The sequence below is a fragment of the Syngnathus typhle genome, linkage group LG4, assembly GCF_033458585.1.
Source record: "Syngnathus typhle isolate RoL2023-S1 ecotype Sweden linkage group LG4, RoL_Styp_1.0, whole genome shotgun sequence".
Taxonomy (NCBI): Eukaryota; Metazoa; Chordata; class Actinopteri; order Syngnathiformes; family Syngnathidae; genus Syngnathus; species Syngnathus typhle.
In genome coordinates, this window is record NC_083741.1 from 660,100 (window position 1) to 1,236,815 (window position 576,716).

The following is a 576,716-nucleotide window of genomic DNA, read 5'->3' on the forward strand; positions in this document are numbered from 1 at the left end:
CGGCACAATTCAGAAAAAGTGCTCAGCTAGCCGAGAAAATGCGATTTAAGCAATAAAATTAAAAATGCTTATAAAACATAAACCAAACGTTGGAGGTGGTCATTTCTTCATGCGCAGTGATAAACTCGGCACTCTAAAGCACCCGAGAGCGTTTTTTTCCATGCCAACCTAACCAGAGTGACGGGAGCGGCACAATTCAGAAAAAGTGCTCAGCTCGCCGAGAAAATGCGATTTAAGCAATAAAATTAAAAATGCTTATAAAACATAAACCAAACGTTGTAGATGGTCATTTCTTATTACGCAGTAATAAACTCGGCACTCTAAAGCACCCGAGAGCGTTTTTTTCGATGCCAACCTAACCAGAGTGACGGGAGCGGCACAATTCAGAAAAAGCGTTCAGCTCGCCGAGAAAATGCGATTTAAGCAATAAAATTAAAAATGCTTATAAAACATAAACCAAACGTTGGAGGTGGTCATTTCTTCATGCACAGTGATAAACTCGGCACTCTAAAGCACCCGAGAGCGTTTTTTTCGATGCCAACCTAACCAGAGTGACGGGAGCGGCACAATTCAGAAAAAGTGCTCAGCTCGCCGAGAAAATGCGATTTAAGCAATAAAATTAAAAATGCTTATAAAACATAAACCAAACGTTGGAGTTGGTCATTTCTTCATGCGCAGTGATAAACTCGGCACTCTAAAGCACCCGAGAGCGTTTTTTTCGATGCCAACCTAACCAGAGTGACGGGAGCGGCACAATTCAGAAAAAGTGCTCACCTCGCCGAGAAAATGCGATTTAAGCAATAAAATTAAAAATGCTTATAAAACATAAACCAAACGTTGGAGGTGGTCATTTCTTCATGCGCAGTGATAAACTCGGCACTCTAAAGCACCCGAGAGCGTTTTTTTCGATGCCAACCTAACCAGAGTGACGGGAGCGGCACAATTCAGAAAAAGCGCTCAGCTCGCCGAGAAAATGCGATTTAAGCAATAAAATTAAAAATGCTTATAAAACATAAACCAAACGTTGGAGGTGGTCATTTCTTCATGCGCAGTGATAAACTCGGCACTCTAAAGCACCCGAGAGCGTTTTTTGTCGATGCCAAGCTAACCAGAGTGACGGGAGCGGCACAATTCAGAAAAAGCGCTCAGCTCGCCGAGAAAATGCGATTTAAGCAATAAAATTAAAAATGCTTATAAAACATAAACCAAACGTTGGAGGTGGTCATTTCTTCATGCGCAGTGATAAACTCGGCACTCTAAAGCGCCCGAGAGCGTTTTTTTCGATGCCAACCTAACCAGAGTGACGGGAGCGGCACAATTCAGAAAAAGTGCTCAGCTCGCCGAGAAAATGCGATTTAAGCAATAAAATTATAAATGCTTATAAAACATAAACCAAACGTTGTAGATGGTCATTTCTTATTACGCAGTAATAAACTCGGCACTCTAAAGCACCCGGGAGCGTTTTTTTCGATGCCAACCTAACCAGAGTGACGGGAGCGGCACAATTCAGAAAAAGCGCTCAGCTCGCCGAGAAAATGCGATTTAAGCAATAAAATTAAAAATGCTTATAAAACATAAACCAAACGTTGGAGGTGGTCATTTCTTCATGCACAGTGATAAACTCGGCACTCTAAAGCACCCGAGAGCGTTTTTTTCGATGCCAACCTAACCAGAGTGACGGGAGCGGCACAATTCAGAAAAAGTGCTCAGCTCGCCGAGAAACTGCGATTTAAGCAATAAAATTAAAAATGCTTACAAAACATAAACCAAACGTTGTAAATGGTCATTTCTTATTACGCAGTAATAAACTCGGCACTCTAAAGCACCCGAGAGCGTTTTTTTCGATGCCAACCTAACCAGAGTGACGGGAGCGGCACAATACAGAAAAAGCGCTCAGCTCGCCGAGAAAATGCGATTTAAGCAATAAAATTAAAAATGCTTATAAAACATAAACCAAACGTTGGAGGTGGTCTTTTCTTCATGCGCAGTGATAAACTCGGCACTCTAAAGCACCCGAGAGCGTTTTTTTCCATGCCAACCTAAACAGAGTGACGGGAGCGGCACAATTCAGAAAAAGTGCTCAGCTCGCCGAGAAAATGCAATTTAAGCAATAAAATTAAAAATGCTTATAAAACATAAACCAAACGTTGTAGATGGTCATTTCTTATTACGCAGTAATAAACTCGGCACTCTAAAGCACCCGAGAGCGTTTTTTTCGATGCCAACCTAACCAGAGTGACGGGAGCGGCACAATTCAGAAAAAGTGCTCAGCTCGCCGAGAAAATGCGATTTAAGCAATAAAATTAAAAATGCTTATAAAACATAAACCAAACGTTGGAGGTGGTCATTTCTTCATGCGCAGTGATAAACTCGGCACTCTAAAGCACCCGAGAGCGTTTTTTTCGATGCCAACCTAACCAGAGTGACGGGAGCGGCACAATTCAGAAAAAGTGCTCAGCTCGCCGAGAAAATGCGATTTAAGCAATAAAATTAAAAATGCTTATAAAACATAAACCAAACGTTGGAGGTGGTCATTTCTTCATGCACAGTGATAAACTCGGCACTCTAAAGCACCCGAGAGCGTTTTTTTCCATGCCAACCTAACCAGAGTGACGGGAGCGGCACAATTCAGAAAAAGTGCTCAGCTCGCCGAGAAAATGCGATTTAAGCAATAAAATTAAAAATGCTTATGAAACATAAACCAAACGTTGTAGATGGTCATTTCTTATTACGCAGTAATAAACTCGGCACTCTAAAGCACCCGAGAGCGTTTTTTTCCATGCCAACCTAACCAGAGTGACGGGAGCGGCACATTCAGAAAAAGTGCTCAGCTCGCCGAGAAAATGCGATTTAAGCAATAAAATTAAAAATGCTTATAAAACATAAACCAAACGTTGGAGGTGGTCATTTCTTCATGCGCAGTGATAAACTCGGCACTCTAAAGCACCCGAGAGCGTTTTATTCGATGCCAACCTAACCAGAGTGACGGGAGCGGCACAATTCAGAAAAAGCGCTCAGCTCGCCGAGAAAATGCGATTTAAGCAATAAAATTAAAAATGCTTATAAAACATAAACCAAACGTTGGAGGTGGTCATTTCTTCATGCGCGGTGATAAACTCGGCACTCTAAAGCACCCGAGAGCGTTTTTTTCCATGCCAACCTAACCAGAGTGACGGGAGCGGCACAATTCAGAAAAAGTGCTCAGCTCGCCGAGAAAATGCGATTTAAGCAATAAAATTAAAAATGCTTATAAAACATAAACCAAACGTTGGAGGTGGTCATTTCTTCATGCGCAGTGATAAACTCGGCACTCTAAAGCACCCGAGAGCGTTTTTTTCGATGCCAACCTAACCAGAGTGACGGGAGCGGCACAATTCAGAAAAAGTGCTCAGCTCGCCGAGAAAATGCGATTTAAGCAATAAAATTAAAAATGCTTATAAAACATAAACCAAACGTTGTAGATGGTCATTTCTTATTACGCAGTAATAAACTCGGCACTCTAAAGCACCCGAGAGCGTTTTTTTCCATGCCAACCTAACCAGAGTGACGGGAGCGGCACAATTCAGAAAAAGTGCTCAGCTCGCCGAGAAAATGCGATTTAAGCAATACAATTAAAAATGCTTATAAAACATAAACCAAACGTTGGAGGTTCATTTCTTCATGTGCAGTGATAAACTCGGCACTCTAAAGCACCCGAGAGCGTTTTTTTCCATGCCAACCTAACCAGAGTGACGGGAGCGGCACAATTCAGAAAAAGTGCTCAGCTCGCCGAGAAAATGCGATTTAAGCAATAAAATTAAAAATGCTTATAAAACATAAACCAAACGTTGGAGGTGGTCATTTCTTCATGCACAGTGATAAACTCGGCACTCTAAAGCACCCGAGAGCGTTTTTTTCGATGCCAACCTAACCAGAGTGACGGGAGCGGCACAATTCAGAAAAAGCGCTCAGCTCGCCGAGAAAATGCGATTTAAGCAATAAAATTAAAAATGCTTATAAAACATAAACCAAACGTTGGAGGTGGTCATTTCTTCATGCGCAGTGATAAACTCGGCACTCTAAAGCACCCGAGAGCGTTTTATTCGATGCCAACCTAACCAGAGTGACGGGAGCGGCACAATTCAGAAAAAGCGCTCAGCTCGCCGAGAAAATGCGATTTAAGCAATAAAATTAAAAATGCTTATAAAACATAAACCAAACGTTGGAGGTGGTCATTTCTTCATGCGCGGTGATAAACTCGGCACTCTAAAGCACCCGAGAGCGTTTTTTTCCATGCCAACCTAACCAGAGTGACGGGAGCGGCACAATTCAGAAAAAGTGCTCAGCTCGCCGAGAAAATGCGATTTAAGCAATAAAATTAAAAATGCTTATAAAACATAAACCAAACGTTGGAGGTGGTCATTTCTTCATGCGCAGTGATAAACTCGGCACTCTAAAGCACCCGAGAGCGTTTTTTTCGATGCCAACCTAACCAGAGTGACGGGAGCGGCACAATTCAGAAAAAGTGCTCAGCTCGCCGAGAAAATGCGATTTAAGCAATAAAATTAAAAATGCTTATAAAACATAAACCAAACGTTGTAGATGGTCATTTCTTATTACGCAGTAATAAACTCGGCACTCTAAAGCACCCGAGAGCGTTTTTTTCCATGCCAACCTAACCAGAGTGACGGGAGCGGCACAATTCAGAAAAAGTGCTCAGCTCGCCGAGAAAATGCGATTTAAGCAATACAATTAAAAATGCTTATAAAACATAAACCAAACGTTGGAGGTTCATTTCTTCATGTGCAGTGATAAACTCGGCACTCTAAAGCACCCGAGAGCGTTTTTTTCCATGCCAACCTAACCAGAGTGACGGGAGCGGCACAATTCAGAAAAAGTGCTCAGCTCGCCGAGAAAATGCGATTTAAGCAATAAAATTAAAAATGCTTATAAAACATAAACCAAACGTTGGAGGTGGTCATTTCTTCATGCACAGTGATAAACTCGGCACTCTAAAGCACCCGAGAGCGTTTTTTTCGATGCCAACCTAACCAGAGTGACGGGAGCGGCACAATTCAGAAAAAGCGCTCAGCTCGCCGAGAAAATGCGATTTAAGCAATAAAATTAAAAATGCTTATAAAACATAAACCAAACGTTGGAGGTGGTCATTTCTTCATGCACAGTGATAAACTCGGCACTCTAAAGCACCCGAGAGCGTTTTTTTCGGTACCAACCTAACCAGAGTGACGGGAGCGGCACAATTCAGAAAAAGTGCTCAGCTCGCCGAGAAAATGCGATTTAAGCAATAAAATTAAAAATGCTTATAAAACATAAACCAAACGTTGGAGGTGGTCATTTCTTCATGCGCAGTGATAAACTCGGCACTCTAAAGCACCCGAGAGCGTTTTTTTCGATGCCAACCTAACCAGAGTGACGGGAGCGGCACAATTCAGAAAAAGTGCTCAGCTCGCCGAGAAAATGCAATTTAAGCAATAAAATTAAAAATGCTTATAAAACATAAACCAAACGTTGTAGATGGTCATTTCTTATTACGCAGTAATAAACTCGGCACTCTAAAGCACCCGAGAGCGTTTTTTTCCATGCCAACCTAACCAGAGTGACGGGAGCGGCACAATTCAGAAAAAGTGCTCAGCTCGCCGAGAAAATGCGATTTAAGCAATAAAATTAAAAATGCTTATAAAACATAAACCAAACGTTGGAGGTGGTCATTTCTTCATGCGCAGTGATAAACTCGGCACTCTAAAGCACCCGAGAGCGTTTTTTTCCATGCCAACCTAACCAGAGTGACGGGAGCGGCACAATTCAGAAAAAGTGCTCAGCTCGCCGAGAAAATGCGATTTAAGCAATAAAATTAAAAATGCTTATAAAACATAAACCAAACGTTGGAGGTGGTCATTTCTTCATGCGCAGTGATAAACTCGGCACTCTAAAGCACCCGAGAGCGTTTTATTTGATGCCAACCTAACCAGAGTTACGGGAGCGGCACAATTCAGAAAAAGTGCTCAGCTCGCCGAGAAAATGCGATTTAAGCAATAAAATTAAAAATGCTTATAAAACATAAACCAAACGTTGGAGGTGGTCATTTCTTCATGCGCGGTGATAAACTCGGCACTCTAAAGCACCCGAGAGCGTTTTTTTCGATGCCAACCTAACCAGAGTGACGGGAGCGGCACAATTCAGAAAAAGTGCTCAGCTCGCCGAGAAAATGCGATTTAAGCAATAAAATTAAAAATGCTTATAAAACATAAACCAAACGTTGGAGGTGGTCATTTCTTATTGCGCAGTGATAAACTCGGCACTCTAAAGCACCCGAGAGCGTTTTTTTCGATGCCAACCTAACCAGAGTGACGGGAGCGGCACAATTCAGAAAAAGTGCTCAGCTCGCCGAGAAAATGCGATTTAAGCAATAAAATTAAAAATGCTTATAAAACATAAACCAAACGTTGGAGGTGGTCATTTCTTCATGCGCAGTGATAAACTCGGCACTCTAAAGCACCCGAGAGCGTTTTTTTCGATGCCAACCTAACCAGAGTGACGGGAGCGGCACAATTCAGAAAAAGCGCTCGGCTCGCCGAGAAAATGCGATTTAAGCAATAAAATTAAAAATGCTTATAAAACATAAACCAAACGTTGGAGGTGGTCATTTCTTCATGCGCAGTGATAAACTCGGCACTCTAAAGCACCCGAGAGCGTTTTTTTCGATGCCAACCTAACCAGAGTGACGGGAGCGGCACAATTCAGAAAAAGCGCTCAGCTCGCCGAGAAAATGCGATTTAAGCAATAAAATTAAAAATGCTTATAAAACATAAACCAAACGTTGGAGGTGGTCATTTCTTCATGCGCAGTGATAAATTCGGCACTCTAAAGCACCCGAGAGCGTTTTTTTCGATGCCAACCTAACCAGAGTGACGGGAGCGGCACAATTCAGAAAAAGTGCTCAGCTCGCCGAGAAAATGCGATTTAAGCAATAAAATTAAAAATGCTTATAAAACATAAACCAAACGTTGGAGGTGGTCATTTCTTCATGCGCAGTGATAAACTCGGCACTCTAAAGCACCCGAGAGCGTTTTTTTCGATGCCAACCTAACCAGAGTGACGGGAGCGGCACAATTTAGAAAAAGTGCTCAGCTCGCCGAGAAAATGCGATTTAAGCAATAAAATTAAAAATGCTTATAAAACATAAACCAAACATTGGAGTTGGTCATTTCTTCATGCGCAGTGATAAACTCGGCACTCTAAAGCACCCGAGAGCGTTTTTTTCGATGCCAACCTAACCAGAGTGACGGGAGCGGCACAATTCAGAAAAAGTGCTCAGCTCGCCGAGAAAATGCGATTTAAGCAATAAAATTAAAAATGCTTATAAAACATAAACCAAACGTTGGAGGTGGTCATTTCTTCATGCGCAGTGATAAACTCGGCACTCTAAAGCACCCAAGAGCGTTTTTTTCGATGCCAACCTAACCAGAGTGACGGGAGCGGCACAATTCAGAAAAAGCGCTCAGCTCGCCGAGAAAATGCGATTTAAGCAATAAAATTAAAAATGCTTATAAAACATAAACCAAACGTTGGAGGTGGTCATTTCTTCATGCACAGTGATAAACTCGGCACTCTAAAGCACCCGAGAGCGTTTTTTTCGATGCCAACCTAACCAGAGTGACGGGAGCGGCACAATTCAGAAAAAGTGCTCAGCTCGCCGAGAAAATGCGATTTAAGCAATAAAATTAAAAATGCTTATAAAACATAAACCAAACGTTGTAGATGGTCATTTCTTATTACGCAGTAATAAACTCGGCACTCTAAAGCACCCGAGAGCGTTTTTTTCGATGCCAACCTAACCAGAGTGACGGGAGCGGCACAATTCAGAAAAAGCGCTCAGCTCGCCGAGAAAATGCGATTTAAGCAATAAAATTAAAAATGCTTATAAAACATAAACCAAACGTTGGAGGTGGTCATTTCTTCATGCACAGTGATAAACTCGGCACTCTAAAGCACCCGAGAGCGTTTTTTTCGATGCCAACCTAACCAGAGTGACGGGAGCGGCACAATTCAGAAAAAGTGCTCAGCTCGCCGAGAAAATGCGATTTAAGCAATAAAATTAAAAATGCTTATAAAACATAAACCAAACGTTGTAAATGGTCATTTCTTATTACGCAGTAATAAACTCGGCACTCTAAAGCACCCGAGAGCGTTTTTTTCGATGCCAACCTAACCAGAGTGACGGGAGCGGCACAATTCAGAAAAAGTGCTCAGCTCGCCGAGAAAATGCGATTTAAGCAATAAAATTAAAAATGCTTATAAAACATAAACCAAACGTTGGAGGTGGTCATTTCTTCATGCGCAGTGATAAACTCGGCACTCTAAAGCACCCGAGAACGTTTTTTTCCATGCCAACCTAACCAGAGTGACGGGAGCGGCACAATTCAGAAAAAGTGCTCAGCTCGCCGAGAAAATGCGATTTAAGCAATAAAATTAAAAATGCTTATAAAACATAAACCAAACGTTGGAGGTGGTCATTTCTTCATGCGCAGTGATAAACTCGGCACTCTAAAGCACCCGAGAGCGTTTTTTTCCATGCCAACCTAACCAGAGTGACGGGAGCGGCACAATTCAGAAAAAGTGCTCAGCTCGCCGAGAAAATGCGATTTAAGCAATAAAATTAAAAATGCTTATAAAACATAAACCAAACGTTGTAGATGGTCATTTCTTATTACGCAGTAATAAACTCGGCACTCTAAAGCACCCGAGAGCGTTTTTTTCCATGCCAACCTAACCAGAGTGACGGGAGCGGCACAATTCAGAAAAAGTGCTCAGCTCGCCGAGAAAATGCGATTTAAGCAATAAAATTAAAAATGCTTATAAAACATAAACCAAACGTTGGAGGTGGTAATTTCTTCATGCGCAGTGATAAACTCGGCACTCTAACGCACCCGAGAGCGTTTTATTCGATGCCAACCTAACCAGAGTGACGGGAGCGGCACAATTCAGAAAAAGCGCTCAGCTCGCCGAGAAAATGCGATTTAAGCAATAAAATTAAAAATGCTTATAAAACATAAACCAAACGTTGGAGGTGGTCATTTCTTCATGCGCGGTGATAAACTCGGCACTCTAAAGCACCCGAGAGCGTTTTTTTCCATGCCAACCTAACCAGAGTGACGGGAGCGGCACAATTCAGAAAAAGTGCTCAGCTCGCCGAGAAAATGCGATTTAAGCAATAAAATTAAAAATGCTTATAAAACACAAACCAAACGTTGGAGGTGGTCATTTCTTCATGCGCAGTGATAAACTCGGCACTCTAAAGCACCCGAGTGCGTTTTTTTCCATGCCAACCTAACCAGAGTGACGGGAGCGGCACAATTCAGAAAAAGTGCTCAGCTCGCCGAGAAAATGCGATTTAAGCAATAAAATTAAAAATGCTTATAAAACATAAACCAAACGTTGTAGATGGTCATTTCTTATTACGCAGTAATAAACTCGGCACTCTAAAGCACCCGAGAGCGTTTTTTTCCATGCCAACCTAACCAGAGTGACGGGAGCGGCACAATTCAGAAAAAGTGCTCAGCTCGCCGAGAAAATGCGATTTAAGCAATACAATTAAAAATGCTTATAAAACATAAACCAAACGTTGGAGGTGGTCATTTCTTCATGTTGTGGTGAATGGTCTTTGTTGTTTCGCTGGTCTCCAAAAAACACTCAGTGGACAATGGCTGTCCCGGCCAAGCACTCCAGTGACACCCGGCTGATTGGGAAAAGATTTTATTCAACCGATGTCAAAGTGATGTCTCTCCAAAAGTTTGAGTGGCCCCAAAAGCAAAGATGGTTCAGCTCTCGACGGCACAGATGTTCGCCCCAAAAAAGCTCCCCCCTCTGGCAGACAAGCCTATCTTATACCTGCCCGAACCGTTGATGTCATGACTTGGGATGCAGCTGCTGTTCGTATTTTAGTCTACTCGTTGCTCCCAAATGTCCTAAGAAGGACATGTAGAAGACGCTTTCCCCTGCATAACAACAGCTGCTCCCTTCTATATTCTAAGTTGCTATACCTTGCAGAAACTGAGGCATCTCTGGCCAGCCAAAATAGCTTATGGTCTCCTCACTGCAGCTAAGTCACCATTTAAGGTGACATACGGCGACGCCTAGAATCTAAAATTTACCTCATTCCCCCCTCCGGGACGTTATAAATGTCCCGAAAACGGTCCGAAAAAGAAAGATGACATCGGTAAACATCCAAAAATCTACACCCAACCAAATTTTACAGTCACGTCTACAATACGGCCTAGAAATTCGCAGCCTAAATCACGCTCAAGACATGCTACGTAAGGTTACATTGTCTAGGAAAGCTCAAACTCTTTAGGTATCCAACCGCTCCCTGACAGCAACCTGGGGCCTCACAGGAACCACAAATAAGGAAAATCGAAATCCACCTCCTCCAAATGACGATAACCACCCCCCTTAGGTAATACCGTAACACCATCGATAATTTGGGAAGTAATGAATTTGGCGTGGTCCGTTAGAAACCCCAAAAAGCTGTCGGCCCTCCCTCGAGAGAAAAAACCTGCCTGTCTAATGACAAGGAAAAAGAGGGAGGCCCTTCCTAACAACCCCAGTGATTCCCTCCACCTGGCGTCAGCCAGGTAACAAGGAGTCCTGGCACACATCACAAAACAGTATGAGCTCACAGAACAGTAAGAAAAAGAAATGACACGTTCAACGACTGCCAAACGGTCAAGTCGCATCGCCACCTAATCAACATGCCATGATTTAACAAGATGAGGTATAAAAAACGGAATAAAAAAAAAAAAAAAAACGAGGTATACAACAAAGAGGTATCAAAACATGCTTATCGACTCAAAACCCCGAAATGTAGCCCCCCTTCTCATGTGTGAGTGCGCGCTGAGGCAGAGTCCAGTCCACCGAATCTTCCCATGGTGGGTCGTGCCAGGTACCCCTGCCCAGGGCCTGCTGTCCATACAAAGTCCTTATGTCCAGTTCACTGTCCATAGAGTCCCTTGCACGGCCCCGGTCCACATCCAGGGGTTCTGCAACGAATGAGAACTTCTGCCAGTATCGAGTGATGGCAATGGCACGAAACACAAAGCACACATGCAACTTTGACATAACGAAGGTGTTAAAGTCTGTCTAGGGCCGGGCAACACTGTACGGTGGACCACATCACACTGGAATCATGCAACACAGCAAAAGAAAATTGAAAATCGGAATACCAAGACATTGGTGCTGTGTTCTTGTTCCCTACACCTGGTTTTCCGCTCTCATCACTGTCCTATCCCCGGTTCTTTATTTCATTATTATTATCATTATTTCTTTTTCTTTTCTTTTTTTTTTTTTTTTTCCTTTTTCCTCATCGCCACTCTGTTAATTTTAGTCCGAGTACCTATCATTTATTAGCATCCCATCCGCGCATTTCAGATCTGCATCGCGGTCGAACGGGAGTAACGGCATCTGGGTCTGGTCCCTCGGCATTACCACACCTATCCACCGTAAAATCATGGCCTTCGCGCAAGTCATTATCACAGTGCAAAAACAAAACATTACACACAGCGATATCCCGAGTGCCCCCAGCACCTGCGCCACTATCGTTCCCACAGGTCCCAGTCTATCCTGAATCCAGCTCGTCGCTGACCAACCAGCGCCCTCGGACGGCCCAAAAGAATCCCGAATGACTCTAAGCGCGTCGATGATACTGGTGATGTTGTCAGTGTTATCTGGGATCAAAGTGTAGCAAGCGTCGTCTGTCAAATTTAGGGCTACGCACAACCCCCCTTGCCTTGCCAAGATATAATCCAAAGCCATGTCGTGTTTAAGCAGAGTCAGCCGATGGCTCTTTTGGGTAAGCGACAACTGTCTGAAGCCCTTGATCGTCTCATTCGCGAACCCCTGAAGGGTATACGTGATGTTATCAATGTGATCTGCCAAAAATGTGACCCCATACCAGGGAAAAATCCCAAGGCCCCATTTTTCTCCCAAGCTAATTCTCCAATGATACGCGTCGGTGGTATGAAACGCCGCCATCTCCCTCTTAGCCCTACTAGGGACCTCCCTAAAAGCCTTCTCCTCAGGCTTGTGGCCCTTTCTAATCGCCAATACCTCGAACGGAAGCTTCAGGGTGGCAGAATAGCAGCAACCCATCCATCCATACGGCAAAAACAAATAAGCTCTAGTTCCACAAACCCACCAGATGTCTCTAAGATTCCCTACAGTCGTGTTCCCAGGCACCGTGCGATTCGCCACCATCACAGTAATCGCCTGATAGGAGTCTGGTAGAGCAAAGGTCACCGGATGGACGGCTCCCCTCTGCCCCCATGCTTCTCCTGGGAATTGCATGGAGTAATAGTCGCAGTCTGCCACCCCCATAGGCACCCCCGGCCCTCCATGTGTCACATTAGAGCAAAAACAGGTGGGCACCTTTCCAGATGGCACATCTATGGATTCTGGCACAGCGACTTGGATGTCCTCATGCACGGCGAGCAAATCCAAGTAGGGAAGTTCGCTTATCCAGGCGCACTCCCCTGTGGGCTTGAAAATCTTCCTGACCTGCGCGTCGGTTTCAGGTGCCTTCCACGACTGTTCGTATACCAACCAAAGCAATAATCTAAGCTGGCAATTGTCGGATACCGGCACCGGTATGGTCTGGAACACGGCCTTAAGCGTACTTGGTGATTTCACTCTTACTAAACACGGCCCACTCACCGCCTTAGACGATTTAATCGAATGCACCATCAGTTGATACCACATGTTCCTTCCTGCCCATTCATCAACCCCAGGTAATGCCGAGGCATCGAACCCATAAGCCTTCCATGCAGCCTCCCGCCTCGCCATGGCATGCAAATGGGCTTGCACCTCTGCCGGGGACCAGTTTGATTCTGCCAGTGCTTCGTTGACATTTTCCGGAACGTCAGGCGTCGGCTCTACAGCCTCTATCTCCGACATGAGCGTCCCTGAAGCGGCAGACTGTGTTTCAAAGCTGTTACCAATTGTCGTCACGGGTAAGGCGACATTATTCATGGCGACTGCTTCTTCATCTTTGACACATTCCGCGCCGGGGCTGTATGGATGCTGTTTCGCAATTTCTTTTTTCTCCATCAACGTCACGAAATTAATGCTGTCCACCGTCTTATGACCGCCCGTGCGGTCTGCTTTTCTCGCCCCCCGTTTGAGACAGGTACACGTATAGTACCCAAAATCATCTATGCCAATTTTTGTCAGAAGTAGAGCACAATCTCCTAGCACCTCAAACCGCCTATATGTATTTAATAACAGCACATTGTCCGTATGTGTTCGCCCGGCCAGGGCAAGTATGTTACCGGTGTTGTCTTCCCATTCGGCGGTGCGTCTGCACAGGGACCCTTCTTCCTTTCTGCAATTGCATGGCAGTATTGCAGCCCCCCCCAACACTCCCTCAACATTGCTCAATGTACCGCTCCGGCCGGACTCTGTGGCGGACTGGGCGTCCGCCGCTGGGTCCTGCTGGGTGGCGTTGTTCTCTGGGGGCACTACCTCTGGCGGTAGTTGGCTCAGTGTTGTTGTGCTGAGGGTCGTCATCTGCGCCTGGGGAGGGTGCGTCGTCACGATTGATATCGTTGAACTGTTGGTTTCCTCTGTCGTCGGCTGTGCTGCCCGCGATGTCCTCAGGGACAGGTTCAGCAGACACATTATCCACCACAGCTTGATCATGCCCATCTTTGTCCCGATTCGGGCCCTCTGGCGATTCTTGTTCTGGCAGTGGTTCTGCAGTTTCGCAGTCGCGCCTCCCTCTTTGGGGATCTTCATCTTTGGGCACCTTGACGCAGTGTGTCAAATGGTACCAAGTTGGTGACCCTTGTACTTGCACCGCAGTTCCGGTACAGCGGACAACTTCAAATGGCCCTTGCCGCCTTTCGTTGAACCACTTGCGCCGGAACACTTTCACATACACCTTGTCTCCTGGCTGAACAGTGTCTTTAGTATTTGCCTCGAGTCTCTCTTGTGCCTCCTCTTGTTTCTGCCTGTCAACAACATAGGTGGAAATATTCCTATGTATCGTGGTTAAGTGTTTGACATAGGCTTTCATTTCGTCCTCCAAAATTGACAGGCTTGGGCCTTTCCCACTGGTTCGCAAACATGGTGAAGGCATGCGTCTACCGGTTGCCAATTCGTGTGGGGTCAAATGCAAATCGCGTAGTTGACTCGACCTGCAGACCATCAGTGCCAGTGGTAAGGCAGCTATCCAATTCAAGCCTGTATGTTGACAAATTTTGGAAATTCTATTTTTTAAAACGCCGTTCATTTTTTCACAAATGCCTTGGCTTTGTGGATGATATACTGCGCCAAGCCGCTGTTTAATTCCCAATTTTTGAAATATGATTTTGACCGTTTTATCCACAAACTCTCTCCCGTTATCTGAAGAAATCCTATCCGGCAGACCCCATCTGCTGATGACTTCTCGGCACAGAAACTTGGCCACAGACTGAGCATCTTTTCGTTTAGTTGGACAGGCCTCCGGCCATCTTGAGAATCGGTCTACGACCACCAACATGTATCTTTTCCCTTCAACAGGTTGTATCATGTCGACGAAATCTATCACTAGTTCTCTCATGGGGCCATTAGGAGTCGGGATGTAACCCGTGGGGGTGGCTACCCCTCTCCTCACATTGTTTTTCAAACAAATTACACATCTTCCAATGACCTGGTCGATTTGTTCGAGTAGATATGGCGCCCAAAACCCATATTCTGCGGTTATTTTTCGCTTCACCTCCCCCCTTGACACATGGGCTAACCCATGTGCCTCCTGGATTAACAGTCCCAACAAATCTGGCGGCGCCACTATCAGACCCTCGTGATTTCTCCAAACGCCGGTAGAGTCCTGACTCGCCCCCCTCTGCGCCCAAAGATGTTTGTCCATCGGATTAACTGCCGTTTGCATCAACAGCACATCCCTGAGCGTGACCCTGTCCTCGAGGTCAACCTCATGCGTTACTAACAAAACTCTTCCCTTCTGGCTTCCCTTCGTGACAGCCCTGGCTGCCTCGTCTGCCATCTTGTTTCCCTGCGTGACCCTGGACGCATCGGACTTGTGGGCCGCACACTTCGCGATGGCTATTTCACTGGGCTTCATCATAGCCATCAGCAGTCTCATTATCTGCGCATGATGCTGGATGGGGGAACCGTCAGTTTTCTTGAAGCCCCGATTCCTCCACACAGCACCAAACAGGTGGCACACACTATGCGCGTATGCGGAATCTGTATAGATCGTCACTCTTTTCCCTTCCGCGAGCAAGCACGCTTCCGTTAACCCCACTAGTTCAGCAAGCTGGGCCGAGGCTGGTTGTGGTACCACTTCGGCTTTGATTGTCACAAACTCAGGACCTTGCGCTTGTACCACTGCATAGCCAGCGCACAAATTTTCCCCGACTCGATAACAAGAACCGTCCGTCCAGAGTTCGAGATCCGCCTCGCCCAAGGGGATGGGTTGCAAATCAGACCGTAATCTCGAGTATTTTTCTGACTCATGTAAGCAATCGTGAGGGTCTCCGTCCTCTGAAGTTGGCAAAAATTCAGCTGGGTTTACAGTAGTACACCTTGCTAGAGTGACATCCTCTTGCTCGAAAAGTCTGTAATAGTCCCGGAGCCGGGGCTCTGTCAAGGTGTACTTGCCATGGTTCAACAGAGTCCGAAGACTATGGTGAGTCAGAATGGTCACAGGATAGCCCATGGTTATGGCAGAGGCTTTGTCGTACATCAAATAGACTCCCACCATCGCTCTATAGCAAGGCGGCAGTCCCATCTCCACCTCGGAATAGGATGTTGAATAATAGGCCACAGGTTGGGGTCCAGACCCGGTGCCTGTAGGCTGACAAAGAATCGCACATGCAAACTTTCCCCCTGCTGAGATTGACGTGAATAACACGAAATTTTTGGAATAGTCTGGTAAAGCCAATGCCGGGGCCTCTTGCAACCTTGCCTTGGTTGTTTCAAACGCCACAAGGCCATCCTGTGTCCAATCCAGTGTTGCGTGGAGGTCATTATTGCCTGTGTCTTTGACCATAGCCCTTAGCGGCCCTACCAATTTGGCGTATTCTTCGACCCAGGAGGCCGAATAGCCCGCTATTCCCAGAAATGTTAACATTTGCCTGACGGTTCTGGGTTTCGGAGCCGTCCGTATCGCCTCCAAATGGCCATCTGAGATACGTCTCTGTCCATATGATATTTTCTGACCCAAATAGTCAACTTGTTTTTTACAGTATTGCAATTTCTTTTGGGACACTTTATGACCATTTTCTGCCAAAATTTGCAACAGTTTGATTGAGTCTTTGTGACACGTTTCAACATCTACGGCACAGACAATAATATCGTCCACATATTGAATAACAGTGCTCTGCACCTGTCGTTCCAGCCCTTCGAGGTCATCTTTTAACACTTTGTTAAACACATGAGGGCTATGTTTATAGCCCATAGGAAGTCTCTGATATTGATAAAACTGCCCCTTGAACGTAAACCCGAACAGTCCTTGTGATTCACAGCTGAGTGGGACACTGAAAAAGGCGCCACAAAGGTCCACCACTGAGAAGCACTCAGCATCCGGCGGTATCTGTGCCAGCAGGGTGTGCGGATCCGGCACATCGGCTACATTGTCAATTACCACCTCGTTCACTGCTCGAAGATCGTGTACCAGCCGATGGGTGTTGTCAGGTTTTTTCAAGGGCAATATTGGCGTATTACTAAGAGGGGTCTGCGTTATTCTTAACACATTTGCCACGAGCAGCCCTTCAATCTGTGTCTCGATCCCTTGAACTGCTTCCTCTTTCAGTGGATACTGTGTTTTCCACGGCGGCCTACAGCCTGGCCGAAGATCCACTTTTACCGGTTGCGCTGATTTTACAAGTCCAATATCTGTACTATGGCGCGACCACAGGTAGTCAGGGACCTGCCGTAACATGTCCTCTTTGAGTTGATCAGTCGCCATACTGAGGATGGAGTCGTGCGACAGCTGCACCGTTTGTGGTTGTCCGTGTCCGTGCGCTGAGATCATGATCTTCATATACTGCTTATCAGCGCTCACCCACAGCGCAACGTTTCCTTCCAGCGGGGAAAACTTGCGCCTCTCCGCCTCCACCATCATCTCCCCCACATGTTGCTGCTCACAGTCCTCTGCCACCAACAAGGTCACATGTGGGATGCTATTTTTGACCTTGAATTCCTTGTTGATGTATATGTCTCTCTGTATCTTCATGGCCACTCCCTGTGGTCCCAGGACGATACAAGTCCCATTCAATTGCACTCCCTGGGGTTGCCGACGTAACCACTCTTCTGCCTGGGCCTGCGTTAGGTCTTTGTGGTATTGTAATGTACAGTGAAACGGGTACTCGGGGGTCCTTGCTCCTGGTTTATTGGAGTGGATAAACTTTTCCCAGTTCTTGTATGGTTCCAACAGGTCGTCGCTGATCTTACCCACCCAAAATACAGTGGGCGTTGACTTCCTGGACTCTGACAGCATCATCACCTGATGGCACGCTTGGTATGGGATTTCAATCTCACATCCATCGGGGGAACACTTTATGGTGCAGTTTAATCCACACAAAGCATCTCTGCCAAGGAGGGCAATAGGTGTACGGTCTGACACCAGGACTGGTATTCTTATCGTGTGGTCTTGCCAGCAGAGCTTTACTGGTCTTGTGGAAGGGATCAGCTGTTTAATACCCTCGAACCCTATTGTCCGCACGAAATGACCGGACATGGGGAGATGTGTAGCGTCTTCGGGCCGGATACAAGTGAAAGCTGCTCCGCTGTCAACCATAGCTGTTAATGGTTGATCATTTACTTTCACTGTTATTATTGGCTCCTGTTCCGGACCTGACACTACCAGCTGACATCCCCCCTTAGGGCACTCTGGGCACCCCTAAAATCCGGGCTCCGGGCCCCCAAAGGGGTGTACCGGGCCTTGGGGCATTTGGACTCGTTGTTTGACGCCCCCTCTGAAGCCACCTCCAGGGGAGCTGTTGTTGGGTCTGTCGCAGTGGCGAGCCATGTGGCCTGGTCTCCCGCAATTGTAACACACAGTAGGTCTTTGTTGTAGGCCCCCCGGGAGATTCGGCCTTCCTGCCCATCCTTTGTCTCCACGGGCTTTGGCTCCCCAGAGATGGGTCTGTCTATTTCCCCATTGAGGGGCTGGACTGAAGGGCGCTGCCATAGCTGACTGCGGCGGTTGTCCAGGCGGGGGCGTGGGCTGTAATATGATTTGTTGTGGTGGAGCTTGCACCACGACTGTCTGCTTCTTCTCCTTCTTATTGTCCGCGAGTTGCACCTGGTTCAGCCTCCTCACCACTTCTTGGTCTTGTTCCTTTTGGGCCATCTCCTTCTTGCGGAACCAATCAACTTGATGAGCTATGTGATCGGTGTAGACAGTAGTTGTCATGTTTCCCAGTCCCACTACTTCAGCCAGTTTACTCCTCACTTGCAGGGGCAGGCCCTTCTGGATCTTATCCCGCAAGATAGATTTTTCCATTTGGGTTGTGTCCGGGTCGTTTCCAGTAATGTGTCTCCAAGTTTGATGCGCTCTTGCCACGTATGAGCGTGCATTCTCCATCGGTCCCAGGGGTTCGATCACAATGTTATCGGGGTTTGCATTGGTCGGATAAGCTGCCCTCAGTGCTCCCCACATCTGGCCTCGGACTGCTGCAAACAGGTCGGAGTCATTCGCTGATGTTGTGGTAAATTGATGTAGCCCTGCTTTTCCCAAAAGGTCTTTCATGGTATGAACTCCTACCACATTAGCCAGAAGCCTCTTGATGTCGCCTACCGCAAACTGCGTCCCCACCATGCACTCCTCCAACTTGGATATCCAAGGGTGTGCTCCATCCTGAATGGTGGGCAGCTTCTCAAGGATGGCTGACATGTCGGAATTCTGCCATGGCTTGTATTCCAGCTGTTGTCCTCTTACCAACACTGGCAGAATTGTATGTGCTCTCCTCGATCTTTGCCCATGACCCAAGGGATTCGCTGGCAGCTTGGATGCTTCTTTCTTCAGCTCGCGTTCAGCAACTTCTAATCTTTGCAATTCTTCTTCCAGCTCCTCTTGCTCCCTGGGCTCCCCACACCAGTCCAATTCCTCCAGGCATTGCTTTTTCTTAGTCTTAATGCTTATTAAAGCCGTTCGTCTCCAATCCTCTATAGCCATGGGGGTGGAGCATGAGGTGGGCGTTGGGACCTTGCCGCCCCACTCGTCATCACTACTGTCGCTCCCACTGTCGGTACTGCTAAAATATGTTTTTGTCCTAATCTTTTTCCCTGGAGTGCGTCCTTTTTCCTCCGCTCGTTTTAAGATGCTTTTAATTATGGGGGCGTAACCCCCAGCTGCTCCTTCAGCGTCACTCTGGCTGTCATACCGCGCCTCCTTTCTGGTGTAGTCAGAGGTGCCTTGCTTCGCAAATCGTGTTTTATTTCTTTTGTGGGTAGGGCTGGGGTGCATGATGATGGTTGTCTTCGCTCTTCCTGTTTCGACAATGTCTTTATCCTCCGTCTCCAGCTGGTAACTTCCTTCTTGGTTGATTATCGGGAGTTGTGGATAGACATTACCGTTGTTTTCACTCGCATCATACGGTGGGGGATTCTTAACAGGGGACACATGTGAAAAAGGCGTGTTTGCTTTTTCCATTAATTTCCTAGCTTCCTCCACATTTTTCAGCATTTCAGCTGTCATTTTCTCTTTTTTCTGTTTGAACTCTCGGTTCAATTTGAGTCCTTCTTCGTCAAATATTTTCAACAATCCCAATTCCCATTCTCTTTTTTCCTTCCTTTTTTCTCCTATTTTTCCTTTTTTATTTCCTGCCTTGTATGCTGATACAAGTATTCGTATAGTCTCGATTACTTCCCTGTTAAAAGTCCCTTCCACCGGCCAAGGCCTTTCAATATCCGGCCATCTCTTATTCCATCTCTTAGATATTTCTTTGACCCCCTTGATAAGCGGGTTGTTTCTCAACACCACCTCTATGGGGGTAGTCATCATTGGGCTTGCAAAGCTCCTTTCTCCCATTTTTTTTTTTTTTTTTTTTTTTTTTTTTTTTTTTTTTAATTTATTTTTTTTTTTTTTTTTTATTCAATGTCAATTAAACAATTGAGATAAGATTTTGCCAACTTCAGATGCGACCCTTAGGACCGTATTGTCATGCGCTTTCTTGATATTTAATTCGGTGTACTCCGCACGCACTATTCCTGTCTGTACCAGCACTCGACTTATGTTTGAGATGATGATTTGTCTGAAAAACAGTTATTCACAATCTTTATGATGATCAGTCTGTTGTCAGTCTGCTATATAATCCTTTGATTGCGGGTGAGAGTGAACTGCAAGAGTTTGTGGATAAATCACACTGGCCTTAAGAATTTTGGATGCGGCGCTCCACGAAGCTCTTCTCCAGAAGACCGGTAAGTTCAGTCTGTGTCTCTTTGTCCTCCTGGAGAAAACGGATGTATCTGCCGTCTCAGGTTTTTTATGCAAACAGAAAATCAGAAGTATTGAGGAGAGTTCCAAAGAAACAAAGCAGTATCACTAATTTGTTTTAAATTTGTCCTCCTTCACAATTTAAATTAACAAGTTGGGCTCTTCTTCAGTTCCACCTTGCCATTCCTCTCAGAATGCTAAAGGTGGCGCCAGCTGGCCTTAATGGGGTCCCCCATTATTTACGAGGGGGCTACCCTCTTCAGCCACAACTTGTTGTCTCCACTTGCATGCACATCTATATTAGTGTCGTATTGGGTAACACACGCATGCTCCTATTTCTCCAGTTGGTCATGCATTCTTTTGCTCCTTCAGCATTCCGTCTTCCACCATTCTATCATAGTTTCTCTCGTTGCTGGCAGGGCAGGCCCCCTTAATTGGGCATAACTTCGGCCCTGCGCCCCGCCTCGGCATCACCGCGCGGGGAGGGGCCAGCCTTAAACACAGTGGGCAGATACAGGTTGGCCACTCCCTGCCCTACCCACCGCCAGATCTCCCCCCGCGCGCGGGCACCGCAGGCGTGCACGCGCCCCAGAGCAACGAGAGCGCACTCTACTATCCGTTATTTTTGGTGGTTTTCCAAACACTCAAACTCTCCCCCATGCGCGCTCATGAGCACATTCACACACACACACACACACACACGTACTTACGGACACGCGCGCACCCACACAAACACGCACGCACACACCCCTACACACACACTTACTGGGCCCAACAAGTACACGCCTCACGCGTCCATTCATTCGGAAGCTCAAACAGACAACATTAAGCTGACAGAGTTCACAAAATTTACACACGGACACAAAAGACATACAACGGGATTCGAATCCATTCCACATTTTGCTTCTTTCCAACTGCTGTTGAGCAGTTTGGTCATTTTAACTGTCATCAGAGCAGATGCACTGACAAATACGCACGTCTTACTTAACTTTTGTGTCGTTTCGTTTCGTTCCTAATAGCGCTGTATATCTCCCCTTTATTCTGCAGAATTTAACTTAAGTGTGCACACAAATTACTTTACCAATTATATCAATATTAAAACCCCAGAGGCCTCTTTTCCACGTTTTCCATTTTCACACAGCAGCCGCACAAAACCTTCGTCCAATAGCGGTTTTGTCGCCGGCTCAAATTTATCAAACTTTGACAGACGTGCATGCTATTACAGTGCGCCTCGACAAATCGGGATCGGACCGTTGCCGCGATAACGCACCAGCTACCTCGGTATTCAAAAATGACAGCCCACAGGGTTTACCTATTCATTTCCTTGCACCAGCGTTTAAATCGAGGAGCCTTGTAACCCCCACACACTTCTAATTCGATCAGTGTCCAAACGACGTGGCTTACGCGCGCTTTATTTTCCTCGGTACCCTTAAAATCTGACCGGATCTCGGCACCCATAACTGGGTCTGACCGGACCACTTCGGCACCCTTAAAAAAGGGTCTGACCGGGTCACTTCCACATTCATGCTCACAGTTACGGATGCCAAGGCTGCGCACTTTTCCTATTTGCCAAACGCGGTCAGCGCAAGCCTCCCTTTTATGTCGGACTTTTGACGGAGACTTCCACGTCCGCCGAACAGCTTGGCAACCGCACTTGGCCCGTACAGCCATTAGGTGCGACTGCAGTGTCCCGGCTTGTCCCAGGAATTTTAACCGTCTGGGGGCTAAGCGGGTGGCTATCTCTTGTCGCAACAGTGTTCAATCGTATCTGTGTTTTCGCCTCATTCACACAGCTAAAATTTCTATCCTCCATCGGATCTGTCGCCAAACTAAAGTCCACGTTTTATGGGACTTTCTACCATTCTTTTATTGTGACGGTCAACAGCGATGTCCCTGACAACCTGTCCCGTCACGAGCCACACTACTTCGGGCTTTTTTCTTTTTCATCATTCATCATTCTCACCAGACATGTCACTCACTCCGCTGTGCACATTCCCCATTAAGTTCTAAGTTACTGTTCACTTTTTATTTCTTATTTTTTATTTATTTTCTATTTTTATTTTATTTTTTCTTTGCTGCTTCTATTTGGGGCCACTCCCCCTTTGAAAGTCGAATTATGACGACTTTTTGACTGGGAGAGACAACTTACTCCCGAGACAGCTCATGGCCACATCAGATTCGGTTGTAACTGCCCCCCTCAAGGGGCCGACCCCCCACCTGTCCAAGAACCGAGCATATCGCGGCAACTGCGGGCGAAGCATCTCACCTTAATGACAGCCGCTGGTCGACCGCTGGATTCTCGCTCAGGAAGCGGGCGCGAATTCCCCGGGGGAACACGAATCCTGTTCGTGACGCCAAAAATGTGGTGAATGGTCTTTGTTGTTTCGCTGGTCTCCAAAAAACACTCAGTGGACAATGGCTGTCCCGGCCAAGCACTCCAGTGACACACGGCTGATTGGGAAAAGATTTTATTCAACCGATGTCAAAGTGATGTCTCTCCAAAAGTTTGAGTGGCCCCAAAAGCAAAGATGGTTCAGCTCTCGACGGCACAGATGTTCGCCCCAAAAAAGCTCCCCCCTCTGGCAGACAAGCCTATCTTATACCTGCCCGAACCGTTGATGTCATGACTTGGGATGCAGCTGCTGTTCGTATTTTAGTCTACTCGTTGCTCCCAAATGTCCTAAGAAGGACATGTAGAAGACGCTTTCCCCTGCATAACAACAGCTGCTCCCTTCTATATTCTAAGTTGCTATACCTTGCAGAAACTGAGGCATCTCTGGCCAGCCAAAATAGCTTATGGTCTCCTCACTGCAGCTAAGTCACCATTTAAGGTGACATACGGCGACGCCTAGAATCTAAAATTTACCTCAAGGTTGGCATCGAAAAAAACGCTCTCGGGTGCTTTAGAGTGCCGAGTTTATTCGCATGAAGAAATGACCACCTCCAACGTTTGGTTTATGTTTTATAAGCATTTTTAATTTTATTGCTTAAATCGCATTTTCTCGGCGAGCTGAGCACTTTTTCTGAATTGTGCCGCTCCCGTCACTCTGGTTAGGTTGGCATCGAAAAAAACGCTCTCGGGTGCTTTAGAGTGCCGAGTTATTCACTGCGCACGAAGAAATGACCACCTCCAACGTTTGGTTTATGTTTTATAAGCATTTTTAATTTTATTGCTTAAATCGCATTTTCTCGGCGAGCTGAGCGCTTTTTCTGAATTGTGCCGCTCCCGTCACTCTGGTTAGGTTGGCATCGAAAAAAACGCTCTCGGGTGCTTTAGAGTGCCGAGTTATTCACTGCGCATTAAGAAATGACCACCTCCAACGTTTGGTTTATGTTTTATAAGCATTTTTAATTTTATTGCTTAAATCGCATTTTCTCGGCGAGCTGAGCACTTTTTCTGAATTGTGCCGCTCCCGTCACTCTGGTTAGGTTGGCATCGAAAAAAACGCTCTCGGGTGCTTTAGAGTGCCGAGTTTATTACTGCGCATTAAGAAATGACCACCTCCAACGTTTGGTTTATGTTTAATAAGCATTTTTAATTTTATTGCTTAAATCGCATTTTCTCGGCGAGCTGAGCACTTTTTCTGAATTGTGCCGCTCCCGTCACTCTGGTTAGGTTGGCATCGAGAAAAACGCTATCGGGTGCTTTAGAGTGCCGAGTTATTCACTGCGCATGAAGAAAAGACCACCTCCAACGTTTGGTTTATGTTTAATAAGCATTTTTAATTTTATTGCTTAAATCGCATTTTCTCGGCGAGCTGAGCACTTTTTCTGAATTGTGCCGCTCCCGTCACTCTGGTTAGGTTGGCATCGAAAAAACGCTCTCGGGTGCTTTAGAGTGCCGAGTTTATTACTGCGCATTAAGAAATGACCACCTCCAACGTTTGGTTAATGTTTTATAAGCATTTTTAAATTTATTGCTTAAATCGCATTTTCTCGGCGAGCTGAGCACTTTTTCTGAATTGTGCCGCTCCCGTCACTCTGGTTAGGTTGGCATCGAAAAAAACGCTCTCGGGTGCTTTAGAGTGCCGAGTTATTCACTGCGCACGAAAAAATGACAACGTTTGGTTTATGTTTTATAAGCATTTTTAATTTTATTGCTTAAATCGCATTTTCTCGGCGAGCTGAGCGCTTTTTCTGAATTGTGCCGCTCCCGTCACTCTGGTTAGGTTGGCATCGAAAAAAACGCTCTCGGGTGCTTTAGAGTGCCGAGTTTATTACTGCGCATTAAGAAATGACCACCTCCAACGTTTGGTTTATGTTTTATAAGCATTTTTAATTTTATTGCTTAAATCGCATTTTCTCGGCGAGCTGAGCACTTTTTCTGAATTGTGCCGCTCCCGTCACTCTGGTTAGGTTGGCATCGAAAAAAACGCTCTCGGGTGCTTTAGAGTGCCGAGTTATTCACTGCGCATGAAGAAATGACCACCTCCAACGTTTGGTTTATGTTTAATAAGCATTTTTTATTTTATTGCTTAAATCGCATTTTCTCGGCGAGCTGAGCGCTTTTTCTGAATTGTGCCGCTCCCGTCACTCTGGTTAGGTTGGCATCGAAAAAAACGCTCTCGGGTGCTTTAGAGTGCCGAGTTATTCACTGCGCATGAAGAAATGACCACCTCCAACGTTTGGTTTATGTTTAATAAGCATTTTTAATTTTATTGCTTAAATCGCATTTTCTCGGCGAGCTGAGCACTTTTTCTGAATTGTGCCGCTCCCGTCACTCTGGTTAGGTTGGCATCGAAAAAAACGCTCTCGGGTGCTTTAGAGTGCCGAGTTTATTCGCATTAAGAAATGACCACCTCCAACGTTTGGTTTATGTTTTATAAGCATTTTTAATTTTATTGCTTAAATCGCATTTTCTCGGCGAGCTGAGCACTTTTTCTGAATTGTGCCGCTCCCGTCACTCTGGTTAGGTTGGCATCGAAAAAAACGCTCTCGGGTGCTTTAGAGTGCCGAGTTATTCACTGCGCACGAAGAAATGACCACCTCCAACGTTTGGTTTATGTTTTATAAGCATTTTTAATTTTATTGCTTAAATCGCATTTTCTCGGCGAGCTGAGCGCTTTTTCTGAATTGTGCCGCTCCCGTCACTCTGGTTAGGTTGGCATCGAAAAAAACGCTCTCGGGTGCTTTAGAGTGCCGAGTTATTCACTGCGCATTAAGAAATGACCACCTCCAACGTTTGGTTTATGTTTTATAAGCATTTTTAATTTTATTGCTTAAATCGCATTTTCTCGGCGAGCTGAGCACTTTTTCTGAATTGTGCCGCTCCCGTCACTCTGGTTAGGTTGGCATCGAAAAAAACGCTCTCGGGTGCTTTAGAGTGCCGAGTTTATTACTGCGCATTAAGAAATGACCACCTCCAACGTTTGGTTTATGTTTAATAAGCATTTTTAATTTTATTGCTTAAATCGCATTTTCTCGGCGAGCTGAGCACTTTTTCTGAATTGTGCCGCTCCCGTCACTCTGGTTAGGTTGGCATCGAGAAAAACGCTATCGGGTGCTTTAGAGTGCCGAGTTATTCACTGCGCATGAAGAAAAGACCACCTCCAACGTTTGGTTTATGTTTAATAAGCATTTTTAATTTTATTGCTTAAATCGCATTTTCTCGGCGAGCTGAGCACTTTTTCTGAATTGTGCCGCTCCCGTCACTCTGGTTAGGTTGGCATCGAAAAAACGCTCTCGGGTGCTTTAGAGTGCCGAGTTTATTACTGCGCATTAAGAAATGACCACCTCCAACGTTTGGTTAATGTTTTATAAGCATTTTTAAATTTATTGCTTAAATCGCATTTTCTCGGCGAGCTGAGCACTTTTTCTGAATTGTGCCGCTCCCGTCACTCTGGTTAGGTTGGCATCGAAAAAAACGCTCTCGGGTGCTTTAGAGTGCCGAGTTATTCACTGCGCACGAAAAAATGACCACCTCCAACGTTTGGTTTATGTTTTATAAGCATTTTTAATTTTATTGCTTAAATCGCATTTTCTCGGCGAGCTGAGCGCTTTTTCTGAATTGTGCCGCTCCCGTCACTCTGGTTAGGTTGGCATCGAAAAAAACGCTCTCGGGTGCTTTAGAGTGCCGAGTTTATTACTGCGCATTAAGAAATGACCACCTCCAACGTTTGGTTTATGTTTTATAAGCATTTTTAATTTTATTGCTTAAATCGCATTTTCTCGGCGAGCTGAGCACTTTTTCTGAATTGTGCCGCTCCCGTCACTCTGGTTAGGTTGGCATCGAAAAAAACGCTCTCGGGTGCTTTAGAGTGCCGAGTTATTCACTGCGCATGAAGAAATGACCACCTCCAACGTTTGGTTTATGTTTAATAAGCATTTTTAATTTTATTGCTTAAATCGCATTTTCTCGGCGAGCTGAGCGCTTTTTCTGAATTGTGCCGCTCCCGTCACTCTGGTTAGGTTGGCATCGAAAGAAACGCTCTCGGGTGCTTTAGAGTGCCGAGTTATTCACTGCGCATGAAGAAATGACCACCTCCAACGTTTGGTTTATGTTTAATAAGCATTTTTAATTTTATTGCTTAAATCGCATTTTCTCGGCGAGCTGAGCACTTTTTCTGAATTGTGCCGCTCCCGTCACTCTGGTTAGGTTGGCATCGAAAAAAACGCTCTCGGGTGCTTTAGAGTGCCGAGTTTATTCGCATTAAGAAATGACCACCTCCAACGTTTGGTTTATGTTTTATAAGCATTTTTAATTTTATTGCTTAAATCGCATTTTCTCGGCGAGCTGAGCACTTTTTCTGAATTGTGCCGCTCCCGTCACTCTGGTTAGGTTGGCATCGAAAAAAACGCTCTCGGGTGCTTTAGAGTGCCGAGTTATTCACTGCGCACGAAGAAATGACCACCTCCAACGTTTGGTTTATGTTTTATAAGCATTTTTAATTTTATTGCTTAAATCGCATTTTCTCGGCGAGCTGAGCGCTTTTTCTGAATTGTGCCGCTCCCGTCACTCTGGTTAGGTTGGCATCGAAAAAAACGCTCTCGGGTGCTTTAGAGTGCCGAGTTTATTACTGCGCATTAAGAAATGACCACCTCCAACGTTTGGTTTATGTTTTATAAGCATTTTTAATTTTATTGCTTAAATCGCATTTTCTCGGCGAGCTGAGCACTTTTTCTGAATTGTGCCGCTCCCGTCACTCTGGTTAGGTTGGCATCGAAAAAAACGCTCTCGGGTGCTTTAGAGTGCCGAGTTTATTACTGCGCATTAAGAAATGACCACCTCCAACGTTTGGTTTATGTTTTATAAGCATTTTTAATTTTATTGCTTAAATCGCATTTTCTCGGCGAGCTGAGCACTTTTTCTGAATTGTGCCGCTCCCGTCACTCTGGTTAGGTTGGCATCGAGAAAAACGCTATCGGGTGCTTTAGAGTGCCGAGTTATTCACTGCGCATGAAGAAAAGACCACCTCCAACGTTTGGTTTATGTTTAATAAGCATTTTTAATTTTATTGCTTAAATCGCATTTTCTCGGCGAGCTGAGCACTTTTTCTGAATTGTGCCGCTCCCGTCACTCTGGTTAGGTTGGCATCGAAAAAAACGCTCTCGGGTGCTTTAGAGTGCCGAGTTTATTACTGCGCATTAAGAAATGACCACCTCCAACGTTTGGTTTATGTTTTATAAGCATTTTTAATTTTATTGCTTAAATCGCATTTTCTCGGCGAGCTGAGCACTTTTTCTGAATTGTGCCGCTCCCGTCACTCTGGTTAGGTTGGCATCGAAAAAAACGCTCTCGGGTGCTTTAGAGTGCCGAGTTTATTCGCATTAAGAAATGACCACCTCCAACGTTTGGTTTATGTTTTATAAGCATTTTTAATTTTATTGCTTAAATCGCATTTTCTCGGCGAGCTGAGCACTTTTTCTGAATTGTGCCGCTCCCGTCACTCTGGTTAGGTTGGCATCGAAAAAAACGCTCTCGGGTGCTTTAGAGTGCCGAGTTATTCACTGCGCACGAAGAAATGACCACCTCCAACGTTTGGTTTATGTTTTATAAGCATTTTTAATTTTATTGCTTAAATCGCATTTTCTCGGCGAGCTGAGCGCTTTTTCTGAATTGTGCCGCTCCCGTCACTCTGGTTAGGTTGGCATCGAAAAAAACGCTCTCGGGTGCTTTAGAGTGCCGAGTTTATTACTGCGCATTAAGAAATGACCACCTCCAACGTTTGGTTTATGTTTTATAAGCATTTTTAATTTTATTGCTTAAATCGCATTTTCTCGGCGAGCTGAGCACTTTTTCTGAATTGTGCCGCTCCCGTCACTCTGGTTAGGTTGGCATCGAAAAAAACGCTCTCGGGTGCTTTAGAGTGCCGAGTTTATTACTGCGCATTAAGAAATGACCACCTCCAACGTTTGGTTTATGTTTTATAAGCATTTTTAATTTTATTGCTTAAATCGCATTTTCTCGGCGAGCTGAGCACTTTTTCTGAATTGTGCCGCTCCCGTCACTCTGGTTAGGTTGGCATCGAGAAAAACGCTATCGGGTGCTTTAGAGTGCCGAGTTATTCACTGCGCATGAAGAAAAGACCACCTCCAACGTTTGGTTTATGTTTAATAAGCATTTTTAATTTTATTGCTTAAATCGCATTTTCTCGGCGAGCTGAGCACTTTTTCTGAATTGTGCCGCTCCCGTCACTCTGGTTAGGTTGGCATCGAAAAAAACGCTCTCGGGTGCTTTAGAGTGCCGAGTTTATTACTGCGCATTAAGAAATGACCACCTCCAACGTTTGGTTTATGTTTTATAAGCATTTTTAATTTTATTGCTTAAATCGCATTTTCTCGGCGAGCTGAGCACTTTTTCTGAATTGTGCCGCTCCCGTCACTCTGGTTAGGTTGGCATCGAAAAAAACGCTCTCGGGTGCTTTAGAGTGCCGAGTTTATTACTGCGCATTAAGAAATGACCACCTCCAACGTTTGGTTTATGTTTTATAAGCATTTTTAATTTTATTGCTTAAATCGCATTTTCTCGGCGAGCTGAGCACTTTTTCTGAATTGTGCCGCTCCCGTCACTCTGGTTAGGTTGGCATCGAAAAAAACGCTCTCGGGTGCTTTAGAGTGCTGAGTTTATCACTGCGCATGAAGAAATGACCACCTCCAACGTTTGGTTTATGTTTTACAAGCATTTTTAATTTTATTGCTTAAATCGCATTTTCTCGGCGAGCTGAGCACTTTTTCTGAATTGTGCCGCTCCCGTCACTCTGGTTAGGTTGGCATCTAAAAAAACGCTCTCGGGTGCTTTAGAGTACCGAGTTTATCACTGCGCATGAAGAAATGATCACCTCCAACGTTTGGTTAATGTTTTATAAGCATTTTTAAATTTATTGCTTAAATCGCATTTTCTCGGCGAGCTGAGCGCTTTTTCTGAATTGTGCCGCTCCCGTCACTCTGGTTAGGTTGGCATCGAAAAAAACGCTCTCGGGTGCTTTAGAGTGCCGGGTTATTCACTGCGCATGAAGAAATGACCACCTCCAACGTTTGGTTTATGTTTTATAAGCATTTTTAGTTTTATTGCTTAAATCGCATTTTCTCGGCGAGCTGAGCACTTTTTCTGAATTGTGCCGCTCCCGTCACTCTGGTTAGGTTGGCATCGAAAAAAACGCTCTCGGGTGCTTTAGAGTGCCGAGTTTATCACTGCGCATGAAGAAATGACCACCTCCAACGTTTGGTTTATGTTTAATAAGCATTTTTAATTTTATTGCTTAAATCGCATTTTCTCGGCCAGCTGAGCACTTTTTCTGAATTGTGCCGCTCCCGTCACTCTGGTTAGGTTGGCATCGAAAAAAACGCTCTCTCGGGTGCTTTAGAGTGCCGACTTTATCACTGCGCATGAAGAAATGACCACCTCCAACGTTTGGTTTATGTTTTATAAGCATTTTTAATTTTATTGCTTAAATCGCATTTTCTCGGCGAGCTGAGCGCTTTTTCTGAATTGTGCCGCTCCCGTCACTCTGGTTAGGTTGGCATCGAAAAAAACGCTCTCGGGTGCTTTAGAGTGCCGAGTTTATTACTGCGCATTAAGAAATGACCACCTCCAACGTTTGGTTTATGTTTTATAAGCATTTTTAATTTTATTGCTTAAATCGCATTTTCTCGGCGAGCTGAGCACTTTTTCTGAATTGTGCCGCTCCCGTCACTCTGGTTAGGTTGGCATCGAAAAAAACGCTCTCGGGTGCTTTAGAGTGCCGAGTTTATTACTGCGCATTAAGAAATGACCACCTCCAACGTTTGGTTTATGTTTTATAAGCATTTTTAATTTTATTGCTTAAATCGCATTTTCTCGGCGAGCTGAGCACTTTTTCTGAATTGTGCCGCTCCCGTCACTCTGGCGCTCTCGGGTGCTTTAGAGTGCCGAGTTTATTACTGCGCATTAAGAAATGACCACCTCCAACGTTTGGTTTATGTTTTATAAGCATTTTTAATTTTATTGCTTAAATCGCATTTTCTCGGCGAGCTGAGCACTTTTTCTGAATTGTGCCGCTCCCGTCACTCTGGTTAGGTTGGCATCGAAAAAAACGCTATCGGGTGCTTTAGAGTGCCGAGTTATTCACTGCGCATGAAGAAATGACCACCTCCAACGTTTGGTTTATGTTTAATAAGCATTTTTAATTTTATTGCTTAAATCGCATTTTCTCGGCGAGCTGAGCACTTTTTCTGAATTGTGCCGCTCCCGTCACTCTGGTTAGGTTGGCATCGAAAAAAACGCTCTCGGGTGCTTTAGAGTGCCGAGTTTATTACTGCGCATTAAGAAATGACCACCTCCAACGTTTGGTTTATGTTTTATAAGCATTTTTAATTTTATTGCTTAAATCGCATTTTCTCGGCGAGCTGAGCGCTTTTTCTGAATTGTGCCGCTCCCGTCACTCTGGTTAGGTTGGCATCGAAAAAAACGCTCTCGGGTGCTTTAGAGTGCCGAGTTATTCACTGCGCATGAAGAAATGACCACCTCCAACGTTTGGTTTATGTTTAATAAGCATTTTTAATTTTATTGCTTAAATCGCGCATTTTCTCGGCGAGCTGAGCACTTTTTCTGAATTGTGCCGCTCCCGTCACTCTGGTTAGGTTGGCATCGAAAAAAACGCTCTCGGGTGCTTTAGAGTGCCGAGTTTATTACTGCGCATTAAGAAATGACCACCTCCAACGTGTGGTTTAAGTTTTATAAGCATTTTTAATTTTATTGCTTAAATCGCATTTTCTCGGCGAGCTGAGCACTTTTTCTGAATTGTGCCGCTCCCGTCACTCTGGTTAGGTTGGCATCGAAAAAAACGCTCTCGGGTGCTTTAGAGTGCCGAGTTATTCACTGCGCACGAAGAAATGACCACCTCCAACGTTTGGTTTATGTTTTATAAGCATTTTTAATTTTATTGCTTAAATCGCGCATTTTCTCGGCGAGCTGAGCACTTTTTCTGAATTGTGCCGCTCCCGTCACTCTGGTTAGGTTGGCATCGAAAAAAACGCTCTCGGGTGCTTTAGAGTGCCGAGTTTATTACTGCGCATTAAGAAATGACCACCTCCAACGTGTGGTTTAAGTTTTATAAGCATTTTTAATTTTATTGCTTAAATCGCATTTTCTCGGCGAGCTGAGCACTTTTTCTGAATTGTGCCGCTCCCGTCACTCTGGTTAGGTTGGCATCGAAAAAAACGCTCTCGGGTGCTTTAGAGTGCCGAGTTATTCACTGCGCACGAAGAAATGACCACCTCCAACGTTTGGTTTATGTTTTATAAGCATTTTTAATTTTATTGCTTAAATCGCATTTTCTCGACGAACTGAGCGCTTTTTCTGAATTGTGCCGCTCCCGTCACTCTGGTTAGGTTGGCATCGAAAAAAACGCTCTCGGGTGCTTTAGAGTGCCGAGTTTATTACTGCGCATTAAGAAATGACCACCTCCAACGTTTGGTTTATGTTTTATAAGCATTTTTAATTTTATTGCTTAAATCGCATTTTCTCGGCGAGCTGAGCACTTTTTCTGAATTGTGCCGCTCCCGTCACTCTGGTTAGGTTGGCATCGAAAAAAACGCTCTCGGGTGCTTTAGAGTGCCGAGTTTATTACTGCGCATTAAGAAATGACCACCTCCAACGTTTGGTTTATGTTTTATAAGCATTTTTAATTTTATTGCTTAAATCGCATTTTCTCGGCGAGCTGAGCACTTTTTCTGAATTGTGCCGCTCCCGTCACTCTGGTTAGGTTGGCATCGAAAAAAACGCTCTCGGGTGCATGCTTTAGAGTGCCGAGTTTATCACTGCGCATGAAGAAATGACCACCTCCAACGTTTGGTTTATGTTTTATAAGCATTTTTAATTTTATTGCTTAAATCGCATTTTCTCGGCGAGCTGAGCGCTTTTTCTGAATTGTGCCGCTCCCGTCACTCTGGTTAGGTTGGCATCGAAAAAAACGCTCTCGGGTGCTTTAGAGTGCCGAGTTTATCACTGCGCATGAAGAAATGACCACCTCCAACGTTTGGTTTATGTTTTATAAGCATTTTTAATTTTATTGCTTAAATCGCATTTTCTCGGCGAGCTGAGCGCTTTTTCTGAATTGTGCCGCTCCCGTAACTCTGGTTAGGTTGGCATCGAAAAAAACGCTCTCGGGTGCTTTAGAGTGCCGAGTTTATCACTGCGCATGAAGAAATGACCACTTCCAACGTTTGGTTTATGTTTTATAAGCATTTTTAATTTTATTGCTTAAATCGCATTTTCTCGGCGAGCTGAGCACTTTTTCTGAATTGTGCCGCTCCCGTCACTCTGGTTAGGTTGGCATCGAAAAAAACGCTCTCGGGTGCTTTAGAGTGCCGAGTTTATTACTGCGCACTAAGAAATGACCACCTCCAACGTTTGGTTTATGTTTTATAAGCATTTTTAATTTTATTGCTTAAATCGCATTTTCTCGGCGAGCTGAGCACTTTTTCTGAATTGTGCCGCTCCCGTCACTCTGGTTAGGTTGGCATCGAAAAAAACGCTCTCGGGTGCTTTAGAGTGCCGAGTTATTCACTGCGCATGAAGAAATGACCACCTCCAACGTTTGGTTTATGTTTTATAAGCATTTTTAATTTTATTGCTTAAATCGCATTTTCTCGGCGAGCTGAGCACTTTTTCTGAATTGTGCCGCTCCCGTCACTCTGGTTAGGTTGGCATCGAAAAAAACGCTCTCGGGTGCTTTAGAGTGCCGAGTTATTCACTGCGCATGAAGAAATGACCACCTCCAACGTTTGGTTTATGTTTTATAAGCATTTTTAATTTTATTGCTTAAATCGCATTTTCTCGGCGAGCTGAGCACTTTTTCTGAATTGTGCCGCTCCCGTCACTCTGGTTAGGTTGGCATCGAAAAAAACGCTCTCGGGTGCTTTAGAGTGCCGAGTTTATTACTGCGCATTACCACCTCCAACGTTTGGGTTATGTTTTATAAGCATTTTTAATTTTATTGCTTAAATCGCATTTTCTCGGCGAGCTGAGCACTTTTTCTGAATTGTGCCGCTCCCGTCACTCTGGTTAGGTTGGCATCGAAAAAAACGCTCTCGGGTGCTTTAGAGTGCCGAGTTTATTACTGCGCATTAAGAAATGACCACCTCCAACGTTTGGTTTATGTTTTATAAGCATTTTTAATTTTATTGCTTAAATCGCATTTTCTCGGCGAGCTGAGCACTTTTTCTGAATTGTGCCGCTCCCGTCACTCTGGTTAGGTTGGCATCGAAAAAAACGCTCTCGGGTGCTTTAGAGTGCCGAGTTTATTACTGCGCATTAAGAAATGACCACCTCCAACGTTTGGTTTATGTTTTATAAGCATTTTTAATTTTATTGCTTAAATCGCATTTTCTCGGCGAGCTGAGCACTTTTTCTGAATTGTGCCGCTCCCGTCACTCTGGTTAGGTTGGCATCGAAAAAAACGCTCTCGGGTGCTTTAGAGTGCCGAGTTATTCACTGCGCATGAAGAAATGACCACCTCCAACGTTTGGTTTATGTTTTATAAGCATTTTTAATTTTATTGCTTAAATCGCATTTTCTCGGCGAGCTGAGCACTTTTTCTGAATTGTGCCGCTCCCGTCACTCTGGTTAGGTTGGCATCGAAAAAAACGCTCTCGGGTGCTTTAGAGTGCCGAGTTTATCACTGCGCATGAAGAAATGACCACCTCCAACGTTTGGTTTATGTTTTATAAGCATTTTTAATTTTATTGCTTAAATCGCATTTTCTCGGCGAGCTGAGCGCTTTTTCTGAATTGTGCCGCTCCCGTCACTCTGGTTAGGTTGGCATCGAAAAAAACGCTCTCGGGTGCTTTAGAGTGCCGAGTTATTCACTGCGCATGAAGAAATGACCACCTCCAATGTTTGGTTTATGTTTAATAAGCATTTTTAATTTTATTGCTTAAATCGCATTTTCTCGGCAAGCTGAGCGCTTTTTCTGAATTGTGCCGCTCCCGTCACTCTGGTTAGGTTGGCATCGAAAAAAACGCTCTCGGGTGCTTTAGAGTGCCGAGTTATTCACTGCGCATGAAGAAATGACCACCTCCAACGTTTGGTTTATGTTTAATAAGCATTTTTAATTTTATTGCTTAAATCGCATTTTCTCGGCGAGCTGAGCACTTTTTCTGAATTGTGCCGCTCCCGTCACTCTGGTTAGGTTGGCATCGAAAAAAACGCTCTCGGGTGCTTTAGAGTGCCGAGTTTATTACTGCGCATTAGGAAATGACCACCTCCAACGTTTGGTTTATGTTTTATAAGCATTTTTAATTTTATTGCTTAAATCGCATTTTCTCGGCGAGCTGAGCGCTTTTTCTGAATTGTGCCGCTCCCGTCACTCTGGTTAGGTTGGCATCGAAAAAAACGCTCTCGGGTGCTTTAGAGTGCCGAGTTTATTACTGCGCATTAAGAAATGACCACCTCCAACGTTTGGTTTATGTTTTATAAGCATTTTTAATTTTATTGCTTAAATCGCATTTTCTCGGCGAGCTGAGCACTTTTTCTGAATTGTGCCGCTCCCGTCACTCTGGTTAGGTTGGCATCGAAAAAAACGCTCTCGGGTGCTTTAGAGTGCCGAGTTATTCACTGCGCATGGCGAAATGACCACCTCCAACGTTTGGTTTATGTTTTATAAGCATTTTTAATTTTATTGCTTAAATCGCATTTTCTCGGCGAGCTGAGCACTTTTTCTGAATTGTGCCGCTCCCGTCACTCTGGTTAGGTTGGCATCGAAAAAAACGCTCTCGGGTGCTTTAGAGTGCCGAGTTTATCACTGCGCATGAAGAAATGACCACCTCCAACGTTTGGTTTATGTTTTATAAGCATTTTTAATTTTATTGCTTAAATCGCATTTTCTCGGCGAGCTGAGCGCTTTTTCTGAATTGTGCCGCTCCCGTCACTCTGGTTAGGTTGGCATCGAAAAAAACGCTCTCGGGTGCTTTAGAGTGCCGAGTTTATCACTGCGCATGAAGAAATGACCACCTCCAACGTTTGGTTTATGTTTTATAAGCATTTTTAATTTTATTGCTTAAATCGCATTTTCTCGGCGAGCTGAGCGCTTTTTCTGAATTGTGCCGCTCCCGTAACTCTGGTTAGGTTGGCATCGAAAAAAACGCTCTCGGGTGCTTTAGAGTGCCGAGTTTATCACTGCGCATGAAGAAATGACCACTTCCAACGTTTGGTTTATGTTTTATAAGCATTTTTAATTTTATTGCTTAAATCGCATTTTCTCGGCGAGCTGAGCGCTTTTTCTGAATTGTGCCGCTCCCGTAACTCTGGTTAGGTTGGCATCGAAAAAAACGCTCTCGGGTGCTTTAGAGTGCCGAGTTTATCACTGCGCATGAAGAAATGACCACTTCCAACGTTTGGTTTATGTTTTATAAGCATTTTTAATTTTATTGCTTGAATCGCATTTTCTCGGCGAGCTGAGCACTTTTTCTGAATTGTGCCGCTCCCGTCACTCTGGTTAGGTTGGCATCGAAAAAAACGCTCTCGGGTGCTCTAGAGTGCCGAGTTTATTACTGCGCATTAAGAAATGACCACCTCCAACGTTTGGTTTATGTTTTATAAGCATTTTTAATTTTATTGCTTAAATCGCATTTTCTCGGCGAGCTGAGCACTTTTTCTGAATTGTGCCGCTCCCGTCACTCTGGTTAGGTTGGCATCGAAAAAAACGCTCTCGGATGCTTTAGAGTGCCGAGTTATTCACTGCGCATGAAGAAATGACCACCTCCAACGTTTGGTTTATGTTTTATAAGCATTTTTAATTTTATTGCTTAAATCGCATTTTCTCGGCGAGCTGAGCACTTTTTCTGAATTGTGCCGCTCCCGTCACTCTGGTTAGGTTGGCATCGAAAAAAACGCTCTCGGGTGCTTTAGAGTGCCGAGTTTATCACTGCGCATGAAGAAATGACCACCTCCAACGTTTGGTTTATGTTTTATAAGCATTTTTAATTTTATTGCTTAAATCGCATTTTCTCGGCGAGCTGAGCGCTTTTTCTGAATTGTGCCGCTCCCGTCACTCTGGTTAGGTTGGCATCGAAAAAAACGCTCTCGGGTGCTTTTGAGTGCCGAGTTATTCACTGCGCATGAAGAAATGACCACCTCCAACGTTTGGTTTATGTTTAATAAGCATTTTTAATTTTATTGCTTAAATCGCATTTTCTCGGCGAGCTGAGCGCTTTTTCTGAATTGTGCCGCTCCCGTAACTCTGGTTAGGTTGGCATCGAAAAAAACGCTCTCGGGTGCTTTAGAGTGCCGAGTTATTCACTGCGCATGAAGAAATGACCACCTCCAACGTTTGGTTTATGTTTTATAAGCATTTTTAATTTTATTGCTTAAATCGCATTTTCTCGGCGAGCTGAGCACTTTTTCTGAATTGTGCCGCTCCCGTCACTCTGGTTAGGTTGGCATCGAAAAAAACGCTCTCGGGTGCTTTAGAGTGCCGAGTTTATTACTGCGCATTAAGAAATGACCACCTCCAACGTTTGGTTTATGTTTTATAAGCATTTTTAATTTTATTGCTTAAATCGCATTTTCTCGGCGAGCTGAGCACTTTTTCTGAATTGTGCCGCTCCCGTCACTCTGGTTAGGTTGGCATCGAAAAAAACGCTCTCGGGTGCTTTAGAGTGCCGAGTTTATCACTGCGCATGAAGAAATGACCACCTCCAACGTTTGGTTTATGTTTAATAAGCATTTTTAATTTTATTGCTTAAATCGCATTTTCTCGGCGAGCTGAGCACTTTTTCTGAATTGTGCCGCTCCCGTCACTCTGGTTAGGTTGGCATCGAAAAAAACGCTCTCGGGTGCTTTAGAGTGCCGACTTTATCACTGCGCATGAAGAAATGACCACCTCCAACGTTTGGTTTATGTTTTATAAGCATTTTTAATTTTATTGCTTAAATCGCATTTTCTCGGCGAGCTGAGCACTTTTTCTGAATTGTGCCGCGCCCGTCACTCTGGTTAGGTTGGCATCGAAAAAAACGCTCACGGGTGCTTTAGAGTGCCGAGTTTATTACTGCGCATTAAGAAATGACCACCTCCAACGTTTGGTTTATGTTTTATAAGCATTTTTAATTTTATTGCTTAAATCGCATTTTCTCGGCGAGCTGAGCACTTTTTCTGAATTGTGCCGCTCCCGTCACTCTGGTTAGGTTGGCATCGAAAAAAACGCTCTCGGGTGCTTTAGAGTGCCGAGTTATTCACTGCGCATGAAGAAATGACCACCTCCAACGTTTGGTTTATGTTTTATAAGCATTTTTAATTTTATTGCTTAAATCGCATTTTCTCGGCGAGCTGAGCACTTTTTCTGAATTGTGCCGCTCCCGTCACTCTGGTTAGGTTGGCATCGAAAAAAACGCTCTCGGGTGCTTTAGAGTGCCGAGTTTATCACTGCGCATGAAGAAATGACCACCTCCAACGTTTGGTTTATGTTTTATAAGCATTTTTAATTTTATTGCTTAAATCGCATTTTCTCGGCGAGCTGAGCGCTTTTTCTGAATTGTGCCGCTCCCGTAACTCTGGTTAGGTTGGCATCGAAAAAAACGCTCTCGGGTGCTTTAGAGTGCCGAGTTTATCACTGCGCACGAAGAAATGACCACTTCCAACGTTTGGTTTATGTTTTATAAGCATTTTTAATTTTATTGCTTAAATCGCATTTTCTCGGCGAGCTGAGCACTTTTTCTGAATTGTGCCGCTCCCGTCACTCTGGTTAGGTTGGCATCGAAAAAAACGCTCTCGGGTGCTCTAGAGTGCCGAGTTTATTACTGCGCATTAAGAAATGACCACCTCCAACGTTTGGTTTATGTTTTATAAGCATTTTTAATTTTATTGCTTAAATCGCATTTTCTCGGCGAGCTGAGCACTTTTTCTGAATTGTGCCGCTCCCGTCACTCTGGTTAGGTTGGCATCGAAAAAAACGCTCTCGGGTGCTTTAGAGTGCCGAGTTATTCACTGCGCATGAAGAAATGACCACCTCCAACGTTTGGTTTATGTTTTATAAGCATTTTTAATTTTATTGTTTAAATCGCATTTTCTCGGCGAGCTGAGCACTTTTTCTGAATTGTGCCGCTCCCGTCACTCTGGTTAGGTTGGCATCGAAAAAAACGCTCTCGGGTGCTTTAGAGTGCCGAGTTTATCACTGCGCATGAAGAAATGACCACCTCCAACGTTTGGTTTATGTTTTATAAGCATTTTTAATTTTATTGCTTAAATCGCATTTTCTCGGCGAGCTGAGCGCTTTTTCTGAATTGTGCCGCTCCCGTCACTCTGGTTAGGTTGGCATCGAAAAAAACGCTCTCGGGTGCTTTAGAGTGCCGAGTTATTCACTGCGCATGAAGAAATGACCACCTCCAACGTTTGGTTTATGTTTAATAAGCATTTTTAATTTTATTGCTTAAATCGCATTTTCTCGGCGAGCTGAGCGCTTTTTCTGAATTGTGCCGCTCCCGTCACTCTGGTTAGGTTGGCATCGAAAAAAACGCTCTCGGGTGCTTTAGAGTGCCGAGTTATTCACTGCGCATGAAGAAATGACCACCTCCAACGTTTGGTTTATGTTTTATAAGCATTTTTAATTTTATTGCTTAAATCGCCTTTTCTCGGCGAGCTGAGCGCTTTTTCTGAATTGTGCCGCTCCCGTCACTCTGGTTAGGTTGGCATCGAAAAAAACGCTCTCGGGTGCTTTAGAGTGCCGAGTTATTCACTGCGCATTAAGAAATGACCACCTCCAACGTTTGGTTTCTGTTTAATAAGCATTTTTAATTTTATTGCTTAAATCGCATTTTCTCGGCGAGCTGAGCGTTTTTTCTGAATTGTGCCGCTCCCGTCACTCTGGTTAGGTTGGCATCGAAAAAAACGCTCTCGGGTGCTTTAGAGTGCCGAGTTTATCACTGCGCATGAAGAAATGACCACCTCCAACGTTTGGTTTATGTTTTATAAGCATTTTTAATTTTATTGCTTAAATCGCATTTTCTCGGCGAGCTGAGCGCTTTTTCTGAATTGTGCCGCTCCCGTCACTCTGGTTAGGTTGGCATCGAAAAAAACGCTCTCGGGTGCTTTAGAGTGCCGAGTTATTCACTGCGCATGAAGAAATGACCACCTCCAACGTTTGGTTTATGTTTAATAAGCATTTTTAATTTTATTGCTTAAATCGCATTTTCTCGGCGAGCTGAGCGCTTTTTCTGAATTGTGCCGCTCCCGTCACTCTGGTTAGGTTGGCATCGAAAAAAACGCTCTCGGGTGCTTTAGAGTGCCGAGTTATTCACTGCGCATGAAGAAATGACCACCTCCAACGTTTGGTTTATGTTTAATAAGCATTTTTAATTTTATTGCTTAAATCGCATTTTCTCGGCGAGCTGAGCACTTTTTCTGAATTGTGCCGCTCCCGTCACTCTGGTTAGGTTGGCATCGAAAAAAACGCTCTCGGGTGCTTTAGAGTGCCGAGTTTATTACTACGCATTAAGAAATGACCACCTCCGACGTTTGGTTTATGTTTTATAAGCATTTTTAATTTTATTGCTTAAATCGCATTTTCTCGGCGAGCTGAGCACTTTTTCTGAATTGTGCCGCTCCCGTCACTCTGGTTAGGTTGGCATCGAAAAAAACGCTCTCGGGTGCTTTCGAGTGCCGAGTTATTCACTGCGCACGAAGAAATGACCACCTCCAACGTTTGGTTTATGTTTTATAAGCATTTTTAATTTTATTGCTTAAATTGCATTTTCTCGGCGAGCTGAGCGCTTTTTCTGAATTGTGCCGCTCCCGTCACTCTGGTTAGGTTGGCATCGAAAAAAACGCTCTCGGGTGCTTTAGAGTGCCGAGTTTATTACTGCGCATTAAGAAATGACCACCTCCAACGTTTGGTTTATGTTTTATAAGCATTTTTAATTTTATTGCTTAAATCGCATTTTCTCGGCGAGCTGAGCACTTTTTCTGAATTGTGCCGCTCCCGTCACTCTGGTTAGGTTGGCATCGAAAAAAACGCTCTCGGGTGCTTTAGAGTGCCGAGTTTATTACTGCGCATTAAGAAATGACCACCTCCAACGTTTGGTTTATGTTTTATAAGCATTTTTAATTTTATTGCTTAAATCGCATTTTCTCGGCGAGCTGAGCACTTTTTCTGAATTGTGCCGCTCCCGTCACTCTGGTTAGGTTGGCATCGAGAAAAACGCTATCGGGTGCTTTAGAGTGCCGAGTTATTCACAGCGCATGAAGAAAAGACCACCTCCAACGTTTGGTTTATGTTTAATAAGCATTTTTAATTTTATTGCTTAAATCGCATTTTCTCGGCGAGCTGAGCACTTTTTCTGAATTGTGCCGCTCCCGTCACTCTGGTTAGGTTGGCATCGAAAAAAACGCTCTCGGGTGCTTTAGAGTGCCGAGTTATTCACTGCGCATGAAGAAATGACCACCTCCAATGTTTGGTTTATGTTTAATAAGCATTTTTAATTTTATTGCTTAAATCGCATTTTCTCGGCAAGCTGAGCGCTTTTTCTGAATTGTGCCGCTCCCGTCACTCTGGTTAGGTTGGCATCGAAAAAAACGCTCTCGGGTGCTTTAGAGTGCCGAGTTATTCACTGCGCATGAAGAAATGACCACCTCCAACGTTTGGTTTATGTTTAATAAGCATTTTTAATTTTATTGCTTAAATCGCATTTTCTCGGCGAGCTGAGCACTTTTTCTGAATTGTGCCGCTCCCGTCACTCTGGTTAGGTTGGCATCGAAAAAAACGCTCTCGGGTGCTTTAGAGTGCCGAGTTTATTACTGCGCATTAGGAAATGACCACCTCCAACGTTTGGTTTATGTTTTATAAGCATTTTTAATTTTATTGCTTAAATCGCATTTTCTCGGCGAGCTGAGCGCTTTTCCTGAATTGTGCCGCTCCCGTCACTCTGGTTAGGTTGGCATCGAAAAAAACGCTCTCGGGTGCTTTAGAGTGCCGAGTTTATTACTGCGCATTAAGAAATGACCACCTCCAACGTTTGGTTTATGTTTTATAAGCATTTTTAATTTTATTGCTTAAATCGCATTTTCTCGGCGAGCTGAGCACTTTTTCTGAGTTGTGCCGCTCCCGTCACTCTGGTTAGGTTGGCATCGAAAAAAACGCTCTCGGGTGCTTTAGAGTGCCGAGTTATTCACTGCGCATGGCGAAATGACCACCTCCAACGTTTGGTTTATGTTTTATAAGCATTTTTAATTTTATTGCTTAAATCGCATTTTCTCGGCGAGCTGAGCACTTTTTCTGAATTGTGCCGCTCCCGTCACTCTGGTTAGGTTGGCATCGAAAAAAACGCTCTCGGGTGCTTTAGAGTGCCGAGTTTATCACTGCGCATGAAGAAATGACCACCTCCAACGTTTGGTTTATGTTTTATAAGCATTTTTAATTTTATTGCTTAAATCGCATTTTCTCGGCGAGCTGAGCGCTTTTTCTGAATTGTGCCGCTCCCGTCACTCTGGTTAGGTTGGCATCGAAAAAAACGCTCTCGGGTGCTTTAGAGTGCCGAGTTTATCACTGCGCATGAAGAAATGACCACCTCCAACGTTTGGTTTATGTTTTATAAGCATTTTTAATTTTATTGCTTAAATCGCATTTTCTCGGCGAGCTGAGCGCTTTTTCTGAATTGTGCCGCTCCCGTAACTCTGGTTAGGTTGGCATCGAAAAAAACGCTCTCGGGTGCTTTAGAGTGCCGAGTTTATCACTGCGCATGAAGAAATGACCACTTCCAACGTTTGGTTTATGTTTTATAAGCATTTTTAATTTTATTGCTTAAATCGCATTTTCTCGGCGAGCTGAGCGCTTTTTCTGAATTGTGCCGCTCCCGTAACTCTGGTTAGGTTGGCATCGAAAAAAACGCTCTCGGGTGCTTTAGAGTGCCGAGTTTATCACTGCGCATGAAGAAATGACCACTTCCAACGTTTGGTTTATGTTTTATAAGCATTTTTAATTTTATTGCTTGAATCGCATTTTCTCGGCGAGCTGAGCACTTTTTCTGAATTGTGCCGCTCCCGTCACTCTGGTTAGGTTGGCATCGAAAAAAACGCTCTCGGGTGCTTTAGAGTGCCGAGTTTATTACTGCGCATTAAGAAATGACCACCTCCAACGTTTGGTTTATGTTTTATAAGCATTTTTAATTTTATTGCTTAAATCGCATTTTCTCGGCGAGCTGAGCACTTTTTCTGAATTGTGCCGCTCCCGTCACTCTGGTTAGGTTGGCATCGAAAAAAACGCTCTCGGGTGCTTTAGAGTGCCGAGTTTATCACTGCGCATGAAGAAATGACCACCTCCAACGTTTGGTTTATGTTTAATAAGCATTTTTAATTTTATTGCTTAAATCGCATTTTCTCGGCGAGCTGAGCACTTTTTCTGAATTGTGCCGCTCCCGTCACTCTGGTTAGGTTGGCATCGAAAAAAACGCTCTCGGGTGCTTTAGAGTGCCGACTTTATCACTGCGCATGAAGAAATGACCACCTCCAACGTTTGGTTTATGTTTTATAAGCATTTTTAATTTTATTGCTTAAATCGCATTTTCTCGGCGAGCTGAGCACTTTTTCTGAATTGTGCCGCGCCCGTCACTCTGGTTAGGTTGGCATCGAAAAAAACGCTCACGGGTGCTTTAGAGTGCCGAGTTTATTACTGCGCATTAAGAAATGACCACCTCCAACGTTTGGTTTATGTTTTATAAGCATTTTTAATTTTATTGCTTAAATCGCATTTTCTCGGCGAGCTGAGCACTTTTTCTGAATTGTGCCGCTCCCGTCACTCTGGTTAGGTTGGCATCGAAAAAAACGCTCTCGGGTGCTTTAGAGTGCCGAGTTATTCACTGCGCATGAAGAAATGACCACCTCCAACGTTTGGTTTATGTTTTATAAGCATTTTTAATTTTATTGCTTAAATCGCATTTTCTCGGCGAGCTGAGCACTTTTTCTGAATTGTGCCGCTCCCGTCACTCTGGTTAGGTTGGCATCGAAAAAAACGCTCTCGGGTGCTTTAGAGTGCCGAGTTTATCACTGCGCATGAAGAAATGACCACCTCCAACGTTTGGTTTATGTTTTATAAGCATTTTTAATTTTATTGCTTAAATCGCATTTTCTCGGCGAGCTGAGCGCTTTTTCTGAATTGTGCCGCTCCCGTAACTCTGGTTAGGTTGGCATCGAAAAAAACGCTCTCGGGTGCTTTAGACTGCCGAGTTTATCACTGCGCATGAAGAAATGACCACTTCCAACGTTTGGTTTATGTTTTATAAGCATTTTTAATTTTATTGCTTAAATCGCATTTTCTCGGCGAGCTGAGCACTTTTTCTGAATTGTGCCGCTCCCGTCACTCTGGTTAGGTTGGCATCGAAAAAAACGCTCTCGGGTGCTCTAGAGTGCCGAGTTTATTACTGCGCATTAAGAAATGACCACCTCCAACGTTTGGTTTATGTTTTATAAGCATTTTTAATTTTATTGCTTAAATCGCATTTTCTCGGCGAGCTGAGCACTTTTTCTGAATTGTGCCGCTCCCGTCACTCTGGTTAGGTTGGCATCGAAAAAAACGCTCTCGGGTGCTTTAGAGTGCCGAGTTATTCACTGCGCATGAAGAAATGACCACCTCCAACGTTTGGTTTATGTTTTATAAGCATTTTTAATTTTATTGTTTAAATCGCATTTTCTCGGCGAGCTGAGCACTTTTTCTGAATTGTGCCGCTCCCGTCACTCTGGTTAGGTTGGCATCGAAAAAAACGCTCTCGGGTGCTTTAGAGTGCCGAGTTTATCACTGCGCATGAAGAAATGACCACCTCCAACGTTTGGTTTATGTTTTATAAGCATTTTTAATTTTATTGCTTAAATCGCATTTTCTCGGCGAGCTGAGCGCTTTTTCTGAATTGTGCCGCTCCCGTCACTCTGGTTAGGTTGGCATCGAAAAAAACGCTCTCGGGTGCTTTAGAGTGCCGAGTTATTCACTGCGCATGAAGAAATGACCACCTCCAACGTTTGGTTTATGTTTAATAAGCATTTTTAATTTTATTGCTTAAATCGCATTTTCTCGGCGAGCTGAGCGCTTTTTCTGAATTGTGCCGCTCCCGTCACTCTGGTTAGGTTGGCATCGAAAAAAACGCTCTCGGGTGCTTTAGAGTGCCGAGTTATTCACTGCGCATGAAGAAATGACCACCTCCAACGTTTGGTTTATGTTTTATAAGCATTTTTAATTTTATTGCTTAAATCGCATTTTCTCGGCGAGCTGAGCGCTTTTTCTGAATTGTGCCGCTCCCGTCACTCTGGTTAGGTTGGCATCGAAAAAAACGCTCTCGGGTGCTTTAGAGTGCCGAGTTATTCACTGCGCATTAAGAAATGACCACCTCCAACGTTTGGTTTCTGTTTAATAAGCATTTTTAATTTTATTGCTTAAATCGCATTATCTCGGCGAGCTGAGCGCTTTTTCTGAATTGTGCCGCTCCCGTCACTCTGGTTAGGTTGGCATCGAAAAAAACGCTCTCGGGTGCTTTAGAGTGCCGAGTTTATCACTGCGCATGAAGAAATGACCACCTCCAACGTTTGGTTTATGTTTTATAAGCATTTTTAATTTTATTGCTTAAATCGCATTTTCTCGGCGAGCTGAGCGCTTTTTCTGAATTGTGCCGCTCCCGTCACTCTGGTTAGGTTGGCATCGAAAAAAACGCTCTCGGGTGCTTTAGAGTGCCGAGTTATTCACTGCGCATGAAGAAATGACCACCTCCAACGTTTGGTTTATGTTTAATAAGCATTTTTAATTTTATTGCTTAAATCGCATTTTCTCGGCGAGCTGAGCGCTTTTTCTGAATTGTGCCGCTCCCGTCACTCTGGTTAGGTTGGCATCGAAAAAAACGCTCTCGGGTGCTTTAGAGTGCCGAGTTATTCACTGCGCATGAAGAAATGACCACCTCCAACGTTTGGTTTATGTTTAATAAGCATTTTTAATTTTATTGCTTAAATCGCATTTTCTCGGCGAGCTGAGCACTTTTTCTGAATTGTGCCGCTCCCGTCACTCTGGTTAGGTTGGCATCGAAAAAAACGCTCTCGGGTGCTTTAGAGTGCCGAGTTTATTACTACGCATTAAGAAATGACCACCTCCAACGTTTGGTTTATGTTTTATAAGCATTTTTAATTTTATTGCTTAAATCGCATTTTCTCGGCGAGCTGAGCACTTTTTCTGAATTGTGCCGCTCCCGTCACTCTGGTTAGGTTGGCATCGAAAAAAACGCTCTCGGGTGCTTTAGAGTGCCGAGTTATTCACTGCGCACGAAGAAATGACCACCTCCAACGTTTGGTTTATGTTTTATAAGCATTTTTAATTTTATTGCTTAAATCGCATTTTCTCGGCGAGCTGAGCGCTTTTTCTGAATTGTGCCGCTCCCGTCACTCTGGTTAGGTTGGCATCGAAAAAAACGCTCTCGGGTGCTTTAGAGTGCCGAGTTTATTACTGCGCATTAAGAAATGACCACCTCCAACGTTTGGTTTATGTTTTATAAGCATTTTTAATTTTATTGCTTAAATCGCATTTTCTCGGCGAGCTGAGCACTTTTTCTGAATTGTGCCGCTCCCGTCACTCTGGTTAGGTTGGCATCGAAAAAAACGCTCTCGGGTGCTTTAGAGTGCCGAGTTTATTACTGCGCATTAAGAAATGACCACCTCCAACGTTTGGTTTATGTTTTATAAGCATTTTTAATTTTATTGCTTAAATCGCATTTTCTCGGCGAGCTGAGCACTTTTTCTGAATTGTGCCGCTCCCGTCACTCTGGTTAGGTTGGCATCGAGAAAAACGCTATCGGGTGCTTTAGAGTGCCGAGTTATTCACAGCGCATGAAGAAAAGACCACCTCCAACGTTTGGTTTATGTTTAATAAGCATTTTTAATTTTATTGCTTAAATCGCATTTTCTCGGCGAGCTGAGCACTTTTTCTGAATTGTGCCGCTCCCGTCACTCTGGTTAGGTTGGCATCGAAAAAAACGCTCTCGGGTGCTTTAGAGTGCCGAGTTTATTACTGCGCATTAAGAAATGACCACCTCCAACGTTTGGTTTATGTTTTATAAGCATTTTTAATTTTATTGCTTAAATCGCATTTTCTCGGCGAGCTGAGCACTTTTTCTGAATTGTGCCGCTCCCGTCACTCTGGTTAGGTTGGCATCGAAAAAAACGCTCTCGGGTGCTTTAGAGTGCCGAGTTTATTACTGCGCATTAAGAAATGACCACCTCCAACGTTTGGTTTATGTTTTATAAGCATTTTTAATTTTATTGCTTAAATCGCATTTTCTCGGCGAGCTGAGCACTTTTTCTGAATTGTGCCGCTCCCGTCACTCTGGTTAGGTTGGCATCGAAAAAAACGCTCTCGGGTGCTTTAGAGTGCCGAGTTTATCACTGCGCATGAAGAAATGACCACCTCCAACGTTTGGTTTATGTTTTATAAGCATTTTTAATTTTATTGCTTAAATCGCATTTTCTCGGCGAGCTGAGCACTTTTTCTGAATTGTGCCGCTCCCGTCACTCTGGTTAGGTTGGCATCGAAAAAAACGCTCTCGGGTGCTTTAGAGTGCCGAGTTTATCACTGCGCATGAAGAAATGATCACCTCCAACGTTTGGTTTATGTTTTATAAGCATTTTTAAATTTATTGCTTAAATCGCATTTTCTCGGCGAGCTGAGCGCTTTTTCTGAATTGTGCCGCTCCCGTCACTCTGGTTAGGTTGGCATCGAAAAAAACGCTCTCGGGTGCTTTAGAGTGCCGAGTTATTCACTGCGCATGAAGAAATGACCACCTCCAACGTTTGGTTTATGTTTTATAAGCATTTTTAGTTTTATTGCTTAAATCGCATTTTCTCGGCGAGCTGAGCACTTTTTCTGAATTGTGCCGCTCCCGTCACTCTGGTTAGGTTGGCATCGAAAAAAACGCTCTCGGGTGCTTTAGAGTGCCGAGTTTATCACTGCGCATGAAGAAATGACCACCTCCAACGTTTGGTTTATGTTTAATAAGCATTTTTAATTTTATTGCTTAAATCGCATTTTCTCGGCCAGCTGAGCACTTTTTCTGAATTGTGCCGCTCCCGTCACTCTGGTTAGGTTGGCATCGAAAAAAACGCTCTCGGGTGCTTTAGAGTGCCGAGTTTATTACTGCGCATTAAGAAATGACCACCTCCAACGTTTGGTTTATGTTTTATAAGCATTTTTAATTTTATTGCTTAAATCGCATTTTCTCGGCGAGCTGAGCACTTTTTCTGAATTGTGCCGCTCCCGTCACTCTGGTTAGGTTGGCATCGAAAAAAACGCTATCGGGTGCTTTAGAGTGCCGAGTTATTCACTGCGCATGAAGAAATGACCACCTCCAACGTTTGGTTTATGTTTAATAAGCATTTTTAATTTTATTGCTTAAATCGCATTTTCTCGGCGAGCTGAGCGCTTTTTCTGAATTGTGCCGCTCCCGTCACTCTGGTTAGGTTGGCATCGAAAAAAACGCTCTCGGGTGCTTTAGAGTGCCGAGTTATTCACTGCGCATGAAGAAATGACCACCTCCAACGTTTGGTTTATGTTTAATAAGCATTTTTAATTTTATTGCTTAAATCGCATTTTCTCGGCGAGCTGAGCGCTTTTTCTGAATTGTGCCGCTCCCGTCACTCTGGTTAGGTTGGCATCGAAAAAAACGCTCTCGGGTGCTTTAGAGTGCCGAGTTATTCACTGCGCATGAAGAAATGACCACCTCCAACGTTTGGTTTATGTTTAATAAGCATTTTTAATTTTATTGCTTAAATCGCATTTTCTCGGCGAGCTGAGCACTTTTTCTGAATTGTGCCGCTCCCGTCACTCTGGTTAGGTTGGCATCGAAAAAAACGCTCTCGGGTGCTTTAGAGTGCCGAGTTTATTACTACGCATTAAGAAATGACCACCTCCAACGTTTGGTTTATGTTTTATAAGCATTTTTAATTTTATTGCTTAAATCGCATTTTCTCGGCGAGCTGAGCACTTTTTCTGAATTGTGCCGCTCCCGTCACTCTGGTTAGGTTGGCATCGAAAAAAACGCTCTCGGGTGCTTTAGAGTGCCGAGTTATTCACTGCGCACGAAAAAATGACCACCTCCAACGTTTGGTTTATGTTTTATAAGCATTTTTAATTTTATTGCTTAAATCGCATTTTCTCGGCGAGCTGAGCACTTTTTCTGAATTGTGCCGCTCCCGTCACTCTGGTTAGGTTGGCATCGAAAAAAACGCTCTCGGGTGCTTTAGAGTGCCGAGTTATTCACTGCGCATGAAGAAATGACCACCTCCAACGTTTGGTATATGTTTAATAAGCATTTTTAATTTTATTGCTTAAATCGCATTTTCTCGGCGAGCTGAGCGCTTTTTCTGAATTGTGCCGCTCCCGTCACTCTGGTTAGGTTGGCATCGAAAAAAACGCTCTCAGGTGCTTTAGAGTGCCGAGTTATTCACTGCGCATGAATAAATGACCACCTCCAACGTTTGGTTTATGTTTAATAAGCATTTTTAATTTTATTGCTTAAATCGCATTTTCTCGGCGAGCTGAGCACTTTTTCTGAATTGTGCCGCTCCCGTCACTCTGGTTAGGTTGGCATCGAAAAAAACGCTCTCGGGTGCTTTAGAGTGCCGAGTTTATTCGCATGAAGAAATGACCACCTCCAACGTTTGGTTTATGTTTTATAAGCATTTTTAATTTTATTGCTTAAATCGCATTTTCTCGGCGAGCTGAGCACTTTTTCTGAATTGTGCCGCTCCCGTCACTCTGGTTAGGTTGGCATCGAAAAAAACGCTCTCGGGTGCTTTAGAGTGCCGAGTTATTCACTGCGCACGAAGAAATGACCACCTCCAACGTTTGGTTTATGTTTTATAAGCATTTTTAATTTTATTGCTTAAATCGCATTTTCTCGGCGAGCTGAGCGCTTTTTCTGAATTGTGCCGCTCCCGTCACTCTGGTTAGGTTGGCATCGAAAAAAACGCTCTCGGGTGCTTTAGAGTGCCGAGTTATTCACTGCGCATTAAGAAATGACCACCTCCAACGTTTGGTTTATGTTTTATAAGCATTTTTAATTTTATTGCTTAAATCGCATTTTCTCGGCGAGCTGAGCACTTTTTCTGAATTGTGCCGCTCCCGTCACTCTGGTTAGGTTGGCATCGAAAAAAACGCTCTCGGGTGCTTTAGAGTGCCGAGTTTATTACTGCGCATTAAGAAATGACCACTTCCAACGTTTGGTTTATGTTTAATAAGCATTTTTAATTTTATTGCTTAAATCGCATTTTCTCGGCGAGCTGAGCACTTTTTCTGAATTGTGCCGCTCCCGTCACTCTGGTTAGGTTGGCATCGAGAAAAACGCTATCGGGTGCTTTAGAGTGCCGAGTTATTCACTGCGCATGAAGAAAAGACCACCTCCAACGTTTGGTTTATGTTTAATAAGCATTTTTAATTTTATTGCTTAAATCGCATTTTCTCGGCGAGCTGAGCACTTTTTCTGAATTGTGCCGCTCCCGTCACTCTGGTTAGGTTGGCATCGAAAAAACGCTCTCGGGTGCTTTAGAGTGCCGAGTTTATTACTGCGCATTAAGAAATGACCACCTCCAACGTTTGGTTAATGTTTTATAAGCATTTTTAAATTTATTGCTTAAATCGCATTTTCTCGGCGAGCTGAGCACTTTTTCTGAATTGTGCCGCTCCCGTCACTCTGGTTAGGTTGGCATCGAAAAAAACGCTCTCGGGTGCTTTAGAGTGCCGAGTTATTCACTGCGCACGAAAAAATGACAACGTTTGGTTTATGTTTTATAAGCATTTTTAATTTTATTGCTTAAATCGCATTTTCTCGGCGAGCTGAGCGCTTTTTCTGAATTGTGCCGCTCCCGTCACTCTGGTTAGGTTGGCATCGAAAAAAACGCTCTCGGGTGCTTTAGAGTGCCGAGTTTATTACTGCGCATTAAGAAATGACCACCTCCAACGTTTGGTTTATGTTTTATAAGCATTTTTAATTTTATTGCTTAAATCGCATTTTCTCGGCGAGCTGAGCACTTTTTCTGAATTGTGCCGCTCCCGTCACTCTGGTTAGGTTGGCATCGAAAAAAACGCTCTCGGGTGCTTTAGAGTGCCGAGTTATTCACTGCGCATGAAGAAATGACCACCTCCAACGTTTGGTTTATGTTTAATAAGCATTTTTTATTTTATTGCTTAAATCGCATTTTCTCGGCGAGCTGAGCGCTTTTTCTGAATTGTGCCGCTCCCGTCACTCTGGTTAGGTTGGCATCGAAAAAAACGCTCTCGGGTGCTTTAGAGTGCCGAGTTATTCACTGCGCATGAAGAAATGACCACCTCCAACGTTTGGTTTATGTTTAATAAGCATTTTTAATTTTATTGCTTAAATCGCATTTTCTCGGCGAGCTGAGCACTTTTTCTGAATTGTGCCGCTCCCGTCACTCTGGTTAGGTTGGCATCGAAAAAAACGCTCTCGGGTGCTTTAGAGTGCCGAGTTTATTCGCATTAAGAAATGACCACCTCCAACGTTTGGTTTATGTTTTATAAGCATTTTTAATTTTATTGCTTAAATCGCATTTTCTCGGCGAGCTGAGCACTTTTTCTGAATTGTGCCGCTCCCGTCACTCTGGTTAGGTTGGCATCGAAAAAAACGCTCTCGGGTGCTTTAGAGTGCCGAGTTATTCACTGCGCACGAAGAAATGACCACCTCCAACGTTTGGTTTATGTTTTATAAGCATTTTTAATTTTATTGCTTAAATCGCATTTTCTCGGCGAGCTGAGCGCTTTTTCTGAATTGTGCCGCTCCCGTCACTCTGGTTAGGTTGGCATCGAAAAAAACGCTCTCGGGTGCTTTAGAGTGCCGAGTTATTCACTGCGCATTAAGAAATGACCACCTCCAACGTTTGGTTTATGTTTTATAAGCATTTTTAATTTTATTGCTTAAATCGCATTTTCTCGGCGAGCTGAGCACTTTTTCTGAATTGTGCCGCTCCCGTCACTCTGGTTAGGTTGGCATCGAAAAAAACGCTCTCGGGTGCTTTAGAGTGCCGAGTTTATTACTGCGCATTAAGAAATGACCACCTCCAACGTTTGGTTTATGTTTAATAAGCATTTTTAATTTTATTGCTTAAATCGCATTTTCTCGGCGAGCTGAGCACTTTTTCTGAATTGTGCCGCTCCCGTCACTCTGGTTAGGTTGGCATCGAGAAAAACGCTATCGGGTGCTTTAGAGTGCCGAGTTATTCACTGCGCATGAAGAAAAGACCACCTCCAACGTTTGGTTTATGTTTAATAAGCATTTTTAATTTTATTGCTTAAATCGCATTTTCTCGGCGAGCTGAGCACTTTTTCTGAATTGTGCCGCTCCCGTCACTCTGGTTAGGTTGGCATCGAAAAAACGCTCTCGGGTGCTTTAGAGTGCCGAGTTTATTACTGCGCATTAAGAAATGACCACCTCCAACGTTTGGTTAATGTTTTATAAGCATTTTTAAATTTATTGCTTAAATCGCATTTTCTCGGCGAGCTGAGCACTTTTTCTGAATTGTGCCGCTCCCGTCACTCTGGTTAGGTTGGCATCGAAAAAAACGCTCTCGGGTGCTTTAGAGTGCCGAGTTATTCACTGCGCACGAAAAAATGACCACCTCCAACGTTTGGTTTATGTTTTATAAGCATTTTTAATTTTATTGCTTAAATCGCATTTTCTCGGCGAGCTGAGCGCTTTTTCTGAATTGTGCCGCTCCCGTCACTCTGGTTAGGTTGGCATCGAAAAAAACGCTCTCGGGTGCTTTAGAGTGCCGAGTTTATTACTGCGCATTAAGAAATGACCACCTCCAACGTTTGGTTTATGTTTTATAAGCATTTTTAATTTTATTGCTTAAATCGCATTTTCTCGGCGAGCTGAGCACTTTTTCTGAATTGTGCCGCTCCCGTCACTCTGGTTAGGTTGGCATCGAAAAAAACGCTCTCGGGTGCTTTAGAGTGCCGAGTTATTCACTGCGCATGAAGAAATGACCACCTCCAACGTTTGGTTTATGTTTAATAAGCATTTTTAATTTTATTGCTTAAATCGCATTTTCTCGGCGAGCTGAGCGCTTTTTCTGAATTGTGCCGCTCCCGTCACTCTGGTTAGGTTGGCATCGAAAAAAACGCTCTCGGGTGCTTTAGAGTGCCGAGTTATTCACTGCGCATGAAGAAATGACCACCTCCAACGTTTGGTTTATGTTTAATAAGCATTTTTAATTTTATTGCTTAAATCGCATTTTCTCGGCGAGCTGAGCACTTTTTCTGAATTGTGCCGCTCCCGTCACTCTGGTTAGGTTGGCATCGAAAAAAACGCTCTCGGGTGCTTTAGAGTGCCGAGTTTATTCGCATTAAGAAATGACCACCTCCAACGTTTGGTTTATGTTTTATAAGCATTTTTAATTTTATTGCTTAAATCGCATTTTCTCGGCGAGCTGAGCACTTTTTCTGAATTGTGCCGCTCCCGTCACTCTGGTTAGGTTGGCATCGAAAAAAACGCTCTCGGGTGCTTTAGAGTGCCGAGTTATTCACTGCGCACGAAGAAATGACCACCTCCAACGTTTGGTTTATGTTTTATAAGCATTTTTAATTTTATTGCTTAAATCGCATTTTCTCGGCGAGCTGAGCGCTTTTTCTGAATTGTGCCGCTCCCGTCACTCTGGTTAGGTTGGCATCGAAAAAAACGCTCTCGGGTGCTTTAGAGTGCCGAGTTTATTACTGCGCATTAAGAAATGACCACCTCCAACGTTTGGTTTATGTTTTATAAGCATTTTTAATTTTATTGCTTAAATCGCATTTTCTCGGCGAGCTGAGCACTTTTTCTGAATTGTGCCGCTCCCGTCACTCTGGTTAGGTTGGCATCGAAAAAAACGCTCTCGGGTGCTTTAGAGTGCCGAGTTTATTACTGCGCATTAAGAAATGACCACCTCCAACGTTTGGTTTATGTTTTATAAGCATTTTTAATTTTATTGCTTAAATCGCATTTTCTCGGCGAGCTGAGCACTTTTTCTGAATTGTGCCGCTCCCGTCACTCTGGTTAGGTTGGCATCGAGAAAAACGCTATCGGGTGCTTTAGAGTGCCGAGTTATTCACTGCGCATGAAGAAAAGACCACCTCCAACGTTTGGTTTATGTTTAATAAGCATTTTTAATTTTATTGCTTAAATCGCATTTTCTCGGCGAGCTGAGCACTTTTTCTGAATTGTGCCGCTCCCGTCACTCTGGTTAGGTTGGCATCGAAAAAAACGCTCTCGGGTGCTTTAGAGTGCCGAGTTTATTACTGCGCATTAAGAAATGACCACCTCCAACGTTTGGTTTATGTTTTATAAGCATTTTTAATTTTATTGCTTAAATCGCATTTTCTCGGCGAGCTGAGCACTTTTTCTGAATTGTGCCGCTCCCGTCACTCTGGTTAGGTTGGCATCGAAAAAAACGCTCTCGGGTGCTTTAGAGTGCCGAGTTTATTACTGCGCATTAAGAAATGACCACCTCCAACGTTTGGTTTATGTTTTATAAGCATTTTTAATTTTATTGCTTAAATCGCATTTTCTCGGCGAGCTGAGCACTTTTTCTGAATTGTGCCGCTCCCGTCACTCTGGTTAGGTTGGCATCGAAAAAAACGCTCTCGGGTGCTTTAGAGTGCCGAGTTTATCACTGCGCATGAAGAAATGACCACCTCCAACGTTTGGTTTATGTTTTACAAGCATTTTTAATTTTATTGCTTAAATCGCATTTTCTCGGCGAGCTGAGCACTTTTTCTGAATTGTGCCGCTCCCGTCACTCTGGTTAGGTTGGCATCTAAAAAAACGCTCTCGGGTGCTTTAGAGTACCGAGTTTATCACTGCGCATGAAGAAATGATCACCTCCAACGTTTGGTTAATGTTTTATAAGCATTTTTAAATTTATTGCTTAAATCGCATTTTCTCGGCGAGCTGAGCGCTTTTTCTGAATTGTGCCGCTCCCGTCACTCTGGTTAGGTTGGCATCGAAAAAAACGCTCTCGGGTGCTTTAGAGTGCCGGGTTATTCACTGCGCATGAAGAAATGACCACCTCCAACGTTTGGTTTATGTTTTATAAGCATTTTTAGTTTTATTGCTTAAATCGCATTTTCTCGGCGAGCTGAGCACTTTTTCTGAATTGTGCCGCTCCCGTCACTCTGGTTAGGTTGGCATCGAAAAAAACGCTCTCGGGTGCTTTAGAGTGCCGAGTTTATCACTGCGCATGAAGAAATGACCACCTCCAACGTTTGGTTTATGTTTAATAAGCATTTTTAATTTTATTGCTTAAATCGCATTTTCTCGGCCAGCTGAGCACTTTTTCTGAATTGTGCCGCTCCCGTCACTCTGGTTAGGTTGGCATCGAAAAAAACGCTCTCGGGTGCTTTAGAGTGCCGACTTTATCACTGCGCATGAAGAAATGACCACCTCCAACGTTTGGTTTATGTTTTATAAGCATTTTTAATTTTATTGCTTAAATCGCATTTTCTCGGCGAGCTGAGCGCTTTTTCTGAATTGTGCCGCTCCCGTCACTCTGGTTAGGTTGGCATCGAAAAAAACCCTCTCGGGTGCTTTAGAGTGCCGAGTTTATTACTGCGCATTAAGAAATGACCACCTCCAACGTGTGGTTTAAGTTTTATAAGCATTTTTAATTTTATTGCTTAAATCGCATTTTCTCGGCGAGCTGAGCACTTTTTCTGAATTGTGCCGCTCCCGTCACTCTGGTTAGGTTGGCATCGAAAAAAACGCTCTCGGGTGCTTTAGAGTGCCGAGTTATTCACTGCGCACGAAGAAATGACCACCTCCAACGTTTGGTTTATGTTTTATAAGCATTTTTAATTTTATTGCTTAAATCGCGCATTTTCTCGGCGAGCTGAGCACTTTTTCTGAATTGTGCCGCTCCCGTCACTCTGGTTAGGTTGGCATCGAAAAAAACGCTCTCGGGTGCTTTAGAGTGCCGAGTTTATTACTGCGCATTAAGAAATGACCACCTCCAACGTGTGGTTTAAGTTTTATAAGCATTTTTAATTTTATTGCTTAAATCGCATTTTCTCGGCGAGCTGAGCACTTTTTCTGAATTGTGCCGCTCCCGTCACTCTGGTTAGGTTGGCATCGAAAAAAACGCTCTCGGGTGCTTTAGAGTGCCGAGTTATTCACTGCGCACGAAGAAATGACCACCTCCAACGTTTGGTTTATGTTTTATAAGCATTTTTAATTTTATTGCTTAAATCGCATTTTCTCGACGAACTGAGCGCTTTTTCTGAATTGTGCCGCTCCCGTCACTCTGGTTAGGTTGGCATCGAAAAAAACGCTCTCGGGTGCTTTAGAGTGCCGAGTTTATTACTGCGCATTAAGAAATGACCACCTCCAACGTTTGGTTTATGTTTTATAAGCATTTTTAATTTTATTGCTTAAATCGCATTTTCTCGGCGAGCTGAGCACTTTTTCTGAATTGTGCCGCTCCCGTCACTCTGGTTAGGTTGGCATCGAAAAAAACGCTCTCGGGTGCTTTAGAGTGCCGAGTTTATTACTGCGCATTAAGAAATGACCACCTCCAACGTTTGGTTTATGTTTTATAAGCATTTTTAATTTTATTGCTTAAATCGCATTTTCTCGGCGAGCTGAGCACTTTTTCTGAATTGTGCCGCTCCCGTCACTCTGGTTAGGTTGGCATCGAAAAAAACGCTCTCGGGTGCATGCTTTAGAGTGCCGAGTTTATCACTGCGCATGAAGAAATGACCACCTCCAACGTTTGGTTTATGTTTTATAAGCATTTTTAATTTTATTGCTTAAATCGCATTTTCTCGGCGAGCTGAGCGCTTTTTCTGAATTGTGCCGCTCCCGTCACTCTGGTTAGGTTGGCATCGAAAAAAACGCTCTCGGGTGCTTTAGAGTGCCGAGTTTATCACTGCGCATGAAGAAATGACCACCTCCAACGTTTGGTTTATGTTTTATAAGCATTTTTAATTTTATTGCTTAAATCGCATTTTCTCGGCGAGCTGAGCGCTTTTTCTGAATTGTGCCGCTCCCGTAACTCTGGTTAGGTTGGCATCGAAAAAAACGCTCTCGGGTGCTTTAGAGTGCCGAGTTTATCACTGCGCATGAAGAAATGACCACTTCCAACGTTTGGTTTATGTTTTATAAGCATTTTTAATTTTATTGCTTAAATCGCATTTTCTCGGCGAGCTGAGCACTTTTTCTGAATTGTGCCGCTCCCGTCACTCTGGTTAGGTTGGCATCGAAAAAAACGCTCTCGGGTGCTTTAGAGTGCCGAGTTTATTACTGCGCACTAAGAAATGACCACCTCCAACGTTTGGTTTATGTTTTATAAGCATTTTTAAATTTATTGCTTAAATCGCATTTTCTCGGCGAGCTGAGCACTTTTTCTGAATTGTGCCGCTCCCGTCACTCTGGTTAGGTTGGCATCGAAAAAAACGCTCTCGGGTGCTTTAGAGTGCCGAGTTATTCACTGCGCATGAAGAAATGACCACCTCCAACGTTTGGTTTATGTTTTATAAGCATTTTTAATTTTATTGCTTAAATCGCATTTTCTCGGCGAGCTGAGCACTTTTTCTGAATTGTGCCGCTCCCGTCACTCTGGTTAGGTTGGCATCGAAAAAAACGCTCTCGGGTGCTTTAGAGTGCCGAGTTTATCACTGCGCATGAAGAAATGACCACCTCCAACGTTTGGTTTATGTTTTATAAGCATTTTTAATTTTATTGCTTAAATCGCATTTTCTCGGCGAGCTGAGCGCTTTTTCTGAATTGTGCCGCTCCCGTCACTCTGGTTAGGTTGGCATCGAAAAAAACGCTCTCGGGTGCTTTAGAGTGCCGAGTTATTCACTGCGCATGAAGAAATGACCACCTCCAATGTTTGGTTTATGTTTAATAAGCATTTTTAATTTTATTGCTTAAATCGCATTTTCTCGGCGAGCTGAGCGCTTTTTCTGAATTGTGCCGCTCCCGTCACTCTGGTTAGGTTGGCATTGAAAAAAACGCTCTCGGGTGCTTTAGAGTGCCGAGTTATTCACTGCGCATGAAGAAATGACCACCTCCAACGTTTGGTTTATGTTTAATAAGCATTTTTAATTTTATTGCTTAAATCGCATTTTCTCGGCGAGCTGAGCACTTTTTCTGAATTGTGCCGCTGTCGTCACACTAGTTAGGTTGGCATCGAAAAAAACGCTCTCGGGTGCTTTAGAGTGCCGAGTTATTCACTGCGCACGAAGAAATGACCACCTCCAACGTTTGGTTTATGTTTTATAAGCATTTTTAATTTTATTGCTTAAATCGCATTTTCTCGACGAACTGAGCGCTTTTTCTGAATTGTGCCGCTCCCGTCACTCTGGTTAGGTTGGCATCGAAAAAAACGCTCTCGGGTGCTTTAGAGTGCCGAGTTTATTACTGCGCATTAAGAAATGACCACCTCCAACGTTTGGTTTATGTTTTATAAGCATTTTTAATTTTATTGCTTAAATCGCATTTTCTCGGCGAGCTGAGCACTTTTTCTGAATTGTGCCGCTCCCGTCACTCTGGTTAGGTTGGCATCGAAAAAAACGCTCTCGGGTGCTTTAGAGTGCCGAGTTTATTACTGCGCATTAAGAAATGACCACCTCCAACGTTTGGTTTATGTTTTATAAGCATTTTTAATTTTATTGCTTAAATCGCATTTTCTCGGCGAGCTGAGCACTTTTTCTGAATTGTGCCGCTCCCGTCACTCTGGTTAGGTTGGCATCGAAAAAAACGCTCTCGGGTGCATGCTTTAGAGTGCCGAGTTTATCACTGCGCATGAAGAAATGACCACCTCCAACGTTTGGTTTATGTTTTATAAGCATTTTTAATTTTATTGCTTAAATCGCATTTTCTCGGCGAGCTGAGCGCTTTTTCTGAATTGTGCCGCTCCCGTCACTCTGGTTAGGTTGGCATCGAAAAAAACGCTCTCGGGTGCTTTAGAGTGCCGAGTTTATCACTGCGCATGAAGAAATGACCACCTCCAACGTTTGGTTTATGTTTTATAAGCATTTTTAATTTTATTGCTTAAATCGCATTTTCTCGGCGAGCTGAGCGCTTTTTCTGAATTGTGCCGCTCCCGTAACTCTGGTTAGGTTGGCATCGAAAAAAACGCTCTCGGGTGCTTTAGAGTGCCGAGTTTATCACTGCGCATGAAGAAATGACCACTTCCAACGTTTGGTTTATGTTTTATAAGCATTTTTAATTTTATTGCTTAAATCGCATTTTCTCGGCGAGCTGAGCACTTTTTCTGAATTGTGCCGCTCCCGTCACTCTGGTTAGGTTGGCATCGAAAAAAACGCTCTCGGGTGCTTTAGAGTGCCGAGTTTATTACTGCGCACTAAGAAATGACCACCTCCAACGTTTGGTTTATGTTTTATAAGCATTTTTAATTTTATTGCTTAAATCGCATTTTCTCGGCGAGCTGAGCACTTTTTCTGAATTGTGCCGCTCCCGTCACTCTGGTTAGGTTGGCATCGAAAAAAACGCTCTCGGGTGCTTTAGAGTGCCGAGTTATTCACTGCGCATGAAGAAATGACCACCTCCAACGTTTGGTTTATGTTTTATAAGCATTTTTAATTTTATTGCTTAAATCGCATTTTCTCGGCGAGCTGAGCACTTTTTCTGAATTGTGCCGCTCCCGTCACTCTGGTTAGGTTGGCATCGAAAAAAACGCTCTCGGGTGCTTTAGAGTGCCGAGTTTATCACTGCGCATGAAGAAATGACCACCTCCAACGTTTGGTTTATGTTTTATAAGCATTTTTAATTTTATTGCTTAAATCGCATTTTCTCGGCGAGCTGAGCGCTTTTTCTGAATTGTGCCGCTCCCGTCACTCTGGTTAGGTTGGCATCGAAAAAAACGCTCTCGGGTGCTTTAGAGTGCCGAGTTATTCACTGCGCATGAAGAAATGACCACCTCCAATGTTTGGTTTATGTTTAATAAGCATTTTTAATTTTATTGCTTAAATCGCATTTTCTCGGCGAGCTGAGCGCTTTTTCTGAATTGTGCCGCTCCCGTCACTCTGGTTAGGTTGGCATTGAAAAAAACGCTCTCGGGTGCTTTAGAGTGCCGAGTTATTCACTGCGCATGAAGAAATGACCACCTCCAACGTTTGGTTTATGTTTAATAAGCATTTTTAATTTTATTGCTTAAATCGCATTTTCTCGGCGAGCTGAGCACTTTTTCTGAATTGTGCCGCTGTCGTCACACTAGTTAGGTTGGCATCGAAAAAAACGCTCTCGGGTGCTTTAGAGTGCCGAGTTTATTACTGCGCATTAGGAAATGACCACCTCCAACGTTTGGTTTATGTTTTATAAGCATTTTTAATTTTATTGCTTAAATCGCACTTTCTCGGCGAGCTGTGCGCTTTTTCTGAATTGTGCCGCTCCCGTCACTCTGGTTAGGTTGGCATCGAAAAAAACGCTCTCGGGTGCTTTAGAGTGCCGAGTTTATTACTGCGCATTAAGAAATGACCACCTCCAACGTTTGGTTTATGTTTTATAAGCATTTTTAATTTTATTGCTTAAATCGCATTTTCTCGGCGAGCTGAGCACTTTTTCTGAATTGTGCCGCTCCCGTCACTCTGGTTAGGTTGGCATCGAAAAAAACGCTCTCGGGTGCTTTAGAGTGCCGAGTTTATTACTGCGCATTAAGAAATGACCACCTCCAACGTTTGGTTTATGTTTTATAAGCATTTTTAATTTTATTGCTTAAATCGCATTTTCTCGGCGAGCTGAGCACTTTTTCTGAATTGTGCCGCTCCCGTCACTCTGGTTAGGTTGGCATCGAAAAAAACGCTCTCGGGTGCTTTAGAGTGCCGAGTTTATTACTGCGCATTAAGAAATGACCACCTCCAACGTTTGGTTTATGTTTTATAAGCATTTTTAATTTTATTGCTTAAATCGCATTTTCTCGGCGAGCTGAGCACTTTTTCTGAATTGTGCCGCTCCCGTCACTCTGGTTAGGTTGGCATCGAAAAAAACGCTCTCGGGTGCTTTAGAGTGCCGAGTTTATCACTGCGCATGAAGAAATGACCACCTCCAACGTTTGGTTTATGTTTAATAAGCATTTTTAATTTTATTGCTTAAATCGCATTTTCTCGGCGAGCTGAGAAGTGCCTTGCGGAGATCAAGCAATGGATGTCTCTCAACTTCCTTCGTCTTAACCCAGATAAAACTGAGATGTTGATAATTGGTCCAGCTCGTTATCAACACTTATTCAAGGAAACCGCTATAACTATAGATAACCGTACTATCACTCAAAGCGATACTGTAACTAATCTCGGGGTAATATTTGACCAAACTCTCTCCTTTCAAAAGCACATTAAGAATATAACCAGAATTGCGTTTTTTCACCTTCGTAATATTGCAAAGATTCGTCCGATCCTCTCGACCGGTGATGCGGAAACTATTATACATGCGTTCGTCACGTCGCGCCTGGACTACTGTAATGTACTATTTTCGGGTCTTCCTAAGTCCCGCATCAAAAGTCTACAGTTAGTACAAAATGCCGCTGCAAGGCTGCTCTCTCGGACAAGAAAATTTGATCACATTACCCCAATACTAGCCAACTTACATTGGCTTCCGGTCCATTTAAGATGTGACTTCAAGGTTCTTCTATTAACCTATAAATCGCTGCATGGCTTAGCGCCTTCATATCTCGTCGACCTAGTTGTTCCTTATGTTCCGTCTCGTAACCTTCGTTCGCAAAACGCTACCCTTTTAGCGACACCTAGGGCTAAGAAAATGTCTGCAGGCTCAAGAGCATTTTCTATTCGGGCTCCAGAGCTTTGGAATGCCCTACCAATGGATATTAGGACTGCTACCTCAGTAGAAACATTTAAGACACGTTTAAAGACACATTTCTATGACATGGCCTTTAACTAATCTGTAGTGGCCGATTCGGCTGGAGTTTGTTTTCTCTCCCTCTCCACCCCCTCCCTCCCCCCTCCCCGGCCGGGGAGGTGGTTAGGTGGTACCCATGCTGACAGCGGCTATCTGGATTCTCGTGGCCAATTCAGGATAGGGGAACTGCAGCTCAACCTCCTCGAAGAGCACTGCCAGGACAATTGAGGGCTCCTTTCGGCAGCCCTCTGTTGTGACATGGACATCCACTTTTTATTTAATTGATTTTCATGTTGTATCATTTGTGCCCTCTCTGCATCCATTTCAACCTGGTGATCCTGAAAGGGGGATCCTTCCATCTGTGGTCCCTTCTCAAGGTTTCTCATTTTCCCCCTGCTAGGGGTTTTTAAGTTTTTCCTTGCCTTTTTTGGGAGCTTAAGATCAGGGGATGCTTTGAGAATAATTGTCAATTTCTGTCTATGTGAAGCCCTTTGAGACTGCTTGTGATTTAGGGCTATACAAATAAACTTGACTTGACTGACTTGACTGAGCACTTTTTCTGAATTGTGCCGCTCCCGTCACTCTGGTTAGGTTGGCATCGAAAAAAACGCTCTCGGGTGCTTTAGAGTGCCGAGTTATTCACTGCGCATGAAGAAATGACCACCTCCAACGTTTGGTTTATGTTTTATAAGCATTTTTAATTTTATTGCTTAAATCGCATTTTCTCGGCGAGCTGAGCACTTTTTCTGAATTGTGCCGCTCCCGTCACTCTGGTTAGGTTGGCATCGAAAAAAACGCTCTCGGGTGCTTTAGAGTGCCGAGTTTATCACTGCTTATGAAGAAATGACCACCTCCAACGTTTGGTTTATGTTTTATAAGAATTTTTAATTTTATTGCTTAAATCGCATTTTCTCGGCGAGCTGAGCGCTTTTTCTGAATTGTGCCGCTCCCGTCACTCTGGTTAGGTTGGCATCGAAAAAAACGCTCTCGGGTGCTTTAGAGTGCCGAGTTTATTACTGCGCATTAAGAAATGACCACCTCCAACGTTTGGTTTATGTTTTATAAGCATTTTTAATTTTATTGCTTAAATCGCATTTTCTCGGCGAGCTGAGCACTTTTTCTGAATTGTGCCGCTCCCGTCACTCTGGTTAGGTTGGCATCGAAAAAAACGCTCTCGGGTGCTTTAGAGTGCCGAGTTATTCACTGCGCATGAAGAAATGACCACCTCCAACGTTTGGTTTATGTTTTATGAGCATTTTTAATTTTATTGCTTAAATCGCATTTTCTCGGCGAGCTGAGCACTTTTTCTGAATTGTGCCGCTCCCGTCACTCTGGTTAGGTTGGCATCGAAAAAAACGCTCTCGGGTGCTTTAGAGTGCCGAGTTTATTACTGCGCATTAAGAAATGACCACCTCCAACGTTTGGTTTATGTTTTATAAGCATTTTTAATTTTATTGCTTAAATCGCATTTTCTCGGCGAGCTGAGCACTTTTTCTGAATTGTGCCGCTCCCGTCACTCTGGCGCTCTCGGGTGCTTTAGAGTGCCGAGTTTATTACTGCGCATTAAGAAATGACCACCTCCAACGTTTGGTTTATGTTTTATAAGCATTTTTAATTTTATTGCTTAAATCGCATTTTCTCGGCGAGCTGAGCACTTTTTCTGAATTGTGCCGCTCCCGTCACTCTGGTTAGGTTGGCATCGAAAAAAACGCTATCGGGTGCTTTAGAGTGCCGAGTTATTCACTGCGCATGAAGAAATGACCACCTCCAACGTTTGGTTTATGTTTAATAAGCATTTTTAATTTTATTGCTTAAATCGCATTTTCTCGGCGAGCTGAGCACTTTTTTCTGAATTGTGCCGCTCCCGTCACTCTGGTTAGGTTGGCATCGAAAAAAACGCTCTCGGGTGCTTTAGAGTGCCGAGTTTATTACTGCGCATTAAGAAATGACCACCTCCAACGTTTGGTTTATGTTTTATAAGCATTTTTAATTTTATTGCTTAAATCGCATTTTCTCGGCGAGCTGAGCGCTTTTTCTGAATTGTGCCGCTCCCGTCACTCTGGTTAGGTTGGCATCGAAAAAAACGCTCTCGGGTGCTTTAGAGTGCCGAGTTATTCACTGCGCATGAAGAAATGACCACCTCCAACGTTTGGTTTATGTTTAATAAGCATTTTTAATTTTATTGCTTAAATCGCGCATTTTCTCGGCGAGCTGAGCACTTTTTCTGAATTGTGCCGCTCCCGTCACTCTGGTTAGGTTGGCATCGAAAAAAACGCTCTCGGGTGCTTTAGAGTGCCGAGTTTATTACTGCGCATTAAGAAATGACCACCTCCAACGTGTGGTTTAAGTTTTATAAGCATTTTTAATTTTATTGCTTAAATCGCATTTTCTCGGCGAGCTGAGCACTTTTTCTGAATTGTGCCGCTCCCGTCACTCTGGTTAGGTTGGCATCGAAAAAAACGCTCTCGGGTGCTTTAGAGTGCCGAGTTATTCACTGCGCACGAAGAAATGACCACCTCCAACGTTTGGTTTATGTTTTATAAGCATTTTTAATTTTATTGCTTAAATCGCATTTTCTCGACGAGCTGAGCGCTTTTTCTGAATTGTGCCGCTCCCGTCACTCTGGTTAGGTTGGCATCGAAAAAAACGCTCTCGGGTGCTTTAGAGTGCCGAGTTTATTACTGCGCATTAAGAAATGACCACCTCCAACGTTTGGTTTATGTTTTATAAGCATTTTTAATTTTATTGCTTAAATCGCATTTTCTCGGCGAGCTGAGCACTTTTTCTGAATTGTGCCGCTCCCGTCACTCTGGTTAGGTTGGCATCGAAAAAAACGCTCTCGGGTGCTTTAGAGTGCCGAGTTTATTACTGCGCATTAAGAAATGACCACCTCCAACGTTTGGTTTATGTTTTATAAGCATTTTTAATTTTATTGCTTAAATCGCATTTTCTCGGCGAGCTGAGCACTTTTTCTGAATTGTGCCGCTCCCGTCACTCTGGTTAGGTTGGCATCGAAAAAAACGCTCTCGGGTGCTTTAGAGTGCCGAGTTTATCACTGCGCATGAAGAAATGACCACCTCCAACGTTTGGTTTATGTTTAATAAGCATTTTTAATTTTATTGCTTAAATCGCATTTTCTCGGCGAGCTGAGCACTTTTTCTGAATTGTGCCGCTCCCGTCACTCTGGTTAGGTTGGCATCGAAAAAAACGCTCTCGGGTGCTTTAGAGTGCCGAGTTATTCACTGCGCATGAAGAAATGACCACCTCCAACGTTTGGTTTATGTTTTATAAGCATTTTTAATTTTATTGCTTAAATCGCATTTTCTCGGCGAACTGAGCACTTTTTCTGAATTGTGCCGCTCCCGTCACTCTGGTTAGGTTGGCATCGAAAAAAACGCTCTCGGGTGCTTTAGAGTGCCGAGTTTATCACTGCTTATGAAGAAATGACCACCTCCAACGTTTGGTTTATGTTTTATAAGCATTTTTAATTTTATTGCTTAAATCGCATTTTCTCGGCGAGCTGAGCGCTTTTTCTGAATTGTGCCGCTCCCGTCACTCTGGTTAGGTTGGCATCGAAAAAAACGCTCTCGGGTGCTTTAGAGTGCCGAGTTTATTACTGCGCATTAAGAAATGACCACCTCCAACGTTTGGTTTATGTTTTATAAGCATTTTTAATTTTATTGCTTAAATCGCATTTTCTCGGCGAGCTGAGCACTTTTTCTGAATTGTGCCGCTCCCGTCACTCTGGTTAGGTTGGCATCGAAAAAAACGCTCTCGGGTGCTTTAGAGTGCCGAGTTATTCACTGCGCATGAAGAAATGACCACCTCCAACGTTTGGTTTATGTTTTATAAGCATTTTTAATTTTATTGCTTAAATCGCATTTTCTCGGCGAGCTGAGCACTTTTTCTGAATTGTGCCGCTCCCGTCACTCTGGTTAGGTTGGCATCGAAAAAAACGCTCTCGGGTGCTTTAGAGTGCCGAGTTTATCACTGCGCATGAAGAAATGACCACCTCCAACGTTTGGTTTATGTTTTATAAGCATTTTTAATTTTAATGCTTAAATCGCATTTTCTCGGCGAGCTGAGCGCTTTTTCTGAATTGTGCCGCTCCCGTCACTCTGGTTAGGTTGGCATCGAAAAAAACGCTCTCGGGTGCGTTAGAGTGCCGAGTTATTCACTGCGCATGAAGAAATGACCACCTCCAACGTTTGGTTTATGTTTAATAAGCATTTTTAATTTTATTGCTTAAATCGCATTTTCTCGGCGAGCTGAGCGCTTTTTCTGAATTGTGCCGCTCCCGTCACTCTGGTTAGGTTGGCATCGAAAAAAACGCTCTCGGGTGCTTTAGAGTGCCGAGTTATTCACTGCGCATGAAGAAATGACCACCTCCAACGTTTGGTTTATGTTTAATAAGCATTTTTAATTTTATTGCTTAAATCGCATTTTCTCGGCGAGCTGAGCGCTTTTTCTGAATTGTGCCGCTCCCGTCACTCTGGTTAGGTTGGCATCGAAAAAAACGCTCTCGGGTGCTTTAGAGTGCCGAGTTTATTACTGCGCATTAAGAAATGACCACCTCCAACGTTTGGTTTATGTTTTATAAGCATTTTTAATTTTATTTCTTAAATCGCATTTTCTCGGCGAGCTGAGCACTTTTTCTGAATTGTGCCGCTCCCGTCACTCTGGTTAGGTTGGCATCGAAAAAAACGCTCTCGGGTGCTTTAGAGTGCCGAGTTTATTACTGCGCATTAAGAAATGACCACCTCCAACGTTTGGTTTATGTTTTATAAGCATTTTTAATTTTATTGCTTAAATCGCATTTTCTCGGCGAGCTGAGGACTTTTTCTGAATTGTGCCGCTCCCGTCACTCTGGTTAGGTTGGCATCGAAAAAAACGCTATCGGGTGCTTTAGAGTGCCGAGTTATTCACTGCGCATGAAGAAATGACCACCTCCAACGTTTGGTTTATGTTTAATAAGCATTTTTAATTTTATTGCTTAAATCGCATTTTCTCGGCGAGCTGAGCACTTTTTCTGAATTGTGCCGCTCCCGTCACTCTGGTTAGGTTGGCATCGAAAAAAACGCTCTCGGGTGCTTTAGAGTGCCGAGTTTATTACTGCGCATTAAGAAATGACCACCTCCAACGTTTGGTTTATGTTTTATAAGCATTTTTAATTTTATTGCTTAAATCGCATTTTCTCGGCGAGCTGAGCGCTTTTTCTGAATTGTGCCGCTCCCGTCACTCTGGTTAGGTTGGCATCGAAAAAAACGCTCTCGGGTGCTTTAGAGTGCCGAGTTATTCACTGCGCATGAAGAAATGACCACCTCCAACGTTTGGTTTATGTTTAATAAGCATTTTTAATTTTATTGCTTAAATCGCATTTTCTCGGCGAGCTGAGCACTTTTTCTGAATTGTGCCGCTCCCGTCACTCTGGTTAGGTTGGCATCGAAAAAAACGCTCTCGGGTGCTTTAGAGTGCCGAGTTTATTACTGCGCATTAAGAAATGACCACCTCCAACGTTTGGTTTAAGTTTTATAAGCATTTTTAATTCTATTGCTTAAATCGCATTTTCTCGGCGAGCTGAGCACTTTTTCTGAATTGTGCCGCTCCCGTCACTCTGGTTAGGTTGGCTCGAAAAAAACGCTCTCGGGTGCTTTAGAGTGCCGAGTTATTCACTGCGCACGAAGAAATGACCACCTCCAACGTTTGGTTTATGTTTAATAAGCATTTTTAATTTTATTGCTTAAATCGCATTTTCTCGGCGAGCTGAGCACTTTTTCTGAATTGTGCCGCTCCCGTCACTCTGGTTAGGTTGGCATCGAAAAAAACGCTCTCGGGTGCTTTAGAGTGCCGAGTTTATTACTGCGCATTAAGAAATGACCACCTCCAACGTTTGGTTTATGTTTTATAAGCATTTTTAATTTTATTGCTTAAATCGCATTTTCTCGGCGAGCTGAGCACTTTTTCTGAATTGTGCCGCTCCCGTCACTCTGGTTAGGTTGGCATCGAAAAAAACGCTCTCGGGTGCTTTAGAGTGCCGAGTTTATTACTGCGCATTAAGAAATGACCACCTCCAACGTTTGGTTTATGTTTTATAAGCATTTTTAATTTTATTGCTCTCGGCGAGCTGAGCACTTTTTCTGAATTGTGCCGCTCCCGTCACTCTGGTTAGGTTGGCATCGAAAAAAACGCTCTCGGGTGCTTTAGAGTGCCGAGTTATTCACTGCGCATGAAGAAATGACCACCTCCAACGTTTGGTTTATGTTTTATAAGCATTTTTAATTTTATTGCTTAAATCGCATTTTCTCGGCGAGCTGAGCACTTTTTCTGAATTGTGCCGCTCCCGTCACTCTGGTTAGGTTGGCATCGAAAAAAACGCTCTCGGGTGCTTTAGAGTGCCGAGTTTATCACTGCGCATGAAGAAATGACCACCCCCAACGTTTGGTTTATGTTTTATAAGCATTTTTAATTTTATTGCTTAAATCGCATTTTCTCGGCGAGCTGAGCGCTTTTTCTGAATTGTGCCGCTCCCGTCACTCTGGTTAGGTTGGCATCGAAAAAAACGCTCTCGGGTGCTTTAGAGTGCCGAGTTATTCACTGCGCATGAAGAAATGACCACCTCCAATGTTTGGTTTATGTTTAATAAGCATTTTTAATTTTATTGCTTAAATCGCATTTTCTCGGCGAGCTGAGCGCTTTTTCTGAATTGTGCCGCTCCCGTCACTCTGGTTAGGTTGGCATCGAAAAAAACGCTCTCGGGTGCTTTAGAGTGCCGAGTTTATTACTGCGCATTAAGAAATGACCACCTCCAACGTTTGGTTTATGTTTTATAAGCATTTTTAATTTTATTGCTTAAATCGCATTTTCTCGGCGAGCTGAGCACTTTTTCTGAATTGTGCCGCTCCCGTCACTCTGGTTAGGTTGGCATCGAAAAAAACGCTCTCGGGTGCTTTAGAGTGCCGAGTTTATTACTGCGCATTGAGAAATGACCTCCTCCAACGTTTGGTTTATGTTTTATAAGCATTTTTAATTTTATTGCTTAAATCGCATTTTCTCGGCGAGCTGAGCACTTTTTCTGAATTGTGCCGCTCCCGTCACTCTGGTTAGGTTGGCATCGAAAAAAACGCTCTCGGGTGCTTTAGAGTGCCGAGTTTATTACTGCGCATTAAGAAATGACCACCTCCAACGTTTGGTTTATGTTTTATAAGCATTTTTAATTTTATTGCTTAAATCGCATTTTCTCGGCGAGCTGAGCGCTTTTTCTGAATTGTGCCGCTCCCGTCACTCTGGTTAGGTTGGCATCGAAAAAAACGCTCTCGGGTGCTTTAGAGTGCCGAGTTTATCACTGCGCATGAAGAAATGACCACCTCCAACGTTTGGTTTATGTTTTATAAGCATTTTTAATTTTATTGCTTAAATCGCATTTTCTCGGCGAGCTGAGCGCTTTTTCTGAATTGTGCCGCTCCCGTAACTCTGGTTAGGTTGGCATCGAAAAAAACGCTCTCGGGTGCTTTAGAGTGCCGAGTTTATCACTGCGCATGAAGAAATGACCACTTCCAACGTTTGGTTTATGTTTTATAAGCATTTTTAATTTTATTGCTTAAATCGCATTTTCTCGGCGAGCTGAGCACTTTTTCTGAATTGTGCCGCTCCCGTCACTCTGGTTAGGTTGGCATCGAAAAAAACGCTCTCGGGTGCTCTAGAGTGCCGAGTTTATTACTGCGCATTAAGAAATGACCACCTCCAACGTTTGGTTTATGTTTTATAAGCATTTTTAATTTTATTGCTTAAATCGCATTTTCTCGGCGAGCTGAGCACTTTTTCTGAATTGTGCCGCTCCCGTCACTCTGGTTAGGTTGGCATCGAAAAAAAACGCTCTCGGGTGCTTTAGAGTGCCGAGTTTATTACTGCGCATTAAGAAATGACCACCTCCAACGTTTGGTTTATGTTTTATAAGCATTTTTAATTTTATTGCTTAAATCGCATTTTCTCGGCGAGCTGAGCACTTTTTCTGAATTGTGCCGCTCCCGTCACTCTGGTTAGGTTGGCATCGAAAAAAACGCTCTCGGGTGCTTTAGAGTGCCGAGTTATTCACTGCGCATGAAGAAATGACCACCTCCAACGTTTGGTTTATGTTTTATAAGCATTTTTAATTTTATTGCTTAAATCGCATTTTCTCGGCGAGCTGAGCACTTTTTCTGAATTGTGCCGCTCCCGTCACTCTGGTTAGGTTGGCATCGAAAAAAACGCTCTCGGGTGCTTTAGAGTGCCGAGTTTATCACTGCGCATGAAGAAATGACCACCTCCAACGTTTGGTTTATGTTTTATAAGCATTTTTAATTTTATTGCTTAAATCGCATTTTCTCGGCGAGCTGAGCGCTTTTTCTGAATTGTGCCGCTCCCGTCACTCTGGTTAGGTTGGCATCGAAAAAAACGCTCTCGGGTGCTTTAGAGTGCCGAGTTATTCACTGCGCATGAAGAAATGACCACCTCCAATGTTTGGTTTATGTTTAATAAGCATTTTTAATTTTATTGCTTAAATAGCATTTTCTCGGCGAGCTGAGCGCTTTTTCTGAATTGTGCCGCTCCCGTCACTCTGGTTAGGTTGGCATCGAAAAAAACGCTCTCGAGTGCTTTAGAGTGCCGAGTTATTCACTGCGCATGAAGAAATGACCACCTCCAACGTTTGGTTTATGTTTAATAAGCATTTTTAATTTTATTGCTTAAATCGCATTTTCTCGGCGAGCTGAGCACTTTTTCTGAATTGTGCCGCTCCCGTCACTCTGGTTAGGTTGGCATCGAAAAAAACGCTCTCGGGTGCTGTAGAGTGCCGAGTTTATTACTGCGCATTAGGAAATGACCACCTCCAACGTTTGGTTTATGTTTTATAAGCATTTTTAATTTTATTGCTTAAATCGCATTTTCTCGGCGAGCTGAGCGCTTTTTCTGAATTGTGCCGCTCCCGTCACTCTGGTTAGGTTGGCATCGAAAAAAAACGCTCTCGGGTGCTTTAGAGTGCCGAGTTTATTACTGCGCATTAAGAAATGACCACCTCCAACGTTTGGTTTATGTTTTATAAGCATTTTTAATTTTATTGCTTAAATCGCATTTTCTCGGCGAGCTGAGCACTTTTTCTGAATTGTGCCGCTCCCGTCACTCTGGTTAGGTTGGCATCGAAAAAAACGCTCTCGGGTGCTTTGGAGTGCCGAGTTTATTACTGCGCATTGAGAAATGACCACCTCCAACGTTTGGTTTATGTTTTATAAGCATTTTTAATTTTATTGCTTAAATCGCATTTTCTCGGCGAGCTGAGCACTTTTTCTGAATTGTGCCGCTCCCGTCACTCTGGTTAGGTTGGCATCGAAAAAAACGCTCTCGGGTGCTTTAGAGTGCCGAGTTTATTACTGCGCATTAAGAAATGACCACCTCCAACGTTTGGTTTATGTTTTATAAGCATTTTTAATTTTATTGCTTAAATCGCATTTTCTCGGCGAGCTGAGCGCTTTTTCTGAATTGTGCCGCTCCCGTCACTCTGGTTAGGTTGGCATCGAAAAAAACGCTCTCGGGTGCTTTAGAGTGCCGAGTTTATCACTGCGCATGAAGAAATGACCACCTCCAACGTTTGGTTTATGTTTTATAAGCATTTTTAATTTTATTGCTTAAATCGCATTTTCTCGGCGAGCTGAGCGCTTTTTCTGAATTGTGCCGCTCCCGTAACTCTGGTTAGGTTGGCATCGAAAAAAACGCTCTCGGGTGCTTTAGAGTGCCGAGTTTATCACTGCGCATGAAGAAATGACCACTTCCAACGTTTGGTTTATGTTTTATAAGCATTTTTAATTTTATTGCTTAAATCGCATTTTCTCGGCGAGCTGAGCACTTTTTCTGAATTGTGCCGCTCCCGTCACTCTGGTTAGGTTTGCATCGAAAAAAACGCTCTCGGGTGCTCTAGAGTGCCGAGTTTATTACTGCGCATTAAGAAATGACCACCTCCAACGTTTGGTTTATGTTTTATAAGCATTTTTAATTTTATTGCTTAAATCGCATTTTCTCGGCGAGCTGAGCACTTTTTCTGAATTGTGCCGCTCCCGTCACTCTGGTTAGGTTGGCATCGAAAAAAACGCTCTCGGGTGCTTTAGAGTGCCGAGTTTATTACTGCGCATTAAGAAATGACCTCCAACGTTTGGTTTATGTTTTATAAGCATTTTTAATTTTATTGCTTAAATCGCATTTTCTCGGCGAGCTGAGCACTTTTTCTGAATTGTGCCGCTCCCGTCATAGGTTGGCATCGAAAAAAACGCTCTCGGGTGCTTTAGAGTGCCGAGTTTATCACTGCGCATGAAGAAATGACCACCTCCAACGTTTGGTTTATGTTTAATAAGCATTTTTAATTTTATTGCTTAAATCGCATTTTCTCGGCGAGCTGAGCACTTTTTCTGAATTGTGCCGCTCCCGTCACTCTGGTTAGGTTGGCATCGAAAAAAACGCTCTCGGGTGCTTTAGAGTGCCGAGTTTATTACTGCGCATTAAGAAATGACCACCTCCAACGTTTGGTTTATGTTTTATAAGCATTTTTAATTTTATTGCTTAAATCGCATTTTCTCGGCGAGCTGAGCACTTTTTCTGAATTGTGCCGCTCCCGTCACTCTGGTTAGGTTGGCATCGAAAAAAACGCTCTCGGGTGCTTTAGAGTGCCGAGTTTATTACTGCGCATTAAGAAATGACCACCTCCAACGTTTGGTTTATGTTTTATAAGCATTTTTAATTTTATTGCTTAAATCGCATTTTCTCGGCGAGCTGAGCACTTTTTCTTAATTGTGCCGCTCCCGTCACTCTGGTTAGGTTGGCATCGAAAAAAACGCTCTCGGGTGCTTTAGAGGGCCGAGTTTATTACTGCGCATTAAGAAATGACCACCTCCAACGTTTGGTTTATGTTTTATAAGCATTTTTAATTTTATTGCTTAAATCGCATTTTCTCGGCGAGCTTAGCACTTTTTCTGAATTGTGCCGCTCCCGTCACTCTGGTTAGGTTGGCATCGAAAAAAACGCTCTCGGGTGCTTTAGAGTGCCGAGTTATTCACTGCGCATGAAGAAATGACCACCTACAACGTTTGGTTTATGTTTAATAAGCATTTTTAATTTTATTGCTTGAATCGCATTTTCTCGGCGAGCTGAGCACTTTTTCTGAATTGTGCCGCTCCCGTCACTCTGGTTAGGTTGGCATCGAAAAAAACGCTCTCGGGTGCTTTAGAGTGCCGAGTTTATCACTGCGCATGAAGAAATGACCACCTCCAACGTTTGGTTTATGTTTTATAAGCATTTTTAATTTTATTGCTTAAATCGCATTTTCTCGGCGAGCTGAGCGCTTTTTCTGAATTGTGCCGCTCCCGTCACTCTGGTTAGGTTGGCATCGAAAAAAACGCTCTCGGGTGCTTTAGAGTGCCGAGTTTATTACTGCGCATGAAGAAATGACCACCTCCAACGTTTGGTTTATGTTTTATAACCATTTTTAATTTTATTGCTTAAATCGCATTTTCTCGGCGAGCTGAGCACTTTTTCTGAATTGTGCCGCTCCCGTCACTCTGGTTAGGTTGGCATCGAAAAAAACGCTCTCGGGTGCATGCTTTAGAGTGCCGAGTTTATCACTGCGCATGAAGAAATGACCACCTCCAACGTTTGGTTTATGTTTAATAAGCATTTTTAATTTTATTGCATTTTCTCGGCGAGCTGAGCACTTTTTCTGAACTGTGCCGCTCCCGTCACTCTGGTTAGGTTGGCATCGAAAAAAACGCTCTCGGGTGCTTTAGAGTGCCGAGTTTATTACTGCGCATTAAGAAATGACCACCTCCAACGTTTGGTTTATGTTTTATAAGCATTTTTAATTTTATTGCTTAAATCGCATTTTCTCGGCGAGCTGAGCGCTTTTTCTGAATTGTGCCGCTCCCGTCACTCTGGTTAGGTTGGCATCGAAAAAAACGCTTTCGGGTGCTTTAGAGTGCCGAGTTATTCACTGCGCATGAAGAAATGACCACCTCCAACGTTTGGTTTATGTTTAATAAGCATTTTTAATTTTATTGCTTAAATCGCATTTTCTCGGCGAGCTGAGCACTTTTTCTGAATTGTGCCGCTCCCGTCACTCTGGTTAGGTTGGCATCGAAAAAAACGCTCTCGGGTGCTTTAGAGTGCCGAGTTTATTACTGCGCATTAAGAAATGACCACCTCCAACGTTTGGTTTATGTTTTATAAGCATTTTTAATTTTATTGCTTAAATCGCATTTTCTCGGCGAGCTGAGCACTTTTTCTGAATTGTGCCGCTCCCGTCACTCTGGTTAGGTTGGCATCGAAAAAAACGCTCTCGGGTGCTTTAGAGTGCCGAGTTTATCACTGCGCATGAAGAAATGACCACCTCCAACGTTTGGTTTATGTTTAATAAGCATTTTTAATTTTATTGCTTAAATCGCATTTTCTCGGCGAGCTGAGCACTTTTTCTGAATTGTGCCGCTCCCGTCACTCTGGTTAGGTTGGCATCGAAAAAAACGCTCTCGGGTGCTTTAGAGTGCCGACTTTATCACTGCGCATGAAGAAATGACCACCTCCAACGTTTGGTTTATGTTTTATAAGCATTTTTAATTTTATTGCTTAAATCGCATTTTCTCGGCGAGCTGAGCACTTTTTCTGAATTGTGCCGCTCCCGTCACTCTGGTTAGGTTGGCATCGAAAAAAACGCTCACGGGTGCTTTAGAGTGCCGAGTTTATTACTGCGCATTAAGAAATGACCACCTCCAACGTTTGGTTTATGTTTTATAAGCATTTTTAATTTTATTGCTTAAATCGCATTTTCTCGGCGAGCTGAGCACTTTTTCTGAATTGTGCCGCTCCCGTCACTCTGGTTAGGTTGGCATCGAAAAAAACGCTCTCGGGTGCTTTAGAGTGCCGAGTTATTCACTGCGCATGAAGAAATGACCACCTCCAACGTTTGGTTTATGTTTTATAAGCATTTTTAATTTTATTGCTTAAATCGCATTTTCTCGGCGAGCTGAGCACTTTTTCTGAATTGTGCCGCTCCCGTCACTCTGGTTAGGTTGGCATCGAAAAAAACGCTCTCGGGTGCTTTAGAGTGCCGAGTTTATCACTGCGCATGAAGAAATGACCACCTCCAACGTTTGGTTTATGTTTTATAAGCATTTTTAATTTTATTGCTTAAATCGCATTTTCTCGGCGAGCTGAGCGCTTTTTCTGAATTGTGCCGCTCCCGTCACTCTGGTTAGGTTGGCATCGAAAAAAACGCTCTCGGGTGCTTTAGAGTGCCGAGTTTATCACTGCGCATGAAGAAATGACCACCTCCAACGTTTGGTTTATGTTTTATAAGCATTTTTAATTTTATTGCTTAAATCGCATTTTCTCGGCGAGCTGAGCGCTTTTTCTGAATTGTGCCGCTCCCGTAACTCTGGTTAGGTTGGCATCGAAAAAAACGCTCTCGGGTGCTTTAGAGTGCCGAGTTTATCACTGCGCATGAAGAAATGACCACTTCCAACGTTTGGTTTATGTTTTATAAGCATTTTTAATTTTATTGCTTAAATCGCATTTTCTCGGCGAGCTGAGCACTTTTTCTGAATTGTGCCGCTCCCGTCACTCTGGTTAGGTTGGCATCGAAAAAAACGCTCTCGGGTGCTCTAGAGTGCCGAGTTTATTACTGCGCATTAAGAAATGACCACCTCCAACGTTTGGTTTATGTTTTATAAGCATTTTTAATTTTATTGCTTAAATCGCATTTTCTCGGCGAGCTGAGCACTTTTTCTGAATTGTGCCGCTCCCGTCACTCTGGTTAGGTTGGCATCGAAAAAAAACGCTCTCGGGTGCTTTAGAGTGCCGAGTTTATTACTGCGCATTAAGAAATGACCACCTCCAACGTTTGGTTTATGTTTTATAAGCATTTTTAATTTTATTGCTTAAATCGCATTTTCTCGGCGAGCTGAGCACTTTTTCTGAATTGTGCCGCTCCCGTCACTCTGGTTAGGTTGGCATCGAAAAAAACGCTCTCGGGTGCTTTAGAGTGCCGAGTTATTCACTGCGCATGAAGAAATGACCACCTCCAACGTTTGGTTTATGTTTTATAAGCATTTTTAATTTTATTGCTTAAATCGCATTTTCTCGGCGAGCTGAGCACTTTTTCTGAATTGTGCCGCTCCCGTCACTCTGGTTAGGTTGGCATCGAAAAAAACGCTCTCGGGTGCTTTAGAGTGCCGAGTTTATCACTGCGCATGAAGAAATGACCACCTCCAACGTTTGGTTTATGTTTTATAAGCATTTTTAATTTTATTGCTTAAATCGCATTTTCTCGGCGAGCTGAGCGCTTTTTCTGAATTGTGCCGCTCCCGTCACTCTAGTTAGGTTGGCATCGAAAAAAACGCTCTCGGGTGCTGTAGAGTGCCGAGTTTATTACTGCGCATTAGGAAATGACCACCTCCAACGTTTGGTTTATGTTTTATAAGCATTTTTAATTTTATTGCTTAAATCGCATTTTCTCGGCGAGCTGAGCGCTTTTTCTGAATTGTGCCGCTCCCGTCACTCTGGTTAGGTTGGCATCGAAAAAAACGCTCTCGGGTGCTTTAGAGTGCCGAGTTTATTACTGCGCATTAAGAAATGACCACCTCCAACGTTTGGTTTATGTTTTATAAGCATTTTTAATTTTATTGCTTAAATCGCATTTTCTCGGCGAGCTGAGCACTTTTTCTGAATTGTGCCGCTCCCGTCACTCTGGTTAGGTTGGCATCGAAAAAAACGCTCTCGGGTGCTTTAGAGTGCCGAGTTTATTACTGCGCATTGAGAAATGACCACCTCCAACGTTTGGTTTATGTTTTATAAGCATTTTTAATTTTATTGCTTAAATCGCATTTTCTCGGCGAGCTGAGCACTTTTTCTGAATTGTGCCGCTCCCGTCACTCTGGTTAGGTTGGCATCGAAAAAAACGCTCTCGGGTGCTTTAGAGTGCCGAGTTTATTACTGCGCATTAAGAAATGACCACCTCCAACGTTTGGTTTATGTTTTATAAGCATTTTTAATTTTATTGCTTAAATCGCATTTTCTCGGCGAGCTGAGCGCTTTTTCTGAATTGTGCCGCTCCCGTCACTCTGGTTAGGTTGGCATCGAAAAAAACGCTCTCGGGTGCTTTAGAGTGCCGAGTTTATCACTGCGCATGAAGAAATGACCACCTCCAACGTTTGGTTAATGTTCTATAAGCATTTTTAATTTTATTGCTTAAATCGCATTTTCTCGGCGAGCTGAGCGCTTTTTCTGAATTGTGCCGCTCCCGTAACTCTGGTTAGGTTGGCATCGAAAAAAACGCTCTCGGGTGCTTTAGAGTGCCGAGTTTATCACTGCGCATGAAGAAATGACCACTTCCAACGTTTGGTTTATGTTTTATAAGCATTTTTAATTTTATTGCTTAAATCGCATTTTCTCGGCGAGCTGAGCACTTTTTCTGAATTGTGCCGCTCCCGTCACTCTGGTTAGGTTGGCATCGAAAAAAACGCTCTCGGGTGCTCTAGAGTGCCGAGTTTATTACTGCGCATTAAGAAATGACCACCTCCAACGTTTGGTTTATGTTTTATAAGCATTTTTAATTTTATTGCTTAAATCGCATTTTCTCGGCGAGCTGAGCACTTTTTCTGAATTGTGCCGCTCCCGTCACTCTGGTTAGGTTGGCATCGAAAAAAACGCTCTCGGGTGCTTTAGAGTGCCGAGTTTATTACTGCGCATTAAGAAATGACCACCTCCAACGTTTGGTTTATGTTTTATAAGCATTTTTAATTTTATTGCTTAAATCGCATTTTCTCGGCGAGCTGAGCACTTTTTCTGAATTGTGCCGCTCCCGTCACTCTGGTTAGGTTGGCATCGAAAAAAACGCTCTCGGGTGCTTTAGAGTGCCGAGTTTATCACTGCGCATGAAGAAATGACCACCTCCAACGTTTGGTTTATGTTTAATAAGCATTTTTAATTTTATTGCTTAAATCGCATTTTCTCGGCGAGCTGAGCACTTTTTCTGAATTGTGCCGCTCCCGTCACTCTGGTTAGGTTGGCATCGAAAAAAACGCTCTCGGGTGCTTTAGAGTGCCGAGTTTATTACTGCGCATTTCTAAATGACCACCTCCAACGTTTGGTTTATGTTTTATAAGCATTTTTAATTTTATTGCTTAAATCGCATTTTCTCGGCGAGCTGAGCACTTTTTCTGAATTGTGCCGCTCCCGTCACTCTGGTTAGGTTGGCATCGAAAAAAACGCTCTCGGGTGCTTTAGAGTGCCGAGTTTATTACTGCGCATTAAGAAATGACCACCTCCAACGTTTGGTTTATGTTTTATAAGCATTTTTAATTTTATTGCTTAAATCGCATTTTCTCGGCGAGCTGAGCACTTTTTCTGAATTGTGCCGCTCCCGTCACTCTGGTTAGGTTGGCATCGAAAAAAACGCTCTCGGGTGCATGCTTTAGAGGGCCGAGTTTATTACTGCGCATTAAGAAATGACCACCTCCAACGTTTGGTTTATGTTTTATAAGCATTTTTAATTTTATTGCTTAAATCGCATTTTCTCGGCGAGCTGAGCACTTTTTCTGAATTGTGCCGCTCCCGTCACTCTGGTTAGGTTGGCATCGAAAAAAACGCTCTCGGGTGCTTTAGAGTGCCGAGTTATTCACTGCGCATGAAGAAATGACCACCTCCAACGTTTGGTTTATGTTTAATAAGCATTTTTAATTTTATTGCTTAAATCGCATTTTCTCGGCGAGCTGAGCACTTTTTCTGAATTGTGCCGCTCCCGTCACTCTGGTTAGGTTGGCATCGAAAAAAACGCTCTCGGGTGCTTTAGAGTGCCGAGTTTATTACTGCGCATTAAGAAATGACCACCTCCAACGTTTGGTTTATGTTTTATAAGCATTTTTAATTTTATTGCTTAAATCGCTTTTTTCGGCGAGCTGAGCACTTTTTCTGAATTGTGCCGCTCCCGTCACTCTGGTTAGGTTGGCATCGAAAAAAACGCTCTCGGGTGCTTTAGAGTGCCGAGTTTATCACTGCGCATGAAGAAATGACTACCTCCAACGTTTGGTTTATGTTTAATAAGCATTTTTAATTTTATTGCTTAAATCGCATTTTCTCGGCGAGCTGAGCACTTTTTCTGAATTGTGCCGCTCCCGTCACTCTGGTTAGGTTGGCATCGAAAAAAACGCTCTCGGGTGCTTTAGAGTGCCGAGTTTATCACTGCGCATGAAGAAATGACCACCTCCAACGTTTGGTTTATGTTTTATAAGCATTTTTAATTTTATTGCTTAAATCGCATTTTCTCGGCGAGCTGAGCGCTTTTTCTGAATTGTGCCGCTCCCGTAACTCTGGTTAGGTTGGCATCGAAAAAAACGCTCTCGGGTGCTTTAGAGTGCCGAGTTTATCACTGCGCATGAAGAAATGACCACTTCCAACGTTTGGTTTATGTTTTATAAGCATTTTTAATTTTATTGCTTAAATCGCATTTTCTCGGCGAGCTGAGCACTTTTTCTGAATTGTGCCGCTCCCGTCACTCTGGTTAGGTTGGCATCGAAAAAAACGCTCTCGGGTGCTCTAGAGTGCCGAGTTTATTACTGCGCATTAAGAAATGACCACCTCCAACGTTTGGTTTATGTTTTATAAGCATTTTTAATTTTATTGCTTAAATCGCATTTTCTCGGCGAGCTGAGCACTTTTTCTGAATTGTGCCGCTCCCGTCACTCTGGTTAGGTTGGCATCGAAAAAAACGCTCTCGGGTGCTTTAGAGTGCCGAGTTTATTACTGCGCATGAAGAAATGACCACCTCCAATGTTTGGTTTATGTTTAATAAGCATTTTTAATTTTATTGCTTAAATCGCATTTTCTCGGCGAGCTGAGCGCTTTTTCTTAATTGTGCCGCTCCCGTCACTCTGGTTAGGTTGGCATCGAAAAAAACGCTCTCGGGTGCTTTAGAGTGCCGAGTTATTCACTGCGCATGAAGAAATGACCACCTCCAACGTTTGGTTTATGTTTAATAAGCATTTTTAATTTTATTGCTTAAATCGCATTTTCTCGGCGAGCTGAGCACTTTTTCTGAATTGTGCCGCTCCCGTCACTCTGGTTAGGTTGGCATCGAAAAAAACGCTCTCGGGTGCTTTAGAGTGCCGAGTTTATTACTGCGCATTAGGAAATGACCACCTCCAACGTTTGGTTTATGTTTTATAAGCATTTTTAATTTTATTGCTTAAATCGCATTTTCTCGGCGAGCTGAGCGCTTTTTCTGAATTGTGCCGCTCCCGTCACTCTGGTTAGGTTGGCATCGAAAAAAACGCTCTCGGGTGCTTTAGAGTGCCGAGTTTATTACTGCGCATTAAGAAATGACCACCTCCAACGTTTGGTTTATGTTTTATAAGCATTTTTAATTTTATTGCTTAAATCGCATTTTCTCGGCGAGCTGAATTGTGCCGCTCCCGTCACTCTGGTTAGGTTGGCATCGAAAAAAACGCTCTCGGGTGCTTTAGAGTGCCGAGTTTATTACTGCGCATTGAGAAATGACCACCTCCAAAGTTTGGTTTATGTTTTATAAGCATTTTTAATTTTATTGCTTAAATCGCATTTTCTCGGCGAGCTGAGCACTTTTTCTGAATTGTGCCGCTCCCGTCACTCTGGTTAGGTTGGCATCGAAAAAAACGCTCTCGGGTGCTTTAGAGTGCCGAGTTTATTACTGCGCATTAAGAAATGACCACCTCCAACGTTTGGTTTATGTTTTATAAGCATTTTTAATTTTATTGCTTAAATCGCATTTTCTCGGCGAGCTGAGCGCTTTTTCTGAATTGTGCCGCTCCCGTCACTCTGGTTAGGTTGGCATCGAAAAAAACGCTCTCGGGTGCTTTAGAGTGCCGAGTTTATCACTGCGCATGAAGAAATGACCACCTCCAACGTTTGGTTTATGTTTTATAAGCATTTTTAATTTTATTGCTTAAATCGCATTTTCTCGGCGAGCTGAGCGCTTTTTCTGAATTGTGCCGCTCCCGTAACTCTGGTTAGGTTGGCATCGAAAAAAACGCTCTCGGGTGCTTTAGAGTGCCGAGTTTATCACTGCGCATGAAGAAATGACCACTTCCAACGTTTGGTTTATGTTTTATAAGCATTTTTAATTTTATTGCTTAAATCGCATTTTCTCGGCGAGCTGAGCACTTTTTCTGAATTGTGCCGCTCCCGTCACTCTGGTTAGGTTGGCATCGAAAAAAACGCTCTCGGGTGCTCTAGAGTGCCGAGTTTATTACTGCGCATTAAGAAATGACCACCTCCAACGTTTGGTTTATGTTTTATAAGCATTTTTAATTTTATTGCTTAAATCGCATTTTCTCGGCGAGCTGAGCACTTTTTCTGAATTGTGCCGCTCCCGTCACTCTGGTTAGGTTGGCATCGAAAAAAACGCTCTCGGGTGCTTTAGAGTGCCGAGTTTATTACTGCGCATTAAGAAATGACCTCCAACGTTTGGTTTATGTTTTATAAGCATTTTTAATTTTATTGCTTAAATCGCATTTTCTCGGCGAGCTGAGCACTTTTTCTGAATTGTGCCGCTCCCGTCATAGGTTGGCATCGAAAAAAACGCTCTCGGGTGCTTTAGAGTGCCGAGTTTATCACTGCGCATGAAGAAATGACCACCTCCAACGTTTGGTTTATGTTTAATAAGCATTTTTAATTTTATTGCTTAAATCGCATTTTCTCGGCGAGCTGAGCACTTTTTCTGAATTGTGCCGCTCCCGTCACTCTGGTTAGGTTGGCATCGAAAAAAACGCTCTCGGGTGCTTTAGAGTGCCGAGTTTATTACTGCGCATTAAGAAATGACCACCTCCAACGTTTGGTTTATGTTTTATAAGCATTTTTAATTTTATTGCTTAAATCGCATTTTCTCGGCGAGCTGAGCACTTTTTCTTAATTGTGCCGCTCCCGTCACTCTGGTTAGGTTGGCATCGAAAAAAACGCTCTCGGGTGCTTTAGAGGGCCGAGTTTATTACTGCGCATTAAGAAATGACCACCTCCAACGTTTGGTTTATGTTTTATAAGCATTTTTAATTTTATTGCTTAAATCGCATTTTCTCGGCGAGCTGAGCACTTTTTCTGAATTGTGCCGCTCCCGTCACTCTGGTTAGGTTGGCATCGAAAAAAACGCTCTCGGGTGCTTTAGAGTGCCGAGTTATTCACTGCGCATGAAGAAATGACCACCTCCAACGTTTGGTTTATGTTTAATAAGCATTTTTAATTTTATTGCTTGAATCGCATTTTCTCGGCGAGCTGAGCACTTTTTCTGAATTGTGCCGCTCCCGTCACTCTGGTTAGGTTGGCATCGAAAAAAACGCTCTCGGGTGCTTTAGAGTGCCGAGTTTATCACTGCGCATGAAGAAATGACCACCTCCAACGTTTGGTTTATTTTTATAAGCATTTTTAATTTTATTGCTTAAATCGCATTTTCTCGGCGAGCTGAGCGCTTTTTCTGAATTGTGCCGCTCCCGTCACTCTGGTTAGGTTGGCATCGAAAAAAACGCTCTCGGGTGCTCTAGAGTGCCGAGTTTATTACTGCGCATTAAGAAATGACCACCTCCAACGTTTGGTTTATGTTTTATAAGCATTTTTAATTTTATTGCTTAAATCGCATTTTCTCGGCGAGCTGAGCACTTTTTCTGAATTGTGCCGCTCCCGTCACTCTGGTTAGGTTGGCATCGAAAAAAACGCTCTCGGGTGCTTTAGAGTGCCGAGTTTATCACTGCGCATGAAGAAATGACCACTTCCAACGTTTGGTTTATGTTTTATAAGCATTTTTAATTTTATTGCTTAAATCGCATTTTCTCGGCGAGCTTTTTCTGAATTGTGCCGCTCCCGTCACTCTGGTTAGGTTGGCATCGAAAAAAACGCTCTCGGGTGCTCTAGAGTGCCGAGTTTATTACTGCGCATTAAGAAATGACCACCTCCAACTGTCGCGTTTCGGGCGTAAGGATTCAACCAACACTTTGTAGAGCAACTAGACGGTCTTTATTTGCGTCTCATATCTTCTAAACTCGCAGCCATTCCACATCACCGGAACACCCCCAACCCCAACTTCCTGTTTGGCCCTTCAGAATAAAACAGCAGTACAAACACTTAACACCACATCCCCCTTTCTTTGCAAACATGAAGACGTACTAATTTTGCATGAAGGAAAAACTTTTTCTTTTCTTATAACACCACTCTTAAACATTTCCTTTTTCTTTTCATGTAACACCACTCTTAAACATTTCCTTTTTCTTTTCATACATACATGCTTATAAATCCAGTTTTTGTGGCCTTGTGACAACACGGCCAAACCTTGTTCTGACAGGACTTGTTGCCTTTGGAGTTTGGACAGGGGACTCACTTATGTTTGGTGTTGGTAAGGTATCCTCTGTTGGACTGATAGGTGTACTTGGGATTGCCATCTTTGGTGTAGTTTCCGGCATTGGCAGTAGATGATGTCTATTTCTCCTGATGGCTCCGGAAGGACCTTCAACCAGGTAAGAGCGGGGTGCTGAGTGAGAAGAAATGACAGTCCCTTCACTCTTAGTGTCCGTGATCCATACCGGTTGTCCTGGTGACAGTTGAGGAAGATCTCTCACACGATGTCGCCTGTTGTACCCCTCACTGTATTTCAACTTCATCTCTCCTTCCCTTGACGCCACAAAGCCCTTGTTCGGTAGACTGGGAACAAGTAACGAAGGGAGCTGGGGCACTGGAGTGCGAAGTCTTCTTCCCATTAGAAGTTGAGCTGGGCTATATCCATTAGCCAAAGGGGTCGCTCTGTAAGCTAAAAGTGCAAGATACGGGTCTTTTGCCTTCTTGAGTAGTCCCTTTACCGTTTGGACATGACGCTCAGCTTCACCATTGCTTTGTGCAAACCTTGGACTGCTGGTCACATGTCTGAAACCGTAGGCTGCAGCAAAATCTTTGAACTGTTGGCTAGAGAACTGAGGTCCGTTGTCACTGTAGAAGAATTCCGGAATACCATGTCTGGAAAAGATTGACTTCAGGTGTACTATAACGTCTTCTGATCTAGTGGGTGTCAGTTTAGCTATCTCCACGAATCTGGAATAGTAGTCCACCAGAAGTACGTAGTTGCTGTTGTTGAGTGTAAAAAGATCTGCACCTACTTTTTGCCATGGTCTCTCTGGAAGCTCGCTGGGCATTAAAGGCTCCACTGGATTGACACGTTCTTTAATGCACGTGGTGCAGTTTTTCACAAGCTCATTTATTTGGCTACTCAAACCAGGCCACCACACTGCCTCTTTCGCTCTCTGTCTGCATCTTGACATGCCCTGATGTCCCTCATGGAGAGCTACCAGGACTTTGTTGCGCATAGTGGTAGGAATAACAAGTCTGGTGCCTTTCAGTAACAGTTTGTCATGGACTGTTAATGTGTCTCTGTGTGGCCAATATGCTTTGATTGGACCTATGAGACGGCTGTAGTCTGGCCAGCCTCTCTGGCAAAATGACATGAGTTCCGAACATACACTGTCATTTTTTTGCTCTTCTTTTAATTGTGTGATATATGTCGAGCTAGCAGGTAGGTTTTTGACTATTTCGTTCACATAGATGTTTGTATCATTTAGTAGTTCCTCCGTAGCTTTAGAGTCTGTCTCTTGATTGACAGGTGCGCGTGACAGTGTATCCGCAGTGAGAAGTGCTTTTCCTGGGGTGTGTGAGATAGAGTAACTGTACCTCATGAGCCGTAGTCTGAACCGTTGAATCCTGGGTGGAAGTTCTGTTAGTGCTTGTTGTCCCAACAGGCTGACAAGTGGCTTGTGGTCAGTCTCTGGGGAAAATGTCTCCCGATGAGAAAGTCTTTGAATCTTTCGCATCCCCACGTTAATCCAAGCGCTTCTTTTTCCACCTGTGCATATCTCTGCTCCGTCTCTGTTAAGGAACGTGAAGCATATGCTACTGGTCTCCACTCCTCACTCTCCTTCTGGAATAGGACTGCTCCAAGTCCATAAGACGAGGCATCTGCCGACATTTTCAAGTCTTTGTTTGGGTCATAGAGTGTGAGAACGGGAGTGGATGCCAGCTCGTTTTTCAACTGATCAAAAGCGTTCTGCTGCGCATGGCTCCAAACCCACTGGTTTTTCTTTGACAGCAGGTCTCTCAGGGGCTTGTCTTTTTCAGCCAGACCAGAGATAAACTTTCCTAACTGGTTAACCATTCCAAGAAAGCTGCGCACTTCACTGACATTTGACGGCTCCTTCATTGCTATCACAGCTCTTATTTTGTCCGGGTCTGGTCTGACTCCCTCAGCAGACAAAATGTGTCCCAGGAACTTCACCTGTTGCGTGCTCAGTTCACACTTGTCCATGTTTAGCGTGACACCGGCCGCTTGAAGTTTGTTTAGCACTGTGTGAAGTCTGGCGTTGTGTTCTGGTTGGTCCTTCCCCCAGATGAGGATGTCATCCATGTGACAAACCACGCCAGGCAGCCCATTGAGAATCATTGACATTCTCCGCTGAAAATGTTCCGGGGCTGAGGCAATCCCAAACGGAAGTCTGTTAAAATGGAAGCGTCCGAATGGGGTAATGAATGTTGTATAGTGTGCTGACTCTGGTGCCAATGGAACCTGCCAGAAGCCTCTGTTTGCATCGAGCTTGCTGAAGACTTTTGCTCCAGTCAGGGATCCAAGTGTCTGTTCAACTGAAGGCAGGATGTACTTTTCTCTGCACACTGCTTCGTTGAGGTGGGTGAGATCGACACATATGCGCACTGAGTCACTCTTAGTAGGCACTGCGACCATACCTGAGCACCATTCAGTTGGCTCTTCAACTCTGCTGATCACCCCTATTGACTCCATTCTTTCCAGTTCCTCTTTAACTTTTCCCAACAAAGGAATGGGAACGCGTCTTGGTGTGGAAAGGGAAAAAGGCACAGCATCAGGTTTCAACTTTATAGTATAAGGTTGCTGCATTAAACCCAACCCTTGACATAACTTAGGGTAGTTCTCATTCAACATTTTAATGTCTATGCTATCTGCTCTAGACACAAGGTTTAGTTTGACACTTGCTGGCCTACTTAACAGCGCCATGTGTAAGTCTCTGATAACATACACATTTTCCTGAATCTTTTGTTCACCTTTACACAGTGTTTCTTTGCACATACCTAAAACATTGAGTGGAGTGCCACCTGGTCCAATCAATGGTCTATCTGGTTTACACAGCTCTGTTTCATTTTGGTTTATACAAAAGTACATCTGGGCTGGGATAACAGAAACATCAGCTCCAGTGTCTATTTTAAACCTGACTTTGTGGTTTCTGATGGTTATGTCTGCATACCAAGGATCTGAACCTGCATGTACTGAACCAAGGAATATAGGTGTCTCGTTACATTTCTCTGTTTCAATCATATGTACATTTTTAACAGATTTGCATACTTTACTGTAATGTCCTCTTTTACCGCATGTATGACAGGTTACATCTTTCGCTGGGCACTGTCCTTTGCCATGTGCTGGGCTTCTACCACATCTGTAGCACTGACTCTCATTTGGTGATTTAGCCATTTTGTGTTTTGGTAGACTTGGGGCTTTGTACGTAGAATGCTTTTCTCTCTTGTATTTCACTGACACTGCATCTAGGTCCGCTTTCTTTTCCCCTCTTATATCGGTTTGCTGCCTCTTGATGACTTCTGACTGCCGGGCTTGGTTCACGGCTTTTTCCAGCGTCAAATCTTTGTCCATTTGGAGTCTCTCAGCTAAACTGGTGTCTCTCAGTCCCACGACGAGACGATCTCTTATTAACTCATCGTGCAAGGCTCCGTAGTTACAGTTTTCGGCCAACGCGTACAGGGCAGTGACAAATGAGTCTACAGTCTCATTAACTTGCTGTACTCTTTGGTTAAATCTAGCCCTCTCGTAAATTATGTTTTTTCTGGGCACAAAATATATGTCTAAAGTGTCTCTTACTGCTTGGTACTGATGCCTCTGCGCGTCCGATAAAGCTTGACCTCGAAGTATGTCGTCTGCTTCGTCCCCCATGCAGTAGATGAGCGTGTTCACTTGATTAGCTTCCGAACTCAGGTGCAGGTTGCTAGCAAGTCGGAATCTTTCAAACCTCCGTATCCACTTCTCCCATTGCTGTGGCCTTGAAAAATCAAATGCTTCAGGAGGCTGAATGGTGAATGTGGCATTCGGGGGCGGATTAGCCTGTTGCTGGTGCGGTGGAGTCGCCACGTTAGCTCCTGCGTTACCCTCCGACATCTTTCTGCGTGTGGCGAGGGCTACTTTTTCTTCCAGCACGACCTACTCTCAATCCCCGGCGAGTAAGCTCTTACAGTCGATCCCACTTCTGACACCATGTCGCGTTTCGGGCGTAAGGATTCAACCAACACTTTGTAGAGCAACTAGACGGTCTTTATTTGCGTCTCATATCTTCTAAACTCGCAGCCATTCCACATCACCGGAACACCCCCAACCCCAACTTCCTGTTTGGCCCTTCAGAATAAAACAGCAGTACAAACACTTAACACCACACCAACGTTTGGTTTATGTTTTATAAGCATTTTTAATTTTATTGCTTAAATCGCATTTTCTCGGCGAGCTGAGCACTTTTTCTGAATTGTGCCGCTCCCGTCACTCTGGTTAGGTTGGCATCGAAAAAAAACGCTCTCGGGTGCTTTAGAGTGCCGAGTTTATTACTGCGCATTAAGAAATGACCACCTCCAACGTTTGGTTTATGTTTTATAAGCATTTTTAATTTTATTGCTTAAATCGCATTTTCTCGGCGAGCTGAGCACTTTTTCTGAATTGTGCCGCTCCCGTCACTCTGGTTAGGTTGGCATCGAAAAAAACGCTCTCGGGTGCTTTAGAGTGCCGAGTTATTCACTGCGCATGAAGAAATGACCACCTCCAACGTTTGGTTTATGTTTTATAAGCATTTTTAATTTTATTGCTTAAATCGCATTTTCTCGGCGAGCTGAGCACTTTTTCTGAATTGTGCCGCTCCCGTCACTCTGGTTAGGTTGGCATCGAAAAAAACGCTCTCGGGTGCTTTAGAGTGCCGAGTTTATCACTGCGCATGAAGAAATGACCACCTCCAACGTTTGGTTTATGTTTTATAAGCATTTTTAATTTTATTGCTTAAATCGCATTTTCTCGGCGAGCTGAGCGCTTTTTCTGAATTGTGCCGCTCCCGTCACTCTGGTTAGGTTGGCATCGAAAAAAACGCTCTCGGGTGCTGTAGAGTGCCGAGTTTATTACTGCGCATTAGGAAATGACCACCTCCAACGTTTGGTTTATGTTTTATAAGCATTTTTAATTTTATTGCTTAAATCGCATTTTCTCGGCGAGCTGAGCGCTTTTTCTGAATTGTGCCGCTCCCGTCACTCTGGTTAGGTTGGCATCGAAAAAAACGCTCTCGGGTGCTTTAGAGTGCCGAGTTTATTACTGCGCATTAAGAAATGACCACCTCCAACGTTTGGTTTATGTTTTATAAGCATTTTTAATTTTATTGCTTAAATCGCATTTTCTCGGCGAGCTGAGCACTTTTTCTGAATTGTGCCGCTCCCGTCACTCTGGTTAGGTTGGCATCGAAAAAAACGCTCTCGGGTGCTTTAGAGTGCCGAGTTTATTACTGCGCATGAAGAAATGACCACCTCCAATGTTTGGTTTATGTTTAATAAGCATTTTTAATTTTATTGCTTAAATCGCATTTTCTCGGCGAGCTGAGCGCTTTTTCTTAATTGTGCCGCTCCCGTCACTCTGGTTAGGTTGGCATCGAAAAAAACGCTCTCGGGTGCTTTAGAGTGCCGAGTTATTCACTGCGCATGAAGAAATGACCACCTCCAACGTTTGGTTTATGTTTAATAAGCATTTTTAATTTTATTGCTTAAATCGCATTTTCTCGGCGAGCTGAGCGCTTTTTCTGAATTGTGCCGCTCCCGTCACTCTGGTTAGGTTGGCATCGAAAAAAACGCTCTCGGGTGCTTTAGAGTGCCGAGTTTATTACTGCGCATTAGGAAATGACCACCTCCAACGTTTGGTTTATGTTTTATAAGCATTTTTCATTTTATTGCTTAAATCGCATTTTCTCGGCGAGCTGAGCGCTTTTTCTGAATTGTGCCGCTCCCGTCACTCTGGTTAGGTTGGCATCGAAAAAAACGCTCTCGGGTGCTTTAGAGTGCCGAGTTTATCACTGCGCATGAAGAAATGACCACTTCCAACGTTTGGTTTATGTTTTATAAGCATTTTTAATTTTATTGCTTAAATCGCATTTTCTCGGCGAGCTGAGCACTTTTTCTGAATTGTGCCGCTCCCGTCACTCTGGTTAGGTTGGCATCGAAAAAAACGCTCTCGGGTGCTCTAGAGTGCCGAGTTTATTACTGCGCATTAAGAAATGACCACCTCCAACGTTTGGTTTATGTTTTATAATCATTTTTAATTTTATTGCTTAAATCGCATTTTCTCGGCGAGCTGAGCACTTTTTCTGAATTGTGCCGCTCCCGTCACTCTGGTTAGGTTGGCATCGAAAAAAACGCTCTCGGGTGCTTTAGAGTGCCGAGTTTATTACTGCGCATTAAGAAATGACCACCTCCAACGTTTGGTTTATGTTTTATAAGCATTTTTAATTTTATTGCTTAAATCGCATTTTCTCGGCGAGCTGAGCACTTTTTCTGAATTGTGCCGCTCCCGTCACTCTGGTTAGGTTGGCATCGAAAAAAACGCTCTCGGGTGCTTTAGAGTGCCGAGTTTATCACTGCGCATGAAGAAATGACCACCTCCAACGTTTGGTTTATGTTTAATAAGCATTTTTAATTTTATTGCTTAAATCGCATTTTCTCGGCGAGCTGAGCACTTTTTCTGAATTGTGCCGCTCCCGTCACTCTGGTTAGGTTGGCATCGAAAAAAACGCTCTCGGGTGCTTTAGAGTGCCGAGTTTATTACTGCGCATTAAGAAATGACCACCTCCAACGTTTGGTTTATGTTTTATAAGCATTTTTAATTTTATTGCTTAAATCGCATTTTCTCGGCGAGCTGAGCACTTTTTCTGAATTGTGCCGCTCCCGTCACTCTGGTTAGGTTGGCATCGAAAAAAACGCTCTCGGGTGCTTTAGAGTGCCGAGTTTATCACTGCGCATGAAGAAATGACCACCTCCAACGTTTGGTTTATGTTTAATAAGCATTTTTAATTTTATTGCTTAAATCGCATTTTCTCGGCGAGCTGAGCACTTTTTCTGAATTGTGCCGCTCCCGTCACTCTGGTTAGGTTGGCATCGAAAAAAACGCTCTCGGGTGCTTTAGAGTGCCGAGTTTATCACTGCGCATGAAGAAATGACCACCTCCAACGTTTGGTTTATGTTTTATAAGCATTTTTAATTTTATTGCTTAAATCGCATTTTCTCGGCGAGCTGAGCGCTTTTTCTGAATTGTGCCGCTCCCGTAACTCTGGTTAGGTTGGCATCGAAAAAAACGCTCTCGGGTGCTTTAGAGTGCCGAGTTTATCACTGCGCATGAAGAAATTACCACTTCCAACGTTTGGTTTATGTTTTATAAGCATTTTTAATTTTATTGCTTAAATCGCATTTTCTCGGCGAGCTGAGCACTTTTTCTGAATTGTGCCGCTCCCGTCACTCTGGTTAGGTTGGCATCGAAAAAAAACGCTCTCGGGTGCTCTAGAGTGCCGAGTTTATTACTGCGCATTAAGAAATGACCACCTCCAACGTTTGGTTTATGTTTTATAAGCATTTTTAATTTTATTGCTTAAATCGCATTTTCTCGGCGAGCTGAGCACTTTTTCTGAATTGTGCCGCTCCCGTCACTCTGGTTAGGTTGGCATCGAAAAAAACGCTCTCGGGTGCTTTAGAGTGCCGAGTTTATTACTGCGCATGAAGAAATGACCACCTCCAATGTTTGGTTTATGTTTAATAAGCATTTTTAATTTTATTGCTTAAATCGCATTTTCTCGGCGAGCTGAGCGCTTTTTCTTAATTGTGCCGCTCCCGTCACTCTGGTTAGGTTGGCATCGAAAAAAACGCTCTCGGGTGCTTTAGAGTGCCGAGTTATTCACTGCGCATGAAGAAATGACCACCTCCAACGTTTGGTTTATGTTTAATAAGCATTTTTAATTTTATTGCTTAAATCGCATTTTCTCGGCGAGCTGAGCACTTTTTCTGAATTGTGCCGCTCCCGTCACTCTGGTTAGGTTGGCATCGAAAAAAACGCTCTCGGGTGCTTTAGAGTGCCGAGTTTATTACTGCGCATTAGGAAATGACCACCTCCAACGTTTGGTTTATGTTTTATAAGCATTTTTCATTTTATTGCTTAAATCGCATTTTCTCGGCGAGCTGAGCGCTTTTTCTGAATTGTGCCGCTCCCGTCACTCTGGTTAGGTTGGCATCGAAAAAAACGCTCTCGGGTGCTTTAGAGTGCCGAGTTTATTACTGCGCATTAAGAAATGACCACCTCCAACGTTTGGTTTATGTTTTATAAGCATTTTTAATTTTATTGCTTAAATCGCATTTTCTCGGCGAGCTGAGCACTTTTTCTGAATTGTGCCGCTCCCGTCACTCTGGTTAGGTTGGCATCGAAAAAAACGCTCTCGGGTGCTTTAGAGTGCCGAGTTTATTACTGCGCATTGAGAAATGACCACCTCCAACGTTTGGTTTATGTTTTATAAGCATTTTTAATTTTATTGCTTAAATCGCATTTTCTCGGCGAGCTGAGCACTTTTTCTGAATTGTGCCGCTCCCGTCACTCTGGTTAGGTTGGCATCGAAAAAAACGCTCTCGGGTGCTTTAGAGTGCCGAGTTTATTACTGCGCATTAAGAAATGACCACCTCCAACGTTTGGTTTATGTTTTATAAGCATTTTTAATTTTATTGCTTAAATCGCATTTTCTCGGCGAGCTGAGCGCTTTTTCTGAATTGTGCCGCTCCCGTCACTCTGGTTAGGTTGGCATCGAAAAAAACGCTCTCGGGTGCTTTAGAGTGCCGAGTTTATCACTGCGCATGAAGAAATGACCACCTCCAACGTTTGGTTTATGTTTTATAAGCATTTTTAATTTTATTGCTTAAATCGCATTTTCTCGGCGAGCTGAGCGCTTTTTCTGAATTGTGCCGCTCCCGTAACTCTGGTTAGGTTGGCATCGAAAAAAACGCTCTCGGGTGCTTTAGAGTGCCGAGTTTATCACTGCGCATGAAGAAATGACCACTTCCAACGTTTGGTTTATGTTTTATAAGCATTTTTAATTTTATTGCTTAAATCGCATTTTCTCGGCGAGCTGAGCACTTTTTCTGAATTGTGCCGCTCCCGTCACTCTGGTTAGGTTGGCATCGAAAAAAACGCTCTCGGGTGCTCTAGAGTGCCGAGTTTATTACTGCGCATTAAGAAATGACCACCTCCAACGTTTGGTTTATGTTTTATAAGCATTTTTAATTTTATTGCTTAAATCGCATTTTCTCGGCGAGCTGAGCACTTTTTCTAAATTGTGCCGCTCCCGTCACTCTGGTTAGGTTGGCATCGAAAAAAACGCTCTCGGGTGCTTTAGAGTGCCGAGTTTATTACTGCGCATTAAGAAATGACCACCTCCAACGTTTGGTTTATGTTTTATAAGCATTTTTAATTTTATTGCTTAAATCGCATTTTCTCGGCGAGCTGAGCACTTTTTCTGAATTGTGCCGCTCCCGTCACTCTGGTTAGGTTGGCATCGAAAAAAACGCTCTCGGGTGCTTTAGAGTGCCGAGTTATTCACTGCGCATGAAGAAATGACCACCTCCAACGTTTGGTTTATGTTTTATAAGCATTTTTAATTTTATTGCTTAAATCGCATTTTCTCGGCGAGCTGAGCACTTTTTCTGAATTGTGCCGCTCCCGTCACTCTGGTTAGGTTGGCATCGAAAAAAACGCTCTCGGGTGCTTTAGAGTGCCGAGTTTATCACTGCGCATGAAGAAATGACCACCTCCAACGTTTGGTTTATGTTTTATAAGCATTTTTAATTTTATTGCTTAAATCGCATTTTCTCGGCGAGCTGAGCGCTTTTTCTGAATTGTGCCGCTCCCGTCACTCTGGTTAGGTTGGCATCGAAAAAAACGCTCTCGGGTGCTTTAGAGTGCCGAGTTATTCACTGCGCATGAAGAAATGACCACCTCCAATGTTTGGTTTATGTTTAATAAGCATTTTTAATTTTATTGCTTAAATCGCATTTTCTCGGCGAGCTGAGCGCTTTTTCTGAATTGTGCCGCTCCCGTCACTCTGGTTAGGTTGGCATCGAAAAAAACGCTCTCGGGTGCTTTAGAGTGCCGAGTTATTCACTGCGCATGAAGAAATGACCACCTCCAACGTTTGGTTTATGTTTAATAAGCATTTTTAATTTTATTGCTTAAATCGCATTTTCTCGGCGAGCTGAGATCTTTTTCTGAATTGTGCCGCTCCCGTCACTCTGGTTAGGTTGGCATCGAAAAAAACGCTCTCGGGTGCTTTAGAGTGCCGAGTTTATTACTGCGCATTAGGAAATGACCACCTCCAACGTTTGGTTTATGTTTTATAAGCATTTTTAATTTTATTGCTTAAATCGCATTTTCTCGGCGAGCTGAGCGCTTTTTCTGAATTGTGCCGCTCCCGTCACTCTGGTTAGGTTGGCATCGAAAAAAACGCTCTCGGGTGCTTTAGAGTGCCGAGTTTATTACTGCGCATTAAGAAATGACCACCTCCAACGTTTGGTTTATGTTTTATAAGCATTTTTAATTTTATTGCTTAAATCGCATTTTCTCGGCGAGCTGAGCACTTTTTCTGAATTGTGCCGCTCCCGTCACTCTGGTTAGGTTGGCATCGAAAAAAACGCTCTCGGGTGCTTTAGAGTGCCGAGTTTATTACTGCGCATTAAGAAATGACCACCTCCAACGTTTGGTTTATGTTTTATAAGCATTTTTAATTTTATTGCTTAAATCGCATTTTCTCGGCGAGCTGAGCACTTTTTCTGAATTGTGCCGCTCCCGTCACTCTGGTTAGGTTGGCATCGAAAAAAACGCTCTCGGGTGCTTTAGAGTGCCGAGTTTATTACTGCGCATTAAGAAATGACCACCTCCAACGTTTGGTTTATGTTTTATAAGCATTTTTAATTTTATTGCTTAAATCGCATTTTCTCGGCGAGCTGAGCACTTTTTCTGAATTGTGCCGCTCCCGTCACTCTGGTTAGGTTGGCATCGAAAAAAACGCTCTCGGGTGCTTTAGAGTGCCGAGTTATTCACTGCGCATGAAGAAATTACCACCTCCAACGTTTGGTTTATGTTTAATAAGCATTTTTAATTTTATTGCTTGAATCGCATTTTCTCGGCGAGCTGAGCACTTTTTCTGAATTGTGCCGCTCCCGTCACTCTGGTTAGGTTGGCATCGAAAAAAACGCTATCGGGTGCTTTAGAGTGCCGAGTTTATCACTGCGCATGAAGAAATGACCACCTCCAACGTTTGGTTTATGTTTTATAAGCATTTTTAATTTTATTGCTTAAATCGCATTTTCTCGGCGAGCTGAGCGCTTTTTCTGAATTGTGCCGCTCCCGTCACTCTGGTTAGGTTGGCATCGAAAAAAACGCTCTCGGGTGCTTTAGAGTGCCGAGTTTATCACTGCGCATGAAGAAATGACCACCTCCAACGTTTGGTTTATGTTTTATAAGCATTTTTAATTTTATTGCTTAAATCGCATTTTCTCGGCGAGCTGAGCACCTTTTCTGAATTGTGCCGCTCCCGTCACTCTGGTTAGGTTGGCATCGAAAAAAACGCTCTCGGGTGCTTTAGAGTGCCGAGTTTATCACTGCGCATGAAGAAATGACCACCTCCAACGTTTGGTTTATGTTTTATAAGCATTTTTAATTTTATTGCTTAAATCGCATTTTCTCGGCGAGCTGAGCGCTTTTTCTGAATTGTGCCTGTCCCGTCACTCTGGTTAGGTTGGCATCGAAAAAAACGCTCTCGGGTGCTTTAGAGTGCCGAGTTATTCACTGCGCATGAAGAAATGACCACCTCCAACGTTTGGTTTATGTTTAATAAGCATTTTTAATTTTATTGCTTAAATCGCATTTTCTCGGCGAGCTGAGCGCTTTTTCTGAATTGTGCCGCTCCCGTCACTCTGGTTAGGTTGGCATCGAAAAAAACGCTCTCGGGTGCTTTAGAGTGCCGAGTTATTCACTGCGCATGAAGAAATGACAACCTCCAACGTTTGGTTTATGTTTAATAAGCATTTTTAATTTTATTGCTTAAATCGCATTTTCTCGGCGAGCTGAGCACTTTTTCTGAATTGTGCCGCTCCCGTCACTCTGGTTAGGTTGGCATCGAAAAAAACGCTCTCGGGTGCTTTAGAGTGCCGAGTTTATTACTGAGCATTAAGAAATGACCACCTCCAACGTTTGGTTTATGTTTTATAAGCATTTTTAATTTTATTGCTTAAATCGCATTTTCTGGGCGAGCTGAGCGCTTTTTCTGAATTGTGCCGCTCCCGTCACTCTGGTTAGGTTGGCATCGAAAAAAACGCTCTCGGGTGCTTTAGAGTGCCGAGTTTATTACTGCGCATTAAGAAATGACCACCTCCAACGTTTGGTTTATGTTTTATAAGCATTTTTAATTTTATTGCTTAAATCGCATTTTCTCGGCGAGCTGAGCACTTTTTCTGAATTGTGCCGCTCCCGTCACTCTGGTTAGGTTGGCATCGAAAAAAACGCTCTCGGGTGCTTTAGAGTGCCGAGTTTATTACTGCGCATTAAGAAATGACCACCTCCAACGTTTGGTTTATGTTTTATAAGCATTTTTAATTTTATTGCTTAAATCGCATTTTCTCGGCGAGCTGAGCGCTTTTTCTGAATTGTGCCGCTCCCGTCACTCTGGTTAGGTTGGCATCGAAAAAAACGCTCTCGGGTGCTTTAGAGTGCCGAGTTATTCACTGCGCATGAAGAAATGACCACCTCCAACGTTTGGTTTATGTTTAATAAGCATTTTTAATTTTATTGCTTAAATCGCATTTTCTCGGCGAGCTGAGCACTTTTTCTGAATTGTGCCGCTCCCGTCACTCTGGTTAGGTTGGCATCGAAAAAAACGCTCTCGGGTGCTTTAGAGTGCCGAGTTTATTACTGCGCATTAAGAAATGACCACCTCCAACGTTTGGTTTATGTTTTATAAGCATTTTTAATTTTATTGCTTAAATCGCATTTTCTCGGCGAGCTGAGCGCTTTTTCTGAATTGTGCCGCTCCCGTCACTCTGGTTAGGTTGGCATCGAAAAAAACGCTCTCGGGTGCTTTAGAGTGCCGAGTTATTCACTGCGCATGAAGAAATGACCACCTCCAACGTTTGGTTTATGTTTAATAAGCATTTTTAATTTTATTGCTTAAATCGCATTTTCTCGGCGAGCTGAGCACTTTTTCTGAATTGTGCCGCTCCCGTCACTCTGGTTAGGTTGGCATCGAAAAAAACGCTCTCGGGTGCTTTAGAGTGCCGAGTTTATTACTGCGCATTAAGAAATGACCACCTCCAACGTTTGGTTTATGTTTTATAAGCATTTTTAATTTTATTGCTTAAATCGCATTTTCTCGGCGAGCTGAGCACTTTTTCTGAATTGTGCCGCTCCCGTCACTCTGGTTAGGTTGGCATCGAAAAAAACGCTCTCGGGTGCTTTAGAGTGCCGAGTTTATCACTGCGCATGAAGAAATGACCACCTCCAACGTTTGGTTTATGTTTAATAAGCATTTTTAATTTTATTGCTTAAATCGCATTTTCTCGTTGAGCTGAGCACTTTTTCTGAATTGTGCCGCTCCCGTCACTCTGGTTAGGTTGGCATCGAAAAAAACGCTCTCGGGTGCTTTAGAGTGCCGACTTTATCACTGCGCATGAAGAAATGACCACCTCCAACGTTTGGTTTATGTTTTATAAGCATTTTTAATTTTATTGCTTAAATCGCATTTTCTCGGCGAGCTGAGCACTTTTTCTGAATTGTGCCGCTCCCGTCACTCTGGTTAGGTTGGCATCGAAAAAAACGCTCACGGGTGCTTTAGAGTGCCGAGTTTATTACTGCGCATTAAGAAATTACCACCTCCAACGTTTGGTTTATGTTTTATAAGCATTTTTAATTTTATTGCTTAAATCGCATTTTCTCGGCGAGCTGAGCACTTTTTCTGAATTGTGCCGCTCCCGTCACTCTGGTTAGGTTGGCATCGAAAAAAACGCTCTCGGGTGCTTTAGAGTGCCGAGTTATTCACTGCGCATGAAGAAATGACCACCTCCAACGTTTGGTTTATGTTTTATAAGCATTTTTAATTTTATTGCTTAAATCGCATTTTCTCGGCGAGCTGAGCGCTTTTTCTGAATTGTGCCGCTCCCGTAACTCTGGTTAGGTTGGCATCGAAAAAAACGCTCTCGGGTGCTTTAGAGTGCCGAGTTTATTACTGCGCATTAAGAAATGACCACCTCCAACGTTTGGTTTATGTTTTATAAGCATTTTTAATTTTATTGCTTAAATCGCATTTTCTCGGCGAGCTGAGCACTTTTTCTGAATTGTGCCGCTCCCGTCACTCTGGTTAGGTTGGCATCGAAAAAAACGCTCTCGGGTGCTTTAGAGTGCCGAGTTATTCACTGCGCATTAAGAAATGACCACCTCCAACGTTTGGTTTATGTTTTATAAGCATTTTTAATTTTATTGCTTAAATCGCATTTTCTCGTCGAGCTGAGCACTTTTTCTGAATTGTGCCGCTCCCGTCACTCTGGTTAGGTTGGCATCGAAAAAAACGCTATCGGGTGCTTTAGAGTGCCGAGTTATTCACTGCGCATGAAGAAATGACCACCTCCAACGTTTGGTTTATGTTTAATAAGCATTTTTAATTTTATTGCTTAAATCGCATTTTCTCGGCGAGCTGAGCACTTTTTCTGAATTGTGCCGCTCCCGTCACTCTGGTTAGGTTGGCATCGAAAAAAACGCTCTCGGGTGCTTTAGAGTGCCGAGTTTATTACTGCGCATTAAGAAATGACCACCTCCAACGTTTGGTTTATGTTTTATAAGCATTTTTAATTTTATTGCTTAAATCGCATTTTCTCGGCGAGCTGAGCACTTTTTCTGAATTGTGCCGCTCCCGTCACACTGGTTAGGTTGGCATCGAAAAAAACGCTATCGGGTGCTATAGAGTGCCGAGTTATTCACTGCGCATGAAGAAATGACCACCTCCAACGTTTGGTTTATGTTTAATAAGCATTTTTAATTTTATTGCTTAAATCGCATTTTCTCGGCGAGCTGAGCACTTTTTCTGAATTGTGCCGCTCCCGTCACTCTGGTTAGGTTGGCATCGAAAAAAACACTCTCGGGTGCTTTAGAGTGCCGAGTTTATTACTGCGCATTAAGAAATGACCACCTCCAACGTTTGGTTTATGTTTTATAAGCATTTTTAATTTTATTGCTTAAATCGCATTTTCTCGGCGAGCTGAGCACTTTTTCTGAATTGTGCCGCTCCCGTCACTCTGGTTAGGTTGGCATCGAAAAAAACGCTCTCGGGTGCTTTAGAGTGCCGAGTTTATTACTGCGCATTAAGAAATGACCACCTCCAACGTTTGGTTTATGTTTTATAAGCATTTTTAATTTTATTGCTTAAATCGCATTTTCTCGGCGAGCTGAGCACTTTTTCTGAATTGTGCCGCTCCCGTCACTTGGCATCAAAAAAAACGCTCTCGGGTGCTTTAGAGTGCCGAGTTATTCACTGCGCATGAAGAAATGACCACCTCCAACGTTTGGTTTATGTTTTATAAGCATTTTTAATTTTATTGCTTAAATCGCATTTTCTCGGCGAGCTGAGCGCTTTTTCGGAATTGTGCCGCTCCCGTCACTCTGGTTAGGTTGGCATCGAAAAAAACGCTCACGGGTGCTTTAGAGTGCCGAGTTTATTACTGCGCATTAAGAAATGACCACCTCCAACGTTTGGTTTATGTTTAATAAGCATTTTTAATTTTATTGCTTAAATCGCATTTTCTCGGCGAGCTGAGCACTTTTTCTGAATTGTGCCGCTCCCGTCACTCTGGTTAGGTTGGCATCGAAAAAAACGCTCTCGGGTGCTTTAGAGTGCCGAGTTTATTACTGCGCATTAAGAAATGACCACCTCCAACGTTTGGTTTATGTTTTATAAGCATTTTTAATTTTATTGCTTAAATCGCATTTTCTCGGCGAGCTGAGCACTTTTTCTGAATTGTGCCGCTCCCGTCACTCTGGTTAGGTTGGCATCGAAAAAAAACGCTCTCGGGTGCTTTAGAGTGCCGAGTTTATTACTGCGCATTAAGAAATGACCACCTCCAACGTTTGGTTTATGTTTTATAAGCAATTTTAATTTTATTGCTTAAATCGCATTTTCTCGGCGAGCTGAGCGCTTTTTCTGAATTGTGCCGCTCCCGTCACTCTGGTTAGGTTGGCATCGAAAAAAACGCTCTCGGGTGCTTTAGAGTGCCGAGTTATTCACTGCGCATGAAGAAATGACCACCTCCAACGTTTGGTTTATGTTTAATAAGCATTTTTAATTTTATTGCTTAAATCGCATTTTCTCGGCGAGCTGAGCACTTTTTCTGAATTGTGCCGCTCCCGTCACTCTGGTTAGGTTGGCATCGAAAAAAACGCTCTCGGGTGCTTTAGAGTGCCGAGTTTATTACTGCGCATTAAGAAATGACCACCTCCAACGTTTGGTTTATGTTTTATAAGCAATTTTAATTTTATTGCTTAAATCGCATTTTCTCGGCGAGCTGAGCACTTTTTCTGAATTGTGCCGCTCCCGTCACTCTGGTTAGGTTGGCATCGAAAAAAACACTCTCGGGTGCTTTAGAGTGCCGAGTTTATTACTGCGCATTAAGAAATGACCACCTCCAACGTTTGGTTTATGTTTTATAAGCATTTTTAATTTTATTGCTTAAATCGCATTTTCTCGGCGAGCTGAGCACTTTTTCTGAATTGTGCCGCTCCCGTCACTCTGGTTAGGTTGGCATCGAAAAAAACGCTCTCGGGTGCTTTAGAGTGCCGAGTTTATTACTGCGCATTAAGAAATGACCACCTCCAACGTTTGGTTTATGTTTTATAAGCATTTTTAATTTTATTGCTTAAATCGCATTTTCTCGGCGAGCTGAGCACTTTTTCTGAATTGTGCCGCTCCCGTCACTTGGCATCAAAAAAAACGCTCTCGGGTGCTTTAGAGTGCCGAGTTATTCACTGCGCATGAAGAAATGACCACCTCCAACGTTTGGTTTATGTTTTATAAGCATTTTTAATTTTATTGCTTAAATCGCATTTTCTCGGCGAGCTGAGCGCTTTTTCGGAATTGTGCCGCTCCCGTCACTCTGGTTAGGTTGGCATCGAAAAAAACGCTCACGGGTGCTTTAGAGTGCCGAGTTTATTACTGCGCATTAAGAAATGACCACCTCCAACGTTTGGTTTATGTTTAATAAGCATTTTTAATTTTATTGCTTAAATCGCATTTTCTCGGCGAGCTGAGCACTTTTTCTGAATTGTGCCGCTCCCGTCACTCTGGTTAGGTTGGCATCGAAAAAAACGCTCTCGGGTGCTTTAGAGTGCCGAGTTTATTACTGCGCATTAAGAAATGACCACCTCCAACGTTTGGTTTATGTTTTATAAGCATTTTTAATTTTATTGCTTTAATCGCATTTTCTCGGCGAGCTGAGCACTTTTTCTGAATTGTGCCGCTCCCGTCACTCTGGTTAGGTTGGCATCGAAAAAAACGCTCTCGGGTGCTTTAGAGTGCCGAGTTTATTACTGCGCATTAAGAAATGACCACCTCCAACGTTTGGTTTATGTTTTATAAGCATTTTTAATTTTATTGCTTAAATCGCATTTTCTCGGCGAGCTGAGCGCTTTTTCTGAATTGTGCCGCTCCCGTCACTCTGGTTAGGTTGGCATCGAAAAAAACGCTCTCGGGTGCTTTAGAGTGCCGAGTTATTCACTGCGCATGAAGAAATGACCACCTCCAACGTTTGGTTTATGTTTAATAAGCATTTTTAATTTTATTGCTTAAATCGCATTTTCTCGGCGAGCTGAGCACTTTTTCTGAATTGTGCCGCTCCCGTCACTCTGGTTAGGTTGGCATCGAAAAAAACGCTCTCGGGTGCTTTAGAGTGCCGAGTTTATTACTGCGCATTAAGAAATGACCACCTCCAACGTTTGGTTTATGTTTTATAAGCATTTTTAATTTTATTGCTTAAATCGCATTTTCTCGGCGAGCTGAGCGCTTTTTCTGAATTGTGCCGCTCCCGTCACTCTGGTTAGGTTGGCATCGAAAAAAACGCTCTCGGGTGCTTTAGAGTGCCGAATTATTCACTGCGCATGAAGAAATGACCACCTCCAACGTTTGGTTTATGTTTAATAAGCATTTTTAATTTTTTTGCTTAAATCGCATTTTCTCGGCGAGCTGAGCACTTTTTCTGAATTGTGCCGCTCCCGTCACTCTGGTTAGGTTGGCATCGAAAAAAACGCTCTCGGGTGCTTTAGAGTGCCGAGTTTATTACTGCGCATTAAGAAATGACCACCTCCAACGTTTGGTTTATGTTTTATAAGCATTTTTAATTTTATTGCTTAAATCGCATTTTCTCGGCGAGCTGAGCACTTTTTCTGAATTGTGCCGCTCCCGTCACTCTGGTTAGGTTGGCATCGAAAAAAACGCTCTCGGGTGCTTTAGAGTGCCGAGTTTATCACTGCGCATGAAGAAATGACCACCTCCAACGTTTGGTTTATGTTTAATAAGCATTTTTAATTTTATTGCTTAAATCGCATTTTCTCGGCGAGCTGAGCACTTTTTCTGAATTGTGCCGCTCCCGTCACTCTGGTTAGGTTGGCATCGAAAAAAACGCTCTCGGGTGCTTTAGAGTGCCGACTTTATCACTGCGCATGAAGAAATGACCACCTCCAACGTTTGGTTTATGTTTTATAAGCATTTTTAATTTTGTTGCTTAAATCGCATTTTCTCGGCGAGCTGAGCACTTTTTCTGAATTGTGCCGCTCCCGTCACTCTGGTTAGGTTGGCATCGAAAAAAACGCTCACGGGTGCTTTAGAGTGCCGAGTTTATTACTGCGCATTAAGGAATGACCACCTCCAACGTTTGGTTTATGTTTTATAAGCATTTTTAATTTTATTGCTTAAATCGCATTTTCTCGGCGAGCTGAGCACTTTTTCTGAATTGTGCCGCTCCCGTCACTCTGGTTATAGGTTGGCATCGAAAAAAACGCTCTCGGGTGCTTTAGAGTGCCGAGTTATTCACTGCGCATTAAGAAATGACCACCTCCAACGTTTGGTTTATGTTTTATAAGCATTTTTAATTTTATTGCTTAAATCGCATTTTCTCGTCGAGCTGAGCACTTTTTCTGAATTGTGCCGCTCCCGTCACTCTGGTTAGGTTGGCATCGAAAAAAACGCTATCGGGTGCTTTAGAGTGCCGAGTTATTCACTGCGCATGAAGAAATGACCACCTCCAACGTTTGGTTTATGTTTAATAAGCATTTTTAATTTTATTGCTTAAATCGCATTTTCTCGGCGAGCTGAGCACTTTTTCTGAATTGTGCCGCTCCCGTCACTCTGGTTAGGTTGGCATCGAAAAAAACGCTCTCGGGTGCTTTAGAGTGCCGAGTTTATTACTGCGCATTAAGAAATGACCACCTCCAACGTTTGGGTTATGTTTTATAAGCATTTTTAATTTTATTGCTTAAATCGCATTTTCTCGGCGAGCTGAGCACTTTTTCTGAATTGTGCCGCTCCCGTCACTCTGGTTAGGTTGGCATCGAAAAAAACGCTCTCGGGTGCTTTAGAGTGCCGAGTTATTCACTGCGCACGAAGAAATGACCACCTCCAACGTTTGGTTTATGTTTTATAAGCATTTTTAATTTTATTGCTTAAATCGCATTTTCTCGGCGAGCTGAGCACTTTTTCTGAATTGTGCCGCTCCCGTCACTCTGGTTAGGTTGGCATCGAAAAAAACGCTCTCGGGTGCTTTAGAGTGCCGAGTTTATTACTGCGCATTAAGAAATGACCACCTCCAACGTTTGGTTTATGTTTTATAAGCATTTTTAATTTTATTGCTTAAATCGCATGCATTTTCTCGGCGAGCTGAGCACCTTTTCTGAATTGTGCCGCTCCCGTCACTCTGGTTAGGTTGGCATCGAAAAAAACGCTCTCGGGTGCTTTAGAGTGCCGAGTTTATTACTGCGCATTAAGAAATGACCACCTCCAACGTTTGGTTTATGTTTTATAAGCATTTTTAATTTTATTGCTTAAATCGCATTTTCTCGGCGAGCTGAGCACTTTTTCTGAATTGTGCCGCTCCCGTCACTCTGGTTAGGTTGGCATCGAAAAAAACGCTATCGGGTGCTTTAGAGTGCCGAGTTATTCACTGCGCATGAAGAAATGACCACCTCCAACGTTTGGTTTATGTTTAATAAGCATTTTTAATTTTATTGCTTAAATCGCATTTTCTCGGCGAGCTGAGCACTTTTTCTGAATTGTGCCGCTCCCGTCACTCTGGTTAGGTTGGCATCGAAAAAAACGCTCTCGGGTGCTTTAGAGTGCCGAGTTTATTACTGCGCATTAAGAAATGACCACCTCCAACGTTTGGTTTATGTTTTATAAGCATTTTTAATTTTATTGCTTAAATCGCATTTTCTCGGCGAGCTGAGCACTTTTTCTGAATTGTGCCGCTCCCGTCACTCTGGTTAGGTTGGCATCGAAAAAAAACGCTCTCGGGTGCTTTAGAGTGCCGAGTTTATTACTGCGCATTAAGAAATGACCACCTCCAACGTTTGGTTTATGTTTTATAAGCAATTTTAATTTTATTGCTTAAATCGCATTTTCTCGGCGAGCTGAGCGCTTTTTCTGAATTGTGCCGCTCCCGTCACTCTGGTTAGGTTGGCATCGAAAAAAACGCTCTCGGGTGCTTTAGAGTGCCGAGTTATTCACTGCGCATGAAGAAATGACCACCTCCAACGTTTGGTTTATGTTTAATAAGCATTTTTAATTTTATTGCTTAAATCGCATTTTCTCGGCGAGCTGAGCACTTTTTCTGAATTGTGCCGCTCCCGTCACTCTGGTTAGGTTGGCATCGAAAAAAACGCTCTCGGGTGCTTTAGAGTGCCGAGTTTATTACTGCGCATTAAGAAATGACCACCTCCAACGTTTGGTTTATGTTTTATAAGCATTTTTAATTTTATTGGTTAAATCGCATTTTCTCGGCGAGCTGAGCGCTTTTTCTGAATTGTGCCGCTCCCGTCACTCTGGTTAGGTTGGCATCGAAAAAAACGCTCTCGGGTGCTTTAGAGTGCCGAGTTATTCACTGCGCATGAAGAAATGACCACCTCCAACGTTTGGTTTATGTTTAATAAGCATTTTTAATTTTATTGCTTAAATCGCATTTTCTCGGCGAGCTGAGCACTTTTTCTGAATTGTGCCGCTCCCGTCACTCTGGTTAGGTTGGCATCGAAAAAAACGCTCTCGGGTGCTTTAGAGTGCCGAGTTTATTACTGCGCATTAAGAAATGACCACCTCCAACGTTTGGTTTATGTTTTATAAGCATTTTTAATTTTATTGCTTAAATCGCATTTTCTCGGCGAGCTGAGCACTTTTTCTGAATTGTGCCGCTCCCGTCACTCTGGTTAGGTTGGCATCGAAAAAAAACGCTCTCGGGTGCTTTAGAGTGCCGAGTTTATCACTGCGCATGAAGAAATGACCACCTCCAACGTTTGGTTTATGTTTAATAAGCATTTTTAATTTTATTGCTTAAATCGCATTTTCTCGGCGAGCTGAGCACTTTTTCTGAATTGTGCCGCTCCCGTCACTCTGGTTAGGTTGGCATCGAAAAAAACGATCTCGGGTGCTTTAGAGTGCCGACTTTATCACTGCGCATGAAGAAATGACCACCTCCAACGTTTGGTTTATGTTTTATAAGCATTTTTAATTTTATTGCTTAAATCGCATTTTCTCGGCGAGCTGAGCACTTTTTCTGAATTGTGCCGCTCCCGTCACTCTGGTTAGGTTGGCATCGAAAAAAACGCTCACGGGTGCTTTAGAGTGCCGAGTTTATTACTGCGCATTAAGAAATGACCACCTCCAACGTTTGGTTTATGTTTTATAAGCATTTTTAATTTTATTGCTTAAATCGCATTTTCTCGGCGAGCTGAGCACTTTTTCTGAATTGTGCCGCTCCCGTCACTCTGGTTAGGTTGGCATCGAAAAAAACGCTCTCGGGTGCTTTAGAGTGCCGAGTTTATTACTGCGCATTAAGAAATGACCACCTCCAACGTTTGGTTTATGTTTTATAAGCATTTTTAATTTTATTGCTTAAATCGCATTTTCTCGTCGAGCTGAGCACTTTTTCTGAATTGTGCCGCTCCCGTCACTCTGGTTAGGTTGGCATCGAAAAAAACGCTATCGGGTGCTTTAGAGTGCCGAGTTATTCACTGCGCATGAAGAAATGACCACCTCCAACGTTTGGTTTATGTTTAATAAGCATTTTTAATTTTATTGCTTAAATCGCATTTTCTCGGCGAGCTGAGCACTTTTTCTGAATTGTGCCGCTCCCGTCACTCTGGTTATTGGCATCGAAAAAAACGCTCTCGGGTGCTTTAGAGTGCCGAGTTTATTACTGCGCATTAAGAAATGACCACCTCCAACGTTTGGGTTATGTTTTATAAGCATTTTTAATTTTATTGCTTAAATCGCATTTTCTCGGCGAGCTGAGCACTTTTTCTGAATTGTGCCGCTCCCGTCACTCTGGTTAGGTTGGCATCGAAAAAAACGCTCTCGGGTGCTTTAGAGTGCCGAGTTTATTACTGCGCATTAAGAAATGACCACCTCCAACGTTTGGTTTATGTTTTATAAGCAATTTTAATTTTATTGCTTAAATCGCATTTTCTCGGCGAGCTGAGCGCTTTTTCTGAATTGTGCCGCTCCCGTCACTCTGGTTAGGTTGGCATCGAAAAAAACGCTCTCGGGTGCTTTAGAGTGCCGAGTTTATTACTGCGCATTAAGAAATGACCACCTCCAACGTTTAATTTATGTTTTATAAGCATTTTTAATTTTATTGCTTAAATCGCATTTTCTCGGCGAGCTGAGCACTTTTTCTGAATTGTGCCGCTCCCGTCACTCTGGTTAGGTTGGCATCGAAAAAAACGCTCTCGGGTGCTTTAGAGTGCCGAGTTTATCACTGCGCATGAAGAAATGACCACCTCCAACGTTTGGTTTATGTTTAATAAGCATTTTTATTTTTATTGCTTAAATCGCATTTTCTCGGCGAGCTGAGCACTTTTTCTGAATTGTGCCGCTCCCGTCACTCTGGTTAGGTTGGCATCGAAAAAAACGATCTCGGGTGCTTTAGAGTGCCGACTTTATCACTGCGCATGAAGAAATGACCACCTCCAACGTTTGGTTTATGTTTTATAAGCATTTTTAATTTTATTGCTTAAATCGCATTTTCTCGGCGAGCTGAGCACTTTTTCTGAATTGTGCCGCTCCCGTCACTCTGGTTAGGTTGGCATCGAAAAAAACGCTCACGGGTGCTTTAGAGTGCCGAGTTTATTACTGCGCATTAAGAAATGACCACCTCCAACGTTTGGTTTATGTTTTATAAGCATTTTTAATTTTATTGCTTAAATCGCATTTTCTCGGCGAGCTGAGCACTTTTTCTGAATTGTGCCGCTCCCGTCACTCTGGTTAGGTTGGCATCGAAAAAAACGCTCTCGGGTGCTTTAGAGTGCCGAGTTTATTACTGCGCATTAAGAAATGACCACCTCCAACGTTTGGTTTATGTTTTATAAGCATTTTTAATTTTATTGCTTAAATCGCATTTTCTCGTCGAGCTGAGCACTTTTTCTGAATTGTGCCGCTCCCGTCACTCTGGTTAGGTTGGCATCGAAAAAAACGCTCTCGGGTGCTTTAGAGTGCCGAGTTATTCACTGCGCATGAAGAAATGACCACCTCCAACGTTTGGTTTATGTTTAATAAGCATTTTTAATTTTATTGCTTAAATCGCATTTTCTCGGCGAGCTGAGCACTTTTTCTGAATTGTGCCGCTCCCGTCACTCTGGTTAGGTTGGCATCGAAAAAAACGCTCTCGGGTGCTTTAGAGTGCCGAGTTTATTACTGCGCATTAAGAAATGACCACCTCCAACGTTTGGGTTATGTTTTATAAGCATTTTTAATTTTATTGCTTAAATCGCATTTTCTCGGCGAGCTGAGCACTTTTTCTGAATTGTGCCGCTCCCGTCACTCTGGTTAGGTTGGCATCGAAAAAAACGATCTCGGGTGCTTTAGAGTGCCGACTTTATCACTGCGCATGAAGAAATGACCACCTCCAACGTTTGGTTTATGTTTTATAAGCATTTTTAATTTTATTGCTTAAATCGCATTTTCTCGGCGAGCGGAGCACTTTTTCTGAATTGTGCCGCTCCCGTCACTCTGGTTAGGTTGGCATCGAAAAAAACGCTCACGGGTGCTTTAGAGTGCCGAGTTTATTACTGCGCATTAAGAAATGACCACCTCCAACGTTTGGTTTATGTTTTATAAGCATTTTTAATTTTATTGCTTAAATCGCATTTTCTCGGCGAGCTGAGCGCTTTTTCTGAATTGTGCCGCTCCCGTAACTCTGGTTAGGTTGGCATCGAAAAAAACGCTCTCGGGTGCTTTAGAGTGCCGAGTTTATCACTGCGCATGAAGAAATGACCACTTCCAACGTTTGGTTTATGTTTTATAAGCATTTTTAATTTTATTGCTTAAATCGCATTTTCTCGGCGAGCTGAGCACTTTTTCTGAATTGTGCTGCTCCCGTCACTCTGGTTAGGTTGGCATCGAAAAAAACGCTCTCGGGTGCTCTAGAGTGCCGAGTTTATTACTGCGCATTAAGAAATGACCACCTCCAACGTTTGGTTTATGTTTTATAAGCATTTTTAATTTTATTGCTTAAATCGCATTTTCTCGGCGAGCTGAGCACTTTTTCTGAATTGTGCCGCTCCCGTCACTCTGGTTAGGTTGGCATCGAAAAAAACGCTCTCGGGTGCTTTAGAGTGCCGAGTTTATTACTGCGCATTAAGAAATGACCACCTCCAACGTTTGGTTTATGTTTTATAAGCATTTTTAATTTTATTGCTTAAATCGCATTTTCTCGGCGAGCTGAGCACTTTTTCTGAATTGTGCCGCTCCCGTCACTCTGGTTAGGTTGGCATCGAAAAAAACGCTCTCGGGTGCTTTAGAGTGCCGAGTTATTCACTGCGCATGAAGAAATGACCACCTCCAACGTTTGGTTTATGTTTTATAAGCATTTTTAATTTTATTGCTTAAATCGCATTTTCTCGGCGAGCTGAGCACTTTTTCTGAATTGTGCCGCTCCCGTCACTCTGGTTAGGTTGGCATCGAAAAAAACGCTCTCGGGTGCTTTAGAGTGCCGAGTTTATCACTGCGCATGAAGAAATGACCACCTCCAACGTTTGGTTTATGTTTTATAAGCATTTTTAATTTTATTGCTTAAATCGCATTTTCTCGGCGAGCTGAGCGCTTTTTCTGAATTGTGCCGCTCCCGTCACTCTGGTTAGGTTGGCATCGAAAAAAACGCTCTCGGGTGCTTTAGAGTGCCGAGTTATTCACTGCGCATGAAGAAATGACCACCTCCAATGTTTGGTTTATGTTTAATAAGCATTTTTAATTTTATTGCTTAAATCGCATTTTCTCGGCGAGCTGAGCGCTTTTTCTGAATTGTGCCGCTCCCGTCACTCTGGTTAGGTTGGCATCGAAAAAAACGCTCTCGGGTGCTTTAGAGTGCCGAGTTATTCACTGCGCATGAAGAAATGACCACCTCCAACGTTTGGTTTATGTTTAATAAGCATTTTTAATTTTATTGCTTAAATCGCATTTTCTCGGCGAGCTGAGCACTTTTTCTGAATTGTGCCGCTCCCGTCACTCTGGTTAGGTTGGCATCGAAAAAAACGCTCTCGGGTGCTTTAGAGTGCCGAGTTTATTACTGCGCATTAGGAAATGACCACCTCCAACGTTTGGTTTATGTTTTATAAGCATTTTTAATTTTATTGCTTAAATCGCATTTTCTCGGCGAGCTGAGCGCTTTTTCTGAATTGTGCCGCTCCCGTCACTCTGGTTAGGTTGGCATCGAAAAAAACGCTCTCGGGTGCTTTAGAGTGCCGAGTTTATTACTGCGCATTAAGAAATGACCACCTCCAACGTTTGGTTTATGTTTTATAAGCATTTTTAATTTTATTGCTTAAATCGCATTTTCTCGGCGAGCTGAGCACTTTTTCTGAATTGTGCCGCTCCCGTCACTCTGGTTAGGTTGGCATCGAAAAAAACGCTCTCGGGTGCTTTAGAGTGCCGAGTTATTCACTGTGCATGAAGAAATGACCACCTCCAACGTTTGGTTTATGTTTAATAAGAATTTTTAATTTTATTGCTTGAATCGCATTTTCTCGGCGAGCTGAGCACTTTTTCTGAATTGTGCCGCTCCCGTCACTCTGGTTAGGTTGGCATCGAAAAAAACGCTCTCGGGTGCTTTGGAGTGCCGAGTTTATCACTGCGCATGAAGAAATGACCACCTCCAACGTTTGGTTTATGTTTTATAAGCATTTTTAATTTTATTGCTTAAATCGCATTTTCTCGGCGAGCTGAGCACTTTTTCTGAATTGTGCCGCTCCCGTCACTCTGGTTAGGTTGGCATCGAAAAAAACGCTCTCGGGTGCTTTAGAGTGCCGAGTTTATCACTGCGCATGAAGAAATGACCACCTCCAACGTTTGGTTTATGTTTTATAAGCATTTTTAATTTTATTGCTTAAATCGCATTTTCTCGGCGAGCTGAGCGCTTTTTCTGAATTGTGCCGCTCCCGTCACTCTGGTTAGGTTGGCATCGAAAAAAACGCTCTCGGGTGCTTTAGAGTGCCGAGTTTATTACTGCGCATTAAGAAATGACCACCTCCAACGTTTGGTTTATGTTTTATAAGCATTTTTAATTTTATTGCTTAAATCGCATTTTCTCGGCGAGCTGAGCACTTTTTCTGAATTGTGCCGCTCCCGTCACTCTGGTTAGGTTGGCATCGAAAAAAACGCTCTCGGGTGCTTTAGAGTGCCGAGTTTATTACTGCGCATTAAGAAATGACCACCTCCAACGTTTGGTTTATGTTTTATAAGCATTTTTAATTTTATTGCTTAAATCGCATTTTCTCGGCGAGCTGAGCACTTTATCTGAATTGTGCCGCTCCCGTCACTCTGGTTAGGTTGGCATCGAAAAAAAACGCTATCGGGTGCTTTAGAGTGCCGAGTTATTCACTGCGCATGAAGAAATGACCACCTCCAACGTTTGGTTTATGTTTAATAAGCATTTTTAATTTTATTGCTTAAATCGCATTTTCTCGGCGAGCTGAGCACTTTTTCTGAATTGTGCCGCTCCCGTCACTCTGGTTAGGTTGGCATCGAAAAAAACGCTCTCGGGTGCTATAGAGTGCCGAGTTTATTACTGCGCATTAAGAAATGACCACCTCCAACGTTTGGTTTATGTTTTATAAGCATTTTTAATTTTATTGCTTAAATCGCATTTTCTCGGCGAGCTGAGCACTTTTTCTGAATTGTGCCGCTCCCGTCACTCTGGTTAGGTTGGCATCGAAAAAAACGCTCTCGGGTGCTTTAGAGTGCCGAGTTTATTACTGCGCATTAAGAAATGACCACCTCCAACGTTTGGTTTATGTTTTATAAGCATTTTTAATTTTATTGCTTAAATCGCATTTTCTCGGCGAGCTGAGCGCTTTTTCTGAATTGTGCCGCTCCCGTCACTCTGGTTAGGTTGGCATCGAAAAAAACGCTCTCGGGTGCTTTAGAGTGCCGAGTTATTCACTGCGCATGAAGAAATGACCACCTCCAACGTTTGGTTTATGTTTAATAAGCATTTTTAATTTTATTGCTTAAATCGCATTTTCTCGGCGAGCTGAGCACTTTTTCTGAATTGTGCCGCTCCCGTCACTCTGGTTAGGTTGGCATCGAAAAAAACGCTCTCGGGTGCTTTAGAGTGCCGAGTTTATTACTGCGCATTAAGAAATGACCACCTCCAACGTTTGGTTTATGTTTTATAAGCATTTTTAATTTTATTGCTTAAATCGCATTTTCTCGGCGAGCTGAGCACTTTTTCTGAATTGTGCCGCTCCCGTCACTCTGGTTAGGTTGGCATCGAAAAAAACGCTCTCGGGTGCTTTAGAGTGCCGAGTTTATTACTGCGCATTAAGAAATGACCACCTCCAACGTTTGGTTTATGTTTTATAAGCATTTTTAATTTTATTGCTTAAATCGCATTTTCTCGGCGAGCTGAGCACTTTTTCTGAATTGTGCCGCTCCCGTCACTTGGCATCGAAAAAAACGCTCTCGGGTGCTTTAGAGTGCCGAGTTATTCACTGCGCATGAAGAAATGACCACCTCCAACGTTTGGTTTATGTTTTATAAGCATTTTTAATTATATTGCTTAAATCGCATTTTCTCGGCGAGCTGAGCGCTTTTTCTGAATTGTGCCGCTCCCGTCACTCTGGTTAGGTTGGCATCGAAAAAAACGCTCTCGGGTGCTTTAGAGTGCTGAGTTTATTACTGCGCATTAAGAAATGACCACCTCCAACGTTTGGTTTATGTTTTATAAGCATTTTTAATTTTATTGCTTAAATCGCATTTTCTCGGCGAGCTGAGCGCTTTTTCTGAATTGTGCCGCTCCCGTCACTCTGGTTAGGTTGGCATCGAAAAAAACGCTCTCGGGTGCTTTAGAGTGCCGAGTTTATTACTGCGCATTAAGAAATGACCACCTCCAACGTTTGGTTTATGTTTTATAAGCATTTTTAATTTTATTGCTTAAATCGCATTTTCTCGGCGAGCTGAGCACTTTTTCTGAATTGTGCCGCTCCCGTCACTCTGGTTAGGTTGGCATCGAAAAAAACGCTCTCGGGTGCTTTAGAGTGCCGAGTTATTCACTGCGCACGAAGAAATGACCACCTCCAACGTTTGGTTTATGTTTTATAAGCATTTTTAATTTTATTGCTTAAATCGCATTTTCTCGGCGAGCTGAGCGCTTTTTCTGAATTGTGCCGCTCCCGTCACTCTGGTTAGGTTGGTATCGAAAAAAACGCTCTCGGGTGCTTTAGAGTGCCGAGTTTATTACTGCGCATTAAGAAATGACCACCTCCAACGTTTGGTTTATGTTTTATAAGCATTTTTAATTTGATTGCTTAAATCGCATTTTCTCGGCGAGCTGAGCACTTTTTCTGAATTGTGCCGCTCCCGTCACTCTGGTTAGGTTGGCATCGAAAAAAACGCTATCGGGTGCTTTAGAGTGCCGAGTTATTCACTGCGCATGAAGAAATGACCACCTCCAACGTTTGGTTTATGTTTAATAAGCATTTTTAATTTTATTGCTTAAATCGCATTTTCTCGGCGAGCTGAGCACTTTTTCTGAATTGTGCCGCTCCCGTCACTCTGGTTAGGTTGGCATCGAAAAAAACGCTCTCGGGTGCTTTAGAGTGCCGAGTTTATTACTGCGCATTAAGAAATGACCACCTCCAACGTTTGGTTTATGTTTTATAAGCATTTTTAATTTTATTGCTTAAATCGCATTTTCTCGGCGAGCTGAGCACTTTTTCTGAATTGTGCCGCTCCCGTCACTCTGGTTAGGTTGGCATCGAAATAAACGCTCTCGGGTGCTTTAGAGTGCCGAGTTTATTACTGCGCATTAAGAAATGACCACCTCCAACGTTTGGTTTATGTTTTATAAGCATTTTTAATTTTATTGCTTAAATCGCATTTTCTCGGCGAGCTGAGCGCTTTTTCTGAATTGTGCCGCTCCCGTCACTCTGGTTAGGTTGGCATCGAAAAAAACGCTCTCGGGTGCTTTAGAGTGCCGAGTTATTCACTGCGCATGAAGAAATGACCACCTCCAACGTTTGGTTTATGTTTAATAAGCATTTTTAATTTTATTGCTTAAATCGCATTTTCTCGGCGAGCTGAGCACTTTTTCTGAATTGTGCCGCTCCCGTCACTCTGGTTAGGTTGGCATCGAAAAAAACGCTCTCGGGTGCTTTAGAGTGCCGAGTTTATTACTGCGCATTAAGAAATGACCACCTCCAACGTTTGGTTTATGTTTTATAAGCATTTTTAATTTTATTGCTTAAATCGCATTTTCTCGGCGAGCTGAGCGCTTTTTCTGAATTGTGCCGCTCCCGTCACTCTGGTTAGGTTGGCATCGAAAAAAACGCTCTCGGGTGCTTTAGAGTGCCGAGTTATTCACTGCGCTTGAAGAAATGACCACCTCCAACGTTTGGTTTATGTTTAATAAGCATTTTTAATTTTATTGCTTAAATCGCATTTTCTCGGCGAGCTGAGCACTTTTTCTTAATTGTGCCGCTCCCGTCACTCTGGTTAGGTTGGCATCGAAAAAAACGCTCACGGGTGCTTTAGAGTGCCGAGTTTATTACTGCGCATTAAGAAATGACCACCTCCAACGTTTGGTTTATGTTTTATAAGCATTTTTAATTTTATTGCTTAAATCGCATTTTCTCGGCGAGCTGAGCACTTTTTCTGAATTGTGCCGCTCCCGTCACTCTGGTTAGGTTGGCATCGAAAAAAACGCTCTCGGGTGCTTTAGAGTGCCGAGTTATTCACTGCGCATGGAGAAATGACCACCTCCAACGTTTGGTTTATGTTTTATAAGCATTTTTAATTTTATTGCTTAAATCGCATTTTCTCGGCGAGCTGAGCACTTTTTCTGAATTGTGCCGCTCCCGTCACTCTGGTTAGGTTGGCATCGAAAAAAACGCTCTCGGGTGCTTTAGAGTGCCGAGTTTATCACTGCGCATGAAGAAATAACCACCTCCAACGTTTGGTTTATGTTTTATAAGCATTTTTAATTTTATTGCTTAAATCGCATTTTCTCGGCGAGCTGAGCGCTTTTTCTGAATTGTGCCGCTCCCGTCACTCTGGTTAGGTTGGCATCGAAAAAAACGCTCTCGGGTGCTTTAGAGTGCCGAGTTTATCACTGCGCATGAAGAAATGACCACCTCCAACGTTTGGTTTATGTTTTATAAGCATTTTTAATTTTATTGCTTAAATCGCATTTTCTCGGCGAGCTGAGCGCTTTTTCTGAATTGTGCCGCTCCCGTAACTCTGGTTAGGTTGGCATCGAAAAAAACGCTCTCGGGTGCTTTAGAGTGCCGAGTTTATCACTGCGCATGAAGAAATGACCACTTCCAACGTTTGGTTTATGTTTTATAAGCATTTTTAATTTTATTGCTTAAATCGCATTTTCTCGGCGAGCTGAGCACTTTTTCTGAATTGTGCCGCTCCAGTCACTCTGGTTAGGTTGGCATCGAAAAAAACGCTCTCGGGTGCTCTAGAGTGCCGAGTTTATTACTGCGCATTAAGAAATGACCACCTCCAACGTTTGGTTTATGTTTTATAAGCATTTTTAATTTTATTGCTTAAATCGCATTTTCTCGGCGAGCTGAGCACTTTTTCTGAATTGTGCCGCTCCCGTCACTCTGGTTAGGTTGGCATCGAAAAAAACGCTCTCGGGTGCTTTAGAGTGCCGAGTTTATTACTGCGCATTAAGAAATGACCACCTCCAACGTTTGGTTTATGTTTTATAAGCATTTTTAATTTTATTGCTTAAATCGCATTTTCTCGGCGAGCTGAGCACTTTTTCTGAATTGTGCCGCTCCCGTCACTCTGGTTAGGTTGGCATCGAAAAAAACGCTCTCGGGTGCTTTAGAGTGCCGAGTTATTCACTGCGCATGAAGAAATGACCACCTCCAACGTTTGGTTTATGTTTTATAAAAATTTTTAATTTTATTGCTTAAATCGCATTTTCTCGGCGAGCTGAGCACTTTTTCTGAATTGTGCCGCTCCCGTCACTCTGGTTAGGTTGGCATCGAAAAAAACGCTCTCGGGTGCTTTAGAGTGCCGAGTTTATCACTGCGCATGAAGAAATGACCACCTCCAACGTTTGGTTTATGTTTTATAAGCATTTTTAATTTTATTGCTTAAATCGCATTTTCTCGGCGAGCTGAGCGCTTTTTCTGAATTGTGCCGCTCCCGTCACTCTGGTTAGGTTGGCATCGAAAAAAACGCTCTCGGGTGCTTTAGAGTGCCGAGTTATTCACTGCGCATGAAGAAATGACCACCTCCAATGTTTGGTTTATGTTTAATAAGCATTTTTAATTTTATTGCTTAAATCGCATTTTCTCGGCGAGCTGAGCGCTTTTTCTGAATTGTGCCGCTCCCGTCACTCTGGTTAGGTTGGCATCGAAAAAAACGCTCTCGGGTGCTTTAGAGTGCCGAGTTATTCACTGCGCATGAAGAAATGACCACCTCCAACGTTTGGTTTATGTTTAATAAGCATTTTTAATTTTATTGCTTAAATCGCATTTTCTCGGCGAGCTGAGCACTTTTTCTGAATTGTGCCGCTCCCGTCACTCTGGTTAGGTTGGCATCGAAAAAAACGCTCTCGGGTGCTTTAGAGTGCCGAGTTATTCACTGCGCAGTAGGAAATGACCACCTCCAACGTTTGGTTTATGTTTTATAAGCATTTTTAATTTTATTGCTTAAATCGCATTTTCTCGGCGAGCTGAGCGCTTTTTCTGAATTGTGCCGCTCCCGTCACTCTGGTTAGGTTGGCATCGAAAAAAACGCTCTCGGGTGCTTTAGAGTGCCGAGTTTATTACTGCGCATTAAGAAATGACCACCTCCAACGTTTGGTTTATGTTTTATAAGCATTTTTAATTTTATTGCTTAAATCGCATTTTCTCGGCGAGCTGAGCACTTTTTCTGAATTGTGCCGCTCCCGTCACTCTGGTTAGGTTGGCATCGAAAAAAACGCTCTCGGGTGCTTTAGAGTGCCGAGTTTATTACTGCGCATTAAGAAATGACCACCTCCAACGTTTGGTTTATGTTTTATAAGCATTTTTAATTTGATTGCTTAAATCGCATTTTCTCGGCGAGCTGAGCACTTTTTCTGAATTGTGCCGCTCCCGTCACTCTGGTTAGGTTGGCATCGAAAAAAACGCTATCGGGTGCTTTAGAGTGCCGAGTTATTCACTGCGCATGAAGAAATGACCACCTCCAACGTTTGGTTTATGTTTAATAAGCATTTTTAATTTTATTGCTTAAATCGCATTTTCTCGGCGAGCTGAGCACTTTTTCTGAATTGTGCCGCTCCCGTCACTCTGGTTAGGTTGGCATCGAAAAAAACGCTCTCGGGTGCTTTAGAGTGCCGAGTTTATTACTGCGCATTAAGAAATGACCACCTCCAACGTTTGGTTTATGTTTTATAAGCATTTTTAATTTTATTGCTTAAATCGCATTTTCTCGGCGAGCTGAGCACTTTTTCTGAATTGTGCCGCTCCCGTCACTCTGGTTAGGTTGGCATCGAAAAAAACGCTCTCGGGTGCTTTAGAGTGCCGAGTTTATTACTGCGCATTAAGAAATGACCACCTCCAACGTTTGGTTTATGTTTTATAAGCATTTTTAATTTTATTGCTTAAATCGCATTTTCTCGGCGAGCTGAGCGCTTTTTCTGAATTGTGCCGCTCCCGTCACTCTGGTTAGGTTGGCATCGAAAAAAACGCTCTCGGGTGCTTTAGAGTGCCGAGTTATTCACTGCGCATGAAGAAATGACCACCTCCAACGTTTGGTTTATGTTTAATAAGCATTTTTAATTTTATTGCTTAAATCGCATTTTCTCGGCGAGCTGAGCACTTTTTCTGAATTGTGCCGCTCCCGTCACTCTGGTTAGGTTGGCATCGAAAAAAACGCTCTCGGGTGCTTTAGAGTGCCGAGTTTATTACTGCGCATTAAGAAATGACCACCTCCAACGTTTGGTTTATGTTTTATAAGCATTTTTAATTTTATTGCTTAAATCGCATTTTCTCGGCGAGCTGAGCGCTTTTTCTGAATTGTGCCGCTCCCGTCACTCTGGTTAGGTTGGCATCGAAAAAAACGCTCTCGGGTGCTTTAGAGTGCCGAGTTATTCACTGCGCTTGAAGAAATGACCACCACCAACGTTTGGTTTATGTTTAATAAGCATTTTTAATTTTATTGCTTAAATCGCATTTTCTCGGCGAGCTGAGCACTTTTTCTGAATTGTGCCGCTCCCGTCACTCTGGTTAGGTTGGCATCGAAAAAAACGCTCTCGGGTGCTTTAGAGTGCCGAGTTTATTACTGCGCATTAAGAAATGACCACCTCCAACGTTTGGTTTATGTTTTATAAGCATTTTTAATTTTATTGCTTAAATCGCATTTTCTCGGCGAGCTGAGCACTTTTTCTGAATTGTGCCGCTCCCGTCACTCTGGTTAGGTTGGCATCGAAAAAAACGCTCACGGGTGCTTTAGAGTGCCGAGTTTATTACTGCGCATTAAGAAATGACCACCTCCAACGTTTGGTTTATGTTTTATAAGCATTTTTAATTTTATTGCTTAAATCGCATTTTCTCGGCGAGCTGAGCACTTTTTCTGAATTGTGCCGCTCCCGTCACTCTGGTTAGGTTGGCATCGAAAAAAACGCTCTCGGGTGCTTTAGAGTGCCGAGTTATTCACTGCGCATGGAGAAATGACCACCTCCAACGTTTGGTTTATGTTTTATAAGCATTTTTAATTTTATTGCTTAAATCGCATTTTCTCGGCGAGCTGAGCACTTTTTCTGAATTGTGCCGCTCCCGTCACTCTGGTTAGGTTGGCATCGAAAAAAACGCTCTCGGGTGCTTTAGAGTGCCGAGTTTATCACTGCGCATGAAGAAATAACCACCTCCAACGTTTGGTTTATAAGCATTTTTAATTTTATTGCTTAAATCGCATTTTCTCGGCGAGCTGAGCGCTTTTTCTGAATTGTGCCGCTCCCGTCACTCTGGTTAGGTTGGCATCGAAAAAAACGCTCTCGGGTGCTTTAGAGTGCCGAGTTTATCACTGCGCATGAAGAAATGACCACCTCCAACGTTTGGTTTATGTTTTATAAGCATTTTTAATTTTATTGCTTAAATCGCATTTTCTCGGCGAGCTGAGCGCTTTTTCTGAATTGTGCCGCTCCCGTAACTCTGGTTAGGTTGGCATCGAAAAAAACGCTCTCGGGTGCTTTAGAGTGCCGAGTTTATCACTGCGCATGAAGAAATGACCACTTCCAACGTTTGGTTTATGTTTTATAAGCATTTTTAATTTTATTGCTTAAATCGCATTTTCTCGGCGAGCTGAGCACTTTTTCTGAATTGTGCCGCTCCCGTCACTCTGGTTAGGTTGGCATCGAAAAAAACGCTCTCGGGTGCTCTAGAGTGCCGAGTTTATTACTGCGCATTAAGAAATGACCACCTCCAACGTTTGGTTTATGTTTTATAAGCATTTTTAATTTTATTGCTTAAATCGCATTTTCTCGGCGAGCTGAGCACTTTTTCTGAATTGTGCCGCTCCCGTCACTCTGGTTAGGTTGGCATCGAAAAAAACGCTCTCGGGTGCTTTAGAGTGCCGAGTTTATCACTGCGCATGAAGAAATGACCACCTCCAACGTTTGGTTTATGTTTTATAAGCATTTTTAATTTTATTGCTTAAATCGCATTTTCTCGGCGAGCTGAGCGCTTTTTCTGAATTGTGCCGCTCCCGTCACTCTGGTTAGGTTGGCATCGAAAAAAACGCTCTCGGGTGCTTTAGAGTGCCGAGTTATTCACTGCGCATGAAGAAATGACCACCTCCAATGTTTGGTTTATGTTTAATAAGCATTTTTAATTTTATTGCTTAAATCGCATTTTCTCGGCGAGCTGAGCGCTTTTTCTGAATTGTGCCGCTCCCGTCACTCTGGTTAGGTTGGCATCGAAAAAAACGCTCTCGGGTGCTTTAGAGTGCCGAGTTATTCACTGCGCATGAAGAAATGACCACCTCCAACGTTTGGTTTATGTTTAATAAGCATTTTTAATTTTATTGCTTAAATCGCATTTTCTCGGCGAGCTGAGCACTTTTTCTGAATTGTGCCGCTCCCGTCACTCTGGTTAGGTTGGCATCGAAAAAAACGCTCTCGGGTGCTTTAGAGTGCCGAGTTATTCACTGCGCAGTAGGAAATGACCACCTCCAACGTTTGGTTTATGTTTTATAAGCATTTTTAATTTTATTGCTTAAATCGCATTTTCTCGGCGAGCTGAGCGCTTTTTCTGAATTGTGCCGCTCCCGTCACTCTGGTTAGGTTGGCATCGAAAAAAACGCTCTCGGGTGCTTTAGAGTGCCGAGTTTATTACTGCGCATTAAGAAATGACCACCTCCAACGTTTGGTTTATGTTTTATAAGCATTTTTAATTTTATTGCTTAAATCGCATTTTCTCGGCGAGCTGAGCACTTTTTCTGAATTGTGCCGCTCCCGTCACTCTGGTTAGGTTGGCATCGAAAAAAACGCTCTCGGGTGCTTTAGAGTGCCGAGTTTATTACTGCGCATTAAGAAATGACCACCTCCAACGTTTGGTTTATGTTTTATAAGCATTTTTAATTTGATTGCTTAAATCGCATTTTCTCGGCGAGCTGAGCACTTTTTCTGAATTGTGCCGCTCCCGTCACTCTGGTTAGGTTGGCATCGAAAAAAACGCTATCGGGTGCTTTAGAGTGCCGAGTTATTCACTGCGCATGAAGAAATGACCACCTCCAACGTTTGGTTTATGTTTAATAAGCATTTTTAATTTTATTGCTTAAATCGCATTTTCTCGGCGAGCTGAGCACTTTTTCTGAATTGTGCCGCTCCCGTCACTCTGGTTAGGTTGGCATCGAAAAAAACGCTCTCGGGTGCTTTAGAGTGCCGAGTTTATTACTGCGCATTAAGAAATGACCACCTCCAACGTTTGGTTTATGTTTTATAAGCATTTTTAATTTTATTGCTTAAATCGCATTTTCTCGGCGAGCTGAGCACTTTTTCTGAATTGTGCCGCTCCCGTCACTCTGGTTAGGTTGGCATCGAAAAAAACGCTCTCGGGTGCTTTAGAGTGCCGAGTTTATTACTGCGCATTAAGAAATGACCACCTCCAACGTTTGGTTTATGTTTTATAAGCATTTTTAATTTTATTGCTTAAATCGCATTTTCTCGGCGAGCTGAGCGCTTTTTCTGAATTGTGCCGCTCCCGTCACTCTGGTTAGGTTGGCATCGAAAAAAACGCTCTCGGGTGCTTTAGAGTGCCGAGTTATTCACTGCGCATGAAGAAATGACCACCTCCAACGTTTGGTTTATGTTTAATAAGCATTTTTAATTTTATTGCTTAAATCGCATTTTCTCGGCGAGCTGAGCACTTTTTCTGAATTGTGCCGCTCCCGTCACTCTGGTTAGGTTGGCATCGAAAAAAACGCTCTCGGGTGCTTTAGAGTGCCGAGTTTATTACTGCGCATTAAGAAATGACCACCTCCAACGTTTGGTTTATGTTTTATAAGCATTTTTAATTTTATTGCTTAAATCGCATTTTCTCGGCGAGCTGAGCGCTTTTTCTGAATTGTGCCGCTCCCGTCACTCTGGTTAGGTTGGCATCGAAAAAAACGCTCTCGGGTGCTTTAGAGTGCCGAGTTATTCACTGCGCTTGAAGAAATGACCACCACCAACGTTTGGTTTATGTTTAATAAGCATTTTTAATTTTATTGCTTAAATCGCATTTTCTCGGCGAGCTGAGCACTTTTTCTGAATTGTGCCGCTCCCGTCACTCTGGTTAGGTTGGCATCGAAAAAAACGCTCTCGGGTGCTTTAGAGTGCCGAGTTTATTACTGCGCATTAAGAAATGACCACCTCCAACGTTTGGTTTATGTTTTATAAGCATTTTTAATTTTATTGCTTAAATCGCATTTTCTCGGCGAGCTGAGCACTTTTTCTGAATTGTGCCGCTCCCGTCACTCTGGTTAGGTTGGCATCGAAAAAAACGCTCACGGGTGCTTTAGAGTGCCGAGTTTATTACTGCGCATTAAGAAATGACCACCTCCAACGTTTGGTTTATGTTTTATAAGCATTTTTAATTTTATTGCTTAAATCGCATTTTCTCGGCGAGCTGAGCACTTTTTCTGAATTGTGCCGCTCCCGTCACTCTGGTTAGGTTGGCATCGAAAAAAACGCTCTCGGGTGCTTTAGAGTGCCGAGTTATTCACTGCGCATGGAGAAATGACCACCTCCAACGTTTGGTTTATGTTTTATAAGCATTTTTAATTTTATTGCTTAAATCGCATTTTCTCGGCGAGCTGAGCACTTTTTCTGAATTGTGCCGCTCCCGTCACTCTGGTTAGGTTGGCATCGAAAAAAACGCTCTCGGGTGCTTTAGAGTGCCGAGTTTACCACTGCGCATGAAGAAATAACCACCTCCAACGTTTGGTTTATAAGCATTTTTAATTTTATTGCTTAAATCGCATTTTCTCGGCGAGCTGAGCGCTTTTTCTGAATTGTGCCGCTCCCGTCACTCTGGTTAGGTTGGCATCGAAAAAAACGCTCTCGGGTGCTTTAGAGTGCCGAGTTTATCACTGCGCATGAAGAAATGACCACCTCCAACGTTTGGTTTATGTTTTATAAGCATTTTTAATTTTATTGCTTAAATCGCATTTTCTCGGCGAGCTGAGCGCTTTTTCTGAATTGTGCCGCTCCCGTAACTCTGGTTAGGTTGGCATCGAAAAAAACGCTCTCGGGTGCTTTAGAGTGCCGAGTTTATCACTGCGCATGAAGAAATGACCACTTCCAACGTTTGGTTTATGTTTTATAAGCATTTTTAATTTTATTGCTTAAATCGCATTTTCTCGGCGAGCTGAGCACTTTTTCTGAATTGTGCCGCTCCCGTCACTCTGTAGGTTGGCATCGAAAAAAACGCTCTCGGGTGCTCTAGAGTGCCGAGTTTATTACTGCGCATTAAGAAATGACCACCTCCAACGTTTGGTTTATGTTTTATAAGCATTTTTAATTTTATTGCTTAAATCGCATTTTCTCGGCGAGCTGAGCACTTTTTCTGAATTGTGCCGCTCCCGTCACTCTGGTTAGGTTGGCATCGAAAAAAACGCTCTCGGGTGCTTTAGAGTGCCGAGTTTATCACTGCGCATGAAGAAATGACCACCTCCAACGTTTGGTTTATGTTTTATAAGCATTTTTAATTTTATTGCTTAAATCGCATTTTCTCGGCGAGCTGAGCGCTTTTTCTGAATTGTGCCGCTCCCGTCACTCTGGTTAGGTTGGCATCGAAAAAAACGCTCTCGGGTGCTTTAGAGTGCCGAGTTATTCACTGCGCATGAAGAAATGACCACCTCCAATGTTTGGTTTATGTTTAATAAGCATTTTTAATTTTATTGCTTAAATCGCATTTTCTCGGCGAGCTGAGCGCTTTTTCTGAATTGTGCCGCTCCCGTCACTCTGGTTAGGTTGGCATCGAAAAAAACGCTCTCGGGTGCTTTAGAGTGCCGAGTTATTCACTGCGCATGAAGAAATGACCACCTCCAACGTTTGGTTTATGTTTAATAAGCATTTTTAATTTTATTGCTTAAATCGCATTTTCTCGGCGAGCTGAGCACTTTTTCTGAATTGTGCCGCTCCCGTCACTCTGGTTAGGTTGGCATCGAAAAAAACGCTCTCGGGTGCTTTAGAGTGCCGAGTTTATTACTGCGCATTAAGAAATGACCACCTCCAACGTTTGGTTTATGTTTTATAAGCATTTTTAATTTTATTGCTTAAATCGCATTTTCTCGGCGAGCTGAGCACTTTTTCTGAATTGTGCCGCTCCCGTCACTCTGGTTAGGTTGGCATCGAAAAAAACGCTCTCGGGTGCTTTAGAGTGCCGAGTTTATTACTGCGCATTAAGAAATGACCACCTCCAACGTTTGGTTTATGTTTTATAAGCATTTTTAATTTTATTGCTTAAATCGCATTTTCTCGGCGAGCTGAGCACTTTTTCTGAATTGTGCCGCTCCCGTCACTCTGGTTAGGTTGGCATCGAAAAAAACGCTCTCGGGTGCTTTAGAGTGCCGAGTTTATTACTGCGCATTAAGAAATGACCACCTCCAACGTTTGGTTTATGTTTTATAAGCATTTTTAATTTTATTGCTTAAATCGCATTTTCTCGGCGAGCTGAGCACTTTTTCTGAATTGTGCCGCTCCCGTCACTCTGGTTAGGTTGGCATCGAAAAAAACGCTCTCGGGTGCTTTAGAGTGCCGAGTTATTCACTGCGCATGAAGAAATGACCACCTCCAACGTTTGGTTTATGTTTAATAAGCATTTTTAATTTTATTGCTTGAATCGCATTTTCTCGGCGAGCTGAGCACTTTTTCTGAATTGTGCCGCTCCCGTCACTCTGGTTAGGTTGGCATCGAAAAAAACGCTCTCGGGTGCTTTAGAGTGCCGAGTTTATTACTGCGCATTAAGAAATGACCACCTCCAACGTTTGGTTTATGTTTTATAAGCATTTTTAATTTTATTGCTTAAATCGCATTTTCTCGGCGAGCTGAGCGCTTTTTCTGAATTGTGCCGCTCCCGTCACTCTGGTTAGGTTGGCATCGAAAAAAACGCTTTCGGGTGCTTTAGAGTGCCGAGTTATTCACTGCGCATGAAGAAATGACCACCTCCAACGTTTGGTTTATGTTTAATAAGCATTTTTAATTTTATTGCTTAAATCGCATTTTCTCGGCGAGCTGAGCACTTTTTCTGAATTGTGCCGCTCCCGTCACTCTGGTTAGGTTGGCATCGAAAAAAACGCTCTCGGGTGCTTTAGAGTGCCGAGTTTATTACTGCGCATTAAGAAATGACCACCTCCAACGTTTGGTTTATGTTTTATAAGCATTTTTAATTTTATTGCTTGAATCGCATTTTCTCGGCGAGCTGAGCACTTTTTCTGAATTGTGCCGCTCCCGTCACTCTGGTTAGGTTGGCATCGAAAAAAACGCTCTCGGGTGCTTTAGAGTGCCGAGTTTATCACTGCGCATGAAGAAATGACCACCTCCAACGTTTGGTTTATGTTTAATAAGCATTTTTAATTTTATTGCTTAAATCGCATTTTCTCGGCGAGCTGAGCACTTTTTCTGAATTGTGCCGCTCCCGTCACTCTGGTTAGGTTGGCATCGAAAAAAACGCTCTCGGGTGCTTTAGAGTGCCGACTTTATCACTGCGCATGAAGAAATGACCACCTCCAACGTTTGGTTTATGTTTTATAAGCATTTTTAATTTTATTGCTTAAATCGCATTTTCTCGGCGAGCTGAGCACTTTTTCTGAATTGTGCCGCTCCCGTCACTCTGGTTAGGTTGGCATCGAAAAAAACGCTCACGGGTGCTTTAGAGTGCCGAGTTTATTACTGCGCATTAAGAAATGACCACCTCCAACGTTTGGTTTATGTTTTATAAGCATTTTTAATTTTATTGCTTAAATCGCATTTTCTCGGCGAGCTGAGCACTTTTTCTGAATTGTGCCGCTCCCGTCACTCTGGTTAGGTTGGCATCGAAAAAAACGCTCTCGGGTGCTTTAGAGTGCCGAGTTATTCACTGCGCATGAAGAAATGACCACCTCCAACGTTTGGTTTATGTTTTATAAGCATTTTTAATTTTATTGCTTAAATCGCATTTTCTCGGCGAGCTGAGCACTTTTTCTGAATTGTGCCGCTCCCGTCACTCTGGTTAGGTTGGCATCGATAAAAACGCTCTCGGGTGCTTTAGAGTGCCGAGTTTATCACTGCGCATGAAGAAATGACCACCTCCAACGTTTGGTTTATGTTTTATAAGCATTTTTAATTTTATTGCTTAAATCGCATTTTCTCGGCGAGCTGAGCGCTTTTTCTGAATTGTGCCGCTCCCGTCACTCTGGTTAGGTTGGCATCGAAAAAAACGCTCTCGGGTGCTTTAGAGTGCCGAGTTTATCACTGCGCATGAAGAAATGACCACCTCCAACGTTTGGTTTATGTTTTATAAGCATTTTTAATTTTATTGCTTAAATCGCATTTTCTCGGCGAGCTGAGCACTTTTTCTGAATTGTGCCGCTCCCGTAACTCTGGTTAGGTTGGCATCGAAAAAAACGCTCTCGGGAGCTTTAGAGTGCCGAGTTTTTCACTGCGCATGAAGAAATGACCACTTCCAACGTTTGGTTTATGTTTTATAAGCATTTTTAATTTTATTGCTTAAATCGCATTTTCTCGGCGAGCTGAGCACTTTTTCTGAATTGTGCCGCTCCCGTCACTCTGGTTAGGTTGGCATCGAAAAAAACGCTCTCGGGTGCTTTAGAGTGCCGAGTTATTCACTGCGCATGAAGAAATGACCACCTCCAACGTTTGGTTTATGTTTTATAAGCATTTTTAATTTTATTGCTTAAATCGCATTTTCTCGGCGAGCTGAGCACTTTTTCTGAATTGTGCCGCTCCCGTCACTCTGGTTAGGTTGGCATCGAAAAAAACGCTCTCGGGTGCTTTAGAGTGCCGAGTTTATCACTGCGCATGAAGAAATGACCACCTCCAACGTTTGGTTTATGTTTTATAAGCATTTTTAATTTTATTGCTTAAATCGCATTTTCTCGGCGAGCTGAGCGCTTTTTCTGAATTGTGCCGCTCCCGTCACTCTGGTTAGGTTGGCATCGAAAAAAACGCTCTCGGGTGCTTTAGAGTGCCGAGTTATTCACTGCGCATGAAGAAATGACCACCTCCAATGTTTGGTTTATGTTTAATAAGCATTTTTAATTTTATTGCTTAAATCGCATTTTCTCGGCGAGCTGAGCGCTTTTTCTGAATTGTGCCGCTCCCGTCACTCTGGTTAGGTTGGCATCGAAAAAAACGCTCTCGGGTGCTTTAGAGTGCCGAGTTATTCACTGCGCATGAAGAAATGACCACCTCCAACGTTTGGTTTATGTTTAATAAGCATTTTTAATTTTATTGCTTAAATCGCATTTTCTCGGCGAGCTGAGCACTTTTTCTGAATTGTGCCGCTCCCGTCACTCTGGTTAGGTTGGCATCGAAAAAAACGCTCTCGGGTGCTTTAGAGTGCTGTAACAAATGGCTGTGAGATCCACAGTTGTTTACTGTATTTAACACAGTAACCTTACTGTGAATAACTATTACAGTAAATCGCTGTAAATGTTACAGTTAGACAGCGTAAACATGACAAAATCACAGTAGTTTAAGTATTACAGTGAAAAACAAAGTAGTCGAAGCAGTACTGTAAAAAAAATCACAATAGCCAGTATGGTACTGTAAATAGAAAAGTAACTTACTATATTTTCATTGTCAATGTCGTTGATGAATGTATTTTCGATATATATATATGTATGTATGTGTGTGTGTGTATACAGATATATATTAGATATAAAATATCTCATAATAAAATCAATGATTATCGTATAATTATTATATAATCATTGACTTTTAACTCAATGACACACCATGGCATTGCTTTATTATCAACTTTACGTTTTTTTCTCTTTTCTTTTTTACTGGGGGAGATGGGCTGACATGGGGTGACATGAATTTAACCAATGAGAATCAAGAGAGTTCAACGATTTTGATTGGTCAATCACATCAAAGTAAACGGGACAAATCGCGATCATAGCGGTTGGTTGCACGCACCTCTAGCTCCGACAAAATTTCCGACACAAGGCTTTGTGTTTTGCGGTGGTTTTTTTGTGTGTTTCTATGTGTTTTCGTCGTCTGTGTTAAATTGTTTTAGTTTGGCAGCGAAAAGGCACCGAGAGAGCGCCGTTTTTCGGTCTCGAGAGAGAGGGCAGACAGAGCTAGCTGCTGGTTACTTATCTCTTAGCTAGCTTGAGATAGCAGTCACTTTAACGGACAAGATTCTCTTTTTTCCCCCCCAAACCTTACTGAAGGACTAGGAGTGTCAGTACGACGGTCGGTATTGTATTGTTATTTTATATTTTTCTGCTGCGCGCGCGAGAAGAGAATTTTCCCGCCTGTTTTCCACCTTCTGCCTCCGTGTGGGTTTTTCTTCTGGCGGCGGCTCCACTACCAAGCACACGCCTCGACGTCCAGAAACTAAAAGTAAGCCGACCATCACTATCACTTCAAAATGAATTACTCATGCAAGTACTGTAATTTCACCACAGCTTCAGTCCCTGCATTTGTTACTCATTTGAGGATTCACAGGAATTTAGCTAATTTCAGATATCCATGTGGGGTAGCGGAATGCTTTGGCACTTTTTACACACGTGCCGCCCTTAAAGTTCACATGTACCGCTCTCACAAGAAGACAGCTAAACCAGGACTTGAAAGGCAAATTGATGGAGTTGACTTGGCCTGCACTGTTAAAGGTTGTAGCTTTATGTCAGCAAATTTTTCAACCTTATGTGAACATCTTCGTTGGCATATTCGAGATGGCAAAAAAGTGTCATGCCCCTTTACTAACTGTTCAAGCTATTTTCATGTCCGCTCATCCTTTTCCTCACACTTGACCCGGAAGCACAAAAGGACCGTAAGTTCTCCATGTAGTGGCCATACTTCTACCAGTGCTACTAGTGCCTGCATGAATACGCCATCAGACTGTGAACTAGGTCAAACTTTTGAGACAATTGTTGATGATGATAATGATAACACACATGATGAAGTGGACACAGATGATTTTACGAACAACCTGGCCATGTTTTATCTCCGAATGCAGGCTAAAATGCTGCTACCAGCCAGTACAATCCAGACCATAATAGAGGAAACACAAGAGGTCCACAACGCTGGTTTGACTTATCTTTTGTCTAGGATGCATGAAGAATTAACAAAGCTGAATGTGTCTGAAAGTGATATTAAGAGGCTCCTTGATGATCTATCACGAGATAACCTTCTGAAAATGTGCAATGAAGGAGTGTTTAGAACAGATCAAACCCGTAAAACCTTCTTTAAGAGCAAATTTAAGTATGTTGAGCCAGCAAAGACGTACTTAGGCATTGATGCTAAAGGCAAGGAAAGGTTCTATCAGTATGTGCCCATCAAGGATACGATCATATCCCTCGTCAGTCAGAGCTCTTTTAAAGAGCAAGCTAAAGCTGACACAGAAACTACTCCTGATGTTCTTGAGGATGTGAGCGATGGTAGAAACGTTAAAGAGAATATACTTTTGCAAGAATCACCATCTTCATTGTCGATCATCTTGTATCAGGATTCGTTTGAAGTTGTGAACCCGCTGGGCTCGGGCAGAAAAAAACACAAAATATTGGCTATGTACTTGACACTTGCAGAGATTGCGCCACACAACCGGTCTTCCATTGATCCAATGCAGCTTGTTATGTTGTGCAGAGAGGAGGATTTAAAATTTTTTGGACAAGAAAAAGTGTTCTCCACTTTAGTCAGTGACTTAAGACAAATGGAGGAAAGTGGAATTGAATATGGTGATGGGGAGAAGATAAAAGCCTCTGTGATTGCCATTACTGGAGATAATCTGGGGTCACACAGTATTGGTGGGTTTACTGAAAACTTCAGTAAAAGCAGACATTTTTGCCGGTACTGTGTCATAGATAGAGAATCTTTCCACATAGATCCCACCAAATCTGGTCCTAAAAGAACCATTGAAAGTTACAAAAAGAGTGTGGCAGAGGTAGCATTAAACCAGGAAATGACCAATGGAATAAAGTTTGACTCAGTTTTTAATCAGTTGAAATATTATCATGTTTGCCAGCCAGGACTCCCTCCATGTCTGGGTCATGACCTGTTTGAAGGTGTTGTTTCAGTTGATCTTGCAATGTACATTAAACACTTGGTGAAAGTGGGAAAACACTTTACCTATGGTCAACTGAATCAAACTATATCTCAGTTGACATACCTGGGCAGTGATTCAAATAACAAGCCATGTGAGGTCAAATCTGATGGAGAGAAGTTGGGAGGGCATGCTGCTCAAAACTGGTGCCTCTTACGTCTCCTTCCTATTCTGGTTGGAGACAGAATCAAAAATCCATTTGATGATGAGGTGTGGCAGTTATGCTTAAAGCTCCGAGAAATTGTGGATTTGATTTGTGCACCCAAGATCCATGCTAACCAAGTGGCATATCTAAAGATTCTCATTGAGGAATACATTCATTTTAGAACTGCCACATTCCCAGAAAAAACATTAAAAGCCAAGCACCACTATCTTGTCCATTACCCAGAACTCATTCTTCGGTTTGGTCCCCTCATTAGGTTGTGGACGTTGCGCTTTGAAAGCAAGCACTCGTATTTCAAGCAATGTGCAAGGAAACTGCATAATTTTAAAAATCTCTGCAGCACCTTAGCAGAAAGACACCAGTTGCTACAAGCATATTTACATACTGGTAGCTTATTTCCACCAACTCTGCAAATGGGCCAACCAAGTAGATTTGATGACCAACTGTACCACATAGGCATTCAGAGAGCGGTCAGTCTTAAGGGTCTCTGCCCGGAACACACGATTGAAACACCCTCTGTCACTTTCAAAGGCACTCTGTACAAAAGAGGGATAACTGTTGTAGTGGACCAAAATGACACAGGATATCTATTTGGGAAAGTACTGTTGATACTGATAAATGAGTCAAACGTACATTTTGTTGTCGAGCATTATCAAGCTGTACCTGTTGTGGATCTTGGTGTGTATTGCTTACAAAGCAACTCGGAAGCACAGTATCAGTGTTTGACTGTAGACACGCTTGCAGATTATTACCCTCTTTCTGTGTATAAACGATTTGGTCTTAATCTTGTTGCTCTGCATCATTCTGTGTTTCAAAAGAATGAGTAATGGAGTCCATTAAGAAGGCAATACATACGGCACTACCACAGCTTGATGAAGCGAAACTTGAAACTTTGGTCAATGAGTTGGTGACCACGGTAGGTGTTGAAGGACCAGATGATCTGCAGTTCATTCAAGAAGATGACATGAAACATCTGCTCACACCCATTCAGTGCAGAAGGATTATTCATTCCTTGAAAGGTGAGATTACATTGCTTTAATTAACACTAGTTTAGTTTAGTAATCCTTATTTCAAAGATGTAAACAAATTATTATATTTAAATATTTAGTATTTATTATAAATATTTGTGCGCTTTCACTCATATGTGTGTAATGCAGGTCCTGCCGATCCCCAGCTGAGCCCTTCATTGCCTGACCCACGGCCAGTTGACTCTTCCAGCACATGCCCCATATCACCCACCAGTCCCATCTCTGCATGGGTGGACAGTTTTGAGGTGCCATGGAACAAAGTGAGGCCGAGTCTTAGAAGAGCAGTAGATGCTGGTGAGAGGCCAGCTGTGGAGGACCGCCGACACTTAATAAGAATCACCATTGATGTAATAAGAGAGCATTCATTGAACCCTACTCGCAGAGAGTGTGCGGCAGTGGCAAAAGCTATAACTCAAAAATATCCAAATAGCTTTTTAGACAAAAATGAAGAGGGGGAACTAATTGGATGTGGGTATTTCAGTGTTTTAAATCAGCTCAAGACCAGAGTAGAATATTTAAATCGTGGCAACACTCTTTCCCGTCTGAGGAAGCCCAAACGCACCCAGAGAGATGATGAAGATGGTGATGACCAGCCAACAGTAGCTACATGCTTAAGAGTCGACAGTTATGGGTGTGTTCGTTGGCAGCCAGAGAACTATCCAGACGGGGAAACATCAGCATCATTAGAGGAAAAGAAGCTTGAGATGTTGGATATATTCAGCCAAGAGGGACTCATGGGCAGTGAGAGAGGAAGAGTCGGAGACCTAATGGCAATCACTTATGCCAAACAGCGGGAATATATCAACGCAAATCCTCCCCCAAGTATTGCGAATGTGGGTAAAGAGTGGCCCTTTCTCTTTTCACAGAAGTTTTTATTGTCACACTTCACCACTCTCACCAATATTGACATATCCACAAGACTGAATGAAGATTTAGAGAAAAAAAGTAGAAGAGTTCTGGATTTCTTCAGAAGTCAGATTACAAGGTGGGGGAATGAAGTAAGAGCTCTCCTGAAGGAAGCTCCAAAGGAGGACCGAGAAGGAACTGATGGCCTATCAGCGATCCTTGTGATGTTGGCACACTTCAAAGAGCAAGAAGATTCACTTTTTCTCCTTGCTGATGTAAGCGCCTTAATTATGTATATATTTTATTTACAGTTTTAAACAGTTAATTTAATAATCTTTTTCCTAGAGATAATATGCCATCTTGTTTGTTTCAAGTAACTCTCACCTTTACTGGCTTTTAGGTGACAACGACTCCAGCAGATGCAGAGGCCCAGCTGTCTCTCCCCATCACTCCAAGAATCATCATGCTTGGTAAGTTTCACATTCTACAGAATGTTAAGGAATCCTCTGAACATAGAGGCCACAAGCAAAGAAAGTCTAGTTCGTAAACAGTAGTGAATGCAGCTCGTCTTGCGTCACTCACTGTTTCTTCACTGGTCAGGATTTTCAGCTTTTAATACAAGTCACTTTTTGTTCCTCTTTCACCAACTCAGTTACTATATCTGCTCCTTTTATCTGTTTTATGTATTGCTTGGAAGATATGTATGCGCCCTGCCCTGATTTTACAGTCATTCATCTGAAGCAGATCATTTATAAAATGGATTGCTGTGAAATATGATTTTTGTAATGTCTGACTTAAAGGAGAGACAGTCCTAACTGCAAAAAAGTGGATGCTGTCGATCGAGGGGAGGGTCATCATCCCACCTGCTGCTCACCTGCCTGACTTCACCATTGCCTTGGCCACTCTCTTCGCCTGTTACTACGTATTTAACCTAGAGTATCAGGTGGAAGCCTGCACAACATTGGAGTTTATTCAGAGGTATTAACCGATAAAATTATACACCTGACTTTACTTCCACTGGCATTTTCTATATCCCCCCCCCCCCCCCCCCCTCTGCAATCACAGTTGTGATTTGCTAACTGATTACTTGTCATGTACATAATGTCTCAACCTCAAAGGTTTTTGGTCAGAATTAATCCTGACTCCAGCAAATGCAGTGCCAAGGAGCAGATGAGCCGGAAGAGTGGGAGAGTGGTGAAGAGGAAGACGTCCTACATGAACCCCCATGTGATCTCCTTCATCAGGGACTTCATGGAGTTCGATTGGCTAACTGACAAGATATAGGTGATGTTCAGATAATAACTTTTGCATTGAAAGTTCAAGATGGTTTATTTAAAGAAGTCATCTCAAATAGTTATGTTAACTCATGTGGTTGTTTATCCCCCCCATTCATTCTTAATAGCACATTTGACAATTACGTCGTTCCAGTTTGAAATTCACATCATTCAGCACATTCGAATAACATTCGGGAAGATTCTCGACATTCACAAAATAGCCAAATTCAAAAATTCCTATCAGGAACAAATATCTTGACATGACACCGACATCACCATCATAATTCTTAATGTGTTTTCTTCTTTAATTTCAGGGCTCCTGTTTTGTTCAAGCCCAAGGAAATTTGGTATAAAAGGTTTGGTCATGTGCTTTATGTTCCTGTTCACAAAAAAATAAATAATCTTGTTAACAAATTTCTTGTTGTCTGTGGTTAACTGAATTATTTTAGAATATGGGTCATTCTATTAATGATTAATATTAAATCACTGATTTAGCATTTAAATTCTACAGTGAGAAACTCAATTTACAATGATTACCTGCTACTACTGTTAGTACTGCATTGCCATATACGTTCATTTGTTTGTGCAGTAAATGCAACTGAAATAGCAGTATTTCATTGATATTTATTCTGCAGTTAAACAACTAATACTGTAAATGCAACTGAAATCAATTTTTAATTATTTAGTATACAGTTAAAACTATAATACTGTAAATAAAACTGAAATCACAGTATTTAAACGTTATTTTGTATACAGTTAAACAACTAATACTGTAAACGCAACTGGAATCACAGTACTCAATTGTTATTTAGTATACAGTTAAAACATCTAATACTGTAAATACAACTGAAATCACAGCATTTAACAGTTATTTTGTATACAGTTAAACAACTAATACTGTAAACGCAACTGGAATCACAGTATTTAATTGTTATTCAGTATACAGTTAATACACCTAATACTGCTAATCAACTGAAATCACAGTATTTAACTGTTATTTAGTCTACAGTTAAAACATCTAATACTGTAAATACAACATTAATCACAGTATCTAACTGGTTTTAGCTTTACAGTAAATACACTAGTACTGTAAATAGGGAATACAGTACGTTTACTGTGAAATGCTTTTACAGTAAGTTACTGGTTACTAGCTGCCAGTTAATTACTGTAAAATTCTCGGAAATTTTTTTACAGATGACCACCTCCAACGTTTGGTTTATGTTTTATAAGCATTTTTAATTTTATTGCTTAAATCGCATTTTCTCGGCGAGCTGAGCACTTTTTCTGAATTGTGCCGCTCCCGTCACTCTGGTTAGGTTGGCATCGAAAAAAACGCTCTCGGGTGCTTTAGAGTGCCGAGTTTATTACTGCGCATTAAGAAATGACCACCTCCAACGTTTGGTTTATGTTTTATAAGCATTTTTAATTTTATTGCTTAAATCGCATTTTCTCGGCGAGCTGAGCACTTTTTCTGAATTGTGCCGCTCCCGTCACTCTGGTTAGGTTGGCATCGAAAAAAACGCTCTCGGGTGCTTTAGAGTGCCGAGTTTATTACTGCGCATTAAGAAATGACCACCTCCAACGTTTGGTTTATGTTTTATAAGCATTTTTAATTTTATTGCTTAAATCGCATTTTCTCGGCGAGCTGAGCACTTTTTCTGAATTGTGCCGCTCCCGTCACTCTGGTTAGGTTGGCATCGAAAAAAACGCTCTCGGGTGCTTTAGAGTGCCGAGTTATTCACTGCGCATGAAGAAATGACCACCTCCAACGTTTGGTTTATGTTTAATAAGCATTTTTAATTTTATTGCTTGAATCGCATTTTCTCGGCGAGCTGAGCACTTTTTCTGAATTGTGCCGCTCCCGTCACTCTGGTTAGGTTGGCATCGAAAAAAACGCTCTCGGGTGCTTTAGAGTGCCGAGTTTATCACTGCGCATGAAGAAATGACCACCTCCAACGTTTGGTTTATGTTTTATAAGCATTTTTAATTTTATTGCTTAAATCGCATTTTCTCGGCGAGCTGAGCACTTTTTCTGAATTGTGCCGCTCCCGTCACTCTGGTTAGGTTGGCATCGAAAAAAACGCTCTCGGGTGCTTTAGAGTGCCGAGTTTATCACTGCGCATGAAGAAATGACCACCTCCAACGTTTGGTTTATGTTTTATAAGCATTTTTAATTTTATTGCTTAAATCGCATTTTCTCGGCAAGCTGAGCGCTTTTTCTGAATTGTGCCGCTCCCGTCACTCTGGTTAGGTTGGCATCGAAAAAAACGCTCTCGGGTGCTTTAGAGTGCCGAGTTTATTACTGCGCATTAAGAAATGACCACCTCCAACGTTTGGTTTATGTTTTATAAGCATTTTTAATTTTATTGCTTAAATCGCATTTTCTCGGCGAGCTGAGAACTTTTTCTGAATTGTGCCGCTCCCGTCACTCTGGTTAGGTTGGCATCGAAAAAAACGCTCTCGGGTGCTTTAGAGTGCCGAGTTTATTACTGCGCATTAAGAAATGACCACCTCCAACGTTTGGTTAATGTTTTATAAGCATTTTTAATTTTATTGCTTAAATCGCATTTTCTCGGCGAGCTGAGCACTTTTTCTGAATTGTGCCGCTCCCGTCACTCTGGTTAGGTTGGCATCGAAAAAAACGCTATCGGGTGCTTTAGAGTGCCGAGTTATTCACTGCGCATGAAGAAATGACCACCTCCAACGTTTGGTTTATGTTTAATAAGCATTTTTAATTTTATTGCTTAAATCGCATTTTCTCGGCGAGCTGAGCACTTTTTCTGAATTGTGCCGCTCCCGTCACTCTGGTTAGGTTGGCATCGAAAAAAACGCTCTCGGGTGCTTTAGAGTGCCGAGTTTATTACTGCGCATTAAGAAATGACCACCTCCAACGTTTGGTTTATGTTTTATAAGCATTTTTAATTTTATTGCTTAAATCGCATTTTCTCGGCGAGCTGAGCACTTTTTCTGAATTGTGCCGCTCCCGTCACTCTGGTTAGGTTGGCATCGAAAAAAACGCTCTCGGGTGCTTTAGAGTGCCGAGTTTATTACTGCGCATTAAGAAATGACCACCTCCAACGTTTGGTTTATGTTTTATAAGCATTTTTAATTTTATTGCTTAAATCGCATTTTCTCGGCGAGCTGAGCGCTTTTTCTGAATTGTGCCGCTCCCGTCACTCTGGTTAGGTTGGCATCGAAAAAAACGCTCTCGGGTGCTTTAGAGTGCCGAGTTATTCACTGCGCATGAAGAAATGACCACCTCCAACGTTTGGTTTATGTTTAATAAGCATTTTTAATTTTATTGCTTAAATCGCATTTTCTCGGCGAGCTGAGCACTTTTTCTGAATTGTGCCGCTCCCGTCACTCTGCTTAGGTTGGCATCGAAAAAAACGCTCTCGGGTGCTTTAGAGTGCCGAGTTTATTACTGCGCATTAAGAAATTACCACCTCCAACGTTTGGTTTATGTTTTATAAGCATTTTTAATTTTATTGCTTAAATCGCATTTTCTCGGCGAGCTGAGCACTTTTTCTGAATTGTGCCGCTCCCGTCACTCTGGTTAGGTTGGCATCGAAAAAAACGCTCTCAGGTGCTTTAGAGTGCCGAGTTTATTACTGCGCATTAAGAAATGACCACCTCCAACGTTTGGTTTATGTTTTATAAGCATTTTTAATTTTATTGCTTAAATCGCATTTTCTCGGCGAGCTGAGCACTTTTTCTGAATTGTGCCGCTCCCGTCACTTGGCATCGAAAAAAACGCTCTCGGGTGCTTTAGAGTGCCGAGTTATTCACTGCGCATGAAGAAATGACCACCTCCAACGTTTGGTTTATGTTTTATAAGCATTTTTAATTTTATTGCTTAAATCGCATTTTCTCGGCGAGCTGAGCGCTTTTTCTGAATTGTGCCGCTCCCGTCACTCTGGTTAGGTTGGCATCGAAAAAAACGCTCTCGGGTGCTTTAGAGTGCTGAGTTTATTACTGCGCATTAAGAAATGACCACCTCCAACGTTTGGTTTATGTTTTATAAGCATTTTTAATTTTATTGCTTAAATCGCATTTTCTCGGCGAGCTGAGCGCTTTTTCTGAATTGTGCCGCTCCCGTCACTCTGGTTAGGTTGGCATCGAAAAAAACGCTCTCGGGTGCTTTAGAGTGCCGAGTTTATCACTGCGCATGAAGAAATGACCACCTCCAACGTTTGGTTTATGTTTTATAAGCATTTTTAATTTTATTGCTTAAATCGCATTTTCTCGGCGAGCTGAGCGCTTTTTCTGAATTGTGCCGCTCCCGTCACTCTGGTTAGGTTGGCATCGAAAAAAACGCTCTCGGGTGCTTTAGAGTGCCGAGTTATTCACTGCGCATGAAGAAATGACCACCTCCAACGTTTGGTTTATGTTTAATAAGCATTTTTAATTTTATTGCTTAAATCGCATTTTCTCGGCGAGCTGAGCACTTTTTCTGAATTGTGCCGCTCCCGTCACTCTGCTTAGGTTGGCATCGAAAAAAACGCTCTCGGGTGCTTTAGAGTGCCGAGTTTATTACTGCGCATTAAGAAATTACCACCTCCAACGTTTGGTTTATGTTTTATAAGCATTTTTAATTTTATTGCTTAAATCGCATTTTCTCGGCGAGCTGAGCACTTTTTCTGAATTGTGCCGCTCCCGTCACTCTGGTTAGGTTGGCATCGAAAAAAACGCTCTCGGGTGCTTTAGAGTGCCGAGTTTATTACTGCGCATTAAGAAATGACCACCTCCAACGTTTGGTTTATGTTTTATAAGCATTTTTAATTTTATTGCTTAAATCGCATTTTCTCGGCGAGCTGAGCACTTTTTCTGAATTGTGCCGCTCCCGTCACTTGGCATCGAAAAAAACGCTCTCGGGTGCTTTAGAGTGCCGAGTTATTCACTGCGCATGAAGAAATGACCACCTCCAACGTTTGGTTTATGTTTTATAAGCATTTTTAATTTTATTGCTTAAATCGCATTTTCTCGGCGAGCTGAGCGCTTTTTCTGAATTGTGCCGCTCCCGTCACTCTGGTTAGGTTGGCATCGAAAAAAACGCTCTCGGGTGCTTTAGAGTGCTGAGTTTATTACTGCGCATTAAGAAATGACCACCTCCAACGTTTGGTTTATGTTTTATAAGCATTTTTAATTTTATTGCTTAAATCGCATTTTCTCGGCGAGCTGAGCGCTTTTTCTGAATTGTGCCGCTCCCGTCACTCTGGTTAGGTTGGCATCGAAAAAAACGCTCTCGGGTGCTTTAGAGTGCCGAGTTTATCACTGCGCATGAAGAAATGACCACTTCCAACGTTTGGTTTATGTTTTATAAGCATTTTTAATTTTATTGCTTAAATCGCATTTTCTCGGCGAGCTGAGCACTTTTTCTGAATTGTGCCGCTCCCGTCACTCTGGTTAGGTTGGCATCGAAAAAAACGCTCTCGGGTGCTTTAGAGTGCCGAGTTTATTACTGCGCATTAAGAAATGACCACCTCCAACGTTTGGTTTATGTTTTATAAGCATTTTTAATTTTATTGCTTAAATCGCATTTTCTCGGCGAGCTGAGCACTTTTTCTGAATTGTGCCGCTCCCGTCACTCTGGTTAGGTTGGCATCGAAAAAAACGCTCTCGGGTGCTTTAGAGTGCCGAGTTTATTACTGCGCATTAAGAAATGACCACCTCCAACGTTTGGTTTATGTTTTATAAGCATTTTTAATTTTATTGCTTAAATCGCATTTTCTCGGCGAGCTGAGCACTTTTTCTGAATTGTGCCGCTCCCGTCACTTGGCATCGAAAAAAACGCTCTCGGGTGCTTTAGAGTGCCGAGTTATTCACTGCGCATGAAGAAATGACCACCTCCAACGTTTGGTTTATGTTTTATAAGCATTTTTAATTTTATTGCTTAAATCGCATTTTCTCGGCGAGCTGAGCGCTTTTTCTGAATTGTGCCGCTCCCGTCACTCTGGTTAGGTTGGCATCGAAAAAAACGCTCTCGGGTGCTTTAGAGTGCTGAGTTTATTACTGCGCATTAAGAAATGACCACCTCCAACGTTTGGTTTATGTTTTATAAGCATTTTTAATTTTATTGCTTAAATCGCATTTTCTCGGCGAGCTGAGCGCTTTTTCTGAATTGTGCCGCTCCCGTCACTCTGGTTAGGTTGGCATCGAAAAAAACGCTCTCGGGTGCTTTAGAGTGCCGAGTTTATCACTGCGCATGAAGAAATGACCACTTCCAACGTTTGGTTTATGTTTTATAAGCATTTTTAATTTTATTGCTTAAATCGCATTTTCTCGGCGAGCTGAGCACTTTTTCTGAATTGTGCCGCTCCCGTCACTCTGGTTAGGTTGGCATCGAAAAAAACGCTCTCGGGTGCTTTAGAGTGCCGAGTTTATTACTGCGCATTAAGAAATGACCACCTCCAACGTTTGGTTTATGTTTTATAAGCATTTTTAATTTTATTGCTTAAATCGCATTTTCTCGGCGAGCTGAGCGCTTTTTCTGAATTGTGCCGCTCCCGTCACTCTGGTTAGGTTGGCATCGAAAAAAACGCTCTCGGGTGCTTTAGAGTGCCGAGTTTATCACTGCGCATGAAGAAATGACCACCTCCAACGTTTGGTTTATGTTTTATAAGCATTTTTAATTTTATTGCTTAAATCGCATTTTCTCGGCGAGCTGAGCGCTTTTTCTGAATTGTGCCGCTCCCGTAACTCTGGTTAGGTTGGCATCGAAAAAAACGCTCTCGGGTGCTTTAGAGTGCCGAGTTTATCACTGCGCATGAAGAAATGACCACTTCCAACGTTTGGTTTATGTTTTATAAGCATTTTTAATTTTATTGCTTAAATCGCATTTTCTCGGCGAGCTGAGCACTTTTTCTGAATTGTTCCGCTCCCGTCACTCTGGTTAGGTTGGCATCGAAAAAAACGCTCTCGGGTCAAGTCAAGTCAAGTCAAGTTTATTTGTATAGCCCTAAATCACAAGCAGTCTCAAAGGGCTTCACATAGACAGAAATTGACAATTATTCTCAAAGCATCCCCTGATCTTAAGCTCCCAAAAGGGCAAGGAAAAACTTAAAAACCCCTAGCAGGGGGAAAATGAGAAACCTTGAGAAGGGACCACAGATGGAAGGATCCCCCTTTCAGGATCACCAGGTTGAAATGGATGCAGAGAGGGCACAAATGATACAACATGAAAATCAATTAAATAAAAAGTGGATGTCCATGTCACAGCAGAGGGCTGCCGAAAGGAGCCCTCAATTGTCCTGGCAGTGCTCTTCGAGGAGGTTGAGCTGCAGTTCCCCTATCCTGAATTGGCCACGAGAATCCAGATAGCCGCTGTCAGCATGGGTACCACCTAACCACCTCCCCGGCCGGGGAGGGGGGAGGGAGGGGGTGGAGAGGGAGAGAAAACAAACTCCAGCCGAATCGGCCACTACAGGTTAGTTAAAGGCCATGTCATAGAAATGTGTCTTTAAACGTGTCTTAAATGTTTCTACTGAGGTAGCAGTCCTAATATCCATTGGTAGGGCATTCCAAAGCTCTGGAGCCCGAATAGAAAATGCTCTAGAGCCTGCAGACATTTTCTTAGCCCTCGGTGTCGCTAAAAGGGTAGCGTTTTGCGAACGAAGGTTACGAGACGGAACATAAGGAACAACTAGGTCGACGAGATATGAAGGCGCTAAGCCATGCAGCGATTTATAGGTTAATAGAAGAACCTTGAAGTCACATCTTAAATGGACCGGAAGCCAATGTAAGTTGGCTAGTATTGGGGTAATGTGATCAAATTTTCTTGTCCGAGAGAGCAGCCTTGCAGCGGCATTTTGTACTAACTGTAGACTTTTGATGCGGGACTCTAGAGTGCTCTAGAGTGCCGAGTTTATTACTGCGCATTAAGAAATGACCACCTCCAACGTTTGGTTTATGTTTTATAAGCATTTTTAATTTTATTGCTTAAATCGCATTTTCTCGGCGAGCTGAGCACTTTTTCTGAATTGTGCCGCTCCCGTCACTCTGGTTAGGTTGGCATCGAAAAAAACGCTCTCGGGTGCTTTAGAGTGCCGAGTTTATTACTGCGCATTAAGAAATGACCACCTCCAACGTTTGGTTTATGTTTTATAAGCATTTTTAATTTTATTGCTTAAATCGCATTTTCTCGGCGAGCTGAGCACTTTTTCTGAATTGTGCCGCTCCCGTCACTCTGGTTAGGTTGGCATCGAAAAAAACGCTCTCGGGTGCTTTAGAGTGCCGAGTTATTCACTGCGCATGAAGAAATGACCACCTCCAACGTTTGGTTTATGTTTTATAAGCATTTTTAATTTTATTGCTTAAATCGCATTTTCTCGGCGAGCTGAGCACTTTTTCTGAATTGTGCCGCTCCCGTCACTCTGGTTAGGTTGGCATCGAAAAAAACGCTCTCGGGTGCTTTAGAGTGCCGAGTTTATCACTGCGCATGAAGAAATGACCACCTCCAACGTTTGGTTTATGTTTTATAAGCATTTTTAATTTTATTGCTTAAATCGCATTTTCTCGGCGAGCTGAGCGCTTTTTCTGAATTGTGCCGCTCCCGTCACTCTGGTTAGGTTGGCATCGAAAAAAACGCTCTCGGGTGCTTTAGAGTGCCGAGTTATTCACTGTGCATGAAGAAATGACCACCTCCAATGTTTGGTTTATGTTTAATAAGCATTTTTAATTTTATTGCTTAAATCGCATTTTCTCGGCGAGCTGAGCGCTTTTTCTGAATTGTGCCGCTCCCGTCACTCTGGTTAGGTTGGCATCGAAAAAAACGCTCTCGGGTGCTTTAGAGTGCCGAGTTATTCACTGCGCATGAAGAAATGACCACCTCCAACGTTTGGTTTATGTTTAATAAGCATTTTTAATTTTATTGCTTAAATCGCATTTTCTCGGCGAGCTGAGCACTTTTTCTGAATTGTGCCGCTCCCGTCACTCTGGTTAGGTTGGCATCGAAAAAAACGCTCTCGGGTGCTTTAGAGTGCCGAGTTTATTACTGCGCATTAAGAAATGACCACCTCCAACGTTTGGTTTATGTTTTATAAGCATTTTTAATTTTATTGCTTAAATCGCATTTTCTCGGCGAGCTGAGCACTTTTTCTGAATTGTGCCGCTCCCGTCACTCTGGTTAGGTTGGCATCGAAAAAAACGCTCTCGGGTGCTTTAGAGTGCCGAGTTTATTACTGCGCATTAAGAAATGACCACCTCCAACGTTTGGTTTATGTTTTATAAGCATTTTTAATTTTATTGCTTAAATCGCATTTTCTCGGCGAGCTGAGCACTTTTTCTGAATTGTGCCGCTCCCGTCACTCTGGTTAGGTTGGCATCGAAAAAAACGCTCTCGGGTGCTTTAGAGTGCCGTGTTTATTACTGCGCATTAAGAAATGACCACCTCCAACGTTTGGTTTATGTTTTATAAGCATTTTTAATTTTATTGCTTAAATCGCATTTTCTCGGCGAGCTGAGCACTTTTTCTGAATTGTGCCGCTCCCGTCACTCTGGTTAGGTTGGCATCGAAAAAAACGCTCTCGGGTGCTTTAGAGTGCCGAGTTATTCACTGCGCATGAAGAAATGACCACCTCCAACGTTTGGTTTATGTTTAATAAGCATTTTTAATTTTATTGCTTGAATCGCATTTTCTCGGCGAGCTGAGCACTTTTTCTGAATTGTGCCGCTCCCGTCACTCTGGTTAGGTTGGCATCGAAAAAAACGCTCTCGGGTGCTTTAGAGTGCCGAGTTTATCACTGCGCATGAAGAAATGACCACCTCCAACGTTTGGTTTATGTTTTATAAGCATTTTTAATTTTATTGCTTAAATCGCATTTTCTCGGCGAGCTGAGCACTTTTTCTGAATTGTGCCGCTCCCGTCACTCTGGTTAGGTTGGCATCGAAAAAAACGCTCTCGGGTGCTTTAGAGTGCCGAGTTTATCACTGCGCATGAAGAAATGACCACCTCCAACGTTTGGTTTATGTTTTATAAGCATTTTTAATTTTATTGCTTAAATCGCATTTTCTCGGCGAGCTGAGCGCTTTTTCTGAATTGTGCCGCTCCCGTCACTCTGGTTAGGTTGGCATCGAAAAAAACGCTCTCGGGTGCTTTAGAGTGCCGAGTTTATTACTGCGCATTAGGAAATGACCACCTCCAACGTTTGGTTTATGTTTTATAAGCATTTTTATTTTTATTGCTTAAATCGCATTTTCTCGGCGAGCTGAGCGCTTTTTCTAAATTGTGCCGCTCCCGTCACTCTGGTTAGGTTGGCATCGAAAAAAACGCTCTCGGGTGCTTTAGAGTGCCGAGTTCATTACTGCGCATTAAGAAATGACCACCTCCAACGTTTGGTTTATGTTTTATAAGCATTTTTAATTTTATTGCTTAAATCGCATTTTCTCGGCGAGCTGAGCACTTTTTCTGAATTGTGCCGCTCCCGTCACTCTGGTTAGGTTGGCATCGAAAAAAACGCTCTCGGGTGCTTTAGAGTGCCGAGTTTATTACTGCGCATTGAGAAATGACCACCTCCAACGTTTGGTTTATGTTTTATAAGCATTTTTAATTTTATTGCTTAAATCGCATTTTCTCGGCGAGCTGAGCACTTTTTCTGAATTGTGCCGCTCCCGTCACTCTGGTTAGGTTGGCATCGAAAAAAACGCTCTCGGGTGCTTTAGAGTGCCGAGTTTATTACTGTGCATTAAGAAATGACCACCTCCAACGTTTGGTTTATGTTTTATAAGCATTTTTAATTTTATTGCTTAAATCGCATTTTCTCGGCGAGCTGAGCGCTTTTTCTGAATTGTGCCGCTCCCGTCACTCTGGTTAGGTTGGCATCGAAAAAAACGCTCTCGGGTGCTTTAGAGTGCCGAGTTTATCACTGCGCATGAAGAAATGACCACCTCCAACGTTTGGTTTATGTTTTATAAGCATTTTTAATTTTATTGCTTAAATCGCATTTTCTCGGCGAGCTGAGCGCTTTTTCTGAATTGTGCCGCTCCCGTAACTCTGGTTAGGTTGGCATCGAAAAAAACGCTCTCGGGTGCTTTAGAGTGCCGAGTTTATCACTGCGCATGAAGAAATGACCACTTCCAACGTTTGGTTTATGTTTTATAAGCATTTTTAATTTTATTGCTTAAATCGCATTTTGTCGGCGAGCTGAGCACTTTTTCTGAATTGTGCCGCTCCCGTCACTCTGGTTAGGTTGGCATCGAAAAAAACGCTCTCGGGTGCTCTAGAGTGCCGAGTTTATTACTGCGCATTAAGAAATGACCACCTCCAACGTTTGGTTTATGTTTTATAAGCATTTTTAATTTTATTGCTTAAATCGCATTTTCTCGGCGAGCTGAGCACTTTTTCTGAATTGTGCCGCTCCCGTCACTCTGGTTAGGTTGGCATCGAAAAAAACGCTCTCGGGTGCTTTAGAGTGCCGAGTTTATTACTGCGCATTAAGAAATGACCACCTCCAACGTTTGGTTTATGTTTTATAAGCATTTTTAATTTTATTGCTTAAATCGCATTTTCTCGGCGAGCTGAGCACTTTTTCTGAATTGTGCCGCTCCCGTCACTCTGGTTAGGTTGGCATCGAAAAAAACGCTCTCGGGTGCTTTAGAGTGCCGAGTTATTCACTGCGCATGAAGAAATGACCACCTCCAACGTTTGGTTTATGTTTTATAAGCATTTTTAATTTTATTGCTTAAATCGCATTTTCTCGGCGAGCTGAGCACTTTTTCTGAATTGTGCCGCTCCCGTCACTCTGGTTAGGTTGGCATCGAAAAAAACGCTCTCGGGTGCTTTAGAGTGCCGAGTTTATCACTGCGCATGAAGAAATGACCACCTCCAACGTTTGGTTTATGTTTTATAAGCATTTTTAATTTTATTGCTTAAATCGCATTTTCTCGGCGAGCTGAGCGCTTTTTCTGAATTGTGCCGCTCCCGTCACTCTGGTTAGGTTGGCATCGAAAAAAACGCTCTCGGGTGCTTTAGAGTGCCGAGTTATTCACTGCGCATGAAGAAATGACCACCTCCAATGTTTGGTTTATGTTTAATAAGCATTTTTAATTTTATTGCTTGAAATCGCATTTTCTCGGCGAGCTGAGCGCTTTTTCTGAATTGTGCCGCTCCCGTCACTCTGGTTAGGTTGGCATCGAAAAAAACGCTCTCGGGTGCTTTAGAGTGCCGAGTTATTCACTGCGCATGAAGAAATGACCACCTCCAACGTTTGGTTTATGTTTAATAAGCATTTTTAATTTTATTGCTTAAATCGCAATTTCGCGGCGAGCTGAGCACTTTTTCTGAATTGTGCCGCTCCCGTCACTCTGGTTAGGTTGGCATCGAAAAAAACGCTCTCGGGTGCTTTAGAGTGCCGAGTTATTCACTGCGCATGAAGAAATGACCACCTCCAACGTTTGGTTTATGTTTAATAAGCATTTTTAATTTTATTGCTTAAATCGCATTTTCTCGGCGAGCTGAGCACTTTTTCTGAATTGTGCCGCTCCCGTCACTCTGGTTAGGTTGGCATCGAAAAAAACGCTCTCGGGTGCTTTAGAGTGCCGAGTTTATTACTGCGCATTAAGAAATGACCACCTCCAACGTTTGGTTTATGTTTTATAAGCATTTTTAATTTTATTGCTTAAATCGCATTTTCTCGGCGAGCTGAGCACTTTTTCTGAATTGTGCCGCTCCCGTCACTCTGGTTAGGTTGGCATCGAAAAAAACGCTCTCGGGTGCTTTAGAGTGCCGAGTTTATTACTGCGCATTAAGAAATGACCACCTCCAACGTTTGGTTTATGTTTTATAAGCATTTTTAATTTTATTGCTTAAATCGCATTTTCTCGGCGAGCTGAGCACTTTTTCTGAATTGTGCCGCTCCCGTCACTTGGCATCGAAAAAAACGCTCTCGGGTGCTTTAGAGTGCCGAGTTATTCACTGCGCATGAAGAAATGACCACCTCCAACGTTTGGTTTATGTTTTATAAGCATTTTTAATTTTATTGCTTAAATCGCATTTTCTCGGCGAGCTGAGCACTTTTTCTGAATTGTGCCGCTCCCGTCACTCTGGTTAGGTTGGCATCGAAAAAAACGCTCTCGGGTGCTTTAGAGTGCCGAGTTATTCACTGCGCATGAAGAAATGACCACCTCCAACGTTTGGTTTATGTTTAATAAGCATTTTTAATTTTATTGCTTGAATCGCATTTTCTCGGCGAGCTGAGCGCTTTTTCTGAATTGTGCCGCTCCCGTCACTCTGGTTAGGTTGGCATCGAAAAAAACGCTCTCGGGTGCTTTAGAGTGCCGAGTTTATCACTGCGCATGAAGAAATGACCACTTCCAACGTTTGGTTTATGTTTTATAAGCATTTTTAATTTTATTGCTTAAATCGCATTTTCTCGGCGAGCTGAGCACTTTTTCTGAATTGTGCCGCTCCCGTCACTCTGGTTAGGTTGGCATCGAAAAAAACGCTCTCGGGTGCTTTAGAGTGCCGAGTTTATTACTGCGCATTAAGAAATGACCACCTCCAACGTTTGGTTTATGTTTTATAAGCATTTTTAATTTTATTGCTTAAATCGCATTTTCTCGGCGAGCTGAGCGCTTTTTCTGAATTGTGCCGCTCCCGTCACTCTGGTTAGGTTGGCATCGAAAAAAACGCTCTCGGGTGCTTTAGAGTGCCGAGTTTATCACTGCGCATGAAGAAATGACCACCTCCAACGTTTGGTTTATGTTTTATAAGCATTTTTAATTTTATTGCTTAAATCGCATTTTCTCGGCGAGCTGAGCGCTTTTTCTGAATTGTGCCGCTCCCGTAACTCTGGTTAGGTTGGCATCGAAAAAAACGCTCTCGGGTGCTTTAGAGTGCCGAGTTTATCACTGCGCATGAAGAAATGACCACTTCCAACGTTTGGTTTATGTTTTATAAGCATTTTTAATTTTATTGCTTAAATCGCATTTTCTCGGCGAGCTGAGCACTTTTTCTGAATTGTTCCGCTCCCGTCACTCTGGTTAGGTTGGCATCGAAAAAAACGCTCTCGGGTCAAGTCAAGTCAAGTCAAGTTTATTTGTATAGCCCTAAATCACAAGCAGTCTCAAAGGGCTTCACATAGACAGAAATTGACAATTATTCTCAAAGCATCCCCTGATCTTAAGCTCCCAAAAGGGCAAGGAAAAACTTAAAAACCCCTAGCAGGGGGAAAATGAGAAACCTTGAGAAGGGACCACAGATGGAAGGATCCCCCTTTCAGGATCACCAGGTTGAAATGGATGCAGAGAGGGCACAAATGATACAACATGAAAATCAATTAAATAAAAAGTGGATGTCCATGTCACAGCAGAGGGCTGCCGAAAGGAGCCCTCAATTGTCCTGGCAGTGCTCTTCGAGGAGGTTGAGCTGCAGTTCCCCTATCCTGAATTGGCCACGAGAATCCAGATAGCCGCTGTCAGCATGGGTACCACCTAACCACCTCCCCGGCCGGGGAGGGGGGAGGGAGGGGGTGGAGAGGGAGAGAAAACAAACTCCAGCCGAATCGGCCACTACAGGTTAGTTAAAGGCCATGTCATAGAAATGTGTCTTTAAACGTGTCTTAAATGTTTCTACTGAGGTAGCAGTCCTAATATCCATTGGTAGGGCATTCCAAAGCTCTGGAGCCCGAATAGAAAATGCTCTAGAGCCTGCAGACATTTTCTTAGCCCTCGGTGTCGCTAAAAGGGTAGCGTTTTGCGAACGAAGGTTACGAGACGGAACATAAGGAACAACTAGGTCGACGAGATATGAAGGCGCTAAGCCATGCAGCGATTTATAGGTTAATAGAAGAACCTTGAAGTCACATCTTAAATGGACCGGAAGCCAATGTAAGTTGGCTAGTATTGGGGTAATGTGATCAAATTTTCTTGTCCGAGAGAGCAGCCTTGCAGCGGCATTTTGTACTAACTGTAGACTTTTGATGCGGGACTCTAGAGTGCTCTAGAGTGCCGAGTTTATTACTGCGCATTAAGAAATGACCACCTCCAACGTTTGGTTTATGTTTTATAAGCATTTTTAATTTTATTGCTTAAATCGCATTTTCTCGGCGAGCTGAGCACTTTTTCTGAATTGTGCCGCTCCCGTCACTCTGGTTAGGTTGGCATCGAAAAAAACGCTCTCGGGTGCTTTAGAGTGCCGAGTTTATTACTGCGCATTAAGAAATGACCACCTCCAACGTTTGGTTTATGTTTTATAAGCATTTTTAATTTTATTGCTTAAATCGCATTTTCTCGGCGAGCTGAGCACTTTTTCTGAATTGTGCCGCTCCCGTCACTCTGGTTAGGTTGGCATCGAAAAAAACGCTCTCGGGTGCTTTAGAGTGCCGAGTTATTCACTGCGCATGAAGAAATGACCACCTCCAACGTTTGGTTTATGTTTTATAAGCATTTTTAATTTTATTGCTTAAATCGCATTTTCTCGGCGAGCTGAGCACTTTTTCTGAATTGTGCCGCTCCCGTCACTCTGGTTAGGTTGGCATCGAAAAAAACGCTCTCGGGTGCTTTAGAGTGCCGAGTTTATCACTGCGCATGAAGAAATGACCACCTCCAACGTTTGGTTTATGTTTTATAAGCATTTTTAATTTTATTGCTTAAATCGCATTTTCTCGGCGAGCTGAGCGCTTTTTCTGAATTGTGCCGCTCCCGTCACTCTGGTTAGGTTGGCATCGAAAAAAACGCTCTCGGGTGCTTTAGAGTGCCGAGTTATTCACTGTGCATGAAGAAATGACCACCTCCAATGTTTGGTTTATGTTTAATAAGCATTTTTAATTTTATTGCTTAAATCGCATTTTCTCGGCGAGCTGAGCGCTTTTTCTGAATTGTGCCGCTCCCGTCACTCTGGTTAGGTTGGCATCGAAAAAAACGCTCTCGGGTGCTTTAGAGTGCCGAGTTATTCACTGCGCATGAAGAAATGACCACCTCCAACGTTTGGTTTATGTTTAATAAGCATTTTTAATTTTATTGCTTAAATCGCATTTTCTCGGCGAGCTGAGCACTTTTTCTGAATTGTGCCGCTCCCGTCACTCTGGTTAGGTTGGCATCGAAAAAAACGCTCTCGGGTGCTTTAGAGTGCCGAGTTTATTACTGCGCATTAAGAAATGACCACCTCCAACGTTTGGTTTATGTTTTATAAGCATTTTTAATTTTATTGCTTAAATCGCATTTTCTCGGCGAGCTGAGCACTTTTTCTGAATTGTGCCGCTCCCGTCACTCTGGTTAGGTTGGCATCGAAAAAAACGCTCTCGGGTGCTTTAGAGTGCCGAGTTTATTACTGCGCATTAAGAAATGACCACCTCCAACGTTTGGTTTATGTTTTATAAGCATTTTTAATTTTATTGCTTAAATCGCATTTTCTCGGCGAGCTGAGCACTTTTTCTGAATTGTGCCGCTCCCGTCACTCTGGTTAGGTTGGCATCGAAAAAAACGCTCTCGGGTGCTTTAGAGTGCCGTGTTTATTACTGCGCATTAAGAAATGACCACCTCCAACGTTTGGTTTATGTTTTATAAGCATTTTTAATTTTATTGCTTAAATCGCATTTTCTCGGCGAGCTGAGCACTTTTTCTGAATTGTGCCGCTCCCGTCACTCTGGTTAGGTTGGCATCGAAAAAAACGCTCTCGGGTGCTTTAGAGTGCCGAGTTATTCACTGCGCATGAAGAAATGACCACCTCCAACGTTTGGTTTATGTTTAATAAGCATTTTTAATTTTATTGCTTGAATCGCATTTTCTCGGCGAGCTGAGCACTTTTTCTGAATTGTGCCGCTCCCGTCACTCTGGTTAGGTTGGCATCGAAAAAAACGCTCTCGGGTGCTTTAGAGTGCCGAGTTTATCACTGCGCATGAAGAAATGACCACCTCCAACGTTTGGTTTATGTTTTATAAGCATTTTTAATTTTATTGCTTAAATCGCATTTTCTCGGCGAGCTGAGCACTTTTTCTGAATTGTGCCGCTCCCGTCACTCTGGTTAGGTTGGCATCGAAAAAAACGCTCTCGGGTGCTTTAGAGTGCCGAGTTTATCACTGCGCATGAAGAAATGACCACCTCCAACGTTTGGTTTATGTTTTATAAGCATTTTTAATTTTATTGCTTAAATCGCATTTTCTCGGCGAGCTGAGCGCTTTTTCTGAATTGTGCCGCTCCCGTCACTCTGGTTAGGTTGGCATCGAAAAAAACGCTCTCGGGTGCTTTAGAGTGCCGAGTTTATTACTGCGCATTAGGAAATGACCACCTCCAACGTTTGGTTTATGTTTTATAAGCATTTTTATTTTTATTGCTTAAATCGCATTTTCTCGGCGAGCTGAGCGCTTTTTCTAAATTGTGCCGCTCCCGTCACTCTGGTTAGGTTGGCATCGAAAAAAACGCTCTCGGGTGCTTTAGAGTGCCGAGTTCATTACTGCGCATTAAGAAATGACCACCTCCAACGTTTGGTTTATGTTTTATAAGCATTTTTAATTTTATTGCTTAAATCGCATTTTCTCGGCGAGCTGAGCACTTTTTCTGAATTGTGCCGCTCCCGTCACTCTGGTTAGGTTGGCATCGAAAAAAACGCTCTCGGGTGCTTTAGAGTGCCGAGTTTATTACTGCGCATTGAGAAATGACCACCTCCAACGTTTGGTTTATGTTTTATAAGCATTTTTAATTTTATTGCTTAAATCGCATTTTCTCGGCGAGCTGAGCACTTTTTCTGAATTGTGCCGCTCCCGTCACTCTGGTTAGGTTGGCATCGAAAAAAACGCTCTCGGGTGCTTTAGAGTGCCGAGTTTATTACTGTGCATTAAGAAATGACCACCTCCAACGTTTGGTTTATGTTTTATAAGCATTTTTAATTTTATTGCTTAAATCGCATTTTCTCGGCGAGCTGAGCGCTTTTTCTGAATTGTGCCGCTCCCGTCACTCTGGTTAGGTTGGCATCGAAAAAAACGCTCTCGGGTGCTTTAGAGTGCCGAGTTTATCACTGCGCATGAAGAAATGACCACCTCCAACGTTTGGTTTATGTTTTATAAGCATTTTTAATTTTATTGCTTAAATCGCATTTTCTCGGCGAGCTGAGCGCTTTTTCTGAATTGTGCCGCTCCCGTAACTCTGGTTAGGTTGGCATCGAAAAAAACGCTCTCGGGTGCTTTAGAGTGCCGAGTTTATCACTGCGCATGAAGAAATGACCACTTCCAACGTTTGGTTTATGTTTTATAAGCATTTTTAATTTTATTGCTTAAATCGCATTTTGTCGGCGAGCTGAGCACTTTTTCTGAATTGTGCCGCTCCCGTCACTCTGGTTAGGTTGGCATCGAAAAAAACGCTCTCGGGTGCTCTAGAGTGCCGAGTTTATTACTGCGCATTAAGAAATGACCACCTCCAACGTTTGGTTTATGTTTTATAAGCATTTTTAATTTTATTGCTTAAATCGCATTTTCTCGGCGAGCTGAGCACTTTTTCTGAATTGTGCCGCTCCCGTCACTCTGGTTAGGTTGGCATCGAAAAAAACGCTCTCGGGTGCTTTAGAGTGCCGAGTTTATTACTGCGCATTAAGAAATGACCACCTCCAACGTTTGGTTTATGTTTTATAAGCATTTTTAATTTTATTGCTTAAATCGCATTTTCTCGGCGAGCTGAGCACTTTTTCTGAATTGTGCCGCTCCCGTCACTCTGGTTAGGTTGGCATCGAAAAAAACGCTCTCGGGTGCTTTAGAGTGCCGAGTTATTCACTGCGCATGAAGAAATGACCACCTCCAACGTTTGGTTTATGTTTTATAAGCATTTTTAATTTTATTGCTTAAATCGCATTTTCTCGGCGAGCTGAGCACTTTTTCTGAATTGTGCCGCTCCCGTCACTCTGGTTAGGTTGGCATCGAAAAAAACGCTCTCGGGTGCTTTAGAGTGCCGAGTTTATCACTGCGCATGAAGAAATGACCACCTCCAACGTTTGGTTTATGTTTTATAAGCATTTTTAATTTTATTGCTTAAATCGCATTTTCTCGGCGAGCTGAGCGCTTTTTCTGAATTGTGCCGCTCCCGTCACTCTGGTTAGGTTGGCATCGAAAAAAACGCTCTCGGGTGCTTTAGAGTGCCGAGTTATTCACTGCGCATGAAGAAATGACCACCTCCAATGTTTGGTTTATGTTTAATAAGCATTTTTAATTTTATTGCTTGAAATCGCATTTTCTCGGCGAGCTGAGCGCTTTTTCTGAATTGTGCCGCTCCCGTCACTCTGGTTAGGTTGGCATCGAAAAAAACGCTCTCGGGTGCTTTAGAGTGCCGAGTTATTCACTGCGCATGAAGAAATGACCACCTCCAACGTTTGGTTTATGTTTAATAAGCATTTTTAATTTTATTGCTTAAATCGCAATTTCGCGGCGAGCTGAGCACTTTTTCTGAATTGTGCCGCTCCCGTCACTCTGGTTAGGTTGGCATCGAAAAAAACGCTCTCGGGTGCTTTAGAGTGCCGAGTTATTCACTGCGCATGAAGAAATGACCACCTCCAACGTTTGGTTTATGTTTAATAAGCATTTTTAATTTTATTGCTTAAATCGCATTTTCTCGGCGAGCTGAGCACTTTTTCTGAATTGTGCCGCTCCCGTCACTCTGGTTAGGTTGGCATCGAAAAAAACGCTCTCGGGTGCTTTAGAGTGCCGAGTTTATTACTGCGCATTAAGAAATGACCACCTCCAACGTTTGGTTTATGTTTTATAAGCATTTTTAATTTTATTGCTTAAATCGCATTTTCTCGGCGAGCTGAGCACTTTTTCTGAATTGTGCCGCTCCCGTCACTCTGGTTAGGTTGGCATCGAAAAAAACGCTCTCGGGTGCTTTAGAGTGCCGAGTTTATTACTGCGCATTAAGAAATGACCACCTCCAACGTTTGGTTTATGTTTTATAAGCATTTTTAATTTTATTGCTTAAATCGCATTTTCTCGGCGAGCTGAGCACTTTTTCTGAATTGTGCCGCTCCCGTCACTTGGCATCGAAAAAAACGCTCTCGGGTGCTTTAGAGTGCCGAGTTATTCACTGCGCATGAAGAAATGACCACCTCCAACGTTTGGTTTATGTTTTATAAGCATTTTTAATTTTATTGCTTAAATCGCATTTTCTCGGCGAGCTGAGCACTTTTTCTGAATTGTGCCGCTCCCGTCACTCTGGTTAGGTTGGCATCGAAAAAAACGCTCTCGGGTGCTTTAGAGTGCCGAGTTATTCACTGCGCATGAAGAAATGACCACCTCCAACGTTTGGTTTATGTTTAATAAGCATTTTTAATTTTATTGCTTGAATCGCATTTTCTCGGCGAGCTGAGCACTTTTTCTGAATTGTGCCGCTCCCGTCACTCTGGTTAGGTTGGCATCGAAAAAAACGCTCTCGGGTGCTTTAGAGTGCCGAGTTTATCACTGCGCATGAAGAAATGACCACCTCCAACGTTTGGTTTATGTTTTATAAGCATTTTTAATTTTATTGCTTAAATCGCATTTTCTCGGCGAGCTGAGCACTTTTTCTGAATTGTGCCGCTCCCGTCACTCTGGTTAGGTTGGCATCGAAAAAAACGCTCTCGGGTGCTTTAGAGTGCCGAGTTTATCACTGCGCATGAAGAAATGACCACCTCCAACGTTTGGTTTATGTTTTATAAGCATTTTTAATTTTATTGCTTAAATCGCATTTTCTCGGCGAGCTGAGCGCTTTTTCTGAATTGTGCCGCTCCCGTCACTCTGGTTAGGTTGGCATCGAAAAAAACGCTCTCGGGTGCTTTAGAGTGCCGAGTTTATTACTGCGCATTAAGAAATGACCACCTCCAACGTTTGGTTTATGTTTTATAAGCATTTTTAATTTTATTGCTTAAATCGCATTTTCTCGGCGAGCTGAGCACTTTTTCTGAATTGTGCCGCTCCCGTCACTCTGGTTAGGTTGGCATCGAAAAAAACGCTCTCGGGTGCTTTAGAGTGCCGAGTTTATTACTGCGCATTAAGAAATGACCACCTCCAACGTTTGGTTTATGTTTTATAAGCATTTTTAATTTTATTGCTTAAATCGCATTTTCTCGGCGAGCTGAGCACTTTTTCTGAATTGTGCCGCTCCCGTCACTCTGGTTAGGTTGGCATCGAAAAAAACGCTCTCGGGTGCTTTAGAGTGCCGAGTTTATTACTGCGCATTAAGAAATGACCACCTCCAACGTTTGGTTTATGTTTTATAAGCATTTTTAATTTTATTGCTTAAATCGCATTTTCTCGGCGAGCTGAGCACTTTTTCTGAATTGTGCCGCTCCCGTCACTCTGGTTAGGTTGGCATCGAAAAAAACGCTCTCGGGTGCTTTAGAGTGCCGAGTTATTCACTGCGCATGAAGAAATGACCACCTCCAACGTTTGGTTTATGTTTAATAAGCATTTTTAATTTTATTGCTTGAATCGCATTTTCTCGGCGAGCTGAGCACTTTTTCTGAATTGTGCCGCTCCCGTCACTCTGGTTAGGTTGGCATCGAAAAAAACGCTCTCGGGTGCTTTAGAGTGCCGAGTTTATCACTGCGCATGAAGAAATGACCACCTCCAACGTTTGGTTTATGTTTTATAAGCATTTTTAATTTTATTGCTTAAATCGCATTTTCTCGGCGAGCTGAGCACTTTTTCTGAATTGTGCCGCTCCCGTCACTCTGGTTAGGTTGGCATCGAAAAAAACGCTCTCGGGTGCTTTAGAGTGCCGAGTTTATCACTGCGCATGAAGAAATGACCACCTCCAACGTTTGGTTTATGTTTTATAAGCATTTTTAATTTTATTGCTTAAATCGCATTTTCTCGGCGAGCTGAGCGCTTTTTCTGAATTGTGCCGCTCCCGTCACTTGGCATCGAAAAAAACGCTCTCGGGTGCTTTAGAGTGCCGAGTTTATTACTGCGCATTAAGAAATGACCACCTCCAACGTTTGGTTTATGTTTTATAAGCATTTTTAATTTTATTGCTTAAATCGCATTTTCTCGGCGAGCTGAGCGCTTTTTCTGAATTGTGCCGCTCCCGTCACTCTGGTTAGGTTGGCATCGAAAAAAACGCTATCGGGTGCTTTAGAGTGCCGAGTTTATTACTGCGCATTAAGAAATGACCACCTCCAACGTTTGGTTTATGTTTTATAAGCATTTTTAATTTTATTGCTTAAATCGCATTTTCTCGGCGAGCTGAGCACTTTTTCTGAATTGTGCCGCTCCCGTCACTCTGGTTAGGTTGGCATCGAAAAAAACGCTCTCGGGTGCTTTAGAGTGCCGAGTTGTTCACTGCGCACGAAGAAATGACCACCTCCAACGTTTGGTTTATGTTTTATAAGCATTTTTAATTTTATTGCTTAAATCGCATTTTCTCGGCGAGCTGAGCGCTTTTTCTGAATTGTGCCGCTCCCGTCACTCTGGTTAGGTTGGCATCGAAAAAAACGCTCTCGGGTGCTTTAGAGTGCGCATGAAGAAATGACCACCTCCAACGTTTGGTTTATGTTTTATAAGCATTTTTAATTTTATTGCTTAAATCGCATTTTCTCGGCGAGCTGAGCGCTTTTTCTGAATTGTGCCGCTCCCGTCACTCTGGTTAGGTTGGCATCGAAAAAAACGCTCTCGGGTGCTTTAGAGTGCCGAGTTTATCACTGCGCATGAAGAAATGACCACCTCCAACGTTTGGTTTATGTTTTATAAGCATTTTTAATTTTATTGCTTAAATCGCATTTTCTCGGCGAGCTGAGCGCTTTTTCTGAATTGTGCCGCTCCCGTAACTCTGGTTAGGTTGGCATCGAAAAAAACGCTCTCGGGTGCTTTAGAGTGCCGAGTTTATCACTGCGCATGAAGAAATGACCACTTCCAACGTTTGGTTTATGTTTTATAAGCATTTTTAATTTTATTGCTTAAATCGCATTTTCTCGGCGAGCTGAGCACTTTTTCTGAATTGTGCCGCTCCCGTCACTCTGGTTAGGTTGGCATCGAAGAAAACGCTCTCGGGTGCTCTAGAGTGCCGAATTTATTACTGCGCATTAAGAAATGACCACCTCCAACGTTTGGTTTATGTTTTATAAGCATTTTTAATTTTATTGCTTAAATCGCATTTTCTCGGCGAGCTGAGCACTTTTTCTGAATTGTGCCGCTCCCGTCACTCTGGTTAGGTTGGCATCGAAAAAAACGCTCTCGGGTGCTTTAGAGTGCCGAGTTTATTACTGCGCATTAAGAAATGACCACCTCCAACGTTTGGTTTATGTTTTATAAGCATTTTTAATTTTATTGCTTAAATCGCATTTTCTCGGCGAGCTGAGCACTTTTTCTGAATTGTGCCGCTCCCGTCACTCTGGTTAGGTTGGCATCGAAAAAAACGCTCTCGGGTGCTTTAGAGTGCCGAGTTTATTACTGCGCATTAAGAAATGACCACCTCCAACGTTTGGTTTATGTTTTATAAGCATTTTTAATTTTATTGCTTAAATCGCATTTTCTCGGCGAGCTGAGCGCTTTTTCTGAATTGTGCCGCTCCCGTCACTCTGGTTAGGTTGGCATCGAAAAAAACGCTCTCGGGTGCTTTAGAGTGCCGAGTTTATCACTGCGCATGAAGAAATGACCACCTCCAACGTTTGGTTTATGTTTTATAAGCATTTTTAATTTTATTGCTTAAATCGCATTTTCTCGGCGAGCTGAGCGCTTTTTCTGAATTGTGCCGCTCCCGTAACTCTGGTTAGGTTGGCATCGAAAAAAACGCTCTCGGGTGCTTTAGAGTGCCGAGTTTATCACTGCGCATGAAGAAATGACCACTTCCAACGTTTGGTTTATGTTTTATTAGCATTTTTAATTTTATTGCTTAAATCGCATTTTCTCGGCGAGCTGAGCACTTTTTCTGAATTGTGCCGCTCCCGTCACTCTGGTTAGGTTGGCATCGAAAAAAACGCTCTCGGGTGCTCTAGAGTGCCGAGTTTATTACTGCGCATTAAGAAATGACCACCTCCAACGTTTGGTTTATGTTTTATAAGCATTTTTAATTTTATTGCTTAAATCGCATTTTCTCGGCGAGCTGAGCACTTTTTCTGAATTGTGCCGCTCCCGTCACTCTGGTTAGGTTGGCATCGAAAAAAACGCTCTCGGGTGCTTTAGAGTGCCGAGTTTATTACTGCGCATTAAGAAATGACCACCTCCAACGTTTGGTTTATGTTTTATAAGCATTTTTAATTTTATTGCTTAAATCGCATTTTCTCGGCGAGCTGAGCACTTTTTCTGAATTGTGCCGCTCCCGTCACTCTGGTTAGGTTGGCATCGAAAAAAACGCTCTCGGGTGCTTTAGAGTGCCGAGTTATTCACTGCGCATGAAGAAATGACCACCTCCAACGTTTGGTTTATGTTTTATAAGCATTTTTAATTTTATTGCTTAAATCGCATTTTCTCGGCGAGCTGAGCACTTTTTCTGAATTGTGCCGCTCCCGTCACTCTGGTTAGGTTGGCATCGAAAAAAACGCTCTCGGGTGCTTTAGAGTGCCGAGTTTATCACTGCGCATGAAGAAATGACCACTTCCAACGTTTGGTTTATGTTTTATAAGCATTTTTAATTTTATTGCTTAAATCGCATTTTCTCGGCGAGCTGAGCACTTTTTCTGAATTGTGCCGCTCCCGTCACTCTGGTTAGGTTGGCATCGAAAAAAACGCTCTCGGGTGCTTTAGAGTGCCGAGTTTATTACTGCGCATTAAGAAATGACCACCTCCAACGTTTGGTTTATGTTTCATAAGCATTTTTAATTTTATTGCTTAAATCGCATTTTCTCGGCGAGCTGAGCACTTTTTCTGAATTGTGCCGCTCCCGTCACTCTGGTTAGGTTGGCATCGAAAAAAACGCTCTCGGGTGCTTTAGAGTGCCGAGTTTATTACTGCGCATTAAGAAATGACCACCTCCAACGTTTGGTTTATGTTTTATAAGCATTTTTAATTTTATTGCTTAAATCGCATTTTCTCGGCGAGCTGAGCACTTTTTCTGAATTGTGCCGCTCCCGTCACTCTGGTTAGCTTGGCATCGAAAAAAACGCTCTCGGGTGCTTTAGAGTGCCGAGTTATTCACTGCGCATGAAGAAATGACCACCTCCAACGTTTGGTTTATGTTTAATAAGCATTTTTAATTTTATTGCTTGAATCGCATTTTCTCGGCGAGCTGAGCACTTTTTCTGAATTGTGCCGCTCCCGTCACTCTGGTTAGGTTGGCATCGAAAAAAACGCTCTCGGGTGCTTTAGAGTGCCGAGTTTATTACTGCGCATGAAGAAATGACCACCTCCAACGTTTGGTTTATGTTTTATAAGCATTTTTAATTTTATTGCTTAAATCGCATTTTCTCGGCGAGCTGAGCACTTTTTCTGAATTGTGCCGCTCCCGTCACTCTGGTTAGGTTGGCATCGAAAAAAACGCTCTCGGGTGCTTTAGAGTGCCGAGTTTATCACTGCGCATGAAGAAATGACCACCTCCAACGTTTGGTTTATGTTTTATAAGCATTTTTAATTTTATTGCTTAAATCGCATTTTCTCGGCGAGCTGAGCGCTTTTTCTGAATTGTGCCGCTCCCGTCACTCTGGTTAGGTTGGCATCGAAAAAAACGCTCTCGGGTGCTTTAGAGTGCCGAGTTTATTACTGCGCATTAAGAAATGACCACCTCCAACGTTTGGTTTATGTTTTATAAGCATTTTTAATTTTATTGCTTAAATCGCATTTTCTCGGCGAGCTGAGCACTTTTTCTGAATTGTGCCGCTCCCGTCACTCTGGTTAGGTTGGCATCGAAAAAAACGCTCTCGGGTGCTTTAGAGTGCCGAGTTTATTACTGCGCATTAAGAAATGACCACCTCCAACGTTTGGTTAATGTTTTATAAGCATTTTTGATTTTATTGCTTAAATCGCATTTTCTCGGCGAGCTGAGCACTTTTTCTGAATTGTGCCGCTCCCGTCACTCTGGTTAGGTTGGCATCGAAAAAAACGCTATCGGGTGCTTTAGAGTGCCGAGTTATTCACTGCGCATGAAGAAATGACCACCTCCAACGTTTGGTTTATGTTTAATAAGCATTTTTAATTTTATTGCTTAAATCGCATTTTCTCGGCGAGCTGAGCACTTTTTCTGAATTGTGCCGCTCCCGTCACTCTGGTTAGGTTGGCATCGAAAAAAACGCTCTCGGGTACTTTAGAGTGCCGAGTTTATTACTGCGCATTAAGAAATGACCACCTCCAACGTTTGGTTTATGTTTTATAAGCATTTTTAATTTTATTGCTTAAATCGCATTTTCTCGGCGAGCTGAGCACTTTTTCTGAATTGTGCCGCTCCCGTCACTCTGGTTAGGTTGGCATCGAAAAAAACGCTCTCGGGTGCTTTAGAGTGCCGAGTTTATTACTGCGCATTAAGAAATGACCACCTCCAACGTTTGGTTTATGTTTTATAAGCATTTTTAATTTTATTGCTTAAATCGCATTTTCTCGGCGAGCTGAGCACTTTTTCTGAATTGTGCCGCTCCCGTCACTCTGGTTAGGTTGGCATCGAAAAAAACGCTCACGGGTGCTTTAGAGTGCCGAGTTTATTACTGCGCATTAAGAAATGACCACCTCCAACGTTTGGTTTATGTTTTATAAGCATTTTTAATTTTATTGCTTAAATCGCATTTTCTCGGCGAGCTGAGCACTTTTTCTGAATTGTGCCGCTCCCGTCACTCTGGTTAGGTTGGCATCGAAAAAAACGCTCTCGGGTGCTTTAGAGTGCCGAGTTTATTACTGCGCATGAAGAAATGACCACCTCCAATGTTTGGTTTATGTTTAATAAGCATTTTTAATTTTATTGCTTAAATCGCATTTTCTCGGCGAGCTGAGCACTTTTTCTGAATTGTGCCGCTCCCGTCACTCTGGTTAGGTTGGCATCGAAAAAAACGCTCTCGGGTGCTTTAGAGTGCTGAGTTTATTACTGCGCATTAAGAAATGACCACCTCCAACGTTTGGTTTATGTTTTATAAGCATTTTTAATTTTATTGCTTAAATCGCATTTTCTCGGCGAGCTGAGCACTTTTTCTGAATTGTGCCGCTCCCGTCACTCTGGTTAGGTTGGCATCGAAAAAAACGCTCTCGGGTGCTTTAGAGTGCCGAGTTTATTACTGCGCATTAAGAAATGACCACCTCCAACGTTTGGTTTATGTTTTATAAGCATTTTTAATTTTATTGCTTAAATCGCATTTTCTCGGCGAGCTGAGCACTTTTTCTGAATTGTGCCGCTCCCGTCACTCTGGTGAGGTTGGCATCGAAAAAAACGCTCTCGGGTGCTTTAGAGTGCCGAGTTTATCACTGCGCATGAAGAAATGACCACCTCCAACGTTTGGTTTATGTTTTATAAGCATTTTTAATTTTATTGCTTAAATCGCATTTTCTCGGCGAGCTGAGCACTTTTTCTGAATTGTGCCGCTCCCGTCACTCTGGTTAGGTTGGCATCGAAAAAAACGCTCTCGGGTGCTTTAGAGTGCCGAGTTATTCACTGCGCATGAAGAAATGACCACCTCCAACGTTTGGTTTATGTTTAATAAGCATTTTTAATTTTATTGCTTGAATCGCATTTTCTCGGCGAGCTGAGCACTTTTTCTGAATTGTGCCGCTCCCGTCACTCTGGTTAGGTTGGCATCGAAAAAAACGCTCTCGGGTGCTTTAGAGTGCCGAGTTTATCACTGCGCATGAAGAAATGACCACCTCCAACGTTTGGTTTATGTTTTATAAGCATTTTTAATTTTATTGCTTAAATCGCATTTTCTCGGCGAGCTGAGCACTTTTTCTGAATTGTGCCGCTCCCGTCACTCTGGTTAGGTTGGCATCGAAAAAAACGCTCTCGGGTGCTTTAGAGTGCCGAGTTTATCACTGCGCATGAAGAAATGACCACCTCCAACGTTTGGTTTATGTTTTATAAGCATTTTTAATTTTATTGCTTAAATCGCATTTTCTCGGCGAGCTGAGCGCTTTTTCTGAATTGTGCCGCTCCCGTCACTTGGCATCGAAAAAAACGCTCTCGGGTGCTTTAGAGTGCCGAGTTTATTACTGCGCATTAAGAAATGACCACCTCCAACGTTTGGTTTATGTTTTATAAGCATTTTTAATTTTATTGCTTAAATCGCATTTTCTCGGCGAGCTGAGCGCTTTTTCTGAATTGTGCCGCTCCAGTCACTCTGGTTAGGTTGGCATCGAAAAAAACGCTCTCGGGTGCTTTAGAGTGCTGAGTTTATTACTGCGCATTAAGAAATGACCACCTCCAACGTTTGGTTTATGTTTTATAAGCATTTTTAATTTTATTGCTTAAATCGCATTTTCTCGGCGAGCTGAGCGCTTTTTCTGAATTGTGCCGCTCCCGTCACTCTGGTTAGGTTGGCATCGAAAAAAACGCTATCGGGTGCTTTAGAGTGCCGAGTTTATTACTGCGCATTAAGAAATGACCACCTCCAACGTTTGGTTTATGTTTTATAAGCATTTTTAATTTTATTGCTTAAATCGCATTTTCTCGGCGAGCTGAGCACTTTTTCTGAATTGTGCCGCTCCCGTCACTCTGGTTAGGTTGGCATCGAAAAAAACGCTCTCGGGTGCTTTAGAGTGCCGAGTTGTTCACTGCGCACGAAGAAATGACCACCTCCAACGTTTGGTTTATGTTTTATAAGCATTTTTAATTTTATTGCTTAAATCGCATTTTCTCGGCGAGCTGAGCGCTTTTTCTGAATTGTGCCGCTCCCGTCACTCTGGTTAGGTTGGCATCGAAAAAAACGCTCTCGGGTGCTTTAGAGTGCGCATGAAGAAATGACCACCTCCAACGTTTGGTTTATGTTTTATAAGCATTTTTAATTTTATTGCTTAAATCGCATTTTCTCGGCGAGCTGAGCGCTTTTTCTGAATTGTGCCGCTCCCGTCACTCTGGTTAGGTTGGCTTCGAAAAAAACGCTCTCGGGTGCCTTAGAGTGCCGAGTTATTCACTGCGCATGAAGAAATGACCACCTCCAACGTTTGGTTTATGTTTAATAAGCATTTTTAATTTTATTGCTTAAATCGCATTTTCTCGGCGAGCTGAGCACTTTTTCTGAATTGTGCCGCTCCCGTCACTCTGGTTAGGTTGGCATCGAAAAAAACGCTCTCGGGTGCTTTAGAGTGCCGAGTTTATTACTGCGCATTAAGAAATGACCACCTCCAACGTTTGGTTTATGTTTTATAAGCATTTTTAATTTTATTGCTTAAATCGCATTTTCTCGGCGAGCTGAGCGCTTTTTCTGAATTGTGCCGCTCCCGTCACTCTGGTTAGGTTGGCATCGAAAAAAACGCTTTCGGGTGCTTTAGAGTGCCGAGTTATTCACTGCGCATGAAGAAATGACCAGCTCCAACGTTTGGTTTATGTTTAATAAGCATTTTTAATTTTATTGCTTAAATCGCATTTTCTCGGCGAGCTGAGCACTTTTTCTGAATTGTGCCGCTCCCGTCACTCTGGTTAGGTTGGCATCGAAAAAAACGCTCTCGGGTGCTTTAGAGTGCCGAGTTTATTACTGCGCATTAAGAAATGACCACCTCCAACGTTTGGTTTATGTTTTATAAGCATTTTTAATTTTATTGCTTAAATCGCATTTTCTCGGCGAGCTGAGCACTTTTTCTGAATTGTGCCGCTCCCGTCACTCTGGTTAGGTTGGCATCGAAAAAAACGCTCTCGGGTGCTTTAGAGTGCCGAGTTTATCACTGCGCATGAAGAAATGACCACCTCCAACGTTTGGTTTATGTTTAATAAGCATTTTTAATTTTATTGCTTAAATCGCATTTTCTCGGCGAGCTGAGCACTTTTTCTGAATTGTGCCGCTCCCGTCACTCTGGTTAGGTTGGCATCGAAAAAAACGCTCTCGGGTGCTTTAGAGTGCCGACTTTATCACTGCGCATGAAGAAATGACCACCTCCAACGTTTGGTTTATGTTTTATAAGCATTTTTAATTTTATTGCTTAAATCGCATTTTCTCGGCGAGCTGAGCACTTTTTCTGAATTGTGCCGCTCCCGTCACTCTGGTTAGGTTGGCATCGAAAGAAACGCTCACGGGTGCTTTAGAGTGCCGAGTTTATTACTGCGCATTAAGAAATGACCACCTCCAACGTTTGGTTTATGTTTTATAAGCATTTTTAATTTTATTGCTTAAATCGCATTTTCTCGGCGAGCTGAGCATTTTTTCTGAATTGTGCCGCTCCCGTCACTCTGGTTAGGTTGGCATCGAAAAAAACGCTCTCGGGTGCTTTAGAGTGCCGAGTTATTCACTGCGCATGAAGAAATGACCACCTCCAACGTTTGGTTTATGTTTTATAAGCATTTTTAATTTTATTGCTTAAATCGCATTTTCTCGGCGAGCTGAGCACTTTTTCTGAATTGTGCCGCTCCCGTCACTCTGGTTAGGTTGGCATCGAAAAAAACGCTCTCGGGTGCTTTAGAGTGCCGAGTTTATCACTGCGCATGAAGAAATGACCACCTCCAACGTTTGGTTTATGTTTTATAAGCATTTTTAATTTTATTGCTTAAATCGCATTTTCTCGGCGAGCTGAGCGCTTTTTCTGATTTGTGCCGCTCCCGTCACTCTGGTTAGGTTGGCATCGAAAAAAACGCTCTCGGGTGCTTTAGAGTGCCGAGTTTATCACTGCGCATGAAGAAATGACCACCTCCAACGTTTGGTTTATGTTTTATAAGCATTTTTAATTTTATTGCTTAAATCGCATTTTCTCGGCGAGCTGAGCGCTTTTTCTGAATTGTGCCGCTCCCGTAACTCTGGTTAGGTTGGCATCGAAAAAAACGCTCTCGGGTGCTTTAGAGTGCCGAGTTTATCACTGCGCATGAAGAAATGACCACTTCCAACGTTTGGTTTATGTTTTATAAGCATTTTTAATTTTATTGCTTAAATCGCATTTTCTCGGCGAGCTGAGCACTTTTTCTGAATTGTGCCGCTCCCGTCACTCTGGTTAGGTTGGCATCGAAAAAAACGCTCTCGGGTGCTCTAGAGTGCCGAGTTTATTACTGCGCATTAAGAAATGACCACCTCCAACGTTTGGTTTATGTTTTATAAGCATTTTTAATTTTATTGCTTAAATCGCATTTTCTCGGCGAGCTGAGCACTTTTTCTGAATTGTGCCGCTCCCGTCACTCTGGTTAGGTTGGCATCGAAAAAAACGTTCTCGGGTGCTTTAGAGTGCCGAGTTTATTACTGCGCATTAAGAAATGACCACCTCCAACGTTTGGTTTATGTTTTATAAGCATTTTTAATTTTATTGCTTAAATCGCATTTTCTCGGCGAGCTGAGCACTTTTTCTGAATTGTGCCGCTCCCGTCACTCTGGTTAGGTTGGCATCGAAAAAAACGCTCTCGGGTGCTTTAGAGTGCCGAGTTATTCACTGCGCATGAAGAAATGACCACCTCCAACGTTTGGTTTATGTTTTATAAGCATTTTTAATTTTATTGCTTAAATCGCATTTTCTCGGCGAGCTGAGCGCTTTTTCTGAATTGTGCCGCTCCCGTCACTCTGGTTAGGTTGGCATCGAAAAAAACGCTCTCGGGTGCTTTAGAGTGCCGAGTTATTCACTGCGCATGAAGAAATGACCACCTCCAACGTTTGGTTTATGTTTAATAAGCATTTTTAATTGTATTGCTTAAATCGCATTTTCTCGGCGAGCTGAGCACTTTTTCTGAATTGTGCCGCTCCCGTCACTCTGGTTAGGTTGGCATCGAAAAAAACGCTCTCGGGTGCTTTAGAGTGCCGAGTTTATTACTGCGCATTAGGAAATGACCACCTCCAACGTTTGGTTTATGTTTTATAAGCATTTTTAATTTTATTGCTTAAATCGCATTTTCTCGGCGAGCTGAGCGCTTTTTCTGAATTGTGCCGCTCCCGTCACTCTGGTTAGGTTGGCATCGAAAAAAACGCTCTCGGGTGCTTTAGAGTGCCGAGTTTATTACTGCGCATTAAGAAATGACCACCTCCAACGTTTGGTTTATGTTTTATAAGCATTTTTAATTTTATTGCTTAAATCGCATTTTCTCGGCGAGCTGAGCACTTTTTCTGAATTGTGCCGCTCCCGTCACTCTGGTTAGGTTGGCATCGAAAAAAACGCTCTCGGGTGCTTTAGAGTGCCGAGTTTATTACTGCGCATTGAGAAATGACCACCTCCAACGTTTGGTTTATGTTTTATAAGCATTTTTAATTTTATTGCTTAAATCGCATTTTCTCGGCGAGCTGAGCACTTTTTCTGAATTGTGCCGCTCCCGTCACTCTGGTTAGGTTGGCATCGAAAAAAACGCTCTCGGGTGCTTTAGAGTGCCGAGTTTATTACTGCGCATTAAGAAATGACCACCTCCAACGTTTGGTTTATGTTTTATAAGCATTTTTAATTTTATTGCTTAAATCGCATTTTCTCGGCGAGCTGAGCGCTTTTTCTGAATTGTGCCGCTCCCGTCACTCTGGTTAGGTTGGCATCGAAAAAAACGCTCTCGGGTGCTTTAGAGTGCCGAGTTTATCACTGCGCATGAAGAAATGACCACCTCCAACGTTTGGTTTATGTTTTATAAGCATTTTTAATTTTATTGCTTAAATCGCATTTTCTCGGCGAGCTGAGCACTTTTTCTGAATTGTGCCGCTCCCGTCACTCTGGTTAGGTTGGCATCGAACAAAACGCTCTCGGGTGCTTTAGAGTGCCGAGTTTATTACTGCGCATGAAGAAATGACCACCTCCAACGTTTGGTTTATGTTTTATAAGCATTTTTAATTTTATTGCTTAAATCGCATTTTCTCGGCGAGCTGAGCACTTTTTCTGAATTGTGCCGCTCCCGTCACTCTGGTTAGGTTGGCATCGAAAAAAACGCTCTCGGGTGCTTTAGAGTGCCGAGTTTATCACTGCGCATGAAGAAATGACCACCTCCAACGTTTGGTTTATGTTTTATAAGCATTTTTAATTTTATTGCTTAAATCGCATTTTCTCGGCGAGCTGAGCGCTTTTTCTGAATTGTGCCGCTCCCGTCACTCTGGTTAGGTTGGCATCGAAAAAAACGCTCTCGGGTGCTTTAGAGTGCCGAGTTTATTACTGCGCATTAAGAAATGACCACCTCCAACGTTTGGTTTATGTTTTATAAGCATTTTTAATTTTATTGCTTAAATCGCATTTTCTCGGCGAGCTGAGCACTTTTTCTGAATTGTGCCGCTCCCGTCACTCTGGTTAGGTTGGCATCGAAAAAAACGCTCTCGGGTGCTTTAGAGTGCCGAGTTTATTACTGCGCATTAAGAAATGACCACCTCCAACGTTTGGTTTATGTTTTATAAGCATTTTTAATTTTATTGCTTAAATCGCATTTTCTCGGCGAGCTGAGCACTTTTTCTGAATTGTGCCGCTCCCGTCACTCTGGTTAGGTTGGCATCGAAAAAAACGCTATCGGGTGCTTTAGAGTGCCGAGTTATTCACTGCGCATGAAGAAATGACCACCTCCAACGTTTGGTTTATGTTTAATAAGCATTTTTAATTTTATTGCTTAAATCGCATTTTCTCGGCGAGCTGAGCACTTTTTCTGAATTGTGCCGCTCCCGTCACTCTGGTTAGGTTGGCATCGAAAAAAACGCTCTCGGGTACTTTAGAGTGCCGAGTTTATTACTGCGCATTAAGAAATGACCACCTCCAACGTTTGGTTTATGTTTTATAAGCATTTTTAATTTTATTGCTTAAATCGCATTTTCTCGGCGAGCTGAGCACTTTTTCTGAATTGTGCCGCTCCCGTCACTCTGGTTAGGTTGGCATCGAAAAAAACGCTCTCGGGTGCTTTAGAGTGCCGAGTTTATTACTGCGCATTAAGAAATGACCACCTCCAACGTTTGGTTTATGTTTTATAAGCATTTTTAATTTTATTGCTTAAATCGCATTTTCTCGGCGAGCTGAGCGCTTTTTCTGAATTGTGCCGCTCCCGTAACTCTAGTTAGGTTGGCATCGAAAAAAACGCTCTCGGGAGCTTTAGAGTGCCGAGTTTATCACTGCGCATGAAGAAATGACCACTTCCAACGTTTGGTTTATGTTTTATAAGCATTTTTAATTTTATTGCTTAAATCGCATTTTCTCGGCGAGCTGAGCACTTTTTCTGAATTGTGCCGCTCCCGTCACTCTGGTTAGGTTGGCATCGAAAAAAACGCTCTCGGGTGCTCTAGAGTGCCGAGTTTATTACTGCGCATTAAGAAATGACCACCTCCAACGTTTGGTTTATGTTTTATAAGCATTTTTAATTTTATTGCTTAAATCGCATTTTCTCGGCGAGCTGAGCACTTTTTCTGAATTGTGCCGCTCCCGTCACTCTGGTTAGGTTGGCATCGAAAAAAACGCTCTCGGGTGCTTTAGAGTGCCGAGTTTATTACTGCGCATGAAGAAATGACCACCTCCAATGTTTGGTTTATGTTTAATAAGCATTTTTAATTTTATTGCTTAAATCGCATTTTCTCGGCGAGCTGAGCGCTTTTTCTGAATTGTGCCGCTCCCGTCACTCTGGTTAGGTTGGCATCGAAAAAAACGCTCTCGGGTGCTTTAGAGTGCCGAGTTATTCACTGCGCATGAAGAAATGACCACCTCCAACGTTTGGTTTATGTTTAATAAGCATTTTTAATTTTATTGCTTAAATCGCATTTTCTCGGCGAGCTGAGCACTTTTTCTGAATTGTGCCGCTCCCGTCACTCTGGTTAGGTTGGCATCGAAAAAAACGCTCTCGGGTGCTATAGAGTGCCGAGTTTATTACTGCGCATTAGGAAATGACCACCTCCAACGTTTGGTTTATGTTTTATAAGCATTTTTAATTTTATTGCTTAAATCGCATTTTCTCGGCGAGCTGAGCGCTTTTTCTGAATTGTGCCGCTCCCGTCACTCTGGTTAGGTTGGCATCGAAAAAAACGCTCTCGGGTGCTTTAGAGTGCCGAGTTTATTACTGCGCATTAGGAAATGACCACCTCCAACGTTTGGTTTATGTTTTATAAGCATTTTTAATTTTATTGCTTAAATCGCATTTTCTCGGCGAGCTGAGCACTTTTTCTGAATTGTGCCGCTCCCGTCACTCTGGTTAGGTTGGCATCGAAAAAAACGCTCTCGGGTGCTCTAGAGTGCCGAGTTTATTACTGCGCATTAAGAAATGACCACCTCCAACGTTTGGTTTATGTTTTATAAGCATTTTTAATTTTATTGCTTAAATCGCATTTTCTCGGCGAGCTGAGCACTTTTTCTGAATTGTGCCGCTCCCGTCACTCTGGTTAGGTTGGCATCGAAAAAAACGCTCTCGGGTGCTTTAGAGTGCCGAGTTTATTACTGCGCATTAAGAAATGACCACCTCCAACGTTTGGTTTATGTTTTATAAGCATTTTTAATTTTATTGCTTAAATCGCATTTTCTCGGCGAGCTGAGCACTTTTTCTGAATTGTGCCGCTCCCGTCACTCTGGTTAGGTTGGCATCGAAAAAAACGCTCTCGGGTGCTTTAGAGTGCCGAGTTATTCACTGCGCATGAAGAAATGACCACCTCCAACGTTTGGTTTATGTTTTATAAGCATTTTTAATTTTATTGCTTAAATCGCATTTTCTCGGCGAGCTGAGCACTTTTTCTGAATTGTGCCGCTCCCGTCACTCTGGTTAGGTTGGCATCGAAAAAAACGCTCTCGGGTGCTTTAGAGTGCCGAGTTTATCACTGCGCATGAAGAAATGACCACCTCCAACGTTTGGTTTATGTTTTATAAGCATTTTTAATTTTATTGCTTAAATCGCATTTTCTCGGCGAGCTGAGCGCTTTTTCTGAATTGTGCCGCTCCCGTCACTCTGGTTAGGTTGGCATCGAAAAAAACGCTCTCGGGTGCTTTAGAGTGCCGAGTTATTCACTGCGCATGAAGAAATGACCACCTCTAATGTTTGGTTTATGTTTAATAAGCATTTTTAATTTTATTGCTTAAATCGCATTTTCTCGGCGAGCTGAGCGCTTTTTCTGAATTGTGCCGCTCCCGTCACTCTGGTTAGGTTGGCATCGAAAAAAACGCTCTCGGGTGCTTTAGAGTGCCGAGTTATTCACTGCGCATGAAGAAATGACCACCTCCAACGTTTGGTTTATGTTTAATAAGCATTTTTAATTTTATTGCTTAAATCGCATTTTCTCGGCGAGCTGAGCACTTTTTCTGAATTGTGCCGCTCCCGTCACTCTGGTTAGGTTGGCATCGAAAAAAACGCTCTCGGGTGCTTTAGAGTGCCGAGTTTATTACTGCGCATTAGGAAATGACCACCTCCAACGTTTGGTTTATGTTTTATAAGCATTTTTAATTTTATTGCTTAAATCGCATTTTCTCGGCGAGCTGAGCGCTTTTTCTTAATTGTGCCGCTCCCGTCACTCTGGTTAGGTTGGCATCGAAAAAAACGCTCTCGGGTGCTTTAGAGTGCCGAGTTTATTACTGCGCATTAAGAAATGACCACCTCCAACGTTTGGTTTATGTTTTATAAGCATTTTTAATTTTATTGCTTAAATCGCATTTTCTCGGCGAGCTGAGCACTTTTTCTGAATTGTGCCGCTCCCGTCACTCTGGTTAGGTTGGCATCGAAAAAAACGCTCTCGGGTGCTTTAGAGTGCCGAGTTTATTACTGCGCATTGAGAAATGACCACCTCCAACGTTTGGTTTATGTTTTATAAGCAGTTTTTAATTTTATTGCTTAAATCGCATTTTCTCGGCGAGCTGAGCACTTTTTCTGAATTGTGCCGCTCCCGTCACTCTGGTTAGGTTGGCATCGAAAAAAACGCTCTCGGGTGCTTTAGAGTGCCGAGTTATTCACTGCGCATTAAGAAATGACCACCTCCAACGTTTGGTTTATGTTTAATAAGCATTTTTTAATTTTATTGCTTAAATCGCATTTTCTCGGCGAGCTGAGCACTTTTTCTGAATTGTGCCGCTCCCGTCACTCTGGTTAGGTTGGCATCGAAAAAAACGCTCTCGGGTACTTTAGAGTGCCGAGTTTATTACTGCGCATTAAGAAATGACCACCTCCAACGTTTGGTTTATGTTTTATAAGCATTTTTAATTTTATTGCTTAAATCGCATTTTCTCGGCGAGCTGAGCACTTTTTCTGAATTGTGCCGCTCCCGTCACTCTGGTTAGGTTGGCATCGAAAAAAACGCTCTCGGGTGCTTTAGAGTGCCGAGTTTATTACTGCGCATTAAGAAATGACCACCTCCAACGTTTGGTTTATGTTTTATAAGCATTTTTAATTTTATTGCTTAAATCGCATTTTCTCGGCGAGCTGAGCACTTTTTCTGAATTGTGCCGCTCCCGTCACTCTGGTTAGGTTGGCATCGAAAAAAACGCTCTCGGGTGCTCTAGAGTGCCGAGTTTATTACTGCGCATTAAGAAATGACCACCTCCAACGTTTGGTTTATGTTTTATAAGCATTTTTAATTTTATTGCTTAAATCGCATTTTCTCGGCGAGCTGAGCACTTTTTCTGAATTGTGCCGCTCCCGTCACTCTGGTTAGGTTGGCATCGAAAAAAACGCTCTTGGGTGCTTTAGAGTGCCGAGTTTATTACTGCGCATTAAGAAATGACCACCTCCAACGTTTGGTTTATGTTTTATAAGCATTTTTAATTTTATTGCTTAAATCGCATTTTCTCGGCGAGCTGAGCACTTTTTCTGAATTGTGCCGCTCCCGTCACTCTGGTTAGGTTGGCATCGAAAAAAACGCTCTCGGGTGCTTTAGAGTGCCGAGTTATTCACTGCGCATGAAGAAATGACCACCTCCAACGTTTGGTTTATGTTTTATAAGCATTTTTAATTTTATTGCTTAAATCGCATTTTCTCGGCGAGCTGAGCACTTTTTCTGAATTGTGCCGCTCCCGTCACTCTGGTTAGGTTGGCATCGAAAAAAACGCTCTCGGGTGCTTTAGAGTGCCGAGTTTATCACTGCGCATGAAGAAATGACCACCTCCAACGTTTGGTTTATGTTTTATAAGCATTTTTAATTTTATTGCTTAAATCGCATTTTCTCGGCGAGCTGAGCGCTTTTTCTGAATTGTGCCGCTCCCGTCACTCTGGTTAAGTTGGCATCGAAAAAAACGCTCTCGGGTGCTTTAGAGTGCCGAGTTATTCACTGCGCATGAAGAAATTACCACCTCCAACGTTTGGTTTATGTTTTATAAGCATTTTTAATTTTATTGCTTAAATCGCATTTTCTCGGCGAGCTGAGCGCTTTTTCTGAATTGTGCCGCTCCCGTAACTCTGGTTAGGTTGGCATCGAAAAAAACGCTCTCGGGAGCTTTAGAGTGCCGAGTTTATCACTGCGCATGAAGAAATGACCACTTCCAACGTTTGGTTTATGTTTTATAAGCATTTTTAATTTTATTGCTTAAATCGCATTTTCTCGGCGAGCTGAGCACTTTTTCTGAATTGTGCCGCTCCCGTCACTCTGGTTAGGTTGGCATCGAAAAAAACGCTCTCGGGTGCTCTAGAGTGCCGAGTTTATTACTGCGCATTAAGAAATGACCACCTCCAACGTTTGGTTTATGTTTTATAAGCATTTTTAATTTTATTGCTTAAATCGCATTTTCTCGGCGAGCTGAGCACTTTTTCTGAATTGTGCCGCTCCCGTCACTCTGGTTAGGTTGGCATCGAAAAAAACGCTCTCGGGTGCTTTAGAGTGCCGAGTTTATTACTGCGCATGAAGAAATGACCACCTCCAATGTTTGGTTTATGTTTAATAAGCATTTTTAATTTTATTGCTTAAATCGCATTTTCTCGGCGAGCTGAGCGCTTTTTCTGAATTGTGCCGCTCCCGTCACTCTGGTTAGGTTGGCATCGAAAAAAACGCTCTCGGGTGCTTTAGAGTGCCGAGTTATTCACTGCGCATGAAGAAATGACCACCTCCAACGTTTGGTTTATGTTTAATAAGCATTTTTAATTTTATTGCTTAAATCGCATTTTCTCGGCGAGCTGAGCACTTTTTCTGAATTGTGCCGCTCCCGTCACTCTGGTTAGGTTGGCATCGAAAAAAACGCTCTCGGGTGCTTTAGAGTGCCGAGTTTATTACTGCGCATTAGGAAATGACCACCTCCAACGTTTGGTTTATGTTTTATAAGCATTTTTAATTTTATTGCTTAAATCGCATTTTCTCGGCGAGCTGAGCGCTTTTTCTGAATTGTGCCGCTCCCGTCACTCTGGTTAGGTTGGCATCGAAAAAAACGCTCTCGGGTGCTTTAGAGTGCCGAGTTTATTACTGCGCATTAAGAAATGACCACCTCCAACGTTTGGTTTATGTTTTATAAGCATTTTTAATTTTATTGCTTAAATCGCATTTTCTCGGCGAGCTGAGCACTTTTTCTGAATTGTGCCGCTCCCGTCACTCTGGTTAGGTTGGCATCGAAAAAAACGCTCTCGGGTGCTCTAGAGTGCCGAGTTTATTACTGCGCATTAAGAAATGACCACCTCCAACGTTTGGTTTATGTTTTATAAGCATTTTTAATTTTATTGCTTAAATCGCATTTTCTCGGCGAGCTGAGCACTTTTTCTGAATTGTGCCGCTCCCGTCACTCTGGTTAGGTTGGCATCGAAAAAAACGCTCTTGGGTGCTTTAGAGTGCCGAGTTTATTACTGCGCATTAAGAAATGACCACCTCCAACGTTTGGTTTATGTTTTATAAGCATTTTTAATTTTATTGCTTAAATCGCATTTTCTCGGCGAGCTGAGCACTTTTTCTGAATTGTGCCGCTCCCGTCACTCTGGTTAGGTTGGCATCGAAAAAAACGCTCTCGGGTGCTTTAGAGTGCCGAGTTATTCACTGCGCATGAAGAAATGACCACCTCCAACGTTTGGTTTATGTTTTATAAGCATTTTTAATTTTATTGCTTAAATCGCATTTTCTCGGCGAGCTGAGCACTTTTTCTGAATTGTGCCGCTCCCGTCACTCTGGTTAGGTTGGCATCGAAAAAAACGCTCTCGGGTGCTTTAGAGTGCCGAGTTTATCACTGCGCATGAAGAAATGACCACCTCCAACGTTTGGTTTATGTTTTATAAGCATTTTTAATTTTATTGCTTAAATCGCATTTTCTCGGCGAGCTGAGCGCTTTTTCTGAATTGTGCCGCTCCCGTCACTCTGGTTAAGTTGGCATCGAAAAAAACGCTCTCGGGTGCTTTAGAGTGCCGAGTTATTCACTGCGCATGAAGAAATGACCACCTCCAATGTTTGGTTTATGTTTAATAAGCATTTTTAATTTTATTGCTTAAATCGCATTTTCTCGGCGAGCTGAGCGCTTTTTCTGAATTGTGCCGCTCCCGTCACTCTGGTTAGGTTGGCATCGAAAAAAACGCTCTCGGGTGCTTTAGAGTGCCGAGTTATTCACTGCGCATGAAGAAATGACCACCTCCAACGTTTGGTTTATGTTTAATAAGCATTTTTAATTTTATTGCTTAAATCGCATTTTCTCGGCGAGCTGAGCACTTTTTCTGAATTGTGCCGCTCCCGTCACTCTGGTTAGGTTGGCATCGAAAAAAACGCTCTCGGGTGCTTTAGAGTGCCGAGTTTATTACTGCGCATTAGGAAATGACCACCTCCAACGTTTGGTTTATGTTTTATAAGCATTTTTAATTTTATTGCTTAAATCGCATTTTCTCGGCGAGCTGAGCGCTTTTTCTGAATTGTGCCGCTCCCGTCACTCTGGTTAGGTTGGCATCGAAAAAAACGCTCTCGGGTGCTTTAGAGTGCCGAGTTTATTACTGCACATTAAGAAATGACCACCTCCAACGTTTGGTTTATGTTTTATAAGCATTTTTAATTTTATTGCTTAAATCGCATTTTCTCGGCGAGCTGAGCACTTTTTCTGAATTGTGCCGCTCCCGTCACTCTGGTTAGGTTGGCATCGAAAAAAACGCTCTCGGGTGCTTTAGAGTGCCGAGTTTATTACTGCGCATTGAGAAATGACCACCTCCAACGTTTGGTTTATGTTTTATAAGCAGTTTTTAATTTTATTGCTTAAATCGCATTTTCTCGGCGAGCTGAGCACTTTTTCTGAATTGTGCCGCTCCCGTCACTCTGGTTAGGTTGGCATCGAAAAAAACGCTCTCGGGTGCTTTAGAGTGCTGAGTTTATTACTGCGCATTAAGAAATGACCACCTCCAACGTTTGGTTTATGTTTTATAAGCATTTTTAATTTTATTGCTTAAATCGCATTTTCTCGGCGAGCTGAGCGCTTTTTCTGAATTGTGCCGCTCCCGTCACTCTGGTTAGGTTGGCATCGAAAAAAACGCTCTCGGGTGCTTTAGAGTGCCGAGTTTATTACTGCGCATTAAGAAATGCCCACCTCCAACGTTTGGTTTATGTTTTATAAGCATTTTTAATTTTATTGCTTAAATCGCATTTTCTCGGCGAGCTGAGCACTTTTTCTGAATTGTGCCGCTCCCGTCACTCTGGTGAGGTTGGCATCGAAAAAAACGCTCTCGGGTGCTTTAGAGTGCCGAGTTTATTACTGCGCATTAAGAAATGACCACCTCCAACGTTTGGTTTATGTTTTATAAGCATTTTTAATTTTATTGCTTAAATCGCATTTTCTCGGCGAGCTGAGCACTTTTTCTGAATTGTGCCGCTCCCGTCACTCTGGTTAGGTTGGCATCGAAAAAAACGCTCTCGGGTGCCTTAGAGTGCCGAGTTATTCACTGCGCATGAAGAAATGACCACCTCCAACGTTTGGTTTATGTTTAATAAGCATTTTTAATTTTATTGCTTAAATCGCATTTTCTCGGCGAGCTGAGCACTTTTTCTGAATTGTGCCGCTCCCGTCACTCTGGTTAGGTTGGCATCGAAAAAAACGCTCTCGGGTGCTTTAGAGTGCCGAGTTTATTACTGCGCATTAAGAAATGACCACCTCCAACGTTTGGTTTATGTTTTATAAGCATTTTTAATTTTATTGCTTAAATCGCATTTTCTCGGCGAGCTGAGCGCTTTTTCTGAATTGTGCCGCTCCCGTCACTCTGGTTAGGTTGGCATCGAAAAAAACGCTTTCGGGTGCTTTAGAGTGCCGAGTTATTCACTGCGCATGAAGAAATGACCAGCTCCAACGTTTGGTTTATGTTTAATAAGCATTTTTAATTTTATTGCTTAAATCGCATTTTCTCGGCGAGCTGAGCACTTTTTCTGAATTGTGCCGCTCCCGTCACTCTGGTTAGGTTGGCATCGAAAAAAACGCTCTCGGGTGCTTTAGAGTGCCGAGTTTATTACTGCGCATTAAGAAATGACCACCTCCAACGTTTGGTTTATGTTTTATAAGCATTTTTAATTTTATTGCTTAAATCGCATTTTCTCGGCGAGCTGAGCACTTTTTCTGAATTGTGCCGCTCCCGTCACTCTGGTTAGGTTGGCATCGAAAAAAACGCTCTCGGGTGCTTTAGAGTGCCGAGTTTATCACTGCGCATGAAGAAATGACCACCTCCAACGTTTGGTTTATGTTTAATAAGCATTTTTAATTTTATTGCTTAAATCGCATTTTCTCGGCGAGCTGAGCACTTTTTCTGAATTGTGCCGCTCCCGTCACTCTGGTTAGGTTGGCATCGAAAAAAACGCTCTCGGGTGCTTTAGAGTGCCGACTTTATCACTGCGCATGAAGAAATGACCACCTCCAACGTTTGGTTTATGTTTTATAAGCATTTTTAATTTTATTGCTTAAATCGCATTTTCTCGGCGAGCTGAGCACTTTTTCTGAATTGTGCCGCTCCCGTCACTCTGGTTAGGTTGGCATCGAAAGAAACGCTCACGGGTGCTTTAGAGTGCCGAGTTTATTACTGCGCATTAAGAAATGACCACCTCCAACGTTTGGTTTATGTTTTATAAGCATTTTTAATTTTATTGCTTAAATCGCATTTTCTCGGCGAGCTGAGCACTTTTTCTGAATTGTGCCGCTCCCGTCACTCTGGTTAGGTTGGCATCGAAAAAAACGCTCTCGGGTGCTTTAGAGTGCCGAGTTTATTACTGCGCATTAAGAAATGACCACCTCCAACGTTTGGTTTATGTTTTATAAGCATTTTTAATTTTATTGCTTAAATCGCATTTTCTCGGCGAGCTGAGCACTTTTTCTGAATTGTGCCGCTCCCGTCACTCTGGTTAGGTTGGCATCGAAAAAAACGCTCTCGGGTGCTTTAGAGTGCCGAGTTATTCACTGCGCATGAAGAAATGACCACCTCCAACGTTTGGTTTATGTTTAATAAGCATTTTTAATTTTATTGCTTAAATCGCATTTTCTCGGCGAGCTGAGCACTTTTTCTGAATTGTGCCGCTCCCGTCACTCTGGTTAGGTTGGCATCGAAAAAAACGCTCTCGGGTGCTTTAGAGTGCCGAGTTTATTACTGCGCATTAAGAAATGACCACCTCCAACGTTTGGTTTATGTTTTATAAGCATTTTTAATTTTATTGCTTAAATCGCATTTTCTCGGCGAGCTGAGCGCTTTTTCTGAATTGTGCCGCTCCCGTCACTCTGGTTAGGTTGGCATCGAAAAAAACGCTCTCGGGTGCTTTAGAGTGCCGAGTTATTCACTGCGCATGAAGAAATGACCACCTCCAACGTTTGGTTTATGTTTAATAAGCATTTTTAATTTTATTGCTTAAATCGCATTTTCTCGGCGAGCTGAGCACTTTTTCTGAATTGTGCCGCTCCCGTCACTCTGGTTACGTTGGCATCGAAAAAAACGCTCTCGGGTGCTTTAGAGTGCCGAGTTTATTACTGCGCATTAAGAAATGACCACCTCCAACGTTTGGTTTATGTTTTATAAGCATTTTTAATTTTATTGCGTAAATCGCATTTTCTCGGCGAGCTGAGCACTTTTTCTGAATTGTGCCGCTCCCGTCACTCTGGTTAGGTTGGCATCGAAAAAAACGCTCTCGGGTGCTTTAGAGTGCCGAGTTATTCACTGCGCATGAAGAAATGACCACCTCCAACGTTTGGTTTATGTTTAATAAGCATTTTTAATTTTATTGCTTAAATCGCATTTTCTCGGCGAGCTGAGCGCTTTTTCTGAATTGTGCCGCTCCCGTCACTCTGGTTAGGTTGGCATCGAAAAAAACGCTCTCGGGTGCTTTAGAGTGCTGAGTTTATTACTGCGCATTAAGAAATGACCACCTCCAACGTTTGGTTTATGTTTTATAAGCATTTTTAATTTTATTGCCTAAATCGCATTTTCTCGGCGAGCTGAGCACTTTTTCTGAATTGTGCCGCTCCCGTCACTCTGGTTAGGTTGGCATCGAAAAAAACGCTCACGGGTGCTTTAGAGTGCCGAGTTTATTACTGCGCATTAAGAAATGACCACCTCCAACGTTTGGTTTATGTTTTATAAGCATTTTTAATTTTATTGCTTAAATCGCATTTTCTCGGCGAGCTGAGCACTTTTTCTGAATTGTGCCGCTCCCGTCACTCTGGTTAGGTTGGCATCGAAAAAAACGCTCTCGGGTGCTTTAGAGTGCCGAGTTATTCACTGCGCATGAAGAAATGACCACCTCCAACGTTTGGTTTATGTTTTATAAGCATTTTTAATTTTATTGCTTAAATCGCATTTTCTCGGCGAGCTGAGCGCTTTTTCTGAATTGTGCCGCTCCCGTAACTCTGGTATAGGTTGGCATCGAAAAAAACGCTCTCGGGTGCTTTAGAGTGCCGAGTTTATTACTGCGCATTAAGAAATGACCACCTCCAACGTTTGGTTTATGTTTTATAAGCATTTTTAATTTTATTGCTTAAATCGCATTTTCTCGGCGAGCTGAGCACTTTTTCTGAATTGTGCCGCTCCCGTCACTCTGGTTAGGTTGGCATCGAAAAAAACGCTCTCGGGTGCTTTAGAGTGCCGAGTTTATTACTGCGCATTAAGAAATGACCACCTCCAACGTTTGGTTTATGTTTTATAAGCATTTTTAATTTTATTGCTTAAATCGCATTTTCTCGGCGAGCTGAGCGCTTTTTCTGAATTGTGCCGCTCCCGTAACTCTGGTTAGGTTGGCATCGAAAAAAACGCTCTCGGGTGCTTTAGAGTGCCGAGTTTATCACTGCGCATGAAGAAATGACCACTTCCAACGTTTGGTTTATGTTTTATAAGCATTTTTAATTTTATTGCTTAAATCGCATTTTCTCGGCGAGTTGAGCGCTTTTTCTGAATTGTGCCGCTCCCGTCACTCTGGTTAGGTTGGCATCGAAAAAAACGCTCTCGGGTGCTCTAGAGTGCCGAGTTTATTACTGCGCATTAAGAAATGACCACCTCCAACGTTTGGTTTATGTTTTATAAGCATTTTTAATTTTATTGCTTAAATTGCATTTTCTCGGCGAGCTGAGCACTTTTTCTGAATTGTGCCGCTCCCGTCACTCTGGTTAGGTTGGCATCGAAAAAAACGCTCTCGGGTGCTTTAGAGTGCCGAGTTTATTACTGCGCATTAAGAAATGACCACCTCCAACGTTTGGTTTATGTTTTATAAGCATTTTTAATTTTATTGCTTAAATCGCATTTTCTCGGCGAGCTGAGCACTTTTTCTGAATTGTGCCGCTCCCGTCACTCTGGTTAGGTTGGCATCGAAAAAAACGCTCTCGGGTGCTTTAGAGTGCCGAGTTATTCACTGCGCATGAAGAAATGACCACCTCCAACGTTTGGTTTATGTTTTATAAGCATTTTTAATTTTATTGCTTAAATCGCATTTTCTCGGCGAGCTGAGCGCTTTTTCTGAATTGTGCCGCTCCCGTCACTCTGGTTAGGTTGGCATCGAAAAAAACGCTCTCGGGTGCTTTAGAGTGCTGAGTTTATTACTGCGCATTAAGAAATGACCACCTCCAACGTTTGGTTTATGTTTTATAAGCATTTTTAATTTTATTGCTTAAATCGCATTTTCTCGGCGAGCTGAGCACTTTTTCTGAATTATAACGCTCCCGTCACTCTGGTTAGGTTGGCATCGAAAAAAACGCTCTCGGGTGCTTTAGAGTGCCGAGTTTATTACTGCGCATTAAGAAATGACCACCTCCAACGTTTGGTTTATGTTTTATAAGCATTTTTAATTTTATTGCTTAAATCGCATTTTCTCGGCGAGCTGAGCACTTTTTCTGAATTGTGCCGCTCCCGTCACTCTGGTTAGGTTGGCATCGAAAAAAACGCTCTCGGGTGCTTTAGAGTGCCGAGTTTATCACTGCGCATGAGGAAATGACCACCTCCAACGTTTGGTTTATGTTTTATAAGCATTTTTAATTTTATTGCTTAAATCGCATTTTCTCGGCGAGCTGAGCGCTTTTTCTGAATTGTGCCGCTCCCGTCACTCTGGTTAGGTTGGCATCGAAAAAAACGCTCTCGGGTGCTTTAGAGTGCCGAGTTTATCACTGCGCATGAAGAAATGACCACCTCCAACGTTTGGTTTATGTTTTATAAGCATTTTTAATTTTATTGCTTAAATCGCATTTTCTCGGCGAGCTGAGCGCTTTTTCTGAATTGTGCCGCTCCCGTAACTCTGGTTAGGTTGGCATCGAAAAAAACGCTCTCGGGTGCTTTAGAGTGCCGAGTTTATCACTGCGCATGAAGAAATGACCACTTCCAACGTTTGGTTTATGTTTTATAAGCATTTTTAATTTTATTGCTTAAATCGCATTTTCTCGGCGAGTTGAGCACTTTTTCTGAATTGTGCCGCTCCCGTCACTCTGGTTAGGTTGGCATCGAAAAAAACGCTCTCGGGTGCTCTAGAGTGCCGAGTTTATTACTGCGCATTAAGAAATGACCACCTCCAACGTTTGGTTTATGTTTTATAAGCATTTTTAATTTTATTGCTTAAATCGCATTTTCTCGGCGAGCTGAGCACTTTTTCTGAATTGTGCCGCTCCCGTCACTCTGGTTAGGTTGGCATCGAAAAAAACGCTCTCGGGTGCTTTAGAGTGCCGAGTTTATTACTGCGCATTAAGAAATGACCACCTCCAACGTTTGGTTTATGTTTTATAAGCATTTTCAATTTTATTGCTTAAATCGCATTTTCTCGGCGAGCTGAGCACTTTTTCTGAATTGTGCCGCTCCCGTCACTCTGGTTAGGTTGGCATCGAAAAAAACGCTCTCGGGTGCTTTAGAGTGCCGAGTTATTCACTGCGCATGAAGAAATGACCACCTCCAACGTTTGGTTTATGTTTTATAAGCATTTTTAATTTTATTGCTTAAATCGCATTTTCTCGGCGAGCTGAGCACTTTTTCTGAATTGTGCCGCTCCCGTCACTCTGGTTAGGTTGGCATCGAAAAAAAACGCTCTCGGGTGCTTTAGAGTGCCGAGTTTATCACTGCGCATGAAGAAATGACCACCTCCAACGTTTGGTTTATGTTTTATAAGCATTTTTAATTTTATTGCTTAAATCGCATTTTCTCGGCGAGCTGAGCGCTTTTTCTGAATTGTGCCGCTCCCGTCACTCTGGTTAGGTTGGCATCGAAAAAAACGCTCTCGGGTGCTTTAGAGTGCCGAGTTATTCACTGCGCATGAAGAAATGACCACCTCCAATGTTTGGTTTATGTTTAATAAGCATTTTTAATTTTATTGCTTAAATCGCATTTTCTCGGCGAGCTGAGCGCTTTTTCTGAATTGTGCCGCTCCCGTCACTCTGGTTAGGTTGGCATCGAAAAAAACGCTCTCGGGTGCTTTAGAGTGCCGAGTTATTCACTGCGCATGAAGAAATGACCACCTCCAACGTTTGGTTTATGTTTAATAAGCATTTTTAATTTTATTGCTTAAATCGCATTTTCTCGGCGAGCTGAGCACTTTTTCTGAATTGTGCCGCTCCCGTCACTCTGGTTAGGTTGGCATCGAAAAAAACGCTCTCGGGTGCTTTAGAGTGCCGAGTTTATTACTGCGCATTAGGAAATGACCACCTCCAACGTTTGGTTTATGTTTTATAAGCATTTTTAATTTTATTGCTTAAATCGCATTTTCTCGGCGAGCTGAGCACTTTTTCTGAATTGTGCCGCTCCCGTCACTCTGGTTAGGTTGGCATCGAAAAAAACGCTCTCGGGTGCTTTAGAGTGCCGAGTTATTCACTGCGCACGAAGAAATGACCACCTCCAACGTTTGGTTTATGTTTTATAAGCATTTTTAATTTTATTGCTTAAATCGCATTTTCTCGGCGAGCTGAGCGCTTTTTCTGAATTGTGCCGCTCCCGTCACTCTGGTTAGGTTGGCATCGAAAAAAACGCTCTCGGGTGCTTTAGAGTGCTGAGTTTATTACTGCGCATTAAGAAATGACCACCTCCAACGTTTGGTTTATGTTTTATAAGCATTTTTAATTTTATTGCTTAAATCGCATTTTCTCGGCGAGCTGAGCGCTTTTTCTGAATTGTGCCGCTCCCGTAACTCTGGTTAGGTTGGCATCGAAAAAAACGCTCTCGGGTGCTTTAGAGTGCTGAGTTTATTACTGCGCATTAAGAAATGACCACCTCCAACGTTTGGTTTATGTTTTATAAGCATTTTTAATTTTATTGCCTAAATCGCATTTTCTCGGCGAGCTGAGCACTTTTTCTGAATTGTGCCGCTCCCGTCACTCTGGTTAGGTTGGCATCGAAAAAAACGCTCACGGGTGCTTTAGAGTGCCGAGTTTATTACTGCGCATTAAGAAATGACCACCTCCAACGTTTGGTTTATGTTTTATAAGCATTTTTAATTTTATTGCTTAAATCGCATTTTCTCGGCGAGCTGAGCACTTTTTCTGAATTGTGCCGCTCCCGTCACTCTGGTTAGGTTGGCATCGAAAAAAACGCTCTCGGGTGCTTTAGAGTGCCGAGTTATTCACTGCGCATGAAGAAATGACCACCTCCAACGTTTGGTTTATGTTTTATAAGCATTTTTAATTTTATTGCTTAAATCGCATTTTCTCGGCGAGCTGAGCGCTTTTTCTGAATTGTGCCGCTCCCGTAACTCTGGTTAGGTTGGCATCGAAAAAAACGCTCTCGGGTGCTTTAGAGTGCCGAGTTTATTACTGCGCATTAAGAAATGACCACCTCCAACGTTTGGTTTATGTTTTATAAGCATTTTTAATTTTATTGCTTAAATCGCATTTTCTCGGCGAGCTGAGCACTTTTTCTGAATTGTGCCGCTCCCGTCACTCTGGTTAGGTTGGCATCGAAAAAAACGCTCTCGGGTGCTTTAGAGTGCCGAGTTTATTACTGCGCATTAAGAAATGACCACCTCCAACGTTTGGTTTATGTTTTATAAGCATTTTTAATTTTATTGCTTAAATCGCATTTTCTCGGCGAGCTGAGCGCTTTTTCTGAATTGTGCCGCTCCCGTAACTCTGGTTAGGTTGGCATCGAAAAAAACGCTCTCGGGTGCTTTAGAGTGCCGAGTTTATCACTGCGCATGAAGAAATGACCACTTCCAACGTTTGGTTTATGTTTTATAAGCATTTTTAATTTTATTGCTTAAATCGCATTTTCTCGGCGAGTTGAGCGCTTTTTCTGAATTGTGCCGCTCCCGTCACTCTGGTTAGGTTGGCATCGAAAAAAACGCTCTCGGGTGCTCTAGAGTGCCGAGTTTATTACTGCGCATTAAGAAATGACCACCTCCAACGTTTGGTTTATGTTTTATAAGCATTTTTAATTTTATTGCTTAAATTGCATTTTCTCGGCGAGCTGAGCACTTTTTCTGAATTGTGCCGCTCCCGTCACTCTGGTTAGGTTGGCATCGAAAAAAACGCTCTCGGGTGCTTTAGAGTGCCGAGTTTATTACTGCGCATTAAGAAATGACCACCTCCAACGTTTGGTTTATGTTTTATAAGCATTTTTAATTTTATTGCTTAAATCGCATTTTCTCGGCGAGCTGAGCACTTTTTCTGAATTGTGCCGCTCCCGTCACTCTGGTTAGGTTGGCATCGAAAAAAACGCTCTCGGGTGCTTTAGAGTGCCGAGTTATTCACTGCGCATGAAGAAATGACCACCTCCAACGTTTGGTTTATGTTTTATAAGCATTTTTAATTTTATTGCTTAAATCGCATTTTCTCGGCGAGCTGAGCACTTTTTCTGAATTGTGCCGCTCCCGTCACTCTGGTTAGGTTGGCATCGAAAAAAACGCTCTCGGGTGCTTTAGAGTGCCGAGTTTATCACTGCGCATGAAGAAATGACCACCTCCAACGTTTGGTTTATGTTTTATAAGCATTTTTAATTTTATTGCTTAAATCGCATTTTCTCGGCGAGCTGAGCGCTTTTTCTGAATTGTGCCGCTCCCGTCACTCTGGTTAGGTTGGCATCGAAAAAAACGCTCTCGGGTGCTTTAGAGTGCCGAGTTATTCACTGCGCATGAAGAAATGACCACCTCCAATGTTTGGTTTATGTTTAATAAGCATTTTTAATTTTATTGCTTAAATCGCATTTTCTCGGCGAGCTGAGCGCTTTTTCTGAATTGTGCCGCTCCCGTCACTCTGGTTAGGTTGGCATCGAAAAAAACGCTCTCGGGTGCTTTAGAGTGCCGAGTTATTCACTGCGCATGAAGAAATGACCACCTCCAACGTTTGGTTTATGTTTAATAAGCATTTTTAATTTTATTGCTTAAATCGCATTTTCTCGGCGAGCTGAGCACTTTTTCTGAATTGTGCCGCTCCCGTCACTCTGGTTAGGTTGGCATCGAAAAAAACGCTCTCGGGTGCTTTAGAGTGCCGAGTTTATTACTGCGCATTAAGAAATGACCACCTCCAACGTTTGGTTTATGTTTTATAAGCATTTTTAATTTTATTGCTTAAATCGCATTTTCTCGGCGAGCTGAGCACTTTTTCTGAATTGTGCCGCTCCCGTCACTCTGGTTAGGTTGGCATCGAAAAAAACGCTCTCGGGTGCTTTAGAGTGCCGAGTTTATTACTGCGCATTAAGAAATGACCACCTCCAACGTTTGGTTTATGTTTTATAAGCATTTTTAATTTTATTGCTTAAATCGCATTTTCTCGGCGAGCTGAGCACTTTTTCTGAATTGTGCCGCTCCCGTCACTTGGCATCGAAAAAAACGCTCTCGGGTGCTTTAGAGTGCCGAGTTATTCACTGCGCATGAAGAAATGACCACCTCCAACGTTTGGTTTATGTTTTATAAGCATTTTTAATTTTATTGCTTAAATCGCATTTTCTCGGCGAGCTGAGCGCTTTTTCTGAATTGTGCCGCTCCCGTCACTCTGGTTAGGTTGGCATCGAAAAAAACGCTCTCGGGTGCTTTAGAGTGCTGAGTTTATTACTGCGCATTGAGAAATGACCACCTCCAACGTTTGGTTTATGTTTTATAAGCATTTTTAATTTTATTGCTTAAATCGCATTTTCTCGGCGAGCTGAGCGCTTTTTCTGAATTGTGCCGCTCCCGTCACTCTGGTTAGGTTGGCATCGAAAAAAACGCTCTCGGGTGCTCTAGAGTGCCGAGTTTATTACTGCGCATTAAGAAATGACCACCTCCAACGTTTGGTTTATGTTTTATAAGCATTTTTAATTTTATTGCTTAAATCGCATTTTCTCGGCGAGCTGAGCACTTTTTCTGAATTGTGCCGCTCCCGTCACTCTGGTTAGGTTGGCATCGAAAAAAACGCTCTCGGGTGCTTTAGAGTGCCGAGTTTATTACTGCGCATTAAGAAATGACCACCTCCAACGTTTGGTTTATGTTTTATAAGCATTTTTAATTTTATTGCTTAAATCGCATTTTCTCGGCGAGCTGAGCGCTTTTTCTGAATTGTGCCGCTCCCGTCACTCTGGTTAGGTTGGCATCGAAAAAAACGCTCTCGGGTGCTTTAGAGTGCCGAGTTATTCACTGCGCATGAAGAAATGACCACCTCCAACGTTTGGTTTATGTTTAATAAGCATTTTTAATTTTATTGCTTAAATCGCATTTTCTCGGCGAGCTGAGCACTTTTTCTGAATTGTGCCGCTCCCGTCACTCTGTTTAGGTTGGCATCGAAAAAAACGCTCTCGGGTGCTTTAGAGTGCCGAGTTTATTACTGCGCATTAAGAAATGACCACCTCCAACGTTTGGTTTATGTTTTATAAGCATTTTTAATTTTATTGCTTAAATCGCATTTTCTCGGCGAGCTGAGCGCTTTTTCTGATTTGTGCCGCTCCCGTCACTCTGGTTAGGTTGGCATCGAAAAAAACGCTTTCGGGTGCTTTAGAGTGCCTAGTTATTCACTGCGCATGAAGAAATGACCACCTCCAACGTTTGGTTTATGTTTAATAAGCATTTTTAATTTTATTGCTTAAATCGCATTTTCTCGGCGAGCTGAGCACTTTTTCTGAATTGTGCCGCTCCCGTCACTCTGGTTAGGTTGGCATCGAAAAAAACGCTCTCGGGTGCTTTAGAGTGCCGAGTTTATTACTGCGCATTAAGAAATGACCACCTCCAACGTTTAGTTTATGTTTTATAAGCATTTTTAATTTTATTGCTTAAATCGCATTTTCTCGGCGAGCTGAGCACTTTTTCTGAATTGTGCCGCTCCCGTCACTCTGGTTAGGTTGGCATCGAAAAAAACGCTCTCGGGTGCTTTAGAGTGCCGAGTTTATCACTGCGCATGAAGAAATGACCACCTCCAACGTTTGGTTTATGTTTAATAAGCATTTTTAATTTTATTGCTTAAATCGCATTTTCTCGGCGAGCTGAGCACTTTTTCTGAATTGTGCCGCTCCCGTCACTCTGGTTAGGTTGGCATCGAAAAAAACGCTCTCGGGTGCTTTAGAGTGCCGACTTTATCACTGCGCATGAAGAAATGACCACCTCCAACGTTTGGTTTATGTTTTATAAGCATTTTTAATTTTATTGCTTAAATCGCATTTTCTCGGCGAGCTGAGCACTTTTTTCTGAATTGTGCCGCTCCCGTCACTCTGGTTAGGTTGGCATCGAAAAAAACGCTCACGGGTGCTTTAGAGTGCCGAGTTTATTACTGCGCATTAAGAAATGACCACCTCCAACGTTTGGTTTATGTTTTATAAGCATTTTTAATTTTATTGCTTAAATCGCATTTTTTCGGCGAGCTGAGCACTTTTTCTGAATTGTGCCGCTCCCGTCACTCTGGTTAGGTTGGCATCGAAAAAAACGCTCTCGGGTGCTTTAGAGTGCCGAGTTATTCACTGCGCATGAAGAAATGACCACCTCCAACGTTTGGTTTATGTTTTATAAGCATTTTTAATTTTATTGCTTAAATCGCATTTTCTCGGCGAGCTGAGCACTTTTTCTGAATTGTGCCGCTCCCGTCACTCTGGTTAGGTTGGCATCGAAAAAAACGCTCTCGGGTGCTTTAGAGTGCCGAGTTATTCACTGCGCACGAAGAAATGACCACCTCCAACGTTTGGTTTATGTTTTATAAGCATTTTTAATTTTATTGCTTAAATCGCATTTTCTCGGCGAGCTGAGCGCTTTTTCTGAATTGTGCCGCTCCCGTCACTCTGGTTAGGTTGGCATCGAAAAAAACGCTCTCGGGTGCTTTAGAGTGCCGAGTTTATTACTGCGCATTAAGAAATGACCACCTCCAACGTTTGGTTTATGTTTTATAAGCATTTTTAATTTTATTGCTTAAATCGCATTTTCTCGGCGAGCTGAGCACTTTTTCTGAATTATGCCGCTCCCGTCACTCTGGTTAGGTTGGCATCGAAAAAAACGCTCTCGGGTGCTTTAGAGTGCCGAGTTTATTACTGCGCATTAAGAAATGACCACCTCCAACGTTTGGTTTATGTTTTATAAGCATTTTTAATTTTATTGCTTAAATCGCATTTTCTCGGCGAGCTGAGCACTTTTTCTGAATTGTGCCGCTCCCGTCACTCTGGTTAGGTTGGCATCGAAAAAAACGCTCTCGGGTGCTTTAGAGTGCCGAGTTTATCACTGCGCATGAAGAAATGACCACCTCCAACGTTTGGTTTATGTTTTATAAGCATTTTTAATTTTATTGCTTAAATCGCATTTTCTCGGCGAGCTGAGCGCTTTTTCTGAATTGTGCCGCTCCCGTCACTCTGGTTAGGTTGGCATCGAAAAAAACGCTCTCGGGTGCTTTAGAGTGCCGAGTTTATCACTGCGCATGAAGAAATGACCACCTCCAACGTTTGGTTTATGTTTTATAAGCATTTTTAATTTTATTGCTTAAATCGCATTTTCTCGGCGAGCTGAGCGCTTTTTCTGAATTGTGCCGCTCCCGTAACTCTGGTTAGGTTGGCATCGAAAAAAACGCTCTCGGGTGCTTTAGAGTGCCGAGTTATTCACTGCGCATGAAGAAATGACCACCTCCAACGTTTGGTTTATGTTTAATAAGCATTTTTAATTTTATTGCTTAAATCGCATTTTCTCGGCGAGCTGAGCGCTTTTTCTGAATTGTGCCGCTCCCGTCACTCTGGTTAGGTTGGCATCGAAAAAAACGCTCTCGGGTGCTTTAGAGTGCTGAGTTTATTACTGCGCATTAAGAAATGACCACCTCCAACGTTTGGTTTATGTTTTATAAGCATTTTTAATTTTATTGCCTAAATCGCATTTTCTCGGCGAGCTGAGCACTTTTTCTGAATTGTGCCGCTCCCGTCACTCTGGTTAGGTTGGCATCGAAAAAAACGCTCACGGGTGCTTTAGAGTGCCGAGTTTATTACTGCGCATTAAGAAATGACCACCTCCAACGTTTGGTTTATGTTTTATAAGCATTTTTAATTTTATTGCTTAAATCGCATTTTCTCGGCGAGCTGAGCACTTTTTCTGAATTGTGCCGCTCCCGTCACTCTGGTTAGGTTGGCATCGAAAAAAACGCTCTCGGGTGCTTTAGAGTGCCGAGTTATTCACTGCGCATGAAGAAATGACCACCTCCAACGTTTGGTTTATGTTTTATAAGCATTTTTAATTTTATTGCTTAAATCGCATTTTCTCGGCGAGCTGAGCGCTTTTTCTGAATTGTGCCGCTCCCGTAACTCTGGTTAGGTTGGCATCGAAAAAAACGCTCTCGGGTGCTTTAGAGTGCCGAGTTTATTACTGCGCATTAAGAAATGACCACCTCCAACGTTTGGTTTATGTTTTATAAGCATTTTTAATTTTATTGCTTAAATCGCATTTTCTCGGCGAGCTGAGCACTTTTTCTGAATTGTGCCGCTCCCGTCACTCTGGTTAGGTTGGCATCGAAAAAAACGCTCTCGGGTGCTTTAGAGTGCCGAGTTTATTACTGCGCATTAAGAAATGACCACCTCCAACGTTTGGTTTATGTTTTATAAGCATTTTTAATTTTATTGCTTAAATCGCATTTTCTCGGCGAGCTGAGCACTTTTTCTGAATTGTGCCGCTCCCGTCACTCTGGTTAGGTTGGCATCGAAAAAAACGCTCTCGGGTGCTTTAGAGTGCCGAGTTATTCACTGCGCATGGAGAAATGACCACCTCCAACGTTTGGTTTATGTTTTATAAGCATTTTTAATTTTATTGCTTAAATCGCATTTTCTCGGCGAGCTGAGCACTTTTTCTGAATTGTGCCGCTCCCGTCACTCTGGTTAGGTTGGCATCGAAAAAAACGCTCTCGGGTGCTTTAGAGTGCCGAGTTTATCACTGCGCATGAAGAAATGACCACCTCCAACGTTTGGTTTATGTTTTATAAGCATTTTTAATTTTATTGCTTAAATCGCATTTTCTCGGCGAGCTGAGCGCTTTTTCTGAATTGTGCCGCTCCCGTCACTCTGGTTAGGTTGGCATCGAAAAAAACGCTCTCGGGTGCTTTAGAGTGCCGAGTTATTCACTGCGCATGACCACCTCCAATGTTTGGTTTATGTTTAATAAGCATTTATAATTTTATTGCTTAAATCGCATTTTCTCGGCGAGCTGAGCGCTTTTTCTGAATTGTGCCGCTCCCGTCACTCTGGTTAGGTTGGCATCGAAAAAAACGCTCTCGGGTGCTTTAGAGTGCCGAGTTATTCACTGCGCATGAAGAAATGACCACCTCCAACGTTTGGTTTATGTTTAATAAGCATTTTTAATTTTATTGCTTAAATCGCATTTTCTCGGCGAGCTGAGCACTTTTTCTGAATTGTGCCGCTCCCGTCACTCTGGTTAGGTTGGCATCGAAAAAAACGCTCTCGGGTGCTTTAGAGTGCCGAGTTTATTACTGCGCATTAGGAAATGACTACCTCCAACGTTTGGTTTATGTTTTATAAGCATTTTTAATTTTATTGCTTAAATCGCATTTTCTCGGCGAGCTGAGCACTTTTTCTGAATTGTGCCGCTCCCGTCACTCTGGTTAGGTTGGCATCGAAAAAAACGCTCTCGGGTGCTTTAGAGTGCCGAGTTATTCACTGCGCACGAAGAAATGACCACCTCCAACGTTTGGTTTATGTTTTATAAGCATTTTTAATTTTATTGCTTAAATCGCATTTTCTCGGCGAGCTGAGCGCTTTTTCTGAATTGTGCCGCTCCCGTCACTCTGGTTAGGTTGGCATCGAAAAAAACGCTCTCGGGTGCTTTAGAGTGCCGAGTTTATTACTGCGCATTAAGAAATGACCACCTCCAACGTTTGGTTTATGTTTTATAAGCATTTTAAATTTTATTGCTTAAATCGCATTTTCTCGGCGAGCTGAGCACTTTTTCTGAATTGTGCCGCTCCCGTCACTCTGGTTAGGTTGGCATCGAAAAAAACGCTCTCGGGTGCTTTAGAGTGCCGAGTTTATTACTGCGCATTAAGAAATGACCACCTCCAACGTTTGGTTTATGTTTTATAAGCATTTTTAATTTTATTGCTTAAATCGCATTTTCTCGGCGAGCTGAGCACTTTTTCTGAATTGTGCCGCTCCCGTCACTCTGGTTAGGTTGGCATCGAAAAAAACGCTATCGGGTGCTTTAGAGTGCCGAGTTATTCACTGCGCATGAAGAAATGACCACCTCCAACGTTTGGTTTATGTTTTATAAGCATTTTTAATTTTATTGCTTAAATCGCATTTTCTCGGCGAGCTGAGCACTTTTTCTGAATTGTGCCGCTCCCGTCACTCTGGTTAGGTTGGCATCGAAAAAAACGCTCTCGGGTGCTTTAGAGTGCCGAGTTTATTACTGCGCATTAAGAAATGACCACCTCCAACGTTTGGTTTATGTTTTATAAGCATTTTTAATTTTATTGCTTAAATCGCATTTTCTCGGCGAGCTGAGCGCTTTTTCTGAATTGTGCCGCTCCCGTCACTCTGGTTAGGTTGGCATCGAAAAAAACGCTCTCGGGTGCTTTAGAGTGCCGAGTTATTCACTGCGCATGAAGAAATGACCACCTCCAACGTTTGGTTTATGTTTAATAAGCATTTTTAATTTTATTGCTTAAATCGCATTTTCTCGGCGAGCTGAGCACTTTTTCTGAATTGTGCCGCTCCCGTCACTCTGGTTAGGTTGGCATCGAAAAAAACGCTCTCGGGTGCTTTAGAGTGCCGAGTTTATTACTGCGCATTAAGAAATGACCACCTCCAACGTTTGGTTTATGTTTTATAAGCATTTTTAATTTTATTGCTTAAATCGCATTTTCTCGGCGAGCTGAGCACTTTTTCTGAATTGTGCCGCTCCCGTCACTCTGGTTAGGTTGGCATCGAAAAAAACGCTCTCGGGTGCTTTAGAGTGCCGAGTTTATTACTGCGCATTAAGAAATGACCACCTCCAACGTTTGGTTTATGTTTTATAAGCATTTTTAATTTTATTGCTTAAATCGCATTTTCTCGGCGAGCTGAGCACTTTTTCTGAATTGTGCCGCTCCCGTCACTTGGCATCGAAAAAAACGCTCTCGGGTGCTTTAGAGTGCCGAGTTATTCACTGCGCATGAAGAAATGACCACCTCCAACGTTTGGTTTATGTTTTATAAGCATTTTTAATTTTATTGCTTAAATCGCATTTTCTCGGCGAGCTGAGCGCTTTTTCTGAATTGTGCCGCTCCCGTCACTCTGGTTAGGTTGGCATCGAAAAAAACGCTCTCGGGTGCTTTAGAGTGCTGAGTTTATTACTGCGCATTAAGAAATGACCACCTCCAACGTTTGGTTTATGTTTTATAAGCATTTTTAATTTCATTGCTTAAATCGCATTTTCTCGGCGAGCTGAGCGCTTTTTCTGAATTGTGCCGCTCCCGTCACTCTGGTTAGGTTGGCATCGAAAAAAACGCTCTCGGGTGCTTTAGAGTGCCGAGTTTATTACTGCGCATTAAGAAATGACCACCTCCAACGTTTGGTTTATGTTTTATAAGCATTTTTAATTTTATTGCTTAAATCGCATTTTCTCGGCGAGCTGAGCACTTTTTCTGAATTGTGCCGCTCCCGTCACTCTGGTTAGGTTGGCATCGAAAAAAACGCTCTCGGGTGCTTTAGAGTGCCGAGTTATTCACTGCGCACGAAGAAATGACCACCTCCAACGTTTGGTTTATGTTTTATAAGCATTTTTAATTTTATTGCTTAAATCGCATTTTCTCGGCGAGCTGAGCGCTTTTTCTGAATTGTGCCGCTCCCGTCACTCTGGTTAGGTTGGCATCGAAAAAAACGCTCTCGGGTGCTTTAGAGTGCCGAGTTTATTACTGCGCATTAAGAAATGACCACCTCCAACGTTTGGTTTATGTTTTATAAGCATTTTTAATTTTATTGCTTAAATCGCATTTTCTCGGCGAGCTGAGCACTTTTTCTGAATTATGCCGCTCCCGTCACTCTGGTTAGGTTGGCATCGAAAAAAACGCTCTCGGGTGCTTTAGAGTGCCGAGTTTATTACTGCGCATTAAGAAATGACCACCTCCAACGTTTGGTTTATGTTTTATAAGCATTTTTAATTTTATTGCTTAAATCGCATTTTCTCGGCGAGCTGAGCACTTTTTCTGAATTGTGCCGCTCCCGTCACTCTGGTTAGGTTGGCATCGAAAAAAACGCTCTCGGGTGCTTTAGAGTGCCGAGTTTATCACTGCGCATGAAGAAATGACCACCTCCAACGTTTGGTTTATGTTTTATAAGCATTTTTAATTTTATTGCTTAAATCGCATTTTCTCGGCGAGCTGAGCGCTTTTTCTGAATTGTGCCGCTCCCGTCACTCTGGTTAGGTTGGCATCGAAAAAAACGCTCTCGGGTGCTTTAGAGTGCCGAGTTTATTACTGCGCATTAAGAAATGACCACCTCCAACGTTTGGTTTATGTTTTATAAGCATTTTTAATTTTATTGCTTAAATCGCATTTTCTCGGCGAGCTGAGCACTTTTTCTGAATTGTGCCGCTCCCGTCACTTGGCATCGAAAAAAACGCTCTCGGGTGCTTTAGAGTGCCGAGTTATTCACTGCGCATGAAGAAATGACCACCTCCAACGTTTGGTTTATGTTTTATAAGCATTTTTAATTTTATTGCTTAAATCGCATTTTCTCGGCGAGCTGAGCGCTTTTTCTGAATTGTGCCGCTCCCGTCACTCTGGTTAGGTTGGCATCGAAAAAAACGCTCTCGGGTGCTTTAGAGTGCTGAGTTTATTACTGCGCATTAAGAAATGACCACCTCCAACGTTTGGTTTATGTTTTATAAGCATTTTTAATTTTATTGCTTAAATCGCATTTTCTCGGCGAGCTGAGCGCTTTTTCTGAATTGTGCCGCTCCCGTCACTCTGGTTAGGTTGGTGTTCTATTGTTTAATAGGTACATAGAAACCCTTAAGGCAGAGACGGGACAGACGCTCGTTCATGTCAAGACGGAACATACTTTATTGTCTCTCCCCCCAGCAACATACAACCCTCACGACGGTTCCTACCCTGCCTATTACTACATCCCCCTTTCTCAATGGGAAATAAACTTTGTGTCGAAAATTAATACAACAGATTATTTCCTCAACAACTAGCAGAAAAAGGTGAAATGTTTTACAACTCAATACCATCCCAATATATGAACCCAGTGGCAACAACTTAACTACTAAACAATTGGTATTACCAAATCTGACAGCCCAGACCCTGAAGTTAAACATGTGAACTCAAGTAACATAATCTTTAAGGTACTCTGGGGTCTTCCTGACGCGAGAAGGATAGCGTCTCTCAGATTCTGGTGAACCAGAGAGTACAACAGGAGAGACCGGTCCTTTCAGAGTCTCTGTAGAGTTGCTTTCCCCCATATCAGGGACAGTGATGTGTGGTTCTGGAGCCACAGGCGTGCGCGAGAGATGATACCTGTTTCTCCGGAGATTTCCCCCAGATGTTTCGACGATGTAGGATCTTGGTGTGTTCGCTGCGGACACTACAGTACCTCTCTGTTGCATGTCCTTGACCCACACATGGTCTCCAGGTTGTAAGGCAGGCAATGTGTGAGCTCTATGTCGTTTGTCAAAATTCAGTTTTTGTTTTTGTCTGTAGCTCTGCTCCTTCCTCTTCACATCTTCCAAATCCGCTCCTTTCGGATCTAGCTGAGAGGGAATGACCGGAACAGTAGTACGTATTTTACGCCCCATTAGCAGTTCAGTTGGACTACAACCATTTGCTAAAGGTGCGGCACGGTAAGCCATTAAAGCTAAGTAGGGATCACTGGACTTTTTTAGTAGACTTTTGACAGTCCTTATTGCCCGCTCCACCTCCCCATTACTCTGTGGGAAATGTGGACTGGATGTGACATGTGAAAACCCCCACATCCGCGCAAACCTTCTGAACTCTTCAGATGCAAATTGCGGACCATTATCTGAGCGTACAACCTCAGGGATACCATGTCGAGCAAAAATAGATTTACAGTGGGTAATCACAGCGTCCGAAGTTGTACACGAAAGCTTGGCTACCTCACAAAACCGTGAAAAGTAATCTACAACCGCAAGATACTGGTTTTTACCGAACTGAAACAAATCTACCCCGACTGTACACCATGGTCTTGAAGGAAACTCAGTTCCTAACATTGTCTCTCTGTTGTTAACTCGCTCACGGGCACATGTGTCACACTTCTCAATGAGTTGCTTTAAATCTTTGCTAAGACCTGGCCACCACACAGATTGTTTAGCACGTTCCCTGCACTTGGTAATTCCTAAGTGACCTTCGTGAAGTTTGTTTAGCATGTCATCTCTGAGTGTTTTTGGAATGACCAGCCTACAGCCTAATAACAACAACCCATTCTGAACAGTCAGTTCACCTGCAAAAGGGAAATATGGCATAAAAGTCTTTTCAATCGAAAACTTGTCTGGCCAACCACTTACACAGAACTGCTTAAGCTGTCGCAAAATGTCATCTTTGTCCTGATGAGACTGAATCTCTTTAAGTCTCTTCTCAGTTGCAGGGAGGCTGTCCACTACGGCGTCGGCGTAGAGGTTGATCTCCTCCTCCCGTAATCTGTCCTCCGAAGACGTCACCGGTGCTCTTGATAGAACATCAGCCGTTGCGATTTCTTTGCCCGCCACATGGGATATGGTGAATGAAAATCTCATGAGACGCATTTTCAGGCGTTGTATACGTGGAGGTAGTTCGTCCAGATTTCTCGCGCCCAGCAGAGGGACTAGAGGTTTGTGGTCAGTTTGAATGTGAAAGTCCTTTCCAATCAAAAACTCTGCAAACCTCTCACATGCCCACGTTGTGGCTAGCGCTTCCTTCTCAATTTGCGCGTAGCGCTGCTCGGTGGTGCTCAATGCGCGTGATGCATACGCCACTGGTTTCCAGTCCATACTGCTTGTTTTCTGCAACAATACAGCACCCAGTCCATAAGAAGATGAATCTGCTGAGACTAGCGTATCAGCTGAAGGATCATACAATGCCAGCCCAGGAGGTGTTGTCAAGTCTATTTTTATGCTTTCAAAAGCCTGAATCTGCTGAGGTCCCCATGACCACATGTTTGTTTTTCTTAACAGATCTCTGAGTGGACGTGTCTTTTCTGCTAAGTGTGGCAAAAACTTTCCCAAGTGATTTGCCATTCCCAGAAATCTTCTCACCTCGGAAATGTTGGTTGGTTCCTTCATGGCTTTCACCGCATTTAATTTCTCTGGGTCGGGGCTAACTCCAGTTGCCTGAATGATCTGACCCAGGAACTTGATTTTAGTCTTTGAAAACTCACACTTATCATTAAGTGTCACGCCCGCGTCCCGTAGACGTGTGAGAGCTTCCCTCAGTCTTTTGTCGTGCTCTATCTGATCCACTCCCCAGATGAGGACGTCATCCATCTGACACACCACTCCCTCCAGGCCTTCTAGGATTTGCTGCATGCGTTTCTGAAAGTGTTCTGGTGCTGAAGATAGTCCAAAGCACAGTCGATTGTAGCAATAGCGACCAAAAGGAGTGATAAAGGTTGTGAGCAGTGATGAGTCTTTTGAAAGAGGAATCTGCCAGAAACCTGCATTGGCATCTAGTTTTGAAAAGACCTTGGCACCTGAAAGCTGTCCAAGCGTGTTTTCAACTGAAGGTAGCTGGTGCCTTTCTCTCAAAACAGACTTATTTAGTTGAGTGAGGTCTGAACATATTCTCACTCTGTCACGTGCGGGCTTGGGAACCACCACCATAGGTGCACACCATTCTGTAGGCTGCTCCACCTTGGAGATGACTCCTTGTTGCTCCATACGAGAAAGTTCCTCTTTAACCTTTGGCAGTAAAGGGATAGAAATGCGTCGTGGAGTTGAAACGGAGAATGGTTGTGCTTCTGGTTTAAGTACAATATGGTATTCTCCTTTCATGATTCCAAGCCCTGTGAATAGCTCTGGAAATTCCTGCTTGATTGTCTCTTTATTGTCCAAAGTAGCTGTATCAAGCCTAGCCACTAGCTGTAATGCAGTGGCTGCTTGTCTGCTCAGTAAAGCTGCACTTAGTCCTTCAACCACATAAATGTCCTCCATTATGCTTTTGTCTCTTCTTTTGAGAGTCGCCGAAAACTTGCCTTTAACCTTTAACTGCGACCTGCCTGGCCCCATCAGCACTTTTCTGGTTTGCTTTAGTTCTTTGAATTGTCCTTTTACATACATGCCAGCTGGAACTGCTGTCACATCCGCGCCTGTGTCAATTTTAAACACAGCGTTAGACTTGTCCATTTCTATTTCTGTCATCCACGGATCTGAAGATTCACAAGCCAATGAACCCAAAAATGAAATATCCTCTGAAGAAAAATCCTCTAATCTTTCTAGATTGACCTCATACATTTTCGTGGACCTGCACATTCTAGCAAAATGTCCCTTCTTCTTGCAATTATTGCATGAGGCATCTTTAGCCGGGCATTGCTGATAAGCGTGACCTTTTGTGTCTCCACATCTTGTGCATGGTTTGGCTTTGGTGGAAAATCCTGGTTTCCACTGCATTTTGTTTTGTTTGGGTCTGGCGCCCCCTTGTGGTTTGATGCGTACACTATCAAGGTGAGTATTAACGACGTCTCCCTTGAAGTTCGTTTTCAGCATTTCTTGTTGTTTCTTGACCATTTCACTCTGTTTGGCTTTTGTAACTGCTTTTTCTAATGTAAGTTCTGGATCCAGTTGCAACAGTTCTGACAAACGCTTGTCTCGAAGTCCAACTACAAGCCTATCTCTGACCATCTCATCGTGTAGTTGTCCATATCCACAGTGTTCAGCTAAACAATGAAGCGCGGTGATAAAGCTGTCTGCCGACTCGCCTATCTCTTGCTGCCGCTGATTAAACTTAGCTCTTTCAAAAATTATATTTCTCCGAGCTACAAAGTGAGCATCCAGTCTCTGCGTGACTCTGCAGTACTCACTCATTTGTTCTGGGGTGAGGTGGAGGGAAACCAAAATGTCCTCCGCTTCTTCTCCCATACTGTAGATTAGTGCATTCACTTGGTTCTCCTCCGCTTGAGTTTCCAAACCTGATGCGATGCGAAACCTCTCAAAGCGTTTTATCCATTTGGGCCAGTCTTCTGCCTTGAACGTGAATTTTTCCGGTGGCATTACTTGATATTGCGCCATCTTTTCGAGCCTCGTTGTTTTCTTCCTCGTCTCCCTTAGCGTTAGCTCCTGCCTAGCCGTGCTAGCGGACTGAAGTTACTTTTATCACTTTCAACGTCCTGTCTTGCTTGGGACTTACTCTAGTCCAGTAGTCTCTTCGCTTCGACACTTTTGGATCCCACTTCTGACACCATGTTCTATTGTTTAATAGGTACATAGAAACCCTTAAGGCAGAGACGGGACAGACGCTCGTTCATGTCAAGACGGAACATACTTTATTGTCTCTCCCCCCAGCAACATACAACCCTCACGACGGTTCCTACCCTGCCTATTACTACAGTTGGCATCGAAAAAAACGCTCTCGGGTGCTTTAGAGTGCCGAGTTTATTACTGCGCATTAAGAAATGACCACCTCCAACGTTTGGTTTATGTTTTATAAGCATTTTTAATTTTATTGCTTAAATCGCATTTTCTCGGCGAGCTGAGCACTTTTTCTGAATTGTGCCGCTCCCGTCACTCTGGTTAGGTTGGCATCGAAAAAAACGCTCTCGGGTGCTTTAGAGTGCCGAGTTATTCACTGCGCACGAAGAAATGACCACCTCCAACGTTTGGTTTATGTTTTATAAGCATTTTTAATTTTATTGCTTAAATCGCATTTTCTCGGCGAGCTGAGCGCTTTTTCTGAATTGTGCCGCTCCCGTCACTCTGGTTAGGTTCGCATCGAAAAAAACGCTCTCGGGTGCTTTAGAGTGCCGAGTTTATTACTGCGCATTAAGAAATGACCACCTCCAACGTTTGGTTTATGTTTTATAAGCATTTTTAATTTTATTGCTTAAATCGCATTTTCTCGGCGAGCTGAGCACTTTTTCTGAATTATGCCGCTCCCGTCACTCTGGTTAGGTTGGCATCGAAAAAAACGCTCTCGGGTGCTTTAGAGTGCCGAGTTTATTACTGCGCATTAAGAAATGACCACCTCCAACGTTTGGTTTATGTTTTATAAGCATTTTTAATTTTATTGCTTAAATCGCATTTTCTCGGCGAGCTGAGCACTTTTTCTGAATTGTGCCGCTCCCGTCACTCTGGTTAGGTTGGCATCGAAAAAAACGCTCTCGGGTGCTTTAGAGTGCCGAGTTTATCACTGCGCATGAAGAAATGACCACCTCCAACGTTTGGTTTATGTTTTATAAGCATTTTTAATTTTATTGCTTAAATCGCATTTTCTCGGCGAGCTGAGCGCTTTTTCTGAATTGTGCCGCTCCCGTCACTCTGGTTAGGTTGGCATCGAAAAAAACGCTCTCGGGTGCTTTAGAGTGCCGAGTTTATCACTGCGCATGAAGAAATGACCACCTCCAACGTTTGGTTTATGTTTTATAAGCATTTTTAATTTTATTGCTTAAATCGCATTTTCTCGGCGAGCTGAGCGCTTTTTCTGAATTGTGCCGCTCCCGTAACTCTGGTTAGGTTGGCATCGAAAAAAACGCTCTCGGGTGCTTTAGAGTGCCGAGTTTATCACTGCGCTTGAAGAAATTACCACTCCCAACGTTTGGTTTATGTTTTATAAGCATTTTTAATTTTATTGCTTAAATCGCATTTTCTCGGCGAGCTGAGCACTTTTTCTGAATTGTGCCGCTCCCGTCACTCTGGTAAGGTTGGCATCGAAAAAAACGCTCTCGGGTGCTCTAGAGTGCCGAGTTTATTACTGCGCATTAAGAAATGACCACCTCCAACGTTTGGTTTATGTTTTATAAGCATTTTTAATTTTATTGCTTAAATCGCATTTTCTCGGCGAGCTGAGCACTTTTTCTGAATTGTGCCGCTCCCGTCACTCTGGTTAGGTTGGCATCGAAAAAAACGCTCTCGGGTGCTTTAGAGTGCCGAGTTTATTACTGCGCATTAAGAAATGACCACCTCCAACGTTTGGTTTATGTTTTATAAGCATTTTTAATTTTATTGCTTAAATCGCATTTTCTCGGCGAGCTGAGCACTTTTTCTGAATTGTGCCGCTCCCGTCACTCTGGTTAGGTTGGCATCGAAAAAAACGCTCTCGGGTGCTTTAGAGTGCCGAGTTATTCACTGCGCATGAAGAAATGACCACCTCCAACGTTTGGTTTATGTTTTATAAGCATTTTTAATTTTATTGCTTAAATCGCATTTTCTCGGCGAGCTGAGCACTTTTTCTGAATTGTGCCGCTCCCGTCACTCTGGTTAGGTTGGCATCGAAAAAAACGCTCTCGGGTGCTTTAGAGTGCCGAGTTTATCACTGCGCATGAAGAAATGACCACCTCCAACGTTTGGTTTATGTTTTATAAGCATTTTTAATTTTATTGCTTAAATCGCATTTTCTCGGCGAGCTGAGCGCTTTTTCTGAATTGTGCCGCTCCCGTCACTCTGGTTAGGTTGGCATCGAAAAAAACGCTCTCGGGTGCTTTAGAGTGCCGAGTTATTCACTGCGCATGAAGAAATGACCACCTCCAACGTTTGGTTTATGTTTAGTAAGCATTTTTAATTTTATTGCTTAAATCGCATTTTCTCGGCGAGCTGAGCACTTTTTCTGAATTGTGCCGCTCCCGTCACTCTGGTTAGGTTGGCATCGAAAAAAACGCTCTCGGGTGCTTTAGAGTGCCGAGTTTATTACTGCGCATTAGGAAATGACCACCTCCAACGTTTGGTTTATGTTTTATAAGCATTTTTAATTTTATTGCTTAAATCGCATTTTCTCGGCGAGCTGAGCACTTTTTCTGAATTGTGCCGCTCCCGTCACTCTGGTTAGGTTGGCATCGAAAAAAACGCTCTCGGGTGCTTTAGAGTGCCGAGTTTATTACTGCGCATTAAGAAATGACCACCTCCAACGTTTGGTTTATGTTTTATAAGCATTTTTAATTTTATTGCTTAAATCGCATTTTCTCGGCGAGCTGAGCGCTTTTTCTGAATTGTGCCGCTCCCGTCACTCTGGTTAGGTTGGCATCGAAAAAAACGCTCTCGGGTGCTTTAGAGTGCCGAGTTTATTACTGCGCATTAAGAAATGACCACCTCCAACGTTTGGTTTATGTTTTATAAGCATTTTTAATTTTATTGCTTAAATCGCATTTTCTCGGCGAGCTGAGCACTTTTTCTGAATTGTGCCGCTCCCGTCACTCTGGTTAGGTTGGCATCGAAAAAAACGCTCTCGGGTGCTTTAGAGTGCCGAGTTTATCACTGCGCATGAAGAAATGACCACCTCCAACGTTTGGTTTATGTTTTATAAGCATTTTTAATTTTATTGCTTAAATCGCATTTTCTCGGCGAGCTGAGCACTTTTTCTGAATTGTGCCGCTCCCGTCACTCTGGTTAGGTTGGCATCGAAAAAAACGCTCTCGGGTGCTTTAGAGTGCCGAGTTATTCACTGCGCATGAAGAAATGACCACCTCCAACGTTTGGTTTATGTTTAATAAGCATTTTTAATTTTATTGCTTGAATCGCATTTTCTCGGCGAGCTGAGCACTTTTTCTGAATTGTGCCGCTCCCGTCACTCTGGTTAGGTTGGCATCGAAAAAAACGCTCTCGGGTGCTTTAGAGTGCCGAGTTTATCACTGCGCATGAAGAAATGACCACCTCCAACGTTTGGTTTATGTTTTATAAGCATTTTTAATTTTATTGCTTAAATCGCATTTTCTCGGCGAGCTGAGCACTTTTTCTGAATTGTGCCGCTCCCGTCACTCTGGTTAGGTTGGCATCAAAAAAAACGCTCTCGGGTGCTTTAGAGTGCCGAGTTTATCACTGCGCATGAAGAAATGACCACCTCCAACGTTTGGTTTATGTTTTATAAGCATTTTTAATTTTATTGCTTAAATCGCATTTTCTCGGCGAGCTGAGCGCTTTTTCTGAATTGTGCCGCTCCCGTCACTCTGGTTAGGTTGGCATCGAAAAAAACGCTCTCGGGTGCTTTAGAGTGCCGAGTTTATTACTGCGCATTAAGAAATGACCACCTCCAACGTTTGGTTTATGTTTTATAAGCATTTTTAATTTTATTGCTTAAATCGCATTTTCTCGGCGAGCTGAGCACTTTTTCTGAATTGTGCCGCTCCCGTCACTCTGGTTAGGTTGGCATCGAAAAAAACGCTCTCGGGTGCTTTAGAGTGCCGAGTTTATTACTGCGCATTAAGAAATGACCACCTCCAACGTTTGGTTTATGTTTTATAAGCATTTTTAATTTTATTGCTTAAATCGCATTTTCTCGGCGAGCTGAGCACTTTTTCTGAATTGTGCCGCTCCCGTCACTCTGGTTAGGTTGGCATCGAAAAAAACGCTCTCGGGTGCTTTAGAGTGCCGAGTTATTCACTGCGCATGAAGAAATGACCACCTCCAACGTTTGGTTTATGTTTAATAAGCATTTTTAATTTTATTGCTTGAATCGCATTTTCTCGGCGAGCTGAGCACTTTTTCTGAATTGTGCCGCTCCCGTCACTCTGGTTAGGTTGGCATCGAAAAAAACGCTCTCGGGTGCTTTAGAGTGCCGAGTTTATCACTGCGCATGAAGAAATGACCACCTCCAACGTTTGGTTTATGTTTTATAAGCATTTTTAATTTTATTGCTTAAATCGCATTTTCTCGGCGAGCTGAGCACTTTTTCTGAATTGTGCCGCTCCCGTCACTCTGGTTAGGTTGGCATCGAAAAAAACGCTCTCGGGTGCTTTAGAGTGCCGAGTTTATCACTGCGCATGAAGAAATGACCACCTCCAACGTTTGGTTTATGTTTTATAAGCATTTTAAATTTTATTGCTTAAATCGCATTTTCTCGGCGAGCTGAGCGCTTTTTCTGAATTGTGCCGCTCCCGTCACTCTGGTTAGGTTGGCATCGAAAAAAACGCTCTCGGGTGCTTTAGAGTGCCGAGTTTATTACTGCGCATTAAGAAATGACCACCTCCAACGTTTGGTTTATGTTTTATAAGCATTTTTAATTTTATTGCTTAAATCGCATTTTCTCGGCGAGCTGAGCACTTTTTCTGAATTGTGCCGCTCCCGTCACTCTGGTTAGGTTGGCATCGAAAAAAACGCTCTCGGGTGCTTTAGAGTGCCGAGTTTATTACTGCGCATTAAGAAATGACCACCTCCAACGTTTGGTTTATGTTTTATAAGCATTTTTAATTTTATTGCTTAAATCGCATTTTCTCGGCGAGCTGAGCACTTTTTCTGAATTGTGCCGCTCCCGTCACTCTGGTTAGGTTGGCATCGAAAAAAACGCTATCGGGTGCTTTAGAGTGCCGAGTTATTCACTGCGCATGAAGAAATGACCACCTCCAACGTTTGGTTTATGTTTAATATACATTTTTAATTTTATTGCTTAAATCGCATTTTCTCGGCGAGCTGAGCACTTTTTCTGAATTGTGCCGCTCCCGTCACTCTGGTTAGGTTGGCATCGAAAAAAACGCTCTCGGGTGCTTTAGAGTGCCGAGTTTATTACTGCGCATTAAGAAATGACCACCTCCAACGTTTGGTTTATGTTTTATAAGCATTTTTAATTTTATTGCTTAAATCGCATTTTCTCGGCGAGCTGAGCACTTTTTCTGAATTGTGCCGCTCCCGTCACTCTGGTTAGGTTGGCATCGAAAAAAACGCTCTCGGGTGCTTTAGAGTGCCGAGTTTATCACTGCGCATGAAGAAATGACCACCTCCAACGTTTGGTTTATGTTTAATAAGCATTTTTAATTTTATTGCTTAAATCGCATTTTCTCGGCGAGCTGAGCACTTTTTCTGAATTGTGCCGCTCCCGTCACTCTGGTTAGGTTGGCATCGAAAAAAACGCTCTCGGGTGCTTTAGAGTGCCGAGTTATTCACTGCGCATGAAGAAATGACCACCTCCAATGTTTGGTTTATGTTTAATAAGCATTTTTAATTTTATTGCTTAAATCGCATTTTCTCGGCGAGCTGAGCGCTTTTTCTGAATTGTGCCGCTCCCGTCACTCTGGTTAGGTTGGCATGAAAAAAAACGCTCTCGGGTGCTTTAGAGTGCCGAGTTATTCACTGCGCATGAAGAAATGACCACCTCCAACGTTTGGTTTATGTTTAATAAGCATTTTTAATTTTATTGCTTGAATCGCATTTTCGCGAGCTGAGCACTTTTTCTGAATTGTGCCGCTCCCGTCACTCTGGTTAGGTTGGCATCGAAAAAAACGCTCTCGGGTGCTTTAGAGTGCCGAGTTTATCACTGCGCATGAAGAAATGACCACCTCCAACGTTTGGTTTATGTTTTATAAGCATTTTTAATTTTATTGCTTGAATCGCATTTTCTCGGCGAGCTGAGCACTTTTTCTGAATTGTGCCGCTCCCGTCACTCTGGTTAGGTTGGCATCGAAAAAAACGCTCTCGGGTGCTTTAGAGTGCCGAGTTTATCACTGCGCATGAAGAAATGACCACCTCCAACGTTTGGTTTATGTTTTATAAGCATTTTTAATTTTATTGCTTAAATCGCATTTTCTCGGCGAGCTGAGCGCTTTTTCTGAATTGTGCCGCTCCCGTCACTCTGGTTAGGTTGGCATCGAAAAAAACGCTCTCGTGTGCTTTAGAGTGCCGAGTTATTCACTGCGCATGAAGAAATGACCACCTCCAACGTTTGGTTTATGTTTAATAAGCATTTTTAATTTTATTGCTTAAATCGCATTTTCTCGGCGAGCTGAGCACTTTTTCTGAATTGTGCCGCTCCCGTCACTCTGGTTAGGTTGGCATCGAAAAAAACGCTCTCGGGTGCTTTAGAGTGCCGAGTTTATTACTGCGCATTAAGAAATGACCACCTCCAACGTTTGGTTTATGTTTTATAAGCATTTTTAATTTTATTGCTTAAATCGCATTTTCTCGGCGAGCTGAGCGCTTTTTCTGAATTGTGCCGCTCCCGTCACTCTGGTTAGGTTGGCATCGAAAAAAACGCTTTCGGGTGCTTTAGAGTGCCGAGTTATTCACTGCGCATGAAGAAATGACCACCTCCAACGTTTGGTTTATGTTTAATAAGCATTTTTAATTTTATTGCTTAAATCGCATTTTCTCGGCGAGCTGAGCACTTTTTCTGAATTGTGCCGCTCCCGTCACTCTGGTTAGGTTGGCATCGAAAAAAACGCTCTCGGGTGCTTTAGAGTGCCGAGTTTATTACTGCGCATTAAGAAATGACCACCTCCAACGTTTGGTTTATGTTTTATAAGCATTTTTAATTTTATTGCTTAAATCGCATTTTCTCGGCGAGCTGAGCACTTTTTCTGAATTGTGCCGCTCCCGTCACTCTGGTTAGGTTGGCATCGAAAAAAACGCTCTCGGGTGCTTTAGAGTGCCGAGTTTATCACTGCGCATGAAGAAATGACCACCTCCAACGTTTGGTTTATGTTTAATAAGCATTTTTAATTTTATTGCTTAAATCGCATTTTCTCGGCGAGCTGAGCACTTTTTCTGAATTGTGCCGCTCCCGTCACTCTGGTTAGGTTGGCATCGAAAAAAACGCTCTCGGGTGCTTTAGAGTGCCGACTTTATCACTGCGCATGAAGAAATGACCACCTCCAACGTTTGGTTTATGTTTTATAAGCATTTTTAATTTTATTGCTTAAATCGCATTTTCTCGGCGAGCTGAGCACTTTTTCTGAATTGTGCCGCTCCCGTCACTCTGGTTAGGTTGGCATCGAAAAAAACGCTCTCGGGTGCTTTAGAGTGCGGAGTTTATTACTGCGCATTAAGAAATGACCACCTCCAACGTTTGGTTTATGTTTTATAAGCATTTTTAATTTTATTGCTTAAATCGCATTTTCTCGGCGAGCTGAGCCCTTTTTCTGAATTGTGCCGCTCCCGTCACTCTGGTTAGGTTGGCATCGAAAAAAACGCTCACGGTTGCTTTAGAGTGCCGAGTTTATTACTGCGCATTAAGAAATGACCAACTCCAACGTTTGGTTTATGTTTTATAAGCATTTTTAATTTTATTGCTTAAATCGCATTTTCTCGGCGAGCTGAGCACTTTTTCTGAATTGTGCCGCTCCCGTCACTCTGGTTAGGTTGGCATCGAAAAAAACGCTATCGGGTGCTTTAGAGTGCCGAGTTATTCACTGCGCATGAAGAAATGACCACCTCCAACGTTTGGTTTATGTTTAATAAGCATTTTTAATTTTATTGCTTAAATCGCATTTTCTCGGCGAGCTGAGCACTTTTTCTGAATTGTGCCGCTCCCGTCACTCTGGTTAGGTTGGCATCGAAAAAAACGCTCTCGGGTGCTTTAGAGTGCCGAGTTTATTACTGCGCATTAAGAAATGACCACCTCCAACGTTTGGTTTATGTTTTATAAGCATTTTTAATTTTATTGCTTAAATCGCATTTTCTCGGCGAGCTGAGCACTTTTTCTGAATTGTGCCGCTCCCGTCACTCTGGTTAGGTTGGCATCGAAAAAAACGCTCTCGGGTGCTTTAGAGTGCCGAGTTTATTACTGCGCATTAAGAAATGACCACCTCCAACGTTTGGTTTATGTTTTATAAGCATTTTTAATTTTATTGCTTAAATCGCATTTTCTCGGCGAGCTGAGCACTTTTTCTGAATTGTGCTGCTCCCGTCACTCTGGTTAGGTTGGCATCGAAAAAAACGCTCTCGGGTGCTTTAGAGTGCCGAGTTTATTACTGCGCATTAAGAAATGACCACCTCCAACGTTTGGTTTATGTTTTATAAGCATTTTTAATTTTATTGCTTAAATCGCATTTTCTCGGCGAGCTGAGCCCTTTTTCTGAATTGTGCCGCTCCCGTCACTCTGGTTAGGTTGGCATCGAAAAAAACGCTCACGGTTGCTTTAGAGTGCCGAGTTTATTACTGCGCATTAAGAAATGACCAACTCCAACGTTTGGTTTATGTTTTATAAGCATTTTTAATTTTATTGCTTAAATCGCATTTTCTCGGCGAGCTGAGCACTTTTTCTGAATTGTGCCGCTCCCGTCACTCTGGTTAGGTTGGCATCGAAAAAAACGCTCTCGGGTGCTTTAGAGTGCCGAGTTATTCACTGCGCATGGAGAAAGGACCACCTCCAACGTTTGGTTTATGTTTTATAAGCATTTTTAATTTTATTGCTTAAATCGCATTTTCTCGGCGAGCTGAGCACTTTTTCTGAATTGTGCCGCTCCCGTCACTCTGGTTAGGTTGGCATCGAAAAAAACGCTCTCGGGTGCTTTAGAGTGCCGAGTTTATCACTGCGCATGAAGAAATGACCACCTCCAACGTTTGGTTTATGTTTTATAAGCATTTTTAATTTTATTGCTTAAATCGCATTTTCTCGGCGAGCTGAGCGCTTTTTCTGAATTCTGCCGCTCCCGTCACTCTGGTTAGGTTGGCATCGAAAAAAACGCTCTCGGGTGCTTTAGAGTGCCGAGTTTATCACTGCGCATGAAGAAATGACCACCTCCAACGTTTGGTTTATGTTTTATAAGCATTTTTAATTTTATTGCTTAAATCGCATTTTCTCGGCGAGCTGAGCGCTTTTTCTGAATTGTGCCGCTCCCGTAACTCTGGTTAGGTTGGCATCGAAAAAAACGCTCTCGGGTGCTTTAGAGTGCCGAGTTTATCACTGCGCATGAAGAAATGACCACTTCCAACGTTTGGTTTATGTTTTATAAGCATTTTTAATTTTATTGCTTAAATCGCATTTTCTCGGCGAGCTGAGCACTTTTTCTGAATTGTGCCGCTCCCGTCACTCTGGTTAGGTTGGCATCGAAAAAAACGCTCTCGGGTGCTCTAGAGTGCTGAGTTTATTACTGCGCATTAAGAAATGACCACCTCCAACGTTTGGTTTATGTTTTATAAGCATTTTTAATTTTATTGCTTAAATCGCATTTTCTCGGCGAGCTGAGCACTTTTTCTGAATTGTGCCGCTCCCGTCACTCTGGTTAGGTTGGCATCGAAAAAAACGCTCTCGGGTGCTTTAGAGTGCCGAGTTTATTACTGCGCATTAAGAAATGACCACCTCCAACGTTTGGTTTATGTTTTATAAGCATTTTTAATTTTATTGCTTAAATCGCATTTTCTCGGCGAGCTAAGCACTTTTTCTGAATTGTGCCGCTCCCGTCACTCTGGTTAGGTTGGCATCGAAAAAAACGCTCTCGGGTGCTTTAGAGTGCCGAGTTATTCACTGCGCATGAAGAAATGACCACCTCCAACGTTTGGTTTATGTTTTATAAGCATTTTTAATTTTATTGCTTAAATCGCATTTTCTCGGCGAGCTGAGCACTTTTTCTGAATTGTGCCGCTCCCGTCACTCTGGTTAGGTTGGCATCGAAAAAAACGCTCTCGGGTGCTTTAGAGTGCCGAGTTTATCACTGCGCATGAAGAAATGACCACCTCCAACGTTTGGTTTATGTTTTATAAGCATTTTTAATTTTATTGCTTAAATCGCATTTTCTCGGCGAGCTGAGCGCTTTTTCTGAATTGTGCCGCTCCCGTCACTCTGGTTAGGTTGGCATCGAAAAAAACGCTCTCGGGTGCTTTAGAGTGCCGAGTTATTCACTGCGCATGAAGAAATGACCACCTTCAATGTTTGGTTTATGTTTAATAAGCATTTTTAATTTTATTGCTTAAATCGCATTTTCTCGGCGAGCTGAGCGCTTTTTCTGAATTGTGCCGCTCCCGTCACTCTGGTTAGGTTGGCATCGAAAAAAACGCTCTCGGGTGCTTTAGAGTGCCGAGTTATTCACTGCGCATGAAGAAATGACCACCTCCAACGTTTGGTTTATGTTTAATAAGCATTTTTAATTTTATTGCTTAAATCGCATTTTCTCGGCGAGCTGAGCACTTTTTCTGAATTGTGCCGCTCCCGTCACTCTGGTTAGGTTGGCATCGAAAAAAACGCTCTCGGGTGCTTTAGAGTGCCGAGTTAATTACTGCGCATTAGGAAATGACCACCTCCAACGTTTGGTTTATGTTTTATAAGCATTTTTAATTTTATTGCTTAAATCGCAATTTCTCGGCGAGCTGAGCACTTTTTCTGAATTGTGCCGCTCCCGTCACTCTGGTTAGGTTGGCATCGAAAAAAACGCTCTCGGGTGCTTTAGAGTGCCGAGTTTATCACTGCGCATGAAGAAATGACCACCTCCAACGTTTGGTTTATGTTTTATAAGCATTTTTAATTTTATTGCTTAAATCGCATTTTCTCGGCGAGCTGAGCACTTTTTCTGAATTGTGCCGCTCCCGTCACTCTGGTTAGGTTGGCATCGAAAAAAACGCTCTCGGGTGCTTTAGAGTGCCGAGTTTATCACTGCGCATGAAGAAATGACCACCTCCAACGTTTGGTTTATGTTTTATAAGCATTTTTAATTTTATTGCTTAAATCGCATTTTCTCGGCGAGCTGAGCGCTTTTTCTGAATTGTGCCGCTCCCGTCACTCTGGTTAGGTTGGCATCGAAAAAAACGCTCTCGGGTGCTTTAGAGTGCCGAGTTTATTACTGCGCATTAAGAAATGACCACCTCCAACGTTTGGTTTATGTTTTATAAGCATTTTTAATTTTATTGCTTAAATCGCATTTTCTCGGCGAGCTGAGCACTTTTTCTGAATTGTGCCGCTCCCGTCACTCTGGTTAGGTTGGCATCGAAAAAAACGCTCTCGGGTGCTTTAGAGTGCCGAGTTTATTACTGCGCATTAAGAAATGACCACCTCCAACGTTTGGTTTATGTTTTATAAGCATTTTTAATTTTATTGCTTAAATCGCATTTTCTCGGCGAGCTGAGCACTTTTTCTGAATTGTGCCGCTCCGTCACTCTGGTTAGGTTGGCATCGAAAAAAACGCTCTCGGGTGCTTTAGAGTGCCGAGTTTATTACTGCGCATTAAGAAATGACCACCTCCAACGTTTGGTTTATGTTTTATAAGCATTTTTAATTTTATTGCTTAAATCGCATTTTCTCGGCGAGCTGAGCACTTTTTCTGAATTGTCCCGCTCCCGTCACTTGGCATCGAAAAAAACGCTCTCGGGTGCTTTAGAGTGCCGAGTTATTCACTGCGCATGAAGAAATGACCACCTCCAACGTTTGGTTTATGTTTTATAAGCATTTTTAATTTTATTGCCTAAATCGCATTTTCTCGGCGAGCTGAGCACTTTTTCTGAATTGTGCCGCTCCCGTCACTCTGGTTAGGTTGGCATCGAAAAAAACGCTCACGGGTGCTTTAGAGTGCCGAGTTTATTACTGCGCATTAAGAAATGACCACCTCCAACGTTTGGTTTATGTTTTATAAGCATTTTTAATTTTATTGCTTAAATCGCATTTTCTCGGCGAGCTGAGCACTTTTTCTGAATTGTGCCGCTCCCGTCACTCTGGTTAGGTTGGCATCGAAAAAAACGCTCTCGGGTGCTTTAGAGTGCCGAGTTTATTACTGCGCATTAAGAAATGACCACCTCCAACGTTTGGTTTATGTTTTATAAGCATTTTTAATTTTATTGCTTAAATCGCATTTTCTCGGCGAGCTGAGCACTTTTTCTGAATTGTGCCGCTCCCGTCACTCTGGTTAGGTTGGCATCGAAAAAAACGCTCTCGGGTGCTTTAGAGTGCCGAGTTATTCACTGCGCATGAAGAAATGACCACCTCCAACGTTTGGTTTATGTTTAATAAGCATTTTTAATTTTATTGCTTGAATCGCATTTTCTCGGCGAGCTGAGCACTTTTTCTGAATTGTGCCGCTCCCGTCACTCTGGTTAGGTTGGCATCGAAAAAAACGCTCTCGGGTGCTTTAGAGTGCCGAGTTTATCACTGCGCATGAAGAAATGACCACCTCCAACGTTTGGTTTATGTTTTATAAGCATTTTTAATTTTATTGCTTAAATCGCATTTTCTCGGCGAGCTGAGCACTTTTTCTGAATTGTGCCGCTCCCGTCACTCTGGTTAGGTTGGCATCGAAAAAAACGCTCTCGGGTGCTTTAGAGTGCCGAGTTTATCACTGCGCATGAAGAAATGACCACCTCCAACGTTTGGTTTATGTTTTATAAGCATTTTTAATTTTATTGCTTAAATCGCATTTTCTCGGCGAGCTGAGCGCTTTTTCTGAATTGTGCCGCTCCCGTCACTCTGGTTAGGTTGGCATCGAAAAAAACGCTCTCGGGTGCTTTAGAGTGCCGAGTTTATTACTGCGCATTAAGAAATGACCACCTCCAACGTTTGGTTTATGTTTTATAAGCATTTTTAATTTTATTGCTTAAATCGCATTTTCTCGGCGAGCTGAGCACTTTTTCTGAATTGTGCCGCTCCCGTCACTCTGGTTAGGTTGGCATCGAAAAAAACGCTCTCGGGTGCTTTAGAGTGCCGAGTTTATTACTGCGCATTAAGAAATGACCACCTCCAACGTTTGGTTTATGTTTTATAAGCATTTTTAATTTTATTGCTTAAATCGCATTTTCTCGGCGAGCTGAGCGCTTTTTCTGAATTGTGCCGCTCCCGTCAGTCTGGTTAGGTTGGCATCGAAAAAAACGCTCTCGGGTGCTTTAGAGTGCCGAGTTTATTACTGCGCATTAAGAAATGACCACCTCCAACGTTTGGTTTATGTTTTATAAGCATTTTTAATTTTATTGCTTAAATCGCATTTTCTCGGCGAGCTGAGCACTTTTTCTGAATTGTGCCGCTCCCGTCACTCTGGTTAGGTTGGCATCGAAAAAAACGCTCTCGGGTGCTTTAGAGTGCCGAGTTATTCACTGCGCACGAAGAAATGACCACCTCCAACGTTTGGTTTATGTTTTATAAGCATTTTTAATTTTATTGCTTAAATCGCATTTTCTCGGCGAGCTGAGCGCTTTTTCTGCATTGTGCCGCTCCCGTCACTCTGGTTAGGTTGGCATCGAAAAAAACGCTCTCGGGTGCTTTAGAGTGCCGAGTTTATTACTGCGCATTAAGAAATGACCACCTCCAACGTTTGATTTATGTTTTATAAGCATTTTTAATTTTATTGCTTAAATCGCATTTTCTCGGCGAGCTGAGCACTTTTTCTGAATTGTGCCGCTCCCGTCACTCTGGTTAGGTTGGCATCGAAAAAAACGCTCTCGGGTGCTTTAGAGTGCCGAGTTTATTACTGCGCATTAAGAAATGACCACCTCCAACGTTTGGTTTATGTTTTATAAGTTAATTTTATTGCTTAAATCGCATTTTCTCGGCGAGCTGAGCACTTTTTCTGAATTGTGCCGCTCCCGTCACTCTGGTTAGGTTGGCATCGAAAAAAACGCTATCGGGTGCTTTAGAGTGCCGAGTTATTCACTGCGCATGAAGAAATGACCACCTCCAACGTTTGGTTTATGTTTAATAAGCATTTTTAATTTTATTGCTTAAATCGCATTTTCTCGGCGAGCTGAGCACTTTTTCTGAATTGTGCCGCTCCCGTCACTCTGGTTAGGTTGGCATCGAAAAAAACGCTCTCGGGTGCTTTAGAGTGCCGAGTTTATTACTGCGCATTAAGAAATGACCACCTCCAACGTTTGGTTTATGTTTTATAAGCATTTTTAATTTTATTGCTTAAATCGCATTTTCTCGGCGAGCTGAGCACTTTTTCTGAATTGTGCCGCTCCCGTCACTCTGGTTAGGTTGGCATCGAAAAAAAACGCTCTCGGGTGCTTTAGAGTGCCGAGTTTATTACTGCGCATTAAGAAATGACCACCTCCAACGTTTGGTTTATGTTTTATAAGCATTTTTAATTTTATTGCTTAAATCGCATTTTCTCGGCGAGCTGAGCGCTTTTTCTGAATTGTGCCGCTCCCGTCACTCTGGTTAGGTTGGCATCGAAAAAAAACGCTCTCGGGTGCTTTAGAGTGCCGAGTTATTCACTGCGCATGAAGAAATGACCACCTCCAACGTTTGGTTTATGTTTAATAAGCATTTTTAATTTTATTGCTTAAATCGCATTTTCTCGGCGAGCTGAGCACTTTTTCTGAATTGTGCCGCTCCCGTCACTCTGGTTAGGTTGGCATCGAAAAAAACGCTCTCGGGTGCTTTAGAGTGCCGAGTTTATTACTGCGCATTAAGAAATGACCACCTCCAACGTTTGGTTTATGTTTTATAAGCATTTTTAATTTTATTGCTTAAATCGCATTTTCTCGGCGAGCTGAGCACTTTTTCTGAATTGTGCCGCTCCCGTCACTCTGGTTAGGTTGGCATCGAAAAAAACGCTCTCGGGTGCTTTAGAGTGCCGAGTTTATTACTGCGCATTAAGAAATGACCACCTCCAACGTTTGGTTTATGTTTTATAAGCATTTTTAATTTTATTGCTTAAATCGCATTTTCTCGGCGAGCTGAGCACTTTTTCTGAATTGTGCCGCTCCCGTCACTTGGCATCGAAAAAAACGCTCTCGGGTGCTTTAGAGTGCCGAGTTATTCACTGCGCATGAAGAAATGACCACCTCCAACGTTTGGTTTATGTTTTATAAGCATATTTAATTTTATTGCTTAAATCGCATTTTCTCGGCGAGCTGAGCGCTTTTTCTGAATTGTGCCGCTCCCGTCACTCTGGTTAGGTTGGCATCGAAAAAAACGCTCTCGGGTGCTTTAGAGTGCTGAGTTTATTACTGCGCATTAAGAAATGACCACCTCCAACGTTTGGTTTATGTTTTATAAGCATTTTTAATTTTATTGCTTAAATCGCATTTTCTCGGCGAGCTGAGCGCTTTTTCTGAATTGTGCCGCTCCCGTCACTCTGGTTAGGTTGGCATCGAAAAAAACGCTCTCGGGTGCTTTAGAGTGCCGAGTTTATTACTGCGCATTAAGAAATGACCACCTCCAACGTTTGGTTTATGTTTTATAAGCATTTTTAATTTTATTGCTTAAATCGCATTTTCTCGGCGAGCTGAGCACTTTTTCTGAATTGTGCCGCTCCCGTCACTCTGGTTAGGTTGGCATCGAAAAAAACGCTCTCGGGTGCTTTAGAGTGCCGAGTTATTCACTGCGCACGAAGAAATGACCACCTCCAACGTTTGGTTTATGTTTTATAAGCATTTTTAATTTTATTGCTTAAATCGCATTTTCTCGGCGAGCTGAGCGCTTTTTCTGAATTGTGCCGCTCCCGTCACTCTGGTTAGGTTGGCATCGAAAAAAACGCTCTCGGGTGCTTTAGAGTGCCGAGTTTATTACTGCGCATTAAGAAATGACCACCTCCAACGTTTGGTTTATGTTTTATAAGCATTTTTAATTTTATTGCTTAAATCGCATTTTCTCGGCGAGCTGAGCACTTTTTCTGAATTATGCCGCTCCCGTCACTCTGGTTAGGTTGGCATCGAAAAAAACGCTCTCGGGTGCTTTAGAGTGCCGAGTTTATTACTGCGCATTAAGAAATGACCACCTCCAACGTTTGGTTTATGTTTTATAAGCATTTTTAATTTTATTGCTTAAATCGCATTTTCTCGGCGAGCTGAGCACTTTTTCTGAATTGTGCCGCTCCCGTCACTCTGGTTAGGTTGGCATCGAAAAAAACGCTCTCGGGTGCTTTAGAGTGCCGAGTTATTCACTGCGCATGGAGAAATGACCACCTCCAACGTTTGGTTTATGTTTTATAAGCATTTTTAATTTTATTGCTTAAATCGCATTTTCTCGGCGAGCTGAGCACTTTTTCTGAATTGTGCCGCTCCCGTCACTCTGGTTAGGTTGGCATCGAAAAAAACGCTCTCGGGTGCTTTAGAGTGCCGAGTTTATCACTGCGCATGAAGAAATGACCACCTCCAACGTTTGGTTTATGTTTTATAAGCATTTTTAATTTTATTGCTTAAATCGCATTTTCTCGGCGAGCTGAGCGCTTTTTCTGAATTGTGCCGCTCCCGTCACTCTGGTTAGGTTGGCATCGAAAAAAACGCTCTCGGGTGCTTTAGAGTGCCGAGTTTATCACTGCGCATGAAGAAATGACCACCTCCAACGTTTGGTTTATGTTTTATAAGCATTTTTAATTTTATTGCTTAAATCGCATTTTCTCGGCGAGCTGAGCGCTTTTTCTGAATTGTGCCGCTCCCGTAACTCTGGTTAGGTTGGCATCGAAAAAAACGCTCTCGGGTGCTTTAGAGTGCCGAGTTTATCACTGCGCATGAAGAAATGACCACTTCCAACGTTTGGTTTATGTTTTATAAGCATTTTTAATTTTATTGCTTAAATCGCATTTTCTCGGCGAGCTGAGCACTTTTTCTGAATTGTGCCGCTCCCGTCACTCTGGTTAGGTTGGCATCGAAAAAAAACGCTCTCGGGTGCTCTAGAGTGCCGAGTTTATTACTGCGCATTAAGAAATGACCACCTCCAACGTTTGGTTTATGTTTTATAAGCATTTTTAATTTTATTGCTTAAATCGCATTTTCTCGGCGAGCTGAGCACTTTTTCTGAATTGTGCCGCTCCCGTCACTCTGGTTAGGTTGGCATCGAAAAAAACGCTCTCGGGTGCTTTAGAGTGCCGAGTTTATTACTGCGCATTAAGAAATGACCACCTCCAACGTTTGGTTTATGTTTTATAAGCATTTTTAATTTTATTGCTTAAATCGCATTTTCTCGGCGAGCTGAGCACTTTTTCTGAATTGTGCCGCTGCCGTCACTCTGGTTAGGTTGGCATCGAAAAAAACGCTCTCGGGTGCTTTAGAGTGCCGAGTTATTCACTGCGCATGAAGAAATGACCACCTCCAACGTTTGGTTTATGTTTAATAAGCATTTTTAATTTTATTGCTTAAATCGCATTTTCTCGGCGAGCTGAGCACTTTTTCTGAATTGTGCCGCTCCCGTCACTCTGGTTAGGTTGGCATCGAAAAAAACGCTCTCGGGTGCTTTAGAGTGCCGAGTTTATTACTGCGCATTAGGAAATGACCACCTCCAACGTTTGGTTTATGTTTTATAAGCATTTTTAATTTTATTGCTTAAATCGCATTTTCTCGGCGAGCTGAGCACTTTTTCTGAATTGTGCCGCTCCCGTCACTCTGGTTAGGTTGGCATCGAAAAAAACGCTCTCGGGTGCTTTAGAGTGCCGAGTTTATTACTGCGCATTAAGAAATGACCACGTTTGGTTTATGTTTTATAAGCATTTTTAATTTTATTGCTTAAATCGCATTTTCTCGGCGAGCTGAGCGCTTTTTCTGAATTGTGCCGCTCCCGTCACTCTGGTTAGGTTGGCATCGAAAAAAACGCTCTCGGGTGCTTTAGAGTGCCGAGTTTATCACTGCGCATGAAGAAATGACCACCTCCAACGTTTGGTTTATGTTTTATAAGCATTTTTAATTTTATTGCTTAAATCGCATTTTCTCGGCGAGCTGAGCGCTTTTTCTGAATTGTGCCGCTCCCGTAACTCTGGTTAGGTTGGCATCGAAAAAAACGCTCTCGGGTGCTTTAGAGTGCCGAGTTTATCACTGCGCATGAAGAAATGACCACTTCCAACGTTTGGTTTATGTTTTATAAGCATTTTTAATTTTATTGCTTAAATCGCATTTTCTCGGCGAGCTGAGCACTTTTTCTGAATTGTGCCGCTCCCGTCACTCTGGTTAGGTTGACATCGAAAAAAACGCTCTCGGGTGCTCTAGAGTGCCGAGTTTATTACTGCGCATTAAGAAATGACCACCTCCAACGTTTGGTTTATGTTTTATAAGCATTTTTAATTTTATTGCTTAAATCGCATTTTCTCGGCGAGCTGAGCACTTTTTCTGAATTGTGCCGCTCCCGTCACTCTGGTTAGGTTGGCATCGAAAAAAACGCTCTCGGGTGCTTTAGAGTGCCGAGTTTATTACTGCGCATTAAGAAATGACCACCTCCAACGTTTGGTTTATGTTTTATAAGCATTTTTAATTTTATTGCTTAAATCGCATTTTCTCGGCGAGCTGAGCACTTTTTCTGAATTGTGCCGCTGCCGTCACTCTGGTTAGGTTGGCATCGAAAAAAACGCTCTCGGGTGCTTTAGAGTGCCGAGTTATTCACTGCGCATGAAGAAATGACCACCTCCAACGTTTGGTTTATGTTTAATAAGCATTTTTAATTTTATTGCTTAAATCGCATTTTCTCGGCGAGCTGAGCACTTTTTCTGAATTGTGCCGCTCCCGTCACTCTGGTTAGGTTGGCATCGAAAAAAACGCTCTCGGGTGCTTTAGAGTGCCGAGTTTATTACTGCGCATTAGGAAATGACCACCTCCAACGTTTGGTTTATGTTTTATAAGCATTTTTAATTTTATTGCTTAAATCGCATTTTCTCGGCGAGCTGAGCACTTTTTCTGAATTGTGCCGCTCCCGTCACTCTGGTTAGGTTGGCATCGAAAAAAACGCTCTCGGGTGCTTTAGAGTGCCGAGTTTATTACTGCGCATTAAGAAATGACCACGTTTGGTTTATGTTTTATAAGCATTTTTAATTTTATTGCTTAAATCGCATTTTCTCGGCGAGCTGAGCGCTTTTTCTGAATTGTGCCGCTCCCGTCACTCTGGTTAGGTTGGCATCGAAAAAAACGCTCTCGGGTGCTTTAGAGTGCCGAGTTATTCACTGCGCATGAAGAAATGACCACCTCCAACGTTTGGTTTATGTTTAATAAGCATTTTTAATTTTATTGCTTAAATCGCATTTTCTCGGCGAGCTGAGCGCTTTTTCTGAATTGTGCCGCTCCCGTCACTCTGGTTAGGTTGGCATCGAAAAAAACGCTCTCGGGTGCTTTAGAGTGCCGAGTTTATTACTGCGCATTAAGAAATGACCACCTCCAACGTTTGGTTTATGTTTTATAAGCATTTTTAATTTTATTGCTAAAATCGCATTTTCTCGGCGAGCTGAGCGCTTTTTCTGAATTGTGCCGCTCCCGTCACTCTGGTTAGGTTGGCATCGAAAAAAACGCTTTCGGGTGCTTTAGAGTGCCGAGTTATTCACTGCGCATGAAGAAATGACCACCTCCAACGTTTGGTTTATGTTTAATAAGCATTTTTAATTTTATTGCTTAAATCGCATTTTCTCGGCGAGCTGAGCACTTTTTCTGAATTGTGCCGCTCCCGTCACTCTGGTTAGGTTGGCATCGAAAAAAACGCTCTCGGGTGCTTTAGAGTGCCGAGTTTATTACTGTGCATTAAGAAATGACCACCTCCAACGTTTGGTTTATGTTTTATAAGCATTTTTAATTTTATTGCTTAAATCGCATTTTCTCGGCGAGCTGAGCACTTTTTCTGAATTGTGCCGCTCCCGTCACTCTGGTTAGGTTGGCATCGAAAAAAACGCTCTCGGGTGCTTTAGAGTGCCGAGTTTATCACTGCGCATGAAGAAATGACCACCTCCAACGTTTGGTTTATGTTTAATAAGCATTTTTAATTTTATTGCTTAAATCGCATTTTCTCGGCGAGCTGAGCACTTTTTCTGAATTGTGCCGCTCCCGTCACTCTGGTTAGGTTGGCATCGAAAAAAACGCTCTCGGGTGCTTTAGAGTGCCGAGTTTATTACTGCGCATTAGGAAATGACCACCTCCAACGTTTGGTTTATGTTTTATAAGCATTTTTAATTTTATTGCTTAAATCGCATTTTCTCGGCGAGCTGAGCACTTTTTCTGAATTGTGCCGCTCCCGTCACTCTGGTTAGGTTGGCATCGAAAAAAACGCTCTCGGGTGCTTTAGAGTGCCGAGTTTATTACTGCGCATTAAGAAATGACCACCTCCAACGTTTGGTTTATGTTTTATAAGCATTTTTAATTTTATTGCTTAAATCGCATTTTCTCGGCGAGCTGAGCGCTTTTTCTGAATTGTGCCGCTCCCGTCACTCTGGTTAGGTTGGCATCGAAAAAAACGCTCTCGGGTGCTTTAGAGTGCCGAGTTATTCACTGCGCATGAAGAAATGACCACCTCCAACGTTTGGTTTATGTTTAATAAGCATTTTTAATTTTATTGCTTAAATCGCATTTTCTCGGCGAGCTGAGCACTTTTTCTGAATTGTGCCGCTCCCGTCACTCTGGTTAGGTTGGCATCGAAAAAAACGCTCTCGGGTGCTTTAGAGTGCCGAGTTTATTACTGCGCATTAAGAAATGACCACCTCCAACGTTTGGTTTATGTTTTATAAGCATTTTTAATTTTATTGCTTAAATCGCATTTTCTCGGCGAGCTGAGCGCTTTTTCTGAATTGTGCCGCTCCCGTCACTCTGGTTAGGTTGGCATCGAAAAAAACGCTTTCGGGTGCTTTAGAGTGCCGAGTTATTCACTGCGCATGAAGAAATGACCACCTCCAACGTTTGGTTTATGTTTAATAAGCATTTTTAATTTTATTGCTTAAATCGCATTTTCTCGGCGAGCTGAGCACTTTTTCTGAATTGTGCCGCTCCCGTCACTCTGGTTAGGTTGGCATCGAAAAAAACGCTCTCGGGTGCTTTAGAGTGCCGAGTTTATTACTGCGCATTAAGAAATGACCACCTCCAACGTTTGGTTTATGTTTTATAAGCATTTTTAATTTTATTGCTTAAATCGCATTTTCTCGGCGAGCTGAGCACTTTTTCTGAATTGTGCCGCTCCCGTCACTCTGGTTAGGTTGGCATCGAAAAAAACGCTCTCGGGTGCTTTAGAGTGCCGAGTTTATCACTGCGCATGAAGAAATGACCACCTCCAACGTTTGGTTTATGTTTAATAAGCATTTTTAATTTTATTGCTTAAATCGCATTTTCTCGGCGAGCTGAGCACTTTTTCTGAATTGTGCCGCTCCCGTCACTCTGGTTAGGTTGGCATCGAAAAAAACGCTCTCGGGTGCTTTAGAGTGCCGACTTTATCACTGCGCATGAAGAAATGACCACCTCCAACGTTTGGTTTATGTTTTATAAGCATTTTTAATTTTATTGCTTAAATCGCATTTTCTCGGCGAGCTGAGCACTTTTTCTGAATTGTGCCGCTCCCGTCACTCTGGTTAGGTTGGCATCGAAAAAAACGCTCACGGGTGCTTTAGAGTGCCGAGTTTATTACTGCGCATTAAGAAATGACCACCTCCAACGTTTGGTTTATGTTTTATAAGCATTTTTAATTTTATTGCTTAAATCGCATTTTCTCGGCGAGCTGAGCACTTTTTCTGAATTGTGCCGCTCCCGTCACTCTGGTTAGGTTGGCATCGAAAAAAACGCTCTCGGGTGCTTTAGAGTGCCGAGTTATTCACTGCGCATGAAGAAATGACCACCTCCAACGTTTGGTTTATGTTTTATAAGCATTTTTAATTTTATTGCTTAAATCGCATTTTCTCGGCGAGCTGAGCACTTTTTCTGAATTGTGCCGCTCCCGTCACTTGGCATCGAAAAAAACGCTCTCGGGTGCTTTAGAGTGCCGAGTTATTCACTGCGCATGAAGAAATGACCACCTCCAACGTTTGGTTTATGTTTTATAAGCATTTTTAATTTTATTGCTTAAATCGCATTTTCTCGGCGAGCTGAGCGCTTTTTCTGAATTGTGCCGCTCCCGTCACTCTGGTTAGGTTGGCATTGAAAAAAACGCTCTCGGGTGCTTTAGAGTGCTGAGTTTATTACTGCGCATTAAGAAATGACCACCTCCAACGTTTGGTTTATGTTTTATAAGCATTTTTAATTTTATTGCCTAAATCGCATTTTCTCGGCGAGCTGAGCACTTTTTCTGAATTGTGCCGCTCCCGTCACTGGTTAGGTTGGCATCGAAAAAAACGCTCACGGGTGCTTTAGAGTGCCGAGTTTATTACTGCGCATTAAGAAATGACCACCTCCAACGTTTGGTTTATGTTTTATAAGCATCTTTAATTTTATTGCTTAAATCGCATTTTCTCGGCGAGCTGAGCACTTTTTCTGAATTGTGCCGCTCCCGTCACTCTGGTTAGGTTGGCATCGAAAAAAACGCTCTCGGGTGCTTTAGAGTGCCGAGTTATTCACTGCGCATGAAGAAATGACCACCTCCAACGTTTGGTTTATGTTTTATAAGCATTTTTAATTTTATTGCTTAAATCCCATTTTCTCGGCGAGCTGAGCGCTTTTTCTGAATTGTGCCGCTCCCGTAACTCTGGTTAGGTTGGCATCGAAAAAAACGCTCTCGGGTGCTTTAGAGTGCCGAGTTTATTACTGCGCATTAAGAAATGACCACCTCCAACGTTTGGTTTATGTTTTATAAGCATTTTTAATTTTATTGCTTAAATCGCATTTTCTCGGCGAGCTGAGCACTTTTTCTGAATTGTGCCGCTCCCGTCACTCTGGTTAGGTTGGCATCGAAAAAAACGCTCTCGGGTGCTTTAGAGTGCCGAGTTTATTACTGCGCATTAAGAAATGACCACCTCCAACGTTTGGTTTATGTTTTATAAGCATTTTTAATTGTATTGCTTAAATCGCATTTTCTCGGCGAGCTGAGCACTTTTTCTGAATTGTGCCGCTCCCGTCACTCTGGTTAGGTTGGCATCGAAAAAAACGCTCTCGGGTGCTTTAGAGTGCCGAGTTTATCACTGCGCATGAAGAAATGACCACTTCCAACGTTTGGTTTATGTTTTATAAGCATTTTTAATTTTATTGCTTAAATCGCATTTTCTCGGCGAGCTGAGCACTTTTTCTGAATTGTGCCGCTCCCGTCACTCTGGTTAGGTTGGCATCGAAAAAAACGCTCTCGGGTGCTCTAGAGTGCCGAGTTTATTACTGCGCATTAAGAAATGACCACCTCCAACGTTTGGTTTATGTTTTATAAGCATTTTTAATTTTATTGCTTAAATCGCATTTTCTCGGCGAGCTGAGCACTTTTTCTGAATTGTGCCGCTCCCGTCACTGGTTAGGTTGGCATCGAAAAAAACGCTCTCGGGTGCTTTAGAGTGCCGAGTTTATTACTGCGCATTAAGAAATGACCACCTCCAACGTTTGGTTTATGTTTTATAAGCATTTTTAATTTTATTGCTTAAATCGCATTTTCTCGGCGAGCTGAGCACTTTTTCTGAATTGTGCCGCTCCCGTCACTCTGGTTAGGTTGGCATCGAAAAAAACGCTCTCGGGTGCTTTAGAGTGCCGGGTTATTCACTGCGCATGAAGAAATGACCACCTCCAACGTTTGGTTTATGTTTTATAAGCATTTTTAATTTTATTGCTTAAATCGCATTTTCTCGGCGAGCTGAGCACTTTTTCTGAATTGTGCCGCTCCCGTCACTCTGGTTAGGTTGGCATCGAAAAAAACGCTCTCGGGTGCTTTAGAGTGCCGAGTTTATCACTGCGCATGAAGAAATGACCACCTCCAACGTTTGGTTTATGTTTTATAAGCATTTTTAATTTTATTGCTTAAATCGCATTTTCTCGGCGAGCTGAGCGCTTTTTCTGAATTGTGCCGCTCCCGTCACTCTGGTTAGGTTGGCATCGAAAAAAACGCTCTCGGGTGCTTTAGAGTGCCGAGTTATTCACTGCGCATGAAGAAATGACCACCTCCAATGTTTGGTTTATGTTTAATAAGCATTTTTAATTTTATTGCTTAAATCGCATTTTCTCGGCGAGCTGAGCGCTTTTTCTGAATTGTGCCGCTCCCGTCACTCTGGTTAGGTTGGCATCGAAAAAAACGCTCTCGGGTGCTTTAGAGTGCCGAATTATTCACTGCGCATGAAGAAATGACCACCTCCAACGTTTGGTTTATGTTTAATAAGCATTTTTAATTTTATTGCTTAAATCGCATTTTCTCGGCGAGCTGAGCACTTTTTCTGAATTGTGCCGCTCCCGTCACTCTGGTTAGGTTGGCATCGAAAAAAACGCTCTCGGGTGCTTTAGAGTGCCGAGTTTATTACTGCGCATTAAGAAATGACCACCTCCAACGTTTGGTTTATGTTTTATAAGCATTTTTAATTTTATTGCTTAAATCGCATTTTCTCGGCGAGCTGAGCACTTTTTCTGAATTGTGCCGCTCCCGTCACTCTGGTTAGGTTGGCATCGAAAAAAACGCTCTCGGGTGCTTTAGAGTGTCGAGTTTATTACTGCGCATTAAGAAATGACCACCTCCAACGTTTGGTTTATGTTTTATAAGCATTTTTAATTTTATTGCTTAAATCGCATTTTCTCGGCGAGCTGAGCACTTTTTCTGAATTGTGCCGCTCCCGTCACTCTGGTTAGGTTGGCATCGAAAAAAACGCTCTCGGGTGCTTTAGAGTGCCGAGTTTATTACTGCGCATTAAGAAATGACCACCTCCAACGTTTGGTTTATGTTTTATAAGCATTTTTAATTTTATTGCTTAAATCGCATTTTCTCGGCGAGCTGAGCACTTTTTCTGAATTGTGCCGCTCCCGTCACTCTGGTTAGGTTGGCATCGAAAAAAACGCTCTCGGGTGCTTTAGAGTGCCGAGTTATTCACTGCGCATGAAGAAATGACCACCTCCAACGTTTGGTTTATGTTTAATAAGCATTTTTAATTTTATTGCTTGAATCGCATTTTCTCGGCGAGCTGAGCACTTTTTCTGAATTGTGCCGCTCCCGTCACTCTGGTTAGGTTGGCATCGAAAAAAACGCCCTCGGGTGCTTTAGAGTGCCGAGTTTATCACTGCGCATGAAGAAATGACCACCTCCAACGTTTGGTTTATGTTTTATAAGCATTTTTAATTTTATTGCTTAAATCGCATTTTCTCGGCGAGCTGAGCACTTTTTCTGAATTGTGCCGCTCCCGTCACTCTGGTTAGGTTGGCATCGAAAAAAACGCTATCGGGTGCTTTAGAGTGCCGAGTTATTCACTGCGCATGAAGAAATGACCACCTCCAACGTTTGGTTTATGTTTAATAAGCATTTTTAATTTTATTGCTTAAATCGCATTTCCTCGCCGAGCTGAGCACTTTTTCTGAATTGTGCCGCTCCCGTCACTCTGGTTAGGTTGGCATCGAAAAAAACGCTCTCGGGTGCTTTAGAGTGCCGAGTTTATTACTGCGCATGAAGAAATGACCACCTCCAACGTTTGGTTTATGTTTTATAAGCATTTTTAATTTTATTGCTTAAATCGCATTTTCTCGGCGAGCTGAGCACTTTTTCTGAATTGTGCCGCTCCCGTCACTCTGGTTAGGTTGGCATCGAAAAAAACGCTCTCGGGTGCTTTAGAGTGCCGAGTTTATTACTGCGCATTAAGAAATGACCACCTCCAACGTTTGGTTTATGTTTTATAAGCATTTTTAATTTTATTGCTTAAATCGCATTTTCTCGGCGATCTGAGCGCTTTTTCTGAATTGTGCCGCTCCCGTCACTCTGGTTAGGTTGGCATCGAAAAAAACGCTCTCGGGTGCTTTAGAGTGCCGAGTTATTCACTGCGCATGAAGAAATGACCATCTCCAACGTTTGGTTTATGTTTAATAAGCATTTTTAATTTTATTGCTTAAATCGCATTTTCTCGGCGAGCTGAGCACTTTTTCTGAATTGTGCCGCTCCCGTCACTCTGGTTAGGTTGGCATCGAAAAAAACGCTCTCGGGTGCTTTAGAGTGCCGAGTTTATTACTGCGCATTAAGAAATGACCACCTCCAACGTTTGGTTTATGTTTTATAAGCATTTTTAATTTTATTGCTTAAATCGCATTTTCTCGGCGAGCTGAGCGCTTTTTCTGAATTGTGCCGCTCCCGTCACTCTGGTTAGGTTGGCATCGAAAAAAACGCTTTCGGGTGCTTTAGAGTGCCGAGTTATTCACTGCGCATGAAGAAATGACCACCTCCAACGTTTGGTTTATGTTTAATAAGCATTTTTAATTTTATTGCTTAAATCGCATTTTCTCGGCGAGCTGAGCACTTTTTCTGAATTGTGCCGCTCCCGTCACTCTGGTTAGGTTGGCATCGAAAAAAACGCTCTCGGGTGCTTTAGAGTGCCGAGTTTATTACTGCGCATTAAGAAATGACCACCTCCAACGTTTGGTTTATGTTTTATAAGCATTTTTTATTTTATTGCTTAAATCGCATTTTCTCGGCGAGCTGAGCACTTTTTCTGAATTGTGCCGCTCCCGTCACTCTGGTTAGGTTGGCATCGAAAAAAACGCTCTCGGGTGCTTTAGAGTGCCGAGTTTATCACTGCGCATGAAGAAATGACCACCTCCAACGTTTGGTTTATGTTTAATAAGCATTTTTAATTTTATTGCTTAAATCGCATTTTCTCGGCGAGCTGAGCACTTTTTCTGAATTGTGCCGCTCCCGTCACTCTGGTTAGGTTGGCATCGAAAAAAACGCTCTCGGGTGCTTTAGAGTGCCGAGTTTATTACTGCGCATTAAGAAATGACCACCTCCAACGTTTGGTTTATGTTTTATAAGCATTTTTAATTTTATTGCTTAAATCGCATTTTCTCGGCGAGCTGAGCACTTTTTCTGAATTGTGCCGCTCCCGTCACTCTGGTTAGGTTGGCATCGAAAAAAACGCTCTCGGGTGCTTTAGAGTGCCGAGTTTATTACTGCGCATTAAGAAATGACAACCTCCAACGTTTGGTTTATGTTTTATAAGCATTTTTAATTGTATTGCTTAAATCGCATTTTCTCGGCGAGCTGAGCGCTTTTTCTGAATTGTGCCGCTCCCGTCACTCTGGTTAGGTTGGCATCGAAAAAAACGCTCTCGGGTGCTTTAGAGTGCCGAGTTATTCACTGCGCATGAAGAAATGACCACCTCCAACGTTTGGTTTATGTTTAATAAGCATTTTTAATTTTATTGCTTAAATCGCATTTTCTCGGCGAGCTGAGCACTTTTTCTGAATTGTGCCGCTCCCGTCACTCTGGTTAGGTTGGCATCGAAAAAAACGCTCTCGGGTGCTTTAGAGTGCCGAGTTTATTACTGCGCATTAAGAAATGACCACCTCCAACGTTTGGTTTATGTTTTATAAGCATTTTTAATTTTATTGCTTAAATCGCATTTTCTCGGCGAGCTGAGCGCTTTTTCTGAATTGTGCCGCTCCCGTCACTCTGGTTAGGTTGGCATCGAAAAAAACGCTCTCGGGTGCTTTAGAGTGCCGAGTTATTCACTGCGCATGAAGAAATGACCACCTCCAACGTTTGGTTTATGTTTAATAAGCATTTTTAATTTTATTGCTTAAATCGCATTTTCTCGGCGAGCTGAGCACTTTTTCTGAATTGTGCCGCTCCCGTCACTCTGGTTAGGTTGGCATCGAAAAAAACGCTCTCGGGTGCTTTAGAGTGCCGAGTTATTCACTGCGCATGAAGTAATGACCACCTCCAACGTTTGGTTTATGTTTAATAAGCATTTTTAATTTTATTGCTTAAATCGCATTTTCTCGGCGAGCTGAGCACTTTTTCTGAATTGTGCCGCTCCCGTCACTCTGGTTAGGTTGGCATCGAAAAAAACGCTCTCGGGTGCTTTAGAGTGCCGAGTTTATTACTGCGCATTAGGAAATGACCACCTCCAACGTTTGGTTTATGTTTTATAAGCATTTTTAATTTTATTGCTTAAATCGCATTTTCTCGGCGAGCTGAGCGCTTTTTCTGAATTGTGCCGCTCCCGTCACTCTGGTTAGGTTGGCATCGAAAAAAACGCTTTCGGGTGCTTTAGAGTGCCGAGTTATTCACTGCGCATGAAGAAATGACCACCTCCAACGTTTGGTTTATGTTTAATAAGCATTTTTAATTTTATTGCTTAAATCGCATTTTCTCGGCGAGCTGAGCACTTTTTCTGAATTGTGCCGCTCCCGTCACTCTGGTTAGGTTGGCATCGAAAAAAACGCTCTCGGGTGCTTTAGAGTGCCGAGTTTATTACTGCGCATTAAGAAATGACCACCTCCAACGTTTGGTTTATGTTTTATAAGCATTTTTTATTTTATTGCTTAAATCGCATTTTCTCGGCGAGCTGAGCACTTTTTCTGAATTGTGCCGCTCCCGTCACTCTGGTTAGGTTGGCATCGAAAAAAACGCTCTCGGGTGCTTTAGAGTGCCGAGTTTATCACTGCGCATGAAGAAATGACCACCTCCAACGTTTGGTTTATGTTTTATAAGCATTTTTAATTTTATTGCTTAAATCGCATTTTCTCGGCGAGCTGAGCGCTTTTTCTGAATTGTGCCGCTCCCGTCACTCTGGTTAGGTTGGCATCGAAAAAAACGCTCTCGGGTGCTTTAGAGTGCCGAGTTATTCACTGCGCATGAAGAAATGACCATCTCCAACGTTTGGTTTATGTTTAATAAGCATTTTTAATTTTATTGCTTAAATCGCATTTTCTCGGCGAGCTGAGCACTTTTTCTGAATTGTGCCGCTCCCGTCACTCTGGTTAGGTTGGCATCGAAAAAAACGCTCTCGGGTGCTTTAGAGTGCCGAGTTTATTACTGCGCATTAAGAAATGACCACCTCCAACGTTTGGTTTATGTTTTATAAGCATTTTTAATTTTATTGCTTAAATCGCATTTTCTCGGCGAGCTGAGCGCTTTTTCTGAATTGTGCCGCTCCCGTCACTCTGGTTAGGTTGGCATCGAAAAAAACGCTTTCGGGTGCTTTAGAGTGCCGAGTTATTCACTGCGCATGAAGAAATGACCACCTCCAACGTTTGGTTTATGTTTAATAAGCATTTTTAATTTTATTGCTTAAATCGCATTTTCTCGGCGAGCTGAGCACTTTTTCTGAATTGTGCCGCTCCCGTCACTCTGGTTAGGTTGGCATCGAAAAAAACGCTCTCGGGTGCTTTAGAGTGCCGAGTTTATTACTGCGCATTAAGAAATGACCACCTCCAACGTTTGGTTTATGTTTTATAAGCATTTTTTATTTTATTGCTTAAATCGCATTTTCTCGGCGAGCTGAGCACTTTTTCTGAATTGTGCCGCTCCCGTCACTCTGGTTAGGTTGGCATCGAAAAAAACGCTCTCGGGTGCTTTAGAGTGCCGAGTTTATCACTGCGCATGAAGAAATGACCACCTCCAACGTTTGGTTTATGTTTAATAAGCATTTTTAATTTTATTGCTTAAATCGCATTTTCTCGGCGAGCTGAGCACTTTTTCTGAATTGTGCCGCTCCCGTCACTCTGGTTAGGTTGGCATCGAAAAAAACGCTCTCGGGTGCTTTAGAGTGCCGAGTTTATTACTGCGCATTAAGAAATGACCACCTCCAACGTTTGGTTTATGTTTTATAAGCATTTTTAATTTTATTGCTTAAATCGCATTTTCTCGGCGAGCTGAGCACTTTTTCTGAATTGTGCCGCTCCCGTCACTCTGGTTAGGTTGGCATCGAAAAAAACGCTCTCGGGTGCTTTAGAGTGCCGAGTTTATTACTGCGCATTAAGAAATGACAACCTCCAACGTTTGGTTTATGTTTTATAAGCATTTTTAATTGTATTGCTTAAATCGCATTTTCTCGGCGAGCTGAGCGCTTTTTCTGAATTGTGCCGCTCCCGTCACTCTGGTTAGGTTGGCATCGAAAAAAACGCTCTCGGGTGCTTTAGAGTGCCGAGTTATTCACTGCGCATGAAGAAATGACCACCTCCAACGTTTGGTTTATGTTTAATAAGCATTTTTAATTTTATTGCTTAAATCGCATTTTCTCGGCGAGCTGAGCACTTTTTCTGAATTGTGCCGCTCCCGTCACTCTGGTTAGGTTGGCATCGAAAAAAACGCTCTCGGGTGCTTTAGAGTGCCGAGTTTATTACTGCGCATTAAGAAATGACCACCTCCAACGTTTGGTTTATGTTTTATAAGCATTTTTAATTTTATTGCTTAAATCGCATTTTCTCGGCGAGCTGAGCGCTTTTTCTGAATTGTGCCGCTCCCGTCACTCTGGTTAGGTTGGCATCGAAAAAAACGCTCTCGGGTGCTTTAGAGTGCCGAGTTATTCACTGCGCATGAAGAAATGACCACCTCCAACGTTTGGTTTATGTTTAATAAGCATTTTTAATTTTATTGCTTAAATCGCATTTTCTCGGCGAGCTGAGCACTTTTTCTGAATTGTGCCGCTCCCGTCACTCTGGTTAGGTTGGCATCGAAAAAAACGCTCTCGGGTGCTTTAGAGTGCCGAGTTTATTACTGCGCATTAAGAAATGACCACCTCCAACGTTTGGTTTATGTTTTATAAGCATTTTTAATTTTATTGCTTAAATCGCATTTTCTCGGCGAGCTGAGCACTTTTTCTGAATTGTGCCGCTCCCGTCACTCTGGTTAGGTTGGCATCGAAAAAAACGCTCTCGGGTGCTTTAGAGTGCCGAGTTTATCACTGCGCATGAAGAAATGACCACCTCCAACGTTTGGTTTATGTTTAATAAGCATTTTTAATTTTATTGCTTAAATCGCATTTTCTCGGCGAGCTGAGCACTTTTTCTGAATTGTGCCGCTCCCGTCACTCTGGTTAGGTTGGCATCGAAAAAAACGCTCTCGGGTGCTTTAGAGTGCCGACTTTATCACTGCGCATGAAGAAATGACCACCTCCAACGTTTGGTTTATGTTTTATAAGCATTTTTAATTTTATTGCTTAAATCGCATTTTCTCGGCGAGCTGAGCACTTTTTCTGAATTGTGCCGCTCCCGTCACTCTGGTTAGGTTGGCATCGAAAAAAACGCTCACGGGTGCTTTAGAGTGCCGAGTTTATTACTGCGCATTAAGAAATGACCACCTCCAACGTTTGGTTTATGTTTTATAAGCATTTTTAATTTTATTGCTTAAATCGCATTTTCTCGGCGAGCTGAGCACTTTTTCTGAATTGTGCCGCTCCCGTCACTCTGGTTAGGTTGGCATCGAAAAAAACGCTCTCGGGTGCTTTAGAGTGCCGAGTTATTCACTGCGCATGAAGAAATGACCACCTCCAACGTTTGGTTTATGTTTTATAAGCATTTTTAATTTTATTGCTTAAATCGCATTTTCTCGGCGAGCTGAGCGCTTTTTCTGAATTGTGCCGCTCCCGTCACTCTGGTTAGGTTGGCATCGAAAAAAACGCTCTCGGGTGCTTTAGAGTGCCGAGTTTATTACTGCGCATTAAGAAATGACCACCTCCAACGTTTGGTTTATGTTTTATAAGCATTTTTAATTTTATTGCTTAAATCGCATTTTCTCGGCGAGCTGAGCACTTTTTCTGAATTGTGCCGCTCCCGTCACTCTGGTTAGGTTGGCATCGAAAAAAACGCTCTCGGGTGCTTTAGAGTGCCGAGTTTATCACTGCGCATGAAGAAATGACCACCTCCAACGTTTGGTTTATGTTTTATAAGCATTTTTAATTTTATTGCTTAAATCGCATTTTCTCGGCGAGCTGAGCGCTTTTTCTGAATTGTGCCGCTCCCGTCACTCTGGTTAGGTTGGCATCGAAAAAAACGCTCTCGGGTGCTTTAGAGTGCCGAGTTATTCACTGCGCATGAAGAAATGACCACCTCCAATGTTTGGTTTATGTTTAATAAGCATTTTTAATTGTATTGCTTAAATCGCATTTTCTCGGCGAGCTGAGCGCTTTTTCTGAATTGTGCCGCTCCCGTCACTCTGGTTAGGTTGGCATCGAAAAAAACGCTCTCGGGTGCTTTAGAGTGCCGAGTTATTCACTGCGCATGAAGTAATGACCACCTCCAACGTTTGGTTTATGTTTAATAAGCATTTTTAATTTTATTGCTTAAATCGCATTTTCTCGGCGAGCTGAGCACTTTTTCTGAATTGTGCCGCTCCCGTCACTCTGGTTAGGTTGGCATCGAAAAAAACGCTCTCGGGTGCTTTAGAGTGCCGAGTTTATTACTGCGCATTAGGAAATGACCACCTCCAACGTTTGGTTTATGTTTTATAAGCATTTTTAATTGTATTGCTTAAATCGCATTTTCTCGGCGAGCTGAGCGCTTTTTCTGAATTGTGCCGCTCCCGTCACTCTGGTTAGGTTGGCATCGAAAAAAACGCTCTCGGGTGCTTTAGAGTGCCGAGTTTATTACTGCGCATTAAGAAATGACCACCTCCAACGTTTGGTCTATGTTTTATAAGCATTTTTAATTTTATTGCTTAAATCGCATTTTCTCGGCGAGCTGAGCACTTTTTCTGAATTGTGCCGCTCCCGTCACTCTGGTTAGGTTGGCATCGAAAAAAACGCTCTCGGGTGCTTTAGAGTGCCGAATTTATTACTGCGCATTAAGAAATGACCACCTCCAACGTTTGGTTTATGTTTTATAAGCATTTTTAATTTTATTGCTTAAATCGCATTTTCTCGGCGAGCTGAGCGCTTTTTCTGAATTGTGCCGCTCCCGTCACTCTGGTTAGGTTGGCATCGAAAAAAACGCTCTCGGGTGCTTTAGAGTGCCGAGTTTATTACTGCGCATTAAGAAATGACCACCTCCAACGTTTGGTTTATGTTTAATAAGCATTTTTAATTTTATTGCTTAAATCGCATTTTCTCGGCGAGCTGAGCACTTTTTCTGAATTGTGCCGCTCCCGTCACTCTGGTTAGGTTGGCATCGAAAAAAACGCTCTCGGGTGCTTTAGAGTGCCGAGTTTATTACTGCGCATTAAGAAATGACCACCTCCAACGTTTGGTTTATGTTTTATAAGCATTTTTAATTTTATTGCTTAAATCGCATTTTCTCGGCGAGCTGAGCACTTTTTCTGAATTGTGCCGCTCCCGTCACTCTGGTTAGGTTGGCATCGAAAAAAACGCTTTCGGGTGCTTTAGAGTGCCGAGTTATTCACTGCGCATGAAGAAATGACCACCTCCAACGTTTGGTTTATGTTTAATAAGCATTTTTAATTTTATTGCTTAAATCGCATTTTCTCGGCGAGCTGAGCACTTTTTCTGAATTGTGCCGCTCCCGTCACTCTGGTTAGGTTGGCATCGAAAAAAACGCTCTCGGGTGCTTTAGAGTGCCGAGTTTATTACTGCGCATTAAGAAATGACCACCTCCAACGTTTGGTTTATGTTTTATAAGCATTTTTTATTTTATTGCTTAAATCGCATTTTCTCGGCGAGCTGAGCACTTTTTCTGAATTGTGCCGCTCCCGTCACTCTGGTTAGGTTGGCATCGAAAAAAACGCTCTCGGGTGCTTTAGAGTGCCGAGTTTATCACTGCGCATGAAGAAATGACCACCTCCAACGTTTGGTTTATGTTTAATAAGCATTTTTAATTTTATTGCTTAAATCGCATTTTCTCGGCGAGCTGAGCACTTTTTCTGAATTGTGCCGCTCCCGTCACTCTGGTTAGGTTGGCATCGAAAAAAACGCTCTCGGGTGCTTTAGAGTGCCGAGTTTATTACTGCGCATTAAGAAATGACCACCTCCAACGTTTGGTTTATGTTTTATAAGCATTTTTAATTTTATTGCTTAAATCGCATTTTCTCGGCGAGCTGAGCACTTTTTCTGAATTGTGCCGCTCCCGTCACTCTGGTTAGGTTGGCATCGAAAAAAACGCTCTCGGGTGCTTTAGAGTGCCGAGTTTATTACTGCGCATTAAGAAATGACAACCTCCAACGTTTGGTTTATGTTTTATAAGCATTTTTAATTGTATTGCTTAAATCGCATTTTCTCGGCGAGCTGAGCGCTTTTTCTGAATTGTGCCGCTCCCGTCACTCTGGTTAGGTTGGCATCGAAAAAAACGCTCTCGGGTGCTTTAGAGTGCCGAGTTATTCACTGCGCATGAAGAAATGACCACCTCCAACGTTTGGTTTATGTTTAATAAGCATTTTTAATTTTATTGCTTAAATCGCATTTTCTCGGCGAGCTGAGCACTTTTTCTGAATTGTGCCGCTCCCGTCACTCTGGTTAGGTTGGCATCGAAAAAAACGCTCTCGGGTGCTTTAGAGTGCCGAGTTTATTACTGCGCATTAAGAAATGACCACCTCCAACGTTTGGTTTATGTTTTATAAGCATTTTTAATTTTATTGCTTAAATCGCATTTTCTCGGCGAGCTGAGCGCTTTTTCTGAATTGTGCCGCTCCCGTCACTCTGGTTAGGTTGGCATCGAAAAAAACGCTCTCGGGTGCTTTAGAGTGCCGAGTTATTCACTGCGCATGAAGAAATGACCACCTCCAACGTTTGGTTTATGTTTAATAAGCATTTTTAATTTTATTGCTTAAATCGCATTTTCTCGGCGAGCTGAGCACTTTTTCTGAATTGTGCCGCTCCCGTCACTCTGGTTAGGTTGGCATCGAAAAAAACGCTCTCGGGTGCTTTAGAGTGCCGAGTTTATTACTGCGCATTAAGAAATGACCACCTCCAACGTTTGGTTTATGTTTTATAAGCATTTTTAATTTTATTGCTTAAATCGCATTTTCTCGGCGAGCTGAGCACTTTTTCTGAATTGTGCCGCTCCCGTCACTCTGGTTAGGTTGGCATCGAAAAAAACGCTCTCGGGTGCTTTAGAGTGCCGAGTTTATCACTGCGCATGAAGAAATGACCACCTCCAACGTTTGGTTTATGTTTAATAAGCATTTTTAATTTTATTGCTTAAATCGCATTTTCTCGGCGAGCTGAGCACTTTTTCTGAATTGTGCCGCTCCCGTCACTCTGGTTAGGTTGGCATCGAAAAAAACGCTCTCGGGTGCTTTAGAGTGCCGACTTTATCACTGCGCATGAAGAAATGACCACCTCCAACGTTTGGTTTATGTTTTATAAGCATTTTTAATTTTATTGCTTAAATCGCATTTTCTCGGCGAGCTGAGCACTTTTTCTGAATTGTGCCGCTCCCGTCACTCTGGTTAGGTTGGCATCGAAAAAAACGCTCACGGGTGCTTTAGAGTGCCGAGTTTATTACTGCGCATTAAGAAATGACCACCTCCAACGTTTGGTTTATGTTTTATAAGCATTTTTAATTTTATTGCTTAAATCGCATTTTCTCGGCGAGCTGAGCACTTTTTCTGAATTGTGCCGCTCCCGTCACTCTGGTTAGGTTGGCATCGAAAAAAACGCTCTCGGGTGCTTTAGAGTGCCGAGTTATTCACTGCGCATGAAGAAATGACCACCTCCAACGTTTGGTTTATGTTTTATAAGCATTTTTAATTTTATTGCTTAAATCGCATTTTCTCGGCGAGCTGAGCGCTTTTTCTGAATTGTGCCGCTCCCGTCACTCTGGTTAGGTTGGCATCGAAAAAAACGCTCTCGGGTGCTTTAGAGTGCCGAGTTTATTACTGCGCATTAAGAAATGACCACCTCCAACGTTTGGTTTATGTTTTATAAGCATTTTTAATTTTATTGCTTAAATCGCATTTTCTCGGCGAGCTGAGCACTTTTTCTGAATTGTGCCGCTCCCGTCACTCTGGTTAGGTTGGCATCGAAAAAAACGCTCTCGGGTGCTTTAGAGTGCCGAGTTTATCACTGCGCATGAAGAAATGACCACCTCCAACGTTTGGTTTATGTTTTATAAGCATTTTTAATTTTATTGCTTAAATCGCATTTTCTCGGCGAGCTGAGCGCTTTTTCTGAATTGTGCCGCTCCCGTCACTCTGGTTAGGTTGGCATCGAAAAAAACGCTCTCGGGTGCTTTAGAGTGCCGAGTTATTCACTGCGCATGAAGAAATGACCACCTCCAATGTTTGGTTTATGTTTAATAAGCATTTTTAATTGTATTGCTTAAATCGCATTTTCTCGGCGAGCTGAGCGCTTTTTCTGAATTGTGCCGCTCCCGTCACTCTGGTTAGGTTGGCATCGAAAAAAACGCTCTCGGGTGCTTTAGAGTGCCGAGTTATTCACTGCGCATGAAGTAATGACCACCTCCAACGTTTGGTTTATGTTTAATAAGCATTTTTAATTTTATTGCTTAAATCGCATTTTCTCGGCGAGCTGAGCACTTTTTCTGAATTGTGCCGCTCCCGTCACTCTGGTTAGGTTGGCATCGAAAAAAACGCTCTCGGGTGCTTTAGAGTGCCGAGTTTATTACTGCGCATTAGGAAATGACCACCTCCAACGTTTGGTTTATGTTTTATAAGCATTTTTAATTGTATTGCTTAAATCGCATTTTCTCGGCGAGCTGAGCGCTTTTTCTGAATTGTGCCGCTCCCGTCACTCTGGTTAGGTTGGCATCGAAAAAAACGCTCTCGGGTGCTTTAGAGTGCCGAGTTTATTACTGCGCATTAAGAAATGACCACCTCCAACGTTTGGTCTATGTTTTATAAGCATTTTTAATTTTATTGCTTAAATCGCATTTTCTCGGCGAGCTGAGCACTTTTTCTGAATTGTGCCGCTCCCGTCACTCTGGTTAGGTTGGCATCGAAAAAAACGCTCTCGGGTGCTTTAGAGTGCCGAATTTATTACTGCGCATTAAGAAATGACCACCTCCAACGTTCGGTTTATGTTTTATAAGCATTTTTAATTTTATTGCTTAAATCGCATTTTCTCGGCGAGCTGAGCACTTTTTCTGAATTGTGCCGCTCCCGTCACTCTGGTTAGGTTGGCATCGAAAAAAACGCTCTCGGGTGCTTTAGAGTGCCGAGTTATTCACTGCGCATGAAGAAATGACCACCTCCAACGTTTGGTTTATGTTTAATAAGCATTTTTAATTTTATTGCTTGAATCGCATTTTCTCGGCGAGCTGAGCACTTTTTCTGAATTGTGCCGCTCCCGTCACTCTGGTTAGGTTGGCATCGAAAAAAACGCTCTCGGGTGCTTTAGAGTGCCGAGTTTATCACTGCGCATGAAGAAATGACCACCTCCAACGTTTGGTTTATGTTTTATAAGCATTTTTAATTTTATTGCTTAAATCGCATTTTCTCGGCGAGCTGAGCGCTTTTTCTGAATTGTGCCGCTCCCGTCACTCTGGTTAGGTTGGCATCGAAAAAAACGCTCTCGGGTGCTTTAGAGTGCCGAGTTTATCACTGCGCATGAAGAAATGACCACCTCCAACGTTTGGTTTATGTTTTATAAGCATTTTTAATTTTATTGCTTAAATCGCATTTTCTCGGCGAGCTGAGCACTTTTTCTGAATTGCGCCGCTCCCGTCACTCTGGTTAGGTTGGCATCGAAAAAAACGCTCTCGGGTGCTTTAGAGTGCCGAGTTTATCACTGCGCATGAAGAAATGACCACCTCCAACGTTTGGTTTATGTTTTAGAAGCATTTTTAATTTTATTGCTTAAATCGCATTTTCTCGGCGAGCTGAGCGCTTTTTCTGAATTGTGCCTGTCCCGTCACTCTGGTTAGGTTGGCATCGAAAAAAACGCTCTCGGGTGCTTTAGAGTGCCGAGTTATTCACTGCGCATGAAGAAATGACCACCTCCAACGTTTGGTTTATGTTTAATAAGCATTTTTAATTTTATTGCTTAAATCGCATTTTCTCGGCGACTTGAGCGCTTTTTCTGAATTGTGCCGCTCCCGTCACTCTGGTTAGGTTGGCATCGAAAAAAACGCTCTCGGGTGCTTTAGAGTGCCGAGTTATTCACTGCGCATGAAGAAATGACAACCTCCAACGTTTGGTTTATGTTTAATAAGCATTTTTAATTTTATTGCTTAAATCGCATTTTCTCGGCGAGCTGAGCACTTTTTCTGAATTGTGCCGCTCCCGTCACTCTGGTTAGGTTGGCATCGAAAAAAACGCTCTCGGGTGCTTTAGAGTGCCGAGTTTATTACTGCGCATTAAGAAATGACCACCTCCAACGTTTGGTTTATGTTTTATAAGCATTTTTAATTTTATTGCTTAAATCGCATTTTCTCGGCGAGCTGAGCGCTTTTTCTGAATTGTGCCGCTCCCGTCACTCTGGTTAGGTTGGCATCGAAAAAAACGCTCTCGGGTGCTTTAGAGTGCCGAGTTTATTACTGCGCATTAAGAAATGACCACCTCCAACGTTTGGTTTATGTTTTATAAGCATTTTTAATTTTATTGCTTAAATCGCATTTTCTCGGCGAGCTGAGCACTTTTTCTGAATTGTGCCGTCCCGTCACTCTGGTTAGGTTGGCATCGAAAAAAACGCTCACGGGTGCTTTAGAGTGCCGAGTTTATTACTGCGCATTAAGAAATGACCACCTCCAACGTTTGGTTTATGTTTTATAAGCATTTTTAATTTTATTGCTTAAATCGCATTTTCTCGGCGAGCTGAGCACTTTTTCTGAATTGTGCCGCTCCCGTCACTCTGGTTAGGTTGGCATCGAAAAAAACGCTCTCGGGTGCTTTAGAGTGCCGAGTTTATTACTGCGCATTAGGAAATGACCACCTCCAACGTTTGGTTTATGTTTTATAAGCATTTTTAATTTTATTGCTTAAATCGCATTTTCTCGGCGAGCTGAGCGCTTTTTCTGAATTGTGCCGCTCCCGTCACTCTGGTTAGGTTGGCATCGAAAAAAACGCTCTCGGGTGCTTTAGAGTGCCGAGTTTATTACTGCGCATTAAGAAATGACCACCTCCAACGTTTGGTCTATGTTTTATAAGCATTTTTAATTTTATTGCTTAAATCGCATTTTCTCGGCGAGCTGAGCACTTTTTCTGAATTGTGCCGCTCCCGTCACTCTGGTTAGGTTGGCATCGAAAAAAACGCTCTCGGGTGCTTTAGAGTGCCGAGTTTATTACTGCGCATTAAGAAATTACCACCTCCAACGTTTGGTTTATGTTTTATAAGCATTTTTAATTTTATTGCTTAAATCGCATTTTCTCGGCGAGCTGAGCACTTTTTCTGAATTGTGCCGCTCCCGTCACTCTGGTTAGGTTGGCATCGAAAAAAACGCTCTCGGGTGCTTTAGAGTGCCGAGTTTATCACTGCGCATGAAGAAATGACCACCTCCAACGTTTGGTTTATGTTTTATAAGCATTTTTAATTTTATTGCTTAAATCGCATTTTCTCGGCGAGCTGAGCGCTTTTTCTGAATTGTGCCGCTCCCGTAACTCTGGTTAGGTTGGCATCGAAAAAAACGCTCTCGGGTGCTTTAGAGTGCCGAGTTTATCACTGTGCATGAAGAAATGACCACTTCCAACGTTTGGTTTATGTTTTATAAGCATTTTTAATTTTATTGCTTAAATCGCATTTTCTCGGCGAGCTGAGCGCTTTTTCTGAATTGTGCCGCTCCCGTAACTCTGGTTAGGTTGGCATCGAAAAAAACGCTCTCGGGTGCTTTAGAGTGCCGAGTTTATCACTGCGCATGAAGAAATGACCACTTCCAACGTTTGGTTTATGTTTTATAAGCATTTTTTATTTTATTGCTTAAATCGCATTTTCTCGGCGAGCTGAGCACTTTTTCTGAATTGTGCCGCTCCCGTCACTCTGGTTAGGTTGGCATCGAAAAAAACGCTCTCGGGTGCTCTAGAGTGCCGAGTTTATTACTGCGCATTAAGAAATGACCACCTCCAACGTTTGGTTTATGTTTTATAAGCATTTTTAATTTTATTGCTTAAATCGCATTTTCTCGGCGAGCTGAGCACTTTTTCTGAATTGTGCCGCTCCCGTCACTCTGGTTAGGTTGGCATCGAAAAAAACGCTCTCGGGTGCTTTAGAGTGCCGAGTTATTCACTGCGCATGAAGAAATGACCACCTCCAACGTTTGTTTTATGTTTTATAAGCATTTTTAATTTTATTGCTTAAATCGCATTTTCTCGGCGAGCTGAGCACTTTTTCTGAATTGTGCCGCTCCCGTCACTCTGGTTAGGTTGGCATCGAAAAAAACGCTCTCGGGTGCTTTAGAGTGCCGAGTTTATCACTGCGCATGAAGAAATGACCACCTCCAACGTTTGGTTTATGTTTTATAAGCATTTTTAATTTTATTGCTTAAATCGCATTTTCTCGGCGAGCTGAGCGCTTTTTCTGAATTGTGCCGCTCCCGTCACTCTGGTTAGGTTGGCATCGAAAAAATCGCTCTCGGGTGCTTTAGAGTGCCGAGTTATTCACTGCGCATGAAGAAATGACCACCTCCAACGTTTGGTTTATGTTTAATAAGCATTTTTAATTTTATTGCTTAAATCGCATTTTCTCGGCGAGCTGAGCGCTTTTTCTGAATTGTGCCGCTCCCGTAACTCTGGTTAGGTTGGCATCGAAAAAAACGCTCTCGGGTGCTTTAGAGTGCCGAGTTTATCACTGCGCATGAAGAAATGACCAACGTTTGGTTTATGTTTTATAAGCATTTTTAATTTTATTGCTTAAATCGCATTTTCTCGGCGAGCTGAGCGCTTTTTCTGAATTGTGCCGCTCCCGTAACTCTGGTTAGGTTGGCATCGAAAAAAACGCTCTCGGGTGCTTTAGAGTGCCGAGTTTATTACTGCGCATTAAGAAATGACCACCTCCAACGTTTTGTTTATGTTTTATAAGCATTTTTAATTTTATTGCTTAAATCGCATTTTCTCGGCGAGCTGAGCGCTTTTTCTGAATTGTGCCGCTCCCGTCACTCTGGTTAGGTTGGCATCGAAAAAAACGCTCTCGGGTGCTTTAGAGTGCCGAGTTTATTACTGCGCATTAAGAAATGACCACCTCCAACGTTTGGTTTATGTTTTATAAGCATTTTTAATTTTATTGCTTAAATCGCATTTTCTCGGCGAGCTGAGCACTTTTTCTGAATTGTGCCGTCCCGTCACTCTGGTTAGGTTGGCATCGAAAAAAACGCTCACGGGTGCTTTAGAGTGCCGAGTTTATTACTGCGCATTAAGAAATGACCACCTCCAACGTTTGGTTTATGTTTTATAAGCATTTTTAATTTTATTGCTTAAATCGCATTTTCTCGGCGAGCTGAGCACTTTTTCTGAATTGTGCCGCTCCCGTCACTCTGGTTAGGTTGGCATCGAAAAAAACGCTCTCGGGTGCTTTAGAGTGCCGAGTTTATTACTGCGCATTAGGAAATGACCACCTCCAACGTTTGGTTTATGTTTTATAAGCATTTTTAATTTTATTGCTTAAATCGCATTTTCTCGGCGAGCTGAGCGCTTTTTCTGAATTGTGCCGCTCCCGTCACTCTGGTTAGGTTGGCATCGAAAAAAACGCTCTCGGGTGCTTTAGAGTGCCGAGTTTATTACTGCGCATTAAGAAATGACCACCTCCAACGTTTGGTCTATGTTTTATAAGCATTTTTAATTTTATTGCTTAAATCGCATTTTCTCGGCGAGCTGAGCACTTTTTCTGAATTGTGCCGCTCCCGTCACTCTGGTTAGGTTGGCATCGAAAAAAACGCTCTCGGGTGCTTTAGAGTGCCGAGTTTATTACTGCGCATTAAGAAATTACCACCTCCAACGTTTGGTTTATGTTTTATAAGCATTTTTAATTTTATTGCTTAAATCGCATTTTCTCGGCGAGCTGAGCACTTTTTCTGAATTGTGCCGCTCCCGTCACTCTGGTTAGGTTGGCATCGAAAAAAACGCTCTCGGGTGCTTTAGAGTGCCGAGTTTATCACTGCGCATGAAGAAATGACCACCTCCAACGTTTGGTTTATGTTTTATAAGCATTTTTAATTTTATTGCTTAAATCGCATTTTCTCGGCGAGCTGAGCGCTTTTTCTGAATTGTGCCGCTCCCGTAACTCTGGTTAGGTTGGCATCGAAAAAAACGCTCTCGGGTGCTTTAGAGTGCCGAGTTTATCACTGTGCATGAAGAAATGACCACTTCCAACGTTTGGTTTATGTTTTATAAGCATTTTTAATTTTATTGCTTAAATCACATTTTCTCGGCGAGCTGAGCGCTTTTTCTGAATTGTGCCGCTCCCGTAACTCTGGTTAGGTTGGCATCGAAAAAAACGCTCTCGGGTGCTTTGGAGTGCCGAGTTTATCACTGCGCATGAAGAAATGACCACTTCCAACGTTTGGTTTATGTTTTATAAGCATTTTTAATTTTATTGCTTAAATCGCATTTTCTCGGCGAGCTGAGCACTTTTTCTGAATTGTGCCGCTCCCGTCACTCTGGTTAGGTTGGCATCGAAAAAAACGCTCTCGGGTGCTTTAGAGTGCCGAGTTTATCACTGCGCATGAAGAAATGACCACCTCCAACGTTTGGTTTATGTTTTATAAGCATTTTTAATTTTATTGCTTAAATCGCATTTTCTCGGCGAGCTGAGCGCTTTTTCTGAATTGTGCCGCTCCCGTAACTCTGGTTAGGTTGGCATCGAAAAAAACGCTCTCGGGTGCTTTAGAGTGCCGAGTTTATCACTGCGCATGAAGAAATGACCAACGTTTGGTTTATGTTTTATAAGCATTTTTAATTTTATTGCTTAAATCGCATTTTCTCGGCGAGCTGAGCGCTTTTTCTGAATTGTGCCGCTCCCGTAACTCTGGTTAGGTTGGCATCGAAAAAAACGCTCTCGGGTGCTTTAGAGTGCCGAGTTTATCACTGCGCATGAAGAAATGACCACTTCCAACGTTTGGTTTATGTTTTATAAGCATTTTTAATTTTATTGCTTAAATCGCATTTTCTCGGCGAGCTGAGCACTTTTTCTGAATTGTGCCGCTCCCGTCACTCTGGTTAGGTTGGCATCGAAAAAAACGCTCTCGGGTGCTCTAGAGTGCCGAGTTTATTACTGCGCATTAAGAAATGACCACCTCCAACGTTTGGTTTATGTTTTATAAGCATTTTTAATTTTATTGCTTAAATCGCATTTTCTCGGCGAGCTGAGCACTTTTTCTGAATTGTGCCGCTCCCGTCACTCTGGTTAGGTTGGCATCGAAAAAAACGCTCTCGGGTGCTTTAGAGTGCCGAATCATTCACTGCGCATGAAGAAATGACCACCTCCAACGTTTGGTTTATGTTTTATAAGCATTTTTAATTTTATTGCTTAAATCGCATTTTCTCGGCGAGCTGAGCACTTTTTCTGAATTGTGCCGCTCCCGTCACTCTGGTTAGGTTGGCATCGAAAAAAACGCTCTCGGGTGCTTTAGAGTGCCGAGTTTATCACTGCGCATGAAGAAATGACCACCTCCAACGTTTGGTTTATGTTTTATAAGCATTTTTAATTTTATTGCTTAAATCGCATTTTCTCGGCGAGCTGAGCGCTTTTTCTGAATTGTGCCACTCCCGTCACTCTGGTTAGGTTGGCATCGAAAAAAACGCTCTCGGGTGCTTTAGAGTGCCGAGTTATTCACTGCGCATGAAGAAATGACCACCTCCAACGTTTGGTTTATGTTTAATAAGCATTTTTAATTTTATTGCTTAAATCGCATTTTCTCGGCGAGCTGAGCGCTTTTTCTGAATTGTGCCGCTCCCGTCACTCTGGTTAGGTTGGCATCGAAAAAAACGCTCTCGGGTGCTTTAGAGTGCCGAGTTATTCACTGCGCATGAAGAAATGACCACCTCCACCGTTTGGTTTATGTTTAATAAGCATTTTTAATTGTATTGCTTAAATCGCATTTTCTCGGCGAGCTGAGCACTTTTTCTGAATTGTGCCGCTCCCGTCACTCTGGTTAGATTGGCATCGAAAAAAACGCTCTCGGGTGCTTTAGAGTGCCGAGTTTATTACTGCGCATTAAGAAATGACCACCTCCAACGTTTGGTTTATGTTTTATAAGCATTTTTAATTGTATTGCTTAAATCGCATTTTCTCGGCGAGCTGAGCACTTTTTCTGAATTGTGCTTTTCCCGTCACTCTGGTTAGGTTGGCATCGAAAAAAACGCTCTCGGGTGCTTTAGAGTGCCGAGTTATTCACTGCGCACGAAGAAATGACCACCTCCAACGTTTGGTTTATGTTTTATAAGCATTTTTAATTTTATTGCTTAAATCGCATTTTCTCGGCGAGCTGAGCGCTTTTTCTGAATTGTGCCGCTCCCGTCACTCTGGTTGGGTTGGCATCGAAAAAAACGCTCTCGGGTGCTTTAGAGTGCCGAGTTTATTACTGCGCATTAAGAAATGACCACCTCCAACGTTTGGTTTATGTTTTATAAGCATTTTTAATTTTATTGCTTAAATCGCATTTTCTCGGCGAGCTGAGCACTTTTTCTGAATTGTGCCGCTCCCGTCACTCTGGTTAGGTTGGCATCGAAAAAAACGCTCTCGGGTGCTTTAGAGTGCCGAGTTTATTACTGCGCATTAAGAAATGACCACCTCCAACGTTTGGTTTATGTTTTATAAGCATTTTTAATTTTATTGCTTAAATCGCATTTTCTCGGCGAGCTGAGCACTTTTTCTGAATTGTGCCGCTCCCGTCACTCTGGTTAGGTTGGCATCGAAAAAAACGCTATCGGGTGCTTTAGAGTGCCGAGTTATTCACTGCGCATGAAGAAATGACCACCTCCAACGTTTGGTTTATGTTTAATAAGCATTTTTAATTTTATTGCTTAAATCGCATTTTCTCGGCGAGCTGAGCACTTTTTCTGAATTGTGCCGCTCCCGTCACTCTGGTTAGGTTGGCATCGAAAAAAACGCTCTCGGGTGCTTTAGAGTGCCGAGTTTATTACTGCGCATTAAGAAATGACCACCTCCAACGTTTGGTTTATGTTTTATAAGCATTTTTAATTTTATTGCTTAAATCGCATTTTCTCGGCGAGCTGAGCACTTTTTCTGAATTGTGCCGCTCCCGTCACTCTGGTTAGGTTGGCATCGAAAAAAACGCTCTCGGGTGCTTTAGAGTGCCGAATTATTCACTGCGCATGAAGAAATGACCACCTCCAACGTTTGGTTTATGTTTTATAAGCATTTTTAATTTTATTGCTTAAATCGCATTTTCTCGGCGAGCTGAGCACTTTTTCTGAATTGTGCCGCTCCCGTCACTCTGGTTAGGTTGGCATCGAAAAAAACGCTCTCGGGTGCTTTAGAGTGCCGAGTTTATCACTGCGCATGAAGAAATGACCACCTCCAACGTTTGGTTTATGTTTTATAAGCATTTTTAATTTTATTGCTTAAATCGCATTTTCTCGGCGAGCTGAGCGCTTTTTCTGAATTGTGCCACTCCCGTCACTCTGGTTAGGTTGGCATCGAAAAAAACGCTCTCGGGTGCTTTAGAGTGCCGAGTTATTCACTGCGCATGAAGAAATGACCACCTCCAACGTTTGGTTTATGTTTTATAAGCATTTTTAATTTTATTGCTTAAATCGCATTTTCTCGGCGAGCTGAGCACTTTTTCTGAATTGTGCCGCTCCCGTCACTCTGGTTAGGTTGGCATCGAAAAAAACGCTCTCGGGTGCTTTAGAGTGCCGAGTTATTCACTGCGCATGAAGAAATGACCACCTCCAACGTTTGGTTTATGTTTTATAAGCATTTTTAATTTTATTGCTTAAATCGCATGCATTTTCTCGGCGAGCTGAGCGCTTTTTCTGAATTGTGCCGCTCCCGTAACTCTGGTTAGGTTGGCATCGAAAAAAACGCTCTCGGGTGCTTTAGAGTGCCGAGTTTATTACTGCGCATTAAGAAATGACCACCTCCAACGTTTGGTTTATGTTTTATAAGCATTTTTAATTTTATTGCTTAAATCGCATTTTCTCGGCGAGCTGAGCGCTTTTTCTGAATTGTGCCGCTCCCGTCACTCTGGTTAGGTTGGCATCGAAAAAAACGATCTCGGGTGCTTTAGAGTGCCGAGTTTATTACTGCGCATTAAGAAATGACCACCTCCAACGTTTGGTTTATGTTTTATGAGCATTTTTAATTTTATTGCCTAAATCGCATTTTCTCGGCGAGCTGAGCACTTTTTCTGAATTGTGCCGCTCCCGTCACTCTGGTTAGGTTGGCATCGAAAAAAACGCTCTCGGGTGCTTTAGAGTGCCGAGTTTATCACTGCGCATGAAGAAATGACCACCTCCAACGTTTGGTTTATGTTTTATAAGCATTTTTAATTTTATTGCTTAAATCGCATTTTCTCGGCGAGCTGAGCGCTTTTTCTGAATTGTGCCGCTCCCGTCACTCTGGTTAGGTTGGCATCGAAAAAAACGCTCTCGGGTGCTTTAGAGTGCCGAGTTTATTACTGCGCATTAAGAAATGACCACCTCCAACGTTTGGTTTATGTTTTATAAGCATTTTTAATTTTATTGCTTAAATCGCATTTTCTCGGCGAGCTGAGCACTTTTTCTGAATTGTGCCGCTCCCGTCACTCTGGTTAGGTTGGCATCGAAAAAAAACGCTCTCGGGTGCTTTAGAGTGCCGAGTTTATTACTGCGCATTAAGAAATGACCACCTCCAACGTTTGGTTTATGTTTTATAAGCATTTTTAATTTTATTGCTTAAATCGCATTTTCTCGGCGAGCTGAGCGCTTTTTCTGAATTGTGCCGCTCCCGTCACTCTGGTTAGGTTGGCATCGAAAAAAACGCTCTCGGGTGCTTTAGAGTGCCGAGTTATTCACTGCGCATGAAGAAATGACCACCTCCAACGTTTGGTTTATGTTTAATAAGCATTTTTAATTTTATTGCTTAAATCGCATTTTCTCGGCGAGCTGAGCACTTTTTCTGAATTGTGCCGCTCCCGTCACTCTGGTTAGGTTGGCATCGAAAAAAACGCTATCGGGTGCTTTAGAGTGCCGAGTTATTCACTGCGCATGAAGAAATGACCACCTCCAACGTTTGGTTTATGTTTAATAAGCATTTTTAATTTTATTGCTTAAATCGCATTTTCTCGGCGAGCTGAGCACTTTTTCTGAATTGTGCCGCTCCCGTCACTCTGGTTAGGTTGGCATCGAAAAAAACGCTCTCGGGTGCTTTAGAGTGCCGAGTTTATTACTGCGCATTAAGAAATGACCACCTCCAACGTTTGGTTTATGTTTTATAAGCATTTTTAATTTTATTGCTTAAATCGCATTTTCTCGGCGAGCTGAGCACTTTTTCTGAATTGTGCCGCTCCCGTCACTCTGGTTAGGTTGGCATCGAAAAAAACGCTCTCGGGTGCTTTAGAGTGCCGAATTATTCACTGCGCATGAAGAAATGACCACCTCCAACGTTTGGTTTATGTTTTATAAGCATTTTTAATTTTATTGCTTAAATCGCATTTTCTCGGCGAGCTGAGCACTTTTTCTGAATTGTGCCGCTCCCGTCACTCTGGTTAGGTTGGCATCGAAAAAAACGCTCTCGGGTGCTTTAGAGTGCCGAGTTTATCACTGCGCATGAAGAAATGACCACCTCCAACGTTTGGTTTATGTTTTATAAGCATTTTTAATTTTATTGCTTAAATCGCATTTTCTCGGCGAGCTGAGCGCTTTTTCTGAATTGTGCCACTCCCGTCACTCTGGTTAGGTTGGCATCGAAAAAAACGCTCTCGGGTGCTTTAGAGTGCCGAGTTATTCACTGCGCATGAAGAAATGACCACCTCCAACGTTTGGTTTATGTTTTATAAGCATTTTTAATTTTATTGCTTAAATCGCATTTTCTCGGCGAGCTGAGCACTTTTTCTGAATTGTGCCGCTCCCGTCACTCTGGTTAGGTTGGCATCGAAAAAAACGCTCTCGGGTGCTTTAGAGTGCCGAGTTATTCACTGCGCATGAAGAAATGACCACCTCCAACGTTTGGTTTATGTTTTATAAGCATTTTTAATTTTATTGCTTAAATCGCATGCATTTTCTCGGCGAGCTGAGCGCTTTTTCTGAATTGTGCCGCTCCCGTAACTCTGGTTAGGTTGGCATCGAAAAAAACGCTCTCGGGTGCTTTAGAGTGCCGAGTTTATTACTGCGCATTAAGAAATGACCACCTCCAACGTTTGGTTTATGTTTTATAAGCATTTTTAATTTTATTGCTTAAATCGCATTTTCTCGGCGAGCTGAGCACTTTTTCTGAATTGTGCTTTTCCCGTCACTCTGGTTAGGTTGGCATCGAAAAAAACGCTCTCGGGTGCTTTAGAGTGCCGAGTTTATTACTGCACATTAAGAAATGACCACCTCCAACGTTTGGTTTATGTTTTATAAGCATTTTTAATTTTATTGCTTAAATCGCATTTTCTCGGCGAGCTGAGCACTTTTTCTGAATTGTGCCGCTCCCGTCACTCTGGTTAGGTTGGCATCGAAAAAAACGCTATCGGGTGCTTTAGAGTGCCGAGTTATTCACTGCGCATGAAGAAATGACCACCTCCAACGTTTGGTTTATGTTTAATAAGCATTTTTAATTTTATTGCTTAAATCGCATTTTCTCGGCGAGCTGAGCACTTTTTCTGAATTGTGCCGCTCCCGTCACTCTGGTTAGGTTGGCATCGAAAAAAACGCTCTCGGGTGCTTTAGAGTGCCGAGTTTATTACTGCGCATTAAGAAATGACCACCTCCAACGTTTGGTTTATGTTTTATAAGCATTTTTAATTTTATTGCTTAAATCGCATTTTCTCGGCGAGCTGAGCACTTTTTCTGAATTGTGCCGCTCCCGTCACTTGGCATCGAAAAAAACGCTCTCGGGTGCTTTAGAGTGCCGAGTTATTCACTGCGCATGAAGAAATGACCACCTCCAACGTTTGGTTTATGTTTTATAAGCATTTTTAATTTTATTGCTTAAATCGCATTTTCTCGGCGAGCTGAGCGCTTTTTCTGAATTGTGCCGCTCCCGTCACTCTGGTTAGGTTGGCATCGAAAAAAACGATCTCGGGTGCTTTAGAGTGCCGAGTTTATTACTGCGCATTAAGAAATGACCACCTCCAACGTTTGGTTTATGTTTTATGAGCATTTTTAATTTTATTGCCTAAATCGCATTTTCTCGGCGAGCTGAGCACTTTTTCTGAATTGTGCCGCTCCCGTCACTCTGGTTAGGTTGGCATCGAAAAAAACGCTCTCGGGTGCTTTAGAGTGCCGAGTTTATCACTGCGCATGAAGAAATGACCACCTCCAACGTTTGGTTTATGTTTTATAAGCATTTTTAATTTTATTGCTTAAATCGCATTTTCTCGGCGAGCTGAGCGCTTTTTCTGAATTGTGCCGCTCCCGTCACTCTGGTTAGGTTGGCATCGAAAAAAACGCTCTCGGGTGCTTTAGAGTGCCGAGTTTATTACTGCGCATTAAGAAATGACCACCTCCAACGTTTGGTTTATGTTTTATAAGCATTTTTAATTTTATTGCTTAAATCGCATTTTCTCGGCGAGCTGAGCACTTTTTCTGAATTGTGCCGCTCCCGTCACTCTGGTTAGGTTGGCATCGAAAAAAAACGCTCTCGGGTGCTTTAGAGTGCCGAGTTTATTACTGCGCATTAAGAAATGACCACCTCCAACGTTTGGTTTATGTTTTATAAGCATTTTTAATTTTATTGCTTAAATCGCATTTTCTCGGCGAGCTGAGCGCTTTTTCTGAATTGTGCCGCTCCCGTCACTCTGGTTAGGTTGGCATCGAAAAAAACGCTCTCGGGTGCTTTAGAGTGCCGAGTTATTCACTGCGCATGAAGAAATGACCACCTCCAACGTTTGGTTTATGTTTAATAAGCATTTTTAATTTTATTGCTTAAATCGCATTTTCTCGGCGAGCTGAGCACTTTTTCTGAATTGTGCCGCTCCCGTCACTCTGGTTAGGTTGGCATCGAAAAAAACGCTCTCGGGTGCTTTAGAGTGCCGAGTTTATTACTGCGCATTAAGAAATGACCACCTCCAACGTTTGGTTTATGTTTTATAAGCATTTTTAATTTTATTGCTTAAATCGCATTTTCTCGGCGAGCTGAGCGCTTTTTCTGAATTGTGCCGCTCCCGTCACTCTGGTTAGGTTGGCATCGAAAAAAACGCTCTCGGGTGCTTTAGAGTGCCGAGTTATTCACTGCGCATGAAGAAATGACCACCTCCAACGTTTGGTTTATGTTTAATAAGCATTTTTAATTTTATTGCTTAAATCGCATTTTCTCGGCGAGCTGAGCACTTTTTCTGAATTGTGCCGCTCCCGTCACTCTGGTTAGGTTGGCATCGAAAAAAACGCTCTCGGGTGCTTTAGAGTGCCGAGTTTATTACTGCGCATTAAGAAATGACCTCCTCCAACGTTTGGTTTATGTTTTATAAGCATTTTTAATTTTATTGCTTAAATCGCATTTTCTCGGCGAGCTGAGCACTTTTTCTGAATTGTGCCGCTCCCGTCACTCTGGTTAGGTTGGCATCGAAAAAAACGCTCTCGGGTGCTTTAGAGTGCCGAGTTTATCACTGCGCATGAAGAAATGACCACCTCCAACGTTTGGTTTATGTTTTATAAGCATTTTTAATTTTATTGCTTAAATCGCATTTTCTCGGCGAGCTGAGCACTTTTTCTGAATTGTGCCGCTCCCGTCACTCTGGTTAGGTTGGCATCGAAAAAAACGCTCTCGGGTGCTTTAGAGTGCCGAGTTTATCACTGCGCATGAAGAAATGACCACCTCCAACGTTTGGTTTATGTTTTATAAGCATTTTTAATTTTATTGCTTAAATCGCATTTTCTCGGCGAGCTGAGCGCTTTTTCTGAATTGTGCCGCTCCCGTCACTCTGGTTAGGTTGGCATCGAAAAAAACGCTCTCGGGTGCTTTAGAGTGCCGAGTTTATTACTGCGCATTAAGAAATGACCACCTCCAACGTTTGGTTTATGTTTTATAAGCATTTTTAATTTTATTGCTTAAATCGCATTTTCTCGGCGAGCTGAGCACTTTTTCTGAATTGTGCCGCTCCCGTCACTCTGGTTAGGTTGGCATCGAAAAAAACGCTTTCGGGTGCTTTAGAGTGCCGAGTTATTCACTGCGCATGAAGAAATGACCACCTCCAACGTTTGGTTTATGTTTAATAAGCATTTTTAATTTTATTGCTTAAATCGCATTTTCTCGGCGAGCTGAGCACTTTTTCTGAATTGTGCCGCTCCCGTCACTCTGGTTAGGTTGGCATCGAAAAAAACGCTCTCGGGTGCTTTAGAGTGCCGAGTTATTCACTGCGCATGAAGAAATGACCACCTCCAACGTTTGGTTTATGTTTTATAAGCATTTTTAATTTTATTGCTTAAATCGCATTTTCTCGGCGAGCTGAGCGCTTTTTCTGAATTGTGCCGCTCCCGTCACTCTGGTTAGGTTGGCATCGAAAAAAACGCTCTCGGGTGCTTTAGAGTGCCGAGTTTATTACTGCGCATTAAGAAATGACCACCTCCAACGTTTGGTTTATGTTTTATAAGCATTTTTAATTTTATTGCTTAAATCGCATTTTCTCGGCGAGCTGAGCACTTTTTCTGAATTGTGCCGCTCCCGTCACTCTGGTTAGGTTGGCATCGAAAAAAACGCTCTCGGGTGCTTTAGAGTGCCGAGTTTATTACTGCGCATTAAGAAATGACCACCTCCAACGTTTGGTTTATGTTTTATAAGCATTTTTAATTTTATTGCTTAAATCGCATTTTCTCGGCGAGCTGAGCACTTTTTCTGAATTGTGCCGCTCCCGTCACTCTGGTTAGGTTGGCATCGAAAAAAACGCTCTCGGGTGCTTTAGAGTGCCGAGTTATTCACTGCGCATGAAGAAATGACCACCTCCAACGTTTGGTTTATGTTTAATAAGCATTTTTAATTTTATTGCTTGAATCGCATTTTCTCGGCGAGCTGAGCACTTTTTCTGAATTGTGCCGCTCCCGTCACTCTGGTTAGGTTGGCATCGAAAAAAACGCTCTCGGGTGCTTTAGAGTGCCGAGTTTATCACTGCGCATGAAGAAATGACCACCTCCAACGTTTGGTTTATGTTTTATAAGCATTTTTAATTTTATTGCTTAAATCGCATTTTCTCGGCGAGCTGAGCACTTTTTCTGAATTGTGCCGCTCCCGTCACTCTGGTTAGGTTGGCATCGAAAAAAACGCTCTCGGGTGCTTTAGAGTGCCGAGTTTATCACTGCGCATGAAGAAATGACCACCTCCAACGTTTGGTTTATGTTTTATAAGCATTTTTAATTTTATTGCTTAAATCGCATTTTCTCGGCGAGCTGAGCGCTTTTTCTGAATTGTGCCGCTCCCGTCACTCTGGTTAGGTTGGCATCGAAAAAAACGCTCTCGGGTGCTTTAGAGTGCCGAGTTTATTACTGCGCATTAAGAAATGACCACCTCCAACGTTTGGTTTATGTTTTATAAGCATTTTTAATTTTATTGCTTAAATCGCATTTTCTCGGCGAGCTGAGCACTTTTTCTGAATTGTGCCGCTCCCGTCACTCTGGTTAGGTTGGCATCGAAAAAAACGCTCTCGGGTGCTTTAGAGTGCCGAGTTTATTACTGCGCATTAAGAAATGACCACCTCCAACGTTTGGTTTATGTTTTATAAGCATTTTTAATTTTATTGCTTAAATCGCATTTTCTCGGCGAGCTGAGCACTTTTTCTGAATTGTGCCGCTCCCGTCACTCTGGTTAGGTTGGCATCGAAAAAAACGCTATCGGGTGCTTTAGAGTGCCGAGTTATTCACTGCGCATGAAGAAATGACCACCTCCAACGTTTGGTTTATGTTTAATAAGCATTTTTAATTTTATTGCTTAAATCGCATTTTCTCGGCGAGCTGAGCGCTTTTTCTGAATTGTGCCGCTCCCGTCACTCTGGTTAGGTTGGCATCGAAAAAAACGCTCTCGGGTGCTTTAGAGTGCCGAGTTATTCACTGCGCATGAAGAAATGACAACCTCCAACGTTTGGTTTATGTTTTATAAGCATTTTTAATTTTATTGCTTAAATCGCATTTTCTCGGCGAGCTGAGCGCTTTTTCTGAATTGTGCCGCTCCCGTCACTCTGGTTAGGTTGGCATCGAAAAAAACGCTCTCGGGTGCTTTAGAGTGCCGAGTTATTCACTGCGCATGGAGAAATGACCACCTCCAACGTTTGGTTTATGTTTTATAAGCATTTTTAATTTTATTGCTTAAATCGCATTTTCTCGGCGAGCTGAGCACTTTTTCTGAACTGTGCCGCTCCCGTCACTCTGGTTAGGTTGGCATCGAAAAAAACGCTCTCGGGTGCTTTAGAGTGCCGAGTTTATCACTGCGCATGAAGAAATGACCACCTCCAACGTTTGGTTTATGTTTTATAAGCATTTTTAATTTTATTGCTTAAATCGCATTTTCTCGGCGAGCTGAGCGCTTTTTCTGAATTGTGCCGCTCCCGTAACTCTGGTTAGGTTGGCATCGAAAAAAACGCTCTCGGGTGCTTTAGAGTGCCGAGTTTATTACTGCGCATTAGGAAATGACCACCGCCAACGTTTGGTTTATGTTTTATAAGCATTTTTAATTTTATTGCTTAAATCGCATTTTCTCGGCGAGCTGAGCGCTTTTTCTGAATTGTGCCGCTCCCGTCACTCTGGTTAGGTTGGCATCGAAAAAAACGCTCTCGGGTGCTTTAGAGTGCCGAGTTTATTACTGCGCATTAAGAAATGACCACCTCCAACGTTTGGTTTATGTTTTATAAGCATTTTTAATTTTATTGCTTAAATCGCATTTTCTCGGCGAGCTGAGCACTTTTTCTGAATTGTGCCGCTCCCGTCACTCTGGTTAGGTTGGCATCGAAAAAAACGCTCACGGGTGCTTTAGAGTGCCGAGTTTATTACTGCGCATTAAGAAATGACCACCTCCAACGTTTGGTTTATGTTTTATAAGCATTTTTAATTTTATTGCTTAAATCGCATTTTCTCGGCGAGCTGAGCACTTTTTCTGAATTGTGCCGCTCCCGTCACTCTGGTTAGGTTGGCATCGAAAAAAACGCTCTCGGGTGCTTTAGAGTGCCGAGTTTATTACTGCGCATTAAGAAATGACCACCTCCAACGTTTGGTTTATGTTTTATAAGCATTTTTAATTTTATTGCTTAAATCGCATTTTCTCGGCGAGCTGAGCACTTTTTCTGAATTGTGCCGCTCCCGTCACTCTGGTTAGGTTGGCATCGAAAAAAACGCTCTCGGGTGCTTTAGAGTGCCGAGTTTATTACTGCGCATTAAGAAATGACCACCTCCAACGTTTGGTTTATGTTTTATAAGCATTTTTAATTTTATTGCTTAAATCGCATTTTCTCGGCGAGCTGAGCACTTTTTCTGAATTGTGCCGCTCCCGTCACTTGGCATCGAAAAAAACGCTCTCGGGTGCTTTAGAGTGCCGAGTTATTCACTGCGCATGAAGAAATGACCACCTCCAACGTTTGGTTTATGTTTTATAAGCATTTTTAATTTTATTGCTTAAATCGCATTTTCTCGGCGAGCTGAGCGCTTTTTCTGAATTGTGCCGCTCCCGTCACTCTGGTTAGGTTGGCATCGAAAAAAACGCTCTCGGGTGCTTTAGAGTGCCGAGTTTATTACTGCGCATTAAGAAATGACCACCTCCAACGTTTGGTTTATGTTTTATAAGCATTTTTAATTTTATTGCCTAAATCGCATTTTCTCGGCGAGCTGAGCACTTTTTCTGAATTGTGCCGCTCCCGTCACTCTGGTTAGGTTGGCATCGAAAAAAACGCTCTCGGGTGCTTTAGAGTGCCGAGTTTATTACTGCGCATTAAGAAATGACCACCTCCAACGTTTGGTTTATGTTTTATAAGCATTTTTAATTTTATTGCTTAAATCGCATTTTCTCGGCGAGCTGAGCACTTTTTCTGAATTGTGCCGCTCCCGTCACTCTGGTTAGGTTGGCATCGAAAAAAACGCTATCGGGTGCTTTAGAGTGCCGAGTTATTCACTGCGCACGAAGAAATGACCACCTCCAACGTTTGGTTTATGTTTTATAAGCATTTTTAATTTTATTGCTTAAATCGCATTTTCTCGGCGAGCTGAGCGCTTTTTCTGAATTGTGCCGCTCCCGTCACTCTGGTTAGGTTGGCATCGAAAAAAACGCTCTCGGGTGCTTTAGAGTGCCGAGTTTATTACTGCGCATTAAGAAATGACCACCTCCAACGTTTGGTTTATGTTTTATAAGCATTTTTAATTTTATTGCTTAAATCGCATTTTCTCGGCGAGCTGAGCACTTTTTCTGAATTGTGCCGCTCCCGTCACTCTGGTTAGGTTGGCATCGAAAAAAACGCTCTCGGGTGCTTTAGAGTGCCGAGTTTATTACTGCGCATTAAGAAATGACCACCTCCAACGTTTGGTTTATGTTTTATAAGCATTTTTAATTTTATTGCTTAAATCGCATTTTCTCGGCGAGCTGAGCACTTTTTCTGAATTGTGCCGCTCCCGTCACTCTGGTTAGGTTGGCATCGAAAAAAACGCTATCGGGTGCTTTAGAGTGCCGAGTTATTCACTGCGCATGAAGAAATGACCACCTCCAACGTTTGGTTTATGTTTAATAAGCATTTTTAATTTTATTGCTTAAATCGCATTTTCTCGGCGAGCTGAGCACTTTTTCTGAATTGTGCCGCTCCCGTCACTCTGGTTAGGTTGGCATCGAAAAAAACGCTCTCGGGTGCTTTAGAGTGCCGAGTTTATTACTGCGCATTAAGAAATGACCACCTCCAACGTTTGGTTTATGTTTTATAAGCATTTTTAATTTTATTGCTTAAATCGCATTTTCTCGGCGAGCTGAGCACTTTTTCTGAATTGTGCCGCTCCCGTCACTCTGGTTAGGTTGGCATCGAAAAAAACGCTCTCGGGTGCTTTAGAGTGCCGAGTTTATTACTGCGCATTAAGAAATGACCACCTCCAACGTTTGGTTTATGTTTTATAAGCATTTTTAATTTTATTGCTTAAATCGCATTTTCTCGGCGAGCTGAGCGCTTTTTCTGAATTGTGCCGCTTCCGTCACTCTGGTTAGGTTGGCATCGAAAAAAACGCTCTCGGGTGCTTTAGAGTGCCGAGTTATTCACTGCGCATGAAGAAATGACCACCTCCAACGTTTGGTTTATGTTTAATAAGCATTTTTAATTTTATTGCTTAAATCGCATTTTCTCGGCGAGCTGAGCACTTTTTCTGAATTGTGCCGCTCCCGTCACTCTGGTTAGGTTGGCATCGAAAAAAACGCTCTCGGGTGCTTTAGAGTGCCGAGTTTATTACTGCGCATTAAGAAATGACCACCTCCAACGTTTGGTTTATGTTTTATAAGCATTTTTAATTTTATTGCTTAAATCGCATTTTCTCGGCGAGCTGAGCGCTTTTTCTGAATTGTGCCGCTCCCGTCACTCTGGTTAGGTTGGCATCGAAAAAAACGCTCTCGGGTGCTTTAGAGTGCCGAGTTATTCACTGCGCATGAAGAAATGACCACCTCCAACGTTTGGTTTATGTTTAATAAGCATTTTTAATTTTATTGCTTAAATCGCATTTTCTCGGCGAGCTGAGCACTTTTTCTGAATTGTGCCGCTCCCATCACTCTGGTTAGGTTGGCATCGAAAAAAACGCTCTCGGGTGCTTTAGAGTGCCAAGTTTATTACTGCGCATTAAGAAATGACCACATCCAACGTTTGGTTTATGTTTTATAAGCATTTTTAATTTTATTGCTTAAATCGCATTTTCTCGGCGAGCTGAGCACTTTTTCTGAATTGTGCCGCTCCCGTCACTCTGGTTAGGTTGGCATCGAAAAAAACGCTCTCGGGTGCTTTAGAGTGCCGAGTTTATCACTGCGCATGAAGAAATGACCACCTCCAACGTTTGGTTTATGTTTAATAAGCATTTTTAATTGTATTGCTTAAATCGCATTTTCTCGGCGAGCTGAGCACTTTTTCTGAATTGTGCCGCTCCCGTCACTCTGGTTAGGTTGGCATCGAAAAAAACGCTCTCGGGTGCTTTAGAGTGCCGACTTTATCACTGCGCATGAAGAAATGACCACCTCCAACGTTTGGTTTATGGTTTATAAGCATTTTTAATTTTATTGCTTAAATCGCATTTTCTCGGCGAGCTGAGCACTTTTTCTGAATTGTGCCGCTCCCGTCACTCTGGTTAGGTTGGCATCGAAAAAAACGCTCACGGGTGCTTTAGAGTGCCGAGTTTATTACTGCGCATTAAGAAATGACCACCTCCAACGTTTGGTTTATGTTTTATAAGCATTTTTAATTTTATTGCTTAAATCGCATTTTCTCGGCGAGCTGAGCACTTTTTCTGAATTGTGCCGCTCCCGTCACTCTGGTTAGGTTGGCATCGAAAAAAACGCTCTCGGGTGCTTTAGAGTGCCGAGTTATTCACTGCGCATGAAGAAATGACCACCTCCAACGTTTGGTTTATGTTTAATAAGCATTTTTAATTTTATTGCTTGAATCGCATTTTCTCGGCGAGCTGAGCACTTTTTCTGAATTGTGCCGCTCCCGTCACTCTGGTTAGGTTGGCATCGAAAAAAACGCTCTCGGGTGCTTTAGAGTGCCGAGTTTATTACTGCGCATGAAGAAATGACCACCTCCAACGTTTGGTTTATGTTTTATAAGCATTTTTTATTTTATTGCTTAAATCGCATTTTCTCGGCGAGCTGAGCACTTTTTCTGAATTGTGCCGCTCCCGTCACTCTGGTTAGGTTGGCATCGAAAAAAACGCTCTCGGGTGCTTTAGAGTGCCGAGTTTATCACTGCGCATGAAGAAATGACCACCTCCAACGTTTGGTTTATGTTTTATAAGCATTTTTAATTTTATTGCTTAAATCGCATTTTCTCGGCGAGCTGAGCGCTTTTTCTGAATTGTGCCGCTCCCGTCACTCTGGTTAGTTTGGCATCGAAAAAAACGCTCTCGGGTGCTTTAGAGTGCCGAGTTTATTACTGCGCATTAAGAAATGACCACCTCCAACGTTTGGTTTATGTTTTATAAGCATTTTTAATTTTATTGCTTAAATCGCATTTTCTCGGCGAGCTGAGCACTTTTTCTGAATTGTGCCGCTCCCGTCACTCTGGTTAGGTTGGCATCGAAAAAAACGCTCTCGGGTGCTTTAGAGTGCCGAGTTTATTACTGCGCATTAAGAAATGACCACCTCCAACGTTTGGTTTATGTTTTATAAGCATTTTTAATTTTATTGCTTAAATCGCATTTTCTCGGCGAGCTGAGCACTTTTTCTGAATTGTGCCGCTCCCGTCACTCTGGTTAGGTTGGCATCGAAAAAAACGCTATCGGGTGCTTTAGAGTGCCGAGTTATTCACTGCGCATGAAGAAATGACCACCTCCAACGTTTGGTTTATGTTTAATAAGCATTTTTAATTTTATTGCTTAAATCGCATTTTCTCGGCGAGCTGAGCACTTTTTCTGAATTGTGCCGCTCCCGTCACTTGGCATCGAAAAAAACGCTCTCGGGTGCTTTAGAGTGCCGAGTTATTCACTGCGCATGAAGAAATGACCACCTCCAACGTTTGGTTTATGTTTTATAAGCATTTTTAATTTTATTGCTTAAATCGCATTTTCTCGGCGAGCTGAGCGCTTTTTCTGAATTGTGCCGCTCCCGTCACTCTGGTTAGGTTGGCATCGAAAAAAACGCTCTCGGGTGCTTTAGAGTGCTGAGTTTATTACTGCGCATTAAGAAATGACCACCTCCAACGTTTGGTTTATGTTTTATAAGCATTTTTAATTTTATTGCTTAAATCGCATTTTCTCGGCGAGCTGAGCGCTTTTTCTGAATTGTGCCGCTCCCGTCACTCTGGTTAGGTTGGCATCGAAAAAAACGCTCTCGGGTGCTTTAGAGTGCCGAGTTTATCACTGCGCATGAAGAAATGACCACCTCCAACGTTTGGTTTATGTTTTATAAGCATTTTTAATTTTATTGCTTAAATCGCATTTTCTCGGCGAGCTGAGCGCTTTTTCTGAATTGTGCCGCTCCCGTCACTCTGGTTAGTTTGGCATCGAAAAAAACGCTCTCGGGTGCTTTAGAGTGCCGAGTTTATTACTGCGCATTAAGAAATGACCACCTCCAACGTTTGGTTTATGTTTTATAAGCATTTTTAATTTTATTGCTTAAATCGCATTTTCTCGGCGAGCTGAGCACTTTTTCTGAATTGTGCCGCTCCCGTCACTCTGGTTAGGTTGGCATCGAAAAAAACGCTCTCGGGTGCTTTAGAGTGCCGAGTTTATTACTGCGCATTAAGAAATGACCACCTCCAACGTTTGGTTTATGTTTTATAAGCATTTTTAATTTTATTGCTTAAATCGCATTTTCTCGGCGAGCTGAGCACTTTTTCTGAATTGTGCCGCTCCCGTCACTCTGGTTAGGTTGGCATCGAAAAAAACGCTATCGGGTGCTTTAGAGTGCCGAGTTATTCACTGCGCATGAAGAAATGACCACCTCCAACGTTTGGTTTATGTTTAATAAGCATTTTTAATTTTATTGCTTAAATCGCATTTTCTCGGCGAGCTGAGCACTTTTTCTGAATTGTGCCGCTCCCGTCACTTGGCATCGAAAAAAACGCTCTCGGGTGCTTTAGAGTGCCGAGTTATTCACTGCGCATGAAGAAATGACCACCTCCAACGTTTGGTTTATGTTTTATAAGCATTTTTAATTTTATTGCTTAAATCGCATTTTCTCGGCGAGCTGAGCGCTTTTTCTGAATTGTGCCGCTCCCGTCACTCTGGTTAGGTTGGCATCGAAAAAAACGCTCTCGGGTGCTTTAGAGTGCTGAGTTTATTACTGCGCATTAAGAAATGACCACCTCCAACGTTTGGTTTATGTTTTATAAGCATTTTTAATTTTATTGCTTAAATCGCATTTTCTCGGCGAGCTGAGCGCTTTTTCTGAATTGTGCCGCTCCCGTCACTCTGGTTAGGTTGGCATCGAAAAAAACGCTCTCGGGTGCTTTAGAGTGCCGAGTTTATTACTGCGCATTAAGAAATGACCACCTCCAACGTTTGGTTTATGTTTTATAAGCATTTTTAATTTTATTGCTTAAATCGCATTTTCTCGGCGAGCTGAGCACTTTTTCTGAATTGTGCCGCTCCCGTCACTCTGGTTAGGTTGGCATCGAAAAAAACGCTCTCGGGTGCTTTAGAGTGCCGAGTTATTCACTGCGCACGAAGAAATTACCACCTCCAACGTTTGGTTTATGTTTTATAAGCATTTTTAATTTTATTGCTTAAATCGCATTTTCTCGGCGAGCTGAGCGCTTTTTCTGAATTGTGCCGCTCCCGTCACTCTGGTTAGGTTGGCATCGAAAAAAACGCTCTCGGGTGCTTTAGAGTGCCGAGTTTATTACTGCGCATTAAGAAATGACCACCTCCAACGTTTGGTTTATGTTTTATAAGCATTTTTAATTTTATTGCTTAAATCGCATTTTCTCGGCGAGCTGAGCACTTTTTCTGAATTGTGCCGCTCCCGTCACTCTGGTTAGGTTGGCATCGAAAAAAACGCTCTCGGGTGCTTTAGAGTGCCGAGTTTATTACTGCGCATTAAGAAATGACCACCTCCAACGTTTGGTTTATGTTTTATAAGCATTTTTAATTTTATTGCTTAAATCGCATTTTCTCGGCGAGCTGAGCACTTTTTCTGAATTGTGCCGCTCCCGTCACTCTGGTTAGGTTGGCATCGAAAAAAACGCTATCGGGTGCTTTAGAGTGCCGAGTTATTCACTGCGCATGAAGAAATGACCACCTCCAACGTTTGGTTTATGTTTAATAAGCATTTTTAATTTTATTGCTTAAATCGCATTTTCTCGGCGAGCTGAGCACTTTTTCTGAATTGTGCCGCTCCCGTCACTCTGGTTAGGTTGGCATCGAAAAAAACGCTCTCGGGTGCTTTAGAGTGCCGAGTTTATTACTGCGCATTAAGAAATGACCACCTCCAACGTTTGGTTTATGTTTTATAAGCATTTTTAATTTTATTGCTTAAATCGTATTTTCTCGGCGAGCTGAGCACTTTTTCTGAATTGTGCCGCTCCCGTCACTCTGGTTAGGTTGGCATCGAAAAAAACGCTCTCGGGTGCTTTAGAGTGCCGAGTTTATTACTGCGCATTAAGAAATGACCACCTCCAACGTTTGGTTTATGTTTTATAAGCATTTTTAATTTTATTGCTTAAATCGCATTTTCTCGGCGAGCTGAGCGCTTTTTCTGAATTGTGCCGCTCCCGTCACTCTGGTTAGGTTGGCATCGAAAAAAACGCTCTCAGGTGCTTTAGAGTGCCGAGTTATTCACTGCGCATGAAGAAATGACCACCTCCAACGTTTGGTTTATGTTTAATAAGCATTTTTAATTTTATTGCTTAAATCGCATTTTCTCGGCGAGCTGAGCACTTTTTCTGAATTGTGCCGCTCCCGTCACTCTGGTTAGGTTGGCATCGAAAAAAACGCTCTCGGGTGCTTTAGAGTGCCGAGTTTATTACTGCGCATTAAGAAATGACCACCTCCAACGTTTGGTTTATGTTTTATAAGCATTTTTAATTTTATTGCTTAAATCGCATTTTCTCGGCGAGCTGAGCACTTTTTCTGAATTGTGCCGCTCCCGTCACTCTGGTTAGGTTGGCATCGAAAAAAACGCTCTCGGGTGCTTTAGAGTGCCGAGTTTATTACTGCGCATTAAGAAATGACCACCTCCAACGTTTGGTTTATGTTTTATAAGCATTTTTAATTTTATTGCTTAAATCGCATTTTCTCGGCGAGCTGAGCACTTTTTCTGAATTGTGCCGCTCCCGTCACTTGGCATCGAAAAAAACGCTCTCGGGTGCTTTAGAGTGCCGAGTTATTCACTGCGCATGAAGAAATGACCACCTCCAACGTTTGGTTTATGTTTTATAAGCATTTTTAATTTTATTGCTTAAATCGCATTTTCCCGGCGAGCTGAGCGCTTTTTCTGAATTGTGCCGCTCCCGTCACTCTGGTTAGGTTGGCATCGAAAAAAACGCTCTCGGGTGCTTTAGAGTGCTGAGTTTATTACTGCGCATTAAGAAATGACCACCTCCAACGTTTGGTTTATGTTTTATAAGCATTTTTAATTTTATTGCTTAAATCGCATTTTCTCGGCGAGCTGAGCGCTTTTTCTGAATTGTGCCGCTCCCGTCACTCTGGTTAGGTTGGCATCGAAAAAAACGCTCTCGGGTGCTTTAGAGTGCCGAGTTTATTACTGCGCATTAAGAAATGACCACCTCCAACGTTTGGTTTATGTTTTATAAGCATTTTTAATTTTATTGCTTAAATCGCATTTTCTCGGCGAGCTGAGCACTTTTTCTGAATTGTGCCGCTCCCGTCACTCTGGTTAGGTTGGCATCGAAAAAAACGCTCTCGGGTGCTTTAGAGTGCCGAGTTATTCACTGCGCATGAAGAAATGACCACCTCCAATGTTTGGTTTATGTTTAATAAGCATTTTTAATTTTATTGCTTAAATCTCATTTTCTCGGCGAGCTGAGCGCTTTTTCTGAATTGTGCCGCTCCCGTCACTCTGGTTAGGTTGGCATCGAAAAAAACGCTCTCGGGTGCTTTAGAGTGCCGAGTTATTCACTGCGCATGAAGAAATGACCACCTCCAACGTTTGGTTTATGTTTAATAAGCATTTTTAATTTTATTGCTTAAATCGCATTTTCTCGGCGAGCTGAGCACTTTTTCTGAATTGTGCCGCTCCCGTCACTCTGGTTAGGTTGGCATCGAAAAAAACGCTCTCGGGTGCTTTAGAGTGCCGAGTTTATTACTGCGCATTAGGAAATGACCACCTCCAACGTTTGGTTTATGTTTTATAAGCATTTTTAATTTTATTGCTTAAATCGCATTTTCTCGGCGAGCTGAGCACTTTTTCTGAATTGTGCCGCTCCCGTCACTCTGGTTAGGTTGGCATCGAAAAAAACGCTCTCGGGTGCTTTAGAGTGCCGAGTTATTCACTGCGCACGAAGAAATGACCACCTCCAACGTTTGGTTTATGTTTTATAAGCATTTTTAATTTTATTGCTTAAATCGCATTTTCTCGGCGAGCTGAGCGCTTTTTCTGAATTGTGCCGCTCCCGTCACTCTGGTTAGGTTGGCATCGAAAAAAACGCTCTCGGGTGCTTTAGAGTGCCGAGTTTATTACTGCGCATTAAGAAATGACCACCTCCAACGTTTGGTTTATGTTTTATAAGCATTTTTAATTTTATTGCTTAAATCGCATTTTCTCGGCGAGCTGAGCACTTTTTCTGAATTGTGCCGCTCCCGTCACTCTGGTTAGGTTGGCATCGAAAAAAACGCTATCGGGTGCTTTAGAGTGCCGAGTTATTCACTGCGCATGAAGAAATGACCACCTCCAACGTTTGGTTTATGTTTTATAAGCATTTTTAATTTTATTGCTTAAATCGCATTTTCTCGGCGAGCTGAGCACTTTTTCTGAATTGTGCCGCTCCCGTCACTCTGGTTAGGTTGGCATCGAAAAAAACGCTCTCGGGTGCTTTAGAGTGCCGAGTTTATTACTGCGCATTAAGAAATGACCACCTCCAACGTTTGGTTCATGTTTTATAAGCATTTTTAATTTTATTGCTTAAATCGCATTTTCTCGGCGAGCTGAGCGCTTTTTCTGAATTGTGCCGCTCCCGTCACTCTGGTTAGGTTGGCATCGAAAAAAACGCTCTCGGGTGCTTTAGAGTGCCGAGTTATTCACTGCGCATGAAGAAATGACCACCTCCAACGTTTGGTTTATGTTTAATAAGCATTTTTAATTTTATTGCTTAAATCGCATTTTCTCGGCGAGCTGAGCACTTTTTCTGAATTGTGCCGCTCCCGTCACTCTGGTTAGGTTGGCATCGAAAAAAACGCTCTCGGGTGCTTTAGAGTGCCGAGTTTATTACTGCGCATTAAGAAATGACCACCTCCAACGTTTGGTTTATGTTTTATAAGCATTTTTAATTTTATTGCTTAAATCGCATTTTCTCGGCGAGCTGAGCACTTTTTCTGAATTGTGCCGCTCCCGTCACTCTGGTTAGGTTGGCATCGAAAAAAACGCTCTCGGGTGCTTTAGAGTGCCGAGTTATTCACTGCGCATTAAGAAATGACCACCTCCAACGTTTGGTTTATGTTTTATAAGCATTTTTAATTTTATTGCTTAAATCGCATTTTCTCGGCGAGCTGAGCACTTTTTCTGAATTGTGCCGCTCCCGTCACTTGGCATCGAAAAAAACGCTCTCGGGTGCTTTAGAGTGCCGAGTTATTCACTGCGCATGAAGAAATGACCACCTCCAACGTTTGGTTTATGTTTTATAAGCATTTTTAATTTTATTGCTTAAATCGCATTTTCTCGGCGAGCTGAGCGCTTTTTCTGAATTGTGCCGCTCCCGTCACTCTGTTAGGTTGGCATCGAAAAAAACGCTCTCGGGTGCTTTAGAGTGCTGAGTTTATTACTGCGCATTAAGAAATGACCACCTCCAACGTTTGGTTTATGTTTTATAAGCATTTTTAATTTTATTGCTTAAATCGCATTTTCTCGGCGAGCTGAGCGCTTTTTCTGAATTGTGCCGCTCCCGTCACTCTGGTTAGGTTGGCATCGAAAAAAACGCTCTCGGGTGCTTTAGAGTGCCGAGTTTATTACTGCGCATTAAGAAATGACCACCTCCAACGTTTGGTTTATGTTTTATAAGCATTTTTAATTTTATTGCTTAAATCGCATTTTCTCGGCGAGCTGAGCACTTTTTCTGAATTGTGCCGCTCCCGTCACTCTGGTTAGGTTGGCATCGAAAAAAACGCTCTCGGGTGCTTTAGAGTGCCGAGTTATTCACTGCGCACGAAGAAATGACCACCTCCAACGTTTGGTTTATGTTTTATAAGCATTTTTAATTTTATTGCTTAAATCGCATTTTCTCGGCGAGCTGAGCGCTTTTTCTGAATTGTGCCGCTCCCGTCACTCTGGTTAGGTTGGCATCGAAAAAAACGCTCTCGGGTGCTTTAGAGTGCCGAGTTTATTACTGCGCATTAAGAAATGACCACCTCCAACGTTTGGTTTATGTTTTATAAGCATTTTTAATTTTATTGCTTAAATCGCATTTTCTCGGCGAGCTGAGCACTTTTTCTGAATTATGCCGCTCCCGTCACTCTGGTTAGGTTGGCATCGAAAAAAACGCTCTCGGGTGCTTTAGAGTGCCGAGTTTATTACTGCGCATTAAGAAATGACCACCTCCAACGTTTGGTTTATGTTTTATAAGCATTTTTAATTTTATTGCTTAAATCGCATTTTCTCGGCGAGCTGAGCACTTTTTCTGAATTGTGCCGCTCCCGTCACTCTGGTTAGGTTGGCATCGAAAAAAACGCTCTCGGGTGCTTTAGAGTGCCGAGTTTATCACTGCGCATGAAGAAATGACCACCTCCAACGTTTGGTTTATGTTTTATAAGCATTTTTAATTTTATTGCTTAAATCGCATTTTCTCGGCGAGCTGAGCGCTTTTTCTGAATTGTGCCGCTCCCGTAACTCTGGTTAGGTTGGCATCGAAAAAAACGCTCTCGGGTGCTTTAGAGTGCCGAGTTTATTACTGCGCATTAGGAAATGACCACCTCCAACGTTTGGTTTATGTTTTATAAGCATTTTTAATTTTATTGCTTAAATCGCATTTTCTCGGCGAGCTGAGCGCTTTTTCTGAATTGTGCCGCTCCCGTCACTCTGGTTAGGTTGGCATCGAAAAAAACGCTCTCGGGTGCTTTAGAGTGCCGAGTTTATTACTGCGCATTAAGAAATGACCACCTCCAACGTTTGGTTTATGTTTTATAAGCATTTTTAATTTTATTGCTTAAATCGCATTTTCTCGGCGAGCTGAGCACTTTTTCTGAATTGTGCCGCTCCCGTCACTCTGGTTAGGTTGGCATCGAAAAAAACGCTCTCGGGTGCTTTAGAGTGCCGAGTTTATTACTGCGCATTAAGAAATGACCACCTCCAACGTTTGGTTTATGTTTTATAAGCATTTTTAATTTTATTGCTTAAATCGCATTTTCTCGGCGAGCTGAGCACTTTTTCTGAATTGTGCCGCTCCCGTCACTCTGGTTAGGTTGGCATCGAAAAAAACGCTCTCGGGTGCTTTAGAGTGCCGAGTTTATTACTGCGCATTAAGAAATGACCACCTCCAACGTTTGGTTTATGTTTTATAAGCATTTTTAATTTTATTGCTTAAATCGCATTTTCTCGGCGAGCTGAGCACTTTTTCTGAATTGTGCCGCTCCCGTCACTCTGGTTAGGTTGGCATCGAAAAAAACGCTCTCGGGTGCTTTAGAGTGCCGAGTTTATTACTGCGCATTAAGAAATGACCACCTCCAACGTTTGGTTTATGTTTTATAAGCATTTTTAATTTTATTGCTTAAATCGCATTTTCTCGGCGAGCTGAGCACTTTTTCTGAATTGTGCCGCTCCCGTCACTTGGCATCGAAAAAAACGCTCTCGGGTGCTTTAGAGTGCCGAGTTATTCACTGCGCATGAAGAAATGACCACCTCCAACGTTTGGTTTATGTTTTATAAGCATTTTTAATTTTATTGCTTAAATCGCATTTTCTCGGCGAGCTGAGCGCTTTTTCTGAATTGTGCCGCTCCCGTCACTCTGGTTAGGTTGGCATCGAAAAAAACGCTCTCGGGTGCTTTAGAGTGCCGAGTTTATTACTGCGCATTAAGAAATGACCACCTCCAACGTTTGGTTTATGTTTTATAAGCATTTTTAATTTTATTGCCTAAATCGCATTTTCTCGGCGAGCTGAGCACTTTTTCTGAATTGTGCCGCTCCCGTCACTCTGGTTAGGTTGGCATCGAAAAAAACGCTCTCGGGTGCTTTAGAGTGCCGAGTTTATTACTGCGCATTAAGAAATGACCACCTCCAACGTTTGGTTTATGTTTTATAAGCATTTTTAATTTTATTGCTTAAATCGCATTTTCTCGGCGAGCTGAGCACTTTTTCTGAATTGTGCCGCTCCCGTCACTCTGGTTAGGTTGGCATCGAAAAAAACGCTATCGGGTGCTTTAGAGTGCCGAGTTATTCACTGCGCACGAAGAAATGACCACCTCCAACGTTTGGTTTATGTTTTATAAGCATTTTTAATTTTATTGCTTAAATCGCATTTTCTCGGCGAGCTGAGCGCTTTTTCTGAATTGTGCCGCTCCCGTCACTCTGGTTAGGTTGGCATCGAAAAAAACGCTCTCGGGTGCTTTAGAGTGCCGAGTTTATTACTGCGCATTAAGAAATGACCACCTCCAACGTTTGGTTTATGTTTTATAAGCATTTTTAATTTTATTGCTTAAATCGCATTTTCTCGGCGAGCTGAGCACTTTTTCTGAATTGTGCCGCTCCCGTCACTCTGGTTAGGTTGGCATCGAAAAAAACGCTCTCGGGTGCTTTAGAGTGCCGAGTTTATTACTGCGCATTAAGAAATGACCACCTCCAACGTTTGGTTTATGTTTTATAAGCATTTTTAATTTTATTGCTTAAATCGCATTTTCTCGGCGAGCTGAGCACTTTTTCTGAATTGTGCCGCTCCCGTCACTCTGGTTAGGTTGGCATCGAAAAAAACGCTATCGGGTGCTTTAGAGTGCCGAGTTATTCACTGCGCATGAAGAAATGACCACCTCCAACGTTTGGTTTATGTTTAATAAGCATTTTTAATTTTATTGCTTAAATCGCATTTTCTCGGCGAGCTGAGCACTTTTTCTGAATTGTGCCGCTCCCGTCACTCTGGTTAGGTTGGCATCGAAAAAAACGCTCTCGGGTGCTTTAGAGTGCCGAGTTTATTACTGCGCATTAAGAAATGACCACCTCCAACGTTTGGTTTATGTTTTATAAGCATTTTTAATTTTATTGCTTAAATCGCATTTTCTCGGCGAGCTGAGCACTTTTTCTGAATTGTGCCGCTCCCGTCACTCTGGTTAGGTTGGCATCGAAAAAAACGCTCTCGGGTGCTTTAGAGTGCCGAGTTTATTACTGCGCATTAAGAAATGACCACCTCCAACGTTTGGTTTATGTTTTATAAGCATTTTTAATTTTATTGCTTAAATCGCATTTTCTCGGCGAGCTGAGCGCTTTTTCTGAATTGTGCCGCTTCCGTCACTCTGGTTAGGTTGGCATCGAAAAAAACGCTCTCGGGTGCTTTAGAGTGCCGAGTTATTCACTGCGCATGAAGAAATGACCACCTCCAACGTTTGGTTTATGTTTAATAAGCATTTTTAATTTTATTGCTTAAATCGCATTTTCTCGGCGAGCTGAGCACTTTTTCTGAATTGTGCCGCTCCCGTCACTCTGGTTAGGTTGGCATCGAAAAAAACGCTCTCGGGTGCTTTAGAGTGCCGAGTTTATTACTGCGCATTAAGAAATGACCACCTCCAACGTTTGGTTTATGTTTTATAAGCATTTTTAATTTTATTGCTTAAATCGCATTTTCTCGGCGAGCTGAGCGCTTTTTCTGAATTGTGCCGCTCCCGTCACTCTGGTTAGGTTGGCATCGAAAAAAACGCTCTCGGGTGCTTTAGAGTGCCGAGTTATTCACTGCGCATGAAGAAATGACCACCTCCAACGTTTGGTTTATGTTTAATAAGCATTTTTAATTTTATTGCTTAAATCGCATTTTCTCGGCGAGCTGAGCACTTTTTCTGAATTGTGCCGCTCCCATCACTCTGGTTAGGTTGGCATCGAAAAAAACGCTCTCGGGTGCTTTAGAGTGCCAAGTTTATTACTGCGCATTAAGAAATGACCACATCCAACGTTTGGTTTATGTTTTATAAGCATTTTTAATTTTATTGCTTAAATCGCATTTTCTCGGCGAGCTGAGCACTTTTTCTGAATTGTGCCGCTCCCGTCACTCTGGTTAGGTTGGCATCGAAAAAAACGCTCTCGGGTGCTTTAGAGTGCCGAGTTTATCACTGCGCATGAAGAAATGACCACCTCCAACGTTTGGTTTATGTTTAATAAGCATTTTTAATTGTATTGCTTAAATCGCATTTTCTCGGCGAGCTGAGCACTTTTTCTGAATTGTGCCGCTCCCGTCACTCTGGTTAGGTTGGCATCGAAAAAAACGCTCTCGGGTGCTTTAGAGTGCCGACTTTATCACTGCGCATGAAGAAATGACCACCTCCAACGTTTGGTTTATGGTTTATAAGCATTTTTAATTTTATTGCTTAAATCGCATTTTCTCGGCGAGCTGAGCACTTTTTCTGAATTGTGCCGCTCCCGTCACTCTGGTTAGGTTGGCATCGAAAAAAACGCTCACGGGTGCTTTAGAGTGCCGAGTTTATTACTGCGCATTAAGAAATGACCACCTCCAACGTTTGGTTTATGTTTTATAAGCATTTTTAATTTTATTGCTTAAATCGCATTTTCTCGGCGAGCTGAGCACTTTTTCTGAATTGTGCCGCTCCCGTCACTCTGGTTAGGTTGGCATCGAAAAAAACGCTCTCGGGTGCTTTAGAGTGCCGAGTTATTCACTGCGCATGAAGAAATGACCACCTCCAACGTTTGGTTTATGTTTAATAAGCATTTTTAATTTTATTGCTTGAATCGCATTTTCTCGGCGAGCTGAGCACTTTTTCTGAATTGTGCCGCTCCCGTCACTCTGGTTAGGTTGGCATCGAAAAAAACGCTCTCGGGTGCTTTAGAGTGCCGAGTTTATTACTGCGCATGAAGAAATGACCACCTCCAACGTTTGGTTTATGTTTTATAAGCATTTTTTATTTTATTGCTTAAATCGCATTTTCTCGGCGAGCTGAGCACTTTTTCTGAATTGTGCCGCTCCCGTCACTCTGGTTAGGTTGGCATCGAAAAAAACGCTCTCGGGTGCTTTAGAGTGCCGAGTTTATCACTGCGCATGAAGAAATGACCACCTCCAACGTTTGGTTTATGTTTTATAAGCATTTTTAATTTTATTGCTTAAATCGCATTTTCTCGGCGAGCTGAGCGCTTTTTCTGAATTGTGCCGCTCCCGTCACTCTGGTTAGGTTGGCATCGAAAAAAACGCTCTCGGGTGCTTTAGAGTGCCGAGTTTATTACTGCGCATTAAGAAATGACCACCTCCAACGTTTGGTTTATGTTTTATAAGCATTTTTAATTTTATTGCTTAAATCGCATTTTCTCGGCGAGCTGAGCACTTTTTCTGAATTGTGCCGCTCCCGTCACTCTGGTTAGGTTGGCATCGAAAAAAACGCTCTCGGGTGCTTTAGAGTGCCGAGTTTATTACTGCGCATTAAGAAATGACCACCTCCAACGTTTGGTTTATGTTTTATAAGCATTTTTAATTTTATTGCTTAAATCGCATTTTCTCGGCGAGCTGAGCACTTTTTCTGAATTGTGCCGCTCCCGTCACTCTGGTTAGGTTGGCATCGAAAAAAACGCTATCGGGTGCTTTAGAGTGCCGAGTTATTCACTGCGCATGAAGAAATGACCACCTCCAACGTTTGGTTTATGTTTAATAAGCATTTTTAATTTTATTGCTTAAATCGCATTTTCTCGGCGAGCTGAGCACTTTTTCTGAATTGTGCCGCTCCCGTCACTTGGCATCGAAAAAAACGCTCTCGGGTGCTTTAGAGTGCCGAGTTATTCACTGCGCATGAAGAAATGACCACCTCCAACGTTTGGTTTATGTTTTATAAGCATTTTTAATTTTATTGCTTAAATCGCATTTTCTCGGCGAGCTGAGCGCTTTTTCTGAATTGTGCCGCTCCCGTCACTCTGGTTAGGTTGGCATCGAAAAAAACGCTCTCGGGTGCTTTAGAGTGCTGAGTTTATTACTGCGCATTAAGAAATGACCACCTCCAACGTTTGGTTTATGTTTTATAAGCATTTTTAATTTTATTGCTTAAATCGCATTTTCTCGGCGAGCTGAGCGCTTTTTCTGAATTGTGCCGCTCCCGTCACTCTGGTTAGGTTGGCATCGAAAAAAACGCTCTCGGGTGCTTTAGAGTGCCGAGTTTATTACTGCGCATTAAGAAATGACCACCTCCAACGTTTGGTTTATGTTTTATAAGCATTTTTAATTTTATTGCTTAAATCGCATTTTCTCGGCGAGCTGAGCACTTTTTCTGAATTGTGCCGCTCCCGTCACTCTGGTTAGGTTGGCATCGAAAAAAACGCTCTCGGGTGCTTTAGAGTGCCGAGTTATTCACTGCGCACGAAGAAATTACCACCTCCAACGTTTGGTTTATGTTTTATAAGCATTTTTAATTTTATTGCTTAAATCGCATTTTCTCGGCGAGCTGAGCGCTTTTTCTGAATTGTGCCGCTCCCGTCACTCTGGTTAGGTTGGCATCGAAAAAAACGCTCTCGGGTGCTTTAGAGTGCCGAGTTTATTACTGCGCATTAAGAAATGACCACCTCCAACGTTTGGTTTATGTTTTATAAGCATTTTTAATTTTATTGCTTAAATCGCATTTTCTCGGCGAGCTGAGCACTTTTTCTGAATTGTGCCGCTCCCGTCACTCTGGTTAGGTTGGCATCGAAAAAAACGCTCTCGGGTGCTTTAGAGTGCCGAGTTTATTACTGCGCATTAAGAAATGACCACCTCCAACGTTTGGTTTATGTTTTATAAGCATTTTTAATTTTATTGCTTAAATCGCATTTTCTCGGCGAGCTGAGCACTTTTTCTGAATTGTGCCGCTCCCGTCACTCTGGTTAGGTTGGCATCGAAAAAAACGCTATCGGGTGCTTTAGAGTGCCGAGTTATTCACTGCGCATGAAGAAATGACCACCTCCAACGTTTGGTTTATGTTTAATAAGCATTTTTAATTTTATTGCTTAAATCGCATTTTCTCGGCGAGCTGAGCACTTTTTCTGAATTGTGCCGCTCCCGTCACTCTGGTTAGGTTGGCATCGAAAAAAACGCTCTCGGGTGCTTTAGAGTGCCGAGTTTATTACTGCGCATTAAGAAATGACCACCTCCAACGTTTGGTTTATGTTTTATAAGCATTTTTAATTTTATTGCTTAAATCGTATTTTCTCGGCGAGCTGAGCACTTTTTCTGAATTGTGCCGCTCCCGTCACTCTGGTTAGGTTGGCATCGAAAAAAACGCTCTCGGGTGCTTTAGAGTGCCGAGTTTATTACTGCGCATTAAGAAATGACCACCTCCAACGTTTGGTTTATGTTTTATAAGCATTTTTAATTTTATTGCTTAAATCGCATTTTCTCGGCGAGCTGAGCGCTTTTTCTGAATTGTGCCGCTCCCGTCACTCTGGTTAGGTTGGCATCGAAAAAAACGCTCTCGGGTGCTTTAGAGTGCCGAGTTATTCACTGCGCATGAAGAAATGACCACCTCCAACGTTTGGTTTATGTTTAATAAGCATTTTTAATTTTATTGCTTAAATCGCATTTTCTCGGCGAGCTGAGCACTTTTTCTGAATTGTGCCGCTCCCGTCACTCTGGTTAGGTTGGCATCGAAAAAAACGCTCTCGGGTGCTTTAGAGTGCCGAGTTTATTACTGCGCATTAAGAAATGACCACCTCCAACGTTTGGTTTATGTTTTATAAGCATTTTTAATTTTATTGCTTAAATCGCATTTTCTCGGCGAGCTGAGCACTTTTTCTGAATTGTGCCGCTCCCGTCACTCTGGTTAGGTTGGCATCGAAAAAAACGCTCTCGGGTGCTTTAGAGTGCCGAGTTTATTACTGCGCATTAAGAAATGACCACCTCCAACGTTTGGTTTATGTTTTATAAGCATTTTTAATTTTATTGCTTAAATCGCATTTTCTCGGCGAGCTGAGCACTTTTTCTGAATTGTGCCGCTCCCGTCACTTGGCATCGAAAAAAACGCTCTCGGGTGCTTTAGAGTGCCGAGTTATTCACTGCGCATGAAGAAATGACCACCTCCAACGTTTGGTTTATGTTTTATAAGCATTTTTAATTTTATTGCTTAAATCGCATTTTCCCGGCGAGCTGAGCGCTTTTTCTGAATTGTGCCGCTCCCGTCACTCTGGTTAGGTTGGCATCGAAAAAAACGCTCTCGGGTGCTTTAGAGTGCTGAGTTTATTACTGCGCATTAAGAAATGACCACCTCCAACGTTTGGTTTATGTTTTATAAGCATTTTTAATTTTATTGCTTAAATCGCATTTTCTCGGCGAGCTGAGCGCTTTTTCTGAATTGTGCCGCTCCCGTCACTCTGGTTAGGTTGGCATCGAAAAAAACGCTCTCGGGTGCTTTAGAGTGCCGAGTTTATTACTGCGCATTAAGAAATGACCACCTCCAACGTTTGGTTTATGTTTTATAAGCATTTTTAATTTTATTGCTTAAATCGCATTTTCTCGGCGAGCTGAGCACTTTTTCTGAATTGTGCCGCTCCCGTCACTCTGGTTAGGTTGGCATCGAAAAAAACGCTCTCGGGTGCTTTAGAGTGCCGAGTTATTCACTGCGCATGAAGAAATGACCACCTCCAACGTTTGGTTTATGTTTAATAAGCATTTTTAATTTTATTGCTTAAATCGCATTTTCTCGGCGAGCTGAGCACTTTTTCTGAATTGTGCCGCTCCCGTCACTCTGGTTAGGTTGGCATCGAAAAAAACGCTCTCGGGTGCTTTAGAGTGCCGAGTTTATTACTGCGCATTAGGAAATGACCACCTCCAACGTTTGGTTTATGTTTTATAAGCATTTTTAATTTTATTGCTTAAATCGCATTTTCTCGGCGAGCTGAGCACTTTTTCTGAATTGTGCCGCTCCCGTCACTCTGGTTAGGTTGGCATCGAAAAAAACGCTCTCGGGTGCTTTAGAGTGCCGAGTTATTCACTGCGCACGAAGAAATGACCACCTCCAACGTTTGGTTTATGTTTTATAAGCATTTTTAATTTTATTGCTTAAATCGCATTTTCTCGGCGAGCTGAGCGCTTTTTCTGAATTGTGCCGCTCCCGTCACTCTGGTTAGGTTGGCATCGAAAAAAACGCTCTCGGGTGCTTTAGAGTGCCGAGTTTATTACTGCGCATTAAGAAATGACCACCTCCAACGTTTGGTTTATGTTTTATAAGCATTTTTTATTTTATTGCTTAAATCGCATTTTCTCGGCGAGCTGAGCACTTTTTCTGAATTGTGCCGCTCCCGTCACTCTGGTTAGGTTGGCATCGAAAAAAACGCTCTCGGGTGCTTTAGAGTGCCGAGTTTATTACTGCGCATTAAGAAATGACCACCTCCAACGTTTGGTTTATGTTTTATAAGCATTTTTAATTTTATTGCTTAAATCGCATTTTCTCGGCGAGCTGAGCACTTTTTCTGAATTGTGCCGCTCCCGTCACTCTGGTTAGGTTGGCATCGAAAAAAACGCTATCGGGTGCTTTAGAGTGCCGAGTTATTCACTGCGCATGAAGAAATGACCACCTCCAACGTTTGGTTTATGTTTTATAAGCATTTTTAATTTTATTGCTTAAATCGCATTTTCTCGGCGAGCTGAGCACTTTTTCTGAATTGTGCCGCTCCCGTCACTCTGGTTAGGTTGGCATCGAAAAAAACGCTCTCGGGTGCTTTAGAGTGCCGAGTTTATTACTGCGCATTAAGAAATGACCACCTCCAACGTTTGGTTCATGTTTTATAAGCATTTTTAATTTTATTGCTTAAATCGCATTTTCTCGGCGAGCTGAGCGCTTTTTCTGAATTGTGCCGCTCCCGTCACTCTGGTTAGGTTGGCATCGAAAAAAACGCTCTCGGGTGCTTTAGAGTGCCGAGTTATTCACTGCGCATGAAGAAATGACCACCTCCAACGTTTGGTTTATGTTTAATAAGCATTTTTAATTTTATTGCTTAAATCGCATTTTCTCGGCGAGCTGAGCACTTTTTCTGAATTGTGCCGCTCCCGTCACTCTGGTTAGGTTGGCATCGAAAAAAACGCTCTCGGGTGCTTTAGAGTGCCGAGTTTATTACTGCGCATTAAGAAATGACCACCTCCAACGTTTGGTTTATGTTTTATAAGCATTTTTAATTTTATTGCTTAAATCGCATTTTCTCGGCGAGCTGAGCACTTTTTCTGAATTGTGCCGCTCCCGTCACTCTGGTTAGGTTGGCATCGAAAAAAACGCTCTCGGGTGCTTTAGAGTGCCGAGTTATTCACTGCGCATTAAGAAATGACCACCTCCAACGTTTGGTTTATGTTTTATAAGCATTTTTAATTTTATTGCTTAAATCGCATTTTCTCGGCGAGCTGAGCACTTTTTCTGAATTGTGCCGCTCCCGTCACTTGGCATCGAAAAAAACGCTCTCGGGTGCTTTAGAGTGCCGAGTTATTCACTGCGCATGAAGAAATGACCACCTCCAACGTTTGGTTTATGTTTTATAAGCATTTTTAATTTTATTGCTTAAATCGCATTTTCTCGGCGAGCTGAGCGCTTTTTCTGAATTGTGCCGCTCCCGTCACTCTGTTAGGTTGGCATCGAAAAAAACGCTCTCGGGTGCTTTAGAGTGCTGAGTTTATTACTGCGCATTAAGAAATGACCACCTCCAACGTTTGGTTTATGTTTTATAAGCATTTTTAATTTTATTGCTTAAATCGCATTTTCTCGGCGAGCTGAGCGCTTTTTCTGAATTGTGCCGCTCCCGTCACTCTGGTTAGGTTGGCATCGAAAAAAACGCTCTCGGGTGCTTTAGAGTGCCGAGTTTATTACTGCGCATTAAGAAATGACCACCTCCAACGTTTGGTTTATGTTTTATAAGCATTTTTAATTTTATTGCTTAAATCGCATTTTCTCGGCGAGCTGAGCACTTTTTCTGAATTGTGCCGCTCCCGTCACTCTGGTTAGGTTGGCATCGAAAAAAACGCTCTCGGGTGCTTTAGAGTGCCGAGTTATTCACTGCGCACGAAGAAATGACCACCTCCAACGTTTGGTTTATGTTTTATAAGCATTTTTAATTTTATTGCTTAAATCGCATTTTCTCGGCGAGCTGAGCGCTTTTTCTGAATTGTGCCGCTCCCGTCACTCTGGTTAGGTTGGCATCGAAAAAAACGCTCTCGGGTGCTTTAGAGTGCCGAGTTTATTACTGCGCATTAAGAAATGACCACCTCCAACGTTTGGTTTATGTTTTATAAGCATTTTTAATTTTATTGCTTAAATCGCATTTTCTCGGCGAGCTGAGCACTTTTTCTGAATTATGCCGCTCCCGTCACTCTGGTTAGGTTGGCATCGAAAAAAACGCTCTCGGGTGCTTTAGAGTGCCGAGTTTATTACTGCGCATTAAGAAATGACCACCTCCAACGTTTGGTTTATGTTTTATAAGCATTTTTAATTTTATTGCTTAAATCGCATTTTCTCGGCGAGCTGAGCACTTTTTCTGAATTGTGCCGCTCCCGTCACTCTGGTTAGGTTGGCATCGAAAAAAACGCTCTCGGGTGCTTTAGAGTGCCGAGTTTATCACTGCGCATGAAGAAATGACCACCTCCAACGTTTGGTTTATGTTTTATAAGCATTTTTAATTTTATTGCTTAAATCGCATTTTCTCGGCGAGCTGAGCGCTTTTTCTGAATTGTGCCGCTCCCGTCACTCTGGTTAGGTTGGCATCGAAAAAAACGCTCTCGGGTGCTTTAGAGTGCCGAGTTTATCACTGCGCATGAAGAAATGACCACCTCCAACGTTTGGTTTATGTTTTATAAGCATTTTTAATTTTATTGCTTAAATCGCATTTTCTCGGCGAGCTGAGCGCTTTTTCTGAATTGTGCCGCTCCCGTAACTCTGGTTAGGTTGGCATCGAAAAAAACGCTCTCGGGTGCTTTAGAGTGCCGAGTTTATCACTGCGCATGAAGAAATGACCACTTCCAACGTTTGGTTTATGTTTTATAAGCATTTTTAATTTTATTGCTTAAATCGCATTTTCTCGGCGAGCTGAGCACTTTTTCTGAATTGTGCCGCTCCCGTCACTCTGGTTAGGTTGGCATCGAAAAAAACGCTCTCGGGTGCTCTAGAGTGCCGAGTTTATTACTGCGCATTAAGAAATGACCACCTCCAACGTTTGGTTTATGTTTTATAAGCATTTTTAATTTTATTGCTTAAATCGCATTTTCTCGGCGAGCTGAGCACTTTTTCTGAATTGTGCCGCTCCCGTCACTCTGGTTAGGTTGGCATCGAAAAAAACGCTCTCGGGTGCTTTAGAGTGCCGAGTTTATTACTGCGCATTAAGAAATGACCACCTCCAACGTTTGGTTTATGTTTTATAAGCATTTTTAATTTTATTGCTTAAATCGCATTTTCTCGGCGAGCTGAGCACTTTTTCTGAATTGTGCCGCTCCCGTCAATCTGGTTAGGTTGGCATCGAAAAAAACGCTCTCGGGTGCTTTAGAGTGCCGAGTTTATCACTGCGCATGAAGAAATGACCACCTCCAACGTTTGGTTTATGTTTTATAAGCATTTTTAATTTTATTGCTTAAATCGCATTTTCTCGGCGAGCTGAGCGCTTTTTCTGAATAGTGCCGCTCCCGTCACTCTGGTTAGGTTGGCATCGAAAAAAACGCTCTCGGGTGCTTTAGAGTGCCGAGTTATTCACTGCGCATGAAGAAATGACCACCTCCAATGTTTGGTTTATGTTTAATAAGCATTTTTAATTTTATTGCTTAAATCGCATTTTCTCGGCGAGCTGAGCACTTTTTCTGAATTGTGCCGCTCCCGTCACTCTGGTTAGGTTGGCATCGAAAAAAACGCTCTCGGGTGCTTTAGAGTGCCGAGTTATTCACTGCGCACGAAGAAATTACCACCTCCAACGTTTGGTTTATGTTTTATAAGCATTTTTAATTTTATTGCTTAAATCGCATTTTCTCGGCGAGCTGAGCGCTTTTTCTGAATTGTGCCGCTCCCGTCACTCTGGTTAGGTTGGCATCGAAAAAAACGCTCTCGGGTGCTTTAGAGTGCCGAGTTTATTACTGCGCATTAAGAAATGACCACCTCCAACGTTTGGTTTATGTTTTATAAGCATTTTTAATTTTATTGCTTAAATCGCATTTTCTCGGCGAGCTGAGCACTTTTTCTGAATTGTGCCGCTCCCGTCACTCTGGTTAGGTTGGCATCGAAAAAAACGCTCTCGGGTGCTTTAGAGTGCCGAGTTTATTACTGCGCATTAAGAAATGACCACCTCCAACGTTTGGTTTATGTTTTATAAGCATTTTTAATTTTATTGCTTAAATCGCATTTTCTCGGCGAGCTGAGCACTTTTTCTGAATTGTGCCGCTCCCGTCACTCTGGTTAGGTTGGCATCGAAAAAAACGCTATCGGGTGCTTTAGAGTGCCGAGTTATTCACTGCGCATGAAGAAATGACCACCTCCAACGTTTGGTTTATGTTTAATAAGCATTTTTAATTTTATTGCTTAAATCGCATTTTCTCGGCGAGCTGAGCACTTTTTCTGAATTGTGCCGCTCCCGTCACTCTGGTTAGGTTGGCATCGAAAAAAACGCTCTCGGGTGCTTTAGAGTGCCGAGTTTATTACTGCGCATTAAGAAATGACCACCTCCAACGTTTGGTTTATGTTTTATAAGCATTTTTAATTTTATTGCTTAAATCGTATTTTCTCGGCGAGCTGAGCACTTTTTCTGAATTGTGCCGCTCCCGTCACTCTGGTTAGGTTGGCATCGAAAAAAACGCTCTCGGGTGCTTTAGAGTGCCGAGTTTATTACTGCGCATTAAGAAATGACCACCTCCAACGTTTGGTTTATGTTTTATAAGCATTTTTAATTTTATTGCTTAAATCGCATTTTCTCGGCGAGCTGAGCGCTTTTTCTGAATTGTGCCGCTCCCGTCACTCTGGTTAGGTTGGCATCGAAAAAAACGCTCTCGGGTGCTTTAGAGTGCCGAGTTATTCACTGCGCATGAAGAAATGACCACCTCCAACGTTTGGTTTATGTTTAATAAGCATTTTTAATTTTATTGCTTAAATCGCATTTTCTCGGCGAGCTGAGCACTTTTTCTGAATTGTGCCGCTCCCGTCACTCTGGTTAGGTTGGCATCGAAAAAAACGCTCTCGGGTGCTTTAGAGTGCCGAGTTTATTACTGCGCATTAAGAAATGACCACCTCCAACGTTTGGTTTATGTTTTATAAGCATTTTTAATTTTATTGCTTAAATCGCATTTTCTCGGCGAGCTGAGCACTTTTTCTGAATTGTGCCGCTCCCGTCACTTGGCATCGAAAAAAACGCTCTCGGGTGCTTTAGAGTGCCGAGTTATTCACTGCGCATGAAGAAATGACCACCTCCAACGTTTGGTTTATGTTTTATAAGCATTTTTAATTTTATTGCTTAAATCGCATTTTCCCGGCGAGCTGAGCGCTTTTTCTGAATTGTGCCGCTCCCGTCACTCTGGTTAGGTTGGCATCGAAAAAAACGCTCTCGGGTGCTTTAGAGTGCTGAGTTTATTACTGCGCATTAAGAAATGACCACCTCCAACGTTTGGTTTATGTTTTATAAGCATTTTTAATTTTATTGCTTAAATCGCATTTTCTCGGCGAGCTGAGCGCTTTTTCTGAATTGTGCCGCTCCCGTCACTCTGGTTAGGTTGGCATCGAAAAAAACGCTCTCGGGTGCTTTAGAGTGCCGAGTTTATTACTGCGCATTAAGAAATGACCACCTCCAACGTTTGGTTTATGTTTTATAAGCATTTTTAATTTTATTGCTTAAATCGCATTTTCTCGGCGAGCTGAGCACTTTTTCTGAATTGTGCCGCTCCCGTCACTCTGGTTAGGTTGGCATCGAAAAAAACGCTCTCGGGTGCTTTAGAGTGCCGAGTTATTCACTGCGCATGAAGAAATGACCACCTCCAACGTTTGGTTTATGTTTAATAAGCATTTTTAATTTTATTGCTTAAATCGCATTTTCTCGGCGAGCTGAGCACTTTTTCTGAATTGTGCCGCTCCCGTCACTCTGGTTAGGTTGGCATCGAAAAAAACGCTCTCGGGTGCTTTAGAGTGCCGAGTTTATTACTGCGCATTAGGAAATGACCACCTCCAACGTTTGGTTTATGTTTTATAAGCATTTTTAATTTTATTGCTTAAATCGCATTTTCTCGGCGAGCTGAGCACTTTTTCTGAATTGTGCCGCTCCCGTCACTCTGGTTAGGTTGGCATCGAAAAAAACGCTCTCGGGTGCTTTAGAGTGCCGAGTTATTCACTGCGCACGAAGAAATGACCACCTCCAACGTTTGGTTTATGTTTTATAAGCATTTTTAATTTTATTGCTTAAATCGCATTTTCTCGGCGAGCTGAGCGCTTTTTCTGAATTGTGCCGCTCCCGTCACTCTGGTTAGGTTGGCATCGAAAAAAACGCTCTCGGGTGCTTTAGAGTGCCGAGTTTATTACTGCGCATTAAGAAATGACCACCTCCAACGTTTGGTTTATGTTTTATAAGCATTTTTTATTTTATTGCTTAAATCGCATTTTCTCGGCGAGCTGAGCACTTTTTCTGAATTGTGCCGCTCCCGTCACTCTGGTTAGGTTGGCATCGAAAAAAACGCTCTCGGGTGCTTTAGAGTGCCGAGTTTATTACTGCGCATTAAGAAATGACCACCTCCAACGTTTGGTTTATGTTTTATAAGCATTTTTAATTTTATTGCTTAAATCGCATTTTCTCGGCGAGCTGAGCACTTTTTCTGAATTGTGCCGCTCCCGTCACTCTGGTTAGGTTGGCATCGAAAAAAACGCTATCGGGTGCTTTAGAGTGCCGAGTTATTCACTGCGCATGAAGAAATGACCACCTCCAACGTTTGGTTTATGTTTTATAAGCATTTTTAATTTTATTGCTTAAATCGCATTTTCTCGGCGAGCTGAGCACTTTTTCTGAATTGTGCCGCTCCCGTCACTCTGGTTAGGTTGGCATCGAAAAAAACGCTCTCGGGTGCTTTAGAGTGCCGAGTTTATTACTGCGCATTAAGAAATGACCACCTCCAACGTTTGGTTCATGTTTTATAAGCATTTTTAATTTTATTGCTTAAATCGCATTTTCTCGGCGAGCTGAGCGCTTTTTCTGAATTGTGCCGCTCCCGTCACTCTGGTTAGGTTGGCATCGAAAAAAACGCTCTCGGGTGCTTTAGAGTGCCGAGTTATTCACTGCGCATGAAGAAATGACCACCTCCAACGTTTGGTTTATGTTTAATAAGCATTTTTAATTTTATTGCTTAAATCGCATTTTCTCGGCGAGCTGAGCACTTTTTCTGAATTGTGCCGCTCCCGTCACTCTGGTTAGGTTGGCATCGAAAAAAACGCTCTCGGGTGCTTTAGAGTGCCGAGTTTATTACTGCGCATTAAGAAATGACCACCTCCAACGTTTGGTTTATGTTTTATAAGCATTTTTAATTTTATTGCTTAAATCGCATTTTCTCGGCGAGCTGAGCACTTTTTCTGAATTGTGCCGCTCCCGTCACTCTGGTTAGGTTGGCATCGAAAAAAACGCTCTCGGGTGCTTTAGAGTGCCGAGTTATTCACTGCGCATTAAGAAATGACCACCTCCAACGTTTGGTTTATGTTTTATAAGCATTTTTAATTTTATTGCTTAAATCGCATTTTCTCGGCGAGCTGAGCACTTTTTCTGAATTGTGCCGCTCCCGTCACTTGGCATCGAAAAAAACGCTCTCGGGTGCTTTAGAGTGCCGAGTTATTCACTGCGCATGAAGAAATGACCACCTCCAACGTTTGGTTTATGTTTTATAAGCATTTTTAATTTTATTGCTTAAATCGCATTTTCTCGGCGAGCTGAGCGCTTTTTCTGAATTGTGCCGCTCCCGTCACTCTGTTAGGTTGGCATCGAAAAAAACGCTCTCGGGTGCTTTAGAGTGCTGAGTTTATTACTGCGCATTAAGAAATGACCACCTCCAACGTTTGGTTTATGTTTTATAAGCATTTTTAATTTTATTGCTTAAATCGCATTTTCTCGGCGAGCTGAGCGCTTTTTCTGAATTGTGCCGCTCCCGTCACTCTGGTTAGGTTGGCATCGAAAAAAACGCTCTCGGGTGCTTTAGAGTGCCGAGTTTATTACTGCGCATTAAGAAATGACCACCTCCAACGTTTGGTTTATGTTTTATAAGCATTTTTAATTTTATTGCTTAAATCGCATTTTCTCGGCGAGCTGAGCACTTTTTCTGAATTGTGCCGCTCCCGTCACTCTGGTTAGGTTGGCATCGAAAAAAACGCTCTCGGGTGCTTTAGAGTGCCGAGTTATTCACTGCGCACGAAGAAATGACCACCTCCAACGTTTGGTTTATGTTTTATAAGCATTTTTAATTTTATTGCTTAAATCGCATTTTCTCGGCGAGCTGAGCGCTTTTTCTGAATTGTGCCGCTCCCGTCACTCTGGTTAGGTTGGCATCGAAAAAAACGCTCTCGGGTGCTTTAGAGTGCCGAGTTTATTACTGCGCATTAAGAAATGACCACCTCCAACGTTTGGTTTATGTTTTATAAGCATTTTTAATTTTATTGCTTAAATCGCATTTTCTCGGCGAGCTGAGCACTTTTTCTGAATTATGCCGCTCCCGTCACTCTGGTTAGGTTGGCATCGAAAAAAACGCTCTCGGGTGCTTTAGAGTGCCGAGTTTATTACTGCGCATTAAGAAATGACCACCTCCAACGTTTGGTTTATGTTTTATAAGCATTTTTAATTTTATTGCTTAAATCGCATTTTCTCGGCGAGCTGAGCACTTTTTCTGAATTGTGCCGCTCCCGTCACTCTGGTTAGGTTGGCATCGAAAAAAACGCTCTCGGGTGCTTTAGAGTGCCGAGTTTATCACTGCGCATGAAGAAATGACCACCTCCAACGTTTGGTTTATGTTTTATAAGCATTTTTAATTTTATTGCTTAAATCGCATTTTCTCGGCGAGCTGAGCGCTTTTTCTGAATTGTGCCGCTCCCGTCACTCTGGTTAGGTTGGCATCGAAAAAAACGCTCTCGGGTGCTTTAGAGTGCCGAGTTTATCACTGCGCATGAAGAAATGACCACCTCCAACGTTTGGTTTATGTTTTATAAGCATTTTTAATTTTATTGCTTAAATCGCATTTTCTCGGCGAGCTGAGCGCTTTTTCTGAATTGTGCCGCTCCCGTAACTCTGGTTAGGTTGGCATCGAAAAAAACGCTCTCGGGTGCTTTAGAGTGCCGAGTTTATCACTGCGCATGAAGAAATGACCACTTCCAACGTTTGGTTTATGTTTTATAAGCATTTTTAATTTTATTGCTTAAATCGCATTTTCTCGGCGAGCTGAGCACTTTTTCTGAATTGTGCCGCTCCCGTCACTCTGGTTAGGTTGGCATCGAAAAAAACGCTCTCGGGTGCTCTAGAGTGCCGAGTTTATTACTGCGCATTAAGAAATGACCACCTCCAACGTTTGGTTTATGTTTTATAAGCATTTTTAATTTTATTGCTTAAATCGCATTTTCTCGGCGAGCTGAGCACTTTTTCTGAATTGTGCCGCTCCCGTCACTCTGGTTAGGTTGGCATCGAAAAAAACGCTCTCGGGTGCTTTAGAGTGCCGAGTTTATTACTGCGCATTAAGAAATGACCACCTCCAACGTTTGGTTTATGTTTTATAAGCATTTTTAATTTTATTGCTTAAATCGCATTTTCTCGGCGAGCTGAGCACTTTTTCTGAATTGTGCCGCTCCCGTCAATCTGGTTAGGTTGGCATCGAAAAAAACGCTCTCGGGTGCTTTAGAGTGCCGAGTTTATCACTGCGCATGAAGAAATGACCACCTCCAACGTTTGGTTTATGTTTTATAAGCATTTTTAATTTTATTGCTTAAATCGCATTTTCTCGGCGAGCTGAGCGCTTTTTCTGAATAGTGCCGCTCCCGTCACTCTGGTTAGGTTGGCATCGAAAAAAACGCTCTCGGGTGCTTTAGAGTGCCGAGTTATTCACTGCGCATGAAGAAATGACCACCTCCAATGTTTGGTTTATGTTTAATAAGCATTTTTAATTTTATTGCTTAAATCGCATTTTCTCGGCGAGCTGAGCGCTTTTTCTGAATTGTGCCGCTCCCGTCACTCTGGTTAGGTTGGCATCGAAAAAAACGCTCTCGGGTGCTTTAGAGTGCCGAGTTATTCACTGCGCATGAAGAAATGACCACCTCCAACGTTTGGTTTATGTTTAATAAGCATTTTTAATTTTATTGCTTAAATCGCATTTTCTCGGCGAGCTGAGCACTTTTTCTGAATTGTGCCCCTCCCGTCACTCTGGTTAGGTTGGCATCGAAAAAAACGCTCTCGGGTGCTTTAGAGTGCCGAGTTTATTACTGCGCATTAGGAAATGACCACCTCCAACGTTTGGTTTATGTTTTATAAGCATTTTTAATTTTATTGCTTAAATCGCATTTTCTCGGCGAGCTGAGCACTTTTTCTGAATTGTGCCGCTCCCGTCACTCTGGTTAGGTTGGCATCGAAAAAAACGCTCTCGGGTGCTTTAGAGTGCCGAGTTTATTACTGCGCATTAAGAAATGACCACCTCCAACGTTTGGTTTATGTTTTATAAGCATTTTTAATTTTATTGCTTAAATCGCATTTTCTCGGCGAGCTGAGCGCTTTTTCTGAATTGTGCCGCTCCCGTCACTCTGGTTAGGTTGGCATCGAAAAAAACGCTCTCGGGTGCTTTAGAGTGCCGAGTTATTCACTGCGCATGAAGAAATGACCACCTCCAACGTTTGGTTTATGTTTAATAAGCATTTTTAATTTTATTGCTTAAATCGCATTTTCTCGGCGAGCTGAGCACTTTTTCTGAATTGTGCCGCTCCCGTCACTCTGGTTAGGTTGGCATCGAAAAAAACGCTCTCGGGTGCTTTAGAGTGCCGAGTTTATTACTGCGCATTAAGAAATGACCACCTCCAACGTTTGGTTTATGTTTTATAAGCATTTTTAATTGTATTGCTTAAATCGCATTTTCTCGGCGAGCTGAGCGCTTTTTCTGAATTGTGCCGCTCCCGTCACTCTGGTTAGGTTGGCATCGAAAAAAACGCTTTCGGGTGCTTTAGAGTGCCGAGTTATTCACTGCGCATGAAGAAATGACCACCTCCAACGTTTGGTTTATGTTTAATAAGCATTTTTAATTTTATTGCTTAAATCGCATTTTCTCGGCGAGCTGAGCACTTTTTCTGAATTGTGCCGCTCCCGTCACTCTGGTTAGGTTGGCATCGAAAAAAACGCTCTCGGGTGCTTTAGAGTGCCGAGTTTATTACTGCGCATTAAGAAATGACCACCTCCAACGTTTGGTTTATGTTTTATAAGCATTTTTAATTTTATTGCTTAAATCGCATTTTCTCGGCGAGCTGAGCACTTTTTCTGAATTGTGCCGCTCCCGTCACTCTGGTTAGGTTGGCATCGAAAAAAACGCTCTCGGGTGCTTTAGAGTGCCGACTTTATCACTGCGCATGAAGAAATGACCACCTCCAACGTTTGGTTTATGTTTTATAAGCATTTTTAATTTTATTGCTTAAATCGCATTTTCTCGGCGAGCTGAGCACTTTTTCTGAATTGTGCCGCTCCCGTCACTCTGGTTAGGTTGGCATCGAAAAAAACGCTCACGGGTGCTTTAGAGTGCCGAGTTTATTACTGCGCATTAAGAAATGACCACCTCCAACGTTTGGTTTATGTTTTATAAGCATTTTTAATTTTATTGCTTAAATCGCATTTTCTCGGCGAGCTGAGCACTTTTTCTGAATTGTGCCGCTCCCGTCACTCTGGTTAGGTTGGCATCGAAAAAAACGCTCTCGGGTGCTTTAGAGTGCCGAGTTTATCACTGCGCATGAAGAAATGACCACCTCCAACGTTTGGTTTATGTTTAATAAGCATTTTTAATTTTATTGCTTAAATCGCATTTTCTCGGCGAGCTGAGCACTTTTTCTGAATTGTGCCGCTCCCGTCACTCTGGTTAGGTTGGCATCGAAAAAAACGCTCTCGGGTGCTTTAGAGTGCCGAGTTTATTACTGCGCATTAAGAAATGACCACCTCCAACGTTTGGTTTATGTTTTATAAGCATTTTTAATTTTATTGCTTAAATCGCATTTTCTCGGCGAGCTGAGCACTTTTTCTGAATTGTGCCGCTCCCGTCACTCTGGTTAGGTTGGCATCGAAAAAAACGCTCTCGGGTGCTTTAGAGTGCCGAGTTTATCACTGCGCATGAAGAAATGACCACCTCCAACGTTTGGTTTATGTTTAATAAGCATTTTTAATTTTATTGCTTAAATCGCATTTTCTCGGCGAGCTGAGCACTTTTTCTGAATTGTGCCGCTCCCGTCACTCTGGTTAGGTTGGCATCGAAAAAAACGCTCTCGGGTGCTTTAGAGTGCCGACTTTATCACTGCGCATGAAGAAATGACCACCTCCAACGTTTGGTTTATGTTTTATAAGCATTTTTAATTTTATTGCTTAAATCGCATTTTCTCGGCGAGCTGAGCACTTTTTCTGAATTGTGCCGCTCCCGTCACTCTGGTTAGGTTGGCATCGAAAAAAACGCTCACGGGTGCTTTAGAGTGCCGAGTTTATTACTGCGCATTAAGAAATGACCACCTCCAACGTTTGGTTTATGTTTTATAAGCATTTTTAATTTTATTGCTTAAATCGCATTTTCTCGGCGAGCTGAGCACTTTTTCTGAATTGTGCCGCTCCCGTCACTCTGGTTAGGTTGGCATCGAAAAAAACGCTCTCGGGTGCTTTAGAGTGCCGAGTTATTCACTGCGCATGAAGAAATGACCACCTCCAACGTTTGGTTTATGTTTTATAAGCATTTTTAATTTTATTGCTTAAATCGCATTTTCTCGGCGAGCTGAGCACTTTTTCTGAATTGTGCCGCTCCCGTCACTTGGCATCGAAAAAAACGCTCTCGGGTGCTTTAGAGTGCCGAGTTATTCACTGCGCATGAAGAAATGACCACCTCCAACGTTTGGTTTATGTTTTATAAGCATTTTTAATTTTATTGCTTAAATCGCATTTTCTCGGCGAGCTGAGCGCTTTTTCTGAATTGTGCCGCTCCCGTCACTCTGGTTAGGTTGGCATCGAAAAAAACGCTCTCGGGTGCTTTAGAGTGCTGAGTTTATTACTGCGCATTAAGAAATGACCACCTCCAACGTTTGGTTTATGTTTTATAAGCATTTTTAATTTTATTGCCTAAATCGCATTTTCTCGGCGAGCTGAGCACTTTTTCTGAATTGTGCCGCTCCCGTCACTCTGGTTAGGTTGGCATCGAAAAAAACGCTCACGGGTGCTTTAGAGTGCCGAGTTTATTACTGCGCATTAAGAAATGACCACCTCCAACGTTTGGTTTATGTTTTATAAGCATTTTTAATTTTATTGCTTAAATCGCATTTTCTCGGCGAGCTGAGCACTTTTTCTGAATTGTGCCGCTCCCGTCACTCTGGTTAGGTTGGCATCGAAAAAAACGCTCTCGGGTGCTTTAGAGTGCCGAGTTATTCACTGCGCATGAAGAAATGACCACCTCCAACGTTTGGTTTATGTTTTATAAGCATTTTTAATTTTATTGCTTAAATCGCATTTTCTCGGCGAGCTGAGCGCTTTTTCTGAATTGTGCCGCTCCCGTAACTCTGGTTAGGTTGGCATCGAAAAAAACGCTCTCGGGTGCTTTAGAGTGCCGAGTTTATTACTGCGCATTAAGAAATGACCACCTCCAACGTTTGGTTTATGTTTTATAAGCATTTTTAATTTTATTGCTTAAATCGCATTTTCTCGGCGAGCTGAGCACTTTTTCTGAATTGTGCCGCTCCCGTCACTCTGGTTAGGTTGGCATCGAAAAAAACGCTCTCGGGTGCTTTAGAGTGCCGAGTTTATTACTGCGCATTAAGAAATGACCACCTCCAACGTTTGGTTTATGTTTTATAAGCATTTTTAATTTTATTGCTTAAATCGCATTTTCTCGGCGAGCTGAGCACTTTTTCTGAATTGTGCCGCTCCCGTCACTCTGGTTAGGTTGGCATCAAAAAAAACGCTCTCGGGTGCTTTAGAGTGCCGAGTTTATCACTGCGCATGAAGAAATGACCACCTCCAACGTTTGGTTTATGTTTTATAAGCATTTTTAATTTTATTGCTTAAATCGCATTTTCTCGGCGAGCTGAGCGCTTTTTCTGAATTGTGCCGCTCCCGTCACTCTGGTTAGGTTGGCATCGAAAAAAACGCTCTCGGGTGCTTTAGAGTGCCGAGTTATTCACTGCGCATGAAGAAATGACCACCTCCAATGTTTGGTTTATGTTTAATAAGCATTTTTAATTTTATTGCTTAAATCGCATTTTCTCGGCGAGCTCAGCGCTTTTTCTGAATTGTGCCGCTCCCGTCACTCTGGTTAGGTTGGCATCGAAAAAAACGCTCTCGGTTGCTTTAGAGTGCCGAGTTATTCACTGCGCATGAAGAAATGACCACCTCCAACGTTTGGTTTATGTTTAATAAGCATTTTTAATTTTATTGCTTAAATCGCATTTTCTCGGCGAGCTGAGCACTTTTTCTGAATTGTGCCGCTCCCGTCACTCTGGTTAGGTTGGCATCGAAAAAAACGCTCTCGGGTGCTTTAGAGTGCCGAGTTTATTACTGCGCATTAGGAAATGACCACCTCCAACGTTTGGTTTATGTTTTATAAGCATTTTTAATTTTATTGCTTAAATCGCATTTTCTCGGCGAGCTGAGCACTTTTTCTGAATTGTGCCGCTCCCGTCACTCTGGTTAGGTTGGCATCGAAAAAAACGCTCTCGGGTGCTTTAGAGTGCCGAGTTTATTACTGCGCATTAAGAAATGACCACCTCCAACGTTTGGTTTATGTTTTATAAGCATTTTTAATTTTATTGCTTAAATCGCATTTTCTCGGCGAGCTGAGCGCTTTTTCTGAATTGTGCCGCTCCCGTCACTCTGGTTAGGTTGGCATCGAAAAAAACGCTCTCGGGTGCTTTAGAGTGCCGAGTTATTCACTGCGCATGAAGAAATGACCACCTCCAACGTTTGGTTTATGTTTAATAAGCATTTTTAATTTTATTGCTTAAATCGCATTTTCTCGGCGAGCTGAGCACTTTTTCTGAATTGTGCCGCTCCCGTCACTCTGGTTAGGTTGGCATCGAAAAAAACGCTCTCGGGTGCTTTAGAGTGCCGAGTTTATTACTGCGCATTAAGAAATGACCACCTCCAACGTTTGGTTTATGTTTTATAAGCATTTTTAATTTTATTGCTTAAATCGCATTTTCTCGGCGAGCTGAGCGCTTTTTCTGAATTGTGCCGCTCCCGTCACTCTGGTTAGGTTGGCATCGAAAAAAACGCTTTCGGGTGCTTTAGAGTGCCGAGTTATTCACTGCGCATGAAGAAATGACCACCTCCAACGTTTGGTTTATGTTTAATAAGCATTTTTAATTTTATTGCTTAAATCGCATTTTCTCGGCGAGCTGAGCACTTTTTCTGAATTGTGCCGCTCCCGTCACTCTGGTTAGGTTGGCATCGAAAAAAACGCTCTCGGGTGCTTTAGAGTGCCGAGTTTATTACTGCGCATTAAGAAATTACCACCTCCAACGTTTGGTTTATGTTTTATAAGCATTTTTAATTTTATTGCTTAAATCGCATTTTCTCGGCGAGCTGAGCACTTTTTCTGAATTGTGCCGCTCCCGTCACTCTGGTTAGGTTGGCATCGAAAAAAACGCTCTCGGGTGCTTTAGAGTGCCGAGTTTATCACTGCGCATGAAGAAATGACCACCTCCAACGTTTGGTTTATGTTTAATAAGCATTTTTAATTTTATTGCTTAAATCGCATTTTCTCGGCGAGCTGAGCACTTTTTCTGAATTGTGCCGCTCCCGTCACTCTGGTTAGGTTGGCATCGAAAAAAACGCTCTCGGGTGCTTTAGAGTGCCGACTTTATCACTGCGCATGAAGAAATGACCACCTCCAACGTTTGGTTTATGTTTTATAAGCATTTTTAATTTTATTGCTTAAATCGCATTTTCTCGGCGAGCTGAGCACTTTTTCTGAATTGTGCCGCTCCCGTCACTCTGGTTAGGTTGGCATCGAAAAAAACGCTCACGGGTGCTTTAGAGTGCCGAGTTTATTACTGCGCATTAAGAAATGACCACCTCCAACGTTTGGTTTATGTTTTATAAGCATTTTTAATTTTATTGCTTAAATCGCATTTTCTCGGCGAGCTGAGCACTTTTTCTGAATTGTGCCGCTCCCGTCACTCTGGTTAGGTTGGCATCGAAAAAAACGCTCTCGGGTGCTTTAGAGTGCCGAGTTATTCACTGCGCATGAAGAAATGACCACCTCCAACGTTTGGTTTATGTTTTATAAGCATTTTTAATTTTATTGCTTAAATCGCATTTTCTCGGCGAGCTGAGCACTTTTTCTGAATTGTGCCGCTCCCGTCACTTGGCATCGAAAAAAACGCTCTCGGGTGCTTTAGAGTGCCGAGTTATTCACTGCGCATGAAGAAATGACCACCTCCAACGTTTGGTTTATGTTTTATAAGCATTTTTAATTTTATTGATTAAATCGCATTTTCTCGGCGAGCTGAGCGCTTTTTCTGAATTGTGCCGCTCCCGTCACTCTGGTTAGGTTGGCATCGAAAAAAACGCTCTCGGGTGCTTTAGAGTGCTGAGTTTATTACTGCGCATTAAGAAATGACCACCTCCAACGTTTGGTTTATGTTTTATAAGCATTTTTAATTTTATTGCCTAAATCGCATTTTCTCGGCGAGCTGAGCACTTTTTCTGAATTGTGCCGCTCCCGTCACTCTGGTTAGGTTGGCATCGAAAAAAACGCTCACGGGTGCTTTAGAGTGCCGAGTTTATTACTGCGCATTAAGAAATGACCACCTCCAACGTTTGGTTTATGTTTTATAAGCATTTTTAATTTTATTGCTTAAATCGCATTTTCTCGGCGAGCTGAGCACTTTTTCTGAATTGTGCCGCTCCCGTCACTCTGGTTAGGTTGGCATCGAAAAAAACGCTCTCGGGTGCTTTAGAGTGCCGAGTTTATCACTGCGCATGAAGAAATGACCACCTCCAACGTTTGGTTTATGTTTAATAAGCATTTTTAATTTTATTGCTTAAATCGCATTTTCTCGGCGAGCTGAGCACTTTTTCTGAATTGTGCCGCTCCCGTCACTCTGGTTAGGTTGGCATCGAAAAAAACGCTCTCGGGTGCTTTAGAGTGCCGACTTTATCACTGCGCATGAAGAAATGACCACCTCCAACGTTTGGTTTATGTTTTATAAGCATTTTTAATTTTATTGCTTAAATCGCATTTTCTCGGCGAGCTGAGCACTTTTTCTGAATTGTGCCGCTCCCGTCACTCTGGTTAGGTTGGCATCGAAAAAAACGCTCACGGGTGCTTTAGAGTGCCGAGTTTATTACTGCGCATTAAGAAATGACCACCTCCAACGTTTGGTTTATGTTTTATAAGCATTTTTAATTTTATTGCTTAAATCGCATTTTCTCGGCGAGCTGAGCACTTTTTCTGAATTGTGCCGCTCCCGTCACTCTGGTTAGGTTGGCATCGAAAAAAACGCTCTCGGGTGCTTTAGAGTGCCGAGTTATTCACTGCGCATGAAGAAATGACCACCTCCAACGTTTGGTTTATGTTTTATAAGCATTTTTAATTTTATTGCTTAAATCGCATTTTCTCGGCGAGCTGAGCACTTTTTCTGAATTGTGCCGCTCCCGTCACTCTGGTTAGGTTGGCATCGAAAAAAACGCTCTCGGGTGCTTTAGAGTGCCGAGTTATTCACTGCGCACGAAGAAATGACCACCTCCAACGTTTGGTTTATGTTTTATAAGCATTTTTAATTTTATTGCTTAAATCGCATTTTCTCGGCGAGCTGAGCGCTTTTTCTGAATTGTGCCGCTCCCGTCACTCTGGTTAGGTTGGCATCGAAAAAAACGCTCTCGGGTGCTTTAGAGTGCCGAGTTTATTACTGCGCATTAAGAAATGACCACCTCCAACGTTTGGTTTATGTTTTATAAGCATTTTTAATTTTATTGCTTAAATCGCATTTTCTCGGCGAGCTGAGCACTTTTTCTGAATTATGCCGCTCCCGTCACTCTGGTTAGGTTGGCATCGAAAAAAACGCTCTCGGGTGCTTTAGAGTGCCGAGTTTATTACTGCGCATTAAGAAATGACCACCTCCAACGTTTGGTTTATGTTTTATAAGCATTTTTAATTTTATTGCTTAAATCGCATTTTCTCGGCGAGCTGAGCACTTTTTCTGAATTGTGCCGCTCCCGTCACTCTGGTTAGGTTGGCATCGAAAAAAACGCTCTCGGGTGCTTTAGAGTGCCGAGTTTATCACTGCGCATGAAGAAATGACCACCTCCAACGTTTGGTTTATGTTTTATAAGCATTTTTAATTTTATTGCTTAAATCGCATTTTCTCGGCGAGCTGAGCGCTTTTTCTGAATTGTGCCGCTCCCGTCACTCTGGTTAGGTTGGCATCGAAAAAAACGCTCTCGGGTGCTTTAGAGTGCCGAGTTTATCACTGCGCATGAAGAAATGACCACCTCCAACGTTTGGTTTATGTTTTATAAGCATTTTTAATTTTATTGCTTAAATCGCATTTTCTCGGCGAGCTGAGCGCTTTTTCTGAATTGTGCCGCTCCCGTAACTCTGGTTAGGTTGGCATCGAAAAAAACGCTCTCGGGTGCTTTAGAGTGCCGAGTTTATCACTGCGCATGAAGAAATGACCACTTCCAACGTTTGGTTTATGTTTTATAAGCATTTTTAATTTTATTGCTTAAATCGCATTTTCTCGGCGAGCTGAGCACTTTTTCTGAATTGTGCCGCTCCCGTCACTCTGGTTAGGTTGGCATCGAAAAAAACGCTCTCGGGTGCATAGAGTGCCGAGTTTATTACTGCGCATTAAGAAATGACCACCTCCAACGTTTGGTTTATGTTTTATAAGCATTTTTAATTTTATTGCTTAAATCGCATTTTCTCGGCGAGCTGAGCACTTTTTCTGAATTGTGCCGCTCCCGTCACTCTGGTTAGGTTGGCATCGAAAAAAACGCTCTCGGGTGCTTTAGAGTGCCGAGTTTATTACTGCGCATTAAGAAATGACCACCTCCAACGTTTGGTTTATGTTTTATAAGCATTTTTAATTTTATTGCTTAAATCGCATTTTCTCGGCGAGCTGAGCACTTTTTCTGAATTGTGCCGCTCCCGTCAATCTGGTTAGGTTGGCATCGAAAAAAACGCTCTCGGGTGCTTTAGAGTGCCGAGTTTATCACTGCGCATGAAGAAATGACCACCTCCAACGTTTGGTTTATGTTTTATAAGCATTTTTAATTTTATTGCTTAAATCGCATTTTCTCGGCGAGCTGAGCGCTTTTTCTGAATAGTGCCGCTCCCGTCACTCTGGTTAGGTTGGCATCGAAAAAAACGCTCTCGGGTGCTTTAGAGTGCCGAGTTATTCACTGCGCATGAAGAAATGACCACCTCCAATGTTTGGTTTATGTTTAATAAGCATTTTTAATTTTATTGCTTAAATCGCATTTTCTCGGCGAGCTGAGCGCTTTTTCTGAATTGTGCCGCTCCCGTCACTCTGGTTAGGTTGGCATCGAAAAAAACGCTCTCGGGTGCTTTAGAGTGCCGAGTTATTCACTGCGCATGAAGAAATGACCACCTCCAACGTTTGGTTTATGTTTAATAAGCATTTTTAATTTTAATGCTTAAATCGCATTTTCTCGGCGAGCTGAGCACTTTTTCTGAATTGTGCCCCTCCCGTCACTCTGGTTAGGTTGGCATCGAAAAAAACGCTCTCGGGTGCTTTAGAGTGCCGAGTTTATTACTGCGCATTAGGAAATGACCACCTCCAACGTTTGGTTTATGTTTTATAAGCATTTTTAATTTTATTGCTTAAATCGCATTTTCTCGGCGAGCTGAGCACTTTTTCTGAATTGTGCCGCTCCCGTCACTCTGGTTAGGTTGGCATCGAAAAAAACGCTCTCGGGTGCTTTAGAGTGCCGAGTTTATTACTGCGCATTAAGAAATGACCACCTCCAACGTTTGGTTTATGTTTTATAAGCATTTTTAATTTTATTGCTTAAATCGCATTTTCTCGGCGAGCTGAGCGCTTTTTCTGAATTGTGCCGCTCCCGTCACTCTGGTTAGGTTGGCATCGAAAAAAACGCTCTCGGGTGCTTTAGAGTGCCGAGTTATTCACTGCGCATGAAGAAATGACCACCTCCAACGTTTGGTTTATGTTTAATAAGCATTTTTAATTTTATTGCTTAAATCGCATTTTCTCGGCGAGCTGAGCACTTTTTCTGAATTGTGCCGCTCCCGTCACTCTGGTTAGGTTGGCATCGAAAAAAACGCTCTCGGGTGCTTTAGAGTGCCGAGTTTATTACTGCGCATTAAGAAATGACCACCTCCAACGTTTGGTTTATGTTTTATAAGCATTTTTAATTGTATTGCTTAAATCGCATTTTCTCGGCGAGCTGAGCGCTTTTTCTGAATTGTGCCGCTCCCGTCACTCTGGTTAGGTTGGCATCGAAAAAAACGCTTTCGGGTGCTTTAGAGTGCCGAGTTATTCACTGCGCATGAAGAAATGACCACCTCCAACGTTTGGTTTATGTTTAATAAGCATTTTTAATTTTATTGCTTAAATCGCATTTTCTCGGCGAGCTGAGCACTTTTTCTGAATTGTGCCGCTCCCGTCACTCTGGTTAGGTTGGCATCGAAAAAAACGCTCTCGGGTGCTTTAGAGTGCCGAGTTTATTACTGCGCATTAAGAAATGACCACCTCCAACGTTTGGTTTATGTTTTATAAGCATTTTTAATTTTATTGCTTAAATCGCATTTTCTCGGCGAGCTGAGCACTTTTTCTGAATTGTGCCGCTCCCGTCACTCTGGTTAGGTTGGCATCGAAAAAAACGCTCTCGGGTGCTTTAGAGTGCCGAGTTTATCACTGCGCATGAAGAAATGACCACCTCCAACGTTTGGTTTATGTTTAATAAGCATTTTTAATTTTATTGCTTAAATCGCATTTTCTCGGCGAGCTGAGCACTTTTTCTGAATTGTGCCGCTCCCGTCACTCTGGTTAGGTTGGCATCGAAAAAAACGCTCTCGGGTGCTTTAGAGTGCCGAGTTTATTACTGCGCATTAAGAAATGACCACCTCCAACGTTTGGTTTATGTTTTATAAGCATTTTTAATTTTATTGCTTAAATCGCATTTTCTCGGCGAGCTGAGCACTTTTTCTGAATTGTGCCGCTCCCGTCACTCTGGTTAGGTTGGCATCGAAAAAAACGCTCTCGGGTGCTTTAGAGTGCCGAGTTTATCACTGCGCATGAAGAAATGACCACCTCCAACGTTTGGTTTATGTTTAATAAGCATTTTTAATTTTATTGCTTAAATCGCATTTTCTCGGCGAGCTGAGCACTTTTTCTGAATTGTGCCGCTCCCGTCACTCTGGTTAGGTTGGCATCGAAAAAAAACGCTCTCGGGTGCTTTAGAGTGCCGACTTTATCACTGCGCATGAAGAAATGACCACCTCCAACGTTTGGTTTATGTTTTATAAGCATTTTTAATTTTATTGCTTAAATCGCATTTTCTCGGCGAGCTGAGCACTTTTTCTGAATTGTGCCGCTCCCGTCACTCTGGTTAGGTTGGCATCGAAAAAAACGCTCACGGGTGCTTTAGAGTGCCGAGTTTATTACTGCGCATTAAGAAATGACCACCTCCAACGTTTGGTTTATGTTTTATAAGCATTTTTAATTTTATTGCTTAAATCGCATTTTCTCGGCGAGCTGAGCACTTTTTCTGAATTGTGCCGCTCCCGTCACTCTGGTTAGGTTGGCATCGAAAAAAACGCTCTCGGGTGCTTTAGAGTGCCGAGTTATTCACTGCGCATGAAGAAATGACCACCTCCAACGTTTGGTTTATGTTTTATAAGCATTTTTAATTTTATTGCTTAAATCGCATTTTCTCGGCGAGCTGAGCACTTTTTCTGAATTGTGCCGCTCCCGTCACTTGGCATCGAAAAAAACGCTCTCGGGTGCTTTAGAGTGCCGAGTTATTCACTGCGCATGAAGAAATGACCACCTCCAACGTTTGGTTTATGTTTTATAAGCATTTTTAATTTTATTGCTTAAATCGCATTTTCTCGGCGAGCTGAGCGCTTTTTCTGAATTGTGCCGCTCCCGTCACTCTGGTTAGGTTGGCATCGAAAAAAACGCTCTCGGGTGCTTTAGAGTGCTGAGTTTATTACTGCGCATTAAGAAATGACCACCTCCAACGTTTGGTTTATGTTTTATAAGCATTTTTAATTTTATTGCCTAAATCGCATTTTCTCGGCGAGCTGAGCACTTTTTCTGAATTGTGCCGCTCCCGTCACTCTGGTTAGGTTGGCATCGAAAAAAACGCTCACGGGTGCTTTAGAGTGCCGAGTTTATTACTGCGCATTAAGAAATGACCACCTCCAACGTTTGGTTTATGTTTTATAAGCATTTTTAATTTTATTGCTTAAATCGCATTTTCTCGGCGAGCTGAGCACTTTTTCTGAATTGTGCCGCTCCCGTCACTCTGGTTAGGTTGGCATCGAAAAAAACGCTCTCGGGTGCTTTAGAGTGCCGAGTTATTCACTGCGCATGAAGAAATGACCACCTCCAACGTTTGGTTTATGTTTTATAAGCATTTTTAATTTTATTGCTTAAATCGCATTTTCTCGGCGAGCTGAGCGCTTTTTCTGAATTGTGCCGCTCCCGTAACTCTGGTTAGGTTGGCATCGAAAAAAACGCTCTCGGGTGCTTTAGAGTGCCGAGTTTATTACTGCGCATTAAGAAATGACCACCTCCAACGTTTGGTTTATGTTTTATAAGCATTTTTAATTTTATTGCTTAAATCGCATTTTCTCGGCGAGCTGAGCACTTTTTCTGAATTGTGCCGCTCCCGTCACTCTGGTTAGGTTGGCATCGAAAAAAACGCTCTCGGGTGCTTTAGAGTGCCGAGTTTATTACTGCGCATTAAGAAATGACCACCTCCAACGTTTGGTTTATGTTTTATAAGCATTTTTAATTTTATTGCTTAAATCGCATTTTCTCGGCGAGCTGAGCACTTTTTCTGAATTGTGCCGCTCCCGTCACTCTGGTTAGGTTGGCATCGAAAAAAACGCTCACGGGTGCTTTAGAGTGCCGAGTTTATTACTGCGCATTAAGAAATGACCACCTCCAACGTTTGGTTTATGTTTTATAAGCATTTTTAATTTTATTGCTTAAATCGCATTTTCTCGGCGAGCTGAGCACTTTTTCTGAATTGTGCCGCTCCCGTCACTCTGGTTAGGTTGGCATCGAAAAAAACGCTCTCGGGTGCTTTAGAGTGCCGAGTTATTCACTGCGCATGGAGAAATGACCACCTCCAACGTTTGGTTTATGTTTTATAAGCATTTTTAATTTTATTGCTTAAATCGCATTTTCTCGGCGAGCTGAGCACTTTTTCTGAATTGTGCCGCTCCCGTCACTCTGGTTAGGTTGGCATCGAAAAAAACGCTCTCGGGTGCTTTAGAGTGCCGAGTTTATCACTGCGCATGAAGAAATGACCACCTCCAACGTTTGGTTTATGTTTTATAAGCATTTTTAATTTTATTGCTTAAATCGCATTTTCTCGGCGAGCTGAGCACTTTTTCTGAATTGTGCCGCTCCCGTCACTCTGGTTAGGTTGGCATCGAAAAAAACGCTCTCGGGTGCTTTAGAGTGCCGAGTTATTCACTGCGCATGAAGAAATGACCACCTCCAACGTTTGGTTTATGTTTTATAAGCATTTTTAATTTTATTGCTTAAATCGCATTTTCTCGGCGAGCTGAGCACTTTTTCTGAATTGTGCCGCTCCCGTCACTTGGCATCGAAAAAAACGCTCTCGGGTGCTTTAGAGTGCCGAGTTATTCACTGCGCATGAAGAAATGACCACCTCCAACGTTTGGTTTATGTTTTATAAGCATTTTTAATTTTATTGCTTAAATCGCATTTTCTCGGCGAGCTGAGCACTTTTTCTGAATTATGCCGCTCCCGTCACTCTGGTTAGGTTGGCATCGAAAAAAACGATCTCGGGTGCTTTAGAGTGCCGAGTTTATTACTGCGCATTAAGAAATGACCACCTCCAACGTTTGGTTTATGTTTTATAAGCATTTTTAATTTTATTGCTTAAATCGCATTTTCTCGGCGAGCTGAGCACTTTTTCTGAATTGTGCCGCTCCCGTCACTCTGGTTAGGTTGGCATCGAAAAAAACGCTCTCGGGTGCTTTAGAGTGCCGAGTTTATCACTGCGCATGAAGAAATGACCACCTCCAACGTTTGGTTTATGTTTTATAAGCATTTTTAATTTTATTGCTTAAATCGCATTTTCTCGGCGAGCTGAGCGCTTTTTCTGAATTGTGCCGCTCCCGTCACTCTGGTTAGGTTGGCATCGAAAAAAACGCTCTCGGGTGCTTTAGAGTGCCGAGTTATTCACTGCGCATGAAGAAATGACCACCTCCAATGTTTGGTTTATGTTTAATAAGCATTTTTAATTTTATTGCTTAAATCGCATTTTCTCGGCGAGCTCAGCGCTTTTTCTGAATTGTGCCGCTCCCGTCACTCTGGTTAGGTTGGCATCGAAAAAAACGCTCTCGGTTGCTTTAGAGTGCCGAGTTATTCACTGCGCATGAAGAAATGACCACCTCCAACGTTTGGTTTATGTTTAATAAGCATTTTTAATTTTATTGCTTAAATCGCATTTTCTCGGCGAGCTGAGCACTTTTTCTGAATTGTGCCGCTCCCGTCACTCTGGTTAGGTTGGCATCGAAAAAAACGCTCTCGGGTGCTTTAGAGTGCCGAGTTTATTACTGCGCATTAGGAAATGACCACCTCCAACGTTTGGTTTATGTTTTATAAGCATTTTTAATTTTATTGCTTAAATCGCATTTTCTCGGCGAGCTGAGCACTTTTTCTGAATTGTGCCGCTCCCGTCACTCTGGTTAGGTTGGCATCGAAAAAAACGCTCTCGGGTGCTTTAGAGTGCCGAGTTTATTACTGCGCATTAAGAAATGACCACCTCCAACGTTTGGTTTATGTTTTATAAGCATTTTTAATTTTATTGCTTAAATCGCATTTTCTCGGCGAGCTGAGCGCTTTTTCTGAATTGTGCCGCTCCCGTCACTCTGGTTAGGTTGGCATCGAAAAAAACGCTCTCGGGTGCTTTAGAGTGCCGAGTTATTCACTGCGCATGAAGAAATGACCACCTCCAACGTTTGGTTTATGTTTAATAAGCATTTTTAATTTTATTGCTTAAATCGCATTTTCTCGGCGAGCTGAGCACTTTTTCTGAATTGTGCCGCTCCCGTCACTCTGGTTAGGTTGGCATCGAAAAAAACGCTCTCGGGTGCTTTAGAGTGCCGAGTTTATTACTGCGCATTAAGAAATGACCACCTCCAACGTTTGGTTTATGTTTTATAAGCATTTTTAATTTTATTGCTTAAATCGCATTTTCTCGGCGAGCTGAGCGCTTTTTCTGAATTGTGCCGCTCCCGTCACTCTGGTTAGGTTGGCATCGAAAAAAACGCTTTCGGGTGCTTTAGAGTGCCGAGTTATTCACTGCGCATGAAGAAATGACCACCTCCAACGTTTGGTTTATGTTTAATAAGCATTTTTAATTTTATTGCTTAAATCGCATTTTCTCGGCGAGCTGAGCACTTTTTCTGAATTGTGCCGCTCCCGTCACTCTGGTTAGGTTGGCATCGAAAAAAACGCTCTCGGGTGCTTTAGAGTGCCGAGTTTATTACTGCGCATTAAGAAATTACCACCTCCAACGTTTGGTTTATGTTTTATAAGCATTTTTAATTTTATTGCTTAAATCGCATTTTCTCGGCGAGCTGAGCACTTTTTCTGAATTGTGCCGCTCCCGTCACTCTGGTTAGGTTGGCATCGAAAAAAACGCTCTCGGGTGCTTTAGAGTGCCGAGTTTATCACTGCGCATGAAGAAATGACCACCTCCAACGTTTGGTTTATGTTTAATAAGCATTTTTAATTTTATTGCTTAAATCGCATTTTCTCGGCGAGCTGAGCACTTTTTCTGAATTGTGCCGCTCCCGTCACTCTGGTTAGGTTGGCATCGAAAAAAACGCTCTCGGGTGCTTTAGAGTGCCGACTTTATCACTGCGCATGAAGAAATGACCACCTCCAACGTTTGGTTTATGTTTTATAAGCATTTTTAATTTTATTGCTTAAATCGCATTTTCTCGGCGAGCTGAGCACTTTTTCTGAATTGTGCCGCTCCCGTCACTCTGGTTAGGTTGGCATCGAAAAAAACGCTCACGGGTGCTTTAGAGTGCCGAGTTTATTACTGCGCATTAAGAAATGACCACCTCCAACGTTTGGTTTATGTTTTATAAGCATTTTTAATTTTATTGCTTAAATCGCATTTTCTCGGCGAGCTGAGCACTTTTTCTGAATTGTGCCGCTCCCGTCACTCTGGTTAGGTTGGCATCGAAAAAAACGCTCTCGGGTGCTTTAGAGTGCCGAGTTATTCACTGCGCATGAAGAAATGACCACCTCCAACGTTTGGTTTATGTTTTATAAGCATTTTTAATTTTATTGCTTAAATCGCATTTTCTCGGCGAGCTGAGCACTTTTTCTGAATTGTGCCGCTCCCGTCACTTGGCATCGAAAAAAACGCTCTCGGGTGCTTTAGAGTGCCGAGTTATTCACTGCGCATGAAGAAATGACCACCTCCAACGTTTGGTTTATGTTTTATAAGCATTTTTAATTTTATTGCTTAAATCGCATTTTCTCGGCGAGCTGAGCGCTTTTTCTGAATTGTGCCGCTCCCGTCACTCTGGTTAGGTTGGCATCGAAAAAAACGCTCTCGGGTGCTTTAGAGTGCTGAGTTTATTACTGCGCATTAAGAAATGACCACCTCCAACGTTTGGTTTATGTTTTATAAGCATTTTTAATTTTATTGCCTAAATCGCATTTTCTCGGCGAGCTGAGCACTTTTTCTGAATTGTGCCGCTCCCGTCACTCTGGTTAGGTTGGCATCGAAAAAAACGCTCACGGGTGCTTTAGAGTGCCGAGTTTATTACTGCGCATTAAGAAATGACCACCTCCAACGTTTGGTTTATGTTTTATAAGCATTTTTAATTTTATTGCTTAAATCGCATTTTCTCGGCGAGCTGAGCACTTTTTCTGAATTGTGCCGCTCCCGTCACTCTGGTTAGGTTGGCATCGAAAAAAACGCTCTCGGGTGCTTTAGAGTGCCGAGTTTATCACTGCGCATGAAGAAATGACCACCTCCAACGTTTGGTTTATGTTTAATAAGCATTTTTAATTTTATTGCTTAAATCGCATTTTCTCGGCGAGCTGAGCACTTTTTCTGAATTGTGCCGCTCCCATCACTCTGGTTAGGTTGGCATCGAAAAAAACGCTCTCGGGTGCTTTAGAGTGCCGACTTTATCACTGCGCATGAAGAAATGACCACCTCCAACGTTTGGTTTATGTTTTATAAGCATTTTTAATTTTATTGCTTAAATCGCATTTTCTCGGCGAGCTGAGCACTTTTTCTGAATTGTGCCGCTCCCGTCACTCTGGTTAGGTTGGCATCGAAAAAAACGCTCACGGGTGCTTTAGAGTGCCGAGTTTATTACTGCGCATTAAGAAATGACCACCTCCAACGTTTGGTTTATGTTTTATAAGCATTTTTAATTTTATTGCTTAAATCGCATTTTCTCGGCGAGCTGAGCACTTTTTCTGAATTGTGCCGCTCCCGTCACTCTGGTTAGGTTGGCATCGAAAAAAACGCTCTCGGGTGCTTTAGAGTGCCGAGTTATTCACTGCGCATGAAGAAATGACCACCTCCAACGTTTGGTTTATGTTTTATAAGCATTTTTAATTTTATTGCTTAAATCGCATTTTCTCGGCGAGCTGAGCACTTTTTCTGAATTGTGCCGCTCCCGTCACTTGGCATCGAAAAAAACGCTCTCGGGTGCTTTAGAGTGCCGAGTTATTCACTGCGCATGAAGAAATGACCACCTCCAACGTTTGGTTTATGTTTTATAAGCATTTTTAATTTTATTGCTTAAATCGCATTTTCTCGGCGAGCTGAGCGCTTTTTCTGAATTGTGCCGCTCCCGTCACTCTGGTTAGGTTGGCATCGAAAAAAACGCTCTCGGGTGCTTTAGAGTGCTGAGTTTATTACTGCGCATTAAGAAATGACCACCTCCAACGTTTGGTTTATGTTTTATAAGCATTTTTAATTTTATTGCCTAAATCGCATTTTCTCGGCGAGCTGAGCACTTTTTCTGAATTGTGCCGCTCCCGTCACTCTGGTTAGGTTGGCATCGAAAAAAACGCTCACGGGTGCTTTAGAGTGCCGAGTTTATTACTGCGCATTAAGAAATGACCACCTCCAACGTTTGGTTTATGTTTTATAAGCATTTTTAATTTTATTGCTTAAATCGCATTTTCTCGGCGAGCTGAGCACTTTTTCTGAATTGTGCCGCTCCCGTCACTCTGGTTAGGTTGGCATCGAAAAAAACGCTCTCGGGTGCTTTAGAGTGCCGAGTTATTCACTGCGCATGAAGAAATGACCACCTCCAACGTTTGGTTTATGTTTTATAAGCATTTTTAATTTTATTGCTTAAATCGCATTTTCTCGGCGAGCTGAGCGCTTTTTCTGAATTGTGCCGCTCCCGTAACTCTGGTTAGGTTGGCATTGAAAAAAACGCTCTCGGGTGCTTTAGAGTGCCGAGTTTATTACTGCGCATTAAGAAATGACCACCTCCAACGTTTGGTTTATGTTTTATAAGCATTTTGAATTTTATTGCTTAAATCGCATTTTCTCGGCGAGCTGAGCACTTTTTCTGAATTGTGCCGCTCCCGTCACTCTGGTTAGGTTGGCATCGAAAAAAACGCTATCGGGTGCTTTAGAGTGCCGAGTTTATTACTGCGCATTAAGAAATGACCACCTCCAACGTTTGGTTTATGTTTTATAAGCATTTTTAATTTTATTGCTTAAATCGCATTTTCTCGGCGAGCTGAGCACTTTTTCTGAATTGTGCCGCTCCCGTCACTCTGGTTAGGTTGGCATCGAAAAAAACGCTATCGGGTGCTTTAGAGTGCCGAGTTATTCACTGCGCATGAAGAAATGACCACCTCCAACGTTTGGTTTATGTTTAATAAGCATTTTTAATTTTATTGCTTAAATCGCATTTTCTCGGCGAGCTGAGCACTTTTTCTGAATTGTGCCGCTCCCGTCACTCTGGTTAGGTTGGCATCGAAAAAAACGCTCTCGGGTGCTTTAGAGTGCCGAGTTTATTACTGCGCATTAAGAAATGACCACCTCCAACGTTTGGTTTATGTTTTATAAGCATTTTTAATTTTATTGCTTAAATCGCATTTTCTCGGCGAGCTGAGCACTTTTTCTGAATTGTGCCGCTCCCGTCACTCTGGTTAGGTTGGCATCGAAAAAAACGCTCTCGGGTGCTTTAGAGTGCCGAGTTTATTACTGCGCATTAAGAAATGACCACCTCCAACGTTTGGTTTATGTTTTATAAGCATTTTTAATTTTATTGCTTAAATCGCATTTTCTCGGCGAGCTGAGCGCTTTTTCTGAATTGTGCCGCTCCCGTCACTCTGGTTAGGTTGGCATCGAAAAAAACGCTCTCGGGTGCTTTAGAGTGCCGAGTTATTCACTGCGCATGAAGAAATGACCACCTCCAACGTTTGGTTTATGTTTAATAAGCATTTTTAATTTTATTGCTTAAATCGCATTTTCTCGGCGAGCTGAGCACTTTTTCTGAATTGTGCCGCTCCCGTCACTCTGGTTAGGTTGGCATCGAAAAAAACGCTCTCGGGTGCTTTAGAGTGCCGAGTTTATTACTGCGCATTAAGAAATGACCACCTCCAACGTTTGGTTTATGTTTTATAAGCATTTTTAATTTTATTGCTTAAATCGCATTTTCTCGGCGAGCTGAGCACTTTTTCTGAATTGTGCCGCTCCCGTCACTCTGGTTAGGTTGGCATCGAAAAAAACGCTCTCGGGTGCTTTAGAGTGCCGAGTTTATCACTGCGCATGAAGAAATGACCACCTCCAACGTTTGGTTTATGTTTAATAAGCATTTTTAATTTTATTGCTTAAATCGCATTTTCTCGGCGAGCTGAGCACTTTTTCTGAATTGTGCCGCTCCCGTCACTCTGGTTAGGTTGGCATCGAAAAAAACGCTCTCGGGTGCTCTAGAGTGCCGAGTTTATTACTGCGCATTAAGAAATGACCACCTCCAACGTTTGGTTAATGTTTTATAAGCATTTTTAATTTTATTGCTTAAATCGCATTTTCTCGGCGAGCTGAGCACTTTTTCTGAATTGTGCCGCTCCCGTCACTCTGGTTAGGTTGGCATCGAAAAAAACGCTCTCGGGTGCTTTAGAGTGCCGAGTTATTCACTGCGCATGAAGAAATGACCACCTCCAACGTTTGGTTTATGTTTTATAAGCATTTTTAATTTTATTGCTTAAATCGCATTTTCTCGGCGAGCTGAGCACTTTTTCTGAATTGTGCCGCTCCCGTCACTCTGGTTAGGTTGGCATCGAAAAAAACGCTCTCGGGTGCTTTAGAGTGCCGAGTTTATCACTGCGCATGAAGAAATGACCACCTCCAACGTTTGGTTTATGTTTTATAAGCATTTTTAATTTTATTGCTTAAATCGCATTTTCTCGGCGAGCTGAGCGCTTTTTCTGAATTGTGCCGCTCCCGTCACTCTGGTTAGGTTGGCATCGAAAAAAACGCTCTCGGGTGCTTTAGAGTGCCGAGTTTATCACTGCGCATGAAGAAATGACCACCTCCAACGTTTGGTTTATGTTTAATAAGGATTTTTAATTTTATTGCTTAAATCGCATTTTCTCGGCGAGCTGAGCACTTTTTCTGAATTGTGCCGCTCCCGTCACTCTGGTTAGGTTGGCATCGAAAAAAACGCTCTCGGGTGCTTTAGAGTGCCGACTTTATCACTGCGCATGAAGAAATGACCACCTCCAACGTTTGGTTTATGTTTTATAAGCATTTTTAATTTTATTGCTTGAATCGCATTTTCTCGGCGAGCTGAGCACTTTTTCTGAATTGTGCCGCTCCCGTCACTCTGGTTAGGTTGGCATCGTAAAAAAACGCTCACGGGTGCTTTAGAGTGCCGAGTTTATTACTGCGCATTAAGAAATGACCACCTCCAACGTTTGGTTTATGTTTTATAAGCATTTTTAATTTTATTGCTTAAATCGCATTTTCTCGGCGAGCTGAGCACTTTTTCTGAATTGTGCCGCTCCCGTCACTCTGGTTAGGTTGGCATCGAAAAAAACGCTCTCGGGTGCTTTAGAGTGCCGAGTTATTCACTGCGCATGAAGAAATGACCACCTCCAACGTTTGGTTTATGTTTTATAAGCATTTTTAATTTTATTGCTTAAATCGCATTTTCTCGGCGAGCTGAGCGCTTTTTCTGAATTGTGCCGCTCCCGTAACTCTGGTTAGGTTGGCATCGAAAAAAACGCTCTCGGGTGCTTTAGAGTGCCGAGTTTATTACTGCGCATTAAGAAATGACCACCTCCAACGTTTGGTTTATGTTTTATAAGCATTTTTAATTTTATTGCTTAAATCGCATTTTCTCGGCGAGCTGAGCACTTTTTCTGAATTGTGCCGCTCCCGTCACTCTGGTTAGGTTGGCATCGAAAAAAACGCTCTCGGGTGCTTTAGAGTGCCGAGTTTATTACTGCGCATTAAGAAATGACCACCTCCAACGTTTGGTTTATGTTTTATAAGCATTTTTAATTTTATTGCTTAAATCGCATTTTCTCGGCGAGCTGAGCACTTTTTCTGAATTGTGCCGCTCCCGTCACTCTGGTTAGGTTGGCATCGAAAAAAACGCTCACGGGTGCTTTAGAGTGCCGAGTTTATTACTGCGCATTAAGAAATGACCACCTCCAACGTTTGGTTTATGTTTTATAAGCATTTTTAATTTTATTGCTTAAATCGCATTTTCTCGGCGAGCTGAGCACTTTTTCTGAATTGTGCCGCTCCCGTCACTCTGGTTAGGTTGGCATCGAAAAAAACGCTCTCGGGTGCTTTAGAGTGCCGAGTTATTCACTGCGCATGGAGAAATGACCACCTCCAACGTTTGGTTTATGTTTTATAAGCATTTTTAATTTTATTGCTTAAATCGCATTTTCTCGGCGAGCTGAGCACTTTTTCTGAATTGTGCCGCTCCCGTCACTCTGGTTAGGTTGGCATCGAAAAAAACGCTCTCGGGTGCTTTAGAGTGCCGAGTTTATCACTGCGCATGAAGAAATGACCACCTCCAACGTTTGGTTTATGTTTTATAAGCATTTTTAATTTTATTGCTTAAATCGCATTTTCTCGGCGAGCTGAGCGCTTTTTCTGAATTGTGCCGCTCCCGTCACTCTGGTTAGGTTGGCATCGAAAAAAACGCTCTCGGGTGCTTTAGAGTGCCGAGTTTATCACTGCGCATGAAGAAATGACCACCTCCAACGTTTGGTTTATGTTTTATAAGCATTTTTAATTTTATTGCTTAAATCCTATTTTCTCGGCGAGCTGAGCGCTTTTTCTGAATTGTGCCGCTCCCGTAACTCTGGTTAGGTTGGCATCGAAAAAAACGCTCTCGGGTGCTTTAGAGTGCCGAGTTTATCACTGCGCATGAAGAAATGACCACTTCCAACGTTTGGTTTATGTTTTATAAGCATTTTTAATTTTATTGCTTAAATCGCATTTTCTCGGCGAGCTGAGCACTTTTTCTGAATTGTGCCGCTCCCGTCACTCTGGTTAGGTTGGCATCGAAAAAAACGCTCTCGGGTGCTCTAGAGTGCCGAGTTTATTACTGCGCATTAAGAAATGACCACCTCCAACGTTTGGTTTATGTTTTATAAGCATTTTTAATTTTATTGCTTAAATCGCATTTTCTCGGCGAGCTGAGCACTTTTTCTGAATTGTGCCGCTCCCGTCACTCTGGTTAGGTTGGCATCGAAAAAAACGCTCTCGGGTGCTTTAGAGTGCCGAGTTTATTACTGCGCATTAAGAAATGACCACCTCCAACGTTTGGTTTATGTTTTATAAGCATTTTTAATTTTATTGCTTAAATCGCATTTTCTCGGCGAGCTGAGCACTTTTTCTGAATTGTGCCGCTCCCGTCACTCTGGTTAGGTTGGCATCGAAAAAAACGCTCTCGGGTGCTTTAGAGTGCCGAGTTATTCACTGCGCATGAAGAAATGACCACCTCCAACGTTTGGTTTATGTTTTATAAGCATTTTTAATTTTATTGCTTAAATCGCATTTTCTCGGCGAGCTGAGCACTTTTTCTGAATTGTGCCGCTCCCGTCACTCTGGTTAGGTCGGCATCGAAAAAAACGCTCTCGGGTGCTTTAGAGTGCCGAGTTTATCACTGCGCATGAAGAAATGACCACCTCCAACGTTTGGTTTATGTTATATAAGCATTTTTAATTTTATTGCTTAAATCGCATTTTCTCGGCGAGCTGAGCGCTTTTTCTGAATTGTGCCGCTCCCGTCACTCTGGTTAGGTTGGCATCGAAAAAAACGCTCTCGGGTGCTTTAGAGTGCCGAGTTATTCACTGCGCATGAAGAAATGACCACCTCCAATGTTTGGTTTATGTTTAATAAGCATTTTTAATTTTATTGCTTAAATCGCATTTTCTCGGCGAGCTGAGCGCTTTTTCTGAATTGTGCCGCTCCCGTCACTCTGGTTAGGTTGGCATCGAAAAAAACGCTCTCGGGTGCTTTAGAGTGCCGAGTTATTCACTGCGCATGAAGAAATGACCACCTCCAACGTTTGGTTTATGTTTAATAAGCATTTTTAATTTTATTGCTTAAATCGCATTTTCTCGGCGAGCTGAGCACTTTTTCTGAATTGTGCCGCTCCCGTCACTCTGGTTAGGTTGGCATCGAAAAAAACGCTCTCGGGTGCTTTAGAGTGTCGAGTTTATTACTGCGCATTAGGAAATGACCACCTCCAACGTTTGGTTTATGTTTTATAAGCATTTTTAATTTTATTGCTTAAATCGCATTTTCTCGGCGAGCTGAGCGCTTTTTCTGAATTGTGCCGCTCCCGTCACTCTGGTTAGGTTGGCATCGAAAAAAACGCTCTCGGGTGCTTTAGAGTGCCGAGTTTATTACTGCGCATTAAGAAATGACCACCTCCAACGTTTGGTTTATGTTTTATAAGCATTTTTAATTTTATTGCTTAAATCGCATTTTCTCGGCGAGCTGAGCACTTTTTCTGAATTGTGCCGCTCCCGTCACTCTGGTTAGGTTGGCATCGAAAAAAACGCTCTCGGGTGCTTTAGAGTGCCGAGTTTATTACTGCGCATTGAGAAATGACCACCTCCAACGTTTGGTTTATGTTTTATAAGCATTTTTAATTTTATTGCTTAAATCGCATTTTCTCGGCGAGCTGAGCACTTTTTCTGAATTGTGCCGCTCCCGTCACTCTGGTTAGGTTGGCATCGAAAAAAACGCTCTCGGGTGCTTTAGAGTGCCGAGTTTATTACTGCGCATTAAGAAATGACCACCTCCAACGTTTGGTTTATGTTTTATAAGCATTTTTAATTTTATTGCTTAAATCGCATTTTCTCGGCGAGCTGAGCGCTTTTTCTGAATTGTGCCGCTCCCGTCACTCTGGTTAGGTTGGCATCGAAAAAAACGCTCTCGGGTGCTTTAGAGTGCCGAGTTTATCACTGCGCATGAAGAAATGACCACCTCCAACGTTTGGTTTATGTTTTATAAGCATTTTTAATTGTATTGCCTAAATCGCATTTTCTCGGCGAGCTGAGCACTTTTTCTGAATTGTGCCGCTCCCGTCACTCTGGTTAGGTTGGCATCGAAAAAAACGCTCTCGGGTGCTTTAGAGTGCCGAGTTTATTACTGCGCATTAAGAAATGACCACCTCCAACGTTTGGTTTATGTTTTATAAGCATTTTTAATTGTATTGCTTAAATCGCATTTTCTCGGCGAGCTGAGCACTTTTTCTGAATTGTGCCGCTCCCGTCACTCTGGTTAGGTTGGCATCGAAAAAAACGCTCTCGGGTGCTTTAGAGTGCCGAGTTTATTACTGCGCATTAAGAAATGACCACCTCCAACGTTTGGTTTATGTTTTATAAGCATTTTTAATTTTATTGCTTAAATCGCATTTTCTCGGCGAGCTGAGCACTTTTTCTGAATTGTGCCGCTCCCGTCACTCTGGTTAGGTTGGCATCGAAAAAAACGCTCTCGGGTGCTTTAGAGTGCCGAGTTATTCACTGCGCATGAAGAAATGACCACCTCCAACGTTTGGTTTATGTTTAATAAGCATTTTTAATTTTATTGCTTGAATCGCATTTTCTCGGCGAGCTGAGCACTTTTTCTGAATTGTGCCGCTCCCGTCACTCTGGTTAGGTTGGCATCGAAAAAAACGCTCTCGGGTGCTTTAGAGTGCCGAGTTTATCACTGCGCATGAAGAAATGACCACCTCCAACGTTTGGTTTATGTTTTATAAGCATTTTTAATTTTATTGCTTAAATCGCATTTTCTCGGCGAGCTGAGCACTTTTTCTGAATTGTGCCGCTCCCGTCACTCTGGTTAGGTTGGCATCGAAAAAAACGCTCTCGGGTGCTTTAGAGTGCCGAGTTTATCACTGCGCATGAAGAAATGACCACCTCCAACGTTTGGTTTATGTTTTATAAGCATTTTTAATTTTATTGCTTAAATCGCATTTTCTCGGCGAGCTGAGCGCTTTTTCTGAATTGTGCCGCTCCCGTCACTCTGGTTAGGTTGGCATCGAAAAAAACGCTCTCGGGTGCTTTAGCGTGCCGACTTTATCACTGCGCATGAAGAAATGACCACCTCCAACGTTTGGTTTATGTTTTATAAGCATTTTTAATTTTATTGCTTAAATCGCATTTTCTCGGCGAGCTGAGCACTTTTTCTGAATTGTGCCGCTCCCGTCACTCTGGTTAGGTTGGCATCGAAAAAAACGCTCACGGGTGCTTTAGAGTGCCGAGTTTATTACTGCGCATTAAGAAATGACCACCTCCAACGTTTGGTTTATGTTTTATAAGCATTTTTAATTTTATTGCTTAAATCGCATTTTCTCGGCGAGCTGAGCACTTTTTCTGAATTGTGCCGCTCCCGTCACTCTGGTTAGGTTGGCATCGAAAAAAACGCTCTCGGGTGCTTTAGAGTGCCGAGTTATTCACTGCGCATGAAGAAATGACCACCTCCAACGTTTGGTTTATGTTTTATAAGCATTTTTAATTTTATTGCTTAAATCGCATTTTCTCGGCGAGCTGAGCACTTTTTCTGAATTGTGCCGCTCCCGTCACTCTGGTTAGGTTGGCATCGAAAAAAACGCTCTCGGGTGCTTTAGAGTGCCGAGTTTATCACTGCGCATGAAGAAATGACCACCTCCAACGTTTGGTTTATGTTTTATAAGCATTTTTAATTTTATTGCTTAAATCGCATTTTCTCGGCGAGCCGAGCGCTTTTTCTGAATTGTGCCGCTCCCGTCACTCTGGTTAGGTTGGCATCGAAAAAAACGCTCTCGGGAGCTTTAGAGTGCCGAGTTTATCACTGCGCATGAAGAAATGACCACTTCCAACGTTTGGTTTATGTTTTATAAGCATTTTTAATTTTATTGCTTGAATCGCATTTTCTCGGCGAGCTGAGCACTTTTTCTGAATTGTGCCGCTCCCGTCACTCTGGTTAGGTTGGCATCGAAAAAAACGCTCTCGAGTGCTCTAGAGTGCCGAGTTTATTACTGCGCATTAAGAAATGACCACCTCCAACGTTTGGTTTATGTTTTATAAGCATTTTTAATTTTATTGCTTAAATCGCATTTTCTCGGCGAGCTGAGCACTTTTTCTGAATTGTGCCGCTCCCGTCACTCTGGTTAGGTTGGCATCGAAAAAAACGCTCTCGGGTGCTTTAGAGTGCCGAGTTTATTACTGCGCATGAAGAAATGACCACCTCCAATGTTTGGTTTATGTTTAATAAGCATTTTTTATTTTATTGCTTAAATCGCATTTTCTCGGCGAGCTGAGCGCTTTTTCTGAATTGTGCCGCTCCCGTCACTCTGGTTAGGTTGGCATCGAAAAAAACGCTCTCGGGTGCTTTAGAGTGCCGAGTTATTCACTGCGCATGAAGAAATGACCACCTCCAACGTTTGGTTTATGTTTTATAAGCATTTTTAATTTTATTGCTTAAATTGCATTTTCTCGGCGAGCTGAGCACTTTTTCTGAATTGTGCCGCTCCCGTCACTCTGGTTAGGTTGGCATCGAAAAAAACGCTCTCGGGTGCTTTAGAGTGCCGAGTTTATCACTGCGCATGAAGAAATGACCACCTCCAACGTTTGGTTTATGTTTTATAAGCATTTTTAATTTTATTGCTTAAATCGCATTTTCTCGGCGAGCTGAGCGCTTTTTCTGAATTGTGCCGCTCCCGTCACTCTGGTTAGGTTGGCATCGAAAAAAACGCTCTCGGGTGCTTTAGAGTGCCGAGTTATTCACTGCGCATGAAGAAATGACCACCTCCAATGTTTGGTTTATGTTTAATAAGCATTTTTAATTGTATTGCTTAAATCGCATTTTCTCGGCGAGCTGAGCGCTTTTTCTGAATTGTGCCGCTCCCGTCACTCTGGTTAGGTTGGCATCGAAAAAAACGCTCTCGGGTGCTTTAGAGTGCCGAGTTATTCACTGCGCATGAAGTAATGACCACCTCCAACGTTTGGTTTATGTTTAATAAGCATTTTTAATTTTATTGCTTAAATCGCATTTTCTCGGCGAGCTGAGCACTTTTTCTGAATTGTGCCGCTCCCGTCACTCTGGTTAGGTTGACATCGAAAAAAAACGCTCTCGGGTGCTTTAGAGTGCCGAGTTTATTACTGCGCATTAGGAAATGACCACCTCCAACGTTTGGTTTATGTTTTATAAGCATTTTTAATTTTATTGCTTAAATCGCATTTTCTCGGCGAGCTGAGCGCTTTTTCTGAATTGTGCCGCTCCCGTCACTCTGGTTAGGTTGGCATCGAAAAAAACGCTCTCGGGTGCTTTAGAGTGCCGAGTTTATTACTGCGCATTAAGAAATGACCACCTCCAACGTTTGGTCTATGTTTTATAAGCATTTTTAATTTTATTGCTTAAATCGCATTTTCTCGGCGAGCTGAGCACTTTTTCTGAATTGTGCCGCTCCCGTCACTCTGGTTAGGTTGGCATCGAAAAAAACGCTCTCGGGTGCTTTAGAGTGCCGAGTTTATTACTGCGCATTAAGAAATGACCACCTCCAACGTTTGGTTTATGTTTTATAAGCATTTTTAATTTTATTGCTTAAATCGCATTTTCTCGGCGAGCTGAGCACTTTTCCTGAATTGTGCCGCTCCCGTCACTCTGGTTAGGTTGGCATCGAAAAAAACGCTCTCGGGTGCTTTAGAGTGCCGAATTTATTACTGCGCATTAAGAAATGACCACCTCCAACGTTTGGTTTATGTTTTATAAGCATTTTTAATTTTATTGCTTAAATCGCATTTTCTCGGCGAGCTGAGCACTTTTTCTGAATTGTGCCGCTCCCGTCACTCTGGTTAGGTTGGCATCGAAAAAAACGCTCTCGGGTGCTTTAGAGTGCCGAGTTATTCACTGCGCATGAAGAAATGACCACCTCCAACGTTTGGTTTATGTTTAATAAGCATTTTTAATTTTATTGCTTGAATCGCATTTTCTCGGCGAGCTGAGCACTTTTTCTGAATTGTGCCGCTCCCGTCACTCTGGTTAGGTTGGCATCGAAAAAAACGCTCTCGGGTGCTTTAGAGTGCCGAGTTTATCACTGCGCATGAAGAAATGACCACCTCCAACGTTTGGTTTATGTTTTATAAGCATTTTTAATTTTATTGCTTAAATCGCATTTTCTCGGCGAGCTGAGCACTTTTTCTGAATTGTGCCGCTCCCGTCACTCTGGTTAGGTTGGCATCGAAAAAAACGCTCTCGGGTGCTTTAGAGTGCCGAGTTTATTACTGCGCATTAAGAAATGACCACCTCCAACGTTTGGTTTATGTTTTATAAGCATTTTTAATTTTATTGCTTAAATCGCATTTTCTCGGCGAGCTGAGCGCTTTTTCTGAATTGTGCCGCTCCCGTCACTCTGGTTAGGTTGGCATCGAAAAAAACGCTCTCGGGTGCTTTAGAGTGCCGAGTTTATTACTGCGCATTAAGAAATGACCACCTCCAACGTTTGGTTTATGTTTTATAAGCATTTTTAATTTTATTGCTTAAATCGCATTTTCTCGGCGAGCTGAGCACTTTTTCTGAATTGTGCCGTCCCGTCACTCTGGTTAGGTTGGCATCGAAAAAAACGCTCACGGGTGCTTTAGAGTGCCGAGTTTATTACTGCGCATTAAGAAATGACCACCTCCAACGTTTGGTTTATGTTTTATAAGCATTTTTAATTTTATTGCTTAAATCGCATTTTCTCGGCGAGCTGAGCACTTTTTCTGAATTGTGCCGCTCCCGTCACTCTGGTTAGGTTGGCATCGAAAAAAACGCTCTCGGGTGCTTTAGAGTGCCGAGTTATTCACTGCGCATGGAGAAATGACCACCTCCAACGTTTGGTTTATGTTTTATAAGCATTTTTAATTTTATTGCTTAAATCGCATTTTCTCGGCGAGCTGAGCACTTTTTCTGAATTGTGCCGCTCCCGTCACTCTGGTTAGGTTGGCATCGAAAAAAACGCTCTCGGGTGCTTTAGAGTGCCGAGTTTATCACTGCGCCTGAAGAAATGACCACCTCCAACGTTTGGTTTATGTTTTATAAGCATTTTTGATTTTATTGCTTAAATCGCATTTTCTCGGCGAGCTGAGCGCTTTTTCTGAATTGTGCCGCTCCCGTAACTCTGGTTAGGTTGGCATCGAAAAAAACGCTCTCGGGTGCTTTAGAGTGCCGAGTTTATTACTGCGCATTAGGAAATGACCACCTCCAACGTTTGGTTTATGTTTTATAAGCATTTTTAATTTTATTGCTTAAATCGCATTTTCTCGGCGAGCTGAGCGCTTTTTCTGAATTGTGCCGCTCCCGTCACTCTGGTTAGGTTGGCATCGAAAAAAACGCTCTCGGGTGCTTTAGAGTGCCGAGTTTATTACTGCGCATTAAGAAATGACCACCTCCAACGTTTGGTTTATGTTTTATAAGCATTTTTAATTTTATTGCTTAAATCGCATTTTCTCGGCGAGCTGAGCACTTTTTCTGAATTGTGCCGCTCCCGTCACTCTGGTTAGGTTGGCATCGAAAAAAACGCTCTCGGGTGCTTTAGAGTGCCGAGTTTATTACTGCGCATTAAGAAATGACCACCTCCAACGTTTGGTTTATGTTTTATAAGCATTTTTAATTTTATTGCTTAAATCGCATTTTCTCGGCGAGCTGAGCACTTTTTCTGAATTGTGCCGCTCCCGTCACTCTGGTTAGGTTGGCATCGAAAAAAACGCTCTCGGGTGCTTTAGAGTGCCGAGTTTATTACTGCGCATTAAGAAATGACCACCTCCAACGTTTGGTTTATGTTTTATAAGCATTTTCAATTGTATTGCTTAAATCGCATTTTCTCGGCGAGCTGAGCACTTTTTCTGAATTGTGCCGCTCCCGTCACTCTGGTTAGGTTGGCATCGAAAAAAACGCTCTCGGGTGCTTTAGAGTGCCGACTTATTCACTGCGCATGAAGAAATGACCACCTCCAACGTTTGGTTTATGTTTAATAAGCATTTTCTATTTTATTGCTTGAATCGCATTTTCTCGGCGAGCTGAGCACTTTTTCTGAATTGTGCCGCTCCCGTCACTCTGGTTAGGTTGGCATCGAAAAAAAACGCTCTCGGGTGCTTTAGAGTGCCGAGTTTATCACTGCGCATGAAGAAATGACCACCTCCAACGTTTGGTTTATGTTTTATAAACATTTTTAATTTTATTGCTTAAATCGCATTTTCTCGGCGAGCTGAGCGCTTTTTCTGAATTGTGCCGCTCCCGTCACTCTGGTTAGGTTGGCATCGAAAAAAACGCTCTCGGGTGCTTTAGAGTGCCGAGTTTATTACTGCGCATTAAGAAATGACCACCTCCAACGTTTGGTTTATGTTTTATAAGCATTTTCAATTGTATTGCTTAAATCGCATTTTCTCGGCGAGCTGAGCACTTTTTCTGAATTGTGCCGCTCCCGTCACTCTGGTTAGGTTGGCATCGAAAAAAACGCTCTCGGGTGCTTTAGAGTGCCGAGTTATTCACTGCGCATGAAGAAATGACCACCTCCAACGTTTGGTTTATGTTTAATAAGCATTTTCTATTTTATTGCTTGAATCGCATTTTCTCGGCGAGCTGAGCACTTTTTCTGAATTGTGCCGCTCCCGTCACTCTGGTTAGGTTGGCATCGAAAAAAAACGCTCTCGGGTGCTTTAGAGTGCCGAGTTTATCACTGCGCATGAAGAAATGACCACCTCCAACGTTTGGTTTATGTTTTATAAACATTTTTAATTTTATTGCTTAAATCGCATTTTCTCGGCGAGCTGAGCGCTTTTTCTGAATTGTGCCGCTCCCGTCACTCTGGTTAGGTTGGCATCGAAAAAAACGCTCTCGGGTGCTTTAGAGTGCCGAGTTTATCACTGCGCATGAAGAAATGACCACCTCCAACGTTTGGTTTATGTTTTATAAGCATTTTTAATTTTATTTCTTAAATCGCATTTTCTCGGCGAGCTGAGCACGTTTTCTGAATTGTGCCGCTCCCGTCACTCTGGTTAGGTTGGCATCGAAAAAAACGCTCTCGGGTGCTTTAGAGTGCCGAGTTTATCACTGCGCATGAAGAAATGCTCACCTCCAACGTTTGGTTTATGTTTTATAAGCATTTTTAATTTTATTGCTTAAATCGCATTTTCTCGGCGAGCTGAGCGCTTTTTCTGAATTGTGCCGCTCCCGTCACTCTGGTTAGGTTGGCATCGAAAAAAACGCTCTCGGGTGCTTTAGAGTGCCGAGTTATTCACTGCGCATGAAGAAATCACCACCTCCAACGTTTGGTTTATGTTTTATAAGCATTTTTAATTTTATTGCTTAAATCGCATTTTCTCGGCGAGCTGAGCACTTTTTCTGAATTGTGCCGCTCCCGTCACTCTGGTTAGGTTGGCATCGAAAAAAACGCTCTCGGGTGCTTTAGAGTGCCGAGTTTATCACTGCGCATGAAGAAATGACCACCTCCAACGTTTGGTTTATGTTTTATAAGCATTTTTAATTTTATTGCTTAAATCGCATTTTCTCGGCGAGCTGAGCGCTTTTTCTGAATTGTGCCGCTCCCGTCACTCTGGTTAGGTTGGCATCGAAAAAATTGCTCTCGGGTGCTTTAGAGTGCCGAGTTATTCACTGCGCATGAAGAAATGACCACCTCCAACGTTTGGTTTATGTTTAATAAGCATTTTTAATTTTATTGCTTAAATCGCATTTTCTCGGCGAGCTGAGCGCTTTTTCTGAATTGTGCCGCTCCCGTAACTCTGGTTAGGTTGGCATCGAAAAAAACGCTCTCGGGTGCTTTAGAGTGCCGAGTTTATCACTGCGCATGAAGAAATGACCAACGTTTGGTTTATGTTTTATAAGCATTTTTAATTTTATTGCTTAAATCACATTTTCTCGGCGAGCTGAGCGCTTTTTCTGAATTGTGCCGCTCCCGTAACTCTGGTTAGGTTGGCATCGAAAAAAACGCTCTCGGGTGCTTTAGAGTGCCGAGTTTATCACTGCGCATGAAGAAATGACCACTTCCAACGTTTGGTTTATGTTTTATAAGCATTTTTAATTTTATTGCTTAAATCGCATTTTCTCGGCGAGCTGAGCACTTTTTCTGAATTGTGCCGCTCCCGTCACTCTGGTTAGGTTGGCATCGAAAAAAACGCTCTCGGGTGCTCTAGAGTGCCGAGTTTATTACTGCGCATTAAGAAATGACCACCTCCAACGTTTGGTTTATGTTTTATAAGCATTTTTAATTTTATTGCTTAAATCGCATTTTCTCGGCGAGCTGAGCACTTTTTCTGAATTGTGCCGCTCCCGTCACTCTGGTTAGGTTGGCATCGAAAAAAACGCTCTCGGGTGCTTTAGAGTGCCGAGTTATTCACTGCGCATGAAGAAATGACCACCTCCAACGTTTGGTTTATGTTTTATAAGCATTTTTAATTTTATTGCTTAAATCGCATTTTCTCGGCGAGCTGAGCACTTTTTCTGAATTGTGCCGCTCCCGTCACTCTGGTTAGGTTGGCATCGAAAAAAACGCTCTCGGGTGCTTTAGAGTGCCGAGTTTATCACTGCGCATGAAGAAATGACCACCTCCAACGTTTGGTTTATGTTTTATAAGCATTTTTAATTTTATTGCTTAAATCGCATTTTCTCGGCGAGCTGAGCGCTTTTTCTGAATTGTGCCGCTCCCGTCACTCTGGTTAGGTTGGCATCGAAAAAAAACGCTCTCGGGTGCTTTAGAGTGCCGAGTTATTCACTGCGCATGAAGAAATGACCACCTCCAACGTTTGGTTTATGTTTAATAAGCATTTTTAATTTTATTGCTTAAATCGCATTTTCTCGGCGAGCTGAGCGCTTTTTCTGAATTGTGCCGCTCCCGTCACTCTGGTTAGGTTGGCATCGAAAAAAACGCTCTCGGGTGCTTTAGAGTGCCGAGTTATTCACTGCGCATGAAGAAATGACCACCTCCACCGTTTGGTTTATGTTTAATAAGCATTTTTAATTTTATTGCTTAAATCGCATTTTCTCGGCGAGCTGAGCACTTTTTCTGAATTGTGCCGCTCCCGTCACTCTGGTTAGATTGGCATCGAAAAAAACGCTCTCGGGTGCTTTAGAGTGCCGAGTTTATTACTGCGCATTAAGAAATGACCACCTCCAACGTTTGGTTTATGTTTTATAAGCATTTTTAATTTTATTGCTTAAATCGCATTTTCTCGGCGAGCTGAGCACTTTTTCTGAATTGTGCCGCTCCCGTCACTCTGGTTAGGTTGGCATCGAAAAAAACGCTCTCGGGTGCTTTAGAGTGCCGAGTTATTCACTGCGCACGAAGAAATGACCACCTCCAACGTTTGGTTTATGTTTTATAAGCATTTTTAATTTTATTGCTTAAATCGCATTTTCTCGGCGAGCTGAGCGCTTTTTCTGAATTGTGCCGCTCCCGTCACTCTGGTTGGGTTGGCATCGAAAAAAACGCTCTCGGGTGCTTTAGAGTGCCGAGTTTATTACTGCGCATTAAGAAATGACCACCTCCAACGTTTGGTTTATGTTTAATAAGCATTTTTAATTTTTTTGCTTAAATCGCATTTTCTCGGCGAGCTGAGCACTTTTTCTGAATTGTGCCGCTCCCGTCACTCTGGTTAGGTTGGCATCGAAAAAAACGCTCTCGGGTGCTTTAGAGTGCCGAGTTTATTACTGCGCATTAAGAAATGACCACCTCCAACGTTTGGTTTATGTTTTATAAGCATTTTTAATTTTATTGCTTAAATCGCATTTTCTCGGCGAGCTGAGCACTTTTTCTGAATTGTGCCGCTCCCGTCACTCTGGTTAGGTTGGCATCGAAAAAAACGCTATCGGGTGCTTTAGAGTGCCGAGTTATTCACTGCGCATGAAGAAATGACCACCTCCAACGTTTGGTTTATGTTTAATAAGCATTTTTAATTTTATTGCTTAAATCGCATTTTCTCGGCGAGCTGAGCACTTTTTCTGAATTGTGCCGCTCCCGTCACTCTGGTTAGGTTGGCATCGAAAAAAACGCTCTCGGGTGCTTTAGAGTGCCGAGTTTATTACTGCGCATTAAGAAATGACCACCTCCAACGTTTGGTTTATGTTTTATAAGCATTTTTAATTTTATTGCTTAAATCGCATTTTCTCGGCGAGCAGAGCGCTTTTTCTGAATTGTGCCGCTCCCGTCACTCTGGTTAGGTTGGCATCGAAAAAAACGCTCTCGGGTGCTTTAGAGTGCCGAGTTATTCACTGCGCATGAAGAAATGACCACCTCCAACGTTTGGTTTATGTTTAATAAGCATTTTTAATTTTATTGCTTAAATCGCATTTTCTCGGCGAGCTGAGCACTTTTTCTGAATTGTGCCGCTCCCGTCACTCTGGTTAGGTTGGCATCGAAAAAAACGCTCTCGGGTGCTTTAGAGTGCCGAGTTTATTACTGCGCATTAAGAAATGACCACCTCCAACGTTTGGTTTATGTTTTATAAGCATTTTTAATTTTATTGCTTAAATCGCATTTTCTCGGCGAGCTGAGCGCTTTTTCTGAATTGTGCCGCTCCCGTCACTCTGGTTAGGTTGGCATCGAAAAAAACGCTCTCGGGTGCTTTAGAGTGCCGAGTTATTCACTGCGCATGAAGAAATGACCACCTCCAACGTTTGGTTTATGTTTAATAAGCATTTTTAATTTTATTGCTTAAATCGCATTTTCTCGGCGAGCTGAGCACTTTTTCTGAATTGTGCCGCTCCCGTCACTCTGGTTAGGTTGGCATCGAAAAAAACGCTCTCGGGTGCTTTAGAGTGCCGAGTTTATTACTGCGCATTAAGAAATGACCACCTCCAACGTTTGGTTTATGTTTTATAAGCATTTTTAATTTTATTGCTTAAATCGCATTTTCTCGGCGAGCTGAGCACTTTTTCTGAATTGTGCCGCTCCCGTCACTCTGGTTAGGTTGGCATCGAAAAAAACGCTCTCGGGTGCTTTAGAGTGCCGAGTTTATCACTGCGCATGAAGAAATGACCACCTCCAACGTTTGGTTTATGTTTAATAAGCATTTTTAATTTTATTGCTTAAATCGCATTTTCTCGGCGAGCTGAGCACTTTTTCTGAATTGTGCCGCTCCCGTCACTCTGGTTAGGTTGGCATCGAAAAAAACGCTCTCGGGTGCTTTAGAGTGCCGAGTTATTCACTGCGCATGAAGAAATGACCACCTCCAATGTTTGGTTTATGTTTAATAAGCATTTTTAATTTTATTGCTTAAATTGCATTTTCTCGGCGAGCTGAGCGCTTTTTCTGAATTGTGCCGCTCCCGTCACTCTGGTTAGGTTGGCATCGAAAAAAACGCTCTCGGGTGCTTTAGAGTGCCGAGTTATTCACTGCGCATGAAGAAATGACCACCTCCAACGTTTGGTTTATGTTTAATAAGCATTTTTAATTTTATTGCTTAAATCGCATTTTCTCGGCGAGCTGAGCACTTTTTCTGAATTGTGCCGCTCCCGTCACTCTGGTTAGGTTGGCATCGAAAAGAACGCTCTCGGGTGCTTTAGAGTGCCGAGTTTATTACTGCGCATTAGGAAATGACCACCTCCAACGTTTGGTTTATGTTTTATAAGCATTTTTAATTTTATTGCTTAAATCGCATTTTCTCGGCGAGCTGAGCGCTTTTTCTGAATTGTGCCGCTCCCGTCACTCTGGTTAGGTTGGCATCGAAAAAAACGCTCTCGGGTGCTTTAGAGTGCCGAGTTTATTACTGCGCATTAAGAAATGACCACCTCCAACGTTTGGTTTATGTTTTATAAGCATTTTTAATTTTATTGCTTAAATCGCATTTTCTCGGCGAGCTGAGCACTTTTTCTGAATTGTGCCGCTCCCGTCACTCTGGTTAGGTTGGCATCGAAAAAAACGCTCTCGGGTGCTTTAGAGTGACGAGTTTATTACTGCGCATTGAGAAATGACCACCTCCAACGTTTGGTTTATGTTTTATAAGCATTTTTAATTTTATTGCTTAAATCGCATTTTCTCGGCGAGCTGAGCACTTTTTCTGAATTGTGCCGCTCCCGTCACTCTGGTTAGGTTGGCATCGAAAAAAACGCTCTCGGGTGCTTTAGAGTGCCGAGTTTATTACTGCGCATTAAGAAATGACCACCTCCAACGTTTGGTTTATGTTTTATAAGCATTTTTAATTTTATTGCTTAAATCGCATTTTCTCGGCGAGCTGAGCGCTTTTTCTGAATTGTGCCGCTCCCGTCACTCTGGTTAGGTTGGCATCGAAAAAAACGCTCTCGGGTGCTTTAGAGTGCCGAGTTTATCACTGCGCATGAAGAAATGACCACCTCCAACGTTTGGTTTATGTTTTATAAGCATTTTTAATTTTATTGCTTAAATCGCATTTTCTCGGCGAGCTGAGCGCTTTTTCTGAATTGTGCCGCTCCCGTAACTCTGGTTAGGTTGGCATCGAAAAAAACGCTCTCGGGTGCTTTAGAGTGCCGAGTTTATCACTGCGCATGAAGAAATGACCACTTCCAACGTTTGGTTTATGTTTTATAAGCATTTTTAATTTTATTGCTTAAATCGCATTTTCTCGGCGAGCTGAGCACTTTTTCTGAATTGTGCCGCTCCCGTCACTCTGGTTAGGTTTGCATCGAAAAAAACGCTCTCGGGTGCTCTAGAGTGCCGAGTTTATTACTGCGCATTAAGAAATGACCACCTCCAACGTTTGGTTTATGTTTTATAAGCATTTTTAATTTTATTGCTTAAATCGCATTTTCTCGGCGAGCTGAGCACTTTTTCTGAATTGTGCCGCTCCCGTCACTCTGGTTAGGTTGGCATCGAAAAAAACGCTCTCGGGTGCTTTAGAGTGCCGAGTTTATTACTGCGCATTAAGAAATGACCACCTCCAACGTTTGGTTTATGTTTTATAAGCATTTTTAATTTTATTGCTTAAATCGCATTTTCTCGGCGAGCTGAGCACTTTTTCTGTATTGTGCCGCTCCCGTCACTCTGGTTAGGTTGGCATCGAAAAAAACGCTCTCGGGTGCTTTAGAGTGCCGAGTTATTCACTGCGCATGAAGAAATGACCACCTCCAACGTTTGGTTTATGTTTTATAAGCATTTTTAATTTTATTGCTTAAATCGCATTTTCTCGGCGAGCTGAGCACTTTTTCTGAATTGTGCCGCTCCCGTCACTCTGGTTAGGTTGGCATCGAAAAAAACGCTCTCGGGTGCTTTAGAGTGCCGAGTTTATCACTGCGCATGAAGAAATGACCACCTCCAACGTTTGGTTTATGTTTTATAAGCATTTTTAATTTTATTGCTTAAATCGCATTTTCTCGGCGAGCTGAGCGCTTTTTCTGAATTGTGCCGCTCCCGTCACTCTGGTTAGGTTGGCATCGAAAAAAACGCTCTCGGGTGCTTTAGAGTGCCGAGTTATTCACTGCGCATGAAGAAATGACCACCTCCAATGTTTGGTTTATGTTTAATAAGCATATTTAATTTTATTGCTTAAATCGCATTTTCTCGGCGAGCTGAGCACTTTTTCTGAATTGTGCCGCTCCCGTCACTCTGGTTAGGTTGGCATCGAAAAAAACGCTCTCGGGTGCTTTAGAGTGCCGAGTTATTCACTGCGCATGAAGAAATGACCACCTCCAACGTTTGGTTTATGTTTAATAAGCATTTTTAATTTTATTGCTTAAATCGCATTTTCTCGGCGAGCTGAGCACTTTTTCTGAATTGTGCCGCTCCCGTCACTCTGGTTAGGTTGGCATCGAAAAAAACGCTCTCGGGTGCTTTAGAGTGCCGAGTTTATTACTGCGCATTAGGAAATGACCACCTCCAACGTTTGGTTTATGTTTTATAAGCATTTTTAATTTTATTGCTTAAATCGCATTTTCTCGGCGAGCTGAGCGCTTTTTCTGAATTGTGCCGCTCCCGTAACTCTGGTTAGGTTGGCATCGAAAAAAACGCTCTCGGGTGCTTTAGAGTGCCGAGTTTATTACTGCGCATTAAGAAATGACCACCTCCAACGTTTGGTTTATGTTTTATAAGCATTTTTAATTTTATTGCTTAAATCGCATTTTCTCGGCGAGCTGAGCACTTTTTCTGAATTGTGCCGCTCCCGTCACTCTGGTTAGGTTGGCATCGAAAAAAACGCTCTCGGGTGCTTTAGAGTGCCGAGTTTATTACTGCGCATTAAGAAATGACCACCTCCAACGTTAGGTTTATGTTTTATAAGCATTTTTAATTTTATTGCTTAAATCGCATTTTCTCGGCGAGCTGAGCACTTTTTCTGAATTGTGCCGCTCCCGTCACTCTGGTTAGGTTGGCATCGAAAAAAACGCTCTCGGGTGCTTTAGAGTGCCGAGTTTATTACTGCGCATTAAGAAATGACCACCTCCAACGTTTGGTTTATGTTTTATAAGCATTTTTAATTTTATTGCTTAAATCGCATTTTCTCGGCGAGCTGAGCACTTTTTCTGAATTGTGCCGCTCCCGTCACTCTGGTTAGGTTGGCATCGAAAAAAACGCTCTCGGGTGCTTTAGAGTGCCGAGTTTATTACTGCGCATTAAGAAATGACCACCTCCAACGTTTGGTTTATGTTTTATAAGCATTTTTAATTTTATTGCTTAAATCGCATTTTCTCGGCGAGCTGAGCACTTTTTCTGAATTGTGCCGCTCCCGTCACTCTGGTTAGGTTGGCATCGAAAAAAACGCTCTCGGGTGCTTTAGAGTGCCGAGTTTATTACTGCGCATTAAGAAATGACCACCTCCAACGTTTGGTTTATGTTCGCATTTTCTCGGCGAGCTGAGCACTTTTTCTGAATTGTGCCGCTCCCGTCACTTGGCATCGAAAAAAACGCTCTCGGGTGCTTTAGAGTGCCGAGTTTATTACTGCGCATTAAGAAATGACCACCTCCAACGTTTGGTTCATGTTTTATAAGCATTTTTAATTTTATTGCTTAAATCGCATTTTCTCGGCGAGCTGAGCACTTTTTCTGAATTGTGCCGCTCCCGTCACTCTGGTTAGGTTGGCATCGAAAAAAACGCTATCGGGTGCTTTAGAGTGCCGAGTTATTCACTGCGCATTAAGAAATGACCACCTCCAACGTTTGGTTTATGTTTTATAAGCATTTTTAATTTTATTGCTTAAATCGCATTTTCTCGGCGAGCTGAGCGCTTTTTCTGAATTGTGCCGCTCCCGTCACTCTGGTTAGGTTGGCATCGAAAAAAACGCTCTCGGGTGCTTTAGAGTGCCGAGTTTATCACTGCGCATGAAGAAATGACCACCTCCAACGTTTGGTTTATGTTTTATAAGCATTTTTAATTTTATTGCTTAAATCGCATTTTCTCGGCGAGCTGAGCGCTTTTTCTGAATTGTGCCGCTCCCGTAACTCTGGTTAGGTTGGCATCGAAAAAAACGCTCTCGGGTGCTTTAGAGTGCCGAGTTTATCACTGCGCATGAAGAAATGACCACTTCCAACGTTTGGTTTATGTTTTATAAGCATTTTTAATTTTATTGCTTAAATCGCATTTTCTCGGCGAGCTGAGCACTTTTTCTGAATTGTGCCGCTCCCGTCACTCTGGTTAGGTTTGCATCGAAAAAAACGCTCTCGGGTGCTCTAGAGTGCCGAGTTTATTACTGCGCATTAAGAAATGACCACCTCCAACGTTTGGTTTATGTTTTATAAGCATTTTTAATTTTATTGCTTAAATCGCATTTTCTCGGCGAGCTGAGCACTTTTTCTGAATTGTGCCGCTCCCGTCACTCTGGTTAGGTTGGCATCGAAAAAAACGCTCTCGGGTGCTTTAGAGTGCCGAGTTTATTACTGCGCATTAAGAAATGACCACCTCCAACGTTAGGTTTATGTTTTATAAGCATTTTTAATTTTATTGCTTAAATCGCATTTTCTCGGCGAGCTGAGCACTTTTTCTGAATTGTGCCGCTCCCGTCACTCTGGTTAGGTTGGCATCGAAAAAAACGCTCTCGGGTGCTTTAGAGTGCCGAGTTTATTACTGCGCATTAAGAAATGACCACCTCCAACGTTTGGTTTATGTTTTATAAGCATTTTTAATTTTATTGCTTAAATCGCATTTTCTCGGCGAGCTGAGCACTTTTTCTGAATTGTGCCGCTCCCGTCACTCTGGTTAGGTTGGCATCGAAAAAAACGCTCTCGGGTGCTTTAGAGTGCCGAGTTTATCACTGCGCATGAAGAAATGACCACCTCCAACGTTTGGTTTATGTTTTATAAGCATTTTTAATTTTATTGCTTAAATCGCATTTTCTCGGCGAGCTGAGCGCTTTTTCTGAATTGTGCCGCTCCCGTCACTCTGGTTAGGTTGGCATCGAAAAAAACGCTCTCGGGTGCTTTAGAGTGCCGAGTTATTCACTGCGCATGAAGAAATGACCACCTCCAATGTTTGGTTTATGTTTAATAAGCATATTTAATTTTATTGCTTAAATCGCATTTTCTCGGCGAGCTGAGCACTTTTTCTGAATTGTGCCGCTCCCGTCACTCTGGTTAGGTTGGCATCGAAAAAAACGCTCTCGGGTGCTTTAGAGTGCCGAGTTATTCACTGCGCATGAAGAAATGACCACCTCCAACGTTTGGTTTATGTTTAATAAGCATTTTTAATTTTATTGCTTAAATCGCATTTTCTCGGCGAGCTGAGCACTTTTTCTGAATTGTGCCGCTCCCGTCACTCTGGTTAGGTTGGCATCGAAAAAAACGCTCTCGGGTGCTTTAGAGTGCCGAGTTTATTACTGCGCATTAGGAAATGACCACCTCCAACGTTTGGTTTATGTTTTATAAGCATTTTTAATTTTATTGCTTAAATCGCATTTTCTCGGCGAGCTGAGCGCTTTTTCTGAATTGTGCCGCTCCCGTAACTCTGGTTAGGTTGGCATCGAAAAAAACGCTCTCGGGTGCTTTAGAGTGCCGAGTTTATTACTGCGCATTAAGAAATGACCACCTCCAACGTTTGGTTTATGTTTTATAAGCATTTTTAATTTTATTGCTTAAATCGCATTTTCTCGGCGAGCTGAGCACTTTTTCTGAATTGTGCCGCTCCCGTCACTCTGGTTAGGTTGGCATCGAAAAAAACGCTCTCGGGTGCTTTAGAGTGCCGAGTTTATTACTGCGCATTAAGAAATGACCACCTCCAACGTTAGGTTTATGTTTTATAAGCATTTTTAATTTTATTGCTTAAATCGCATTTTCTCGGCGAGCTGAGCACTTTTTCTGAATTGTGCCGCTCCCGTCACTCTGGTTAGGTTGGCATCGAAAAAAACGCTCTCGGGTGCTTTAGAGTGCCGAGTTTATTACTGCGCATTAAGAAATGACCACCTCCAACGTTTGGTTTATGTTTTATAAGCATTTTTAATTTTATTGCTTAAATCGCATTTTCTCGGCGAGCTGAGCACTTTTTCTGAATTGTGCCGCTCCCGTCACTCTGGTTAGGTTGGCATCGAAAAAAACGCTCTCGGGTGCTTTAGAGTGCCGAGTTTATTACTGCGCATTAAGAAATGACCACCTCCAACGTTTGGTTTATGTTTTATAAGCATTTTTAATTTTATTGCTTAAATCGCATTTTCTCGGCGAGCTGAGCACTTTTTCTGAATTGTGCCGCTCCCGTCACTCTGGTTAGGTTGGCATCGAAAAAAACGCTCTCGGGTGCTTTAGAGTGCCGAGTTTATTACTGCGCATTAAGAAATGACCACCTCCAACGTTTGGTTTATGTTCGCATTTTCTCGGCGAGCTGAGCACTTTTTCTGAATTGTGCCGCTCCCGTCACTTGGCATCGAAAAAAACGCTCTCGGGTGCTTTAGAGTGCCGAGTTTATTACTGCGCATTAAGAAATGACCACCTCCAACGTTTGGTTCATGTTTTATAAGCATTTTTAATTTTATTGCTTAAATCGCATTTTCTCGGCGAGCTGAGCACTTTTTCTGAATTGTGCCGCTCCCGTCACTCTGGTTAGGTTGGCATCGAAAAAAACGCTATCGGGTGCTTTAGAGTGCCGAGTTATTCACTGCGCATTAAGAAATGACCACCTCCAACGTTTGGTTTATGTTTAATAAGCATTTTTAATTTTATTGCTTAAATCGCATTTTCTCGGCGAGCTGAGCACTTTTTCTGAATTGTGCCGCTCCCGTCACTCTGGTTAGGTTGGCATCGAAAAAAACGCTCTCGGGTGCTTTAGAGTGCCGAGTTTATTACTGCGCATTAAGAAATGACCACCTCCAACGTTTGGTTTATGTTTTATAAGCATTTTTAATTTTATTGCTTAAATCGCATTTTCTCGGCGAGCTGAGCACTTTTTCTGAATTGTGCCGCTCCCGTCACTCTGGTTAGGTTGGCATCGAAAAAAACGCTCTCGGGTGCTTTAGAGTGCCGAGTTATTCACTGCGCACGAAGAAATGACCACCTCCAACGTTTGGTTTATGTTTTATAAGCATTTTTAATTTTATTGCTTAAATCGCATTTTCTCGGCGAGCTGAGCGCTTTTTCCGAATTGTGCCGCTCCCGTCACTCTGGTTAGGTTGGCATCGAAAAAAACGCTCTCGGGTGCTTTAGAGTGCCGAGTTTATTACTGCGCATTAAGAAATGACCACCTCCAACGTTTGGTTTATGTTTTATAAGCATTTTTAATTTTATTGCTTAAATCGCATTTTCTCGGCGAGCTGAGCACTTTTTCTGAATTGTGCCGCTCCCGTCACTCTGGTTAGGTTGGCATCGAAAAAAACGCTCTCGGGTGCTTTAGAGTGCCGAGTTTATTACTGCGCATTAAGAAATGACCACCTCCAACGTTTGGTTTATGTTTTATAAGCATTTTTAATTTTATTGCTTAAATCGCATTTTCTCGGCGAGCTGAGCGCTTTTTCTGAATTGTGCCGCTCCCGTCACTCTGGTTAGGTTGGCATCGAAAAAAACGCTCTCGGGTGCTTTAGAGTGCCGAGTTTATTACTGCGCATTAAGAAATGACCACCTCCAACGTTTGGTTTATGTTTTATAAGCATTTTTAATTTTATTGCCTAAATCGCATTTTCTCGGCGAGCTGAGCACTTTTTCTGAATTGTGCCGCTCCCGTCACTCTGGTTAGGTTGGCATCGAAAAAAAAGCTCTCGGGTGCTTTAGAGTGCCGAGTTTATTACTGCGCATTAAGAAATGACCACCTCCAACGTTTGGTTTATGTTTTATAAGCATTTTTAATTTTATTGCTTAAATCGCATTTTCTCGGCGAGCTGAGCGCTTTTTCTGAATTGTGCCGCTCCCGTCACTCTGGTTAGGTTGGCATCGAAAAAAACGCTCTCGGGTGCTTTAGAGTGCCGAGTTTATCACTGCGCATGAAGAAATGACCACCTCCAACGTTTGGTTTATGTTTTATAAGCATTTTTAATTTTATTGCTTAAATCGCATTTTCTCGGCGAGCTGAGCACTTTTTCTGAATTGTGCCGCTCCCGTCACTCTGGTTAGGTTGGCATCGAAAAAAACGCTCTCGGGTGCTTTAGAGTGCCGACTTTATCACTGCGCATGAAGAAATGACCACCTCCAACGTTTGGTTTATGTTTTATAAGCATTTTTAATTTTATTGCTTAAATCGCATTTTCTCGGCGAGCTGAGCACTTTTTCTGAATTGTGCCGCTCCCGTCACTCTGGTTAGGTTGGCATCGAAAAAAACGCTCACGGGTGCTTTAGAGTGCCGAGTTTATTACTGCGCATTAAGAAATGACCACCTCCAACGTTTGGTTTATGTTTTATAAGCATTTTTAATTTTATTGCTTAAATCGCATTTTCTCGGCGAGCTGAGCACTTTTTCTGAATTGTGCCGCTCCCGTCACTCTGGTTAGGTTGGCATCGAAAAAAACGCTCTCGGGTGCTTTAGAGTGCCGAGTTATTCACTGCGCATGAAGAAATGACCACCTCCAACGTTTGGTTTATGTTTTATAAGCATTTTTAATTTTATTGCTTAAATCGCATTTTCTCGGCGAGCTGAGCGCTTTTTCTGAATTGTGCCGCTCCCGTAACTCTGGTTAGGTTGGCATCGAAAAAAACGCTCTCGGGTGCTTTAGAGTGCCGAGTTTATTACTGCGCATTAAGAAATGACCACCTCCAACGTTTGGTTTATGTTTAATAAGCATTTTTAATTTTATTGCTTAAATCGCATTTTCTCGGCGAGCTGAGCACTTTTTCTGAATTGTGCCGCTCCCGTCACTCTGGTTAGGTTGGCATCGAAAAAAACGCTCTCGGGTGCTTTAGAGTGCCGAGTTTATTACTGCGCATTAAGAAATGACCACCTCCAACGTTTGGTTTATGTTTTATAAGCATTTTTAATTTTATTGCTTAAATCGCATTTTCTCGGCGAGCTGAGCACTTTTTCTGAATTGTGCCGCTCCCGTCACTCTGGTTAGGTTGGCATCGAAAAAAACGCTCTCGGGTGCTTTAGAGTGCCGAGTTTATTACTGCGCATTAAGAAATGACCACCTCCAACGTTTGGTTTATGTTTTATAAGCATTTTTAATTTTATTGCTTAAATCGCATTTTCTCGGCGAGCTGAGCACTTTTTCTGAATTGTGCCGCTCCCGTCACTCTGGTTAGGTTGGCATCGAAAAAAACGCTCTCGGGTGCTTTAGAGTGCCGAGTTATTCACTGCGCATGAAGAAATGACCACCTCCAACGTTTGGTTTATGTTTAATAAGCATTTTTAATTTTATTGCTTAAATCGCATTTTCTCGGCGAGCTGAGCACTTTTTCTGAATTGTGCCGCTCCCGTCACTCTGGTTAGGTTGGCATCGAAAAAAACGCTCTCGGGTGCTTTAGAGTGCCAAGTTTATTACTGCGCATTAAGAAATGACCACATCCAACGTTTGGTTTATGTTTTATAAGCATTTTTAATTTTATTGCTTAAATCGCATTTTCTCGGCGAGCTGAGCGCTTTTTCTGAATTGTGCCGCTCCCGTAACTCTGGTTAGGTTGGCATCGAAAAAAACGCTCTCGGGTGCTTTAGAGTGCCGAGTTTATTACTGCGCATTAAGAAATGACCACCTCCAACGTTTGGTTTATGTTTTATAAGCATTTTTAATTTTATTGCTTAAATCGCATTTTCTCGGCGAGCTGAGCACTTTTTCTGAATTGTGCCGCTCCCGTCACTCTGGTTAGGTTGGCATCGAAAAAAACGCTCTCGGGTGCTTTAGAGTGCCGAGTTTATTACTGCGCATTAAGAAATGACCACCTCCAACGTTTGGTTTATGTTTTATAAGCATTTTTAATTTTATTGCTTAAATCGCATTTTCTCGGCGAGCTGAGCACTTTTTCTGAATTGTGCCGCTCCCGTCACTCTGGTTAGGTTGGCATCGAAAAAAACGCTCTCGGGTGCTTTAGAGTGCCGAGTTATTCACTGCGCATGGAGAAATGACCACCTCCAACGTTTGGTTTATGTTTTATAAGCATTTTTAATTTTATTGCTTAAATCGGATTTTCTCGGCGAGCTGAGCACTTTTTCTGAATTGTGCTGCTCCCGTCACTCTGGTTAGGTTGGCATCGAAAAAAACGCTCTCGGGTGCTTTAGAGTGCCGAGTTTATCACTGCGCATGAAGAAATGACCACCTCCAACGTTTGGTTTATGTTTTATAAGCATTTTTAATTTTATTGCTTAAATCGCATTTTCTCGGCGAGCTGAGCGCTTTTTCTGAATTGTGCCGCTCCCGTCACTCTGGTTAGGTTGGCATCGAAAAAAACGCTCTCGGGTGCTTTAGAGTGCCGAGTTTATCACTGCGCATGAAGAAATGACCACCTCCAACGTTTGGTTTATGTTTTATAAGCATTTTTAATTTTATTGCTTAAATCGCATTTTCTCGGCGAGCTGAGCGCTTTTTCTGAATTGTGCCGCTCCCGTAACTCTGGTTAGGTTGGCATCGAAAAAAACGCTCTCGGGTGCTTTAGAGTGCCGAGTTTATCACTGCGCATGAAGAAATGACCACTTCCAACGTTTGGTTTATGTTTTATAAGCATTTTTAATTTTATTGCTTAAATCGCATTTTCTCGGCGAGCTGAGCGCTTTTTCTGAATTGTGCCGCTCCCGTAACTCTGGTTAGGTTGGCATCGAAAAAAACGCTCTCGGGTGCTTTAGAGTGCCGAGTTTATCACTGCGCATGAAGAAATGACCACTTCCAACGTTTGGTTTATGTTTTATAAGCATTTTTAATTTTATTGCTTAAATCGCATTTTCTCGGCGAGCTGAGCACTTTTTCTGAATTGTGCCGCTCCCGTCACTCTGGTTAGGTTGGCATCGAAAAAAACGCTCTCGGGTGCTCTAGAGTGCCGAGTTTATTACTGCGCATTAAGAAATGACCACCTCCAACGTTTGGTTTATGTTTTATAAGCATTTTTAATTTTATTGCTTAAATCGCATTTTCTCGGCGAGCTGAGCACTTTTTCTGAATTGTGCCGCTCCCGTCACTCTGGTTAGGTTGGCATCGAAAAAAACGCTCTCGGGTGCTCTAGAGTGCCGAGTTTATTACTGCGCATTAAGAAATGACCACCTCCAACGTTTGGTTTATGTTTTATAAGCATTTTTAATTTTATTGCTTAAATCGCATTTTCTCGGCGAGCTGAGCACTTTTTCTGAATTGTGCCGCTCCCGTCACTCTGGTTAGGTTGGCATCGAAAAAAACGCTCTCGGGTGCTTTAGAGTGCCGAGTTATTCACTGCGCATGAAGAAATGACCACCTCCAACGTTTGGTTTATGTTTTATAAGCATTTTTAATTTTATTGCTTAAATCGCATTTTCTCGGCGAGCTGAGCACTTTTTCTGAATTGTGCCGCTCCCGTCACTCTGGTTAGGTTGGCATCGAAAAAAACGCTCTCGGGTGCTCTAGAGTGCCGAGTTTATTACTGCGCATTAAGAAATGACCACCTCCAACGTTTGGTTTATGTTTTATAAGCATTTTTAATTTTATTGCTTAAATCGCATTTTCTCGGCGAGCTGAGCACTTTTTCTGAATTGTGCCGCTCCCGTCACTCTGGTTAGGTTGGCATCGAAAAAAACGCTCTCGGGTGCTTTAGAGTGCCGAGTTTATTACTGCGCATTAAGAAATGACCACCTCCAACGTTTGGTTTATGTTTTATAAGCATTTTTAATTTTATTGCTTAAATCGCATTTTCTCGGCGAGCTGAGCACTTTTTCTGAATTGTGCCGCTCCCGTCACTCTGGTTAGGTTGGCATCGAAAAAAACGCTATCGGGTGCTTTAGAGTGCCGAGTTATTCACTGCGCATGAAGAAATGACCACCTCCAACGTTTGGTTTATGTTTTATAAGCATTTTTAATTTTATTGCTTAAATCGCATTTTCTCGGCGAGCTGAGCACTTTTTCTGAATTGTGCCGCTCCCGTCACTCTGGTTAGGTTGGCATCGAAAAAAACGCTCACGGGTGCTTTAGAGTGCCGAGTTTATTACTGCGCATTAAGAAATGACCACCTCCAACGTTTGGTTTATGTTTTATAAGCATTTTTAATTTTATTGCTTAAATCGCATTTTCTCGGCGAGCTGAGCACTTTTTCTGAATTGTGCCGCTCCCGTCACTCTGGTTAGGTTGGCATCGAAAAAAACGCTCTCGGGTGCTTTAGAGTGCCGAGTTTATTACTGCGCATTAAGAAATGACCACCTCCAACGTTTGGTTTATGTTTTATAAGCATTTTTAATTTTATTGCTTAAATCGCATTTTCTCGGCGAGCTGAGCGCTTTTTCTGAATTGTGCCGCTCCCGTCACTCTGGTTAGGTTGGCATCGAAAAAAACGCTCTCGGGTGCTTTAGAGTGCCGAGTTATTCACTGCGCATGAAGAAATGACCACCTCCAACGTTTGGTTTATGTTTAATAAGCATTTTTAATTTTATTGCTTAAATCGCATTTTCTCGGCGAGCTGAGCACTTTTTCTGAATTGTGCCGCTCCCGTCACTCTGGTTAGGTTGGCATCGAAAAAAACGCTCTCGGGTGCTTTAGAGTGCCGAGTTTATTACTGCGCATTAAGAAATGACCACCTCCAACGTTTGGTTTATGTTTTATAAGCATTTTTAATTTTATTGCTTAAATCGCATTTTCTCGGCGAGCTGAGCGCTTTTTCTGAATTGTGCCGCTTCCGTCACTCTGGTTAGGTTGGCATCGAAAAAAACGCTTTCGGGTGCTTTAGAGTGCCGAGTTATTCACTGCGCATGAAGAAATGACCACCTCCAACGTTTGGTTTATGTTTAATAAGCATTTTTAATTTTATTGCTTAAATCGCATTTTCTCGGCGAGCTGAGCACTTTTTCTGAATTGTGCCGCTCCCGTCACTCTGGTTAGGTTGGCATCGAAAAAAACGCTCTCGGGTGCTTTAGAGTGCCGAGTTTATTACTGCGCATTAAGAAATGACCACCTCCAACGTTTGGTTTATGTTTTATAAGCATTTTTAATTTTATTGCTTAAATCGCATTTTCTCGGCGAGCTGAGCACTTTTTCTGAATTGTGCCGCTCCCGTCACTCTGGTTAGGTTGGCATCGAAAAAAACGCTCTATGGGTGCTTTAGAGTGCCGAGTTATTCACTGCGCATGAAGAAATGACCACCTCCAATGTTTGGTTTATGTTTAATAAGCATTTTTAATTTTATTGCTTAAATCGCATTTTCTCGGCGAGCTGAGCGCTTTTTCTGAATTGTGCCGCTCCCGTCACTCTGGTTAGGTTGGCATCGAAAAAAACGCTCTCGGGTGCTTTAGAGTGCCGAGTTATTCACTGCGCATGAAGAAATGACCACCTCCAACGTTTGGTTTATGTTTAATAAGCATTTTTAATTTTATTGCTTGAATCGCATTTTCTCGGCGAGCTGAGCACTTTTTCTGAATTGTGCCGCTCCCGTCACTCTGGTTAGGTTGGCATCGAAAAAAACGCTCTCGGGTGCTTTAGAGTGCCGAGTTTATCACTGCGCATGAAGAAATGACCACCTCCAACGTTTGGTTTATGTTTTATAAGCATTTTTAATTTTATTGCTTAAATCGCATTTTCTCGGCGAGCTGAGCACTTTTTCTGAATTGTGCCGCTCCCGTCACTCTGGTTAGGTTGGCATCGAAAAAAACGCTCTCGGGTGCTTTAGAGTGCCGAGTTTATCACTGCGCATGAAGAAATGACCACCTCCAACGTTTGGTTTATGTTTTATAAGCGTTTTTAATTTTATTGCTTAAATCGCATTTTCTCGGCGAGCTGAGCGCTTTTTCTGAATTGTGCCGCTCCCGTCACTCTGGTTAGGTTGGCATCGAAAAAAACGCTCTCGGGTGCTTTAGAGTGCCGAGTTTATTACTGCGCATTAAGAAATGACCACCTCCAACGTTTGGTTTATGTTTTATAAGCATTTTTAATTTTATTGCTTAAATCGCATTTTCTCGGCGAGCTGAGCACTTTTTCTGAATTGTGCCGCTCCCGTCACTCTGGTTAGGTTGGCATCGAAAAAAACGCTCTCGGGTGCTTTAGAGTGCCGAGTTTATTACTGCGCATTAAGAAATGACCACCTCCAACGTTTGGTTTATGTTTTATAAGCATTTTTAATTTTATTGCTTAAATCGCATTTTCTCGGCGAGCTGAGCACTTTTTCTGAATTGTGCCGCTCCCGTCACTCTGGTTAGGTTGGCATCGAAAAAAACGCTATCGGGTGCTTTAGAGTGCCGAGTTATTCACTGCGCATGAAGAAATGACCACCTCCAACGTTTGGTTTATGTTTAATAAGCATTTTTAATTTTATTGCTTAAATCGCATTTTCTCGGCGAGCTGAGCACTTTTTCTGAATTGTGCCGCTCCCGTCACTCTGGTTAGGTTGGCATCGAAAAAAACGCTCTCGGGTGCTTTAGAGTGCCGAGTTATTCACTGCGCATGAAGAAATGACCACCTCCAACGTTTGGTTTATGTTTAATAAGCATTTTTAATTTTATTGCTTAAATCGCATTTTCTCGGCGAGCTGAGCACTTTTTCTGAATTGTGCCGCTCCCGTCACTCTGGTTAGGTTGGCATCGAAAAAAACGCTCTCGGGTGCTTTAGAGTGCCGAGTTTATTACTGCGCATTAGGAAATGACCACCTCCAACGTTTGGTTTATGTTTTATAAGCATTTTTAATTTTATTGCTTAAATCGCATTTTCTCGGCGAGCTGAGCGCTTTTTCTGAATTGTGCCGCTCCCGTCACTCTGGTTAGGTTGGCATCGAAAAAAACGCTCTCGGGTGCTTTAGAGTGCCGAGTTTATTACTGCGCATTAAGAAATGACCACCTCCAACGTTTGGTTTATGTTTTATAAGCATTTTTAATTTTATTGCTTAAATCGCATTTTCTCGGCGAGCTGAGCACTTTTTCTGAATTGTGCCGCTCCCGTCACTCTGGTTAGGTTGGCATCTAAAAAAACGCTCTCGGGTGCTTTAGAGTGACGAGTTTATTACTGCGCATTGAGAAATGACCACCTCCAACGTTTGGTTTATGTTTTATAAGCATTTTTAATTTTATTGCTTAAATCGCATTTTCTCGGCGAGCTGAGCACTTTTTCTGAATTGTGCCGCTCCCGTCACTCTGGTTAGGTTGGCATCGAAAAAAACGCTCTCGGGTGCTTTAGAGTGCCGAGTTTATTACTGCGCATTAAGAAATGACCACCTCCAACGTTTGGTTTATGTTTTATAAGCATTTTTAATTTTATTGCTTAAATCGCATTTTCTCGGCGAGCTGAGCGCTTTTTCTGAATTGTGCCGCTCCCGTCACTCTGGTTAGGTTGGCATCGAAAAAAACGCTCTCGGGTGCTTTAGAGTGCCGAGTTTATCACTGCGCATGAAGAAATGACCACCTCCAACGTTTGGTTTATGTTTTATAAGCATTTTTAATTTTATTGCTTAAATCGCATTTTCTCGGCGAGCTGAGCGCTTTTTCTGAATTGTGCCGCTCCCGTAACTCTGGTTAGGTTGGCATCGAAAAAAACGCTCTCGGGTGCTTTAGAGTGCCGAGTTTATCACTGCGCATGAAGAAATGACCACTTCCAACGTTTGGTTTATGTTTTATAAGCATTTTTAATTTTATTGCTTAAATCGCATTTTCTCGGCGAGCTGAGCACTTTTTCTGAATTGTGCCGCTCCCGTCACTCTGGTTAGGTTTGCATCGAAAAAAACGCTCTCGGGTGCTCTAGAGTGCCGAGTTTATTACTGCGCATTAAGAAATGACCATCTCCAACGTTTGGTTTATGTTTTATAAGCATTTTTAATTTTATTGCTTAAATCGCATTTTCTCGGCGAGCTGAGCACTTTTTCTGAATTGTGCCGCTCCCGTCACTCTGGTTAGGTTGGCATCGAAAAAAACGCTCTCGGGTGCTTTAGAGTGCCGAGTTTATTACTGCGCATTAAGAAATGACCACCTCCAACGTTTGGTTTATGTTTTATAAGCATTTTTAATTTTATTGCTTAAATCGCATTTTCTCGGCGAGCTGAGCACTTTTTCTGAATTGTGCCGCTCCCGTCACTCTGGTTAGGTTGGCATCGAAAAAAACGCTCTCGGGTGCTTTAGAGTGCCGAGTTATTCACTGCGCATGAAGAAATGACCACCTCCAACGTTTGGTTTATGTTTTATAAGCATTTTTAATTTTATTGCTTAAATCGCATTTTCTCGGCGAGCTGAGCACTTTTTCTGAATTGTGCCGCTCCCGTCACTCTGGTTAGGTTGGCATCGAAAAAAACGCTCTCGGGTGCTTTAGAGTTCCGAGTTTATCACTGCGCATGAAGAAATGACCACCTCCAACGTTTGGTTTATGTTTTATAAGCATTTTTAATTTTATTGCTTAAATCGCATTTTCTCAGCGAGCTGAGCGCTTTTTCTGAATTGTGCCGCTCCCGTCACTCTGGTTAGGTTGGCATCGAAAAAAACGCTCTCGGGTGCTTTAGAGTGCCGAGTTATTCACTGCGCATGAAGAAATGACCACCTCCAATGTTTGGTTTATGTTTAATAAGCATTTTTAATTTTATTGCTTAAATCGCATTTTCTCGGCGAGCTGAGCGCTTTTTCTGAATTGTGCCGCTCCCGTCACTCTGGTTAGGTTGGCATCGAAAAAAACGCTCTCGGGTGCTTTAGAGTGCCGAGTTATTCACTGCGCATGAAGAAATGACCACCTCCAACGTTTGGTTTATGTTTAATAAGCATTTTTAATTTTATTGCTTAAATCGCATTTTCTCGGCGAGCTGAGCACTTTTTCTGAATTGTGCCGCTCCCGTCACTCTGGTTAGGTTGGCATCGAAAAAAACGCTCTCGGGTGCTTTAGAGTGCCGAGTTTATTACTGCGCATTAGGAAATGACCACCTCCAACGTTTGGTTTATGTTTTATAAGCATTTTTAATTTTATTGCTTAAATCGCATTTTCTCGGCGAGCTGAGCGCTTTTTCTGAATTGTGCCGCTCCCGTCACTCTGGTTAGGTTGGCATCGAAAAAAACGCTCTCGGGTGCTTTAGAGTGCCGAGTTTATTACTGCGCATTAAGAAATGACCACCTCCAACGTTTGGTTTATGTTTTATAAGCATTTTTAATTTTATTGCTTAAATCGCATTTTCTCGGCGAGCTGAGCACTTTTTCTGAATTGTGCCGCTCCCGTCACTCTGGTTAGGTTGGCATCGAAAAAAACGCTCTCGGGTGCTTTAGAGTGCCGAGTTTATTACTGCGCATTAAGAAATGACCATGCACCTCCAACGTTTGGTTTATGTTTTATAAGCATTTTTAATTTTATTGCTTAAATCGCATTTTCTCGGCGAGCTGAGCACTTTTTCTGAATTGTGCCGCTCCCGTCACTCTGGTTAGGTTGGCATCGAAAAAAACGCTCTCGGGTGCTTTAGAGTGCCGAGTTTATTACTGCGCATTAAGAAATGACCACCTCCAACGTTTGGTTTATGTTTTATAAGCATTTTTAATTTTATTGCTTAAATCGCATTTTCTCGGCGAGCTGAGCACTTTTTCTGAATTGTGCCGCTCCCGTCACTCTGGTTAGGTTGGCATCGAAAAAAACGCTCTCGGGTGCTTTAGAGTGCCGAGTTATTCACTGCGCATGAAGAAATGACCACCTCCAACGTTTGGTTTATGTTTAATAAGCATTTTTAATTTTATTGCTTGAATCGCATTTTCTCGGCGAGCTGAGCACTTTTTCTGAATTGTGCCGCTCCCGTCACTCTGGTTAGGTTGGCATCGAAAAAAACGCTCTCGGGTGCTTTAGAGTGCCGAGTTTATCACTGCGCATGAAGAAATGACCACCTCCAACGTTTGGTTTATGTTTTATAAGCATTTTTAATTTTATTGCTTAAATCGCATTTTCTCGGCGAGCTGAGCGCTTTTTCTGAATTGTGCCGCTCCCGTGACTCTGGTTAGGTTGGCATCGAAAAAAACGCTCTCGGGTGCTTTAGAGTGCCGAGTTTATCACTGCGCATGAAGAAATGACCACCTCCAACGTTTGGTTTATGTTTTATAAGCATTTTTAATTTTATTGCTTAAATCGCATTTTCTCGGCGAGCTGAGCACTTTTTCTGAATTGTGCCGCTCCCGTCACTCTGGTTAGGTTGGCATCGAAAAAAACGCTCTCGGGTGCTTTAGAGTGCCGAGTTTATCACTGCGCATGAAGAAATGACCACCTCCAACGTTTGGTTTATGTTTTATAAGCATTTTTAATTTTATTGCTTAAATCGCATTTTCTCGGCGAGCTGAGCGCTTTTTCTGAATTGTGCCTGTCCCGTCACTCTGGTTAGGTTGGCATCGAAAAAAACGCTCTCGGGTGCTTTAGAGTGCCGAGTTATTCACTGCGCATGAAGAAATGACAACCTCCAACGTTTGGTTTATGTTTAATAAGCATTTTTAATTTTATTGCTTAAATCGCATTTTCTCGGCGAGCTGAGCACTTTTTCTGAATTGTGCCGCTCCCGTCACTCTGGTTAGGTTGGCATCGAAAAAAACGCTCTCGGGTGCTTTAGAGTGCCGAGTTTATTACTGCGCATTAAGAAATGACCACCTCCAACGTTTGGTTTATGTTTTATAAGCATTTTTAATTTTATTGCTTAAATCGCATTTTCTCGGCGAGCTGAGCGCTTTTTCTGAATTGTGCCGCTCCCGTCACTCTGGTTAGGTTGGCATCGAAAAAAACGCTCTCGGGTGCTTTAGAGTGCCGAGTTTATTACTGGGCATTAAGAAATGACCACCTCCAACGTTTGGTTTATGTTTTATAAGCATTTTTAATTTTATTGCTTAAATCGCATTTTCTCGGCGAGCTGAGCACTTTTTCTGAATTGTGCCGTCCCATCACTCTGGTTAGGTTGGCATCGAAAAAAACGCTCACGGGTGCTTTAGAGTGCCGAGTTTATTACTGCGCATTAAGAAATGACCACCTCCAACGTTTGGTTTATGTTTTATAAGCATTTTTAATTTTATTGCTTAAATCGCATTTTCTCGGCGAGCTGAGCACTTTTTCTGAATTGTGCCGCTCCCGTCACTCTGGTTAGGTTGGCATCGAAAAAAACGCTCTCGGGTGCTTTAGAGTGCCGAGTTATTCACTGCGCATGGAGAAATGACCACCTCCAACGTTTGGTTTATGTTTTATAAGCATTTTTAATTTTATTGCTTAAATCGCATTTTCTCGGCGAGCTGAGCACTTTTTCTGAATTGTGCCGCTCCCGTCACTCTGGTTAGGTTGGCATCGAAAAAAACGCTCTCGGGTGCTTTAGAGTGCCGAGTTTATCACTGCGCATGAAGAAATGACCACCTCCAACGTTTGGTTTATGTTTTATAAGCATTTTTAATTTTATTGCTTAAATCGCATTTTCTCGGCGAGCTGAGCGCTTTTTCTGAATTGTGCCGCTCCCGTAACTCTGGTTAGGTTGGCATCGAAAAAAACGCTCTCGGGTGCTTTAGAGTGCCGAGTTTATTACTGCGCATTAGGAAATGACCACCTCCAACGTTTGGTTTATGTTTTATAAGCATTTTTAATTTTATTGCTTAAATCGCATTTTCTCGGCGAGCTGAGCGCTTTTTCTGAATTGTGCCGCTCCCGTCACTCTGGTTAGGTTGGCATCGAAAAAAACGCTCTCGGGTGCTTTAGAGTGCCGAGTTTATTACTGCACATTAAGAAATGACCACCTCCAACGTTTGGTTTATGTTTTATAAGCATTTTTAATTTTATTGCTTAAATCGCATTTTCTCGGCGAGCTGAGCACTTTTTCTGAATTGTGCCGCTCCTGTCACTCTGGTTAGGTTAGCATCGAAAAAAACGCTCTCGGGTGCTTTAGAGTGCCGAGTTTATTACTGCGCATTAAGAAATGACCACCTCCAACGTTTGGTTTATGTTTTATAAGCATTTTTAATTTTATTGCTTAAATCGCATTTTCTCGGCGAGCTGAGCACTTTTTCTGAATTGTGCCGCTCCCGTCACTCTGGTTAGGTTGGCATCGAAAAAAACGCTCTCGGGTGCTTTAGAGTGCCGAGTTTATTACTGCGCATTAAGAAATGACCACCTCCAACGTTTGGTTTATGTTTTATAAGCATTTTTAATTTTATTGCTTAAATCGCATTTTCTCGGCGAGCTGAGCACTTTTTCTGAATTGTGCCGCTCCCGTCACTCTGGTTAGGTTGGCATCGAAAAAAACGCTCTCGGGTGCTTTAGAGTGCCGAGTTTATTACTGCGCATTAAGAAATGACCACCTCCAACGTTTGGTTTATGTTTTATAAGCATTTTTAATTTTATTGCTTAAATCGCATTTTCTCGGCGAGCTGAGCACTTTTTCTGAATTGTGCCGCTCCCGTCACTTGGCATCGAAAAAAACGCTCTCGGGTGCTTTAGAGTGCCGAGTTATTCACTGCGCATGAAGAAATGACCACCTCCAACGTTTGGTTTATGTTTTATAAGCATTTTTAATTTTATTGCTTAAATCGCATTTTCTCGGCGAGCTGAGCGCTTTTTCTGAATTGTGCCGCTCCCGTCACTCTGGTTAGGTTGGCATCGAAAAAAACGCTCTCGGGTGCTTTAGAGTGCCGAGTTTATTACTGCGCATTAAGAAATGACCACCTCCAACCTTTGGTTTATGTTTTATAAGCATTTTTAATTTTATTGCCTAAATCGCATTTTCTCGGCGAGCTGAGCACTTTTTCTGAATTGTGCCGCTCCCGTCACTCTGGTTAGGTTGGCATCGAAAAAAACGCTCTCGGGTGCTTTAGAGTGCCGAGTTTATTACTGCGCATTAAGAAATGACCACCTCCAACGTTTGGTTTATGTTTTATAAGCATTTTTAATTTTATTGCTTAAATCGCATTTTCTCGGCGAGCTGAGCACTTTTTCTGAATTGTGCCGCTCCCGTCACTCTGGTTAGGTTGGCATCGAAAAAAACGCTCTCGGGTGCTTTAGAGTGCCGAGTTATTCACTGCGCACGAAGAAATGACCACCTCCAACGTTTGGTTTATGTTTTATAAGCATTTTTAATTTTATTGCTTAAATCGCATTTTCTCGGCGAGCTGAGCGCTTTTTCTGAATTGTGCCGCTCCCGTCACTCTGGTTAGGTTGGCATCGAAAAAAACGCTCTCGGGTGCTTTAGAGTGCCGAGTTTATTACTGCGCATTAAGAAATGACCACCTCCAACGTTTGGTTTATGTTTTATAAGCATTTTTAATTTTATTGCTTAAATCGCATTTTCTCGGCGAGCTGAGCACTTTTTCTGAATTGTGCCGCTCCCGTCACTCTGGTTAGGTTGGCATCGAAAAAAACGCTCTCGGGTGCTTTAGAGTGCCGAGTTTATTACTGCGCATTAAGAAATGACCACCTCCAACGTTTGGTTTATGTTTTATAAGCATTTTTAATTTTATTGCTTAAATCGCATTTTCTCGGCGAGCTGAGCACTTTTTCTGAATTGTGCCGCTCCCGTCACTCTGGTTAGGTTGGCATCGAAAAAAACGCTATCGGGTGCTTTAGAGTGCCGAGTTATTCACTGCGCATGAAGAAATGACCACCTCCAACGTTTGGTTTATGTTTAATAAGCATTTTTAATTTTATTGCTTAAATCGCATTTTCTCGGCGAGCTGAGCACTTTTTCTGAATTGTGCCGCTCCCGTCACTCTGGTTAGGTTGGCATCGAAAAAAACGCTCTCGGGTGCTTTAGAGTGCCGAGTTTATTACTGCGCATTAAGAAATGACCACCTCCAACGTTTGGTTTATGTTTTATAAGCATTTTTAATTTTATTGCTTAAATCGCATTTTCTCGGCGAGCTGAGCGCTTTTTCTGAATTGTGCCGCTCCCGTCACTCTGGTTAGGTTGGCATCGAAAAAAACGCTCTCGGGTGCTTTAGAGTGCCGAGTTATTCACTGCGCATGAAGAAATGACCACCTCCAACGTTTGGTTTATGTTAAATAAGCATTTTTAATTTTATTGCTTAAATCGCATTTTCTCGGTGAGCTGAGCACTTTTTCTGAATTGTGCCGCTCCCGTCACTCTGGTTAGGTTGGCATCGAAAAAAACGCTCTCGGGTGCTTTAGAGTGCCGAGTTTATTACTGCGCATTAAGAAATGACCACCTCCAACGTTTGGTTTATGTTTTATAAGCATTTTTAATTTTATTGCTTAAATCGCATTTTCTCGGCGAGCTGAGCGCTTTTTCTGAATTGTGCCGCTCCCGTCACTCTGGTTAGGTTGGCATCGAAAAAAACGCTCTCGGGTGCTTTAGAGTGCCGAGTTATTCGCTGCGCATGAAGAAATGACCACCTCCAACGTTTGGTTTATGTTTAATAAGCATTTTTAATTTTATTGCTTAAATCGCATTTTCTCGGCGAGCTGAGCACTTTTTCTGAATTGTGCCGCTCCCGTCACTCTGGTTAGGTTGGCATCGAAAAAAACGCTCTCGGGTGCTTTAGAGTGCCGAGTTTATTACTGCGCATTAAGAAATGACCACCTCCAACGTTTGGTTTATGTTTTATAAGCATTTTTAATTTTATTGCTTAAATCGCATTTTCTCGGCGAGCTGAGCGCTTTTTCTGAATTGTGCCGCTCCCGTCACTCTGGTTAGGTTGGCATCGAAAAAAACGCTCTCGGGTGCTTTAGAGTGCCGAGTTATTCACTGCGCATGAAGAAATGACCACCTCCAACGTTTGGTTTATGTTAAATAAGCATTTTTAATTTTATTGCTTAAATCGCATTTTCTCGGCGAGCTGAGCACTTTTTCTGAATTGTGCCGCTCCCGTCACTCTGGTTAGGTTGGCATCGAAAAAAACGCTCTCGGGTGCTTTAGAGTGCCGAGTTTATTACTGCGCATTAAGAAATGACCACCTCCAACGTTTGGTTTATGTTTTATAAGCATTTTTAATTTTATTGCTTAAATCGCATTTTCTCGGCGAGCTGAGCACTTTTTCTGAATTGTGCCGCTCCCGTCACTCTGGTTAGGTTGGCATCGAAAAAAACGCTCTCGGGTGCTTTAGAGTGCCGAGTTCATCACTGCGCATGAAGAAATGACCACCTCCAACGTTTGGTTTATGTTTAATAAGCATTTTTAATTTTATTGCTTAAATCGCATTTTCTCGGCGAGCTGAGCACTTTTTCTGAATTGTGCCGCTCCCGTCACTCTGGTTAGGTTGGCATCGAAAAAAACGCTCTCGGGTGCTTTAGAGTGCCGACTTTATCACTGCGCATGAAGAAATGACCACCTCCAACGTTTGGTTTATGTTTTATAAGCATTTTTAATTTTATTGCTTACATCGAATTTTCTCGGCGAGCTGAGCACTTTTTCTGAATTGTGCCGCTCCCGTCACTCTGGTTAGGTTGGCATCGAAAAAAACGCTCACGGGTGCTTTAGAGTGCCGAGTTTATTACTGCGCATTAAGAAATGACCACCTCCAACGTTTGGTTTATGTTTTATAAGCATTTTTAATTTTATTGCTTAAATCGCATTTTCTCGGCGAGCTGAGCACTTTTTCTGAATTGTGCCGCTCCCGTCACTCTGGTTAGGTTGGCATCGAAAAAAACGCTCTCGGGTGCTTTAGAGTGCCGAGTTATTCACTGCGCATGAAGAAATGACCACCTCCAACGTTTGGTTTATGTTTTATAAGCATTTTTAATTTTATTGCTTAAATCGCATTTTCTCGGCGAGCTGAGCGCTTTTTCTGAATTGTGCCGCTCCCGTCACTCTGGTTAGGTTGGCATCGAAAAAAACGCTCTCGGGTGCTTTAGAGTGCCGAGTTTATTACTGCGCATTAAGAAATGACCACCTCCAACGTTTGGTTTATGTTTTATAAGCATTTTTAATTTTATTGCTTAAATCGCATTTTCTCGGCGAGCTGAGCACTTTTTCTGAATTGTGCCGCTCCCGTCACTCTGGTTAGGTTGGCATCGAAAAAAACGCTCTCGGGTGCTTTAGAGTGCCGAGTTTATTACTGCGCATTAAGAAATGACCACCTCCAACGTTTGGTTTATGTTTTATAAGCATTTTTAATTTTATTGCTTAAATCGCATTTTCTCGGCGAGCTGAGCACTTTTTCTGAATTGTGCCGCTCCCGTCACTTGGCATCGAAAAAAACGCTCTCGGGTGCTTTAGAGTGCCGAGTTATTCACTGCGCATGAAGAAATGACCACCTCCAACGTTTGGTTTATGTTTTATAAGCATTTTTAATTTTATTGCTTAAATCGCATTTTCTCGGCGAGCTGAGCGCTTTTTCTGAATTGTGCCGCTCCCGTCACTCTGGTTAGGTTGGCATCGAAAAAAACGCTCTCGGGTGCTTTAGAGTGCCGAGTTTATTACTGCGCATTAAGAAATGACCACCTCCAACGTTTGGTTTATGTTTTATAAGCATTTTTAATTTTATTGCCTAAATCGCATTTTCTCGGCGAGCTGAGCACTTTTTCTGAATTGTGCCGCTCCCGTCACTCTGGTTAGGTTGGCATCGAAAAAAACGCTCTCGGGTGCTTTAGAGTGCCGAGTTTATTACTGCGCATTAAGAAATGACCACCTCCAACGTTTGGTTTATGTTTTATAAGCATTTTTAATTTTATTGCTTAAATCGCATTTTCTCGGCGAGCTGAGCACTTTTTCTGAATTGTGCCGCTCCCGTCACTCTGGTTAGGTTGGCATCGAAAAAAACGCTATCGGGTGCTTTAGAGTGCCGAGTTATTCACTGCGCACGAAGAAATGACCACCTCCAACGTTTGGTTTATGTTTTATAAGCATTTTTAATTTTATTGCTTAAATCGCATTTTCTCGGCGAGCTGAGCGCTTTTTCTGAATTGTGCCGCTCCCGTCACTCTGGTTAGGTTGGCATCGAAAAAAACGCTCTCGGGTGCTTAAGAGTGCCGAGTTTATTACTGCGCATTAAGAAATGACCACCTCCAACGTTTGGTTTATGTTTTATAAGCATTTTTAATTTTATTGCTTAAATCGCATTTTCTCGGCGAGCTGAGCACTTTTTCTGAATTGTGCCGCTCCCGTCACTCTGGTTAGGTTGGCATCGAAAAAAACGCTCTCGGGTGCTTTAGAGTGCCGAGTTTATTACTGCGCATTAAGAAATGACCACCTCCAACGTTTGGTTTATGTTTTATAAGCATTTTTAATTTTATTGCTTAAATCGCATTTTCTCGGCGAGCTGAGCACTTTTTCTGAATTGTGCCGCTCCCGTCACTCTGGTTAGGTTGGCATCGAAAAAAACGCTATCGGGTGCTTTAGAGTGCCGAGTTATTCACTGCGCATGAAGAAATGACCACCTCCAACGTTTGGTTTATGTTTAATAAGCATTTTTAATTTTATTGCTTAAATCGCATTTTCTCGGCGAGCTGAGCACTTTTTCTGAATTGTGCCGCTCCCGTCACTCTGGTTAGGTTGGCATCGAAAAAAACGCTCTCGGGTGCTTTAGAGTGCCGAGTTTATTACTGCGCATTAAGAAATGACCACCTCCAACGTTTGGTTTATGTTTTATAAGCATTTTTAATTTTATTGCTTAAATCGCATTTTCTCGGCGAGCTGAGCACTTTTTCTGAACTGTGCCGCTCCCGTCACTCTGGTTAGGTTGGCATCGAAAAAAACGCTCTCGGGTGCTTTAGAGTGCCGAGTTTATTACTGCGCATTAAGAAATGACCACCTCCAACGTTTGGTTTATGTTTTATAAGCATTTTTAATTTTATTGCTTAAATCGCATTTTCTCGGCGAGCTGAGCGCTTTTTCTGAATTGTGCCGCTCCCGTCACTCTGGTTAGGTTGGCATCGAAAAAAACGCTCTCGGGTGCTTTAGAGTGCCGAGTTATTCACTGCGCATGAAGAAATGACCACCTCCAACGTTTGGTTTATGTTTAATAAGCATTTTTAATTTTATTGCTTAAATCGCATTTTCTCGGCGAGCTGAGCACTTTTTCTGAATTGTGCCGCTCCCGTCACTCTGGTTAGGTTGGCATCGAAAAAAACGCTCTCGGGTGCTTTAGAGTGCCGAGTTTATTACTGCGCATTAAGAAATGACCACCTCCAACGTTTGGTTTATGTTTTATAAGCATTTTTAATTTTATTGCTTAAATCGCATTTTCTCGGCGAGCTGAGCGCTTTTTCTGAATTGTGCCGCTCCCGTCACTCTGGTTAGGTTGGCATCGAAAAAAACGCTCTCGGGTGCTTTAGAGTGCCGAGTTATTCACTGCGCATGAAGAAATGACCACCTCCAACGTTTGGTTTATGTTTAATAAGCATTTTTAATTTTATTGCTTAAATCGCATTTTCTCGGCGAGCTGAGCACTTTTTCTGAATTGTGCCGCTCCCGTCACTCTGGTTAGGTTGGCATCGAAAAAAACGCTCTCGGGTGCTTTAGAGTGCCAAGTTTATTACTGCGCATTAAGAAATGACCACATCCAACGTTTGGTTTATGTTTTATAAGCATTTTTAATTTTATTGCTTAAATCGCATTTTCTCGGCGAGCTGAGCACTTTTTCTGAATTGTGCCGCTCCCGTCACTCTGGTTAGGTTGGCATCGAAAAAAAACGCTCTCGGGTGCTTTAGAGTGCCGAGTTTATTACTGCGCATTAAGAAATGACCACCTCCAACGTTTGGTTTATGTTTTATAAGCATTTTTAATTTTATTGCTTAAATCGCATTTTCTCGGCGAGCTGAGCACTTTTTCTGAATTGTGCCGCTCCCGTCACTCTGGTTAGGTTGGCATCGAAAAAAACGCTCTCGGGTGCTTTAGAGTGCCGAGTTATTCACTGCGCATGAAGAAATGACCACCTCCAACGTTTGGTTCATGTTTTATAAGCATTTTTAATTTTATTGCCTAAATCGCATTTTCTCGGCGAGCTGAGCGCTTTTTCTGAATTGTGCCGCTCCCGTAACTCTGGTTAGGTTGGCATCGAAAAAAACGCTCTCGGGTGCTTTAGAGTGCCGAGTTTATTACTGCGCATTAAGAAATGACCACCTCCAACGTTTGGTTTATGTTTTATAAGCATTTTTAATTTTATTGCTTAAATCGCATTTTCTCGGCGAGCTGAGCACTTTTTCTGAATTGTGCCGCTCCCGTCACTCTGGTTAGGTTGTCATCGAAAAAAACGCTCTCGGGTGCTTTAGAGTGCCGAGTTATTCACTGCGCATGAAGAAATGACCACCTCCAACGTTTGGTTTATGTTTTATAAGCATTTTTAATTTTATTGCTTAAATCGCATTTTCTCGGCGAGCTGAGCACTTTTTCTGAATTGTGCCGCTCCCGTCACTCTGGTTAGGTTGGCATCGAAAAAAACGCTCTCTGGTGCTTTAGAGTGCCGAGTTTATCACTGCGCATGAAGAAATGACAACCTCCAACGTTTGGTTTATGTTTTATAAGCATTTTTAATTTTATTGCTTAAATCGCATTTTCTCGGCGAGCTGAGCGCTTTTTCTGAATTGTGCCGCTCCCGTCACTCTGGTTAGGTTGGAATCGAAAAAAACGCTCTCGGGTGCTTTAGAGTGCCGAGCTATTCACTGCGCATGAAGAAATGACCACCTCCAACGTTTGGTTTATGTTTAATAAGCATTTTTAATTTTATTGCTTAAATCGCATTTTCTCGGCGAGCTGAGCGCTTTTTCTGAATTGTGCCGCTCCCGTCACTCTGGTTAGGTTGGCATCGAAAAAAACGCTCTCGGGTGCTTTAGAGTGCCGAGTTATTCACTGCGCATGAAGAAATGACCACCTCCACCGTTTGGTTTATGTTTAATAAGCATTTTTAATTTTATTGCTTAAATCGCATTTTCTCGGCGAGCTGAGCACTTTTTCTGAATTGTGCCGCTCCCGTCACTCTGGTTAGGTTGGCATCGAAAAAAACGCTCACGGGTGCTTTAGAGTGCCGAGTTTATTACTGCGCATTAAGAAATGACCACCTCCAACGTTTGGTTTATGTTTTATAAGCATTTTTAATTTTATTGCTTAAATCGCATTTTCTCGGCGAGCTGAGCACTTTTTCTGAATTGTGCCGCTCCCGTAACTCTGGTTAGGTTGGCATCGAAAAAAACGCTATCGGGTGCTTTAGAGTGCCGAGTTATTCACTGCGCATGAAGAAATGACCACCTCCAACGTTTGGTTTATGTTTAATAAGCATTTTTAATTTTATTGCTTAAATCGCATTTTCTCGGCGATCTGAGCACTTTTTCTGAATTGTGCCGCTCCCGTCACTCTGGTTAGGTTGGCATCGAAAAAAACGCTATCGGGTGCTTTAGAGTGCCGAGTTATTCACTGCGCATGAAGAAATGACCACCTCCAACGTTTGGTTTATGTTTAATAAGCATTTTTAATTTTATTGCTTAAATCGCATTTTCTCGGCGAGCTGAGCACTTTTTCTGAATTGTGCCGCTCCCGTCACTCTGGTTAGGTTGGCATCGAAAAAAACGCTCTCGGGTGCTTTAGAGTGCCGAGTTTATTACTGCGCATTAAGAAATGACCACCTCCAACGTTTGGTTTATGTTTTATAAGCATTTTTAATTTTATTGCTTAAATCGCATTTTCTCGGCGAGCTGAGCACTTTTTCTGAATTGTGCCGCTCCCGTCACTCTGGTTAGGTTGGCATCGAAAAAAAATCTCTCGGGTGCTTTAGAGTGCCGAGTTTATTACTGCGCATTAAGAAATGACCACCTCCAACGTTTGGTTTATGTTTTATAAGCATTTTTAATTTTATTGCTTAAATCGCATTTTCTCGGCGAGCTGAGCACTTTTTCTGAATTGTGCCGCTCCCGTCACTTGGCATCGAAAAAAACGCTCTCGGGTGCTTTAGAGTGCCGAGTTATTCACTGCGCATGAAGAAATGACCACCTCCAACGTTTGGTTTATGTTTTATAAGCATTTTTAATTTTATTGCTTAAATCGCATTTTCTCGGCGAGCTGAGCGCTTTTTCTGAATTGTGCCGCTCCCGTCACTCTGGTTAGGTTGGCATCGAAAAAAACGCTCTCGGGTGCTTTAGAGTGCCGAGTTTATTACTGCGCATTAAGAAATGACCACCTCCAACGTTTGGTTTATGTTTTATAAGCATTTTTAATTTTATTGCCTAAATCGCATTTTCTCGGCGAGCTGAGCACTTTCTCTGATTTGTGCCGCTCCCGTCACTCTGGTTAGGTTGGCATCGAAAAAAACGCTCTCGGGTGCTTTAGAGTGCCGAGTTTATTACTGCGCATTAAGAAATGACCACCTCCAACGTTTGGTTTATGTTTTATAAGCATTTTTAATTTTATTGCTTAAATCGCATTTTCTCGGCGAGCTGAGCACTTTTTCTGAATTGTGCCGCTCCCGTCACTCTGGTTAGGTTGGCATCGAAAAAAACGCTCTCGGGTGCTTTAGAGTGCCGAGTTATTCACTGCGCACGAAGAAATGACCACCTCCAACGTTTGGTTTATGTTTTATAAGCATTTTTAATTTTATTGCTTAAATCGCATTTTCTCGGCGAGCTGAGCGCTTTTTCTGAATTGTGCCGCTCCCGTCACTCTGGTTAGGTTGGCATCGAAAAAAACGCTCTCGGGTGCTTTAGAGTGCCGAGTTTATTACTGCGCATTAAGAAATGACCACCTCCAACGTTTGGTTTATGTTTTATAAGCATTTTTAATTTTATTGCTTAAATCGCATTTTCTCGGCGAGCTGAGCACTTTTTCTGAATTGTGCCGCTCCCGTCACTCTGGTTAGGTTGGCATCGAAAAAAACGCTCCCGGGTGCTTTAGAGTGCCGAGTTTATTACTGCGCATTAAGAAATGACCACCTCCAACGTTTGGTTTATGTTTTATAAGCATTTTTAATTTTATTGCTTAAATCGCATTTTCTCGGCGAGCTGAGCACTTTTTCTGAATTGTGCCGCTCCCGTCACTCTGGTTAGGTTGGCATCGAAAAAAACGCTATCGGGTGCTTTAGAGTGCCGAGTTATTCACTGCGCATGAAGAAATGACCACCTCCAACGTTTGGTTTATGTTTAATAAGCATTTTTAATTTTATTGCTTAAATCGCATTTTCTCGGCGAGCTGAGCACTTTTTCTGAATTGTGCCGCTCCCGTCACTCTGGTTAGGTTGGCATCGAAAAAAACGCTCTCGGGTGCTTTAGAGTGCCGAGTTTATTACTGCGCATTAAGAAATGACCACCTCCAGCGTTTGGTTTATGTTTTATACGCATTTTTAATTTTATTGCTTAAATCGCATTTTCTCGGCGAGCTGAGCACTTTTTCTGAATTGTGCCGCTCCCGTCACTCTGGTTAGGTTGGCATCGAAAAAAACGCTCTCGGGTGCTTTAGAGTGCCGAGTTTATTACTGCGCATTAAGAAATGACCACCTCCAACGTTTGGTTTATGTTTTATAAGCATTTTTAATTTTATTGCTTAAATCGCATTTTCTCGGCGAGCTGAGCACTTTTTCTGAATTGTGCCGCTCCCGTCACTCTGGTTAGGTTGGCATCGAAAAAAACGCTATCGGGTGCTTTAGAGTGCCGAGTTATTCACTGCGCATGAAGAAATGACCACCTCCAACGTTTGGTTTATGTTTAATAAGCATTTTTAATTTTATTGCTTAAATCGCATTTTCTCGGCGAGCTGAGCACTTTTTCTGAATTGTGCCGCTCCCGTCACTCTGGTTAGGTTGGCATCGAAAAAAACGCTCTCGGGTGCTTTAGAGTGCCGAGTTTATTACTGCGCATTAAGAAATGACCACCTCCAACGTTTGGTTTATGTTTTATAAGCATTTTTAATTTTATTGCTTAAATCGCATTTTCTCGGCGAGCTGAGCGCTTTTTCTGAATTGTGCCGCTCCCGTCACTCTGGTTAGGTTGGCATCGAAAAAAACGCTCTCGGGTGCTTTAGAGTGCCGAGTTATTCACTGCGCATGAAGAAATGACCACCTCCAACGTTTGGTTTATGTTTAATAAGCATTTTTAATTTTATTGCTTAAATCGCATTTTCTCGGCGAGCTGAGCACTTTTTCTGAATTGTGCCGCTGCCGTCACTCTGGTTAGGTTGGCATCGAAAAAAACGCTCTCGGGTGCTTTAGAGTGCCGAGTTTATTACTGCGCATTAAGAAATGACCACCTCCAACGTTTGGTTTATGTTTTATAAGCATTTTTAATTGTATTGCTTAAATCGCATTTTCTCGGCGAGCTGAGCACTTTTTCTGAATTGTGCCGCTCCCGTCACTTGGCATCGAAAAAAACGCTCTCGGGTGCTTTAGAGTGCCGAGTTATTCACTGCGCATGAAGAAATGACCACCTCCAACGTTTGGTTTATGTTTTATAAGCATTTTTAATTTTATTGCTTAAATCGCATTTTCTCGGCGAGCTGAGCGCTTTTTCTGAATTGTGCCGCTCCCGTCACTCTGGTTAGGTTGGCATCGAAAAAAACGCTCTCGGGTGCTTTAGAGTGCCGAGTTTATTACTGCGCATTAAGAAATGACCACCTCCAACGTTTGGTTTATGTTTTATAAGCATTTTTAATTTTATTGCTTAAATCGCATTTTCTCGGCGAGCTGAGCACTTTTTCTGAATTGTGCCGCTCCCGTCACTCTGGTTAGGTTGGCATCGAAAAAAACGCTCTCGGGTGCTTTAGAGTGCCGAGTTTATTACTGCGCATTAAGAAATGACCACCTCCAACGTTTGGTTTATGTTTTATAAGCATTTTTAATTTTATTGCTTAAATCGCATTTTCTCGGCGAGCTGAGCACTTTTTCTGAATTGTGCCGCTCCCGTCACTCTGGTTAGGTTGGCATCGAAAAAAACGCTATCGGGTGCTTTAGAGTGCCGAGTTATTCACTGCGCATGAAGAAATGACCACCTCCAACGTTTGGTTTATGTTTAATAAGCATTTTTAATTTTATTGCTTAAATCGCATTTTCTCGGCGAGCTGAGCACTTTTTCTGAATTGTGCCGCTCCCGTCACTCTGGTTAGGTTGGCATCGAAAAAAACGCTCTCGGGTGCTTTAGAGTGCCGAGTTTATTACTGCGCATTAAGAAATGACCACCTCCAACGTTTGGTTTATGTTTTATAAGCATTTTTAATTTTATTGCTTAAATCGCATTTTCTCGGCGAGCTGAGCACTTTTTCTGAATTGTGCCGCTCCCGTCACTCTGGTTAGGTTGGCATCGAAAAAAACGCTCTCGGGTGCTTTAGAGTGCCGAGTTTATTACTGCGCATTAAGAAATGACCACCTCCAACGTTTGGTTTAACTTTTATAAGCATTTTTAATTTTATTTCTTAAATCGCATTTTCTCGGCGAGCTGAGCGCTTTTTCTGAATTGTGCCGCTCCCGTCACTCTGGTTAGGTTGGCATCGAAAAAAACGCTCTCGGGTGCTTTAGAGTGCCGAGTTATTCACTGCGCATGAAGAAATGACCACCTCCAACGTTTGGTTTATGTTTAATAAGCATTTTTAATTTTATTGCTTAAATCGCATTTTCTCGGCGAGCTGAGCACTTTTTCTGAATTGTGCCGCTCCCGTCACTCTGGTTAGGTTGGCATCGAAAAAAACGCTCTCGGGTGCTTTAGAGTGCCGAGTTTATTACTGCGCATTAAGAAATGACCACCTCCAACGTTTGGTTTATGTTTTATAAGCATTTTTAATTTTATTGCTTAAATCGCATTTTCTCGGCGAGCTGAGCGCTTTTTCTGAATTGTGCCGCTCCCGTCACTCTGGTTAGGTTGGCATCGAAAAAAACGCTCTCGGGTGCTTTAGAGTGCCGAGTTATTCACTGCGCATGAAGAAATGACCACCTCCAACGTTTGGTTTATGTTTAATAAGCATTTTTAATTTTATTGCTTAAATCGCATTTTCTCGGCGAGCTGAGCACTTTTTCTGAATTGTGCCGCTCCCGTCACTCTGGTTAGGTTGGCATCGAAAAAAACGCTCTCGGGTGCTTTAGAGTGCCAAGTTTATTACTGCGCATTAAGAAATGACCACATCCAACGTTTGGTTTATGTTTTATAAGCATTTTTAATTTTATTGCTTAAATCGCATTTTCTCGGCGAGCTGAGCACTTTTTCTGAATTGTGCCGCTCCCGTCACTCTGGTTAGGTTGGCATCGAAAAAAACGCTCTCGGGTGCTTTAGAGTGCCGAGTTTATTACTGCGCATTAAGAAATGACCACCTCCAACGTTTGGTTTATGTTTTATAAGCATTTTTAATTTTATTGCTTAAATCGCATTTTCTCGGTGAGCTGAGCACTTTTTCTGAATTGTGCCGCTCCCGTCACTCTGGTTAGGTTGGCATCGAAAAAAACGCTCTCGGGTGCTTTAGAGTGCCGAGTTATTCACTGCGCATGAAGAAATGACCACCTCCAACGTTTGGTTCATGTTTTATAAGCATTTTTAATTTTATTGCCTAAATCGCATTTTCTCGGCGAGCTGAGCGCTTTTTCTGAATTGTGCCGCTCCCGTAACTCTGGTTAGGTTGGCATCGAAAAAAACGCTCTCGGGTGCTTTAGAGTGCCGAGTTTATTACTGCGCATTAAGAAATGACCACCTCCAACGTTTGGTTTATGTTTTATAAGCATTTTTAATTTTATTGCTTAAATCGCATTTTCTCGGCGATCTGAGCACTTTTTCTGAATTGTGCCGCTCCCGTCACTCTGGTTAGGTTGGCATCGAAAAAAACGCTATCGGGTGCTTTAGAGTGCCGAGTTATTCACTGCGCATGAAGAAATGACCACCTCCAACGTTTGGTTTATGTTTAATAAGCATTTTTAATTTTATTGCTTAAATCGCATTTTCTCGGCGAGCTGAGCACTTTTTCTGAATTGTGCCGCTCCCGTCACTCTGGTTAGGTTGGCATCGAAAAAAACGCTCTCGGGTGCTTTAGAGTGCCGAGTTTATTACTGCGCATTAAGAAATGACCACCTCCAACGTTTGGTTTATGTTTTATAAGCATTTTTAATTTTATTGCTTAAATCGCATTTTCTCGGCGATCTGAGCACTTTTTCTGAATTGTGCCGCTCCCGTCACTCTGGTTAGGTTGGCATCGAAAAAAACGCTATCGGGTGCTTTAGAGTGCCGAGTTATTCACTGCGCATGAAGAAATGACCACCTCCAACGTTTGGTTTATGTTTAATAAGCATTTTTAATTTTATTGCTTAAATCGCATTTTCTCGGCGAGCTGAGCACTTTTTCTGAATTGTGCCGCTCCCGTCACTCTGGTTAGGTTGGCATCGAAAAAAACGCTCTCGGGTGCTTTAGAGTGCCGAGTTTATTACTGCGCATTAAGAAATGACCACCTCCAACGTTTGGTTTATGTTTTATAAGCATTTTTAATTTTATTGCTTAAATCGCATTTTCTCGGTGAGCTGAGCACTTTTTCTGAATTGTGCCGCTCCCGTCACTCTGGTTAGGTTGGCATCGAAAAAAACGCTCTCGGGTGCTTTAGAGTGCCGAGTTTATTACTGCGCATTAAGAAATGACCACCTCCAACGTTTGGTTTATGTTTTATAAGCATTTTTAATTTTATTGCTTAAATCGCATTTTCTCGGCGAGCTGAGCACTTTTTCTGAATTGTGCCGCTCCCGTCACTTGGCATCGAAAAAAACGCTCTCGGGTGCTTTAGAGTGCCGAGTTATTCACTGCGCATGAAGAAATGACCACCTCCAACGTTTGGTTTATGTTTTATAAGCATTTTTAATTTTATTGCTTAAATCGCATTTTCTCGGCGAGCTGAGCGCTTTTTCTGAATTGTGCCGCTCCCGTCACTCTGGTTAGGTTGGCATCGAAAAAAACGCTCTCGGGTGCTTTAGAGTGCCGAGTTTATTACTGCGCACTAAGAAATGACCACCTCCAACGTTTGGTTTATGTTTTATAAGCATTTTTAATTTTATTGCCTAAATCGCATTTTCTCGGCGAGCTGAGCACTTTCTCTGATTTGTGCCGCTCCCGTCACTCTGGTTAGGTTGGCATCGAAAAAAACGCTCTCGGGTGCTTTAGAGTGCCGAGTTTATTACTGCGCATTAAGAAATGACCACCTCCAACGTTTGGTTTATGTTTTATAAGCATTTTTAATTTTATTGCTTAAATCGCATTTTCTCGGCGAGCTGAGCACTTTTTCTGAATTGTGCCGCTCCCGTCACTCTGGTTAGGTTGGCATCGAAAAAAACGCTCTCGGGTGCTTTAGAGTGCCGAGTTATTCACTGCGCACGAAGAAATGACCACCTCCAACGTTTGGTTTATGTTTTATAAGCATTTTTAATTTTATTGCTTAAATCGCATTTTCTCGGCGAGCTGAGCGCTTTTTCTGAATTGTGCCGCTCCCGTCACTCTGGTTAGGTTGGCATCGAAAAAAACGCTCTCGGGTGCTTTAGAGTGCCGAGTTTATTACTGCGCATTAAGAAATGACCACCTCCAACGTTTGGTTTATGTTTTATAAGCATTTTTAATTTTATTGCTTAAATCGCATTTTCTCGGCGAGCTGAGCACTTTTTCTGAATTGTGCCGCTCCCGTCACTCTGGTTAGGTTGGCATCGAAAAAAACGCTCCCGGGTGCTTTAGAGTGCCGAGTTTATTACTGCGCATTAAGAAATGACCACCTCCAACGTTTGGTTTATGTTTTATAAGCATTTTTAATTTTATTGCTTAAATCGCATTTTCTCGGCGAGCTGAGCACTTTTTCTGAATTGTGCCGCTCCCGTCACTCTGGTTAGGTTGGCATCGAAAAAAACGCTATCGGGTGCTTTAGAGTGCCGAGTTATTCACTGCGCATGAAGAAATGACCACCTCCAACGTTTGGTTTATGTTTAATAAGCATTTTTAATTTTATTGCTTAAATCGCATTTTCTCGGCGAGCTGAGCACTTCTTCTGAATTGTGCCGCTCCCGTCACTCTGGTTAGGTTGGCATCGAAAAAAACGCTCTCGGGTGCTTTAGAGTGCCGAGTTTATTACTGCGCATTAAGAAATGACCACCTCCAGCGTTTGGTTTATGTTTTATACGCATTTTTAATTTTATTGCTTAAATCGCATTTTCTCGGCGAGCTGAGCACTTTTTCTGAATTGTGCCGCTCCCGTCACTCTGGTTAGGTTGGCATCGAAAAAAACGCTCTCGGGTGCTTTAGAGTGCCGCGTTTATTACTGCGCATTAAGAAATGACCACCTCCAACGTTTGGTTTATGTTTTATAAGCATTTTTAATTTTTTTGCTTAAATCGCATTTTCTCGGCGAGCTGAGCGCTTTTTCTGAATTGTGCCGCTCCCGTCACTCTGGTTAGGTTGGCATCGAAAAAAACGCTCTCGGGTGCTTTAGAGTGCCGAGTTATTCACTGCGCATGAAGAAATGACCACCTCCAACGTTTGGTTTATGTTTAATAAGCATTTTTAATTTTATTGCTTAAATCGCATTTTCTCGGCGAGCTGAGCACTTTTTCTGAATTGTGCCGCTCCCGTCACTCTGGTTAGGTTGGCATCGAAAAAAACGCTCTCGGGTGCTTTAGAGTGCCGAGTTTATTACTGCGCATTAAGAAATGACCACCTCCAACGTTTGGTTTATGTTTTATAAGCATTTTTAATTTTATTGCTTAAATCGCATTTTCTCGGCGAGCTGAGCGCTTTTTCTGAATTGTGCCGCTCCCGTCACTCTGGTTAGGTTGGCATCGAAAAAAACGCTCTCGGGTGCTTTAGAGTGCCGAGTTATTCACTGCGCATGAAGAAATGACCACCTCCAACGTTTGGTTTATGTTTAATAAGCATTTTTAATTTTATTGCTTAAATCGCATTTTCTCGGCGAGCTGAGCACTTTTTCTGAATTGTGCCGCTGCCGTCACTCTGGTTAGGTTGGCATCGAAAAAAACGCTCTCGGGTGCTTTAGAGTGCCGAGTTTATTACTGCGCATTAAGAAATGACCACCTCCAACGTTTGGTTTATGTTTTATAAGCATTTTTAATTGTATTGCTTAAATCGCATTTTCTCGGCGAGCTGAGCACTTTTTCTGAATTGTGCCGCTCCCGTCACTCTGGTTAGGTTGGCATCGAAAAAAACGCTCTCGGGTGCTTTAGAGTGCCGACTTTATCACTGCGCATGAAGAAATGACCACCTCCAACGTTTGGTTTATGTTTAATAAGCATTTTTAATTTTATTGCTTAAATCGCATTTTCTCGGCGAGCTGAGCACTTTTTCTGAATTGTGCCGCTCCCGTCACTCTGGTTAGGTTGGCATCGAAAAAAACGCTCTCGGGTGCTTTAGAGTGCCGACTTTATCACTGCGCATGAAGAAATGACCACCTCCAACGTTTGGTTTATGTTTTATAAGCATTTTTAATTTTATTGCTTAAATCGCATTTTCTCGGCGAGCTGAGCACTTTTTCTGAATTGTGCCGCTCCCGTCACTCTGGTTATGTTGGCATCGAAAAAAACGCTCACGGGTGCTTTAGAGTGCCGAGTTTATTACTGCGCATTAAGAAATGACCACCTCCAACGTTTGGTTTATGTTTTATAAGCATTTTTAATTTTAAATCGCATTTTCTCGGCGAGCTGAGCACTTTTTCTGAATTGTGCCGCTCCCGTCACTCTGGTTAGGTTGGCATCGAAAAAAACGCTCTCGGGTGCTTTAGAGTGCCGAGTTATTCACTGCGCATGAAGAAATGACCACCTCCAACGTTTGGTTTATGTTTTATAAGCATTTTTAATTTTATTGCTTAAATCGCATTTTCTCGGCGAGCTGAGCGCTTTTTCTGAATTGTGCCGCTCCCGTAACTCTGGTTAGGTTGACATAAAAAAAAACGCTCTCGGGTGCTTTAGAGTGCCGAGTTTATTACTGCGCATTAAGAAATGACCACCTCCAACGTTTGGTTTATGTTTTATAAGCATTTTTAATTTTATTGCTTAAATCGCATTTTCTCGGCGAGCTGAGCACTTTTTCTGAATTGTGCCGCTCCCGTCACTCTGGTTAGGTTGGCATCGAAAAAAACGCTCTCGGGTGCTTTAGAGTGCCGAGTTTATTACTGCGCATTAAGAAATGACCACCTCCAACGTTTGGTTTATGTTTTATAAGCATTTTTAATTTTATTGCTTAAATCGCATTTTCTCGGCGAGCTGAGCACTTTTTCTGAATTGTGCCGCTCCCGTCACTCTGGTTAGGTTGGCATCGAAAAAAACGCTATCGGGTGCTTTAGAGTGCCGAGTTATTCACTGCGCATGAAGAAATGACCACCTCCAACGTTTGGTTTATGTTTAATAAGCATTTTTAATTTTATTGCTTAAATCGCATTTTCTCGGCGAGCTGAGCACTTTTTCTGAATTGTGCCGCTCCCGTCACTCTGGTTAGGTTGGCATCGAAAAAAACGCTCTCGGGTGCTTTAGAGTGCCGAGTTTATTACTGCGCATTAAGAAATGACCACCTCCAACGTTTGGTTTATGTTTTATAAGCATTTTTAATTTTAATCCTTAAATCGCATTTTCTCGGCGAGCTGAGCAATTTTTCTGAATTGTGCCGCTCCCGTCACTCTGGTTAGGTTGGCATCGAAAAAAACGCTCTCGGGTGCTTTAGAGTGCCGAGTTTATTACTGCGCATTAAGAAATGACCACCTCCAACGTTTGGTTTATGTTTTATAAGCATTTTTAATTTTATTGCTTAAATCGCATTTTCTCGGCGAGCTGAGCACTTTTTCTGAATTGTGCCGCTCCCGTCACTCTGGTTAGGTTGGCATCGAAAAAAACGCTCTCGGGTGCTTTAGAGTGCCGAGTTTATCACTGCGCATGAAGAAATGACCACCTCCAACGTTTGGTTTATGTTTAATAAGCATTTTTAATTTTATTGCTTAAATCGCATTTTCTCGGCGAGCTGAGCACTTTTTCTGAATTGTGCCGCTCCCGTCACTCTGGTTAGGTTGGCATCGAAAAAAACGCTCTCGGGTGCTTTAGAGTGCCGACTTTATCACTGCGCATGAAGAAATGACCACCTCCAACGTTTGGTTTATGTTTTATAAGCATTTTTAATTTTATTGCTTAAATCGCATTTTCTCGGCGAGCTGAGCACTTTTTCTGAATTGTGCCGCTCCCGTCACTCTGGTTAGGTTGGCATCGAAAAAAACGCTCACGGGTGCTTTAGAGTGCCGAGTTTATTACTGCGCATTAAGAAATGACCACCTCCAACGTTTGGTTTATGTTTTATAAGCATTTTTAATTTTATTGCTTAAATCGCATTTTTTTCGGCGAGCTGAGCACTTTTTCTGAATTGTGCCGCTCCCGTCACTCTGGTTAGGTTGGCATCGAAAAAAACGCTCTCGGGTGCTTTAGAGTGCCGAGTTATTCACTGCGCATGAAGAAATGACCACCTCCAACGTTTGGTTTATGTTTTATAAGCATTTTTAATTTTATTGCTTAAATCGCATTTTCTCGGCGAGCTGAGCACTTTTTCTGAATTGTGCCGCTCCCGTCACTCTGGTTAGGTTGGCATCGAAAAAAACGCTCTCGGGTGCTTTAGAGTGCCGAGTTTATCACTGCGCATGAAGAAATGACCACCTCCAACGTTTGGTTTATGTTTTATAAGCATTTTTAATTTTATTGCTTAAATCGCATTTTCTCGGCGAGCTGAGCGCTTTTTCTGAATTGTGCCGCTCCCGTCACTCTGGTTAGGTTGGCATCGAAAAAAACGCTCTCGGGTGCTTTAGAGTGCCGGGTTTATCACTGCGCATGAAGAAATGACACTCCAACGTTTGGTTTATGTTTTATAAGCATTTTTAATTTTATTGCTTAAATCGCATTTTCTCGGCGAGCTGAGCGCTTTTTCTGAATTGTGCCGCTCCCGTAACTCTGGTTAGGTTGGTATCGAAAAAAACGCTCTCGGGTGCTTTAGAGTGCCGAGTTTATCACTGCGCATGAAGAAATGACCACTTCCAACGTTTGGTTTATGTTTTATAAGCATTTTTAATTTTATTGCTTAAATCGCATTTTCTCGGCGAGCTGAGCACTTTTTCTGAATTGTGCCGCTCCCGTCACTCTGGTTAGGGGCGCATCGAAAAAAACGCTCTCGGGTGCTTTAGAGTGCCGAGTTTATTACTGCGCATTAAGAAATGACCACCTCCAACGTTTGGTTTATGTTTTATAAGCATTTTTAATTTTATTGCTTAAATCGCATTTTCTCGGCGAGCTGAGCACTTTTTCTGAATTGTGCCGCTCCCGTCACTCTGGTTAGGTTGGCATCGAAAAAAACGCTCTCGGGTGCTTTAGAGTGCCGAGTTATTCACTGCGCATGAAGAAATGACCACCTCCAACGTTTGGTTTATGTTTTATAAGCATTTTTAACTTTATTGCTTAAATCGCATTTTCTCGGCGAGCTGAGCACTTTTTCTGAATTGTGCCGCTCCCGTCACTCTGGTTAGGTTGGCATCGAAAAAAACGCTCTCGGGTGCTTTAGAGTGCCGAGTTTATCACTGCGCATGAAGAAATGACCACCTCCAACGTTTGGTTTATGTTTTATAAGCATTTTTAATTTTATTGCTTAAATCGCATTTTCTCGGCGAGCTGAGCGCTTTTTCTGAATTGTGCCGCTCCCGTCACTCTGGTTAGGTTGGCATCGAAAAAAACGCTCTCGGGTGCTTTAGAGTGCCGAGTTATTCACTGCGCATGAAGAAATGACCACCTCCAATGTTTGGTTTATGTTTAATAAGCATTTTTAATTTTATTGCTTAAATCGCATTTTCTCGGCGAGCTGAGCGCTTTTTCTGAATTGTGCCGCTCCCGTCACTCTGGTTAGGTTGGCATCGAAAAAAACGCTCTCGGGTGCTTTAGAGTGCCGAGTTATTCACTGCGCATTAAGAAATGACCACCTCCAACGTTTGGTTTATGTTTAATAAGCATTTTTAATTTTATTGCTTAAATCGCATTTTCTCGGCGAGCTGAGCACTTTTTCTGAATTGTGCCGCTCCCGTCACTCTGGTTAGGTAGGCATCGAAAAAAACGCTCTCGGGTGCTTTAGAGTGCCGAGTTTATTACTGCGCATTAAGAAATGACCACCTCCAACGTTTGGTTTATGTTTTATAAGCATTTTTAATTTTATTGCTTAAATCGCATTTTCTCGGCGAGCTGAGCACTTTTTCTGAATTGTGCCGCTCCCGTCACTCTGGTTAGGTTGGCATCGAAAAAAACGCTCTCGGGTGCTTTAGAGTGCCGAGTTATTCACTGCGCATGAAGAAATGACCACCTCCAACGTTTGGTTTATGTTTAATAAGCATTTTTAATTTTATTGCTTGAATCGCATTTTCTCGGCGAGCTGAGCACTTTTTCTGAATTGTGCCGCTCCCGTCACTCTGGTTAGGTTGGCATCGAAAAAAACGCTCTCGGGTGCTTTAGAGTGCCGAGTTTATCACTGCGCATGAAGAAATGACCACCTCCAACGTTTGGTTTATGTTTTATAAGCATTTTTAATTTTATTGCTTAAATCGCATTTTCTCGGCGAGCTGAGCGCTTTTTCTGAATTGTGCCGCTCCCGTCACTCTGGTTAGGTTGGCATCGAAAAAAACGCTATCGGGTGCTTTAGAGTGCGGAGTTATTCACTGCGCATGAAGAAATGACCACCTCCAACGTTTGGTTTATGTTTAATAAGCATTTTTAATTTTATTGCTTAAATCGCATTTTCTCGGCGAGCTGAGCACTTTTTCTGAATTGTGCCGCTCCCGTCACTCTGGTTAGGTTGGCATCGAAAAAAACGCTCTCGGGTGCTTTAGAGTGCCGAGTTTATTACTGCGCATTAAGAAATGACCACCTCCAGCGTTTGGTTTATGTTTTATACGCATTTTTAATTTTATTGCTTAAATCGCATTTTCTCGGCGAGCTGAGCACTTTTTCTGAATTGTGCCGCTCCCGTCACTCTGGTTAGGTTGGCATCGAAAAAAACGCTCTCGGGTGCTTTAGAGTGCCGAGTTTATTACTGCGCATTAAGAAATGACCACCTCCAACGTTTGGTTTATGTTTTATAAGCATTTTTAATTTTATTGCTTAAATCGCATTTTCTCGGCGAGCTGAGCGCTTTTTCTGAATTGTGCCGCTCCCGTCACTCTGGTTAGGTTGGCATCGAAAAAAACGCTCTCGGGTGCTTTAGAGTGCCGAGTTATTCACTGCGCATGAAGAAATGACCACCTCCAACGTTTGGTTTATGTTTAATAAGCATTTCTAATTTTATTGCTTAAATCGCATTTTCTCGGCGAGCTGAGCACTTTTTCTGAATTGTGCCGCTCCCGTCACTCTGGTTAGGTTGGCATCGAAAAAAACGCTCTCGGGTGCTTTAGAGTGCCGAGTTTATTACTGCGCATTAAGAAATGACCACCTCCAACGTTTGGTTTATGTTTTATAAGCATTTTTAATTTTATTGCTTAAATCGCATTTTCTCGGCGAGCTGAGCGCTTTTTCTGAATTGTGCCGCTCCCGTCACTCTGGTTAGGTTGGCATCGAAAAAAACGCTCTCGGGTGCTTTAGAGTGCCGAGTTATTCACTGCGCATGAAGAAATGACCACCTCCAACGTTTGGTTTATGTTTAATAAGCATTTTTAATTTTATTGCTTAAATCGCATTTTCTCGGCGAGCTGAGCACTTTTTCTGAATTGTGCCGCTGCCGTCACTCTGGTTAGGTTGGCATCGAAAAAAACGCTCTCGGGTGCTTTAGAGTGCCGAGTTTATTACTGCGCATTAAGAAATGACCACCTCCAACGTTTGGTTTATGTTTTATAAGCATTTTTAATTGTATTGCTTAAATCGCATTTTCTCGGCGAGCTGAGCACTTTTTCTGAATTGTGCCGCTCCCGTCACTCTGGTTAGGTTGGCATCGAAAAAAACGCTCTCGGGTGCTTTAGAGTGCCGAGTTTATCACTGCGCATGAAGAAATGACCACCTCCAACGTTTGGTTTATGTTTAATAAGCATTTTTAATTTTATTGCTTAAATCGCATTTTCTCGGCGAGCTGAGCACTTTTTCTGAATTGTGCCGCTCCCGTCACTCTGGTTAGGTTGGCATCGAAAAAAACGCTCTCGGGTGCTTTAGAGTGCCGACTTTATCACTGCGCATGAAGAAATGACCACCTCCAACGTTTGGTTTATGTTTTATAAGCATTTTTAATTTTATTGCTTAAATCGCATTTTCTCGGCGAGCTGAGCACTTTTTCTGAATTGTGCCGCTCCCGTCACTCTGGTTATGTTGGCATCGAAAAAAACGCTCACGGGTGCTTTAGAGTGCCGAGTTTATTACTGCGCATTAAGAAATGACCACCTCCAACGTTTGGTTTATGTTTTATAAGCATTTTTAATTTTATTGCTTAAATCGCATTTTCTCGGCGAGCTGAGCACTTTTTCTGAATTGTGCCGCTCCCGTCACTCTGGTTAGGTTGGCATCGAAAAAAACGCTCTCGGGTGCTTTAGAGTGCCGAGTTATTCACTGCGCATGAAGAAATGACCACCTCCAACGTTTGGTTTATGTTTTATAAGCATTTTTAATTTTATTGCTTAAATCGCATTTTCTCGGCGAGCTGAGCGCTTTTTCTGAATTGTGCCGCTCCCGTAACTCTGGTTAGGTTGACATAAAAAAAAACGCTCTCGGGTGCTTTAGAGTGCCGAGTTTATTACTGCGCAGTAAGAAATGACCACCTCCAACGTTTGGTTTATGTTTTATAAGCATTTTTAATTTTATTGCTTAAATCGCATTTTCTCGGCGAGCTGAGCACTTTTTCTGAATTGTGCCGCTCCCGTCACTCTGGTTAGGTTGGCATCGAAAAAAACGCTCTCGGGTGCTTTAGAGTGCCGAGTTTATTACTGCGCATTAAGAAATGACCACCTCCAACGTTTGGTTTATGTTTTATAAGCATTTTTAATTTTATTGCTTAAATCGCATTTTCTCGGCGAGCTGAGCACTTTTTCTGAATTGTGCCGCTCCCGTCACTCTGGTTAGGTTGGCATCGAAAAAAACGCTATCGGGTGCTTTAGAGTGCCGAGTTATTCACTGCGCATGAAGAAATGACCACCTCCAACGTTTGGTTTATGTTTTATAAGCATTTTTAATTTTATTGCTTAAATCGCATTTTCTCGGCGAGCTGAGCGCTTTTTCTGAATTGTGCCGCTCCCGTCACTCTGGTTAGGTTGGCATCGAAAAAAACGCTCTCGGGTGCTTTAGAGTGCCGAGTTTATCACTGCGCATGAAGAAATGACCACCTCCAACGTTTGGTTTATGTTTTATAAGCATTTTTAATTTTATTGCTTAAATCGCATTTTCTCGGCGAGCTGAGCGCTTTTTCTGAATTGTGCCGCTCCCGTCACTCTGGTTAGGTTGGCATCGAAAAAAACGCTCTCGGGTGCTTTAGAGTGCCGACTTTATCACTGCGCATGAAGAAATGACCACCTCCAACGTTTGGTTTATGTTTTATAAGCATTTTTAATTTTATTGCTTAAATCGCATTTTCTCGGCGAGCTGAGCACTTTTTCTGAATTGTGCCGCTCCCGTCACTCTGGTTAGGTTGGCATCGAAAAAAACGCTCACGGGTGCTTTAGAGTGCCGAGTTTATTACTGCGCATTAAGAAATGACCACCTCCAACGTTTGGTTTATGTTTTATAAGCATTTTTAATTTTATTGCTTAAATCGCATTTTTTCGGCGAGCTGAGCACTTTTTCTGAATTGTGCCGCTCCCGTCACTCTGGTTAGGTTGGCATCGAAAAAAACGCTCTCGGGTGCTTTAGAGTGCCGAGTTATTCACTGCGCATGAAGAAATGACCACCTCCAACGTTTGGTTTATGTTTTATAAGCATTTTTAATTTTATTGCTTAAATCGCATTTTCTCGGCGAGCTGAGCACTTTTTCTGAATTGTGCCGCTCCCGTCACTCTGGTTAGGTTGGCATCGAAAAAAACGCTCTCGGGTGCTTTAGAGTGCCGAGTTTATCACTGCGCATGAAGAAATGACCACCTCCAACGTTTGGTTTATGTTTTATAAGCATTTTTAATTTTATTGCTTAAATCGCATTTTCTCGGCGAGCTGAGCGCTTTTTCTGAATTGTGCCGCTCCCGTCACTCTGGTTAGGTTGGCATCGAAAAAAACGCTCTCGGGTGCTTTAGAGTGCCGAGTTTATCACTGCGCATGAAGAAATGACACTCCAACGTTTGGTTTATGTTTTATAAGCATTTTTAATTTTATTGCTTAAATCGCATTTTCTCGGCGAGCTGAGCGCTTTTTCTGAATTGTGCCGCTCCCGTAACTCTGGTTAGGTTGGTATCGAAAAAAACGCTCTCGGGTGCTTTAGAGTGCCGAGTTTATCACTGCGCATGAAGAAATGACCACTTCCAACGTTTGGTTTATGTTTTATAAGCATTTTTAATTTTATTGCTTAAATCGCATTTTCTCGGCGAGCTGAGCACTTTTTCTGAATTGTGCCGCTCCCGTCACTCTGGTTAGGGGCGCATCGAAAAAAACGCTCTCGGGTGCTTTAGAGTGCCGAGTTTATTACTGCGCATTAAGAAATGACCACCTCCAACGTTTGGTTTATGTTTTATAAGCATTTTTAATTTTATTGCTTAAATCGCATTTTCTCGGCGAGCTGAGCACTTTTTCTGAATTGTGCCGCTCCCGTCACTCTGGTTAGGTTGGCATCGAAAAAAACGCTCTCGGGTGCTTTAGAGTGCCGAGTTATTCACTGCGCATGAAGAAATGACCACCTCCAACGTTTGGTTTATGTTTTATAAGCATTTTTAATTTTATTGCTTAAATCGCATTTTCTCGGCGAGCTGAGCACTTTTTCTGAATTGTGCCGCTCCCGTCACTCTGGTTAGGTTGGCATCGAAAAAAACGCTCTCGGGTGCTTTAGAGTGCCGAGTTTATCACTGCGCATGAAGAAATGACCACCTCCAACGTTTGGTTTATGTTTTATAAGCATTTTTAATTTTATTGCTTAAATCGCATTTTCTCGGCGAGCTGAGCGCTTTTTCTGAATTGTGCCGCTCCCGTCACTCTGGTTAGGTTGGCATCGAAAAAAACGCTCTCGGGTGCTTTAGAGTGCCGAGTTTATCACTGCGCATGAAGAAATGACCACCTCCAACGTTTGGTTTATGTTTAATAAGCATTTTTAATTTTATTGCTTAAATCGCATTTTCTCGGCGAGCTGAGCACTTTTTCTGAATTGTGCCGCTCCCGTCACTCTGGTTAGGTTGGCATCGAAAAAAACGCTCTCGGGTGCTTTAGAGTGCCGACTTTATCACTGCGCATGAAGAAATGACCACCTCCAACGTTTGGTTTATGTTTTATAAGCATTTTTAATTTTATTGCTTAAATCGCATTTTCTCGGCGAGCTGAGCACTTTTTCTGAATTGTGCCGCTCCCGTCACTCTGGTTAGGTTGGCATCGAAAAAAACGCTCACGGGTGCTTTAGAGTGCCGAGTTTATTACTGCGCATTAAGAAATGACCACCTCCAACGTTTGGTTTATGTTTTATAAGCATTTTTAATTTTATTGCTTAAATCGCATTTTCTCGGCGAGCTGAGCACTTTTTCTGAATTGTGCCGCTCCCGTCACTCTGGTTAGGTTGGCATCGAAAAAAACGCTCACGGGTGCTTTAGAGTGCCGAGTTATTCACTGCGCATGAAGAAATGACCACCTCCAACGTTTGGTTTATGTTTTATAAGCATTTTTAATTTTATTGCTTAAATCGCATTTTCTCGGCGAGCTGAGCACTTTTTCTGAATTGTGCCGCTCCCGTCACTCTGGTTAGGTTGGCATCGAAAAAAACGCTCTCGGGTGCTTTAGAGTGCCGAGTTTATTACTGCGCATTAAGAAATGACCACCTCCAACGTTTGGTTTATGTTTTATAAGCATTTTTAATTTTATTGCTTAAATCGCATTTTCTCGGCGAGCTGAGCACTTTTTCTGAATTGTGCCGCTCCCGTCACTCTGGTTAGGTTGGCATCGAAAAAAACGCTCTCGGGTGCTTTAGAGTGCCGAGTTATTCACTGCGCATGAAGAAATGACCACCTCCAACGTTTGGTTTATGTTTTATAAGCATTTTTAATTTTATTGCTTAAATCGCATTTTCTCGGCGAGCTGAGCACTTTTTCTGAATTGTGCCGCTCCCGTCACTCTGGTTAGGTTGGCATCGAAAAAAACGCTCTCGGGTGCTTTAGAGTGCCGAGTTTATCACTGCGCATGAAGAAATGACCACCTCCAACGTTTGGTTTATGTTTTATAAGCATTTTTAATTTTATTGCTTAAATCGCATTTTCTCGGCGAGCTGAGCGCTTTTTCTGAATTGTGCCGCTCCCGTCACTCTGGTTAGGTTGGCATCGAAAAAAACGCTCTCGGGTGCTTTAGAGTGCCGAGTTATTCACTGCGCATGAAGAAATGACCACCTCCAATGTTTGGTTTATGTTTAATAAGCATTTTTAATTTTATTGCTTAAATCGCATTTTCTCGGCGAGCTGAGCGCTTTTTCTGAATTGTGCCGCTCCCGTCACTCTGGTTAGGTTGGCATCGAAAAAAACGCTCTCGGGTGCTTTAGAGTGCCGAGTTATTCACTGCGCATGAAGAAATGACCACCTCCAACGTTTGGTTTATGTTTAATAAGCATTTTTAATTTTATTGCTTAAATAGCATTTTCTCGGCGAGCTGAGCGCTTTTTCTGAATTGTGCCGCTCCCGTCACTCTGGTTAGGTTGGCATCGAAAAAAACGCTCTCGGGTGCTTTAGAGTGCCGAGTTATTCACTGCGCATGAAGAAATGACAACCTCCAACGTTTGGTTTATGTTTAATAAGCATTTTTAATTTTATTGCTTAAATCGCATTTTCTCGGCGAGCTGAGCACTTTTTCTGAATTGTGCCGCTCCCGTCACTCTGGTTAGGTTGGCATCGAAAAAAACGCTCTCGGGTGCTTTAGAGTGCCGAGTTTATTACTGCGCATTAAGAAATGACCACCTCCAACGTTTGGTTTATGTTTTATAAGCATTTTTAATTTTATTGCTTAAATCGCATTTTCTCGGCGAGCTGAGCGCTTTTTCTGAATTGTGCCGCTCCCGTCACTCTGGTTAGGTTGGCATCGAAAAAAACGCTCTCGGGTGCTTTAGAGTGCCGAGTTTATTACTGCGCATTAAGAAATGACCTCCTCCAGTTTGGTTTATGTTTTATAAGCATTTTTAATTTTATTGCTTAAATCGCATTTTCTCGGCGAGCTGAGCACTTTTTCTGAATTGTGCCGCTCCCGTCACTCTGGTTAGGTTGGCATCGAAAAAAACGCTCACGGGTGCTTTAGAGTGCCGAGTTTATTACTGCGCATTAAGAAATGACCACCTCCAACGTTTGGTTTATGTTTTATAAGCATTTTTAATTTTATTGCTTAAATCGCATTTTCTCGGCGAGCTGAGCACTTTTTCTGAATTGTGCCGCTCCCGTCACTCTGGTTAGGTTGGCATCGAAAAAAACGCTCTCGGGTGCTTTAGAGTGCCGAGTTATTCACTGCGCATGAAGAAATGACCACCTCCAACGTTTGGTTTATGTTTTATAAGCAATTTTAATTTTATTGCTTAAATCGCATTTTCTCGGCGAGCTGAGCACTTTTTCTGAATTGTGCCGCTCCCGTCACTCTGGTTAGGTTGGCATCGAAAAAAACGCTCTCGGGTGCTTTAGAGTGCCGAGTTTATCACTGCGCATGAAGAAATGACCACCTCCAACGTTTGGTTTATGTTTTATAAGCATTTTTAATTTTATTGCTTAAATCGCATTTTCTCGGCGAGCTGAGCGCTTTTTCTGAATTGTGCCGCTCCCGTCACTCTGGTTAGGTTGGCATCGAAAAAAACGCTCTCGGGTGCTTTAGAGTGCCGAGTTTATCACTGCGCATGAAGAAATGACCACCTCCAACGTTTGGTTTATGTTTTATAAGCATTTTTAATTTTATTGCTCAAATCGCATTTTCTCGGCGAGCTGAGCGCTTTTTCTGAATTGTGATGCTCCCGTAACTCTGGTTAGGTTGGCATCGAAAAAAACGCTCTCGGGTGCTTTAGAGTGCCGAGTTTATCACTGCGCATGAAGAAATGACCACTTCCAACGTTTGGTTTATGTTTTATAAGCATTTTTAATTTTATTGCTTAAATCGCATTTTCTCGGCGAGCTGAGCACTTTTTCTGAATTGTGCCGCTCCCGTCACTCTGGTTAGGTTGGCATCGAAAAAAACGCTCTCGGGTGCTTTAGAGTGCCGAGTTTATTACTGCGCATTAAGAAATGACCACCTCCAACGTTTGGTTTATGTTTAATAAGCATTTTTAATTTTATTGCTTAAATAGCATTTTCTCGGCGAGCTGAGCGCTTTTTCTGAATTGTGCCGCTCCCGTCACTCTGGTTAGGTTGGCATCGAAAAAAACGCTCTCGGGTGCTTTAGAGTGCCGAGTTATTCACTGCGCATGAAGAAATGACAACCTCCAACGTTTGGTTTATGTTTAATAAGCATTTTTAATTTTATTGCTTAAATCGCATTTTCTCGGCGAGCTGAGCACTTTTTCTGAATTGTGCCGCTCCCGTCACTCTGGTTAGGTTGGCATCGAAAAAAACGCTCTCGGGTGCTTTAGAGTGCCGAGTTTATTACTGCGCATTAAGAAATGACCACCTCCAACGTTTGGTTTATGTTTTATAAGCATTTTTAATTTTATTGCTTAAATCGCATTTTCTCGGCGAGCTGAGCGCTTTTTCTGAATTGTGCCGCTCCCGTCACTCTGGTTAGGTTGGCATCGAAAAAAACGCTCTCGGGTGCTTTAGAGTGCCGAGTTTATTACTGCGCATTAAGAAATGACCACCTCCAACGTTTGGTTTATGTTTTATAAGCATTTTTAATTTTATTGCTTAAATCGCATTTTCTCGGCGAGCTGAGCACTTTTTCTGAATTGTGCCGCTCCCGTCACTCTGGTTAGGTTGGCATCGAAAAAAACGCTCACGGGTGCTTTAGAGTGCCGAGTTTATTACTGCGCATTAAGAAATGACCACCTCCAACGTTTGGTTTATGTTTTATAAGCATTTTTAATTTTATTGCTTAAATCGCATTTTCTCGGCGAGCTGAGCACTTTTTCTGAATTGTGCCGCTCCCGTCACTCTGGTTAGGTTGGCATCGAAAAAAACGCTCTCGGGTGCTTTAGAGTGCCGAGTTATTCACTGCGCATGAAGAAATGACCACCTCCAACGTTTGGTTTATGTTTTATAAGCATTTTTAATTTTATTGCTTAAATCGCATTTTCTCGGCGAGCTGAGCACTTTTTCTGAATTGTGCCGCTCCCGTCACTCTGGTTAGGTTGGCATCGAAAAAAACGCTCTCGGGTGCTTTAGAGTGCCGAGTTTATCACTGCGCATGAAGAAATGACCACCTCCAACGTTTGGTTTATGTTTTATAAGCATTTAATTTTATTGCTTAAATCGCATTTTCTCGGCGAGCTGAGCACTTTTTCTGAATTGTGCCGCTCCCGTCACTCTGGTTAGGTTGGCATCGAAAAAAACGCTCTCGGGTGCTTTAGAGTGCCGAGTTTATCACTGCGCATGAAGAAATGACCACCTCCAACGTTTGGTTTATGTTTTATAAGCATTTTTAATTTTAATGCTTAAATCGCATTTTCTCGGCGAGCTGAGCGCTTTTTCTGAATTGTGCCGCTCCCGTCACTCTGGTTAGGTTGGCATCGAAAAAAACGCTCTCGGGTGCTTTAGAGTGCCGAGTTATTCACTGCGCATGAAGAAATGACCACCTCCAACGTTTGGTTTATGTTTAATAAGCATTTTTAATTTTATTGCTTAAATCGCATTTTCTCGGCGAGCTGAGCGCTTTTTCTGAATTGTGCCGCTCCCGTCACTCTGGTTAGGTTGGCATCGAAAAAAACGCTCTCGGGTGCTTTAGAGTGCCGAGTTATTCACTGCGCATGAAGAAATGACCACCTCCAACGTTTGGTTTATGTTTAATAAGCATTTTTAATTTTATTGCTTAAATCGCATTTTCTCGGCGAGCTGAGCACTTTTTCTGAATTGTGCCGCTCCCGTCACTCTGGTTAGGTTGGCATCGAAAAAAACGCTCTCGGGTGCTTTAGAGTGCCGAGTTTATCACTGCGCATGAAGAAATGACCACCTCCAACGTTTGGTTTATGTTTTATAAGCATTTTTAATTTAAATGCTTAAATCGCATTTTCTCGGCGAGCTGAGCGCTTTTCCTGAATTGTGCCGCTCCCGTCACTCTGGTTAGGTTGGCATCGAAAAAAACGCTCTCGGGTCCTTTAGAGTGCCGAGTTATTCACTGCGCATTAAGAAATGACCACCTCCAACGTTTGGTTTATGTTTAATAAGCATTTTTAATTTTATTGCTTAAATCGCATTTTCTCGGCGAGCTGAGCGCTTTTTCTGAATTGTGCCGCTCCCGTCACTCTGGTTAGGTTGGCATCGAAAAAAACGCTCTCGGGTGCTTTAGAGCGCCGAGTTATTCACTGCGCATGAAGAAATGACCACCTCCAACGTTTGGTTTATGTTTTATAAGCATTTTTAATTTTATTGCTTAAATCGCATTTTCTCGGCGAGCTGAGCACTTTTTCTGAATTGTGCCGCTCCCGTCACTCTGGTTAGGTTGGCATCGAAAAAAACGCTCTCGGGTGCTTTAGAGTGCCGAGTTTATTACTGCGCATTAAGAAATGACCACCTCCAACGTTTGGTTTATGTTTTATAAGCATTTTTAATTTTATTGCTTAAATCGCATTTTCTCGGCGAGCTGAGCGCTTTTTCTGAATTGTGCCGCTCCCGTCACTCTGGTTAGGTTGGCATCGAAAAAAACGCTCTCGGGTGCTTTAGAGTGCCGAGTTTATTACTGCGCATTAAGAAATGACCACCTCCAACGTTTGGTTTATGTTTTATAAGCATTTTTAATTTTATTGCTTAAATCGCATTTTCTCGGCGAGCTGAGCACTTTTTCTGAATTGTGCCGCTCCCGTCACTCTGGTTAGGTTGGCATCGAAAAAAACGCTCACGGGTGCTTTAGAGTGCCGAGTTTATTACTTCGTATTAAGAAATGACCACCTCCAACGTTTGGTTTATGTTTTATAAGCATTTTTAATTTTATTGCTTAAATCGCATTTTCTCGGCGAGCTGAGCGCTTTTTCTGAATTGTGCCGCTCCCGTCACTCTGGTTAGGTTGGTATCGAAAAAAACGCTCTCGGGTGCTTTAGAGTGCCGAGTTTATCACTGCGCATGAAGAAATGACCACCTCCAACGTTTGGTTTATGTTTTATAAGCATTTTTAATTTTATTGCTTAAATCGCATTTTCTCGGCGAGCTGAGCGCTTTTTCTGAATTGTGCCGCTCCCGTAACTCTGGTTAGGTTGGCATCGAAAAAAACGCTCTCGGGTGCTTTAGAGTGCCGAGTTTATCACTGCACATGAAGAAATGACCACTTCCAACGTTTGGTTTATGTTTTATAAGCATTTTTAATTTTATTGCTTAAATCGCATTTTCTCGGCGAGCTGAGCACTTTTTCTGAATTGTGCCGCTCCCGTCACTCTGGTTAGGTTGGCATCGAAAAAAACGCTCTCGGGTGCTTTAGAGTGCCGAGTTTATTACTGCGCATTAAGAAATGACCACCTCCAACGTTTGGTTTATGTTTTATAAGCATTTTTAATTTTATTGCTTAAATCGCATTTTCTCGGCGAGCTGAGCACTTTTTCTGAATTGTGCCGCTCCCGTCACTCTGGTTAGGTTGGCATCGAAAAAAACGCTCTCGGGTGCTTTAGAGTGCCGAGTTATTCACTGCGCATGAAGAAATGACCACCTCCAACGTTTGGTTTATGTTTAATAAGCATTTTCAATTTTATTGCTTGAATCGCATTTTCTCGGCGAGCTGAGCACTTTTTCTGAATTGTGCCGCTCCCGTCACTCTGATTAGGTTGGCATCGAAAAAAACGCTCTCGGGTGCTTTAGAGTGCCGAGTTTATCACTGCGCATGAAGAAATGACCACCTCCAACGTTTGGTTTATGTTTTATAAGCATTTTTAATTTTATTGCTTAAATCGCATTTTCTCGGCGAGCTGAGCGCTTTTTCTGAATTGTGCCGCTCCCGTCACTCTGGTTAGGTTGGCATCGAAAAAAACGCTCTCGGGTGCTCTAGAGTGCCGAGTTTATCACTGCGCATGAAGAAATGACCACCTCCAACGTTTGGTTTATGTTTTATAAGCATTTTTAATTTTATTGCTTAAATCGCATTTTCTCGGCGAGCTGAGCACTTTTTCTGAATTGTGCCGCTCCCGTCACTCTGGTTAGGTTGGCATCGAAAAAAACGCTCTCGGGTGCTTTAGAGTGCCGAGTTTATCACTGCGCATGAAGAAATGACCACCTCCAACGTTTGGTTTATGTTTTATAAGCATTTTTAATTTTATTGCTTAAATCGCATTTTCTCGGCGAGCTGAGCGCTTTTTCTGAATTGTGCCTGTCCCGTCACTCTGGTTAGGTTGGCATCGAAAAAAACGCTCTCGGGTGCTTTAGAGTGCCGAGTTATTCACTGCGCATGAAGAAATGACCACCTCCAACGTTTGGTTTATGTTTAATAAGCATTTTTAATTTTATTGCTTAAATCGCATTTTCTCGGCGAGCTGAGCGCTTTTTCTGAATTGTGCCGCTCCCGTCACTCTGGTTAGGTTGGCATCGAAAAAAACGCTCTCGGGTGCTTTAGAGTGCCGAGTTATTCACTGCGCATGAAGAAATGACAACCTCCAACGTTTGGTTTATGTTTAATAAGCATTTTTAATTTTATTGCTTAAATCGCATTTTCTCGGCGAGCTGAGCACTTTTTCTGAATTGTGCCGCTCCCGTCACTCTGGTTAGGTTGGCATCGAAAAAAACGCTCTCGGGTGCTTTAGAGTGCCGAGTTATTCACTGCGCATGAAGAAATGACCACCTCCAACGTTTGGTTTATGTTTTATAAGCATTTTTAATTTTATTGCTTAAATCGCATTTTCTCGGCGAGCTGAGCACTTTTTCTGAATTGTGCCGCTCCCGTCACTCTGGTTAGGTTGGCATCGAAAAAAACGCTCTCGGGTGCTTTAGAGTGCCGAGTTTATCACTGCGCATGAAGAAATGACCACCTCCAACGTTTGGTTTATGTTTTATAAGCATTTTTAATTTTATTGCTTAAATCGCATTTTCTCGGCGAGCTGAGCGCTTTTTCTGAATTGTGCCGCTCCCGTCACTCTGGTTAGGTTGGCATCGAAAAAAACGCTCTCGGGTGCTTTAGAGTGCCGAGTTATTCACTGCGCATGAAGAAATGACCACCTCCAACGTTTGGTTTATGTTTAATAAGCATTTTTAATTTTATTGCTTAAATCGCATTTTCTCGGCGAGCTGAGCGCTTTTTCTGAATTGTGCCGCTCCCGTAACTCTGGTTAGGTTGGCATCGAAAAAAACGCTCTCGGGTGCTTTAGAGTGCCGAGTTTATCACTGCGCATGAAGAAATGACCACTTCCAACGTTTGGTTTATGTTTTATAAGCATTTTTAATTTTATTGCTTAAATCGCATTTTCTCGGCGAGCTGAGCGCTTTTTCTGAATTGTGCCGCTCCCGTAACTCTGGTTAGGTTGGCATCGAAAAAAACGCTCTCGGGTGCTTTAGAGTGCCGAGTTTATCACTGCGCATGAAGAAATGACCACTTCCAACGTTTGGTTTATGTTTTATAAGCATTTTTAATTTTATTGCTTAAATCGCATTTTCTCGGCGAGCTGAGCACTTTTTCTGAATTGTGCCGCTCCCGTCACTCTGGTTAGGTTGGCATCGAAAAAAACGCTCTCGGGTGCTCTAGAGTGACGAGTTTATTACTGCGCATTAAGAAATGACCACCTCCAACGTTTGGTTTATGTTTTATAAGCATTTTTAATTTTATTGCTTAAATCGCATTTTCTCGGCGAGCTGAGCACTTTTTCTGAATTGTGCCGCTCCCGTCACTCTGGTTAGGTTGGCATCGAAAAAAACGCTCTCGGGTGCTTTAGAGTGCCGAGTTATTCACTGCGCATGAAGAAATGACCACCTCCAACGTTTGGTTTATGTTTTATAAGCATTTTTAATTTTATTGCTTAAATCGCATTTTCTCGGCGAGCTGAGCACTTTTTCTGAATTGTGCCGCTCCCGTCACTCTGGTTAGGTTGGCATCGAAAAAAACGCTCTCGGGTGCTTTAGAGTGCCGAGTTTATCACTGCGCATGAAGAAATGACCACCTCCAACGTTTGGTTTATGTTTTATAAGCATTTTTAATTTTATTGCTTAAATCGCATTTTCTCGGCGAGCTGAGCGCTTTTTCTGAATTGTGCCGCTCCCGTCACTCTGGTTAGGTTGGCATCGAAAAAAACGCTCTCGGGTGCTTTAGAGTGCCGAGTTTATCACTGCGCATGAAGAAATGACCACCTCCAACGTTTGGTTTATGTTTTATAAGCATTTTTAATTTTATTGCTTAAATCGCATTTTCTCGGCGAGCTGAGCGCTTTTTCTGAATTGTGCCGCTCCCGTCACTCTGGTTAGGTTGGCATCGAAAAAAACGCTCTCGGGTGCTTTAGAGTGCCGAGTTATTCACTGCGCATGAAGAAATGACCACCTCCAACGTTTGGTTTATGTTTAATAAGCATTTTTAATTTTATTGCTTAAATCGCATTTTCTCGGCGAGCTGAGCGCTTTTTCTGAATTGTGCCGCTCCCGTAACTCTGGTTAGGTTGGCATCGAAAAAAACGCTCTCGGGTGCTTTAGAGTGCCGAGTTTATCACTGCGCATGAAGAAATGACCACTTCCAACGTTTGGTTTATGTTTTATAAGCATTTTTAATTTTATTGCTTAAATCGCATTTTCTCGGCGAGCTGAGCGCTTTTTCTGAATTGTGCCGCTCCCGTAACTCTGGTTAGGTTGGCATCGAAAAAAACGCTCTCGGGTGCTTTAGAGTGCCGAGTTTATCACTGCGCATGAAGAAATGACCACTTCCAACGTTTGGTTTATGTTTTATAAGCATTTTTAATTTTATTGCTTAAATCGCATTTTCTCGGCGAGCTGAGCACTTTTTCTGAATTGTGCCGCTCCCGTCACTCTGGTTAGGTTGGCATCGAAAAAAACGCTCTCGGGTGCTCTAGAGTGACGAGTTTATTACTGCGCATTAAGAAATGACCACCTCCAACGTTTGGTTTATGTTTTATAAGCATTTTTAATTTTATTGCTTAAATCGCATTTTCTCGGCGAGCTGAGCGCTTTTTCTGAATTGTGCCGCTCCCGTCACTCTGGTTAGGTTGGCATCGAAAAAAACGCTCTCGGGTGCTTTAGAGTGCCGAGTTATTCACTGCGCATTAAGAAATGACCACCTCCAACGTTTGGTTTATGTTTAATAAGCATTTTTAATTTTATTGCTTAAATCGCATTTTCTCGGCGAGCTGAGCACTTTTTCTGAATTGTGCCGCTCCCGTCACTCTGGTTAGGTAGGCATCGAAAAAAACGCTCTCGGGTGCTTTAGAGTGCCGAGTTTATTACTGCGCATTAAGAAATGACCACCTCCAACGTTTGGTTTATGTTTTATAAGCATTTTTAATTTTATTGCTTAAATCGCATTTTCTCGGCGAGCTGAGCACTTTTTCTGAATTGTGCCGCTCCCGTCACTCTGGTTAGGTTGGCATCGAAAAAAACGCTCTCGGGTGCTTTAGAGTGCCGAGTTATTCACTGCGCATGAAGAAATGACCACCTCCAACGTTTGGTTTATGTTTAATAAGCATTTTTAATTTTATTGCTTGAATCGCATTTTCTCGGCGAGCTGAGCACTTTTTCTGAATTGTGCCGCTCCCGTCACTCTGGTTAGGTTGGCATCGAAAAAAACGCTCTCGGGTGCTTTAGAGTGCCGAGTTTATCACTGCGCATGAAGAAATGACCACCTCCAACGTTTGGTTTATGTTTTATAAGCATTTTTAATTTTATTGCTTAAATCGCATTTTCTCGGCGAGCTGAGCGCTTTTTCTGAATTGTGCCGCTCCCGTCACTCTGGTTAGGTTGGCATCGAAAAAAACGCTCTCGGGTGCTCTAGAGTGCCGAGTTTATCACTGCGCATGAAGAAATGACCACCTCCAACGTTTGGTTTATGTTTTATAAGCATTTTTAATTTTATTGCTTAAATCGCATTTTCTCGGCGAGCTGAGCACTTTTTCTGAATTGTGCCGCTCCCGTCACTCTGGTTAGGTTGGCATCGAAAAAAACGCTCTCGGGTGCTTTAGAGTGCCGAGTTTATCACTGCGCATGAAGAAATGACCACCTCCAACGTTTGGTTTATGTTTTATAAGCATTTTTAATTTTATTGCTTAAATCGCATTTTCTCGGCGAGCTGAGCGCTTTTTCTGAATTGTGCCTGTCCCGTCACTCTGGTTAGGTTGGCATCGAAAAAAACGCTCTCGGGTGCTTTAGAGTGCCGAGTTATTCACTGCGCATGAAGAAATGACCACCTCCAACGTTTGGTTTATGTTTAATAAGCATTTTTAATTTTATTGCTTAAATCGCATTTTCTCGGCGAGCTGAGCGCTTTTTCTGAATTGTGCCGCTCCCGTCACTCTGGTTAGGTTGGCATCGAAAAAAACGCTCTCGGGTGCTTTAGAGTGCCGAGTTATTCACTGCGCATGAAGAAATGACAACCTCCAACGTTTGGTTTATGTTTAATAAGCATTTTTAATTTTATTGCTTAAATCGCATTTTCTCGGCGAGCTGAGCACTTTTTCTGAATTGTGCCGCTCCCGTCACTCTGGTTAGGTTGGCATCGAAAAAAACGCTCTCGGGTGCTTTAGAGTGCCGAGTTTATTACTGCGCATTAAGAAATGACCACCTCCAACGTTTGGTTTATGTTTTATAAGCATTTTTAATTTTATTGCTTAAATCGCATTTTCTCGGCGAGCTGAGCGCTTTTTCTGAATTGTGCCGCTCCCGTCACTCTGGTTAGGTTGGCATCGAAAAAAACGCTCTCGGGTGCTTTAGAGTGCCGAGTTTATTACTGCGCATTAAGAAATGACCACCTCCAACGTTTGGTTTATGTTTTATAAGCATTTTTAATTTTATTGCTTAAATCGCATTTTCTCGGCGAGCTGAGCACTTTTTCTGAATTGTGCCGTCCCGTCACTCTGGTTAGGTTGGCATCGAAAAAAACGCTCACGGGTGCTTTAGAGTGCCGAGTTTATTACTGCGCATTAAGAAATGACCACCTCCAACGTTTGGTTTATGTTTTATAAGCATTTTTAATTTTATTGCTTAAATCGCATTTTCTCGGCGAGCTGAGCACTTTTTCTGAATTGTGCCGCTCCCGTAACTCTGGTTAGGTTGGCATCGAAAAAAACGCTCTCGGGTGCTTTAGAGTGCCGAGTTTATCACTGCGCATGAAGAAATGACCACTTCCAACGTTTGGTTTATGTTTTATAAGCATGTTTAATTTTATTGCTTAAATCGCATTTTCTCGGCGAGCTGAGCACTTTTTCTGAATTGTGCCGCTCCCGTCACTCTGGTTAGGTTGGCATCGAAAAAAACGCTCTCGGGTGCTCTAGAGTGCCGAGTTTATTACTGCGCATTAAGAAATGACCACCTCCAACGTTTGGTTTATGTTTAATAAGCATTTTTAATTTTATTGCTTGAATCGCATTTTCTCGGCGAGCTGAGCACTTTTTCTGAATTGTGCCGCTCCCGTCACTCTGGTTAGGTTGGCATCGAAAAAAACGCTCTCGGGTGCTTTAGAGTGCCGAGTTATTCACTGCGCATGAAGAAATGACCACCTCCAACGTTTGGTTTATGTTTTATAAGCATTTTTAATTTTATTGCTTAAATCGCATTTTCTCGGCGAGCTGAGCACTTTTTCTGAATTGTGCCGCTCCCGTCACTCTGGTTAGGTTGGCATCGAAAAAAACGCTCTCGGGTGCTTTAGAGTGCCGAGTTTATCACTGCGCATGAAGAAATGACCACCTCCAACGTTTGGTTTATGTTTTATAAGCATTTTTAATTTTATTGCTTAAATCGCATTTTCTCGGCGAGCTGAGCGCTTTTTCTGAATTGTGCCGCTCCCGTCACTCTGGTTAGGTTGGCATCGAAAAAAACGCTCTCGGGTGCTTTAGAGTGCCGAGTTATTCACTGCGCATGAAGAAATGACCACCTCCAACGTTTGGTTTATGTTTAATAAGCATTTTTAATTTTATTGCTTAAATCGCATTTTCTCGGCGAGCTGAGCGCTTTTTCTGAATTGTGCCGCTCCCGTAACTCTGGTTAGGTTGGCATCGAAAAAAACGCTCTCGGGTGCTTTAGAGTGCCGAGTTTATCACTGCGCATGAAGAAATGACCACTTCCAACGTTTGGTTTATGTTTTATAAGCATTTTTAATTTTATTGCTTAAATCGCATTTTCTCGGCGAGCTGAGCACTTTTTCTGAATTGTGCCGCTCCCGTCACTCTGGTTAGGTTGGCATCGAAAAAAACGCTCTCGGGTGCTTTAGAGTGCCGAGTTTATTACTGCGCATTAAGAAATGACCACCTCCAACGTTTGGTTTATGTTTTATAAGCATTTTTAATTTTATTGCTTAAATCGCATTTTCTCGGCGAGCTGAGCACTTTTTCTGAATTGTGCCGCTCCCGTCACTCTGGTTAGGTTGGCATCGAAAAAAACGCTCTCGGGTGCTTTAGAGTGCCGAGTTATTCACTGCGCATGAAGAAATGACCACCTCCAACGTTTGGTTTATGTTTTATAAGCATTTTTAATTTTATTGCTTAAATCGCATTTTCTCGGCGAGCTGAGCACTTTTTCTGAATTGTGCCGCTCCCGTCACTCTGGTTAGGTTGGCATCGAAAAAAACGCTCTCGGGTGCTTTAGAGTGCCGAGTTTATCACTGCGCATGAAGTAATGACCACCTCCAACGTTTGGTTTATGTTTTATAAGCATTTTTAATTTTATTGCTTAAATCGCATTTTCTCGGCGAGCTGAGCGCTTTTTCTGAATTGTGCCGCTCCCGTCACTCTGGTTAGGTTGGCATCGAAAAAAACGCTCTCGGGTGCTTTAGAGTGCCGAGTTATTCACTGCGCATGAAGAAATGACCACCTCCAATGTTTGGTTTATGTTTAATAAGCATTTTTAATTTTATTGCTTAAATCGCATTTTCTCGGCGAGCTGAGCGCTTTTTCTGAATTGTGCCGCTCCCGTCACTCTGGTTAGGTTGGCATCGAAAAAAACGCTCTCGGGTGCTTTAGAGTGCCGAGTTATTCACTGCGCATGAAGAAATGACCACCTCCAACGTTTGGTTTATGTTTAATAAGCATTTTTAATTTTATTGCTTAAATAGCATTTTCTCGGCGAGCTGAGCGCTTTTTCTGAATTATGCCGCTCCCGTCACTCTGGTTAGGTTGGCATCGAAAAAAACGCTCTCGGGTGCTTTAGAGTGCCGAGTTATTCACTGCGCATGAAGAAATGACAACCTCCAACGTTTGGTTTATGTTTAATAAGCATTTTTAATTTTATTCCTTAAATCGCATTTTCTCGGCGAGCTGAGCACTTTTTCTGAATTGTGCCGCTCCCGTCACTCTGGTTAGGTTGGCATCGAAAAAAACGCTCTCGGGTGCTTTAGAGTGCCGAGTTTATTACTGCGCATTAAGAAATGACCACCTCCAACGTTTGGTTTATGTTTTATAAGCATTTTTAATTTTATTGCTTAAATCGCATTTTCTCGGCGAGCTGAGCGCTTTTTCTGAATTGTGCCGCTCCCGTCACTCTGGTTAGGTTGGCATCGAAAAAAACGCTCTCGGGTGCTTTAGAGTGCCGAGTTTATTACTGCGCATTAAGAAATGACCACCTCCAGTTTGGTTTATGTTTTATAAGCATTTTTAATTTTATTGCTTAAATCGCATTTTCTCGGCGAGCTGAGCACTTTTTCTGAATTGTGCCGCTCCCGTCACTCTGGTTAGGTTGGCATCGAAAAAAACGCTCACGGGTGCTTTAGAGTGCCGAGTTTATTACTGCGCATTAAGAAATGACCACCTCCAACGTTTGGTTTATGTTTTATAAGCATTTTTAATTTTATTGCTTAAATCGCATTTTCTCGGCGAGCTGAGCACTTTTTCTGAATTGTGCCGCTCCCGTCACTCTGGTTAGGTTGGCATCGAAAAAAACGCTCTCGGGTGCTTTAGAGTGCCGAGTTATTCACTGCGCATGAAGAAATGACCACCTCCAACGTTTGGTTTATGTTTTATAAGCAATTTTAATTTTACTGCTTAAATCGCATTTTCTCGGCGAGCTGAGCACTTTTTCTGAATTGTGCCGCTCCCGTCACTCTGGTTAGGTTGGCATCGAAAAAAACGCTCTCGGGTGCTTTAGAGTGCCGAGTTTATCACTGCGCATGAAGAAATGACCACCTCCAACGTTTGGTTTATGTTTTATAAGCATTTTTAATTTTATTGCTTAAATCGCATTTTCTCGGCGAGCTGAGCGCTTTTTCTGAATTGTGCCGCTCCCGTCACTCTGGTTAGGTTGGCATCGAAAAAAACGCTCTCGGGTGCTTTAGAGTGCCGAGTTTATCACTGCGCATGAAGAAATGACCACCTCCAACGTTTGGTTTATGTTTTATAAGCATTTTTAATTTTATTGCTCAAATCGCATTTTCTCGGCGAGCTGAGCGCTTTTTCTGAATTGTGCCGCTCCCGTAACTCTGGTTAGGTTGGCATCGAAAAAAACGCTCTCGGGTGCTTTAGAGTGCCGAGTTTATCACTGCGCATGAAGAAATGACCACTTCCAACGTTTGGTTTATGTTTTATAAGCATTTTTAATTTTATTGCTTAAATCGCATTTTCTCGGCGAGCTGAGCACTTTTTCTGAATTGTGCCGCTCCCGTCACTCTGGTTAGGTTGGCATCGAAAAAAACGCTCTCGGGTGCTTTAGAGTGCCGAGTTTATTACTGCGCATTAAGAAATGACCACCTCCAACGTTTGGTTTATGTTTAATAAGCATTTTTAATTTTATTGCTTAAATAGCATTTTCTCGGCGAGCTGAGCGCTTTTTCTGAATTGTGCCGCTCCCGTCACTCTGGTTAGGTTGGCATCGAAAAAAACGCTCTCGGGTGCTTTAGAGTGCCGAGTTATTCACTGCGCATGAAGAAATGACAACCTCCAACGTTTGGTTTATGTTTAATAAGCATTTTTAATTTTATTGCTTAAATCGCATTTTCTCGGCGAGCTGAGCACTTTTTCTGAATTGTGCCGCTCCCGTCACTCTGGTTAGGTTGGCATCGAAAAAAACGCTCTCGGGTGCTTTAGAGTGCCGAGTTTATTACTGCGCATTAAGAAATGACCACCTCCAACGTTTGGTTTATGTTTTATAAGCATTTTTAATTTTATTGCTTAAATCGCATTTTCTCGGCGAGCTGAGCGCTTTTTCTGAATTGTGCCGCTCCCGTCACTCTGGTTAGGTTGGCATCGAAAAAAACGCTCTCGGGTGCTTTAGAGTGCCGAGTTTATTACTGCGCATTAAGAAATGACCACCTCCAACGTTTGGTTTATGTTTTATAAGCATTTTTAATTTTATTGCTTAAATCGCATTTTCTCGGCGAGCTGAGCACTTTTTCTGAATTGTGCCGCTCCCGTCACTCTGGTTAGGTTGGCATCGAAAAAAACGCTCACGGGTGCTTTAGAGTGCCGAGTTTATTACTGCGCATTAAGAAATGACCACCTCCAACGTTTGGTTTATGTTTTATAAGCATTTTTAATTTTATTGCTTAAATCGCATTTTCTCGGCGAGCTGAGCACTTTTTCTGAATTGTGCCGCTCCCGTCACTCTGGTTAGGTTGGCATCGAAAAAAACGCTCTCGGGTGCTTTAGAGTGCCGAGTTATTCACTGCGCATGAAGAAATGACCACCTCCAACGTTTGGTTTATGTTTTATAAGCATTTTTAATTTTATTGCTTAAATCGCATTTTCTCGGCGAGCTGAGCACTTTTTCTGAATTGTGCCGCTCCCGTCACTCTGGTTAGGTTGGCATCGAAAAAAAACGCTCTCGGGTGCTTTAGAGTGCCGAGTTTATCACTGCGCATGAAGAAATGACCACCTCCAACGTTTGGTTTATGTTTTATAAGCATTTTTAATTTTATCTCTTAAATCGCATTTTCTCGGCGAGCTGAGCGCTTTTTCTGAATTGTGCCGCTCCCGTCACTCTGGTTAGGTTGGCATCGAAAAAAACGCTCTCGGGTGCTTTAGAGTGCCGAGTTTATCACTGCGCATGAAGAAATGACCACCTCCAACGTTTGGTTTATGTTTTATAAGCATTTTTAATTTTATTGCTTAAATCGCATTTTCTCGGCGAGCTGAGCGCTTTTTCTGAATTGTGCCGCTCCCGTAACTCTGGTTAGGTTGGCATCGAAAAAAACGCTCTCGGGTGCTTTAGAGTGCCGAGTTTATCACCGCGCATGAAGAAATGACCACTTCCAACGTTTGGTTTATGTTTTATAAGCATTTTTAATTTTATTGCTTAAATCGCATTTTCTCGGCGAGCTGAGCACTTTTTCTGAATTGTGCCGCTCCCGTCACTCTGGTTAGGTTGGCATCGAAAAAAACGCTCTCGGGTGCTTTAGAGTGCCGAGTTTATTACTGCGCATTAAGAAATGACCACCTCCAACGTTTGGTTTATGTTTTATAAGCATTTTTAATTTTATTGCTTAAATCGCATTTTCTCGGCGCTGAGCACTTTTTCTGAATTGTGCCGCTCCCGTCACTCTGGTTAGGTTGGCATCGAAAAAAACGCTCTCGGGTGCTTTAGAGTGCCGAGTTATTCACTGCGCATGAAGAAATGACCACCTCCAACGTTTGGTTTATGTTTTATAAGCATTTTTAATTTTATTGCTTAAATCGCATTTTCTCGGCGAGCTGAGCACTTTTTCTGAATTGTGCCGCTCCCGTCACTCTGGTTAGGTTGGCATCGAAAAAAACGCTCTCGGGTGCTTTAGAGTGCCGAGTTTATCACTGCGCATGAAGAAATGACCACCTCCAACGTTTGGTTTATGTTTTATAAGCATTTTTAATTTTAATGCTTAAATCGCATTTTCTCGGCGAGCTGAGCGCTTTTTCTGAATTGTGCCGCTCCCGTCACTCTGGTTAGGTTGGCATCGAAAAAAACGCTCTCGGGTGCTTTAGAGTGCCGAGTTATTCACTGCGCATGAAGAAATGACCACCTCCAACGTTTGGTTTATGTTTAATAAGCATTTTTAATTTTATTGCTTAAATCGCATTTTCTCGGCGAGCTGAGCGCTTTTTCTGAATTGTGCCGCTCCCGTCACTCTGGTTAGGTTGGCATCGAAAAAAACGCTCTCGGGTGCTTTAGAGTGCCGAGTTATTCACTGCGCATGAAGAAATGACCACCTCCAACGTTTGGTTTATGTTTAATAAGCATTTTTAATTTTATTGCTTAAATCGCATTTTCTCGGCGAGCTGAGCACTTTTTCTGAATTGTGCCGCTCCCGTCACTCTGGTTAGGTTGGCATCGAAAAAAACGCTCTCGGGTGCTTTAGAGTGCCGAGTTTATCACTGCGCATGAAGAAATGACCACCTCCAACGTTTGGTTTATGTTTTATAAGCATTTTTAATTTTAATGCTTAAATCGCATTTTCTCGGCGAGCTGAGCGCTTTTCCTGAATTGTGCCGCTCCCGTCACTCTGGTTAGGTTGGCATCGAAAAAAAACGCTCTCGGGTACTTTAGAGTGCCGAGTTATTCACTGCGCATGAAGAAATGACCACCTCCAACGTTTGGTTTATGTTTAATAAGCATTTTTAATTTTATTGCTTAAATCGCATTTTCTCGGCGAGCTGAGCGCTTTTTCTGAATTGTGCCGCTCCCGTCACTCTGGTTAGGTTGGCATCGAAAAAAACGCTCTCGGGTGCTTTAGAGCGCCGAGTTATTCACTGCGCATGAAGAAATGACCACCTCCAACGTTTGGTTTATGTTTTATAAGCATTTTTAATTTTATTGCTTAAATCGCATTTTCTCGGCGAGCTGAGCACTTTTTCTGAATTGTGCCGCTCCCGTCACTCTGGTTAGGTTGGCATCGAAAAAAACGCTCTCGGGTGCTTTAGAGTGCCGAGTTTATTACTGCGCATTAAGAAATGACCACCTCCAACGTTTGGTTTATGTTTTATAAGCATTTTTAATTTTATTGCTTAAATCGCATTTTCTCGGCGAGCTGAGCGCTTTTTCTGAATTGTGCCGCTCCCGTCACTCTGGTTAGGTTGGCATCGAAAAAAACGCTCTCGGGTGCTTTAGAGTGCCGAGTTTATTACTGCGCATTAAGAAATGACCACCTCCAACGTTTGGTTTATGTTTTATAAGCATTTTTAATTTTATTGCTTAAATCGCATTTTCTCGGCGAGCTGAGCACTTTTTCTGAATTGTGCCGCTCCCGTCACTCTGGTTAGGTTGGCATCGAAAAAAACGCTCACGGGTGCTTTAGAGTGCCGAGTTTATTACTTCGTATTAAGAAATGACCACCTCCAACGTTTGGTTTATGTTTTATAAGCATTTTTAATTTTATTGCTTAAATCGCATTTTCTCGGCGAGCTGAGCGCTTTTTCTGAATTGTGCCGCTCCCGTCACTCTGGTTAGGTTGGTATCGAAAAAAACGCTCTCGGGTGCTTTAGAGTGCCGAGTTTATCACTGCGCATGAAGAAATGACCACCTCCAACGTTTGGTTTATGTTTTATAAGCATTTTTAATTTTATTGCTTAAATCGCATTTTCTCGGCGAGCTGAGCGCTTTTTCTGAATTGTGCCGCTCCCGTAACTCTGGTTAGGTTGGCATCGAAAAAAACGCTCTCGGGTGCTTTAGAGTGCCGAGTTTATCACTGCACATGAAGAAATGACCACTTCCAACGTTTGGTTTATGTTTTATAAGCATTTTTAATTTTATTGCTTAAATCGCATTTTCTCGGCGAGCTGAGCACTTTTTCTGAATTGTGCCGCTCCCGTCACTCTGGTTAGGTTGGCATCGAAAAAAACGCTCTCGGGTGCTTTAGAGTGCCGAGTTTATTACTGCGCATTAAGAAATGACCACCTCCAACGTTTGGTTTATGTTTTATAAGCATTTTTAATTTTATTGCTTAAATCGCATTTTCTCGGCGAGCTGAGCACTTTTTCTGAATTGTGCCGCTCCCGTCACTCTGGTTAGGTTGGCATCGAAAAAAACGCTCTCGGGTGCTTTAGAGTGCCGAGTTATTCACTGCGCATGAAGAAATGACCACCTCCAACGTTTGGTTTATGTTTAATAAGCATTTTCAATTTTATTGCTTGAATCGCATTTTCTCGGCGAGCTGAGCACTTTTTCTGAATTGTGCCGCTCCCGTCACTCTGATTAGGTTGGCATCGAAAAAAACGCTCTCGGGTGCTTTAGAGTGCCGAGTTTATCACTGCGCATGAAGAAATGACCACCTCCAACGTTTGGTTTATGTTTTATAAGCATTTTTAATTTTATTGCTTAAATCGCATTTTCTCGGCGAGCTGAGCGCTTTTTCTGAATTGTGCCGCTCCCGTCACTCTGGTTAGGTTGGCATCGAAAAAAACGCTCTCGGGTGCTCTAGAGTGCCGAGTTTATCACTGCGCATGAAGAAATGACCACCTCCAACGTTTGGTTTATGTTTTATAAGCATTTTTAATTTTATTGCTTAAATCGCATTTTCTCGGCGAGCTGAGCACTTTTTCTGAATTGTGCCGCTCCCGTCACTCTGGTTAGGTTGGCATCGAAAAAAACGCTCTCGGGTGCTTTAGAGTGCCGAGTTTATCACTGCGCATGAAGAAATGACCACCTCCAACGTTTGGTTTATGTTTTATAAGCATTTTTAATTTTATTGCTTAAATCGCATTTTCTCGGCGAGCTGAGCGCTTTTTCTGAATTGTGCCTGTCCCGTCACTCTGGTTAGGTTGGCATCGAAAAAAACGCTCTCGGGTGCTTTAGAGTGCCGAGTTATTCACTGCGCATGAAGAAATGACCACCTCCAACGTTTGGTTTATGTTTAATAAGCATTTTTAATTTTATTGCTTAAATCGCATTTTCTCGGCGAGCTGAGCGCTTTTTCTGAATTGTGCCGCTCCCGTCACTCTGGTTAGGTTGGCATCGAAAAAAACGCTCTCGGGTGCTTTAGAGTGCCGAGTTATTCACTGCGCATGAAGAAATGACAACCTCCAACGTTTGGTTTATGTTTAATAAGCATTTTTAATTTTATTGCTTAAATCGCATTTTCTCGGCGAGCTGAGCACTTTTTCTGAATTGTGCCGCTCCCGTCACTCTGGTTAGGTTGGCATCGAAAAAAACGCTCTCGGGTGCTTTAGAGTGCCGAGTTATTCACTGCGCATGAAGAAATGACCACCTCCAACGTTTGGTTTATGTTTTATAAGCATTTTTAATTTTATTGCTTAAATCGCATTTTCTCGGCGAGCTGAGCACTTTTTCTGAATTGTGCCGCTCCCGTCACTCTGGTTAGGTTGGCATCGAAAAAAACGCTCTCGGGTGCTTTAGAGTGCCGAGTTTATCACTGCGCATGAAGAAATGACCACCTCCAACGTTTGGTTTATGTTTTATAAGCATTTTTAATTTTATTGCTTAAATCGCATTTTCTCGGCGAGCTGAGCGCTTTTTCTGAATTGTGCCGCTCCCGTCACTCTGGTTAGGTTGGCATCGAAAAAAACGCTCTCGGGTGCTTTAGAGTGCCGAGTTATTCACTGCGCATGAAGAAATGACCACCTCCAACGTTTGGTTTATGTTTAATAAGCATTTTTAATTTTATTGCTTAAATCGCATTTTCTCGGCGAGCTGAGCGCTTTTTCTGAATTGTGCCGCTCCCGTAACTCTGGTTAGGTTGGCATCGAAAAAAACGCTCTCGGGTGCTTTAGAGTGCCGAGTTTATCACTGCGCATGAAGAAATGACCACTTCCAACGTTTGGTTTATGTTTTATAAGCATTTTTAATTTTATTGCTTAAATCGCATTTTCTCGGCGAGCTGAGCGCTTTTTCTGAATTGTGCCGCTCCCGTAACTCTGGTTAGGTTGGCATCGAAAAAAACGCTCTCGGGTGCTTTAGAGTGCCGAGTTTATCACTGCGCATGAAGAAATGACCACTTCCAACGTTTGGTTTATGTTTTATAAGCATTTTTAATTTTATTGCTTAAATCGCATTTTCTCGGCGAGCTGAGCACTTTTTCTGAATTGTGCCGCTCCCGTCACTCTGGTTAGGTTGGCATCGAAAAAAACGCTCTCGGGTGCTCTAGAGTGACGAGTTTATTACTGCGCATTAAGAAATGACCACCTCCAACGTTTGGTTTATGTTTTATAAGCATTTTTAATTTTATTGCTTAAATCGCATTTTCTCGGCGAGCTGAGCACTTTTTCTGAATTGTGCCGCTCCCGTCACTCTGGTTAGGTTGGCATCGAAAAAAACGCTCTCGGGTGCTTTAGAGTGCCGAGTTATTCACTGCGCATGAAGAAATGACCACCTCCAACGTTTGGTTTATGTTTTATAAGCATTTTTAATTTTATTGCTTAAATCGCATTTTCTCGGCGAGCTGAGCACTTTTTCTGAATTGTGCCGCTCCCGTCACTCTGGTTAGGTTGGCATCGAAAAAAACGCTCTCGGGTGCTTTAGAGTGCCGAGTTTATCACTGCGCATGAAGAAATGACCACCTCCAACGTTTGGTTTATGTTTTATAAGCATTTTTAATTTTATTGCTTAAATCGCATTTTCTCGGCGAGCTGAGCGCTTTTTCTGAATTGTGCCGCTCCCGTCACTCTGGTTAGGTTGGCATCGAAAAAAACGCTCTCGGGTGCTTTAGAGTGCCGAGTTTATCACTGCGCATGAAGAAATGACCACCTCCAACGTTTGGTTTATGTTTTATAAGCATTTTTAATTTTATTGCTTAAATCGCATTTTCTCGGCGAGCTGAGCGCTTTTTCTGAATTGTGCCGCTCCCGTCACTCTGGTTAGGTTGGCATCGAAAAAAACGCTCTCGGGTGCTTTAGAGTGCCGAGTTATTCACTGCGCATGAAGAAATGACCACCTCCAACGTTTGGTTTATGTTTAATAAGCATTTTTAATTTTATTGCTTAAATCGCATTTTCTCGGCGAGCTGAGCGCTTTTTCTGAATTGTGCCGCTCCCGTAACTCTGGTTAGGTTGGCATCGAAAAAAACGCTCTCGGGTGCTTTAGAGTGCCGAGTTTATCACTGCGCATGAAGAAATGACCACTTCCAACGTTTGGTTTATGTTTTATAAGCATTTTTAATTTTATTGCTTAAATCGCATTTTCTCGGCGAGCTGAGCGCTTTTTCTGAATTGTGCCGCTCCCGTAACTCTGGTTAGGTTGGCATCGAAAAAAACGCTCTCGGGTGCTTTAGAGTGCCGAGTTTATCACTGCGCATGAAGAAATGACCACTTCCAACGTTTGGTTTATGTTTTATAAGCATTTTTAATTTTATTGCTTAAATCGCATTTTCTCGGCGAGCTGAGCACTTTTTCTGAATTGTGCCGCTCCCGTCACTCTGGTTAGGTTGGCATCGAAAAAAACGCTCTCGGGTGCTCTAGAGTGACGAGTTTATTACTGCGCATTAAGAAATGACCACCTCCAACGTTTGGTTTATGTTTTATAAGCATTTTTAATTTTATTGCTTAAATCGCATTTTCTCGGCGAGCTGAGCACTTTTTCTGAATTGTGCCGCTCCCGTCACTCTGGTTAGGTTGGCATCGAAAAAAACGCTCTCGGGTGCTTTAGAGTGCCGAGTTATTCACTGCGCATGAAGAAATGACCACCTCCAACGTTTGGTTTATGTTTTATAAGCATTTTTAATTTTATTGCTTAAATCGCATTTTCTCGGCGAGCTGAGCACTTTTTCTGAATTGTGCCGCTCCCGTCACTCTGGTTAGGTTGGCATCGAAAAAAACGCTCTCGGGTGCTTTAGAGTGCCGAGTTATTCACTGCGCATGAAGAAATGACAACCTCCAACGTTTGGTTTATGTTTAATAAGCATTTTTAATTTTATTGCTTAAATCGCATTTTCTCGGCGAGCTGAGCACTTTTTCTGAATTGTGCCGCTCCCGTCACTCTGGTTAGGTTGGCATCGAAAAAAACGCTCTCGGGTGCTTTAGAGTGCCGAGTTATTCACTGCGCATGAAGAAATGACCACCTCCAACGTTTGGTTTATGTTTTATAAGACTTTTTAATTTTATTGCTTAAATCGCATTTTCTCGGCGAGCTGAGCACTTTTTCTGAATTGTGCCGCTCCCGTCACTCTGGTTAGGTTGGCATCGAAAAAAACGCTCTCGGGTGCTTTAGAGTGCCGAGTTTATCACTGCGCATGAAGAAATGACCACCTCCAACGTTTGGTTTATGTTTTATAAGCATTTTTAATTTTATTGCTTAAATCGCATTTTCTCGGCGAGCTGAGCGCTTTTTCTGAATTGTGCCGCTCCCGTCACTCTGGTTAGGTTGGCATCGAAAAAAACGCTCTCGGGTGCTTTAGAGTGCCGAGTTATTCACTGCGCATGAAGAAATGACCACCTCCAACGTTTGGTTTATGTTTAATAAGCATTTTTAATTTTATTGCTCAAATCGCATTTTCTCGGCGAGCTGAGCGCTTTTTCTGAATTGTGCCGCTCCCGTAACTCTGGTTAGGTTGGCATCGAAAAAAACGCTCTCGGGTGCTTTAGAGTGCCGAGTTTATCACTGCGCATGAAGAAATGACCACTTCCAACGTTTGGTTTATGTTTTATAAGCATTTTTAATTTTATTGCTTAAATCGCATTTTCTCGGCGAGCTGAGCGCTTTTTCTGAATTGTGCCGCTCCCGTAACTCTGGTTAGGTTGGCATCGAAAAAAACGCTCTCGGGTGCTTTAGAGTGCCGAGTTTATCACTGCGCATGAAGAAATGACCACTTCCAACGTTTGGTTTATGTTTTATAAGCATTTTTAATTTTATTGCTTAAATCGCATTTTCTCGGCGAGCTGAGCACTTTTTCTGAATTGTGCCGCTCCCGTCACTCTGGTTAGGTTGGCATCGAAAAAAACGCTCTCGGGTGCTCTAGAGTGACGAGTTTATTACTGCGCATTAAGAAATGACCACCTCCAACGTTTGGTTTATGTTTTATAAGCATTTTTAATTTTATTGCTTAAATCGCATTTTCTCGGCGAGCTGAGCACTTTTTCTGAATTGTGCCGCTCCCGTCACTCTGGTTAGGTTGGCATCGAAAAAAACGCTCTCGGGTGCTTTAGAGTGCCGAGTTATTCACTGCGCATGAAGAAATGACCACCTCCAACGTTTGGTTTATGTTTTATAAGCATTTTTAATTTTATTGCTTAAATCGCATTTTCTCGGCGAGCTGAGCACTTTTTCTGAATTGTGCCGCTCCCGTCACTCTGGTTAGGTTGGCATCGAAAAAAACGCTCTCGGGTGCTTTAGAGTGCCGAGTTTATCACTGCGCATGAAGAAATGACCACCTCCAACGTTTGGTTTATGTTTTATAAGCATTTTTAATTTTATTGCTTAAATCGCATTTTCTCGGCGAGCTGAGCGCTTTTTCTGAATTGTGCCGCTCCCGTCACTCTGGTTAGGTTGGCATCGAAAAAAACGCTCTCGGGTGCTTTAGAGTGCCGAGTTTATCACTGCGCATGAAGAAATGACCACCTCCAACGTTTGGTTTATGTTTTATAAGCATTTTTAATTTTATTGCTTAAATCGCATTTTCTCGGCGAGCTGAGCGCTTTTTCTGAATTGTGCCGCTCCCGTAACTCTGGTTAGGTTGGCATCGAAAAAAACGCTCTCGGGTGCTTTAGAGTGCCGAGTTTATCACTGCGCATGAAGAAATGACCACTTCCAACGTTTGGTTTATGTTTTATAAGCATTTTTAATTTTATTGCTTAAATCGCATTTTCTCGGCGAGCTGAGCACTTTTTCTGAATTGTGCCGCTCCCGTCACTCTGGTTAGGTTGGCATCGAAAAAAACGCTCTCGGGTGCTTTAGAGTGCCGAGTTATTCACTGCGCATGAAGAAATGACCACCTCCAACGTTTGGTTTATGTTTAATAAGCATTTTTAATTTTATTGCTTGAATCGCATTTTCTCGGCGAGCTGAGCACTTTTTCTGAATTGTGCCGCTCCCGTCACTCTGGTTAGGTTGGCATCGAAAAAAACGCTCTCGGGTGCTTTAGAGTGCCGAGTTTATCACTGCGCATGAAGAAATGACCACCTCCAACGTTTGGTTTATGTTTTATAAGCATTTTTAATTTTATTGCTTAAATCGCATTTTCTCGGCGAGCTGAGCGCTTTTTCTGAATTGTGCCTCTCCCGTCACTCTGGTTAGGTTGGCATCGAAAAAAACGCTCTCGGGTGCTTTAGAGTGCCGAGTTATTCACTGCGCATGAAGAAATGACCACCTCCAACGTTTGGTTTATGTTTAATAAGCATTTTTAATTTTATTGCTTAAATAGCATTTTCTCGGCGAGCTGAGCGCTTTTTCTGAATTGTGCCGCTCCCGTCACTCTGGTTAGGTTGGCATCGAAAAAAACGCTCTCGGGTGCTTTAGAGTGCCGAGTTATTCACTGCGCATGAAGAAATGACAACCTCCAACGTTTGGTTTATGTTTTATAAGCATTTTTAATTTTATTGCTTAAATCGCATTTTCTCGGCGAGCTGAGCACTTTTTCTGAATTGTGCCGCTCCCGTCACTCTGGTTAGGTTGGCATCGAAAAAAACGCTCACGGGTGCTTTAGAGTGCCGAGTTTATTACTGCGCATTAAGAAATGACCACCTCCAACGTTTGGTTTATGTTTTATAAGCATTTTTAATTTTATTGCTTAAATCGCATTTTCTCGGCGAGCTGAGCACTTTTTCTGAATTGTGCCGCTCCCGTCACTCTGGTTAGGTTGGCATCGAAAAAAACGCTCTCGGGTGCTTTAGAGTGCCGAGTTATTCACTGCGCATGAAGAAATGACCACCTCCAACGTTTGGTTTATGTTTTATAAGCATTTTTAATTTTATTGCTTAAATCGCATTTTCTCGGCGAGCTGAGCACTTTTTCTGAATTGTGCCGCTCCCGTCACTCTGGTTAGGTTGGCATCGAAAAAAACGCTCTCGGGTGCTTTAGAGTGCCGAGTTTATCACTGCGCATGAAGAAATGACCACCTCCAACGTTTGGTTTATGTTTTATAAGCATTTTTAATTTTATTGCTTAAATCGCATTTTCTCGGCGAGCTGAGCGCTTTTTCTGAATTGTGCCGCTCCCGTCACTCTGGTTAGGTTGGCATCGAAAAAAACGCTCTCGGGTGCTTTAGAGTGCCGAGTTTATCACTGCGCATGAAGAAATGACCACCTCCAACGTTTGGTTTATGTTTTATAAGCATTTTTAATTTTATTGCTTAAATCGCATTTTCTCGGCGAGCTGAGCACTTTTTCTGAATTGTGCCGCTCCCGTCACTCTGGTTAGGTTGGCATCGAAAAAAACGCTCTCGGGTGCTTTAGAGTGCCGAGTTTATTACTGCGCATTAAGAAATGACCACCTCCAACGTTTGGTTTATGTTTTATAAGCATTTTTAATTTTATTGCTTAAATCGCATTTTCTCGGCGAGCTGAGCACTTTTTCTGAATTGTGCCGCTCCCGTCACTCTGGTTAGGTTGGCATCGAAAAAAACGCTCTCGGGTGCTTTAGAGTGCCGAGTTATTCACTGCGCATGAAGAAATGACCACCTCCAACGTTTGGTTTATGTTTTATAAGCATTTTTAATTTTATTGCTTAAATCGCATTTTCTCGGCGAGCTGAGCACTTTTTCTGAATTGTGCCGCTCCCGTCACTCTGGTTAGGTTGGCATCGAAAAAAACGCTCTCGGGTGCTTTAGAGTGCCGAGTTTATCACTGCGCATGAAGAAATGACCACCTCCAACGTTTGGTTTATGTTTTATAAGCATTTTTAATTTTATTGCTTAAATCGCATTTTCTCGGCGAGCTGAGCGCTTTTTCTGAATTGTGCCGCTCCCGTCACTCTGGTTAGGTTGGCATCGAAAAAAACGCTCTCGGGTGCTTTAGAGTGCCGAGTTTATCACTGCGCATGAAGAAATGACCACCTCCAACGTTTGGTTTATGTTTTATAAGCATTTTTAATTTTATTGCTTAAATCGCATTTTCTCGGCGAGCTGAGCGCTTTTTCTGAATTGTGCCGCTCCCGTAACTCTGGTTAGGTTGGCATCGAAAAAAACGCTCTCGGGTGCTTTAGAGTGCCGAGTTTATCACTGCGCATGAAGAAATGACCACTTCCAACGTTTGGTTTATGTTTTATAAGCATTTTTAATTTTATTGCTTAAATCGCATTTTCTCGGCGAGCTGAGCACTTTTTCTGAATTGTGCCGCTCCCGTCACTCTGGTTAGGTTGGCATCGAAAAAAACGCTCTCGGGTGCTTTAGAGTGCCGAGTTATTCACTGCGCATGAAGAAATGACCACCTCCAACGTTTGGTTTATGTTTTATAAGCATTTTTAATTTTAATGCTTAAATCGCATTTTCTCGGCGAGCTGAGCGCTTTTTCTGAATTGTGCCGCTCCCGTCACTCTGGTTAGGTTGGCATCGAAAAAAACGCTCTCGGGTGCTTTAGAGTGCCGAGTTATTCACTGCGCATGAAGAAATGACCACCTCCAACGTTTGGTTTATGTTTAATAAGCATTTTTAATTTTATTGCTTAAATCGCATTTTCTCGGCGAGCTGAGCACTTTTTCTGAATTGTGCCGCTCCCGTCACTCTGGTTAGGTTGGCATCGAAAAAAACGCTCTCGGGTGCTTTAGAGTGCCGAGTTATTCACTGCGCATGAAGAAATGACCACCTCCAACGTTTGGTTTATGTTTAATAAGCATTTTTAATTTTATTGCTTGAATCGCATTTTCTCGGCGAGCTGAGCACTTTTTCTGAATTGTGCCGCTCCCGTCACTCTGGTTAGGTTGGCATCGAAAAAAACGCTCTCGGGTGCTTTAGAGTGCCGAGTTTATCACTGCGCATGAAGAAATGACCACCTCCAACGTTTGGTTTATGTTTTATAAGCATTTTTAATTTTATTGCTTAAATCGCATTTTCTCGGCGAGCTGAGCGCTTTTTCTGAATTGTGCCGCTCCCGTCACTCTGGTTAGGTTGGCATCGAAAAAAACGCTCTCGGGTGCTTTAGAGTGCCGAGTTTATCACTGCGCATGAAGAAATGACCACCTCCAACGTTTGGTTTATGTTTTATAAGCATTTTTAATTTTATTGCTTAAATCGCATTTTCTCGGCGAGCTGAGCACTTTTTCTGAATTGTGCCGCTCCCGTCACTCTGGTTAGGTTGGCATCGAAAAAAACGCTCTCGGGTGCTTTAGAGTGCCGAGTTTATCACTGCGCATGAAGAAATGACCACCTCCAACGTTTGGTTTATGTTTTATAAGCATTTTTAATTTTATTGCTTAAATCGCATTTTCTCGGCGAGCTGAGCGCTTTTTCTGAATTGTGCCTCTCCCGTCACTCTGGTTAGGTTGGCATCGAAAAAAACGCTCTCGGGTGCTTTAGAGTGCCGAGTTATTCACTGCGCATGAAGAAATGACCACCTCCAACGTTTGGTTTATGTTTAATAAGCATTTTTAATTTTATTGCTTAAATCGCATTTTCTCGGCGAGCTGAGCGCTTTTTCTGAATTGTGCCGCTCCCGTCACTCTGGTTAGGTTGGCATCCAAAAAAACGCTCTCGGGTGCTTTAGAGTGCCGAGTTATTCACTGCGCATGAAGAAATGACCACCTCCAACGTTTGGTTTATGTTTTATAAGCATTTTTAATTTTATTGCTTAAATCGCATTTTCTCGGCGAGCTGAGCGCTTTTTCTGAATTGTGCCTCTCCCGTCACTCTGGTTAGGTTGGCATCGAAAAAAACGCTCTCGGGTGCTTTAGAGTGCCGAGTTATTCACTGCGCATGAAGAAATGACCACCTCCAACGTTTGGTTTATGTTTAATAAGCATTTTTAATTTTATTGCTTAAATCGCATTTTCTCGGCGAGCTGAGCGCTTTTTCTGAATTGTGCCGCTCCCGTCACTCTGGTTAGGTTGGCATCCAAAAAAACGCTCTCGGGTGCTTTAGAGTGCCGAGTTATTCACTGCGCATGAAGAAATGACAACCTCCAACGTTTGGTTTATGTTTAATAAGCATTTTTAATTTTATTGCTTAAATCGCATTTTCTCGGCGAGCTGAGCACTTTTTCTGAATTGTGCCGCTCCCGTCACTCTGGTTAGGTTGGCATCGAAAAAAACGCTCTCGGGTGCTTTAGAGTGCCGAGTTTATTACTGCGCATTAAGAAATGACCACCTCCAACGTTTGGTTTATGTTTTATAAGCATTTTTAATTTTATTGCTTAAATCGCATTTTCTCGGCGAGCTGAGCGCTTTTTCTGAATTGTGCCGCTCCCGTCACTCTGGTTAGGTTGGCATCGAAAAAAACGCTCTCGGGTGCTTTAGAGTGCCGAGTTTATTACTGCGCATTAAGAAATGACCACCTCCAACGTTTGGTTTATGTTTTATAAGCATTTTTAATTTTATTGCTTAAATCGCATTTTCTCGGCGAGCTGAGCACTTTTTCTGAATTGTGCCGCTCCCGTCACTCTGGTTAGGTTGGCATCGAAAAAAACGCTCACGGGTGCTTTAGAGTGCCGAGTTTATTACTTCGTATTAAGAAATGACCACCTCCAACGTTTGGTTTATGTTTTATAAGCATTTTTAATTTTATTGCTTAAATCGCATTTTCTCGGCGAGCTGAGCACTTTTTCTGAATTGTGCCGCTCCCGTCACTCTGGTTAGGTTGGCATCGAAAAAAACGCTCTCGGGTGCTTTAGAGTGCCGAGTTATTCACTGCGCATGAAGAAATGACCACCTCCAACGTTTGGTTTATGTTTTATAAGCATTTTTAATTTTATTGCTTAAATCGCATTTTCTCGGCGAGCTGAGCACTTTTTCTGAATTGTGCCGCTCCCGTCACTCTGGTTAGGTTGGCATCGAAAAAAACGCTCTCGGGTGCTTTAGAGTGCCGAGTTTATCACTGCGCATGAAGAAATGACCACCTCCAACGTTTGGTTTATGTTTTATAAGCATTTTTAATTTTATTGCTTAAATCGCATTTTCTCGGCGAGCTGAGCGCTTTTTCTGAATTGTGCCGCTCCCGTCACTCTGGTTAGGTTGGTATCGAAAAAAACGCTCTCGGGTGCTTTAGAGTGCCGAGTTTATCACTGCGCATGAAGAAATGACCACCTCCAACGTTTGGTTTATGTTTTATAAGCATTTTTAATTTTATTGCTTAAATCGCATTTTCTCGGCGAGCTGAGCGCTTTTTCTGAATTGTGCCGCTCCCGTAACTCTGGTTAGGTTGGCATCGAAAAAAACGCTCTCGGGTGCTTTAGAGTGCCGAGTTTATCACTGCACATGAAGAAATGACCACTTCCAACGTTTGGTTTATGTTTTATAAGCATTTTTAATTTTATTGCTTAAATCGCATTTTCTCGGCGAGCTGAGCACTTTTTCTGAATTGTGCCGCTCCCGTCACTCTGGTTAGGTTGGCATCGAAAAAAACGCTCTCGGGTGCTTGGGAGTGCCGAGTTTATTACTGCGCATTAAGAAATGACCACCTCCAACGTTTGGTTTATGTTTTATAAGCATTTTTAATTTTATTGCTTAAATCGCATTTTCTCGGCGAGCTGAGCACTTTTTCTGAATTGTGCCGCTCCCGTCACTCTGGTTAGGTTGGCATCGAAAAAAACGCTCTCGGGTGCTTTAGAGTGCCGAGTTATTCACTGCGCATGAAGAATTGACCACCTCCAACGTTTGGTTTATGTTTTATAAGCATTTTTAATTTTATTGCTTAAATCGCATTTTCTCGGCGAGCTGAGCACTTTTTCTGAATTGTGCCGCTCCCGTCACTCTGGTTAGGTTGGCATCGAAAAAAACGCTCTCGGGTGCTTTAGAGTGCCGAGTTTATTACTGCGCATTAAGAAATGACCACCTCCAACGTTTGGTTTATGTTTTATAAGCATTTTTAATTTTATTGCTTAAATCGCATTTTCTCGGCGAGCTGAGCGCTTTTTCTGAATTGTGCCGCTCCCGTCAATCTGGTTAGGTTGGCATCGAAAAAAACGCTCTCGGGTGCTTTAGAGTGCCGAGTTATTCACTGCGCATGAAGAAATGACCACCTCCAACGTTTGGTTTATGTTTAATAAGCATTTTTAATTTTATTGCTTAAATCGCATTTTCTCGGCGAGCTGAGCACTTTTTCTGAATTGTGCCGCTCCCGTCACTCTGGTTAGGTTGGCATCGAAAAAAACGCTCTCGGGTGCTTTAGAGTGCCGAGTTTATTACTGCGCATTAAGAAATGACCACCTCCAACGTTTGGTTTATGTTTTATAAGCATTTTTAATTTTATTGCTTAAATCACATTTTCTCGGCGAGCTGAGCACTTTTTCTGAATTGTGCCGCTCCCGTCACTCTGGTTAGGTTGGCATCGAAAAAAACGCTCTCGGGTGCTTTAGAGTGCCGAGTTATTCACTGCGCACGAAGAAATGACCACCTCCAACGTTTGGTTTATGTTTTATAAGCATTTTTAATTTTATTGCTTAAATCGCATTTTCTCGGCGAGCTGAGCGCTTTTTCTGAATTGTGCCGCTCCCGTCACTCTGGTTAGGTTGGCATCGAAAAAAACGCTCTCGGGTGCTTTAGAGTGCCGAGTTTATTACTGCGCATTAAGAAATGACCACCTCCAACGTTTGGTTTATGTTTTATAAGCATTTTTAATTTTATTGCTTAAATCGCATTTTCTCGGCGAGCTGAGCACTTTTTCTGAATTGTGCCGCTCCCGTCACTCTGGTTAGGTTGGCATCGAAAAAAACGCTCTCGGGTGCTTTAGAGTGCCGAGTTTATTACTGCGCATTAAGAAATGACCACCTCCAACGTTTGGTTTATGTTTTATAAGCATTTTTAATTTTATTGCTTAAATCGCATTTTCTCGGCGAGCTGAGCACTTTTTCTGAATTGTGCCGCTCCCGTCACTCTGGTTAGGTTGGCATCGAAAAAAAACGCTATCGGGTGCTTTAGAGTGCCGAGTTATTCACTGCGCATGAAGAAATGACCACCTCCAACGTTTGGTTTATGTTTAATAAGCATTTTTAATTTTATTGCTTAAATCGCATTTTCTCGGCGAGCTGAGCACTTTTTCTGAATTGTGCCGCTCCCGTCACTCTGGTTAGGTTGGCATCGAAAAAAACGCTCTCGGGTGCTTTAGAGTGCCGAGTTTATTACTGCGCATTAAGAAATGACCACCTCCAACGTTTGGTTAAAGTTTTATAAGCATTTTTAATTTTATTGCTTAAATCGCATTTTCTCGGCGAGCTGAGCACTTTTTCTGAATTGTGCCGCTCCCGTCACTCTGGTTAGGTTGGCATCGAAAAAAACGCTCTCGGGTGCTTTAGAGTGCCGAGTTATTCACTGCGCACGAAGAAATGACCACCTCTAACGTTTGGTTTATGTTTTATAAGCATTTTTAATTTTATTGCTTAAATCGCATTTTCTCGGCGAGCTGAGCGCTTTTTCTGAATTGTGCCGCTCCCGTCACTCTGGTTAGGTTGGCATCGAAAAAAACGCTCTCGGGTGCTTTAGAGTGCCGAGTTTATTACTGCGCATTAAGAAATGACCACCTCCAACGTTTGGTTTATGTTTTATAAGCATTTTTAATTTTATTGCTTAAATCGCATTTTCTCGGCGAGCTGAGCACTTTTTCTGAATTGTGCCGCTCCCGTCACTCTGGTTAGGTTGGCATCGAAAAAAACGCTCTCGGGTGCTTTAGAGTGCCGAGTTTATTACTGCGCATTAAGAAATGACCACCTCCAACGTTTGGTTTATGTTTTATAAGCATTTTTAATTTTATTGCTTAAATCGCATTTTCTCGGCGAGCTGAGCACTTTTTCTGAATTTGCCGCTCCCGTCTCTCTGGTTAGGTTGGCATCGAAAAAAACGCTCTCGGGTGCTTTAGAGTGCCGAGTTTATCACTGCGCATGAAGAAATGACCACCTCCAACGTTTGGTTTATGTTTTATAAGCATTTTTAATTTTATTGCTTAAATCGCATTTTCTCGGCGAGCTGAGCGCTTTTTCTGAATTGTGCCGCTCCCGTCACTCTGGTTAGGTTGGCATCGAAAAAAACGCTCTCGGGTGCTTTAGAGTGCCGAGTTTATTACTGCGCATTAAGAAATGACCACCTCCAACGTTTGGTTTATGTTTTATAAGCATTTTTAATTTTATTGCTTAAATCGCATTTTCTCGGCGAGCTGAGCACTTTTTCTGAATTGTGCCGCTCCCGTCACTCTGGTTAGGTTGGCATCGAAAAAAACGCTCTCGGGTGCTTTAGAGTGCCGAGTTTATTACTGCGCATTAAGAAATGACCACCTCCAACGTTTGGTTTATGTTTTATAAGCATTTTTAATTTTATTGCTTAAATCGCATTTTCTCGGCGAGCTGAGCACTTTTTCTGAATTGTGCCGCTCCCGTCACTCTGGTTAGGTTGGCATCGAAAAAAACGCTCTCGGGTGCTTTAGAGTGCCGAGTTTATCACTGCGCATGAAGAAATGACCACCTCCAACGTTTGGTTTATGTTTTATAAGCATTTTTAATTTTATTGCTTAAATCGCATTTTCTCGGCGAGCTGAGCGCTTTTTCTGAATTGTGCCGCTCCCGTCACTCTGGTTAGGTTGGCATCGAAAAAAACGCTCTCGGGTGCTTTAGAGTGCCGAGTTTATCACTGCGCATGAAGAAATGACCACCTCCAACGTTTGGTTTATGTTTTATAAGCATTTTTAATTTTATTGCTTAAATCGCATTTTCTCGGCGAGCTGAGCGCTTTTTCTGAATTGTGCCGCTCCCGTAACTCTGGTTAGGTTGGCATCGAAAAAAACGCTCTCGGGTGCTTTAGAGTGCCGAGTTTATCACTGCGCATGAAGAAATGACCACTTCCAACGTTTGGTTTATGTTTTATAAGCATTTTTAATTTTATTGCTTAAATCGCATTTTCTCGGCGAGCTGAGCACTTTTTCTGAATTGTGCCGCTCCCGTCACTCTGGTTAGGTTGGCATCGAAAAAAACGCTCTCGGGTGCTTTAGAGTGCCGAGTTTATTACTGCGCATTAAGAAATGACCACCTCCAACGTTTGGTTTATGTTTTACAAGCATTTTTAATTTTATTGCTTAAATCGCATTTTCTCGGCGAGCTGAGCACTTTTTCTGAATTGTGCCGCTCCCGTCACTCTGGTTAGGTTGGCATCGAAAAAAACGCTCTCGCGTGCTTTAGAGTGCCGAGTTATTCACTGCGCATGAAGAAATGACCACCTCCAACGTTTGGTTTATGTTTTATAAGCATTTTTAATTTCATTGCTTAAATCGCATTTTCTCGGCGAGCTGAGCACTTTTTCTGAATTGTGCCGCTCCCGTCACTCTGGTTAGGTTGGCATCGAAAAAAACGCTCTCGGGTGCTTTAGAGTGCCGAGTTTATTACTGCGCATTAAGAAATGACCACCTCCAACGTTTGGTTTATGTTTTATAAGCATTTTTAATTTTATTGCTTAAATCGCATTTTCTCGGCGAGCTGAGCACTTTTTCTGAATTGTGCCGCTCCCGTCACTCTGGTTAGGTTGGCATCGAAAAAAACGCTCTCGGGTGCGTTAGAGTGCCGAGTTTATTACTGCGCATTAAGAAATGACCACCTCCAACGTTTGGTTTATGTTTTATAAGCATTTTTAATTTTATTGCTTAAACCGCATTTTCTCGGCGAGCTGAGCGCTTTTTCTGAATTGTGCCGCTCCCGTCACTCTGGTTAGGTTGGCATCGAAAAAAACGCTCTCGGGTGCTTTAGAGTGCCGAGTTATTCACTGCGCATGAAGAAATGACCACCTCCAACGTTTGGTTTATGTTTAATAAGCATTTTTAATTTTATTGCTTAAATCGCATTTTCTCGGCGAGCTGAGCACTTTTTCTGAATTGTGCCGCTCCCGTCACTCTGGTTAGGTTGGCATCGAAAAAAACGCTCTCGGGTGCTTTAGAGTGCCGAGTTTATTACTGCGCATTAAGAAATGACCACCTCCAACGTTTGGTTTATGTTTTATAAGCATTTTTAATTTTATTGCTTAAATCGCATTTTCTCGGCGAGCTGAGCGCTTTTTCTGAATTGTGCCGCTCCCGTCACTCTGGTTAGGTTGGCATCGAAAAAAACGCTTTCGGGTGCTTTAGAGTGCCGAGTTATTCACTGCGCATGAAGAAATGACCACCTCCAACGTTTGGTTTATGTTTAATAAGCATTTTTAATTTTATTGCTTAAATCGCATTTTCTCGGCGAGCTGAGCACTTTTTCTGAATTGTGCCGCTCCCGTCACTCTGGTTAGGTTGGCATCGAAAAAAACGCTCTCGGGTGCTTTAGAGTGCCGAGTTTATTACTGCGCATTAAGAAATGACCACCTCCAACGTTTGGTTTATGTTTTATAAGCATTTTTAATTTTATTGCTTAAATCGCATTTTCTCGGCGAGCTGAGCACTTTTTCTGAATTGTGCCGCTCCCGTCACTCTGGTTAGGTTGGCATCGAAAAAAACGCTCTCGGGTGCTTTAGAGTGCCGAGTTTATCACTGCGCATGAAGAAATGACCACCTCCAACGTTTGGTTTATGTTTTATAAGCATTTTTAATTTTATTGCTTAAATCGCATTTTCTCGGCGAGCTGAGCGCTTTTTCTGAATTGTGCCGCTCCCGTCACTCTGGTTAGGTTGGCATCGAAAAAAACGCTCTCGGGTGCTTTAGAGTGCCGAGTTTATCACTGCGCATGAAGAAATGACCACCTCCAACGTTTGGTTTATGTTTTATAAGCATTTTTAATTTTATTGCTAAAATCGCATTTTCTCGGCGAGCTGAGCGCTTTTTCTGAATTGTGCCGCTCCCGTAACTCTGGTTAGGTTGGCATCGAAAAAAACGCTCTCGGGTGCTTTAGAGTGCCGAGTTTATCACTGCGCATGAAGAAATGACCACTTCCAACGTTTGGTTTATGTTTTATAAGCATTTTTAATTTTATTGCTTAAATCGCATTTTCTCGGCGAGCTGAGCACTTTTTCTGAATTGTGCCGCTCCCGTCACTCTGGTTAGGTTGGCATCGAAAAAAACGCTCTCGGGTGCTCTAGAGTGCCGAGTTTATTACTGCGCATTAAGAAATGACCACCTCCAACGTTTGGTTTATGTTTTATAAGCATTTTTAATTTTATTGCTTAAATCGCATTTTCTCGGCGAGCTGAGCACTTTTTCTGAATTGTGCCGCTCCCGTCACTCTGGTTAGGTTGGCATCGAAAAAAACGCTCTCGGGTGCTTTAGAGTGCCGAGTTTATTACTGCGCATTAAGAAATGACCACCTCCAACGTTTGGTTTATGTTTTATAAGCATTTTTAATTTTATTGCTTAAATCGCATTTTCTCGGCGAGCTGAGCACTTTTTCTGAATTGTGCCGCTCCCGTCACTCTGGTTAGGTTGGCATCGAAAAAAACGCTCTCGGGTGCTTTAGAGTGCCGAGTTATTCACTGCGCATGAAGAAATGACCACCTCCAACGTTTGGTTTATGTTTAATAAGCATTTTTAATTTTATTGCTTAAATCGCATTTTCTCGGCGAGCTGAGCACTTTTTCTGAATTGTGCCGCTCCCGTCACTCTGGTTAGGTTGGCATCGAAAAAAACGCTCTCGGGTGCTTTAGAGTGCCGAGTTTATTACTGCGCATTAAGAAATGACCACCTCCAACGTTTGGTTTATGTTTTATAAGCATTTTTAATTTTATTGCTTAAATCGCATTTTCTCGGCGAGCTGAGCACTTTTTCTGAATTGTGCCGCTCCCGTCACTCTGGTTAGGTTGGCATCGAAAAAAACGCTCTCGGGTGCTTTAGAGTGCCGAGTTTATTACTGCGCATTAAGAAATGACCACCTCCAACGTTTGGTTTATGTTTTATAAGCATTTTTAATTTTATTGCTTAAATCGCATTTTCTCGGCGAGCTGAGCGCTTTTTCTGAATTGTGCCGCTCCCGTCACTCTGGTTAGGTTGGCATCGAAAAAAACGCTCTCGGGTGCTTTAGAGTGCCGAGTTATTCACTGCGCATGAAGAAATGACCACCTCCAACGTTTGGTTTATGTTTAATAAGCATTTTTAATTTTATTGCTTAAATCGCATTTTCTCGGCGAGCTGAGCACTTTTTCTGAATTGTGCCGCTCCCGTCACTCTGGTTAGGTTGGCATCGAAAAAAACGCTCTCGGGTGCTTTAGAGTGCCGAGTTTATTACTGCGCATTAAGAAATGACCACCTCCAACGTTTGGTTTATGTTTTATAAGCATTTTTAATTTTATTGCTTAAATCGCATTTTCTCGGCGAGCTGAGCGCTTTTTCTGAATTGTGCCGCTCCCGTCACTCTGGTTAGGTTGGCATCGAAAAAAACGCTTTCGGGTGCTTTAGAGTGCCGAGTTATTCACTGCGCATGAAGAAATGACCAGCTCCAACGTTTGGTTTATGTTTAATAAGCATTTTTAATTTTATTGCTTAAATCGCATTTTCTCGGCGAGCTGAGCACTTTTTCTGAATTGTGCCGCTCCCGTCACTCTGGTTAGGTTGGCATCGAAAAAAACGCTCTCGGGTGCTTTAGAGTGCCGAGTTTATTACTGCGCATTAAGAAATGACCACCTCCAACGTTTGGTTTATGTTTTATAAGCATTTTTAATTTTATTGCTTAAATCGCATTTTCTCGGCGAGCTGAGCACTTTTTCTGAATTGTGCCGCTCCCGTCACTCTGGTTAGGTTGGCATCGAAAAAAACGCTCTCGGGTGCTTTAGAGTGCCGAGTTTATCACTGCGCATGAAGAAATGACCACCTCCAACGTTTGGTTTATGTTTAATAAGCATTTTTAATTTTATTGCTTAAATCGCATTTTCTCGGCGAGCTGAGCACTTTTTCTGAATTGTGCCGCTCCCGTCACTCTGGTTAGGTTGGCATCGAAAAAAACGCTCTCGGGTGCTTTAGAGTGCCGACTTTATCACTGCGCATGAAGAAATGACTACCTCCAACGTTTGGTTTATGTTTTATAAGCATTTTTAATTTTATTGCTTAAATCGCATTTTCTCGGCGAGCTGAGCACTTTTTCTGAATTGTGCCGCTCCCGTCACTCTGGTTAGGTTGGCATCGAAAAAAACGCTCTCGGGTGCTTTAGAGTGCCGAGTTATTCACTGCGCATGAAGAAATGACCACCTCCAACGTTTGGTTTATGTTTTATATGCATTTTTAATTTTATTGCTTAAATCGCATTTTCTCGGCGAGCTGAGCACTTTTTCTGAATTGTGCCGCTCCCGTCACTCTGGTTAGGTTGGCATCGAAAAAAACGCTCTCGGGTGCTTTAGAGTGCCGAGTTTATCACTGCGCATGAAGAAATGACCACCTCCAACGTTTGGTTTATGTTTTATAAGCATTTTTAATTTTATTGCTTAAATCGCATTTTCTCGGCGAGCTGAGCGCTTTTTCTGAATTGTGCCGCTCCCGTCACTCTGGTTAGGTTGGCATCGAAAAAAACGCTCTCGGGTGCTTTAGAGTGCCGAGTTTATCACTGCGCATGAAGAAATGACCACCTCTAACGTTTGGTTTATGTTTTATAAGCATTTTTAATTTTATTGCTTAAATCGCATTTTCTCGGCGAGCTGAGCGCTTTTTCTGAATTGTGCCGCTCCCGTAACTCTGGTTAGGTTGGCATCGAAAAAAACGCTCTCGGGTGCTTTAGAGTGCCGAGTTTATCACTGCGCATGAAGAAATGACCACTTCCAACGTTTGGTTTATGTTTTATAAGCATTTTTAATTTTATTGCTTAAATCGCATTTTCTCGGCGAGCTGAGCACTTTTTCTGAATTGTGCCGCTCCCGTCACTCTGGTTAGGTTGGCATCGAAAAAAACGCTCTCGGGTGCTCTAGAGTGCCGAGTTTATTACTGCGCATTAAGAAATGACCACCTCCAACGTTTGGTTTATGTTTTATAAGCATTTTTAATTTTATTGCTTAAATCGCATTTTCTCGGCGAACTGAGCACTTTTTCTGAATTGTGCCGCTCCCGTCACTCTGGTTAGGTTGGCATCGAAAAAAACGCTCTCGGGTGCTTTAGAGTGCCGAGTTTATTACTGCGCATTAAGAAATGACCACCTCCAACGTTTGGTTTATGTTTTATAAGCATTTTTAATTTTATTGCTTAAATCGCATTTTCTCGGCGAGCTGAGCACTTTTTCTGAATTGTGCCGCTCCCGTCACTCTGGTTAGGTTGGCATCGAAAAAAACGCTCTCGGGTGCTTTAGAGTGCCGAGTTATTCACTGCGCATGAAGAAATGACCACCTCCAACGTTTGGTTTATGTTTTATAAGCATTTTTAATTTTTTTGCTTAAATCGCATTTTCTCGGCGAGCTGAGCACTTTTTCTGAATTGTGCCGCTCCCGTCACTCTGGTTAGGTTGGCATCGAAAAAAACGCTCTCGGGTGCTTTAGAGTGCCGAGTTTATCACTGCGCATGAAGAAATGACCACCTCCAACGTTTGGTTTATGTTTTATAAGCATTTTTAATTTTATTGCTTAAATCGCATTTTCTCGGCGAGCTGAGCGCTTTTTCTGAATTGTGCCGCTCCCGTCACTCTGGTTAGGTTGGCATCGAAAAAAACGCTCTCGGGTGCTTTAGAGTGCCGAGTTATTCACTGCGCATGAAGAAATGACCACCTCCAATGTTTGGTTTATGTTTAATAAGCATTTTTAATTTTATTGCTTAAATCGCATTTTCTCGGCGAGCTGAGCGCTTTTTCTAAATTGTGCCGCTCCCGTCACTCTGGTTAGGTTGGCATCGAAAAAAACGCTCTCGGGTGCTTTAGAGTGCCGAGTTATTCACTGCGCATGAAGAAATGACCACCTCCAACGTTTGGTTTATGTTTAATAAGCATTTTTAATTTTATTGCTTAAATCGCATTTTCTCGGCGAGCTGAGCACTTTTTCTGAATTGTGCCGCTCCCGTCACTCTGGTTAGGTTGGCATCGAAAAAAACGCTCTCGGGTGCTTTAGAGTGCCGAGTTTATTACTGCGCATTAGGAAATGACCACCTCCAACGTTTGGTTTATGTTTTATAAGCATTTTTAATTTTATTGCTTAAATCGCATTTTCTCGGCGAGCTGAGCGCTTTTTCTGAATTGTGCCGCTCCCGTCACTCTGGTTAGGTTGGCATCGAAAAAAACGCTCTCGGGTGCTTTAGAGTGCCGAGTTTATTACTGCGCATTAAGAAATGACCACCTCCAACGTTTGGTTTATGTTTTATAAGCATTTTTAATTTTATTGCTTAAATCGCATTTTCTCGGCGAGCTGAGCACTTTTTCTGAATTGTGCCACTCCCGTCACTCTGGTTAGGTTGGCATCGAAAAAAACGCTCTCGGGTGCTTTAGAGTGCCGAGTTATTCACTGCGCATGAAGAAATGACCACCTCCAACGTTTGGTTTATGTTTAATAAGCATTTTTAATTTTATTGCTTGAATCGCATTTTCTCGGCGAGCTGAGCACTTTTTCTGAATTGTGCCGCTCCCGTCACTCTGGTTAGGTTGGCATCGAAAAAAACGCTCTCAGGTGCTTTAGAGTGCCGAGTTTATCACTGCGCATGAAGAAATGACCACCTCCAACGTTTGGTTTATGTTTTATAAGCATTTTTAATTTTATTGCTTAAATCGCATTTTCTCGACGAGCTGAGCGCTTTTTCTGAATTGTGCCGCTCCCGTCACTCTGGTTAGGTTGGCATCGAAAAAAACGCTCTCGGGTGCTTTAGAGTGCCGAGTTTATCACTGCGCATGAAGAAATGACCACCTCCAACGTTTGGTTTATGTTTTATAAGCATTTTTAATTTTATTGCTTAAATCGCATTTTCTCGGCGAGCTGAGCACTTTTTCTGAATTGTGCCGCTCCCGTCACTCTGGTTAGGTCGGCATCGAAAAAAACGCTCTCGGGTGCTTTAGAGTGCCGAGTTTATCACTGCGCATGAAGAAATGACCACCTCCAACGTTTGGTTTATGTTTTATAAGCATTTTTAATTTTATTGCTTAAATCGCATTTTCTCGGCGAGCTGAGCGCTTTTTCTGAATTGTGCCTGTCCCGTCACTCTGGTTAGGTTGGCATCGAAAAAAACTCTCTCGGGTGCTTTAGAGTGCCGAGTTATTCACTGCGCATGAAGAAATGACCACCTCCAACGTTTGGTTTATGTTTAATAAGCATTTTTAATTTTATTGCTTAAATCGCATTTTCTCGGCGAGCTGAGCGCTTTTTCTGAATTGTGCCGCTCCCGTCACTCTGGTTAGGTTGGCATCGAAAAAAACGCTCTCGGGTGCTTTAGAGTGCCGAGTTATTCACTGCGCATGAAGAAATGACAACCTCCAACGTTTGGTTTATGTTTAATAAGCATTTTTAATTTTATTGCTTAAATCGCATTTTCTCGGCGAGCTGAGCACTTTTTCTGAATTGTGCCGCTCCCGTCACTCTGGTTAGGTTGGCATCGAAAAAAACGCTCTCGGGTGCTTTAGAGTGCCGAGTTTATTACTGCGCATTAAGAAATGACCACCTCCAACGTTTGGTTTATGTTTTATAAGCATTTTTAATTTTATTGCTTAAATCGCATTTTCTCGGCGAGCTGAGCGCTTTTTCTGAATTGTGCCGCTCCCGTCACTCTGGTTAGGTTGGCATCGAAAAAAACGCTCTCGGGTGCTTTAGAGTGCCGAGTTTATTACTGCGCATTAAGAAATGACCACCTCCAACGTTTGGTTTATGTTTTATAAGCATTTTTAATTTTATTGCTTAAATCGCATTTTCTCGGCGAGCTGAGCACTTTTTCTGAATTGTGCCGTCCCGTCACTCTGGTTAGGTTGGCATCGAAAAAAACGCTCACGGGTGCTTTAGAGTGCCGAGTTTATTACTGCGCATTAAGAAATGACCACCTCCAACGTTTGGTTTATGTTTTATAAGCATTTTTAATTTTATTGCTTAAATCGCATTTTCTCGGCGAGCTGAGCACTTTTTCTGAATTGTGCCGCTCCCGTCACTCTGGTTAGGTTGGCATCGAAAAAAACGCTCTCGGGTGCTTTAGAGTGCCGAGTTATTCACTGCGCATGGAGAAATGACCACCTCCAACGTTTGGTTTATGTTTTATAAGCATTTTTAATTTTATTGCTTAAATCGCATTTTCTCGGCGAGCTGAGCACTTTTTCTGAATTGTGCCGCTCCCGTCACTCTGGTTAGGTTGGCATCGAAAAAAACGCTCTCGGGTGCTTTAGAGTGCCGAGTTTATCACTGCGCATGAAGAAATGAACACCTCCAACGTTTGGTTTATGTTTTATAAGCATTTTTAATTTTATTGCTTAAATCGCATTTTCTCGGCGAGCTGAGCGCTTTTTCTGAATTGTGCCGCTTCCGTCACTCTGGTTAGGTTGGCATCGAAAAAAAACGCTCTCGGGTGCTTTAGAGTGCCGAGTTTATCACTGCGCATGAAGAAATGACCACCTCCAACGTTTGGTTTATGTTTTATAAGCATTTTTAATTTTATTGCTTAAATCGCATTTTCTTGGCGAGCTGAGCACTTTTTCTGAATTGTGCCGCTCCCGTCACTCTGGTTAGGTTGGCATCGAAAAAAACGCTCTCGGGTGCTTTAGAGTGCCGAGTTTATCACTGCGCATGAAGAAATGACCACCTCCAACGTTTGGTTTATGTTTTATAAGCATTTTTAATTTTATTGCTTAAATCGCATTTTCTCGGCGAGCTGAGCGCTTTTTCTGAATTGTGCCGCTCCCGTCACTCTGGTTAGGTTGGCATCGAAAAAAACGCTCTCGGGTGCTTTAGAGTGCCGAGTTATTCACTGCGCATGAAGAAATGACCACCTCCAACGTTTGGTTTATGTTTAATAAGCATTTTTAATTTTATTGCTTAAATCGCATTTTCTCGGCGAGCTGAGCGCTTTTTCTGAATTGTGCCGCTCCCGTCACTCTGGTTAGGTTGGCATCGAAAAAAACGCTCTCGGGTGCTTTAGAGTGCCGAGTTATTCACTGCGCATGAAGAAATGACCACCTCCACCGTTTGGTTTATGTTTAATAAGCATTTTTAATTTTATTGCTTAAATCGCATTTTCTCGGCGAGCTGAGCACTTTTTCTGAATTGTGCCGCTCCCGTCACTCTGGTTAGGTTGGCATCGAAAAAAACGCTCTCGGGTGCTTTAGAGTGCCGAGTTTATTACTGCGCATTAAGAAATGACCACCTCCAACGTTTGGTTTATGTTTTATAAGCATTTTTAATTTTATTGCTTAAATCGCATTTTCTCGGCGAGCTGAGCACTTTTTCTGAATTGTGCCGCTCCCGTCACTCTGGTTAGGTTGGCATCGAAAAAAACGCTCTCGGGTGCTTTAGAGTGCCGAGTTATTCACTGCGCACGAAGAAATGACCACCTCCAACGTTTGGTTTATGTTTTATAAGCATTTTTAATTTTATTGCTTAAATCGCATTTTCTCGGCGAGCTGAGCGCTTTTTCTGAATTGTGCCGCTCCCGTCACTCTGGTTAGGTTGGCATCGAAAAAAACGCTCTCGGGTGCTTTAGAGTGCCGAGTTTATTACTGCGCATTAAGAAATGACCACCTCCAACGTTTGGTTTATGTTTTATAAGCATTTTTAATTTTATTGCTTAAATCGCATTTTCTCGGCGAGCTGAGCACTTTTTCTGAATTGTGCCGCTCCCGTCACTCTGGTTAGGTTGGCATCGAAAAAAACGCTCTCGGGTGCTTTAGAGTGCCGAGTTTATTACTGCGCATTAAGAAATGACCACCTCCAACGTTTGGTTTATGTTTTATAAGCATTTTTAATTTTATTGCTTAAATCGCATTTTCTCGGCGAGCTGAGCACTTTTTCTGAATTGTGCCGCTCCCGTCACTCTGGTTAGGTTGGCATCGAAAAAAACGCTATCGGGTGCTTTAGAGTGCCGAGTTATTCACTGCGCATGAAGAAATGACCACCTCCAACGTTTGGTTTATGTTTAATAAGCATTTTTAATTTTATTGCTTAAATCGCATTTTCTCGGCGAGCTGAGCACTTTTTCTGAATTGTGTCGCTCCCGTCACTCTGGTTAGGTTGGCATCGAAAAAAACGCTCTCGGGTGCTTTAGAGTGCCGAGTTTATTACTGCGCATTAAGAAATGACCACCTCCAACGTTTGGTTTATGTTTTATAAGCATTTTTAATTTTATTGCTTAAATCGCATTTTCTCGGCGAGCTGAGCACTTTTTCTGAATTGTGCCGCTCCCGTCACTCTGGTTAGGTTGGCATCGAAAAAAACGCTCTCGGGTGCTTTAGAGTGCCGAGTTTATCACTGCGCATGAAGAAATGACCACCTCCAACGTTTGGTTTATGTTTTATAAGCATTTTTAATTTTATTGCTTAAATCGCATTTTCTCGGCGAGCTGAGCGCTTTTTCTGAATTGTGCCGCTCCCGTCACTCTGGTTAGGTTGGCATCGAAAAAAACGCTCTCGGGTGCTTTTGAGTGCCGAGTTATTCACTGCGCATGAAGAAATGACCACCTCCAACGTTTGGTTTATGTTTAATAAGCATTTTTAATTTTATTGCTTAAATCGCATTTTCTCGGCGAGCTGAGCGCTTTTTCTGAATTGTGCCGCTCCCGTAACTCTGGTTAGGTTGGCATCGAAAAAAACGCTCTCGGGTGCTTTAGAGTGCCGAGTTTATCACTGCGCATGAAGAAATGACCACTTCCAACGTTTGGTTTATGTTTTATAAGCATTTTTAATTTTATTGCTTAAATCGCATTTTCTCGGCGAGCTGAGCACTTTTTCTGAATTGTGCCGCTCCCGTCACTCTGGTTAGGTTGGCATCGAAAAAAACGCTCTCGGGTGCTTTAGAGTGCCGAGTTTATTACTGCGCATTAAGAAATGACCACCTCCAACGTTTGGTTTATGTTTTATAAGCATTTTTAATTTTATTGCTTAAATCGCATTTTCTCGGCGAGCTGAGCGCTTTTTCTGAATTGTGCCGCTCCCGTCACTCTGGTTAGGTTGGCATCGAAAAAAACGCTCTCGGGTGCTTTAGAGTGCCGAGTTTATTACTGCGCATTAAGAAATGACCACCTCCAACGTTTGGTTTATGTTTTATAAGCATTTTTAATTTTATTGCTTAAATCGCATTTTCTCGGCGAGCTGAGCACTTTTTCTGAATTGTGCCGCTCCCGTCACTCTGGTTAGGTTGGCATCGAAAAAAACGCTCTCGGGTGCTTTAGAGTGCCGAGTTTATCACTGCGCATGAAGAAATGACCACCTCCAACGTTTGGTTTATGTTTTATAAGCATTTTTAATTTTATTGCTTAAATCGCATTTTCTCGGCGAGCTGAGCGCTTTTTCTGAATTGTGCCGCTCCCGTCACTCTGGTTAGGTTGGCATCGAAAAAAACGCTCTCGGGTGCTTTAGAGTGCCGAGTTATTCACTGCGCATGAAGAAATGACCACCTCCAATGTTTGGTTTATGTTTAATAAGCATTTTTTATTTTATTGCTTAAATCGCATTTTCTCGGCGAGCTGAGCGCTTTTTCTGAATTGTGCCGCTCCCGTCACTCTGGTTAGGTTGGCATCGAAAAAAACGCTCTCGGGTGCTTTAGAGTGCCGAGTTATTCACTGCGCATGAAGAAATGACCACCTCCAACGTTTGGTTTATGTTTAATAAGCATTTTTAATTTTATTGCTTAAATCGCATTTTCTCGGCGAGCTGAGCACTTTTTCTGAATTGTGCCGCTCCCGTCACTCTGGTTAGGTTGGCATCGAAAAAAACGCTCTCGGGTGCTTTAGAGTGCCGAGTTTATTACTGCGCATTAGGAAATGACCACCTCCAACGTTTGGTTTATGTTTTATAAGCATTTTTAATTTTATTGCTTAAATCGCATTTTCTCGGCGAGCTGAGCGCTTTTTCTGAATTGTGCCGCTCCCGTCACTCTGGTTAGGTTGGCATCGAAAAAAACGCTCTCGGGTGCTTTAGAGTGCCGAGTTTATTACTGCGCATTAAGAAATGACCACCTCCAACGTTTGGTTTATGTTTTATAAGCATTTTTAATTTTATTGCTTAAATCGCATTTTCTCGGCGAGCTGAGCACTTTTTCTGAATTGTGCCGCTCCCGTCACTCTGGTTAGGTTGGCATCGAAAAAAACGCTCTCGGGTGCTTTAGAGTGCCGAGTTTATTACTGCGCATTGAGAAATGACCACCTCCAACGTTTGGTTTATGTTTTATAAGCATTTTTAATTTTATTGCTTAAATCGCATTTTCTCGGCGAGCTGAGCACTTTTTCTGAATTGTGCCGCTCCCGTCACTCTGGTTAGGTTGGCATCGAAAAAAACGCTCTCGGGTGCTTTAGAGTGCCGAGTTTATTACTGCGCATTAAGAAATGACCACCTCCAACGTTTGGTTTATGTTTTATAAGCATTTTTAATTTTATTGCTTAAATCGCATTTTCTCGGCGAGCTGAGCGCTTTTTCTGAATTGTGCCGCTCCCGTCACTCTGGTTAGGTTGGCATCGAAAAAAACGCTTTCGGGTGCTTTAGAGTGCCGAGTTATTCACTGCGCATGAAGAAATGACCAGCTCCAACGTTTGGTTTATGTTTAACAAGCATTTTTAATTGTATTGCTTAAATCGCATTTTCTCGGCGAGCTGAGCACTTTTTCTGAATTGTGCCGCTCCCGTCACTCTGGTTAGGTTGGCATCGAAAAAAACGCTCTCGGGTGCTTTAGAGTGCCGAGTTTATTACTGCGCATTAAGAAATGACCACCTCCAACGTTTGGTTTATGTTTTATAAGCATTTTTAATTTTATTGCTTAAATCGCATTTTCTCGGCGAGCTGAGCACTTTTTCTGAATTGTGCCGCTCCCGTCACTCTGGTTAGGTTGGCATCGAAAAAAACGCTCTCGGGTGCTTTAGAGTGCCGAGTTTATCACTGCGCATGAAGAAATGACCACCTCCAACGTTTGGTTTATGTTTAATAAGCATTTTTAATTTTATTGCTTAAATCGCATTTTCTCGGCGAGCTGAGCACTTTTTCTGAATTGTGCCGCTCCCGTCACTCTGGTTAGGTTGGCATCGAAAAAAACGCTCTCGGGTGCTTTAGAGTGCCGACTTTATCACTGCGCATGAAGAAATGACCACCTCCAACGTTTGGTTTATGTTTTATAAGCATTTTTAATTTTATTGCTTAAATCGCATTTTCTCGGCGAGCTGAGCACTTTTTCTGAATTGTGCCGCTCCCGTCACTCTGGTTAGGTTGGCATCGAAAAAAACGCTCACGGGTGCTTTAGAGTGCCGAGTTTATTACTGCGCATTAAGAGATGACCACCTCCAACGTTTGGTTTATGTTTTATAAGCATTTTTAATTTTATTGCTTAAATCGCATTTTCTCGGCGAGCTGAGCACTTTTTCTGAATTGTGCCGCTCCCGTCACTCTGGTTAGGTTGGCATCGAAAAAAACGCTCTCGGGTGCTTTAGAGTGCCGAGTTATTCACTGCGCATGAAGAAATGACCACCTCCAACGTTTGGTTTATGTTTTATAAGCATTTTTAATTTTATTGCTTAAATCGCATTTTCTCGGCGAGCTGAGCACTTTTTCTGAATTGTGCCGCTCCCGTCACTCTGGTTAGGTTGGCATCGAAAAAAACGCTCTCGGGTGCTTTAGAGTGCCGAGTTTATCACTGCGCATGAAGAAATGACCACCTCCAACGTTTGGTTTATGTTTTATAAGCATTTTTAATTTTATTGCTTAAATCGCATTTTCTCGGCGAGCTGAGCGCTTTTTCTGAATTGTGCCGCTCCCGTCACTCTGGTTAGGTTGGCATCGAAAAAAACGCTCTCGGGTGCTTTAGAGTGCCGAGTTTATCACTGCGCATGAAGAAATGACCACCTCCAACGTTTGGTTTATGTTTTATAAGCATTTTTAATTTTATTGCTTAAATCGCATTTTCTCGGCGAGCTGAGCGCTTTTTCTGAATTGTGCCGCTCCCGTAACTCTGGTTAGGTTGGCATCGAAAAAAACGCTCTCGGGTGCTTTAGAGTGCCGAGTTTATTACTGCGCATTAAGAAATGACCACCTCCAACGTTTGGTTTATGTTTTATAAGCATTTTTAATTTTATTGCTTAAATCGCATTTTCTCGGCGAGCTGAGCACTTTTTCTGAATTGTGCCGCTCCCGTCACTCTGGTTAGGTTGGCATCGAAAAAAACGCTCTCGGGTGCTTTAGAGTGCCGAGTTATTCACTGCGCACAAAGAAATGACCACCTCCAACGTTTGGTTTATGTTTTATAAGCATTTTTAATTTTATTGCTTAAATCGCATTTTCTCGGCGAGCTGAGCGCTTTTCTGAATTGTGCCGCTCCCGTCACTCTGGTTAGGTTGGCATCGAAAAAAACGCTCTCGGGTGCTTTAGAGTGCCGAGTTTATTACTGCGCATTAAGAAATGACCACCTCCAACGTTTGGTTTATGTTTTATAAGCATTTTTAATTTTATTGCTTAAATCGCATTTTCTCGGCGAGCTGAGCACTTTTTCTGAATTGTGCCGCTCCCGTCACTCTGGTTAGGTTGGCATCGAAAAAAACGCTCTCGGGTGCTTTAGAGTGCCGAGTTTATTACTGCGCATGAAGAAATGACCACCTCCAACGTTTGGTTTATGTTTTATAAGCATTTTTAATTGTATTGCTTAAATCGCATTTTCTCGGCGAGCTGAGCACTTTTTCTGAATTGTGCCGCTCCCGTCACTCTGGTTAGGTTGGCATCGAAAAAAACGCTCTCGGGTGCTTTAGAGTGCCGAGTTATTCACTGCGCATGAAGAAATGACCACCTCCAACGTTTGGTTTATGTTTTATAAGCATTTTTAATTTTATTGCTTAAATCGCATTTTCTCGGCGAGCTGAGCACTTTTTCTGAATTGTGCCGCTCCCGTCACTCTGGTTAGGTTGGCATCGAAAAAAACGCTCTCGGGTGCTTTAGAGTGCCGAGTTTATCACTGCGCATGAAGAAATGACCACCTCCAACGTTTGGTTTATGTTTTATAAGCATTTTTTATTTTATTGCTTAAATCGCATTTTCTCGGCGAGCTGAGCGCTTTTTCTGAATTGTGCCGCTCCCGTCACTCTGGTTAGGTTGGCATCGAAAAAAACGCTCTCGGGTGCTTTAGAGTGCCGAGTTATTCACTGCGCATGAAGAAATGACCACCTCCAATGTTTGGTTTATGTTTAATAAGCATTTTTTATTTTATTGCTTAAATCGCATTTTCTCGGCGAGCTGAGCGCTTTTTCTGAATTGTGCCGCTCCCGTCACTCTGGTTAGGTTGGCATCGAAAAAAACGCTCTCGGGTGCTTGAGAGTGCCGAGTTATTCACTGCGCATGAAGAAATGACCACCTCCAACGTTTGGTTTATGTTTAATAAGCATTTTTAATTTTATTGCTTAAATCGCATTTTCTCGGCGAGCTGAGCACTTTTTCTGAATTGTGCCGCTCCCGTCACTCTGGTTAGGTTGGCATCGAAAAAAACGCTCTCGGGTGCTTTAGAGTGCCGAGTTTATTACTGCGCATTAGGAAATGACCACCTCCAACGTTTGGTTTATGTTTTATAAGCATTTTTAATTTTATTGCTTAAATCGCATTTTCTCGGCGAGCTGAGCGCTTTTTCTGAATTGTGCCGCTCCCGTCACTCTGGTTAGGTTGGCATCGAAAAAAACGCTCTCGGGTGCTTTAGAGTGCCGAGTTTATTACTGCGCATTAAGAAATGACCACCTCCAACGTTTGGTTTATGTTTTATAAGCATTTTTAATTTTATTGCTTAAATCGCATTTTCTCGGCAAGCTGAGCACTTTTTCTGAATTGTGCCGCTCCCGTCACTCTGGTTAGGTTGGCATCGAAAAAAACGCTCTCGGGTGCTTTAGAGTGCCGAGTTTATTACTGCGCATTGAGAAATGACCACCTCCAACGTTTGGTTTATGTTTTATAAGCATTTTTAATTTTATTGCTTAAATCGCATTTTCTCGGCGAGCTGAGCACTTTTTCTGAATTGTGCCGCTCCCATCACTCTGGTTAGGTTGGCATCGAAAAAAACGCTCTCGGGTGCTTTAGAGTGCCGAGTTTATTACTGCGCATTAAGAAATGACCACCTCCAACGTTTGGTTTATGTTTTATAAGCATTTTTAATTTTATTGCTTAAATCGCATTTTCTCGGCGAGCTGAGCGCTTTTTCTGAATTGTGCCGCTCCCGTCACTCTGGTTAGGTTGGCATCGAAAAAAACGCTTTCGGGTGCTTTAGAGTGCCGAGTTATTCACTGCGCATGAAGAAATGACCAGCTCCAACGTTTGGTTTATGTTTAACAAGCATTTTTAATTGTATTGCTTAAATCGCATTTTCTCGGCGAGCTGAGCACTTTTTCTGAATTGTGCCGCTCCCGTCACTCTGGTTAGGTTGGCATCGAAAAAAACGCTCTCGGGTGCTTTAGAGTGCCGAGTTTATTACTGCGCATTAAGAAATGACCACCTCCAACGTTTGGTTTATGTTTTATAAGCATTTTTAATTTTATTGCTTAAATCGCATTTTCTCGGCGAGCTGAGCACTTTTTCTGAATTGTGCCGCTCCCGTCACTCTGGTTAGGTTGGCATCGAAAAAAACGCTCTCGGGTGCTTTAGAGTGCCGAGTTTATCACTGCGCATGAAGAAATGACCACCTCCAACGTTTGGTTTATGTTTAATAAGCATTTTTAATTTTATTGCTTAAATCGCATTTTCTCGGCGAGCTGAGCACTTTTTCTGAATTGTGCCGCTCCCGTCACTCTGGTTAGGTTGGCATCGAAAAAAACGCTCTTGGGTGCTTTAGAGTGCCGAGTTTATTACTGCGCATTAAGAAATGACCACCTCCAACGTTTGGTTTATGTTTTATAAGCATTTTTAACTTTATTGCTTAAATCGCATTTTCTCGGCGAGCTGAGCACTTTTTCTGAATTGTGCCGCTCCCGTCACTCTGGTTAGGTTGGCATCGAAAAAAACGCTCTCGGGTGCTTTAGAGTGCCGAGTTATTCACTGCGCATGAAGAAATGACCACCTCCAACGTTTGGTTTATGTTTTATAAGCATTTTTAATTTTATTGCTTAAATCGCATTTTCTCGGCGAGCTGAGCACTTTTTCTGAATTGTGCCGCTCCCGTCACTCTGGTTAGGTTGGCATCGAAAAAAACGCTCTCGGGTGCTTTAGAGTGCCGAGTTTATCACTGCGCATGAAGAAATGACCACCTCCAACGTTTGGTTTATGTTTTATAAGCATTTTTAATTTTATTGCTTAAATCGCATTTTCTCGGCGAGCTGAGCGCTTTTTCTGAATTGTGCCGCTCCCGTCACTCTGGTTAGGTTGGCATCGAAAAAAACGCTCTCGGGTGCTTTAGAGTGCCGAGTTTATCACTGCGCATGAAGAAATGACCACCTCCAACGTTTGGTTTATGTTTTATAAGCATTTTTAATTTTATTGCTTAAATCGCATTTTCTCGGCGAGCTGAGCACTTTTTCTGAATTGTGCCGCTCCCGTCACTCTGGTTAGGTTGGCATCGAAAAAAACGCTCTCGGGTGCTCTAGAGTGCCGAGTTTATTACTGCGCATTAAGAAATGACCACCTCCAACGTTTGGTTTATGTTTTATAAGCATTTTTAATTTTATTGCTTAAATCGCATTTTCTCGGCGAGCTGAGCACTTTTTCTGAATTGTGCCGCTCCCGTCACTCTGGTTAGGTTGGCATCGAAAAAAACGCTCTCGGGTGCTTTAGAGTGCCGAGTTTATTACTGCGCATTAAGAAATGACCACCTCCAACGTTTGGTTTATGTTTTATAAGCATTTTTAATTTTATTGCTTAAATCGCATTTTCTCGGCGAGCTGAGCACTTTTTCTGAATTGTGCCGCTCCCGTCACTCTGGTTAGGTTGGCATCGAAAAAAACGCTCTCGGGTGCTTTAGAGTGCCGAGTTATTCACTGCGCATGAAGAAATGACCACCTCCAACGTTTGGTTTATGTTTTATAAGCATTTTTAATTTTATTGCTTAAATCGCATTTTCTCGGCGAGCTGAGCACTTTTTCTGAATTGTGCCGCTCCCGTCACTCTGGTTAGGTTGGCATCGAAAAAAACGCTCTCGGGTGCTTTAGAGTGCCGAGTTTATCACTGCGCATGAAGAAATGACCACCTCCAACGTTTGGTTTATGTTCTATAAGCATTTTTAATTTTATTGCTTAAATCGCATTTTCTCGGCGAGCTGAGCGCTTTTTCTGAATTGTGCCGCTCCCGTCACTCTGGTTAGGTTGGCATCGAAAAAAACGCTCTCGGGTGCTTTAGAGTGCCGAGTTATTCACTGCGCATGAAGAAATGACCACCTCCAATGTTTGGTTTATGTTTAATAAGCATTTTTAATTTTATTGCTTAAATCGCATTTTCTCGGCGAGCTGAGCGCTTTTTCTGAATTGTGCCGCTCCCGTCACTCTGGTTAGGTTGGCATCGAAAAAAACGCTCTCGGGTGCTTTAGAGTGCCGAGTTATTCACTGCGCATGAAGAAATGACCACCTCCAACGTTTGGTTTATGTTTAATAAGCATTTTTAATTTTATTGCTTAAATCGCATTTTCTCGGCGAGCTGAGCACTTTTTCTGAATTGTGCCGCTCCCGTCACTCTGGTTAGGTTGGCATCGAAAAAAACGCTCTCGGGTGCTTTAGAGTGCCGAGTTTATTACTGCGCATTAGGAAATGACCACCTCCAACGTTTGGTTTATGTTTTATAAGCATTTTTAATTTTATTGCTTAAATCGCATTTTCTCGGCGAGCTGAGCGCTTTTTCTGAATTGTGCCGCTCCCGTCACTCTGGTTAGGTTGGCATCGAAAAAAACGCTCTCGGGTGCTTTAGAGTGCCGAGTTTATTACTGCGCATTAAGAAATGACCACCTCCAACGTTTGGTTTATGTTTTATAAGCATTTTTAATTTTATTGCTTAAATCGCATTTTCTCGGCGAGCTGAGCACTTTTTCTGAATTGTGCCGCTCCCGTCACTCTGGTTAGGTTGGCATCGAAAAAAACGCTCTCGGGTGCTTTAGAGTGCCGAGTTTATTACTGCGCATTAAGAAATGACCACCTCCAACGTTTGGTTTATGTTTTATAAGCATTTTTAATTTTATTGCTTAAATCGCATTTTCTCGGCGAGCTGAGCACTTTTTCTGAATTGTGCCGCTCCCGTCACTCTGGTTAGGTTGGCATCGAAAAAAACGCTCTCGGGTGCTTTAGAGTGCCGAGTTATTCACTGCGCATGAAGAAATGACCACCTCCAATGTTTGGTTTATGTTTAATAAGCATTTTTAATTTTATTGCTTAAATCGCATTTTCTCGGCGAGCTGAGCGCTTTTTCTGAATTGTGCCGCTCCCGTCACTCTGGTTAGGTTGGCATCGAAAAAAACGCTCTCGGGTGCTTTAGAGTGCCGAGTTATTCACTGCGCATGAAGAAATGACCACCTCCAACGTTTGGTTTATGTTTAATAAGCATTTTTAATTTTATTGCTTAAATCGCATTTTCTCGGCGAGCTGAGCACTTTTTCTGAATTGTGCCGCTCCCGTCACTCTGGTTAGGTTGGCATCGAAAAAAACGCTCTCGGGTGCTTTAGAGTGCCGAGTTTATTACTGCGCATTAGGAAATGACCACCTCCAACGTTTGGTTTATGTTTTATAAGCATTTTTAATTTTATTGCTTAAATCGCATTTTCTCGGCGAGCTGAGCGCTTTTTCTGAATTGTGCCGCTCCCGTCACTCTGGTTAGGTTGGCATCGAAAAAAACGCTCTCGGGTGCTTTAGAGTGCCGAGTTTATTACTGCGCATTAAGAAATGACCACCTCCAACGTTTGGTTTATGTTTTATAAGCATTTTTAATTTTATTGCTTAAATCGCATTTTCTCGGCGAGCTGAGCACTTTTTCTGAATTGTGCCGCTCCCGTCACTCTGGTTAGGTTGGCATCGAAAAAAACGCTCTCGGGTGCTTTAGAGTGCCGAGTTTATTACTGCGCATTAAGAAATGACCACCTCCAACGTTTGGTTTATGTTTTATAAGCATTTTTAATTTTATTGCTTAAATCGCATTTTCTCGGCGAGCTGAGCACTTTTTCTGAATTGTGCCGCTCCCGTCACTCTGGTTAGGTTGGCATCGAAAAAAACGCTCTCGGGTGCTTTAGAGTGCCGAGTTTATTACTGCGCATTGAGAAATGACCACCTCCAACGTTTGGTTTATGTTTTATAAGCATTTTTAATTTTATTGCTTAAATCGCATTTTCTCGGCGAGCTGAGCACTTTTTCTGAATTGTGCCGCTCCCGTCACTCTGGTTAGGTTGGCATCGAAAAAAACGCTCTCGGGTGCTTTAGAGTGCCGAGTTTATTACTGCTCATTAAGAAATGACCACCTCCAACGTTTGGTTTATGTTTTATAAGCATTTTTAATTTTATTGCTTAAATCGCATTTTCTCGGCGAGCTGAGCACTTTTTCTGAATTGTGCCGCTCCCGTCACTCTGGTTAGGTTGGCATCGAAAAAAACGCTCTCGGGTGCTTTAGAGTGCCGAGTTATTCACTGCGCACGAAGAAATGACCACCTCCAACGTTTGGTTTATGTTTTATAAGCATTTTTAATTTTATTGCTTAAATCGCATTTTCTCGGCGAGCTGAGCGCTTTTCTGAATTGTGCCGCTCCCGTCACTCTGGTTAGGTTGGCATCGAAAAAAAACGCTCTCGGGTGCTTTAGAGTGCCGAGTTTATTACTGCGCATTAAGAAATGACCACCTCCAACGTTTGGTTTATGTTTTATAAGCATTTTTAATTTTATTGCTTAAATCGCATTTTCTCGGCGAGCTGAGCACTTTTTCTGAATTGTGCCGCTCCCGTCACTCTGGTTAGGTTGGCATCGAAAAAAACGCTCTCGGGTGCTTTAGAGTGCCGAGTTTATTACTGCGCATTAAGAAATGACCACCTCCAACGTTTGGTTTATGTTTTATAAGCATTTTAATTTTATTGCTTAAATCGCATTTTCTCGGCGAGCTGAGCACTTTTTCTGAATTGTGCCGCTCCCGTCACTCTGGTTAGGTTGGCATCGAAAAAAACGCTATCGGGTGCTTTAGAGTGCCGAGTTATTCACTGCGCATGAAGAAATGACCACCTCCAACGTTTGGTTTATGTTTAATAAGCATTTTTAATTTTATTGCTTAAATCGCATTTTCTCGGCGAGCTGAGCACTTTTTCTGAATTGTGCCGCTCCCGTCACTCTGGTTAGGTTGGCATCGAAAAAAAACGCTCTCGGGTGCTTTAGAGTGCCGAGTTTATTACTGCGCATTAAGAAATGACCACCTCCAACGTTTGGTTTATGTTTTATAAGCATTTTTAATTTTATTGCTTAAATCGCATTTTCTCGGCGAGCTGAGCGCTTTTTCTGAATTGTGCCGCTCCCGTCACTCTGGTTAGGTTGGCATCGAAAAAAACGCTCTCGGGTGCTTTAGAGTGCCGAGTTATTCACTGCGCATGAAGAAATTACCACCTCCAACGTTTGGTTTATGTTTAATAAGCATTTTTAATTTTATTGCTTAAATCGCATTTTCTCGGCGAGCTGAGCACTTTTTCTGAATTGTGCCGCTCCCGTCACTCTGGTTAGGTTGGCATCGGAAAAAACGCTCTCGGGTGCTTTAGAGTGCCGAGTTTATTACTGCACATTAAGAAATGACCACCTCCAACGTTTGGTTTATGTTTTATAAGCATTTTTAATTTTATTGCTTAAATCGCATTTTCTCGGCGAGCTGAGCGCTTTTTCTGAATTGTGCCGCTCCCGTCACTCTGGTTAGGTTGGCATCGAAAAAAACGCTCTCGGGTGCTTTAGAGTGCCGAGTTATTCACTGCGCATGAAGAAATGACCACCTCCAACGTTTGGTTTATGTTTAATAAGCATTTTTAATTTTATTGCTTAAATCGCATTTTCTCGGCGAGCTGAGCACTTTTTCTGAATTGTGCCGCTCCCGTCACTCTGGTTAGGTTGGCATCGAAAAAAACGCTCTCGGGTGCTTTAGAGTGCCGAGTTTATTACTGCGCATTAAGAAATGACCACCTCCAACGTTTGGTTTATGTTTTATAAGCATTTTTAATTTTATTGCTTAAATCGCATTTTCTCGGCGAGCTGAGCACTTTTTCTGAATTGTGCCGCTCCCGTCACTCTGGTTAGGTTGGCATCGAAAAAAACGCTCTCGGGTGCTTTAGAGTGCCGAGTTTATCACTGCGCATGAAGAAATGACCACCTCCAACGTTTGGTTTATGTTTAATAAGCATTTTTAATTTTATTGCTTAAATCGCATTTTCTCGGCGAGCTGAGCACTTTTTCTGAATTGTGCCGCTCCCGTCACTCTGGTTAGGTTGGCATCGAAAAAAACGCTCTCGGGTGCTTTAGAGTGCCGACTTTATCACTGCGCATGAAGAAATGACCACCTCCAACGTTTGGTTTATGTTTTATAAGCATTTTTAATTTTATTGCTTAAATCGCATTTTCTCGGCGAGCTGAGCACTTTTTCTGAATTGTGCCGCGCCCGTCACTCTGGTTAGGTTGGCATCGAAAAAAACGCTCACGGGTGCTTTAGAGTGCCGAGTTTATTACTGCGCATTAAGAAATGACCACCTCCAACGTTTGGTTTATGTTTTATAAGCATTTTTAATTTTATTGCTTAAATCGCATTTTCTCGGCGAGCTGAGCACTTTTTCTGAATTGTGCCGCTCCCGTCACTCTGGTTAGGTTGGCATCGAAAAAAACGCTCTCGGGTGCTTTAGAGTGCCGAGTTATTCACTGCGCATGAAGAAATGACCACCTCCAACGTTTGGTTTATGTTTTATAAGCATTTTTAATTTTATTGCTTAAATCGCATTTTCTCGGCGAGCTGAGCACTTTTTCTGAATTGTGCCGCTCCCGTCACTCTGGTTAGGTTGGCATCGAAAAAAAACGCTCTCGGGTGCTTTAGAGTGCCGAGTTTATCACTGCGCATGAAGAAATGACCACCTCCAACGTTTGGTTTATGTTTTATAAGCATTTTTAATTTTATTGCTTAAATCGCATTTTCTCGGCGAGCTGAGCGCTTTTTCTGAATTGTGCCGCTCCCGTCACTCTGGTTAGGTTGGCATCGAAAAAAACGCTCTCGGGTGCTTTAGAGTGCCGAGTTTATCACTGCGCATGAAGAAATGACCACCTCCAACGTTTGGTTTATGTTTTATAAGCATTTTTAATTTTATTGCTTAAATCGCATTTTCTCGGCGAGCTGAGCGCTTTTTCTGAATTGTGCCGCTCCCGTAACTCTGGTTAGGTTGGCATCGAAAAAAACGCTCTCGGGTGCTTTAGAGTGCCGAGTTTATCACTGCGCATGAAGAAATGACCACTTCCAACGTTTGGTTTATGTTTTATAAGCATTTTTAATTTTATTGCTTAAATCGCATTTTCTCGGCGAGCTGAGCGCTTTTTTTGAATTGTGCCGCTCCCGTCACTCTGGTTAGGTTGGCATCGAAAAAAACGCTCTCGGGTGCTTTAGAGTGCCGAATTTATCACTGCGCATGAAGAAATGACCACCTCCAACGTTTGGTTTATGTTTTATAAGCATTTTTAATTTTATTGCCTAAATCGCATTTTCTCGGCGAGCTGAGCACTTTTTCTGAATTGTGCCGCTCCCGTCACTCTGGTTAGGTTGGCATCGAAAAAAACGCTCTCGGGTGCTTTAGAGTGCCGAGTTATTCACTGCGCATTAAGAAATGACCACCTCCAACGTTTGGTTCATGTTTTATAAGCATTTTTAATTTTATTGCTTAAATCGCATTTTCTCGGCGAGCTGAGCACTTTTTCTGAATTGTGCCGCTCCCGTCACTCTGGTTAGGTTGGCATCGAAAAAAACGCTCTCGGGTGCTTTAGAGTGCCGAGTTTATTACTGCGCATTAAGAAATGACCACCTCCAACGTTTGGTTTATGTTTTATAAGCATTTTTAATTTTATTGCTTAAATCGCATTTTCTCGGCGAGCTGAGCGCTTTTTCTGAATTGTGCCGCTCCCGTCACTCTGGTTAGGTTGGCATCGAAAAAAACGCTCTCGGGTGCTTTAGAGTGCCGAGTTTATTACTGCGCATTAAGAAATGACCACCTCCAACGTTTGGTTTATGTTTTATAAGCATTTTTAATTTTATTGCTTAAATCGCATTTTCTCGGCGAGCTGAGCACTTTTTCTGAATTGTGCCGCTTTCGTCACTCTGGTTAGGTTGGCATCGAAAAAAACGCTCTCGGGTGCTTTAGAGTGCCGAGTTTATTACTGCGCATTAAGAAATGACCACCTCCAACGTTTGGTTTATGTTTTATAAGCATTTTTAATTTTATTGCTTAAATCGCATTTTCTCGGCGAGCTGAGCACTTTTTCTGAATTGTGCCGCTCCCGTCACTCTGGTTAGGTTGGCATCGAAAAAAACGCTCTCGGGTGCTTTAGAGTGCCGAGTTTATCACTGCGCATGAAGAAATGACCACCTCCAACGTTTGGTTTATGTTTTATAAGCATTTTTAATTTTATTGCTTAAATTGCATTTTCTCGGCGAGCTGAGCACTTTTTCTGAATTGTGCCGCTCCCGTCACTCTGGTTAGGTTGGCATCGAAAAAAACGCTCTCGGGTGCTTTAGAGTGCCGAGTTTATCACTGCGCATGAAGAAATGATCACCTCCAACGTTTGGTTTATGTTTTATAAGCATTTTTAAATTTATTGCTTAAATCGCATTTTCTCGGCGAGCTGAGCGCTTTTTCTGAATTGTGCCGCTCCCGTCACTCTGGTTAGGTTGGCATCGAAAAAAACGCTCTCGGGTGCTTTAGAGTGCCGAGTTATTCACTGCGCATGAAGAAATGACCACCTCCAACGTTTGGTTTATGTTTTATAAGCATTTTTAGTTTTATTGCTTAAATCGCATTTTCTCGGCGAGCTGAGCACTTTTTCTGAATTGTGCCGCTCCCGTCACTCTGGTTAGGTTGGCATCGAAAAAAACGCTCTCGGGTGCTTTAGAGTGCCGAGTTTATTACTGCGCATTAAGAAATGACCACCTCCAACGTTTGGTTTATGTTTTATAAGCATTTTTAATTTTATTGCTTAAATCGCATTTTCTCGGCGAGCTGAGCGCTTTTTCTGAATTGTGCCGCTCCCGTCACTCTGGTTAGGGTGGAATCGAAAAAAAACGCTCTCGGGTGCTTTAGAGTGCCGAGTTTATTACTGCGCATTAAGAAATGACCACCTCCAACGTTTGGTTTATGTTTTATAAGCATTTCTAATTTTATTGCTTAAATCGCATTTTCTCGGCGAGCTGAGCACTTTTTCTGAATTGTGCCGCTTTCGTCACTCTGGTTAGGTTGGCATCGAAAAAAACGCTCTCGGGTGCTTTAGAGTGCCGAGTTTATTACTGCGCATTAACAAATGACCACCTCCAACGTTTGGTTTATGTTTTATAAGCATTTTTAATTTTATTGCTTAAATCGCATTTTCTCGGCGAGCTGAGCACTTTTTCTGAATTGTGCCGCTCCCGTCACTCTGGTTAGGTTGGCATCGAAAAAAACGCTCTCGGGTGCTTTAGAGTGCCGAGTTTATCACTGCGCATGAAGAAATGACCACCTCCAACGTTTGGTTTATGTTTTATAAGCATTTTTAATTTTATTGCTTAAATCGCATTTTCTCGGCGAGCTGAGCACTTTTTCTGAATTGTGCCGCTCCCGTCACTCTGGTTAGGTTGGCATCGAAAAAAACGCTCTCGGGTGCTTTAGAGTGCCGAGTTTATCACTGCGCATGAAGAAATGATCACCTCCAACGTTTGGTTTATGTTTTATAAGCATTTTTAAATTTATTGCTTAAATCGCATTTTCTCGGCGAGCTGAGCGCTTTTTCTGAATTGTGCCGCTCCCGTCACTCTGGTTAGGTTGGCATCGAAAAAAACGCTCTCGGGTGCTTTAGAGTGCCGAGTTATTCACTGCGCATGAAGAAATGACCACCTCCAACGTTTGGTTTATGTTTTATAAGCATTTTTAGTTTTATTGCTTAAATCGCATTTTCTCGGCGAGCTGAGCACTTTTTCTGAATTGTGCCGCTCCCGTCACTCTGGTTAGGTTGGCATCGAAAAAAACGCTCTCGGGTGCTTTAGAGTGCCGAGTTTATCACTGCGCATGAAGAAATGACCACCTCCAACGTTTGGTTTATGTTTAAATAAGCATTTTTAATTTTATTGCTTAAATCGCATTTTCTCGGCGAGCTGAGCACTTTTTCTGAATTGTGCCGCTCCCGTCACTCTGGTTAGGTTGGCATCGAAAAAAACGCTCTCGGGTGCTTTAGAGTGCCGACTTTATCACTGCGCATGAAGAAATGACCACCTCCAACGTTTGGTTTATGTTTTATAAGCATTTTTAATTTTATTGCTTAAATCGCATTTTCTCGGCGAGCTGAGCACTTTTTCTGAATTGTGCCGCTCCCGTCACTCTGGTTAGGTTGGCATCGAAAAAAACGCTCTCGGGTGCTTTAGAGTGCCGAGTTATTCACTGCGCATGAAGAAATGACCACCTCCAACGTTTGGTTTATGTTATATAAGCATTTTTAATTTTATTGCTTAAATCGCATTTTCTCGGCGAGCTGAGCACTTTTTCTGAATTGTGCCGCTCCCGTCACTCTGGTTAGGTTGGCATCGAAAAAAACGCTCTCGGGTGCTTTAGAGTGCCGAGTTATTCACTGCGCATTAAGAAATGACCACCTCCAACGTTTGGTTTATGTTTTATAAGCATTTTTAATTTTATTGCTTAAATCGCATTTTCTCGGCGAGCTGAGCACTTTTTCCTGAATTGTGCCGCTCCCGTCACTCTGGTTAGGTTGGCATCGAAAAAAACGCTCTCGGGTGCTTTAGAGTGCCGAGTTTATTACTGCGCATTAAGAAATGACCACCTCCAACGTTTGGTTTATGTTTTATAAGCATTTTTAATTTTATTGCTTAAATCGCATTTTCTCGGCGAGCTGAGCACTTTCTCTGAATTGTGCCGCTCCCGTCACTCTGGTTAGGTTGGCATCGAAAAAAACGCTCTCGGGTGCTTTAGAGTGCCGAGTTTATTACTGCGCATTAAGAAATGACCACCTCCAACGTTTGGTTTATGTTTTATAAGCATTTTTAATTTTATTGCTTAAATCGCATTTTCTCGGCGAGCTGAGCACTTTTTCTGAATTGTGCCGCTCCCGTCACTCTGGTTAGGTTGGCATCGAAAAAAACGCTCTCGGGTGCTTTAGAGTGCCGAGTTTATTACTGCGCATTAAGAAATGACCACCTCCAACGTTTGGTTTATGTTTTATAAGCATTTTTAATTTTATTGCTTAAATCGCATTTTCTCGGCGAGCTGAGCACTTTTTCTGAATTGTGCCGCTCCCGTCACTCTGGTTAGGTTGGCATCGAAAAAAACGCTATCGGGTGCTTTAGAGTGCCGAGTTATTCACTGCGCATGAAGAAATGACCACCTCCAACGTTTGGTTTATGTTTAATAAGCATTTTTAATTTTATTGCTTAAATCGCATTTTCTCGGCGAGCTGAGCACTTTTTCTGAATTGTGCCGCTCCCGTCACTCTGGTTAGGTTGGCATCGAAAAAAACGCTCTCGGGTGCTTTAGAGTGCCGAGTTATTCACTGCGCATGAAGAAATGACCACCTCCAACGTTTGGTTTATGTTTAATAAGCATTTTTAATTTTATTGCTTGAATCGCATTTTCTCGGCGAGCTGAGCACTTTTTCTGAATTGTGCCGCTCCCGTCACTCTGGTTAGGTTGGCATCGAAAAAAACGCTCTCGGGTGCTTTAGAGTGCCGAGTTATTCACTGCGCATGAAGAAATGACCACCTCCAACGTTTGGTTTATGTTTAATAAGCATTTTTAATTTTATTGCTTAAATCGCATTTTCTCGGCGAGCTGAGCGCTTTTTCTGAATTGTGCCGCTCCCGTCACTCTGGTTAGGTTGGCATCGAAAAAAACGCTCTCGGGTGCTTTAGAGTGCCGAGTTATTCACTGCGCATGAAGAAATGACCACCTCCAACGTTTGGTTTATGTTTAATAAGCATTTTTAATTTTATTGCTTAAATCGCATTTTCTCGGCGAGCTGAGCACTTTTTCTGAATTGTGCCGCTCCCGTCACTCTGGTTAGGTTGGCATCGAAAAAAACGCTCTCGGGTGCTTTAGAGTGCCGAGTTTATTAATGCGCATTAAGAAATGACCACCTCCAACGTTTGGTTTATGTTTTATAAGCATTTTTAATTTTATTGCTTAAATCGCATTTTCTCGGCGAGCTGAGCACTTTTTCTGAATTGTGCCGCTCCCGTCACTCTGGTTAGGTTGGCATCGAAAAAAACGCTCTCGGGTGCTTTAGAGTGCCGAGTTATTCACTGCGCACGAAGAAATGACCACCTCCAACGTTTGGTTTATGTTTTATAAGCATTTTTAATTTTATTGCTTAAATCGCATTTTCTCGGCGAGCTGAGCGCTTTTTCTGAATTGTGCCGCTCCCGTCACTCTGGTTAGGTTGGCATCGAAAAAAACGCTCTCGGGTGCTTTAGAGTGCCGAGTTTATCACTGCGAATTAAGAAATGACCACCTCCAACGTTTGGTTTATGTTTTATAAGCATTTTTAATTTTATTGCTTAAATCGCATTTTCTCGGCGAGCTGAGCACTTTTTCTGAATTGTGCCGCTCCCGTCACTCTGGTTAGGTTGGCATCGAAAAAAACGCTCTCGGGTGCTTTAGAGTGCCGAGTTTATCACTGCGCATGAAGAAATGACCACCTCCAACGTTTGGTTTATGTTTTATAAGCATTTTTAATTTTATTGCTTAAATCGCATTTTCTCGGCGAGCTGAGCACTTTTTCTGAATTGTGCCGCTCCCGTCACTCTGGTTAGGTTGGCATCGAAAAAAACGCTCTCGGGTGCTTTAGAGTGCCGAGTTTATTACTGCGCATTAAGAAATGACCACCTCCAACGTTTGGTTTATGTTTTATAAGCATTTTTAATTTTATTGCTTAAATCGCATTTTCTCGGCGAGCTGAGCGCTTTTTCTGAATTGTGCCGCTCCCGTCACTCGTTAGGTTGGCATCGAAAAAAACGCTCTCGGGTGCTTTAGAGTGCCGAGTTATTCACTGCGCATGAAGAAATGACCACCTCCAACGTTTGGTTTATGTTTAATAAGCATTTTTAATTTTATTGCTTAAATCGCATTTTCTCGGCGAGCTGAGCACTTTTTCTGAATTGTGCCGCTCCCGTCACTCTGGTTAGGTTGGCATCGAAAAAAACGCTCTCGGGTGCTTTAGAGTGCCGAGTTTATTAATGCGCATTAAGAAATGACCACCTCCAACGTTTGGTTTATGTTTTATAAGCATTTTTAATTTTATTGCTTAAATCGCATTTTCTCGGCGAGCTGAGCACTTTTTCTGAATTGTGCCGCTCCCGTCACTCTGGTTAGGTTGGCATCGAAAAAAACGCTCTCGGGTGCTTTAGAGTGCCGAGTTATTCACTGCGCACGAAGAAATGACCACCTCCAACGTTTGGTTTATGTTTTATAAGCATTTTTAATTTTATTGCTTAAATCGCATTTTCTCGGCGAGCTGAGCGCTTTTTCTGAATTGTGCCGCTCCCGTCACTCTGGTTAGGTTGGCATCGAAAAAAAACGCTATCGGGTGCTTTAGAGTGCCGAGTTTATTACTGCGCATTAAGAAATGACCACCTCCAACGTTTGGTTTATGTTTTATAAGCATTTTTAATTTTATTGCTTAAATCGGATTTTCTCGGCGAGCTGAGCACTTTTTCTGAATTGTGCCGCTCCCGTCACTCTGGTTAGGTTGGCATCGAAAAAAACGCTCTCGGGTGCTTTAGAGTGCCGACTTTATCACTGCGCATGAAGAAATGACCACCTCCAACGTTTGGTTTATGTTTTATAAGCATTTTTAATTTTATTGCTTAAATCGCATTTTCTCGGCGAGCTGAGCACTTTTTCTGAATTGTGACGCTCCCGTCACTCTGGTTAGGTTGGCATCGAAAAAAACGCTCACGGGTGCTTTAGAGTGCCGAGTTTATTACTGCGCATTAAGAAATGACCACCTCCAACGTTTGGTTTATGTTTTATAAGCATTTTTAATTTTATTGCTTAAATCGCATTTTCTCGGCGAGCTGAGCACTTTTTCTGAATTGTGCCGCTCCCGTCACTCTGGTTAGGTTGGAATCGAAAAAAACGCTCTCGGGTGCTTTAGAGTGCCGAGTTATTCACTGCGCATGAAGAAATGACCACCTCCAACGTTTGGTTTATGTTTTATAAGCATTTTTAATTTTATTGCTTAAATCGCATTTTCTCGGCGAGCTGAGCGCTTTTTCTGAATTGTGCCGCTCACGTCACTCTGGTTAGGTTGGCATCGAAAAAAACGCTCTCGGGTGCTTTAGAGTGCCGAGTTTATCACTGCGCATTAAGAAATGACCATCTCCAACGTTTGGTTTATGTTTTATAAGCATTTTTAATTTTATTGCTTAAATCGCATTTTCTCGGCGAGCTGAGCACTTTTCCTGAATTGTGCCGCTCCCGTCACTCTGGTTAGGTTGGCATCGAAAAAAAACGCTCTCGGGTGCTTTAGAGTGCCGAGTTTATCACTGCGCATGAAGAAATGACCACCTCCAACGTTTGGTTTATGTTTTATAAGCATTTTTAATTTTATTGCTTAAATCGCATTTTCTCGGAGAGCTGAGCGCTTTTTCTGAATTGTGCCGCTCCCGTCACTCTGGTTAGGTTGGCATCGAAAAAAACGCTCTCGGGTGCTTTAGAGTGCCGAGTTTATTACTGCGCATTAAGAAATGACCACCTCCAACGTTTGGTTTATGTTTTATAAGCATTTTTAATTTTATTGCTTAAATCGCATTTTCTCGGAGAGCTGAGCGCTTTTTCTGAATTGTGCCGCTCCCGTCACTCTGGTTAGGTTGGCATCGAAAAAAACGCTCTCGGGTGCTTTAGAGTGCCGAGTTTATTACTGCGCATTAAGAAATGACCACCTCCAACGTTTGGTTTATGTTTTATAAGCATTTTTAATTTTATTGCTTAAATCGCATTTTCTCGGCGAGCTGAGCACTTTTTCTGAATTGTGCCGCTCCCGTCACTCTGGTTAGGTTGGCATCGAAAAAAACGCTATCGGGTGCTTTAGAGTGCCGAGTTATTCACTGCGCATGAAGAAATGACCACCTCCAACGTTTGGTTTATGTTTAATAAGCATTTTTAATTTTATTGCTTAAATCGCATTTTCTCGGCGAGCTGAGCACTTTTTCTGAATTGTGCCGCTCCCGTCACTCTGGTTAGGTTGGCATCGAAAAAAACGCTCTCGGGTGCTTTAGAGTGCCGAGTTATTCACTGCGCATGAAGAAATGACCACCTCCAACGTTTGGTTTATGTTTAATAAGCATTTTTAATTTTATTGCTTGAATCGCATTTTCTCGGCGAGCTGAGCACTTTTTCTGAATTGTGCCGCTCCCGTCACTCTGGTTAGGTTGGCATCGAAAAAAACGCTCTCGGGTGCTTTAGAGTGCCGAGTTTATCACTGCGCATGAAGAAATGACCACCTCCAACGTTTGGTTTATGTTTTATAAGCATTTTTAATTTTATTGCTTAAATCGCATTTTCTCGGCGAGCTGAGCGCTTTTTCTGAATTGTGCCGCTCCCGTCACTCTGGTTAGGTTGGCATCGAAAAAAACGCTCTCGGGTGCTTTAGAGTGCCGAGTTTATCACTGCGCATGAAGAAATGACCACCTCCAACGTTTGGTTTATGTTTTATAAGCATTTTTAATTTTATTGCTTAAATCGCATTTTCTCGGCGAGCTGAGCACTTTTTCTGAATTGTGCCGCTCCCGTCACTCTGGTTAGGTTGGCATCGAAAAAAACGCTCTCGGGTGCTTTAGAGTGCCGAGTTTATCACTGCGCATGAAGAAATGACCACCTCCAACGTTTGGTTTATGTTTTATAAGCATTTTTAAATTTATTGCTTAAATCGCATTTTCTCGGCGAGCTGAGCGCTTTTTCTGAATTGTGCCGCTCCCGTCACTCTGGTTAGGTTGGCATCGAAAAAACGCTCTCGGGTGCTTTAGAGTGCCGAGTTATTCACTGCGCATGAAGAAATGACCACCTCCAACGTTTGGTTTATGTTTTATAAGCATTTTTAGTTTTATTGCTTAAATCGCATTTTCTCGGCGAGCTGAGCACTTTTTCTGAATTGTGCCGCTCCCGTCACTCTGGTTAGGTTGGCATCGAAAAAAACGCTCTCGGGTGCTTTAGAGTGCCGAGTTTATCACTGCGCATGAAGAAATGACCACCTCCAACGTTTGGTTTATGTTTAATAAGCATTTTTAATTTTATTGCTTAAATCGCATTTTCTCGGCGAGCTGAGCACTTTTTCTGAATTGTGCCACTCCCGTCACTCTGGTTAGGTTGGCATCGAAAAAAACGCTCTCGGGTGCTTTAGAGTGCCGACTTTATCACTGCGCATGAAGAAATGACCACCTCCAACATTTGGTTTATGTTTTATAAGCATTTTTAATTTTATTGCTTAAATCGCATTTTCTCGGCGATGTGAGCACTTTTTCTGAATTGTGCCGCTCCCGTCACTCTGGTTAGGTTGGCATCGAAAAAAACGCTCACGGGTGCTTTAGAGTGCCGAGTTTATTACTGCGAATTAAGAAATACCACCTCCAACGTTTGGTTTATGTTTTATAAGCATTTTTAATTTTATTGCTTAAATCGCATTTTCTCGGCGAGCTGAGCACTTTTTCTGAATTGTGCCGCTCCCGTCACTCTGGTTAGGTTGGCATCGAAAAAAACGCTCTCGGGTGCTTTAGAGTGCCGAGTTTATTACTGCGCATTAAGAAATGACCACCTCCAACGTTTGGTTTATGTTTTATAAGCATTTTTAATTTTATTGCTTAAATCGCATTTTCTCGGCGAGCTGAGCACTTTTTCTGAATTGTGACGCTCCCGTCACTCTGGTTAGGTTGGCATCGAAAAAAACGCTCTCGGGTGCTTTAGAGTGCCGAGTTTATTACTGCGCATTAAGAAATGACCAACTCCAACGTTTGGTTTATGTTTTATAAGCATTTTTAATTTTATTGCTTAAATCGCATTTTCTCGGCGAGCTGAGCGCTTTTTCTGAATTGTGCCGCTCCCGTCACTCTGGTTAGGTTGGCATCGAAAAAAACGCTCTCGGGTGCTTTAGAGTGCCGAGTTATTCACTGCGCATGAAGAAATGACCACCTCCAACGTTTGGTTTATGTTTTATAAGCATTTTTAGTTTTATTGCTTAAATCGCATTTTCTCGGCGAGCTGAGCACTTTTTCTGAATTGTGCCGCTCCCGTCACTCTGGTTAGGTTGGCATCGAAAAAAACGCTCTCGGGTGCTTTAGAGTGCCGAGTTTATCACTGCGCATGAAGAAATGACCACCTCCAACGTTTGGTTTATGTTTAATAAGCATTTTTAATTTTATTGCTTAAATCGCATTTTCTCGGCGAGCTGAGCACTTTTTCTGAATTGTGCCACTCCCGTCACTCTGGTTAGGTTGGTATCGAAAAAAACGCTCTCGGGTGCTTTAGAGTGCCGACTTTATCACTGCGCATGAAGAAATGACCTCCTCCAACATTTGGTTTATGTTTTATCAGCATTTTTAATTTTATTGCTTAAATCGCATTTTCTCGGCGAGCTGAGCACTTTTTCTGAATTGTGCCGCTCCCGTCACTCTGGTTAGGTTGGCATCGAAAAAAACGCTCACGGGTGCTTTAGAGTGCCGACTTTATCACTGCGCATGAAGAAATGACCACCTCCAACGTTTGGTTTATGTTTTATAAGCATTTTTAATTTTATTGCTTAAATCGCATTTTCTCGGCGAGCTGAGCGCTTTTTCTGAATTGTGCCGCTCCCGTCACTCTGGTTAGGTTGGCATCGAAAAAAACGCTCTCGGGTGCTTTAGAGTGCCGAGTTTATCACTGCGCATGAAGAAATGACCACCTCCAACGTTTGGTTTATGTTTTATAAGCATTTTTAATTTTATTGCTTAAATCGCATTTTCTCGGCGAGCTGAGCGCTTTTTCTGAATTGTGCCGCTCCCGTAACTCTGGTTAGGTTGGCATCGAAAAAAACGCTCTCGGGTGCTTTAGAGTGCCGAGTTTATCACTGCGCATGAAGAAATGACCACTTCCAACGTTTGGTTTATGTTTTATAAGCATTTTTAATTTTATTGCTTAAATCGCATTTTCTCGGCGAGCTGAGCACTTTTTCTGAATTGTGCCGCTCCCGTCACTCTGGTTAGGTTGGCATCGAAAAAAACGCTCTCGGGTGCTTTAGAGTGCCGAGTTTATCACTGCGCATGAAGAAATGACCACCTCCAACGTTTGGTTTATGTTTTATAAGTATTTTTAATTTTATTGCTTAAATCGCATTTTCTCGGCGAGCTGAGCGCTTTTTCTGAATTGTGCCGCTCCCGTCACTCTGGTTAGGTTGGCATCGAAAAAAACGCTCTCGGGTGCTTTAGAGTGCCGAGTTATTCACTGCGCATGAAGAAATGACCACCTCCAACGTTTGGTTTATGTTTTATAAGCATTTTTAATTTTATTGCTTAAATCGCATTTTCTCGGCGAGCTGAGCACTTTTTCTGAATTGTGCCGCTCCCGTCACTCTGGTTAGGTTGGCATCGAAAAAAACGCTCTCGGGTGCTTTAGAGTGCCGAGTTTATCACTGTGCATGAAGAAATGACCACCTCCAACGTTTGGTTTATGTTTTATAAGCATTTTTAATTTTATTGCTTAAATCGCATTTTCTCGGCGAGCTGAGCGCTTTTTCTGAATTGTGCCGCTCCCGTCACTCTGGTTAGGTTGGCATCGAAAAAAACGCTCTCGGGTGCTTTAGAGTGCCGAGTTTATCACTGCGCATGAAGAAATGACCACCTCCAACGTTTGGTTTATGTTTTATAAGCATTTTTAATTTTATTGCTTAAATCGCATTTTCTCGGCGAGCTGAGCGCTTTTTCTGAATTGTGCCGCTCCCGTAACTCTGGTTAGGTTGGCATCGAAAAAAACGCTCTCGGGTGCTTTAGAGTGCCGAGTTTATCACTGCGCATGAAGAAATGACCACTTCCAACGTTTGGTTTATGTTTTATAAGCATTTTTAATTTTATTGCTTAAATCGCATTTTCTCGGCGAGCTGAGCACTTTTTCTGAATTGTGCCGCTCCCGTCACTCTGGTTAGGTTGGCATCGAAAAAAACGCTCTCGGGTGCTTTAGAATGCCGAGTTTATTACTGCGCATTAAGAAATGACCACCTCCAACGTTTGGTTTATGTTTTATAAGCATTTTTAATTTTATTGCTTAAATCGCATTTTCTCGGCGAGCTGAGCACTTTTTCTGAATTGTGCCGCTCCCGTCACTCTGGTTAGGTTGGCATCGAAAAAAACGCTCTCGGGTGCTTTAGAGTGCCGAGTTATTCACTGCGCACGAAGAAATGACCACCTCCAACGTTTGGTTTATGTTTTATAAGCATTTTTAATTTTATTGCTTAAATCGCATTTTCTCGGCGAGCTGAGCGCTTTTTCTGAATTGTGCCGCTCCCGTCACTCTGGTTAGGTTGGCATCGAAAAAAACGCTCTCGGGTGCTTTAGAGTGCCGAGTTATTCACTGCGCACGAAGAAATGACCACCTCCAACGTTTGGTTTATGTTTTATAAGCATTTTTAATTTTATTGCTTAAATCGCATTTTCTCGGCGAGCTGAGCGCTTTTTCTGAATTGTGCCGCTCCCGTCACTCTGGTTAGGTTGGCATCGAAAAAAACGCTCTCGGGTGCTTTAGAGTGCCGAGTTTATCACTGCGAATTAAGAAATGACCACCTCCAACGTTTGGTTTATGTTTTATAAGCATTTTTAATTTTATTGCTTAAATCGCATTTTCTCGGCGAGCTGAGCACTTTTTCTGAATTGTGCCGCTCCCGTCACTCTGGTTAGGTTGGCATCGAAAAAAACGCTCTCGGGTGCTTTAGAGTGCCGAGTTTATCACTGCGCATGAAGAAATGACCACCTCCAACGTTTGGTTTATGTTTTATAAGCATTTTTAATTTTATTGCTTAAATCGCATTTTCTCGGCGAGCTGAGCACTTTTTCTGAATTGTGCCGCTCCCGTCACTCTGGTTAGGTTGGCATCGAAAAAAACGCTCTCGGGTGCTTTAGAGTGCCGAGTTTATTACTGCGCATTAAGAAATGACCACCTCCAACGTTTGGTTTATGTTTTATAAGCATTTTTAATTTTATTGCTTAAATCGCATTTTCTCGGCGAGCTGAGCGCTTTTTCTGAATTGTGCCGCTCCCGTCACTCGTTAGGTTGGCATCGAAAAAAACGCTCTCGGGTGCTTTAGAGTGCCGAGTTATTCACTGCGCATGAAGAAATGACCACCTCCAACGTTTGGTTTATGTTTAATAAGCATTTTTAATTTTATTGCTTAAATCGCATTTTCTCGGCGAGCTGAGCACTTTTTCTGAATTGTGCCGCTCCCGTCACTCTGGTTAGGTTGGCATCGAAAAAAACGCTCTCGGGTGCTTTAGAGTGCCGAGTTTATTAATGCGCATTAAGAAATGACCACCTCCAACGTTTGGTTTATGTTTTATAAGCATTTTTAATTTTATTGCTTAAATCGCATTTTCTCGGCGAGCTGAGCACTTTTTCTGAATTGTGCCGCTCCCGTCACTCTGGTTAGGTTGGCATCGAAAAAAACGCTCTCGGGTGCTTTAGAGTGCCGAGTTATTCACTGCGCACGAAGAAATGACCACCTCCAACGTTTGGTTTATGTTTTATAAGCATTTTTAATTTTATTGCTTAAATCGCATTTTCTCGGCGAGCTGAGCGCTTTTTCTGAATTGTGCCGCTCCCGTCACTCTGGTTAGGTTGGCATCGAAAAAAAACGCTATCGGGTGCTTTAGAGTGCCGAGTTTATTACTGCGCATTAAGAAATGACCACCTCCAACGTTTGGTTTATGTTTTATAAGCATTTTTAATTTTATTGCTTAAATCGGATTTTCTCGGCGAGCTGAGCACTTTTTCTGAATTGTGCCGCTCCCGTCACTCTGGTTAGGTTGGCATCGAAAAAAACGCTCTCGGGTGCTTTAGAGTGCCGACTTTATCACTGCGCATGAAGAAATGACCACCTCCAACGTTTGGTTTATGTTTTATAAGCATTTTTAATTTTATTGCTTAAATCGCATTTTCTCGGCGAGCTGAGCACTTTTTCTGAATTGTGACGCTCCCGTCACTCTGGTTAGGTTGGCATCGAAAAAAACGCTCACGGGTGCTTTAGAGTGCCGAGTTTATTACTGCGCATTAAGAAATGACCACCTCCAACGTTTGGTTTATGTTTTATAAGCATTTTTAATTTTATTGCTTAAATCGCATTTTCTCGGCGAGCTGAGCACTTTTTCTGAATTGTGCCGCTCCCGTCACTCTGGTTAGGTTGGAATCGAAAAAAAACGCTCTCGGGTGCTTTAGAGTGCCGAGTTATTCACTGCGCATGAAGAAATGACCACCTCCAACGTTTGGTTTATGTTTTATAAGCATTTTTAATTTTATTGCTTAAATCGCATTTTCTCGGCGAGCTGAGCGCTTTTTCTGAATTGTGCCGCTCACGTCACTCTGGTTAGGTTGGCATCGAAAAAAACGCTCTCGGGTGCTTTAGAGTGCCGAGTTTATCACTGCGCATTAAGAAATGACCATCTCCAACGTTTGGTTTATGTTTTATAAGCATTTTTAATTTTATTGCTTAAATCGCATTTTCTCGGCGAGCTGAGCACTTTTCCTGAATTGTGCCGCTCCCGTCACTCTGGTTAGGTTGGCATCGAAAAAAAACGCTCTCGGGTGCTTTAGAGTGCCGAGTTTATCACTGCGCATGAAGAAATGACCACCTCCAACGTTTGGTTTATGTTTTATAAGCATTTTTAATTTTATTGCTTAAATCGCATTTTCTCGGAGAGCTGAGCGCTTTTTCTGAATTGTGCCGCTCCCGTCACTCTGGTTAGGTTGGCATCGAAAAAAACGCTCTCGGGTGCTTTAGAGTGCCGAGTTTATTACTGCGCATTAAGAAATGACCACCTCCAACGTTTGGTTTATGTTTTATAAGCATTTTTAATTTTATTGCTTAAATCGCATTTTCTCGGCGAGCTGAGCACTTTTTCTGAATTGTGCCGCTCCCGTCACTCTGGTTAGGTTGGCATCGAAAAAAACGCTATCGGGTGCTTTAGAGTGCCGAGTTATTCACTGCGCATGAAGAAATGACCACCTCCAACGTTTGGTTTATGTTTAATAAGCATTTTTAATTTTATTGCTTAAATCGCATTTTCTCGGCGAGCTGAGCACTTTTTCTGAATTGTGCCGCTCCCGTCACTCTGGTTAGGTTGGCATCGAAAAAAACGCTCTCGGGTGCTTTAGAGTGCCGAGTTATTCACTGCGCATGAAGAAATGACCACCTCCAACGTTTGGTTTATGTTTAATAAGCATTTTTAATTTTATTGCTTGAATCGCATTTTCTCGGCGAGCTGAGCACTTTTTCTGAATTGTGCCGCTCCCGTCACTCTGGTTAGGTTGGCATCGAAAAAAACGCTCTCGGGTGCTTTAGAGTGCCGAGTTTATCACTGCGCATGAAGAAATGACCACCTCCAACGTTTGGTTTATGTTTTATAAGCATTTTTAATTTTATTGCTTAAATCGCATTTTCTCGGCGAGCTGAGCGCTTTTTCTGAATTGTGCCGCTCCCGTCACTCTGGTTAGGTTGGCATCGAAAAAAACGCTCTCGGGTGCTTTAGAGTGCCGAGTTTATCACTGCGCATGAAGAAATGACCACCTCCAACGTTTGGTTTATGTTTTATAAGCATTTTTAATTTTATTGCTTAAATCGCATTTTCTCGGCGAGCTGAGCACTTTTTCTGAATTGTGCCGCTCCCGTCACTCTGGTTAGGTTGGCATCGAAAAAAACGCTCTCGGGTGCTTTAGAGTGCCGAGTTTATCACTGCGCATGAAGAAATGACCACCTCCAACGTTTGGTTTATGTTTTATAAGCATTTTTAGTTTTATTGCTTAAATCGCATTTTCTCGGCGAGCTGAGCGCTTTTTCTGAATTGTGCCGCTCCCGTCACTCTGGTTAGGTTGGCATCGAAAAAAACGCTCTCGGGTGCTTTAGAGTGCCGAGTTTATCACTGCGCATGAAGAAATGACCACCTCCAACGTTTGGTTTATGTTTAATAAGCATTTTTAATTTTATTGCTTAAATCGCATTTTCTCGGCGAGCTGAGCACTTTTTCTGAATTGTGCCACTCCCGTCACTCTGGTTAGGTTGGCATCGAAAAAAACGCTCTCGGGTGCTTTAGAGTGCCGACTTTATCACTGCGCATGAAGAAATGACCACCTCCAACATTTGGTTTATGTTTTATAAGCATTTTTAATTTTATTGCTTAAATCGCATTTTCTCGGCGAGCTGAGCACTTTTTCTGAATTGTGCCGCTCCCGTCACTCTGGTTAGGTTGGCATCGAAAAAAACGCTCACGGGTGCTTTAGAGTGCCGAGTTTATTACTGCGAATTAAGAAATACCACCTCCAACGTTTGGTTTATGTTTTATAAGCATTTTTAATTTTATTGCTTAAATCGCATTTTCTCGGCGAGCTGAGCACTTTTTCTGAATTGTGCCGCTCCCGTCACTCTGGTTAGGTTGGCATCGAAAAAAACGCTCTCGGGTGCTTTAGAGTGCCGAGTTTATTACTGCGCATTAAGAAATGACCACCTCCAACGTTTGGTTTATGTTTTATAAGCATTTTTAATTTTATTGCTTAAATCGCATTTTCTCGGCGAGCTGAGCACTTTTTCTGAATTGTGCCGCTCCCGTCACTCTGGTTAGGTTGGCATAGAAAAAAACGCTCTCGGGTGCTTTAGAGTGCCGAGTTATTCACTGCGCATGAAGAAATGACCACCTCCAACGTTTGGTTTATGTTTTATAAGCATTTTTAATTTTATTGCTTAAATCGCATTTTCTCGGCGAGCTGAGCACTTTTTCTGAATTGTGCCGCTCCCGTCACTCTGGTTAGGTTGGCATCGAAAAAAACGCTCTCGGGTGCTTTAGAGTGCCGAGTTATTCACTGCGCATGAAGAAATGACCACCTCCAACGTTTGGTTTATGTTTTATAAGCATTTTTAGTTTTATTGCTTAAATCGCATTTTCTCGGCGAGCTGAGCACTTTTTCTGAATTGTGCCGCTCCCGTCACTCTGGTTAGGTTGGCATCGAAAAAAACGCTCTCGGGTGCTTTAGAGTGCCGAGTTTATCACTGCGCATGAAGAAATGACCACCTCCAACGTTTGGTTTATGTTTAATAAGCATTTTTAATTTTATTGCTTAAATCGCATTTTCTCGGCGAGCTGAGCACTTTTTCTGAATTGTGCCGCTCCCGTCACTCTGGTTAGGTTGGCATCGAAAAAAACGCTCTCGGGTGCTTTAGAGTGCCGAGTTTATCACTGCGCATGAAGAAATGACCACCTCCAACGTTTGGTTTATGTTTTATAAGCATTTTTAATTTTATTGCTTAAATCGCATTTTCTCGGCGAGCTGAGCGCTTTTTCTGAATTGTGCCGCTCCCGTCACTCTGGTTAGGTTGGCATCGAAAAAAACGCTCTCGGGTGCTTTAGAGTGCCGAGTTTATCACTGCGCATGAAGAAATGACCACCTCCAACGTTTGGTTTATGTTTTATAAGCATTTTTAATTTTATTGCTTAAATCGCATTTTCTCGGCGAGCTGAGCACTTTTTCTGAATTGTGCCGCTCCCGTCACTATGGTTAGGTTGGCATCGAAAAAAACGCTCTCGGGTGCTTTAGAGTGCCGAGTTTATTACTGCGCATTAAGAAATGACCACCTCCAACGTTTGGTTTAGGTTTTATAAGCATTTTTAATTTTATTGCTTAAATCGCATTTTCTCGGCGAGCTGAGCACTTTTTCTGAATTGTGCCGCTCCCGTCACTCTGGTTAGGTTGGCATCGAAAAAAACGCTCTCGGGTGCTTTAGAGTGCCGAGTTATTCACTGCGCATGAAGAAATGACCACCTCCAACGTTTGGTTTATGTTTTATAAGCATTTTTAGTTTTATTGCTTAAATCGCATTTTCTCGGCGAGCTGAGCACTTTTTCTGAATTGTGCCGCTCCCGTCACTCTGGTTAGGTTGGCATCGAAAAAAACGCTCTCGGGTGCTTTAGAGTGCCGAGTTTATCACTGCGCATGAAGAAATGACCACCTCCAACGTTTGGTTTATGTTTTATAAGCATTTTTAAATTTTATTGCTTAAATCGCATTTTCTCGGCGAGCTGAGCACTTTTTCTGAATTGTGCCGCTCCCGTCACTCTGGTTAGGTTGGCATCGAAAAAAACGCTCTCGGGTGCTTTAGAGTGCCGAGTTTATCACTGTGCATGAAGAAATGACCACCTCCAACGTTTGGTTTATGTTTTATAAGCATTTTTAATTTTATTGCTTAAATCGCATTTTCTCGGCGAGCTGAGCGCTTTTTCTGAATTGTGCCGCTCCCGTCACTCTGGTTAGGTTGGCATCGAAAAAAACGCTCTCGGGTGCTTTAGAGTGCCGAGTTTATCACTGCGCATGAAGAAATGACCACCTCCAACGTTTGGTTTATGTTTTATAAGCATTTTTAATTTTATTGCTTAAATCGCATTTTCTCGGCGAGCTGAGCGCTTTTTCTGAATTGTGCCGCTCCCGTAACTCTGGTTAGGTTGGCATCGAAAAAAACGCTCTCGGGTGCTTTAGAGTGCCGAGTTTATCACTGCGCATGAAGAAATGACCACTTCCAACGTTTGGTTTATGTTTTATAAGCATTTTTAATTTTATTGCTTAAATCGCATTTTCTCGGCGAGCTGAGCACTTTTTCTGAATTGTGCCGCTCCCGTCACTCTGGTTAGGTTGGCATCGAAAAAAACGCTCTCGGGTGCTTTAGAGTGCCGAGTTTATCACTGCGCATGAAGAAATGACCACCTCCAACGTTTGGTTTATGTTTTATAAGTATTTTTAATTTTATTGCTTAAATCGCATTTTCTCGGCGAGCTGAGCGCTTTTTCTGAATTGTGCCGCTCCCGTCACTCTGGTTAGGTTGGCATCGAAAAAAACGCTCTCGGGTGCTTTAGAGTGCCGAGTTATTCACTGCGCATGAAGAAATGACCACCTCCAACGTTTGGTTTATGTTTTATAAGCATTTTTAATTTTATTGCTTAAATCGCATTTTCTCGGCGAGCTGAGCACTTTTTCTGAATTGTGCCGCTCCCGTCACTCTGGTTAGGTTGGCATCGAAAAAAACGCTCTCGGGTGCTTTAGAGTGCCGAGTTTATCACTGTGCATGAAGAAATGACCACCTCCAACGTTTGGTTTATGTTTTATAAGCATTTTTAATTTTATTGCTTAAATCGCATTTTCTCGGCGAGCTGAGCGCTTTTTCTGAATTGTGCCGCTCCCGTCACTCTGGTTAGGTTGGCATCGAAAAAAACGCTCTCGGGTGCTTTAGAGTGCCGAGTTTATCACTGCGCATGAAGAAATGACCACCTCCAACGTTTGGTTTATGTTTTATAAGCATTTTTAATTTTATTGCTTAAATCGCATTTTCTCGGCGAGCTGAGCGCTTTTTCTGAATTGTGCCGCTCCCGTAACTCTGGTTAGGTTGGCATCGAAAAAAACGCTCTCGGGTGCTTTAGAGTGCCGAGTTTATCACTGCGCATGAAGAAATGACCACTTCCAACGTTTGGTTTATGTTTTATAAGCATTTTTAATTTTATTGCTTAAATCGCATTTTCTCGGCGAGCTGAGCACTTTTTCTGAATTGTGCCGCTCCCGTCACTCTGGTTAGGTTGGCATCGAAAAAAACGCTCTCGGGTGCTTTAGAGTGCCGAGTTTATTACTGCGCATTAAGAAATGACCACCTCCAACGTTTGGTTTATGTTTTATAAGCATTTTTAATTTTATTGCTTAAATCGCATTTTCTCGGCGAGCTGAGCACTTTTTCTGAATTGTGCCGCTCCCGTCACTCTGGTTAGGTTGGCATCGAAAAAAACGCTCTCGGGTGCTTTAGAGTGCCGAGTTATTCACTGCGCACGAAGAAATGACCACCTCCAACGTTTGGTTTATGTTTTATAAGCATTTTTAATTTTATTGCTTAAATCGCATTTTCTCGGCGAGCTGAGCGCTTTTTCTGAATTGTGCCGCTCCCGTCACTCTGGTTAGGTTGGCACCGAAAAAAACGCTCTCGGGTGCTTTAGAGTGCCGAGTTTATTACTGCGCATTAAGAAATGACCACCTCCAACGTTTGGTTTATGTTTTATAAGCATTTTTAATTTTATTGCTTAAATCGCATTTTCTCGGCGAGCTGAGCACTTTTTCTGAATTGTGACGCTCCCGTCACTCTGGTTAGGTTGGCATCGAAAAAAACGCTCTCGGGTGCTTTAGAGTGCCGAGTTTATTACTGCGCATTAAGAAATGACCAACTCCAACGTTTGGTTTATGTTTTATAAGCATTTTTAATTTTATTGCTTAAATCGCATTTTCTCGGCGAGCTGAGCGCTTTTTCTGAATTGTGCCGCTCCCGTCACTCTGGTTAGGTTGGCATCGAAAAAAACGCTCTCGGGTGCTTTAGAGTGCCGAGTTATTCACTGCGCATGAAGAAATGACCACCTCCAACGTTTGGTTTATGTTTTATAAGCATTTTTAGTTTTATTGCTTAAATCGCATTTTCTCGGCGAGCTGAGCACTTTTTCTGAATTGTGCCGCTCCCGTCACTCTGGTTAGGTTGGCATCGAAAAAAACGCTCTCGGGTGCTTTAGAGTGCCGAGTTTATCACTGCGCATGAAGAAATGACCACCTCCAACGTTTGGTTTATGTTTAATAAGCATTTTTAATTTTATTGCTTAAATCGCATTTTCTCGGCGAGCTGAGCACTTTTTCTGAATTGTGCCACTCCCGTCACTCTGGTTAGGTTGGTATCGAAAAAAACGCTCTCGGGTGCTTTAGAGTGCCGACTTTATCACTGCGCATGAAGAAATGACCTCCTCCAACATTTGGTTTATGTTTTATCAGCATTTTTAATTTTATTGCTTAAATCGCATTTTCTCGGCGAGCTGAGCACTTTTTCTGAATTGTGACGCTCCCGTCACTCTGGTTAGGTTGGCATCGAAAAAAACGCTCTCGGGTGCTTTAGAGTGCCGAGTTTATTACTGCGCATTAAGAAATGACCAACTCCAACGTTTGGTTTATGTTTTATAAGCATTTTTAATTTTATTGCTTAAATCGCATTTTCTCGGCGAGCTGAGCGCTTTTTCTGAATTGTGCCGCTCCCGTCACTCTGGTTAGGTTGGCATCGAAAAAAACGCTCTCGGGTGCTTTAGAGTGCCGAGTTATTCACTGCGCATGAAGAAATGACCACCTCCAACGTTTGGTTTATGTTTTATAAGCATTTTTAGTTTTATTGCTTAAATCGCATTTTCTCGGCGAGCTGAGCACTTTTTCTGAATTGTGCCGCTCCCGTCACTCTGGTTAGGTTGGCATCGAAAAAAACGCTCTCGGGTGCTTTAGAGTGCCGAGTTTATCACTGCGCATGAAGAAATGACCACCTCCAACGTTTGGTTTATGTTTAATAAGCATTTTTAATTTTATTGCTTAAATCGCATTTTCTCGGCGAGCTGAGCACTTTTTCTGAATTGTGCCACTCCCGTCACTCTGGTTAGGTTGGTATCGAAAAAAACGCTCTCGGGTGCTTTAGAGTGCCGACTTTATCACTGCGCATGAAGAAATGACCTCCTCCAACATTTGGTTTATGTTTTATCAGCATTTTTAATTTTATTGCTTAAATCGCATTTTCTCGGCGAGCTGAGCACTTTTTCTGAATTGTGCCGCTCCCGTCACTCTGGTTAGGTTGGCATCGAAAAAAACGCTCACGGGTGCTTTAGAGTGCCGAGTTTATTACTGCGCATTAAGAAATACCACCTCCAACGTTTGGTTTATGTTTTATAAGCATTTTTAATTTTATTGCTTAAATCGCATTTTCTCGGCGAGCTGAGCACTTTTTCTGAATTGTGCCGCTCCCGTCACTCTGGTTAGGTTGGCATCGAAAAAAACGCTCTCGGGTGCTTTAGAGTGCCGAGTTATTCACTGCGCATGAAGAAATGACCACCTCCAACGTTTGGTTTATGTTTTATAAGCATTTTTAATTTTATTGCTTAAATCGCATTTTCTCGGCGAGCTGAGCACTTTTTCTGAATTGTGCCGCTCCCGTCACTCTGGTTAGGTTGGCATCGAAAAAAACGCTCTCGGGTGCTTTAGAGTGCCGAGTTTATCACTGCGCATGAAGAAATGACCACCTCCAACGTTTGGTTTATGTTTTATAAGCATTTTAAATTTTATTGCTTAAATCGCATTTTCTCGGCGAGCTGAGCGCTTTTTCTGAATTGTGCCGCTCCCGTCACTCTGGTTAGGTTGGCATCGAAAAAAACGCTCTCGGGTGCTTTAGAGTGCCGAGTTTATCACTGCGCATGAAGAAATGACCACCTCCAACGTTTGGTTTATGTTTTATAAGCATTTTTAATTTTATTGCTTAAATCGCATTTTCTCGGCGAGCTGAGCGCTTTTTCTGAATTGTGCCGCTCCCGTAACTCTGGTTAGGTTGGCATCGAAAAAACGCTCTCGGGTGCTTTAGAGTGCCGAGTTTATCACTGCGCATGAGGAAATGACCACTTCCAACGTTTGGTTTATGTTTTATAAGCATTTTTAATTTTATTGCTTAAATCGCATTTTCTCGGCGAGCTGAGCACTTTTTCTGAATTGTGCCGCTCCCGTCACTCTGGTTAGGTTGGCATCGAAAAAAACGCTCTCGGGTGCTTTAGAGTGCCGAGTTTATTACTGCGCATTAAGAAATGACCACCTCCAACGTTTGGTTTATGTTTTATAAGCATTTTTAATTTTATTGCTTAAATCGCATTTTCTCGGCGAGCTGAGCGCTTTTTCTGAATTGTGCCGCTCCCGTCACTCGTTAGGTTGGCATCGAAAAAAACGCTCTCGGGTGCTTTAGAGTGCCGAGTTATTCACTGCGCATGAAGAAATGACCACCTCCAACGTTTGGTTTATGTTTAATAAGCATTTTTAATTTTATTGCTTAAATCGCATTTTCTCGGCGAGCTGAGCGCTTTTTCTGAATTGTGCCGCTCCCGTCACTCTGGTTAGGTTGGCATCGAAAAAAACGCTCTCGGGTGCTTTAGAGTGCCGAGTTATTCACTGCGCATGAAGAAATGACCACCTCCAACGTTTGGTTTATGTTTAATAAGCATTTTTAATTTTATTGCTTAAATCGCATTTTCTCGGCGAGCTGAGCACTTTTTCTGAATTGTGCCGCTCCCGTCACTCTGGTTAGGTTGGCATCGAAAAAAACGCTCTCGGGTGCTTTAGAGTGCCGAGTTATTCACTGCGCATGAAGAAATGACCACCTCCAACGTTTGGTTTATGTTTTATAAGCATTTTTAGTTTTATTGCTTAAATCGCATTTTCTCGGCGAGCTGAGCACTTTTTCTGAATTGTGCCGCTCCCGTCACTCTGGTTAGGTTGGCATCGAAAAAAACGCTCTCGGGTGCTTTAGAGTGCCGAGTTTATCACTGCGCATGAAGAAATGACCACCTCCAACGTTTGGTTTATGTTTAATAAGCATTTTTAATTTTATTGCTTAAATCGCATTTTCTCGGCGAGCTGAGCACTTTTTCTGAATTGTGCCGCTCCCGTCACTCTGGTTAGGTTGGCATCGAAAAAAACGCTCTCGGGTGCTTTAGAGTGCCGACTTTATCACTGCGCATAAAGAAATGACCACCTCCAACGTTTGGTTTATGTTTTATAAGCATTTTTAATTTTATTGCTTAAATCGCATTTTCTCGGCGAGCTGAGCACTTTTTCTGAATTGTGCCGCTCCCGTCACTCTGGTTAGGTTGGCATCGAAAAAAACGCTCACGGGTGCTTTAGAGTGCCGAGTTTATTACTGCGCATTAAGAAATGACCACCTCCAACGTTTGGTTTATGTTTTATAAGCATTTTTAATTTTATTGCTTAAATCGCATTTTCTCGGCGAGCTGAGCACTTTTTCTGAATTGTGCCGCTCCCGTCACTCTGGTTAGGTTGGCATCGAAAAAAACGCTCTCGGGTGCTTTAGAGTGCCGAGTTATTCACTGCGCATGAAGAAATGACCACCTCCAACGTTCGGTTTATGTTTTATAAGCATTTTTAATTTTATTGCTTAAATCGCATTTTCTCGGCGAGCTGAGCACTTTTTCTGAATTGTGCCGCTCCCGTCACTCTGGTTAGGTTGGCATCGAAAAAAACGCTCTCGGGTGCTTTAGAGTGCCGAGTTTATCACTGCGCATGAAGAAATTACCACCTCCAACGTTTGGTTTATGTTTTATAAGCATTTTTAATTTTATTGCTTAAATCGCATTTTCTCGGCGAGCTGAGCGCTTTTTCTGAATTGTGCCGCTCACGTCACTCTGGTTAGGTTGGCATCGAAAAAAACGCTCTCGGGTGCTTTAGAGTGCCGAGTTTATCACTGCGCATGAAGAAATGACCACCTCCAACGTTTGGTTTATGTTTTATAAGCATTTTTAATTTTATTGCTTAAATCGCATTTTCTCGGCGAGCTGAGCGCTTTTTCTGAATTGTGCCGCTCCCGTAACTCTGGTTAGGTTGGCATCGAAAAAAACGCTCACGGGTGCTTTAGAGTGCCGAGTTTATTACTGCGCATTAAGAAATGACCACCTCCAACGTTTGGTTTATGTTTTATAAGCATTTTTAATTTTATTGCTTAAATCGCATTTTCTCGGCGAGCTGAGCACTTTTTCTGAATTGTGCCGCTCCCGTCACTCTGGTTAGGTTGGCATCGAAAAAAACGCTCTCGGGTGCTTTAGAGTGCCGAGTTTATCACTGCGCATGAAGAAATGACCACCTCCAACGTTTGGTTTATGTTTTATAAGCATTTTTAATTTTATTGCTTAAATCGCATTTTCTCGGAGAGCTGAGCGCTTTTTCTGAATTGTGCCGCTCCCGTCACTCTGGTTAGGTTGGCATCGAAAAAAACGCTCTCGGGTGCTTTAGAGTGCCGAGTTATTCACTGCGCATGAAGAAATGACCACCTCCAACGTTTGGTTTATGTTTTATAAGCATTTTTAATTTTATTGCTTAAATCGCATTTTCTCGGCGAGCTGAGCACTTTTTCTGAATTGTGCCGCTCCCGTCACTCTGGTTAGGTTGGCATCGAAAAAAACGCTCTCGGGTGCTTTAGAGTGCCGAGTTTATCACTGCGCATGAAGAAATGACCACCTCCAACGTTTGGTTTATGTTTTATAAGCATTTTTAATTTTATTGCTTAAATCGCATTTTCTCGGCGAGCTGAGCGCTTTTTCTGAATTGTGCCGCTCCCGTCACTCTGGTTAGGTTGGCATCGAAAAAAACGCTCTCGGGTGCTTTAGAGTGCCGAGTTTATCACTGCGCATGAAGAAATGACCACCTCCAACGTTTGGTTTATGTTTTATAAGCATTTTTAATTTTATTGCTTAAATCGCATTTTCTCGGCGAGCTGAGCGCTTTTTCTGAATTGTGCCGCTCCCGTAACTCTGGTTAGGTTGGCATCGAAAAAAACGCTCTCGGGTGCTTTAGAGTGCCGAGTTTATCACTGCGCATGAAGAAATGACCACTTCCAACGTTTGGTTTATGTTTTATAAGCATTTTTAATTTTATTGCTTAAATCGCATTTTCTCGGCGAGCTGAGCACTTTTTCTGAATTGTGCCGCTCCCGTCACTCTGGTTGGCATCGAAAAAAACGCTCTCGGGTGCTTTAGAGTGCCGAGTTTATTACTGCGCATTAAGAAATGACCACCTCCAACGTTTGGTTTATGTTTTATAAGCATTTTTAATTTTATTGCTTAAATCGCATTTTCTCGGCGAGCTGAGCACTTTTTCTGAATTGTGCCGCTCCCGTCACTCTGGTTAGGTTGGCATCGAAAAAAACGCTCTCGGGTGCTTTAGAGTGCCGAGTTATTCACTGCGCATGAAGAAATGACCACCTCCAACGTTTGGTTTATGTTTTATAAGCATTTTTAATTTTATTGCTTAAATCGCATTTTCTCGGCGAGCTGAGCGCTTTTTCTGAATTGTGCCGCTCCCGTCACTCTGGTTAGGTTGGCATCGAAAAAAACGCTCTCGGGTGCTTTAGAGTGCCGAGTTTATCACTGCGCATGAAGAAATGACCACCTCCAACGTTTGGTTTATGTTTTATAAGCATTTTTAATTGTATTGCTTAAATCGCATTTTCTCGGCGAGCTGAGCACTTTTTCTGAATTGTGCCGCTCCCGTCACTCTGGTTAGGTTGGCATCGAAAAAAACGCTCTCGGGTGCTTTAGAGTGCCGAGTTTATCACTGCGCATGAAGAAATGACCACCTCCAACGTTTGGTTTATGTTTTATAAGCATTTTTAAATTTATTGCTTAAATCGCATTTTCTCGGCGAGCTGAGGGCTTTTTCTGAATTGTGCCGCTCCCGTCACTCTGGTTAGGTTGGCATCGAAAAAACGCTCTCGGGTGCTTTAGAGTGCCGAGTTATTCACTGCGCATGAAGAAATGACCACCTCCAACGTTTGGTTTATGTTTTATAAGCATTTTTAGTTTTATTGCTTAAATCGCATTTTCTCGGCGAGCTGAGCACTTTTTCTGAATTGTGCCGCTCCCGTCACTCTGGTTAGGTTGGCATCGAAAAAAACGCTCTCGGGTGCTTTAGAGTGCCGAGTTTATCACTGCGCATGAAGAAATGACCACCTCCAACGTTTGGTTTATGTTTAATAAGCATTTTTAATTTTATTGCTTAAATCGCATTTTCTCGGCGAGCTGAGCACTTTTTCTGAATTGTGCCGCTCCCGTCACTCTGGTTAGGTTGGCATCGAAAAAAACGCTCTCGGGTGCTTTAGAGTGCCGACTTTATCACTGCGCATGAAGAAATGACCACCTCCAACGTTTGGTTTATGTTTTATAAGCATTTTTAATTTTATTGCTTAAATCGCATTTTCTCGGCGAGCTGAGCACTTTTTCTGAATTGTGCCGCTCCCGTCACTCTGGTTAGGTTGGCATCGAAAAAAACGCTCACGGGTGCTTTAGAGTGCCGAGTTTATTACTGCGCATTAAGAAATGACCACCTCCAACGTTTGGTTTATGTTTTATAAGCATTTTTAATTTTATTACTTAAATCGCATTTTCTCGGCGAGCTGAGCACTTTTTCTGAATTGTGCCGCTCCCGTCACTCTGGTTAGGTTGGCATCGAAAAAAACGCTCTCGGGTGCTTTAGAGTGCCGAGTTATTCACTGCGCATGAAGAAATGACCACCTCCAACGTTCGGTTTATGTTTTATAAGCATTTTTAATTTTATTGCTTAAATCGCATTTTCTCGGCGAGCTGAGCACTTTTTCTGAATTGTGCCGCTCCCGTCACTCTGGTTAGGTTGGCATCGAAAAAAACGCTCTCGGGTGCTTTAGAGTGCCGAGTTTATCACTGCGCATGAAGAAATTACCACCTCCAACGTTTGGTTTATGTTTTATAAGCATTTTTAATTTTATTGCTTAAATCGCATTTTCTCGGCGAGCTGAGCGCCTTTTCTGAATTGTGCCGCTCACGTCACTCTGGTTAGGTTGGCATCGAAAAAAACGCTCTCGGGTGCTTTAGAGTGCCGAGTTTATCACTGCGCATGAAGAAATGACCACCTCCAACGTTTGGTTTATGTTTTATAAGCATTTTTAATTTTATTGCTTAAATCGCATTTTCTCGGCGAGCTGAGCGCTTTTTCTGAATTGTGCCGCTCCCGTAACTCTGGTTAGGTTGGCATCGAAAAAAACGCTCACGGGTGCTTTAGAGTGCCGAGTTTATTACTGCGCATGAAGAAATGACCACCTCCAACGTTTGGTTTATGTTTTATAATCATTTTTAATTTTATTGCTTAAATCGCATTTTCTCGGCGAGCTGAGCACTTTTTCTGAATTGTGCCGCTCCCGTCACTCTGGTTATGTTGGCATCGAAAAAAACGCTCTCGGGTGCTTTAGAGTGCCGAGTTTATCACTGCGCATGAAGAAATGACCACCTCCAACGTTTGGTTTATGTTTTATAAGCATTTTTAAATTTATTGCTTAAATCGCATTTTCTCGGCGAGCTGAGCGCTTTTTCTGAATTGTGCCGCTCCCGTCACTCTGGTTAGGTTGGCATCGAAAAAAACGCTCTTGGGTGCTTTAGAGTGCCGAGTTTATTACTGCGCATTAAGAAATGACCACCTCCAACGTTTGGTTTATGTTTTATAAGCATTTTTAATTTTATTGCTTAAATCGCATTTTCTCGGCGAGCTGAATACTTTTTCTGAATTGTGCCGCTCCCGTCACTCTGGTTAGGTTGGCATCGAAAAAAACGCTCTCGGGTGCTTTAGAGTGCCGAGTTTATTACTGCGCATTAAGAAATGACCACCTCCAACGTTTGGTTTATGTTTTATAAGCATTTTTAATTTTATTGCTTAAATCGCATTTTCTCGGCGAGCTGAGCACTTTTTCTGAATTGTGCCGCTCCCGTCACTCTGGTTAGGTTGGCATCGAAAAAAACGCTATCGGGTGCTTTAGAGTGCCGAGTTATTCACTGCGCATGAAGAAATGACCACCTCCAACGTTTGGTTTATGTTTAATAAGCATTTTTAATTTTATTGCTTAAATCGCATTTTCTCGGCGAGCTGAGCACTTTTTCTGAATTGTGCCGCTCCCGTCACTCTGGTTAGGTTGGCATCGAAAAAAACGCTCTCGGGTGCTTTAGAGTGCCGAGTTTATTACTGCGCATTAAGAAATGACCACCTCCAACGTTTGGTTTATGTTTTATAAGCATTTTTAATTTTATTGCTTAAATCGCATTTTCTCGGCGAGCTGAGCACTTTTTCTGAATTGTGCCGCTCCCGTCACTCTGGTTAGGTTGGCATCGAAAAAAACGCTCTCGGGTGCTTTAGAGTGCCGAGTTTATCACTGCGCATGAAGAAATGACCACCTCCAACGTTTGGTTTATGTTTTATAAGCATTTTTAATTTTATTGCTTAAATCGCATTTTCTCGGCGAGCTGAGCACTTTTTCTGAATTGTGCCGCTCCCGTCACTCTGGTTAGGTTGGCATCGAAAAAAACGCTCTCGGGTGCTTTAGAGTGCCGAGTTTATCACTGCGCATGAAGAAATGTCCACCTCCAACGTTTGGTTTATGTTTAATAAGCATTTTTAATTTTATTGCTTAAATCGCATTTTCTCGGCGAGCTGAGCACTTTTTCTGAATTGTGCCGCTCCCGTCACTCTGGTTAGGTTGGCATCGAAAAAAACGCTCTCGGGTGCTTTAGAGTGCCGACTTTATCACTGCGCGTGAAGAAATGACCACCTCCAACGTTTGGTTTATGTTTTATAAGCATTTTTAATTTTATTGCTTAAATCGCATTTTCTCGGCGAGCTGAGCACTTTTTCTGAATTGTGCCGCTCCCGTCACTCTGGTTAGGTTGGCATCGAAAAAAACGCTCACGGGTGCTTTAGAGTGCCGAGTTTATTACTGCGCATTAAGAAATGACCACCTCCAACGTTTGGTTTATGTTTTATAAGCATTTTTAATTTTATTGCTTAAATCGCATTTTCTCGGCGAGCTGAGCACTTTTTCTGAATTGTGCCGCTCCCGTCACTCTGGTTAGGTTGGCATCGAAAAAAACGCTCTCGGGTGCTTTAGAGTGCCGAGTTATTCACTGCGCATGAAGAAATGACCACCTCCAACGTTTGGTTTATGTTTTATAAGCATTTTTAATTTTATTGCTTAAATCGCATTTTCTCGGCGAGCTGAGCACTTTTTCTGAATTGTGGCGCTCCCGTCACTCTGGTTAGGTTGGCATCGAAAAAAACGCTCTCGGGTGCTTTAGAGTGCCGATTATTCACTGCGCACGAAGAAATGACCACCTCCAACGTTTGGTTTATGTTTTATAAGCATTTTTAATTTTATTGCTTAAATCGCATTTTCTCGGCGAGCTGAGCGCTTTTTCTGAATTGTGCCGCTCCCGTCACTCTGGTTAGGTTGGCATCGAAAAAAACGCTCTCGGGTGCTTTAGAGTGCCGAGTTTATTACTGCGCATTAAGAAATGACCACCTCCAACGTTTGGTTTATGTTTTATAAGCATTTTTAATTTTATTGCTTAAATCGCATTTTCTCGGCGAGCTGAGCACTTTTTCTGAATTGTGCCGCTCCCGTCACTCTGGTTAGGTTGGCATCGAAAAAAACGCTCTCGGGTGCTTTAGAGTGCCGAGTTTATTACTGCGCATTAAGAAATGACCACCTCCAACGTTTGGTTTATGTTTTATAAGCATTTTTAATTGTATTGCTTAAATCGCATTTTCTCGGCGAGCTGAGCACTTTTTCTGAATTGTGCCGCTCCCGTCACTCTGGTTAGGTTGGAATCGAAAAAAACGCTATCGGGTGCTTTAGAGTGCCGAGTTATTCACTGCGCATGAAGAAATGACCACCTCCAACGTTTGGTTTATGTTTATTAAGCATTTTTAATTTTATTGGTTAAATCGCATTTTCTCGGCGAGCTGAGCACTTTTTCTGAATTGTGCCGCTCCCGTCACTCTGGTTAGGTTGGCATCGAAAAAAACGCTCTCGGGTGCTTTAGAGTGCCGAGTTTATTACTGCACATTAAGAAATGACCACCTCCAACGTTTGGTTTATGTTTTATAAGCATTTTTAATTTTATTGCTTAAATCGCATTTTCTCGGCGAGCTGAGCACTTTTTCTGAATTGTGCCGCTCCCGTCACTCTGGTTAGGTTGGCATCGAAAAAAACGCTCTCGGGTGCTTTAGAGTGCCGAGTTTATTACTGCGCATTAAGAAATGACCACCTCCAACGTTTGGTTTATGTTTTATAAGCATTTTTAATTTTATTGCTTAAATCGCATTTTCTCGGCGAGCTGAGCACTTTTTCTGAATTGTGCCGCTCCCGTCACTCTGGTTAGGTTGGCATCGAAAAAAACGCTATCGGGTGCTTTAGAGTGCCGAGTTATTCACTGCGCATGAAGAAATGACCACCTCCAACGTTTGGTTTATGTTTAATAAGCATTTTTAATTTTATTGCTTAAATCGCATTTTCTCGGCGAGCTGAGCACTTTTTCTGAATTGTGCCGCTCCCGTCACTCTGGTTAGGTTGGCATCGAAAAAAACGCTCTCGGGTGCTTTAGAGTGCCGAGTTTATTACTGCGCATTAAGAAATGACCACCTCCAACGTTTGGTTTATGTTTTATAAGCATTTTTAATTTTATTGCTTAAATCGCATTTTCTCGGCGAGCTGAGCGCTTTTTCTGAATTGTGCCGCTCCCGTCACTCTGGTTAGGTTGGCATCGAAAAAAACGCTCTCGGGTGCTTTAGAGTGCCGAGTTATTCACTGCGCATGAAGAAATGACCACCTCCAACGTTTGGTTTATGTTTAATAAGCATTTTTAATTTTATTGCTTAAATCGCATTTTCTCGGCGAGCTGAGCACTTTTTCTGAATTGTGCCGCTCCCGTCACTCTGGTTAGGTTGGCATCGAAAAAAACGCTCTCGGGTGCTTTAGAGTGCCGAGTTTATTACTGCGCATTAAGAAATGACCACCTCCAACGTTTGGTTTATGTTTTATAAGCATTTTTAATTTTATTGCTTAAATCGCATTTTCTCGGCGAGCTGAGCACTTTTTCTGAATTGTGCCGCTCCCGTCACTCTGGTTAGGTTGGCATCGAAAAAAACGCTCTCGGGTGCTTTAGAGTGCCGAGTTTATTACTGCGCATTAAGAAATGACCACCTCCAACGTTTGGTTTATGTTTTATAAGCATTTTTAATTTTATTGCTTAAATCGCATTTTCTCGGCGAGCTGAGCACTTTTTCTGAATTGTGCCGCCCCCGTCACTCTGGTTAGGTTGGCATCGAAAAAAACGCTCTCGGGTGCTTTAGAGTGCCGAGTTTATTACTGCGCATTAAGAAATGACCACCTCCAACGTTTGGTTTATGTTTTATAAGCATTTTTAATTTTATTGCTTAAATCGCATTTTCTCGGCGAGCTGAGCACTTTTTCTGAATTGTGCCGCTCCCGTCACTCTGGTTAGGTTGGCATCGAAAAAAACGCTCTCGGGTGCTTTAGAGTGCCGACTTTATCACTGCGCATGAAGAAATGACCACCTCCAACGTTTGGTTTATAAGCATTTTTAATTTTATTGCTTAAATCGCATTTTCTCGGCGAGCTGAGCAGTTTTTCTGAATTGTGCCGCTCCCGTCACTCTGGTAAGGTTGGCATCGAAAAAAACGCTCACGGGTGCTTTAGAGTGCCGAGTTTATTACTGCGCATTAAGATATGACCACCTCCAACGTTTGGTTTATGTTTTATAAGCATTTTTAATTTTATTGGTTAAATCGCATTTTCTCGGCGAGCTGAGCACTTTTTCTGAATTGTGCCGCTCCCGTCACTCTGGTTAGGTTGGCATCGAAAAAAACGCTCTCGGGTGCTTTAGAGTGCCGAGTTATTCACTGCGCATGAAGAAATGACCACCTCCAACGTTTGGTTTATGTTTTATAAGCATTTCTAATTTTCTTGCTTAAATCGCATTTTCTCGGCGAGCTGAGCACTTTTTCTGAATTGTGGCGCTCCCGTCACTCTGGTTAGGTTGGCATCGAAAAAAACGCTCTCGGGTGCTTTAGAGTGCCGAGTTTATTACTGCGCATTAAGAAATGACCACCTCCAACGTTTGGTTTATGTTTTATAAGCATTTTTAATTTTATTGCTTAAATCGCATTTTCTCGGCGAGCTGAGCACTTTTTCTGAATTGTGCCGCTCCCGTCACTCTGGTTAGGTTGGCATCGAAAAAAACGCTCTCGGGTGCTTTAGAGTGCCGAGTTTATTACTGCGCATTAAGAAATGACCACCTCCAACGTTTGGTTTATGTTTTATAAGCATTTTTAATTTTATTGCTTAAATCGCATTTTCTCGGCGAGCTGAGCACTTTTTCTGAATTGTGCCGCTCCCGTCACTCTGGTTAGGTTGGCATCGAAAAAAACGCTCTCGGGTGCTTTAGAGTGCCGACTTTATCACTGCGCATGAAGAAATGACCACCTCCAACGTTTGGTTTATAAGCATTTTTAATTTTATTGCTTAAATCGCATTTTCTCGGCGAGCTGAGCACTTTTTCTGAATTGTGCCGCTCCCGTCACTCTGGTAAGGTTGGCATCGAAAAAAACGCTCACGGGTGCTTTAGAGTGCCGAGTTTATTACTGCGCATTAAGAAATGACCACCTCCAACGTTTGGTTTATGTTTTATAAGCATTTTTAATTTTATTGGTTAAATCGCATTTTCTCGGCGAGCTGAGCACTTTTTCTGAATTGTGCCGCTCCCGTCACTCTGGTTAGGTTGGCATCGAAAAAAACGCTCTCGGGTGCTTTAGAGTGCCGAGTTATTCACTGCGCATGAAGAAATGACCACCTCCAACGTTTGGTTTATGTTTTATAAGCATTTCTAATTTTATTGCTTAAATCGCATTTTCTCGGCGAGCTGAGCACTTTTTCTGAATTGTGGCGCTCCCGTCACTCTGGTTAGGTTGGCATCGAAAAAAACGCTCTCGGGTGCTTTAGAGTGCCGAGTTTATTACTGCGCATTAAGAAATGACCACCTCCAACGTTTGGTTTATGTTTTATAAGCATTTTTAATTTTATTGCTTAAATCGCATTTTCTCGGCGAGCTGAGCACTTTTTCTGAATTGTGCCGCTCCCGTCACTCTGGTTAGGTTGGCATCGAAAAAAACGCTCTCGGGTGCTTTAGAGTGCCGAGTTTATTACTGCGCATTAAGAAATGACCACCTCCAACGTTTGGTTTATGTTTTAATTTTATTGCTTAAATCGCATTTTCTCGGCGAGCTGAGCACTTTTTCTGAATTGTGCCGCTCCCGTCACTCTGGTTAGGTTGGCATCGAAAAAAACGCTCTCGGGTGCTTTAGTGTGCCGAGTTTATCACTGCGCATGAAGAAATGACCACCTCCAACGTTTGGTTTATGTTTTATAAGCATTTTTAATTTTATTGCTTAAATCGCATTTTCTCGGCGAGCTGAGCACTTTTTCTGAATTGTGCCGCTCCCGTCACTCTGGTTAGGTTGGCATCGAAAAAAACGCTCTCGGGTGCTTTAGAGTGCCGAGTTTATCACTGCGCATGAAGAAATGACCACCTCCAACGTTTGGTTTATGTTTAATAAGCATTTTTAATTTTATTGCTTAAATCGCATTTTCTCGGCGAGCTGAGCACTTTTTCTGAATTGTGCCGCTCCCGTCACTCTGGTTAGGTTGGCATCGAAAAAAACGCTCTCGGGTGCTTTAGAGTGCCGACTTTATCACTGCGCATGAAGAAATGACCACCTCCAACGTTTGGTTTATGTTTTATAAGCATTTTTAATTTTATTGCTTAAATCGCATTTTCTCGGCGAGCTGAGCACTTTTTCTGAATTGTGCCGCTCCCGTCACTCTGGTTAGGTTGGCATCGAAAAAAACGCTCACGGGTGCTTTAGAGTGCCGAGTTTATTACTGCGCATTAAGAAATGACCACCTCCAACGTTTGGTTTATGTTTTATAAGCATTTTTAATTTTATTGCTTAAATCGCATTTTCTCGGCGAGCTGAGCACTTTTTCTGAATTGTGCCGCTCCCGTCACTCTGGTTAGGTTGGCATCGAAAAAAACGCTCTCGGGTGCTTTAGAGTGCCGAGTTATTCACTGCGCATGAAGAAATGACCACCTCCAACGTTTGGTTTATGTTTTATAAGCATTTTTAATTTTATTGCTTAAATCGCATTTTCTCGGCGAGCTGAGCACTTTTTCTGAATTGTGCCGCTCCCGTCACTCTGGTTAGGTTGGCATCGAAAAAAACGCTCTCGGGTGCTTTAGAGTGCCGAGTTTATCACTGCGCATGAAGAAATGACCACCTCCAACGTTTGGTTTATGTTTTATAAGCATTTTTAATTTTATTGCTTAAATCGCATTTTCTCGGCGAGCTGAGCGCTTTTTCTGAATTGTGCTGCTCCCGTCACTCTGGTTAGGTTGGCATCGAAAAAAACGCTCTCGGGTGCTTTAGAGTGCCGAGTTTATCACTGCGCATGAAGAAATGACCACCTCCAACGTTTAGTTTATGTTTTATAAGCATTTTTAATTTTATTGCTTAAATCGCATTTTCTCGGCGAGCTGAGCGCTTTTTCTGAATTGTGCCGCTCCCGTCACTCTGGTTAGGTTGGCATCGAAAAAAACGCTCTCGGGTGCTTTAGAGTGCCGAGTTATTCACTGCGCATGAAGAAATGAACACCTCCAACGTTTGGTTTATGTTTAATAAGCATTTTTAATTTTATTGCTTAAATCGCATTTTCTCGGCGAGCTGAGCGCTTTTTCTGAATTGTGCCGCTCCCGTCACTCTGGTTAGGTTGGCATCGAAAAAAACGCTCTCGGGTGCTTTAGAGTGCCGAGTTATTCACTGCGCATGAAGAAATGACCACCTCCAACGTTTGGTTTATGTTTTATAAGCATTTTTAATTTTATTGCCTAAATCGCATTTTCTCGGCGAGCTGAGCACTTTTTCTGAATTGTGCCGCTCCCGTCACTCTGGTTAGGTTGGCATCGAAAAAAACGCTCTCGGGTGCTTTAGAGTGCCGAGTTTATTACTGCGCATTAAGAAATGACCACCTCCAACGTTTGGTTTATGTTTTATAAGCATTTTTAATTTTATTGCTTAAATCGCATTTTCTCGGCGAGCTGAGCACTTTTTCTGAATTGTGCCGCTCCCGTCACTCTGGTTAGGTTGGCATCGAAAAAAACGCTATCGGGTGCTTTAGAGTGCCGAGTTATTCACTGCGCATGAAGAAATGACCACCTCCAACGTTTGGTTTATGTTTTATAAGCATTTTTAATTTTATTGCCTAAATCGCATTTTCTCGGCGAGCTGAGCACTTTTTCTGAATTGTGCCGCTTCCGTCACTCTGGTTAGGTTGGCATCGAAAAAAACGCTCTCGGGTGCTTTAGAGTGCCGAGTTTATTACTGCGCATTAAGAAATGACCACCTCCAACGTTTGGTTTATGTTTTATAAGCATTTTTAATTTTATTGCTTAAATCGCATTTTCTCGGCGAGCTGAGCACTTTTTCTGAATTGTGCCGCTCCCGTCACTCTGGTTAGGTTGGCATCGAAAAAAACGCTCACGGGTGCTTTAGAGTGCCGAGTTTATTACTGCGCATTAAGAAATGACCACCTCCAACGTTTGGTTTATGTTTTATAAGCATTTTTAATTTTATTGCTTAAATCAGATTTTCTCGGCGAGCTGAGCACTTTTTCTGAATTGTGCCGCTCCCGTCACTCTGGTTAGGTTGGCATCGAAAAAAAGGCTCTCGGGTGCTTTAGAGTGCCGCGTTTTTCACTGCGCATGAAGAAATGACCACCTCCAACGTTTGGTTTATGTTTTATAAGCATTTTTAATTTTATTGCTTAAATCGCATTTTCTCGGCGAGCTGAGCACTTTTTCTGAATTGTGCCGCTCCCGTCACTCTGGTTAGGTTGGCATCGAAAAAAACGCTCTCGGGTGCTTTAGAGTGCCGAGTTTATCACTGCGCATGAAGAAATGACCACCTCCAACGTTTGGTTTATGTTTTATAAGCATTTTTAATTTTATTGCTTAAATCGCATTTTCTCGGCGAGCTGAGCGCTTTTTCTGAATTGTGCCGCTCCCGTCACTCTGGTTAGGTTGGCATCGAAAAAAACGCTCTCGGGTGCTTTAGAGTGCCGAGTTTATCACTGCGCATGAAGAAATGACCACCTCCAACGTTTGGTTTATGTTTTATAAGCATTTTTAATTTTATTGCTTAAATCGCATTTTCTCGGCGAGCTGAGCGCTTTTTCTGAATTGTGCCGCTCCCGTAACTCTGGTTAGGTTGGCATCGAAAAAAACGCTCTCGGGTGCTTTAGAGTGCCGAAATTATCACTGCGCATGAAGAAATGACCACTTCCAACGTTTGGTTTATGTTTTATAAGCATTTTTAATTTTATTGCTTAAATCGCATTTTCTCGGCGAGCTGAGCACTTTTTCTGAATTGTGCCGCTCCCGTCACTCTGGTTAGGTTGGCATCGAAAAAAACGCTCTCGGGTGCTTTAGAGTGCCGAGTTATTCACTGCGCATGAAGAAATGACCACCTCCAACGTTTGGTTTATGTTTTATAAGCATTTTTAATTTTATTGCTTAAATCGCATTTTCTCGGCGAGCTGAGCACTTTTTCTGAACTGTGCCGCTCCCGTCACTCTGGTTAGGTTGGCATCGAAAAAAACGCTCTCGGGTGCTTTAGAGTGTCGAGTTTATCACTGCGCATGAAGAAATGACCACCTCCAACGTTTGGTTTATGTTTTATAAGCATTTTTAATTTTATTGCTTAAATCGCATTTTCTCGGCGAGCTGAGCGCTTTTTCTGAATTGTGCCGCTCCCGTCACTCTGGTTAGGTTGGCATCGAAAAAAACGCTCTCGGGTGCTTTAGAGTGCCGAGTTATTCACTGCGCATGAAGAAATGACCACCTCCAACGTTTGGTTTATGTTTAATAAGCATTTTTAATTTTATTGCTTAAATCGCATTTTCTCGGCGAGCTGAGCACTTTTTCTGAATTGTGCCGCTCCCGTCACTCTGGTTAGGTTGGCATCGTAAAAAACGCTCTCGGGTGCTTTAGAGTGCCGAGTTTATTACTGCGCATTAAGAAATGACCACCTCCAACGTTTGGTTTATGTTTTATAAGCATTTTTAATTTTATTGCTTAAATCGCATTTTCTCGGCGAGCTGAGCACTTTTTCTGAATTGTGCCGCTCCCGTCACTCTGGTTAGGTTGGCATCGAAAAAAACGCTCTCGGGTGCTTTAGAGTGCCGAGTTATTCACTGCGCACGAAGAAATGACCACCTCCAACGTTTGGTTTATGTTTTATAAGCATTTTTAATTTTATTGCTTAAATCGCATTTTCTCGGCGAGCTGAGCGCTTTTTCTGAATTGTGCCGCTCCCGTCACTCTGGTTAGGTTGGCATCGAAAAAAACGCTCTCGGGTGCTTAAGAGTGCCGAGTTTATTACTGCGCATTAAGAAATGACCACCTCCAACGTTTGGTTTATGTTTTATAAGCATTTTTAATTTTATTGCTTAAATCGCATTTTCTCGGCGAGCTGAGCACTTTTTCTGAATTGTGCCGCTCCCGTCACTCTGGTTAGGTTGGCATCGAAAAAAACGCTCTCGGGTGCCGAGTTATTCACTGCGCATGAAGAAATGACCACCTCCAACGTTTGGTTTATGTTTAATAAGCATTTTTAATTTTATTGCTTGAATCGCATTTTCTCGGCGAGCTGAGCACTTTTTCTGAATTGTGCCGCTCCCGTCACTCTGGTTAGGTTGGCATCGAAAAAAACGCTCTCGGGTGCTTTAGAGTGCCGAGTTTATCACTGCGCATGAAGAAATGACCACCTCCAACGTTTGGTTTATGTTTTATAAGCATTTTTAATTTTATTGCTTAAATCGCATTTTCTCGGCGAGCTGAGCGCTTTTTCTGAATTGTGCCTCTCCCGTCACTCTGGTTAGGTTGGCATCGAAAAAAACGCTCTCGGGTGCTTTAGAGTGCCGAGTTATTCACTGCGCATGAAGAAATGACCACCTCCAACGTTTGGTTTATGTTTAATAAGCATTTTTAATTTTATTGCTTAAATCGCATTTTCTCGGCGAGCTGAGCGCTTTTTCTGAATTGTGCCGCTCCCGTCACTCTGGTTAGGTTGACATCGAAAAAAACGCTCTCGGGTGCTTTAGAGTGCCGAGTTTATTACTGCGCATTAAGAAATGACCACCTCCAACTAGGGGTGTAACGATACATCGATACACATCGATTAATCGATATAATGCTCTACGATTTATTGGCATCGATGCTAAAGGTAAACATCGATTTATATCGCCGTGTTTGACCTCGGACATTAGACGCGACTTTATTTTGAAATCCAGTTCATTGTTGCTTGCTTCCTCTCTCCGGGAGCAGTGCGCCCGGCGTTGTTGTGTTGTGAGCAGAGCACGCGCGTGAAAGGGGGAGTCGACAACTAGTACGCGGCTCCTGGGTTGGTGCTATGGCTAGTGTCCAAAGAGACGAGGAAATTTGCTCTCCTTTAGGCTTCAAGTCATTCGTTTGGAAGCACTATGGATTCCAAAGAAAAGATGGCTCAACGGACAAGACACGTGCAGTTTGTAAATCCTGCCACGCGGTGATCAGATATTCAGGGAGCACAAATCTCGCCGCACATTTAAAGAAAAAACACGACATCAAAGTTCAGTGTTAAAGTAAGCAATTTGTATACTACAATACTCTTGTAATTTCCTAAATAAAGAGTTTGCAGTACCTTGTTGATTTTGCGTATGAATTGTTATAAATCAGGATATTCTATATTTTTTATTTAAAAAAAAAAAAATCGATCGTAGAGCACTATATCGCGATATATCGTGAATGAATCGCAGCAGGCTTTAAGATATCGGCAAATATCGTATCGTAGTTCTTTATATCGATATTATATCGTATCGTGACGAAACCCGCGATTTACACCCCTACCTCCAACGTTTGGTTTATGTTTTATAAGCATTTTTAATTTTATTGCTTAAATCGCATTTTCTCGGCGAGCTGAGCACTTTTTCTGAATTGTGCCGCTCCCGTCACTCTGGTTAGGTTGGCATCGAAAAAAACGCGATCGGGTGCTTTAGAGTGCCGAGTTATTCACTGCGCATGAAGAAATGACCACCTCCAACGTTTGGTTTATGTTTAATGAGCATTTTTAATTTTATTGCTTAAATCGCATTTTCTCGGCGAGCTGAGCACTTTTTCTGAATTGTGCCGCTCCGTCACTCTGGTTAGGTTGGCATCGAAAAAAACGCTCTCGGGTGCTTTAGAGTGCCGAGTTTATTACTGCGCATTAAGAAATGACCACCTCCAACGTTTGGTTTATGTTTTATAAGCATTTTTAATTTTATTGCTTAAATCGCATTTTCTCGGCGAGCTGAGCACTTTTTCTGAATTGTGCCGCTCCCGTCACTCTGGTTAGGTTGGCATCGAAAAAAACGCTCTCGGGTGCTTTAGAGTGCCGAGTTTATTACTGCGCATTAAGAAATGACCACCTCCAACGTTTGGTTTATGTTTTATAAGCATTTTTAATTTTATTGCTTAAATCGCATTTTCTCGGCGAGCTGAGCACTTTTTCTGAATTGTGCCGCTCCCGTCACTCTGGTTAGGTTGGCATCGAAAAAAACGCTCTCGGGTGCTTTAGAGTAGCGAGTTATTCACTGTGCATGAAGAAATGACCACCTCCAACGTTTGGTTTATGTTTAATAAGCATTTTTAATTTTATTGCTTGAATCGCATTTTCTCGGCGAGCTGAGCACTTTTTCTGAATTGTGCCGCTCCCGTCACTCTGGTTAGGTTGGCATCGAAAAAAACGCTCTCGGGTGCTTTAGAGTGCCGAGTTTATCACTGCGCATGAAGAAATGACCACCTCCAACGTTTGGTTTATGTTTTATAAGCATTTTTAATTTTATTGCTTAAATCGCATTTTCTCGGCGAGCTGAGCGCTTTTTCTGAATTGTGCCGCTCCCGTCACTCTGGTTAGGTTGGCATCGAAAAAAACGCTCTCGGGTGCTTTAGAGTGCCGAGTTTATCACTGCGCATGAAGAAATGACCACCTCCAACGTTTGGTTTATGTTTTATAAGCATTTTTAATTTTATTGCTTAAATCGCATTTTCTCGGCGAGCTGAGCACTTTTTCTGAATTGTGCCGCTCCCGTCACTCTGGTTAGGTTGGCATCGAAAAAAACGCTCTCGGGTGCTTTAGAGTGCCGAGTTTATCACTGCGCATGAAGAAATGACCACCTCCAACGTTTGGTTTATGTTTTATAAGCATTTTTAAATTTATTGCTTAAATCGCATTTTCTCGGCGAGCTGAGCGCTTTTTCTGAATTGTGCCGCTCCCGTCACTCTGGTTAGGTTGGCATCGAAAAAAACGCTCTCGGGTGCTTTAGAGTGCCGACTTTATCACTGCGCATGAAGAAATGACCACCTCCAACGTTTGGTTTATGTTTTATAAGCATTTTTAATTTTATTGCTTAAATCGCATTTTCTCGGCGAGCTGAGCACTTTTTCTGAATTGTGCCGCTCCCGTCACTCTGGTTAGGTTGGCATCGAAAAAAACGCTCACGGGTGCTTTAGAGTGCCGAGTTTATTACTGCGCATTAAGAAATGACCACCTCCAACGTTTGGTTTATGTTTTATAAGCATTTTTAATTTTATTGCTTAAATCGCATTTTCTCGGCGAGCTGAGCACTTTTTCTGAATTGTGCCGCTCCCGTCACTCTGGTTAGGTTGGCATCGAAAAAAACGCTCTCGGGTGCTTTAGAGTGCCGAGTTTATCACTGCGCATGAAGAAATGACCACCTCCAACGTTTGGTTTATGTTTTATAAGCATTTTTAAATTTATTGCTTAAATCGCATTTTCTCGGCGAGCTGAGCGCTTTTTCTGAATTGTGCCGCTCCCGTCACTCTGGTTAGGTTGGCATCGAAAAAAACGCTCTCGGGTGCTTTAGAGTGCCGAGTTATTCACTGCGCATGAAGAAATGACCACCTCCAACGTTTGGTTTATGTTTTATAAGCATTTTTAGTTTTATTGCTTAAATCGCATTTTCTCGGCGAGCTGAGCACTTTTTCTGAATTGTGCCGCTCCCGTCACTCTGGTTAGGTTGGCATCGAAAAAAACGCTCTCGGGTGCTTTAGAGTGCCGAGTTTATCACTGCGCATGAAGAAATGACCACCTCCAACGTTTGGTTTATGTTTAATAAGCATTTTTAATTTTATTGCTTAAATCGCATTTTCTCGGCGAGCTGAGCACTTTTTCTGAATTGTGCCGCTCCCGTCACTCTGGTTAGGTTGGCATCGAAAAAAACGCTCTCGGGTGCTTTAGAGTGCCGAGTTATTCACTGCGCACGAAGAAATGACCACCTCCAACGTTTGGTTTATGTTTTATAAGCATTTTTAATTTTATTGCTTAAATCGCATTTTCTCGGCGAGCTGAGCACTTTTTCTGAATTGTGCCGCTCCCGTCACTCTGGTTAGGTTGGCATCGAAAAAAACGCTCTCGGGTGCTTTAGAGTGCCGAGTTTATTACTGTGCATTAAGAAATAACCACCTCCAACGTTTGGTTTATGTTTTATAAGCATTTTTAATTTTATTGCTTAAATCGCATTTTCTCGGCGAGCTGAGCACTTTTTCTGAATTGTGCCGCCCCCGTCACTCTGGTTAGGTTGGCATCGAAAAAAACGCTCTCGGGTGCTTTAGAGTGCCGAGTTTATTATTGCGCATTAAGAAATGACCACCTCCAACGTTTGGTTTATGTTTTATAAGCATTTTTAATTTTATTGCTTAAATCGCATTTTCTCGGCGAGCTGAGCACTTTTTCTGAATTGTGCCGCTCCCGTCACTCTGGTTAGGTTGGCATCGAAAAAAACGCTCTCGGGTGCTTTAGAGTGCCGAGTTATTCACTGCGCATGAAGAAATGACCACCTCCAACGTTTGGTTTATGTTTAATAAGCATTTTTAATTTTATTGCTTAAATCGCATTTTCTCGGTGAGCTGAGCGCTTTTTCTGAATTGTGCCGCTCCCGTCACTCTGGTTAGGTTGGCATCGAAAAAAACGCTCTCGGGTGCTTTAGAGTGCCGAGTTTATTACTGCGCATTAAGAAATGACCACCTCCAACGTTTGGTTTATGTTTTATAAGCATTTTTAATTTTATTGCTTAAATCGCATTTTCTCGGCGAGCTGAGCACTTTTTCTGGATTGTGCCGCTCCCGTCACTCTGGTTAGGTTGGCATCGAAAAAAACGCTCTCGGGTGCTTTAGAGTGCCGAGTTATTCACTGCGCACGAAGAAATGACCACCTCCAACGTTTGGTTTATGTTTTATAAGCATTTTTAATTTTATTGCTTAAATCGCATTTTCTCGGCGAGCTGAGCGCTTTTTCTGAATTGTGCCGCTCCCGTCACTCTGGTTAGGTTGGCATCGAAAAAAACGCTCTTGGGTGCTTTAGAGTGCCGAGTTTATTACTGCGCATTAAGAAATGACCACCTCCAACGTTTGGTTTATGTTTTATAAGCATTTTTAATTTTATTGCTTAAATCGCATTTTCTCGGCGAGCTGAGCACTTTTTCTGAATTGTGCCGCTCCCGTCACTCTGGTTAGGTTGGCATCGAAAAAAACGCTCTCGGGTGCTTTAGAGTGCCGAGTTTATTACTGCGCATTAAGAAATGACCACCTCCAACGTTTGGTTTATGTTTTATAAGCATTTTTAATTTTATTGCTTAAATCGCATTTTCTCGGCGAGCTGAGCACTTTTTCTGAATTGTGCCGCTCCCGTCACTCTGGTTAGGTTGGCATCGAAAAAAACGCTCTCGGGTGCTTTAGAGTGCCGAGTTTATCACTGCGCATGAAGAAATGACCACCTCCAACGTTTGGTTTATGTTTTATAAGCATTTTTAAATTTATTGCTTAAATCGCATTTTCTCGGCGAGCTGAGCGCTTTTTCTGAATTGTGCCGCTCCCGTCACTCTGGTTAGGTTGGCATCGAAAAAAACGCTCTCGGGTGCTTTAGAGTGCCGAGTTATTCACTGCGCATGAAGAAATGACCACCTCCAACGTTTGGTTTATGTTTTATAAGCATTTTTAGTTTTATTGCTTAAATCGCATTTTCTCGGCGAGCTGAGCACTTTTTCTGAATTGTGCCGCTCCCGTCACTCTGGTTAGGTTGGCATCGAAAAAAACGCTCTCGGGTGCTTTAGAGTGCCGAGTTTATCACTGCGCATGAAGAAATGACCACCTCCAACGTTTGGTTTATGTTTAATAAGCATTTTTAATTTTATTGCTTAAATCGCATTTTCTCGGCGAGCTGAGCACTTTTTCTGAATTGTGCCGCTCCCGTCACTCTGGTTAGGTTGGCATCGAAAAAAACGCTCTCGGGTGCTTTAGAGTGCCGACTTTATCACTGCGCATGAAGAAATGACCACCTCCAACGTTTGGTTTATGTTTTATAAGCATTTTTAATTTTATTGCTTAAATCGCATTTTCTCGGCGAGCTGAGCACTTTTTCTGAATTGTGCCGCTCCCGTCACTCTGGTTAGGTTGGCATCGAAAAAAACGCTCACGGGTGCTTTAGAGTGCCGAGTTTATTACTGCGCATTAAGAAATGACCACCTCCACCGTTTGGTTTATGTTTTATAAGCATTTTTAATTTTATTGCTTAAATCGCATTTTCTCGGCGAGCTGAGCACTTTTTCTGAATTGTGCCGCTCCCGTCACTCTGGTTAGGTTGGCATCGAAAAAAACGCTCTCGGGTGCTTTAGAGTGCCGAGTTATTCACTGCGCATGAAGAAATGACCACCTCCAACGTTTGGTTTATGTTTTATAAGCATTTTTAATTTTATTGCTTAAATCGCATTTTCTCGGCGAGCTGAGCACTTTTTCTGAATTGTGCCGCTCCCGTCACTCTGGTTAGGTTGGCATCGAAAAAAACGCTCTCGGGTGCTTTAGAGTGCCGAGTTTATCACTGCGCATGAAGAAATGACCACCTCCAACGTTTGGTTTATGTTTTATAAGCATTTTTAATTTTATTGCTTAAATCGCATTTTCTCGGCGAGCTGAGCGCTTTTTCTGAATTGTGCCGCTCCCGTCACTCTGGTTAGGTTGGCATCGAAAAAAACGCTCTCGGGTGCTTTAGAGTGCCGAGTTTATCACTGCGCATGAAGAAATGACCACCTCCAACGTTTGGTTTATGTTTTATAAGCATTTTTAATTTTATTGCTTAAATCGCATTTTCTCGGCGAGCTGAGCGCTTTTTCTGAATTGTGCCGCTCCCGTAACTCTGGTTAGGTTGGCATCGAAAAAAACGCTCTCGGGTGCTTTAGAGTGCCGAGTTTATCACTGCGCATGAAGAAATGACCACTTCCAACGTTTGGTTTATGTTTTATAAGCATTTTTAATTTTATTGCTTAAATCGCATTTTCTCGGCGAGCTGAGCACTTTTTCTGAATTGTGCCGCTCCCGTCACTCTGGTTAGGTTGGCATCGAAAAAAAACGCTCTCGGGTGCTTTAGAGTGCCGAGTTTATTACTGCGCATTAAGAAATGACCACCTCCAACGTTTGGTTTATGTTTTATAAGCATTTTTAATTTTATTGCTTAAATCGCATTTTCTCGGCGAGCTTAGCACTTTTTCTGAATTGTGCCGCTCCCGTCACTCTGGTTAGGTTGGCATCGAAAAAAACGCTCTCGGGTGCTTTAGAGTGCCGAGTTATTCACTGCGCATGAAGAAATGACCACCTCCAACGTTTGGTTTATGTTTTATAAGCATTTTTAATTTTATTGCTTAAATCGCATTTTCTCGGCGAGCTGAGCACTTTTTCTGAATTGTGCCGCTCCCGTCACTCTGGTTAGGTTGGCATCGAAAAAAACGCTCTCGGGTGCTTTAGAGTGCCGAGTTTATCACTGCGCATGAAGAAATGACCACCTCCAACGTTTGGTTTATGTTTTATAAGCATTTTTAATTTTATTGCTTAAATCGCATTTTCTCGGCGAGCTGAGCGCTTTTTCTGAATTGTGCCGCTCCCGTCACTCTGGTTAGGTTGGCATCGAAAAAAACGCTCTCGGGTGCTTTAGAGTGCCGAGTTATTCACTGCGCATGAAGAAATGACCACCTCCAACGTTTGGTTTATGTTTAATAAGCATTTTTAATTTTATTGCTTAAATCGCATTTTCTCGGCGAGCTGAGCGCTTTTTCTGAATTGTGCCGCTCCCGTCACTCTGGTTAGGTTGGCATCGAAAAAAACGCTCTCGGGTGCTTTAGAGTGCCGAGTTTATCACTGCGCATGAAGAAATGACCACCTCCAACGTTTGGTTTATGTTTTATAAGCATTTTTAATTTTATTGCTTAAATCGCATTTTCTCGGCGAGCTGAGCGCTTTTTCTGAATTGTGCCGCTCCCGTCACTCTGATTAGGTTGGCATCGAAAAAAACGCTCTCGGGTGCTTTAGAGTGCCGAGTTATTCACTGCGCATGAAGAAATGACCACCTCCAATGTTTGGTTTATGGTTAATAAGCATTTTTAATTTTATTGCTTAAATCGCATTTTCTCGGCGAGCTGAGCGCTTTTTCTGAATTGTGCCGCTCCCGTCACTCTGGTTAGGTTGGCATCGAAAAAAACGCTCTCGGGTGCTTTAGAGTGCCGAGTTATTCACTGCGCATGAAGAAATGACCACCTCCAACGTTTGGTTTATGTTTAATAAGCATTTTTAATTGTATTGCTTAAATCGCATTTTCTCGGCGAGCTGAGCACTTTTTCTGAATTGTGCCGCTCCCGTCACTCTGGTTAGGTTGGCATCGAAACAAACGCTCTCGGGTGCTTTAGACTGCCGAGTTTATTACTGCGCATTAGGAAATGACCACCTCCAACGTTTGGTTTATGTTCTATAAGCATTTTTAATTTTATTGCTTAAATCGCATTTTCTCGGCGAGCTGAGCGCTTTTTCTGAATTGTGCCGCTCCCGTCACTCTGGTTAGGTTGGCATCGAAAAAAACGCTCTCGGGTGCTTTAGAGTGCCGAGTTTATTACTGCGCATTAAGAAATGACCACCTCCAACGTTTGGTTTATGTTTTATAAGCATTTTTAATTTTATTGCTTAAATCGCATTTTCTCGGCGAGCTGAGCACTTTTTCTGAATTGTGCCGCTCCCGTCACTCTGGTTAGGTTGGCATCGAAAAAAACGCTCTCGGGTGCTTTAGAGTGCCGAGTTTATTACTGCGCATTAAGAAATGACCACCTCCAACGTTTGGTTTATGTTTTATAAGCATTTTTAATTTTATTGCTTAAATCGCATTTTCTCGGCGAGCTGAGCACTTTTTCTGAATTGTGCCGCTCCCGTCACTCTGGTTAGGTTGGCATCGAAAAAAACGCTCTCGGGTGCTTTAGAGTGCCGAGTTTATTACTGCGCATTAAGAAATGACCACCTCCAACGTTTGGTTTATGTTTTATAAGCATTTTTAATTTTATTGCTTAAATCGCATTTTCTCGGCGAGCTGAGCACTTTTTCTGAATTGTGCCGCTCCCGTCACTCTGGTTAGGTTGGCATCGAAAAAAACGCTATCGGGTGCTTTAGAGTGCCGAGTTATTCACTGCGCATGAAGAAATGACCACCTCCAACGTTTGGTTTATGTTTAATAAGCATTTTTAATTTTATTGCTTAAATCGCATTTTCTCGGCGAGCTGAGCACTTTTTCTGAATTGTGCCGCTCCCGTCACTCTGGTTAGGTTGGCATCGAAAAAAACGCTCTCGGGTGCTTTAGAGTGCCGAGTTTATTACTGCGCATTAAGAAATGACCACCTCCAACGTTTGGTTTATGTTTTATAAGCATTTTTAATTTTATTGCTTAAATCGCATTTTCTCGGCGAGCTGAGCACTTTTTCTGAATTGTGCCGCTCCCGTCACTCTGGTTAGGTTGGCATCGAAAAAAACGCTCTCGGGTGCTTTAGAGTGCCGAGTTTATTACTGCGCATTAAGAAATGACCACCTCCAACGTTTGGTTTATGTTTTATAAGCATTTTTAATTTTATTGCTTGAATCGCATTTTCTCGGCGAGCTGAGCACTTTTTCTGAATTGTGCCGCTCCCGTCACTCTGGTTAGGTTGGCATCGAAAAAAACGCTATCGGGTGCTTTAGAGTGCCGAGTTATTCACTGCGCATGAAGAAATGACCACCTCCAACGTTTGGTTTATGTTTAATAAGCATTTTTAATTTTATTGCTTAAATCGCATTTTCTCGGCGAGCTGAGCACTTTTTCTGAATTGTGCCGCTCCCGTCACTCTGGTTAGGTTGGCATCGAAAAAAACGCTCTCGGGTGCTTTAGAGTGCCGAGTTTATTACTGCGCATTAAGAAATGACCACCTCCAACGTTTGGTTTATGTTTTATAAGCATTTTTAATTTTATTGCTTAAATCGCATTTTCTCGGCGAGCTGAGCACTTTTTCTGAATTGTGCCGCTCCCGTCACTCTGGTTAGGTTGGCATCGAAAAAAACGCTCTCGGGTGCTTTAGAGTGCCGAGTTTATTACTGCGCATTAAGAAATGACCACCTCCAACGTTTGGTTTATGTTTTATAAGCATTTTTAATTTTATTGCTTGAATCGCATTTTCTCGGCGAGCTGAGCACTTTTTCTGAATTGTGCCGCTCCCGTCACTCTGGTTAGGTTGGCATCGAAAAAAACGCTCTCGGGTGCCGAGTTATTCACTGCGCATGAAGAAATGACCACCTCCAACGTTTGGTTTATGTTTAATAAGCATTTTTAATTTTATTGCTTGAATCGCATTTTCTCGGCGAGCTGAGCACTTTTTTTGAATTGTGCCGCTCCCGTCACTCTGGTTAGGTTGGCATCGAAAAAAACGCTCTCGGGTGCTTTAGAGTGCCGAGTTTATCACTGCGCATGAAGAAATGACCACCTCCAACGTTTGGTTTATGTTTTATAAGCATTTTTAATTTTATTGCTTAAATCGCATTTTCTCGGCGAGCTGAGCGCTTTTTCTGAATTGTGCCTCTCCCGTCACTCTGGTTAGGTTGGCATCGAAAGAAACGCTCTCGGGTGCTTTAGAGTGCCGAGTTATTCACTGCGCATGAAGAAATGACCACCTCCAACGTTTGGTTTATGTTTAATAAGCATTTTTAATTTTATTGCTTAAATCGCATTTTCTCGGCGAGCTGAGCGCTTTTTCTGAATTGTACCGCTCCCGTCACTCTGGTTAGGTTGACATCGAAAAAAACGCTCTCTGGTGCTTTAGAGTGCCGAGTTTATTACTGCGCATTAGGAAATGACCACCTCCAACGTTTGGTTTATGTTTTATAAGCATTTTTAATTTTATTGCCTAAATCGCATTTTCTCGGCGAGCTGAGCACTTTTTCTGAATTGTGCCGCTCCCGTCACTCTGGTTAGGTTGGCATCGAAAAAAACGCTCTCGGGTGCTTTAGAGTGCCGAGTTTATTACTGCGCATTAAGAAATGACCACCTCCAACGTTTGGTTTATGTTTTATAAGCATTTTTAATTTTATTGCTTAAATCGCATTTTCTCGGCGAGCTGAGCACTTTTTCTGAATTGTGCCGCTCCCGTCACTCTGGTTAGGTTGGCATCGAAAAAAACGCTCTCGGGTGCTTTAGAGTGCCGAGTTTATTACTGCGCATTAAGAAATGACCACCTCCAACGTTTGGTTTATGTTTTATAAGCATTTTTAATTTTATTGCTTAAATCGCATTTTCTCGGCGAGCTGAGCACTTTTTCTGAATTGTGCCGCTCCCGTCACTCTGGTTAGGTTGGCATCGAAAAAAACGCTCTCGGGTGCTTTAGAGTGCCGAGTTATTCACTGTGCATGAAGAAATGACCACCTCCAACGTTTGGTTTATGTTTAATAAGCATTTTTTATTTTATTGCTTGAATCGCATTTTCTCGGGGAGCTGAGCACTTTTTCTGAATTGTGCCGCTCCCGTCACTCTGGTTAGGTTGGCATCGAAAAAAACGCTCTCGGGTGCTTTAGAGTGCCGAGTTTATCACTGCGCATGAAGAAATGACCACCTCCAACGTTTGGTTTATGTTTTATAAGCATTTTTAATTTTATTGCTTAAATCGCATTTTCTCGGCGAGCTGAGCGCTTTTTCTGAATTGTGCCGCTCCCGTCACTCTGGTTAGGTTGGCATCGAAAAAAACGCTCTCGGGTGCTTTAGAGTGCCGAGTTTATCACTGCGCATGAAGAAATGACCACCTCCAACGTTTGGTTTATGTTTTATAAGCATTTTTAATTGTATTGCTTAAATCGCATTTTCTCGGCGAGCTGAGCACTTTTTCTGAATTGTGCCGCTCCCGTCACTCTGGTTAGGTTGGCATCGAAAAAAACGCTCTCGGGTGCTTTAGAGTGCCGAGTTTATCACTGCGCATGAAGAAATGACCACCTCCAACGTTTGGTTTATGTTTTATAAGCATTTTTAAATTTATTGCTTAAATCGCATTTTCTCGGCGAGCTGAGCGCTTTTTCTGAATTGTGCCGCTCCCGTCACTCTGGTTAGGTTGGCATCGAAAAAAACGCTCTCGGGTGCTTTAGAGTGCCGACTTTATCACTGCGCATGAAGAAATGACCACCTCCAACGTTTGGTTCATGTTTTATAAGCATTTTTAATTTTATTGCTTAAATCGCATTTTCTCGGCGAGCTGAGCACTTTTTCTGAATTGTGCCGCTCCCGTCACTCTGGTTAGGTTGGCATCGAAAAAAACGCTCACGGGTGCTTTAGAGTGCCGAGTTTATTACTGCGCATTAAGAAATGACCACCTCCAACGTTTGGTTTATGTTTTATAAACATTTTTAATTTTATTGCTTAAATCGCATTTTCTCGGCGAGCTGAGCACTTTTTCTGAATTGTGCCGCTCCCGTCACTCTGGTTAGGTTGGCATCGAAAAAAACGCTCTCGGGTGCTTTAGAGTGCCGAGTTTATCACTGCGCATGAAGAAATGACCACCTCCAACGTTTGGTTTATGTTTTATAAGCATTTTTAATTTTATTGCTTAAATCGCATTTTCTCGGCGAGCTGAGCGCTTTTTCTGAATTGTGCCGCTCCCGTCACTCTGGTTAGGTTGGCATCGAAAAAAACGCTCTCGGGTGCTTTAGAGTGCCGAGTTTATTACTGCGCATTAAGAAATGACCACCTCCAACGTTTGGTTTATGTTTTATAAGCATTTTTGATTTTATTGCTTAAATCGCATTTTCTCGGCGAGCTGAGCACTTTTTCTGAATTGTGCCGCTCCCGTCACTCTGGTTAGGTTGGCATCGAAAAAAACGCTCTCGGGTGCTTTAGAGTGCCGAGTTATTCACTGCGTATGAAGAAATGACCACCTCCAACGTTTGGTTTATGTTTTATAAGCATTTTTAGTTTTATTGCTTAAATCGTATTTTCTCGGCGAGCTGAGCACTTTTTCTGAATTGTGCCGCTCCCGTCACTCTGGTTAGGTTGGCATCGAAAAAAACGCTCTCGGGTGCTTTAGAGTGCCGAGTTTATCACTGCGCATGAAGAAATGACCACCTCCAACGTTTGGTTTATGTTTAATAAGCATTTTTAATTTTATTGCTTAAATCGCATTTTCTCGGCGAGCTGAGCACTTTTTCTGAATTGTGCCGCTCCCGTCACTCTGGTTAGGTTGGCATCGAAAAAAAACGCTCACGGGTGCTTTAGAGTGCCGAGTTATTCACTGCGCACGAAGAAATGACCACCTCCAACGTTTGGTTTATGTTTTATAAGCATTTTTAATTTTATTGCTTAAATCGCATTTTCTCGGCGAGCTGAGCACTTTTTCTGAATTGTGCCGCTCCCGTCACTCTGGTTAGGTTGGCATCGAAAAAAACGCTCTCGGGTGCTTTAGAGTCCCGAGTTTATTACTGCGCATTAAGAAATAACCACCTCCAACGTTTGGTTTATGTTTTATAAGCATTTTTAATTTTATTGCTTAAATCGCATTTTCTCGGCGAGCTGAGCACTTTTTCTGAATTGTGCCGCCCCCGTCACTCTGGTTAGGTTGGCATCGAAAAAAACGCTCTCGGGTGCTTTAGAGTGCCGAGTTTATTACTGCGCATTAAGAAATGACCACCTCCAACGTTTGGTTTATGTTTAATAAGCATTTTTAATTTTATTGCTTAAATCGCATTTTCTCGGCGAGCTGAGCACTTTTTCTGAATTGTGCCGCTCCCGTCACTCTGGTTAGGTTGGCATCGAAAAAAACGCTCTCGGGTGCTTTAGAGTGCCGACTTTATCACTGCGCATGAAGAAATGACCACCTCCAACGTTTGGTTTATGTTTTATAAGCATTTTTAATTTTATTGCTTAAATCGCATTTTCTCGGCGAGCTGAGCACTTTTTCTGAATTGTGCCGCTCCCGTCACTCTGGTTAGGTTGGCATCGAAAAAAACGCTCTCGGGTGCTTTAGAGTGCCGAGTTTATTACTGCGCATTAAGAAATGACCACCTCCAACGTTTGGTTTATGTTTTATAAGCATTTTTAATTTTATTGCTTAAATCGCATTTTCTCGGCGAGCTGAGCACTTTTTCTGAATTGTGCCGCTCCCGTCACTCTGGTTAGGTTGGCATCGAAAAAAACGCTCTCGGGTGCTTTAGAGTGCCGAGTTTATTACTGCGCATTAAGAAATGACCACCTCCAACGTTTGGTTTATGTTTTATAAGCATTTTTAATTTTATTGCTTGAATCGCATTTTCTCGGCGAGCTGAGCACTTTTTCTGAATTGTGCCGCTCCCGTCACTCTGGTTAGGTTGGCATCGAAAAAAACGCTCTCGGGTGCCGAGTTATTCACTGCGCATGAAGAAATGACCACCTCCAACGTTTGGTTTATGTTTAATAAGCATTTTTAATTTTATTGCTTGAATCGCATTTTCTCGGCGAGCTGAGCACTTTTTTTGAATTGTGCCGCTCCCGTCACTCTGGTTAGGTTGGCATCGAAAAAAACGCTCTCGGGTGCTTTAGAGTGCCGAGTTTATCACTGCGCATGAAGAAATGACCACCTCCAACGTTTGGTTTATGTTTTATAAGCATTTTTAATTTTATTGCTTAAATCGCATTTTCTCGGCGAGCTGAGCGCTTTTTCTGAATTGTGCCTCTCCCGTCACTCTGGTTAGGTTGGCATCGAAAGAAACGCTCTCGGGTGCTTTAGAGTGCCGAGTTATTCACTGCGCATGAAGAAATGACCACCTCCAACGTTTGGTTTATGTTTAATAAGCATTTTTAATTTTATTGCTTAAATCGCATTTTCTCGGCGAGCTGAGCGCTTTTTCTGAATTGTACCGCTCCCGTCACTCTGGTTAGGTTGACATCGAAAAAAACGCTCTCTGGTGCTTTAGAGTGCCGAGTTTATTACTGCGCATTAGGAAATGACCACCTCCAACGTTTGGTTTATGTTTTATAAGCATTTTTAATTTTATTGCCTAAATCGCATTTTCTCGGCGAGCTGAGCACTTTTTCTGAATTGTGCCGCTCCCGTCACTCTGGTTAGGTTGGCATCGAAAAAAACGCTCTCGGGTGCTTTAGAGTGCCGAGTTTATTACTGCGCATTAAGAAATGACCACCTCCAACGTTTGGTTTATGTTTTATAAGCATTTTTAATTTTATTGCTTAAATCGCATTTTCTCGGCGAGCTGAGCACTTTTTCTGAATTGTGCCGCTCCCGTCACTCTGGTTAGGTTGGCATCGAAAAAAACGCTCTCGGGTGCTTTAGAGTGCCGAGTTTATTACTGCGCATTAAGAAATGACCACCTCCAACGTTTGGTTTATGTTTTATAAGCATTTTTAATTTTATTGCTTAAATCGCATTTTCTCGGCGAGCTGAGCACTTTTTCTGAATTGTGCCGCTCCCGTCACTCTGGTTAGGTTGGCATCGAAAAAAACGCTCTCGGGTGCTTTAGAGTGCCGAGTTATTCACTGTGCATGAAGAAATGACCACCTCCAACGTTTGGTTTATGTTTAATAAGCATTTTTTATTTTATTGCTTGAATCGCATTTTCTCGGGGAGCTGAGCACTTTTTCTGAATTGTGCCGCTCCCGTCACTCTGGTTAGGTTGGCATCGAAAAAAACGCTCTCGGGTGCTTTAGAGTGCCGAGTTTATCACTGCGCATGAAGAAATGACCACCTCCAACGTTTGGTTTATGTTTTATAAGCATTTTTAATTTTATTGCTTAAATCGCATTTTCTCGGCGAGCTGAGCGCTTTTTCTGAATTGTGCCGCTCCCGTCACTCTGGTTAGGTTGGCATCGAAAAAAACGCTCTCGGGTGCTTTAGAGTGCCGAGTTTATCACTGCGCATGAAGAAATGACCACCTCCAACGTTTGGTTTATGTTTTATAAGCATTTTTAATTGTATTGCTTAAATCGCATTTTCTCGGCGAGCTGAGCACTTTTTCTGAATTGTGCCGCTCCCGTCACTCTGGTTAGGTTGGCATCGAAAAAAACGCTCTCGGGTGCTTTAGAGTGCCGAGTTTATCACTGCGCATGAAGAAATGACCACCTCCAACGTTTGGTTTATGTTTTATAAGCATTTTTAAATTTATTGCTTAAATCGCATTTTCTCGGCGAGCTGAGCGCTTTTTCTGAATTGTGCCGCTCCCGTCACTCTGGTTAGGTTGGCATCGAAAAAAACGCTCTCGGGTGCTTTAGAGTGCCGACTTTATCACTGCGCATGAAGAAATGACCACCTCCAACGTTTGGTTCATGTTTTATAAGCATTTTTAATTTTATTGCTTAAATCGCATTTTCTCGGCGAGCTGAGCACTTTTTCTGAATTGTGCCGCTCCCGTCACTCTGGTTAGGTTGGCATCGAAAAAAACGCTCACGGGTGCTTTAGAGTGCCGAGTTTATTACTGCGCATTAAGAAATGACCACCTCCAACGTTTGGTTTATGTTTTATAAACATTTTTAATTTTATTGCTTAAATCGCATTTTCTCGGCGAGCTGAGCACTTTTTCTGAATTGTGCCGCTCCCGTCACTCTGGTTAGGTTGGCATCGAAAAAAACGCTCTCGGGTGCTTTAGAGTGCCGAGTTTATCACTGCGCATGAAGAAATGACCACCTCCAACGTTTGGTTTATGTTTTATAAGCATTTTTAATTTTATTGCTTAAATCGCATTTTCTCGGCGAGCTGAGCGCTTTTTCTGAATTGTGCCGCTCCCGTCACTCTGGTTAGGTTGGCATCGAAAAAAACGCTCTCGGGTGCTTTAGAGTGCCGAGTTTATTACTGCGCATTAAGAAATGACCACCTCCAACGTTTGGTTTATGTTTTATAAGCATTTTTGATTTTATTGCTTAAATCGCATTTTCTCGGCGAGCTGAGCACTTTTTCTGAATTGTGCCGCTCCCGTCACTCTGGTTAGGTTGGCATCGAAAAAAACGCTCTCGGGTGCTTTAGAGTGCCGAGTTATTCACTGCGTATGAAGAAATGACCACCTCCAACGTTTGGTTTATGTTTTATAAGCATTTTTAGTTTTATTGCTTAAATCGTATTTTCTCGGCGAGCTGAGCACTTTTTCTGAATTGTGCCGCTCCCGTCACTCTGGTTAGGTTGGCATCGAAAAAAACGCTCTCGGGTGCTTTAGAGTGCCGAGTTTATCACTGCGCATGAAGAAATGACCACCTCCAACGTTTGGTTTATGTTTAATAAGCATTTTTAATTTTATTGCTTAAATCGCATTTTCTCGGCGAGCTGAGCACTTTTTCTGAATTGTGCCGCTCCCGTCACTCTGGTTAGGTTGGCATCGAAAAAAAACGCTCACGGGTGCTTTAGAGTGCCGAGTTATTCACTGCGCACGAAGAAATGACCACCTCCAACGTTTGGTTTATGTTTTATAAGCATTTTTAATTTTATTGCTTAAATCGCATTTTCTCGGCGAGCTGAGCACTTTTTCTGAATTGTGCCGCTCCCGTCACTCTGGTTAGGTTGGCATCGAAAAAAACGCTCTCGGGTGCTTTAGAGTCCCGAGTTTATTACTGCGCATTAAGAAATAACCACCTCCAACGTTTGGTTTATGTTTTATAAGCATTTTTAATTTTATTGCTTAAATCGCATTTTCTCGGCGAGCTGAGCACTTTTTCTGAATTGTGCCGCCCCCGTCACTCTGGTTAGGTTGGCATCGAAAAAAACGCTCTCGGGTGCTTTAGAGTGCCGAGTTTATTACTGCGCATTAAGAAATGACCACCTCCAACGTTTGGTTTATGTTTAATAAGCATTTTTAATTTTATTGCTTAAATCGCATTTTCTCGGCGAGCTGAGCACTTTTTCTGAATTGTGCCGCTCCCGTCACTCTGGTTAGGTTGGCATCGAAAAAAACGCTCTCGGGTGCTTTAGAGTGCCGACTTTATCACTGCGCATGAAGAAATGACCACCTCCAACGTTTGGTTTATGTTTTATAAGCATTTTTAATTTTATTGCTTAAATCGCATTTTCTCGGCGAGCTGAGCACTTTTTCTGAATTGTGCCGCTCCCGTCACTCTGGTTAGGTTGGCATCGAAAAAAACGCTCTCGGGTGCTTTAGAGTGCCGAGTTTATCACTGCGCATGAAGAAATGACCACCTCCAACGTTTGGTTTATGTTTTATAAGCATTTTTAATTTTATTGCTTAAATCGCATTTTCTCGGCGAGCTGAGCGCTTTTTCTGAATTGTGCCGCTCCCGTAACTCTGGTTAGGTTGGCATCGAAAAAAACGCTCTCGGGTGCTTTAGAGTGCCGAGTTTATCACTGCGCATGAAGAAATTACCACTTCCAACGTTTGGTTTATGTTTTATAAGCATTTTTAATTTTATTGCTTAAATCGCATTTTCTCGGCGAGCTGAGCACTTTTTCTGAATTGTGCCGCTCCCGTCACTCTGGTTAGGTTGGCATCGAAAAAAAACGCTCTCGGGTGCTTTAGAGTGCCGAGTTTATTACTGCGCATTAAGAAATGACCACCTCCAACGTTTGGTTTATGTTTTATAAGCATTTTTAATTGTATTGCTTAAATCGCATTTTCTCGGCGAGCTGAGCACTTTTTCTGAATTGTGCCGCTCCCGTCACTCTGGTTAGGTTGGCATCGAAAAAAACGCTCTCGGGTGCTTTAGAGTGCCGAGTTTATCACTGCGCATGAAGAAATGACCACCTCCAACGTTTGGTTTATGTTTTATAAGCATTTTTAAATTTATTGCTTAAATCGCATTTTCTCGGCGAGCTGAGCGCTTTTTCTGAATTGTGCCGCTCCCGTCACTCTGGTTAGGTTGGCATCGAAAAAAACGCTCTCGGGTGCTTTAGAGTGCCGACTTTATCACTGCGCATGAAGAAATGACCACCTCCAACGTTTGGTTCATGTTTTATAAGCATTTTTAATTTTATTGCTTAAATCGCATTTTCTCGGCGAGCTGAGCACTTTTTCTGAATTGTGCCGCCCCCGTCACTCTGGTTAGGTTGGCATCGAAAAAAACGCTCTCGGGTGCTTTAGAGTGCCGAGTTTATTACTGCGCATTAAGAAATGACCACCTCCAACGTTTGGTTTATGTTTAATAAGCATTTTTAATTTTATTGCTTAAATCGCATTTTCTCGGCGAGCTGAGCACTTTTTCTGAATTGTGCCGCTCCCGTCACTCTGGTTAGGTTGGCATCGAAAAAAACGCTCTCGGGTGCTTTAGAGTGCCGACTTTATCACTGCGCATGAAGAAATGACCACCTCCAACGTTTGGTTTATGTTTTATAAGCATTTTTAATTTTATTGCTTAAATCGCATTTTCTCGGCGAGCTGAGCACTTTTTCTGAATTGTGCCGCTCCCGTCACTCTGGTTAGGTTGGCATCGAAAAAAACGCTCTCGGGTGCTTTAGAGTGCCGAGTTTATCACTGCGCATGAAGAAATGACCACCTCCAACGTTTGGTTTATGTTTTATAAGCATTTTTAATTTTATTGCTTAAATCGCATTTTCTCGGCGAGCTGAGCGCTTTTTCTGAATTGTGCCGCTCCCGTAACTCTGGTTAGGTTGGCATCGAAAAAAACGCTCTCGGGTGCTTTAGAGTGCCGAGTTTATCACTGCGCATGAAGAAATTACCACTTCCAACGTTTGGTTTATGTTTTATAAGCATTTTTAATTTTATTGCTTAAATCGCATTTTCTCGGCGAGCTGAGCACTTTTTCTGAATTGTGCCGCTCCCGTCACTCTGGTTAGGTTGGCATCGAAAAAAAACGCTCTCGGGTGCTTTAGAGTGCCGAGTTTATTACTGCGCATTAAGAAATGACCACCTCCAACGTTTGGTTTATGTTTTATAAGCATTTTTAATTTTATTGCTTAAATCGCATTTTCTCGGCGAGCTTAGCACTTTTTCTGAATTGTGCCGCTCCCGTCACTCTGGTTAGGTTGGCATCGAAAAAAACGCTCTCGGGTGCTTTAGAGTGCCGAGTTATTCACTGCGCATGAAGAAATGACCACCTCCAACGTTTGGTTTATGTTTTATAAGCATTTTTAATTTTATTGCTTAAATCGCATTTTCTCGGCGAGCTGAGCACTTTTTCTGAATTGTGCCGCTCCCGTCACTCTGGTTAGGTTGGCATCGAAAAAAACGCTCTCGGGTGCTTTAGAGTGCCGAGTTTATCACTGCGCATGAAGAAATGACCACCTCCAACGTTTGGTTTATGTTTTATAAGCATTTTTAATTTTATTGCTTAAATCGCATTTTCTCGGCGAGCTGAGCGCTTTTTCTGAATTGTGCCGCTCCCGTCACTCTGGTTAGGTTGGCATCGAAAAAAACGCTCTCGGGTGCTTTAGAGTGCCGAGTTATTCACTGCGCATGAAGAAATGACCACCTCCAACGTTTGGTTTATGTTTAATAAGCATTTTTAATTTTATTGCTTAAATCGCATTTTCTCGGCGAGCTGAGCGCTTTTTCTGAATTGTGCCGCTCCCGTCACTCTGGTTAGGTTGGCATCGAAAAAAACGCTCTCGGGTGCTTTAGAGTGCCGAGTTATTCACTGCGCATGAAGAAATGACCACCTCCAACGTTTGGTTTATGTTTAATAAGCATTTTTAATTTTATTGCTTAAATCGCATTTTCTCGGCGAGCTGAGCACTTTTTCTGAATTGTGCCGCTCCCGTCACTCTGGTTAGGTTGGCATCGAAACAAACGCTCTCGGGTGCTTTAGACTGCCGAGTTTATTACTGCGCATTAGGAAATGACCACCTCCAACGTTTGGTTTATGTTTTATAAGCATTTTTAATTTTATTGCTTAAATCGCATTTTCTCGGCGAGCTGAGCGCTTTTTCTGAATTGTGCCGCTCCCGTCACTCTGGTTAGGTTGGCATCGAAAAAAACGCTCTCGGGTGCTTTAGAGTGCCGAGTTTATTACTGCGCATTAAGAAATGACCACCTCCAACGTTTGGTTTATGTTTTATAAGCATTTTTAATTTTATTGCTTAAATCGCATTTTCTCGGCGAGCTGAGCACTTTTTCTGAATTGTGCCGCTCCCGTCACTCTGGTTAGGTTGGCATCGAAAAAAACGCTCTCGGGTGCTTTAGAGTGCCGAGTTTATTACTGCGCATTAAGAAATGACCACCTCCAACGTTTGGTTTATGTTTTATAAGCATTTTTAATTTTATTGCTTAAATCGCATTTTCTCGGCGAGCTGAGCACTTTTTCTGAATTGTGCCGCTCCCGTCACTCTGGTTAGGTTGGCATCGAAAAAAACGCTCTCGGGTGCTTTAGAGTGCCGAGTTTATTACTGCGCATTAAGAAATGACCACCTCCAACGTTTGGTTTATGTTTTATAAGCATTTTTAATTTTATTGCTTAAATCGCATTTTCTCGGCGAGCTGAGCACTTTTTCTGAATTGTGCCGCTCCCGTCACTCTGGTTAGGTTGGCATCGAAAAAAACGCTATCGGGTGCTTTAGAGTGCCGAGTTATTCACTGCGCATGAAGAAATGACCACCTCCAACGTTTGGTTTATGTTTAATAAGCATTTTTAATTTTATTGCTTAAATCGCATTTTCTCGGCGAGCTGAGCACTTTTTCTGAATTGTGCCGCTCCCGTCACTCTGGTTAGGTTGGCATCGAAAAAAACGCTCTCGGGTGCTTTAGAGTGCCGAGTTTATTACTGCGCATTAAGAAATGACCACCTCCAACGTTTGGTTTATGTTTTATAAGCATTTTTAATTTTATTGCTTAAATCGCATTTTCTCGGCGAGCTGAGCACTTTTTCTGAATTGTGCCGCTCCCGTCACTCTGGTTAGGTTGGCATCGAAAAAAACGCTCTCGGGTGCTTTAGAGTGCCGAGTTTATTACTGCGCATTAAGAAATGACCACCTCCAACGTTTGGTTTATGTTTTATAAGCATTTTTAATTTTATTGCTTAAATCGCATTTTCTCGGCGAGCTGAGCACTTTTTCTGAATTGTGCCGCTCCCGTCACTCTGGTTAGGTTGGCATCGAAAAAAACGCTATCGGGTGCTTTAGAGTGCCGAGTTATTCACTGCGCATGAAGAAATGACCACCTCCAACGTTTGGTTTATGTTTAATAAGCATTTTTAATTTTATTGCTTAAATCGCATTTTCTCGGCGAGCTGAGCACTTTTTCTGAATTGTGCCGCTCCCGTCACTCTGGTTAGGTTGGCATCGAAAAAAACGCTCTCGGGTGCTTTAGAGTGCCGAGTTTATTACTGCGCATTAAGAAATGACCACCTCCAACGTTTGGTTTATGTTTTATAAGCATTTTTAATTTTATTGCTTAAATCGCATTTTCTCGGCGAGCTGAGCACTTTTTCTGAATTGTGCCGCTCCCGTCACTCTGGTTAGGTTGGCATCGAAAAAAACGCTCTCGGGTGCTTTAGAGTGCCGAGTTTATTACTGCGCATTAAGAAATGACCACCTCCAACGTTTGGTTTATGTTTTATAAGCATTTTTAATTTTATTGCTTAAATCGCATTTTCTCGGCGAGCTGAGCACTTTTTCTGAATTGTGCCGCTCCCGTCACTCTGGTTAGGTTGGCATCGAAAAAAACGCTCTCGGGTGCCGAGTTATTCACTGCGCATGAAGAAATGACCACCTCCAACGTTTGGTTTATGTTTAATAAGCATTTTTAATTTTATTGCTTGAATCACATTTTCTCGGCGAGCTGAGCACTTTTTTTGAATTGTGCCGCTCCCGTCACTCTGGTTAGGTTGGCATCGAAAAAAACGCTCTCGGGTGCTTTAGAGTGCCGAGTTTATCACTGCGCATGAAGAAATGACCACCTCCAACGTTTGGTTTATGTTTTATAAGCATTTTTAATTTTATTGCTTAAATCGCATTTTCTCGGCGAGCTGAGCGCTTTTTCTGAATTGTGCCTCTCCCGTCACTCTGGTTAGGTTGGCATCGAAAAAAACGCTCTCCGGTGCTTTAGAGTGCCGAGTTATTCACTGCGCATGAAGAAATGACCACCTCCAACGTTTGGTTTATGTTTAATAAGCATTTTTAATTTTATTGCTTAAATCGCATTTTCTCGGCGAGCTGAGCGCTTTTTCTGAATTGTGCCGCTCCCGTCACTCTGGTTAGGTTGACATCGAAAAAAACGCTCTCGGGTGCTTTAGAGTGCCGAGTTTATTACTGCGCATTAAGAAATGACCACCTCCAACGTTTGGTTTATGTTTTATAAGCATTTTTAATTTTATTGCCTAAATCGCATTTTCTCGGCGAGCTGAGCACTTTTTCTGAATTGTGCCGCTCCCGTCACTCTGGTTAGGTTGGCATCGAAAAAAACGCTCTCGGGTGCTTTAGAGTGCCGAGTTTATTACTGCGCATTAAGAAATGACCACCTCCAACGTTTGGTTTATGTTTTATAAGCATTTTTAATTTTATTGCTTAATTCGCATTTTCTCGGCGAGCTGAGCACTTTTTCTGAATTGTGCCGCTCCCGTCACTCTGGTTAGGTTGGCATCGAAAAAAACGCGATCGGGTGCTTTAGAGTGCCGAGTTATTCACTGCGCATGAAGAAATGACCACCTCCAACGTTTGGTTTATGTTTAATAAGCATTTTTAATTTTATTGCTTAAATCGCATTTTCTCGGCGAGCTGAGCACTTTTTCTGAATTGTGCCGCTCCGTCACTCTGGTTAGGTTGGCATCGAAAAAAACGCTCTCGGGTGCTTTAGAGTGCCGAGTTTATTACTGCGCATTAAGAAATGACCACCTCCAACGTTTGGTTTATGTTTTATAAGCATTTTTAATTTTATTGCTTAAATCGCATTTTCTCGGCGAGCTGAGCACTTTTTCTGAATTGTGCCGCTCCCGTTACTCTGGTTAGGTTGGCATAAAAAAAAACGCTCTCGGGTGCTTTAGAGTGCCGAGTTTATTACTGCGCATTAAGAAATGACCACCTCCAACGTTTGGTTTATGTTTTATAAGCATTTTTAATTTTATTGCTTAAATCGCATTTTCTCGGCGAGCTGAGCACTTTTTCTGAATTGTGCCGCTCCCGTCACTCTGGTTAGGTTGGCATCGAAAAAAACGCTCTCGGGTGCTTTAGAGTGCCGAGTTTATCACTGCGCATGAAGAAATGACCACCTCCAACGTTTGGTTTATGTTTTATAAGCATTTTTAATTTTATTGCTTAAATCGCATTTTCTCGGCGAGCTGAGCGCTTTTTCTGAATTGTGCCGCTCCCGTCACTCTGGTTAGGTTGGCATCGAAAAAAACGCTCTCGGGTGCTTTAGAGTGCCGAGTTTATTACTGCGCATTAAGAAATGACCACCTCCAACGTTTGGTTTATGTTTTATAAGCATTTTTGATTTTATTGCTTAAATCGCATTTTCTCGGCGAGCTGAGCACTTTTTCTGAATTGTGCCGCTCCCGTCACTCTGGTTAGGTTGGCATCGAAAAAAACGCTCTCGGGTGCTTTAGAGTGCCGAGTTTATCACTGCGCATGAAGAAATGACCACCTCCAACGTTTGGTTTATGTTTTATAAGCATTTTTAAATTTATTGCTTAAATCGCATTTTCTCGGCGAGCTGAGCGCTTTTTCTGAATTGTGCCGCTCCCGTCACTCTGGTTAGGTTGGCATCGAAAAAAACGCTCTCGGGTGCTTTAGAGTGCCGAGTTATTCACTGCGCATGAAGAAATGACCACCTCCAACGTTTGGTTTATGTTTTATAAGCATTTTTAGTTTTATTGCTTAAATCGTATTTTCTCGGCGAGCTGAGCACTTTTTCTGAATTGTGCCGCTCCCGTCACTCTGGTTAGGTTGGCATCGAAAAAAACGCTCTCGGGTGCTTTAGAGTGCCGAGTTTATCACTGCGCATGAAGAAATGACCACCTCCAACGTTTGGTTTATGTTTAATAAGCATTTTTAATTTTATTGCTTAAATCGCATTTTCTCGGCGAGCTGAGCACTTTTTCTGAATTGTGCCGCTCCCGTCACTCTGGTTAGGTTGGCATCGAAAAAAACGCTCACGGGTGCTTTAGAGTGCCGAGTTATTCACTGCGCACGAAGAAATGACCACCTCCAACGTTTGGTTTATGTTTTATAAGCATTTTTAATTTTATTGCTTAAATCGCATTTTCTCGGCGAGCTGAGCACTTTTTCTGAATTGTGCCGCTCCCGTCACTCTGGTTAGGTTGGCATCGAAAAAAACGCTCTCGGGTGCTTTAGAGTGCCGAGTTTATTACTGCGCATTAAGAAATAACCACCTCCAACGTTTGGTTTATGTTTTATAAGCATTTTTAATTTTATTGCTTAAATCGCATTTTCTCGGCGAGCTGAGCACTTTTTCTGAATTGTGCCGCCCCCGTCACTCTGGTTAGGTTGGCATCGAAAAAAACGCTCTCGGGTGCTTTAGAGTGCCGAGTTTATTACTGCGCATTAAGAAATGACCACCTCCAACGTTTGGTTTATGTTTTATAAGCATTTTTAATTTTATTGCTTAAATCGCATTTTCTCGGCGAGCTGAGCACTTTTTCTGAATTGTGCCGCTCCCGTCACTCTGGTTAGGTTGGCATCGAAAAAAACGCTCTCGGGTGCTTTAGAGTGCCGAGTTATTCACTGCGCATGAAGAAATGACCACCTCCAACGTTTGGTTTATGTTTAATAAGCATTTTTAATTTTATTGCTTAAATCGCATTTTCTCGGCGAGCTGAGCGCTTTTTCTGAATTGTGCCGCTCCCGTCACTCTGGTTAGGTTGGCATCGAAAAAAACGCTCTCGGGTGCTTTAGAGTGCCGAGTTTATTACTGCGCATTAAGAAATGACCACCTCCAACGTTTGGTTTATGTTTTATAAGCATTTTTAATTTTATTGCTTAAATCGCATTTTCTCGGCGAGCTGAGCACTTTTTCTGGATTGTGCCGCTCCCGTCACTCTGGTTAGGTTGGCATCGAAAAAAACGCTCTCGGGTGCTTTAGAGTGCCGAGTTATTCACTGCGCACGAAGAAATGACCACCTCCAACGTTTGGTTTATGTTTTATAAGCATTTTTAATTTTATTGCTTAAATCGCATTTTCTCGGCGAGCTGAGCGCTTTTTCTGAATTGTGCCGCTCCCGTCACTCTGGTTAGGTTGGCATCGAAAAAAAACGCTCTCGGGTGCTTTAGAGTGCCGAGTTTATTACTGCGCATTAAGAAATGACCACCTCCAACGTTTGGTTTATGTTTTATAAGCATTTTTAATTTTATTGCTTAAATCGCATTTTCTCGGCGAGCTGAGCACTTTTTCTGAATTGTGCCGCTCCCGTCACTCTGGTTAGGTTGGCATCGAAAAAAACGCTCTCGGGTGCTTTAGAGTGCCGAGTTTATTACTGCGCATTAAGAAATGACCACCTCCAACGTTTGGTTTATGTTTTATAAGCATTTTTAATTTTATTGCTTAAATCGCATTTTCTCGGCGAGCTGAGCACTTTTTCTGAATTGTGCCGCTCCCGTCACTCTGGTTAGGTTGGCATCGAAAAAAACGCTCTCGGGTGCTTTAGAGTGCCGAGTTATTCACTGCGCATGAAGAAATGACCACCTCCAACGTTTGGTTTATGTTTTATAAGCATTTTTAGTTTTATTGCTTAAATCGCATTTTTTCGGCGAGCTGAGCACTTTTTCTGAATTGTGCCGCTCCCGTCACTCTGGTTAGGTTGGCATCGAAAAAAACGCTCTCGGGTGCTTTAGAGTGCCGAGTTTATCACTGCGCATGAAGAAATGACCACCTCCAACGTTTGGTTTATGTTTAATAAGCATTTTTAATTTTATTGCTTAAATCGCATTTTCTCGGCGAGCTGAGCACTTTTTCTGAATTGTGCCGCTCCCGTCACTCTGGTTAGGTTGGCATCGAAAAAAACGCTCTCGGGTGCTTTAGAGTGCCGACTTTATCACTGCGCATGAAGAAATGACCACCTCCAACGTTTGGTTTATGTTTTATAAGCATTTTTAATTTTATTGCTTAAATCGCATTTTCTCGGCGAGCTGAGAACTTTTTCTGAATTGTGCCGCTCCCGTCACTCTGGTTAGGTTGGCATCGAAAAAAACGCTCACGGGTGCTTTAGAGTGCCGAGTTTATTACTGCGCATTAAGAAATGACCACCTCCAACGTTTGGTTTATGTTTTATAAGCATTTTTAATTTTATTGCTTAAATCGCATTTTCTCGGCGAGCTGAGCACTTTTTCTGAATTGTGCCGCTCCCGTCACTCTGGTTAGGTTGGCATCGAAAAAAACGCTCTCGGGTGCTTTAGAGTGCCGAGTTATTCACTGCGCATGAAGAAATGACCACCTCCAACGTTTGGTTTATGTTTTATAAGCATTTTTAATTTTATTGCTTAAATCGCATTTTCTCGGCGAGCTGAGCACTTTTTCTGAATTGTGCCGCTCCCGTCACTCTGGTTAGGTTGGCATCGAAAAAAACGCTCTCGGGTGCTTTAGAGTGCCGAGTTTATCACTGCGCATGAAGAAATGACCACCTCCAACGTTTGGTTTATGTTTTATAAGCATTTTTAATTTTATTGCTTAAATCGCATTTTCTCGGCGAGCTGAGCGCTTTTTCTGAATTGTGCCGCTCCCGTCACTCTGGTTAGGTTGGCATCGAAAAAAACGCTCTCGGGTGCTTTAGAGTGCCGAGTTTATCACTGCGCATGAAGAAATGACCACCTCCAACGTTTGGTTTATGTTTTATAAGCATTTTTAATTTTATTGCTTAAATCGCATTTTCTCGGCGAGCTGAGCGCTTTTTCTGAATTGTGCCGCTCCCGTAACTCTGGTTAGGTTGGCATCGAAAAAAATGCTCTCGGGTGCTTTAGAGTGCCGAGTTTATCACTGCGCATGAAGAAATGACCACTTCCAACGTTTGGTTTATGTTTTATAAGCATTTTTAATTTTATTGCTTAAATCGCATTTTCTCGGCGAGCTGAGCACTTTTTCTGAATTGTGCCGCTCCCGTCACTCTGGTTAGGTTGGCATCGAAAAAAACGCTCTCGGGTGCTTTAGAGTGCCGAGTTTATTACTGCGCATTAAGAAATGACCACCTCCAACGTTTGGTTTATGTTTTATAAGCATTTTTAATTTTATTGCTTAAATCGCATTTTCTCGGCGAGCTGAGCACTTTTTCTGAATTGTGCCGCTCCCGTCACTCTGGTTAGGTTGGCATCGAAAAAAACGCTCTCGGGTGCTTTAGAGTGCCGAGTTATTCACTGCGCATGAAGAAATGACCACCTCCAACGTTTGGTTTATGTTTTATAAGCATTTTTAATTTTATTGCTTAAATCGCATTTTCTCGGCGAGCTGAGCACTTTTTCTGAATTGTGCCGCTCCCGTCACTCTGGTTAGGTTGGCATCGAAAAAAACGCTCTCGGGTGCTTTAGAGTGCCGAGTTTATCACTGCGCATGAAGAAATGACCACCTCCAACGTTTGGTTTATGTTTTATAAGCATTTTTAATTTTATTGCTTAAATCGCATTTTCTCGGCAAGCTGAGCACTTTTTCTGAATTGTGCCGCTCCCGTCACTCTGGTTAGGTTGGCATCGAAAAAAACGCTCTCGGGTGCTTTAGAGTGCCGAGTTTATTACTGCGCATTAAGAAATGACCACCTCCAACGTTTGGTTTATGTTTTATAAGCATTTTTAATTTTATTGCTTAAATCGCATTTTCTCGGCGAGCTGAGCACTTTTTCTGAATTGTGCCGCTCCCGTCACTCTGGTTAGGTTGGCATCGAAAAAAACGCTCTCGGGTGCTTTAGAGTGCCGAGTTTATCACTGCGCATGAAGAAATGACCACCTCCAACGTTTGGTTTATGTTTTATAAGCATTTTTAATTTTATTGCTTAAATCGCATTTTCTCGGCGAGCTGAGCGCTTTTTCTGAATTGTGCCGCTCCCGTCACTCTGGTTAGGTTGGCATCGAAAAAAACGCTCTCGGGTGCTTTAGAGTGCCGGGTTTATCACTGCGCATGAAGAAATGACCACCTCCAACGTTTGGTTTATGTTTTATAAGCATTTTTAATTTTATTGCTTAAATCGCATTTTCTCGGCGAGCTGAGCGCTTTTTCTGAATTGTGCCGCTCCCGTAACTCTGGTTAGGTTGGCATCGAAAAAAACGCTCTCGGGTGCTTTAGAGTGCCGAGTTTATCACTGCGCATGAAGAAATGACCACTTCCAACGTTTGGTTTATGTTTTATAAGCATTTTTAATTTTATTGCTTAAATCGCATTTTCTCGGCGAGCTGAGCACTTTTTCTGAATTGTGCCGCTCCCGTCACTCTGGTTAGGTTGGCATCGAAAAAAACGCTCTCGGGTGCTTTAAGTGCCGAGTTTATTACTGCGCATTAAGAAATGACCACCTCCAACGTTTGGTTTATGTTTTATAAGCATTTTTAATTTTATTGCTTAAATCGCATTTTCTCGGCGAGCTGGGCACTTTTTCTGAATTGTGCCGCTCCCGTCACTCTGGTTAGGTTGGCATCGAAAAAAACGCTCTCGGGTGCTTTAGAGTGCCGAGTTATTCACTGCGCATGAAGAAATGACCACCTCCAACGTTTGGTTTATGTTTTATAAGCATTCTTAATTTTATTGCTTAAATCGCATTTTCTCGGCGAGCTGAGCGCTTTTTATGAATTGTGCCGCTCCCGTCACTCTGGTTAGGTTGGCATCGAAAAAAACGCTCTCGGGTGCTTTAGAGTGCCGAGTTATTCACTGCGCATGAAGAAATGACCACCTCCAACGTTTGGTTTATGTTTAATAAGCATTTTTAATTTTATTGCTTAAATCGCATTTTCTCGGCGAGCTGAGCACTTTTTCTGAATTGTGCCGCTCCCGTCACTCTGGTTAGGTTGGCATCGAAAAAAACGCTCTCGGGTGCTTTAGAGTGCCGAGTTTATTACTGCGCATTAAGAAATGACCACCTCCAACGTTTGGTTTATGTTTTATAAGCATTTTTAATTTTATTGCTTAAATCACATTTTCTCGGCGAGCTGAGCACTTTTTCTGAATTGTGCCGCTCCCGTCACTCTGGTTAGGTTGGCATCGAAAAAAACGCTCTCGGGTGCTTTAGAGTGCCGAGTTTATCACTGCGCATGAAGAAATGACCACCTCCAACGTTTGGTTTATGTTTAATAAGCATTTTTAATTTTATTGCTTAAATCGCATTTTCTCGGCGAGCTGAGCACTTTTTCTGAATTGTGCCGCTCCCGTCACTCTGGTTAGGTTGGCATCGAAAAAAACGCTCTCGGGTGCTTTAGAGTGCCGACTTTATCACTGCGCATGAAGAAATGACCACCTCCAACGTTTGGTTTATGTTTTATAAGCATTTTTAATTTTATTGCTTAAATCGCATTTTCTCGGCGAGCTGAGCACTTTTTCTGAATTGTGCCGCTCCCGTCACTCTGGTTAGGTTGGCATCGAAAAAAACGCTCACGGGTGCTTTAGAGTGCCGAGTTTATTACTGCGCATTAAGAAATGACCACCTCCAACGTTTGGTTTATGTTTTATAAGCATTTTTAATTTTATTGCTTAAATCGCATTTTCTCGGCGAGCTGAGCACTTTTTCTGAATTGTGCCGCTCCCGTCACTCTGGTTAGGTTGGCATCGAAAAAAACGCTCTCGGGTGCTTTAGAGTGCCGAGTTATTTACTGCGCATGAAGAAATGACCACCTCCAACGTTTGGTTTATGTTTTATAAGCATTTTTAATTTTATTGCTTAAATCGCATTTTCTCGGCGAGCTGAGCACTTTTTCTGAATTGTGCCGCTCCCGTCACTCTGGTTAGGTTGGCATCGAAAAAAACGCTCTCGGGTGCTTTAGAGTGCCGAGTTTATTACTGCGCATTAAGAAATGACCACCTCCAACGTTTGGTTTATGTTTTATAAGCATTTTTAATTTTATTGCTTAAATCGCATTTTCTCGGCGAGCTGAGCATTTTTTCTGAATTGTGCCTCTCCCGTCACTCTGGTTAGGTTGGCATCGAAAAAAACGCTCTCGGGTGCTTTAGAGTGCCGAGTTTATTACTGCGCATTAAGAAATGACCACCTCCAACGTTTGGTTTATGTTTTATAAGCATTTTTAATTTTATTGCTTAAATCGCATTTTCTCGGCGAGCTGAGCACTTTTTCTGAATTGTGCCGCTCCCGTCACTCTGGTTAGGTTGGCATCGAAAAAAACGCTCTCGGGTGCTTTAGAGTGCCGAGTTTATTACTGCGCATTAAGAAATGACCACCTCCAACGTTTGGTTTATGTTTTATAAGCATTTTTAATTTTATTGCTTAATTCGCATTTTCTCGGCGAGCTGAGCACTTTTTCTGAATTGTGCCGCTCCCGTCACTCTGGTTAGGTCTGCATCGAAAAAAACGCTCTCGGGTGCTTTAGAGTGCCGAGTTATTCACTGCGCATGAAGAAATGACCACCTCCAACGTTTGGTTTATGTTTAATAAGCATTTTTAATTTTATTGCTTAAATCGCATTTTCTCGGCGAGCTGAGCACTTTTTCTGAATTGTGCCGCTCCCGTCACTCTGGTTAGGTTGGCATCGAAAAAAAACGCTCTCGGGTGCTTTAGAGTGCCGAGTTTATCACTGCGCATGAAGAAATGACCACCTCCAACGTTTGGTTTATGTTTTATAAGCATTTTTAATTTTATTGCTTAAATCGCATTTTCTCGGCGAGCTGAGCGCTTTTTCTGAATTGTGCCGCTCCCGTCACTCTGGTTAGGTTGGCATCGAAAAAAACGCTCTCGGGTGCTTTAGAGTGCCGAGTTTATTACTGCGCATTAAGAAATGACCACCTCCAACGTTTGGTTTATGTTTTATAAGCATTTTTAATTTTATTGCTTAAATCGCATTTTCTCGGCGAGCTGAGCACTTTTTCTGAATTGTGCCGCTCCCGTCACTCTGGTTAGGTTGGCATCGAAAAAAACGCTCTCGGGTGCTTTAGAGTGCCGAGTTTATCACTGCGCATGAAGAAATGACCACCTCCAACGTTTGGTTTATGTTTTATAAGCATTTTTAATTTTATTGCTTAAATCGCATTTTCTCGGCGAGCTGAGCGCTTTTTCTGAATTGTGCCTCTCCCGTCACTCTGGTTAGGTTGGCATCGAAAAAAACGCTCTCGGGTGCTTTAGAGTGCCGAGTTATTCACTGCGCATGAAGAAATGACCACTTCCAACGTTTGGTTTATGTTTTATAAGCATTTTTAATTTTATTGCTTAAATCGCATTTTCTCGGCGAGCTGAGCACTTTTTCTGAATTGTGCCGCTCCCGTCACTCTGGTTAGGTTGGCATCGAAAAAAACGCTCTCGGGTGCTTTAGAGTGCCGAGTTTATTACTGCGCATTAAGAAATGACCACCTCCAACGTTTGGTTTATGTTTTATAAGCATTTTTAATTTTATTGCTTAAATCGCATTTTCTCGGCGAGCTGAGCACTTTTTCTGAATTGTGCCGCTCCCGTCACTCTGGTTAGGTTGGCATCGAAAAAAACGCTCTCGGGTGCTTTAGAGTGCCGAGTTATTCACTGCGCATGAAGAAATGACCACCTCCAACGTTTGGTTTATGTTTTATAAGCATTTTTAATTTTATTGCTTAAATCGCATTTTCTCGGCGAGCTGAGCACTTTTTCTGAATTGTGCCGCTCCCGTCACTCTGGTTAGGTTGGCATCGAAAAAAACGCTCTCGGGTGCTTTAGAGTGCCGAGTTTATCACTGCGCATGAAGAAATGACCACCTCCAACGTTTGGTTTATGTTTTATAAGCATTTTTAATTTTATTGCTTAAATCGCATTTTCTCGGCGAGCTGAGCGCTTTTTCTGAATTGTGCCGCTCCCGTCACTCTGGTTAGGTTGGCATCGAAAAAAACGCTCTCGGGTGCTTTAGAGTGCCGAGTTATTCACTGCGCATGAAGAAATGACCACCTCCAACGTTTGGTTTATGTTTAATAAGCATTTTTAATTTTATTGCTTAAATCGCATTTTCTCGGCGAGCTGAGCGCTTTTTCTGAATTGTGCCGCTCCCGTCACTCTGGTTAGGTTGGCATCGAAAAAAACGCTCTCGGGTGCTTTAGAGTGCCGAGTTATTCACTGCGCATGAAGAAATGACCACCTCCAACGTTTGGTTTATGTTTAATAAGCATTTTTAATTTTATTGCTTAAATCGCATTTTCTCGGCGAGCTGAGCACTTTTTCTGAATTGTGCCGCTCCCGTCACTCTGGTTAGGTTGGCATCGAAAAAAACGCTCTCGGGTGCTTTAGAGTGCCGAGTTTATTACTGCGCATTAAGAAATGACCACCTCCAACGTTTGGTTTATGTTTTATAAGCATTTTTAATTTTATTGCTTAAATCGCATTTTCTCGGCGAGCTGAGCGCTTTTTCTGAATTGTGCCGCTCCCGTCACTCTGGTTAGGTTGGCATCGAAAAAAACGCTCTCGGGTGCTTTAGAGTGCCGAGTTATTGACTGCGCATGAAGAAATGACCACCTCCAACGTTTGGTTTATGTTTAATAAGCATTTTTAATTTTATTGCTTAAATCGCATTTTCTCGGCGAGCTGAGCACTTTTTCTGAATTGTGCCGCTCCCGTCACTCTGGTTAGGTTGGCATCGAAAAAAACGCTCTCGGGTGCTTTAGAGTGCCGAGTTTATTACTGCGCATTAAGAAATGACCACCTCCAACGTTTGGTTTATGTTTTATAAGCATTTTTAATTTTATTGCTTAAATCGCATTTTCTCGGCGAGCTGAGCACTTTTTCTGAATTGTGCCGCTCCCGTCACTCTGGTTAGGTTGGCATCGAAAAAAACGCTCTCGGGTGCTTTAGAGTGCCGAGTTTATTACTGCGCATTAAGAAATGACCACCTCCAACGTTTGGTTTATGTTTTATAAGCATTTTTAATTTTATTGCTTAAATCGCATTTTCTCGGCGAGCTGAGCACTTTTTCTGAATTGTGCCGCTCCCGTCACTCTGGTTAGGTTGGCATCGAAAAAAACGCTCTCGGGTGCTTTAGAGTGCCGAGTTTATCACTGCGCATGAAGAAATGACCACCTCCAACGTTTGGTTTATGTTTTATAAGCATTTTTAATTTTATTGCTTAAATCGCATTTTCTCGGCGAGCTGAGCGCTTTTTCTGAATTGTGCCGCTCCCGTCACTCTGGTTAGGTTGGCGTCGAAAAAAACGCTCTCGGGTGCTTTAGAGTGCCGAGTTATTCACTGTGCATGAAGAAGTGACCACCTCCAACGTTTGGTTTATGTTTAATAAGCATTTTTAATTTTATTGCTTGAATCGCATTTTCTCGGCGAGCTGAGCACTTTTTCTGAATTGTGCCGCTCCCGTCACTCTGGTTAGGTTGGCATCGAAAAAAACGCTCTCGGGTGCTTTAGAGTGCCGAGTTTATCACTGCGCATGAAGAAATGACCACCTCCAACGTTTGGTTTATGTTTTATAAGCATTTTTAATTTTATTGCTTAAATCGCATTTTCTCGGCGAGCTGAGCGCTTTTTCTGAATTGTGCCTCTCCCGTCACTCTGGTTAGGTTGGCATCGAAAAAAACGCTCTCGGGTGCTTTAGAGTGCCGAGTTATTCACTGCGCATGAAGAAATGACCACTTCCAACGTTTGGTTTATGTTTTATAAGCATTTTTAATTTTATTGCTTAAATCGCATTTTCTCGGCGAGCTGAGCACTTTTTCTGAATTGTGCCGCTCCCGTCACTCTGGTTAGGTTGGCATCGAAAAAAACGCTCTCGGGTGCTTTAGAGTGCCGAGTTTATTACTGCGCATTAAGAAATGACCACCTCCAACGTTTGGTTTATGTTTTATAAGCATTTTTAATTTTATTGCTTAAATCGCATTTTCTCGGCGAGCTGAGCACTTTTTCTGAATTGTGCCGCTCCCGTCACTCTGGTTAGGTTGGCATCGAAAAAAACGCTCTCGGGTGCTTTAGAGTGCCGAGTTATTCACTGCGCATGAAGAAATGACCACCTCCAACGTTTGGTTTATGTTTTATAAGCATTTTTAATTTTATTGCTTAAATCGCATTTTCTCGGCGAGCTGAGCACTTTTTCTGAATTGTGCCGCTCCCGTCACTCTGGTTAGGTTGGCATCGAAAAAAACGCTCTCGGGTGCTTTAGAGTGCCGAGTTTATCACTGCGCATGAAGAAATGACCACCTCCAACGTTTGGTTTATGTTTTATAAGCATTTTTAATTTTATTGCTTAAATCGCATTTTCTCGGCAAGCTGAGCACTTTTTCTGAATTGTGCCGCTCCCGTCACTCTGGTTAGGTTGGCATCGAAAAAAACGCTCTCGGGTGCTTTAGAGTGCCGAGTTTATTACTGCGCATTAAGAAATGACCACCTCCAACGTTTGGTTTATGTTTTATAAGCATTTTTAATTTTATTGCTTAAATCGCATTTTCTCGGCGAGCTGAGCACTTTTTCTGAATTGTGCCGCTCCCGTCACTCTGGTTAGGTTGGCATCGAAAAAAACGCTCTCGGGTGCTTTAGAGTGCCGAGTTTATCACTGCGCATGAAGAAATGACCACCTCCAACGTTTGGTTTATGTTTTATAAGCATTTTTAATTTTATTGCTTAAATCGCATTTTCTCGGCGAGCTGAGCGCTTTTTCTGAATTGTGCCGCTCCCGTCACTCTGGTTAGGTTGGCATCGAAAAAAACGCTCTCGGGTGCTTTAGAGTGCCGGGTTTATCACTGCGCATGAAGAAATGACCACCTCCAACGTTTGGTTTATGTTTTATAAGCATTTTTAATTTTATTGCTTAAATCGCATTTTCTCGGCGAGCTGAGCGCTTTTTCTGAATTGTGCCGCTCCCGTAACTCTGGTTAGGTTGGCATCGAAAAAAACGCTCTCGGGTGCTTTAGAGTGCCGAGTTTATCACTGCGCATGAAGAAATGACCACTTCCAACGTTTGGTTTATGTTTTATAAGCATTTTTAATTTTATTGCTTAAATCGCATTTTCTCGGCGAGCTGAGCACTTTTTCTGAATTGTGCCGCTCCCGTCACTCTGGTTAGGTTGGCATCGAAAAAAACGCTCTCGGGTGCTTTAAGTGCCGAGTTTATTACTGCGCATTAAGAAATGACCACCTCCAACGTTTGGTTTATGTTTTATAAGCATTTTTAATTTTATTGCTTAAATCGCATTTTCTCGGCGAGCTGGGCACTTTTTCTGAATTGTGCCGCTCCCGTCACTCTGGTTAGGTTGGCATCGAAAAAAACGCTCTCGGGTGCTTTAGAGTGCCGAGTTATTCACTGCGCATGAAGAAATGACCACCTCCAACGTTTGGTTTATGTTTTATAAGCATTCTTAATTTTATTGCTTAAATCGCATTTTCTCGGCGAGCTGAGCGCTTTTTATGAATTGTGCCGCTCCCGTCACTCTGGTTAGGTTGGCATCGAAAAAAACGCTCTCGGGTGCTTTAGAGTGCCGAGTTATTCACTGCGCATGAAGAAATGACCACCTCCAACGTTTGGTTTATGTTTAATAAGCATTTTTAATTTTATTGCTTAAATCGCATTTTCTCGGCGAGCTGAGCACTTTTTCTGAATTGTGCCGCTCCCGTCACTCTGGTTAGGTTGGCATCGAAAAAAACGCTCTCGGGTGCTTTAGAGTGCCGAGTTTATTACTGCGCATTAAGAAATGACCACCTCCAACGTTTGGTTTATGTTTTATAAGCATTTTTAATTTTATTGCTTAAATCACATTTTCTCGGCGAGCTGAGCACTTTTTCTGAATTGTGCCGCTCCCGTCACTCTGGTTAGGTTGGCATCGAAAAAAACGCTCTCGGGTGCTTTAGAGTGCCGAGTTTATCACTGCGCATGAAGAAATGACCACCTCCAACGTTTGGTTTATGTTTAATAAGCATTTTTAATTTTATTGCTTAAATCGCATTTTCTCGGCGAGCTGAGCACTTTTTCTGAATTGTGCCGCTCCCGTCACTCTGGTTAGGTTGGCATCGAAAAAAACGCTCTCGGGTGCTTTAGAGTGCCGACTTTATCACTGCGCATGAAGAAATGACCACCTCCAACGTTTGGTTTATGTTTTATAAGCATTTTTAATTTTATTGCTTAAATCGCATTTTCTCGGCGAGCTGAGCACTTTTTCTGAATTGTGCCGCTCCCGTCACTCTGGTTAGGTTGGCATCGAAAAAAACGCTCACGGGTGCTTTAGAGTGCCGAGTTTATTACTGCGCATTAAGAAATGACCACCTCCAACGTTTGGTTTATGTTTTATAAGCATTTTTAATTTTATTGCTTAAATCGCATTTTCTCGGCGAGCTGAGCACTTTTTCTGAATTGTGCCGCTCCCGTCACTCTGGTTAGGTTGGCATCGAAAAAAACGCTCTCGGGTGCTTTAGAGTGCCGAGTTATTTACTGCGCATGAAGAAATGACCACCTCCAACGTTTGGTTTATGTTTTATAAGCATTTTTAATTTTATTGCTTAAATCGCATTTTCTCGGCGAGCTGAGCACTTTTTCTGAATTGTGCCGCTCCCGTCACTCTGGTTAGGTTGGCATCGAAAAAAACGCTCTCGGGTGCTTTAGAGTGCCGAGTTTATTACTGCGCATTAAGAAATGACCACCTCCAACGTTTGGTTTATGTTTTATAAGCATTTTTAATTTTATTGCTTAAATCGCATTTTCTCGGCGAGCTGAGCATTTTTTCTGAATTGTGCCGCTCCCGTCACTCTGGTTAGGTTGGCATCGAAAAAAACGCTCTCGGGTGCTTTAGAGTGCCGAGTTTATTACTGCGCATTAAGAAATGACCACCTCCAACGTTTGGTTTATGTTTTATAAGCATTTTTAATTTTATTGCTTAAATCGCATTTTCTCGGCGAGCTGAGCACTTTTTCTGAATTGTGCCGCTCCCGTCACTCTGGTTAGGTTGGCATCGAAAAAAACGCTCTCGGGTGCTTTAGAGTGCCGAGTTTATTACTGCGCATTAAGAAATGACCACCTCCAACGTTTGGTTTATGTTTTATAAGCATTTTTAATTTTATTGCTTAATTCGCATTTTCTCGGCGAGCTGAGCACTTTTTCTGAATTGTGCCGCTCCCGTCACTCTGGTTAGGTCTGCATCGAAAAAAACGCTCTCGGGTGCTTTAGAGTGCCGAGTTATTCACTGCGCATGAAGAAATGACCACCTCCAACGTTTGGTTTATGTTTAATAAGCATTTTTAATTTTATTGCTTAAATCGCATTTTCTCGGCGAGCTGAGCACTTTTTCTGAATTGTGCCGCTCCCGTCACTCTGGTTAGGTTGGCATCGAAAAAAAACGCTCTCGGGTGCTTTAGAGTGCCGAGTTTATCACTGCGCATGAAGAAATGACCACCTCCAACGTTTGGTTTATGTTTTATAAGCATTTTTAATTTTATTGCTTAAATCGCATTTTCTCGGCGAGCTGAGCGCTTTTTCTGAATTGTGCCGCTCCCGTCACTCTGGTTAGGTTGGCATCGAAAAAAACGCTCTCGGGTGCTTTAGAGTGCCGAGTTTATTACTGCGCATTAAGAAATGACCACCTCCAACGTTTGGTTTATGTTTTATAAGCATTTTTAATTTTATTGCTTAAATCGCATTTTCTCGGCGAGCTGAGCACTTTTTCTGAATTGTGCCGCTCCCGTCACTCTGGTTAGGTTGGCATCGAAAAAAACGCTCTCGGGTGCTTTAGAGTGCCGAGTTTATCACTGCGCATGAAGAAATGACCACCTCCAACGTTTGGTTTATGTTTTATAAGCATTTTTAATTTTATTGCTTAAATCGCATTTTCTCGGCGAGCTGAGCGCTTTTTCTGAATTGTGCCTCTCCCGTCACTCTGGTTAGGTTGGCATCGAAAAAAACGCTCTCGGGTGCTTTAGAGTGCCGAGTTATTCACTGCGCATGAAGAAATGACCACTTCCAACGTTTGGTTTATGTTTTATAAGCATTTTTAATTTTATTGCTTAAATCGCATTTTCTCGGCGAGCTGAGCACTTTTTCTGAATTGTGCCGCTCCCGTCACTCTGGTTAGGTTGGCATCGAAAAAAACGCTCTCGGGTGCTTTAGAGTGCCGAGTTTATTACTGCGCATTAAGAAATGACCACCTCCAACGTTTGGTTTATGTTTTATAAGCATTTTTAATTTTATTGCTTAAATCGCATTTTCTCGGCGAGCTGAGCACTTTTTCTGAATTGTGCCGCTCCCGTCACTCTGGTTAGGTTGGCATCGAAAAAAACGCTCTCGGGTGCTTTAGAGTGCCGAGTTATTCACTGCGCATGAAGAAATGACCACCTCCAACGTTTGGTTTATGTTTTATAAGCATTTTTAATTTTATTGCTTAAATCGCATTTTCTCGGCGAGCTGAGCACTTTTTCTGAATTGTGCCGCTCCCGTCACTCTGGTTAGGTTGGCATCGAAAAAAACGCTCTCGGGTGCTTTAGAGTGCCGAGTTTATCACTGCGCATGAAGAAATGACCACCTCCAACGTTTGGTTTATGTTTTATAAGCATTTTTAATTTTATTGCTTAAATCGCATTTTCTCGGCGAGCTGAGCGCTTTTTCTGAATTGTGCCGCTCCCGTCACTCTGGTTAGGTTGGCATCGAAAAAAACGCTCTCGGGTGCTTTAGAGTGCCGAGTTATTCACTGCGCATGAAGAAATGACCACCTCCAACGTTTGGTTTATGTTTAATAAGCATTTTTAATTTTATTGCTTAAATCGCATTTTCTCGGCGAGCTGAGCGCTTTTTCTGAATTGTGCCGCTCCCGTCACTCTGGTTAGGTTGGCATCGAAAAAAACGCTCTCGGGTGCTTTAGAGTGCCGAGTTATTCACTGCGCATGAAGAAATGACCACCTCCAACGTTTGGTTTATGTTTAATAAGCATTTTTAATTTTATTGCTTAAATCGCATTTTCTCGGCGAGCTGAGCACTTTTTCTGAATTGTGCCGCTCCCGTCACTCTGGTTAGGTTGGCATCGAAAAAAACGCTCTCGGGTGCTTTAGAGTGCCGAGTTTATTACTGCGCATTAAGAAATGACCACCTCCAACGTTTGGTTTATGTTTTATAAGCATTTTTAATTTTATTGCTTAAATCGCATTTTCTCGGCGAGCTGAGCGCTTTTTCTGAATTGTGCCGCTCCCGTCACTCTGGTTAGGTTGGCATCGAAAAAAACGCTCTCGGGTGCTTTAGAGTGCCGAGTTATTGACTGCGCATGAAGAAATGACCACCTCCAACGTTTGGTTTATGTTTAATAAGCATTTTTAATTTTATTGCTTAAATCGCATTTTCTCGGCGAGCTGAGCACTTTTTCTGAATTGTGCCGCTCCCGTCACTCTGGTTAGGTTGGCATCGAAAAAAACGCTCTCGGGTGCTTTAGAGTGCCGAGTTTATTACTGCGCATTAAGAAATGACCACCTCCAACGTTTGGTTTATGTTTTATAAGCATTTTTAATTTTATTGCTTAAATCGCATTTTCTCGGCGAGCTGAGCACTTTTTCTGAATTGTGCCGCTCCCGTCACTCTGGTTAGGTTGGCATCGAAAAAAACGCTCTCGGGTGCTTTAGAGTGCCGAGTTTATTACTGCGCATTAAGAAATGACCACCTCCAACGTTTGGTTTATGTTTTATAAGCATTTTTAATTTTATTGCTTAAATCGCATTTTCTCGGCGAGCTGAGCACTTTTTCTGAATTGTGCCGCTCCCGTCACTCTGGTTAGGTTGGCATCGAAAAAAACGCTCTCGGGTGCTTTAGAGTGCCGAGTTTATCACTGCGCATGAAGAAATGACCACCTCCAACGTTTGGTTTATGTTTTATAAGCATTTTTAATTTTATTGCTTAAATCGCATTTTCTCGGCGAGCTGAGCGCTTTTTCTGAATTGTGCCGCTCCCGTCACTCTGGTTAGGTTGGCGTCGAAAAAAACGCTCTCGGGTGCTTTAGAGTGCCGAGTTATTCACTGTGCATGAAGAAGTGACCACCTCCAACGTTTGGTTTATGTTTAATAAGCATTTTTAATTTTATTGCTTGAATCGCATTTTCTCGGCGAGCTGAGCACTTTTTCTGAATTGTGCCGCTCCCGTCACTCTGGTTAGGTTGGCATCGAAAAAAACGCTCTCGGGTGCTTTAGAGTGCCGAGTTTATCACTGCGCATGAAGAAATGACCACCTCCAACGTTTGGTTTATGTTTTATAAGCATTTTTAATTTTATTGCTTAAATCGCATTTTCTCGGCGAGCTGAGCGCTTTTTCTGAATTGTGCCTCTCCCGTCACTCTGGTTAGGTTGGCATCGAAAAAAACGCTCTCGGGTGCTTTAGAGTGCCGAGTTATTCACTGCGCATGAAGAAATGACCACTTCCAACGTTTGGTTTATGTTTTATAAGCATTTTTAATTTTATTGCTTAAATCGCATTTTCTCGGCGAGCTGAGCACTTTTTCTGAATTGTGCCGCTCCCGTCACTCTGGTTAGGTTGGCATCGAAAAAAACGCTCTCGGGTGCTTTAGAGTGCCGAGTTTATTACTGCGCATTAAGAAATGACCACCTCCAACGTTTGGTTTATGTTTTATAAGCATTTTTAATTTTATTGCTTAAATCGCATTTTCTCGGCGAGCTGAGCACTTTTTCTGAATTGTGCCGCTCCCGTCACTCTGGTTAGGTTGGCATCGAAAAAAACGCTCTCGGGTGCTTTAGAGTGCCGAGTTATTCACTGCGCATGAAGAAATGACCACCTCCAACGTTTGGTTTATGTTTTATAAGCATTTTTAATTTTATTGCTTAAATCGCATTTTCTCGGCGAGCTGAGCACTTTTTCTGAATTGTGCCGCTCCCGTCACTCTGGTTAGGTTGGCATCGAAAAAAACGCTCTCGGGTGCTTTAGAGTGCCGAGTTTATCACTGCGCATGAAGAAATGACCACCTCCAACGTTTGGTTTATGTTTTATAAGCATTTTTAATTTTATTGCTTAAATCGCATTTTCTCGGCGAGCTGAGCGCTTTTTCTGAATTGTGCCGCTCCCGTCACTCTGGTTAGGTTGGCATCGAAAAAAACGCTCTCGGGTGCTTTAGAGTGCCGAGTTATTCACTGCGCATGAAGAAATGACCACCTCCAACGTTTGGTTTATGTTTAATAAGCATTTTTAATTTTATTGCTTAAATCGCATTTTCTCGGCGAGCTGAGCGCTTTTTCTGAATTGTGCCGCTCCCGTCACTCTGGTTAGGTTGGCATCGAAAAAAACGCTCTCGGGTGCTTTAGAGTGCCGAGTTATTCACTGCGCATGAAGAAATGACCACCTCCAACGTTTGGTTTATGTTTAATAAGCATTTTTAATTTTATTGCTTAAATCGCATTTTCTCGGCGAGCTGAGCACTTTTTCTGAATTGTGCCGCTCCCGTCACTCTGGTTAGGTTGGCATCGAAAAAAACGCTCTCGGGTGCTTTAGAGTGCCGAGTTTATTACTGCGCATTAAGAAATGACCACCTCCAACGTTTGGTTTATGTTTTATAAGCATTTTTAATTTTATTGCTTAAATCGCATTTTCTCGGCGAGCTGAGCGCTTTTTCTGAATTGTGCCGCTCCCGTCACTCTGGTTAGGTTGGCATCGAAAAAAACGCTCTCGGGTGCTTTAGAGTGCCGAGTTATTGACTGCGCATGAAGAAATGACCACCTCCAACGTTTGGTTTATGTTTAATAAGCATTTTTAATTTTATTGCTTAAATCGCATTTTCTCGGCGAGCTGAGCACTTTTTCTGAATTGTGCCGCTCCCGTCACTCTGGTTAGGTTGGCATCGAAAAAAACGCTCTCGGGTGCTTTAGAGTGCCGAGTTTATTACTGCGCATTAAGAAATGACCACCTCCAACGTTTGGTTTATGTTTTATAAGCATTTTTAATTTTATTGCTTAAATCGCATTTTCTCGACGAGCTGAGCACTTTTTCTGAATTGTGCCGCTCCCGTCACTCTGGTTAGGTTGGCATCGAAAAAAACGCTCTCGGGTGCTTTAGAGTGCCGAGTTTATTACTGCGCATTAAGAAATGACCACCTCCAACGTTTGGTTTATGTTTTATAAGCATTTTTAATTTTATTGCTTAAATCGCATTTTCTCGGCGAGCTGAGCACTTTTTCTGAATTGTGCCGCTCCCGTCACTCTGGTTAGGTTGGCATCGAAAAAAACGCTCTCGGGTGCTTTAGAGTGCCGAGTTTATCACTGCGCATGAAGAAATGACCACCTCCAACGTTTGGTTTATGTTTTATAAGCATTTTTAATTTTATTGCTTAAATCGCATTTTCTCGGCGAGCTGAGCGCTTTTTCTGAATTGTGCCGCTCCCGTCACTCTGGTTAGGTTGGCATCGAAAAAAACGCTCTCGGGTGCTTTAGAGTGCCGAGTTATTCACTGTGCATGAAGAAGTGACCACCTCCAACGTTTGGTTTATGTTTAATAAGCATTTTTAATTTTATTGCTTGAATCGCATTTTCTCGGCGAGCTGAGCACTTTTTCTGAATTGTGCCGCTCCCGTCACTCTGGTTAGGTTGGCATCGAAAAAAACGCTCTCGGGTGCTTTAGAGTGCCGAGTTTATCACTGCGCATGAAGAAATGACCACCTCCAACGTTTGGTTTATGTTTTATAAGCATTTTTAATTTTATTGCTTAAATCGCATTTTCTCGGCGAGCTGAGCGCTTTTTCTGAATTGTGCCTCTCCCGTCACTCTGGTTAGGTTGGCATCGAAAAAAACGCTCTCGGGTGCTTTAGAGTGCCGAGTTATTCACTGCGCATGAAGAAATGACCACTTCCAACGTTCGGTTTATGTTTTATAAGCATTTTTAATTTTATTGCTTAAATCGCATTTTCTCGGCGAGCTGAGCACTTTTTCTGAATTGTGCCGCTCCCGTCACTCTGGTTAGGTTGGCATCGAAAAAAACGCTCTCGGGTGCTTTAGAGTGCCGAGTTTATTACTGCGCATTAAGAAATGACCACCTCCAACGTTTGGTTTATGTTTTATAAGCATTTTTAATTTTATTGCTTAAATCGCATTTTCTCGGCGAGCTGAGCACTTTTTCTGAATTGTGCCGCTCCCGTCACTCTGGTTAGGTTGGCATCGAAAAAAACGCTCTCGGGTGCTTTAGAGTGCCGAGTTATTCACTGCGCATGAAGAAATGACCACCTCCAACGTTTGGTTTATGTTTTATAAGCATTTTTAATTTTATTGCTTAAATCGCATTTTCTCGGCGAGCTGAGCACTTTTTCTGAATTGTGCCGCTCCCGTCACTCTGGTTAGGTTGGCATCGAAAAAAACGCTCTCGGGTGCTTTAGAGTGCCGAGTTTATCACTGCGCATGAAGAAATGACCACCTCCAACGTTTGGTTTATGTTTTATAAGCATTTTTAATTTTATTGCTTAAATCGCATTTTCTCGGCGAGCTGAGCGCTTTTTCTGAATTGTGCCGCTCCCGTCACTCTGGTTAGGTTGGCATCGAAAAAAACGCTCTCGGGTGCTTTAGAGTGCCGAGTTATTCCCTGCGCATGAAGAAATGACCACCTCCAACGTTTGGTTTATGTTTAATAAGCATTTTTAATTTTATTGCTTAAATCGCATTTTCTCGGCGAGCTGAGCGCTTTTTCTGAATTGTGCCGCTCCCGTCACTCTGGTTAGGTTGGCATCGAAAAAAACGCTCTCGGGTGCTTTAGAGTGCCGAGTTATTCACTGCGCATGAAGAAATGACCACCTCCAACGTTTGGTTTATGTTTAATAAGCATTTTTAATTTTATTGCTTAAATCGCATTTTCTCGGCGAGCTGAGCACTTTTTCTGAATTGTGCCGCTCCCGTCACTCTGGTTAGGTTGGCATCGAAAAAAACGCTCTCGGGTGCTTTAGAGTGCCGAGTTTATTACTGCGCATTAAGAAATGACCACCTCCAACGTTTGGTTTATGTTTTATAAGCATTTTTAATTTTATTGCTTAAATCGCATTTTCTCGGCGAGCTGAGCGCTTTTTCTGAATTGTGCCGCTCCCGTCACTCTGGTTAGGTTGGCATCGAAAAAAACGCTCTCGGGTGCTTTAGAGTGCCGAGTTATTGACTGCGCATGAAGAAATGACCACCTCCAACGTTTGGTTTATGTTTAATAAGCATTTTTAATTTTATTGCTTAAATCGCATTTTCTCGGCGAGCTGAGCACTTTTTCTGAATTGTGCCGCTCCCGTCACTCTGGTTAGGTTGGCATCGAAAAAAACGCTCTCGGGTGCTTTAGAGTGCCGAGTTTATTACTGCGCATTAAGAAATGACCACCTCCAACGTTTGGTTTATGTTTTATAAGCATTTTTAATTTTATTGCTTAAATCGCATTTTCTCGGCGAGCTGAGCACTTTTTCTGAATTGTGCCGCTCCCGTCACTCTGGTTAGGTTGGCATCGAAAAAAACGCTCTCGGGTGCTTTAGAGTGCCGAGTTTATTACTGCGCATTAAGAAATGACCACCTCCAACGTTTGGTTTATGTTTTATAAGCATTTTTAATTTTATTGCTTAAATCGCATTTTCTCGGCGAGCTGAGCACTTTTTCTGAATTGTGCCGCTCCCGTCACTCTGGTTAGGTTGGCATCGAAAAAAACGCTCTCGGGTGCTTTAGAGTGCCGAGTTTATCACTGCGCATGAAGAAATGACCACCTCCAACGTTTGGTTTATGTTTTATAAGCATTTTTAATTTTATTGCTTAAATCGCATTTTCTCGGCGAGCTGAGCGCTTTTTCTGAATTGTGCCGCTCCCGTCACTCTGGTTAGGTTGGCATCGAAAAAAACGCTCTCGGGTGCTTTAGAGTGCCGAGTTATTCAATGTGCATGAAGAAGTGACCACCTCCAACGTTTGGTTTATGTTTAATAAGCATTTTTAATTTTATTGCTTGAATCGCATTTTCTCGGCGAGCTGAGCACTTTTTCTGAATTGTGCCGCTCCCGTCACTCTGGTTAGGTTGGCATCGAAAAAAACGCTCTCGGGTGCTTTAGAGTGCCGAGTTTATCACTGCGCATGAAGAAATGACCACCTCCAACGTTTGGTTTATGTTTTATAAGCATTTTTAATTTTATTGCTTAAATCGCATTTTCTCGGCGAGCTGAGCGCTTTTTCTGAATTGTGCCTCTCCCGTCACTCTGGTTAGGTTGGCATCGAAAAAAACGCTCTCGGGTGCTTTAGAGTGCCGAGTTATTCACTGCGCATGAAGAAATGACCACTTCCAACGTTTGGTTTATGTTTTATAAGCATTTTTAATTGTATTGCTTAAATCGCATTTTCTCGGCGAGCTGAGCACTTTTTCTGAATTGTGCCGCTCCCGTCACTCTGGTTAGGTTGGCATCGAAAAAAACGCTCTCGGGTGCTTTAGAGTGCCGAGTTTATTACTGCGCATTAAGAAATGACCACCTCCAACGTTTGGTTTATGTTTTATAAGCATTTTTAATTTTATTGCTTAAATCGCATTTTCTCGGCGAGCTGAGCACTTTTTCTGAATTGTGCCGCTCCCGTCACTCTGGTTAGGTTGGCATCGAAAAAAACGCTCTCGGGTGCTTTAGAGTGCCGAGTTATTCACTGCGCATGAAGAAATGACCACCTCCAACGTTTGGTTTATGTTTTATAAGCATTTTTAATTTTATTGCTTAAATCGCATTTTCTCGGCGAGCTGAGCACTTTTTCTGAATTGTGCCGCTCCCGTCACTCTGGTTAGGTTGGCATCGAAAAAAACGCTCTCGGGTGCTTTAGAGTGCCGAGTTTATCACTGCGCATGAAGAAATGACCACCTCCAACGTTTGGTTTATGTTTTATAAGCATTTTTAATTTTATTGCTTAAATCGCATTTTCTCGGCGAGCTGAGCGCTTTTTCTGAATTGTGCCGCTCCCGTCACTCTGGTTAGGTTGGCATCGAAAAAAACGCTCTCGGGTGCTTTAGAGTGCCGAGTTATTCACTGCGCATTAAGAAATGACCACCTCCAACGTTTGGTTTATGTTTAATAAGCATTTTTAATTTTATTGCTTAAATCGCATTTTCTCGGCGAGCTGAGCGCTTTTTCTGAATTGTGCCGCTCCCGTCACTCTGGTTAGGTTGGCATCGAAAAAAACGCTCTCGGGTGCTTTAGAGTGCCGAGTTATTCACTGCGCATGAAGAAATGACCACCTCCAACGTTTGGTTTATGTTTAATAAGCATTTTTAATTTTATTGCTTAAATCGCATTTTCTCGGCGAGCTGAGCACTTTTTCTGAATTGTGCCGCTCCCGTGACTCTGGTTAGGTTGGCATCGAAAAAAACGCTCTCGGGTGCTTTAGAGTGCCGAGTTTATTACTGCGCATTAAGAAATGACCACCTCCAACGTTTGGTTTATGTTTTATAAGCATTTTTAATTTTATTGCTTAAATCGCATTTTCTCGGCGAGCTGAGCGCTTTTTCTGAATTGTGCCGCTCCCGTCACTCTGGTTAGGTTGGCATCGAAAAAAACGCTCTCGGGTGCTTTAGAGTGCCGAGTTATTGACTGCGCATGAAGAAATGACCACCTCCAACGTTTGGTTTATGTTTAATAAGCATTTTTAATTTTATTGCTTAAATCGCATTTTCTCGGCGAGCTGAGCACTTTTTCTGAATTGTGCCGCTCCCGTCACTCTGGTTAGGTTGGCATCGAAAAAAACGCTCTCGGGTGCTTTAGAGTGCCGAGTTTATCACTGCGCATGAAGAAATGACCACCTCCAACGTTTGGTTTATGTTTTATAAGCATTTTTAATTTTATTGCTTAAATCGCATTTTCTCGGCGAGCTGAGCGCTTTTTCTGAATTGTGCCGCTCCCGTCACTCTGGTTAGGTTGGCATCGAAAAAAACGCTCTCGGGTGCTTTAGAGTGCCGAGTTTATCACTGCGCATGAAGAAATGACCACCTCCAACGTTTGGTTTATGTTTTATAAGCATTTTTAATTTTATTGCTTAAATCGCATTTTCTCGGCGAGCTGAGCGCTTTTTCTGAATTGTGCCGCTCCCGTAACTCTGGTTAGGTTGGCATCGAAAAAAACGCTCTCGGGTGCTTTAGAGTGCCGAGTTTATCACTGCGCATGAAGAAATGACCACTTCCAACGTTTGGTTTATGTTTTATAAGCATTTTTAATTTTATTGCTTAAATCGCATTTTCTCGGCGAGCTGAGCACTTTTTCTGAATTGTGCCGCTCCCGTCACTCTGGTTAGGTTGGCATCGAAAAAAACGCTCTCGGGTGCTTTAGAGTGCCGAGTTTATTACTGCGCATTAAGAAATGACCACCTTCAACGTTTGGTTTATGTTTTATAAGCATTTTTAATTTTATTGCTTAAATCGCATTTTCTCGGCGAGCTGAGCACTTTTTCTGAATTGTGCCGCTCCCGTCACTCTGGTTAGGTTGGCATCGAAAAAAACGCTCTCGGGTGCTTTAGAGTGCCGAGTTATTCACTGCGCATGAAGAAATGACCACCTCCAACGTTTGGTTTATGTTTAATAAGCATTTTTAATTTTATTGCTTGAATCGCATTTTCTCGGCGAGCTGAGCGCTTTTTCTGAATTGTGCCGCTCCCGTCACTCTGGTTAGGTTGGCATCGAAAAAAACGCTCTCGGGTGCTTTAGAGTGCCGAGTTATTCACTGCGCATGAAGAAATGACCACCTCCAACGTTTGGTTTATGTTTAATAAGCATTTTTAATTTTATTGCTTAAATCGCATTTTCTCGGCGAGCTGAGCACTTTTTCTGAATTGTGCCGCTCCCGTCACTCTGGTTAGGTTGGCATCGAAAAAAACGCTCTCGGGTGCTTTAGAGTGCCGAGTTTATTACTGCGCATTAAGAAATGACCACCTCCAACGTTTGGTTTATGTTTTATAAGCATTTTTAATTTTATTGCTTAAATCGCATTTTCTCGGCGAGCTGAGCACTTTTTCTGAATTGTGCCGCTCCCGTCACTCTGGTTAGGTTGGCATCGAAAAAAACGCTCTCGGGTGCTTTAGAGTGCCGAGTTTATTACTGCGCATTAAGAAATGACCACCTCCAACGTTTGGTTTATGTTTTAAAAGCATTTTTAATTTTATTGCTTAAATCGCATTTTCTCGGCGAGCTGAGCACTTTTTCTGAATTGTGCCGCTCCCGTCACTCTGGTTAGGTTGGCATCGAAAAAAACGCTCTCGGGTGCTTTAGAGTGCCGAGTTTATCACTGCGCATGAAGAAATGACCACCTCCAACGTTTGGTTTATGTTTTATAAGCATTTTTAAATTTATTGCTTAAATCGCATTTTCTCGGCGAGCTGAGCGCTTTTTCTGAATTGTGCCGCTCCCGTCACTCTGGTTAGGTTGGCATCGAAAAAAACGCTCTCGGGTGCTTTAGAGTGCCGAGTTATTCACTGCGCATGAAGAAATGACCACCTCCAACGTTTGGTTTATGTTTTATAAGCATTTTTAGTTTTATTGCTTAAATCGCATTTTCTCGGCGAGCTGAGCACTTTTTCTGAATTGTGCCGCTCCCGTCACTCTGGTTAGGTTGGCATCGAAAAAAACGCTCTCGGGTGCTGTAGAGTGCCGATTTTATCACTGCGCATGAAGAAATGACCACCTCCAACGTTTGGTTTATGTTTAATAAGCATTTTTAATTTTATTGCTTAAATCGCATTTTCTCGGCGAGCTGAGCACTTTTTCTGAATTGTGCCGCTCCCGTCACTCTGGTTAGGTTGGCATCGAAAAAAACGCTCTCGGGTGCTTTAGAGTGCCGACTTTATTACTGCGCATGAAGAAATGACCACCTCCAACGTTTGGTTTATGTTTTATAAGCATTTTTAATTTTATTGCTTAAATCGCATTTTCTCGGCGAGCTGAGCACTTTTTCTGAATTGTGCCGCTCCCGTCACTCTGGTTAGGTTGGCATCGAAAAAAACGCTCACGGGTGCTTTAGAGTGCCGAGTTTATTACTGCGCATTAAGAAATGACCACCTCCAACGTTTGGTTTATGTTTTATAAGCATTTTTAATTTTATTGCTTAAATCGCATTTTCTCGGCGAGCTGAGCACTTTTTCTGAATTGTGCCGCTCCCGTCACTCTGGTTAGGTTGGCATCGAAAAAAACGCTCTCGGGTGCTTTAGAGTGCCGAGTTATTCACTGCGCATGAAGAAATGACCACCTCCAACGTTTGGTTTATGTTTTATAAGCATTTTTAATTTTATTGCTTAAATCGCATTTTCTCGGCGAGCTGAGCACTTTTTCTGAATTGTGCCGCTCCCGTCACTCTGGTTAGGTTGGCATCGAAAAAAACGCTCTCGGGTGCTTTAGAGTGCCGAGTTTATTACTGCGCATTAAGAAATGACAACCTCCAACGTTTGGTTTATGTTTTATAAGCATTTTTAATTTTATTGCTTAAATCGCATTTTCTCGGCGAGCTGAGCATTTTTTCTGAATTGTGCCGCTCCCGTGACTCTGGTTAGGTTGGCATCGAAAAAAACGCTCTCGGGTGCTTTAGAGTGCCGAGTTTATTACTGCGCATTAAGAAATGACCACCTCCAACGTTTGGTTTATGTTTTATAAGCATTTTTAATTTTATTGCTTAAATCGCATTTTCTCGGCGAGCTGAGCGCTTTTTCTGAATTGTGCCGCTCCCGTCACTCTGGTTAGGTTGGCATCGAAAAAAACGCTCTCGGGTGCTTTAGAGTGCCGAGTTATTGACTGCGCATGAAGAAATGACCACCTCCAACGTTTGGTTTATGTTTAATAAGCATTTTTAATTTTATTGCTTAAATCGCATTTTCTCGGCGAGCTGAGCACTTTTTCTGAATTGTGCCGCTCCCGTCACTCTGGTTAGGTTGGCATCGAAAAAAACGCTCTCGGGTGCTTTAGAGTGCCGAGTTTATCACTGCGCATGAAGAAATGACCACCTCCAACGTTTGGTTTATGTTTTATAAGCATTTTTAATTTTATTGCTTAAATCGCATTTTCTCGGCGAGCTGAGCGCTTTTTCTGAATTGTGCCGCTCCCGTCACTCTGGTTAGGTTGGCATCGAAAAAAACGCTCTCGGGTGCTTTAGAGTGCCGAGTTTATCACTGCGCATGAAGAAATGACCACCTCCAACGTTTGGTTTATGTTTTATAAGCATTTTTAATTTTATTGCTTAAATCGCATTTTCTCGGCGAGCTGAGCGCTTTTTCTGAATTGTGCCGCTCCCGTAACTCTGGTTAGGTTGGCATCGAAAAAAACGCTCTCGGGTGCTTTAGAGTGCCGAGTTTATCACTGCGCATGAAGAAATGACCACTTCCAACGTTTGGTTTATGTTTTATAAGCATTTTTAATTTTATTGCTTAAATCGCATTTTCTCGGCGAGCTGAGCACTTTTTCTGAATTGTGCCGCTCCCGTCACTCTGGTTAGGTTGGCATCGAAAAAAACGCTCTCGGGTGCTTTAGAGTGCCGAGTTTATTACTGCGCATTAAGAAATGACCACCTTCAACGTTTGGTTTATGTTTTATAAGCATTTTTAATTTTATTGCTTAAATCGCATTTTCTCGGCGAGCTGAGCACTTTTTCTGAATTGTGCCGCTCCCGTCACTCTGGTTAGGTTGGCATCGAAAAAAACGCTCTCGGGTGCTTTAGAGTGCCGAGTTATTCACTGCGCATGAAGAAATGACCACCTCCAACGTTTGGTTTATGTTTAATAAGCATTTTTAATTTTATTGCTTGAATCGCATTTTCTCGGCGAGCTGAGCGCTTTTTCTGAATTGTGCCGCTCCCGTCACTCTGGTTAGGTTGGCATCGAAAAAAACGCTCTCGGGTGCTTTAGAGTGCCGAGTTATTCACTGCGCATGAAGAAATGACCACCTCCAACGTTTGGTTTATGTTTAATAAGCATTTTTAATTTTATTGCTTAAACCGCATTTTCTCGGCGAGCTGAGCACTTTTTCTGAATTGTGCCGCTCCCGTCACTCTGGTTAGGTTGGCATCGAAAAAAACGCTCTCGGGTGCTTTAGAGTGCCGAGTTTATTACTGCGCATTAAGAAATGACCACCTCCAACGTTTGGTTTATGTTTTATAAGCATTTTTAATTTTATTGCTTAAATCGCATTTTCTCGGCGAGCTGAGCACTTTTTCTGAATTGTGCCGCTCCCGTCACTCTGGTTAGGTTGGCATCGAAAAAAACGCTCTCGGGTGCTTTAGAGTGCCGAGTTTATTACTGCGCATTAAGAAATGACCACCTCCAACGTTTGGTTTATGTTTTAAAAGCATTTTTAATTTTATTGCTTAAATCGCATTTTCTCGGCGAGCTGAGCACTTTTTCTGAATTGTGCCGCTCCCGTCACTCTGGTTAGGTTGGCATCGAAAAAAACGCTCTCGGGTGCTTTAGAGTGCCGAGTTTATCACTGCGCATGAAGAAATGACCACCTCCAACGTTTGGTTTATGTTTTATAAGCATTTTTAAATTTATTGCTTAAATCGCATTTTCTCGGCGAGCTGAGCGCTTTTTCTGAATTGTGCCGCTCCCGTCACTCTGGTTAGGTTGGCATCGAAAAAAACGCTCTCGGGTGCTTTAGAGTGCCGAGTTATTCACTGCGCATGAAGAAATGACCACCTCCAACGTTTGGTTTATGTTTTATAAGCATTTTTAGTTTTATTGCTTAAATCGCATTTTCTCGGCGAGCTGAGCACTTTTTCTGAATTGTGCCGCTCCCGTCACTCTGGTTAGGTTGGCATCGAAAAAAACGCTCTCGGGTGCTGTAGAGTGCCGATTTTATCACTGCGCATGAAGAAATGACCACCTCCAACGTTTGGTTTATGTTTAATAAGCATTTTTAATTTTATTGCTTAAATCGCATTTTCTCGGCGAGCTGAGCACTTTTTCTGAATTGTGCCGCTCCCGTCACTCTGGTTAGGTTGGCATCGAAAAAAACGCTCTCGGGTGCTTTAGAGTGCCGACTTTATTACTGCGCATGAAGAAATGACCACCTCCAACGTTTGGTTTATGTTTTATAAGCATTTTTAATTTTATTGCTTAAATCGCATTTTCTCGGCGAGCTGAGCACTTTTTCTGAATTGTGCCGCTCCCGTCACTCTGGTTAGGTTGGCATCGAAAAAAACGCTCACGGGTGCTTTAGAGTGCCGAGTTTATTACTGCGCATTAAGAAATGACCACCTCCAACGTTTGGTTTATGTTTTATAAGCATTTTTAATTTTATTGCTTAAATCGCATTTTCTCGGCGAGCTGAGCACTTTTTCTGAATTGTGCCGCTCCCGTCACTCTGGTTAGGTTGGCATCGAAAAAAACGCTCTCGGGTGCTTTAGAGTGCCGAGTTATTCACTGCGCATGAAGAAATGACCACCTCCAACGTTTGGTTTATGTTTTATAAGCATTTTTAATTTTATTGCTTAAATCGCATTTTCTCGGCGAGCTGAGCACTTTTTCTGAATTGTGCCGCTCCCGTCACTCTGGTTAGGTTGGCATCGAAAAAAACGCTCTCGGGTGCTTTAGAGTGCCGAGTTTATTACTGCGCATTAAGAAATGACCACCTCCAACGTTTGGTTTATGTTTTATAAGCATTTTTAATTTTATTGCTTAAATCGCATTTTCTCGGCGAGCTGAGCATTTTTTCTGAATTGTGCCGCTCCCGTCACTCTGGTTAGGTTGGCATCGAAAAAAACGCTCTCGGGTGCTTTAGAGTGCCGAGTTTATTACTGCGCATTAAGAAATGACCACCTCCAACGTTTGGTTTATGTTTTATAAGCATTTTTAATTTTATTGCTTAAATCGCATTTTCTCGGCGAGCTGAGCACTTTTTCTGAATTGTGCCGCTCCCGTCACTCTGGTTAGGTTGGCATCGAAAAAAACGCTCTCGGGTGCTTTAGAGTGCCGAGTTTATCACTGCGCATGAAGAAATGACCACCTCCAACGTTTGGTTTATGTTTTATAAGCATTTTTAATTTTATTGCTTAAATCGCATTTTCTCGGCGAGCTGAGCGCTTTTTCTGAATTGTGCCGCTCCCGTCACTCTGGTTAGGTTGGCATCGAAAAAAACGCTCTCGGGTGCTTTAGAGTGCCGAGTTATTCACTGCGCATGAAGAAATGACCACCTCCAACGTTTGGTTTATGTTTAATAAGCATTTTTAATTTTATTGCTTAAATCGCATTTTCTCGGCGAGCTGAGCACTTTTTCTGAATTGTGCCGCTCCCGTCACTCTGGTTAGGTTGGCATCGAAAAAAACGCTCTCGGGTGCTTTAGAGTGCCGAGTTTATTACTGCGCATTAGGAAATGACCACCTCCAACGTTTGGTTTATGTTTTATAAGCATTTTTAATTTTATTGCTTAAATCGCATTTTCTCGGCGAGCTGAGCGCTTTTTCTGAATTGTGCCGCTCCCGTCACTCTGGTTAGGTTGGCATCGAAAAAAACGCTCTCGGGTGCTTTAGAGTGCCGAGTTTATTACTGCGCATTAAGAAATGACCACCTCCAACGTTTGGTTTATGTTTTATAAGCATTTTTAATTTTATTGCTTAAATCGCATTTTCTCGGCGAGCTGAGCACTTTTTCTGAATTGTGCCGCTCCCGTCACTCTGGTTAGGTTGGCATCGAAAAAAACGCTCTCGGGTGCTTTAGAGTGCCGAGTTTATTACTGCGCATTAAGAAATGACCACCTCCAACGTTTGGTTTATGTTTTATAAGCATTTTTAATTTTATTGCTTAAATCGCATTTTCTCGGCGAGCTGAGCACTTTTTCTGAATTGTGCCGCTCCCGTCACTCTGGTTAGGTTGGCATCGAAAAAAACGCTCTCGGGTGCTTTAGAGTGCCGAGTTTATTACTGCGCATTAAGAAATGACCATCTCCAACGTTTGGTTTATGTTTTATAAGCATTTTTAATTTTATTGCTTAAATCGCATTTTCTCGGCGAGCTCAGCACTTTTTCTGAATTGTGCCGCTCCCGTCACTCTGGTTAGGTTGGCATCGAAAAAAACGCTATCGGGTGCTTTAGAGTGCCGAGTTATTCACTGCGCATGAAGAAATGACCACCTCCAACGTTTGGTTTGTGTTTAATAAGCATTTTTAATTTTATTGCTTAAATCGCATTTTCTCGGCGAGCTGAGCACTTTTTCTGAATTGTGCCGCTCCCGTCACTCTGGTTAGGTTGGCATCGAAAAAAACGCTCTCGGGTGCTTTAGAGTGCCGAGTTTATTACTGCGCATTAAGAAATGACCACCTCCAACGTTTGGTTTATGTTTTATAAGCATTTTTAATTTTATTGCTTAAATCGCATTTTCTCGGCGAGCTGAGCACTTTTTCTGAATTGTGCCGCTCCCGTCACTCTGGTTAGGTTGGCATCGAAAAAAACGCTCTCGGGTGCTTTAGAGTGCCGAGTTTATTACTGCGCATTAAGAAATGACCACCTCCAACGTTTGGTTTATGTTTTATAAGCATTTTTAATTTTATTGCTTAAATCGCATTTTCTCGGCGAGCTGAGCACTTTTTCTGAATTGTGCCGCTCCCGTCACTCTGGTTAGGTTGGCATCGAAAAAAACGCTCTCGGGTGCTTTAGAGTGCCGAGTTATTCACTGCGCATGAAGAAATGACCACCTCCAACGTTTGGTTTATGTTTAATACGCATTTTTAATTTTATTGCTTAAATCGCATTTTCTCGGCGAGCTGAGCACTTTTTCTGAATTGTGCCGCTCCCGTCACTCTGGTTAGGTTGGCATCGAAAAAAACGCTCTCGGGTGCTTTAGAGTGCCGAGTTTATCACTGCGCATGAAGAAATGACCACCTCCAACGTTTGGTTTATGTTTTATAAGCATTTTTAATTTTATTGCTTAAATCGCATTTTCTCGGCGAGCTGAGCGTTTTTTCTGAATTGTGCCGCTCCCGTCACTCTGGTTAGGTTGGCATCGAAAAAAACGCTCTCGGGTGCTTTAGAGTGCCGAGTTTATCACTGCGCATGAAGAAATGACCACCTCCAACGTTTGGTTTATGTTTTATAAGCATTTTTAATTTTATTGCTTAAATCGCATTTTCTCGGCGAGCTGAGCACTTTTTCTGAATTGTGCCGCTCCCGTCACTCTGGTTAGGTTGGCATCGAAAAAAACGCTCTCGGGTGCTTTAGAGTGCCGAGTTTATCACTGCGCATGAAGAAATGACCACCTCCAACGTTTGGTTTATGTTTTATAAGCATTTTTAATTTTATTGCTTAAATCGCATTTTCTCGGCGAACTGAGCGCTTTTTCTGAATTGTGCCTCTCCCGTCACTCTGGTTAGGTTGGCATCGAAAAAAACGCTCTCGGGTGCTTTAGAGTGCCGAGTTATTCACTGCGCATGAAGAAATGACCACCTCCAACGTTTGGTTTATGTTTAATAAGCATTTTTAATTTAAATTGCTTAAATCGCATTTTCTCGGCGAGCTGAGCACTTTTTCTGAATTCTGCCGCTCCCGTCACTCTGGTTAGGTTGGCATCGAAAAAAACGCTCTCGGGTGCTTTAGAGTGCCGAGTTTATTACTGCGCATTAAGAAATGACCACCTCCAACGTTTGGTTTATGTTTTATAAGCATTTTTAATTTTATTGCTTAAATCGCATTTTCTCGGCGAGCTGAGCGCTTTTTCTGAATTGTGCCGCTCCCGTCACTCTGGTTAGGTTGGCATCGAAAAAAACGCTCTCGGGTGCTTTAGAGTGCCGAGTTTATTACTGCGCATTAAGAAATGACCACCTCCAACGTTTGGTTTATGTTTTATAAGCATTTTTAATTTTATTGCTTAAATCGCATTTTCTCGGCGAGCTGAGCGCTTTTTCTGAATTGTGCCGCTCCCGTCACTCTGGTTAGGTTGGCATCGAAAAAAACGCTCTCGGGTGCTTTAGAGTGCCGAGTTTATTACTGCGCATTAAGAAATGACCACCTCCAACGTTTGGTTTATGTTTTATAAGCATTTTTAATTTTATTGCTTAAATCGCATTTTCTCGGCGAGCTGAGCACTTTTTCTGAATTGTGCCGCTCCCGTCACTCTGGTTAGGTTGGCATCGAAAAAAACGCTCACGGGTGCTTTAGAGTGCCGAGTTATTCACTGCGCATGAAGAAATGACCACTTCCAACGTTTGGTTTATGTTTTATAAGCATTTTTAATTTTATTGCTTAAATCGCATTTTCTCGGCGAGCTGAGCGCTTTTTCTGAATTGTGCCGCTCCCGTCACTCTGGTTAGGTTGGCATCGAAAAAAACGCTCTCGGGTGCTTTAGAGTGCCGAGTTTATCACTGCGCATGAAGAAATGACCACCTCCAACGTTTGGTTTATGTTTTATAAGCATTTTTAATTTTATTGCTTAAATCGCATTTTCTCGGCGAGCTGAGCACTTTTTCTGAATTGTGCCGCTCCCGTCACTCTGGTTAGGTTGGCATAGAAAAAAACGCTCTCGGGTGCTTTAGAGTGCCGAGTTTATCACTGCGCATGAAGAAATGACCACCTCCAACGTTTGGTTTATGTTTTATAAGCATTTTTAATTTTATTGCTTAAATCGCATTTTCTCGGCGAGCTGAGCGCTTTTTCTGAATTGTGCCGCTCCCGTCACTCTGGTTAGGTTGGCATCGAAAAAAACGCTCTCGGGTGCTTTAGAGTGCCGAGTTATTCACTGCGCATGAAGAAATGACCACCTCCAATGTTTGGTTTATGTTTAATAAGCATTTTTAATTTTATTGCTTAAATCGCATTTTCTCGGCGAGCTGAGCGCTTTTTCTGAATTGTGCCGCTCCCGTCACTCTGGTTAGGTTGGCATCGAAAAAAACGCTCTCGGGTGCTTTAGAGTGCCGAGTTATTCACTGCGCATGAAGAAATGACCACCTCCAACGTTTGGTTTATGTTTAATAAGCATTTTTAATTTTATTGCTTAAATCGCATTTTCTCGGCGAGCTGAGCACTTTTTCTGAATTGTGCCGCTCCCGTCACTCTGGTTAGGTTGGCATCGAAAAAAACGCTCTCGGGTGCTTTAGAGTGCCGAGTTTATTACTGCGCATTAGGAAATGACCACCTCCAACGTTTGGTTTATGTTTTATAAGCATTTTTAATTTTATTGCTTAAATCGCATTTTCTCGGCGAGCTGAGCGCTTTTTCTGAATTGTGCCGCTCCCGTCACTCTGGTTAGGTTGGCATCGAAAAAAACGCTCTCGGGTGCTTTAGAGTGCCGAGTTTATTACTGCGCATTAAGAAATGACCACCTCCAACGTTTGGTTTATGTTTTATAAGCATTTTTAATTTTATTGCTTAAATCGCATTTTCTCGGCGAGCTGAGCACTTTTTCTGAATTGTGCCGCTCCCGTCACTCTGGTATAGGTTGGCATCGAAAAAAACGCTCTCGGGTGCTTTAGAGTGCCGAGTTTATTACTGCGCATTAAGAAATGACCACCTCCAACGTTTGGTTTATGTTTTATAAGCATTTTTAATTTTATTGCTTAAATCGCATTTTCTCGGCGAGCTGAGCACTTTTTCTGAATTGTGCCGCTCCCGTCACTCTGGTTAGGTTGGCATCGAAAAAAACGCTATCGGGTGCTTTAGAGTGCCGAGTTATTCACTGCGCATGAAGAAATGACCACCTCCAACGTTTGGTTTATGTTTAATAAGCATTTTTAATTTTATTGCTTAAATCGCATTTTCTCGGCGAGCTGAGCACTTTTTCTGAATTGTGCCGCTCCCGTCACTCTGGTTAGGTTGGCATCGAAAAAAACGCTCTCGGGTGCTTTAGAGTGCCGAGTTATTCACTGCGCATGAAGAAATGACCACCTCCAACGTTTGGTTTATGTTTTATAAGCATTTTTAATTTTATTGCTTAAATCGCATTTTCTCGGCGAGCTGAGCACTTTTTCTGAATTGTGCCGCTCCCGTCACTCTGGTTAGGTTGGCATCGAAAAAAACGCTCTCGGGTGCTTTAGAGTGCCGAGTTTATCACTGCGCATGAAGAAATGACCACCTCCAACGTTTGGTTTATGTTTTATAAGCATTTTTAATTTTATTGCTTAAATCGCATTTTCTCGGCGAGCTGAGCGCTTTTTCTGAATTGTGCCGCTCCCGTCACTCTGGTTAGGTTGGCATCGAAAAAAACGCTCTCGGGTGCTTTAGAGTGCCGAGTTATTCACTGCGCATGAAGAAATGACCACCTCCAACGTTTGGTTTATGTTTAATAAGCATTTTTAATTTTATTGCTTAAATCGCATTTTCTCGGCGAGCTGAGCGCTTTTTCTGAATTGTGCCGCTCCCGTCACTCTGGTTAGGTTGGCATCGAAAAAAACGCTCTCGGGTGCTTTAGAGTGCCGAGTTATTCACTGCGCATGAAGAAATGACCACCTCCAACGTTTGGTTTATGTTTAATAAGCATTTTTAATTTTATTGCTTAAATCGCATTTTCTCGGCGAGCTGAGCACTTTTTCTGAATTGTGCCGCTCCCGTCACTCTGGTTAGGTTGGCATCGAAAAAAACGCTCTCGGGTGCTTTAGAGTGCCGAGTTTATTACTGCGCATTAAGAAATGACCACCTCCAACGTTTGGTTTATGTTTTATAAGCATTTTTAATTTTATTGCTTAAATCGCATTTTCTCGGCGAGCTGAGCGCTTTTTCTGAATTGTGCCGCTCCCGTCACTCTGGTTAGGTTGGCATCGAAAAAAACGCTCTCGGGTGCTTTAGAGTGCCGAGTTATTGACTGCGCATGAAGAAATGACCACCTCCAACGTTTGGTTTATGTTTAATAAGCATTTTTAATTTTATTGCTTAAATCGCATTTTCTCGGCGAGCTGAGCACTTTTTCTGAATTGTGCCGCTCCCGTCACTCTGGTTAGGTTGGCATCGAAAAAAACGCTCTCGGGTGCTTTAGAGTGCCGAGTTTATTACTGCGCATTAAGAAATGACCACCTCCAACGTTTGGTTTATGTTTTATAAGCATTTTTAATTTTATTGCTTAAATCGCATTTTCTCGGCGAGCTGAGCACTTTTTCTGAATTGTGCCGCTCCCGTCACTCTGGTTAGGTTGGCATCGAAAAAAACGCTCTCGGGTGCTTTAGAGTGCCGAGTTTATTACTGCGCATTAAGAAATGACCACCTCCAACGTTTGGTTTATGTTTTATAAGCATTTTTAATTTTATTGCTTAAATCGCATTTTCTCGGCGAGCTGAGCGCTTTTTCTGAATTGTGCCGCTCCCGTCACTCTGGTTAGGTTGGCATAGAAAAAAACGCTCTCGGGTGCTTTAGAGTGCCGAGTTTATTACTGCGCATTAAGAAATGACCACCTCCAACGTTTGGTTTATGTTTTATAAGCATTTTTAATTTTATTGCTTAAATCGCATTTTCTCGGCGAGCTGAGCACTTTTTCTGAATTGTGCCGCTCCCGTCACTCTGGTTAGGTTGGCATCGAAAAAAACGCTCACGGGTGCTTTAGAGTGCCGAGTTATTCACTGCGCATGAAGAAATGACCACTTCCAACGTTTGGTTTATGTTTTATAAGCATTTTTAATTTTATTGCTTAAATCGCATTTTCTCGGCGAGCTGAGCACTTTTTCTGAATTGTGCCGCTCCCGTCACTCTGGTTAGGTTGGCATCGAAAAAAACGCTCTCGGGTGCTTTAGAGTGCCGAGTTTATTACTGCGCATGAAGAAATGACCACCTCCAACGTTTGGTTTATGTTTTATAAGCATTTTTTATTTTATTGCTTAAATCGCATTTTCTCGGCGAGCTGAGCACTTTTTCTGAATTGTGCCGCTCCCGTCACTCTGGTTAGGTTGGCATCGAAAAAAACGCTCTCGGGTGCTTTAGAGTGCCGAGTTATTCACTGCGCATGAAGAAATGACCACCTCCAACGTTTGGTTTATGTTTTATAAGCATTTTTAATTTTATTGCTTAAATCGCATTTTCTCGGCGAGCTGAGCACTTTTTCTGAATTGTGCCGCTCCCGTCACTCTGGTTAGGTTGGCATCGAAAAAAACGCTCTCGGGTGCTTTAGAGTGCCGAGTTTATCACTGCGCATAAGAAATGACCACCTCCAACGTTTGGTTTATGTTTTATAAGCATTTTTAATTTTATTGCTTAAATCGCATTTTCTCGGCGAGCTGAGCGCTTTTTCTGAATTGTGCCGCTCCCGTCACTCTGGTTAGGTTGGCATCGAAAAAAACGCTCTCGGGTGCTTTAGAGTGCCGAGTTATTCACTGCGCACGAAGAAATGACCACCTCCAACGTTTGGTTTATGTTTTATAAGCATTTTTAATTTTATTGCTTAAATCGCATTTTCTCGGCGAGCTGAGCGCTTTTTCTGAATTGTGCCGCTCCCGTCACTCTGGTTAGGTTGGCATCGAAAAAAACGCTCTCGGGTGCTTTAGAGTGCCGAGTTTATCACTGCGCATGAAGAAATGACCACCTCCAACGTTTGGTTTATGTTTTATAAGCATTTTTAATTTTATTGCTTAAATCGCATTTTCTCGGCGAGCTGAGCACTTTTTCTGAATTGTGCCGCTCCCGTCACTCTGGTTAGGTTGGCATAGAAAAAAACGCTCTCGGGTGCTTTAGAGTGCCGAGTTTATCACTGCGCATGAAGAAATGACCACCTCCAACGTTTGGTTTATGTTTTATAAGCATTTTTAATTTTATTGCTTAAATCGCATTTTCTCGGCGAGCTGAGCGCTTTTTCTGAATTGTGCCGCTCCCGTCACTCTGGTTAGGTTGGCATCGAAAAAAACGCTCTCGGGTGCTTTAGAGTGCCGAGTTATTCACTGCGCATGAAGAAATGACCACCTCCAATGTTTGGTTTATGTTTAATAAGCATTTTTAATTTTATTGCTTAAATCGCATTTTCTCGGCGAGCTGAGCGCTTTTTCTGAATTGTGCCGCTCCCGTCACTCTGGTTAGGTTGGCATCGAAAAAAACGCTCTCGGGTGCTTTAGAGTGCCGAGTTATTCACTGCGCATGAAGAAATGACCACCTCCAACGTTTGGTTTATGTTTAATAAGCATTTTTAATTTTATTGCTTAAATCGCATTTTCTCGGCGAGCTGAGCACTTTTTCTGAATTGTGCCGCTCCCGTCACTCTGGTTAGGTTGGCATCGAAAAAAACGCTCTCGGGTGCTTTAGAGTGCCGAGTTTATTACTGCGCATTAGGAAATGACCACCTCCAACGTTTGGTTTATGTTTTATAAGCATTTTTAATTTTATTGCTTAAATCGCATTTTCTCGGCGAGCTGAGCGCTTTTTCTGAATTGTGCCGCTCCCGTCACTCTGGTTAGGTTGGCATCGAAAAAAACGCTCTCGGGTGCTTTAGAGTGCCGAGTTTATTACTGCGCATTAAGAAATGACCACCTCCAACGTTTGGTTTATGTTTTATAAGCATTTTTAATTTTATTGCTTAAATCGCATTTTCTCGGCGAGCTGAGCACTTTTTCTGAATTGTGCCGCTCCCGTCACTCTGGTTAGGTTGGCATCGAAAAAAACGCTCTCGGGTGCTTTAGAGTGCCGAGTTTATTACTGCGCATTAAGAAATGACCACCTCCAACGTTTGGTTTATGTTTTATAAGCATTTTTAATTTTATTGCTTAAATCGCATTTTCTCGGCGAGCTGAGCACTTTTTCTGAATTGTGCCGCTCCCGTCACTCTGGTTAGGTTGGCATCGAAAAAAACGCTCTCGGGTGCTTTAGAGTGCCGAGTTTATTACTGCGCATTAAGAAATGACCACCTCCAACGTTTGGTTTATGTTTTATAAGCATTTTTAATTTTATTGCTTAAATCGCATTTTCTCGGCGAGCTGAGCACTTTTTCTGAATTGTGCCGCTCCCGTCACTCTGGTTAGGTTGGCATCGAAAAAAACGCTATCGGGTGCTTTAGAGTGCCGAGTTATTCACTGCGCATGAAGAAATGACCACCTCCAACGTTTGGTTTATGTTTAATAAGCATTTTTAATTTTATTGCTTAAATCGCATTTTCTCGGCGAGCTGAGCACTTTTTCTGAATTGTGCCGCTCCCGTCACTCTGGTTAGGTTGGCATCGAAAAAAACGCTCTCGGGTGCTTTAGAGTGCCGAGTTTATTACTGCGCATTAAGAAATGACCACCTCCAACGTTTGGTTTATGTTTTATAAGCATTTTTAATTTTATTGCTTAAATCGCATTTTCTCGGCGAGCTGAGCACTTTTTCTGAATTGTGCCGCTCCCGTCTCTCTGGTTAGGTTGGCATCGAAAAAAACGCTCTCGGGTGCTTTAGAGTGCCGAGTTTATTACTGCGCATTAAGAAATGACCACCTCCAACGTTTGGTTTATGTTTTATAAGCATTTTTAATTTTATTGCTTAAATCGCATTTTCTCGGCGAGCTGAGCACTTTTTCTGAATTGTGCCGCTCCCGTCACTCTGGTTAGGTTGGCATCGAAAAAAACGCTCTCGGGTGCTTTAGAGTGCCGAGTTTATTACTGCGCATTAAGAAATGACCACCTCCAACGTTTGGTTTATGTTTTATAAGCATTTTTAATTTTATTGCTTAAATCGCATTTTCTCGGCGAGCTGAGCACTTTTTCTGAATTGTGCCGCTCCCGTCACTCTGGTTAGGTTGGCATCGAAAAAAACGCTCTCGGGTGCTTTAGAGTGCCGAGTTTATCACTGCGCATGAAGAAATGACCACCTCCAACGTTTGGTTTATGTTTTATAAGCATTTTTAATTTTATTGCTTAAATCGCATTTTCTCGGCGAGCTGAGCACTTTTTCTGAATTGTGCCGCTCCCGTCACTCTGGTTAGGTTGGCATCGAAAAAAACGCTCTCGGGTGCTTTAGAGTGCCGAGTTTATCACTGCGCATGAAGAAATGACCACCTCCAACGTTTGGTTTATGTTTTATAAGCATTTTTAATTTTATTGCTTAAATCGCATTTTCTCGGCGAGCTGAGCGCTTTTTCTGAATTGTGCCGCTCCCGTCACTCTGGTTAGGTTGGCATCGAAAAAAACGCTCTCGGGTGCTTTAGAGTGCCGAGTTATTCACTGTGCATGAAGAAGTGACCACCTCCAACGTTTGGTTTATGTTTAATAAGCATTTTTAATTTTATTGCTTGAATCGCATTTTCTCGGCGAGCTGAGCACTTTTTCTGAATTGTGCCGCTCCCGTCACTCTGGTTAGGTTGGCATCGAAAAAAACGCTCTCGGGTGCTTTAGAGTGCCGAGTTTATCACTGCGCATGAAGAAATGACCACCTCCAACGTTTGGTTTATGTTTTATAAGCATTTTTAATTTTATTGCTTAAATCGCATTTTCTCGGCGAGCTGAGCGCTTTTTCTGAATTGTGCCTCTCCCGTCACTCTGGTTAGGTTGGCATCGAAAAAAACGCTCTCGGGTGCTTTAGAGTGCCGAGTTATTCACTGCGCATGAAGAAATGACCACTTCCAACGTTTGGTTTATGTTTTATAAGCATTTTTAATTTTATTGCTTAAATCGCATTTTCTCGGCGAGCTGAGCACTTTTTCTGAATTGTGCCGCTCCCGTCACTCTGGTTAGGTTGGCATCGAAAAAAACGCTCTCGGGTGCTTTAGAGTGCCGAGTTTATTACTGCGCATTAAGAAATGACCACCTCCAACGTTTGGTTTATGTTTTATAAGCATTTTTAATTTTATTGCTTAAATCGCATTTTCTCGGCGAGCTGAGCACTTTTTCTGAATTGTGCCGCTCCCGTCACTCTGGTTAGGTTGGCATCGAAAAAAACGCTCTCGGGTGCTTTAGAGTGCCGAGTTATTCACTGCGCATGAAGAAATGACCACCTCCAACGTTTGGTTTATGTTTTATAAGCATTTTTAATTTTATTGCTTAAATCGCATTTTCTCGGCGAGCTGAGCACTTTTTCTGAATTGTGCCGCTCCCGTCACTCTGGTTAGGTTGGCATCGAAAAAAACGCTCTCGGGTGCTTTAGAGTGCCGAGTTTATCACTGCGCATGAAGAAATGACCACCTCCAACGTTTGGTTTATGTTTTATAAGCATTTTTAATTTTATTGCTTAAATCGCATTTTCTCGGCGAGCTGAGCGCTTTTTCTGAATTGTGCCGCTCCCGTCACTCTGGTTAGGTTGGCATCGAAAAAAACGCTCTCGGGTGCTTTAGAGTGCCGAGTTATTCACTGCGCATGAAGAAATGACCACCTCCAACGTTTGGTTTATGTTTAATAAGCATTTTTAATTTTATTGCTTAAATCGCATTTTCTCGGCGAGCTGAGCGCTTTTTCTGAATTGTGCCGCTCCCGTCACTCTGGTTAGGTTGGCATCGAAAAAAACGCTCTCGGGTGCTTTAGAGTGCCGAGTTATTCACTGCGCATGAAGAAATGACCACCTCCAACGTTTGGTTTATGTTTAATAAGCATTTTTAATTTTATTGCTTAAATCGCATTTTCTCGGCGAGCTGAGCACTTTTTCTGAATTGTGCCGCTCCCGTCACTCTGGTTAGGTTGGCATCGAAAAAAACGCTCTCGGGTGCTTTAGAGTGCCGAGTTTATTACTGCGCATTAAGAAATGACCACCTCCAACGTTTGGTTTATGTTTTATAAGCATTTTTAATTTTATTGCTTAAATCGCATTTTCTCGGCGAGCTGAGCGCTTTTTCTGAATTGTGCCGCTCCCGTCACTCTGGTTAGGTTGGCATCGAAAAAAACGCTCTCGGGTGCTTTAGAGTGCCGAGTTATTGACTGCGCATGAAGAAATGACCACCTCCAACGTTTGGTTTATGTTTAATAAGCATTTTTAATTTTATTGCTTAAATCGCATTTTCTCGGCGAGCTGAGCACTTTTTCTGAATTGTGCCGCTCCCGTCACTCTGGTTAGGTTGGCATCGAAAAAAACGCTCTCGGGTGCTTTAGAGTGCCGAGTTTATTACTGCGCATTAAGAAATGACCACCTCCAACGTTTGGTTTATGTTTTATAAGCATTTTTAATTTTATTGCTTAAATCGCATTTTCTCGGCGAGCTGAGCACTTTTTCTGAATTGTGCCGCTCCCGTCACTCTGGTTAGGTTGGCATCGAAAAAAACGCTCTCGGGTGCTTTAGAGTGCCGAGTTATTCACTGCGCACGAAGAAATGACCACCTCCAACGTTTGGTTTATGTTTTATAAGCATTTTTAATTTTATTGCTTAAATCGCATTTTCTCGGCGAGCTGAGCGCTTTTTCTGAATTGTGCCGCTCAAGTCACTCTGGTTAGGTTGGCATCGAAAAAAACGCTCTCGGGTGCTTTAGAGTGCCGAGTTTATTACTGCGCATTAAGAAATGACCACCTCCAACGTTTGGTTTATGTTTTATAAGCATTTTTAATTTTATTGCTTAAATCGCATTTTCTCGGCGAGCTGAGCACTTTTTCTGAATTGTGCCGCTCCCGTCACTCTGGTTAGGTTGGCATCGAAAAAAACGCTCTCGGGTGCTTTAGAGTGCCGAGTTTATTACTGCGCATTAGGAAATGACCACCGCCAACGTTTGGTTTATGTTTTATAAGCATTTTTAATTTTATTGCTTAAATCGCATTTTCTCGGCGAGGTGAGCACTTTTTCTGAATTGTGCCGCTCCCGTCACTCTGGTTAGGTTGGCATCGAAAAAAACGCTCTCGGGTGCTTTAGAGTGCCGAGTTTATCACTGCGCATGAAGAAATGACCACCTCCAACGTTTGGTTTATGTTTTATAAGCATTGAGGTAAATTTTGGATTCTATGCGTCACTGTATGTCACCTTAAATGGCGACCTTGCAGCAGTGAGAAGACCCTAAGCTATTTTTGCGGTACAGAGAAGATCTAGTTTCAGCAATGTGTAGGTGCTTAGAATATGGAAGGGCCATTCGTCCGTGACCAGGAATACCTTTGTCCATGCACTTTTAAGGGCATCGGAAGTAACCAATAGAGTGAGACTCGGACCGCAGCTGTTGTCTTACGAGGTACAAATGATGGGGGAGAACAGATAGAGAGGGGGTCAAGAACGCGAAGAGGAGAGCGCGAAGAGCAAGGGGCGCGCAAGGCGCAGGGGCGCAAGGGGCAAGAGCAAGAAGCGCGAGGGCCTTTTTGGGGCGAACATCTGTGCTGTCAAGAGCTGAAACATCTTTGCTCTTGGGGCCACCCTAACTTTTGGAGAGACATCACTTTGACATCGGTTGAATAAATCTTTTCCCAATCAGCCGTGTGTCACCGAAGTGCTTCCTTACCCGGACCAGCCATCGTCCACTGAGTGTTTTTTTGGAGACCAGCGAAACAACAAAGACCATTCACCACATTTTTGGCGTCACGAACAGGATTCGTGTTCCCCCGGGGAATTCGCGCCCCCTTCCTGAGCGAGAATCCAGCGGTCGACCAGCGGCTGTCATTAAGGTGAGATGCTTCGCCCGCAGTTGCCGCGATATGCTCGGTTCTTGGACAGGTGGGGGGTCGGCCCCTTGAGGGGGGCAGTTACAACCGAATCTGATGTGGCCATGAGCTGTCTCGGGAGTAAGTTGTCTCTCCCAGTTAAAAAGTCGTCATAATTCGACTTTCGAAGGGGGAGTGGCCCCAAATAGAAGCAGCAAAGGAAAAATAAAATAAAAAATAGAAAATAAATAAAAAATAAGAAATAAAAAGTGAACAGTAACTTAAAACTTAATGGGGAATGTGCACAGTGGAGTGAGTGACATGTCTGGTGAGAATGATGAATGATGAAAAAGAAAAAAGCCCGAAGTAGTGTGGCTCGTGACGGGACAGGTTGTCAGGGACATCGCTGTTGACCGTCACAATAAAAGAATGGTAGAAAGTCCCATAAAACGTGGACTTTAGTTTGGCGACAGATCCGATGGAGGATAGAAATTTTAGCTGTGTGAATGAGGCGAAAACACAGATACGATTGAACACTGTTGCGACAGGAAACGACCCGCCCCAGATGCAGTTCCTGGAAAAGCCGAGACACTGCAGTCGCACTCAGTGGCCGTACGGGCCAAGTGCGCACCTGTGGAGAGTTTCGATGGCTGGGTTAGTCTCCGTCAAAAGTCCGACAAAAAAGGGAGGCTTGCGCTGACCGCGTTTGGCAAATAGGAAAAGTGCGCAGCCTTGGCATCCGTAACTGTGAGCATGAATGTGGAAGTGACCCGGTCAGACCCTTTTTTAAGGGTGCCGAAGTGGTCCGGTCAGACCCAGTTATGGGTGCCGAGATCCGGTCAGATTTTAAGGGTACCGAGGAAAATAAAGCGCGCGTAAGCCACGCCGTTTGGACACTGATCGAATTAGAAGTGTGTGGGGGTTACAAGGCTCCTCGATTTAAACGCTGGTGCAAGGAAATGAATAGGTAAACCCGGTGGGCTGTCATTTTTGAATACCGAGGTAGCTGGTGCGTTATCGCGGCAACGGTCCGATCCCGATTTGTCGAGGCGCACTGTAATAGCATGCACGTCTGTCAAAGTTTGATAAATTTGAGCCGGCGACAAAACCGCTATTGGACGAAGGTTTTGTGCGGCTGCTGTGTGAAAAATGGAAAACGTGGAAAAGAGGCCTCTGGGGGGTTTAGTAGTGATATAAAAAGTAATTTGTGTGCACACTTAAGTTAAATTCTGCAGAATAAAGGGGAGATATACAGCGCTATTAGGAACGAAACGAAACGACACAAAAGTTAAGTAAGACGTGCGTATTTGTCAGTGCATCTGCTCTGATGACAGTTAAAATGACCAAACTGCTCAACAGCAGTTGGAAAGAAGCAAAATGTGGAATGGATTCGAATCCCGTTGTATGTCTTTTGTGTCCGTGTGTAATCTTTGTGAACTCTGTCAGCTTAATGTTGTCTGTTTGAGCTTCCGAATGAATGGACGCTTGATGTGTGTACTTGTTGGGCCCCGTAAGTGTGTGTGTAGGGGTGTGTGCGTGCGTGTTTGTGTGAGTGCGCGCGTGTCCGTAAGTACGTGTGTGTGCGTGCGTGTGTAAATGGGTGTGTGTGCGTGCGTACTCGTGAGTGCGTGCGTGTGTGTGTGGTTATGCTCATGAGCGCGCATGGGTGTGAGCGTGTGCTTGTAGAAGCAGCAAAAGGAACGGATAAGGATGGTGTGCTCTCGTTTCTTTGGGCGCGTGCCCGCCTGCGCTGCACGCGCGGGGAGGGGGATCCGGCCCTCTGGGCGGCAGGGTGGCCAACCTGTACCTGCCCACTGTGTTTCAGGCTGGCCCCTCCCCGCGCGGGTGACGTCGGGGCGGTGCGAACGGCTGGAGTTGTGCCCATTTTAGGGGCCTGCGTGGCCAGCAGCGAGAGTAACTATGATAGAATGGTGGAAGACGGAATGCTAAAGGAGCAAAAGAATGCATGACCAACTGGAGAAATAGGAGCATGCGTGTGTTAACCAATACGACACCAATATAGATGTATCCAAAGAAAAACATGCTGGGACGACAGCAAGCGGTGGCAGAAGAGTGTGGCCCCCTCGTAAATAATGGGGGACCCCTCTAAGGCCAGCTGACGCTCCTTTTAGCATTCTGAGAGGAATAGGAAATTGGATCTGACGAAAAGCTCAACTTATTAATTTAAATTGCTGAAAGGATGACAAAATTGAAAACAAATTATTGATACTCGTTTCTTTGGGGCTCTCCTCAATACTTCAGATTTTCTGTTACATAAAAAACCTGAGACGGCGGATACATCCGTTGTCTCATGGAGGACATAGAGACACAGCATGAACTTAGAATTAATGTTTAACAGCCGTCTAACAGGTGGAGTAGGAGCATGCGAGGGCTAACCACTACAACACAAATATAGGTGAATTGAGTGTCTAAAGAAAACTCAACCGGTCAACACTAATTTATGAGAACAAGAGCGGTATCAAGTCCTCACTTGCACAGCAGCAGCTGGAATTAAAGGAATTTTCTGGATTTAGACATAGGACTGAATTGTATGCATGGAGAGCCTGCTCGTAAATTGCGTTGGCCCGACAAGGCTGACCATTGCCCACTGTAACAAGACGCACAGGTCAAAAGCAGCAAGTTCAAAATAGAGGAGGAGATGCCAACGAGGAGAGATTGGATTTGGTAGTAATCTGTTGGTTCTTTTAATATTCTTGTAAAAATATGCTCGGTACAAATAAATTAGCGATAAGACCATTTTAGAAGTCCAAAAGTAAGAAACTCAAATGAAAATCACATTCTAGATTCGAATAATAGAGCCTAACTGGAGCATGGGAAAAGTGAACAGCTGAGAAATGGCCTTCGATGTAGTGGCGGAGAATTAAAAATTCAAGATAGTCCAGTAATATCGGTAAGTGAGCATAACACCAATAATACTGAGGTCAGACCAGAGAGGATGCAATGTTTGGAACATGACTTAATTATGAATAATGTACATTCTGTACGCAAAATTGGGAAACTTTATCTGAAATTAAAGGCTCAAATCAGGAAAGGTGAAAAGATGATAGAGAGGATTGCATAAAATCAAAGGCAGGAAAACAAACAATAGAATGTAGCCTGAAATTAGGATGATCTTCTGGAAATCACAGTATAATTGAGAGAAACCACAGTTAAGACTTGCAATTTTAAGTTTGGGGTAATCTGCCACTTTAAAATTGTTCAAATAAGGTCCATCACAATACAGCCGAGAGCTCATGAAGGAAAGGCAACGTTTTTCTCAAATATATTAAATTCTTGTTAATAGGAGAATTGGAAGTTTGATTAACAAAAGGTACTAGGTAATTAATGGCTAATTGGAAGACGATATTTAAGTTTGGTTTCCCAGTCTGTCTTTTCCAGTATCCAGCAGTGACCCTGAAACTCGATCCCGAGACTCCACCGACAGCTGAGAACAACAAGAAAACGGTGCATGGCTCTGAGGCACCTTTGACCTTTTGCAAGAGCAAAGAAGGACTATATTTGTGCTTGGGGGGAGCACAACGGAGGAAAACGACATCCTCTGAGGCGAGAGTGAAGAAACTTACAAGATGTGAATGGACTCAGTTGAAAATGGACTCATCCGAAAGTGAGGAATGAGTTGGCTCTGAGGCTACAACTAAAGACAACAACTTGACAATGAGGTGCGGCGAAAGAACCATGAGACCTGAAATGTGCAACAAGCGAACTGGACTCCTTGCTGGGGCGTAATCAATACTTGGTGAGCTTGGGTCAAAGTGAATGGAAGCTTGCTTGGGCACTGAACTTGACACAACTGAGGAGTCTTGATAAAAGATAAATAAATAAATCAGGAACAAAAGGTGTAGTGTTACAGAAAAAGGGAAAGCATCATAATCAGAGGATAAATTTGGATAAAACAGATAGGCTAAATTGTATGAAATAAGACTAGGATCACATTTAGTCCATCCAGCTTAACAATTAGACATAGAGTCATTGACAAATTGGAGATGAAAATAGGACATTAGGACCCAATAGGAGGCAGTCAAGAGGTGGCTAGATTTTTCAATGGACCTGATTATTATTAATTAATAAAATTAGAAGTTAATTACACCTAACGGGGAATTCTGGTGTCAGAAAGTCCGATAAGTTCAAGGAATAACAGCCATGGAAACTTTTGACGGTTAAGAATAATGCGGCATAAGAGTCACACAAAATGACAGTTAACGAGATGACAAACGTGATAGGACTCAAATAACAAATGCATTGACAAGGCAAAGTGAAAACACCATAGGGGAGTAGACTGTCGGAGGGACCCTTTTGAGTATCTTTACCCAGCGGTTCGATCAGAATGATTGATTAGGATAAAATTATTTAAGGACCATCTGAGGCTGCTTCTTTCCCCATGCTCACCCTTGAACAGGCTCAGCAGTAGAAATAACTGAATTTGTTAGGCATTTAATTGACAGTTTTACGGTAAAAGTGAGGAACGATTGTATGAAATATTTAATCGAGAAGATCATCCAGAAATGAAGTGTTACCTTCAATATTCACTGATTGCCTACTCACTTACACATACTAAATTTGTTTGGTGTGGAATGAGAGCTGAGCGATGAAGGCGACTGAATTGGCACTTGTGTGGTTAAGAATGTGTATGTGTGTCTGGTACAGGGTGAAAGGCCAAAGTATTCTGGAGTTGGGGTGAAAGGGTCACAGTTGAGGGTAAGATTCCTCTCACATGAGACTGGAACACCCAAGTTTGATGAGTGATGAGTTGTAACCTTAACCAACAGCTGATGGTTAATCAGAGGCACCATGAACAACAAACTAGTTCATGGAGAAGGCCCATTTCAGCAACACGAATGGACAAGACAGGACTAATATCAAACACTAGGACAATGGACGATATGACATGACAGACTTGGACTCACCCGACGGGATGACTGACTATGTGGATGACAACCAAACATTTGAAACTTAAGCTTGCTTGTGGCAAGTGCAAGCTTTGCTTTGTTTCTGTGCGTCACTTGACTTATTGCAGCATCAACCACCAGCCAAGGAGCAGATTGCTGACTGTTTTATAACTTGTAATAATTTTGCAGGTTGGCGATTGCAGTCTTGGAGAGTTTATATTGAATTCACGTGAAAATGTTAACCCTAACCCTTTTGATTTTTGTGATGATTGAGGATTTCCAGGACAGAATCCCCGGGCGCCATGATTCGTTGTGTGTCTATGTTTTATTTTGATACTCGATGCCTGTGTACTTTTTGTGAGCACAAGGGTCCGCTGTCAGCAGGGCTGTATGCTCACTGGCAGGAGTGCGATGATTTTTGTTTGTGTTGCCGAGTGTGAGGTGAACAGTCAATTTTCAGGAACTTGGGGATGACGGTTCTGGATGAGTGAAAGGTTCGACAAACTGGCTGCAAGGCACATGATGATGCGGTAGGACGTTTTGCTGGTTCGTATTTTGAATGCCTGATGACACATTGAGTGAATGTGTCAGAGGGGGGAGTTACATTTAAATGAGTAAGTAGATATAAAAGCTATTTGTGACATTCAATGTTTTTTCGGATTTAATTATTTTTGAGGCTTTAACAGGACGTGCCAGAATTCAACAGGCAGTGATGGAAGGAGCAGAAGAAGCAGCTCGAAAGGAAAGGAGTTACTGGGAGACAACAATCTGGAATGGATGCAAAGCGTGGTAACAATCTAGCGACAGTAACGGTTAAAGTGTCAACGGAAAAGCACGAATGATGACAAATCATACAGCTAATAGGGATTAGACTGCAGCGCAATAGACAACAAATGTTTCAAAGGTAATTAAATAAAATAGGAAACTGGACCAGAAACAAGCAATAGGGATAATTTCTTAACATATGAATGCATTAAAGCTGCTAGTGAAGGGAAAGTATTTAAGAACACATTTTAAGAGGGTTAATTTGCATAACAAATGTTGAAAAGAGTTGAATAGTTAAATCATTTTGGGAAGATTACAGGTTCATTCAAAGGGGCGACTGATTTGAACAGTAAGATGACTTGAAGGGGAGACAAAGATAATGTACATAAACAAATTGGGTGAACAGAACTGACAGGACTGATGCCCATTTGAGAATACTGAGAAAAAATTGGAATCAAAGAGGAAAATTTGGAGTAAATATTAAGATTTGAACTGGGACAAGCAATTGCAAAGACTGATTGACAGGACTTCAGACAGGGACAGCTGCAGCAGGAAAGACTAACTTGAACAGGCAGAAGTTACTCTGCTACAGGAGGGATCTTGCGAGACTGACAACACGACGAGAAATAAGGGGGATTATTCATAACTCCTAGGGGGAGTGTTTGTTTGTTTGTTTGTTTGTTTGTTTGTTTGTTTGTTTGTTTGTTTGTTTGTTTCAGGAATCACGTGGGCCTCTGGATCATAGGAGTAGATGCCGAGAACGCCTCGGAGGTTCTACTGAGCACTTCGATGAGACGACGACCACCAGTCGTCCCCGTGCCCCAATCGACCCCAAAAGAGAAGATTTAGTTTGCAGACGACTGGTTATGGAGATGTCGTCTACTGGGGGTGACCGAAGGGGGCCGGGAGGACTTCCGGCCTACGCTGGGCATTGCTGCTTTTTTCATTGCAACTCAAGGTTTTGTGCTGTTGTCATCGTTAAATACTGGCAGTGGCTCCCGATTATTGCAGACCCCGTGGACGCTGACCGGGGCCTGGAAAGAGACTCTGAGGACGGTGAAGTGGACAAAGATTTTGGATGGACGGCAGGCCCTGAGCAGTGATCCCGGGGCAAATTCACTACTGAGCATTCAGTGGACTGGACTTTGCATCGACAGGCACTTACATATGCAAGGGGGGCAACACTGAGGGCGCTTCAACGTTTCAGTATGCTGTGATATTGCGTCAATATTTTATCAATCAGTACTTTATCTGATGACTACATGCTGCAATTACTTTATCTTATTCATTTAACTTTTCACATGTTAACATTGACAATGCAGTTTGACTGTTTAGCGGTCGGTGAACTTGTCATTTCTTTTCCTTCTGTTTTGTGAGCTCATACTGTTTTGTGGATTGTGATATGTGCCAAGACTCCTTGTACCTGGCTGACGCCAGGTGGAAGGAATCACTGAGGATGTTAGAAAGGGCCTCCCTCTTTTTCCGTGTCATTAGACTGGCATGGTTTTTTCTCGAGGGAGGGCCGGCAACTTTTTGAGGTTTCTAACGGACCACACCAAATTCATTGCTTCGTTAATTATCGACGGTATTGAGATATTACCTAAGGGGGGTGGTTATCGTCATTTGAATAATGTGGACTTCAATTTTCTTTATTTGTGGTTCCTGAGAGGCCTCAGATTGCTGTCAGGGAGCAATTGGGTACCAAAGTAGTTTGAGCTTTCCTAGTTAAAATAACCTTAAGTAGCATGCCTCGAGCGTGATATAGGCTGTGCAGGTATAGATAGGCCAAATTGTAGACGTGATCAGAAAATTTGGTTGGGTGAAGATTTTTGGATGTTTACCGATGTCATCTCTTTTTGGACCGTTTTCGGGACATTTATAAAGTCCCGGAGGGGGGAATGAGGTAAATTTTGGATTCTATGCGTCACTGTATGTCACCTTAAATGGCGACCTTGCAGCAGTGAGAAGACCCTAAGCTATTTTTGCGGTACAGAGAAGATCTAGTTTCAGCAATGTGTAGGTGCTTAGAATATGGAAGGGCCATTCGTCCGTGACCAGGAATACCTTTGTCCATGCACTTTTAAGGGCATCGGAAGTAACCAATAGAGTGAGACTCGGACCGCAGCTGTTGTCTTACGAGGTACAAATGATGGGGGAGAACAGATAGAGAGGGGGTCAAGAACGCGAAGAGGAGAGCGCGAAGAGCAAGGGGCGCGCAAGGCGCAGGGGCGCAAGGGGCAAGAGCAAGAAGCGCGAGGGCCTTTTTGGGGCGAACATCTGTGCTGTCAAGAGCTGAAACATCTTTGCTCTTGGGGCCACCCTAACTTTTGGAGAGACATCACTTTGACATCGGTTGAATAAATCTTTTCCCAATCAGCCGTGTGTCACCGAAGTGCTTCCTTACCCGGACCAGCCATCGTCCACTGAGTGTTTTTTTGGAGACCAGCGAAACAACAAAGACCATTCACCACAGCATTTTTAATTTTATTGCTTAAATCGCATTTTCTCGGCGAGCTGAGCGCTTTTTCTGAATTGTGCCGCTCCCGTCACTCTGGTTAGGTTGGCATCGAAAAAAACGCTCTCGGGTGCTTTAGAGTGCCGAGTTTATCACTGCGCATGAAGAAATGACCACCTCCAACGTTTGGTTTATGTTTTATAAGCATTTTTAATTTTATTGCTTAAATCGCATTTTCTCGGCGAGCTGAGCGCTTTTTCTGAATTGTGCCGCTCCCGTAACTCTGGTTAGGTTGGCATCGAAAAAAACGCTCTCGGGTGCTTTAGAGTGCCGAGTTTATCACTGCGCATGAAGAAATGACCACTTCCAACGTTTGGTTTATGTTTTATAAGCATTTTTAATTTTATTGCTTAAATCGCATTTTCTCGGCGAGCTGAGCACTTTTTCTGAATTGTGCCGCTCCCGTCACTCTGGTTAGGTTGGCATCGAAAAAAACGCTCTCGGGTGCTTTAGAGTGCCGAGTTTATTACTGCGCATTAAGAAATGACCACCTTCAACGTTTGGTTTATGTTTTATAAGCATTTTTAATTTTATTGCTTAAATCGCATTTTCTCGGCGAGCTGAGCACTTTTTCTGAATTGTGCCGCTCCCGTCACTCTGGTTAGGTTGGCATCGAAAAAAACGCTCTCGGGTGCTTTAGAGTGCCGAGTTATTCACTGCGCATGAAGAAATGACCACCTCCAACGTTTGGTTTATGTTTAATAAGCATTTTTAATTTTATTGCTTAAATCGCATTTTCTCGGCGAGCTGAGCGCTTTTTCTGAATTGTGCCGCTCCCGTCACTCTGGTTAGGTTGGCATCGAAAAAAACGCTCTCGGGTGCTTTAGAGTGCCGAGTTATTCACTGCGCATGAAGAAATGACCACCTCCAACGTTTGGTTTATGTTTAATAAGCATTTTTAATTTTATTGCTTAAATCGCATTTTCTCGGCGAGCTGAGCACTTTTTCTGAATTGTGCCGCTCCCGTCACTCTGGTTAGGTTGGCATCGAAAAAACCGCTCTCGGGTGCTTTAGAGTGCCGAGTTTATTACTGCGCATTAAGAAATGACCACCTCCAACGTTTGGTTTATGTTTTATAAGCATTTTTAATTTTATTGCTTAAATCGCATTTTCTCGGCGAGCTGAGCACTTTTTCTGAATTGTGCCGCTCCCGTCACTCTGGTTAGGTTGGCATCGAAAAAAACGCTCTCGGGTGCTTTAGAGTGCCGAGTTTATTACTGCGCATTAAGAAATGACCACCTCCAACGTTTGGTTTATGTTTTAAAAGCATTTTTAATTTTATTGCTTAAATCGCATTTTCTCGGCGAGCTGAGCACTTTTTCTGAATTGTGCCGCTCCCGTCACTCTGGTTAGGTTGGCATCGAAAAAAACGCTCTCGGGTGCTTTAGAGTGCCGAGTTTATCACTGCGCATGAAGAAATGACCACCTCCAACGTTTGGTTTATGTTTTATAAGCATTTTTAAATTTATTGCTTAAATCGCATTTTCTCGGCGAGCTGAGCGCTTTTTCTGAATTGTGCCGCTCCCGTCACTCTGGTTAGGTTGGCATCGAAAAAAACGCTCTCGGGTGCTTTAGAGTGCCGAGTTATTCACTGCGCATGAAGAAATGACCACCTCCAACGTTTGGTTTATGTTTTATAAGCATTTTTTATTTTATTGCTTAAATCGCATTTTCTCGGCGAGCTGAGCACTTTTTCTGAATTGTGCCGCTCCCGTCACTCTGGTTAGGTTGGCATCGAAAAAAACGCTCTCGGGTGCTTTAGAGTGCCGAGTTATTCACTGCGCATGAAGAAATGACCACCTCCAACGTTTGGTTTATGTTTTATAAGCATTTTTAATTTTATTGCTTAAATCGCATTTTCTCGGCGAGCTGAGCACTTTTTCTGAATTGTGCCGCTCCCGTCACTCTGGTTAGGTTGGCATCGAAAAAAACGCTCTCGGGTGCTTTAGAGTGCTGAGTTTATCACTGCGCATAAGAAATGACCACCTCCAACGTTTGGTTTATGTTTTATAAGCATTTTTAATTTTATTGCTTAAATCGCATTTTCTCGGCGAGCTGAGCGCTTTTTCTGAATTGTGCCGCTCCCGTCACTCTGGTTAGGTTGGCATCGAAAAAAACGCTCTCGGGTGCTTTAGAGTGCCGAGTTATTCACTGCGCACGAAGAAATGACCACCTCCAACGTTTGGTTTATGTTTTATAAGCATTTTTAATTTTATTGCTTAAATCGCATTTTCTCGGCGAGCTGAGCGCTTTTTCTGAATTGTGCCGCTCCCGTCACTCTGGTTAGGTTGGCATCGAAAAAAACGCTCTCGGGTGCTTTAGAGTGCCGAGTTTATCACTGCGCATGAAGAAATGACCACCTCCAACGTTTGGTTTATGTTTTATAAGCATTTTTAATTTTATTGCTTAAATCGCATTTTCTCGGCGAGCTGAGCACTTTTTCTGAATTGTGCCGCTCCCGTCACTCTGGTTAGGTTGGCATAGAAAAAAACGCTCTCGGGTGCTTTAGAGTGCCGAGTTTATCACTGCGCATGAAGAAATGACCACCTCCAACGTTTGGTTTATGTTTTATAAGCATTTTTAATTTTATTGCTTAAATCGCATTTTCTCGGCGAGCTGAGCGCTTTTTCTGAATTGTGCCGCTCCCGTCACTCTGGTTAGGTTGGCATCGAAAAAAACGCTCTCGGGTGCTTTAGAGTGCCGAGTTATTCACTGCGCATGAAGAAATGACCACCTCCAATGTTTGGTTTATGTTTAATAAGCATTTTTAATTTTATTGCTTAAATCGCATTTTCTCGGCGAGCTGAGCGCTTTTTCTGAATTGTGCCGCTCCCGTCACTCTGGTTAGGTTGGCATCGAAAAAAACGCTCTCGGGTGCTTTAGAGTGCCGAGTTATTCACTGCGCATGAAGAAATGACCACCTCCAACGTTTGGTTTATGTTTAATAAGCATTTTTAATTTTATTGCTTAAATCGCATTTTCTCGGCGAGCTGAGCACTTTTTCTGAATTGTGCCGCTCCCGTCACTCTGGTTAGGTTGGCATCGAAAAAAACGATCTCGGGTGCTTTAGAGTGCCGAGTTTATTACTGCGCATTAGGAAATGACCACCTCCAACGTTTGGTTTATGTTTAATAAGCATTTTTAATTTTATTGCTTAAATCGCATTTTCTCGGCGAGCTGAGCGCTTTTTCTGAATTGTGCCGCTCCCGTCACTCTGGTTAGGTTGGCATCGAAAAAAACGCTCTCGGGTGCTTTAGAGTGCCGAGTTTATTACTGCGCATTAAGAAATGACCACCTCCAACGTTTGGTTTATGTTTTATAAGCATTTTTAATTTTATTGCTTAAATCGCATTTTGTCGGCGAGCTGAGCACTTTTTCTGAATTGTGCCGCTCCCGTCACTCTGGTTAGGTTGGCATCGAAAAAAACGCTCTCGGGTGCTTTAGAGTGCCGAGTTATTCACTGCGCATGAAGAAATGACCACCTCCAACGTTTGGTTTATGTTTTATAAGCATTTTTAATTTTATTGCTTAAATCGCATTTTCTCGGCGAGCTGAGCACTTTTTCTGAATTGTGCCGCTCCCGTCACTCTGGTTAGGTTGGCATCGAAAAAAACGCTCTCGGGTGCTTTAGAGTGCCGAGTTTATCACTGCGCATGAAGAAATGACCACCTCCAACGTTTGGTTTATGTTTTATAAGCATTTTTAATTTTATTGCTTAAATCGCATTTTCTCGGCGAGCTGAGCGCTTTTTCTGAATTGTGCCGCTCCCGTCACTCTGGTTAGGTTGGCATCGAAAAAAACGCTCTCGGGTGCTTTAGAGTGCCGAGTTATTGACTGCGCATGAAGAAATGACCACCTCCAACGTTTGGTTTATGTTTTATAAGCATTTTTAATTTTATTGCTTAAATCGCATTTTCTCTGCGAGCTGAGCGCTTTTTCTGAATTGTGCCGCTCCCGTCACTCTGGTTAGGTTGGCATCGAAAAAAACGCTCTCGGGTGCTTTAGAGTGCCGAGTTATTGACTGCGCATGAAGAAATGACCACCTCCAACGTTTGGTTTATGTTTAATAAGCATTTTTAATTTTATTGCTTAAATCGCATTTTCTCGGCGAGCTGAGCACTTTTTCTGAATTGTGCCGCTCCCGTCACTCTGGTTAGGTTGGCATCGAAAAAAACGCTCTCGGGTGCTTTAGAGTGCCGAGTTTATTACTGCGCATTAAGAAATGACCACCTCCAACGTTTGGTTTATGTTTTATAAGCATTTTTAATTTTATTGCTTAAATCGCATTTTCTCGGCGAGCTGAGCACTTTTTCTGAATTGTGCCGCTCCCGTCACTCTGGTTAGGTTGGCATCGAAAAAAACGCTCTCGGGTGCTTTAGAGTGCCGAGTTATTCACTGCGCACGAAGAAATGACCACCTCCAACGTTTGGTTTATGTTTTATAAGCATTTTTAATTTTATTGCTTAAATCGCATTTTCTCGGCGAGCTGAGCGCTTTTTCTGAATTGTGCCGCTCAAGTCACTCTGGTTAGGTTGGCATCGAAAAAAACGCTCTCGGGTGCTTTAGAGTGCCGAGTTTATTACTGCGCATTAAGAAATGACCACCTCCAACGTTTGGTTTATGTTTTATAAGCATTTTTAATTTTATTGCTTAAATCGCATTTTCTCGGCGAGCTGAGCACTTTTTCTGAATTGTGCCGCTCCCGTCACTCTGGTTAGGTTGGCATCGAAAAAAACGCTCTCGGGTGCTTTAGAGTGCCGAGTTTATTACTGCGCATTAGGAAATGACCACCTCCAACGTTTGGTTTATGTTTTATAAGCATTTTTAATTTTATTGCTTAAATCGCATTTTCTCGGCGAGGTGAGCACTTTTTCTGAATTGTGCCGCTCCCGTCACTCTGGTTAGGTTGGCATCGAAAAAAACGCTCTCGGGTGCTTTAGAGTGCCGAGTTTATCACTGCGCATGAAGAAATGACCACCTCCAACGTTTGGTTTATGTTTTATAAGCATTTTTAATTTTATTGCTTAAATCGCATTTTCTCGGCGAGCTGAGCGCTTTTTCTGAATTGTGCCGCTCCCGTCACTCTGGTTAGGTTGGCATCGAAAAAAACGCTCTCGGGTGCTTTAGAGTGCCGAGTTTATCACTGCGCATGAAGAAATGACCACCTCCAACGTTTGGTTTATGTTTTATAAGCATTTTTAATTTTATTGCTTAAATCGCATTTTCTCGGCGAGCTGAGCGCTTTTTCTGAATTGTGCCGCTCCCGTAACTCTGGTTAGGTTGGCATCGAAAAAAACGCTCTCGGGTGCTTTAGAGTGCCGAGTTTATCACTGCGCATGAAGAAATGACCACTTCCAACGTTTGGTTTATGTTTTATAAGCATTTTTAATTTTATTGCTTAAATCGCATTTTCTCGGCGAGCTGAGCACTTTTTCTGAATTGTGCCGCTCCCGTCACTCTGGTTAGGTTGGCATCGAAAAAAACGCTCTCGGGTGCTTTAGAGTGCCGAGTTTATTACTGCGCATTAAGAAATGACCACCTTCAACGTTTGGTTTATGTTTTATAAGCATTTTTAATTTTATTGCTTAAATCGCATTTTCTCGGCGAGCTGAGCACTTTTTCTGAATTGTGCCGCTCCCGTCACTCTGGTTAGGTTGGCATCGAAAAAAACGCTCTCGGGTGCTTTAGAGTGCCGAGTTATTCACTGCGCATGAAGAAATGACCACCTCCAACGTTTGGTTTATGTTTAATAAGCATTTTTAATTTTATTGCTTAAATCGCATTTTCTCGGCGAGCTGAGCGCTTTTTCTGAATTGTGCCGCTCCCGTCACTCTGGTTAGGTTGGCATCGAAAAAAACGCTCTCGGGTGCTTTAGAGTGCCGAGTTATTCACTGCGCATGAAGAAATGACCACCTCCAACGTTTGGTTTATGTTTAATAAGCATTTTTAATTTTATTGCTTAAATCGCATTTTCTCGGCGAGCTGAGCACTTTTTCTGAATTGTGCCGCTCCCGTCACTCTGGTTAGGTTGGCATCGAAAAAAACGCTCTCGGGTGCTTTAGAGTGCCGAGTTTATTACTGCGCATTAAGAAATGACCACCTCCAACGTTTGGTTTATGTTTTATAAGCATTTTTAATTTTATTGCTTAAATCGCATTTTCTCGGCGAGCTGAGCACTTTTTCTGAATTGTGCCGCTCCCGTCACTCTGGTTAGGTTGGCATCGAAAAAAACGCTCTCGGGTGCTTTAGAGTGCCGAGTTTATTACTGCGCATTAAGAAATGACCACCTCCAACGTTTGGTTTATGTTTTAAAAGCATTTTTAATTTTATTGCTTAAATCGCATTTTCTCGGCGAGCTGAGCACTTTTTCTGAATTGTGCCGCTCCCGTCACTCTGGTTAGGTTGGCATCGAAAAAAACGCTCTCGGGTGCTTTAGAGTGCCGAGTTTATCACTGCGCATGAAGAAATGACCACCTCCAACGTTTGGTTTATGTTTTATAAGCATTTTTAAATTTATTGCTTAAATCGCATTTTCTCGGCGAGCTGAGCGCTTTTTCTGAATTGTGCCGCTCCCGTCACTCTGGTTAGGTTGGCATCGAAAAAAACGCTCTCGGGTGCTTTAGAGTGCCGAGTTTATCACTGCGCATGAAGAAATGACCACCTCCAACGTTTGGTTTATGTTTTATAAGCATTTTTAATTTTATTGCTTAAATCGCATTTTCTCGGCGAGCTGAGCGCTTTTTCTGAATTGTGCCGCTCCCGTCACTCTGGTTAGGTTGGCATCGAAAAAAAACGCTCTCGGGTGCTTCAGAGTGCCGAGTTATTCACTGCGCATGAAGAAATGACCACCTCCAACGTTTGGTTTATGTTTAATAAGCATTTTTAATTTTATTGCTTAAATCGCATTTTCTCGGCGAGCTGAGCGCTTTTTCTGAATTGTGCCGCTCCCGTCACTCTGGTTAGGTTGGCATCGAAAAAAACGCTCTCGGGTGCTTTAGAGTGCCGAGTTATTCACTGCGCATGAAGAAATGACCACCTCCAACGTTTGGTTTATGTTTAATAAGCATTTTTAATTTTATTGCTTAAATCGCATTTTCTCGGCGAGCTGAGCACTTTTTCTGAATTGTGCCGCTCCCGTCACTCTGGTTAGGTTGGCATCGAAAAAAACGCTCTCGGGTGTTTAGAGTGCCGAGTTTATTACTGCGCATTAAGAAATGACCACCTCCAACGTTTGGTTTATGTTTTATAAGCATTTTTAATTTTATTGCTTAAATCGCATTTTCTCGGCGAGCTGAGCGCTTTTTCTGAATTGTGCCGCTCCCGTCACTCTGGTTAGGTTGGCATCGAAAAAAACGCTCTCGGGTGCTTTAGAGTGCCGAGTTATTCACTGCGCATGAAGAAATGACCACCTCCAACGTTTGGTTTATGTTTAATAAGCATTTTTAATTTTATTGCTTAAATCGCATTTTCTCGGCGAGCTGAGCACTTTTTCTGAATTGTGCCGCTCCCGTCACTCTGGTTAGGTTGGCATCGAAAAAAACGCTCTCGGGTGCTTTAGAGTGCCGAGTTTATTACTGCGCATTAAGAAATGACCACCTCCAACGTTTGGTTTATGTTTTATAAGCATTTTTAATTTTATTGCTTAAATCGCATTTTCTCGGCGAGCTGAGCACTTTTTCTGAATTGTGCCGCTCCCGTCACTCTGGTTAGGTTGGCATCGAAAAAAACGCTCTCGGGTGCTTTAGAGTGCCGAGTTTATTACTGCGCATTAAGAAATGACCACCTCCAACGTTTGGTTTATGTTTTATAAGCATTTTTAATTTTATTGCTTAAATCGCATTTTCTCGGCGAGCTGAGCACTTTTTCTGAATTGTGCCGCTCCCGTCACTCTGGTTAGGTTGGCATCGAAAAAAACGCTCTCGGGTGCTTTAGAGTGCCGAGTTTATTACTGCGCATTAAGAAATGACCACCTCCAACGTTTGGTTTATGTTTTATAAGCATTTTTAATTTTATTGCTTAAATCGCATTTTCTCGGCGAGCTGAGCACTTTTTCTGAATTGTGCCGCTCCCGTCACTCTGGTTAGGTTGGCATCGAAAAAAACGCTCTCGGGTGCTTTAGAGTGCCGAGTTATTCACTGCGCATGAAGAAATGACCACCTCCAACGTTTGGTTTATGTTTAATAAGCATTTTTAATTTTATTGCTTGAATCGCATTTTATCGGCGAGCTGAGCACTTTTTCTGAATTGTGCCGCTCCCGTCACTCTGGTTAGGTTGGCATCGAAAAAAACGCTCTCGGGTGCTTTAGAGTGCCGAGTTTATCACTGCGCATGAAGAAATGACCACCTCCAACGTTTGGTTTATGTTTTATAAGCATTTTTAATTTTATTGCTTAAATCGCATTTTCTCGGCGAGCTGAGCGCTTTTTCTGAATTGTGCCGCTCCCGTCACTCTGGTTAGGTTGGCATCGAAAAAAACGCTCTCGGGTGCTTTAGAGTGCCGAGTTATTCACTGCGCATTAAGAAATGACCACTTCCAACGTTTGGTTTATGTTTTATAAGCATTTTTAATTTTATTGCTTAAATCGCATTTTCTCGGCGAGCTGAGCACTTTTTCTGAATTGTGCCGCTCCCGTCACTCTGGTTAGGTTGGCATCGAAAAAAACGCTCTCGGGTGCTTTAGAGTGCCGAGTTATTCACTGCGCATGAAGAAATGACCACCTCCAACGTTTGGTTTATGTTTAATAAGCATTTTTAATTTTATTGCTTAAATCGCATTTTCTCGGCGAGCTGAGCGCTTTTTCTGAATTGTGCCGCTCCCGTCACTCTGGTTAGGTTGGCATCGAAAAAACCGCTCTCGGGTGCTTTAGAGTGCCGAGTTATTCACTGCGCATGAAGAAATGACCACCTCCAACGTTTGGTTTATGTTTAATAAGCATTTTTAATTTTATTGCTTAAATCGCATTTTCTCGGCGAGCTGAGCACTTTTTCTGAATTGTGCCGCTCCCGTCACTCTGGTTAGGTTGGCATCGAAAAAAACGCTCTCGGGTGCTTTAGAGTGCCGAGTTTATCACTGCGCATGAAGAAATGACCACCTCCAACGTTTGGTTTATGTTTTATAAGCATTTTTAATTTTATTGCTTAAATCGCATTTTCTCGGCGAGCTGAGCGCTTTTTCTGAATTGTGCCGCTCCCGTCACTCTGGTTAGGTTGGCATCGAAAAAAACGCTCTCGGGTGCTTTAGAGTGCCGAGTTTATCACTGCGCATGAAGAAATGACCACCTCCAACGTTTGGTTTATGTTTTATAAGCATTTTTAATTTTATTGCTTAAATCGCATTTTCTCGGCGAGCTGAGCGCTTTTTCTGAATTGTGCCGCTCCCGTAACTCTGGTTAGGTTGGCATCGAAAAAAACGCTCTCGGGTGCTTTAGAGTGCCGAGTTTATCACTGCGCATGAAGAAATGACCACTTCCAACGTTTGGTTTATGTTTTATAAGCATTTTTAATTTTATTGCTTAAATCGCATTTTCTCGGCGAGCTGAGCACTTTTTCTGAATTGTGCCGCTCCCGTCACTCTGGTTAGGTTGGCATCGAAAAAAACGCTCTCGGGTGCTTTAGAGTGCCGAGTTATTCACTGCGCATGAAGAAATGACCACCTCCAACGTTTGGTTTATGTTTAATAAGCATTTTTAATTTTATTGCTTGAATCGCATTTTCTCGGCGAGCTGAGCACTTTTTCTGAATTGTGCCGCTCCCGTCACTCTGGTTAGGTTGGCATCGAAAAAAACGCTCTCGGGTGCTTTAGAGTGCCGAGTTTATTACTGCGCATTAGGAAATGACCACCTCCAACGTTTGGTTTATGTTTTATAAGCATTTTTAATTTTATTGCTTAAATCGCATTTTCTCGGCGAGCTGAGCGCTTTTTCTGAATTGTGCCGCTCCCGTCACTCTGGTTAGGTTGGCATCGAAAAAAACGCTCTCGGGTGCTTTAGAGTGCCGAGTTTATCACTGCGCATGAAGAAATGACCACCTCCAACGTTTGGTTTATGTTTTATAAGCATTTTTAATTTTATTGCTTAAATCGCATTTTCTCGGCGAGCTGAGCGCTTTTTCTGAATTGTGCCGCTCCCGTCACTCTGGTTAGGTTGGCATCGAAAAAAACGCTCTCGGGTGCTTTAGAGTGCCGAGTTTATCACTGCGCATGAAGAAATGACCACCTCCAACGTTTAGTTTATGTTTTATAAGCATTTTTAATTTTATTGCTTAAATCGCATTTTCTCGGCGAGCTGAGCACTTTTTCTGAATTGTGCCGCTCCCGTCACTCTGGTTAGGTTGGCATCGAAAAAAACGCTCTCGGGTGCTTTAGAGTGCCGAGTTTATCACTGCGCATGAAGAAATGACCACCTCCAACGTTTGGTTTATGTTTTATAAGCATTTTTAATTTTATTGCTTAAATCGCATTTTCTCGGCGAGCTGAGCGCTTTTTCTGAATTGTGCCTCTCCCGTCACTCTGGTTAGGTTGGCATCGAAAAAAACGCTCTCGGGTGCTTTAGAGTGCCGAGTTATTCACTGCGCATGAAGAAATGACCACCTCCAACGTTTGGTTTATGTTTAATAAGCATTTTTAATTTAAATTGCTTAAATCGCATTTTCTCGGCGAGCTGAGCACTTTTTCTGAATTCTGCCGCTCCCGTCACTCTGGTTAGGTTGGCATCGAAAAAAACGCTCTCGGGTGCTTTAGAGTGCCGAGTTTATTACTGCGCATGAAGAAATGACCACCTCCAACGTTTGGTTTATGTTTTATTAGCATTTTTTATTTTATTGCTTAAATCGCATTTTCTCGGCGAGCTGAGCACTTTTTCTGAATTGTGCCGCTCCCGTCACTCTGGTTAGGTTGGCATCGAAAAAAACGCTCTCGGGTGCTTTAGAGTGCCGAGTTATTCACTGCGCATGAAGAAATGACCACCTCCAACGTTTGGTTTATGTTTTATAAGCATTTTTAATTTTATTGCTTAAATCGCATTTTCTCGGCGAGCTGAGCACTTTTTCTGAATTGTGCCGCTCCCGTCACTCTGGTTAGGTTGGCATCGAAAAAAACGCTCTCGGGTGCTTTAGAGTGCCGAGTTTATCACTGCGCATAAGAAATGACCACCTCCAACGTTTGGTTTATGTTTTATAAGCATTTTTAATTTTATTGTTTAAATCGCATTTTCTCGGCGAGCTGAGCGCTTTTTCTGAATTGTGCCGCTCCCGTCACTCTGGTTAGGTTGGCATCGAAAAAAACGCTCTCGGGTGCTTTAGAGTGCCGAGTTATTCACTGCGCATGAAGAAATGACCACCTCCAACGTTTGGTTTATGTTTAATAAGCATTTTTAATTTTATTGCTTAAATCGCATTTTCTCGGCGAGCTGAGCGCTTTTTCTGAATTGTGCCGCTCCCGTCACTCTGGTTAGGTTGGCATCGAAAAAAACGCTCTCGGGTGCTTTAGAGTGCCGAGTTATTCACTGCGCATGAAGAAATGACCACCTCCAACGTTTGGTTTATGTTTAATAAGCATTTTTAATTTTATTGCTTAAATCGCATTTTCTCGGCGAGCTGAGCACTTTTTCTGAATTGTGCCGCTCCCGTCACTCTGGTTAGGTTGGCATCGAAAAAAACGCTGTCGGGTGCTTTAGAGTGCCGAGTTTATTACTGCGCATTAAGAAATGACCACCTCCAACGTTTGGTTTATGTTTTATAAGCATTTTTAATTTTATTGCTTAAATCGCATTTTCTCGGCGAGCTGAGCGCTTTTTCTGAATTGTGCCGCTCCCGTCACTCTGGTTAGGTTGGCATCGAAAAAAACGCTCTCGGGTGCTTTAGAGTGCCGAGTTATTCACTGCGCACGAAGAAATGACCACCTCCAACGTTTGGTTTATGTTTTATAAGCATTTTTAATTTTATTGCTTAAATCGCATTTTCTCGGCGAGCTGAGCGCTTTTTCTGAATTGTGCCGCTCCCGTCACTCTGGTTAGGTTGGCATCGAAAAAAACGCTCTCGGGTGCTTTAGAGTGCCGAGTTATTCACTGCCCATGAAGAAATGACCACCTCCAACGTTTGGTTTATGTTTTATAAGCATTTTTAATTTTATTGCTTAAATCGCATTTTCTCGGCGAGCTGAGCACTTTTTCTGAATTGTGCCGCTCCCGTCACTCTGGTTAGGTTGGCATCGAAAAAAACGCTCTCGGGTGCTTTAGAGTGCCGAGTTTATCACTGCGCATGAAGAAATGACCACCTCCAACGTTTGGTTTATGTTTTATAAGCATTTTTAATTTTATTGCTTAAATCGCATTTTCTCGGCGAGCTGAGCGCTTTTTCTGAATTGTGCCGCTCCCGTCACTCTGGTTAGGTTGGCATCGAAAAAAACGCTCTCGGGTGCTTTAGAGTGCCGAGTTATTCACTGCGCATGAAGAAAAGACCACCTCCAACGTTTGGTTTATGTTTAATAAGCATTTTTAATTTTATTGCTTAAATCGCATTTTCTCGGCGAGCTGAGCGCTTTTTCTGAATTGTGCCGCTCCCGTCACTCTGGTTAGGTTGGCATCGAAAAAAACGCTCTCGGGTGCTTTAGAGTGCCGAGTTATTCACTGCGCATGAAGAAATGACCACCTCCAACGTTTGGTTTATGTTTAATAAGCATTTTTAATTTTATTGCTTAAATCGCATTTTCTCGGCGAGCTGAGCACTTTTTCTGAATTGTGCCGCTCCCGTCACTCTGGTTGGGTTGGCATCGAAAAAAACGCTCTCGGGTGCTTTAGAGTGCCGAGTTTATTACTGCGCATTAAGAAATGACCACCTCCAACGTTTGGTTTATGTTTTATAAGCATTTTTAATTTTATTGCTTAAATCGCATTTTCTCGGCGAGCTGAGCACTTTTTCTGAATTGTGCCGCTCCCGTCACTCTGGTTAGGTTGGCATCGAAAAAAAGGCTCTCGGGTGCTTTAGAGTGCCGAGTTATTCACTGCGCACGAAGAAATGACCACCTCCAACGTTTGGTTTATGTTTAATAAGCATTTTTAAATTTATTGCTTAAATCGCATTTTCTCGGCGAGCTGAGCGCTTTTTCTGAATTGTGCCGCTCCCGTCACTCTGGTTAGGTTGGCATCGAAAAAAACGCTCTCGGGTGCTTTAGAGTGCCGAGTTATTCACTGCGCATGAAGAAATGACCACCTCCAACGTTTGGTTTATGTTTTATAAGCATTTTTAGTTTTATTGCTTAAATCGCATTTTCTCGGCGAGCTGAGCACTTTTTCTGAATTGTGCCGCTCCCGTCACTCTGGTTAGGTTGGCATGGAAAAAAACGCTCTCGGGTGCTTTAGAGTGCCGAGTTTATTACTGCGCATTAAGAAATGACCACCTCCAACGTTTGGTTTATGTTTTATAAGCATTTTTAATTTTATTGCTTAAATCGCATTTTCTCGGCGAGCTGAGCACTTTTTCTGAATTGTGCCGCTCCCGTCACTCTGGTTAGGTTGGCATCGAAAAAAACGCTCTCGGGTGCTTTAGAGTGCCGAGTTATTCACTGCGCATGAAGAAATGACCACCTCCAACGTTTGGTTTATGTTTTATAAGCATTTTTAATTTTATTGCTTAAATCGCATTTTCTCGGCGAGCTGAGCACTTTTTCTGAATTGTGCCGCTCCCGTCACTCTGGTTAGGTTGGCATCGAAAAAAACGCTCTCGGGTGCTTTAGAGTGCCGAGTTTATTACTGCGCATTAGGAAATGACCACCTCCAACGTTTGGTTTATGTTTTATAAGCATTTTTAATTTTATTGCTTAAATCGCATTTTCTCGGCGAGGTGAGCACTTTTTCTGAATTGTGCCGCTCCCGTCACTCTGGTTAGGTTGGCATCGAAAAAAACGCTCTCGGGTGCTTTAGAGTGCCGAGTTTATCACTGCGCATGAAGAAATGACCACCTCCAACGTTTGGTTTATGTTTTATAAGCATTTTTAATTTTATTGCTTAAATCGCATTTTCTCGGCGAGCTGAGCGCTTTTTCTGAATTGTGCCGCTCCCGTCACTCTGGTTAGGTTGGCATCGAAAAAAACGCTCTCGGGTGCTTTAGAGTGCCGAGTTTATCACTGCGCATGAAGAAATGACCACCTCCAACGTTTGGTTTATGTTTTATAAGCATTTTTAATTTTATTGCTTAAATCGCATTTTCTCGGCGAGCTGAGCGCTTTTTCTGAATTGTGCCGCTCCCGTAACTCTGGTTAGGTTGGCATCGAAAAAAACGCTCTCGGGTGCTTTAGAGTGCCGAGTTTATCACTGCGCATGAAGAAATGACCACTTCCAACGTTTGGTTTATGTTTTATAAGCATTTTTAATTTTATTGCTTAAATCGCATTTTCTCGGCGAGCTGAGCACTTTTTCTGAATTGTGCCGCTCCCGTCACTCTGGTTAGGTTGGCATCGAAAAAAACGCTCTCGGGTGCTTTAGAGTGCCGAGTTTATTACTGCGCATTAAGAAATGACCACCTTCAACGTTTGGTTTATGTTTTATAAGCATTTTTAATTTTATTGCTTAAATCGCATTTTCTCGGCGAGCTGAGCACTTTTTCTGAATTGTGCCGCTCCCGTCACTCTGGTTAGGTTGGCATCGAAAAAAACGCTCTCGGGTGCTTTAGAGTGCCGAGTTATTCACTGCGCATGAAGAAATGACCACCTCCAACGTTTGGTTTATGTTTAATAAGCATTTTTAATTTTATTGCTTAAATCGCATTTTCTCGGCGAGCTGAGCGCTTTTTCTGAATTGTGCCGCTCCCGTCACTCTGGTTAGGTTGGCATCGAAAAAAACGCTCTCGGGTGCTTTAGAGTGCCGAGTTATTCACTGCGCATGAAGAAATGACCACCTCCAACGTTTGGTTTATGTTTAATAAGCATTTTTAATTTTATTGCTTAAATCGCATTTTCTCGGCGAGCTGAGCACTTTTTCTGAATTGTGCCGCTCCCGTCACTCTGGTTAGGTTGGCATCGAAAAAAACGCTCTCGGGTGCTTTAGAGTGCCGAGTTTATTACTGCGCATTAAGAAATGACCACCTCCAACGTTTGGTTTATGTTTTATAAGCATTTTTAATTTTATTGCTTAAATCGCATTTTCTCGGCGAGCTGAGCACTTTTTCTGAATTGTGCCGCTCCCGTCACTCTGGTTAGGTTGGCATCGAAAAAAACGCTCTCGGGTGCTTTAGAGTGCCGAGTTTATTACTGCGCATTAAGAAATGACCACCTCCAACGTTTGGTTTATGTTTTAAAAGCATTTTTAATTTTATTGCTTAAATCGCATTTTCTCGGCGAGCTGAGCACTTTTTCTGAATTGTGCCGCTCCCGTCACTCTGGTTAGGTTGGCATCGAAAAAAACGCTCTCGGGTGCTTTAGAGTGCCGAGTTTATCACTGCGCATGAAGAAATGACCACCTCCAACGTTTGGTTTATGTTTTATAAGCATTTTTAAATTTATTGCTTAAATCGCATTTTCTCGGCGAGCTGAGCGCTTTTTCTGAATTGTGCCGCTCCCGTCACTCTGGTTAGGTTGGCATCGAAAAAAACGCTCTCGGGTGCTTTAGAGTGCCGAGTTATTCACTGCGCATGAAGAAATGACCACCTCCAACGTTTGGTTTATGTTTTATAAGCATTTTTAGTTTTATTGCTTAAATCGCATTTTCTCGGCGAGCTGAGCACTTTTTCTGAATTGTGCCGCTCCCGTCACTCTGGTTAGGTTGGCATCGAAAAAAACGCTCTCGGGTGCTGTAGAGTGCCGAGTTTATCACTGCGCATGAAGAAATGACCACCTCCAACGTTTGGTTTATGTTTAATAAGCATTTTTAATTTTATTGCTTAAATCGCATTTTCTCGGCGAGCTGAGCACTTTTTCTGAATTGTGCCGCTCCCGTCACTCTGGTTAGGTTGGCATCGAAAAAAACGCTCTCGGGTGCTTTAGAGTGCCGACTTTATCACTGCGCATGAAGAAATGACCACCTCCAACGTTTGGTTTATGTTTTATAAGCATTTTTAATTTTATTGCTTAAATCGCATTTTCTCGGCGAGCTGAGCGCTTTTTCTGAATTGTGCCGCTCCCGTAACTCTGGTTAGGTTGGCATCGAAAAAAACGCTCTCGGGTGCTTTAGAGTGCCGAGTTTATCACTGCGCATGAAGAAATGACCACTTCCAACGTTTGGTTTATGTTTTATAAGCATTTTTAATTTTATTGCTTAAATCGCATTTTCTCGGCGAGCTGAGCACTTTTTCTGAATTGTGCCGCTCCCGTCACTCTGGTTAGGTTGGCATCGAAAAAAACGCTCTCGGGTGCTTTAGAGTGCCGAGTTTATTACTGCGCATTAAGAAATGACCACCTTCAACGTTTGGTTTATGTTTTATAAGCATTTTTAATTTTATTGCTTAAATCGCATTTTCTCGGCGAGCTGAGCACTTTTTCTTCTGGTTAGGTTGGCATCGAAAAAAACGCTCTCGGGTGCTTTAGAGTGCCGAGTTATTCACTGCGCATGAAGAAACGACCACCTCCAACGTTTGGTTTATGTTTAATAAGCATTTTTAATTTTATTGCTTAAATCGCATTTTCTCGGCGAGCTGAGCGCTTTTTCTGAATTGTGCCGCTCCCGTCACTCTGGTTAGGTTGGCATCGAAAAAAACGCTCTCGGGTGCTTTAGAGTGCCGAGTTATTCACTGCGCATGAAGAAATGACCACCTCCAACGTTTGGTTTATGTTTAATAAGCATTTTTAATTTTATTGCTTAAATCGCATTTTCTCGGCGAGCTGAGCACTTTTTCTGAATTGTGCCGCTCCCGTCACTCTGGTTAGGTTGGCATCGAAAAAAACGCTCTCGGGTGCTTTAGAGTGCCGAGTTTATTACTGCGCATTAAGAAATGACCACCTCCAACGTTTGGTTTATGTTTTATAAGCATTTTTAATTTTATTGCTTAAATCGCATTTTCTCGGCGAGCTGAGCACTTTTTCTGAATTGTGCCGCTCCCGTCACTCTGGTTAGGTTGGCATCGAAAAAAACGCTCTCGGGTGCTTTAGAGTGCCGAGTTTATTACTGCGCATTAAGAAATGACCACCTCCAACGTTTGGTTTATGTTTTAAAAGCATTTTTAATTTTATTGCTTAAATCGCATTTTCTCGGCGAGCTGAGCACTTTTTCTGAATTGTGCCGCTCCCGTCACTCTGGTTAGGTTGGCATCGAAAAAAACGCTCTCGGGTGCTTTAGAGTGCCGAGTTTATCACTGCGCATGAAGAAATGACCACCTCCAACGTTTGGTTTATGTTTTATAAGCATTTTTAAATTTATTGCTTAAATCGCATTTTCTCGGCGAGCTGAGCGCTTTTTCTGAATTGTGCCGCTCCCGTCACTCTGGTTAGGTTGGCATCGAAAAAAACGCTCTCGGGTGCTTTAGAGTGCCGAGTTTATTACTGCGCATTAAGAAATGACCACCTCCAACGTTTGGTTTATGTTTTATAAGCATTTTTAAATTTATTGCTTAAATCGCATTTTCTCGGCGAGCTGAGCGCTTTTTCTGAATTGTGCCGCTCCCGTCACTCTGGTTAGGTTGGCATCGAAAAAAACGCTCTCGGGTGCTTTAGAGTGCCGAGTTTATTACTGCGCATTAGGAAATGACCACCTCCAACGTTTGGTTTATGTTTTATAAGCATTTTTAATTTTATTGCTTAAATCGCATTTTCTCGGCGAGCTGAGCGCTTTTTCTGAATTGTGCCGCTCCCGTCACTCTGGTTAGGTTGGCATCGAAAAAAACGCTCTCGGGTGCTTTAGAGTGCCGAGTTTATTACTGCGCATTAAGAAATGACCACCTCCAACGTTTGGTTTATGTTTTATAAGCATTTTTAATTTTATTGCTTAAATCGCATTTTCTCGGCGAGCTGAGCACTTTTTCTGAATTGTGCCGCCCCCGTCACTCGGCATCGAAAAAAACGCTCTCGGGTGCTTTAGAGTGCCGAGTTTATTACTGCGCATTAAGAAATGACCACCTCCAACGTTTGGTTTATGTTTTATAAGCATTTTTAATTTTATTGCTTAAATCGCATTTTCTCGGCGAGCTGAGCACTTTTTCTGAATTGTGCCGCTCCCGTCACTCTGGTTAGGTTGGCATCGAAAAAAACGCTCTCGGGTGCTTTAGAGTGCCGAGTTTATCACTGCGCATGAAGAAATGACCACCTCCAACGTTTGGTTTATGTTTTATAAGCATTATTAATTTTATTGCTTAAATCGCATTTTCTCGGCGAGCTGAGCGCTTTTTCTGAATTGTGCCGCTCCCGTCACTCTGGTTAGGTTGGCATCGAAAAAAAACGCTCTCGGGTGCTTCAGAGTGCCGAGTTATTCACTGCGCATGAAGAAATGACCACCTCCAACGTTTGGTTTATGTTTAATAAGCATTTTTAATTTTATTGCTTAAATCGCATTTTCTCGGCGAGCTGAGCGCTTTTTCTGAATTGTGCCGCTCCCGTCACTCTGGTTAGGTTGGCATCGAAAAAAACGCTCTCGGGTGCTTTAGAGTGCCGAGTTATTCACTGCGCATGAAGAAATGACCACCTCCAACGTTTGGTTTATGTTTAATAAGCATTTTTAATTTTATTGCTTAAATCGCATTTTCTCGGCGAGCTGAGCACTTTTTCTGAATTGTGCCGCTCCCGTCACTCTGGTTAGGTTGGCATCGAAAAAAACGCTCTCGGGTGTTTAGAGTGCCGAGTTTATTACTGCGCATTAAGAAATGACCACCTCCAACGTTTGGTTTATGTTTTATAAGCATTTTTAATTTTATTGCTTAAATCGCATTTTCTCGGCGAGCTGAGCGCTTTTTCTGAATTGTGCCGCTCCCGTCACTCTGGTTAGGTTGGCATCGAAAAAAACGCTCTCGGGTGCTTTAGAGTGCCGAGTTATTCACTGCGCATGAAGAAATGACCACCTCCAACGTTTGGTTTATGTTTAATAAGCATTTTTAATTTTATTGCTTAAATCGCATTTTCTCGGCGAGCTGAGCACTTTTTCTGAATTGTGCCGCTCCCGTCACTCTGGTTAGGTTGGCATCGAAAAAAACGCTCTCGGGTGCTTTAGAGTGCCGAGTTTATTACTGCGCATTAAGAAATGACCACCTCCAACGTTTGGTTTATGTTTTATAAGCATTTTTAATTTTATTGCTTAAATCGCATTTTCTCGGCGAGCTGAGCACTTTTTCTGAATTGTGCCGCTCCCGTCACTCTGGTTAGGTTGGCATCGAAAAAAACGCTCTCGGGTGCTTTAGAGTGCCGAGTTATTCACTGCGCACGAAGAAATGACCACCTCCAACGTTTGGTTTATGTTTTATAAGCATTTTTAATTTTATTGCTTAAATCGCATTTTCTCGGCGAGCTGAGCACTTTTTCTGAATTGTGCCGCTCCCGTCACTCTGGTTAGGTTGGCATCGAAAAAAACGCTCTCGGGTGCTTTAGAGTGCCGAGTTTATTACTGCGCATTAAGAAATGACCACCTCCAACGTTTGGTTTATGTTTTATAAGCATTTTTAATTTTATTGCTTAAATCGCATTTTCTCGGCGAGCTGAGCACTTTTTCTGAATTGTGCCGCTCCCGTCACTCTGGTTAGGTTGGCATCGAAAAAAACGCTCTCGGGTGCTTTAGAGTGCCGAGTTATTCACTGCGCATGAAGAAATGACCACCTCCAACGTTTGGTTTATGTTTTATAAGCATTTTTAATTTTATTGCTTAAATCGCATTTTCTCGGCGAGCTGAGCACTTTTTCTGAATTGTGCCGCTCCCGTCACTCTGGTTAGGTTGGCATCGAAAAAAACGCTCTCGGGTGCTTTAGAGTGCCGAGTTTATCACTGCGCATGAAGAAATGACCACCTCCAACGTTTGGTTTATGTTTTATAAGCATTTTTAATTTTATTGCTTAAATCGCATTTTCTCGGCGAGCTGAGCGCTTTTTCTGAATTGTGCCGCTCCCGTCACTCTGGTTAGGTTGGCATCGAAAAAAACGCTCTCGGGTGCTTTAGAGTGCCGAGTTATTCACTGCGCATGAAGAAATGACCACCTCCAATGTTTGGTTTATGTTTAATAAGCATTTTTAATTTTATTGCTTAAATCGCATTTTCTCGGCGAGCTGAGCGCTTTTTCTGAATTGTGCCGCTCCCGTCACTCTGGTTAGGTTGGCATCGAAAAAAACGCTCTCGGGTGCTTTAGAGTGCCGAGTTTATTACTGCGCATTAGGAAATGACCACCTCCAACGTTTGGTTTATGTTTTATAAGCATTTTTAATTTTATTGCTTAAATCGCATTTTCTCGGCGAGCTGAGCGCTTTTTCTGAATTGTGCCGCTCCCGTCACTCTGGTTAGGTTGGCATCGAAAAAAACGCTCTCGGGTGCTTTAGAGTGCCGAGTTTATTACTGCGCATTAAGAAATGACCACCTCCAACGTTTGGTTTATGTTTTATAAGCATTTTTAATTTTATTGCTTAAATCGCATTTTCTCGGCGAGCTGAGCACTTTTTCTGAATTGTGCCGCTCCCGTCACTCTGGTTAGGTTGGCATCGAAAAAAACGCTCTCTGGTGCTTTAGAGTGCCGAGTTTATTACTGCGCATTAAGAAATGACCACCTCCAACGTTTGGTTTATGTTTTATAAGCATTTTTAATTTTATTGCTTAAATCGCATTTTCTCGGCGAGCTGAGCACTTTTTCTGAATTGTGCCGCTCCCGTCACTCTGGTTAGGTTGGCATCGAAAAAAACGCTCTCGGGTGCTTTAGAGTGCCGAGTTTATTACTGCGCATTAAGAAATGACCACCTCCAACGTTTGGTTTATGTTTTATAAGCATTTTTAATTTTATTGCTTAAATCGCGTTTTCTCGGCGAGCTGAGCACTTTTTCTGAATTGTGCCGCTCCCGTCACTCTGGTTAGGTTGGCATCGAAAAAAAACGCTATCGGGTGCTTTAGAGTGCCGAGTTATTCACTGCGCATGAAGAAATGACCACCTCCAACGTTTGGTTTATGTTTAATAAGCATTTTTAATTTTATTGCTTAAATCGCATTTTCTCGGCGAGCTGAGCACTTTTTTTGAATTGTGCCGCTCCCGTCACTCTGGTTAGGTTGGCATCGAAAAAAACGCTCTCGGGTGCTTTAGAGTGCCGAGTTTATTACTGCGCATTAAGAAATGACCACCTCCAACGTTTGGTTTATGTTTTATAAGCATTTTTAATTTTATTGCTTAAATCGCATTTTCTCGGCGAGCTGAGCACTTTTTCTGAATTGTGCCGCTCCCGTCACTCTGGTTAGGTTGGCATCGAAAAAAACGCTCTCGGGTGCTTTAGAGTGCCGAGTTTATTACTGCGCATTAAGAAATGACCACCTCCAACGTTTGGTTTATGTTTTATAAGCATTTTTAATTTTATTGCTTAAATCGCATTTTCTCGGCGAGCTGAGCACTTTTTCTGAATTGTGCCGCTCCCGTCACTCTGGTTAGGTTGGCATCGAAAAAAACGCTCTCGGGTGCTTTAGAGTGCCGAGTTATTCACTGCGCATGAAGAAATGACCACCTCCAACGTTTGGTTTATGTTTAATAAGCATTTTTAATTTTATTGCTTGAATCGCATTTTATCGGCGAGCTGAGCACTTTTTCTGAATTGTGCCGCTCCCGTCACTCTGGTTAGGTTGGCATCGAAAAAAACGCTCTCGGGTGCTTTAGAGTGCCGAGTTTATCACTGCGCATGAAGAAATGACCACCTCCAACGTTTGGTTTATGTTTTATAAGCATTTTTAATTTTATTGCTTAAATCGCATTTTCTCGGCGAGCTGAGCGCTTTTTCTGAATTGTGCCGCTCCCGTCACTCTGGTTAGGTTGGCATCGAAAAAAACGCTCTCGGGTGCTTTAGAGTGCCGAGTTATTCACTGCGCATTAAGAAATGACCACTTCCAACGTTTGGTTTATGTTTTATAAGCATTTTTAATTTTATTGCTTAAATCGCATTTTCTCGGCGAGCTGAGCACTTTTTCTGAATTGTGCAGCTCCCGTCACTCTGGTTAGGTTGGCATCGAAAAAAACGCTCTCGGGTGCTTTAGAGTGCCGAGTTATTCACTGCGCATGAAGAAATGACCACCTCCAACGTTTGGTTTATGTTTAATAAGCATTTTTAATTTTATTGCTTAAATCGCATTTTCTCGGCGAGCTGAGCGCTTTTTCTGAATTGTGCCGCTCCCGTCACTCTGGTTAGGTTGGCATCGAAAAAACCGCTCTCGGGTGCTTTAGAGTGCCGAGTTATTCACTGCGCATGAAGAAATGACCACCTCCAACGTTTGGTTTATGTTTAATAAGCATTTTTAATTTTATTGCTTAAATCGCATTTTCTCGGCGAGCTGAGCACTTTTTCTGAATTGTGCCGCTCCCGTCACTCTGGTTAGGTTGGCATCGAAAAAAACGCTCTCGGGTGCTTTAGAGTGCCGAGTTTATCACTGCGCATGAAGAAATGACCACCTCCAACGTTTGGTTTATGTTTTATAAGCATTTTTAATTTTATTGCTTAAATCGCATTTTCTCGGCGAGCTGAGCGCTTTTTCTGAATTGTGCCGCTCCCGTCACTCTGGTTAGGTTGGCATCGAAAAAAACGCTCTCGGGTGCTTTAGAGTGCCGAGTTTATCACTGCGCATGAAGAAATGACCACCTCCAACGTTTGGTTTATGTTTTATAAGCATTTTTAATTTTATTGCTTAAATCGCATTTTCTCGGCGAGCTGAGCGCTTTTTCTGAATTGTGCCGCTCCCGTAACTCTGGTTAGGTTGGCATCGAAAAAAACGCTCTCGGGTGCTTTAGAGTGCCGAGTTTATCACTGCGCATGAAGAAATGACCACTTCCAACGTTTGGTTTATGTTTTATAAGCATTTTTAATTTTATTGCTTAAATCGCATTTTCTCGGCGAGCTGAGCACTTTTTCTGAATTGTGCCGCTCCCGTCACTCTGGTTAGGTTGGCATCGAAAAAAACGCTCTCGGGTGCTTTAGAGTGCCGAGTTTATTACTGCGCATTAAGAAATGACCACCTCCAACGTTTGGTTTATGTTTTATAAGCATTTTTAATTTTATTGCTTAAATCGCATTTTCTCGGCGAGCTGAGCACTTTTTCTGAATTGTGCCGCTCCCGTCACTCTGGTTAGGTTGGCATCGAAAAAAACGCTCTCGGGTGCTTTAGAGTGCCGAGTTTATCACTGCGCATGAAGAAATGACCACCTCCAACGTTTGGTTTATGTTTTATAAGCATTTTTAATTTTATTGGTTAAATCGCATTTTCTCGGCGAGCTGAGCGCTCTTTCTGAATTGTGCCGCTCCCGTCACTCTGGTTAGGTTGGCATCGAAAAAAACGCTCTCGGGTGCTTTAGAGTGCCGAGTTATTCACTGCGCATGAAGAAATGACCACCTCCAATGTTTGGTTTATGTTTAATAAGCATTTTTAATTTTATTGCTTAAATCGCATTTTCTCGGCGAGCTGAGCGCTTTTTCTGAATTGTGCCGCTCCCGTCACTCTGGTTAGGTTGGCATCGAAAAAAACGCTCTCGGGTGCTTTAGAGTGCCGAGTTTATTACTGCGCATTAGGAAATGACCACCTCCAACGTTTGGTTTATGTTTTATAAGCATTTTTAATTTTATTGCTTAAATCGCATTTTCTCGGCGAGCTGAGCGCTTTTTCTGAATTGTGCCGCTCCCGTCACTCTGGTTAGGTTGGCATCGAAAAAAACGCTCTCGGGTGCTTTAGAGTGCCGAGTTTATTACTGCGCATTAAGAAATGACCACCTCCAACGTTTGGTTTATGTTTTATAAGCATTTTTAATTTTATTGCTTAAATCGCATTTTCTCGGCGAGCTGAGCACTTTTTCTGAATTGTGCCGCTCCCGTCACTCTGGTTAGGTTGGCATCGAAAAAAACGCTCTCGGGTGCTTTAGAGTGCCGAGTTTATTACTGCGCATTAAGAAATGACCACCTCCAACGTTTGGTTTATGTTTTATAAGCATTTTTAATTTTATTGCTTAAATCGCATTTTCTCGGCGAGCTGAGCACTTTTTCTGAATTGTGCCGCTCCCGTCACTCTGGTTAGGTTGGCATCGAAAAAAACGCTCTCGGGTGCTTTAGAGTGCCGAGTTTATTACTGCGCATTAAGAAATGACCACCTCCAACGTTTGGTTTATGTTTTATAAGCATTTTTAATTTTATTGCTTAAATCGCGTTTTCTCGGCGAGCTGAGCACTTTTTCTGAATTGTGCCGCTCCCGTCACTCTGGTTAGGTTGGCATCGAAAAAAACGCTATCGGGTGCTTTAGAGTGCCGAGTTATTCACTGCGCATGAAGAAATGACCACCTCCAACGTTTGGTTTATGTTTAATAAGCATTTTTAATTTTATTGCTTAAATCGCATTTTCTCGGCGAGCTGAGCACTTTTTTTGAATTGTGCCGCTCCCGTCACTCTGGTTAGGTTGGCATCGAAAAAAACGCTCTCGGGTGCTTTAGAGTGCCGAGTTTATTACTGCGCATTAAGAAATGACCACCTCCAACGTTTGGTTTATGTTTTATAAGCATTTTTAATTTTATTGCTTAAATCGCATTTTCTCGGCGAGCTGAGCACTTTTTCTGAATTGTGCCGCTCCCGTCACTCTGGTTAGGTTGGCATCGAAAAAAACGCTCTCGGGTGCTTTAGAGTGCCGAGTTATTCACTGCGCATGAAGAAATGACCACCTCCAACGTTTGGTTTATGTTTTATAAGCATTTTTAATTTTATTGCTTAAATCGCATTTTCTCGGCGAGCTGAGCACTTTTTCTGAATTGTGCCGCTCCCGTCACTCTGGTTAGGTTGGCATCGAAAAAAACGCTCTCGGGTGCTTTAGAGTGCCGAGTTTATCACTGCGCATGAAGAAATGACCACCTCCAACGTTTGGTTTATGTTTGATAAGCATTTTTAATTTTATTGCTTAAATCGCATTTTCTCGGCGAGCTGAGCGCTTTTTCTGAATTGTGCCGCTCCCGTCACTCTGGTTAGGTTGGCATCGAAAAAAACGCTCTCGGGTGCTTTAGAGTGCCGAGTTATTCACTGCGCATGAAGAAATGACCACCTCCAACGTTTGGTTTATGTTTAATAAGCATTTTTAATTTTATTGCTTAAATCGCATTTTCTCGGCGAGCTGAGCACTTTTTCTGAATTGTGCCGCTCCCGTCACTCTGGTTAGGTTGGCATCGAAAAAAACGCTGTCGGGTGCTTTAGAGTGCCGAGTTTATTACTGCGCATTAAGAAATGACCACCTCCAACGTTTGGTTTATGTTTTATAAGCATTTTTAATTTTATTGCTTAAATCGCATTTTCTCGGCGAGCTGAGCGCTTTTTCTGAATTGTGCCGCTCCCGTCACTCTGGTTAGGTTGGCATCGAAAAAAACGCTCTCGGGTGCTTTAGAGTGCCGAGTTATTCACTGCGCACGAAGAAATGACCACCTCCAACGTTTGGTTTATGTTTTATAAGCATTTTTAATTTTATTGCTTAAATCGCATTTTCTCGGCGAGCTGAGCGCTTTTTCTGAATTGTGCCGCTCCCGTCACTCTGGTTAGGTTGGCATCGAAAAAAACGCTCTCGGGTACTTTAGAGTGCCGAGTTTATTACTGCGCATTAAGAAATGACCACCTCCAACGTTTGGTTTATGTTTTATAAGCATTTTTAATTTTATTGCTTAAATCGCATTTTCTCGGCGAGCTGAGCACTTTTTCTGAATTGTGCCGCTCCCGTCACTCTGGTTAGGTTGGCATCGAAAAAAACGCTCTCGGGTGCTTTAGAGTGCCGAGTTTATTACTGCGCATTAAGAAATGACCACCTCCAACGTTTGGTTTATGTTTTATAAGCATTTTTAATTTTATTGCTTAAATCGCATTTTCTCGGCGAGCTGAGCACTTTTTCTGAATTGTGCCGCTCCCGTCACTCTGGTTAGGTTGGCATCGAAAAAAACGCTCTCGGGTGCTTTAGAGTGCCGAGTTATTCACTGTGCATGAAGAAATGACCACCTCCAACGTTTGGTTTATGTTTAATAAGCATTTTTAATTTTATTGCTTGAATCGCATTTTCTCGGCGAGCTGAGCACTTTTTCTGAATTGTGCCGCTCCCGTCACTCTGGTTAGGTTGGCATCGAAAAAAACGCTCTCGGGTGCTTTAGAGTGCCGAGTTTATCACTGCGCATGAAGAAATGACCACCTCCAACGTTTGGTTTATGTTTTATAAGCATTTTTAATTTTATTGCTTAAATCGCATTTTCTCGGCGAGCAGAGCGCTTTTTCTGAATTGTGCCGCTCCCGTCACTCTGGTTAGGTTGGCATCGAAAAAAACGCTCTCGGGTGCTTTAGAGTGCCGAGTTTATCACTGCGCATGAAGAAATGACCACCTCCAACGTTTGGTTTATGTTTTATAAGCATTTTTAATTTTATTGCTTAAATCGCATTTTCTCGGCGAGCTGAGCACTTTTTCTGAATTGTGCCGCTCCCGTCACTCTGGTTAGGTTGGCATCGAAAAAAACGCTCTCGGGTGCTTTAGAGTGCCGAGTTTATCACTGCGCATGAAGAAATGACCACTTCCAACGTTTGGTTTATGTTTTATAAGCATTTTTAATTTTATTGCTTAAATCGCATTTTCTCGGCGAGCTGAGCACTTTTTCTGAATTGTGCCGCTCCCGTCACTCTGGTTAGGTTGGCATCGAAAAAAACGCTCTCGGGTGCTTTAGAGTGCCGAGTTTATTACTGCGCATTAAGAAATGACCACCTCCAACGTTTGGTTTATGTTTTATAAGCATTTTTAATTTTATTGCTTAAATCGCATTTTCTCGGCGAGCTGAGCACTTTTTCTGAATTGTGCCGCTCCCGTCACTCTGGTTAGGTTGGCATCGAAAAAAACGCTCTCGGGTGCTTTAGAGTGCCGAGTTATTCACTGCGCATGAAGAAATGACCACCTCCAACGTTTGGTTTATGTTTTATAAGCATTTTTAATTTTATTGCTTAAATCGCATTTTCTCGGCGAGCTGAGCACTTTTTCTGAATTGTGCCGCTCCCGTCACTCTGGTTAGGTTGGCATCGAAAAAAACGCTCTCGGGTGCTTTAGAGTGCCGAGTTTATCACTGCGCATGAAGAAATGACCACCTCCAACGTTTGGTTTATGTTTTATAAGCATTTTTAATTTTATTGCTTAAATCGCATTTTCTCGGCGAGCTGAGCGCTTTTTCTGAATTGTGCCGCTCCCGTCACTCTGGTTAGGTTGGCATCGAAAAAAACGCTCTCGGGTGCTTTAGAGTGCCGAGTTATTCACTGCGCATGAAGAAATGACCACCTCCAATGTTTGGTTTATGTTTAATAAGCATTTTTAATTTTATTGCTTAAATCGCATTTTCTCGGCGAGCTGAGCGCTTTTTCTGAATTGTGCCGCTCCCGTCACTCTGGTTAGGTTGGCATCGAAAAAAACGCTCTCGGGTGCTTTAGAGTGCCGAGTTTATTACTGCGCATTAGGAAATGACCACCTCCAACGTTTGGTTTATGTTTTATAAGCATTTTTAATTTTATTGCTTAAATCGCATTTTCTCGGCGAGCTGAGCGCTTTTTCTGAATTGTGCCGCTCCCGTCACTCTGGTTAGGTTGGCATCGAAAAAAACGCTCTCGGGTGCTTTAGAGTGCCGAGTTTATTACTGCGCATTAAGAAATGACCACCTCCAACGTTTGGTTTATGTTTTATAAGCATTTTTAATTTTATTGCTTAAATCGCATTTTCTCGGCGAGCTGAGCACTTTTTCTGAATTGTGCCGCTCCCGTCACTCTGGTTAGGTTGGCATCGAAAAAAACGCTCTCTGGTGCTTTAGAGTGCCGAGTTTATTACTGCGCATTAAGAAATGACCACCTCCAACGTTTGGTTTATGTTTTATAAGCATTTTTAATTTTATTGCTTAAATCGCATTTTCTCGGCGAGCTGAGCACTTTTTCTGAATTGTGCCGCTCCCGTCACTCTGGTTAGGTTGGCATCGAAAAAAACGCTCTCGGGTGCTTTAGAGTGCCGAGTTTATTACTGCGCATTAAGAAATGACCACCTCCAACGTTTGGTTTATGTTTTATAAGCATTTTTAATTTTATTGCTTAAATCGCGTTTTCTCGGCGAGCTGAGCACTTTTTCTGAATTGTGCCGCTCCCGTCACTCTGGTTAGGTTGGCATCGAAAAAAAACGCTATCGGGTGCTTTAGAGTGCCGAGTTATTCACTGCGCATGAAGAAATGACCACCTCCAACGTTTGGTTTATGTTTAATAAGCATTTTTAATTTTATTGCTTAAATCGCATTTTCTCGGCGAGCTGAGCACTTTTTTTGAATTGTGCCGCTCCCGTCACTCTGGTTAGGTTGGCATCGAAAAAAACGCTCTCGGGTGCTTTAGAGTGCCGAGTTTATTACTGCGCATTAAGAAATGACCACCTCCAACGTTTGGTTTATGTTTTATAAGCATTTTTAATTTTATTGCTTAAATCGCATTTTCTCGGCGAGCTGAGCACTTTTTCTGAATTGTGCCGCTCCCGTCACTCTGGTTAGGTTGGCATCGAAAAAAACGCTCTCGGGTGCTTTAGAGTGCCGAGTTTATTACTGCGCATTAAGAAATGACCACCTCCAACGTTTGGTTTATGTTTTATAAGCATTTTTAATTTTATTGCTTAAATCGCATTTTCTCGGCGAGCTGAGCACTTTTTCTGAATTGTGCCGCTCCCGTCACTCTGGTTAGGTTGGCATCGAAAAAAACGCTCTCGGGTGCTTTAGAGTGCCGAGTTATTCACTGCGCATGAAGAAATGACCACCTCCAACGTTTGGTTTATGTTTAATAAGCATTTTTAATTTTATTGCTTGAATCGCATTTTATCGGCGAGCTGAGCACTTTTTCTGAATTGTGCCGCTCCCGTCACTCTGGTTAGGTTGGCATCGAAAAAAACGCTCTCGGGTGCTTTAGAGTGCCGAGTTTATCACTGCGCATGAAGAAATGACCACCTCCAACGTTTGGTTTATGTTTTATAAGCATTTTTAATTTTATTGCTTAAATCGCATTTTCTCGGCGAGCTGAGCGCTTTTTCTGAATTGTGCCGCTCCCGTCACTCTGGTTAGGTTGGCATCGAAAAAAACGCTCTCGGGTGCTTTAGAGTGCCGAGTTATTCACTGCGCATTAAGAAATGACCACTTCCAACGTTTGGTTTATGTTTTATAAGCATTTTTAATTTTATTGCTTAAATCGCATTTTCTCGGCGAGCTGAGCACTTTTTCTGAATTGTGCCGCTCCCGTCACTCTGGTTAGGTTGGCATCGAAAAAAACGCTCTCGGGTGCTTTAGAGTGCCGAGTTATTCACTGCGCATGAAGAAATGACCACCTCCAACGTTTGGTTTATGTTTAATAAGCATTTTTAATTTTATTGCTTAAATCGCATTTTCTCGGCGAGCTGAGCGCTTTTTCTGAATTGTGCCGCTCCCGTCACTCTGGTTAGGTTGGCATCGAAAAAACCGCTCTCGGGTGCTTTAGAGTGCCGAGTTATTCACTGCGCATGAAGAAATGACCACCTCCAACGTTTGGTTTATGTTTAATAAGCATTTTTAATTTTATTGCTTAAATCGCATTTTCTCGGCGAGCTGAGCACTTTTTCTGAATTGTGCCGCTCCCGTCACTCTGGTTAGGTTGGCATCGAAAAAAACGCTCTCGGGTGCTTTAGAGTGCCGAGTTTATCACTGCGCATGAAGAAATGACCACCTCCAACGTTTGGTTTATGTTTTATAAGCATTTTTAATTTTATTGCTTAAATCGCATTTTCTCGGCGAGCTGAGCGCTTTTTCTGAATTGTGCCGCTCCCGTCACTCTGGTTAGGTTGGCATCGAAAAAAACGCTCTCGGGTGCTTTAGAGTGCCGAGTTTATCACTGCGCATGAAGAAATGACCACCTCCAACGTTTGGTTTATGTTTTATAAGCATTTTTAATTTTATTGCTTAAATCGCATTTTCTCGGCGAGCTGAGCGCTTTTTCTGAATTGTGCCGCTCCCGTAACTCTGGTTAGGTTGGCATCGAAAAAAACGCTCTCGGGTGCTTTAGAGTGCCGAGTTTATCACTGCGCATGAAGAAATGACCACTTCCAACGTTTGGTTTATGTTTTATAAGCATTTTTAATTTTATTGCTTAAATCGCATTTTCTCGGCGAGCTGAGCACTTTTTCTGAATTGTGCCGCTCCCGTCACTCTGGTTAGGTTGGCATCGAAAAAAACGCTCTCGGGTGCTTTAGAGTGCCGAGTTTATTACTGCGCATTAAGAAATGACCACCTCCAACGTTTGGTTTATGTTTTATAAGCATTTTTAATTTTATTGCTTAAATCGCATTTTCTCGGCGAGCTGAGCACTTTTTCTGAATTGTGCCGCTCCCGTCACTCTGGTTAGGTTGGCATCGAAAAAAACGCTCTCGGGTGCTTTAGAGTGCCGAGTTTATCACTGCGCATGAAGAAATGACCACCTCCAACGTTTGGTTTATGTTTTATAAGCATTTTTAATTTTATTGCTTAAATCGCATTTTCTCGGCGAGCTGAGCGCTCTTTCTGAATTGTGCCGCTCCCGTCACTCTGGTTAGGTTGGCATCGAAAAAAACGCTCTCGGGTGCTTTAGAGTGCCGAGTTATTCACTGCGCATGAAGAAATGACCACCTCCAATGTTTGGTTTATGTTTAATAAGCATTTTTAATTTTATTGCTTAAATCGCATTTTCTCGGCGAGCTGAGCGCTTTTTCTGAATTGTGCCGCTCCCGTCACTCTGGTTAGGTTGGCATCGAAAAAAACGCTCTCGGGTGCTTTAGAGTGCCGAGTTTATTACTGCGCATTAGGAAATGACCACCTCCAACGTTTGGTTTATGTTTTATAAGCATTTTTAATTTTATTGCTTAAATCGCATTTTCTCGGCGAGCTGAGCGCTTTTTCTGAATTGTGCCGCTCCCGTCACTCTGGTTAGGTTGGCATCGAAAAAAACGCTCTCGGGTGCTTTAGAGTGCCGAGTTTATTACTGCGCATTAAGAAATGACCACCTCCAACGTTTGGTTTATGTTTTATAAGCATTTTTAATTTTATTGCTTAAATCGCATTTTCTCGGCGAGCTGAGCACTTTTTCTGAATTGTGCCGCTCCCGTCACTCCTGTTAGGTTGGCATCGAAAAAAACGCTCTCGGGTGCTTTAGAGTGCCGAGTTTATTACTGCGCATTAAGAAATGACCACCTCCAACGTTTGGTTTATGTTTTATAAGCATTTTTAATTTTATTGCTTAAATCGCATTTTCTCGGCGAGCTGAGCACTTTTTCTGAATTGTGCCGCTCCCGTCACTCTGGTTAGGTTGGCATCGAAAAAAACGCTCTCGGGTGCTTTAGAGTGCCGAGTTTATTACTGCGCATTAAGAAATGACCACCTCCAACGTTTGGTTTATGTTTTATAAGCATTTTTAATTTTATTGCTTAAATCGCGTTTTCTCGGCGAGCTGAGCACTTTTTCTGAATTGTGCCGCTCCCGTCACTCTGGTTAGGTTGGCATCGAAAAAAACGCTATCGGGTGCTTTAGAGTGCCGAGTTATTCACTGCGCATGAAGAAATGACCACCTCCAACGTTTGGTTTATGTTTAATAAGCATTTTTAATTTTATTGCTTAAATCGCATTTTCTCGGCGAGCTGAGCACTTTTTTTGAATTGTGCCGCTCCCGTCACTCTGGTTAGGTTGGCATCGAAAAAAACGCTCTCGGGTGCTTTAGAGTGCCGAGTTTATTACTGCGCATTAAGAAATGACCACCTCCAACGTTTGGTTTATGTTTTATAAGCATTTTTAATTTTATTGCTTAAATCGCATTTTCTCGGCGAGCTGAGCACTTTTTCTGAATTGTGCCGCTCCCGTCACTCTGGTTAGGTTGGCATCGAAAAAAACGCTCTCGGGTGCTTTAGAGTGCCGAGTTATTCACTGCGCATGAAGAAATGACCACCTCCAACGTTTGGTTTATGTTTTATAAGCATTTTTAATTTTATTGCTTAAATCGCATTTTCTCGGCGAGCTGAGCACTTTTTCTGAATTGTGCCGCTCCCGTCACTCTGGTTAGGTTGGCATCGAAAAAAACGCTCTCGGGTGCTTTAGAGTGCCGAGTTTATCACTGCGCATGAAGAAATGACCACCTCCAACGTTTGGTTTATGTTTGATAAGCATTTTTAATTTTATTGCTTAAATCGCATTTTCTCGGCGAGCTGAGCGCTTTTTCTGAATTGTGCCGCTCCCGTCACTCTGGTTAGGTTGGCACCGAAAAAAAACGCTCTCGGGTGCTTTAGAGTGCCGAGTTATTCACTGCGCATGAAGAAATGACCACCTCCAACGTTTGGTTTATGTTTTATAAGCATTTTTAATTTTATTGCTTAAATCGCATTTTCTCGGCGAGCTGAGCACTTTTTCTGAATTGTGCTGCTCCCGTCACTCTGGTTAGGTTGGCATCGAAAAAAACGCTCTCGGGTGCTTTAGAGTGCCGAGTTTATTACTGCACATTAAGAAATGACCACCTCCAACGTTTGGTTTATGTTTAATAAGCATTTTTAATTTTATTGCTTAAATCGCATTTTCTCGGCGAGCTGAGCGCTTTTTCTGAATTGTGCCGCTCCCGTCACTCTGGTTAGGTTGGCATCGAAAAAAACGCTCTCGGGTGCTTTAGAGTGCCGAGTTATTCACTGCGCATGAAGAAATGACCACCTCCAACGTTTGGTTTATGTTTAATAAGCATTTTTAATTTTATTGCTTAAATCGCATTTTCTCGGCGAGCTGAGCACTTTTTCTGAATTGTGCCGCTCCCGTCACTCTGGTTAGGTTGGCATCGAAAAAAACGCTCTCGGGTGCTTTAGAGTGCCGAGTTTATTACTGCGCATTAAGAAATGACCACCTCCAACGTTTGGTTTATGTTTTATAAGCATTTTTAATTTTATTGCTTAAATCGCATTTTCTCGGCGAGCTGAGCACTTTTTCTGAATTGTGCCGCTCCCGTCACTCTGGTTAGGTTGGCATCGAAAAAAACGCTCACGGGTGCTTTAGAGTGCCGAGTTTATTACTGCGCATTAAGAAATGACCACCTCCAACGTTTTGTTTATGTTTTATAAGCATTTTTAATTTTATTGCTTAAATCGCATTTTCTCGGCGAGCTGAGCACTTTTTCTGAATTGTGCCGCTCCCGTCACTCTGGTTAGGTTGGCATCGAAAAAAACGCTCTCGGGTGCTTTAGAGTGCCGAGTTATTCACTGCCCATGAAGAAATGACCACCTCCAACGTTTGGTTTATGTTTTATAAGCATTTTTAATTTTATTGCTTAAATCGCATTTTCTCGGCGAGCTGAGCACTTTTTCTGAATTGTGCCGCTCCCGTCACTCTGGTTAGGTTGGCATCGAAAAAAACGCTCTCGGGTGCTTTAGAGTGCCGAGTTTATCACTGCGCATGAAGAAATGACCACCTCCAACGTTTGGTTTATGTTTTATAAGCATTTTTAATTTTATTGCTTAAATCGCATTTTCTCGGCGAGCTGAGCGCTTTTTCTGAATTGTGCCGCTCCCGTCACTCTGGTTAGGTTGGCATCGAAAAAAACGCTCTCGGGTGCTTTAGAGTGCCGAGTTATTCACTGCGCATGAAGAAAAGACCACCTCCAACGTTTGGTTTATGTTTAATAAGCATTTTTAATTTTATTGCTTAAATCGCATTTTCTCGGCGAGCTGAGCGCTTTTTCTGAATTGTGCCGCTCCCGTCACTCTGGTTAGTTTGGCATCGAAAAAAACGCTCTCGGGTGCTTTAGAGTGCCGAGTTATTCACTGCGCATGAAGAAATGACCACCTCCAACGTTTGGTTTATGTTTAATAAGCATTTTTAATTTTATTGCTTAAATCGCATTTTCTCGGCGAGCTGAGCACTTTTTCTGAATTGTGCCGCTCCCGTCACTCTGGTTGGGTTGGCATCGAAAAAAACGCTCTCGGGTGCTTTAGAGTGCCGAGTTTATTACTGCGCATTAAGAAATGACCACCTCCAACGTTTGGTTTATGTTTTATAAGCATTTTTAATTTTATTGCTTAAATCGCATTTTCTCGGCGAGCTGAGCACTTTTTCTGAATTGTGCCGCTCCCGTCACTCTGGTTAGGTTGGCATCGAAAAAAAGGCTCTCGGGTGCTTTAGAGTGCCGAGTTATTCACTGCGCACGAAGAAATGACCACCTCCAACGTTTGGTTTATGTTTAATAAGCATTTTTAAATTTATTGCTTAAATCGCATTTTCTCGGCGAGCTGAGCGCTTTTTCTGAATTGTGCCGCTCCCGTCACTCTGGTTAGGTTGGCATCGAAAAAAACGCTCTCGGGTGCTTTAGAGTGCCGAGTTATTCACTGCGCATGAAGAAATGACCACCTCCAACGTTTGGTTTATGTTTTATAAGCATTTTTAGTTTTATTGCTTAAATCGCATTTTCTCGGCGAGCTGAGCACTTTTTCTGAATTGTGCCGCTCCCGTCACTCTGGTTAGGTTGGCATGGAAAAAAACGCTCTCGGGTGCTTTAGAGTGCCGAGTTTATTACTGCGCATTAAGAAATGACCACCTCCAACGTTTGGTTTATGTTTTATAAGCATTTTTAATTTTATTGCTTAAATCGCATTTTCTCGGCGAGCTGAGCACTTTTTCTGAATTGTGCCGCTCCCGTCACTCTGGTTAGGTTGGCATCGAAAAAAACGCTCTCGGGTGCTTTAGAGTGCCGAGTTATTCACTGCGCATGAAGAAATGACCACCTCCAACGTTTGGTTTATGTTTTATAAGCATTTTTAATTTTATTGCTTAAATCGCATTTTCTCGGCGAGCTGAGCACTTTTTCTGAATTGTGCCGCTCCCGTCACTCTGGTTAGGTTGGCATCGAAAAAAACGCTCTCGGGTGCTTTAGAGTGCCGAGTTTATCACTGCGCATGAAGAAATGACCACCTCCAACGTTTGGTTTATGTTTGATAAGCATTTTTAATTTTATTGCTTAAATCGCATTTTCTCGGCGAGCTGAGCGCTTTTTCTGAATTGTGCCGCTCCCGTCACTCTGGTTAGGTTGGCATCGAAAAAACCGCTCTCGGGTGCTTTAGAGTGCCGAGTTATTCACTGCGCATGAAGAAATGACCACCTCCAACGTTTGGTTTATGTTTAATAAGCATTTTTAATTTTATTGCTTAAATCGCATTTTCTCGGCGAGCTGAGCACTTTTTCTGAATTGTGCCGCTCCCGTCACTCTGGTTAGGTTGGCATCGAAAAAAACGCTCTCGGGTGCTTTAGAGTGCCGAGTTTATCACTGCGCATGAAGAAATGACCACCTCCAACGTTTGGTTTATGTTTTATAAGCATTTTTAATTTTATTGCTTAAATCGCATTTTCTCGGCGAGCTGAGCACTTTTTCTGAATTGTGCCGCTCCCGTCACTCTGGTTAGGTTGGCATCGAAAAAAACGCTCTCGGGTGCTTTAGAGTGCCGAGTTATTCACTGCGCATGAAGAAATGACCACCTCCAACGTTTGGTTTATGTTTAATAAGCATTTTTAATTTTATTGCTTGAATCGCATTTTATCGGCGAGCTGAGCACTTTTTCTGAATTGTGCCGCTCCCGTCACTCTGGTTAGGTTGGCATCGAAAAAAACGCTCTCGGGTGCTTTAGAGTGCCGAGTTTATCACTGCGCATGAAGAAATGACCACCTCCAACGTTTGGTTTATGTTTTATAAGCATTTTTAATTTTATTGCTTAAATCGCATTTTCTCGGCGAGCTGAGCGCTTTTTCTGAATTGTGCCTCTCCCGTCACTCTGGTTAGGTTGGCATCGAAAAAAACGCTCTCGGGTGCTTTAGAGTGCCGAGTTATTCACTGCGCATGAAGAAATGACCACCTCCAACGTTTGGTTTATGTTTAATAAGCAATTTTAATTTTATTGCTTAAATCGCATTTTCTCGGCGAGCTGAGCACTTTTTCTGAATTCTGCCGCTCCCGTCACTCTGGTTAGGTTGGCATCGAAAAAAACGCTCTCGGGTGCTTTAGAGTGCCGAGTTTATTACTGCGCATTAAGAAATGACCACCTCCAACGTTTGGTTTATGTTTTATAAGCATTTTTAATTTTATTGCTTAAATCGCATTTTCTCGGCGAGCTGAGCGCTTTTTCTGAATTGTGCCGCTCCCGTCACTCTGGTTAGGTTGGCATCGAAAAAAACGCTCTCGGGTGCTTTAGAGTGCCGAGTTTATTACTGCGCATTAAGAAATGACCACCTCCAACGTTTGGTTTATGTTTTATAAGCATTTTTAATTTTATTGCTTAAATCGCATTTTCTCGGCGAGCTGAGCACTTTTTCTGAATTGTGCCGCTCCCGTCACTCTGGTTAGGTTGGCATCGAAAAAAACGCTCACGGGTGCTTTAGAGTGCCGAGTTTATTACTGCGCATTAAGAAATGACCACCTCCAACGTTTTGTTTATGTTTTATAAGCATTTTTAATTTTATTGCTTAAATCGCATTTTCTCGGCGAGCTGAGCACTTTTTCTGAATTGTGCCGCTCCCGTCACTCTGGTTAGGTTGGCATCGAAAAAAACGCTCTCGGGTGCTTTAGAGTGCCGAGTTATTCACTGCGCATGAAGAAATGACCACCTCCAACGTTTGGTTTATGTTTTATAAGCATTTTTAATTTTATTGCTTAAATCGCATTTTCTCGGCGAGCTGAGCGCTTTTTCTGAATTGTGCCGCTCCCGTCACTCTGGTTAAGTTGGCATCGAAAAAAACGCTCTCGGGTGCTTTAGAGTGCCGAGTTATTCACTGCGCATGAAGAAAAGACCACCTCCAACGTTTGGTTTATGTTTAATAAGCATTTTTAATTTTATTGCTTAAATCGCATTTTCTCGGCGAGCTGAGCGCTTTTTCTGAATTGTGCCGCTCCCGTCACTCTGGTTAGGTTGGCATCGAAAAAAACGCTCTCGGGTGCTTTAGAGTGCCGAGTTATTCACTGCGCATGAAGAAATGACCACCTCCAACGTTTGGTTTATGTTTAATAAGCATTTTTAATTTTATTGCTTAAATCGCATTTTCTCGGCGAGCTGAGCACTTTTTCTGAATTGTGCCGCTCCCGTCACTCTGGTTGGGTTGGCATCGAAAAAAACGCTCTCGGGTGCTTTAGAGTGCCGAGTTTATTACTGCGCATTAAGAAATGACCACCTCCAACGTTTGGTTTATGTTTTATAAGCATTTTTAATTTTATTGCTTAAATCGCATTTTCTCGGCGAGCTGAGCACTTTTTCTGAATTGTGCCGCTCCCGTCACTCTGGTTAGGTTGGCATCGAAAAAAAGGCTCTCGGGTGCTTTAGAGTGCCGAGTTATTCACTGCGCACGAAGAAATGACCACCTCCAACGTTTGGTTTATGTTTAATAAGCATTTTTAAATTTATTGCTTAAATCGCATTTTCTCGGCGAGCTGAGCGCTTTTTCTGAATTGTGCCGCTCCCGTCACTCTGGTTAGGTTGGCATCGAAAAAAACGCTCTCGGGTGCTTTAGAGTGCCGAGTTATTCACTGCGCATGAAGAAATGACCACCTCCAACGTTTGGTTTATGTTTTATAAGCATTTTTAGTTTTATTGCTTAAATCGCATTTTCTCGGCGAGCTGAGCACTTTTTCTGAATTGTGCCGCTCCCGTCACTCTGGTTAGGTTGGCATGGAAAAAAACGCTCTCGGGTGCTTTAGAGTGCCGAGTTTATTACTGCGCATTAAGAAATGACCACCTCCAACGTTTGGTTTATGTTTTATAAGCATTTTTAATTTTATTGCTTAAATCGCATTTTCTCGGCGAGCTGAGCACTTTTTCTGAATTGTGCCGCTCCCGTCACTCTGGTTAGGTTGGCATCGAAAAAAACGCTCTCGGGTGCTTTAGAGTGCCGAGTTATTCACTGCGCATGAAGAAATGACCACCTCCAACGTTTGGTTTATGTTTTATAAGCATTTTTAATTTTATTGCTTAAATCGCATTTTCTCGGCGAGCTGAGCACTTTTTCTGAATTGTGCCGCTCCCGTCACTCTGGTTAGGTTGGCATCGAAAAAAACGCTCTCGGGTGCTTTAGAGTGCCGAGTTTATCACTGCGCATGAAGAAATGACCACCTCCAACGTTTGGTTTATGTTTGATAAGCATTTTTAATTTTATTGCTTAAATCGCATTTTCTCGGCGAGCTGAGCGCTTTTTCTGAATTGTGCCGCTCCCGTCACTCTGGTTAGGTTGGCACCGAAAAAAAACGCTCTCGGGTGCTTTAGAGTGCCGAGTTATTCACTGCGCATGAAGAAATGACCACCTCCAACGTTTGGTTTACGTTTTATAAGCATTTTTAATTTTATTGCTTAAATCGCATTTTCTCGGCGAGCTGAGCACTTTTTCTGAATTGTGCTGCTCCCGTCACTCTGGTTAGGTTGGCATCGAAAAAAACGCTCTCGGGTGCTTTAGAGTGCCGAGTTTATTACTGCACATTAAGAAATGACCACCTCCAACGTTTGGTTTATGTTTAATAAGCATTTTTAATTTTATTGCTTAAATCGCATTTTCTCGGCGAGCTGAGCGCTTTTTCTGAATTGTGCCGCTCCCGTCACTCTGGTTAGGTTGGCATCGAAAAAAACGCTCTCGGGTGCTTTAGAGTGCCGAGTTATTCACTGCGCATGAAGAAATGACCACCTCCAACGTTTGGTTTATGTTTAATAAGCATTTTTAATTTTATTGCTTAAATCGCATTTTCTCGGCGAGCTGAGCACTTTTTCTGAATTGTGCCGCTCCCGTCACTCTGGTTAGGTTGGCATCGAAAAAAACGCTCTCGGGTGCTTTAGAGTGCCGAGTTTATTACTGCGCATTAAGAAATGACCACCTCCAACGTTTGGTTTATGTTTTATAAGCATTTTTAATTTTATTGCTTAAATCGCATTTTCTCGGCGAGCTGAGCACTTTTTCTGAATTGTGCCGCTCCCGTCACTCTGGTTAGGTTGGCATCGAAAAAAACGCTCACGGGTGCTTTAGAGTGCCGAGTTTATTACTGCGCATTAAGAAATGACCACCTCCAACGTTTTGTTTATGTTTTATAAGCATTTTTAATTTTATTGCTTAAATCGCATTTTCTCGGCGAGCTGAGCACTTTTTCTGAATTGTGCCGCTCCCGTCACTCTGGTTAGGTTGGCATCGAAAAAAACGCTCTCGGGTGCTTTAGAGTGCCGAGTTATTCACTGCCCATGAAGAAATGACCACCTCCAACGTTTGGTTTATGTTTTATAAGCATTTTTAATTTTATTGCTTAAATCGCATTTTCTCGGCGAGCTGAGCACTTTTTCTGAATTGTGCCGCTCCCGTCACTCTGGTTAGGTTGGCATCGAAAAAAACGCTCTCGGGTGCTTTAGAGTGCCGAGTTTATCACTGCGCATGAAGAAATGACCACCTCCAACGTTTGGTTTATGTTTTATAAGCATTTTTAATTTTATTGCTTAAATCGCATTTTCTCGGCGAGCTGAGCACTTTTTCTGAATTGTGCCGCTCCCGTCACTCTGGTTAGGTTGGCATCGAAAAAAACGCTCTCGGGTGCTTTAGAGTGCCGAGTTTATCACTGCGCATGAAGAAATGACCACCTCCAACGTTTGGTTTATGTTTTATAAGCATTTTTAATTTTATTGCTTAAATCGCATTTTCTCGGCGAGCTGAGCGCTTTTTCTGAATTGTGCCGCTCCCGTCACTCTGGTTAGGTTGGCATCGAAAAAAACGCTCTCGGGTGCTTTAGAGTGCCGAGTTATTCACTGCGCATGAAGAAAAGACCACCTCCAACGTTTGGTTTATGTTTAATAAGCATTTTTAATTTTATTGCTTAAATCGCATTTTCTCGGCGAGCTGAGCGCTTTTTCTGAATTGTGCCGCTCCCGTCACTCTGGTTAGGTTGGCATCGAAAAAAACGCTCTCGGGTGCTTTAGAGTGCCGAGTTATTCACTGCGCATGAAGAAATGACCACCTCCAACGTTTGGTTTATGTTTAATAAGCATTTTTAATTTTATTGCTTAAATCGCATTTTCTCGGCGAGCTGAGCACTTTTTCTGAATTGTGCCGCTCCCGTCACTCTGGTTGGGTTGGCATCGAAAAAAACGCTCTCGGGTGCTTTAGAGTGCCGAGTTTATTACTGCGCATTAAGAAATGACCACCTCCAACGTTTGGTTTATGTTTTATAAGCATTTTTAATTTTATTGCTTAAATCGCATTTTCTCGGCGAGCTGAGCACTTTTTCTGAATTGTGCCGCTCCCGTCACTCTGGTTAGGTTGGCATCGAAAAAAAGGCTCTCGGGTGCTTTAGAGTGCCGAGTTTATTACTGCGCATTAAGAAATGACCACCTCCAACGTTTGGTTTATGTTTTATAAGCATTTTTAATTTTATTGCTTAAATCGCATTTTCTCGGCGAGCTGAGCACTTTTTCTGAATTGTGCCGCTCCCGTCACTCTGGTTAGGTTGGCATCGAAAAAAACGCTCTCGGGTGCTTTAGAGTGCCGAGTTATTCACTGCGCATGAAGAAATGACCACCTCCAACGTTTGGTTTATGTTTTATAAGCATTTTTAATTTTATTGCTTAAATCGCATTTTCTCGGCGAGCTGAGCACTTTTTCTGAATTGTGCCGCTCCCGTCACTCTGGTTAGGTTGGCATCGAAAAAAACGCTCTCGGGTGCTTTAGAGTGCCGAGTTTATCACTGCGCATGAAGAAATGACCACCTCCAACGTTTGGTTTATGTTTGATAAGCATTTTTAATTTTATTGCTTAAATCGCATTTTCTCGGCGAGCTGAGCGCTTTTTCTGAATTGTGCCGCTCCCGTCACTCTGGTTAGGTTGGCACCGAAAAAAAACGCTCTCGGGTGCTTTAGAGTGCCGAGTTATTCACTGCGCATGAAGAAATGACCACCTCCAACGTTTGGTTTATGTTTTATAAGCATTTTTAATTTTATTGCTTAAATCGCATTTTCTCGGCGAGCTGAGCACTTTTTCTGAATTGTGCTGCTCCCGTCACTCTGGTTAGGTTGGCATCGAAAAAAACGCTCTCGGGTGCTTTAGAGTGCCGAGTTTATTACTGCACATTAAGAAATGACCACCTCCAACGTTTGGTTTATGTTTAATAAGCATTTTTAATTTTATTGCTTAAATCGCATTTTCTCGGCGAGCTGAGCGCTTTTTCTGAATTGTGCCGCTCCCGTCACTCTGGTTAGGTTGGCATCGAAAAAAACGCTCTCGGGTGCTTTAGAGTGCCGAGTTATTCACTGCGCATGAAGAAATGACCACCTCCAACGTTTGGTTTATGTTTAATAAGCATTTTTAATTTTATTGCTTAAATCGCATTTTCTCGGCGAGCTGAGCACTTTTTCTGAATTGTGCCGCTCCCGTCACTCTGGTTAGGTTGGCATCGAAAAAAACGCTCTCGGGTGCTTTAGAGTGCCGAGTTTATTACTGCGCATTAAGAAATGACCACCTCCAACGTTTGGTTTATGTTTTATAAGCATTTTTAATTTTATTGCTTAAATCGCATTTTCTCGGCGAGCTGAGCACTTTTTCTGAATTGTGCCGCTCCCGTCACTCTGGTTAGGTTGGCATCGAAAAAAACGCTCACGGGTGCTTTAGAGTGCCGAGTTTATTACTGCGCATTAAGAAATGACCACCTCCAACGTTTTGTTTATGTTTTATAAGCATTTTTAATTTTATTGCTTAAATCGCATTTTCTCGGCGAGCTGAGCACTTTTTCTGAATTGTGCCGCTCCCGTCACTCTGGTTAGGTTGGCATCGAAAAAAACGCTCTCGGGTGCTTTAGAGTGCCAAGTTATTCACTGCCCATGAAGAAATGACCACCTCCAACGTTTGGTTTATGTTTTATAAGCATTTTTAATTTTATTGCTTAAATCGCATTTTCTCGGCGAGCTGAGCACTTTTTCTGAATTGTGCCGCTCCCGTCACTCTGGTTAGGTTGGCATCGAAAAAAACGCTCTCGGGTGCTTTAGAGTGCCGAGTTTATCACTGCGCATGAAGAAATGACCACCTCCAACGTTTGGTTTATGTTTTATAAGCATTTTTAATTTTATTGCTTAAATCGCATTTTCTCGGCGAGCTGAGCACTTTTTCTGAATTGTGCCGCTCCCGTCACTCTGGTTAGGTTGGCATCGAAAAAAACGCTCTCGGGTGCTTTAGAGTGCCGAGTTTATCACTGCGCATGAAGAAATGACCACCTCCAACGTTTGGTTTATGTTTTATAAGCATTTTTAATTTTATTGCTTAAATCGCATTTTCTCGGCGAGCTGAGCGCTTTTTCTGAATTGTGCCGCTCCCGTCACTCTGGTTAGGTTGGCATCGAAAAAAACGCTCTCGGGTGCTTTAGAGTGCCGAGTTATTCACTGCGCATGAAGAAAAGACCACCTCCAACGTTTGGTTTATGTTTAATAAGCATTTTTAATTTTATTGCTTAAATCGCATTTTCTCGGCGAGCTGAGCGCTTTTTCTGAATTGTGCCGCTCCCGTCACTCTGGTTAGGTTGGCATCGAAAAAAACGCTCTCGGGTGCTTTAGAGTGCCGAGTTATTCACTGCGCATGAAGAAATGACCACCTCCAACGTTTGGTTTATGTTTAATAAGCATTTTTAATTTTATTGCTTAAATCGCATTTTCTCGGCGAGCTGAGCACTTTTTCTGAATTGTGCCGCTCCCGTCACTCTGGTTGGGTTGGCATCGAAAAAAACGCTCTCGGGTGCTTTAGAGTGCCGAGTTTATTACTGCGCATTAAGAAATGACCACCTCCAACGTTTGGTTTATGTTTTATAAGCATTTTTAATTTTATTGCTTAAATCGCATTTTCTCGGCGAGCTGAGCACTTTTTCTGAATTGTGCCGCTCCCGTCACTCTGGTTAGGTTGGCATCGAAAAAAAGGCTCTCGGGTGCTTTAGAGTGCCGAGTTATTCACTGCGCACGAAGAAATGACCACCTCCAACGTTTGGTTTATGTTTAATAAGCATTTTTAAATTTATTGCTTAAATCGCATTTT

At 42.6% G+C, this 576,716-nt stretch overlaps 1 protein-coding gene across 1 annotated transcript; it reads right to left on the reverse strand.

Moving 5' to 3' along the window:
• Positions 1–191,283: 191,283 nt before the first annotated feature.
• Positions 191,284–195,728, reverse strand: LOC133152768 (uncharacterized protein K02A2.6-like). Its single transcript, XM_061276664.1, has one exon. It carries the CDS (start codon positions 195,453–195,455, stop codon positions 191,565–191,567), a length of 3,891 nt encoding a protein of 1,296 aa, XP_061132648.1. The 5' UTR covers positions 195,456–195,728; the 3' UTR covers positions 191,284–191,564.
• Positions 195,729–576,716: the final 380,988 nt, after the last annotated feature.

What these genes read in the sequence shown, in the direction of transcription:
- LOC133152768 (XM_061276664.1), bottom strand. Translation starts at nt 195,455, where the DNA reads ATGGCGCAATATCAAGTAATGCCACCGGAAAAATTCACGTTCAAGGCA.